Here is a 512,500-nt window from a genome sequence, read left to right on the forward strand (position 1 = left end):
GCCGAGCGGCAGTTAATGTTTAACGGGGCTGTTAAGCGCAGACTTTTTCTCTCTCTCTCTCTCTCTCTCTCTCTCTCTCTCTCTCTCTCTCTCTCTCTCTCTCTCTCTCTCTCCTCTCTCTCTCTCTCTCTCTCTCTCTCTCTCTCTCTCTCTCTCTCTCTCTCTCTCTGCCTCTCTTGACGATGGTCATCTCGTGCCGCAAGAAACAATGCTAATAAACTCGAGGAATTATTTCTTTTCTTCTCCTTTCTTGTTTCGAAAGTCACACTTATGTGCATACCAGTCATTAATTAATGTGTTCCCATTATTCTTCGGCAGAGAGTGCGCTATACGCATCTGCAGCTATTTCTTTCTCTTTCTTTGCTCACAGCTCGGCCGCTTGGGCGCGTAATTTATTAAGTCTTGAGTGTGCTGGTGCGCTACGAAACAATGCCCGCGCCGTCGCCCTCGAGGACTTCCGTGTCTGCCGAAGTCAAAGAATAATGGCGAGAGCTGAAGTGAAGGACCGCGATCTGCGACACTTTCATTTCGAAAAACTAAAAAAAGCTCAGCAGAGAGAGAAAGTGAGAGAAGCACGGCAAAGCTCGGCATCGATCCCAGCCTGCTACTCGCGTCATGCACACACTTGTCGCTTCTTTTTTCGACTCGCGCGCAAACCCGAGACTCTTTTTCCGTTGGCTCCTTGTGGCGTTGGCGCGGTGATTAGTGTGCTCATTACGGCCGCGACGCTAATGACGCTTACAACGGCCAGACAATAGCTGACAAGCCACCCTTTAAAGAGGGAGCAGGGAAGAAAGCTGCGGGCTCTGGTAGCGCTTGACCTCGTCAAATTGCGTGGGAATTTTTCATAAGTGTCAGAAAAGCCAAGCTGTCAAAGATGTTTGTTTGCGTAAATAATGTCACGGACTTTGCGGACTTTGTGTCTGGTGAGAGACAAAAGAAATAGAGATCCAAGTGTCAGGCTTTTTCATTCTCAGTGACTTTATACTTCGATAACTATTTTAATTGGGCGCACGCGGGATACAGAAGTGAGAAAGCTTTTACATCGAGCTCGTATAAATAGGTACATATAGGTCACCTAAGTGCTTTCATGTGCCCTCTTGCTTCTGAATATTACATCAAGCTGCGTACTCATTAAAACTGGGTTACAATATCGAAGGTGACTCGTCAAAAATAAACCTCGTTGTAATTAATAAGTCAGAAATTCGAACTCGTGAGCAACCGATTGGAAATGTTCTAATTATTGGGTTTCATACTGACTGAGAAACGTAATAATGATATTAGTGGGCCGTAACAGAATTGCATTTAATAGTTCCTCAATAATTGCATTATTTACATTAACCAAGTATCGTGATGCTGGGCTTTTATTATTTTTATTACATTGAACTATTTATTCATCGTATGCATGTTTGATAACGATATCAGTATAAATTACCCATGAACTCTGAAATAACGTAATAGTTTTCAATTTTGTTTTCTCGGGTTAACTTTTCACCTGCACAGCTTTATCTCAAATATACACAATTGCCCGTACACAATGAAGCGGTGAGGGGTTGTGCAGATTAAATAAGAAAGGAAGAAATGAGAAAATTAATAAATTGCTCAAAACGTCGAGTTGCCAGTATAAAAGATGCTTATAAATTTTACGAGTATAGTGATATTCTTTGCAAGCGCGTGCCTATCAATGTTCGTTTTTTTTTTTCAAAATAATTTGAGAAGTCGACAATCGAAATTCAATTTATTGCTCGCCCCACCCCAACATAAGACCCACTTTAAGAGATTGAGAGATCAATTTGGTTTTTAGCCAAACTTTCGTGACTTACGTCCTATCTCTTACTCGACGCTTGTCGCTAGATAATTCAATTTTAGTACGAGACTCGCTGATACTGCTTTGAACTGCGCAAAAATATTCTCTATATCTCCAATCTCATTTGAACCGACTGTAATGGTCATGTGAAGATTGAAAATAGAACTTTTATTTTTTGGATCAAATTGTTACTGAGTTTTCTCGTTCGAAGTAATTTTGCGTTTCGAATTCGAGTAGATAAATCAGCAATACCAAGCATTGTTGAATCATCAAAAAGAAAACAAATATTTATTCAGACTATAATCGGTAAAAATCAACAGACCGAGTGAACGCGCGTAATTTGCAATTAATTCGTGGATCGTAAAGTCGTTACGAGCGTATTTTCGCAGATTACACACAAGCATAATGTGCTCATAAAGCGAAATGATCTCGGGCTGTACGCTACTACTGCAGTGGTCATCGTTTACCATCTTATCAAAGGCCTGCTAATTACTTTTTTATCAGCCGATAAAAGACGCAAAATAGGATACTGTGTATCGGGCTAAAAAGTAAGATAAAAGCCATTGTGCGATGAAAACACTGCTGCGTCGCTTAATTTATTTATTTGCTGCTGGACCGTCGACGAGCTGTGTTAATAGACGAGAGAGAGAGAGAGAGAGAGAGAGAGAGAGAGGGAGAGAGAGAGAAAGAGAGGAAGAAAGAAAGTAAAAACGTCGGCGAAAGATTAAACAATGGACAATAATGTTCATCATTGTAAGCGGATTCAGGTCGTAGTGGGGATAAGCGGAAAATGGAAGGGAGGGAAAGAGAGTGCGACGATGCATCCTGAAAATTGCGGCATTGCGCACGGGGTAGAGAAAAAGGGAAAAGGGAGAATGGTTGAAAGAGTTGAAACTCTTTTTGCGATTAATTGCGGGAGTATTTTTTCGAATCGCTTTTGTGTGCTTGAGAGAAGCTTTTGCTTTCAAATAAAATGTTGTTACGTAAAAATCCATTTGTGAATGCAAAAATTGTATGAATGAAAAGTACATTTGCATTTGTTTCCGCGGTAAGAAAATTTAACTACCCCGGCGATCCGTAATACAAAATTTTCACCCATGAAACACTTATAATTGCTAGAAAAATTGATTCACCTATATTTTTCCAATAATAATGACACTGTCATTTATAGCTAACATTATGAGCTGAATTTTATAAGTTATAGAATAAAAAATTCCGTTCTCTTAGAACCTGGTATACATTTTCTATGAAACTTTCATGTAAACTTACTCATTACTTTACGGAAAATAGCACGACGTTCGTCCCTTCATATATATTATCTAATGTAAGCATCAATTTATCATGTACTTAATAAAACTTGATTACATACGAATATAAAAAAATATGGAAACCAAATATGATCTCGCCCTCTTCCTCTCGCTTTCTCTCGCTCTCTCTCTCTCTCTCTCTCTCTCTCTCTCTCTCTCTCTCTCTCTCTCTCTCTCGTTTTTTTCGCTCTCCCGCTCTCTCTCTCGCTCTCTCCCTCTCTCTCTCACTCTCTCTCTCTCTCTATCCATCATCTCAGATAGCCCTCAAAATTCAAAATTAATGCTGCAATCTTGACAAGTATAAAATCAATATTATTTAATGTCTGCATAGCCAGATGGTGCGACCGCTACCCGCATAACAGAATCATTCTTTGTCCTCTTTTGAGACTACTCCCCTCGATTTTATGTCGACGAATTTTCTGCCCAAAGCCGCACTTATTTGCAACAACTTTGACTATGTAGAGAATCGTGCGGGTCAATACAAATAAAACGTGATACATTACCAGCAATAAGATTAGCTTTATCAATGTAGAAGGGAAAGTCATTGTAGCTAAAGTTCAGTGCGTAAAAAGGGAAAGGGGAAGAGGACGACTACGACGATACGAATCGGCGCTGCGGTGGCGGTTAAATAAAAGGAAAATAAAGCGCTCTTGCGTACAGTAGAGCGATATAAGGTTACGACGAACCTCGAATTATACTTAAGTAAGAAGGGCCAGAGGGAGCGAAAAGGCTGAATGACAGAGAGATTGCGCGTGTCTTCTTTTTTGTTTGTTTGCACGGGCGTGAGGAGAGAGAAGAAGGCTGGTAGACTGATAGCATCGCACATGTGGGTCAGGAATTTGAAACTTTTTATGCCTCCGGCTGGTAATACACCTATGGGATTATGCGCACATAGGTATGCGTGCTGCTGATGACTCGCATTTGGATAACGACCATGATGCCGCATATTACGTACAGGCGTCTGCAGGGCTGCAATGCTGTGATTGCTTGCTTCTATTTTTTTTAGTCGGTAGTACCGACACGTGTGCTCGATTGCATACTTGCTTTTTACGCGAAGCTATCAGCGTCCCTTTAATATTGTCATACTTTCGCTCCCGCTCAAATTGACTAGACCATTGGATTCACCTATAAATCATTCAAATTGGTCGGTATGAAGAACTCTTTTATTCAATTTCATAGTTACTTTATGACCAGTCACTCTCACGCATATCAAATATTAATATTACTTTATCACTTGAATGCTGCAATAAAAACTTTAAATTCAATTTTTAAATTCAACTTTAAAATCAATAACTTCGATAATTATCAGATTGCATGTATGGCATAATAATGCAATAATGCAATTTATTCATTTAATCCAAGTTCATGAAGCGTGTAATCTTTTCTTCCAGGGTCAGTTAATCTGTCAGATCTGTTGGTTGAATGTCGACGCAAACAAGAAAAAAAAGCATTTCCACTCTGACATAATTCTGACTTAGCATCGTTAGAGATGTGAGTTTGTAGTGCGCAGATTATTAATGATATGTTAATAAGAATAACGATAGATCAAGCCGTAGGGGCATTAATTATGGAAAAGCGGTGGCAGGTGGCTGCACTGACTAATTAGTAGAAGCGTCGATATTTGATGCTTTGGCGCTCGGCATGAACCCCAATTATCAGACACAAGTGCCACGTCACCGTGGCGCTCAATTATCCGCACTAGACGCGAACGCGCACTCGCGCCTTGCCTGCTGTACTACTATCTACTGCATTAGCTTTGACGATCTCAAGACTGTCGTCATTCACAGCTCTTGATATCCTCTGCTTTTCTATGAGCTATCTCGCCGCCATCGTCGACGCGCGCCGCCACTGATTAGCTATTATGCGCGTTGAATGCCACTCTCGGGCAATATTCGGATTCTATATATATGTATCTAAAGCGACACAAATATCGTTGTGGCACGCATTAAAGAGTTATTGTTGGACTTCCGGCAATTATCCATTATCGTTACATACTTTTCGTTTTATGATAATCTTTGTCGGACAGATTACATCGATTTCTGTCGTAGAACAGCGAGTTACGATGAATCAGCAACAATTCGTTCGATTAACACGATTAGCCGAATGGTCATATTAATGTATTCGCAATCCGATTATATCACGGCTATCGAAAAATTGGTTCAATCAATTTCGCACGCAAACGGTTTCATTGATTTGTTATTCCAGACAAGAGTCTCACTCATTTCAACATAATCATAATGATCCTTGGGGCGAATTCGCTGATTAATAAATCCTATGCGTACTATAATACGATTATTATCAAAGCATTGCGTTCGTTCATAACTGTCCTCTATCAACAATAATCAGCTGAAATTTCAAATTCTATAACAAGCAGCGCGATGTAACGAGCAGGCTAGTCAGAACACGGGTATGTATATTAACGAACAATATGTACGCACGGATCTTTGATCACGTTCGGAATATTCGACGAGCCAGGGAGAGTATCGATTTGAGAGCAGGCAAATAGTGCCAATAGCACGACTGAATTATCTGATGTTTGCAGATAGAGAGAGAGAGAGAGAGAGAAAGCGTGAATGGTTATTATTTCAACGGAATTATGAAATTCTGAGACAAAACGTCGAGTGGAAACTTCATATCGATACGCGTCTACATAGGCAGATATTCTCTCCCTTCAATTATTAACGAACCTCCTCATTGCTACTTCATTTCCTTATTTTCTTCCGATCCGTTTTGTTTATTGGCACGCTACTTCGAGCGACATAATACTATGTACGGGAATTAATTATGTATTGAATCGAGACTTACCGGGCCGAATTGTTCGAAGTAATTTTTGACGTCCTCCAGCGTCGTTGGCGCTGATAATCCGCCGACGAATATTTTCTTTGTCCTTGTCACCATCTGTAAAGAGAGAAACAAACCAATATGCATTAACAAGATGAATTTCATTGACTAAAGTGTATAGATGTAAATGCCATTGGCGTTGCGAGGACGGTAACGAAAAAAACTCCGTAGACTAAAACAAAAACGGATAAAGAGAGCCCAAATAAACTAATTTACCAAGTTGGAAAGTGTATACGATATAAAAAAAGAAACAGAAGAAGAAAAAGAACTAGGGTGAGGGGAAGTCTTGGTGGGCGATTTCTCGACAAGATATACCCATTAAATCGGTTCCATTGTGACTCTACAAAGGGAGAACTTTTCCTCTCTTGTTTTTCTACGCTGCACAGAGAGCTCATTTCCATCGCTCGCAAACGACAACAATTAATAACGTGTCGTTGCCGTTGTTGTCACCGTTGCTGCTTCTGCTATGGTCACTCGCTTAACGCTTTCTTATCTCTCTTACGTGAAGAGAGTGAGAGACAGAGAAAGGGAGAGAGAGAGAGGAAGCGAGGCGTCCCGATGCCGATGAAAAATGGCATGAGCACACAGCCGCTCAAAGAAATTGATAAGAGGAAAAGATAAAATATAAATGGTCAGAGTTCTGTCGCCCAGCAACCATTGCAGCTGTCAAATAGCCAATTCTCGCGGACGGTATGGGAAGCCATTGGCATTGTTTATCTACTTGCTTCTCTTCACCCACCACCATCTAGCTTCCATTTCAGCGTAATTTATAAAAAGAACACCTTTTTTTCTACCACAAGTTTCTTTTTTTCAACCTAGTCAAGCTTTTAATTTGGTTTTAAAAATGTAGTCTAAAAGATTTAATCGACTCCCATGTCCACGTGTGCGGAAAACCCGGATAAGCACTCACAGTAAAAGCCCTTTAATTAAGAAAAATAATTATACGTTTCGCGAAAGTATAACATTTCAGCAATTGTCGAACGAAATACGCAAGTCCCAGGAAAATAAAGCGATCAGATTACAGTTTCGTAAATACGCAAGCCTTGTAATTATTAAATAATTTTCAGAATAAAAGCTTAGGAGCAAATGCACGGCTAAAATTATATTGAACACGTTCTGACCATTTAAAAAGTAATTTATAGCTATTGAACAATATAAATGAAACATCAATGGAAAATTAAGCGTCAAAGACACTCTCCATACCGATGAAGCTTATAAATTCACCATTGAATATATTTTCAATAAAAAATCCATTCGTTAGTGAAATACCGCATCGAAGCGAAGCAGCAAGGCACAAAAGAACTGTGATGGTAATAATATGGTAGAGTGATTAACATAGAATTTAATGCATAGAAAGAAAGTGAGAGATTCTCATTTCAGTTATTATCATAAAGTTCATCAATTATCACATGTGTGCTCGTTATAGGCACTGCGAGTTTTATGATAGGACCGTATTGTCGACTGATCATCCTTACACTTTTTCCTTTCTCACCTAGAGGTTTACCGCGATAAAAAAAATCCGGAAGGGGAACTTTTTCGTGCCTCGGAGTGAATCCGCTTGATTTTACGAGTGACGTATATCTTTTTTTCCTTTCGCTTTTTTTCCAGTACGTAGAGTAGCGCTCAATATTTACGGAAAAGAATTTTTACGTGCATGCGGTGAAAGGCTTTGTTTGCTTTTACGGGAATTCGAATGGTCCGCTTTTCGAGAAAATTGGTTTTTTATATGTTCACTATTCTTCAGCTAACGAATATTTTTGCGACTCGATTTTTTTCGATAAAAGTTTTTTTCATCACATACCTAAATAGATCTTTAATTCGAATAATTTGGTCGCCTTATTACCATTGTAAGTAAAATTTACATTGAACTCAACGCGTTTATATCAAGAAAAGAATAATTATCGATAGTAAACGTTGAAGAAGATATCCACTCGGCGTTGCGCAAGAATAAGCCCAGCTTGCCGAGGGAAAGAAGAAAAATCGAGGCCGCGACTCGTAACGCCCCGCTCGTTCAAGGGACTTTTTCACCTTGGCATTCTCTCTCTCTCTCTCTCTCTTTCTCTCGCTGATCTCCTTTTCGTCTCGTTTCTTTTTTCCCTTTTTTCTGATTCCCCGCTGTCGTTCACAGAAGGGACGAGAGAAAACTATTCGCAATGACGGAAGGAGAGCATCCCTCTTCCACGTCGAAAACTTCTCTGTCTTCTCGCTTGTCGGATACGGACTTTGTTCGTTCGCACGCGAATTCTTCCACCAAGAAAAATCAGGATGACTTGCAAGGAAGAAACTCCCTATTCCTTCTTTCTCTCTCACGCGCGCTCTCTCGAAACAAGGAGTCTAACGTGAATTTTGTTTCGAGAAAAACAAGAAAAAAAAAGAGAAAAGCATCGATTAAGGCAATCCTAAGGAATGGTAGAGAGAGGGAGGCTAAGTTTTAAGTGCGTGATGCTACTGCTGGCCAACTTTTGATGAGGCTCTAGGAGCAAAGTTTTTGATTTAGAAAGTACACGAAATTAATTGCTTCAAAGTTGAAAGCGAAAAGTCGAGGAGAGTACGAGACAGAAAAAGAGAGGATAATCAGTGGCTGCGTAATTAATTCCAAGAAAAATCGTCAGAGTTTAGGGGAAAAAATTGTAGAATAAAGAAGAGGCCGCTAGCCTGAATATTGTGGCGAAATAAAAGAAAGAGAAAAAGAAACTGAGGAAATGAAAAAAGAGCTGCAGGCAATTCCGGTGATGGGGCGAAGAGCTTAGACCTCTCAATCCTCTTCGCAGCAGTCGTATCACAGAGCGCGACCAAATGCCACACTCTGCCACGTGAAATCGTAATCAAGACGTTCGCTGTGACTCTCGTTCTCTAATCAGCAAGAGTGTACCTACTCACAATAAAATGCGATCATCGTAAAAATTAGATGAATACATCTCCATTTGGAAACTGATTTATTATTAATTTGTTTGCGTTATACTACGCACCCATTAAAAGGCAATATAAAAAGCGACGTACATTCGTTCGACAAAAACTTTGACTATCGTTCACGCACCGAATGGCTAAAGTTAATCGATACATAGGCTTTTGTATACACAGGCAGCGTCGAAATAATCAAACCAAATTGCCCTAGTCGTCTCGGCTGGGATAGGCGTAATTGGTAAACCGTTTAATCCGTCTGTATTTATTGTACTATGAGCAAAAGTCCGAAAAAGTTCTCTTCTGTCTGCATAAACACTCGCGCGAAGCCCTGCGGGGGTTAGAGAAAGAGAACGGGAATAATTGGATAGCTTATTCCATGATAAGGATCTACCCAAGCTCCAAGAGAAAAGTTGCAGTTTTCGAGGGTATTACCTGTTTATCGTGCTTATTTCATCAGATAAACATCATTTAATTATAACGTCAAGTTTCGTCATTAGGCTTCCATCGAGAGCCAAATTAATTTGGTAAATAAATCTGACTATAGTTATTTACGATGAAAAAATAGAGTATCTTAATTTTAGATAAAATTTATGATAAAAAAAATTTTGCTATCCCTATAGTAATAATAATAATAATAATAATAATAATAATAATAATAGTGTCTGGAGAATGCACTTGCAAGTGAGTTCCAAAATGTTTTTTACTCTTCAGAGCGTTTTACGATTCATTTTGACTTTGTTATTGGCCGTTAAAGCGACACGTTCCCACCGTTAAATTCCCGAGCAATTACGTATCTTACCGGCCTCTCGCAACTCTTCAGCACTCGGTTCGTTCTCCCCTCCCACGCACGTTCTATATGAACTCACATTCAAATTTCGTGTTTGCGTTCACACGTTTAAAATGCGTAAATAAAACAAGAATAAGGTCAACACTTCCACATAAAAGTGTTCTTTTTCTTTCGCGCTTTTCTTTAATCATTGCGAATCTACATTAATTCAAATGAAAGGTAGGTCGAAGGCAATGCACAACGACAATAAAGAGAGAAAATATACACAGAAGAAAAAGTTTTTTACATACACGGATTGCTTCAGATTCGTTTATACTGTTTTTGAAAGGGGAGGGAATAATTATCAAAATACATTTGACATTGTAACGATCATTTTAAGCGCTCACAGATCTAGTTTGTAGTTTCTTAGGGTCGGGTTGCGTTAAAAAAATATAATTCTATTTGGTGACCTACGAACAACAGTCTTATGAATTCGTCATTTTTATTTTCATAAATGCCTCTATTTAAATATTACGTGGAAAAGAAAAAACAAATGTTCAAATGAAGAGGAAAAAGAATAAGAATAAAAGCATGCAATCTCGCAGAAAAGCGATTCAATTAGTCAGTCAGGAAACTGCTCTCTTGCGGGAAAAAAAGGTGCGTCAAAGGGAATCCGCTCCGAACTCTCTTGTCGAGCCCTCACTCACTCTCGCTTGGATTCGGCCACTTGGTATGCGAGACGTTACCCTGCGCAAGAGCTTAGACAGACTAAGTGGCGGAGCTAAGTCACGGAAGGCCTCTTTCGAAACGGCAGGATGCCAAGCGCGCGCTCGCTCGCCCCGATACAATTTAGATATAAGCCACGACAACTTCGATCTTTTCTCTACTCCGTCGGGAGAAAAAATTGACGAGCGCTATATATGCAGTTGGATAGTATACTCCGAGGTCAGTTAAACGTAAGCGATAAGCTTGTAAATTTTAAACAAAGAAATGTTCTCGTGGTTATTTGAGCTTTTTGGGTTTGTTCTACAACTTAAATTGATTGAATGAAATTGATTAGAATGAAGGATTGAAAATTCAGTAGTAATATCAAGCTTCAATGAGAACACACTGAGTAAATATTGATGAGCAGTTGGCAAAATATTTCTCATTTGTCAAATGGTGCATCAAATTTTGTCTCATCGTGAATAAAGAAGATTTAGCTAGGAACGAATCAAAGTAAATCGCATTGTAGCTCGGGCAATCATATAAGAGAACACTTCCAAAAGGGACGGCGGCAGCTTACAAAAAAAGCGCTGTCAAGCTTGGAACGTATGTAGTAGCCGTTGGTATAGAGCAAAGCTAGAGCAGCGCGACCAAGCTTGGGAAGAGAGAGAGGGAGAGAGAAAAGGAAGAAACGAGGGTGTAGCCAGAACGCTTCGGTCGTTAGCGGAGATAAGAGCGTCGGCAGCATATAAAAGGCGAGCGTTGGCCAACGGTAACGGAAACTCTCTTTCACTAAGTTTCACTTATTATCCCGTGGCATTATGTAAATACCGGAAGCCCGTTACAATTTTACAAGCAGCTAGGCCTTTATTTACGTGGACCCTCTCTTCTTTCTTCTACATTGTCGCAAACTATTTTAATTTTTAGCAAGTCAATATCGCGCCGAACAAAGAAAAAAAACTTTAGCTTCTCGCGAAACTTAATACGAAGTATATCCTTTTATCGGCACGACGTCGTCGTTACTTCCCGAATAGCCGCGCGCTCTTAAATTAAAATTTCTTCACGTGAGCATCTTCTTTGTATAAATAGAGCTTCATCCCTCGCGTGGTGATGGTAGAAGGCAAGAAGAAGAAGATAATGGAGAGAAGAGCTCAAATCAAATCGACGTTGCAAGCGGGATTGAGTAACGCCGTGAAAGTTTTATAATTTGACGCGGCCAAGTCAGGCGCACTCTCGTGTTTGCGCGCGAGCGGCTCCTCTTAAAAATTTATATTGCCCAAAGGGCCAAACTTTTTGAGTTGTTGCCAAATTGATGCCACCGTTTTTTTCCTTCTCCGGGTGAGCTCAAGCTGATATATTCACGTGACTTCTCTACACTTCATTATTGCATAAGATGAATTTTCCGCTTCTCCATTGCGCAGATTGAAGATTGAGTTGCTTATAATAATAGAGCGGTAAGCCACGTCACTGGCCAATCTGTTATTAATCTGTTATTCTAAACAACATGGCAACTTTGTTTGAGAAACATAAATGTTTCGAATGAGTTAACGCCACACAGTCGTTTCATCAAAGTTGGTTCCCGATAAATAATCTATGCGAGAAAAATAGAGCTTTTATTGTACGAGGATGCCTTGACAGGTCGTACAGATTTAAAATTGGCCGAGAGCAAACTCGGTGCTAAATTCCTCCAGAGGAACCCTCACCACTGGCGACGAATCAATAAGACCGCCGGGCAAAACGCCCGTATAAAAAGCTCTCGGGAAATTACATTTAGAAGTACGAAACTAATTTCCCTTTTATCCGCGCGCGTGAGTCGACAGAAACTGAAGAGGGAGAGTAGCAGTGTAATTCCCTGACATCCGTCAATCAATTTGTTAATTCGATCAACTTAATTAGGTCACTAACTAAACTAACCTGCAGTATATCGTTAAACTGATGCGTATTAAACTTCTATTTCTAAATAACCAAAACGCTTATCATTTGAAATAGGGCTGAGAATCTTATAGGCTCTACGGGTGTCGTCAGCTTTGTTCCTTTTCTACGCGACGTTTCTCCAGCGAGAAATAATCTCTCTCGACTTTCACCCCTTTTTTCTCTTCTTCGTCCTTAGATAGCCGAAAACCGCGCATAAGAACTCTGCGCACGAGCGCACTTTCCACCCTCCGTTCGCTCTCTAAAGAAACTCTTTGAACAGTAGGCAGTCGGCTTTCCCTCTTGCGAATCCCCTTTTGCTCTTTATATACCTCTTTCTCTTTTTCAATCGGGGTGGTTCTTCTTTCCCTTTTGGTTCTCGTAAGAATTGGTAAGATATTTTTCATAGCTCCGTTATTGAACATGCTCTTTTCATCAGCATTGATTACAAGGCGTTCAGAAAGTTTTTTTTAAAGTAATATTGAGGTAGTTCAATACTTTATTTATAGAAAAAATTCACAGTACTTTAGAAAATCAATAATAATCACTGTAACATGATAAAAAGATTAGTATCATAGAATTGTTCTTTTGAAAGAAGAAAGTGCTTATCGAACAAAGAATGCTCTCAGTCAGAAATGAACAGTAAACAAAAACCAAAAACCTCAATTCCCTTAACGTCTGACACATCGTGCACACATGAAAAACGCACCTCTCGATTTTTGAAATGGCCATTTTTTTCTTTTTTTTCTCTCCCTTGTTCACACTCCACGTCATTCCTTTCTATTTGCTCGCATTTACTCTCCCTCTCTCTCTCTCTCTCTCTCTCTTTCCTCTTTCTCGTCATTTCTCTCGCAGCTTTGGTCGATCTCTCACCAGCGATATGTCTTTTCCTTTCAGTCTGTCGATTTGCCCTTTTCCTTCCTTCGGGTAATCTCTACGTTCGCAAGGGGTGCGACGAAACATTTTCATTATTCCAAGATAAATTTACATCCCTTTCTCCTTCGATGCAAAAGCGCGCGCGTGTGTGTGTATGTGAGAGAGAGAGAAATCGAATATTCGATGAGGGCTATATGAATGTATACGCGGGAGCCGATCGCTGCCGGTACAACAATGATGGATGGATGAGTCAAGTGATGATAAAAGCGAAAATTTATTACTGGCCGCGATATGGTGTGGACCGATGGAGAATTTATTTGCGAAATGCGTTTATGAATATTTCATTTTTGTAACACAGCTTTTCAAAAACCAATCTTTTCAAATTTTACGTGGAATATACGTATGCGCGACGACGAAATGACTGTTTAATATTATTACTTTGTCTTCTTGTCAAGAAGCTAAATTATATATCTACAGCCATCAACGTGCTGAAAATTAAATAAAATAGCTTATATGCGTGAGTATTTTTATCGAAAATTCTTTTCAACCGCATTTAAATCCCTTGTAACCCCTTTCATCTCTGCTTCGATTTGTTCTCTCTCTTTTTCCCACGCGGCATAGCGCCTCGTGCGTGCCGAAAGTAGCAGCGTAGATGCGGTAGTGGCTCGGCAGTGGGGGCTGATCTTTCTGGGATACTCCCGGCGAACCGTCATTTATTACAAGCTAGCTAAACTCGCTTCGGAGGAGGACTATTTTTCATTCGTTGGTGTCGAAACGATACTTTTCAATGGGCTGAATGTAACTAAAATAATATCCGGAATAAAGAAAATGCTTTTAAGAAGACTCGTTTTACTAACGAAGTTTTTTTTCATCAAATGTATATTTTTGAAAAGAAAAACAAATTAAAAATTTACCTACATAACAAAAGCTAAGTTTATTTTGGAATTTATTTCCACAACTTGAACAGTGATACAATAGTGAAGCTTGGAGTACAAATTATTATTCTTGGATCATTATTATTCATAGTATATATCAATGATTTACTTAGGCTTTTCCGAGATAATCAGATGACCTCCTATCCTGATGATATAATGATCATAAGCATTGAGAATACTTAGCAGTAATTGTCTTGGACAGAACTGTTTATCGTTGAATATTCAAAAAACTTTATGTACGATATTTGGCATACATCATGATATATTATATATATATATATATATATATATATATATATATATATATATATATATATATATATATATATATATATATACATATATAATATAGAGTATATTATATATGTTATATGGCAAATGAGTAATTCTTGGACATAAAAGATTAAGGACAATTTACGATGCACTGTTGCTTGGGCAGGAGCTTGTAGTAACACTTTGAGCAATATTCAGAAAGTACAAAATAAGTTAATAAACGTGCTGTATGAAAAAGTAAATAACTTAACGATTCCTTTTACAATAAAAGAGCACTTCTTATTAGGGACGATAAAAGAGAATTGCAATAACCTAGTAATAAAATATACCAGATCGGAAAGCAAATCTAGACATAAAATAATCATACCTGCTGTTAATAAAACATTAGTCCAGCAGAGGTGTCACTACATCGCTAGTAAAATTTTCAAGAAATTTAACATGAGAATGAGAAATATAAACATTAAACAATTAAGCAGTATAAAATTAAAAAACAAGGTTTCACAATAATATGGATATCCTCATGAACGAATTTAAGATTATACGAAATAAAGATATTTAATTTATTTAGCTTCATATTGCTATCTCCATTTTTAGTTATTGATATAAATAGAAATTCGTAACTTATATTTTCGTTTATTTTGTTATGATAGTCTTACATACAGGTAACTTGTTTATCTCTGCTAAAAACTTTGTAAATACACTGTATTTAAAGACAATAAATAATAGTCATAATAATAACAACAACAACAACAACAATAATAATAATAATAATAATAATAATAATAATAATAATAATAATAATAATAATAATAATAATAATAATAATAATTTTATAGAATCAATAAGGAAAGTGTTATACAAGTTTACAAGACCTGTTACACAAAGTTTAGATCGCAGCACACGTAACCGCAACGAGCAACAAACATCACACGCTACTGTAGGGCTTTGATTATCACGATTGATTTGGTTCTAAAACACGCAAAGTACAAAGGAAAAGTTTACCAGAACGAAAAAGTGTAGAACATATTTTACAGCCGATAAAAATCGCAATTCTTTTTGCGCATTCTGTCTGTAAGGCCAACTTGTCTAGCCAAGGTCGCATTCGTAAGTGGAAGTAACCTAGTGTTTTATGGTCTTTTTCCCTCAACGACCTTCGTTGCGGAAACTGCGTGTACATCATTTCGCCAGGCGCGCGAATTTTTAACAGTCGTTGTACCATAAACAATGGATATTCAACGACGACTTCAAAGCGCTATAAGAAACCGGTCGCTTCTTGCTCGCGCCCTTTTCTTTTTTAGACACGCGCAACCCTCCACTATACTACTCTTTTCTTTTTCTCTCTCGCTCAGTATAACTTCGTGCATCTGCTTGCTGCTTGTACAAAGCCTTACGCGCTACTCGAAAGTACGAGTGACGAGAGGAATACTTTAAAGAGAAAAAGGAATTGTGGCCAAAGGGAAAAATGCATCCTGTTTCAAAATCGACACTTTTTGTCATTTCTCACAGTTTCTCGTATTGTTTCTCACCATTAAATGTTTAATCGTGATTTTTAACGAAACATTTCCGACTCTTTTGACGCTCGCAATATCACGTGAATGTGATTTTATTTTTGTAAATCCGTGAGTACCGATGAAAAAGATATCAATTATAGGAACGTTAATAGAACTATTGCTACTTTTTTATCAATTTGCCAAAACATTAAAAATTGTGAATCGAGTAAACCGACGTAAAAATATTTGATCTTCTATTACCCTCTACAAAGCCAATCAAACTTACTCATTGCCGTATATATATACACGCAAGCGCGTATATGTGTTTATTTATGTGTGTATCCGCAAGAATCGGTCGTTACAATGCCGAAGAAGATTTTGGCAGAAGCCGTCGTTGCATTGCTTTACTGGCAAGGACATTTGGCACATTCGGGGACAAATAATTTTCTCTCTTTCTCTTTTGGCACCTATGAACCTCATTTGAATTCAATATTCAATCAACAGACACATAAAGAGAGGGGGTATACAAATTACGAGCAGCAATTCCATTCACTCGTATTTTGTTACGTCATTTCCGCGAGTATTCATCGTCGGCTTTGCACTTTGAAATAAAATGTACACGGTATTTATATGATGTATGTAAGTTGATTAGCAAAATGTATTAATTATCTATATTGAAATGTCAGCAAGAGAAAGACGAAGTTGAGTGTAATTAATCAAATGAATTTTTGAAAATGGAGCAGTATAATTATTTGTTTCATGCTATGTATCAATTGAACGAATGTAATTATTATATTTATTGCACGATACCAACAGCTTGTATCTAATATATAGCATATAAAATTGACGTACCATCCTTATGAATTATTCACATAAAAAAATGGAAATCTAATTAATGTGTCAGTTTAAAATATAATTTCAAATAAAGTACAAAAAGCAAATATCTGGATAAAAGTATATAAGTACGCACTAAAACCATACGATTATCCGACCCTTTAGAAAAACCACGAACGCACATCTTAATATCATCGGAACATCGTAACTTTCATTCAATTTCCCAAAAGTTTTCAAACCACCCCACATCCACATACCACACTCGTAGACCCTCTCTCTCGTACGTGTGCCCCCTCCAAATCCACTCCATTACGTCGTCAGAGAGTGGCCAAGTCCGCACTAGCACTATCTTGACTTAAACTGTTTGAGTTGCGACTTTGCTGGATTACTCGGGGAATCGCAGTGTTCCTTGGCCGTGGCCGAAACGCCTTGCGCCGAGCTCAGCTTTCCGATTATTTCAAAGTTACACCGCGCATTTCGAAATCGGAAACTCGTTACCGGCCCTTGTGGGTCTTGTCACTTTAAGACTGCTGCTCTTTGACTCGGCGAGCTAATAGTAGATAAGGTGACTCGGCGATTTCGTTAATTAGAGATACTGCGACTGATTGCGAGTTCATCCAAGTACTCTGGGAGTACCCAATTTGTCTGCTACGAGAAGCTTATATTCATTTTCGCAACAATGTCGTTGCTCGTGCTAAAATACTTTCTTCACTATGTGATTGAAGCAACCGCGCATGGAACAAAAACGGATATGAATTTTTTTGAATCAAAAGCTTATAAGCTTATGTACGTGCACGATTGACTTGTGCCTTGTAATTGTTCACTATCCCTTTTTGACTTTACAGGGTAAAAGACTACCCATCGATCGTGCGATGTCAAACAAGCGCGATCTTTGCAGGCTCAAAAGTGAGGCTGCTTGTACACGTGGCGTTACGCGCATCATCGTCATCATCATTATCATTATTATCTTCGTCGTCGTCGTCATCTATTTTAGCGCTTTTTCTTTGATCTACATTATCGCCCTTTTGCTCGCGCGCTGCCTGTTTTTTGTTTCTGGAAAAAAGCAAGCTTACCGCCCATCACCGCTCCTTTTTTATCTCTATCACTGATATATGCCTTTACTGCGTAGTGCATACAATTTTAATCTCGGCATGCGGGATTTTACAAAGAATTCTGTTATAGCTAGGTACTTCATCTGACTGGAATTGATTAAAGAAAGCTAAATAACGAACAGGCAACAGAATTAGAACGGAATAATATATTTATGTCTGCGAGATCGAAGTGTACGAAATAGAGAAATGCTCATACAGTATGGTTGGCAATTAGGTGAGCGCGTGCGAATTAAGCTACTCGAAATTCAAACTGACGCGGCGGTGCTGCTATAGCTCGAGGCGAAATTCTATTTACGAATTCGGCCTGACAAAGAGCGAGAGAGAGAGAGTTGTAACAAAGAGCAGTGAAGCAATTATACGGACGGTACGGCGGCGACTCGTAGCACACTGCACTATACAGAACAACGACATATACTCGAGTCGCACAAAGGAGAGAGACGACGGCGGGCGACGACAGGCCGATGAGAGGAGTCGTTTCGCCGATTATAAATAGCTGAGTCGGACGACGCGTGCGATTTCTCTTCCCCTCGCAACAGCACACATTGACTAGCGTGCTCAGGTGTTTGCTCAACCGCAGTACGAAGGATAAGCAGGAGCGCGCTTAACACGGGAGAAGGAAAGAATGTCAGGAAACTCATCGCGGTGGCCATTGTACGACACAGGCTATTGAGCAGCAACTAGTATTTCCCATAGTAATCCAAAGGGGTTGGCTGGGCTGCTCGCCTTACCAATAGATTCTTCGGTGCACAGAGCAGAATGCTCCAATCGTCGATGCGAGCTTTGGTTTTGCTAGGAGCAATTACTCGCTGGGAAAACAATCTTGATTTATATGTAACGTTAGACAGGGTGATTTTAAAGACACGTCACGATTCGGCTTGATCCAATTGAATAACCCAATAACTCAATTTACACTCTCGTGCTTTAACCAACTATTTGACAAGTTTAGCGTGAACACGGGCCGATCTATAGATGAACCTGACAAACCAGTGACGAATTATAACAGTATAGTGGTTTAAAGGGAGCTTTAGCGAGTCAACGTCGCAGAGCTGTAAACCACGCGTTGCGAATGACGAACTCTAAACAATAGCCGACAAAAGCAAGCCACTTGCCCATTATGCAGAGTATACTCAATGCGCATCATAGCTTTAGAAGCACGTGCTCTACGATGTTTACTGTAAGAGAGTGAGAGAGAGTGAGAGAGAGAATGAGAGAGGGAGGCTTGTGAAGGGCGAACGAGTATACACAAGGAGAGATGGAACTGCCATAAGCAGTAATTCACGCTTTATGGTCTCGGTGATTCGACAACGTGAATGTAGGGAGAGCTAGCTGCTGCTATATGAAAGTGAGCGTACCACTGCCAGGCCTATAGCATAACCAAATCTCCGTTGACTTTGAGAGTGAGAGAGATACTCGCGCGTCGGTCGCAATGTCGAGATTAAATGCAGATGAGCAAAAAGAAGCTCTATAACCGCGCTCTGCTTTTTTGCGGGCGCATTAGCACTAATTAGTGGTTGCTTGATGTCCCTTTGGCATTGCCTTTAATTTGATGCATTCTACACAATCTGCATGCCGTACTCATATTCATACTCTGCCACTAAGTAGTCGGTTTTTGCGGAGTCTTGCTTGTTTATTTTAGCCTTACACACACGACCGAATGAAAGTTATTGACGTGCGATGTTTATTGCGAGGAGCTTGCAACGGACCGTTCGTCGGCTTTAAAGGTCGATACGATCAATAACTGTTTTGTTTTTCGACAGAAAAAAAGAACAATCAAGTAGAAAATCTACTAGACTGTGCGCGCTTGACCGTTGGCAAATAAATAACGATAGGACGGGTAACGGGCAGCAGTGGCGACTTCTAAATACCAGGATTTACGATGGGTACTCGTACGCTCGCTCGCACAGTATCGACTAATCTATGAATGACGAGGAGCTTTACGCCGCTATCGCGGCTCGCCGAACCTCGACCCCCGAATTTATGCAGCATTAATAAAAAAAAATAGCACTAAAGGTCGGGAGCATTTTAGTTTTGTAAAAAAAAGAAAAGTATACGTATTCGAGATAACGAACTGTGCGCGCGTGCGCTTAATTTATTTGCATAAAATTTCAGTATCGACTGACTGGCTTGCTATATTTCATTTTAGTGATTATTAAAATTTAATTGAACGAATTTCCGCTTTATATAAAGCGTACGTAAATTGTTTTCCCTCTCGTTCCCCACGATGATTTATCAGCAACGAACGCTTTCTCAGGTGGGTCTTATGTGTATGCAGCACTTCTCATAGCTGTAATAGAATTCACATTGAACGAACGAACGAACGAAATGAAGAGCACCCGTGAAACAAAAGCGCTCTCGCGCCTCCCCCTGCCTCTCGAAAAACGGAGCCGAGGCAAATGAAAATCGCCCGCTCGCTCGACGAAGTTAACGTTCGAATGGAAGAGAGAGAGAGAGACTTTCCTCGCTTCACCTCGCGAAACTTTAATGCAGTTGCCGAGATTTCGAATAGTCATTACCTTAGAAGTGCAGAAGAGAGAAAAGGCGAAACAAAAGGCGACGCGTACGTCGAAGGAAATTTCTCTCGTATACGAAAAAAAGAAAAGAAGAGGCTTGCACAGAACACAGAATCTCTTATTGTAGGAGAGGAAAGGATAGAAAGAATCGAGGGTGCAACCTCATGTCTGTGTGTATGTATGTGTGCGTGCGCGCGCGCGCGCGTGCAAGCTACGTTAGCTGGCGGGGGTTGACCTACTTCTGTATTTTAGCCGTTTGTCACCCCAGCGTGCGAGCGCACGAGGTTGTATCTGAATTTCGCTTGGCGAAAAAGGGGAAGAAAGCGAGTATTTTTTTCTTCTACCCATTGCAAGTGCGAGAAAGAGCGAAAGAGAGAGCGCCACATTGAAAAGCGATTTTACGCAAACAGCTGGGATTTTATCGAGTTGGCGACGATTCGCCGTATACATAGCTCTCGAAAGTTTACTTGTTTTTCAGTGCTCATTTATTTTTTTAGCTCGATGCTTCGTTTTTCTTTTACAATCTTCGACTGCCAATCATGTTTACTGCGAACGTACGCTTGTCTTTTCAATTCTGTTCAATTCTTTTCAATTTTCAACTTTCTACGGCAGTTGGATGATTTCATTTCAAAGTATATTTATCTGCCAATAAAATATTTGCATGTAAAAAATAGTCTGTTTAGTTGTAATCCACAAACTTTCGAATGAAATTTTATTTTACAAAGCCAATAAAGAAACGGAAACATCAAGCTGATCTGGTAATCAATTAAATGCATCGCAACATCCTGTACACACAATTCTAATATAGCTTATCTCCGAGTAGTAGACAGCATTTATAAAAGATTCATAAGAGAGCTGCTTTCATGCGCGATGCTTGGCAAGGCACGTGTCAACGTCTATATCTTGTGCAACACTCTTCAAGCGATTCTTTTTCATTCACCCTTTCGCTTTCGTGTAGGTAGGGGTGAGAGGGGCGAATGGAAGAGATTTCACGCGCAAAGTAATTAACTTTATCCGCTTGGAAATCTACCAAGATAATGAACTAATCCCGAAACGCTTCGTGAAAGAGTGAGAAAGACGAAAGGTTGCGCGAATCCGCTTGCTTAATAAGTACATCGGCCGCACCAAAGACTACTTTACGTTCGCTCGAATTTGTTTTAAGAAATCGCATTGAGTGTGCAATTAATTAACGGTAATTTTATATATATCGTAGTAAACAAAGTCATAATGTTCTAAATGTTTATATTTCGGCTATATATTATTTTATCGTGATACCATAATAAGATCTCAAGAGAATTTAACTGATGATTAATCTTTGTCCACACAATGATGACGTCAATGACATCAAAACCAAAACAATGAGCTTTTCAATACAAAAAGTGGATTCAATGCAATTTTAGAATAGGGACGAAGAGAGACAGCGAGAGAGAGAGAGAGAGAGAGAGAGAGAGAGAGAGTTGATTGCATGTCGAACTGTAGGCAAGGCCACGGCATTCATTACGGACAAACAAGATGACTTATCATCAGGCAACGATCCGGAAAAAATGCTCGATCCCGAAAGCTGACTCGCTGAAGGAATCAAGTATCGTTGATACGATAGCCCCGAATACGATGATTCAACGTTATAAAGAGAGAGGAGAGAGAGAGAGAGAGAGAAAGAATTACGCGTAAGTTCATAGTTTAATGGCTGTTCTTCCCCCTCCCTATTCCTCTTCTTCATGAAATCGATAAGACTCCGTGGTAAAAGGCTCTCTCATTAAGTTTCGGCAGTAGAAAAGAGAGAGGAAGGGAGAGAAAGGTGTGGAGATTAAAGCTCGTTAAAGTCACTGCGTAGTCGCTAATTTCGCTCCCGTCGCGACCCATGACTCGAAAACGCACGTTCATGCTCAAATGCAAATTTGTCTTCGCAGAAATAATGTTGATGATTTTTCGAGTCGCCTCATTATGCAAACAACACCCTCTCATTTATAGTTTTCAAAGCGAAACTCGAGTTCGGAATTTATTGAATACACGCGCTTTAATTATTGAAGTGACTGCACAGCCCTCTCCCCTCTCTTCGCATCATAATTTTATTGATGGCTGTCGTGCGTGAATCGTTTGCTTTTGATTTGAATATACAGAATGTAGGACGACGCATTGAAACATTGAAGCAAAAATTTACGTTTGTTTCACTTCCAAAGAAAATGCTTTGTTGTAATTGTTCACTATGTCGAAAATATTTTCATGTGGAAGAGCTTTGTAATTGAAATTGTGGTTAGGATTCGAATTTATTAAAACAGTTGTCTTTGTTACTTTACTTTTTCTGCATTCATCATCGCGCTACTGCGCACAATTAATCCAGAAAGCATTTCACGTTTCTAAAGAGAATCAAATGCAGTTGTACGTGGCGGCGCGCGTATATTCTCGATAAGTCTCGCAAAAATGAAAAGCCGCTTCTTTGCAATGCAACTCCCATCCATCCTATCGCGGACGGCATTACCCATCTCTCACCTCGCGCGACGACAACGAAAATAGAGAATAAAACCGGAGAGATTATCGCGAGCTAAAAATACAAGGCAAACGAAATGGTTGCATAGTCGAAGGCAAAATACGTCGCTGAAATTGACAATAAAAGTGAAAGAGAAAAAGAAAGAAAACGAGAGATGTTATAACAATTTGAGCAATCTTTCGAACACTTATAGCAGCGCAGCCTGTTAGATTCGCATAAAGAGAAAAGTGACGATACTGATCAAGCGTGAAAGAAAAAAAAGAAGTTTAACGGCTCAGACATTTTACAAGTCGCTGCGCTCTTAGGATTGAGTTATTTTTCAATTTTACGATCGGAGAGAAAATCGCGCGTACAACTTTCGTCTGCGTGATTTATCTGGCGTGCACGCTCCCGGATAAAAAATTGAGATGTCCTCCGCGAGAGGATAAAATTTCACGGGCTAACATTCCTCTTTGAATGTAATTGTATTTAGCACTGTTATTTTATTGCTCGAAATGCAAATTTTAATGGGAGCGGGTCCGCCGAAAATTTTGCAGGGCAGTTAGTTCATATAACGTGGTTTATCGTGAGACAGGGTTCAATTCAATGTGGTGTCTGCGTTCGTTGGTCCGCTTCCAGTGAAGATGTCGTTTGCCGAATGTAAATGAGCACACACATACACACGTTTAGAGTTCGCCAAGAAGCACGTGGTAGCAGGACAAAACAAGTTACATCAACACAGAACATTAATACACAAGTTTAAGAAGAAGAAGCACAAAACAATAAATCTTGGACAGAATAAGAGACGCACAGGTAGAGAGACAATTGACACACAGAGGGTTGATTTTTTTTTCAACACACTACCTTTTCAGGTGTGATGAGGGGTGTGATGTACGTGGTGACCGCCGTGTTTAACACTTGTCTTTGGCAACTTGGGGGATAAAGAAGATACGTGGTAACTGGTAGTAGGCCGGTGGCCGTTAGTTACCTGTTGGCTCGTCGCGTACTCGCGCGCGCGCACACACTTGTTATATTACTATTACTTTGATTTGACGAGTATACGAGCGAAAGATCGATAAATAGTTATACCGGCGTGAATGCACTGTACATTTGCTGAAAATAATTGGAGCAGATATCGGTGAATGGAACGAAACTTATATACTGTTGATACTCGCGCACAGCAGCACACACAGGTGGAGTATCGCTTGTTTCGGCGAGGCTGCACGCTGTGGCGCCGAGAACGGAATGAGTCCCGGGCAGCAGCACGGTGGAGCCGCGCGCGCGCGCATCGTCGTTCGGCCTCCCCCCTTTAACTTCACCGCCGCCGCCGCCGCCGCCGCCGCCGCCGCTGCCGACTGTAGTGTGTTGGGGAAGGGGAGATGGAGACTGACGCAAGTTGCGCGCACGCGCTTCCCCAGGCAAAGTTCTCTCTCTCTCTCCCCCTCTCTCTCCCTCACTCTCTCTCTCTCTCTCTCTCTCTCTCTCTCTCTCTCTCTCTCTCTCTCTCTCTCTCCGTGATGCAGGGGATGCGTTCTTGAGGATGCAGCTAACGAGCCAGAGACGCGCGTCCGCTTTGATTGTGAGCTGCGCCACTAGCTTTCTTTGCGAGCTTCGTTGGGATGCCGCCACAACAAGAGCGTTCTTTTCTATCGCTCTTTTTTACACACTTTTTGCCGCCCAGTCGAGTTATTTTGCCTATGGTCATGAATATGGATTTTGCAACGGATGATTGAATAACTTTTTTTATCATTCACTTGTCCTTGCTTTTTTGCTTTTTGTTTGAGCTTTTTTTCGCTGATGCGGATAAATAGATACACAATGGTACTGTTGCGGTCCTGCGGCAGCAAATGTCAATTCAACGTTGATAAACTTGAGTGATTGTCTGTTTCACTTCAATACAATGTTTTTTGTAGATTCTCTCCAAAGAACGTTTGACTTGATTGAAATTTTTATTTCGAAACTGGCTATACGTGCGCGTTTTTCCAATTCAAATTTTTAGGTAGCTAACTATTTTCAAACACCAAGTCATGAACGCATGGAGTAAAATTATTAAGAAATAATAAATTAGGTAAGAAATTTTTAATTCGTTCGAATTAATAATAATTATATAATTTCGTTACTCGAACCTCATTATTGATAAGCACAGATATTAATAATTATCATAACAACACTTTCGAATTACTTGCAATTACATTTGAAACTTAGATTGGTGAAAAATACAAGTTGTTTATCCAAGTCATATATTAGGTTTCGTTTTTGTGAAGGGAATTGGGCTCGATCGCTGTGGTTAAAGAAATAATTGTTGACAAAATGGTTTTCTCCGACTAACAGTCCACTTTCCTACCATTAAATTTAAATTTCTGAGAAGGTTAACGAATTAGTTAACGCAACGTTGAAAAGTGTTTTATCATTTGTTTACCTACACCGGTTAAGCTCAATTTCTTTTACACACAAGAATAATAGGTAAGAAAGAAATTTCAAATTTACACTTTGTTTTTTTATTCTAATCACACAATTGATAAATAAGTCATTAGACCTTTTAATAAATTTCTGCTAAATATTGTTTGATGGGCTGCAAAATAAAAGGAAAGCTTCCTTTCTTCATTGGTGTTTTTATCAAGGAGAGTTTCGATCTTTGTTTCTTTCACAGTAAAAAAATGATAATGCGACAGAGTCGATAATATGAGCATTCCAATTCGTCAGACGTAGTAGTCGGGTTTCATAAGAAGAAAAAAAAGAAGAACGATCGCCAGACTTTTCCTTTCATTTTTTTCTCTTATTCTCCGATTAATATGATACAATGTTTTTGATGTAGACATTTAAGGACTCTAAAAGTCCACAAATCATTATAGGATATTGAAAAAGCTTTTTCAATACAAAAGACGTCTACCACGTATATTTGTAATACTAGCAACATCCGATGCGCTTTGCGCGCTTCCATCTACTTTTTCATTTCTTGCTATATCAATTAATATATTTAATGCCATCAATCCCTTTTTTCAATGATGGATTTTTCAATTTTTGTTACAAAACACATATCATAGTGGAACTTGTATTAGTAAAACAATAAAACATCCGAGTATTTTAAATTCATGAATTATCATATCGAAAACGGACATAAACAATCTCTATAGTTCTTTTCAGTCAAATAGGTCAAATTACTATTAAACATTTATCCAATACTCTTTTAATATAGATTACGAGATTACAAATTTTTTTTGAATCTTACACGTTCAAATATCAGATTATCAGAATAATTCCAAAGTATAATAACCTCTCGCTTTTACAAATGATTTACTCGCTGCTAATTTTATAAAATGAGTGTAAAATTAATAAAAATGCAGCATCCTTTTTTTATTTTCATTATCTTCAAAATTATCCGTATCAATTATGATAAAATGAATTTTTATTCTTAAAATCACAATTCGAAATCACATCGATGTGCATATTTGCTGCCATTACAGGATATCAGGTGGCGATATCTCAGCCAATTAAGTCACGAATAAAATACTTCAATATGGCATTCATCACTTTTTTATAAGGGGATATGGGCATATTTTACAATTTTTTCTAAATAGATACCATTAAATTGTTGATTTATTAAAAGAGAAAATGTTTACAGAAGTATATCAAAAGATTCTATCGAGACTAAAACTTTTCAGTCCGCTTGAATCAACGTGAAATCGCGTGCACCACATTGAAAAATAGATATCATGAAAAACTGTAAGTCAGTAAAAGATATCAAAGCAATATCACAATCGCTACAAAGAAAGTAAAAGTGTATATATGAATGGTTGATCGTAATCCAAGTAGAAAACTAGCTCCATGAAATCCAGCGTAGCATAGGTGCGCACTTTCAAGATGCAACCGCGTTGAATTTTTCAAATGATGGATTCAAGCTTCCGACTTTTTGTCATGTACTTAAGTATCTACAGGTTATTGTGGAGCAGTCAATATATCGATATACGGTGCTCATTAGCTGAGCGCGACAGTTATCTTCTCATACTCTAATTGATTTTCAGGTGTCTATCGAGTTATTTCGGTATGCCTGCATTGTGCTATAGTATAAAAGGTATATATAGGTTATAACGTCAGCGGAGAATTATTCAACAATGGATGTACATCCGCCTCGCGACGCCCCAGTAATCTACAGAGCATTTTATTTCCATTCGTATCAATCGATCAGTTTGTCTGTCATCGTTTCAAAAGATACCGCAGAAACAATGTGCTCAACGAGCCAATCTTGTAAGTTCTACCCGACTACCAATCGAAGACGTAAGTACACTCGAATTGAAAAACCAAAGAAAACATTAGTCGCGTTATTTGTAGAGCGCCGAATCATAACCGTAGATGACTATAAGTCTATAAGTATAAATAATTGCAGGTTTCAGCACAAGTGGGTGTGCTGTGCGTAGCTAGGGAGAAAGAGAGACATATAGACATAAGCGTGCACACCTGAAGCGGTGAAACGGCGGCGTCGGCTGTTCTTCGCTTGCGTGGCATCGACATCGCATCCCCCTTATCTGCGCTGGCACGGCTCGGTGGCCGCCAATCGCGCTATCTCGGACTCATATATATACATCGACCAACGGCGGCTGCAGCGGCGATGCCTGTTGGCTGACGGCCAGCCAGCCTCGTATACATATAAGCTAACCTAGAAAGATTTCATTGAGCCGCTTGCTGGCCTGTCGCCAGATACTATGGATCCTCATCGCGCATCTACCCTCTTCCTCATGGTTCTATCTGCGCTGCTCCATTGTGCGTCTGCCTTTAAGTTGCATTTAGACGGACATGGACTTTCGCTAAAGGGTTTTTACTGGATTTTTTGTCTTTTCTATTGTTTGCGCGTTTTCAGAATCGAAGAAAAAATACGAAATCGACATATGCCCTTGAACTTCAGAAAATCAATTCATTTCGTAATGCAATATTTGACGAGTGAATATTCATAAACACTTGGAATATTTTTAATTAAACATGTTTAACAACTACGTAGCTACATTTTCAAATTATAATATACGATAACTTTATTCAAAGTACAGTGCATCATTTCAATGATTTTACTTTTCTAAGATTTAAAGCAGGAATGTGAAGCGCGAAAATATATCTTTATTTCATTTCAAAAATTGTCTTGAATAACTTGCTTATTCCCATTCGCTGAGAGCAGTATTTTCATTTTTTACCACATTGAAAACTCTAAACTACATATTTCAACGACCTTTATTTCGAATTAAAATTTAAAGGAGTAATTTTTAGGTCGCAAAATTATTATAAACATAATATCACGTATACAAGTCTGGCATGTGTGTATCTACGTCGTATTTCAACTGCAAACTTTTTCCTTCGTACATTTACTTTCGCATTAGTTCGTATTCCTTTTTCTTTACGCGAGAAAAAAAGCTCTCACGCGCGTTTGTGGATGAGAGTAGCGAGCGAGGGCGAGGTAGCGCGCGAGTATTGGCCTAAAAGAACAAATCGAAAAGGGGTTCAGGAAAAAAAGCAAAAGCTCGTGCGTGGCAGCGTGAAAGAAATGAAAAGTGCTGAATTGCCGAGATTACTTATATTTGCGTATGAATGCTGCGAGGCAACTGGGTTAGTGCAAGTCTATTATCTGCAGTCAAATCCAGGTTAAATTTAACTATTCCTAAATCCTTTTTTTTTTTAGCAGGCAACTCTACAAGTTAGATATCAAAAGAATTTTTGTCAAACTATTTATGGCACACGAAATATAGTAGTATCGATTTAAAAAAGTATAAAAACTAAGCTTACTTTTATATAATCAAAAAGAACCGGTCCGGGAAGCGAAAGATCGCGCCACGCATTTAAACTAGAGGCGGCTTATTAACGCCAGATATCCCATTGGCAGCCGTGGCGGCAGGGTACAGCAGCTTGCCGCTGTTGGCGTACATCCAGCGAGAGAGAGAGAGAGAGAGAGAGAGACGCCGAATGAACTTGGCGGGAAAACCACAAGCGCGAGCGCAACACATGCCTAGGCAAATTCACGCGATTGTACACGTATATGTATATGCTCCTTGAAAGCGCGCTAGAACGTTAAGTCTTCGGCGCAATTGTGCTTGCGAGTTATATACGCGAACTTGACGTTACTGCTGCCTGCAGCCACGGGGTGGTTCATTCGTGGCAATCTTGTGTCTGAAGCCTATGAAAGGATCAACTATTTGTGAGCATTCCTGAATTTCGTTTCCCGTGCGCTGAAGTTATTACAGTGTAGCTTTATTTATGTCATTAAACGCGTTTGGATAACGGAGTGACATGCTCGGTAATCGAAACAAGAAAAGAAATTAAAAAAATATTTGCATGCTCCAATAAACGTACAAAGTTATAGAAATGAGAATATTCGTAATGTTAATTACACAGCTCAGTCGAACGATTCCTTAAATACTACGAATCGTGATGCAACGCGACATACGTTGGGAAAACTTGTTTCTATTTATTGCGCAACAAAAAAAATCGGAAACTTTTTATCAGAAACGTGCAACATAAAGCTCGACAGTATAAATTCATTGATTCTTTAATAGGAGAGAGAAAAGTAAAAACTAAGCTTCAACTCTTATCATAATTTAGTTCGAAACACCTCGGATCATCGTAAAAACGGCTCGTTCGAAGGGTGCGGCGAGGCATCGTGCTTCGACTGCGGGTTGCTCTCGTTTTTTTCTTGGCTGAGTGATAAATTTAGTAAAAGTCGAGAGCGTCTGCCATAAAATCCAATCTCGCATTGTCAGTGAGTGAGAGAGAGAGAGAGAGAACTGCAAAGAGAGACCATTGAAAATCGTCGCCCAGCGAAGTAAAGCAAAGGAAGAAGAGCGTAGCATGGTAAAAAGTGGGTTACTCTAGCAAAAAACGAGAGGAAGAGTAGGAGGAGAGGTTTCGAACTAACAGCTCTGTCGGTGTTTGTCCGAAAGAGAGAGAGAAAGAGAGAGGGAGAGGGAGTGAGAGAGTCTAACTTCTCCCATAACGGCGTGTTTTCTGTTTGCACGGGGGCCGAGCATTATTTACGCCGCCAAGCTCAGCCATAATTCTCGGCGCCATTTACGCGCTAGATTACTTTCGCCAAGCGCACTCTCGCTCTCTCGCTCTTGCTGCAAGCGTAATGGAATATGGAGAGGACCGAGCGCGAAAAGCCGATTGACACGCTTTGCCCCAGCGCTTTTTACCCTGAGATTTACTCGTTTCCCGAGCTCTCTCTTCCGACGCGAGCGCACACCGAGCTTCCGAGAGCGTTAATAAATTATGATTTTCAAAGTGCCGTCTAGATTGAGCTTCTTTTCCAATCGCTTCTCCCATTTTTCATTGCTGACTTTAACGTTAATCGATTTAGTGGATTGTATTGAGGCCAATTTCTATTTGAATTTGTGGAACAGATTGGTTATTGAAATAATTTTCTAAAAAAATCGAATCGTAAATTGAATTATCCGAATGTACGGTTAGTAAAATGAATAAACAATGAATATACGTAATATTTGGTAAGGTACAATTTCCTTAATGCATTTTGCCAGCCTCAAGTTACAAAAATCACGAGCAATTCAATACAAAAACCTACAGAGAAGTAAAAGTTTCTCATGCCATGCCAGAAGCATCTTGATGGTAGAAAAGCGCGCTCGACCTTTCGAAGAAAGCTAAAAGTGATAGTAGCCACAACTCCAGTGGGGTGGCTGGCGTGGCAGACTCTCGAGTATATTAATTTTAACGCCCGAACGATGCGCGATATGTCCCGCATGCAGTTGGCGACGAGGAGCAAGCAGCGAAGGGGGTTGGGGCAGGCTGCTTGGAAAAAAGCGAGAAGTTCACGAGATCCTTCAACGTCGGGACGGTTTTTCGTTGCGTCTGCAACCGTCAGAAGTTTGAGGGGGCGAAAGGAAGGGAAAAGTCGGATGCGAAAGAAGAAGAAGAAGCCGTTAGTGTACGCGTGCGATGTTTGTTTCGCGCTTGCGAGCAAAACAGTCGTCGTCGATGCGACGACGACCTACTTCCCCTCTCGACTGTGGCATGACGATTTTTCGCCCACACATGCACGCCACCACGCACGTAAAAAAACTGCTGCTGCGCGCGAGAGAAAGAGCTCCAGCTTGAAGTTGCGACTGCAACGAATAGCTCCAGAAAAGTTTCTTAAAATATTACAAGCCCGAGAGCTTCGACATATTCCGAAAGAGAAAGAGACGCTTGGTTTTGGACAACCCCCTCTTTCTCGATTTGTTGCTCAGCTTTAGCACACACATGCACACACACCACACACGCATAAACACGGATGATAGCTCGGAAAAGTCAAGCGCCCAGACGCCCGAAACACGACGCCAAGCAAACAATCGACAAACTCAACAACCCTGCAGCACGCAAATTGGTCATTAATAAAAGATTGACGAATGTTTCAGCTTGATGTACAATTTACTCGACTAATTCTATGTTTGAAATTTTCTCGAAAATGAGATTTGTAAATATTACTTGCAAGTCCAATGTTACTCTCGACGGTTTGTTTCAAATACTCTGCAGTTTACGGTTTGCTTCCGACTAAACTTAGAGATAAAAGATTGTTTTTAGCCCACAGAAAAGAACCTGAAACAGTAGAAACAGGTCAACTGCCGATCAAAAAGAGAAAGCTTGTACGGGGTGCCAATTACAGCTAAAGTCTAAGACATAAAGGACCCTTTACAAAGACGTATATCTATTTGGACTACGGCCATCGAGAAAACATTTTTAGCGACAAAGCGAGAAAGAGACAGAGAAAAGGGAAGAGGGATGAAAAAGAGCGAGTATGCGCGGCCGATTAACGGCTTCTCTTCCATTTCTCTATATTACTCCCATCTTGCTTGCGTGCTTAAAACCTCAAAGGAAGTTTGCGATGACTTTCGCGCTCGCTACGACGACAACTTCTTTTTCCTCTCCTTCCGCACAGTGTATCTTTCACTCTGCGCCGCGCCGCTTTTCAAGACTAGAATCCAGGGGCATTACACAATAGTTGACGAGAGCACGCATCTACCATCAATTTTATTTCGACCCCGCTTCTTGTCGATTCGAATGAGTTTTTTTATTTTCATTGTCCTTGTTTTAAGCATCTGAGGAGAAAGGAAGTGGTCGATTCCAATATTTGGCAGGCAAAGATAAGAATAAGATAAGAGAAGCGGTGACTATTGGAGAAAGCAAAGGAGGAAAGAACAACGGAATTGAGACACTGAGAGTTGGTCGAGAATCTGAAAAATGAATCAAAAGAAAGAAGTCAATTTTTATCGAAGAAACGAGCACAGTCCAGTCAATTTTGACGTCTTTCTATTTGCAGAAACGAACTATTCTAGATGTCTTTTTCAAATGTTAAACTCTAGACACTTAACTTCTGCTCGGAAGATACCAATGTTTAAATTTGGAAAAGCTCGCAAGCCTGCCATAAAATCTAAAGGAAACCTAAATAAAGACAAAAGATCTTAGCATATGAACAAACCAACACTTTACAATTCAAATATGGCTAATCTACAAGTTAAAAGGGCGTCACCTTCTTGGGCAGCGTACGAAAATCCGCCCTTTCCGCGTAAAAGGAGCGGCCGCAATCGGCGCTATACAGCCCCGTAGGAGTCTCTCCCGCTTTCACCCTTACCTACTTCTTGCACAACGCGCCTCGGGGTGATTAATGACGTTAATAAGAAATCTAGCTCGGCTCGCCCCTTTCCCCACCCCTTTTTCTATCTTTTTCTCTCTCTTTCCCTCTCTCTTCTAATTGACGCCGCGTTTCTGCCAGTCGCCTAATGGCTTTCTGCTGGCGAATAATTTCGTCACGTCTCGCGTACCCTTTAGGTTAATGCGACTGCAATCGAAACCGCTGCTTCTGTGAAAACAAATAAAAACAAGAAATGAGGAGGAATGGATTACATATACGGTGTACTTCATCAGTCAGGTAGCAGTCGACGAGGAAGGGACAGGGAGCGAAGTGTTTTCATCGAGGTTCTTGCGCGCAGCCACTACTAGTGTGCTACTGCTGTGGAACCCCCCTCAGCTCTTGTCGCGGCTGCGAAGAAACCACTTTCACGTCGTAATCTCGGCTACGTGCAAGTACTGACAAACGAACGCTCTCCTCTCTCGATTAAATCGGTTTCTACGAGCCCCCGCGGACCAGCGCAAAAACTCCTTGGACGATGGAGTTACGTTTGCTATATCTGTAGGTCTTTGCTTTTCTATGCTGTTTATCGTCTCGTTAACGAATTAATTAGTATTTCTACCGATTGATTGTTAATCAAAATTTGCTAACCACTAGATTTTCTAGTCTAGATGTCAAGCAGTCCGATCTTGAATACGTGTGGGATATACATATGTCCACGAGAACGTTCAGCGAAATATTTTCAAGATTAACGTTTACTTTCCAAGGCGAGTGAGTACATTTGATTGGAATAAAAGTTTACTTTAGAGTTGAAATTTTAGTAATTTTAGAAAAAGAAAAAACTCTTTTAGCCACGAATAACATAAAGTTCACTTGCAAGTACGAAACCATTTCGAATCAGCATTAGCCGGTACAAAAACGAACAAATTTAAAAGGGATGGAGAGAAAAAGAGCCAGAGTTTCTCTCGAAGGAGTAATCGCAGTAGTGCAAGGGCTGCACGCGTGCGCGCACGCGCGCACACACACACACACACATACACACACAGAGAGTTATATCTGTAAAAGTTGCGAGAGCAGCAGCGGAGGTCTGTCGGTAGCAACAAAACGGCATGCTATATCCGCTTGCCGAACCTGAAAACGCAACGTGAGCCGTTCGTCTTTCCAGATACTGCGGACACGAAAGACAAAGAAAGCGAAGGAGGAGATATTTGTATGGGCAAGGTCTTGTCATCATCAGCGCCACTGGTGTCGTGGCTTTGGCTTGGTAAATAATGAAACTGCCCAGTAATCTCAGAAGAGACGCGCGGCTTAAATGTCCTGACCCGAAATGGATATCTTTGCTGCGCAGAAGTTACAATTTCTGATATTACCGCACATGCACTTACGAATTTCGCCGTTGTTGCCGCTAGCGTAAACCTCACAGTATAAGTGAGGTGTGTATGTGCGGTGTGCATAAAGTGCCCTCCTACTACGAGAGACAAAACGAGAAGAGCGTTATGCTCGTCGGCAATGAATTGAGGTAAGCCCCCGCCGCTCGTTAAACGTATCGTTCGTTGTTACAGCTGGAAAATTACGCTTTGTTATCATTTTAAACAGCATATCTACATGTAGGAGGCTAAATATTGAAACATACCGAATAATTAACATCGCTCGAATATTAAATATCTTTAATACGTATAGAGTTGGTTTATTTTTAATTTGTATCAATGATCTAGAATCAGCAAATCACGTTCCGATCAAAGATGATGTTTCACCGAACAAACGTATCTTGACTTCTTTTCTAGCAAAATATTATTTTCGGTCGTTGCAACTTCATGAGATGTCAAGCGCAGTAGTGCACAATATCAATAGAGGAAACTGTCAATCTCGACCTCCGCCTCACTTCCTCTCACAAGTTACATTCAAATATAGGGTTCCATGAGATATTTAATGGACAGAACCTTATATTTTTTCTTCTCTTCAAGTCGAGTCGCGAGAAAAATGAAGAAGGACGTTATCTCCGCCTTGTAATGAGAAGGCGGCAGATAGAGTACGTCCGCCTCCTTCGAGCGCAACTCGATTTAATTTGCAATTTTCTTCTTCTTTCATCTTGGCGTGCGCTACAGAGACACCGAAACAAGCCTCGCGCGGATGATAAGAAGGTGAAATGAAAAAATATTACCGAGAGATGCCGGGACGTCGTCATTGCCGCATGGTGTTTATGTGTTATCAAGTAGACGTCCAGAGAGATGAGGTACTTACCTGCAACAGGAAAATTTGAGAAAGTTCGTTAGCGATTGAGTCGTGCGAAGCCTTGATAAGGATGGTTGTTGACATTTTAATTATACGTCTTGTATTACGTCTCGCTAATGGGAAATTCCCTTCGTCACCGACAAATAATTGGAATTTCACATTTGATATTTGGGACGCGTAGCTTTATTATAGAATTATTTGTGATTTTTTTGACATCTAATTAAAGCGAGATCAATGCCTTTTAATAAAACTGAGATTAAAACATTCTATTCAACGAAACTAAACCGTCCAAGCATTTGCACGATTCCGAGAACAAGTGATCTCCATCAATTTGTCTAGACTCAATCCCAAGCAATCTATACTTACAATCAAAGAAGAAGAAAAAGACGTAGCGAGGTGAGTCAAGTGACAAATAGAAGCTCAAACTCAAATGGTACATCTATTCGTATGAGAGAGTGAGAGAGAGAGAGACAGAGAGAGGGAACACGCCAAGGCGCTCTGTCGTCTGTCTGTGTGTAAAAGCGCGCACGCGTGTGTGCGCCAAAGTGCGCTGTAACCTATCAATCCGCTAAATGCACGTATTTATTCACGTGCCACGCGTAAGCGCGCGCGATGGTAGGAAAGAGGAGGGAGGCGAAGGGAGAAGCCGCGCGAGAAGATATATTTGGCGCCGCCAATCGGCGACGCTGCCGTCGCGCGATAGCTGTTTATCAAAACGCGCGCGCACACACGCACACTCCAAAGGATTTAACGATTTTTCTCCTTGTTGCTTTTTACGATCTTCGCGCTATGTTCTACATTCGGTTGTGCTTATGAAACAATTAGCGATCGTTAAAAAAAAAATTGCGAAAAATTACTGATCTTATTGTGAAGACTGCGATGCGGCATGCAATTGACGACAAGGTTGACCTTGTCAAACAACGAGCCGTTTATTAATTCAAACAGGGAGATATAGGGTGGTGGTTTGTAGTAGTGTTGGTCCCGTGGGTTTGCATCGATGCTAATTCGCGACACGAGCCTGAAATAGGCAGTTATACAAAATTTGACTCCCGAGCGCCGTTAGACGATTCTCTCTCTCTCCCTCCCTCTATCTCTCGTGAGGCCTTCAGATACTACTCTACATAGGATACGATTAAAGTCGATGCTTGCGCAGCTCTACATAGTCGCGGAGTAGTCCTCCCTGTGGCAAACTGCTGCTCGCCGATCAATTAATATACACTAGAGCGTGCAATTCTAGAGAGATGATGCTACTCCCAGCTGCATTAACTTGATGAGCTCGAAGAAGCCTCTTTATCTAGGACTCATTTCCTTCGTGAGCTCCCACCACCCGCCTGCCTGTCGCTTAGCTTTCCGGATCACTGGCATTCTAATAGACTCACAGAGGCTTAATTTCATTTCGTCAATATCACTTGAGGATCGCTATGTATATGTTTACATAGTGCTGTAGAACAAATATGCTTTGAAGCAGCTTTAATATAAGCGAGGAAAAAAGTATCATCATGTAAAATCAATAAAACTCATCCTTGTCAGTTGCAGGGATTGCCATTTTTTACAACCATCAAGAGTTGCATCAAAATCGAAGAGGCAGATAATCGACTCTTTTATTGGGAGCACGAGAATAATGGCTAAGTAGACAGAATAAGAAGAGGCTCGGAATCTACGCAGCGACGTATAGCCGACACAAACGAGAAAGATAGAGAAGGAGTAAGAGACAGCGTAGATAAGGGCACAAGACGCTGAAAAGGTGGGAAACACAATGCCGCTGCCGCTGCTTTGCGAGGATCCCCTCGAGAGCCTTACAATCGACCAAGGTGGAAGGCTCTGGCTCGTTGAGCTATGGCGTCGAGCTAATCTATATCTACCTATATCAGTCTCAACTTCATATAACACGAAAATAACCCCATCGAGATTTCAAATTAGTCGCACGTGGTTGTTTCGAGTTTATTCAAAAATTTCAATAACTAGTTCTTCAAACGCTCATCGTTTATTGATAGCAATTCGAGTTATACTTCCAAGAAGCTTTCGAATTAAATAATCATCGAATAAAGTAGAAGGCGTCTTTTCTTCTGTGAGAGGAACTGAATTGGGTCGGTAAAGTAAGTTTGTCAAAGAGCGAAACAAACTTTGCCATATTTCGGATTCCATAAATTATTCTCATGGATACATTATTAATACAGTCATAGAGATCTACAACTCGCAATTTACAGATGACAATGAGGCGAATGCTAACTAGAAGTTTCTGATGCCGAGACACTCGATTAAAACATCAAAAATAACCCATTTGAGCAGCATGCCTATAAAAATATATATTTATCCCATCAGCAGTCAAGAGAACTTTTAAATGAACCAAGTTCCCGTTAGTTGCTTTATTATCTCTCTTTACAAGGTGCGCCTACGAGCGCGATAGTTATTAGCAAGGCTAGCGGAGCATTCGTCTAATTGAAACTCGCGTTAGAACTCAGCCGACAATCGTATTAGCGGAAATATGCCGTGTTACTCAATAACCTGCTGCTAAATATCCTCGTCACGCTATGGCTCTTTTCTTTCAACTTTGTGCGTCATAATTATCTGTTGCGCGCTACTGATTTCTCAATCAGTTTTGTTGAAAATAACTTTCTCCGTTTTTAATGAGCTTGTCCAGAATTGAACGCTCTTGCAAGTTGCCAATACGCGGTAACAATGATGATGACGGCACGACCACTTTAAATTTCAATGGGGTAATTATCAATAATGAATACAGTTGGTAATCTTAAACGATGTAAGAGGTCAACCCTTAACGTACAATTAACAATTCGCAATATCATTCAATGTTTCACTGATCTCGTTGTCAGCCTCTTCAGGAATGGAAAACGAATCGTATACATCGTATAGTGTTGAAGTAGTGTATATGATGTAATCGATTTATTTTCCGTTCCTGAAGAGACTGACACCAAAATCATCGAAACATTGAGTAATTTTGTGAGTTGTTGATTGTATATGTTAAGGATTGATCTCCCACATCATTGAAGGTTATCAACTATATTTATTACTAAAGAATAGAAGATGAAAATACAGATTTTAAGTGATTATTATTCAACCTTCTTATTAAATTCTATCTGAATAAATCGAGAAATAATTAAGCGAGAGACTTCTGGATAAATTTCGAGTTTAAATTCTTTTTAAATTCCGATAAAGTGTAAACTTTAGCATTCCATTTGGTTTGACAATAATAATGTGTGTACAATGTAATTGCTGTGAAAATTGCACATAATTCTGATGCGCTCAGGCGAATCTTTTGATGACCACTTGTTTAGAGAAGAATAGATGAAGTCGGACTAAAACTGAAGGCTGACTCCGCTCCTATTATAGTCGACAATCGGTGAGAAAAAGTGAACTAGCGCGCATTTTATTAAACCAGATCAAGTGGTCAAAGTAAGCCTCTGAAGTTGTCGTTTGGCATTTTATTCCGAGCTTGTGCATAGGCACATAAGCAGAGGTACACGCGGGCAAGCATACGTGTAAGAGCTGAAATGAAAAAATGCCATCGCGTCAAAGCTTGGTGATTCGCTTCTTCATATCGTACATACGTGGCAACAGCCTTCCGCCGTGTACAGTCACGGAAGGGAGGTAGAAAAGAATGACATTAATTTGAGCCGGAGTGCTCGCGTTCGCTCGCACGCTGCAGAAGATATCAAAGGCAACGGCTATAACGCTAATACATTGTCCCCAGTGTGTGGTGAAGGTCGTCGCCGACCACATTCCACAAGTACCGCAAGTACGCTCTGCTGTGCACACTGGACATGTCCGTATTACATTATTATCCCGAGCAAGCCAACTGGTGCGAAGCTCTCTCGGATCAACGCCGTCATTTATTTTAGAGTTTCACAACCTCTAGTGCTGGGATGCCACCGCCATCGAGTTGCTCTATTCCTATATACCGACAGCTATTCGTAATTTAATAAGATTAATATTCGTACTGATGGAGGATCGGCTTGCCGAGTATTAATCTTGGTTTAACGTGCATTGTTCCAATTGGAACGTGCAAATTAAGGTATGCTCTGGCAAGTGAATGATTGCTATTCCGATATGTAGATGCGAAATACCTTATTTTTTTCTTTTTAACAAGTAAAATTGTTGAAAAAACTATCAATATGGAGAAAGTTTGAAAACGCCATTCAACTGTATAAACACTCTTGTATTTTCTTATAGGGAATGAAAAGTAAGGACACAGCGCTCAAGTGCAATTACATTATGCCAAGCGCGTAAATTCGACGTGTACACGCAAGCTGAAGCAAGCAACGAGCGAGAGGGAGGGAGAGAGAGAGAGAGAGAGATGGTAACGGGGAAATTCTCGTTTCGCGTCTCCTCTAATTTTGGTCTATACACAGGAGGTTTGCTTGCTTGCTCGCTCGCTCTCTCTTGCGCACTCGAGCTGCTTGGAGCGACATTCCTAATCCATAGGAGGCTTTTGTTGTCACTGTATTTCGGCACTATATACTACGCGCACTCGTCTTCGGGGAGAGCAAGGCAGCTCCCACGTTTCGAGGAGCCGAGTAATGCCAAGATTATGTAAACGTCAGTCTCTTTCTCTCTCTCTCTCTCTCTCTCTCTCTCGTCTCACTTGCCCGTCCTGTGCGATCTAGAATCTATGCTTTTCAATTGTACCAGTAACGTTTTTGTTCGTGACTCGCCTTTCTGATGAGTAGTATAAGAAAGGAAACGAGCAAAAGCAGAAGCAATTTTCCAAATCGATTAGAGTGGTATGTTTTGGGCTACTTGAGGTAGGCCAGTGGCCCATGTGGTTTACATATTTGTCTTGGGCCAGTGGCCCACGTGGTTGCGGAGAGCAAGCGAGCGAGTCTCTTCCCCCTCTCCACCGACAATCTGTGTAGTATGGTGTGAGCTCTGTTTACGTAGGTCGCCACTGGACCTTCTCGAGTATCTCGGTAGCCATTGTCGACTTCGAAAGAGAGTCAGAAGCTGAGAGCGCAGTCGCTTAACTGCTCTCTTCTTGAAATGTTGTCCTATCATAAGTAGCTCCACCAGTATACGCATAACTCATCCTAACCACATACTTAAACTTTTTCTTAGTTTCTTTTACAATTTTGCTTATAAATGATGCAATAATTAAACTCGACTCTTTTTTTATTTTGTTATTTATATTTAAATTAATTATACATTGAGTAAAATACAGTTTGTCGATAACCTTTGTGTTCAGTGGTTGAAATAGTTTTCTTTAAATATTAAAAACGATTCTTATCGCGCACATGTGTGTGTGTGTGTGTGTGTGTGTGTGTGTGTGTGTGTGTGTGTGTGTGTGTGTGTGTGTGTGTGTGCTGTATCATATCCTTCTGATTTAGCTTGTTTTTTTCTTTCTCAAATCCATTCGCTTAAGTTTTTTACTTTGGTTACAGCACAATAGTAGTATAATTATATATGTTGGCCACGTGAGGTAGACCAGCAGCGCATATGATTGAGATATTTGTCTTGGGCTACTGGCCTACGTGGTTGTGGAAAGCAAGCAAACCTCCCCCCCTGGCTTCAGGAGTGCAAGAGTTTCTCTCTCTTTCTTTCAGAAAGCTCGATTGATCTATAGCATAGCCCTATCAAGCTGTAAATTTTCTGAATGATTTTCCATAATGCAACAGCATTGGCCATCTTTAGTAAAAAGATGGAGACAAAGTTGCATGTAGAAGTTTGGGACTGATGTTGAATCGATATACTATATTGGTGTGACAAATTCATACAAGCGTTCTACACAGCATGAGTGTTTTCCAGGTAAATAGATCACGCTATTTTTTTACTATAGCTCGTAAATGTACATGTCTGTTCTAAATATATACAAGCCGACACAGACCCTTGGCGCCGAACAGACGAAGGGTCTATGAGACGCTAACTCGCGGTCACTGATTCAGATAATGTTTTTATACTGTAACTCATAAATGAACCCGTGCGGTCGACGTTATTTATATTGTCAAAAAACGTCGAAATATCCACGTTGTCGGCTCCCATACCTAAATTCCTTCCTAGCTATATTATAAAATTTTTTACTCAAAATTCATTTTTTCGAAAAGTTTCTATTACATTTCGTTATAAATTTTCAACGTTCAAGGCGGCAAAAATGTGAGATAAGCCGAATGTTGACAACCAGAATTAAAATGATTTCTAACGATTTATAGAGAAATCTTATCGTGATAACCTTTTTTGGAATTTTGCGGCGGAGTTAGTTTCCTGATATGATGAAAATCATTAAACTTTTGAAAGTGTTTAAATTTTTGTAGGTGTTTAAATTTTTGTAGATGGAGAACAAAAAGAAAAGCTAGTGTACTGTTTGAAGTAGAGGCATTTCTGACATTGAACCGAGGCTCACGTTTGTCCCAGACTATCAAGAAAATAACGAGAAACAAGATCCACCAATTGACCATTTCCAAGGGCGCAAAAATTAAGTCGCTATTTCCAAGGTAAGATTTGATCCTGCGATATGTATTCATGTGCTATGGGGCCTGCATCTCTGACCTAATATAACTTCCATCTTTGCAGGTCCCACAACACATAAATACGTTTCGCTGCGGACCTATACTTACTATACTTATTACAAACTTATAACTTCTAGCGCATAACTATTTACTTTTTAGATATTAAATATAAACTTTATTACTCGTCGACAATACAGGGACTTCCTACCCTAGAAAAAATGGAACGTACTATTTGCTAGGCCTCAAAATCTTTTCAGAATATGTCCTTTCAATATATTGATTGATTTTCCGTTAATTTATTTAAACTACTAACATACTCACACAGGAACACTCCTTTATTGTAAGTGATACAATTTGTATTCAGTATATCTTTTTTAAATTCTTATGTTACTATATTTAGTTTAGTCAAACGTGGTTAATTTTTCAAAGATGATGGCATCAAACGTATAGAGTTGAGAAAATGTAATTATACACACACATACACACACACACACACACACACACACACACACACACACACACACACACACACACACACACACACACACACACATATATATCGCTCTTTGTTTTTAGTTAGAATAATAACTTTGTAGAATGGGAGGTTCGCTTGCTCTCTATAATTACATGGGCCGCTGGCCCAAAACAAATATCTCAACCATGTGGGTCGCTGGTTTACCTAAAGTACCCCAAAACATACATAGTTTGATGGATTTCAAAAATTGTTGCCGCGTTTACTGGCTCGTTTCATTTCTTTCTTCTTCCATTCTCATATGGTTATTTCTCCTTCTGATTGACAACAAGTCAAGAAATCGTTTCTGATATTCCATGAACAGCTCAGTCTTACTTCTGTTGACTATACAACGGGAAATAACAATTTTATTCCGCTATTTTTATAAATGTGCTATACTAATCGTTCAATTAAAACTATGGCTCAAAATTGATTACCGCTTCTATTTCCGGAGTTCGATCGTTATAAATATAAAACAATCACAGTCTACCGTCAAGCCTATTTCGTATATGTAGGTTGACTAGATATTTCAAATAATTGATTGGATCGCAAGAGAGGGTACAACAAAAAAGTTAGTTGTGACCGAAGGTAATTTAGTTTCTGCTTGAGCACTTTTTCAAATTGACTGAGAAACCAGTGACACTTTAACATACGTGAAGGCTGAATAGAATTTTATTAGCGTAAAATCAGAATGAAAAAACCTCGACTGGAAGGAATAGCAGGACCATTTGTCAGTAGCAAAAAAGGAAACAAAAAAAAAGAAACGTCAGTCGAGTATAAATACATTGGAAAAGTCCGAGCTCAATTAATCGATCACTGCAGGGAAGAGAGAAAAAGCGCAGCAATTCGAAGTTCATCAAGTCCGTGTAATTAGTTGGCATCGGTTCTCTTGTCTCGCGTGCACACAGCAGCAGCAGCTGCAGTGCCAGCCGGTGGTCCAATTTAATATAACCTATGCATATTCAATAGCTCAAACGCGGCGGTAGCACAGCTGCGGCATTCTGTATCTCTCCCTCTCTATCTCTTCCTCTTGCGTGGATGAGAGAAAAGCGACGGAAGGACAAATGCCCAAGCTTCCTCGTCGACGTCGCTTTTCTTCGCCTGCTAACTCTCTCCCCTCGAAAACTTGCCAAGCGGAAGTTCGTCTTTGAGCGGCCAATGATTACACTGCAATCTGACGTCGAACTTTCGGCGCGCAAAGAACTTTATGCACGCGAGCAACTGCGCGAAGATGAGGCCGTGGATTGAGGATGTATAGAGTTGTACAGGCCCAGGCAATGAGAGAGAAAGAGAGAGAGAGAGAAACCTCGAATCGCCTGCTGCTGCCTCTTTGATCGTCGTCCGTACGAGTTTTCAGTGCTTCGTTAAGCTTTTGTAAATGCCAATTGTCAACGGTGCATTGTTTCGTTGAATTACTTCTGGCAAATCTGTAATCGTATCTAATTTTAAATTTCGTTGAATTCTATAGATACTTCATCCTGGAATTTCGCAAATTACTCAAGTTTTCAGTAGTATAAGTCGGATATAGTCAGGCATATCAATTTTTAATTTCAATTGTCATAACATTTTCATTTCGATGACTTTCTATTAATTGTACTAGAATTTTATTTATTCAAGCATTGACTTACAGCAAAGCGATTCATTTTCTAGGGGAAGACATAATATTCGTACAGGTCGACGTGGGAAATGCAGCCTGTGGCTTGGCAACTTAAGCCGACGACACTGTCTGGTTGGTGAGGGTGTTGGGGAGTCCAGGGTGAGAATGAATGGATGTCAAAAACGCGGCAATTAATTCAGTCCCGCTAAGGGCTGAACAAAGCCGCACGGAGCACTCGAGAACTTCTTGTTGTACGCTTATAGGGAGGACGACGACGACGTCGAGTGGCCTGGGCTCCACGCTGAACAATGCTTTTTCTCGCTCGGGGATCATCACGCTCAACTTTCTCTCTCTCTCTCTCTCCCTCTTTCTCTCTCTCTCTTTCTCTATCTCTCTCTTATCTCTGCCCCTGTCTATATTGTTATCCAATTTTACGGTACACCCGCTAATTCAAAAACTCTTTTTTCTCTCTCTACTCTTTTACTTTTACGTCTCGTCGTCGTGACAGTAACTTTTTCGAGGGTAGTAATAGTCGAGTGCTTTTGACATCCGTTTAAATTCTTGTGGAAGATGGATGTCGCCATGCGGATATATCTCTCAAAGGCAACTGAGGCTCCTTGGCAGCACGATTAAAGGCGCCGACCGACGAATATCTACGACTGGGTAAACAGGGAGAAGGAGGAGGCAGTGCGCAATATCAGCAGGTAGATTCACCAACGTTTGCTAGCTAAACACGGCAACTTAGATTGCCGCAGCACAGAAGCAGAAGCATAGCACGCGATGACTCGTTTCTTAGACGTTGTGTTTGAGAACGAGACGCGGGAGCGCGCGCATCGTTAGATTTGTCGTCACTCACTCGCCCCGACCTCCTGACACTAATTTCACCCCGACCAGAGAGATAGAAGATTATTAAAAGGGGCTATTTCTCAGACCTCGATGAAGGAATCGCTGCCGTCCGTGCATATATATGAATAAGAAATACGTTTAACGACCAATGTCGAACCAGAAGAACATTTACGTGCTCTTGCCGAGATTATATAAGCCTATAAACATATTTAAGAGATATCCTTCCTTTGTTTTTTCTTTGTAATTAAATTTAACAATCGAGTAAAATGTAGTTTTACATTCGTTGTTAGAAACTTATAGTTATCTGAACGGAGTATAGTATATAGATCGCGCTACGATTATTAACAAATAATATGCAACGCACATTTTTCGATAAAATAATTTTATTGCAGAGCATGCGTTGTCTTGCAGAGACGCAATTACAAAAGTCCATCAAGCGTTTCGAAATAACGTAGATTTCAATAAGCTTTTAAAAACAAAATCATGCAGTGACTAAAAGATCAATTACTGTTCGCCCATTCATATTTGACTGTCACAATCGAGTATTACCGTTAAGCTAAAATATCGACTTTTTTAATGTTAAAAATTCAGAGATTTTCGATCTCGAACGCTGAATTTCAATTGACCGAAGTTTATACTTGACTAACAATCGATAGCGTAAATCAGGCGTGAAAGATCTTTTCTGTTGGCTAATCATCGTGCTCGCGCGCCGGCGCTCGTGATGAAACTGCCTAATCTAATCAGCGAAACTGCAAAGCTCTATTGATCAATGCTCAGTAGCAAGGAGCAACGCGTTGAGAGATTCTAGCTCGTCAACCTACATATACACACACACACACACAGTCGCACATACACACAAAGGGGACTCAACGGAGCGTAATCCTTTTTGAGGTCACGCAAGTTGAGGGTGGTTTCTGTCGTGTCCTTTGCTAATCTCCGATGGTGCACAAGTGGTGCCGCGCTTCACAGGCCACCGCTCGAGTTATCTGCGGCGTTACACTCCGATCAACAACGACTAGACGCCGAATAGAGGAGAGTGACTGCCTCCACTACCAACATAGATCTCTCTGTCTCTCTCACTCTCTCTCCTTTGCTCCCTTTGGCCTCAATGGTAATATATGCTTGATTGCTGTCGTGGAATTCGACTAAATATGCCTTGATACCGCACTTGTCGCTATATACCACGTGACGATGCTTTCATTTTTACCGAAACGAAATGCTCGCAAAAGGCTAAATGAAAAATAGCAGCACGCAGAAGTATGACGTAAAGGTTAATAGAGAGAAAATGTTGAACACTGATTCGGCGTCTTTACATTTCATAAAATTTTTGTGCGTCGTTATAATGACAACTTGGCTGCACGCAGTGACCTTAAAAAGATATAGAACTTCGCGCAGAGCGAATGAAACTCGAAATGATCGTCGTCGTCGCACTGCTCAAGCTATGCACAGCGTGTCGCTCATAAAAAAATAAAGAAAAAGAAACTGCGAGCAAGAGACAATGATTTCGGTGTCCATCGTCTGTGTAAGACAAGCTCTTCCGGCTGAGCGGTAGGAACTTGGAAAATATGACGTTAAAGAATGGGTTCGGGGGTACGGCATGGTCAGAACGCGCGCGGTCACGGCCCGCATTTACGATGGCCGAAGAGTGGCTGCAAGTGCGATATAAGATGTCGAACGGTCAGCCGCAAAACTGGCCGCTACTGCCGTCACGCGGATAAAGAAAGTGTTCCCCACACCCGCCCGCGTGCAAGCTTTATTATCTGCTTTACTACGGATATACACTAAAGTCCGGCGAAATTGCGATTGACTCGAGAAAGTCAGCACATCTTCAATATTGTTCAAGCGAGATCACAAAAATACGTACAACCGATTCAAATGGCAAGGCATTGAATGAACCGATAGACATGACTATAATCAATTTATTTTATTTTATTTTTTTCACATACGCTCACGATATTTCTATCGGTGCAGATTAAAGCGCAAGTAGCCACTTTGCGTTGATGCAATATCTATAAATTCAAGTGTATTTATTGAATTACCGAGATTACTTTTAAGGATGATAAGCTGGATGTAAATATCAAAAATGGGTCAAAGGAATGCAAACCAAACGGGAATTTTCGATTGAATTCATTATAAAGAGAGAGAGAGAGAGAGAGAGAGAGAGAGAGAGAGAGAGAGAGAGAGAGAGAGAGAGGCAGAGAGGCAGAGACAGTGGAGTCGAAATTCAATATCGCAAATCGCCATTCAAATTGCCTAATAGATCAAATTTTTAATTTCCTGCAGGCATGTTCTTTCAATTATGAAGGCGATTCAAGTATGTGAAATTGGATTCTCGCGTCAGCGATCGTGTGTCCTACTGCTACTGGCCACCTAATTGCGGTGATCCGCAGACAAACGCAACCCCAAAGTCTGGAATCATGTTCCGTCAGCTCTAGAGCTATGCCGCTGCCGTCCTGTGCGAGGACTGCGACACTGAGGTATTGCGGTGTTTTCGCTTTGGCTGATGAGCCGCCAGGCTGTCTTAGCTCTACTGTTTCACTATACTATGTCAGCGGTTTACTTATACGAATTTAACAATGGCGAGTATACCTTCAAGTATTAGATAACAAAAAAAAATAATAATAAACGTGAACGGAGGACCGAAATTTCTCAAATTTTAATTTTTTTTATTTGTCGAATGACATAAATATCAAATTATTTTTAGACTCTCTACCTAACACTTTAATTAAAATATACTTAAATCTTGCAATTCCTTTAATAAATCTAGTGAATAATATTTCTACAGAAGAGAAAAATATTAATACAACAATTTTCATAACGGAAACATTCAATTTTATTTTGTAGGGTTCAATTTGGAGAACACTATTTGAAAATATAAATAGTAGAAATCTAATAAAAATGACCAATAAAATCTGAATACGTATTGACTCCAATTCAAAATATAATATTAAGGATAACTATAGCATATTTAAAAGTATTCTGTAATAATGTTCTTATATTGATTTTGGTTTAATGCTTATTTCAATTTGTTTTAAGTTGTAACCGCTTAACCTTGTCGTTTTCTTGTTTTAGAAATAAATATTATCTCTTCTAACGTGATTCCTTTATTATTTTTAACATCAAATATATTATAATATTAAACATAGGTATCAGGAATGGTTTAGAAAATACACAGATATTGAGTGAAAACTGTTTTACACATACATAACTATGAGAGATGAAGTAGATCAATAATTCACCGCGCTTTTTTATGTGATCATGAAGGCACTAGCTGAAGCTATCAAAACTGCAATCCCAAATGTTATTACTACGCCCGGTAACCAGATTAATGGTACTAACATTCAAGCCCAATTCAAGATTCTGAATCCACGTTCAAGTATCAAGAATATCGTTCCTCTGATGGCATCACAATCACGGATTATTTCAAGGAATTGGAATGATCATTGCAACTAAGTAAAGTTGCGGAAGCTGAATAAAGTAATTACGCTAGATTGTATGTGGATACTGAACTAAACAATTGGCTTAAAGTCGTTGCTCCACATACTCCAGAAAGTCATGCATTTGAATAAATTCGTTCTGTTTTAATTACGTTTCTATATATTGATAAAAATAAATACGTAGAAAGTATCGAATTTGGACAAATTGTACAACATCAAGAAAAATATGTCGCTAATATTTCGCTTCGATGAAAACAAGGAGCCACACATTGCGAATATGACACATTTTTCGATAGGATGTTGATCCAGCAGCTTATGCAAGGCCTCCTTGACCGAAATATGCGCGATGAAATAATCGCCAAAAAAATCGGCTACATTCTAGAACGCTTATGAAATTGCACACGCTTTGGAGTCACCCCGTCATATAGTGGATGAGATTATAGCAATTACACAAAAGATATTTGCTAACGAAGTACATGCGCTTTCTTTCGCTTCACCAAATCTCAAACATAAACCTCAAAATTTTTCAAAAAATCGTAGTCGCGGTCGACAAAATGAATCGTACATTTCTCAGAAGCAAGAGCTTCCTGAGCTACAAAGACTACAAGCATGTTTTGAATACGATGGGCATCGTAAACGCAGTGAATTTCGAACTTCTGAATATTTTAAATGTGAAAAACAAAATCATATAGCAAAAGTTTGTAAAGCACTATCATCTCTTTTTACCTCTCAAATACAAATTTCTATTTCATTGATTGTGTGGTAACACAATGCTTCAGGAGCTTGTTGAAGGTTACAAATTAAACATGGAATGAGATTTTAGAGCATTTTATAGCTTCATAAGTAGCGATTCACTTAAAACAATAAAATCTGTTTTTCAGTTACAGTCGACATCGAAATAATTCAGGAGTTACTCACATTACCATATTAATTGCATTAGTACCTGTTCCATAGGAGTTATACTTGATTCTATATCTTGACAACTCCAAGTTTACATTATTGAAGGCTCTTATTTGGTTTCTGGTATCTGCTTCTGATTATTATTAATGCATACAGTAAATAGGTTGATAAAAAAATTTCGAAGTCCAGTACTAGTTACGTTATGATTGGAATTCTCAACAAGTTTTGGGCAACCTATGGCATACCGAAAATAGTTATTTCACATAATTATTGTCTATTTGTTTCACATGAAATTTCTCAAGATGAATGGAATGAAATATCACAAACTTACTGTCTATTATCATTTCTACAAATGGTCAAGCAGAAAAGTGTGTAAGTACGACGAAAGATGCTTTACTTAAAATGAATACGACTCGTGGATCATTATAACAAAACTAAAATGAGTTCCTGAAACAGTATATAAAAGCTCCTCATGCAACTACAGAATAGCCATCTACTTTGTTATTTATGAAGCGAAATATCTGCTCTAGATCAGACCTTGTTCATCCTGGACCTGCCGATACGAAGATTACTGAAAAACAGCAAGTAGCTTTTGTTAATTATTTCTAGAATCCAAGCCATCTCAGACGTTTATTTTTTGTATGGAAACATAAAACAAGACAAATGGATTACTGAAATTATAATTACACAACTCGGAGACTTACATTATGAGATTGAATACCAAGGTAAGGTTGATAAACGTCACATCGATGATATTTGTGCATTTGAAATGAGATATAACCAACTCAAAATACCTAAGAAGAAAACCGGGAAAAGAGAGTGTGAAACTTTTTTAGAAGAGAAAAATTCTTCTGGCTTACCTACTTTACCATCAGAGCTACCTTATTCACAAAGCTTGCGACATCAAACTCGCTTTTACACAAGCAACACACCTACTAGATCTATGAACCATCGTCGAGAAGTTCACAATGATGAAGTTATTCTACCTCAAGTTCCTTTGAATTCTAGATTAGTACCAAGTTCTAGTGCAGAGATTTCTTCGACTACGGCTACTTCTAGATCTATGAACCTTCGACGAGAAGTTCACAATTATGAAGTTATTTCACCTCAAATTCCTTTGAATTCTAGATTAGTATCAACTTCTTGCACAGAGATTTTTTCGACTACGGCTACATCTTAAATTCAACCAACAATCTCTGCCGCGTTTATTCCTCATTCAATTTTTGCTCAGAATCAATCAGATTTTCCAATGTTGCAAAAAGAAAATTCTTCAGCTACTTCAAAATTACTTCAATCAAATTCAAGACTATCATCAGAACAGGCATTTTATATATCTAATATACCTTCAGTTCATCGGTTATTTCAAATGTGCAAGCAACGAGTCATTTATTCCCCGTCAACATAATGTATTAACTTATTAAAGGAGAGAAAATGTAGCGTGTTCAAGAGTATTTCTTTTGTTTTATTATTATAGTTTTATCATCATCTTTATTAACCTGATTTCTTTATTATTTGTAATATCGAATATATTATAATATCAAATAATTACTATTTACTGGCTGTTAGTATTTACTATAATGTAGCTAACAGCAAACTAAGCCCAGAATGGAATTGATGCTTTAAGTTAGATATACATAGTTGGAGTCAGATCCTCTAGGTTTACGTAGATACTATGAAATCGCATATTTGAATAGCATAGATAACCTGAAATCCATTGTGTGCTTGAGACGAGTCGAATAAGTTGGAATGATGTTGAGCGAGGTAAGTTAGCTGTAATGTTAGATTTACGATGAAAAATTAAAACGTACTCACGTTAAAAATGGCGCACTGGTGACAGTGAATAAAACACAGACAATAGCAAAAGTGCTATATTTTATGGGCGACAAAGCAGAACAAGGCTCCCCCGCTGAGCCCGCAATCTTCGCGAGTAAAACTTTTATTTATCTAGACGCGCCACTCCGCGTGTGTACGGTCGAAACTCGATTATTTTTCGCAACCTCGGCTCGTTTATCTATTGACGCGTCGATCTTCGTATGCAGTCTCTCAGCCATCTTCATCCGTGGAAACACGCATGTATAAGCATATATCTTTTATCACTGTTCTGTCCTCAAGGACATGTAACGCATTGCTCTTCTAAAATATATATTCTCTTATTTTTCGTCTTTTTGTTCTCGAAATGTATTTTCACGAGGGAAAATTGCTGTAAATTACGCACTTCGTTTGCAAGCAGCAGAATAAAGGCAAATAGGATTTGCAATTCCTTGGTGCGAGGGTGCGCATTGCGCTTGGAAAAAACCGAAGGGGAGAATTTGCTTAAAACCAAGCTTCGAATTCAGCACGGACGGCTCTAGCTTGGCCTTGTTCTTGTGCGAAAAATGAAAACTCGCGCGCGCGAGGATCCTTCAAGGACTCCGAGTCGCTCCCGATCCGTCTTAGCTCTCGGCACACCGGAAACGCTGGCAGTAGCAGCATTTCGCATGCGGAGCCGTGCGCACCCTCCGAGCGAGAAGAACATTTGAGCAGGACTATATTCAGCAGCTACTCGCGCACCCGTTCAGCCCTGGCTTTCGACTTTATTCTCTAGTTCCTTCGCACGTGGCAAGTGAGATAGCGAGACAAGTTTCGATTGCATTCTATTATTCCACTTCTCGCTTACTTCTACTTCAATTTTTTTTTCAGTGGCATCCTTATTCAACGCCAGATTAAACGAATATTACCGGAAGGTTAATTCCGTAAGCTAATATTCAAATTGAAGGATAAAACGTATTTTGGATATTTCTGGATGAAATTCTCCGCCAACGTAAATAGTAAATCATAAGTTATAATAACGTACTCGTTAATATTTAGTTACAATAAAGTTGCACTTGACGCAAACAAAAGTTACGACTTTACGTACAGCGAGCGACTGGCGAGGTAAAAATACACTCTTTAATAACGCTAAGTAGATAAACCGTGGAAACAATATCACAAGTACTCTTAAAGTCCGCCCTGAAGTATAAGCCAACTTTATGGAAAGTTGGTAAAGGCGCGCTGGCGCTGGCGCTTCCTAAAATTCCTTATTCCCTCCAACTGGAACCCGGACAAGTTTTTACGACAGAGAGTGGGAGGCTAAGCCAGTTGCATATATAGTCTGTCTCTGTAAGAGAGCCTGCATAAAACAGCCAGAAACTCGGCAACGACGACGGCGGCGTGCATCGGATTAAGTTATTCCTTAATCCTCGTGGGAAATTCCACGAGCCCAATTAATATCCTTGGAATCGGAATCTTATTGTCGCCGCTGCCGCTATTGCCGTCGCCACCGCGGAAATCACAAATGAATACGTAATGTGCCAGCGCGAACGAATCGTTTTCCAGCCGGCGAACTTGTTATCCTCGCTCTGTTCCTTCGTAAGTGCTTTTTACCTTGGCTGCACCAACTTGTCCCATGGGAATTTCACCACCGACCCTTCCATCCCCGCCTCGTTCGCTCTAGTCCCTTCAAAGTAAAACGAGATGCATCGGAAGACGAATGTAATTTAATGACGACGATTCAGCTACTATGCACTATGATGCAACCGCTACATCCTTTGATAACCTTGACATTTTAATAAGCTGTTTAAGATTTTCTGTGCGTGTATGTGTGATTCGCTTATTGATATATATCCCGTAGCTAATGCAATTTTCCTTCCTCTATATATAATCATGCATATATCTTTTTTCTTTGATCTGTCTGTTAGTTTTAACGTATTTAAGTTTAAAAATACAAATATAATTAAATCATTGCAAAGTTTCTTTGGAAGGATCCATTAAAGGAGATAAATTTTTGGTTTTCGATTCATTGAAGCGAAAATGGCAGAATTTCAGAAGCGAGAAAATGTCATGTGCGAAGGAAGTTTTTTCTCTTCCACTTGGCAGCAGCGTCACTTCGTTGAGGAGAAAGAACGATATATATATATATATGAAGCGCCAAACGAACAATTGATTTTTTCTTAAGCGCGTTATAAATAAACAGAGCACTTTAAAGATAGTGCTACAGTAAATAGACATTTATTGCTGACGCCAACATTGCTCGTGTTGCGAATTTACACGTTGCGCGCTCGAATCGATCGCCGTCGAAAGTGCTTGCACATCTTCACTACTTGCTCTAGAGAAGAAAAAGATATATATATATATATATATATATATATATATATATATATATATATATATATAGGCGCACATTAGACGAAATTGTTTTTTTTTTCACAAGTGTACCAAAGTAAAGTGAAAAAAGAAGTTGAGAACTAGAAATGAAAGAGCTTTACGCAAAGAAGAAGGGATATTTTTTTCGCATTCAACTTAGAAGGCGTGAGAATCGGGTCGCTTGAAGTCTGTCACTCGCGTTTCGATTTTGTTAGGGAGGAAGAAAGTGAGACAGAGGAAGGGGTAAGAGGAGAAGATCGAAAATGTCAAGATGAAAAGTACTTGTCTGGCGTGCGCTTTGAGTGCTTGCTGAAGACTTGGTATCTGCTCGTGCATAAGTAAAGGCAGCCGCCGCGCATCGCCTTAACCTCTTTCCTCTTTCTCCCTCGTAGGAACGCGCCTGTACTTCCTTGCTCGTACAATGAAACTTCCAATCACATTTTCCATTCGCCGAACGTGTGTGTATGTGTGCGTACGGTGCAGAACTTCATATCGCCAACGGTCCTTTTACATTTTTATAAAGCATCTTAATTTTCCCAACTGGATTGCGTCGAGCATACGAGCGAAATGGAACACGCTCGCTCTTTCTTTCTTCTTTTTTTCAGTACCGCATAGCGATATCGTGGCGCGCGCGAGAACAGCGGATGGGGGAGAAAGAGAAGCTTGTGCATGGTAAACGTCGGCACAGACGATGGTACGCGTATGGAAGTGGAAGTTCTTAGAAATATGAAGGAACTTTAAAAAGAGAAGAATTTCTGATCTCACGTTTCATGATCTTATATTGGTAATTTCTGCTTGTAAAATGTTATTTGAATTTCTATTTAGCTGATTTTCATATATAAATATAAATTTGTACATAAGCAAAGAATAATCTTATTATGTTCATCTAAAAATAAAATACTTTGATTAAGTGTTTCATATCACTTACAAACAAAGAAACAAATAACGTCGTAATAGAAGTATAGAAGTGGTTGAATATATACTTAATAAGTCAAAAATTGTTCAAGACTTACGCTGGGTCTACTTATTAGATTTGCAACAGGAAGAAGATAAAAAGAGAAGGAAAGAATGTGCGTAAGCAAGAAATTTCATTTCTATTTTTTGCGAAGTCTGGCGAGCGAAGCAGGAACGAAATAAAGAAAGGAAAATGACGGTAATGGAGAGCGTCGGCAGGCATAAGGACGACGAGTGGAGACAGAAGAGAGAGAGAGAGAGAGAGAGAGAGAGAGAGAGAGAGAGAGAGAGAGAGAGAAACAGAGAAAGAGAAGGGGGAAAGGAATGAAAATCTAGAGAAAAGAGGAAAAGGGGTAGTGAAAAAAAGTCCCAAGGAAAAGAGAGGAAGAATGAAAGTTGCAAATGTGTGCATGATAAATCGCATCCAGTTAGGTAAGTACGTTAGCTACATACGGCGCTCTCGGCAGCAGCCCTCTCGCTCTCTCTCTCTCTCTCTCTCTCTCTCTCTCTCTCTCTCTCTCTTTCTCGTTCTCTCTCTCTCGCTCTCTCTCTCTCGCTTTCTCTCTCTCTTGCGCGGGCGGAGAGTGCATGCATAACTGCACAACGAGGGCTCTGTGGAAAATAAAGTAGTCGCGCAGTTCTACTACTGACGACGACGAGGGAAAATTATTATTAGGACAATTTATTCGAGCCCCCAGGCGAATTATTGCTGCCATTATGCCGACGAGCGAACACGTGTTTTATATGCGACCTGCCTCTCCTCTCCTTTCTCCTAATGGCTACCCAAATTCTTTTCTCTCAGCTTGGCGACCAAGAGAGCATTCCAACAAAATTTACGCGCAAAATAATTAGCCTCCGCGCGATTAATGGAAATGCGAGCGGACACACTCCCGCTGATCTACATTGCGCTGCTTCTTCACAGACCAAGCGAATTATCTGGCTACTTTCTAGGAAATTTCATGTACACGAGAGTCTAGTTTTTGCTATGACTTTTTTGTCGTCAAGCCCCTTCTCTAGAATTTATTTCAAAAAATGTCTCTTGCAATATTATGTAAATTGTTGTCCTGCGCACATGTTTCTCAACATCAAAAGCAGGTCACCTAGTAAAAAATGAACTTGTTCCGTTGTGAATAGTTATATTTGAATGAGGATCAGTAATAAAGTTTCCTTTGGCAAATATAATTCCGCGGTAGCAGTGCACTCGAGAAGTGCCCCAGGAATGACCGCTATTGCCTAGGCAAATAAATAAAATACGCATACATAGACCTTTATGCGAACTAATCAAGATACACCTGTACACGTGCGCGCGCTACAACTGCTTTCATCCACGTATACATTCGCGAGATCTTCTATGAAAGAAAATAGCCGCAGCTAGTGGAAAAATTCGAAAGAGCTTCTGCCAACTAGCTCGAGGCAATAGCAGCAAAACTGCAGAGTGAGAGTAGGAGAAAAACGGTGACACGCATTCGAGCGAATATAACGTTATTATCCTAGTTGGCTGTAGAGTGAGGAGCTAACTAGAGAAATTGGAGTACGTCGTGAGGCTTCGCTATTCACGACGAATTCTATATCCACACATACTAGGCAAAGTTTGGAAAAATATAAAATTCTTGCCTAGCGAATTCCTCGTCGAGAGCCAAGTTTGGCGCAGTATCGGTGGTTTTTGGAAGGTTTGATAAAAAAGAAAAAAAGAAGCGGGTTAGACCGTGGCGGCACGGAAGGGAGAGAGTGTGGTTACAAAACCACAAGCTACTACAACGCTAAAGCCCTCTAACGAGCTTACTTGCAGTAATATCTCGGGCGTTTTAGTTTGGCCCTCGGGCGCTGGGGGAATAAATTCGTTTACAATTAATACACCCGTGCCCACGTCGCCGCACCGCACCACCACACAGTTCTGGGATTTCGCGGCGTTAGCTATCTCTCGCTTCCGAAGATGATGCCGTCGTGCGCTACTGCTGTGCAAAGCTCCGATTGAAAATTGATTTTCTTGCCGCGTGGAATTTCCTATAAGCGCCCGCGTCGCCGCCGCAAACTCCTCGATAAGTCCAAGACGTATGACGATAGTTTACATGCTTTATGAGGCTCTTACACACAGTTATATCTTTACCTCAACTTTATGCGAATCTACACCTTTAGAGCTGTAACTGGAAATGCTTCAACATTATCAGAAATTTATCGCCACTATTTTCAATCAGCTCTAGCGATTGTTCTTCTTGGGCTTCAGATGAAAATCAAATGCACTATGAGCGTTGGCCGTTTTCACCATCTCATTAAAATTAATATCACATTACGTTTTTCAAGACTTTAAGAGATTCTATTTCCTGAGTCTCGGTAGGAGTATTGGATTGCGCTCATTTTTTTATTAATTGTAAGATATAATACAAGATGGATTATATAACTTCACTTATGACGTTCAAGTGTTAACAAATTACCAGCTTTACGTTAATAATTATCCACTATAGCAGAAACACTATTAACGTATTGTTTTAATTTTTCTATTAAGATTAGTTAAAGTCACAAGATTTGCCTGCAACAACGCAAATCAAGTTATCGACCATGAAGCATTAAGTTGTTTCATTTCAGTTCAATGAAAATAAAACCATTTCTTAAAAATACAAAATTTGGATTTTCGAATTTTTATTTATTTTTATTTTCTTCGTGTTTCAAACTCACAAAACTATTCAATATAAAATCACTTAATATGCTTTGATTGAAATTCCCATTACAATAGCAAAAAAGTAGTCGTATACAAGTAGCTTAAGGAAGGTAGTACTTTGAAATCAAATCAGACAATGAGTCAACGCATAAATTGTTGATTTGGGCCGTAGAGTATCAGAAAAAAAGCACGCGAGCTGAAGCGTATTTTAAAGAATGTGAAACTTGAGGAATAATAGAAAGCGAGAGTTGAGATTTGCCGTGAGCGGCGTCTACTGAAGAAAGAAGGAAGAAAGAACGGAAGAAAAGTGGTCGCAAGCGAGGGAGGCGAAATGGAGGGAGACGCAATCGAGTGGGATTAAACCTTCTCAATTGCTTCCAACTTGACGCGGCGAGCGATGAAAGGATGGCTCTGACCCGTTCTCGGGGTTAATTGGACATTTTTTATTGTCAATTTGTGATTGAGATCGCGCAGCTTTTGTCGCGTGAACACTCGAGAGCGCAAGGAGAGCTGGGAGAGCGCGCCCCAATGCCGGATGACCGCCTGCAAAAGGAGATCAGCCGGAATGAGACGTGCTTTGTCGTCCAGCCGAGGAGAAAGAAATAGCGAAGGGAAGACATCGGACGTTTCCTTAGGACTCTTATCAACGCTAATGCAGCTGCGCTTCTAAATCTTTTCTTTCCTTCCGCGCTGTTCTCCTTCAGCGCTGATTTGGTGCACTACAAAACTATCCCTTTGTTATCGCCAGATTAAAAAGATTCTTTGACTCTTCACTTTTGACGGATTAAAAAGTAGTGAAAAGCAATCTTTCGGAAACAAAATTCAATTATCTCATATCTCCCATTGCTGAGAAAAGCGGGAAAAGTGAATTCCAAGCGGAACATCCGTTTGATAATTCACAATTACGAGGGAGTCCGAGGGAGTCTGAAAAGATAAAAAAATTTTAAAACCGAATCGAGACGAGACAGAGCGGGTGTACACGCTTGCGTTACTGTTCTTCGGCAAAAGCTGCGCGGCCGTAGTGGGCGCATAAGGGTGGCTTTTGCCGACGTCACGCTCGGTTTTTCTGGAGGACGGTAATCCGGCGCGCTGCCGCGTAGAATATTCCGCGTGCTTAAACGAAGGATGAAGAAGGAGCGTAGCTAAGAGCATGAACGTAGTTAAGAGTCGGGCGGCTGCAGAAAAAGAAAGAGGAGCCGAAGAAAAGAGGTCTCTTAGCCCTGAGAGAGAAAGAGAGAGAAAAGAGGAAAGTTCTCACTCTTCTGCTGCTACTTGGCAAAGAGAGAGAGAGAGAGAGAGAGAGAGAGAGAGAGAAGAGGGGAAAAGTTGCTCGACTACATACATACCGACTCTACAGCAGGGCTAAATCGCGGGGACATTTTTATATGCTTACACGGCGAGAGCTCTGAAATATTAAGCGCGCAATTACTGGGGCCCATTTAAGCGACGGGAGTAGGGGGCACATGGCGCTCGCAAGCAGATAGAGCCGAGCGATGATAAAAAGCTCATATGCCAGAGATGAAAAGCTTTTAAGAGACGCGCTGCTACTGCTACTGCAGGTATAGGCGTCAGGGCTCTCGCGAACGTACAAAAAAAAGAGAGAAGAGAGAAAGGGCGCCAAGCTCTCATTGTTTTTAGCGTTGCATACTTTGTCGCGCGAAGCATAGCGGCACTGTTGCGTGCGACTTTCTCTCTCTCTCTCTGTAGTTTCTAAATATAGTCGCACGCGCGCAAAAGACCGGCCGTATGAGCTTTTTAAAAGCTCTCGAGTCTTGCAAAAGGGACTGTGTCGAGGATGACGAAAGAAGGAAGGTATCGCGCAACAAAAATGCGAATGGAGAAAACAAAGCCTTGCAAGCTAGGCTTTCAAGCTTTACGACTATATACACACAGAGCAGTAGCGTCAGTGCGCCTATTATTGCGCGGCGTGTTTATCAAGATTTGTTTATTGCACGTCGTTTCGTCATACGTTTACGAACTTGTCGTTCGGCAGGCGTATACCTATATCAGTGTAAAGCACTGGTATTTCTCGCGTGTGCAGGTGCGGCCTGGAAAAATTTTTGGCGCACTTGCCTATCTGCACGCACTTTGCACGGTAACAAAACCGGAAAAAAAGGTGCAAGAAGTTGGCGCTCGAGGCACTGTGATGGGGACTGCCTTCCATACATTATCCATAAGCCATTACGTCGACGGCTGATGGCGCTGCTCCATCAAGCCAGACTTAGAGCCTTGCTTATCTTGGCGCACGCGCTTACTATGACTATCTCTCTCTTTCTACTCGGCAGCTGAAGCTTCCGTCTCCGGCGTATTATGCATTGCCTGCAGATACTAATTCGAGTGAAGCGTGCCCGCGTTCGGTCAGAACCGACCTGCTGCTCACGGTTTATACATTTATAGGCGAATGAAAGTTTGGTCGAAGATTATGGCGGCAAGGGGGCTAAGGATTTACGAGCAAACGACTATAAATTCCGATGCGATATCGTGGCCGCGGTGGCTCTTTCGAATATTGGACGCTCTAACTACGCCACCATCGCCACGCTGCTTCTCGATGGCCTACTGCCGCTCGCTGCTGCAACGCTGCAACATCGATTATTTTCAGATGCTGACTATTTTCCTCAGTTTTCATTTTGTTTATTTATTCTGTGCACGTCATTTATTTTCCAAATACAATGTAGTTTGGATTCAACTTATGGATGCACTTGTTTGTGGATGGATATTATGCGATTTAAACGATGAATGGCTTCTTAAAGTTTCAATTTACATTTTTTCAGGGCATATATTTTTTTAATTATAAATGCTCAGCATTCACATCAGTAATACCAATTTTCTAAGTAGAAAAAATATATGAAACCTTGGAAATACAACCTATAGCAGAGGGTCGTCACACGCAATTGAAGGACGGATATCGAGTCAGAACCACGGAAAATAAATAAAGTCTAGGTGGTTGGGGCGATCTTGGCTTGGGTATCCCCGAGGAGGAGACACCGATATCCGTTCCTCTTGGCTTGCTTGCGATACCACTCGAGTAGAGAGAGAAAGAGAGAGAACGATCCCAAGGGACGTCCACTTTTCCAGCGCGCGACTTCTCTGCCTCCAGGCGCGTGTATGTGCTTATTAGTTTTGCAGTTTTTCCGCACGGTTCCTGTTTGTTTCTTGTTTAACTTAATTTACCTGAGTTTGCCGAGATGAAACTCAAATATACGCCCGCCGAGAATATTTTGAAGTCTCTGCCTTATGTGTTTGCTTGACTTGTGCACGCTCGACAATGCACTATTGTCAAAGAATAATCCGAGTTGTTGGCAGTTGAATTTCGTTGAACAAAACAAGCTATTAGATTTTTTTGAAGTATCACATTATTAGAGACGAGTTTGGAGAAACTGATTGAAGAACACTATCAAATCAAACGCGGGCCATAGCAAAAATAATGTATGTGTAAATACAAACAAGCTCATAACTTCAATAAAGGAAAAAGCAACTCAGTCACGGCAGCAGACAATGTCTATGCAGCTTAAAGATGTTTCTTCCCGAAGAAAACAAAGAAATTGACAACAAAAAAAGCGACTAACGCAGACGCTTGAGCTCTTGTCCACACAAAACGTGTGTCCGTGAGAAAAGCGAAGGGGTCGAGTAAACACGAGACAGTGCAGGCTGAATGAGCTGGTCTCGTTATAAAATGCATGGAATCTTCGTTCTTCTTCCGGCTGCGCGCCACCGAGTATTTAGGGCTGTCCGCGCGTCCGTCGCCGTAATGTCGTCGACGTTCTTTCACGCAATGAATGCAACAGGGTTGCTTGAGGGAATGGGAGAATGCTCCGTTTGCAAGCAGGTCGCAACTTTTCTCCACCAAGTAGAATATTGCGGATGACTGTTCTGAAGTACACTGAAGTTACATTTTGAGAGTATCTTAAATGTATCCTGCTTTATTTTCTTAACGAGCCGTGTCCCTCGTTAAATTTTATTAGTATACTTGACATTACTTTAGTATGATTTGACGTTTTGCTGATTCGCACTGTGGTTAAACTGTTAATATTTACTGGTATACTTGTGCAGTTTAAATAAATTATTTTACTGAATTAATCTCGATCTTCTGTAATATATTTTCGAAATTTCATTATAGCTATTCATCTGACAGTATACTTATTGTAACTACTAATCATTCTTTGTTATAGAGATATTAATGTGATAAAAGATGTACGAGAAATAGAGAAAATCTAATAAAAGCAATTATCCTAAGATAAGATTTCGATCCTTCGCTCGCATCGCGAGCAAAGAGCAATTGCAAGTGTAGAATTGAAGTGCAAGTCAAATGAAAACGAATCATAGAGCAGAGAGTGATCTATACAATGGCAGCGGCTTCTCGAGGAAAAACCAATATCAACGCTGGCAGATACTTACCTGATGCCGTGCGGGCACCGAAAAAACAAAGCGAATCCCGCACGTGATGTAGAGAGGGAGAGTAGTGCCGAACACCCTGGGGAGTCGGCAGCTCGTTACGCTCGCGCGAACCTCTTTTTTTTATCGTTCGCGCGCTTCGCTTCTATTATCTCCGAATCCCCGAGAGGGAGTGTATATGTGTGTGCTACTCGTGTGCGCTATCTTTCTCGCATCAGACTATACATCATTATTCACCGTAGAAATGTAAACAAATCATTATAATACCAATAAAGCAATTTCGAAGATTGCTATTTGAAAACTGTACTTTTATGAACTTCTTTTACATCGCGTAAACATAAAAGTATATTGATTTATAATAATTAGAGACTTGGTATTGTAAGTGAGCTAAAACAACTTGGCAAAGAAGTCATTCTTACCTCTGACTAAAATCTCAACTCTATATAAAGTACCGTTATGGAATCAATAGTTTGCGAAACTCTACATTTTTATGTAATGTAAACTGATTTATAACTTTAGTTACTTTCTATGTCGACTTTTTTCTCTCAACTTTCTCATAACCTTTAACTTGTCATGCTGTACATTGAACAATAATCCAACTGTTCAGAGTAAACTTCCAACTTTAGCACATTGTGAAACTGTAATTAATTTAATTAAAGCCGATGCGAAGTTTTGTTTTTCTATTTTTTCTTTTCAAATAGCATATTTGTTGATGAGTAGGGAATTTCATTTTCAACATTCTGATAATAAATGCGACAATCCATTTAATGATTGAGGATCTAAAAATATTGCTGTGACATACAGAAGTAAGAAAAAAATGATTACAACGTGGCTCCTACGTACTTAACTCGAGAAATTGTACACAATATACGTACAAAATTAAGTCAAAGTACACGACACGTTCAGTTAATTTAACATAATTCATTCGTCTCGACTGAACTCTTTACCAGCAAAGAGACCTTCGGTAATATTCCTAAGGTACTTTTCGCAGTCATGCTGGAGCAAAAAAATCATAGACGGCTCTATAAATTTCTGGACAGGATGCAGAGAGGAAAGAGAGTGAAATAAAATCGCGAAGTCGTGCATGTTCCTCACTCGGCACATATATACACTATCTGGCAACGGTAGAGGTGCGAGATACTGTGTATCACGACACAAAAAATTAAGAAAGATACACACAAGACGGAGAAAAATCGTGATAGAAAAATATACTAAAACTAGATTTTCAGATTTGTAAGCGTAAATACTGGAAATCTTTAACGGCAATCTAAAAAAACCACGTGTAAAATATAAAGAAAACAATCTGTTAAATGGAATGAAAAGTAAAAAACAGTATAGACAAGTAGAAGGAAAAACAAGAAAAGTTGAAAAAGCTAAGATTAAACAGGCAGACGTGACGGAAAGAAAAGGGAGTAGATACATTACTCTTTTAGGCAAAATTTTTTCTTAGTAACGCGCGCGCAAACAAAAAGGTGCAGAAAAAGAGCAGAGCACGTGTCATGCGGCATTTCATGAAAATTGCATGCCCGTTCCAGCCGCGACTCCCTACTGCAACTCCAATGTTTCAACACCCATTTTACGATTAACAGTCATTAATTTATTGCGAGAGAAGAAAAGCTTGTATGTCGCAGATACAAGTCTCGTTTTGTTCTTTCCTTGTTCCATAGAAATCGTTTTTGCATAAAGCGTTTTTATTCCGAGCGAACAGTACTTTTTATATTTACCTTACAGATACACTTTGTAAACCTAGCAAGATTTTTTATCCGGCGTTCGGTCAATAATGAAATAACAGAATTTCAAGTCATAGAAAAAGCCGCAAATAAATTCAAATCTGCTCGAAGTTAAAACAAAAAGTTTGCATAAATCCAAAGAAAGTCGCAGTGCAAGGTGTTTGCAAACTCTGGTCAATGAAAAAAGGATTGACTTTCTCTCTCTCTAAGAGAATGAAATTCCGAGCGCACGAAGCAATTTACTAAAAGTGAAAATCGCGAACGCGCATGAAAAGAATTTGTAAAGGGGTGCAATTAAAATTAGCGCGATTCAGCCACTCGCGTGCTCGGCATTTATATTATTAAGCTCGACGAATTTCTCTCATTTCGCACGCTTCGAACAAGAATGAAAATAATTTCAGGTTTTGACGTTAAATTAAATATAATTACGAGCGCAGAGGGCTCTTCGTTATTCACTTTTCTCTTGCGTGCTCTGCGCAGCCACGTGTGAGCGAGCTCTTTTCGAGCGCTCGTCTTTTGCCCCTCCCTCCGCTGTCGCATATTTTTGAGTATGATGCAACTACGTTAGTGCCTACATAAATAAGCTACTTACTAATGAAATGTTCTTTTCAGAATTTTTTCCTTGGATTTCAAACTGTATTGTATTTTTTTAAACGAATATTTGAATTGTTTCTTACCTTTGGATGTGTCCTCCTAGGAAACGCTACTTTCGGGTCGATCTGTAACAAAAGAGATAAGCTTATTATTTATAAATTTTATTGAGTTCAATAAAGAGAATAGTATCATCCTATTAAGTCTGAACGTTGTAGAATTTATTCAGAATTTCAAAACTTGAGGAGAACATATTTTCAATGTAATATCCACGTAAGTGTAGCTCTCAGCATGTTTCTATGCATCAATATTATCCTGCACGTACAGCTATTTGACTTACGAAATAACATTATTGTTGCCAAGATAACAATGGAATATTATTTTATTGACAGCTAAATATTGTATACATCATAAAACTGCTCTTGAAATTTCGGTAATTCCAGCAAACAAATTTGATTTCGAAATGTTAGTATACTTGGAAATACGCATAGAAAAGAGCTGTAAACAGTACAGTCAAACGAAATTTCTCAATTCACAGCTGGATGCAACAACGAAACACAACCGATTCGAAAATCGTTGAAGCGTTCGGGTGAAGCGTTGACCGCAACTATCGCTAGCCACGCGCTCGTGTACTTTACAGTCGTAGTGGTCGCTTTGAGTCTAAGCGTATAATTTAGAATTAAACTGCCGCGGCCGCGCCGCGATAGCGTGCGTGCTAGAGCCAAACCCATTTACCCTGATTGGCGCACTACTCAGTTTGTTTATTAGCGCATTGCGCTACATACAACGATATCACCACAATCAACCAAGCAAGCTTTTCTCTTTCTGCCTCATCAATGCGACTATGTTACGTGTGCAAACAGTCAAATTGAGCGGGAAAAAACAGCACGGAAATACAGTATATTCCATTTTTCTCTTTCTATAGCTCATAAATCATTGGGTATCTTAAAGAACGTCAAAGTATCAATAAGCTAATGGCATCGCCCTGAGGAATAATCTCACGCCATCAAATCCCCTGATAAAAACTTAAGTAAAATAAGAACAAACAAAGACAAGCGCAGTCACTACAAGGGTGAAAGAAAGGAGCAAGACGTGAAGATGAAAGCACGTTGATAGACGTAAATTCGTTTGGCCGCTCGAGTCGCTCGTTCGTTGGGAGCTTCGACGTGTCGGTTTAAGGGATGATTTATGATAATCTTTTCTCGTTCGTTCTTGCAGCTATCTTTTCCACGGAGGCCTATACGGCGACGACGCGCGTTACTATTTACCCCTATCCTTCAAAAGACTATTATCTTCGAGAAATCGATGGGATATACGCTCGTAATACATTTGCTACTTTTTTTCGGTCGAGTGATCACGAAGAAATGAGTTTTTACAGATTTTTCTGGACGGTCATATCCCCCCCCTCTCTCACTCTCTCTCTCTCTCTCTTTCTCGCCAAATAATCACTCGACGGATGAAAAATGACGTCAGTCTTGGAGATTTAAAATTTGAGAAATATCCGAGAACTGTACGGGGGAGTAATTGTTTTCTACTTTGTAAATTTTGGATCCGTTGAAGTCTTCAGGGTGTAACAAAGTTATAATAGATTATGAGAAAATAATCATACGCTTGCAGATGTTTAAATTTCAGTGTACTCTTTGTTTTCTCTTTCTTTCTTCTTCTTTGTTTCTTGAATTGTTTAACGAGTATTTAAAAACCACTGCTCTGTTTTTTGCTGAAGGATAATACTTTTATTTCTATTTTCTTAATAACCACCGCAAAAATGAGTTCTTAAAAAAGAAGAATAAAAATTTAAAAGATACGAGATACATCTTCGCACGTTAAACCGAGTTCGATTCGTATGGATATTGATTCTGCACAATTTGATTTTACATGACTTTAAAAATTTCATTTATTGAATATAATGGTTTGTTAATTGAACAAAAAACATAAAATAATATTTGTAAGAAAAAAAGATACTATTGAATAACTAAATTTTTTCAGAAAATTCGATAAGAAAATGGCCGGTTCAAAGTATTGTACATAAAATATGTTTCCAGGAATAAATAAATATTGGAAAGAATTATATGTATAATATTCTGTTCATTATTACAAAATAATTAAATGTACAGTTGTACCGTGTAGAATTTTTCATATCAAATAATTTTTTGTTAATTTTTCTGTAGAAAGATATAATGTCAGATAATATTTGAAAAATTTTAAAATTAGTGTAGAATCTATATCTGTACGAAACGAACCTAACCGCACGTTAATGAGATTTTTAAAAGCACGTTAAAAATATCGTCAAATAAATTAACTAAAAGTTAATTGTATTTTGTTTTTTTTTTAATGAACCAAATTTCTAACTTATTGAAATGTTACAAAACAAAGTGAATGCGCGAGAACATTTTCAGTAGTACAAATGCTATTTGATCAGACAGTACTAACGATATTTATTATTTTACTGCAAACGTACACATATCGAGTTTTAGTATATGTGTAATTCAATTTTGAGTAAATAACCATTCGATAGTCTCGTGAAATACCCACGATGGTAACACTGAAAGAAGTTATGTTTCTCAACCGAATTACAAAGTTACGCGCACCTTGAAACTTCGTCGAAGCATTGCCGTCGGCGATGAAGTTGAGCCAAAGCTCACATACATACAAGTACACATATATATACTCAGAAAGCGTGAATAGATGCGTCAACGGATTTCTTGTTCGACAACGTAATTCTTGGGCGCACTCTATATCGTGACAGGTTTTAAACTGAGAAGCACGTGAACACACATATTTCATCAAACTTGCAAGTTTGAATATCAATCTACCTCTACTGGTTTATAAATATATTACAAATTTTATTTGTTTATTTTTCAATTTGTTCCAATTTGCTGACGAAGACGGCGACGACGACGACGATGACGACGACAACAACGACGACGACAATGACGACGAAGTCTATTAAGTTTCACCTCGCGCAAATATCGGAAATAAAAGACCATTAGCGTCGACTTGATAGTATAACGCTGCACAGCACGAATGACAGTCAATAAAAATAAGGTCAATGAATGACAACCAAAATGATAACAGAGGAGAAAAAAGGAAAAACAACAATGTCGCGTAGCAAAATAGCATTTCTCTAAAGGTAAACCAGTTACCTATAGATATATATCTCGAGCAATGATCGCCTCGATAGAAATTCAATCTAGATCGCGAGAAGAAAACTACTACTTGAAAGCCTCTTCCCACGAAAGGGTAATTCTTCGTCCTACGATTGAATCTCGCAGCCACGGGGATTTTCGAGGTGTCGACAACGACTAATACCGTTGGAATCTTCTCTCTCCACCCTAGTCAAATCGTGAAAATTGGCACCTTCCTCAAACGCTTTCCAACCATCCTGCTGAGAGAGAGAGAGAGAGAGAGAGAGAGAGAGAGAGAGAGAGAGAGAGAGAGAGAGAGAGAGAGAGAGAGATAAAGATACTGGATTTAGAACCGAGGTTTTTCAGAGTTCTGTTATGCACCCGCGATTTCATGGACGCACATACGCGCGCACCAGCATTTCCATGAATTACAAAGAAAGTTAAAAAGAATTTACAACTGTATATGGAAAATGATTTTTGAACAAGTTTTATTCAATGTTTTACATCCGTTTATTATTCACGGCATCAATCTCGTCTACATAGAATTCCGTTGGCGTGATAGCAAATCACTGATACAATAGCACACACGCCACACTTATACTCGCAAAAAATTCTCGTAAAAGCTGCGGTGCATCGACGACGTACGAGACGGTGCTAAATATAGCGCGACACACCAATCGGTGATCTGTTCCTCACTCTCGCTTGTCAATTCCACGGAGAGGCGCGTCTTCGTCGTCGTCGTCGCCGCCGCTGGAAATGGAAGGAAGCCTGGGCGTCAGTCAAGATTTAGCTGCGGCTGCAGCAGCAGTGCTCGCGAGATCGAAGTAAATATCTTTTTCTCTCTTTCCCGTGAGCCACAAGTGGGAGATTTCTCCCGGAACAAGTATCAAATGACCTGAAAGGTTTCGCGCGAACTTTTGACTGACGCGTATCCGCCACGCAAGCCTTCTTCCAGATTCTACACTCGTGGCTTTTCTACTACTCAGAATATACAGTTTTTCTTTCTGTTCTTAAATGCGCGTGCTACGAAAATTAAAGCAACGAGTTGTTTCCGAATCACGTACACCGTCTGTTCGACCATGCATAAATACGTCATATAGATATAGCAATAGTTTCTCTGCTGTGTACGTTTTTCAAATCTTGTCTGTGCCCCTAGCATATGGTTATCTTTGATGAAAATATTATCGATCGCATTATCTGCCTTTTTGAATACATTAATAAAATATCTGTACTATATGAATTTCATTAAAATGCTCATTAAATAATTTGAAAAGGCAGTTCATTTGAAAACAGCTAACGTCTGGCAAAAGTGTTGTTTTATAATTAACCGCTGAATAAAGCTCTACTGTTACCTCTCTCGTAATTTTTAATCAACTTTCGCAAACAAACCCCGCAAATATCTGGCGTGGCGTTGTTCGTTGAAATCCCTAACGCGCGTTCATATCGCATTCGAGGTGATTTTAGTCCGGGCTTTAATGGAAAAATGCGTCAGTTGCCGCAGCGCCAAAGCTGAAGTGCACGGGCTGTTGTTGTAATTAGATTATTTTCGTATAATTAGATTGCCAGTGCATAAATGCAACTCATAATTTCGCGCCCCATTCAATCAGAAATACGTGGAATAATCGCTCATCGATATCGTATTTGGTAGAACATTGGTAAGCCGAAACCCCGTTGTTGTTATTATGGTATTCATGCAGTACGATACCTTCATTATCCTTAAATTTTCTGCATTAGAGGGTTTTTTCCATTCATGGAATCACAAAAATGAATATTACTTACTAATTAAATTTTTGGTTTTACTGTTATCGTTTTATTATCAATTTTAACAATTCTGGCAAATCATTTATCACCGGAATAATGCATAGAATAATTCTTGCAGTTGACGCGGTCAAAGTAATTACTCGATTCATTAGAGCACATCAAAATGTATCAGAACAGATTTGTACCAAATGAGTTCAAACAGCATCAATTATTCCGCCTCGAATCGACTATCTGGGCAAATATGCACATAAACTATATTATAATACTATCGGTAGAAATTAATCTTGTTAAGTGCATTTTACATAGTTACATGTGATCTACGACTTAATCCAATTCTCAGAAATCAATCGAGGAAATGAAATAATTCAAGTTTACATATACCTATGACCTAAAAACTTGAGTATATTTTCTTAATTTTGAATAATGTATTTGCGGCTAAGAAGATCGTAACTCACTTACAAAACTGAAAAATAATGCAAAAGCTATTTCAATCTGTAATATTGGATTTCAATCTATCAAATTTGCCGACAATGTATTCGGTAGATACCTCATTATTCAAGAAATCGAATGTTTTTGTTATCTCATTTTTACATGGTAAATTATGTGATAGACAGAAAATATATATATAAATGTGTAGATTACAGAAAATATTGATATCTTTTAATGCTCTCAAATAATAAAATTGCAAAATTTAAAAAAATGTTAGCAAGTTCGAAGAAGAGACAGTTAGACGATAGACGTGTACATTACAACGAAAAGATGCCATCGTATGGTAGTTAATCCATACACGAGTGAACAGTGCAGGAAAAGAAATGTACGTCTCTCCAGATTTTAATAAAGGCGTATTAGGTATAAGAAGTTGGTTTGATTTTCTTTTAATTATGTGTATGTCCCGTTGTCTCTGGGACTCCATTTTTCTGCCGACCATTTTTCTCCGTGTAAAAGAGTTCACCGTGTCAGCAGATGGCAGCTGCTAAAACGCTTGAGCTTTATATTGGCTGGCGCCAAATGCCGGTGACGCTGTCGAAAATGCTTTTGACAAGCTGCGTTATTAAAAAGTCTCTTCCATCTCATATCTGTCATTGCTATATCTCTTTTCTGATTTCTGCTTTTCAAACTTTGCATGCTACAGCATTATTTTGAAATTTTCGTGCAGCTATGAATAATTACACAAAGAAAAGTTTTAAAGAGATAACTTTCGCAGTTGCCGATTACTATTTATTTTATGTAAAAAATAATAATAAAACAAGTGCTCATTTCGACGAATTAGAGATTTATATGATTGAGCTTTAGTATGAAATAGATGCAAAATTTAAAAACCGGAATTCTAGTGAGCTATAAAATATCATAAATTCGATTGAAAATACTATGAAGCTGAACTGCTGTGTAAAAGCATGATTAGAATTTGGATTGAGAAATGAAATTGAGACATAGTTGATGAAACGTGCTTGCATTATTCGCATTATGTCTTCAAACAAAACAACAGTCCAAATGTTAGTCTTGAGCGAAAGGACAAAGTCGTCGGGCCAATAGGAAAACACGCCGGAAATTTACGCAGTCACAGATATAGGCAAGAATGAGAGAGGGAAAGACCTGGTTAGCAACAATGCGAACAATGCGCATCGGTGCATCACAGTCGAGCGCGTACACTGGGCCTCTCGCGCTCACGCGACTAACAAGAAGCAGAGAGCGAGAGAGAAAGAGAGAGAGAGAGAGAGAGAGAGAGAGAGAAAGCGTCGACCAGTGGTGGCGCGTTAAAACAATGACAAAACAATTAGAGAACTCATAACTGCCGGGCGCAGAAGCGTGCAAGCGAACTTGCGTCAAAGTGTCACGGACAGCGAATCCAGCAGACCGAGAGTTGAAATTACCCACACCATTCTCAAGCTTCTCTTCCGTCAAAGTCCCGTCATAACATAACGACCGTGCGCCCCGCGTCGATAATGCGTTTACTTTTCGCTCGACTGCGCACGCCAACCAAGAATTTCTAAACTTTCTTTTTCCTACGCCAATGCTGCTTCTATACTCGCATACTCACGGATTAAACAATTGCCGTAAAAGTTAAGATAAGCAACTGGAATAAAGCGACACAATGGTGGCTGAAGTTATTCTATTTGCCGGACAAAAAAAGTAAATCCGAGAATGCCATTCCATTGCTCATTTTTCTTCCGCTATCGCAGGGGCTTGCGTGAAATATTGTATTATGCTTTATAGCACGCTGAAAGCATTGGCAACGCGCATTGGTGGTACATGCACGTTCGATACTTTTGCGCGAAAGCCTTGGCAAAAGGCTTTTCTTGCGCGATCGCGCTTTTCAAAGCTTATTAACACAAGCTCAGCCAATCAGATGACAATAGCTCGTAAATTCGAGTCAATCAGAGCGCCTCAATCCGAACGATGATGTTGTCCTGCATCTACGCTACGCAAAAGCTTATGAATTATGTAAAAGGCAAAGCTACGTTCTCGACGTGTGTACGAGTCTGTTTGCAAATAGCAATGATTGCCACCTTTTCATTGTAATCACTGATAATCACTACCACTATAAATTCTCGTTGATGCTTTGCAATAAACTTCCTTGTGCCCGTGCGTGCGATAAATCATTGTAAATTAAGCTGTTTCATAATTTGTATGAATTTGAAGTACCTTATATACGAGAGTTTAATTGTACGCAATGAATTGGGTACTTAAAGAGGCATTAAAATGCAATTATTTAGAGTCGAGAGAGATTCATTTGGAAAAGTTTGGGCGACTATTCCGAAATACCCACACGTGCACCTACTACGATCCACAATTATACTGAGTTCAAGCTTTTACAAACGATTGTATAGATTTCACTGGCTGTTCGCTGGAAACGCTCGCAGCAATAGTAACAGCTGTTTGAACACATAGCTTTTTCATAATGCTCATGCCAAAGCGACGTTCGCCATTCAGATATGACCTTGGCCTTTCTACCCTCAACTCGCTTGCTTCTCGCTATCGCGTAAGCTGTTACGACGTCAGTTTTCCATTCGAGCGCTTGGTGAACTTAATAAAAAAAGAAGCGACTCACGAGATACGACCACTTCGTGTTTTAACTCTAAAAAAGACTCTGACCTCGTAAATCAAAGGCCTTAAATTCTCTCTCGATCTTTCTCGTCAATAATTTTTAAAAACTTTTCTAATTTATGATCTCCAAGGGAATTTTTAGGAAGAAAAAGTTTGACGTCGAGAGTTGCCAGATACATTATTGCCTTGAGTAATTGAAAAAATTTACATTATGAGCTCGTAAGCTTTTTCGAGTGAATAGAGAAAGAAACTTGTGCTCCTATGCTGAAAACTACGAATGATGCTTTTAGTATTACTTTCTCCATTTTCTCTTTGATATCTCGAGATGGAGAAGAAAGCTTAGTCAGAAAATACAAAATTGCTCGAGCAAATATAAATGAACTGTATCAAGTAAAAAGTCAAAGTTTTTCATTGGAAACTTAGCTTCTGCAGAGTATAACAAAACTTCAGCTCAGAGAAACCTTTGTTATCAAGTCTGAAGTCATTTCCGACGCAGTCAAATACGAAGAAATGCCCTTAAAACTAAAGTACTCTTTAATGAACTGAAACGATTGTTATTTGGCAAAAGGAACCGAAAGTGCCAAGGAATTGTGACTTTTTCTACTCAATGAGGAAAGAGGTTCGCCAAGAAGTACAAGAGATCGCATAATAAGGCAAAAGCTAAGACGACGAAAAGATTACGGATATGATTCTTACACAGATGTTGGACAGGAAAACTTGCTCGCTCTTTGGCACCGCGAGAAAAAGTTTCTTGGGGGTGGAGGCCGAACCAGGATACAATAAGAGTCAGAGAGCCGAAAGGGAGCAAAGGATAAGAGGCTGAATAAAACATTTAGTTCTGTAGAACCAAGTTAAAATATCGCATTCGAAAGTCTACCTCCTCTCCTACTTTCCGTACATACCATCTTGGAAGTACAGCACGCGTCTACTTCATGGAAAGTTTCCTTAATCCTTGCTACTTACTATCCTCACGGCGGTTCGAGGATCAAAATGTAAGTTCCAAGTTTATGATAATATCTTCCAGTCTTCCTTTCTCAAATCACCTATAATGTCGAGCGAGAAAGAAAGAGGATATCGGCTCATAAAGCACTCCAGGAAAGAATATAATTCATCAAACTTTCAACAGATCTGTTGAATTGAGACGATGAGGACCAAGAAATAGAGCTGGAAGCTGCATTGAATTTACAGATTTTCAACACTGCACAGCTGTGTCCAATTAGAAAACTGTTCCATTGGCTTTGCTGGCGCCGTATAGCTCAGTTGCACCTTGATAAAACCCGTAACAAGTTTCCCCGAGAAGTTTCCGTGCATTGTAATATACACGCGCGCTAGCACGAACAAGTTGTGTGCAAAGCGTACACCACAGAGAGAAAGAGAGTTTCGTCTCGCATCAACCGAGAGTGAAATTTTATGCGTGTTTAATCTGGAAATGGATCGTCCAAGAATGCGCGCGAGGGACGAAAAGATTGAGCGAGATGAAAGAGCGTACAGCGAGTTTATCTTTCTCTCTCGTTCTCTCGTTTCCCAGTGCTCTGTGCACACAACCTGCACACTACTCGTCGGAAAATATGAGCATACAAATTGAAAATTATTAGAGTAGAAAGTAGCGATTTCCAGGGTGAGCATTAACGAGCTTTTTCTCGATTATTTTTTCGCTATATCTTGCCGAAGAAACGACAGCTAAAGGTCTATTTTATTAATTAATATATTTCATAAAAATTATCCTTCATCAAATTATAAGTTTATTATTTATTATTTTTAGCTTAAGGTAAAATAAAAAACCTACATAAGCGATAAATAAATCTCTCTGTATTCTGTAATATAAAATTGAAAAGAAAGAGTTACAAAGATTTCATTTTATGGAGATATTTTAATTCTTTTATTCCAATATGCAATAGCTGGTAGTACATTATAAAATCATTTGCATAAATGTATTTCGATATAGTTACTTCAAGGAATTCGTACTAAACTTTTAAAAGAACATTTCTTTTCAAAATGTAGTTTTCTAGAATACTTACGGGGTTGGAAACGGTTTTGAATCAGACACATTTTCAGTTTGATATCTAGGTCGCATTTTTCAGCTTATTATAGTTTAAATATTTGTCCGAGGAAAGTTATCAGAAGTAGAATGAATATGAGAAAACATTTTAATAAGCATTGATTCGACCTTTCCGCAAATTATCTTCTTTAATTGATTCCTTTCTTTAAATAAAAGTATTAAACAAAAATAATTCAATCTCAATAAAATTTATTTGAAAGTCATATTTGATTTTCAAAAAGTGAATAATAATTAAAACAATGGGAGGCAAATTTTGAAAAAATTTCATACGGAATTCATATTTACTTTGTTAATCATTCAGCTTATAATGAAAAATTTAAACAATTTATTATTTTAAGAATTCTTTCAATATCAGCAAATTTTACCAGCATATTTATACCATGAAGAAAAAAGACGACATTGCAAACTTAATTGATCATCATGCACAACGTTATTAATAACTCGGAGGAAAAGTTTTTCATTTATACTGTATTCACAATATCTTTCAGCACATATATCCATTAGTTTATATTATTTTTCTCATCATGCGAAATCCAACCAAGAGATATCTAACACATCTCCTACAACGAGAAAAGGCAACCTTAGCTGAGGTTTTCGTCGAGCGTTAACTACGCTTTGATTTCGTAACTCGCGAATTAGTCGACGTAGTGATCGATAAGTCGAGATTGAAAAAGATTGATGGTCTCTAAAAATAAGTTCATTGATATTCAATGTTTTTTCATGATAACGGGTGCTTCAACTGCGTCGAAGTTTTGCAATGGATGTTTGGATTGGTTGATTTACGATGTGCATGAACCACGACGAGTCAAAGTATGTTTATTTATGATAAACGACATGTGTTATGAATACAATATCGAATTGTTCAAATATTATTAAAAATACAACTACGTCTTATAACACATCTAAAATAATCAGAAAAATCAATGGTTTTAGTGAAAGGTCAAAAAGTAGTATAATACAACGTTTAGTCAGACGAGGTTTAACGATGAGAATTATACAATGGTAATAAATAAATATTAGACAATTCTACTTATATTACAAATCAGTAAATTATATAGTTAGATCTTTTCACTTGAATACCAAGATAAGCCTTTTTTAAGCCAAACAAAGGCAGCCGCAGTCATTGCGGAGCTGTGCGGCAGTCAGGCGTGAAATTATCTATTTACTCGGTAATTTTGCCGAAGCTCAACCGATGGTGCTAGCGATAAATCACAGAATCAGGATAGCTAATTTAGAGACTGAAATTTCGCCTCACCCTTTTCCGGGCTGGGTCTATTAAGCCCAGCTTTGATCGTGTAAACCTCGACGCTTAGCCATTTTCAGTTTCAGGAAATCTATCATACGTTGCGATCCCACTTAATCTCTTGGAAACGATAGCACTTGAGTATTTCTTTATTTTATAAATTAAAGTCAGTAAATTTTGCAATTCTCACCATTTATTCTACTAATAAAGAAAGATTACTAAGCGTATCAAAATCATATCAGATCATTCCATTCTTTTATACCTCAATAACATTCATCACAAAGCGATTTGAATCAATTCTACGAATAAAATCAGTGCGAGAATAAAAGGTCTTCTACGTTGCCCATAAACAGGTTTTACGACGAATCACACTCCACTAATCGCGGGCACGCTAAGCTTTTTTTTTTCGAAATCACGCCATCAAGCAAATTGGCCGACTCACTTCAATCGGCTCGAAACGAAAAGCAAACTACATAGAAGAGAGAGAGAGAGAGAGCGGGAGAGAGAGACAGAGAGAGAGAGAGAGAGAGAGAGAAAAAGAGAGCATGACTTTATTTTTACGAGACACGCTCGCATGTCTATGCTGGATAGTGTTGGTTTTATGCGCCATTAAGAGGATCGTGTGTCCCCTTCTCCTATCTCTTTAGAAAGCCGGAAATCGGAAGGCGAGGCGTCAGACCTTGACTATCGAAGGGGCGTACGCGTGTGTGTAGATCGAGCTTGCATGAAAAAAGCGCGTATGTTTACGGAAGAGGAAGGTTTTCTTCGCCTCCTACACACAGAGTGTTTGCCTTTTTCCCGCGGCTTTCAGACCGATTATGACACGTCAAACGCGAACATACTAACACCTGATGTAATTGCTATAATGGTCGAAAATTTTGACTCAGCTGTTTTCGCCCTTCCGCGTTCGTTGGCTAACTATATTTTTTTACTCTGTCTGCAAGAAATGAAACATTTTTCAGCTGCATGAGTTGGCTTTATCGAGTAGATAAGCGAACAATCGTTTAGAATTCCCAACACAATGTATATATCCGCTTGGTCAAAGCACTTTATAACTTACGATCTTTACGAGCTTGAAAAGATCTGAGCGGAAAGCGAAAAAATGAGTATCGCGTGCAAGCGCAAGCGAGAGAGAGAGAGAGAGCACACTGCGACACCGAAGACAAGAATTAAATTCCCGGCTTACGTTCTTTTATCGTTTGCCACCTTTTACGATCAAACATTTTCTCAGCCGTGCGCGCGAATCTAGGCGTGCGTGACGCGCCGTAAAATTCTGCCCGCACACGACACGAGAAAAAAAAAGTATGAAATCTTTTTCATGTGTGTGTTTCCTACCGTAGATTTAGAAAAATGTAACGGGAGGACAAGAGAAAACGCGGCAGACAGACTGTTTATATTTCAAATTTAAAAGCATTCGACAATGGAAAGCTGGGAGTATTGTTGACTCGCTGGTGGATGGCGCTGAGTTTTGTAAGGGATTGGCGAGTGTTTCAGTGGCCTCCTAGATTTCGCAGTGTCTCTCTTCGTCAAATAAATTATTCCGAGAGAAGTCGCTGCTTATTTTTCATCATCTGGGGACGACGACTGAGGCTATATAAGCGATAGCGTTTTTGCGGGATTTGCAGCTCGTCTCCAAGAAAAAGGGAGATGCAAAAGCAGCCGCAAGATGGAGTGCAGCTTTCATTTTCTTATCGTGCCCTCTTGATGCGTCCTCCCTGTAAGTAAGCTTTCGTTTCTCTCTCTCTCTCTCTCTCTCTCTCTCTCTCTCTCTCTCTCTCTGCTTACGAATGATGCTTTTTAAGAAATCTCATTACTTAGCGAAACTCGCTCACCGAGTTTATCTTTATTTTGCGGATTTAAGTGTGATTGAAACTTTCTTAATCAATGCTCTAATTTTCGTTTTAATCTTCAAAAGTAAATCTTATGTTGATTACAAAGTCTTAGATTGACTCAAGTTTCTTGCGGCGAAAAAAAATGTATTTCCACGTATAATTTACGAAAGAGCAACTTGTTGACGAAAAATTATTACAGTAAATTAATCAAACGATCTAGCAATGTAAAACCAGGTGGGCTTATGCCCGTATGAGCTTTCAGCAGCGTAGTTCAATAATCGCGAACGACCGTGATTGTCAAAAGCAAAAAAGCTGATCAATTTGGCATCTTTAATAGTCGCGCCCGGGATAAAGCTTCTTTGACGAAGTGGCCTCTAGTGCAGTATATGTACCCCCATTCGCTTTGCGAAGATTTTGATTGGAAGAATGTGCGAGTTGGCGCGCTCGCTTGCTCGCTCACGCTCAAAGCAACTTTCATTCACCATTGGCGATTATCGATTTTATTCAAGTGTGCAGACGCCGACGTCGACGAAGGTTCTTTGCTTCATTTTTGGCTCTGCGCGACGTTGAGAATTAGACTGGGTAATGGGCGCGCCTCCGCCAGCAGCGTGCGCATCGACGCATGAAATCGGTTTTTCGCCACGCCGCTACACCCTATCCCGTCCATAGAAACCTCTCTCGGCTACCACCTTATTCGAGAGATTGACGAACGATGGATTTGATGATAAACCACAATTGAAAATTTCAATAAATGTGCCATACAAGTTCAATTTTTGAAAGCTTTACCAAATAAAATATCATTTGCATATTAATGTTTCTAAGCTCCAAAATATCACAAATTAAAAAAATACATTTTTTCCGTAAAAGAAAACATATTTTTAAAAGTTTTAAATATCCTAATATATAAAAAAACTGTATTTGTAAATTGAAAATAAACGCTTGAATTACAAGTTTTATATCTATTAATTAATAATTATAATCAAATAATAGAACATTAGAAGCACGCTAGATTGTTTTTCGAATTTATGAATTTAACTTTGTTTCATAAATTCTCAGAATGCGGGAATTTTACAATCATTAATACATTTAAAAAAATGGAATTCGAAAAAAACTCGAAAACATTCTTGATAATCCTACGCTGTTAAATTATAATAAAAAGATAATAAATTTGAAACATCGAAATTCTTAAAATTCAAGTGCTCTCATTGCTAACGACGACCACCCTATATATTTTCAATTCGAATTCGCAAATACAATTTGAAGCACTGTCCCGAGCGACAGGGCTTCAAATTTGAAAGGCGAGAAAACACGGCGAAAAAGCGGTAAATAAAGCAGAAAAGGCTAAAATGAAAGTAAACGATTACTTTGGACGAGAGTTTTGAGGTGAGTGGTTAAAAGACTACGAGGGGTCTTACGCGCCCAGGACAACAAATAGCGAAAAAATTGATTTGATAAGAGGAATTAATTACGAAATTAAATTTGTTACGTAATGCTTCACGTGCATGGCAATGTCTGCTCGTTGTAGCCATATTAACAAGTCTAATATATATATTTTAATATATTTAGCTTTGTTGTTTTGTACATGCAAATATTTTCCAGTTAATTCTCATCCGTAACACTAATGTAAACTGAATATAAATTTTCTGGTGATTACAGTTTGAAAACATCTAGTTGAAGCCGCGTAGTAGAACTTGCAAAATTAATTTAGCCGCAATGGTATCCCTGAAAATAAACTCCGGGTAATTAAAATAATAAGATTAAACAGCCGTATAGCCCGAACTTATTTCGTAGTGACAGAGAGAGAGAGAGAGAGAGAGAGAGAGAGAGAGAGAGAGAGAGAGAGAGAGAGAGAGAAAGAGAGATGGAGAAGGGGGAGTCGTATTCAACGTTAATCCTCAGAAAAGGCGTATGACGAGACAAAAGGCCAGGGTGGTGCAAGCAAACGTGCGCTAGTAGGGCCTAGCGGTTACGCTGAATGCGCAGTCCGCAATTTGCATTAGGGGCGAAATTTATGTCGGCGGATGCCCCCGCGTGTCCGCGATATTTCGCGCTCCCATCTCTCGTACGAGCAAAGCGCTACTTAGCCTTGCACTTATGGCACCCCAGACAGCTAATGCTCATATTCATTTGTGCGAGCCAAGCTCGTGCCCAAGCGCGCTATCTGCTCCCCGGCCTCAGCAGCACGCAGCGCGACATGGCACAGCCCGCTCACACCCATACTGCACCTTTGTCTCTTTTCTTCCGTCGAGCAGAGATCCTATCTCTTTTCACATATGTTAAGCCAACTTTGTTGAACTATGTTTTCAGTGCCCCGTTCCTTACCAGTTTCTAAATATCTACATTTGTGAATTTCGTTTGTCGTCTCAGAGCGGCGTACATACTGATATAAGAATAACATTGAATTGCTTTTTGTTTTACTTACTTTCTTGCCGTCTAATTCATGAGTGCCTTGAGCCAGTACTTTGTCTACGCTCGCTGGATCTGCAAATGTGATGAAACCAAAACCCCTGAAACAAATAAGTTCAATTTATGTAACCCAAGCCTCTCGAGCCTTCAATACAGAAAAAGACATCAATCTTGAAAAGATTCAAATGACATATACACATTTTTTAAGATGCTGAGTGAGTCATTAAACCAAATAATCAAATTATTTATATAAAATAACGGAATTTTATAAGGCTCACTTTTCAACGAAATAACTGAATGGATAAAATGAATGCACGAAAAAACATTGAAACATACAAAAGCAAAATAATAACTACGTAACGAATCAGTGTAAAAATTTTATCACATTGAACAGTTACCTTTGAAACCATAAATTATGCACAGGGAAAACGCTTTCTGTATATAATTACATTATCTTAACTATATAAAGCAAACTACTCCATTTGAAATATGTGTGCCAGCTCAAGATCCTTCAAAGCTAATCTAACTTCTAGCAATTATTTGTTTACATAATTAGAAAAATCGATAACCTTTACATCACAGATAAACTTATTAATAATCTGAAAATTTAATTAAAGAAAGTAAAAATGATTCGACAGTAAATTCGTAAGCAGTCCTATCATTAATTGTCGTTATCAAATGTAGGTAAAAAGTGAGATTGATGCTAGAGAATGCAATGCGACAGTGATTTACTTTGATTTCTACAGCTATCAAACGTAGGCATCGATGTTCACCCCTTTAACTGAAACAAATATCGGTCGACTTCGGCGAGCCGCTATAAATCTGTGGGGTGGCAGCAGTGTTGCCTGTACATAGATATATTAAAAGACGCTTTTGGCCAAGGGCTTCGCCGACCCGTGCGCGTTCAACGCAAAACGCTTTGCATTTTTCATGCCGAGTACTGCCCCCACTCTCCTGTCAGTTATTGAAAATATTTACGTGTTATTTATGGGCCACGCATGTTCCAGAAACTAAATGCGTTGTGATTTAAGCGCTCCGTGCCTTTATTTTGCAAATAGGTTTACACATTGCACCACATGTCGATGCAAACTAACTTTTTATAATCATTTATTGTAAATATCATTAGAGTTAAAAAATATTGACAGAAGATAATTGAAACAGTCTTTAAACTAAGTTTTTAATTACCGCAATATATCAGTTAATTGCCATAGGCTGCGCATATTATACTACCACAAATCATCCTACTATAGATTGTATTGAATCGCTTGTTTTTCATTAAATTCAATTATTTTTTGAGAAAATGAGATCGCCATCCAATTAAAGTTCTTGGATTTATTTAAGCCTTTTTTAATTTCGATTATATTGAGGGATTACATATCTAACAAAAGTTTGTTTTTTCTAAATAAACATTCACTAACCTACAAACTTACAACGACTTATCTTCACTCTTCAATAACAAAGTCCATAAATATATTGACATACTGTAAATTCATGCATTAATTTGAAAACTACTAAAAACTACTTCTAAAATATTTTAAGATCACGTTAATGAGTATGCACAAACAAAAAAATTATTTTGATGAATTCAATCAGCTGAAATGCTGTCTATGCGGTAACATGATGTGATTATTAGCTAATGAAGTATTGTTTTTCAAGTCTTAATAAATGTTGGCATTAATAAGTAAGTAATATTGAATCGAATCTTACTAAAGTACAATTACTATCATAAACATAAGAATATACTTGTGTTCTATAAATCACAATTAAATAAAAAACTGTTTTAGAAAAAGATTGATTACGCCTCTTATAATTTTTGCGTCAGGTTTAAGTAAGAAGAAATTCGATAGTAAAGGAAGATCACTTATATTTCATATTCGCTAAAGAAAAGCACTATCAAACATGCAAGCGAATTGATAGCCAATCAATGAGTCCACAGATCACAACGCATGATATGAACGCATTACAGTAGAATGAATAATAAATTTAAAAAAAATTAAGTATTGTTAAAAAGGCAAATTTTGAAAAGATGTTATTGAAACAAATAAGTCAAGAAACTGTTATTGATTGATTATTATTCTGCGTAGAAAAATTGGATGTCTAAAAGTATAATAGAAATGCAGGTAGCGCTCTGTTCTATAATTGATATATATTGAATTACAATGTATAATGACCGGCGTAACCGAGTCAGCGTTTTTCACTACTTATAAAGAAGAAACAAATGAACTATTTGATGGAATTTTAATATAATATGTTGAATGAAAATAACACAGACAGTGACATTGTGACAACGACGAGATAGAAATAGAAAGAAAGGAAACAAATGAAAAAGAAAAAAGAGAGAAATAAAAGGAAGAATAAGAAAAGCAAGAGAGAGAGAGAGAGAGAGAGAGAGAGAGAGAGAGAGAGAAGAGAAAGAATATAGACGTCGATTGTAATGTTGTAACGGCTTATTGTTGGAACATACCTTGGCGTGTACATGCAGCCAGTACTGTCCACCACATACGATGAGGCGGGCTCACCGCTGCTGAAATTAACACACAGAGGCCATGTTCACTTTAACGCTTTATCGCTATTCAATGCACACCACCCCCTGCACCACCTGTCTGTTTTTCTCTACAATATATATATGTACTAGATATATGTATATATGTACGTACAGCGTTGTACTGCGAAAGCGCCCGCGTAAGTGTGTATACGTTTTGGCGCGCGGCCAGTCGATTTTCGTTCCACAGAGCATTATATTCCCTTCACCCCCGTCTCCCATCGTCCCACCGACAGCGCAGTACACAGCAGAGCCTCCATGTAGAGCTACTTGATTGTGCAAATTTTCCCGAGTGCTCGCCCAGCACGAACTTTTTAATAAAGCTTTTATGCGCTGCGGCAAGTGCAGCGTAAACTTTTGAATTGCCCGGCTAATTTGAGGAGCGCTTTCGAATTCAAACGAACCACTGGCACACGCTTTATTTACTCATTCGCTTTCTCTACCAAAAATGCATCTTTTTTTTGTGCCGTCTAGATGTCCAACTACTTCTGTGCAAACAGCTATTCTATTTTTGCTCTTTTCTCCTCTCTGTGTTCAAAATAGTCATGTAATATTTATCGTTTGAACGCGTAGATTTTTGGCGCGTTTTTTTTCGACACCAAAGTTTCATAATCAAGACTTTTTTACCTCTAAGTTTCTCGTTGTACTCGCTGACTCGGTATTCAAAGTTTGAAAAACAATTATCAAATCGCATAACTCGTGGCGAGTTTCAAACCGCGATAATGCTCTGTAGAACCAAGTTTTGCTCAATTATCAAATCAGCTACAACATCCACGATAGCGCACAAATACACACACACACACATGTATCATCTAACAGTGCTAACAGGTCAGGGCGGTTCTTTTGGACAACGGCCGTTGCGAACACAACGTTCCATGCATCATTTTTTGTCTCTTTTGTCCTTCGGTATTCGGACGACGAGCGAACAAAATATAGCAGAAAAATAAAAATTCACGCGTACTCTTTCGAAATTGCATCAATTTTAGTTTGACAAAGACTCGCGCGAAAATTTACATGAATTGCGTTAAAAACGAGCAACGCGATATATTCATGGGTCGCGCTCGCTCGCGTAATTCTGGCTCGCGTTGTCACAAACAGCGAGAGAGACGACAATGAAAAAAATAGGCAAATTTGCACGAATGACAAACGAACGAACACTCTACTGTATCATCTAGGTATCCAATCAACATTAAAACAACAAACAAATACGACACAAAACACCAGCATAACATTAACTACGGAATATTTGGATTTACGGATACACGTTTCTTGTTTTATGTATGATTTATGTACGCGCGGTCAGATTGCCTCGCGTTTTGACATTATCATGTGCATGTTTGATCGATAATCGGCTTTATCTTTCTCTCGCTTTCTGTCTTTCTCCCTTTTCACGGTGCATCGAAATTAATCAATGGATAATCACCTTCCACGCCCGTCAATGCTGTTTAATATTAGGTATTCAATATTTTCATGTAATATTCATGCGCGCAATATTGCTCGAACATATCTTTTCAAATTACAGACGTCAATGCTGTATAAGATAATTCACCAAATGCACCATTAAAATATGTCATCAATATCGTTTACATGCTCCATTTTACGTAGGTATCTCCTCATGCACACATTAGAATTTTCTGTTTACTTTTGTGAAAATTATAACCAACTATTATGATCAGAAAATCTAAATTAACAGTTCGGAGGCGCGCAACTCGATGTCTGTTTTAAAAACGGAAAAAAAAGAAATAAGAACGCAGCTTTAATTCTGTCGAGCAGTGCATTGCGCGTCCTTGCGTGCAAGAGGGAGGGGAAGTGCAGGTTCTCTCATCTATAGCACACGTACGTGCTCCGTCGTCGTCGTGCTCAGGCCATTGTACGTGAATAATCTATAAAAGGCCGAGAGAGAGAGAGAGAGAGAGAGAGAGAGAGAAGCCAGTCGCCCCTTGTCTACTTGAGCACGCCGCCTCTACTTTCATTCTTCCCCTTTTCCGTCTTTAGCATCATGCAGCAGTACCGTCAACATGCGTCTCGAGGTGCACACAGGATGACACATGACGCGTGTATTTGTTTGTCATAGTCTCTCGCGCACGTGCGTTCTTTTTTCTTCCTTGACGTGCAAGCAAGTTGGCACATCCGGGCCTTTTATTGTCATGTCGCGAACGCACACAGGTAACGTGGCATTACTGCTAATAAATTGATTTCATTTTTATGAAATGTGATTTATAGGATTTAATGGTTTGATAGTAAATGAAAATAAATATTGTTTTGACGACACTGCCTGTCGTTTCGGGATCGTTTATAGTAGTCCAACTTAGTTATCATTGCGAGCACATCAGCGTAAACTGATAGAAGTTATGATAAACTGCTTGTCACAACAATATCTTTAGGAACGCGCTTCTATAGGAAGCTTATGCGTAACGATGACTAAACGTTAAAATGAGCTCCGCTTGTATTATACTTCGCGTGACACTGTAGTAATGCTTAAATTTTACAAAACCTTGGAATAATTACTTTAGTTCTAACACAACTTGATCATTTGATTGGATTCGATCACTACACGTTAGTCGATGGAATTTCGTAATATTTCAGAATAAATAGCCTTATTCTCAGCGAATTTTGAAAATTTGGAAAAGTTTCTACGTAAATGTAATGTAAATGACGTGCACATGCTAAGGTATTACTAGTGAAAAATGTACTAGTAAAATTTGAATTTGTATGAAATGTGCATATATAATCAAGAAAACAACAGTTGTGTACAAAAAATATCGTGGATTCTACAAAATGTTTAAGAATAACCAACATTAGGTTCGCGAAAATCAATTATTAATGGAAATGAAGAATGAATTATTACAGAGTAGATACAACTTAATTTATAAAAAAAGTTGCCGTGGAATTGAGAAAATCCTAGAGTTTTTTCAAGCAAAAGATAAAAAAAGAAGAATAGGAAGGCTATAATGGAAAGTACCCTGAATCTCCAATAATTCCCTTAGCCAATAGCCATCCTCCAAGCGGAAAGACTCGTTAATGAATTCCATCATCAAAACCGATAGTTCTAACGAGCATAATGAATAGCAAATCCTCATTAGAGGGGAGGGCAACCGAAAGAGCTTCTGCGACAGCGTCGTGCCGCTCTTGTCTTCCCAAGGCGCGCAGCTCTCTCCCGACTAAAAAGCAAAGCGCAAAACCAACGACGAAAAAGCTAAGGCAGGAAGCCACATTGCCCTTGAGACTTGCTGTGGATGGTTTACGGCATACGCGTTGCTTTGGTCTTCTCTCTCTCTCTCTCTCTCGCTCGCGCGCGCGCCACCCGTCTACTTTCGTCATGTTACTATCTTCATCGCTCTCACCCTTTACTCTGCGAGCTTTACCACATGCCCGACGCAGGTCAAATTTTATACTTATGTTAGTTCAATGAAAATCAAAAACTTATGAACAAATAATGTTTCAATCATTTTTCAAGTTTTACGGCATAAATGGCGTGTTAAATGTCATTTAGACAAGTTACCTCAAGAATAACTTATTTGTATAACGAGATTCCGTTTTGTGGAAAAATATAAGTCGCGCATAAGAAGAAATGGAAGAGCAAGCACGCGGCGTGGTTTAGTGCTTTTATCCTACTTATATAATCTCTTATCCTTATTATTAAGCTGAACGCGAGCTCTAAAACAGCCATTGCCACTAAGACGCCTCGCGCATCGCTGCTATTTATGCAAGCAGTCTCATCGGGCTACACGCTCGCACGAAACTTATCCTAAAGCACCGGCAGTTACTTAACTCGACAGTTACTGCAATTGCAAGCTCAAAAGGCGCACATACACAATCGGCACTGTTTTTGGCTTACACTCTCTCTAATTTCTCCAGTTTCAAGAGACAATATCCGCAGACTAAGCCTTCTCTTTTCTTTTATTTCTTTTTTTCTACGAATAAGGCGTGCTACAGTCTCACTTCATTCCACTCGGTTTCCGCGTGACTGCCTCCTTCGCCAACTGTTCGAACGTTTATTTCAAGCTTCCTCCAATGGTAATCTTCCGGAAACACTCTCTACTGCGATCTGCACTCGCTGTGACGACCTCGTTAGACTCTTTAGACTTGTATCTGTATTTAGGTGCGTTTAGATGCGTATGTATGAGCGAGCTTACAAACACGCCAAAGGATCGTTCCTAACGGCAACTTACAGAGTTCTCCATCAAATTGCTCTAACTGTTCATCTACTAAACCAAAGACAATGCTTTTTCAAAATATTTGTCTGCACTAACGTTTCATTTCAAACTTCTCTAAGCATTAGGAATATCGAGGAGAGAAATGAGCTGAGCAATCTTGACGATTGTCCCTCTGTACGTGTACTTGGCCAGCCAAAAATAAAGCTAGAGGAAAATATAGCTAATGAAAAGCATACGGTAGCGCAGTGACTAGCCTTTAGAAAATTTTTTCCACGCTACCTTATGTCGGATGCGCCCGTCCAGCTCGCATACGAGAAACGCACTCGCTTCGCTCGATAATTATTCGCGACGCCAATGGGCACCATTACCGTGAAAGCGAACCCAACGATATGCCGAGTACCTCTACTCATTCCTCTCGTATAGCTTTTTTTCCGACAACGTTCGAATGGCTACGATTAGAGGAATCGCTGTTGGGAATCAAGTGCAAGAGGAAGCAACGAAAAAAATACGAAATAAAAATAGTAGTAGAATTAATCTGGAGATTTGAATAGTAAAAATATTTGTAATGCACGAGAAAGCGAGGCGAATTGAAAGGTTAAGAGATCTAAGAGCTAAAAAGGAAGAAGAACAAGTCAGAAGGGACGAAGTGGTGGACCACCAGCAGCAAAATCAGCCTTCCAGCCTAATGACTCGGTTGAATATTTATAAAGCCCGAGGCCTGTCGGTTCACGAGCGCGCTCGGCTACATTGGCTTTTACACGCGGCAAGAGAGCGAGAGCCATGCTCCATAGACTTTCATTGTAATTGCCTTGTTCGTCTTGATTCTCTCTTTCTCTCTCGACGGAATTGTATTATGCAAATCACAATCTCACCGCCGCCTTATAACTTTTCGCTATGTCGCTTTAAACGCCATTCGGAATTGCGCGCGTTTTTTCATTTTTATCCTTTTCATCCCGAAAAGCTGATTGTTCTAGTTTTTGTTCGTTCGTTCAATCGATTTTTTATTGTAAATAGAAAACTGGGCTCCGACATTATTTTGCCCACGGGTAGATTGGTAAAATGTGTAAGGCTGGATTTGATAACGTGAATTGGAGTTTTTTTTTCCTTTGCCGACCGAGCAAAAGACGACAGGTGGCGTCGAATAGTATGAATAATCATGAGACATTTAGGCCAGGCGGCCTATAACTCAATTAGCAGCGGAATAATTGCTCAGCTGTCCGAATGGGAAGGGAGAAAAAGAAAATATATACCAAGGGCAGAAGCAATCTTATTCGATTTGCTGATAAACTTCTCCGCGGTTGTCAAGGCATTCGCAAAGCAAAAGCTAACACTTCTCTTATTTTACTTTTTTTATTTCTTACCCGTTTCGTAACTTACTTCCTTCTTGTTTATATATCTCTTATCCTTTTGCGTATCTTGCCTTAAGTCTGTCATGTACGTTGGTTTCATCATTTTCATTTCTAATTTACATTCGTATTCGTGCAAAATATCAACAAATAATAGCTTGTCTTTTTTTTGTTTTCTTTTAAAATAATGTGTTGTATCATAACTAAAATCACAGGCTTAAGCACAATGGATTCTATACAATGAGAACGGACTGACGGGTCAACATTAATTTCGAGCCTTGACGTTGACACTCTAACGAATACGTCTATGTCTTGTATGTAGATAAAGTTCTCTGTAACATTAATAGCCATCACCAATTGTTTCATGAGGATAATACAATCTCAACATGCCTTATTTCCGTTAGTAACTATACGAAATATTAAAATAAAATCATTTTGCCTCTAAAATCACTCCAGCTTCTTTATAAAATAAAAACGATGACTTGGTAATCAATATCCATTCTCATACAGATATAAAAATAATCGTGCTCAAAAAATGAAAAATTTGCTCGTCAAAAAGACAAATTAAGCCACCTGTTGACGCATACCCATCAGCATTCAATTCGTACTGTACAAAAACGGATCAGCCCCCCGCTAAATACTGAAAAAAGAAAAAAATCAATCCATGAAGGAATAAAAAATAAAAATTGCACAGCTTGTCGGTTCAAAGATATAAAGAAAGAGAGAGAGAGAATTACATGAGCCGATTCTTATGTGGTAGATTAAGCAAGTGCGCGTGCGCGATCGTACAAAAGCACAGTTGAAAATCCGCAAGAACTCAGCCTAATCTAGCAGGCCTTTTTGCCTCTTTTCCTAGCTGGCAAAAGGAATTGATAATGCAGCCCTGGCTCAACAGCTCCTCGGTCACACACACATGTGTGCGCTCGCGCACACACACATACACACACACAGACGTACAAGAGGCTCAACAGATAAGCAGAGAGAGAGAGAGAGAGAGAGAGAGCAAAGCCAGCTGCGAGGAAGCCTCACGAAACCTGTGGATCGTCTGACGTCGTTGGGGAGAGAGAAAAAAGAAGGGGAGAGAGAATCACTTGACGCGCGCGGAAGGGCGCTCGCTCGCAGACTTTGCGCGAACACAGCAGTCTGTTGCCATGACAACAGCTTGGCCCGCGGGCGGCAAATCTCTTGTACCTACAATAATCCAACGTGGCGGGACGCCGCGCACCGCGCTACAAACACGCCGGCGCTGTTTTGCAATCCCAAGCCCCGCCGTCCATCCGTCAAGTCTGACGTCACGTCGCGGCACTGCAATCCCCCTCCCGCCTAGACTTTGGTTTTCTTACGTACTTAGTTACGTCGTCTTGACTTTCTCAAAAAATCCCTGCGGTTTTTCGAATTTTGCTGTATTGGAATTTTATAGACAATAATTATTTCTCCAAAGAAAATCACAAATTACTAAAGACTATGCTGGTATATATGAGGTAACAAAGGAACAAGTGGTCTTAGTGTGGAAAACGAAATTTAACGATTAATTAAGTTTGAGCAACGTCGCCGCCTTCTAGTGTGCGCGCACATACGCTAAAGGTAAAGGAATGCAATTTTCAAATTCTGAAAATGCGCGCGCGGAGGGACTCTCATGTGTATACTTTGCTGGCCCGTGTAGATTCGAATGAGGACGCATTCTCCGCGTCAGCGTGTCCGGGCTAAACTGCAAACTCGCTGCGAACTGCATTAGAGCGCGCTCACGGCATTCTTGAGTCTGACGTACGCCGGCCGTTTAAATTTCTCTCGTTTCGCGCATGTAAGGAAAATTTAGGGACTACCTTCATCTCCTATGTCTAACTAAGCTCTCTTCACTCGTTTACTCTGGTAAAAAAAGTCAATACTTCAAGTTATCTTCATTCCTTGCAAAAATTTAGCTATATCTCTATCGCGTTTCCATATTTATCACTCGTCTGTAATCTCATAACAATATCTTTTTTTAATTATTTTTGCGTATCAAAAAGTAACGGCGAATCACAACACTTGCTTCTTTTGTTATATGTAATCCTTTTGTTTCGCCGGAAATGAAATTCTACTATCTCCTCTGCACTCGGCCTTGGCAGCAATTTTTTTTAAATTCCACGTGACTATTACATTTGGAAGGAAAAAAAAGTCAGGAAACAATATAATGCTAAAGCTTCTTTCTCACTTGAAAAAAAAATAAATAAATAAATAAAAAAGAAGGAGCCATACACAGTGAGCGCAATCATAAGTCTCCTCGGCGACTTTTTCCCGACCTATCCAATCTAGCCCCCGAGAAAAAAAGAGAGTACAAGAGCGAAAGAGAGAGATAGAGAGAGTGCGCTCAAATGAAAAATAAAAGAAGAATCTTTTCAGGGTTGCAGCTTGGTGGCGTTCGATCCACCTAGGTGACACGTGACGATAACGTGACGCGACTGCGCGAGCGGGTCTGTCGACGCTCATGTATGTGTGTCTTGGTACCTAAGTGTGTGTGAGGGTATACGTGCTCTCCTTCGTGCAGTGCTTTTGTGCCATGAGTTTTTGCCCTTCTCCTACTCCCCGCTCTCCTCCATCCTAAGACCGTTTGACGAGATCGCGTGCACGAAATGCATTTATAACGACATGCTTCGTCCGCATTTTCCGTAATCCCTTCATCATGCTGCACTTCCTCCGTCTTTTTAACACGCTCTTCCTCTTCTCCTATTGCTCCTCCTACTCTGTTTTTCCGTGCACTTTACTTTCATTTTCGAATACAGCGGTAACGCTCAATTGTTTTAAAAAGATAATTTTCCAAATTTGCATTTCATCTTTATGTCGGTTAATACAAATGACGTGATTAATTATTTATATATTATGTTGTAATTAAATTATATTTTAATCAAATATATATATATATATATATATATATATATATATATATATATATATATATATATATATATATATATATATATATAATAGAAGAATTGGATGAATCGGGTGTTACCTTTACATTCGAGGTAAAAAGTTAGAGAAAAACATGCTTGAAAACAATCAAGTAGTAAGAGTCAACGGCCGATCGGCCGAAAGGAGAGTCGTCGGCAAGATTGCTGTTTTCCCGCAATAACGGGAATCAGCTCGGCAAAGACCCCTCCTCTCTGTCTCAGCCCCCGGATCGAGCCACTCTCGACTACGAGTTGTTTTTTAATTACGGCCGTGACGCGCAGCAAACTCAATTGTGCCGTTCGCCGACGAACAAGTATAGCAAGCAAAAGCGGGAGAGGAGAAGGGGAGCGGGGAGTCAGCTATGGCGGACGCGACGCTATTTGCATTTTATTGTTTAATATAGGTTTATGCTTCCGTCCCGGTAAAAGCTCAGACGTCTGCGCCTGCGTTCCCACGGATTCTTTTTACTTTTTTTTTTCATTCGAGCACTAAATCTATGCAGGGTTTATGGTTGGAACGGGCAACCAACGCTCGCTGCTGGATTATTTTTTACGCGCCGCTTGTAAAGTCGCGAAATACATGGTTTATTGACCCGATGGCTTTCATACTTTGTAAGAAAAAAGCTCAGTCGTATAGTTTAATGTTACATGCTGAAATTAGAAGTCCCAGTGAATTTCAAAACTTCTCTTTTTACATTTGTCGCGAAATACTTAAATCTACTGGTTTTTACTAAAAAAAATATATATATTGTTCTTATTTGAATTAGATGTGAAATGCATTATGCATACGTCTTGTCCGTTGTATAGATAGAGAAAAGTTTTTAAAATTATTAAAAAAGAAGTTAACGTCCGTCAACAATAACACTTATTCGAATGGAGAAGTTACAAGGAAGATTTTCAAGGAGATCCATAGATCGAGCGTGTAAGCAGTTCTGTTTACTAGGAGCATTTTACAGTTGATAGTTGTAGCGTATAGAAGAGAGGCACAATGGGGTTAAAAGCCAAGTCCAGCGAGCAAAGCACAAGGAAGTGAAAGCAAATGGATTGCGTAGAAAACTTTTCAAATATTTCACTGTTGCGTGTCAAAATGATCAGGCGAAAACTCGGAGGGGCGGTCAAACTCTCGCTCCTTATCTACAATTTGCCAAGTGAAGAGAAGACTCTTGGGCGGGCGAGCAAACATTCTCAAGCGTATTATACGAAGCGGATTGAGGCAGCAAAAACAGCGAGTCGGAAAGAAACGGCAGCAGGGTAGGTACGAGGCGAGCGAACGAGGCGCGAGGAAATTGGCGGGAAATTCAAATCAAGATTAGTCGTCGTCTGGATGGTGGCGGCGGACTTGTTAAGTCTGCTCGCTCGATTTCGCGCAGCGTGCGTCGTTGGCTCGTGGCCTCCTTGTTACTGTCAGGCCGAATAGCCTCAAGGCTGGAATGCAAATGGCTGCCTTATCGCGTTGCTTATTCGCGCCTTCACTTGCTGAGGCGATATCCCATTTGCCGAGGTGTGCGACGCGAGTACGCGATCGAATTGCAGCCAACGGGGCAGAAGCTTTTTTGCCCGGGCACCGGGAGCAGCAAAACGACGATAACCCTTTGAGTGTGAGTCTGGAAAGCGAATTTCCGGCAATATGCTACGCTAAAAGAAAACCATATGTAGATAGGAAGCCAGTGCAAGCGAACGCTGAGCTGCTGACCATTTGTCAAGTGAATTCCAAGACTGCTTTTTCTGCTCCCCCTCTCTTTCTCTTTCTCTAAGCCGTTTCGCTTTTATTTTCTTACTGTTCTTTTGTTTAGCTGACAACGAAGCGCTTACACTATTCCTGATAAATATCTTTTTCACGGCACATCGTAAATGAAATCTCACGATTTGATTTGTATTTTTCCGATTGTCACCTGAACCAATCTCAACTTGAACTTGTTGCGTACGCAGGTTTTGACACCGAGGGCAGAGCACAATGGATTTTTGAGTAAACGGAGAGTACAAAATAATCTTATTAGGGGTTAAGTTGGCATCTCGAGAAGTGAAAATAAATAAAAGTTTTTAGTGGAAATTTAGCAAAGTGTAAAAACCAGCCACGTGTCTATGAAGAGAGAGCGAGTTATTCATTGGTCTTTTCACTCGGAGTTTTCTCTCGTCGGCCATTACGTGCCGAAAGTACGTAGCAGCAGCAGCTAATTTCGCTGGCGTGAATACCGATGTGCGCTGAATAAAGAGCGCGAAAGCGCTTCGGCGAATTAATGGAGCGCCATGCTAGAATCGCCCCGAAGATTTGGAAGGTGGGTGTGTCGCCGCCACCGCCACCGCCGCTGCGTTTTACGAGCATCGGTTAAGCGTCCGTAAAGCCGAGCTGTTACGTGCTTAAGGGGTTATTAGCTTTATTGAGTGCGTTGAATACGAACGATCAACAAGTACACAATACTGCAGCAATCTTGTGTGCGATGTGGCTGTTATACGTATGCGTGTGACGTACGCGTTCACTTAAAATTTTCAGGGTTAGCAACTACTCTTTCGAGTCCTTTCATGGGGATCGCAGCGAAAATGGTTAATTCAGATAGTATAATGCTGAGCAGAATAATCAATGTAAGTATGCGATTCAGCTGCCTGTTATAAGTTTGCCAATATCGCCCTCATGTATGATATATACAGCAAATAATGTCAAGAATTTCTTGATCATTCACGTAAAATTAACAAAATAAAGAACTTCCCATTTGAGACTTACATAAACGATATCGCGATATTTTGGGCCTACTGATACCAAATCTATATCAAATGTTCCAACTGAACAATGAAAACAGTTTTTTCCGAATGTGATTCCGGTAATATGCAATATTTTCTGTAGAGGTCAGTGCGCCGAAAAACTAATGGGGCGAGACGCCGTTTTAAAAATACATCACGGCGAATAAATCTGTAGAAAAAGACGCACGCAACTAGGTTCTTGCGGTCGGTATTCAAATGCGGAAGCTTGCAACCCTCTTTTTCGTTTTGCTTGAGCAAAGATCCGAGTGGCGCGGGCGCAAAGCGAGAATCCTCTATGTGTGCTTCTGACACCCCGAATGTGTATGTGTATGTAAAGATTAATGGTCGTATATAAGGCTGAAATATCCGATCGGCGAACTGTTTGTTAAAGCTCTCTCTCTCCCAACTATACTCTTGTCGTAAAATGGTCAAGACGACCTCAAATGTCCCTCTACTGTCGGGGTTATTCTAAACACCTGAACGACCGAGTTTCCGCTAAAAGCCGCAACTTGATATTGGAGTAGTTGCGCGAGAGGTAATACTCGGGCGCGTACAGTGCAAGTGCAGCTCGTGATGGCGAGCCACGAATTGCACGAGAGTTTAGCACTTGCGCCTGCGACTGAGAGAGAGAGAGAGAGAGAGAGAGAGAGAGAGAGAGAGAGAGAGAGAGAGAGAACTTGACGACGAATGGCCCATGACGTTTGCCACTACTTCATTCGCACACGCGCTCCTGCGTTACTACGAGCATTGAGGAAAACTTGTAAAATGCTTACTTCCCTTTATTTTCGTTTGCTTCGAATTTATGGAAGATTGCTAGTTTTAGCATATCTTGATGCTCGCTTATCCAGCGACTTTGACGTTTTTTATTTGGAAGGTTTGTTTTCTACGTCATTACGGTTAAAAATAAGTTTATTATGAACAATATTTTCGAGCATATAAATCATCAAAAAATGAAATTCCTTAATTAAATTCAATAATAATTCGTTGGTCTTTCAATAAATTTCATTTGCCCAGTGAAAGACATGAAAATTACTACAATAAAAGTAAAGAGAGCAAATCACAGTGGAATTGTTGTAATATTAGAGCTGGAGCAGCAACTCGAACAAGAGCCGGCTGATTACCAGCGCAGAGGTGGAGCGTTGGGCGCACCATAGAATTTAATTTCGAAAAAGCCGTTAGAGAGAGAGAGAGAGACTCGAGCATCATGGTGCTTCCGCGCGCCCGCCTTTTTTCATCATCCTTCATTTGTCAAGTCGAGCGAGCGAGCGCGTTGATTAGGCTGCAGCAGCAATCCGCGAGTGCCCACAGTAGCGCATCTGTATATATATGTATATATGCAGAGGTAGCTGACCGTAGGAATATATATCGGCAGCCGTCGCCATTAATCACGCGCCGGAATAATTAACGGGAAGACAGCCTCCTAATTAGAAAGTTATCGTCTCCTGGGCAGCGCAGGCCATATGCGAATATTGTACGTGCGGCCCGCCGATCGCTCTCTACGTTCCTCTCGCTCGACGATCGCATTGTCAGATTTGATTGACTATTGAACGCACGTGGTGCTCTAGCACTTCTAATGGTGTGAAAATCATCCTTTTAAGCTAACGCTATGTGCTTTGTTTATTTATCACGTGGTATTCATCATCTCTTTCTCTCTTGCCTTTAATTAATCAAAGTTTTAATCAATCAAGAGAGACTTGATGATGCTCTTACTTTAGTTTTCTTATTTTAGAGTAATATATCGCGCGAATTTGGGTTCGACTTACCATTTTGCTTTCGATACACTACTTAATTAAAAAATATTTCCCATACTTGTAAAACAATATTTCTATTTTAATTGACTCATTGCATTACTTTGTAAAGTGCTATGTGCAATAAATGAATGGATAAACAGACAGCGACAGTGACTCTGTCATGCAGATTCAAGAGCAGAAAAAGTAAGAGGGCAGGAGGAAGATCCATTGAGACGGCACGTAGCATTGGCGCAGCATCCTAATAGCCGTACAATTACAAGTAGCAGAGGAGCCAGAGGAAGAGAGGACAGAGGAGTGAGAGTCACAATAGTCTTCCCCGTGATCATAGTAAGGCGGCTTAAGTGCGAGTGATGGGCCGGAGGCCAGCACCCAAGTACACGGTTCTGCTGCACATTCGCGCAATCGATCTCGACACGCAGACAGACCGACAAGCGCTATACTCCTAAGTGAATCCGGAACGGCCATTCGAGGTAATTAGCGAGTCGCCTAAATCACGGCTCTCTCCCTCCCTCTCTCTCGCGTGCGCGCAAGCCTCAATATACTGTGATTGGACAATGCCTGGCATTCAACTATCCTCGAGCTCTCCGTTCGATTTTCTTCCTTCTCTCGTTCTGGCATTCGTGCTTCTCGCTCCTCTCTCGACACTTGCCACCATTGCCGTGCTACCGTTCGAGCGTACTAATGAATGAACGCGATGCGATGCTCGACTCTCATCTCAGCCCCCTGCCATTGGTCAACTCTGCTCTGTGTGTGTGTGTGTGTGTGTGTGTGTGTGTGCGCGCGCGAAGCCTAACTGTGCCACACTTACAAATTGCTGCGCTTTCAAATGCTCCCTACCGCGATTATTTGTTACTTTGGAATTGAATGCCTCCACTTCTGGTGCTTTGTACTTTGGACAATTTAGCGGTAGGAGTAAGGGGTGCGTTTGTGGTAAGTGTCTTTTTACAACATCGTGATACATAGATTGAAAGCAGGCGTTATAAGAGAGTCACAAGAAGCGCGAAACATACGTCGGATATCTCGAAAATTTCACAAACATCGTAAAGTTGCGAGGCCAACACTGCAGATACATCAAAAGTTTTGTAATTTTATACGGCGATCCATGCACTTTTCTTTCCATTGTTAAACTTATTTTCACAGGACTTTTTCTCTTCGTTGTACAAGTGTATTTACGCTTGCCACCAGCGAAATATCTCGCGAAAGTCGCTGCGTCGAAAAGAATTGTAAACACGTAAAGCAAAGCGTTAGATTTTCCACACCCATACACGAGACTTTGTTCGCAAGTCAATAAATTCGAGAGCTCATCGTGCCGTCTATGGATGCGTGTATACCTACGTACAATCGTAGAAACAATATATAAATCCAACAGAACCATATATCAAGTTTTATGGGTGCGCAAAATCGCACCACGCACTTTAGTTATTTACGTATGGCAAGTTAGAAAGATGCAGCAAACGCAACTACAAAAGTAGAAAAAGATCTGAATGTTGGAACGTAAAGTTGAATGCTGGTAAGAAATATAAAGACTTGCTTATGGGGTGTTATATCAATGTCGCGTTGTGATTCAATCACTTGCTCGACATTTCCATCGTGGTTCACATAATAGGAATCAAAAAGTCGTCATAATGAGTTATTAAACAGCAATAAAAAAGCGCGCGGCAGCTAACTTGCTAGTTTTCCAGCTATAAGAGGCTACGAAGAATAAAGGAGATTTGTAATTACGAGATTAAAAGTAAAGTTGAACGGAATTAGCTGACGAGAACTTATTTTTACTACCCATGGAAGAATTCAAGCTTCATTCCCAAGCGCGCGCGACAACTTCTCTCTCGACTTACATAAAAGGGCCAAATCAGCCTTGCGGAATTGCCCTGAAAAGTTGACGGTCGAAAAGAAGTGGCTCGACTAATTACGTAGCGGGTTATCGCTCATTATCGCTTTCTCGTGATTCAGCCGCGGCACAAACAAAAACTTAACTTTTACTTCTCCAATTGAGATTCGTAGACTCTGGATATACTTTTTCTTCGTCGTCAATCTTTTAATCGCCAGAATTGTGTGTGTCCAACAGAAAAGATAAGTAATTAGTGCAACTGTGTTTTTACCGGAGTTTTCAACAGTTGCGCTCTAAGTTTCTGATAACCAACGGGCCAAGATTCTTCAAAGTGGGTCGAGCTACTTTGCACTTACATATTTTCTTTTCTTTCAAAAGGATGCTAACTCGAGTATTAAAGTGAAGCTCACTGAAATAAGTTGTCTTATTTTCTTTTCTCCGTTTGACAAACGAAAAAATGATTATTGAACGGTTACGCAATTGTGATTTTCTCGAGCTCTTAAAAGAAAATTTATTAATATATCGATTTATTAGCAGAGCGAAGGTGATGTGACGTTTGCAGCTCGAGGAAAGAAAATAAAAGCAAAAACGATCGCATAGTTTCAAGACAGTTGGTAGGATCATAAAGGTGAGTGGCGAGTCACTCGAGGCGAAAAGCACAGCGATGCGCGCAGTTGACGGAATAATCGAGGAAAACAATCTCTGCTATTGCTGCTGCAGAAACGTCAGCAGCATCTGGCCTGGGCTTTGTCTCTCGGCCAAGACACGCCTTCGATGGCTCTATATAAGCTCTTTCGCGACTTAATAGCCACTTGGTCCATCTGCACTCTCTCAGTTCTCGAAAACTGGGCGTCACGTTTGCCGCTGCCAGCTCACCTTTTATTACTTCATAGCCTCGATATGTGTGTTTTCTATAATCAAACGCTTTGCGTAAGAATTTAAAATGCCAAACTACGAATTGCAGATAGCACACTATCCATGCATGAGCAGCGAAAGAAAGGAAAATAGAGAAGTCTCTCTCGTAGGAGCAATGGTGCGCCTCGAGATTTGAAAACGAGCTGTTCAAAAATTCGATTACGCCGGGCGTTCTCTCTGTCTCTCTCTCTCTCTCTCCCTCGTTCTCTTGCTGTGCGGAAATGAGGGCGCGCCTTCTGATTGGTCGTCCCGAGTGGAAATCGCCTCGAAATTGGTTATTATTACCCTCGACGCCGCTTGGCGCAAGCGCTATCTCCAGTCTTCCCTCCCCCGAGCCGCTTACCAATCATCCTCGTTACGGCCTTGCCAGATACTCCGACAGAGAGAAAGCCTTTTCGATTCGGCTCGCGATTGAACTTTCCTATTCTCTTACCCACACATACTCACACGTATACTCGTTTCAAATCGACTGACATGTTATTCGAAGAAATGAATTATCGACGTCATATCGTACTTATTTGCGCTATAATAAAATTTCCAAATTTTCTAACGTGAAAGGATTACTCGTCAGTTAACACAATGTTCTCTTGCAATGGTGAATCGCAAGCTAAATTTGCTAAACTTTCATTTTTGTAAGAAAGCACTATTATACTTGAAGAAAAGTGAAATTCGAAAATCGATAGAAAAGAACGAGAAGGAAGAGATCTTCAAGTTCGATAAGAAAAGCCGATATTGAAGTCTAACTTTGAAAACGACTCACTGCGATTTACCCAACTGAGATTGAAATATTAAATTATCAGAGCAGATATTATATTTTACTTCGAAGTCAAAGTTGTCAGCTTTGTAAAGTTGCATAAAATTACTTTAACATACTTTGAAAAGTTGGAAAAGAGATTGAACGATCAAGAAGAATTTTTCAATCTACTATTATAAATAAATCATATTCACTTATGATCAATCTGATAAGTAATAACAGACGAGTATATTTTTATGATAAAGTATTGAATTTCCAATCTCTTTTTAGCATACGAGCTAAAGTCGACAATTACAATGACGACTGGCGTGTACTAGTGAGTGAGGCGTTCGACGCAGACGGGTGTGTGTATTTGCTTTGAACTTGGTAATTAGTTTGGTGTTGCCGCGACAAATAACTTGGCCGCGAGCTCTGAAAGTTCGCTTCCTTGTAGAAGCGCAAACGAGGAGCGTCGCACGCACGATGCGCACATCCGAGCTAATGGCTCCGGCCTGTTATCTTGACAAGGCGATGTCCCTGAAGATTCATGGATGTGCGTTGCGTTTCGTCGCCAGTGAAATCAGTTCGCTTATCGAACTTCTTCGTTGTTATTTATTTAATGATATTGAAACGTGGCCGGGAGGTTACAATATTTATCATGTGCAACGTCTGACTACAGCGGGATTATTCTACTTGAATTACAAATATGTTTTTGAAACTTTGGTAGTTTGAGAATGGCTATAACAATAAAGAATTTAATTATCGTTTGTGCAATTAAAACTCAGCGATGGGCATTCAAAAGATTCACAAGACGCGAAGGCAGAGAGGGAGCTGTAAGTGAATCACATTCAAATAATTTGAAATGTCCAAGCCATGCAACGAGCATGAAAATCTTAACGGTGACTTCATTACCAGGAAGTTCGTTCAATAGGCGCGTTTGCAGCACGAATGCCAATCCATTTCCTCGCGGGTGCGCGCGCGAGTAAAGGGATAATTTTAACGGCGCTGGGCTGCTATCTGCAGGCCGGGGAGCATAACACGCAATCGATATCGCCGTTGAAATGGATGTAATTATAGTTGGTGAGGCCGTAAACGCGGCCTCGTAAAACAAGCCTCCCTTTTCAAGCTGGCGATAATCGAAAAGTCTTGACGCGGTGAGAGAGGAGAGAGAGAGAGACAGATAGAGAGAGAGAGAGAGAGGGAGAGCAGAAAAGTTTTCAGAAAGAGAAGACGGCGCTCGCCAACTGAGCAACGCGCGCCTCAAAGTTCGGCCAATTCCGCTTTCTCAAGAGTCATCTATTGTGCCGATGTCCGATTCACTTCATGAAAGTCCCATTCAATTGTTATCTAGCTCCTGACGTTTAATTATTTATCGTCGTCCAAGTACGGTTGCAGTGATCAGCACTCCAGCTATCTACTTTTCAGAGATATTTTTACAGATACATATCACGTATGTTTTTATCGAAAATAAAAAAAAAGGAACAGTAACTAGCAAACGTCTTTTCAAGACCGACACGATACGTCAATATAATCGAACACAACGTGCTACATCCAATTGCTTTCGCGTGGTAGCTGATTCTCTATTATTCAAACCGCGAAACGATACACGCGAACGAGAACTGACGCGCGAGCGAGCGTCCAAATCAAATGGCCAATAAATAGTCGATGTACCTCTTCGTCTGACACATACACGTACAAACACGAGCACACATCCGAGCTTGCAGCATTTTCAAATTCATCAGATCTCGTTAATCATCGGTGCTATGCGAACTGCTCGATATTTACTGACTGCTTGGTTTTTTTCTGTGCGCTTGATATTTGCACGAGAAATGCACGAGCGAGCTCGCACGAATGAATAAAAAATGCAAACACATACTTTTTGTCTGAGTTTTGATGAGTCATCAAGGATTACCGACAAAATCCTGCTCAAGTATTATCAACGGATGAATAAACTTATTGTAGGGAAAAGCTAGTACTTGATTATAAATCAAATCAAATCAATGAAACGTATATTGATCCTGCATCAAAACAAAACTTTCAAAAACTGTTTGAGTTTATGTGGATACTAAAAGAAAGTAACAAATTTCAATTACATGCACCATCGGTATGAATTTGGCATATAAAGGATGCTTATTATTCCCGAGAGTACTTTCACGAACATTTTCCGTCTTTTAAGTAGTTTTTTCTAAACCAATTTGAAAGTAATACAAAGAGAAGAAAAAAAGAAGAGAAGGTTGAAAACTCACGCGTACGCAACGCGGTAGCACCGCAAAGTAGATCATACAAAGAGTAAGCGAGCGAGAAAGAGAAAGAAGTAGCATCTCACCGGGCGGAGAAGACGAAAGGTAGCGAGATAAATCTTGGAATTTAATATCTTTCAGGAAGCTATGTAATATCCTCTAAAAGCACTTGAGAGCTATCGTCGTCGTCGCCGTCGTCACGAGCTTGCACGTGTACTTTTGTTCTCGTTGGGCGAAAGAGGACAAACGAGCGACTAGTCATACTCATCCCCCTCCCCCGTAAATACGCACACGTGCGCCCTACCGAAAAAAGCTCGATGGATGCGCTCGCAAATCACCGAACGACGTGTAATTGCGAAAAATGATTGGTGATCGATCATCGTCAGACCAGGTGCAAAAGTGCAAACGTCATTTTTTTTCTTTTTCCAGAGAACACGTTTCGTTTTACGTAGTGCTCGCGCTGTCAAACGACGCGTGAAAGCGCGCCACGTCAAAGTGAGTCTTTGGGATAAAAAATTGATTTTGTCAGCGGTTGCTGCGTTAACGAGATGCTTTTGTTCTTTTTTTTATTGCTTTTGTTTTCGACGATGCACGCACGCGCATGAGTGTGCGCGTGCCTCCGGTCAGCCCAGATTTATGAGTCAGGGGATACATATACGCTGGTCATGCTTATGCAATCACGCAAAATTTTGCTAAACTATTTTCCAATATATAAAAGTTGGACATCAAGATTTCAATTTTGAATAATAATTGTAATCAATTGCCATGAAAACAATTTTGGACTTTACAGTTCTGAATACGTTAAATTAAAAAAGAGGCAGTCCAAATCAAACTTCATAAAGTTGATAACGCTCTACTCGTTCAAAAATGATTCAATAACTACAAAAAAACTAGAATAAGTAATTATTAATTTCGATGCCACGATAAAGCATACCTCGTCAAACCCCCGAAAAAAAAAAACAAACAATATTCGAACAGCTGCCTTTACAGACGCAACCTAGACGTGCGATAAAAGCTCTCACTCTCTTTCACTTTGGCAGTGGCGAGGCATTATTGTTGGTCGGTCGAACGTTAAAGTACGGAGGCGTACACACCCCGGCGAGATAATTAAAGCGATCGATTTTATAACACGTCAAGCGCGCACCTGCTGTATTCCTTCTATCGATCGACCTTATGTACGTGTACCACTCTAATCGTATTCCACTCGGCTTGGCCTTCGTAATCGCGCGGGGGCTGACTATTAAAAATAATGGCTGGCAGTCTGCGCGTGTTCTTTCTTTGTTTTCGTTTCGCAAGCGTTTAATTGCGCCCCGAGTGTATTCGATGAACAAAAAAAGAGAGAGAAAAGCAAAGGCTCAGTTCAAAAAATGAACAACGTTATCGAACCATCAAAAAGTGCAAAATTACATGGCTCATCTGAACGAGAGAGAGAGAGAGAGAGGCTCTTCCTCCCTCCACTGGCAAGATTTACAGGCGTTAAATCATGCCGGCACTTTTCTTCCAACAATTTCGGTGCTCCACTCGCTCGCGAGTTTACAGTTACAAATATTAATTCGGGCGTTTATCGCGCAAGCAGCCTGCACGAGCACATAACTCAGGATGATTAACGCGGCTTGGGCGTGCGTGACTGAGTGTGTGCCACACACACATGTATACACTAGTCCAATTCACGGTGTGCTACGATACTTAAATCGGTCAAGCCACCAACTTGACACGCATTGTCGCCATAGGTGGCGATTGTTTTATCTGAAGCACTGATAAACCTCGTGTTTTCGTTAATTATTAGCCTAGCTTGCTCCTGTAAATTTGCCAGGGGTTGCTTTCTTATTTGCTGATCGTCAGAACTTGTCCAGCAAATAACGTCTTGTAGAGATTGAACGATAGCTTTTTAATTCAAACAACCTTCTGATTGATCTGATATCTACAATAGGCATCGCTAGTTTGTTGAGCACTCAAATGAACTAAAATAGCATTAGCGATCGGTTAATAAACATGAAACAAGGGAGCCACAAAGAGGAACTGGAATTCGAACGATGTGCAATGGAAAAGGAGCTTTTGGATAGGCGAGGGAGTGAGAGAGCAAATGGTCGATAAAGCAAGTGATTCGGTTTGAGGAATTGCCGTTTAATGGAGCTTGTCTCGCGGTGTTTGAAAGTTAGATATATATTTTTGACTCGAAAGGGCTCGTCTGGCTGGCTGCTGCTATCTCGTGCCAAAATTTTCCCGAGGTATATCAACTTGTTGCGGTTGATGCTACATTCAGTAGCTCGCGTGCAACCTGTTTGAGCTCTCTCACGCTCACGCGGCTCTGCAATTTTGCATTGGCGCTTTAATGAAACATTTTGAGACTTGCTAGAAGGCTAATGGATCCGCTCTCGTTTGTATATCTAAGTTTTGACATTTCTCGAGTGACCAGCAGAGCCATTAACGAGTTTGAATCGACCATTCCAATGGATTTTGCATTCCGCAGCGAAGTTCGCTAGTGCACGTACGTGTATTGTCTATTATGGATAAATATATTAGTAGAGTCTAGCCGCATACACGTGCTACACGAACGAGTAGGTTTTACCGCAAAATGTCTCTCTGGTATTTGCTTATTGCATAAGCAATATCCGTATCGGAAGCGCGGCAGACAGTTTCCTATAATAACCCACTTACTCGGCTACCAGTGCTCGGCGACGATGAAGTATGCATTGTCACCGCATGAATAAAGCGCTTTTCCCTCGCGCGCTCCCTTATACTGCGCTGCGCATACGCATGATATATTGCTAGTAAACGGAATGATGTTATTAGCTTTGGCTTTTATTACCTTTTCTTCAGCCGCGCAATTCTCTTCACTCTGAATAAATTCCTATTTTCGCAATTCTAATAAAATTCTTTATTCCGTTGAAAACATAGCTACATATTCGCAAACATTATTCTGCCAATCTACAGCAATGTGCAATCATACGAATTTCGAGTCTATAAAAAACTTATTTATAGCACGAAGGGTCTGTTTACTATAGCGATCGAACACAACCATGTATTCGACAACCGCGCATAAAAGCCTACGTCACTTCAACGCTGCGCTCTCTGAAAACGTAGCATTTTTCCATAAACCGGCAAACAAGCTCATTTCTTAGAATACTTACAGAAATTTCCCAGTGCACTCGACCCATAAAATACTTTAACGCATTTTCATTCAGAATCCAGTCAATTGCAGCATGAATTTACAAAAATGCCAAAGGAAGAGTAATGGAAAAGTACACTTTAGATTACATTTGCCTCGCGGGACTCGAAACTTTACTTTTTCATTCTCTCTCTTCTCTTTTTTTCGGTATTGCGATGCATCGTAATCAGAGCGGTACTCTCGACGTATTGAGCTGCAGCTCGACCTCATCACTACCTCTCTCTCTCTCTCTCTCACTCACTCGTTTGCTCCGTTAGCTATACAATCGAGAGAGAGAGAGAGAAAGAGATAGAGCGAGCCGGTGGAAGTTCATAACGCATGGATAACTCATCAAGTAAATGCGCTCGATCGATATAGCCGCGAGGGCAATCGCAGTTGCTGTCTAATAACTTCGCAAATATCCCGTATATCTTGCAGACTCGTAACTATCCCGTATCAACTTCATATCGTAGCTTCAACATTCTTAATGCGAAAGCGAAATACCGCAGCGCATCGCGTTGCGCTCTTGACCAAGAATCAATGTAATCTTGTGAGTCTCGAATCGCCAAATCAATCTCGATTATTCAAGTGGTAAACCATAACGCGAAACTTCAACTCATCGTAACTTATCGCGCGCAGATCAGTCGAACTGACAATTGTTCGAATGCGACAGAGTGTTGGCGAACAGCTTATATACATAAGTATAATTGACGCGTGAATATACATAATGTTCTTAAGCCCAAAGGCTGGGAGGTAAAGCGATATGCACAGCCATATGACGCGATCGGTCTGGGAGGCGACCATCCTGACGATATCGCTAAATTATGCTAATTACGCGGACGCGCTGCTAGTCTTGGCCCGCGGCTCAGCGGTGCATACCAATACGCGTTGTGAGCAGTGCGATTGGAGGTCGTACAGACCTATATATATATATATGCTAATTCCGCTTTGTTCCCGCACGCTACTAATTCGCGGCAGCAAAAGGATCTCGAGTCGATTCTCCGTCTGCTGCTGCTGCCCCTTTGGCGCAATTAATTATAGGAGCTGCGTCAACGGTTCAATTGCCATAGACGGCGACGCTGCTTGAGCTACTCGAACTAATTCCATGGCGCGTCGAGTTCGAGCCTCGGCGAACGAAGCGCTCGTCTGTAGCTAAGTAGCCAATCGGACGGATAAACACCTCGACGTCTTGATATTTAATACTAGCTATTGATTCATCCGACATTAATCGATTTCCTCTTTTTTCGATTATTTCCTTCGACTTGAACGACCGAGGTGATTTATGGAAATGATTTAAGTACTTTATACATTGAAGCAATACGATTATAAAATACTTCAAGTTTCTGCAGCATAATCAAAGGAATGTAATTAAAAAATTCTTGAGCATGAAAAGAATGTAAAGAAACAACTGGTATACAATATTTAAAGCACTACGATGAGTCTTCTATGTCTGACTAAGAAAACAGCAAAGAAGCGAAAAATAAGAGGCGAGGTAGCGAGGTGGAAACAAAAAAGAAGATAAGGGAGACAAGAGAACGACGCTACGTGAAAAAGGTACTGAGAGAGACGACGGAAATGAAGAGGCATTCAGCGCGTTGGCGGCATTCGAATTTTTAATTAAGCTAATAGAAGGAGAGGATACTTAATAACTTGCCGACGGCAGCTGGCGCACCACACGGCAATAATGAAACAGTCATTATCCAAGCTAATTGAAAATGATGAAGACGAGTGCTGTCTATTCGTTGAAAAAGTGCTTTTCAGGCAAGAGTTTATCCGAGTTTTATCCGAGCCTCGAGTTTTCTTCACGTCTTCGTGGTCTTACGGAGAGGGGCGCGAAGCCTTTAATGATCAAACTGAAGATCAATTACATAATTTATTTTTATTTTTTCCAAAGCTATCTTCCAACCAAACATTTTCCAAAAGTTTTTACATTTTCTATTATTACCTCGGCATAGGCAGACAGACTTACCAAACGGTTACCATCATAATTTTTGCTAATCTTGCGAGGAATATAAATTATTCTATCAAAAAACAATTGAAGATAAGCTTTAAACTTACGCTAATGCTACCCGGAAATAACTCAATCTACACACATTACAGGTAACTAACCTGTCTTAGTGCACTGCTGGTTAATGATACAAAGGGATTCGGTCGTATAGGTAATCTGACCCTCTTAAAGGTTCAGAATGGAGTTTTACGTTGTTCTGATTAGGCCAGAGGGCTAAGCCATTAAAGCTACCTTTTCAAGAGCTTTATTTACATCGATTTAGCAAGTAAAATCTTTGCTTGGCGTGCAGTTAGAAGAAGCTACGCGCTTAGACAACTCTACTAACCCTATCTCCATTTAATTATGCTGCGAGTTAATTTTTTTTAATTAAGCAGATTCAAGTCGTCTCTTCATAATGGATCCTATTACTCTCGTATAGCTGTCCTAATTCCATTCTGCAATTCTGAATGCTTCAATTCGAGCATTTTCTCGAAACATGTAGTAAATGAAACTGTTATTTAGCTTAAATTCAAGTGTATGAAAATAAGCAGTTTCATTTGCATAAGCAACTCTCGGGAGTCATTTTAGAATTAACAATCTCGCCCCGTACTAGCAAACTATTCTAGAATACGAGAGGAAAAAGAAGCAAATCAGTGAATTCGTCGCGCTTATAAGAACATGTTTATTTAAATCCTGGACTCGATTAAAATCAAGATCACATTATTTACATTTCTTAAGAAAAAATCTAGCGCGAGATTCAAAAAGAGAAATTAGAAAAAAAGCGACGGTAGCGGCGGTATCTGACAGTGAAGTTGTTTTTACGCCACGGCCAGAGAGAGAGAGAGAGAGAGAGAGAGAGAGAGAGAGAGAGAGAGAGAGAGAGAGAGAGAGAGTGAGAGAGGGTGAGAGGGAGGGAGAGAGAGAGAAGGCTAACGGTAGAGATTGAGAGCATGACCGAGGGTTAGACAGTTCTTGCTCTGTCAATAACACACACAGCCCTCGTGATAGATTGGCTCAGCCTCTAGCTGCCATTTATCTACTTTTTATTCTTCACTTTCGCGAGAAAGACCGAGAGAAAGAGAGCGAGAGAGAGGGAGAGAGCAAGAGAGCGCGCGCAAGAGAGAGAGAGAGAGAGAGAGAGAAAGTGAGAAAGAGAACTAACAACCACAGCCAAGGTTTCTCCGAGTGTTTACTGTCCTAGCTATCCTCCTGTTTAAGGGATGACTCGTGCTCTCGCAAAAACTTTTTGCCGCTTGTGCACTTTTTCCTACTTCATCGGTTTTTTTTTACTCTATGTACACAAAAAATAAGCAGTTTGCAAACTGTATTGTTTATAGCTTTTCCTCACTACTTGTACTGTGTTCTATTTTATAAAGACACAGCAATTCGATATTATAATAACAAACCTTATAATTCGAAAAAAAGCAACACATTCAAGTAATGCATTTTTGTTGTTGAAACTATTGTTTTTAACTGAATGAAAAAAGGAAATACAGCTTGGACACTTCATCTATATCAAGGGCTTCTAGCTGCACAAGAAGTTGTTGGCTACTTGAGGCTAATCTAAGGATAATGGATCAGTGTCCACGACAGAGGCATTGTTTGCTTGTTCTCCGCCTAGAACAATGGGCTCATGAGTCAACGACCAATGTCGAAAAGGTATGCTGATCCCTGACGATGAACGAGGATCTAGTTGAAACGACGTCCAAATAATTCTTAAAAATTTCCAAACTTTACTAAAGAATTCAAGAATCCAATGCGAACACAATTAATGAGGTAGCAAAGCAATTTCTAATACTTTGCGAATAAAGAAGCGACTAAGAGAGGCTTCTCGGGTGCTTTCACGAACAATGAGATCAATCGGTGAAATACGTTGCAGCGAAGATAGAGCTTATAGAGTAATTAACCGTAATATCAGAGTGGAGATCTGGCAAGTAAAAGTCTGTAGTGAATCGTGCTTAGCTAGAGGGTGCCCAGTGTAGGTCACTTCCGGCTCGACCAATTACACCGCAGATTATCGTGCTGTATAGTTCAAACGCGCGACAACAGCCAGAGCAGCCACTCGCAGCAGCGCCATTGTGCAATGAAAACTTTGGAGATGAACCTGCGCGCACAGGCAGGATGTTGGCTCGACTAGCAGTGTGAATTAATTTGAAACTACGCTCGACCTAATTTTATTTGCTCCTCTCTATCTCCGCTCCCTTCTTCTTCTGCTATCGCACAAAATTTTCGTATTACACCAGACACGATATTACCTCCGTTTAATTTTCTGTTCTGCGAAACGTAAACCCAAGTAATTTCCCTTTTTTCCGACTAGGTTTGAGGACATATTTATAGTTACGACATGAGCTCTCTCCGCTCCTAAGAATTTTTTAATAAGATGGTTGCTGCCGCTTGGAAATTTGATATTCGTCGCGCGAGAAGTCGTGTGCTCACTGCGAATTTATAAATTTACAAAACTCCGCTTAGTATTTTTTCGCGAACAGTGTTTTACGTCGGTAGGTGCAACAAGGTAACTCGAAGAAACGAAATGAAATTGCTACTAGAAATTTCTTTCATAAATTTGTTGTTTTCTTGGTAGCTCAAGGTTCCAAGAATGGGAATTATAGCGTGAAAAGCAAAAACTTTCAGAAGGTATTCTTTTCGTAAGTCTTAGCAGGAGGTAATTCGTCAAAGGTGACTATTCACACAGAGAAAATATCTTATTACAACTGACAAATAAGCCCTTACCAGAACTAAAAACCCGAAGAAAATCTCATCATTGCACTTGAAATTGCTTTAAATTATTCACCGATCTGTTCTTTTCAACGTCTCGTAAAATATTATCTAACAGAGTGAACTAATTCCAACAAAGTTGGACAGAGCGTAAAATTAGGGCCAAATGAGGAGAGCAGTAGTACTAGAGATGCACATCCGTGTACAAGTTGATCATCCGGTATGCTCGGTAGGTGTAGAGTAGTAGCAACAGCCTTCGTGCGTGTATTCCTGGTGGATTGCGTGCGTGCAGAGACGCCTCGCGCGCTCTCTCTCTCTCTCTCTCTCTCTCTCTCTCTCTCTCTCTCTCTCTCTCTCTCTCTCGTTGTCTCGGTCAGCAACACTGGTACAAATATAGTAGCAGGTTGCGTTCCTGGCACGCAATTCGCATATGTGTGCATTAACGTGTGTACGTGTGTATGCAGCCAACCAACCTCCCTTCACCCTCTCCAGCTTCATTTGGTATTCATGAGGACTGCTCTCTGCCGAAATTGAGAGATACAACGAAAGGAGCGAGCAGCCGCGGTTTCGTTGCTCTATGTTTCCCATTAATTTGCTTTGCTAACGGCCAGCTTCTACAGCACTCTCACAGAATCAGTTGTCATTGGTATTTCGCATCTAAATTATCTAAAATGTCGAATTGAATAACAGAGCGCCGTCGAAGGAAGAAAAAAGAAATGTCGGATATTCAAATATCCTTTTGCATCGTCGTTCCTTACGCAGCGAAATCGAAAGTCAGAAGTCGGGAACGTCGTCGTCGTCGTCGTCGTCGTCGTCGTCGTCGTTCGCTACCTCGGGAGGGACAGGTTTTTACGACGGAGCTTTCGCGTTACATGCAGGCAAATAAAACGTGACGTCGCACCGCAGTGGCATATCGCGCGCTGCCGAGAGAGGGAGAAAGAAAACGTAGCCTCGTATAGCAGCAGATACGACGTCCTTATTCGGCAATCCGGACGTGACATTTACTATTCAATTTACGACGTTGCAGACCGTTAAGCAGAATCCACGGCACACTGCGCGCGCTATATAGCACCGCAGCAGAGCGCTCGAGAGACCAGATATAACTGCCAGACTACGCAAGCGAAAGCTAAGTAGCGATTGCGGCCCACACACGTACGTATACGCGCCGAGGGATTTACCCTTGCGCGCCAGCGAATATTCTATGTTTCAGCTATGTTAACAATGATACAACTGTGCTGTTTCACCTGATTGTTTATTGTTTCAGAGTTAACCACAAGGTGTATATATATATATATTTTTTTTAATATTTTTGCTTCATAACAGTCGTACAGAGAGAGTTTGCATTGTTTTTTTTATACTTATCAATATTATAATATATATGACAGAACAAATCTATCTATTCAGACTAAACTAACACGTACAATTGAGAAGAAGAAGTGAGAATGAACTACATTAATGGATGATAACGACTAAGCAGTCCAAATTTTTTATCTAATGTTTTTGTTTCGACTAGTGAAAAAAAAGATTAACGTGCAACTAATTACTTTACCAAGGATGACGCTGTTTTTGACATTGAGAGATACTTATGGCTTTTAATTTGAAAACGAAATTCCATCCGTACCTGAAACAGACAACAAATGACATTGATTTTTAATAACCATTCGTCAGTTAGTATCCCTTTCATTTACTAGTTTATATAAAAGTCTCTGAAAGAATGAAAAAACTCATTATCAAAATAATATTAATTAATTTTTTCATTCAAACGTCAACTTGAAAAAACAACAAAGCTCGGCAGGACGTTTTCGAAACAACAGCAGCAGCAGTAACAGCAGCAGCAGCGGTAATTACGCTTGGGGCCCAAGTCGATTTATCTTCGACGTCTATCCTCATTAAGCCTCTTTGCGCTCGCAAGAGAGGGTGAGAGAGTGAGAGAGAGAGAAAGGGTGCGTTGATTAACGGAAAATTACCAGGATTATTTTTGCCCTGCCATCGCATGGGTCAGCTAGCCAAGGTTGAAAATTGTCACGATTATAAATTTTTTCCAAATTAATTTCCAGCTGAAATGTCCGGCTGCTGCTGCATGTCCAGTCCATACTGCTATATGTATATAGTGTGGAGCATGCACGCCTAAGCGAGTGCGTGATTGATGGTATTCCATTATAAATCGTGCGAGCGCGCGAGCTATAATATTAATCGCCGCGCTGGAACTCGCTTACCGACTATAAACCGACCGTGAATACGTACTTTCCCGCCACTGCAACAGGGTTTTTTTCTTGACAACAATTATTGAAATCAAATCTTTTGAAGGGAAGGAAATTTTGTTGATCGTTTCTGATTTAGATTTAGCTCGTTCAAGTTATTCGGATCCCAATATAGAAAAATTGAACAGGATATACAATTTGTAATTAGTTATTCTACTCAAATTATGTATCGCAATTGCAATTCATAAGTACTAAATATTTGTATCATACGAACGTCAATGGCTTTTTACAATATAAATTCAAGCTTAATATCACATTCCGCGACAATTGTACGAAAACGTTCGAACTATTTCATTTAAATCGGAACAAATACCTCGAGCATACGCAGCAGTACGAAATACAATTCAAATGTACAAACGCACATGCCGTCAAAAGCTGCAGAAGTCATTAAATTCAAGTTTTTACAGTCCGACAATGAAAATGCACAAACCATATTTCGTTGCACGTTCACACGTACATACTTATGCTCTGTACAATAAAAAACATATTTTTTACAAAAAACAACAATAAAAATAGAAACAGCGAAAGTTTGAAATGAAAAATGCATTACTTCATAAATTTGTAATCGCGAGAACGGCAGCAGCAGTGTATTCATGGCAAAGTTTTGGCAAATACCGCTTTCGTAATTTAATAAAACATCGTCATAATCTCCCAGTTTTGTTCTGTTTCTTTCTCTCTCTCTCCCTCTCTCTCTCTCTCACTCCGTCTCTCTTTCGGCATAAAGCTGGCGCATTTTATTAAGCGACCCGATTACGATACACGCTTGTGCGCCCGAGTGGAGCGCGCCGGCTGAAAAAGCGATGATTAAAAAGCTTAACCATGAGCAAAGCGTGCAGTATATACGTATATACGCAAGCACATGTAATTTATTAGCGGCATCAGTCGCTACATAACCACCAGAGGCGCTGTTTTCCGAAAAAATTATTACCGAAGGCATTTATCACCTGCCATCGTGCCCACGGCGCCTGCTGTTGCTACTGCAACTGCATGTGCGTCCACACACACACACTTACGGCATGCTCGTACACAGGTGCGCCAATGAAGGCTGTACATTTTGAAAATACAATATTCGCAGATTTACAATCTTCGGTATCTGACCCAGGCATTCTCGTCTGCTCTCGTTTTCCTCTACTCCCACGGGGCAGAAAAGGACAAAAAGAAACGAATGGATACGAGCCCTCGATTCGATAGCTAACTCTGGCGTTTGCTCGAAAATACGGTTGCATATCGCTATATTGGTCCAGTGCATTTTACGGCTGAAAAAATTTGCCCCCGATGTTTTCGTTTATTTCCTTTGGAGGATGAATGCTGAGATTTTCCGAACGTTCCCTTCAAGGTTTACGAGCCAAGCAACTTCTTACCATATTTTTAATAATGTAATTGCCCTCGCGTATGTGTACATAAATGCAATTTTTGAATTCCGTGGATTTGCCCTAGCGTGCCGCACCGCTGCTCGGCCAATTTTATATTCAAAAAGAATGAAAGCTTTTAGCCGAAATTGCGAATTCATTTTGATAAAGCGGCTATATTTTAAGAGAAATCCTTGTCGGAAAGGATGACCAAAAAAATGTATGATCCTTTGAAAAGCGCGCGCGAGCGAGTTATCAATGGAGACGAGAATTTTTCAAAAACCCCGCGAGAATAATGGCAAAAAATTTAATAGAGCTTTTTCATTTCTCTTTTATTACCAAATAATCGATCTTTGAAGTTGATTTACAGTGAGCACAGCCGATCACAAAGTAATTCCCGTCGTTAATCGCGTAAAATTATCGTGAGTGCTGGCATGTACGAGCACGAGCGCGCGAGAGAGTGAGAGAAAGCGAGGGCATTTAAGCGTAAATGGTTTTTGTAACTGGAAGAGCGTAAAATTGCCTAACCACGCAGCTACGCGGTCACCCGCGATCCGATTGGCACTGTCGTTCATAAAAGCCTATATACGATGCTACAATAAAGGTTGAGGACGAATTTCGTCCATTCAGCATTGTGTCATGTTTTCGTTCTTTTTTTTTTCATTTTATTTATATATTTCTTTTATTTTCTCTGAGAAAATGGCCGTGACCTATTTTAGGCGGTTCGAAAACTGTCTCCCACTACTGATTGTTTCTCTCTCTCTTTCTCTCTCTTTCTTCTTCTCAATGTTAGAGACTCGTTTTTCCAGTGAGCAAAGAGCTTTTTCACGGCGAGGAAAATTAATAATGCTAGCCGCTTTTCTACTGGATTATCATAGAAATACTGTTAAAGGAGGAGCGATGTTTCTTTAGAATGGGACAGTGTGGAAAAGTGCGCCGCTATATATCAGTACTAGGGGGAAGCATTTGTACGGATTGTCTTAAATGTTGAATAGCACACATTCAAATGAAAATAGCATTAAATGATACTGGAAATGTTTGTTTGGCCGTTCTATAAATGAAAACGAGTTAGTCTGAAAAATTAATTGCAACTATTGCAGATCAATCGAAAATCATCAACTGAAATACTTAAATAGCAAAGTGGCAATTGCTCATTGATTCTGCCTCGTGAAATTCACTTATAAAACAGTTCCCATTCAAAAGATTATGCTTCTCTATTCATGGCGCAATAGAGAGATCCCAAGTGTAGCTGCATACGTGTGCATAAAAGCGCAACGATAAATATTTGAGAATCTTCGCTGCAATAACGAGATAATCTTGCGTGTTGCAGATTATCCGCATACTCGGCGTGGGCCCAATGTCCTTGCGCGTTTTTTGTAATCCGCAGACGATTATGCGAGCACGCGCGAGAGAGAGAGAGAGAGAGATCTCGAGTTATGGGAGGCGTTCGCCAACGCCACCACCACGACTATAACGAGGCATCGTTAAGGGTAATAACGGGAAGCTCTTGGGTCTGCCAGAAAGGCGATTGCCGTGGGGGTGCGTACTGTGTGTGTGTGTGTGTGTGTGTGTGTGTGTGTGTGTGTGTGCTCTAAGGTCGCACAGTGTTATATGAACGCACATAAGTCGCTCGATCAATTGCACGACTATATTGGCGAGGCAAGTGTCGCCACTTGAGAACAATTATTATACGTAGAAAATTGGATTATACATGTTTTTCTTTCGCGAAAGAAATTGGTAAAACTATATTGGTCGAACTACGTAAATATTTACGATCGCGGCGCGGAATAGCCAAGGAAACAAAAGAAGAACGAGTACAAGTGCAATCAATCGGCGAGGCGCGCGTTGCATTGCGCAAAATCTAGCAAGCAGGAATTGGCAATCAATAATCGATAATAAAACTGGCGACGATTAACTGGAACTGCAAAGCGAATAAGGCACACAGAGCGTCAATCACGGGCTCAATGCGCAATTGTTCTTAATTTCCTTGGTCCGTACACGCGCATAAACATACAAGGCCTTGGCGTTTCTATCCTTCATTATTTCCCGCAATACGACAGTTTATCGCGAACTGCCCACGGCTGCGACGTATTGTCATTAATTGGCCAATACGATACGAATCGCGCGTAATATAACGCGCGAACGACAATGCACGTTTCACGGCACACTCGACCGCGCTAACATCTTGCATTTTGGATGGAATGGCTATCCCACCAATGAAGATACTCGAGATAACGTTTAGTGGGGCTCTGTAGCATGTGAGAGAGTGTAGGTATGTGACGCTGCTCGAGAACGGCAATTTCTGTCGGGTATAAATCTACTTTGATGAGATAAGACAAAGTATACTGGCGCGTGTGCTTCACTGAAGTTCTATATATTATGTTATTCTTTGAGAATATTTCAGTAGAGTAATTTGGACGATCGCTCAAGTTTTATAATAAATTTATAATAAGAAAAGACAAAAGACGAGGGATGATAAATAGAAAATAATGACGGACAAGGGTAAATATAGAAAAATGGTATTTCTCAAACGCACAAGGCGTAGACCGCGCGCAAGCACAAGTACAGAGAGGTAGAGGTATTAATTCAGCTGATCCGGACAAGCAACCGTGAAAAAAAGAGCGAGCACACACAAGCAGAGGCTGGCTCGCGCGGTGGCTTCGTCCGCCCTGTATATAAATCGCGGACGAACGCGCGCACATAAATTAAAGCTGCGGTGCAGCGCTCGCGGGGCCATTCACACACGAACACGCGCATACGCAGAGAAAGAGAGTTAAACCTCGGCTACTCTTACTCTCTTTATTCAGTGTACATGTGTGCGTTGTGCGTGTATACGTTGAGCTGTCAGCGCCTGAATAATAGAAAGATCTCGCTCGCTTGCTCGCAGGTAGGCGTCGACCCACGACGATACGTCTTATTCCGCGCACTGACTGTACGGATCATGGTCTTTTATACTCTCCACCTGCCTTTACGCTGCGCGCTCAATTCCTGTAATGCGATCAAGCGGAGATTTTGTATTCGCATTGTTCGGTATTGCAGTAAATCTTTGGTTAGCAAGGCCAAAAATCATTCCAACTCCTAACATTTCTATGTTTGGACAAAAGAGCATCAAGTAATTCTCTTCGACTGGACGACGAAACAATGGAACGTCAGCTAGCTTCACGGAAAACCAAGACGATGCCGTATCTTAGCTAATATTCGCGTCGCCAGTAATAATTATGTTGTAATTTTTGCTCTCAACAGCTAAAAGTATATATCAGCGTTTAAATACCGACGAAAGAGCAGGCTGGGAGGAAGAACGTGTCGTCGAAGAGCGAACGACGGGTAAGAGACTGTAAATTCTCTCTCTCTCTCTCTCTCTCTCTCTCTCTCTCTCTCTCTCTCTCTCCGCAGAACGAGTTAAAATTCTAAGGGTAAGAGACAAAGAGCGAAGTCTTACATGAGCGAAAGAACGCAGGCGCGTCTGAGGGAAAAGCTGCTGCTGCTCCAGAGCTGCAAAAGAGAAAAAGGACAGTGTGTGACAAGGAGAAGCCAGCTCTATACGCTTCACATGGAAATCCTCTCATGAATATCTTCGTTGAGAGAGAAATCGCGCTTCATTCTCGTCGTCTCGCTTTTGAGCGTTGCACCTTTGCCATCGAGCCTCGTCGACGACGACGAGTACCCTATTAAAATACTTTACTGGCGAATTTACCTACTGCTTATAATTCCATCAAAGGACTTTTCAGACTAGTTCTAGTGTTTGTAACGATTACATCATAGGAAATAATATATTGCACTTCAGAAGTTGGAACGTAGTAAGCTTCAATTAATCCTCCCGTTTCCCTGATCTAACAGATTCATCTTACGCTAAGACCTTGATTGACAGCAAATCGTGACATCAAATAATAGATTAGGGCAAATTAGCAATTAGAAAGAGAAAAACAGGCCGATCATATCGTAGGCCAAGATATAGTTTTCATCGGCGTTCATACAGTAAGTAGAGTAGGCATAAAACTGCCTCGTGCGCGTATGAGAGTAGAACTGGCAGCCTAATACTTTCGTAACACTAGCCCACTTCCGGGTTTGCAATCAAACGGCGTCGTTTTTCCGAGCAAATTGCCAACGGGCGTCGAGTAGTAGGAGAGTGAACCAATCGGCCGGGACTTAGGGGCGGACAATGAGCGAGTAAGTCAGCCCGGGGCGCCTCTAATGCATATTAATAAGCCCGAGCTGCTGCTGCCTCTCCTGTCCCTCGTGTGCACACTCCCTCACCCCCTCTGCCCCTCCTCTGGACAGTAGTATAGCATCAGAGGCCGATCGATCCGAACGGTTTTCTGCGGCACACGGACAGAGACAGACTGAGCGGGGTATCAATTCGAATTGTCGAGTGGCTTGCGATGCTACTGGGACGTCGACTCCTCTGCATTTCGGTGGGCGAAGGGATCCCGGTGATTCAGAATATTAATTGTTGGAAATTGCGCGCGATTTCACGCTCTTTTTTACTCTTATCTGCCGCTATTTGGAGGGTGGAAAAACTTTTTCATTCAATTGAAATGGTCGCGAAGCCAAATTAATTTGTCGAAATGCCGTTGCAGGGCACTAAAGTAAATTTATACCTACCGGTGCAATTTATGAAAGCGAAGAAAACAAAATGAGACGTCAGTTTCATACGTGCAAGATTCAGCAAAAAAGGACATCTGTTGACACTCAGCGCCAAATCGCGTTGACTTATACTCAGCAAATCCCTCGCACTTATTAATTCACTCGCGCGCCAGATCGTCGTCGACGTCGTCGTCGGACAAATGGAAACGTAACAGCGACTGAGTTGGATAAAAAAGACAGAAAAAGAATGTGGACATTACCCGAATGAAAAACAGAGATGTCCAATTTTCAAGCTCGAGACTTCCGTCGACCATATCCCTCTCCTGCCAATCATACCACTAGCAGAACCAATTACGCGTGTATAAAGATAACGATGGGAAAAGACAGTAGATAAGTGAAAACTGTGAAGGCCTCGGCGACTATTCCCTGCGCACAAATATCCTAAATTTTCCGCTTTGTGTAATCGAACGACGATGGCAGCCTAATCTGCATGCTGCTATTATTCTCGCGTGCTAACCTTGTGTTGCACCACTTACTTTGTGGGTTTAAGAAATTGAAATTACTTTGCTAAATATTTTGCATGTAATTCGCAAACGATTTTTTTTTATCTTACTTGGTGCGATCAAGTTTTTTACTATTCCAACATTGGTAGCTTGTCAAAAATTTTATTCGTGAAAAATACTACTGATCTATGTTTAATCTGGCATATAAACTGCCTAATTTCTCGACTTAGTAATTTGATGAACAATACTTGCAACAAGATAAATTATATATGGACAATGCTTGATGTAAATAGCTGGTTATGATTAATCCGAGTTGCACATAACTGCAAATGAAGTTTGAACATAATTCAGTGAAGAAAATGAAGGCAGTCGGAAGTATGTGAGTGGGAATGAGGGCCACCTATCTTTTCATTGGGTCACGATGAAATTGACAAACCAGACCTCAGACTCGGTTTGGAAGGAGCGGCAGCAGTGAGGGAAACCTTTACAGGGCAGACGGATAAATTGATTGGAGCGAAAGAGCGAGCGAGCTTGCGAGGTAGAGTCAACTTATCCCGTGGGAGCAGCACGCGCCAGCAGTTCTAGTAGTGATAGTGGTGGTATTGCTACTGCAGTGACCACGTCAGGATGCAAAGGTATAGTCGGGTGTCGCGCAAAGGGTTAATCTGCCAGGGCTTTTCATTGCGATGTGTGTGCACAGAGCTATAGTGGAGAGAAAGCGAGCGAGCGCCCTCGGGTCGAGTGAGAGATAGGTAGATAGAAAGACCAGGCCAGAAAGAGAGAGAGAGAGAGAGAGAGAGAGAGAGAGACAGACAGACAGACAGAACTCGAGATAAATGGTGGAGCGGAATGCACCCGAAAATAGTGATTTAGATTTAGCTTCAGATTTGGATAATTTATTTAACATGGACTTATTCACGTGCGAGCACGTGAATAGAGAGTCCTGCGATGTTATTGTAAGTTAAAAAATACATATTCTTGATAATTTATTGACACATTTACTGATCTGTGTCACTCATGGTATAAATATGAACAGTGTTGTATTAGATACTGCATTTGTATTAGATAATGCATTTGTCTGATTGATCGATTTCATATAAAGATTAGAGGTATACTACGACAATCATTGTCAGCATAATTCACAATAATAAATTGTAAAAATATATTTAGGTAAAATAGACTTACGAATAATTGTGCACAGTTTTATTATAGGCACAAATTATTGTACACAGTAACATAGTGTAAGAATTAATACACACTGATTCACACCATATTACTGTGCACAATAGTATACGTAGATAGATTTGACGATAATTTTTGTAAAAAATCTGCAAATTAGTTATCGCGTAACAAAAGTTTCGACTTATATTTTTATGCAAAACGAGGAAAGTGAACAAAGCTAAAGAAGAAATTCATAACAAGTTATTTCAGTTGACGAGCGAATATGCGCCGCGTTTCTTTGACGCGTTTGTCGTCTAGTCAAATGTATCAGAGCAGCAGCAGCAGCAGCAGCAGCAGCAGAGATATTGAGAAGAGTATAAGCAGTGCAGCAACAACGGAATGCGGTTCAGCTCAACGTTGCAGCGCAGCAGCTCTACTCGTCGTAGCGTGTTTCTCTCTCTATCTACGCAAGCGAGCGTTCGAAGGAATTTATCCGATCAGTGCGGAGGACCACCATCAGTCCACCTTCCTCTTGCTAACGCATAAACGCCAATTTATTAGCAAATAGCTGTGCCGTGTTTACGGAAATTCTGACGATGCCTATCAAAATTCCTGTAACACCTGCGTTTAAAGTCTGATAATCTGCCTCGTTTTAGAATTTTCGACTTTGAATATCCGAGAAAAGCATTATTTTACACTTAATGCGCAAAAGTAATAACTTGACCAAGCCTCGCGAGCGCAATTTTCGAAAACGTTCAATGTTGATCGCGCGGAATATAAACTCAGGCCAATTATTTGACTTGATAAATTATATCGCAGATATAAGTCACAATGTATAAACTTCTCACGCACACGTAGCAGTGCACGCACTAAACAGTTATAATCCGAGGTAGTAGGAGCCAATATGCTTTTGCCAGCCGTCGCGTTTATACGCCTTGCGATCGTCAATCATCGCGTTGTCTAGCAGCCAAGTTTAACGGAAATGAAAATGAATATGTGACAAATCTTCAAGTCTATTTGTCGAATGCTTAATTGTATGATCTTGCCTGTGTTTTGAAATGACATATCCCTAAATTCACGCCAAGAAAATAAAAATGTAAATAAAGATAAAAGCGGCAGGTTCAAGTCGGTTTTCCTCGAGTTTCCAACGAGTTTCGCAGAGACGAAACTCGAATACACCATTCCGCATCTGCAGCTCACAGCGTTCACAAAGCGCGTGTGCACCATAAAGATGAATTTTTTCTCTCGGCTGAATGCAGCAGTCCAGAAAGCGTCCTAACGACGACGACGCGACTGCGGGAGGGAGGCGGTGTGAAAGGGACGTATTATCAAGTGGACTTGACGACGGCCGGGCAACGTGTCCTCCTGGGACGACGAGCGTTCCGCCTGGAATACGGCACGTAAGGGTGTCGACTTGCCCGCGCTCGCGCGCAAGCAAGCGTCTCTGGCAAGCTGCCCGGACATACAGCTCTCTTCCTTCGTGACGAGCTTGTTAAATTTATCGAAAGCGTCAAATTAGGAGAGAATCGCTTTGCTACGCCTATTTTTCCTTACGTTTACTTTTCCTCGCGTTTTAACCTACACCCATGTGTTATGTCTACACCCTATTCGTATTTTTTTCGTATTTTTTTCTTCCCTTTTCCATTTAGTCGCGAAATAGTGAATTTCTTTGTTTTTCATAGCTGTGCCATTTTCAAAACGAATTTATCTCGGTATTAAAAAATTAATTGATCAAATTAAGCTCAGAAATATTCATAGAATCAGCGCGTAAAAATAACTATGATATACTGGTATCTACGGAATGATTTGATACAATAAATGATTCAATCACGTTAAATTTTCAATTGGTACAGTTATCATAAAATCTAAATTGGTAAAGAATTTAATATAGCCATTGCAAATGCAAGTGCTCGGAGTAGAGTATATATTAATCGAATTTAAAGCTGTATTTTATCGAGCTGTACGGAATCTAATAGATAGAAAATACTTTTCACGGGGAAACAGAACTTGCTGCATTACGAGTGAAACGCTAATGAGATCAGTATCAGGCTGAGCGAGGCTAATTTGTTAATGCCTCGCAATCATCATTAATATCGGAGGGGAATACGTACGTACACCAAAGCTATTCGTAGAGCACTACGCATACTCTGTGTATTTTTAGTTTTAATAACTCTTCGCGATGGACGTAGTTTAAGCATTTAGCGTAAACATAACATAATTTCCGATTACTAATGAACTTTTACAATCGAGCATTGGCATTACTTCAGAGATTAATAGAATTCATTGAATTTGTCGAAAAACCATTGCAATAGCAATCCTCAACTGATATATACGCATGAATGGATTGATTTCTCATTACTAAGCAGAGGATCGAACATTCAATAACAAAAAAAGCCGCTAACGCTGGCATTCTCGAGAGCAGCGCGACTGCGAGTCCGAAAAAGAGCATGCAATCCGCAATTTTATTTCGTAGCTGCAACAGCTTGCACAAAATTACGATGATATACAGCAGAACGAGCATTAACGCGGCCGACGCGTAATTATTATTATAAATCACGCCTGCTGCGTCGTTGCGACCCTCCGCTTGGTAATTATTCGCTGCCTCTCTCGATCGCCAGACTGAACATCAACTTCGACAGGATTGTTTTTTTACAACAGCTAACCTGCTTCTTGCTCGCGCGTACTCTCGTTTACGTGAGGACATGATCATTTGTTGCCAAATGAATTATGCGCGCTATCGGATATTTTTACGGCTGACGGGTTTTCATGTTGGCGTTTCTTAATGCACGAATAATCAAATGTTATGCCACTTTTCAATTTATTTTACGAATGGGAATGAAATGTACAAATAAAGATATATTGTAAAAATTTGCAACGGGACACGCGCATCGGAACAAAAGTTACACTTTAATTTTGACTGTGCTGTTTTCGATTTAAAAAAAAATAGCCGTTCCATACCAACAGCCCGAAATCCTCAGGCTTAATGCGTTCCCATCGTACCCAAGAGATGGACGAATTACCACGGACGAAAAGCGCCACAAGCTGACGAGAGAGGATTTCGTGCAGGCAAGAGCGAGCGGGAAGCAAGGAAAGATCGATCGTTCGTGAATTTCATCCCTGGGGCAACTGGCTGAGGCAAGGTACAAAAAATAAGAGCGCACAGTCGTCGATTTGCCTGCGTAAAAGTGCTGAGCTGAGTTTTTTTCTGTCAAAAAGAAAATTTTGGTCGACGGTTTTTTTGTAAAACCATGATGACGTAAGCTTGGTGATCAGCGTTTTATCTCGAGTTAACGAGACCGGAGAAAGGCTTCTTCCAATTCAGCAGCAGCAGCATCACTAGCAGTACAATAATTCATTATAATTAGTTTGTTCGACTTGCTCTCTTGCTCTTGAGTTACATTAAAAATTTCAGCAAAGCCAATCACTGGATATATACCGAAGCTATCTGGATTTCTCCAGAGATAAAGTCATTAATTCCGATAAACTTCTTCTATTTGTTTGACTGGAGTTCCGAGAGGCAATAAAAAATGGCGAGCCTCTCGTCGGTGCAATTGATGAGAAAATAAAGTGTCTTAGAAAAATGCAAGTTGAGGGATAAGATGAAAAAAAATGAAATTAAATAGACGATCTGTAAAGAAAAAAGGCAAGTGAACTGGATAGAAAAGCGACAATGCGCATCAAAGCCGCTGCCGGTGCTACTGCTGGTAAAATCAATTATTGTCATTAGAGCTTGGAGTCGCGGATCCTGACGCTTGGAGTGATCTATGTAGCGCTCGAAATACCAGCTCGCGGCAATTTGTCACGAGCGCTGCTTATTAGGCAATTCCCCGGCAGCGCCAGCAGCAGCACTACCAACCACCACCAACGCGCCCCCATCTATTGATGCGTCCACGATGCTGTGAATTTCATTAGAATGCCACCGCCAAGATTGGAGCTTCGCTAACTCTCACTCTCTCTCTCTCTCTCTCTCTCTCTCTCTCTCTCTCTCTCTCTCTCTCTCTCTCTCTCTCTCTCTCTCTCTCTCTCTCTCTCTCTCTCTCTCTCTCTCTCTCTGATAGATGGAGTTTGAATATTATAGATTGCACAGCTGCATTCTTTTCGAAAGGCTAAACACGGATTGTTCATCATTTTACGGGAATTCTGAGGTATTGTTGTAATCATTGTTACTGATATTCTCTCACTTGAATATTTGTTTGGCGTTGATGCAAATAGTCCATCGCTGACGTCGAGGAATTTAATTATTGAGAAGCTTGAGAATTCCTTTGCGATACAATGATCACATTGGACCTGTATATTTGTGGTATTTATTGCTTAAATTTTTTTAAATAAATACATTTGTAACGCTACAAATTTAATGAATATATTTGTCACGTGGTGGCAGATCATCAAACTTGTTTTATATAAAAATAATTTTAAGAAAATTGAATTTCATTGCTTCTCTAACTTTTAATTGAAATTATTAAGTAAGAGCAATTATTATTGGTATATTCTTCACATTAGAATAAATAAGTGAATATTTTAAATATATCAATTACAAAGAAGCATTCGTTTTTCACAGAATTATTGAATTTGCTCATTTTCGCAATAGTAAAAATTAATAAAAATAGAGATAGCAATATGTACAAACATAAAGCGCAAGGTTATTTTGAAAACGAGCGACAAAGAGAAAAATAAAATAGTCGAGCGACAATATTCTAAAGGCAATGTAGTATATACAGATCGAGAGCAAGCTTGCATTCTCTCGCAGCGGTGGGTCCTCGTGCTCAACTAGCTGAGAGTCGTGGATACACCTCGTTATACGTAACTCTCCATCGGACTGAATGTTTGACGTTTTTTTTCCCTTTTGCTGCTGTTGTTGTGCTGTTGGCTTCCTCGAACGGCTCTCCGTACACGACAACACAAATTGTCAGCCGGTCACGCAGCACTGCTATGACGACGGGACGCGCTCCGCAGATCAAAGATTACAAGCGACCCGAACACTGTAAACGTTACGACACACGCGCGCCACGAGAACTCCGCAGGCTCCGGAACCCTGAACTTTGACTTGTGCCAAAGGTCTATGCATACATGTGCATGCTGTACATTTGATTGTACTTTGGGTGAGATATAGCGAAATGTATCATTGTTGCCTATAATGGTTGGGCAAGAAGATATGCTAATAATTCGAGCTTACAATAACCCTAATCGAAGTATATCATTTTATGCGCTATAAAAATAAATAACATATGAACGCCTGCGCGACGCAAAGTAAAAATTAATAATGCATTACTGAGCATTTGAAAAAATGAAGTTGAGATGTTCAACGGTTCATTGTCATTAGAGAAGAAAACTTATCCAAACCATTACTCCGTTCCGTATCCCGTTTTAAAATTGACCATCGGAAAATGCACTTCCATATCGTCCGTACTAAAAAAATTCAAAGCAAAGGTAAACGGGAATTCCATCGAAATCGCAAGTAATATCTCTCTCGGCGGAAAGTTCAATGTCGATCAAAGAGTTTGTTGGTCGGAGGAAAGAAATCGATGGTAGCTGCGGTTGAAGGGAAGAGGACGAGGGTGAATCACCGAAAAGCAGACGCGAGTCGATTCGCACATACGCGCTCGCCGGACGTAAGAGAAGGATTATCTGGAGCTCAGATCCGATAGTAATGCGTGTCGGCGGCGGCGGTCGGCGCTTTTAAGCTATTGGCCCCAGAGGGGCGATTCCGTTTGCACGCCTGAGATATTACACGCTCGAGATGAGCGATTGCACACACATACACACACGAAGGATACGCGCAAGTACGTCGACCTCATCACTGATGAGTCGCCTCAATAAACTTTGCCTTGATGCGTCACCTACAGTAGGTGTTACATCTATCATATCTGTCACCTACCGCAAACGTCATATTGCCAGCCGCCCACTCCAAGCTTCTTTTTTTTCATGGTCCACGTCGTAGATGGAATTTTCGTTTTGAGCAGCGACACGATGTGCGTGCAAGTAATTTCAATTTGATAGTCTACTCGGCAGAGCAGCCTTGCAAAAACAATCGTGAAAACGCTTACGCGCGCGAGCAGGTAAGCAACGCCCGTAAAAGTCGCTAGCGAGCTATATAACCGCGACATGCAGCGCTGTATAGAGACACTCAAGGTATTCCACGGCATAAAAATTTATCGACGCTATGTTTACACGACATTCGCTCCACCCGCGAGAAAATCCTCGAGATCAGTTTTACGAGCGACACGTGCGCGCGAGCGTGCGCGTCATGCGCGCCTGCGAGCCTTATTGAATAATGAAAATGCAAAAGGAGATTTTCCTCGGATGATAAGCTAGTCATCCGCAAGTATTGCCAAACAGGTCAATCTTCTGTCTCACCTTGATTAGGCAGACAGATTAGAGATAGAAGTAATTACCCGCCGCATCAAGCGCCAAGGGCATTATTGCCTATCATCGCGAGGCTTTTTTTCTTTCCTGAGCTTGAGGGGTGCGGCGCTACGGCGCGTTGAGACATTTTATCGGTAAACCTCATCAATCACTCACCGCGGGCAAATAAATAAATTTTCTTAGGTCTTTTCGTGAGCCAACTACAAATCGGATATTTCTGAACAACGATAACACGTTCGGTTTTAATTTGGCAATCGATTGCATTATCGTTAATGAATGATTTTTTTCCATTTTCAGTGATATTGCCTTAACAAAGATATTTACAGGAAGTGATTGGATAGAAATCATTAAATGTACCTTGTATAAATATTTATTTAATTAGCAGCCTCATGCATTGCTCTTTTATATGTGAACATATCAAATGCTTTTTCAAAAGTGGGTTGAGGCATAAGTTAATAGAATAATATTTCACGTTCACAGCAGTGCATAAAAGATTTGAAAATGTATAGGTCATCAACTACGTTTCTATTTATAAAAACAACAACTAATGAAATTCTATTCCATGATATACAGCATAAACGAATGTTAATTTACTAAATGATAATTTGTGCCACTTAACAGCAACAACGATATGATTGAAAGACTTATTAAGCCGGAAATTACTTCACTAAGGTACTGTGAGCTATTACAATATAACAGATTTAACAGTATTTGACTCAGCGTACAGGTGAACAATTTCGTCTATTTTCGGAAGGGGATGCACGTAGATATACGTGTATTTGTGTAACAGCGCCAAAAAGAGCACCCAGGGAATTCCCATTAATTTTAACGAGTTCGCTTAGGACAGGCTTACGTTATATCGTGTTGGAGCACTTTCTGTGTGAATAAACGGTGCAATCCAAAAGTGTTTGACACACTTGAATACACAAAATAAAGTGCAAATTGTCAAATCACACTGAAAGGAAATACTTATAAAGATGTGGCGTGTTTGGGTGTAATTGAAATAATGATAACCACAAGTACCAATCGCTATAATAAATAACTACTCGCTTGAAACTAATGTTTATTCTAACAAAGCAAATGATAGTTTGCCATTTAAACCGTTTTCTATTCACAAGTGCTTTTTATATCTTTATGGATGCACATATTATTTATCTCGCTCGAGATTCTTGGACAAATCAATGAGTGTGGCGCTCTATGGGATGGCAAATAGAAACGTAATGGCTCATGAATAATGCGTGAAGCCTTAGAAGGCTTCATGAATATTAAGGCTTTCGTGTATCTCTCTTTCTCTCTCTCTCTCTCTCTCTCTCTCTCTCTCTCTCTCTCTCTCTCTCGCGCGCGCGCGCGCGATCGTCTATGTAACGCTGTATAGTGTCGCACACTCAACAGCGAGACGACTACAATCATGTCGTGTGTTTCAGCGATTCTTTTTGAATTCTAATCGGCGTTTCGGCACTTAACCTAAGCCGCTTTCGTTCTCTCTCACTTTTTCGCTTTGTCCCTTAGCCGACGCGCCCTTTATTCGGCGTTCGCTCGCTCTGCCGCTTTGTACCACGACAACCCTTGCGCACGAGCGGCTTGAGAAAATCGCAAGCTCAGCTTTTTTTTATTTTTTTGTGCGCCACGATTTTTCTTCTTGCAGTCCTTCTACTCCTCCTTGACGCCAACACAGACTCTTCACTGAAGTTCGCTTTTTTTGATGTTGAGAAAAATCACATAACAGATACTTCTTTCTTTTCTTCTTTTTTGGCAAATTACACGGAGCGAAAAAATCCTTTAGTGGTTTCATAATAGATTTCCACTTTTTTTTATCATTATCATTCAAAAATTGATTTACCAAATAATTCTTTTGTAATCGAGCAAGTACGATTTAATAATTTTTTCCGTTGTTATTAAGTTTAAATAAAAATTTACAATTATACCGTCAAGAAAAATAATATCTTCAAAAATAAAAATCCGTAAATGATTTGGCATTTTTCGAGAAATATCCTACTGGATATGGACGAGAACAAGTATGAATTTGTGAATCTATTCAAAAAAATTTTCAAATATGATTACAGATTGTTTGCCAGCCAAAACAAAATGGGACAGTATGATAGGCTCTTAAAAATTTGACATTAGAAGCAACTATGAAGCCGAGGCGTGGTTAGCTAATGATCAAATGACAGCCGTTGCTTCGAGGGCAGAAATGTGAGAAAAGCTACATAGATTTGAGGCCTCGCCGTGGCCAAGGACCTCAGCTACCTCAACAACGGATTCATCAATTTGATACGATATACTACCATCACACGCAAGCTAAGTTCGACCTATTTCTGAGATAAAAATGACTGATGAGACCTGTCGTAAGTGCTAATGGTGTGAAAGCTTTCGTTTCCGCTGTCAGTCTTTTCTTCTCATTTTTTTCTTTTTCGAACGAAAATCTTTTTGGACGGTGAGATTAGCGAATCGCGTTAACATCTGTTTACACAATCGGCTAATGTTTATTAAGCCATGTGTGCCTTGCACTGTTGGAATGCAGAGAAAAACTTTTTTATTGGATAAATCTTTCTATAACCAGTGAGTTAAAATGCTTACTCTAATTTAAACTAACAAATACAATTGTTTTTATATTTGTTGGAAATAAATGTTAGGAGAATAATGTTTGATAGGTCTGCAGTTTGTTTGATTTGTATTTTGTCAAATTGGCTTACATAATTTATAAAAAACGGCTAATACGTGAGATAAAAACATTAGTTTTATCTTGATTTCCATTATTTCATCTAGTTTCTCTAAAGATGAAAATTAAAAAAAAACGGTAGGTCTTTTAAATATAACAATATTTTGGAATAGAACATGAAATTGTGAATGAATAATTTGGAACTCCAAAGTTTTGTCAGGAAAATTTCGAAAGCAATATCGGAGTTCTCATATCGAAGCTAAACAATAATGTATCCATCGCGTCACTCACCTCTTTAAGAGCCCAAGCTACCGGACTATCCTTTGAAGTTGTCGAATCTCAAGCAGATTCCAAGGGCCAAGTGTGAGCGAAGACAACTGCTGGCCGTTACGTAATTGTTTTGGAAGAAAGGCTCCGCCTAGTTTACACATTCATGAGGCTTTGGTCAAAGGCCGCCTCTACCTCGCGCGTGTGTATACGTGTGTGTGCTTACAGCGAAGCCGACGAAACAATCGATCATACAGCTACAGAGCTTTCCTCGGCGGCTACGTAATTAATTGCATTTCAATAACCAAGTTTGTCGTCTTTTCGTGGGATCTAGATTTGATTAATCACGTTTAGATATATGTGCACGCCGTCGAACGATCAGGTTTATTCATCGCTTGCCAAGAAGGGATCTCTCGCGGATATCCCCGAGAGCAGCGTATGAGAACGCGCTAGAGAGCTCTCGATACGAATACATATAAATGCAAATCTCCGATTCAATTACGTTTCTTAGTAGGAACCTTGATTCGGCTGGATGAATGCCGCAGTGAGTCTTTGCCTGATCTGTTGGAACAGCTTCGAAATAATATTGGACCACCAGGGCAACCCAACTGTGCGTGTGTTGCTCTTCCATCCTTACTAAAAAATATAATTAAAATCGAAAGCTTGGTAAATTTATCTTGACGATGATTGGACCATTCTATTTGCTAGTAAAATAGATAGGCGGAGCAAATACGTCGCCATTTCATTTTCATTTTCAGGCTGTGTAATCTCTTCCATATAATTCTGCAGCAGTGTAATAAGTTTACTTTTGGACTGCAAATTGAAAGATCATACTACCGATCAATAACACAACGAGAATATTGGCACAGGCGCGAATGCGAAAGGAAACATGATAAGTAGCAAACTTGCCCGATAAAAATAAGAGATTTTAACCTGTTTATCCAAGAAAGTCCACCAAGAGGTGAAACTGTATATAAGGTTCGCGTCTGAAGGACAAGTGTGCAGAGAAATGGGAGAAGGAGGAGAGAGGCTAAAGATGAAAGTGTCAGAGCTAATGGCTCACCAGTCGCGACAAGGCAAAACTTGCCGAGTGTTTCATTATAGCCCGCTTTGTCATCGGAGCACAAGCCTTCAGGGCTTGAGAAATTCAATCGGCGTTCACGACGTTGTTGTGCCCCTTTTTGCAGCTCGCTCTTCCTTGCGTGCGAGCTCGCTTGCTTCTTACTTCTGCCTCAGGCAGGCAAGGAAAAAACAGTAAAATTTTCCTGTGAATCCACTGACACCTCGTCTCAAGAAAATACATAAAATTGCCGCCATATAAACTAGCACCATTATACATGATACTCATTTTTTATCTCGTATTAATAGGCGTAATCAATAAAATTCCACTGGACAAAGTTTAAATTTCATATCTCACACATATATAGTAGCATAGAAGAATTCCTCTGTGACCACGAGCCATAAAGTAGACATTTAAATGACGAATGTCCGTGGATGCGACCCCTACAATTAATAAGAGACTGAAAAGCTAAAAGCGCAAACTAGAAGAGAGAAAAGTACACGGTAAAACGCTTGTCGGAATCGCATTTGCTCGAAAACAAAGGCATTTCCCGAGAGGGAAAGAAAGATTGCGCCCTGGTGGAATGAAAAGCCATGACAGAAAGAGAGACAGAGAGAGACAGAGAGAGAGAGAGAGAGAGAGAGAGAGAGAGAGAGAGAGAGAGCAGTGGATAAATGGACACAAAAATTCGGACAAAGGAAACCAAAGCCTGCATACCGCGAATACCTCGGTTTAATCCGTACCAGCTCTATATTCTGCCGCAAAAGACATTTTCGTAACGAACCAGACATGCATACAAGCTGTATAAGCTTGCCAACTGTTGCTGTGTTTTTTTTTCGGAAAAAAAAAAGAAATAAGTAAATATCGCTTATGTGTACTACAAATGGTGATGGAGTTTCGTAGTGCTATCAAATACCTGTGTACTATTGACGCAGGCCTTTGTTTCGATTTCCATTTTCATAGATTGTATATTTTTTTATAATTAAAGATTTATCAGTAAAGAATGGCATTCTATTGTGTTTTTCGCGAAACATTATCGAGTTAAAGAGTATTGACTGACTAAACCGGCGTTATACTACTTAAATGTATCTAAATCATTTTAAAGAATACGTCATAAAGTACGTAATTTGAAAAAATTCAAGATATTGAGTCCCAAGTGGAAAAGTTTGACACTTAATAATTTACAGTAACTAGCGGCAGATTTAAATAGTGCAAGCGTTCGATATGGGTAAAGCCAGAGAGAGGAGGTGGAGGAGGTTACGCTCGAACAGTTTCAAGAGTAGTAACGTATTTCAGCGCGTAAAATTCTCGTGAGCGCGATATAATTTCGTATATATTAGACGCTTTTCGTTGGCCGATCGAGAACTTTATAGATTTCTCAACAAGTTGAAAATAAAATTGGAAAAGTTTAGCGACACGCGAGGCCAACTCGACGGATTTTTACGGATCATTAGATACGCCACATGGTAGATCGCTCGATTATTTGCGGAATATTTTCTCGCTTGTCGAACCAAGATGAGAGAAAAAAAGACTATTAGATAAGAGAGACGAGGGCAAACTTGATTTTCGAAGCTCTACAACTGGTAAACATATTAGTATAAGAGCTATTAGTAGCCGACATCGAAGGTTTCAGACGTGCAGAGTAATCGCCGTAACTTACGCCGTAAAGCGATGTTAATTTTCTTCGTATAATACTTTTACGACTGTGAGATTTTTGTTCGCAACATCAAGAAAGAGCATTTCTATATATATCTTGCTCTCCAAGATTAAGACGTAAAAATTATGTAGCACTTTGTCTCAAAGCTTAAGTCTAACTCTTTCCTAATCCTACGATAAGCGAAAAGCACGTTATCGGAACATTTGCTTGCATATCCATTTACAGAAAGACAGTGGGTAAAGCAAAAATAAAACTCGCATAATGGGAGAACTGAAAGATAGACAGGAGGTCGATTTTCGAGAGTGCGAGGTTAGGGCCAAAGAGTAGTAGGGTTGAATATTCATTCACGTTACATATGGATCAGCTTGGAGAAAGCTAAGAACAAGCCGAGCAGAGTGTGTCTGTGCGCAAGGCTTAGAGGTCCCTTCTCTGCATGATATTGCGCGTCGTCAGCTACATCAATGACGCTTGGTCTTCTTGAAAGTTCAAAGCTTCACTTTCCTGTGGAATTTTTCACTTGATTTCGAACAGCTTACTTTGTGTATCAAATATATTCAAAGTCCAATAATTTGATTAACTAAGATTTCAACGCATGCTTCTATTTCTTACTCTAACTAATACGGATCACGTAAAATTAGCCAGCAGATACCGTTCCTCCCAAAAATAAATTGAAAAAATGCCAATATAATGAAAAACTAAGAATGAAATTGAGGTCGATCTTTTGCGACAGCCAAGTTCGATGAAAGAAAAGAGCTAGGGCCCTTTCACTTAGCAGCCATTCCGTTCATTTCCGGGCGGCAAGAGCGAGAGAGAAAGATCCATTTGCTGGGTCCATCGTCGACGACGTCCGCGGAAGCGAGCTTCTCACCACAAAGCCGCCGCACGGCTCTCTCTCTCTCTCCTCTCATTGTGCGTCATCGTAGCGTCCGTTTACATTTAAAAGGCTGTCCATTACGTCGCATCGCAATTATCGCGTTTCGATTTTAATTTGACTTGACGACCGATGAAAGAGTCTAGAGCGCCTTGAGAGGCCTCTTGGGTCTCGTAAACTATGGATTGATGGCTTCGAATTTTTTACTCTCTTCTCGCCAGCCACGCGAAAGGAGCTACGACGTTAAAAGACTCGAGAGACTAATGTTTCTTCTCGAGATTATGCTCTCTCAACCCCCCACCACTCTCTCTCTCTCTCTCTCGCTTGGTACCAAGTCCAAGTAGTATGCGATAATAGGCTTCGACATGTACGTCACATCATGAACATAGCGCAGTCGTGGCTGAGTTTCGAATGGAGTGGGATGACATTTTATATATTATAACTACTTTTTTATTATAAACTTAATAGTAAGTAAGACCGAATCTTTTAAATTATAATAACTTTATTATAATAACTTTATTCTTACTAAACAAGTAATTGATTCGTTTTGAATTGCGCATAATTCAAGCTTTCATTCATTAGAAGACAATAACAAAAGTGAATAATCAATCTAGAACTATTGCAACTGCTGAAATAACTTTTTATAATCATTACATTTTTTATTTAGCGACAATTAATTTAATAATTGAAAGTGACTTTTTACAGAATAGCGATAGTGACTGTTTGTCACAGTGACATCAACAGAGGGAGTTTCAACAGAACTTACGTTCAAACTATAGAAGAAACTAGATTTCAGTAGAACAAACTCACCTGAAACAGAAAATTAAAGTAGAAAATTAGAAAGCGCATTAGCTAATTAAAAATCTAGTTGATAAAATTGTAATCAGAAGTTAATTTAACGTAACTTTTTTTAAAAAGGCGTAAACAGGCTAAGTATCTGAGTGGGCAATTTGTAGAGAAAGGGTTAGAGTTGTAGGTGAGGAGGGGGTTAACTGAGAAAGTAGCGCTCGAACGCGAGTACGTAAACGTCTGGTAACTAATTTTAGCGGCGTTAATGTGACACAGTAAACTGGGTAAAACCATAGATAAATTTTATCGTCGTCCAAGACTTGTGAAGATTGCGAGGGAATTTATAACCACCGACGAAGTCGGCCCAAAGCGGAGACCCACTAAATCTTCGCGATTATCGCTAAGATTCTCGGACTCTCGCCCTCTACGGTACTAAGGGGTTAGCCTCTCCCCATACCCCTCGCTCACTCTCTCTCTCTCTCTCTCTCTCTCTCTTTCTCTCACGGCTATTTTCAACTGAATTTCTCGCGTATACGCAAGCGTAAGGCGGCGCTGAAGCAACCCCCCATGGAGTCGTTCTCGAGGCACAGAAAAAATCACACGCCAAGGAGGAGAGCTTTATTGCACGGCTAAATACTGACTGTTGCTATTCCTAACTACTGTGGTTTGCTCTTCCTGATAACATGTAAATGGCCTTATTTTGCCCGCTTTTTAAGCGAGCTTATTTGAATTGCTTTACGTGTACTTTATGCTAGTGCAACTATACTTTTATCTTCGCAATTTAACCTCAACTTGTTTAACTTAAGTAGGTATTTGCATCGCTTGGTTATCGCGTTTTCATTTGAATGATCGCGAACGTACAGTATTATTTTGCACTCACGAAATCAGACGTCTATGGATCCAACTCTTGTCACAAAATGACTTTTGGTAATGACGCTAATATTTGGAAGTAATTCTGGAATTTCGAATTCGAAGATTATGCAGAAACTCGAAACTAATTACAAATTAATGACGAGAGCAAGAAAATGAAGCATTTAATCAGTGTTGTACACGGCCCAAATGCATCCACAAGTCCGCTCTCGACGACGATTTGGCAGGCCAAGGCGAAGCAGTTACTACTAACACTTCCTGTTTCCACACTTTTCTGGCACCGTGGAGATCTCGTATTGCCGTGAAAATTCATCACTCGATGGCAAAAAGCATAGTTGCACGAACTCTATTTTTTCTTTCCTTCTTTCCCCTTCGGCGACTACCAGAGATGGCTGAGATTCAAATTGGCTAGGTTACAAAAATAAAACTTCGACGACGGCTTTATGATACCAAATAAGGCGAAGTGCATTTTCTTTCCGCGACACGCGAAAGCGGAAACAAAAACAGACATCTTAAGATGATGTATGAGCGCAGTACGCGCAGATTGAAAAAGTAATATGTTGACAAATGCTTGATAATCGGCAACGAGCAGCAGTATAAAGCATTCGATTTCAAACAAATCCATTAATAAGCCTTTGGCTTAAACAGCTAGTCAGACGAAGGGAGGCCCAATTAATATGTTATTTATAAATTTTAATATAGTAGCTGATTATGTTAACTCTGCGTGTATATAGCAATGCAACAGCAGCAGCAAGTGGTGGTGCGGACAAAAAATAAACGGCACTAAGCGCGTACATTATAGTTGATTCCGACGACCGACCGATGGCAGCACCTGCCTGTATTAAGCTCTGACTGATTTATACACCGGCTGAGTTTAAACGCGTTAAGTTTCATATGCTCATAGTCATATGCTCTGGATGCTGGTTTATAATTAGTTTCAAATTATTTTCCGTCTCAAAGTAAATTTTGGCAACAATTGTAGCGTATATTACGCAAGCAAAAAATTGTTTACTCCCAATTGGATTCAATTTTAATGCTATCCTTCAACCGCCAAACGACCAATCGCAAATTAACATATAATACACGTATTTATACTACGGAATCTATTGTAAGTGGAATCTAAGGTTCAAAAAGGCAGCCGGATAAGTAATATCTTGTAGCAACGGGTGAAATAAAAATCTCAAATTCCGAAAAACCATTCAAGTATAACCGCAATCGAGATCTCGCGGATGCCCTCATATCCTCGAGTAGTATAGGATGCGAATAAGAAGAAGGAAAAAAAGGAGACGAAGAGCTTTTCGAGTTGTCTGCTCCTTTGCTCTCGGATCTACTGCGGGCGGCAACGGCGGTGTTGAAGCCGGATACACGGGGGCGCGAGTTTGCCGCTCCGCGGATCAGCAACAGCAGTAGCAGCGAATCGCAATAACGCTCGGCTGGAGCGACTCTTTTGCATGCCGTCAGACGCGATAATCGTAAATCACCGGGCCGGAATAATTTTCGCGGTGCGAGCGGCAAGAAGCCAGCGATAAATAAGCGCGAATTATCGATCTCTCTCTCTCTCTCTCTCTCTCTCTCTCTCTCTCTCTCTCTCTCTCTCTCTCTCTCTCTCTCGCGTGCGAATGATAACGCGCGATTTACGGCAACGGCCAAATGCGTTCGAGTTTTAACGGCGACAACGATGACTTTGTTTAGAGAACAAGTACTTGTGTCCCATACCCCTCGAAGAAGCCAGCTTGCAAAACTTTGCCGGTATCTTTTGTACGAATAGAATACGCCAAAGCTATACTACACATGCGCGCGTGCGCAAGCTCATCTTTAATCCAAGGACGACGCTGGCGAGCTTTTGGCTCCGAATGGTCTGGCCGCATACTAGCAAACTGATTAGCGAGCTGCAGTCCGCACGACAGAGGCACGTTTGAAATTCCAATTTGTTGCTAAAGTTTCGACTCGACGACTTCCAATCGCTATGTTATTGTGAATTATCGCTCTCAGCTGCGTTTCTCCCTCCCGCCATAGAAGATCATATGTCTTTATCAAAAATACGCTTACTTGAAAAATTCATTGGTTTAAGAACTTATGACAACGCCAAAAAACATTTTTTGAAACTTTAGTCAATTGAAATCTCACTTACATTTTCAACTACAGTCAGCCCTTTATACGGATTATTGAGTTATTCTGTAATTGACGTTCAATGTATATTTCAAATATTTGGCTGGTAATGATAAATGTTTTATGAAATGAATAACTTGTGAGAATTTGTAAATTTATTTGTCTTTCATAATATGTGACGGATAAAACTTAACTGAAAGCAGAAATATTTTTTCCAGGTGATCGAACTCCGGGAAAAGGGAACAAAACTGCATTAAAAACTCGATGAATACGATCACAGAATACGCTAAATAAAGAGAATATAAACGCAAAAAGCCCAAGCTCTCATCAGATAAGCAGAGATACTAAGAGAGAGAGAGAGAGACAGAGAGAGACAGAGAGAGCTGTGGCGTATCGATCGAGTCGCCTCTTTTGATTGTTCGAGCTCTCGCCCGCATCGCCCCGGAAAACAATGGAGAGCAACATCATCCTGTGCACACAGTTGACGATTCAGCGCGAATGAACGCGAAGCGCCGAGCCTGCAAAACCGGTCGCCAGGCCACTCCAAAAAAAGAGAAAAAAGTGGAGAGAGAGAGAGAGAGAGAGAGAGAGAGAGAGAATGGCACACCGGATATGCGTTGCAACTTTGTCATTTTGTGGGATATTGGCGTGGCAAAAAAGAGAGAGAGGGAGAGAGAGACAGAACGAGAAAGCATTAGATATTAAAGTGTCTCTAGGGGATATTAGCTTTTTTGTGAAAAATAAGGCCATGATTTTTCATGTGATGAAAAATTATAAGGTATATATTGATTTTTAGTTTCATATTTGCTTAACCAATAAAATATTTTCATTCTGATATTCGAATAATTACATAACGAACATTTTGTTACGAGAAGAGTGATAAAAAAAATTAGGTGATGGGTGGTAAAATTGACATAGTTGCAAAATACAGAATCAAGTTTGTCTTAAACTAAATGTTCTACGTCGAAAAAATTATGACTCACATTAAAAATAAGATTTTCGTAATTATTACTTTTCAGCGTTTTTTATAATTCTATTTTATTTGATGATTAATTTTTTTTCTTTTCTTTCATTTGACAGGTTTTAAAACTCTGCGCCTCAAACATTTCTGTCAATGAAGGAGAGGAAGAAGGTCATTTGGCAACATTTTATATAACTTCCTGTCGATAAAAAGCAGAAGGATACCACAAGATGAGACTTGAGAATGGGCTTTTAGGTTAAAGCTGGAAAAGACAAAAAAAGAAAACGAGCAGGTCAGCTGTTTCCCTCCTCTCGAAATCACTTTGTAGGCCGATACAGTACGACCCCGGATAGAGGATGAGCCGATAAAAAAACGATCAATTGGAGGGCGCGTCATTCGAAAACAAGCGCCATTCCAGGACTTTTTCTCTCGTTCTCTCAGTGGTGGGCATCGCGTAACAGTCCGGGTCACAAAGCGGAGCGGAATTCTCCGGTTTCCTTCGCGAATTTCTTGGCGAAGTGAATTCCGCTGCGCTCGCGCTCGTAAAGGGCTCTGGCTCACTGTGAGGAATAAGTCGCTGGATCTACCAGTGAGAGAAAGAAAGAGACAGAGCGAGAGATAGGAGGAGAAAAAGCAATGAAACGGAAGAGCGCAAAGTCGGCGAAAGATGAAAGAGGCGCTGCTCCGCTGCTCAAGAGGGGCCTTGAGGAAATTGAAAGGACTGAATTTTCGGGCACTTCACAGCGCCATATGGGCTACTTCAAATCATTTTTTCTTCTCTCTTTCTTCAAGCTCCGCGAGACCTTATTCAAAATTGAACTTTCATTCGCTATGCCTGCCAGCTTTTCATAATCATGGCGAATTTGGAAAGAATACTCTATTGAAAGATCACAGACCGTTATCGTAGAAAAGGCAAAGCTTCGTATAATTCATCATCGTTGAGACTACTACAGGGGCGTTGAATAATCGAAATCAAATTAAAAAGTTTAGGAAACACAGGCGTGATACGCGGCGACGTGTCGGCGACGTGGCGGCAAAACAAGACACCGGTAAATCCGCAGCGCACCTCATAACTCAACGATAAATAAAACAAGAATACGGCGCCTATCCCTCTTTGCAGAAACGCCGGCGCCGCGTTAAAGCTTGTGCTACAAGCCCATAAATTAAATCCCAAAGCTCGCAACACACGCGCGCGCGCGCGCGCGAAACCCTCCCAGCGCACGGCGCATACACCGTCGTTGCCAAAGGAATAATTCGGCGACGAAATGGCATGCCAGGCCTGCATCGTTTATTTATAATTAGAGAAAAGACGAGTATGATGATGCTGCAAAATAGACATGTTCTCACTGTCGGTTCCATTCAATTGGCCTGGCGACGTCGTGCATGACGTTCGGCTTACCCAGCATTCCATTCACGATGCACCCAGCAGACGAGAATGCAATTGAGTATACCCACATCACATGAAAAGCGTGCCGCCATGACACATCACTTGTCTTCGATAATTTAACAGACTAGTACCTAGACGAAACAAGCTTCGCTGTGTAAGGTAGTAGGTGACGTGATTAGCCACCGAATCACTTGGCTTTGATTTGGTTTTCTTATGAAATAGAAAGATAATATTGATGAAAGTTGGAGATGTTCGAATTGACAATGAAATTTGTTGGCGTATCTGGAATCACAAGAAAGCATCGATCCATCAAAGCACGGTTTGAGCATAGAATTTCATTTTTCAACTTTTCCAGTCTTAAGAATGGTTTGTCAGATTATTCTTCAGACTACAGTAATACCGATCAATCCGTAGCCTTCCACAAACTTTATTCCATAATTTTATAAAACTCATTTTATAGCTGGCCGCGAAGCTTTTGCCCTTTTGCTACCTCAAGACTTTACTATAGCGGACGCCTCACTTTTTTGTTTTTTTTGCTCTCCCCTCTGGATCTTTTATTCGTTCGGCGCGAACCCTTTTGGGGATATGAGCTCGCGCGCTCCAGTCTCGGAAATTATTATGCTAATTTCACCAATAGCGGAGAATTTTTCTCGACGCTCTCGCTGCTGCGGCGAGACTACGTTCCTCGCGTGGAATTTCGTGTGCAGCCGTGCAAAATTGTTGACGGCTCAAATAGCCTCATGTTAAATCCATAAATTTCCGCGGATTAAAAAAGTTTTTAAACTGCAAGTTCAGCTCGCGGGATATCTTTCTGAGAGAACAAGTTTGGATATGAAGCTTTAGCGCGCTCTTAACTGCTTTTTATTCCTATCAGCATACATGAATTCAAATGTTTTAATGAGCCTATCTAAAAAACAAAAGCTGATTTACGCAGACGCCATATCGGATAATCCGCACGCGAAAGAACTTTCAACAACAAGGAAAAAACAATTATTGTCGCTATGATTTGAACAAGAAAAGTTGCTAGGTGCGTAAGTTTGCTGCGAATGCCCTCTCCATAGTGCATTACGAAACTTAGGAATATACGTTTTTCCCGTAACACACATAGCTTGCTTAAAGTACAAATAAAAGCTCGGCGCAAACACGAAGCAAAGAGAGAGAGAGAGAGAGAACTGTAGCAGAGAAAGAGGCGGCTCGAGAGAGACAATCCAAAAGAACTCGCCGTAAACATCATAAAGAATATTGTCTTAGGGAGTCGCGTATCGCGACAATATAAATCTAAAAGTTTCGAATTTTCTTGCAAATCGAATCGATGCGCGCAAGCAAAACAAGCTCCGCGCTGCGGCAAGATCTTCCGTCTGCGTGCCTTCTCCGCCTTCAAGAAGTGCAGCAAACTTGAATAAAAAAGACAGTAACGACGCCGATAGCTTCTTAAATTTCAAAAAGCTGCACGCAAAACTCTCAGCCTCTCGCTCGCTTGTGTGTCATCTATTTTGAGAGAAAGAGAGAGAGAGAGAGAGAACATTCAAATCCTATCTGATCAGCAGAAAGTTGCAGCAGCAGCGCGCGGCCAATCGGATAAGTGTATTCCCATAGAGCCGCGTCCAATCAGATAGTAGCGCCGCTCGCTTGCTTATATAGCCCGTTTGAGCCTTTGACGTTTCTCATGCCTTATCCGCGCCATCTCCTCGCGACTCTTTGCATAAAAGCGCCAGCAAACCAACATCTACTTGCGCGCACTAGCGGGGGAAATGAATCAAACGGCCCGACGTTTCAATTATTTCGCGCGTAGCAGCAGCCATTGTCGTCGTCCGCCGACCTTAGTTATGCCAGAAAGAGAGAAAAGCCAAGTCGAAGAAGAATCAATCGGGCGAAGCCTTGGTTTTAATTAACGTGCGCCCCCTGCTAAAGACGACGAGCGACGCCGACGACTTTTTCCATTCAACTTGACCGTCATTCCGCGGCACGTACAACTCATTATTATGCCGAGAGATCGCGGTGGCGGGCGCAGGAAGTGAAGTACCCAGAGACACCGAGCGAGAAAGCGCTCGCGGCCAATGGCGCCTTCTTCCTTCTTTTTTGTTCTTCTCCTTCGTCTTTTGCTGACTTTTGACTTTGCCCGCTTCCTTCGCCAGCTCCACTTTGATCATTTCCATGATATCTTGCTCTATCTTTTCGCCAAAGCGAATAATGGCTTCATTTTGATGATACTTTGCTATCGGACCGTGTGTCGTTTGATGTTGGTCGAATGCAGATTAGAGCAGCGCATCGTCAATTATTCCAGCGACCCATGACCGAAATATCAAAGTGGCAGGCAAAACGTTGCTCTGGTGCATACCAGAAATGAGTCGTCTCAGGGGAGCGAGAGATGGGTGCATAACTCCGAGCAGCGGTTCTCGCAGACCGAGCGGCAGCATTGCGCGATTCCCAAATTAACGTCGGTAATCTCAATCGGTAAGGGTAACCTGATTACGCGCTCGAATTGTGATTCTGACGTCTCACTCCACTGACTAACCGATGCCGCCGACGCCGCCGCCACTGCCGCCGCTGCTGCTGCTGCTGCTGCTGCTGCTGCTGCTGCTGCTGCTGCTGCTGCTGCTGTTACGGCCAGCGACCGGTCCAATCATTTGGTCTTCAGCTCATTCCCCTACTGCTCGTTAATGCGCAAATACTCATTATACCGAGCACCAGCCAAGAGAATCTCCTGCTGCGCCTACTGCGGATGCTGATGATCTTAGTTAGATGTGTTATTTTCTCGTTAGTCTTCTTGCGATGTCTTGTTGTTGCTTTCTGCGTAATCCTTCAGAAATAAACTATATGTGAATATAACTATGTAATCTAAGACCTTAATCCAATTTTCCATGAGTTATGGATTAATAAAGAAGGTTTTTATATCAGTAACAATAGAAATTATTTATCCTGCATAATATTGAACGTACTCCCAAATAATAAGATGCACTAAGCAAGAGACCCCCTTTACGAAAAAGGAACAGTTTTTTTCAGTTACAGTGTCGCCGAAACGTAACCGCACTTTATCGAATGCGAATCTGCCAAATGTAAATGTAACGCTACAGACATACAGAAATAGGCTCGGGATAAAAGTTCACACGATTCTCAAAACTTCAGGAATCCAATGTACGGGGTCCCCATAAATTCCGTGGCTAACCCGACACGCGCGCGCGTTGCACACTTTGCGAATTTTTCAAACGTTGTTTCGCGATATTCGCATTCACACGCGCATACAGTGCCCAAAAGAAAAACAACACACAGACACAGCAGCATTGAAAAAAAAACAAAATAAAACGCGACAGTTAGTCGGATCGCGCGCGCAAACGCTCGAATTGTTTAGCCCAAGGGGCGACGCAAAAGTTTGGGCTCCGGCGTCGCCCCCATCCCCTTTCCGTTCTAAAAAAAGCATAGCGATATTAATCGCTCGGGAGATTCATTTTTACGGCGTTTTTTCGCTTTCTTTTTTTGCAAACAACGTTCCCGAAAAATTGCTCCAACAGTTTTCACAGTTTTGCCATGCTCACGCGAGCTGTATGTGTAAAGAATAAACAGCCGTATAAATTCGAGTTAGCGCTCTTTTTTTCGTCAATCGCTCGCTCTAGCCCCGCAAAACTGTTTATCAATGTTTCGCTTTTCGATTAACGGCTATCGCTCGCGGGAACTTTAACGATTGGTCTTTTTCGATTTCAATTATTGAATTAAGCTCGGTACGTGGAATTCCAATCAATTGTCATTTGCTAAAAGCTAACATTTATTCAACACTTGATTTTTTATTTGCTGCAAACTACAAAAATATATTTTAGTAAGTGGCTAACGAACTCTGATATTTTCAGATTATATCTCTAGCATTCACGTGAGACGAATCGATAAGTGCTAAAGATAAAGGGGTCGTAAGAATAACTTTAGTCGTCAAACGCATGCATACACAGGCAATGAGCGTGTAAATTAGAAACGTAATTGTTTTATCGCCGTTTAAAGATAACCAAGCGCAAACACACCGACCTATTTCCTTCTTATTAGCAAGGGTATTGTTAACGAAGCCAAGCTCTTTTGCTCTTGCGTCCATCGATACTTGAAATCATTAAACTCGCGCGATGGCTTTAACAATGCATTCAAATTTGCTGCGGTTAGCGTGTTCTAATGGCCTTGCTTTTTTCCATTTCCGAAATAGCCTTGATTGTGATAATTGGTGCTTAGAGTGGCATGTACAATGCAATTATCCCCAGTGCGCCATCGATCTAATCGAATCATCGACAAAAAGTACTATCGTGTGGGTTTCACAAGAAAATTTGTAAGATAGAATTAACTTGTCGTTCGTGACATTTTCGCTTTGACATAATAAAAATGAAGCAAGGAACTCAAATATAATCTGAAGTAAACCCTAAACAGAAAATTGCTAGAATTTATTTCATTGCATAATATAATCTTTTAAAAATTATTTTAAAACTTAATAGAAAACACTTTTATTTTCAATGAGCGACTATCCAAAATCATTTATTATACACTCAACAGCATTTATCTAAATTATATTTTGTTCACACATATTGAAGAGCAATGTTTGATGCGAGCATAAAGTAAAGTCTGTTCTTCATAAGTTTTCCTGGGCATAACAGGAGCCGCACTAAAAACGCCTCGAACCGACAAGAGAGTTAGCGACGTAATGAATTCCTCAAGGGAAAGAGCGGTGAACAAGCAAGCTCGACCTAATCATCAGTCGTGGCAGAGCGTACACACACACGTGCTTGCGCGCGTAGTAATTACTCGAAAATTCTTCGTTGCGCACGACACAGCGTGGCGCTTCCATATCTCATTTAATTAGGAAAACTGCCCGTTGGAGCGGGGAACTAACTTAACGACGGGTCAGCAGAGCAATCTTCCGCTTTACGACGCGCCCGCATACGACAGAGAGAAAGAGAGAGAGAGAGAAATATAGAGATAGAGAAAGAGAGAGGCTTTGTCACGCCAACCACCACACATACATACAATGATACAGAGAGATTTTTAGCTTGATTTATTACGCTTTAATTAAAACTTTTTCCACGGCGACGGATTTCCACTCCAGACGACGTGAGAGTGCGCAGCCTTATCTAGGATATGATTGAAGCTTAGGATATAAAGTTAAACTAGACGAGATGGATTTGCTACACTGAGCTTGCGGGATTATTTCTTTTTCTCATTTGCTCCATCTTGATTATCACTTGTTGATGATTATTTTTTTTTCAGCTTGAAACAAATTATTATTCTAAAGATGTGATTAAATCGTTGAATGTCACGAAAACCAAGAAACTTGTTAGTTTAAGAAATTACTGCGAAACTACGCAATATTTTCCTTGTCTTGATTCATAATAAACTAATTACATTATGTTTTCAAAGGGTTGCTGGTAGCAAGTACGCTGGTGAATCGTGATAAAATGAGGTGCATTCTCTCTTGCAGTAGTTACATGTCGACTCACACGTCGCTATGCTACTGCCGGGACGCGCTTGCAACCTCGTAATTAAAATGTTAAGCCGCTCGCTCGCTCGCGCAACTAATTTTCAGCGCAAGATTTATGGGGCGAGAGAGCGAGTGAGAGAGAGAGTGAGAGAGAGAGAGAGCATCCTCGCCGACGGTACACGGCAAGCGCGCGAAATCCCCGTAAATCGAGTTGCGGTGGCTGCTGCATATGGCAGCACGCGATTTTACAAGCCCCCGGATTTATCGGCTAACGATGAAAAGATCCCTCTCGTTTAGCCCCCAAGCTTTTGCCACTTTATCCGCTCGCTCGACTGTTTTTACGCGAGACGCCAACGTTAATTAGCCTCTGATAAGCGCAAAAGCAAAACGAATTTGCTCTAGCGGTCGCTTGTTTATGGTTTCAGCCGTTTGCCAAATTTTTTTCAACTCTATTAAATCTTAAGACCTTTATTCGTTTAATTTATTTCAAACAATTTATTCAGGTTAGATTAATTTCATTGGAAGTACAGTAAATTACTCTAGTTACTTATATATTAAAAATGCAAATTTTGTTCATTAAACTTTGATATGATTTTAAAAAGATTACATTATGCAGTGAAATCTGTTTTTCGAATCTATTCTTAGGGCTTTCATTTTGTTGATTTTAAGCTCCTTATTTGATTTTATAATGGAATGCAAAAAATATTAATTCAAATCTACAAATTCCAACATTTTTCAATATTCATTCCATACGAAGAAATAAAAAAAGTCGATGTAAAAAACAAGTAAAGCGGGAATGATGTTCCTTAATACAAGATCAGTTTAATTCAAGAGGCGTGAAACAGAGCTACACTTTATCCTCAGTTTCACACGTGGCGATGTAAAATGAGAAATTAGCTACAATAAAACACAGAATTAAGTTAAGCATTATATCTATAAAACGAGGAAAACAAGTTGAGAGTGCAGACTTACACATTCAGTTAATTAAATTCGTGCCCCGTAATTTCATGATCTCTCGCTCAATTCCCATAACACAAAACCACCGCCACCACGAATTATCAGAAACAGTCAATAAAACGTTTAGTTCATAAGTACGACTCTGCTTCTGTCTGTTTGTCTCTGTCTCTGTCGATCTCTCTCTCTCTCTCTCTCTCTCTCTCTCTCTCTCTCTCTTGGGAGCCTGTTTCCTTTTTGCCAGCCAAGCTTCTCCCTCACACTCGTATCGCTGGCATTCATCAGCCACGCGACGCTATTTACACGCGCGACACGCTCATTAAGCGCAAGCGTGCTCGCGCCCAGCGATGCTCTAGCATGATTTACTTAATGACCACCAAGTAGCGAATTAAAGCTGATGTTTTATTGAATACATGTCGCACCACGACAAAAGCTTTGACATTTTTGTACAAAAACACACATCTCACGAGCAGCTATTTACAGCAAAACATGAGTTGCAGATTTTAACTGTCTACCTTGCCGATTGACATAAGTATTTTGTACGAGTTTTCAAAAGCTTGCGTGTCACATTAGTAATCTCGGATCTCGAGTGTCTCTATCAGTCGCCACATTTTTAACAAACGACCACTTCAACAAGTTTCACGCACGTAAACGCAACAACTTTCTTGAATTAAAGATGCAATTTACACTTTGTTTCTTTAGACATTTATCCCTTCATAAAACGTACAGTAAGCATGCGACCTCAACAGTAATAATTTCGAAGTGGTTTTTGCGCTAAAGGTACTATATACTAATGTATATGACAGCCTAGAAATTTTAAGGGCATGGGATTGTGATGTAGTGTGGCGAATGTGTTTTTGGCAAAGTCGAGCTGCTTTGTCATCGATGAGAGAAAGAAAGAGAGAAGGGGGAAAAACAAATAGCACCGAGGCTGTAGTCCCGAGCACGGTAATTTGATCATTTCTACTTTGTTTGGTTGAGTGTGATGCAAAGCTGGCGATGCTGCCGAGGCTGCTGCCAAATGTCGTCCCCTCCTCTCTGCTCACATGTTATTGATTTGAATACGACAGACATACTCCAAAATACGCTAAACTGTTACTGCCAAATGTAGACCTCGAGCAAGGCGCCTACATGACATATTTTCTTCTCGAGTATTAACGTCAACGATTAATCGTTCTGAAAAATGTCTGGATAATTATCTACTAAAAATCGGATTTTCTATTCTGCATATAATATTAAACCAGACAAGATATAGTCGCGTTTAATTGAAAATGCGAACTGCCAGTCCTTATCATTTGTGTAAATTTTAAGAGGCGAGAGTATACGTGCTTGTGTAATGAACATGTCAAGAGGCCGAAGGGGTGAACAGAGAACTGTAATGCCGCGATCAACGACACGTTCATCGATCAATCGCTATCCTATGGTCGATCGTGGCTCTCGAGCGTGTGAAGCGTTCATCCGGGTCGTTACTCCTTCGGTCGCACGACGTTTACGCCTATTCCCGGGAAACAGCTATAGCGGCCCAGTTCGCGCAGCGCAGCACTTGATAAGAACTTGCATCGTGGTGGTGTATCGTAAAAACCGGAACCGCGCCAGCACCCGTTAAGAAAAAAACGCTCGCGCGAATTGTCCATAAAACTCGAGCGCCTCCTGTTACAAAATGTCTCGTTCCTTTTGCTTTTTAGTCGAAAAAGCTGCATCGGATTTATGGGCTAAATTTCAAGGCGAGGCTAGTAGCGTAATTGCACTCCGGACACTAACGAAATACATAATCCATCGGTGCGTTATCAGAGGTGACGCGATAATCGACTTAACTTTACAGCCGTGGAGAGAAGCGACGCGACGCAAGCGAACGAGCTCACGCGTACAGACGCGCTTGACTATTTCCCTCGGGATAAAGCGCGGAATTTCACGCGATTATCGAACTCGTAAATAGGCGCCGGAGAATTTTCAAAATTGAAATCATATGGAAACCCAGATACGCCTGACTTTGACTGTGGTCGAGTATCTACGCTCGCATTCAGTGCTCATGGAGGGCAAAACATCGGTTGGAGCGGCCTTTGGTTTCTCTTGAAAGACGACTCGATATTGGTACGATTAGTGGATAATGGAAGGCTCGCTGTTTCCGTCGTCTAAAACGCGAACGTGCTATCCACAACTAGAGAAAAAGCACCTATAGCCAAGAGAAACAAGCCTCCGCATGTAGCAATAATTTAGCCAAAGTATATAGCTACACTGGCGGCAGCGCCAGCAGCAGCAGCAGCAGCCAGCGTCGTCGGTTCTTAATTACGCCCGTACGCTTTATCGACGCTCGCGGGTGTGTGCGCGAGAGAGCTTCCTTGAAGCGTTGGCACACCGGCTGCGCTTAATCGAAGAATAAATAAGGGCGGCTGCTATATACGCGGGGACTCACGCTGGGCTCGAGCTTTAACGGGCAAATTGCGTGCCTCACTCATAGAGCGCGCCAAGTTCATTACCTTATCTCTCACTTCAGCACTCTCCTGCGCTAGTCTTGCGATTTTCTCCCTATTTCTTCTTTTCCCTTTTGACGATTGTATTGATTATCTTGTGCGCCGGCCTGGCCTCAAGTGTTGAGCGTCGAACGCCTACGCTTACAAAGCTCTAAACACAAGGCTGATTTGTAGTGGCGTAACGATAAGGAACACACCACAGGGGGTCAGGTAGAACCGATAAGAGGATGCGCAAGACAGAGACGTATACGTGCAGCCACGCTACATCTCTCGCCTATACGTGCTGCCGACTCTGATAAATTACTTAGTCGAGAGAGAGAGAGAGAGAGAGACTCTGCCTGCCTATGTTATCAAGTCGCACGGATATACGTATGAAGATTCCCTACGTATGAAGAGAGAGAGAGAGAGAGAGAGAGAACGTGAATTTGACAGCTCGATGATGGGGAGGTTTTCGAGTGTGATGCGATGATGATTAATTTGCTTTTTTATATTCTCTCTTTCGCTTCGCCACCTCGAGCTTACAGGAGCGCCCGCCTGCTCGTGGGCAAGTAGCTAACGACATCTGATGGAGTTTTCTCCAACATACCCAAGTGGGTGAGTGATAGAGAGATAGAATTTTCGAAAATCAATTTCGTTGGTTCGTAAATTCGTTTTTCGACAAAAAGTTATTATAGATCTCGTAGCGAACAGCTGTTCTAGGGAGAGTATTATACATAAATTCTCCATCGGGGTTGTTGATGAACGATCCACTTTATTCTCATGCGCACTCGATAATTGATAATAGACTAGAAGGCACAGGCACGTAGCAAACTTTTACACGTAAATCTATAGACTAATAACTTTGCAGGCAATTATATCGTCAATTTGAGCGCGAAGCTATCGATGAAGAAGAATGACGAGTAGCCAGTTACGCGCACAGGAAAAACTTATTACTTATCGCCTAGTAAATCCAACTTATGCGAGCATCAAGCTGCCGATTCCAGTTTTCATTATCACTTCTCGTTTTCTAGCTGCTCTTCATTATTTTTTGCTCTCAAGGACTGCTTGGTGAAGACCTCTGGTAATTATTGGCCCAAGTCGAGTTCCAACTAAATTGTACCCGCGCGCTGCTCGCTAAATATAATTTACGATCGAATTAACGGATTGTAACACTCTCGGTCGGAAAATTATCGGCTCGAATGTTCTCTCCCTTTGAATTTTCTTCTTCGCTTTTGAAGTCCTCTCTCCCTTTCTCGCCCCTTCTTCTCTGCTACGTTATTCACGTAGCGTAGATAGTGCTCGCGCGACTTTTATCTTTTGACAGACGTTTTAATTGCTCCGACTGTAATGTAATTCCTAATAGAGGCACTAATTTGTCGCTAATTCAGCCTTTAAATTTGCCAAGTTTAGTAGTAATAGATTGAAAAATTGACTTATTCACTCGTTAATCAGTGCAGCTTGAATGTAACGGGGCGGCGGTCTTAACGATTTAGACTTGATAGCGCGCTGGCTATTCACAACTGCTATACGAGTACATACTGCAGAAGCGAAGAGAAAAAGGGAGGTAAACTACGATGCAAATTCTCCAAGAATCTGTTTAACTTACAGTTGGAAATACGTGCAGCACGTTAACTCGAGACTGCGGCTCTGGTAATTGAGAATAGTTAACGACAAGCTCGTCGGGTCTCTTGAGAGATAGTTTGTTCATTAGCGGAGGTTTTTTGTGCAAGAACTGGAGACGCGTTGAAGAGAAAACCAGAGCCGTGCTACGCGTACATTTTCCTCAATAAGCTGTCCCTACTAGTCAACAGACTGTCGATAACGACCTTACAGTTTGTTATTTATGCTCCTTAGCAAATCATTTCTCGCTGAATGCTCGCTATTAAATTAGCCGGCACAAGCGCTGCAAATATTATTACGTGTGCTATTATCGTAAATTAGATAAGTATTTGAAATCTGAAGAACTGATGAAATCTCTACAAGTAGAAAAGCCAAATTAATCACAATAGCTGAAGATAACGCCAATGCGAGCACCCCGCGCGCATAGTAATTCAAGTGCATTTTAACGCTCACACATTCTTGCCGACGTGACGCTCCCGGCTAATTGGTCGCTCTCGCGCACAAAGCATATTTTAGCTGCATACGCAGCCCATGTCACATAGGAGAGAGAGGGAGAGAGGGAGAGCGTCGTGTCCCATAGACGTGTGCTGCCTATAGATCAAGCAAGGCAAGTGAGCGAGGAAGAGGAGCGAGCCCAGACAGGGCCCTTGGAGAGAGAAGTGCGCTGACCATTAATTTACAAGCCGCAGAGTCACCGCGGATTCTCCACGCGTACGCGTCCCTTTGCGCGCACCACCGGAGAGATATGATCTACGCGAGAGAGAGAGAGAGAGAGAGAGAGAGAGAGAGAGTGGGAGCACCAAGGGGATCGTACGCGTGCACCGGTTGCTACGCAAAAGCCAACCCTTTCACGCGCACCCCTCTCTCGATCCTTTCAGAAGTGAAAAGAGATGGGTGTTGCCGCATCGCTCGGAGAACGAGGGTTGCTCAGAGGATAATCATTTTGATCGATGGCCTATTTTTGTTTGCCACCGTCTCTCGCTTTGTGCCGAGGTAGTAAACTGCACCCTCTTTGCGGCGCTCGCTTCTTTACAATTGCTTAAATGCCATTTCAATTTGCAGAACAGAGATTCAAGTATGCTTCTAGAATCAATGTTGCAGTGGGTATTTCCGTTCAGGTCGACAGTTTGCTTGGCTACAGGAATAAAACGTGTAAAAATTGTTTTGACTCAGTGTCCTCGATTCACAAATAGAGCTCCGACAATCAGAGCAATTTGCTCCAGTCTATTCATACTACAAGTCAAGTGAGAATCATACGTTATTTCTGATTTGGATGCGAGCTATAAATTAAGATGGCGGCAAAGCCAACATTGTTATTTGCACTCTTCAAATCAGGCGGTGTCTTAATTGCACGTTAAAGAGACGTAAAGAGAGAAAGAAAAGAAAGAGTGCCGAGTTGCGAAAATGGTCGATGGCGTATCGAACGCCTACTCACGTGCGCAGAGCGGCGACTCGTTCACGGTAATTACGGTAATAAAATAATGACAGGTATGGCGCGCGTGAACTTGAGCGTACACAGCACGGATCCCTCGCGCATGCTCGTGCGAGCGAGTGACCGAGTGCTTGCCAAGCTGTGTAATGTCTCCAGGGGGGCTATTTCACTATTTTTGCCGAGCAGCAGGTACGCGCTATCGCCGTCGCAATTACTGCCAGGAGTGTGCCTACGAAAAATCAGGTTTCCACCAAACAATGCGCCCTATTTATCCAGAAGCGACAACGAATCTGATTTGGCAACGAGTTTCCTAGAGTAACAATGAGCACGCAAAGCGTTAAAGTATTCCAAGCATTTCTAAGGGTGAAATGCTTGGGCTTAAATCGCAAGTTTCGAATTTCAATTAGCGTCGGAAACCTGAATAATGTCCGCGAATATAGAGAGCTCAAGCGTCGTTTGTAATGCTTTGCAGGCTAAATGCCGGCGACAGAAACACGCGGGTAGGGAGCGAGACAAAACTCCTAATTGTTGAAGAAGAACTGGAGACGCCGAAGACGACGACGAGTGGGGAAAAGACAATGAAAGGAAAGAGGAAGTCATGGGGGCTTTGACGCCGCGAACTTTATTTCCGCTTAATAAGTGGGAAACGAACTGCGCTATGTTGCCGCCACTGCCGCCGCATCCTAGTACTGCTTTATAACTCGAGAGACAGAACTCAGTTGTCTTATGTCTGACGCTTTGTACTTGTCCGGTATATAACTTTTGTAAGCGCGAGCAAGACGTGAAATCCCTGCCAAGCGCGTTTAAGATGCAAAGGCCAAATAGCGTTTTTATACACATCAACTTTCTTTTATACTACAATTTGTAAACCCCCCCCCCCCCCCCTCCCCCCATTCCTACCCAGAAAGCGTCAACTTCACTGTGTGCGAAACAAACATTTTACGAGGGCAACAACATTGAGATTTCATAACAGAGTATGTCGACCTTTTAAATTATCATCTTGAATGTTATGTTGTACCGGCTTCATAAAATTGATATAAAGTTTGCACAAAAACCCTACTGATCAAATAGTTTTCCATTCATCGTAAGTTATGAAAATTGTAAAAACAAAATAATAGGACAAAATTACTCTAGAAGAGAATTCCGTCATAACTAAGCATGCGCTAAGCGTGAATAGAAACTGTTAAGTTATTTACGAGATGACTCGGCAATAATGTTTTTAGAGAGTCGACTCTAGCCTTCATACGTCAATCACTTCTCGGCGCGGTTTTCCGGATCGAACATCGTTTATAGTACGACCAAGGGAAAGTGACAGAGAGGCACGAAAAAAGGAAGTCTCAAATTTCCGTGACATCCCGGGGCGGTGGTATGGGTTATTGCCAATTCTCATGTTTCAAATACAACTCGAAATAGCTTTTTCAGTGCTAGAACATTGTACACGGTTTTAAGGGTAACATTTCTCTGTTGAATTGTTTTTTGTGTCGAATACGATGCAATGTAATACTATTCTGACAGCAAATTAATATTTGGATAATATTTGGATCGTTATATTCTTCCTTTTAAATATAAAAATATATGACAAAAACCCACTCTTCTGTAGAGAGCTAGACTATTAAATCTATAAAATTGAGGACAAAGCCAGACGAGACAATTGCATCAACCAATTTATTTATATTTTTAGACATGAGTGAATATGATATCGATTTTCAACGTGAAAAAAAGAATTATAAGACTAGTTTTTATGAAATTCTGTCGTTTACAGTCATTGTATTCTCTCTCTCTCTCTCTCTCTTTCTCTCAATTTCGAATATGAAATTATCAATTATAACCAACATTGTATCGTTGAATTATATTATGTATAAGGCATAAAGCTTTGTATATTATTGATTAATTAAATGTTTTATAAGTTTATCAATACAGATTGAATCATCTTTCGGGAAAAGGGTTTAACTTAATTACATATACACCCATGCATTTTAAAGCCGACTGCATTTCTCGTCAATTATCAATCGATTTCCTCGCCGCTTTGAGTAATTTGGAATTCTATCAAGATCATTAGACAATCTTAACGCGATTGTTATTCTGAACTGCAGAGAAGCTCGAAGATTCAAAGGAGAAATGCCGATCGTAGATAAAAAAAACCTACTTACTCTACTTACACATAGGAACTACAATGTCACCTAGAAGCCCGACACATTTCATTTTCGTATTTTCGGCGGTCACTCCTACAAACTTTGATAGAATTTCTTAAAATCGGTGAAAAACTTTATTGTAGAAAAACTAACAACAAATAGCTATATTAATAAAAGTAATTTTCATAAATATTTTATCTTTCTACTTTTTCGTTATTTAGTTCGCGAACGGATAACCTGTCCCATTAATTACTTAATTTCACTCTATATTGGTTATGCAAGCATCTGGGACAAAGTGTAGTTGTAAGTTCGGCCTTGCAAATGTCTGGGATAGAGCTACATCTAGTAGAGAAAGTTAGGTTCCACAATCCGTGCCGTCAGGCTTTTCGACCCTCTAGTAACAACAAGCACACGTTGGATCCCGGTTTTATTGCACCGAAAGTGCAGACCGAAAACAGAGTAATTAAACGTGTCGTCGAAACCGACGTCACGCTATGTCGTGAACTTAATATTGAGATTTAAGAAAAATTAAGACTGATTTTATTTAGAGTGCAAAGTGCAATGTTAAATTGTTGGAAACTTTAATGAAACAGTACAAATAAATAATGTCAGAGTAGTAATTTTACAACGAATTCAGGTTATGTACGTTGACGCGTTCATTTGGAGCCGTATATAGAAGCAATTCCGTTTTAGTTCTACGGAGTAGTTCATTTACACACCGCACTATCATTTTAATTAAGCACAGTGCGCAAAGCTGATATTGCCATGCGCGATGTCGTTTTTCAATTGAAAATACCGGAGAGAGATAGGAAACTCCAAGCTGCTTTCCCTTTAATTACAATCATAAGATACGTCAATAACTTACCTTGATCGTCGCGTTGTTGGATCTTTCATGACCATGACCTCTGTGATGTCGCCGTACTTGGAAAAGTATTCCCTCAGGCTCTCTGCAACACAATCATAGTTTCTTATTTAGTTACTTCTTCTAGCTGGCACACGAATTAATTGAATAAATATTAATTTTTCATGAATTGCGATTGCGATGAAATTTACTAAACTTTTCAAAATTATTTTTAGTCATATTCTTTACTGCAGCTTGTCTTTGTGACTCAACTTTTCAACATAGATCAATATTTTCTCACTACAAAGTTACTTGTGTTGTGGAATCCATATGTTCGGCATGACAAATAACATAGAAAAAATCATTTATGCAAGAGATAGGAATGCAAATATGTAACATTTTACCGCTACAAAAGCGATGCTTATAAAATTCTGATAAAGAATAAAAATTAAACTACATACGTGAATTTTCTACCTGTCTACTTAATTCAGTAGTATTAATTTACTGGAGCATAGGCAGATAGAGACATTGTTTTAATTATAAATTCGATATAAATATATTACAGATAGTAAACATGTATTTCCTCTGCTGCGTTACTTATTTTGTAATGTATAGGTATATATTTTGTTACTATATAATCTACGTTTATTGACTCTGGTGAATAAATAAATAAATATGTATTATTGTTTTCGGAAATTTTACTACTATTACATCAAGCTTTATTAATAAATTAACTGAATTTCAATTGCTTGTAATAATTTATAAATTATTCCTGTAAGGCCAAATTTTTATTAATTTCTACTGACTTTCATCCAGTTTTTTTCACATAATATTTGTAAATAGAAAATTGAGACATATAATACTCGACAGGAAATTTCATGCTCTTTAAGAATATGGCGATATAGTTTATCTATCTAGATGAAAAATCAGTGTAAATTGAGAATCTTTCGACTTTAATAACAACATTCTTTATCAGATAGCTATGAATGCTCATAAATGATTTTTATAATGTGATTATATGTTTGTACGCTATATAGAATATTTATAAAACTAATCATATGAGATAAAAAATAAATAAATTAGAAATGTAAGGATTCTTAAATGATATACTAGGTAGACATTGTTTCATATTTGAAATAGTATTCGAATTACTCGTATGCCACAGTAGAAAACAGCAGAGATAAAAATATTTTATCACAAGGATTGAACGTTGAAGACGCTCGCAACATTCATTTATTATAATGACAATGAAAATAGAGATTAAGAAAGGGAGAGAAAGAAAGCAAGAGATCGTGCCGAGTGAGCGTTCGTAAATCAAAACATTATGAGCGCAAGCCGGACAAGACGCTTTTACGCTAAAGATTTACTTTTATTGCCGGCGACATCTTGCAAAATGAAAAATCGAAATATCGAACGCAAAGGCTTCGCACTGTGGCAAAAATAAAGGGGGCAACGGGTCGCGCTTTGCTGTTCTTTCTCCAGAGTATATGTGTGTATGTTCGCCGTAGAGAGTTAGTTCTCCAGTCATCGTAACTCACGAGAATTGACCGTAAAAGTGCGGAACGAGGACCTGGGATTTATGGACGAATCAAACTCCACGGGGTCGTTAGCGTGCTGGTCTATTAATTGTTTCCGTTTCTCTCGCTCGCTCGCGCTATCTACGGTGTCGACGCTTTTAAGTGTACGCTGTAAACTCACTTCGGCTCTACCGATCCACGACCAGATCGCCTAGCAAAACTTTTATCCGCGATCGCGTACATAGTTACACGACACTCGACTTCCTCGCTCTCATTTCTTCTCTTGCTCCTTCTCGTCCTCTGCTTTTCCTTCGCTCTCTCTCTCTCTCTCTCTCTCTCTCTCTCTCTCTCTCTCTCTCTCTCTCTCTCTAGTTTCTTTTTATTTTTTGCTCTCCCGCTAGTTAGCTTCGCCAGCTGTTTGTTATTGGCGCACTAACGACGAATGAAGTTTTACGACATTCTCGTACTCTGAACTTTTCGAGTGTTTACAATTCAAAATACACCTTCAAGAGATCTATTTAGCAGTACCATGTAGTAAGGCCAAGTTGTAAATCCGATATGAATAAAAGCACTGAAATGGTTTCAATTTGGTGCGTTTAAAAATGTTATGTCTTTTAATCAAGAGAACGAAAAAAAAAGAATATTTGAAAATTGAGAAACTCAAGCTTATTTTTGGTAGTCAGCTTGCAGAGAACCTCCGCTCGCCGAGCCTGCGAGGCTGTCTATACATATTCGGCACTCCCAATTACCAAACTTTCGTAATTGCAGGCTCGAGCTCTAGAGCTCTGTTTAAGACTGAATTAAAACTTTGATTTTTCGCCAGCAAAAGTCGAGCCTACAGAACGAGAGAGATAATTGGAATCAACTGTATATGACGTCATTGCCGAGAAAAAGCAACTCACGCGATTCGAAAGAAAAAGTCTTTATTGGAAGATTTCGAAAAAGAGGAATAAAATTGTATTAGACTGTAAAAAAGCGTGTCACTAGCGCTGGAACTTGAAACCTCAATTTCAGAGCTGTTCAATGTGGCGTTTATCGCAAGCCTGGGCAACTACTTGAATTTGTAAATAACTTTGCTGGCAGCGCGCACCGATTGCTTTTCCAAAGTGATTCCTTATCTCTCATCAGCGCGCTGTGAGCGCTGCTATTTTTGCTTTCTCTCTCTTTCTCTTTCGCTCTCAGGACGCCCTTAAATAACCCTGGAGACTACTTATTTTAATCACTGCCTCACGGCTGTTACTGCTACTAACAATGCATCTACTTACGCAAGCAGCAAGCTTTCTTTGGCAACAAAAGCTGGCTTATCGTCGACTCTTTCGGAGATTTTATAAAGCACGATAATTTAGCCTATATATACACAATCAAAAATATATGGCCTATACGCGCACAAGCACTGAACTTTGTATGTGTGTGCACGAGTGTGCGTGTCACACACGTGCACATTCTCACAAAGAGGAGAGAAGGCATTACATACTCTATTCTTTTCTTCGAGACTTTAGGGACTGCAAGGGTAAACCTGGCAGTTGGCCAACGTGGCCGAGATCCAAATATGTCTTATACCTTATCTAATTATACGCTGTTCTATCCAGCGAGCCCTACGAGCGCATAGCAAGCTTCTAAAGCCTTTATACTCCATCTCTTTTGCACTCGAGTTCGAACTCTAGCCTTTTTTTTTTTGCTTCGTGTTTACCTGTATATGTATCTACTTACTATTTTAACACCGACTATAGAATAATAAATAAACCATAATAAATAAATAAATAATTTAATAAGCCATCAAGCCAATAAACCGATAAAAATATTCGAAAAAAAGACAATCTGAATTACTTTCTTTGTTATTTTTTTATATATATATTTCAAGTATTTTTTAGTTCTCATCAGATAAAGCAGTTATTTTGGACTTAGATAATCTGTACTCTTTATAACATTTGAACAAAGAACATATCAATAAGAAATGACTAGTCTAAATGATTAATAATTGGTCTTTATAGATTAAAAAATCGCATTCAATTAATTTTTATTCAAATATTTCCACTTCTTCGAATCTTTTCATGTCTTTAAGAATTATTCTTATTGTTTGATATTGATGAAACGTAATCAAGTGGAAACAAATTAGATTCTGATCTCTTATAAACTTTGGTCATTGAACTATTCGTGTACTTTTATTTCTACAAACAATTAAATACTTTACGTTCCTATATTTATAATAACTTCATAAATTCTTTAAATAAAAACTCATCTTATAAGTAACACGAAACAAAATATTTGTTAAGCTATTTAACACGTAAAATTTGTCCACAGCTGACACTAGAAAACTACTCAAAATTTAATAGCATTTCGAATCAATGATGACCTAAATCCGTATTGATAGATAAAAGTCACCCCCACGCATAACTGATCGATCACTTTGTTTTTACCTTTAACGTGAATATCAGTGCAAATTCATTAGTAAATGTAATCTTAATTTTTTATCATTAGAAAATCACATTATAAGACGTATGAATAGGATAAATGTTACCTAGGATAAGCACTATTCATATTCCTAATTTTTAAAGACATGCTAATTCCTCATAAATACTTTTCATATTAGCTATGTAATAACTGGTTTTTCAAAGTTTGGAAAGCAACCCACAGGTCATAAATCAATCTACCACATATATTTCAATTACGCACATTTCGTTAGTTTGGTCTCTAGCCTTATCAGGCCTTCATTACAATCAAACATTACACAAATTAAAATCGATACTAATCAGATACTGATAAAGAAGATTATTACAATACTTAGATGCCTGCGTGATCTAATGGTGCTATATACTACTTGATCATAAGCAGATAAAACGTTATTAGTTATAGTTAGTATTATATATAGTTTTGTTTATAAAACAGACCAGCGAATAGAAGTTTACTATCTCGGTTGGGTCGTATGTTAAATGAAATGTATGTGTGTGCGGATTGCGACCTTGTAATTTATGTATGTGTACTCTGATAAAAATGATCAAAAAATATAAATACAAATATAATACATGATTAATCAAACACTAACAATAAAATTCTAACACACACTTTATTATAATAATAATATGGTGACCATAATATCAGAATATATGTGGTAGTTTGATTTATGACCTGGGAATTGCTTTCCAAACTTTGAAAAACCAACTATTATACGGTTAATACGAAGTATATTACTTTATAAATTTTTCATTGAATTATTAAAAAACTTTTTATTTCTTCATTATTATTTTATTCAATCGAAAAGAAAATAGAGCTCGGGAGAATGGAAAAAAGGATATGGAAGAGATGGTAGAACAGATATATTGTCATCCAGAAAGGTTCGTTACTTTGTTACAATGCGCATTGATGGAAGCAATTTGGTCGTTTCCTGAAACGCCCCATGCCAAAATTTACGAGTGTCATTTTCTCAATTGTTCTTTAGCGACTAAGACATAGTTTTATAGGCAAAAGAAGTACTTATGCGGCTCAAAGTGATTTACATAATACTATGATCGTAAATATTTTTCTAGACTCAAGAGTCGAAAAATCCTGCAGCTTTGGTAATTATTTATTGTTTCAAACAAGTAAACGAGTAAATTTCTAAATCATTAGCATTCATCTCCATGTGAAATTTGCTACATACATATATATTAAATTTTCTTCTAGTGTACTACATAGAAAGTGGCAGATTTGTGGCCACTTACTTATATATCTGCAATAGCATGTGGACGCAGTAATTATTTCATTAGAGCCAAATGCGAAATCTAAGAGTAGGATAATTGTACTGTATAATTCTGTTGCAAAGTTCTAGGGAGGTAAAGCGCGCACAAGCTTTAGCGATAAAATCATAGCGATACAGTCGCAAGCTTCGAGATGGTCGCTCCGGAGTCGAGTTTAACGAAAATGAAAGGCCGCAAGCGAAGCCTGTGCATGCGAGTATATAGGCTTGTGCGGGTGAGCAAAAATTTTCGTGCGGGGCAATTGGTGCCAGCGCTTAAAGTACGGAAGCTACTTCCGCGGCGCGTTACCGGGCGTTTATTAATGTTTGCCTCGCGTGTAAGTACGCCGCCACACCGGCGACTTTCTCTCTCTCGTCTTCGGAAGGAATTAGTTTTCCACCCTCTTTCCAGTGTACGAAAGAGCGAGAGGGACTGTACTTAGTGAGGGCTGTTTGTTCGGCTCTGCCGAGGCGCTTTGCAAGGGTGATAAAGTCAACGCTTGACAGCCGTTTCTCACGTTTGCCACTGCTTTTTTCCGTTGGCTCGTTCCACCTTACCATTGTACTAACTCTACTTAAGAATGGCTTTTTTCACCAATTTTTTTTTCGACATACTGCAGAACGAGTTGTTTTGTTGGCTTATTAATTAGCATTTATTGGCCATACTTGAACGCCAATTGATCGATATCGACAATTAATTATGGATTCATTCTATTATTGCAATATTTATAATCTGTCTAATTTCATTAAATCAAAGGCTTAAAAAGCAAGACATATTTTTTGTCTTTTGATGAAATGGTAGCATCAATGGGTAAATAGACGCAATTTGATATACGGAGCTTCGTCTCCCAGAATAAACGAGCAACAGAATAAAGCAGAAAATTGCGTAGTGAGACTCGGCATTTGAATTTATTTGGGATGCGCAAATAAAAGGCCTAATCGTTTACACATGACTCGAGAAAGAAAGAGCCAAGGCGAGTGTCTTGCACACTTTCCTCTATCTTTCTCTTGCATTCATCGAGTTTGAAACCGAAATTCTCAAACTCCAGTGAACATATTGAGCTCTCAGTGCGAGCAGTCTATGGGTTTCATTCAAATGAGATCTTTTTCCCGGGAAATGAGGAAAAGAGGAAGATAGGGTGCAGAAAAAAAGAAAGTAGCAAGAGGGAGAGAGTCAGCTTGATTCACTCGAATGTTTTTCTATTCAGCAGTAGCAGTAGTACAGCAGCCGAGTTCGCATAAAGTTCTCAGATATATATAGTCTCGTCGGTTCTATCCTATTTTGTGAAAGAGAGGGAGAGAGAGAGAGAGAGAGAGAGAAGTGAGTGTTCATTGAAACGAATGGTCCTCGTCTCTGGTCGCCATCTTTCTTAGCTTTATCTTGCAAGCCTCCGGGCAACAGTAGTAGCACCTTATCCATTTCTTAGAGCCTCTTCTTCTCGGCGTACCGCCGCCGACGAGAACTATATTTTTTTCTACCTCCTCCTGCTTCGCAGCCTCGATAGGATTACCTTGAAGCTTGGGGACCTCTAAAGCATCGTTTGCATGAACGCAAAGTTACGATTTCGCCGGGGATAGACGAGCGAGAGCTCTATCCAGCGCCGACCAACCAAGCTCTAATATTAATGACCAATATCTGAGGTGCATCCATATGCGCTTGAGCGCGCCTGTTGCGAAAGTGGAGGATAATCAACGTTTACGGTTACGACGGAGAGATACGCGGCCAATTTGGCACTCAACGATAGTTATGGCCCAATCGGATCAGCCGAACAATTCTTATCTGACTTTTTCTGAAATTCTGATCCGTGATGAAAGGGAATATAGTAAAATTCAAAGTAGTCATTTAAACTAACATTTATACTAACCTTGCTAATATGCAGCTATATTGTCTATGCATTTATCCGCTCACTTCTTTACAACCGTTATCGAACATTGTTATTCTACAACGTGTCATGATATCCAGCATCTAAATAACTAAAAACTGTATGACGCTTCAACACGTTAGAAATAACGTCATGCCGGAAATATCCTTGATCAACGTATCGACGGAAGCTTTCAACAGGAAGGCTTGATTTATTTAGCTGCAGCTCATCATAAACTCACATCGAAAAGTAGGCGGATGAAGTAAATTTAACTTTCATAAGTCCAACACGCAGTTGAGGCATCCTTCACGTAGGTCGGTCCGATAGAATAAATATAAATTGTACGTCAGAGAGAGAGAGAGAGAGAGAGAGAGAGAGAGAGAGAGAGAGAGAGAGAGAGAGAGAGAGAGAGAGAGAGAGAGAGAGAGAGAGAGAGATGGAGCAGAGTAAGCGAACGTCCATACGCGCGTCGAGCGCAAGCTCGGCTGGTCTTTCGTTGCTCTCGTTCGGAATGACGGTCTATTTCGACGTTGTCGCGCGCGCGAACACGCATTCCAAAGCGAAAAAAAACAGCTGGTTTTACGCAGCATGCGAGCCGTTAACCACCACACAGGGCATAAAGCTAGGGAATTCTTTTCTGCTTCGTTGTCACGTCGTTAAAACTAGCCCGCACTGTAGCGTTCTAGCAGCATCAACGTTGTTTGTTTTTGACACGTTCGTTAAACTTATATCCGTCGGTAATGCGTAAATGGATGGTGCTGAATGCACTTGGCTCGCGCTCGTATGAGACTTATGATTCGTTGCTGTTGATTTTTTTTTCCTTGGGTCTTTACGGGAGAACAAATGAAAATTTAGAGGCTCGTTAAACACATGCAGTGAGAGCTAAATTGCCGTTTTATTATCCTGACGATTGATTATCCCGAAAGCAAATGCACTGGACTTGAAATAAAGGACTTGTAGACACGAGCGTTTAGCCGCGAGCGCATAGTCTCGAAATAACTGGAAAATCGAAAATACACACCCTGTGCGCGAGCTCGCTCGGACGAATTCCGATACGCGTAAAAATCTAGCGGCTGCGACGTGGCGAGCAAGTTCAATGCACCCGACAAACGCAGGCATATAGTTACTGCAAAACAAATAAAACCAAGCAAATGAGGAGAAGTCGCGCAGTAGTGTATCGAGTCTATATCCACTTGGCGAATAAAACTTGCAAGGCAGTGCAAGTGCCGCTGGTAGACTGGCACTTCCGTATTTCGTGCATGCACATGCACGTACGCGTCCGTAGGGACAGTAGTGGCGGCGCCTACCTGGCCAAACGCCAGACGTGCACGTGCGCAGCAAGCACCTCGGGGGGTTGCGGCGGCCAGCAGTAGGCAATGCGCGAGCGAGAAAGAAACTACGCCTCGCGGATCGAGTGCGAGAGAGAGAGAGAGAGAGAGAGAGAGAGAGAGAGGGCAACGACAGCATGAGCCCGCATTGCAGCTGCGGGACACGACCATCCTCGCAAGATGGCAGCGCACACACGCAGGTGCCCACACCCAACTTTTACGGGCCGATGCACTCTGTGTCAATATCTTGGCTCTGGCCACCTATAGCCGTCCGCTTTTCACCTGTCTCTTTGACCAATAATCAGCCGCTCCTGAGTGCTTCCAGTGTCCTTCGAAATTTTTTGCAGGCCCTCAATTTCGTGCCAAGTACGCCATCTACCATGGTTTATACTGTCGATCACACCTTGACAACATTCAATTATAATAATATTTAGAAATCCCATTTCCTAACATATTCCAATCGGCTTTTCAACGCCAAATCTTATTACTGACACACTGACAAATTTATGAAAGCTTTCCATAAAAATACACTATATCGCTCGTAAATATCCAGCCGGCCAATAAATTTCTTTTGCGTTTTTATTTTTCTCTGTGCGCTTTTTTTCTTTCCATCATTCGATCAGCTTAGCCACTAGCTTTGCCCTCACATATACAATGATACGTGAGCGCAATGGCAGCAGCAGCAATAACGGCAGCAACACTGCTGAGGCATTCTCGATTTTGGGCTGACACTTTGCGTTGGCCCGGTGCAGAGATAGAAGCTCTCATTCAGCACTGTCCGCTGACCAGTGCAGAGGAGAGAGCGAGAAAGCGAGAGAGAGAGAGAGAGAGAGAGAGAGGAGAGAGAGAGGAGAGAGAGAGAGACGTATAAGCTGCCACGACGGGTCGCTTGTTTCGTGGTTAACCCACTTTCGGCCTATTTCGCGACTCTTATACGAGCTAATGCCATCCAGAGAGCGAGAGAGGAAGTGCAATCTCGGCGGCATGTATTTTTGATTTAGTACACGAAAATCGGACGTTGATTTAAGGCCACGGCCCCGTCTTCTCTCGACTGGCGCAAACACACAAGTGCCGTGGCTGCGCAAGAATCGATTTCTCGCGCGAGCAAACCTATCTCCTTGTTGTTTTGAATTGGGAATCTCTGGCGTTGGTGGCGCACGATGGAGAGCGTATTTTTGCCCGTGAGCGTGCAGGGGTGGGCGTCGAAATTATGAAGAATTGTTTGCTCCGACGGAGCGAGATGAAGATGTAGTGCGCTGATTTTGTCAAAAAACCCGCGATGGAGATAAATCTTTCTTTCTCCACTGCCGCCAGCCGACGAGCGTCACGTAAACGCGTGCAGATACTTTTTCCATCTCCGGAACTTTTGCCGTTTGACTTGTGATTTCACTGACGTGCAAAGTCTTTTTTTGGAAAAATATCACTTCCATCTTGATTGCTTTCGCGATTGCGGTTCGTCTCGTCAAATAGCAACATTAATTTCGCCAAACCGGCATTTTTTATATCAGTTATTTTGAACAGTTGGAAACCGATACGTCTCGGTACTTCTTAGTCGACATTAACCTTTGGTTCACGCGCAATGCAGCCGCGCGAAGAAAAGGTTAATCCAATTCGTAATGAGAAGAAAAGTCGCGGCTCTCGGTCGACGAGTCAGGGGGTAGAGAGAAAATAAGAATAGCTACGAGGAGATAGAGAGAGAGAGAGAGAGAGAGAGAGAGAGAGAGCCGCGGCAAGATCCATTCTTGTTACTCCTGGGCGACATCTTTAATTCATCGAATGCGGATTGTGGGCTGAATCCCTGATGAGCTTTATTCCACATCCTCGTTCTGGAACTATTGGATCTTCGCGATGAGCGAGAAATTCTCGAAAGCGATATATATATATAGTAGCCGTCTCCCCCAAAGATTTAAGCCACTATACCTACGCGTACTTTTCTCGAATGTGTGCACATGCTGATGCGCACAGCAGGACGAATGAGATTTTTCGCGCAAAGACTTGTCTATATTCGCGAAACTTTCAATTGGCAGTTTGCTTCTCTCCCAAAGAATATTGAATGAAATTGCGATCTAGCTCTCGATCGAGCATTTTCTGTCCATTACTTTTTAAAATGTCCTAGCACTGCCCCTGTATAGGACGTATTTTCGATTTTGAGCCATTCCTTGTGAAATCCTTCTCTTTTCTTCCTTTTCCTCTATCTTTTCCCTCTTGATACTCACTGCTCCTCTTATTCCTGGCACTGCAATCTCGGCCAATCCTTTCTCGTTTTCTCGCGGGAAATCGAGTGGAAAACTAGTCAGTTAAGATCTAGCCGTTTCCGCGTTCTTCGCGCTCATCGGACACTACCAACTCATCGACTTGATTCGTCCACTCTCTTTTACTTTTTTCCCTAAACCTCCTTACTCGTCTTTCAAACTTTTTTCAATTTTACCGTGCAAGCTCGTTGTCTCGGGACTATATCAAACGTTCCGTGCTGCTCATTCCTTAATTCTACCTTCTGATTGTCCTCGGATCTTCATTTCTATAAAAACTAATTTCAACTACGACAGTAGTCCAAAACTGCAGTCACTTGACAAACAATTTCGAACGAAAAGAATGAAGCAGTCGCGTGAACAACAATCGCTAAGACCACTTGGGTTTGTGTAATAAATAATTTACATCTCTTAGTACTTGAAAAATTGAATTTAATAATTCAATGCAAAAGGTACGCTTGGCAGCGCGTGCTGGCGTGTACGCGCAACTTGAGGGTTACTGCTTGTAGAATCGACTGATCAAAAATGCAGACGTACAGATGGATTTCATTTTCGAGCTATCTAGTTGTCATCTAAAATATTTACATCACATATTCCCTCTTGATTTGATGAATTTTACAAAGTTTGAGGGTTCATAATCGTAAAATCATTTTTACGAAAGTTGAATCGATATTATAGTTTGTTAAACCTTGATATATTCATGCCCCTTTTGCTAAATAATCTAAACGAGACATGTTTGTATAAAAGTTTGTACAGAAGCAACATAAGCGAAATATCACTCATAGTTCACAACATACCCACAGGCACTTTATAGCAGAAAAATGTCAGTAGCAATCGTTTAACACGCGTGAAGAGTTCATATCGTCCGATAATGTTGGCTTACAGCATGCCCAAAACCACAACGGGCGGACCGCCGGAATCTCATCGTCGCGTACGATCGGCTCCTGCTGCTGCTAGCACGCCTGAAACGATTTCGACTAGCAAGCTCCTGCTCTCGCTTTATAAAAAAGACTCAACTAGCCGACGCATTCTCAAGGGTATACCCCAAATACATGATGCAACAGATGCCGATCGTATCACAAATCGTTGCTTCTTCTTTTTCTTCTTTACGTCCTCTCGATTGCATTTTAAGAATGTTTTCGTGAGTGCGAACAACACGCCGTCGCGCATGAAAGTCAAAGAGTTTATTTCCGTACGTTTCAATGAATTTGTTTTGCCACTGGCGTATAACACGATTAGCTTACAATACCGATTCAAAGTCTAATTTACTATTATTCGTTCTCGTCAACTGAATTTTAGTAAACATATGTTCGAAGATAAGTCTGTGAGGCGCGTAGGTGTTGCCAATCTGCGATTGGAATGATTTTAATTTACTACACGCGGTATAGCCTCGCGCAATTATTTTTAATCAGCAAGATCATGGCCGATAAGATGTGAGTGAAAGAAAGTTGAAGTTTAACACACATCGTTGTTACAATGTAAATGCCTCTCGTGGTGTGCGTTAAATATGTGTGCCATGGTAGAGCTATGAAGCTCTTCGAGCGACCGCGATGACGTCAGAGATGCCATTTTCATTCGAGTATATGTCGATTCCCGCGAGGCGTTGCCGCACGACAAAAGGCGTGTTTCACACATACACACTCAGGTATCTTATCATCTCCAAAGCTACTTCCTCCTGTGCGAGCTGCTAGTCGAATGCATTTAGAAGAATTAACAATTCCACGTCTATCTCGTTTATTAGAAATATGAAAAAAATCGCGGTTCGTTAAAAACTGCAATAATTATTTTTATACGATGAAATCAGACTGGAGTTTATGTGGTGCACTGAATATTACATCAAGGAGGCTGGTTTTCATTGAACGCGGCCGCACTGCAGGCGAGAATAATCGAACGAAGTGCAAAAATATCCGCCAGATGATAATATTTTCACAGCCGCTCGATGAACGAAAGATGAAAAAAGAGGCGGAAAGGAATCAAAGGTGTGACGCCAGTACGAAAACAACATCTTGCAAAATCATCGGAATAAATGTGGCACGAGAGGCCTGCCTCTGCTGGCCAGAGTTAACGAAATTGAAAGGGTCACAAGCGAGAAGCTGTCAATGCCAAAAAGATATCGGCGGGCATCCAAACATAGATCATGTATAATTAGAGTAGTTGAGCTGCGTGCCAGAGAGAGAGAGAGAGAGAGAGAGAGAGAGAGAGAAGTGCGGCGCAAGGGCTTCTTCGCTAACTATAACGACAATCGAGACGAAAAGGTCGAAGACCTCGTGTACACGTTCTCTTGCCTGGTTGCTCGAGCCTCGAGGGCATTGCCGTTTGCTTTGCTCTTAGCTCGTTATCGATACGAAACGCTCTTGTTTGCGCCCGCGAGAAGAAGAAGAAGAGAAAGCCTCCCACGAACAGCGAGATCTTACCGGTTTTCTATACCTGCTCGTGTTTCCCGATTCATTGACGGACGTGTGATGAGGTGACGACAGATAAGAAGAATTATCTTCCGAACCTTCTGGAATACAATGTGGTTGCAACAAGGATTATCCGAGTATTTACAGACCAATAAAGATAACAATTTCTGGATAAAATTCATCAGAGTAATTACAGCATAAAATTTAATCTGTGCGTCAGCCAGTTTCTCCAAATCCCGCGTTTGATTTTCATAAAAACACGATATTTCTGCTAAGAAACAAGAAGCGAGCATAAGACAATTTATATAATTGGAGATGAGGATGGATCAGAGGCCACTGCGTAGACTATTTTTGCAAGAGTCTTTAGCTAACATCATTAACGAAGACCATAAATTATCAAAATGTAAGCCAGGGAAACGATACTTCGTCTTCCTCGAATCGACTCTTTGCAAGAAGCTTTCAAGTTGGCGCTCTTATGTTCTCCTTACGTATATATAGTACGAGGAGACACGCTTACTCTGCGCGAGGCCATCCGCTGATTAAGAATCGCGATTAGCCATTTATTTCGGTGCTATTGCAAGAGAGTGAAGAGAGCGGCTAAATTTGGCGCGCCCGCAGCATGGTCCATTAGCCCCAATAAGCTATCTGCCATATCCAAAGGTTACAGTTGCATCATATCATGTGCATCTGCTTATTATCATTTTATATTCTATGACCCTCTTTTATTAATTATAACATTGAAGGTCAACAGCGAATCTCACGAGGTAGCTGATTCATGCGAACGCACGGATATTAGGCGTCTTACTCTTTGCCAAAGAAAATTGGAAAATACAATCTCTCGATTGAGTAGCGGACAGTAAATGAACGAATCAGCTTCAGAAATAAGAAAAGCCTTGAAAACCCGGAGCTTTTACGGCGATGCAGATAAGCCTTTTTAAATTACAAAACTAGAGCTATCATCGCGAGCGCACTTCCTCCTTTCTTTTGTCTCTTACCCGCCTCAAAATGCCCTGCGCTATCACTTTGATTAATGCTATCGTTAGCCCAGGTACGCTATATACACAAAAAAGCATCTCTTATATTTATTGCGACAAAAGGCAGAAAACAAAAAAAACAACAATCTCAACGTAGCTTCGCAGCGAAATGCAAAGAGAACGGCTTCGGCTGCAAAAATACAGAGTATGACAAATATTATGCGACTCGCACACGTGAGCGGAGCTTTCATTGCGCCTCCGCGAGAAGCGTAAAACCGAGATAAACATTTACGAGCTGCGTTTGCTCTTGTTCTTGTGTGTCTCGCTTTTAACCCTCTGTATAGAGAACAAACGTAACAGTAAAATTTTAAATTAACTAAAATTGAGTTTTTCCCTGACAAACACAGTTTTCTCTGTTAAATGAATTTTCCCATATCTAAGCGACATTTCTTCATTTTTGGCTAATTGATACGATCATGTGCGCCTGTATATACTCATGTGAAATTGAAGCAAACGATAAGAAAAGTAACTTGTTTGAAAAGCAGTAAAGGAGAAAAACGTGTTAGCGCAATATTGAGGCAATATAGAGTTGTTGGAGAATTACAGCATTGTCGATTTTAAAATTCTTGTCCTACAGCACTGATATTCTGCTGATAAACTCATCTAGATCGAAAAAAACAGCTTTGAAAAACTGAAAAAATCAAAGTATTTATAGTTAAATAGATGCGAGAAAATCGTTAAAAGATTTGAAAATTCATTTTCCGCAATCCTATAAACGCTTTAGAAGTCTTCGGGGAGGGTTGACAGACCTGGACTGTTATGTATACCCAAGCAACGCATACACAGCCTGTTCTGGCTTTGAGAGCACTTGAGAGTCACGCGGCGAGTTACAAATGCATCTCATACATCATACCGTGCGCTCCTTCTCTCTCTCTCTCTCTCTCTCTCTCTCTCTCTCTCTCTCTTCTTCCTCAAAGAATGGCGAGAGCGGTTCCTTAGCCATGCGTCCCTCGACATAAAGATGTATGTTGGTTGCAACGCTGAAGGTCGCGGGCCTCATGAAGAATAATCATGGGCGAGTCTCATTCTTTACTGTTAGCTCCGCATGCGCTCGCTGTTGCTGCTTGCAACTGCCAACAACTTCTCTGTGACGCTATATAGTACTTATAGTCTTGTCAGCCGATACGCATTCCAAGAAACTGAAATGCCATTTTCACAACTTGATGCTCGATGGTGCATTCAACGTCAATTTCTCCTTTACTTTATTTTATTTCAAAATAAACTAATACTCTTCTTATTGCGAACTATGGGGGGAAAAATAAATGGAATTTTTTTATTGTCACTACAATTTTTTTACTTGCTGACTTGTAACCTTTACTATGAAATGCCTTGAACATTGGGGAAACTTTAAGGAAAGTGCTAAAATGAAGAATTTAATTTTGCAATTAAAAAATTCTGAGAGAAATTAACTTATATAATTTATTACAATTGTAGTAAAAATTGCTATAAAATATTAGAAAAATAGAATATACTTGTTTTATAGTAAAAATTAACGATATCTCGATGAAAAAAAATATCTCAAATCTTAAAAATGGATTTTGAAGAATAAAAATAGACCCTACAGATGGTTCTTCCCGTTTTCAAAAAAAAATTTTTTTCGCGATGTTACGGGATCTCAAATATAGAAAAAATAGCGAGTTTTGCCTCTTTAGGTTAGGATATCTAAAAAGCCTGACGAGATGGACAAACTCTAACTTCCGATACGAATTTTACCTAAAAAAAAATTACTTCGGCTTTTTCTTAAATACATTATTCTTTTTTCATTGTTTGTGATTAAATATTGGTGGCAAAAAAATATTCGCAATTTTGTAAAGCCGAGTAAAGAATGGAACCCAAGATCATCTTCAGTGAAAATGATCAGTTCCAAGAAAAATTTTACGTTCGTTTGAAAAGAAAAAATTTTACGTTCAGCCTTTCATCTCTTAAAATAAAATGTTTATCAGGACATAATAATTCAAACTGGAATAATTTGATAAATTATTTAGCACTTGAAAAATTATGAAACTACTTCATCATTTTTTAACTTTCTGAGTATTCAAACATAAAAATTTGTTCATGTAATCGAACACAGTTAAGGAACACTGCGTTAACATGAGTCTTCGTACATTATAAGAATGCACCCATCTACGTCTCACTTCATCCCACGAATCAAGGTTATTGCCGAGCCATTCATCATGTTCACTATCTATAATATAATAACATAGTAGTAGTATCTATGAACAAGTAAATGATACAAATATAAGCAGATATTCTAGTTATATGCCTGGGACATCGAATTCATCCTCAATCATTATATTGAATGGTCGTCCATTTTCTTGCTGTATGACAGTCTATCATTCCTCAATTTTTTCTCATTTTTTCTCAGTTTAGCTATAGTGATTCCATAATTTTTCAGATGCTAAAATACTTATTTTTGTTCGTTCATTGGTAGTTTGCTTATAACTTGAGAAGTAAATTGCTGTACATTCAAATTTTAAAAAGTGTGCTATTTCATTATCTAATGTTTCAAAACATCGACATGTATTACTGTAGCATAAAACCTAATGTAATTTTTATATTTAAAGCTACATTATGTTATGTTATTTAAAATAGCACATTTTGATAAAATTTGGTTACAGTTTCAGGAAATGATAATTTTTACTATAATTGTAGTAATTTTTATTTTCATGTATTGTGCAATAAATTTACACTATAATAAAATTTGTTACACTATAATAAAAATGTATTATGTATAATGTTAATATTCTATTCTTAAATATCAATATTCTATGCAATTACTATTTTAAGTATTTTTTGTTATACATTCTAGCAATTTATATCACACGTTAGTAGTAGTTCATTAATCGTATAAAAATTATTGTAATATTGTAATAATAAATATAACTTCTCAAAATATTTCATAATCAAAGGATATCCCTACATTCTAATATTTTATAGTAATTTTTTGTATACTTATAATAAATGTTAGAAGTTCATTTTTCTCAGTGAACTTATTAGTCAACAATCAATCATAGATAATTATATTTACCAAAGGTGTACTGATATCTGAATTTGAAAAAGAATTCGAAGTGGATAAGTTTATATTCCATCTCACGACCAAATTGCAAATTCAAGATTTTTGATTTTTATTCAAGAAGTTTGGGAGAAATAATAATAAAAAAACGTCAAATAAGAGCTTTGAAACGACACGATTCTCAAAGAATTATCAACAGAGAAAGCATCATTGGTTTATCACTTGGCTTGCAGTCCTCGCCTACATGTATATACAATACAAGCGAAAGATCTCTCGAGAGGTGACAAGGCAACTTCACAGCGGCAGCTCTTTCATACAAATCCCTCTGTTGCCAGAGCTTGCTCTCCGACCTACTTCTCGTGGCCGTTTGGCATGTTAACTCGGAGATTATGTTAACATAACGAAAGCAAATCAAAGTTGGCGTCGACCTCGTCGTCGTCTGCGGTGTCATAGTGCCTGCCTGCTCGACGCATAATTTGAACGAGCCTTGCAACTTTCCTACTAGCTTTTGTTCTCCCGCGAGGATGCAAAAGTCGCTTTGCCTAGAGTCAAGGCCCGATTCTCAGCAGTGTATTTAAGAGAGAGTTTAAGCGGCTCGTTTCTCCCTTGAAAGCCCTTGTTCGCAAGAGAGAGAGAAAGATAGAGAGAGAAAGAGAGAGAGAGAGAGAGAGAGAAAGAGAGAGAGAGAGAGAGCGAGAGAAAACTTGACGTGACATTGTCTTGCCGCTATTCTTGCTTTTAAACACTTTGCGCTAGAAGTACTTCCGATATTTTTCAGAGCTCCACCGAATGATCGAATTAACCCTCAGCGGCTTTGCTCCGTGAAATTTTTTAAAGCCACTTAAGCGATCTATCAGCCAAAAATCCCAGACGACCGCAAGCAAAAAAAAAGCCGCTGCTAGCCACGCCACGAACAGAGCGAAAAAACGAAGAAAAGAGGTTACTGGAGAGTCCCACAAGTTCGAAAGCTGCGGTGACCGTATAATGCGACAATCGTGTAACCGTAACATCGAGCGGCCAAAATCAACGATGGGATATATATGTGTCTAGGAATGACTGTGTATGTCTTCAAATCAGCTTATAAAGGATGGGGAAAAAGATGAAAATACTTTAAGATTTTTCACGGAAAGTAAAATTTTGTAAGCTTCAATGTTTCTTTTATAATGCTTTCCGTTCCTTCGAATAGAGTACTCTGTTTCTGCACCCGATGCTAAATATGGTCTTAAATCAGATCCAATTGATGAATTTCTAATAGAAACTTCTACTTTTTATTGTAGGTTTGAATTTGGCAGGAAATTTTACGTTCGGATATGACGTTACTTTATATTGGAATTAATATAAAGTAAATAATTAACTTTTTAGACATGAAAAATATACTTACTATTAAAAACTTACAGATATATTGAAAAGTTCATAGGAAAGCCAGGTGTTTTTTTGCAAAATTAAGTAAAACATTTTATGGATTTATTCATAGAAAAACTAGTCAATTTCAGATAATAGAACGTTTTAATTCATTACGTATTTTAACGAGAAACCCTACTTGTAAGATCTCGTACTTTAGAAAACTTACTGAGTTTTCTTGAAAAATATAAATTAATAGATTTATTCGTATATTGTTATTTATAATAAAAACATAGAATATAGAATCATGCAATTATGAAAAACATGCGTTTTTGGGGTATTTCCTTATTTTGTGTACAGTTTTAAAACTTTACATTCAGAAAACGAAAATAAAGATGCTTTTTGATATCTAACTTTTTAAGTCTTATTGATTAATATTATTATAAAATTAAGAGTATTATGAATTCATTTTTAAGCTTTTCACAGATTATTTTCTTGAAAAATGTGTAAAAATACGATAAAAATTTTTTTATGCAAACTCCTACAAAATGTATATTTTTCAATTTATAAGAAAAGTTATTTAAATTATTTGAGTTCCATATGTCTGAATAATTTTACACATCACAGAAAGAGAACGCATATCTATTTTAATGATGAGTGGTTGGGGTAATCGATTAAGGTCTTATACTGATGTAAGAAATCTTTTCAATATATTTTACTGAAATTAGGGTGTATTTATTTCAAAAAGTGTACTTTGTAAGATTGAATGTGAATAGGAGGCGTTATATATTATGCTATCACTTGTAGAAAATCCACATCAGAATAGTCATCCAGTAAGTAAACACCACGCAATTGACCATAAATCTGTGCTTAAAGTATTAAAGAGGAACAAATTTTATCCTTACAAAGATATTCTTGTCTGGGCGTTAAATGATTGTGATCTTAAACACGGATATATTATCCTGAATTGTTGTCTTCAATTTCTCGATTCTATGTTTGATGAATGTATCATAATTCTCTAACTTTAAGTAATGTAGTTTTTCCAAACTAAGCTACATTTCAATTTAAATAAAAATGTCAAAAAACACAACTGAAGGATTTGGTCTGAAATTAATCCTCAATGAATGACAAAGTCATATACAGTATACTCAAAAGCTAAGTTTTCGAGCACATATTATTGATTGAAGAGTAATATTCGAGAGTTTCTTTATATCAATTTTACCAAAAGATGAATAGGTTGAAGAAGAACGATTGAAGTACTTTCAAGATCCGTTGATTTAAGACCATTAGACTATTTTCTGTGGACGTATCAAAAAGATCGTGTATACATAATAAATCCTCAAAATCTTGATGAATTAAGAATCGAATTCTTCGAAAAACTAATATTGTTCCACCAGATCTTAATACTCTTCCACTAGAATAAGTAAGTCAGGAAGTTGTTGGAGTACATTTCCAACAACTGTTATAAATAATCAATATTTAAAAACAGTAAAAAAACATCCTAAAACATGAAAAGCAAGTAGACTCCACTTAAAAAAAGCACCCCGAATCGTGAACAGGAAGGAGACTCACGTTAATTAAGTACCGCGAATCGTGAAAGACAACAGGACTCACATTAACAAAACATCCCGAAGAGAATATAAATATCCTTCAACGCTAAGCGTCATTGTTCAATGGTAGTGGTAAAGGAAGAATATCTAATACTCTTGATCAAAAACGTTAAATGAAAATAATTCAAAAAAAGATATTATTTGTTTTCAAAATATTCATTCAATATTATTGAATATCACATGACAACATGAAATTTCATCAATTGAAAATCATCAGTATAAACTAACAGTTTCCTAAACATTTTTTAAGTTGAATCGGACTAGAACCTGTTTATAGTATTAGGCCCAAAAACTAATTGATCCATTCAAAAGAACGTAAAAAGTTGCAAAATAACTATAAAAAAATTTACGAAGCATAACTATTTCAGAATGTTGGTAGTTTTCAATATTTCGGGCCCATGTTCAGGTCTAAAAAATTAATTATTTCAATATTAAATAATATCGAATTTGCACTTAACATCCCGTAGAACCTAAATCTGTAATAAAAAGTAGGTTTCTCTTAGAAATTTCTCAATTGGATCCGAGTTTGAACCATATTTAGCATTGGGTCCAAAAATGGAGTACTTCACTCGATAAAACAAAAAAATTACAAATGAAACATTATTGAATTTTACAAAACTCTACAAAACATCTGCGAAAAATTCTGCAAATAATCTTCAAGTATTTCAATCTTTTTTCCCACCTTGTATGTACTATCAAGTGACTTTGGGCGTCTTAAGTGAAATGCTCCAGAGATTGACCCCTTCGCACGCTCATTAGCACTCTCCCGGAGCTAGTGCACATTGAAGCTATTTGTTTACTCCATTTTCGACAGTAGGAGATGGACGCTTCCTCTTTGACGCTTGCTAATCTGCAATCTTGACTTGTAAATTCGAGAGAAGTGCGAATTACGCTGTTTCTGCACGCCCCGCCCACCCCATACACCCACGAACGAACAGGAGAATCGCTCTATACTATCCATCTACTCTCTCGACTGCGACGACGTCGACTTAGTTATTTTAGACTTATGCCCATTGAATATTCATTTATGGTTTGAAATTTTAGAGAGATCTGTACTATATGTGAGAAATCCTCCGACTGATAAAATATGTATTGAATGCCTGACTTATAAACTAGCAGTTTCGAAAAAATGATTATCTAGTCACACCGGAAACCGACAATTAAATTGCTCGTTAGGAATTCTAATTTGCCAATTAATCATATACAAGATATTTTTGTTCTGTGCGTTCAGGTAAATTATGGGGAAAAATAATACCAAATGCCAAATTTTTAATTAAAAAAATTATCTCGGCGAGTAAAAACGCAAAAGTAAGCTTTTCTCCTGACGTATGGTAACCATAAAACAAAACAAGGACATTTTCATGCGACGAGATCCAAATGAAATTAAACAAAAAAAAGGAACTAGCAGCCACGTTCAACATTCACATCGCGAAACTAAAAGAGTTTTTCCGCTCGCTTGACCTGCGAGCGAGCGAGCTTGAACCGTCCATAAATCAAGAATAAGCGTTGGAAACGTAACTCCATACGTCTGGCGAAGTATAGCGACAAAGGAAAAGGCAAAGGGAGAGTAAAAAAACTCGCTCGCGACGGTAATTTTTACTCTCGAATCAGGAGCGCGCAAAAAGACGCGCAACGCCCACTACGAAAAAAAGAGGGTTACGTTTAAAAAGCGAGAGCAACGAGTATGCACTTTGTAGTAGAAAAAAAGGCTAGTCGAAAGAATGAGTTTTTCTACCCAACGTATCCAGCCTTTTTCCTCCCAGTAACTAATACCGATTTCGCAGAGATGCGTATGCATTTTTGCTATGTCGCGCACATAAAAGTTTTTTCAAACTTTTGCGGGAAAAAATACAAGCGGCATTCTCTGCATGTGTTTCCTCTCTGCCCTTCGAGTATTTTATTTCACGCGTGCTAGGGAGTGGAAATACGTGAATGGATATCTAAGCTTTTACACAGTTCAATCCGATTGTGCATCATAACGTCTCTCTCTCTCTCTCGCTTTTTTTGGTTGTGGTTTGTGAAGTGATAAATTACCCTTTTTCAGTTGAACCACTTGTAAACAAAATTTCTTTAATGAAAGTAAATTTGATGATCAAAGGCTGATGAAGAAAATTTAACGATCTCGTTATACGAAATCAGAGAAAATCACTGTAAATAAATAAGCAATACAACTCCAACGCTTGCATAGTTCCACTCCGAATGAGACTAGTAGCAACTTACTATTTGGAATTTGATCCTTCTCTCTAAATAATTTCTCGTTCTCAAAAGTAATCTCCGATCTGCTTTTCACGTTTCAAACAAAACGTTTGATTCAGTTGGCATAGCGGTTCGACAGAGTATACACCTTGTTGTGTGATAGAGCACTCGTGAGCTGAATGTAAAACGAAAAAAACTGTATCCGCGCGCGCGAGTCATTGTTTTTTTACTTTTTCGAATCAACTCTTCTTCGATGTTTGTTAGAATGTTTACACGTCGGATATAGAGCGGCATTCGCAGAGAGAAAGAGAGAGCGGGAGAGAGAGAGAAAGAGAGAGAGAGAGAGAGAGAGAGAGGAAAGTACAATAGACAAAATTCTGATTGAACGGGTTTTCCCGGATTGAAGCTATCGAGTGTATACACTCTGTGTATTCGTACATTGAAGTTTTATTGTTTCTGTGTAGTTGGTCGAACATTGAATCAAATGATGGATCGTAAACTAAATGCTACCTGGGAAGTTCCACGTACATCATTTCTACAAATTTATTTAATTTAAACAGCGCCTGATACCCTAATTGAAGTATCAAAATAAGAATTTAAAACAAGCTCTCTCACAAAATGTCGGACACACAATATCCTCGCACCTTAGATTCATTTGAACTCTCGCGATAACTTCTAATCACCCATCTGAAAATTTTCCTACCCGCAAAGCCATTTTCCCTAGTGCTCGACGAAATTCCCAGCCGCGGTAGCGGTCACTTCGAGGCTTTTATCATTTGCGCGGGCATTGTTAGTTTCTCACTCGCGCGCTTACTTGCGAATCCCCCTGCTGTCCGTATAAGTAAGTCTGTTTTCGGTCGCGCGACACACATGCCAGAGTGGCTTCTCTGTCGTCCTCACTCACTCCACAAAGAGCTAAAATTCGTAAATGGCTTCGTTTTGGCATATCTGTCATGGACACGCATACCACATCAAAACTGCTGTCATTTTGATTATTTTTTCAACCGGTGTCTAATAAAACTTTTACTTTGTTTAGGAATTAGGGAAGAGAAGTCAATAATTGAAGTGTTATTTATGTACATTTAAAAAGTGACCATAACGTTTCTTGTCGTTCAACTTACATTCGATTCTAAGAGTACGATGTATCGGGTGGATTGGTAAAAGACTTCAATCATCGCTTTATTGATAAGAACCAAGTTTATTAACGTTTACTCAGTACATCGATGATGCATCTGATATTTAGATAATTAAACACAACAAGAATCTCCAGATTTTCAAACGATAAATAAAATTTATTACGACGATGATTGTCAAAATAGCTAATTGGAAATTTGGACATTTCCGTGATTTCGACCAAAATAATCAGATATCGAATAGCGCCACAGATGTTTGGTCTCGCAATTACAATCTCACACCTCGTTGTCGGGCTTCTCACGCCCTCTCTCGGAAGGATAGTAAAGAGAGCCGCCATCATGACCACCGCAGAGCGCACGAGCGAGGGAACGTCTGAATTTGCCGCGAGGGCATGGCAGAGAAGAAAGAAAGAGAGAGAGAGAGAGAGAGGAAAGTCGATAGAAAACGTTCGGTGGCGCGAATTAAGGGCGCGCTAGCCGTAGGAAGATATTGAGCCTCGGCGCCAGATGAAAGTGTGAAATGGCTTCATTTGTTAGCTCTCGGATAACTCACTTTTATGGAGTTTTGCCGAACAGGCACGTTTCCCATTTCACCGGACGAAACGCTAATATATGTCAGACTTACAATTGTAAGTATTTTGAAGGTACTCATTAGCCAAGAATAAATATCTACATTACCAACGACGTTTTATAGCTCGCTATTTATATTAAATTCTACCTCAACAGAACTCACAAATCAGCAGCAACAAACTTGAACAAAAACCATAGCCTCGCGCGACTATTCATCATCGCAAAAGCGTAGTTTTCACGTAGCACGCAGTTTATAACGAAGAAGGGAGACAGATAATAATTCCTTGCTTTAGTGTCAATACATTCCCATGGCAGAAAATTGCTGGCGCGTATTATTAACTTTTATTCGTAGCGCTCAACTGCTCTCTCCGTGAGCACTAGCTCGCGGGCTAAAGTGAGAGCGAGCGCACACTCGACAAAATAAATAAATGACGTGCTAAGTGCGTAACATGCGAAATTGCCCAACGCGGAGCGAAAGCGTGCAACAGGACCACCACTATACTGCTACTCGCATTAGCGAGGCCAAGCTAAATATTCTCACTGATTTTTGGGAAAGCGCTCGAGCATTCGTCACCGGCTTTTCGCACTCGAGTGCCTCATATCAAATTCGAGTATCTCTTTTGCGAGTATTTTTGGCCAACCGTCAACAGCACTTTGTCGATGTCTTTTTTATTTATCGACTATTTTACATTCGAATTTTATTGTGATAAGTTTATTTAGCATATTCAAGTAAAAATATCAAATGTCGAAATACTTCGAATGTAAGTGGCAGGTCTTCTCAACAAGTCGTACATATTCTTGTTACTGTACAGTGTTAAAATATAGATTATATGATTAATGAATTAACTCAGATATTTTAACTATTTACTACGTTAATATTTTAATATCAACTTATGAAAGAGGAACGATAGTTCACTTCAATCACTATTTTTCTCCACAAATTATAAATCGATTCGTATGTGATTAATTCATTGAAGAAAAAATTCAGATAGAATACATTTCTAAAGAAATTCGTTAGTAAATTGATGCATTGACTTTGATCGGTTATGTCGCAGTAAGTCTTTTTTTACAAGAACCAAGTCCATTTTTCATCAAGGAAAACATCGATAAAGACTATGCTTCAATCTCGATACACGAGACAAAAGCAGCGGCGACCGGCTAGTCTAGCCAAACGACTTTTTTGCCTGCCTGCTTCTGCAGCAGCAGCTCATTACTTGGCCCTTCAGAACGCTACATGGCCACGCGAACAGCCCCCCCCCTCCCCAAGAAAGAAAATTGCCACCCCTTCAAAAGAAGAAAGAAAATAGTCTTTCCTCCCTAAAAGCGGGGACAGGACAAGACTAATCGAGACCATCCAATCAGGCTAAATGTGAAAATTCACTCGGTTAATCGTCCCACCGCACACCAGACAATATATTATAGACGGTCTCGACGAACAATCTATAACGGATGACAACTTGTATATGTGTGTGTGTGTTTGTGTACTAACTGTCTGTAACAGTGTCTTATAAGGCTGCATTTCCACTAAAATTTAGGAACGATCATCAATCCACGTGTCTAAGGCGGCAATCTCTTTTCTGCACGTGCTCAAATTTATAAAAGATGCCTCGACAGCTAAAGTGCGTCACTGGCAGTTGGTTTGTCGGCTTTTACAGACGCGACGCGAATACTTGAAAGGAAAAAAGTGGATGATGGGCGTTCGACGCCGATATACATAGGAAGGGAGGATTAAACGACGCGCGTTTTTCATCTTCTGCTTGCGCGAATTTGTCAGATGCAGCGAATGTTTTCTCAAGTGAATTGCCCGCGTAATTGACTCGTACTTTTTTTTCGCCGGAACGAATTATTGTGTGAGAGTCACTTATATTAATATTCGCTGACATAATGATGAAAATGTCCTTTATTAGCGACGATCAAATGTCAGAGATTTGGGATAATATTGCTCGTAAATATTCTTGAGTTTTTCTCATATATATAAGATGAATTCGTATTTTTCTTATTGTTATATACACACACACTGTTTTCAGCAGTTTCCTCATTTACCTCTTACTTTCCCCCACGGCTTGTCTCGCATCCCCGCACATTTATAATCCCCTAAAACTCGCGAGTACTCGACTCTCACTCTCTCACACACCACTCTCAATTACGCAATTTAACCAAGCATTAAAATGATACTCAATTTCCCAATCTACTTAATTCTGACAGCTCATCGTCGCGAGTTATTACCGTATTTTCTCTTCTGTATTGAAGTTTTTCTTTTATTTCTCTCCTACATTTTTTTGACGGATTTGAAAAAATAATATTTTATACGAATTTGCGTGATAAGACATGACAATATTTAGGATAGCGTGATGTGTAGACGTCTACTATTATTTTTTCTTGTATAATCGATTGTAGAAAAATGAAAAGATCAATTTATAACATGAATTATATAAGTTATAATCGACGATAACCAAAACCTAGAACTGAAATAAAATAAGCCATGGTTGAAAAGTAAGGTAAAGTGTATTGGAACTGCAGGTGACATCCATGCTCCGCAAGAAAAGTGAAAAGTCAATATATATTTGATATCGAATTCAAATATCATGAATGATCAGTACTTGAAGATTTGAAAAAAGTGAGAAATGAAAATTCTAGTGAATGAGATCATTAAACGACACGAGTGCAAAGAATAATCAGTATAGAGTTGAGTTCTCGACAGACAACGCACAGACACGCACGTGAAGGACGCGAGAAAAGGAAGGGGAGTTAGGGATAGCGTTAATTTACACGGCAGAGCGTTAATTATTGAGATCCGGTGGGATTGCAAAAGAGGTCGAGAACGCTGGTGACGCTGGCGATGCGTGCAGTAGCACCCGCATAGAAATCAAGCCGAGAGAGAAAGAGTCTCGGGTATTATTAACTGGAAGCGCGCACGGGGATTCGTTTCGTTATTCCTCGATGGCACTAGTGGAATCACTCGGCTATTTCCTAACCTCTGACCCCGATGCGCTCTCAAACACGCTATTGTTTCGTTCTCTCTCTCTCTCTCTCTCTTTCTCACTCTCGTGTAACGAGCGAACTTTTTTCACCTTTCTCTCTACTGCTGAGATCGATCTATAAGTTTTCGCGATTGAAAGCTTTCATTCTGTTGGAAAAGGGACGTACGGAGGTGAAGAGAGAAAAAGCCTTGTGCAGTGCACCTAATTAAATGTAATAGAAGAGACGCAACAAGCTCCTGATTCCGAAGCATGCACTTGTGAGCCGTGCGTAGCGCTTGAAAATTCGGTGTAAAAACCACGCTGACGCATCTCGACGCGCGTCGAAAAGTAGCGGCGAGGCTACTGCGCTGAATTATCGTCGCGCGCGCGCGCCACAACAAGGCTATCGTGCCAGCGAATCTTTAAATTTATTACCCGAAGCCGCGAATGAAGCGTAATTATGGCTCTTTACGAGATCTCAGCGATTCGATCGTGCGCGCGCGCCGCGGCATACGTAGAAAAAGGATCGCAGCTCGTGCTAGTGCCCGAGCTCGAGCGTAACGCGACGCACGATCCGATAAGCTACCGACCACTCGTAAAAAGCCGCCGTGCCCCGCGAACTTTCTCCCTCTGACTCCCTGTAAAAACCATTGATAAAACGCCTGAATGCGTGTCGTTTATGTGCAGCTTTTCAAGCTCGCTAGATTTGCCTTTTTCTCTCCTACCTAATCTTCCTATTTTATCAAAACAATCAATTTTGCTCTCTACCGTGATCTTTCAACAGTAGCTTACAGTTTACCCAAGACGTCATACCTGTAGTTGCTTTCTACATCCCTAGGCGCGCCAATGTCTGTCGCTTAACTGATATTTCATATTTCATTTAAAATGTAATCGACAACGAAAACGATTATTAAAAGTATTATTAAAATACGAGCGCATTAAATTTAACGAGGTAAGCCAAGCACTTGAAAAAGCGTTAAAAGCACTTGGCGAAAGGAAAGGAACCGCGCCGGTTACAAATACGCAATAATAAAGCGCGAAAGCTTCATAAAAGAAACGCGATCCTCTTGACGCGGGAGACGACTACTACTACTACTGTGAGTGCAGCGAAGACCATGCCACGGTAGCTAACAACGTCCTCGCCAACAACCGTGCAAAAAAAAGGAAAAGGCGAAAACCACCTTATTGCGCGATTTGGTAAATATTTACGAACAAACGCGCGTTCCCGTGCAGTACACACTCGGAGTAGCGCAAGACGATTTGTTCTTGTTCTGGCCTGCGCTGGTATTTCAAATTTTCTTCTTATTTTCTTTCTTTCTATATATAGCAAATAAATCCAATTAGGTTGGGACGAGCAATTGAACTTATTTAGAGTAGAGCTTCGCGAAAAAGATAAGATTAGGACAAACGGGAAAAAATCGGCGGCTATTGGCTGGCACGAATCCAAATCAATTGAAAAGTTCTCGGACCGGCACTGCTGCCAATCGACAATAACGCGCTACGAATTCGTAAGTCATTACTGAGATTTGACTTTCCTTTACTGGCTGGTTTTATTCTTTGTTTATTGCCTTTTACACTTTTTTCAAAATTATTCACTTCGCTGGAATTACCTTTTCTCTATAAAATTTGGATACATCGATTATTATTGCGAGATTTGCAATTGCTATGAGGTGAGATTCTGTTTCTTCCTGACTAACAGCTTATTGCGAAACAAAATTCGAGCAGCATCACTGATATTTTGAAATGTATTCGTGACATTTTGCATCCCAAAACCTGATCAGTAGAATTAGTCTGTAAACCAGTAGAATAAACATGTAATGAAATATGCAAAGTTTGGGAAAAGCGATTCAAAGGAAATAATTTATCACGTAAAAGTAATGAAAACGTGCCAGATGAAAGGTGACACATATATCCGTGGTCAGTAAAAGAACGAGATATAAAAAATAAATAATAATTTGCAGAATAGATTGGCCAAGAGCAGAAATGATTTTCGTTCAGCGAACTAGCCAACGGCCAGTGGCCAATTGGTTTTCCAACACGCGTTGGCGAAGTTGAAGTTCATCACGCGCCGAACCCTGAAGTACAACGAAAACAGGCAATGCGTCTTGGCACGAGCCTCGGCAGCACATGCGCTTAGTAGCGTGTGCGATGCGAATGGTCGGCATAATTTCACTTGAACTTCGTCGCATGCCAAGAGGCCGCAGGAAGTCAAGACTACCACTAGCGATGAGGCGAGGGCTTAACTTCGACTTCGATCGGTGGCGACCATACCTGTTGCCCTGGCCATTAGCCTTTGTACGCGTACAACCACACACGTACTCTTGAGCTTGACTTTGAGCACGAAGGTACAGGGCTCCTCTTGCTCTCCTATCCGACAACTCGACGCGCTACAAATTAGCAATTCTGATTATAGCTGTTTACCTATCGTCGCGGCTCCTCGCTACCACCAACTTCGTCTTGACCACTGCTTGGATGTCTTTGTAATTGCTGGCTACTTTGAAGTTCTTACCCAGAGATTCGCCTTGAATTATATTATCCTTTGCATGCCCACTACTTTGAATAGCAGACGATTGCTTACCGATTGCGAACCAATTCAAATTTGTCTCGATAATTTATCTGAATACTCTATCACCATATATTTTTCAGGTATCATGAACGCCAGGAAATACCTCTATTCTTATAACAGTATAATCCTCCTCTTCCTTTCTTAAAAAAGTTATGGCCTGGAAAGTGGAAGCAGCTTATTCGTGATTACTGCAGATATTCATAGATGTTTCGAAAAGTGTATTTTTATATTTGACATGAATTTAATATCAATTAATTAATTTATTCATACTAACTTCAAATCGAAAACTGTTTGATACCTCGATGAAAAATTAATTGAACTTTGATTTGTCCGAAAGTTTGGCTTCGAACGAACAGAGTGGGCAATAATAACAGATATGAATCCATAGGTTATTGCCATAAAATATAGTACAGTGATTTCGGCTTTATTCAGTTACGTAAAATATTAGACACTTTTTTGAAAATACACTAATTACAGCCATAAACATCTACCGAAGCATTATTTACATCGTGAAGGATATGATTATGTTTGTAGAACTTATAATAAATTTGTTATCGTGTTGTTGAACATTTTTGATGATTTTTCACGCAGAACTTCAGATAATGAAAACTTAAAACTTTATTGATAACTGCATTTTTCAATCATATTGAATTTTCGATTTTTCAATTTGGTCAATAAAAGTTTTGTTCTATATTCGTGCATGAAAATGAATGCGAAGGAAAGGGAAAAAAGATGAGCGCGCTAGACACGACTAGTTGAATAAATATAATAGTACCAACAAAGACGAAAAAAGCATTAATTATCGTGCGATAAGACCACACGATGCCTGCAGAAAAAAATAACAAACGTTAGCTGACTTGAGCGGCTTGCATTGTTTTTAAGGAAGGCAATTTACATGAGCCCCACGTCTTTTTTTGTCTCTTTCACTTTCGTCCTTCGTCCCTCTTGGTCGTCGTCGTTGCCACAATGACGCGCCGTGGCTGCTGAGAGAGTGAGAGAGAGAGAGAGAGAGAGTTGAAACAACAACAGAGAGTGAGAGAGAGAGGGAGAGAAGAGCAGTCGTGCGGCAAACCGGCGGCGGTGGCGGGCGGTCGAAAGCCAGCTAGCTAACCAACCGAGCTCGAGTTTACTTTACAAACTTTGCGTGCGCGAGAGTGCGCGCGGCTTTTACACAAACCAGAGAGAAACTCGATATATAAGCACACGCGCGCGCTGTCGACGGATTTTTGTTCGCATGCTGGAGCAGCGCGCAGAGGTCAAGATGACGAAAGCTCGAGAGAAGAAGGACACTTCGTCGAGAAACAAGAGAAAAAGCTACGATTGACTAAAAGAATACGATGTGCACGGCTGATGGAAAACTCGAGGGCAGTTGACGTGATTTCTCACTGGTCAGGTACTAACGAGGGCTTCGTGTCAACTCTCGATTATTTAGATTTTTGATGAGTTCTCTTGACGAGTGCAAATTCTTGGCTGTAAACAATTTGACGGACGCGCTATAATAATTCGTAAAAGTGTCGCCAACACTCGACTATGAAGAAAACAACGAGTCTCCGAGATTACGGAAAACGACGGATTTATTAAGTAATTACAAAGCCACAGAGCGTTCGCAGCAACCGCAAGATGACGTGCAACGAGCCACACGTAATGAAGCGTGATTAAAATTAAAAGTAATTAAAATAAAACGATCCTCAGAAATACGGCGGGTGAGCATGATAAAAGAAATGCTGGTCCTTTATAGCAGCGAGCAAAAAGACTCACGAGAAAAACTAATACGACACGAACTTCACACCTTTCGGGATGAGATTGATATCTGGCCAGAGCGTATGCCATTAGCCTTTTTTCTTCCACCACGCCCGCGGAGAAGTAAGAAAAAAGTAGGAAGGCGTTATCCGCAGTGAATTTTATTCCATTATCTACGATCTCGGAAGGAACTTTACGCCGAGTCCGCACGGAAGCCCTCTTAACGCGCCTATCCCTTTAGAGCGAAAAGCTTTAATACCCCAGATGAAACGGGCGATCGCTAGCCGTACTATTGCTACTTGCAGAGGGAAGAAGAGTATGTGCAAGCCTTTACACAAGTGTATTTGCCTTCTTGCACGCCATAAACGCAGACTCCACTGGCATTTCATTCTTTCTGACAACGATATTTTTCGTCGGAAGTACGTGATTCCTTGGTCAGAATGTTCTCTCGTCTGAAATGAAAGCTTTCAAAACCAACCAGCAAAAATAAAGAAAGGAAGGAAAATAATGCACGTACTCGACGTAACAGGCGACCGCGCGCGAGCGCGCTTTTTAATTGTATTCCCTCGTAATTCACGGGGAGAAGCTCTCCACGCGTACATTCAGCGCACGTCTTACGTACGCGCGGCTGTACGCAGCAAAGCAGTAGCGGCACCAGCGGCACCAGCGGCCCCAGCGTTCTCAGCGGCACTAGCCCCACCACACACAGGCGAAGGGAAGAAAGGTTTTCACCGCCTGACGGATGCAGCGTGTGTACGGACGCCTATGCGCGCTCCGCTGTCGTGTACGCAGCTGCTGCTGTCGAGAGCAACAAGGCAATAAACTTTATTGCGGGAATGTATTTAGATTGAATATGTTACGGTGCGCAGTCTTTGACCCCGCGCACCAAAACCAACGAAAACAATGCGCGCGAGCTTGCGCGGATTGGGTTCTGTGGTGAATTTTAATTGCTAAGAAAATTGAGTTTGCAGCAATAAATCCACGGGAGCATCAACTGATAGCGAAATGCTTTTTTACATCGTGTCTTTACGTTGGCTAAAACTTTTATAACGTACTTTTTGATTGGCTATATTAAACACGTTCCTCTTATTAAAGAGTTCGAGCGTATTTTTCGAAAATAATTCGTAAAGGGTGCTTCCCTTTGCTGGCAGACTTTGGGCTTTGGCGAGTGAAGTAGTATTGCCACGAAACACGCGGCTTGGCGTGCGCAAGGAAGCGTACCACTGCCGCCGCCGTTGGTCTCTCTCTCTCTCTCTCTCTCTCTCTCTCTCGCTCTCTCTCGCTCTCTCTGGCTTTATTGGAAAGCCCAAGGCACATAAGCCCGAAAAAAGCTAGATACCAAAGGAGGCTATGGTTCTATCTCGCGCTTTCGATGTGCATACGTCTTTGCAGGACGTTACTCATGCGAGATGAATTGATATGCACTGACGGAATTGAATTTTTTTCTTTTTTTTTTTTAAACGGCTTGTTTTAGGTTTTTTTTCACGTGCAGATGCTTCTTCTATTGCACAAAGCGAATTGATTATTGCTGCAGAAACGAAAATAGCTTAGAATTATCCGTCTTATTGGAAAAATAATGAAAAGGTACAGACTGTTTGATAGTGTTTCAGTCTGCGGCATAAATCATTTTTTCACGTGTTCACATAACGTAATTGATGAGAATAAAAGTAATAGATATGTGAAACTCCTAAAAGCAATGAATAAAACAGAAGGAAAACTAAAAGCAGGTACAACAAATTGAAATTCAAAGGGGCAAAAGAGCTGCTAAACCAGGATCGCGTATGTGTATTCAACGGAAAAATTCAAGTCCTGAAAATATAGCGGTACCGTTTTATCGCAACAAACTATTACACCTCGGCTTCCTGAAATATAAAAATCCCCGAGTATATATACAAACAGACTAGCTTTCGCGCGCGATGCTCGGGAGGGGGGAGGGGGGACAAGGCAGTACTGGCGTATCGGAAGTAAGAGAGAGAAATTCTCTCTCTCGCTCTTTCGGTTGGGAAAAAGTGGCATCGACGTGCGCCAGGCACGTACTGGAGATAGGCATAATAGAATAGATAGTCGAGGAGGCGTCGTATTTACGGCCGCGTAAAGCAGCGCCGTCGTCAAATTCGAGGCTGCAGCAACTACAGCGGCGGCGGCGGCGGTGGCGGCGGCAACTCTGATATTCGATTTTCGTCGTCGCCGTGGTTTTATTTGCCTTGCACGGCCTCATACATCTTTCTGGCGTTGTGTGTGTTCCTCTTGTTCGCTACTTTGGCTATAAATTTAAAGGCTCATCGAGCGATGCATTCTAAAACAATGGGGAGAGAGAGAGCAAGCGAAAGAAGATTTCTTGCCCTGCAGCTCTCTTTTCCCTCTTTTTCTTTGCTCCGGTTTGCTTGGCGCCTGAACGAATGCCAGTGCGTGTTTATCGATCGTTCATCCAGCGTACATTTCATTAGCGGAGCAAAAATTCTCTCTTGGTTAACATGTACAAAGACTCGTTAGTGTATCTGGTTGGTCGATGAAGCTTGATGATGCACATGCAATAGCAGCAGAGCTCGTGTGTCCGTGGCAGTTTAATTCTCGCGAACGGCGGCGGCAAATCTACTCACGTCACGCGAGTGCGCATCAATCCATCTTGCGGGCTGTGCGCGCGTCTGACAGCCGTTTCGAATAATGTATTCAACCTTGCGCGCCCGCGCTATCACCTCTCTGATGTGTTTAACGTTTTGCTTCTGCTCAATTACGAGCCGCTGCTACTTGGCTGCTGCTACTGACCCGAGTGAATTGTCGAAAAATTTGGCCATTCATCTACGTCATCTCTCTACGTGCACTCTCTGCTGGCGTAATTTGCCGCTATTCGCCCGGCTGAGTGAGCTCCCTTGAGAGCGAAATCTGATGGGCGTGTCGAGACTTTTATGAGACGATAATGTCATTTTCATAAAGCTCTCTCGCGGATTTCTCGCTCGTTTTTTTCCCCTCGCTCTCCCTCTCCTTCGTCCCAGATAGGCTTCAATTTTTTACTCGTCACTTGCCTCTGGAATAGTCGCCGTTAATACAATCATTTGCACATATAGGTTAACCAATTTATCATCAGTCAGTTCAATACAGCCGAATCGGATACGCGACTATTATCGAAAGAGCCGCAGCTTCTCGCCGACTCGACTGATACATCAGAAAGAACCAATTCTAAAACAATAAACATGAGAATAAAAAACGGCGGAAATCCGAGAGCGCAAGTAAAATGCTCGGATATATAGTTGCATGCATGTGTGTATGTGTGTGTGTGTGTGTGTATCCCAGCCCGAGAGTTTGCAGGTAAAGCAAAAGCTCTCTACGCTTCGGGTCTTTGCAAGGCTTTAATCGAGCCATTACGCACGATAATCGCGCACGAAACGGCTCTCTTACGTTCCAAATTACTTCTTCGATTCTCTCCATTAGCTCTGGCCTAGCGAAACGACTTTTCAGCCTCACCTGCGCCCTTAGCGATTTTTACAACCAATTATTTTTTATAATTGTTAATTACACTTTCATCGTTCAGTCGGTCATTGCGCTGAAAAATGTCAGATATTTGGCATAGTATAACAGAGAGTTATCAGAATTCAATTAGCCGGTAAATTATTCGTACACGAGCGAGACAGCGAGAGAGAGAGAGAGAGAGAGAGAGAGAGAGAGAGAGAGAGAGAGAGAGAGCGACAGAAAGGGGCCGCGAAACCATTAACGACGTCATTATAATGTCTAATTAGCTGCCGGGCGTTACACGCTGCCGATTCGCGAGAGAGAAATCCAAGTAGAGTCTCTCTCTTCACGCTTGTTTCACATGTAGCGAATTAATTATTTTCAGAGCGAGAGAGGCATGGCACCTTGTATGTGTCTCGATGTTTATAAATGACTCTGCCGTGCCACTTTTGCTCTTTCGTCCGGCACGTCAATAATGGGCAAACTTTGCATTTGGGATGCCTCGCCTAGTTTAAAAGAAGAGTTTATCGCAAGCGACGGCCATGACTATTGCGCCGAGTTTTCAACTCTCTCGCACTCTGCAACGACGAACCAATTTCGAAATTCGATTTGCTATTCAACAGCCAACACCGTGTATGTATATATATATATATATATATATATATATATATATATATATATATATCGCTCAAATTGCAAGGAATTTCGTGCTTGGCTACTTGGCCAAGGGATTTACGAAATATAGTTCGCTAGCTCTGCAACTTTTGCCGCTACCTTGCGCCCTACGTTATTCATTTTTTACTTACGGATCCACGTGCGCGACTTTGGCTACTTTCGAATGCATGCCAACTCACCTGCAACAAAAGAAAAATCAGTAATTAGAACAGTAGTAATTTATAGTTATATGGCGTTGTCTTCAGTGCATATTATGAGTTTTAGAATGATCGTCGTACATCTATTTTATATTACTTTGTAAAGTTTGACTAGCGAATAACTTATGTATATGGAATTAATATGACTACTTACTTAACATTATAATCGTAAGAAGCCTATATATAGTTATGGAAAAAAACGACGCTTCAATTATCAGTGAAATACATCTGAAGTTGAAAATTTCTCGTTTGCAAGAAACGCGCAAACGTAATTTCCTTGCTCTTATAGCATCCCGAATGACTTTTCCAAGCTCGTAAATGACGATGGCGGTGGGTTCGTGTATTTCCGCGACAAGGCAAAAGCTCGAGGAACGTTTTAATCTCGGGTACAACTTTAAAAAAGTCTCTTGCTCGCTCGTACGTTCACACAGATAGCCTCGGCTAGATCGACTTTCGAGCTTCACAGAGGGAGAAAAAGCGAGGAATAAAACTTGTATAGAATTTAATAAGTTTCTCCGGGGATCCGTGCTCGCGCGCGCCTCCCGTAAGTTCCGTCGGAAACAAGAGGCGCGCGCGCAAGCGAGCCAAGCTGAATTTAGGAGCGACTTTCTTATGCACACTTGTGCGTCAGAATTCTCAGGCGCGCGCGCGCAAGTAAAAAATGAAATAATCTACGAGCTACCGGGTAACTTTATATTACGACCTATTATTCCGTAAGCCTACCGCTTTTACCTTTCATAAGGAATTTTCAAATCCGGAGGGATATAAGCTTGCGTGTGTGTAATTTGTACTATAATTTTTGGAGGGGCAATTTAAAGCTTCCTTTGCTTTTCCATAAACTAAAACGGTCGGTGAGAATTTCTCAAGTTGTCTTGAAATCATCTTGGCATTCATTTCCAGTATTTACAATAGTCATTTTTTCTGAATAGAAACTACCGCTTACAAATATAAAATTTAAAGTGTAACGTTGTGGAAGTGCTATCGAGTAGTTAGCCAAGCTGAGTAAAACGGTAAAACAGCGTCAGAAAGAGGACAGTCATAAGGTAAGATAGTTAGCAAGAATTAAGATAGTATAAGGGGGACGGGTTTGCAAAGACTCTTGTTTTCGATAATAAATTCTACAGAGCAGTCCTTAAGCCCCAGCTAAAGTAGCTGAATGAGCCAAAGTTTTCGTTGCATCCTTGCTTTTTTTCCCTCCCTACTTCGGCTCCTTGGCTACTTCCCTCTCTCCTTTTATCTGGCTGGGGCTTTTTTGTGCCTCTATATCCTTTCGGAAGAGTCTCGTCGGAAGTAGAACCAATGTGGCGCAACCTGCCAACAATCTTGTTTCTCTTTCCCCATATCCCTCACCTACCTATTTTCTTAAGCCTATCAGATTTGCTTGTCCCAGGTGCGATGGTGCGATGATTGCTTCTCAAGTTACGTTTAGAAAGCACACAAGCAACTACTGTGGCAAGCGAATTTTTACTGCGTTAATAAAAATTATTGAAATATCTCGAGTTCCATGTCATGCGTACATGAAATTTATTCTTCCGGATGAATAAATCTCCGAAACAAAAGTGCTAAGTAATTACAAAGTGTAAAAAGAACTACTCTCGGCTGGAGGAAGGAAAAGAAAATGAAGCCACCAACTTTACAGGATTTTGCGAGGATGGAGGAAAAAAGATTTGCATGTGAATGGCCGACACTGAAAAAAATGATTTAAAAGCGCTCACAGCTGCGCTAATAATTTCTTTTTTTATACCAAGACGAAAAAATCCTTGGCGCTACGTGAATTTCAAATCCTATTGGTTTTGCATGTTGTCGTTACGAACCCAAAGGCAAAGCTAAGATGCGCGAACGTTTTCCTTTTCCTTTTTCTTATTCCATTGCAAAAAGGAGCAGAAAAAAATGCTAGAGGATCGTAGCCATAAATAGGAATTGGAGTCTCAGAGGGCGCGCGCGAGGAATCCTGTTATCGCGGCATTATTTAACGACGCTCTACCTCGGCCCTTCCTAGTAATCCTCTTGGACAGTGGCAAAAGGAGGAGCTGCCAGTGTCTGGTATTTGCTCGATTAAAGCGACAATGTAAGTAGAAAATTGCAAACAATATATATCGAAGTCTGTAAGGCTATCAGTAGTTTCTTAGATTTTCAATCCTACCAAATGATACAGGTTCGTTATATATACTTCCACATTTTTAAAGCTGTTAATGACTTCATTATTAAGCATTCATAGTATCTTAAATAACATTCCAACTTCAGTTTTCATTGTAAATGGTAACCCCAACCCACACATATTTCAAAAAAGATAAAAATGGCAGCCGAGTAAGTACTGCAACCTCACTATTATGTTCATATTTTTCAATATATTGAACATTTTGATTTTTCCGTAGCACTGCCAAACAAGCATGTGGACATGTCGTATTTGCACTACGTATGCAGTTTTGAATTTAATAGATATGCTAGTAAACTTGTAAGTAATAACAATCTATGAGACTATTAAGTAATAACAATCTAATAGCATATGAGAAGTACATAAAAGGAATCTTACAAGAGTGGATCAATAAGTACCCGCGGTTGAAGTTAGGTGGCGTTGCTAAAATTGGTAGGCATCACGATCCTGCACTGACGTCTTTCAAACGACGCTGTACAAAATTTCAAAGTGATTCATAAGTTAGTGCTAAATTGATAGATATTTGTACTACACCTGTGTAGTATTTTTTCGATACAATGAAAACAAAGCAACATCGATCCGTAGTTCACTTTTAATTTTTCCCCACTAAAGCGCGTGAAGAAATAAGTTGGATGCTGTTTATGAGGAACCTTCATCATCTATGATAACCGTGACTACGTCAATCATCATTTTGCATAACTAGTGTCATTTAGCGCACTTCGCCTACTCTTTCTTTTATTTTTTTTTATGTTACTGCACTACATTATCTGCACCTTTTATACATGCCAACTTGGAGATTCTAATGGGCTTGGATAAGTCATGTTGTTTGAAATACATTATATCTATTGATATTCATTAATGAATAGAAATAGAATTTACACCCATTTTTTTACAAAAACTAATCAAGTTTTATTCATTTCAAGATGTATCGGAAAATCATCTAAAAGATTAATTAAACCTACAATTGATAAAATGTACCAAGTTATTGTAATAATATTATACAATACTAAAACTTATATACTCCATAGTAGTACTTACGGCCCCAGACTTACATTAGTGTGAGTAATGCATTTATCACCGTGATTTTTTCTTGCCTCATTGAAAAGACCTGTGAGCATTCTTCAAATTTAACGTTTTTAATATTTTGGTAATTAGTTTCGTTGCCTATATACCTCTTAATTTACAATATTCAAAATATAAAAATGTATTTTCCCCTATTTTAATCTATTCACTTTCTCTCTCTTCCAACTAAATTTTAAGAAAACAATATTAATATCAGTATCACAGGTGGTTATAAAGTTATCAACATAACCTCTTATGTTCTCAAAACAATTTTTTAATGGTCTATTTCTATGCGGATTATTATTTTTGCAGATTATTGTGCATATCAATTATTCATAAATCGAATTAACTACTATAATCTCACACTCCTAGATATATATAATACAAATATTTCAAAGTATACGAAATTTCAAAATTTCGCACTCTTTTGTGCATCAACCAATCATAATGCTGAATGTCGGTGATACGTCATTTTTTTAAGATAGGAAAATAGGAAATATGTTATAAATGAGAAAGGTGTTGGGCCGATAGGTATCGTGATGAATCATAAGAGAATACACCTATAAACTTCGAAGTGGTGTTTGGACAATTTTAAGTGAGATCCAATGGTGAAAAAATGCAACTCAAACAGGAAGTCACCGTTTTATTAGATCATCCTCCTAAAAGAAGATTATATTGGAAAATAAAAAGATATTTGCGAAACTCTTATGTCATTGTTAAAAACACAGATGCTTATTGATTTACCCTAACGTTGTCATATTTCTAAGAATGAAATAAAACTAACCTAGAAAAAATACTTTTAACTAGTTGTCAAAACTCTTGAACCATATCGATAAAGCAGGATGAAAGGGTTAAACAAGAAGAGAGAAAGAGAGGGACGAGTACGAAAGTAGTACGCTGCGAACCTTAACGGAAACAGAACCTAATCCCGGACACGTACGTGACTTGAATCAGCTGATTTGTCCCGTAGGAAACGACCAAGCGGACAGTGCCGCTTGACTGCGGCTGAGATGAACGAGTCGCAAAACTTCTCTCTCTTCTCGATATTGTCTCAATACGCGCACCTCGCAGACCTGCAGGTTGTACGTCATAAATCCCTGCACGTCTTCTGCATTCCTAAACAGCTCTCCTACTTGGCTTGAGATGAGGGAACTCGCAGATCATTTAAAGAATTGCTTTACCAATTCACCCCAGCGTACTCGCTTTGAATGTAATTTACTAGGAAATATCGATCGCTGTCGTACAACATTATACGACTTTTTGTTTGTTACTAAAGATAAGTTTTTATTAGATAATGACGGTTCAGTATAGGTGTATTCTAGAATTCCGTCAAAACGAGAAGAATAGTGAAATCGAAGCTTCGATAGCTGCGGGTATTACCGACTAAAATACAGCACACGCCTTTGATTCATCAAATTTCCAACAGGTGATCAAAATATTAAAACGATAATTCCAGTGTATATAAAATATTATATAAACAGCAATATAAGCAGAACACAAAAAGAAATCATGAAAATTTCATTTTTTGAGTTTTTAGTGATTAAATTGCATCGTTATTGGCTGAATAAATAATGCTGTTTTCTCTAAAATGTGTAGCCAATTCTAACAATCAAATCTTTGAAAACTGCACAAAAGCGTGCTGATGTAGCCATCAAACTAGTAAACTTCAATTCCCTAACAAATTGTCCTATAACGTTGTCGCGTTCCAACTTGGAGAATGCGAGTCGACATTTTGAAAATATAAGCCGCGCTAAAAGTAGGAAATGCAGCACATATTCTCCGGTGCACAGTCGTGAAATATTAAACTCGAACATCCCCGAAAAAGGAAGGCAAGTAGAAAAGAGAAGAGAAAAAAAAGAGAAGAGAGAGAGTCGTCCCAGTGCGAAAGCGTCGCAGCGGAGAAAATTGAGGAAAGAAGGAGAGTAGCGCGTTTCCCGGAGTTGCCACTTGGCGCTCGACCAATCTTCCCGATTCGTCGTCGGCGCGAATTACGATAAGCCCGCCAGCCAAGCTTCCGGGCGGCTTCATTAATGCTCCTCTTTCTCGGTTCTCGTTTTGTTCCTCATATCCGTGTCCCCTGTCCCTTCTCGCGACAGCTATGAATATTGCGGCGATGAAATTGATAATGCAGCCAGCGATTCGCTACATTTCGCTTGAGCACGGGATTGATGGTGTTGAAATATTCCAGTGCTAAAGAGCCGTAAAGCCTGTTTATATGCCGCTCTGTCTTGTGTGAACGTGGCATCGTGATCTCGCGCGCGGGAACTGCCTCGCGTCCCACGAAAATCATCGCTTGCCGCTTGCCGAGGAATGCTCGAATAATTGTGATGAAGTGCTGTTATGAAGTGAGCGCAACCATCTCCCTACTAAAACAAATGAGACGCAGCATTGTTTATGTATACACGTTACTTGCAGTGGAATTGCTCCAATTGGAGTGCGCATTCACGACGTGCCAAGCATTTTTCCCTGGCTCTCTCCGGACTTGACGTAACAACTGGCGCGTTTGAAAAGACCGATTATTGAATTATTTCGCAGGCACGTCCGCGTGAACAGCCCGGCGATAATTGGCATTCCGATAGTTTACAAGGCTCTCAGTGATTCCTCGTTATTCGCGTAACGAGGCGCCGCCGATCGTTAATACAAAAGTGGCGAGCGCGTCGTAATATCCGAGGGCGGCAGCAGCAGCGGCGGCGGCAGCAGCAGCGTCTCTTGGAGCTTTTAATTCGATATTGAAACTCGAACGAGGGGAGGAGAAGAGAGGCGCCAAATCACCATCGATTTATTTGTTTTCGCGGGCGCGCCAGTTAATTGGATTTATTTCGCGAGGCCTTTTTTCCGCGTGAGGCGTCTAGGTGCCACCGCCGTCGTATTTCTCTCTCTCTCTCTCTCTCTCTCTCTCTCTCTCTCTCTCTCTGTCTCGTCGACTCTGTGTGTTAGCAAGGCAAGTGCAGTTGTCGAAGGTTCAATGGACGGCAAGGACGATCAGAAGGCCGCGCGCAGCACAGCGCCTCCCCGTACTCGTTAGATCTCTCCAATCGAGGCCTTTCACTGCCCAGGGAAAAGGAAACTTGACTGGCCGCCGCCTATACACGCTGCTTTGCTCTCTGCTGTATTTATAATGCGTTCTACTCTTTCGGGATGCTTCTTCTCCTCGCTCTTCTCTTTTACGCTCGCGCGTTCATTCATGCTCTTCTTGTTGGCGGATTCGCGTACTCGTCTGTGCGCTCGGTTCTCATATGCGGGAATTCCTGCAAAACCAATGTGTGTGGCGGCTGGCCCGCAACATTTGCGAGCCCGTGTCATTGGCCAAACATCTATATTATGCTTTTATCTCATAATTGAACTAACCAGTTGCAAAAACATATAGTTGTATACTTAAATTAAACTACCACTATTCACCAATTAATCTGATCGAGTATTCAATTTTTATTATTTGAAAAAAACATTCGAAATGGACCATCAAGAGAGTGCAAACATACAGAGATTTCTGGCAAATGAGATCTTTGCTATCTATAGTGGTGTTGTGCCGCCAACGCCAATCAGAATGTCTCTTGTAAAGCTATATAATGCATTGAATTTAAAAATGCATTTATCAGATTTATCGACAGCCAAATGAGTCTATTCAAGTAACTTTGACCTCCAGTACTACTCTGAATAACACAGCGATAGCAAAGAATAGGGAACTCTAACAGTTGGAATAAACAAATCGAAAGAAAGATATTTGAAAAGCATAATTTTATTGACTGTACGTTAAGATCCAAGAATAATGAAATAGATCAATAGAGCAGTCGATATATCGAGACTCGATTTCTTAGCTTATACAAATGTAAATAATCCAATTACAGGGAGCTTTTGTCGGCGAAATCGAACTGCTGGCAAAGCTCTCTTTCAAGAAGCGTAAATCCCGGCCAGTCGATTTTCTGGCACCCTATCCTCTCTTTGACAGCCAGCTTCTCGCTTGGCATCGGTGGGCGCATATCAATCAATCACAATAAAGCTGTTATCGACTTTGGCTCGACGACAACGCCGGCGGGAGCAGCAGTCTTCTAATCGCATTTGAAAACTTGGCTGTTTTCGAAACAATAAGCTGGCAAAAGTAAAAGAATGCTCAGCGAAAGAGAAAGCAATCGTTAGCGATGCTTTTCAATCGTGAAATAGAGCTTCGCGCGAAGAGGCCAAGTTCCAATTGAACGAACGAGCTAATCCTGGAACAATCGTCGCGCCGATTACAGAGGGAGAGAGACTAATGAAATAGCTGCTATTTCATATCTGGCCTCGCGCACACAGAGACTTGAATTTTCATTCGCGGCCGTGTAAAGCCTTGGAAATTTCGCACCCGCGAGTGGGAACGGGATTAGTCGCGGGATTTGATTGGAATCGAATTATACGAGACTGTCTCTCTAACGAGGATTAGGCGCTGCCGCTGCTGGGTTAAGAAAATTTTGCGACGGCGCGAGGGTGAAAGTGAGATGAAGATGGAGTTTCTGCCTATTTTCCGATTCGTTTCACATTCCCTGCGCGTATAACTTACTATATTGCGTTTAAATTTTACATAATCAAATTTCAAAGCAATATCAAACTCAATCAATCGTTTCCACTATAACGGATAATTAATAAATAATTCACGCTTGTCTAACGGCATTTATGCTATGCCAATTTCATTTCAATTTTATTCTACTTTCAATATTTCAAATTCATCTATATCGTACTTTATTCACTCGAGTAGATTATGCTATTGTACTTTTATCCGATTTGCTTTGTTCAAACATTGTACTCGTTGCTTTTCCGTAAATCTACTTGATAAATCGTAAACATAATATCAAACAGTACATTCAAAACTGATTCTTTTACGTCTCATAAATAACAATCTTTCAAACATTCAAAAGAAGACGATCCAGACCCTAATAAAAGTTTGAATTTTCAAACGTCGCATGCATAACAACATCTCACCGGTGGTCAACTCCCCTGACAACAACAAAATAAATAAAAGAAAAACCGGAAAGAAACTTGTAAACGTACATTTATAAATCTCTGTTTACGACGGAACCAAGGGACTCATCCTAAATAAAAAAAATTCTATATCCATAAAAAAATTTGAAATTGCGAAGATTACACGGCGCTGCGGATTTTAGCTGTGCGTGGCAGTTTTCCCGCGCACGCGTGCAAGAAATAATTTAACCTGGTGTATGCCGAGAGCGTGAGTTTTATTGCCTTTAACGCCATAAAAAATAGGAGGGAGAAAGAGAGAGAACGCTTTTGTGGACCGTATAGGGACATACGCGCACAATGGGTAGTGGCCAGTTCAAAAATATCACCCCCCCTCCCCCGCCCCACCCCCAATACATGCGCGCGTCGTGTTCCTTCAAAGTCGTTCGCATAGAAATCATTGTTTAATGTTATGAAAAGCTGCCTGATAAAGTGATGAATTGTGCGATCTCGCTTGTAGTGCACTATATACACATATATACGCATTGTTGACACGATGACGTTAAATAATTACACATAAAGCATCGATGTTTTATCGTTCATGAATGGCTACGTAATTTTCTCCATTCACGATCGAAGAACAAATATAGAAAAGCCATTAGACGTATTAATAGACTAGAGTTCATCTGCTTATATAGCCAAATAAAGTTTTTTTGGTAGTTTAGGAGCAAATTTATTAAGCCCGTACAAATCACGTAGGCAAAGAAGGAGACACGCTCGCACACAATTGCGCATTCTCGAAATAACGTGCACTGCATTTCTCTCAATCGCACGGCCGAAATCTCATTCTTGCGATGAAGCTCTTTTCTCTATGAATAGAGCGCCCCTCGAATGAAGCACACACTACACCTGTGGTGCGCCAATCAACTCCATTGAGCAGCTGCACTCTATATTTCTCTCAATGAACTACCATTGTGCCGCGCGTACCAACGGAATTAGAGTTCGTTAATATATCCCACCGAGAGGATTTAAAGATTAATCGTCGTGTGTTCCGCGTGTAAAGCAGCGCACTCGTGCTAGTTATTGTAACAGCTTGTTAAATCGCTCGACTTTATATTGCAGAAAATACCTTCTAATTTGGGCCTCGACTCGCCGATGAAGATACTCTTCAATCTTCGATGCTCATTACCAGTTCGTTAAGTTATGCTGCTGCTACACCTTGTATATAGGCCTATAAACGACGTTGCAGCACGAAATTATTTTTGAAACAAAGTACTTTCGCTTAACTCTCGTGCTTGGTCAATTTCGTAAGGGACAAAAAAAAAACATTGTCACCTAGTATACACTGCAATTTGGCTGCACTTATAATGCTTTTATGTCTTTTTCAAGCTAGTTTTACTTTCCGCGAAAAATGATGCTGCTGCAAAGTGGTAGTTGAATTTTCATGTCAGTAATGACAAGCTACAAGTTCTTAATTAACGTACAACCTTTTGTCTGTGTATATGTGGGGTAGGGGAGTAACTAACGTTAAAATTCCAAAGTGCGCTGCTGCCAAAGTAGCGTCAAACCCGAAACTTTCGCAGACGCGCTCCCCCCCCCCCCCCCCCCCGTAAAAGAGAGAGAGAAAGAGAGAGAGCGCGCACGCGTTAATTGAAGTCTGCAACTCAAACAAAACAGCCGTATTCTTTTCTATTTATGTAGCGTGCGATGAGAGAGAGAGAGAGAGAGAGAGAGAGAGAGCCGGAATGAAAGCTGCGTGTCGCTAATGTATAATCGTCACGCTGGTAATTACATGGGAGAGTAACGACGCGCGCACCTCTGGTCTCTGCTGTTTAAATCGTCGAAAGCTCTCGCTCGTTCCATTTACACTCGAGTGTTATTCGCTATTGCAACCTGGCATTTTCAACTGTGTGATAACGCGCGCCACTGCTGCTTTTTTCTCTTCGCTATTTTTCAAGCGCAATACAGTCTAATTTCCAGGTCAGCGCACAATTCGAAGCGTGATTTTTCAAGCACAAATGATAAAACAAAGAGCAGAGAATCGGAATTTTGATTGCTTAAACAAACAGAAAAAAGAAAGAAAAATGTATACGCACGGAATACATTTGAGTATTTATGGCAATCGTGCAATAGACTTATAGCTATCAATATACTATATATATTTACTCAATTTATGACTGCACATGCCGGAAACATTCACTAGAGACTTTCTCTCGGTGCACTCACATTCAAAAACAGAGAATGATATGAGGCTAAAAAATAAATTGGCAAGCGTATGTACAAACATGTATCGATTTCACGCGGTCACACAACAATATTTGCAAAAAGCAATTCAGTAAAGCAGAGCTGTTTTTTTAGATATTTACAAACGAAGCAATAAGCAGCCACAATAAAACTTGCTTGTAGATCAGTAAAATGAACAAAATCGCTATCATCTCGCGTGACTTAGACAACTATGAGGGTGAAAGGCATTGAATGTAAATAGAGCGAACGATGCACAATACAGTCACAAGTTTACCAGGCGAACTTGGCGGTTGACGCTAGGTTTAATTGCGAACTGCGCTGGTCAGCACCAGCACGTTGATTACATATACCCCCGAATATTGCTCTCTCACTCGATGTGTTTGACATCGCAGCAACCAAAAGTCGCTTAATGGAATTCTATTACGTCCTGAATTTAGTTATTGTTTAATATCCATTTGTGGTGACTAACGTTTCAATATGACAAACGCTTACTTGTGATGTTTATGGTTTATTCTACAAATACACTGACCAACTATTAATCGCAATTTTTTTACCGTATAATATATTTCTTCATTTACATGGTACGATGATCGGAAGCAAAATTCGCAGCATGAAAGTGTATTTACACTGTCTTTGTTGGAGATACATACAGAAAACAGAATAGGGTAACTAAAGTTGCAGCAGCAACAAGCATCATGCATGCATAATGTTGAAGCCCGGGTATCTCCGGCATATGTACCCGTGGTACAAGTATCTGCCAGAAGGTTGAAGGGCTTAAGCTTGAAGACGTACACGTACCACAGTGTATAAGTAGTGCCACCCGTCGTGGCATATTCTGCACCTCGTTATCGTTATTAACGTAAGATATTCAAGGCACAGCGACACATACACACTTGAGAAATGAACACTGCCAACTATTTGATAACTCCCCTTGGATATAACCAATCTCCTATTATAAAACTTTACTCGTTAAATATTATCTTCTTTTTTTTCTTCAACGCCTCATAATTCCCCTGGTGGTTCTATTTTTTTTATAAACTCGCGCCGCCACACGACATTATAAGACTTCCCCGTTTGAAGCCCAACTTGAGCGCGAGCAATGCACAAGATGATGGCAACGGATAAATAGATTAGGCACGTCGCTGACATGCTTTCTCGCTTGCCCAGATATCGATTGCCAATGTCTTGTTCTTTCTTTCCTTACCCTACCATCGGCAGTTTTCGCATCTCCTCTATTTCCTTCTCTCTCGCATGGCGCTCTACTTTCCGCAGTGTCGCGAGAACTGACTGCCAGGTAAGAGGGTTTTTTTACAAGAGAAAGTAGAATCACCCAGAGTGATTTTCCGTTATTTACAATTTCCTATTCCACTCCTGTTTACGAGATCAATTTGTTTTAATAAATGATTGGTTTCTCTCGATTCAATGACCTATTTATCTATTTGTGATGCTGCTACTTTGAGTTTATTTCGAGCTTCAATGCACTTTATATCGTTCGCGGAGAGAAAATTCATGGAGAAGTAGATTTATATTGTCCATTAATCCAATATAAAAGAAACGATGTAATAAGGCAGAAAGAATATCCGTGCAATATTGACAAAGTGAAACACGAATGTAACGGTATTACGATTGTACAATAAGATTAATCGAAATGAACATTTTACAGGTGATAAAAGCATGTCGACAACTAGGTTCTCAGAAACGAATATGCACGTGTACACGTGTGTATCACTTAGGCAGCATATGGTCGTTAAGCTTTATTAATAAACAAATCACAGAGGCGCAGGCATACGGCAACACTGTAATTACGAGAAAAATCGAAAGCAACGAGGGCACTAATTGAGCCGTCGTGAGGTGATTAAGAATTGAGCGCGATCGCCGCTTTGAAAGCGACACCTGTCCAGTCTCCAAAACTGGTTCTTTCACTCTTCCTCGTGTCTCTTTTTCTCTTTTCTTCTTCTCGCTGTGTATCATTCTTCGTCTCTGTTGACGACTCGGGTGGGCAAATAGTATGAGAAAGGTTATAGGTAATATTTGTCACGTTTTATCTTCAGTGCGTATCTCTTTTCGGCTGCGTCAAGGCGAATTAGACGCGTGTAATCGCTAGGTTATTATCTTGTTAACGAGTTACGTGATCGTGTTCGCGTTAAACTGCCTGTCTTAATTACACGACGCTACAATTCCCGAACGAGCACCGGATAAAGAGAAAAAGATGTACACAAAAAATGACTGCGCTGATAATTTAATGATCCAGCAAGATGTACCTTCTCTTTCTGTTCAATTGATGGATTAATTTTTGTAATAATCTTTGAAATTATCTCACGACTGCTACTAATAATCAAAGATTGCTGTAGAAAAGTATCATCTGGGACCGCTGTACTCGTTCATACTGATATTGCCCTCTTAGAAAAGTCTAATATCATTACATTAAACTAGTAGCATCTTTGCATCACAATCCTCTTAATGACTTCAGCTAGCAAATTATTATAAGAGCGGCCCTCTTTCCCTCGTCGAGCCTCAATCGATTGAGCTGCCATGAAGTGGAAAAAAGTAGGCAAGCAAAAGAAAGAGAAAAAGTACCTTTGGAAATATTGCGCGCGAATGATGAAGGCTTCGCGCGCCCGGTGTAGTCAGTCGCCTCTGAGCTCCGAGTTGATTGCGAGAGACACCTCTCTCTTTCGTGTACGCAAGCGAGACGCAGATGATGAGTCGCTCGTACGTGGCGCAAAGTTTTTATATGGATATGTTTTTTTTGTTGCCGAGCTTTTTACTTCTGTGTCGCATTCGCCGGCGTTTTATAATTAAAGAGCGCGTGGCGCACACTTTTGCAAAAAAGCTCTCTACCATTTTTATCTCTTGCCGTTGATAGTTAGTATGACTTACGTTTCTATTCTAGAGATTAGTTTTTTAACGCCGTGCGCGAGCACTGCTCGCATGTGAAAAGGAAAAATAGACAAAAGGAACATTAATTACTGGAATGACGTGAGTTTTGAACGTTTAAATTAACATGACTGTAAGTATTAACTCTTGGCTGTGTCTGTCCTGACGGAATGATTAAACGTTTTGACCGACAAACCGCTCGCTCGGCGTATTATCAACGAAGCGAGAGCATCTTAGCTGGAGTGCATTTGTCATTTACGCCACGTCGATCGTTCGAGCCGAATCTGCATTTCTCGCTTGCGCGTGGAGTATTCCGGAGTCGCATATATTGACTTGTTGCGTGCAAGATTGAGATGGGCTTATTGCACTGCTGACTCGCTTTGTGTTTGCACCAAGCACGCTTGTCGAATCTTCGTTAAGCCAAGTTTTGATTGAGATGCCAATTAAACGTTGTTGTTGATCCGGCAGATGAGATAAGTCAGCTTCAAGACAGTTGCGTTTCACGAATGTATATGTATGTTTTGTACTTGAAGAGGAATCCGATAGTTACTCACGATACCACTACTGCGTTTTCTATTTCTGTTATGCGTGTGCATGCTTTCATGGATATTTATGTAAACATGTCGATTGATATATCTCGCTAATGAAAGTCAATTTTCAATCAGACAGCCAATTGAGATATCGGATACCGAGATATACATGCATTAAGAAACAATAGATGTCAGTCTTTATTAATCTTCGTGAATGAAGCATACGCTTTTGATTTTCGAATTCATAATGTCGTGATTCCCAAAATTATTGTATTTGTATGTTTCAATAGCCAAGGTCTGTATCGATACTTCAATTATTAAAATATCTTATTCAAGCTCATGTTATTTTTGATGCAAAAATAATGCATGAAAAGGTAATATGCATATTGTGAGACAATACAGTGACTTGTAAATAAAATATGTACCAATTATTTAATGATTAATGTTTGGTATTGACAAAATAAAAGCTATTTTTAATAATGTACAATATTATAGTGATTATTAAATATAAGAAGCAAAACTTTATGAAAATTGTAGTCAGGGACGCGCGATGGTGATCATCAGCTTAACATTTACACAGTACACTGCGTGTGAAGTCACAAAAGAATTAAAAAGCTTTCGAATAATTGGAAAGTTTAACAATCATATTAGCGTCGAAAAGTTGAAGCCACTCGGAAAGATGGTCAGTCCGTATGAGTAATTCAAACAAAGAGCAAATGTAGAGCAAAAGTGTTTTTGAGGTAAATGAAAATCCGGCGGCGGAAAGAGTCCGATGTTTAATTAAAACGAAAAATTAGCGCCCACCTCGTCGTCGTCGTCTTCGTCGTCGGGGACAATCCTAACTTTTCTAATTATAAGGACGAGCCAGCCGCTCGCTTGCGCGGCGAAATAAAATAAAGCGAGAAGGAAGAGAGCGTCGCCAAAAGGAACTATTCTCAAACTTCTGTTTGTGATAATCTCCGTCGGCGTCTCAAAACCTCTTCTTAATTTCACTTCAATCAAGTTTCTCTCTCTCTCTCTCTCTCTCTCTCTCTTTCGCTCGTTCGCAAGCACTTATCCAGCGATGCGTTAATACAAACCGAGCCCATCACCGCTATTCCATCGTCCCATCTCTCTCGCCTTCTGCTCGTCGTCCGCGTCCGCGTCCACGAAGCGAGCCATGCGAAATGATGCCACAGTAATTAAAAGCAGCCTCGGCTGTACACGTTATCTTTTTTTTTTCTTCAATTGAAAAGCAAAAGCACTATTTTTGGTCTATTTTTTTCCTCTTTCGTTGAGCTTCGGAGCAATAACAACTTTGAAAAAACAATCAAGATTTTTCTTTCCCCAAGCACCCGGCACCTCAATTAAAAACAAAACAATGAAGACACGATATCGTGCGAGTATTTTTATTCTTTTGTTCTTTACCAAACGAAAAAAAACAACACTGCTGTATCGATTGCGCCTTGTACTCTCTCCCTCTCTCTCTTTCAAGTCAATAGCACTTGTAAACACGCGCCAGAGAAATCGCACGATTCACCGAAAAATATACTATAGACTGCGCGCGAGGCCGACCGATTGCTTTTCTCATCGCCATGGTATGTGGTTAACTGTTGCTTTTTTACCGTCCTACCTAGTGAAATGTCACTCAAATTAGAGACTTTTCTTTCTTTTTTCACCGGCACAGAATGGGAATGACAACGAAACATTTGCTTGCCTGGCGGCCAAACTTGACAGACTCCTTAATTTGTCTGCTTAGACAAACTATACTGCCGCTGTTATCGTCGAGCTTTTAGCTTTGATTTCCATTCAGTTCCGTTTTCTTCTCTACGTTTCACTCGTTCGCCAAGGCTATATAGTAATCATTATTTGTTACCGTTTTTTCCTCGTGTCCATTCGTGCACTGCATGTATTAAAAAAGAACGTAACCGCCAACCAACGCTTGCGTCAGAGTGCATAATATTGAAAAAAATCAGCCTCACGAACGCATCTGCAATAAAAGCTCATCTGCTCTCACGCAAGCATTAATAATAGGAATTGATCAGGCATAACTTGAAAATGACAGCGAGGGAGTGCAGGCTCTGTTCACAAAAAATAAAAAAAAAGAAATCGCAGTGTGTGCAGTGGCGCATAGATTGCACGCGCACCATTGACGTGACGCGTGAACACGAAATCCCTCCTCTTATGATTTCCACGACTGGGAGAGGCTGCCGTGATAGAGACGAGCAAACCACGTTGAAAATTGTTACTGTTATTGTTGCTTCAAGAAGTAAATTCATTTGAAACGCTACAGAGATTCACGAAGTATCTGTAAGCATTAGTCTTGGTTCCCTATAGTCACGAGAACTTGCCCACCACTCGTGGAAACACGTGAACGAACAATTTTTCATGCATCACGACTGGACCAACAGTTTCATGGTTTCATTTGGATTATCCGAACGACCAATCGATAAAAAGGAATGCCGTGCAGCGCCTTAAATTTGCTATATCTGTTGAGCCAGCTCGTTACGCGCCTATGGGCATCAACGAAATCTCAATGGATAGAGAGAGAGAGAGAATGTCAAATTAATTTTTTTTAATTTGTTTGGCTGATTGATTCATTCAATATGATTTTGTTCGATACGTTTCTCTTCGAGTCTATTCTCATAACATGTAAATGCAATAGTACTATAGCTACAAATAACCGAGTGATATCAGTATTTCTAGTTATAAATGTATTTTCAAGTAATAACGTGAAGTTAGCTTGCACCGAATGAAGAAATTTTACTTTATGAATGAACATCGTCATTTTTTCATAGGATTATATCTACATCAACGATTACAAATAAATAGTGGACTGACAAATAGTACCGACAAAAAAACTACAAAATTATGCACCAGTATATATAGAACATAACGCAAGAAGCAAACGACACACGACCCAATAATACGACCCGATCCCTAATTTATTTCAGCCTCTGTGTGTCTCTCTCTTATCTGCGAGTCGCGGTACGCTACTATTTTGCTGCATAGTCCTGGCTGGACGACAAGTGCACGTGGGCGAAGAAAGAAAGAAAAAAGTAGGCCGTTACCACCGTCGGTTACACGAGCCAAAGTCCGCTTGGCTAGCGTGCAACACACGATAAAATAGTTCAAGGATTGGCCGACCTAAAAATTGACGATCCGACGAATATCGAATGTGTATATAAGTCCGACAGGCAGCAGCTAACAGTGCACGGAAATTACGAGTCAACTATTCGGCACGACTTTACAACAATACACACGGCTATGTGTACGGGCATATGTTAGTGCACGTCGATAGCCGAACGCGCCCGATATATGAAAATTGCTTTTGTCGGATGTACCGGCATGCCTCCAGCTTTTTTTTAACGTCCGATTGCAAATATCAAGCTATGTATGGACTTGCATACGCTCAAGCTTCAAGATATAAAGACGTCGCCAACAGAAATAATCGGAATTAAACGATCGTCGATAGTAAAATAGGTTATTGTTGCATTTTATTTTCATTATTTTTACTGCGTTCACGAAAATGCCAAAAGAAAGATCGACACTGCTTTTCCGTTTGTCGAATCAGTGTGAAGTGAGATAGAAATAATGGAAAGAACGGAAAAAGGCAATTGAAAAAAGTCGATAGGATGAAAAGAGCAAACGGCATGGTAAAGTTTGACAATGGCAGGGACAACGTGGCAGGTGTCAAAGCCTCGTAGCACAACCTCGTACACACTTCCTTTTAGAGTTGTGCCTGCACACGTATGGCACACAATCGCGTCCAACACATCAGCCTTTTTCAGAGTAGGATGTACTGTCTGTATAACGCGACTGCACGAGATTCACACACACAAACGCAGCGCGAGGCCGAATTAGATAAACTCGAAAGCTCGTTACGTCAGGGCGTTTAGCGCGAGAGCGAGTGAGCGTCAAAGTTTCGTAGCGGCGACACGACGCGCCTATAACGCGAGACAGTCACGAGGCCGCAAATTGCATTTTCGGCTTGCAAGCTCGCGCCACTCCACGCGCTCTATACACGTCTCTCGCTTGCTCTCTACTATCTACCAAACACGCGTAATGTTGCTCCACTACTACAGAGCAACGAGCCGATTAGTTTTCATGGCTCTTTCCTACTCTTTTTGCGGAAAACTCAACTTTCATGCAAGTACACTAGAAATAACTAATTATTTTTTACCTGCGTAGAAGACAAATGTAGGACAAATGCGTAGCAAGAAGGAAAAAGAGCATAATTCCATATTGAGGAACAATTGATATGTTTACTATATTTCGTAAAATTTCAAAACCTATATTTTTCGAAGTGGAATATTGGATATCAAAAAAATGTAACGTTCTAGTGAGGTTTTTCTAAATCCACGACAATTTGTCAAAATAAATGATTAGAAAGTAACCCAAGAATTTTGCATAAAACAACATGTAAATTATTTTCAAATTAAATTTGCTCTTTTCTCCCGCTTGTCGACTGCAAGATACAGAAAATAAATAGTGCTTTTTGAAGTACTGCTTTCAACTTTGATCTGATAAAAATAAATTATTAAAGACTGAACATAAATGATTATCTGGTAAGGAATCATCTCCAATGAGGAAAGGTAGCTATTTCTAACACAAACTATTGAAGATATCATATTTTGGTTTCATATAATTAATTAAGGATAATGTCTCCGCACTTTCAATTCAGAGATTTAAAAAAAGTGAGACTTTAAATAACAAAACGAAACAAACAAAACATTTTTTACATAAATGTAAATGTTTTTTTGCGAACTGCCTGAATGAAGTCGAATGTGCAACCCTCTGAAAAATTATTCAGGCCGTCGTTTAATATAGCCTAGCCGTTCGATTTTACACTGAATATCGACTGGCTAAAATTTGAATTTCAAGCCGTGGAATATGTATAGACTGTCAGCACCAGCCGGTGTTTGCGGCCTCGTCGAAAAAAGGAGCACAACTCGCCGTTGCACGCATACACACCCACCTATACACAAAGACACACCCACGTGCCCACACACATACAGATCGAAAAATGGAAAGAGAAATCGAATAACCTATGGAAACTGTAATTTATTATTCTGGGGATTAATTCGCTGATTCATAGAATTTTTTTATTATAAATAATAAATAACAAAATTCAATGTCTAAGCGTGAAACAAATGCGAATGACTTTTACTCTTAGCTTTCATTGAATACACACACATACACACTTACTCGCACATACATATACGCACATAAGTTATGATTACTGTATTAATTCTACATAATTATCAATAAATATAAAAGAAATCAACGACGTTGAGGATAAACTCTTAATTGAATGTTTGCATTATTAAATATTTTTTTTATAGTCTTATCCAATAAAAATGAAAGCACAAAGTCAAAAGATATTTATTAAAAAGGAATACAAGAGTAATATAAATAAGTATACGATGAGATAAGATACGAAAGCAAAGACTCAGTCAAAGGTACATTTTTGGCTAAAAACTAAAACCATGCATCTCTAGGACAAGGGTCAAAAAAACAATAAAAAATTTCCACAGGAAAGAGAAAAGCTTTAAGTCGGAAGACTCATTCACAGTGAGACATTTTCTCAGAGTCGACCCACACATACTTTCGAAATACTCTACACTCAACACATTATTGAAACGTTTCAACGGATATGTGTGTGTGTGTGTGTGTGCGCATGCGCGCGTGTATGTAGTTTTTTTATATTTAGAGCGCAGCCTTATTTCTCGATATATACACGAGCGGAAATAGCTCATTTTATCCAAAACGAAAAATGTGCTTTAGTGCATACAAAAATAAGAGCCACTGATTATTCGCGCAGTAATAAGCATAAATTGCGATATAAATCTATATATGCGCACACAGACACAGATCTACTCTTCAAAATAAATTTACATTACCAACTATTTGGCTTAAAAATTCAGTAGCCATATATACTGTAAATCCTCATAAATCAGTCAATGTTCAATTTCACCAATATCAATTTTTACACTTAATGGAAACGTATCATACCCATCATGAAAACTCTGAAACAGCTATAATCCCTCGACAATTGCATATAACATCGAGAGAGCTTTAATACTTTGATTGAAGCACACGACATTAAATCTCAGCAGTCAAATACCGATATGAAATTACAGCCAGTGCGTCTCTACATTTCTCTCTCTCTCTCTCTCTCCCTCTCTCTCTCTCTCTCTCTCTCTCTCTCGACACTTTACTGGATATCTATCGCATCGGCTCCGATTGCGTCGGCATTTCTGTCTTACTTGTCTTACAACTAGCTCGAACGTAACACCGGCCAACTGGAATACCAAACGCTCGGCTACTGCTTCTCCTTGTCGACCCATGCATCTTAGAGTCTCACGCGACTAAATGCGGAAGCCGGTGCAGGTTGATGTGTATACAAGGTTTCTTTCCTTTTAATCAATTGCTTTTTTTAGTGGGAAAAAAGTTGGAAGTTTAAAAAATCAAATTTTTTACCTATTCTTACCTTTGCTATTGAACCATGACGAACGTGCGAACTCAAATTCTGTATTGGCAGAATTCCATTGAAACAATTCTTTAGCACCATTATAAATAAGAACGCTCGAATAAGGCACTCGATAATTGTTGACGTCGATTTGATTCTTTTGCAATACGAAACATTCTGGACTGGGAACGATTTTTAGTTAGGCGAATGAAGAATGAAGCGAAACATAACAAAGAAAAGCTCAACGTACGCAAAACAGTAACTGTGCATCCGATTGTGCGCAATTAATCATGCAAATAACGATCATCCCAGAAAATCTTGAAATTCCATTTGTTCACTTCTGCTATCAGCACGCTAATACATTCGATGCGCTCAAGCGCATTTGCACGAGCCGCGTTCATTAGCCACGTTTGATCAATCTTTTATTAACTGCCTAATTATTGTCTCTTGCGACGATATTTAGAAATATTTTATTTTTTCATAGAGATTATGTTAAATTTGAATACAGAGAGATTAAGTGTCTTAACGTCGATCAAAGCAACACAGCGTCGAATGTGTCTGTTCATTTGGACGAGGGTTCGGGTTCAGAGCCGGCTTAACTGCTCGTGATTTATTTGTGTATGTCGCGTTAAATCTTCTCTTTGTCGTCAATTAAGGGACTAGCTTTTCACGCGTCGAGCTTTCCAACGCAAAATGCTATGGCAAACTGTTTCTTTGTCAACCAAAATAATCTGATGAATTTACGTTTTAATTGATTTAATGGTTCCTTCAACTGATCGTGCAACATTCAATTATTCAGTTCATTCGTAAATTTTCCTAATAATGCAAGTATGCTCGTTTTCTATTTTATTTGAAATTGAATTCAGTCTAATCTGAGAACAACACATCACAAGATAAAGTAATTAAAATCTACGATCAGCCAGCCATCAGTCGGATGGAAAGGCCATTAATCGCATAATTGAGCAGGAGAGCGTAATATAGCGTGGGGAAAATTGTGCTTAATTCGTTTAGTGCAGAAAGGGGGTCTCATTCGAAATAATTAGCGACACTGAAAGGTAACGAGTTTAGTTTCACGTGTAGGCGAGTGTGAGAGAAGGTTGTGGGACGGCCGCTAATAATGTTTATTCAGGCGTCGGAGGCCTGCACCACGTGGTGAGAGTTTTGATCGATAAGGTTTGCATCATGCATGTCGTAGTCGTCGCGAGAGACCACCGGCGGCGGCGGCGGTGGCGGCGGCGACGACGGTGGCGGCGACTCGCGACTCACACAAAAGAGAGCAGTAGCAACAAGTTTCTAAGTGCAACGGTAATGACTGGCTTTGGCTAACTACCGGCTAAATTATAATGGCAATTTGCTACGTGAGCAGCATGAAAAAAATCCTCTCTTCTTCCTTCTTTTTCAGAAATGCCTGCATGGAGTATCAGCATAATTTAGGACATTAGTGTTTGCCTCGTCGGCGAAGTAGAGAAGAGGTTCTAGCCGTACACTGCACTTTTCTTTTTTGTTCTCACTCTCTCACTCTCTCTCCCTCTCTCTATTTCTCTCTCTCTCTCTCTCCCTCTCTCTCCCTCTCTCTCCCTCTCTCTCCCTCTCTCTTTTTCTCTCTCTTTCTGCTAATTTAACTACCGCTGCAACAAGAATAAATGAAAAATCTCTGCTTATAGCTTAAGTCCGACAAGTACAGTTTCACCAATGTATCTGAAATCTGCCTACCATTTTTAGTCATTATATACTTTATCGTCCAAGTAAAGTGACCTCTTTTTATTGTCTGTTTCTCTACTTTATCACCATCTTTTTACTATCCTATCCATTTCTTCGCCATTACTTACAATTTTTCACTATTCTATGTTTCCGCCTTGCCGTCACTAATACACTTGCGTTTGGTTGGAAACTAAAAGTTAGTCCTTCACTCATGACGCATATCGGGCTTATTAAGCCGCGTACTCTGATTGAACCCCTGTTAAATAGTCTAAGGCTTTAGAATAAATTATTATTTGGAAGCGCGCCGCGAGGCTAACACCAGACGGTGAGTCCGCGACGGCGCGTCTGGCAGAGAGAATCGCTCAAACCAACACCCAAATAGCCAGAAGGAAGTTTGAGAGGAACGCCCGTGAGGCCATCCCTATATATTCGTCAAGATTGGCCACTCTTAAAACAACGACCTTACCTTCTTCTCGCGAAACCACGCTAACCCCTAACTGCTTTTGACGACAGCCTACTCGGCGCCAGGTACGACCCTCTCCGACTTTCCAACCAATGGACGAGACTTCCGGCACTCGGTCTCGAGGATACCCCCGCTTAGCTCCGACTCCCGTCTTAAGAAACGTAGTTCAGTGATTTCGACAGCGGTACCCCAAACCTCCTGCCGCCTTCATCCTTTTGTGTGCCCCAAGCCCACCGACGGCCCATCTTACGTCATCTTGGGTATCATGTGAAGATTCTATGCCAATGAGGCTCAGTATTTCATGCTCTTCCTGAACCTTATGGGGCATCAAGCCGTCTTCGTTCCGCGCTCCCCGTAATAACTTGAGCATATCAACGAAAATGTCTCTATGTGAAATGTAGATGGTTGTATAGGTATAATTTGAAACGAAAATTTGTTAACTTAAATTTTAACGTGTTTTTTAAAATAATATCCACCACGCGTAATTCTACTTTACTGACTAAAGAACATCATCCAATCGCAATTGATACGATCATTCAGGAATCATAACAAACATAATAAAATTCCAATCAGAATATGACAACGATAATTCGCTGTATCACCGGTTAGTCATTAAGCCATTACGACATGAAATGAAATACACACACGTGAACGACGTGTAAAACGTAAAGTGACGGCAGCAGTAGCAACCTATTTGCCGACAATGAAAACAGCCCCTGTATACGCAGTGTGCTGTCACAATTTTCAGCGACCCGTGTGCTTATACATATAATGCTCTCTTGTTTTCTCTTCTATATCCAAATATTTAACTTTTTTGGGAGCATCAATGCGACAATTTGCTTAGTGCGTCTACGTACACGGTCGACGTTTACATTAACGCTGGAGCGCTGGTGTGGGCGTCATATTCGACGCGAGACAATTTATCGTCACGCGCCGCGTGGTGGCCTGCACCCAGTAAATTAAACGAAATTCAATCGCATTGATAATCGGCCCATTGCTAATTAGCTAGCTTTAACGCGATACATCTGTCTCGCTGATGAATTAATGCTCGCAGTGTAAGTGAAGCCACCAAAGCCAAAATTTTAATAAACATTGTATTGATTCGAGAGAAAGAGATTCGCGAATTCTGAAGGATTTTCATTTCGAATTCTTGTACTGAACGTGAAATATCATCGGCTATGTACTTATGTCAAAGCTATCGCTCGCTGTGCGGACTCGAAAAACATAAAAAATTCCAAGAGAGTAAATCTCGTATCGTTTATATGCTATTGACTGTAAGCATGTACGTAGAAAGACCGACTGCAAGAAAGTACCTAAGGGGAACCAGTCACGAAAGCTTCCTTCTTGTAGATCGATATCCTATATGGGAATTTAAATAACGAGGACGAGTTGAATTGCTAAAATAAATTATCCTTCAACCTTTTCGTTTTAGGTTCGAAAAGAATATATACACGCGAAATGTGTTTACATTAACGTACTATTCGATTGTTTCTGCTAATTACTTTAGTACTGTAGTCGCGTATGTTCTTAATTGATTGATCTGTCCGGCGATGCGGAAGTAAAAATAGATGTAATAGTTTTTATGGATGGGCTGTCCTCCATTACAAGGATTGAAATCTCGATAGAGATCTGTTCGCCTCAACACGAGACCAAACTGAGACGACTAAAAAGATAAGGTCACATCTACTACATCAGCTCTTTTGTCAGCACTATCGCGATCTCATTCTATAAGACATAAACGAATCAACTCAATGCATCACTCGCGCGAGCGTGAGCGCAAGTTTCAACAATAGAAAATGTAGGCGTGGGGCGGCAAAGTTCGCGCGCGCGGCAGTTGAAGTCTGCGAAGCGGCCGAATCGATTAGGCGAAGAGGCAGCGGCAGCACATATCGGAGCTCCTGACCCCTGTCGTTCGTCTCTGACAAAGTGCAGCTAGCGAGCGAGCGAACGCCGACGAACTTCCGCGGGGCGTTATTTACGAGCGAGATTGCGCGCAAGCAAACTTCGTGGCGAAATCGCAAATTGATCTTGCAGCTACGAAGAATGGAGCCGCCACCAGCCATCCTTGCCATGCCGAGCCAAGCGATTTTTGAGAATATCGCTAGTTGATCTTTTCCGAATTTCGATGAGTGAGCTCGCGCGAAGCTTATTCTTTTGGCAGACACTAGTTTCGGGATTTTTCAGCGGCGAGTATTTTTGAGCCTGCTCCAGTATTCTACCCCTGAGGCAACTTTCATTTATCCAAAAACATTCCACAGCCTAACGTGTCTCTCGACACTTTGAAGAAGGCAGTCGCGCAAAAAATACCGCTTAGTCGATGTCGCGATCCATTAACAATTACGAGCTAGCGCGCGGGACTCGTCTCTCTGCCGCTAAATGTAGAAGAAAAATTAAAGGTAAACAGGGCTGTGCGCGGGTCGCGGAGGCGTGCGGCAAACAACCTATCAAAGCCTTTTAACGACCTGCGCAACTGATTCCCTATGCATGAGGCGAAAGAAAGCGTGGAAAAATCGTGGATAAGCCGCACGCTGGTGGCGCCGCTAAACCGATGATTCGCGTGCGCGCAGAGGCTGGCATCATTTCGCTTTGAGTTTTAATGGAGTGTCGCGTCTTTGGGGCTTGATGGCCGCTGCCTCTCTGTTTACTCCTGGGATTTGCGAACGTAACAGAGCGTCGCAGCGTTATCTTGTCGAAAGCGAAAGAGAGAGGGAGACTATTTATGCGAGCTTGTCTAGCCGTGGTTACACCAGACGATTATTAATCGCTAAGTCAACTCGGCTAAGCGAAGTAACTTCGACAGCGTCCGCGAATTTCTTTCTATTCATCAGCGGACTGAGCGAATGCGAATTCCCAAGCGAAGTTATCACGGGCAATCGAAGAATGCTGTGTTTGTATGTTCGATTGTAAAAATTGTAAAATAAAAAATCCCGTGTACATATACCGGCGCAAAGAAAACATGTAACGAAAACAGGAAGGACGGAAAAGAAAGCACTGGAACCGCTTTGACGCGCGTTGTAAGTCGACGTAGGAGGCCGAACATGAAATAAATGATGGCCGCATAGGCGAGCGAGCGAAGCCGTAGGTGCGGTACCTACAGCGCAGCAGCTCACTGCACGGCGGCGCCACTCTCGGTGAATTCGCGAGGGAGCCGCTTAACGTCAGCGCCTCGCGTCGACCGTCCTGGGATTTTATACAACGCTAACAATCGACCTGTCTGGAGTGCGTTTGAAAAAAAGTAAAGACGAAGAACAATCCGAAAAATTTGTCGCGATAGGACTTGGGTGAGACTTACCTCTGCCGATTGCAATAGCATTTTAAAAGTTAGATCTATTTACCTGGAACAGAAAAAAAAATGATGTGAAATTTCTGGCGGAAGACTTGTGATTGTTAGAAAGTTTAATCTTTTGCTGGAAGCTCCGGACTGAAACTTTTCGTTTGACTATGTGGAGAGCAGTTTTGTTCAATCGACAGCATTCCTATTCAATCATTCCATGTAAAACGTAAGCCCGCTAGGAGAAGCTGACGTGTGCACATATGGGAGGAAGCGACAGATCGCTCGCGAACAATCCCGTAGTCGCGATGGCATTCACGTGCATATAGCCTGTAGGCCAATAAATACCAAGCACTTTGAGTCCGTAGCTGCGCGCGCGCTTGAATTCTTGGTTGCGGTCCAGTACCCGCGTACGTATGCGGACTCACCGAGTCGGAAATTCGAAGCGAGCGACAATGCTCAGCACAACTCGTGTCTCATTCGATTAGCCCAAGTGCCATAATAGGTCTCGCATCAAAAACTAGATAGCGGGGTAATGTATCTGCCTCGAAATGCCTCGAATGTTCCGCCACGAGAACAGCAAGCGAAACTTTGTCAATTGGCTCAGCAGCAGTGGCAGCCAAATAACTGTTTGCCATTAACCGAATGAAAGTTGATTTGTCAAGGATTCTTCCTGTGCAGAGAGCGAGGCGGGCTGCCTACTATGCACATTTGCTCAACTCCAATAATTACAGTTTTTGACTGCCGAACTTTCTGCGCTCGCTCGACGGCCCCTTTTTCCTCTCTCAGGCAAGTTTTTCACCTATTTCAAAAGTTACCGCACGGAAGCTATCCACAAGAATCGATTAGTTTTCCACGGAAGCTTCAAGTGATTGAGTAAATTTCACTTATCCGCTCTCTTGCCATAGAGACACATATATATGTACATACTTGAAACAAGAAATTCGCGCGAAGCGTTATATCTCTCTGGCAAATAGAATGGGTGTTAAGCGGATTTGCGAAAGTTCGCGCGCGCTATGCATCTTCGTTACTACTTAATAAACTTCGCTGGGTCGAATTCAGTATGAAAAAAGGACTAGGGCATAAATCTACTAAAAGGCGTGCCCAAGCGGTTTATTAAGTAGTCGAACAAGGAAAATGCCTATTTCCCACGCGCTGAGAGGTAGAGTTCGTGTTTTGTTAGCGCGCTGAGCATTCACGGCTCGACGGGGGGAAGAAGATCGCCTCGGGCGGCCTCTACGATACGCTGTAGCTCGCTCTTCTACCGGCACAGCACCTATTATTTCGGTATATTGCTCGATACGACAAGTTCTCTCGGGCGATTTCGTTTTTATGGACAGGCAAGTGTTTTACATTAATTCTCATGTCGAGGTATATGCTGCTGTCTTTCGTTAACGGGTACATTGTCATATGGGAAAATCATATTTTCATCCTGCGCCACGATATTCAACGATAGCAGTTAAAAAGACCACCACTTTGATATCGAACGCTCCGTTCGTACCACGCGCATTTCGAATGTTGAGAATGTTAAGCCCATGCATGGACTTCGACCGAAAGGAACGATCAAGTCAGCTCAAAGCTATGGCAATTGCAATAGCAAGCGATTTCTAGCTGCGGAAGACTATCTTGTCGAAAGAAAGTCATCGTGTCGGGCACTCACAAAAAGACTTCAAAAATCCCAGAGCACGGGCTACGACCATATCCGGCAAATGGAAAATTCATGGGGTGTGCGCTACTGAAGCTTCGCTCTCGGGTGCCGCTCGTTAATTCAACACGCTCGCGAACTCATCTCTCGCGCTCTCAGTGTCATTATCTTTCCTCCTCGGCGCCCACTGCCGTCGCCTCCGTTGCCGCCGTCGCCTCCGTTGCCGCCGTCGCTGCCGTTGCCGCCGCCGCCGTTGCCGCCGCCTCCGAATGCAACAGATGACTGCACGAAAGCGAATCTTCGTCGTCGCCGGCACTCTATTAAGAGATAGAAAGCACGCCTTTCGTTCTGTGGCTGTGCCCGTGTTTCATTATCGGAATTACAAGAGAAAGAGAGAGAAATTACACCAGGGCAGCGAATAGCATGTCAAAGAATACATACACATACACGTGTCATAAAACAACTCGTTGTTAGCGCGAGCGAGATAACGAACGTATACAGCAAATCTCGGCTACTAAATCAGTCTGCGAGTTATTCAACGACAAGTGTCTCTCTCCCTACTGCATATAACGAAGCGCTGATAAGATCATGTGTAATGGCTCGCTGCTGCTGCTGCTGCTGCTGCTGTGTGGCTCCCGATCGAGTGACGGATATCTGACTCTCACGGGGCTGCGGCTCAACTGCCCCTCGACTCATTGTCCTCGGTATATCTTCGGCTTTCCAAACGATTGACTCCATGGAAATCGGCTGAGCGCAAGCTACCAACTACGGTGGATGATGATGATGATGATGATGATAATGATACCGTGAATCAACTGTCTCGCACCAGTGGACATCATCAACAATCAATTGCCGCGTTGTACATGCATTGCTTGGACCAATCGTTTGATCTGCTATCTCATTTAGAGTGAAAAACTCCGCAACTTCAAAGTGTATTATTGATTGTCAATTTTCTTGACAAGTTTCTATTCAAAGTTTCAAAGACATTAAAAATAGTTTCATACGCATAAACAATTGTCACAACTGTTTTTAATTAAGATTATATCTCAATTAAAATAACCTAAAAATATATTGTAAGCCAGAAAGAATATATTCAGAGTGCACAAGCAAAGGCGCGTCTATATCGGAGTTCTGTCACATAAAGATTAACTTTGACCTATAGTGCACGACTACGAGGTTTACGACTCACTCTCATTATCGGCGACATTGATGACGCCAGTCGTTCTTCACGCCATGCAACTTGATGTACGTGTTACAATTTTATGATATTCTAGAAAAGCTGAGAAAAACAAAGAGATTGATTTTCGTTCTTGAATCTGAGTCACACTCCAAAATAGCATTCCAAAATATATAAATAACGTTAGTGTCGTAAAATTTTTAGAAACGAGTAGATAAAGTAGTAAGAAATACTCGTTAACAGTTTACTGACAGTTTATTGACACCACGTAACGTAACGTACATCTGAAAGTAGTTAGTTATATTATATATATTTCTGTATATTTCTTTGAAGACCTTGAAAAGGAAATAATATATTGCGATCAGTAGCTAAGCATCTGTCAGAAAGTTTTAGTATCGCGCAATCAAAGATGTATTAAATATCAGCCATCTAATTGAAAAAATGTAATTCCTTAGAACATTATGATTATAGAGTTTCACAATATCGGACGCAAAAAACCAAAAGCAATATCCTTTCACCGCAATTTTATCGTGAAAGACGATAAAAAGGGAAGAATATTCGACCGAGATATTAAATGCGGATGCGGGAGGACAGAGTTAAGGATATTCTACGAAAAATCGACACGCCATTAAGCACGCTTATCTGCACGCGTTAGCAAGGCAAAAACAACGGCGCGTGTTCCGGTCGCGCTATCTCTATTTAACGGGTGCGTGCAATCGTTCCAGCACTTCTCACGCCGGAAAACGAAAACTTAACCCGGACTTCCACAAATATATGAAGCTTTCGTCCTGCACCCTCGTCGGGTTTACAGATAACATTTTTAATTGCTACTAAAAAATTATATCCACAGTGATGTATTTGCGCTTTTATTCCAACCAATGTGTACATACGTTTTTTAAATATATGGATTTCAACGGATGACTATTATTTTTCTATTTTTCGTTATATTTCGAAATAGCTCCAGAAATAATTATTTGAATTATATTATTTGATCGACTAAATAGTATAATAGGCTTTTGTTTGTGTAAAGTTATCACAAATATCATTGGATGATTAGAAGGTTATGATATGATTACAAGATGAGCTTCAACAAAAATTATGAATAAGCTTGCATACATTCACTTCGCTTAGTTTTTGGCCGAATTCCATATAATATTTAACCACAAAGCATTTTCCAACAAAAATTTTACGCACAACGCAATTGCCTTCACCGCGTCTCTACGATAGTAGCGTTGAAATAAAAGACCATAGGTAAAGAGCGGGCAACGCAGGGAAAAAATCGGTTGCCACACAAACCCGTTTTTCGCGTGGCAGTTTCGAAAAAAAAAAATTTGTTCTTCTCTGTAGAAAATAAAAGAGCAGTACTGGTGTCGGGGCAAAAAATCGTTAAAGCTCGACGAAAAGAACCAAAAAAAAAACGAAAAAAAGCACGAGAAAAAAGTAAAAAAACAACAAAGAGCGCACGGCGCGATATGAGCAGAGCGTTTACAGGGAAGCGGTCTTCCGATTGGTCGCGCCCTGTTGCGATATATTCGCGCATTTTGTCCGCGGAAATTCAAAATGCATGGCACACAAACATGCCGCGCAAATTCGGCGTAAATAACGCGAGCATTTGCTCCGACTCTCTCTCTCTCCCTCTATTTTAGTTGAGTCGCTCGCTGGGTCTAGTACGTATGGCTTAGTGCGGCGGTGTCGCAGTGCGCTGCATGCAGCCAGAAAGCCTTCCCCCCCTCCTTCTGCTCTAGAGCAAGTCGGCCTCTGATATCACTGAATGCTCTGCGGTATACTTGCGATGCCGACGTTCTAGTTGAACGCCGTTATGCTATAGCTGCAGGGCTATTTTGCGATGATCTACTGCATTTAATGCGTTCCTACGTTTGCTCTCGAGTGTTTTCCTTTATTCGACGCGTTTCTTTCGAATCGATAATCTATTGGATAATTTTAACTATAAGTTGTAGCGCAGTCGAATGTTGTTGGAATTTGGTCATTAAACAGTCGGTGGAAATTCAGCATGTAGTAATTGAATAAAGAATTGTCATTAATATTTATTATTCAAAGGCTGATTAATAATTGGGTTATTGAATTGTAGACTTTCCTAAATATTTCTGAAATAGGAAAGAAGCCGTTATTTCTATCTGAAGCATTTTGCCTGAAGAAAAACTGAACACGGCCGTTTTTCTTTTTCTTTTTCTCGCGGCCTCGATTTTTCCTTTTGTGCGGCAATAGCAGCATGCAGCAGTAGCAACAGCAGTGGCGTTTTACCAGCCGACTTACAATCGCGAGGACTTTTACTCAAAGCCTCTCGCGCATTCTAGCCTCGTACTCTCTTTTCGTATACGGCTGGCTACGGCGCTCGCGCGCGCGCGAATGTTTGGCGCGTGTTGCGCGCTCGCCAGAGAAAGAGAACTGCAAGTCCGTGAATGCGCCAGAGAAAGAGAGGCACGCGTGCTCACGGTTGCACCAAGCCAAGCTTTTGGCATCGTGCTGGAAAATGGAAAGGGTTGCGCACACAAACCATTCGATATAACCTTGAGCTTTTGGCGCAGTCTTTCGGAAGTCTCCGCAAATCGAGACCAAATAAAAAGCACACTTATACATCAGATTTCTTCTGGCTCTCTTTTTTCAAACGACAACCTCTTGCCCGAAGGGAAAAACATTTTTTGCATTTTTGCTGACGGTTTTACGTGTTCTCCGCACAGTTTTTGGGGCCTAGCCAAGAGCAAAAAGAGGTTGGACTTTCTCGGAACTCGGACTCGGAAAAAAAATGTGTCGTGTGAAAGTTTTTTTCTTTAGTAAAATAGTATACACAGTGAAAATAAGATTCGATCGTATAAAAATACAAATACCGTCAGAAAAACGTAGAAATAAAATGTACATGCGCAGGTCAGCAAATAGAAAAATCAAAACACAGCGGCAGCGACAGATCGAGCAAACACACAAGGCGGTGCAGGAGAAAATAATAAGAGAGAGATGATCGAACGAGGCGCATTGGCTTTTAAGCCAAGCTGGCATTGGAGGCTTTGCCCCCGAGGGGAAAAAGGGAGAGAGGTAAGAGAGGCGAGAGGGGAAAGAAGATTTCTTGCGAGAAAGAGCCCGCGGAGAGTAGCTGCCACACGCGAGCGCTTTATTTGGACAGTGATTTGAAGCGAAAGCTCGGAAATTTGACATTCCCGCCAGTGCCAACTACAAAACCTTCAGCTGTATATATGTACGTTCACCCCCTTGAGAACGACCATGTGCTAGTATTCTCTCTCTCTCTCTCTCTCTCTCTCTCTCTCTCTCTCCCAGCACAGACGCTCAGGATCATTGTTAAACGATTGGCAGATGGAGCTCGTTTGTTTCAGTCTGTAAAACTCTAAGGTACATACGCGGCATATTTGTCTTACTTTTTTTATTGAAATTCTATAAAAAATAACTTTATCTTGAAAATTGAAATCGCTCGATGTATCTCGGCTGTTATTGTTTTTTTTCGAAAATATAAAATTCCGAATATTCTTTACAGTTTGCATGATCCTGTGGATTCTCGCTGCATCAGAAGATAAAAAAGTCAATGTTTATGCTTGCTGTATAATAAGGCTACACAAAGTTAAACCAAAAAAAGTGTTACGACTGCTATTGCGGAAATAACAAATGTATACGCAGCTAGCAATAATTAATGCGGCAGTCTATCGTGTATTAAACAAACTTTTTTTTTATAATAAGGAGTTCTTTTATTTTTCGTTACACGTCTGAAATAGATGAAATACAATTTGAGTAGAGATATATATTTTCAACTTTTAAGATTACAGAGTTTATTAAAGACTTTATTATTGTAATTCGTTTATTTTCTTAAGTTTATGAAACAAAAAATAACACCAAAATTAACCAATTTTCAATAATAATAATAATTTCATTTATAATTGATCTGATATAATGAACAATTTAAATAAAGTGTTGATTCTGTAGTTATACTGTTCATCAAAAAAGATAGATAAAACAGCAAGTTATACGGACCAAGAAGAAATACAGTCGTAATTGTGACAAACGTAAACGAACGAATATTTCACAGTTTAAAAATGAAGTTCATGTTTTACTTTATGAACGAAGTTTTTTGTTTGATTGACGACAAACTAAGTATATTTGGCTGTAATAAAACCTTCAATCCACCAATAAAATGGTGGCAAACATTATTAGATACCAATGTCAATATTTCTTTCATTATTTTTTTTATTTGTGAACAAACCAATCAAATCATCACGTCATGAAAAAACACGGTAAACCCATGTGTTTAAGTGTGAACGTTTAATATGACGTCACCCATAAGAAATACATTGTCCTCAATTTTAAACACTATTCTAAACGTTTAAATTCATCGACAATGTATTTCTTATGGGTGACGTGACAATTACACACTTAAAACGTTGAAATTTAAACACATAGGATTTTAAGGTTTTGCCGTGAAAATCACAACAAAATTAACAACCTCATAATAAAAGTACCTGTGTTAATAAATAATAATGAAAATCGACAACAATCAACAGAACTCTTAATATTGATAAATTTAGTCAGTAAGATTACGCGAGAAAGTTATTAAAAGTTTTAGCTGTGATATGAAGTTAAACGAAAATAGAAATAAATATAAAAATTAAGATGTATTTTTAATATAGTAGAGATGTAGATAATAATCACGAGAAAAATATGTCCGTGAGTACTCACCAGTATGAAAATGTTTTTGTTATGGTCATTATAGGAAATGTTTTTTTTATTTGATTGCAAATAATGTTGAAAATTTAACTAGATACATTTATTAATATCATGACTACATTTGTGAGAGTATAATTACTCTTTAGTTAGTAGAAAAAATTAATCCATCTGACGGTTAAGACTACAACTGTATCATCGATAAACGTTTGCGAAACTTAAAAATGTTCAATACCTAACAGTATGAATGAAAATAGGAAGATTTGAATCAATACGTTGATATAAATCTGAAAAAACAGACAAAAAACCAAGGCGAGATATACTTGTGAGGAAGAAGAGACAGAGCCGACAATCACGTCAAAAGTACGTGAACGAGAGTTGGAAGGATCGATGGAGAATGTCAGGACGAATTCCTGCGACACACCTGTGGAACGTCCACTACTATCTGTCTGTGTGTGTACCCTTCCTCTCGCTCTTTCGCGTAGCACAGTTGAGAGGCAGACATCACTCGGAATCAATTGGAGGGTGAAAAACAGACAGACAAACGCTGAGCAAGAGTGTGAGATAGTTCTCCCAAGTGGCATTGTTTTTGCTCACGACACTAAGGGGTTTTAGTCAACAGTCTTTGACTGCCAGGAACGCAGATGACTGAATTTCTCTACTTGACTATCCGTATACTTATCTTATGTCGATACCTGCATTCCACGTTGTTTTTCTTTCTTTTCTCTCCCTTCGCGACCGCGCCCTCCTTGATTTTTTGCCTGCTTGCCGGGTGCGCGCTTACATTCATGCCTCCTCGATGTCTCTCTCAATGAAACGCTGTACGATATTTCGACGAAGAAATTCTCGAAGAAGAGGAAGCAAGAGAAAAAAGGGATGCTCGAGGGGGTAATGGAACGTTATTTTCTCTCGCGTGGTACCGTTCAAGCGGTTTTCTTGAAAGTAAACCTTCGGGCATTTGTCAAAGGAAATGGTAATTTGCGCTTTTTATTACTTCTCGTCGAGCACTTCTTTTTTGTTTGTTACTATTTCCCAAAGTTACGTCCGTCGATGCATAGCTACAGTAAGAGCTGCAGTGACCTGCACGCGTACGTGGACAATCCGCTTGATAGGTAATGCAACTGATCGAAAGCTTTTTGGAGCAAATTTAAGTTTTTCAAAATCAGGACAACAGAAAAAAAGAAAAGGTAAGTGCTGAAAAGCAATAAATAAGGACAGAGAGCCCCGAGCGAGCGTAATTAGCTTTAAAAACAATTTACAGTGGATTTTATAGCGAGCACAGCCGAAGAAAAAGTACATAAACCGGCTATCTCAGCGAGCTTCTTCTTTTTTTCTCCTCTCCCCGAGCTTTGCCACCATCCACAAGATTGTATCGGAAAGGGCTAGGAGGGTGCGCAAGAAAAAGGGAGCCCGACCGCGGCCTTGCAAAACAATCAATTATCGGCGAAAGTTCGGAAGCTGCAAGAACTCCACGGCAATCCTTGCGAGCGAGCGAACGCAGCCAAGGGAAAGTTCTTCCGGATCCCCGGCCATTTACTCGCCGAGGGAATTGATTCGCGTGTCAGCGCTTGGCTGCTTTTGCTTCGAATGCGTCAGATTTCTGCACAAAAGTCTTTGCACCATTCGCCTTTCCGGCCGATCATTTTTCTCTCTACAAATTTTAACTGCCTCTTTTAAAACCTACATCTAACGTAACAAGGTAACATAGTGGTCAATAGCAAAGCTACATACAAGATCATTATTTTTTAGAAATTACATGACTAGCAATTAATGCCATTCGAAATGGTATTTCTTATAAAGATAAAATGCAAATGAGAGTAACGAATACATTTAGCCCTCTGACGGATCACCAGATAATTAAATGCACAGGTATTTCCAAATTGCCCGGGGCGCACGGTTCGAGCTGCCACTCGAACAGTGCCAGCTCGAGGCGCATAATCGACACCTTCTCTAAAAAAGAGCAGAACAAAAAGTAACATGAAAAGCGCAGAGAAAGAGAGAGAGAGAGAGAGAGAGAGAGAGAGAGAGAGAGAGAGAGAGAGAGAGAGAGAGAGAGAGAGAGAGAGAGAGAGAGAGAGAGAGGGAGAGCCAATTAAAGCGAAATGGCGACACAGACCGTTAGCTCGCCGCGCAGCAAAGTGTCGCATCTCGCTGGGCGTTTATGAACACAGACACTCACATACAGGCGGAGACGCAGTGGGAGGTGCAGTGGGACGATATCGCGCGTCCGCGCATTAAAGCCGTCTTGGCTGAGCTAACGACCACGACTATAAAATCAATCGCTGTCGCATTAAGCCTGGCAAGCGCGCCCCACATCTAGCTACTGCACTGGCTGTCCGTGTGCTAGGCCTCTGCAACGAGTGCCACACTGTCCGAGCGAGCTTTCGATCTCTCGAATCGCACGTACAACGCGCGCGGCGAACTTTCTCTTGCGCGGATCAAAAGAATATCGGTTAGCAAGACGTTCGCGTCGCCGGGTGTTTAAGGTTTTACGCGCGGCGTTCAAGTTGGCAACGAAACGACGCAGCAGCAGCGCACCGCAGCCTTTCATTACACGGGCGCTCGGAAACTGCGCGGATAAACATTAGCGTGGGCGTTAGCGGCTCACGGGGATATATATATATATGTGTGTGTGTATGCATGCGATACCATGACCGGGAGTCAACGGCAGCTACCGGCAACGATCTCCAAGTGCCAAACGCTCTAACTGGCGTAATTAATGCTAAACTAACCGTGGCGTTGCGAGAATCGAGCGAGAGAGATGAAGATAGCCACGTCGAAAACGTGCTAGTGGTCGAACAAACAGACGCGCGCTTGCGCCGCTAAATACCCGCACGCGGCCAAGCTCTACCATCGCCTCGGCCCAATTAGATGGCTCGTTGTGCACTTTGAGACTTTCAAATTTTGTTACTGCTGCGCATCACAAGCACCCGCCCGCCAGTAATACTCCTTTTGGCTTTGGCTTCCAGCTGCTTACGTGCAAGGAAGAGTAATAAGGCTATGTACGGGATGTACCAATGAAATAATGTAATGGCCGTAGAAGAAACACGAGTAGCTTTGTTTGTCGTTCGATGTCGTTTGCGATTTTAGTTTTTTTCCTTTTTTTCAATAACTAGATGCTAACGCGCTTGTTGTTGTTTGCCCTATTGATTATGTTATGGTTGTTTCTATCGATATCGATTTCAAAATAGAGCTTTTTGTTTGGATTATCTTGTGAAGAATATTATTGATTGATTAACAAAAGTTATGATAATAACTACAACTATACGATCAGTTCGAAAAATGAAGTTTCAGTTTTATTTAGCGTAGAAAATTTGAGTATTTGATTAATAGACAATAAAATATCCATCTCACATTAGCGATCATCACTAAATCGTCAATTACACCATATACAGCAAAAGCTTATAGATCTTTCGAGAGATCCGATCAACTATAGCCACACCATCATAATCGCTTTATCAAACATAAGTCTGATATATAGTCGGGCGGCGTCATAACTGCCAGTCGCAGGCCAATATAAGGGTACACACGGCGCAGCCCTTCCCTTTGATAGAGCGCGAAGAATGCAAGGGAAGAGGGTGGAGGAACGAAAGGCATTCGGTGTGTAACTTCTATCCGCACAATAGAATCTAGGAAATCGGAGATAAGTGGCACGGTGCGGAATCCAGACGGGCGTGCGTTTAATATGCAGCCGCCGAAAACGCAGCCGCTAGTCCCCCGCTTGCACGTTTCGACCATTGTTCCTATTCCAAAGCACAATGACTCTCTCTCTCTCTCTCCTCCACTGTGAATTCCATCGCGTTCCCGCTCAACTAAGGATACACACGTGCCGATCGATCATCGCACGGGAGTGAGACTGGAATCCAACGGCTGAGTACACAATAGCATGCGCAGCTATATCTGATTAGGCTTCTATGCTTACGAAACTCTTGATGAATTAACGCTCCTGCTCACTTCATACTTGTACTGAAGGCTACTACTTTGTCAAAATTACAGATATGTAATTAGAAAAAAGCATTTTTGTCGCTTTCTCATCCTTGCGCCACGAATTATTACAAAGTGGAGCGCGAAGATCACCAACGCTGCCGCGCTGCTGGATCATCAATTCCGCCGATTTTGAGATTCGAAAAGTTGCCCGGAACTAATCTACAGCCGCTCGTTAGTGCAGCAGTAGGACTCTTGCATCGATTACCTACAGACCAAACTTTAAAGACCGCGTGCCCTATTGTCGAGCTCTCTGGAAACTCAATCGAAAGGGGGCTAAGGGATGAGCGACGTTTGTAGTTGCAGACCAACTGAAGATACCGTAATGTTGCTGAAAGTTGCTACAGTCTTGAGTGATCATCACGAGTACTCGACCATTGTCTTAGGCCTTTCAGCGAGTGCTAGATGGGGCCATTCATCAATTGTTCTTGAATCCCAACCAAAGGTTACTTTTCTCTACTTTCTAGACAACCAGGATTAGAACGAATAATTAATAGGTTGATTACGAAAGTAAAGTCACATCGTTACTGATAGCTATTAACAGGCTACGCTATACTTAGCTTTTTCCAATGCTTATGCAAAGTCACAATTGTACTAATTATTAGTTTTGGCTTCTTTACATAGTTACGATTTTACATCCGTTGAGAAAAGCAGACTGTACTATAAAAACTCGGGTAATGGAATAAAAATACGGTAACTGTTATTCGATTCTTTAAATGCATTAATTTAGTTTCAGCGAAGGTACGGAAATGGTAGATAGAGAAAGAGAGAGAAAATTGCAATTTTAAATCTAAAGCCACACGTTATCAACGGTACATACATCGATGACAGAATGTAAATTATCTCGGAAAATCTACCGCTCTAAATTCGAAAATATTCTGATCGCAGATATTAATATCAAACTAGAACGACATACGAGGCGAGGAGGGTGGAATGTTGAAACCCCCCTCCCCGAACTTCAATGCCAAAGCCACAGACAGTCATCGATATTCCACTTCATGGCGTGTGGAAAAATCGTCGTATCACTGCGCCACACCGCATACGGATATAAATGATTAAACTTATACGTCGCTGCATGCGCGTACATACAGCATACTGCAGGCGGGCAGAAAAAAGGCGCGTTTGCAAGAAAGTCAAGTGAAATGAGAACGAGGAAGCAGCTAGCATGCTCTCACAGTGTAAATAAGCTTAATCTCGCTGAGTGAAATTCCTGCCAAATGTGATGCGAGAGCGAAAGAGAGAGAGAGAGAGAGAGAGAGAGCTCTTTTCCTTTTATATCGCCGGCATAAAGTCAAATCGTTGCAAACACAAAGCCGCTGCGAAAAAATTCAAAGGCAAAAAAATAGAGAGATAGCTAGCGGTCGTCAAATATTTTATTTCTGCGGTACGCTGCAAGTGAGCCGTGAGCACGTCCGTGCCGCTGCTGACGAAAGTCCAGGAGAATATAGGTGAATTTTGGGTGATCGTATTTTTTTTTGTTTTGTGTAACGTATAAACTCGCTTTGGCTGTTTCTCTTTTTCTTTTTTTTTTCGGCGGCGCGACGGTGGTTACGTACGTGGCGAAGACCTACGGTACAAAAAAGGGGGGATTCCTGCTCTTTAATCTTCACTCGCTCTGCGGCACTACGTGCGTGCAACGACGAGTGTATATGACGTTACATTTTTATTTTATTCTGTTGGTATGCGACCACTCCGTTCACTTTTTCCAACGCTTCGCCAAATTCACGTACATAAATAAAAAAAAAAAGAGGTAGTCCAACGTTGAAAATTCATTTCGTAATTACTGTTAATTGCTGAAATCGAGTGGCGTGAGTTTCATCAACGAAAGGGCTTTTATTTTACGTTTTGACACCTCTCCAATAATTTAGCTTAATCAGCAAGAACAATCATTTATTATAAATAATTCATTTTCACGTCAGTTATCGTTGAACTCCCGATTTTTATTAAGCAGATTAACGTCAATAATAAAATATTTGATTGGCCAGAATTCCGAGAGACAAGAGCACTGCAAGCTAAAGTCAGTAGGTCTGGAGAAAAAAAAATCTTTACAGTATTTATACGCTAGCGATATCGATTAGAATATCATATGAAATATTAAGCACTGTTTGTTTGCCGTTAGCTGTGCCATTAGGGCGACTGATATAAGAATAAAATTATTCCAAAACATAAGCAGTATACGGATTCGGACATTATAAAGCTAAAATCAAATGCTAATTTAATAAACGTCGATTATATAGGTCTCACGCTATCGTGTATTCATGCAGCCGTTGGAAAGCACAGCTAATTTTAAATAGCTACGCAATCAAAAATCTTTACTTCGATTATCAATCTTTGAATTATAAATCAAAGCGAAACGTAGAAATGGGACTTTTTTTTTGTAAATCTCATGTCACGATTGTTCAATGTTATCAAATTTTCAATGAAGCTGCGAATTCAGATCCAATTGTGAATGAAAGAAATCCGGGTAATTGTGTCGAACAAAAGTCAATCGATAAAACTGCTCCTTTATTCGAAAAAATAATTACATTTATCTAATTAAAAATAAAACAATAAAACTTGTGACAAAAACGAAGAGAGCAAGCGATGGAAATAGAAATGGACATAGATAAAATAATAGCTGCTTTTCTAAAAAGCCCAAAGTAAGCTGGAAGTAAGAATGGAGAAAAGGGATTTAATTCCCGTTACTTTCGGTTTAGGTAAAAATAAAGAAAAGACTGGAACATCTCCATTCGACCAGTAACAAAGCCACAAAAAAAATCCGATATCCCTTTCTCGCATTCTATTTAAAGTTAAAAGCTCGCCCGGAAATGAAGCCTCGAAGAGGAGCGAGAGAGGGGGGGCCGAGAGATTCACCGGGCCAGCGAGCGCCTCCTTATCGACCACTTAAACTTCTCCTCGCGCGCGCCAGTCAATTTCGCTGCGCCCGCGTGATCCGATAACAAAAGGGCTGCACTTTTGTCCGGTCGAAAGTCACTCGGATGCTCTTTTAACAAATTGAAATTAAAATTTTAATGCGATCCAAGTTTCACACTTCAGTTTGAAGGAATATGCACAAATCGCTTGGTAAATGAAACATTGATGAGATCTTGAAGCATTAACAAGTTTGTTTTTGGAGCTGTAACTGGAAAGAATATTTCTGTGAAGTCCGATACGACCGATAATGTATAAAATAAGGTAATTAGTAGAGAGCTATAGCACGAGTTCTTAGAATGAAGTGCTTCAACAAATCTACCAGAGCTTGCATGCTGAAGCAAATAAATAATAGTACTGTTTTGTCGTTCCCAGGTTTCTCGGAATAGTACACTGTACCGAGTTGAGTAATGGTGTCATCAAATGTTCTTTACTTCATACATTATAGGTAGCTTGATACAAATAACGAAATAATCCGCAAATAGTCCTTTTCGAAAAAGCACGTAGTTGCCTAACATACCGTAAATCCACCGCTCAGCACACAGTGACCGTAAGAAAGAAGCATATAAAACTGGAACCGGCGTGTACGTCTTTCAAGCGGGCGTATACAACACAATTAGGCCGCATAGCGTCGTCGGTGTAATGACATCAGGTCCAATAAATAATTTAACACGAGATCGAAGCGCATCCGCTATGCAAATGGCTATCGAGCTACGGCAACAAGCAGGAAGAGAAGAGACCGAGTTTTACAGCATGTCATTTCTTCTCTGATTTTACGTCGATGCATCTGCGAGAATGTGTGTAGAGCCCTCCCTTAAGACTATCCAGAGAGAAAGACACTTTACCGACATCCTCTCTTGGTCGATATTTCACTCTACATACCATACAAGTACATGTGACAGACTTTTTCTAGGGGGAGACTCGTTTCATTATGCAAGTCTGCTCGACTTATCCGCATGACTCTGACACTTTGTAATTATTGTATAGTGTATGTCGTTGGTCTAGCTTTACGTTGGAAAGCACGATACTTTTCGTACCTGCGCAAATGATTTATTATTTGTTGGGTATATTCGTTTTGAATTAGTGTCGATTAGATTGCACTACTTGCTCAATGTTTTATTTGCTACTTTGATCAAGTCAATAATTATAGACCAAAGAGCGCAATCGTGCGATTCGAACGTTACTCTGTATTATTGGATTTGCTTTGAAAGTTAAGAGTTCCCACTTGAACTTCAACTCCGTTCTGTAAGTAACCGCTCGTTTCATTCAATTTCTTACTCATAAATCGCGAAATGGAAAACTCCGAGCCAAGCGACCAATTGCCCGTTATTAAATCCATTAGCGCACGAATAACATTTCAATAGAAATTGAAGTCCAGTAGTATAAGACAGAAAGTGGTCAGACATAGCGAGTACTCCTTTCGCAACTAAATTTGAAATCGATCGACTCGTCTGACACTTAAAATGTTCAACAGCCAAACAAAAGAAACAAATAGCCATTCTCGTGGGTGCAGTCGAAAATCGACAACTGGGCAGCACGGTGTCGTCGTCAGTTCACGCCACGCTCGAGTGCACTCGACGACGATTCGAGGAAGAAGAGCCAGTGCAGATTGCAGGGAGGTTAAGCCGGCAGACATTGAGCGCTCGCTACTATCTCAGCGGGGCCAGGCACTCGCGAAGACGAAGCCCTCGTCGCTTCATTTGCCGGCATTGTCGACGTGCTCCACAGCCAGACACTCTCCAATTGCATCTGCGTATGAGCCGCGCGCTGATTTCGGCTGCTGCTGGTATACGCTAATACAGGCACACTCGCGCAAACATAGTCGAACATACGCGCGCTGATGAATGGCACGGCGCGCATTATCATTTTAATGTTATGCATATGGCCCGCTCAATGCTTTATTGAAAGTCGTCGAGTGGGCGCTCAATGCGACTTGGAAATTGCCGCTAACTCGACGATTCTCTGATTGCTTTTCGCTTCGATTTGATCAACGATCATTGCTCGCTATCATATACGCCGTACCATTTCTGAACGAATGCAGCAACGCTATTTCTAAGCCTGCTAGGCAACTTGCATCCTTTACTCCTTTATTATTGCGAGTACGAATCGAGCACTCGTTTATTAGTCTTAGAGAAGCGCCTGTAATTACAACAACGAGGCTCTGATCGCGTAAAACTTGCAGTGATTTGTGGCTCGGAACTGATATATTTCGCGTGAAATTTTCAAAGTTGAGATTAAAACAGTGGAAACCGATACTGAAATGCTGGGTTTTCTGCGACGAGCGAAGCTGTTTGAGGTTAGCGAGACACTATGCCAACGATGATAGAAAAAGGGAAACTATTTTAGCGCGAGGCAATGATTCGAGGAGGGAAGTAAACCAGCAAGAACGTTCGATCAGATCGAAATACGTATAGCAAGGGAACTTGTATAACGAGGCTGCCACGCGACGGAAATAAGTTCGACCTTCGATCAGGCCCAGCAGTGGCGGCGGGGAGTAGTATTGAGTTGTCTGCAGCGTCGACTCAATAAGTCACATGAGTTGGATTATAAAGAGCAGAGCAGCAGGTCTTAATCAGCGCGCCGATAATTAACCTTACACGCTGGCCGAGCGTTCGCCTTCCGGGAAAAAGGTACGGGGCGGCACGACTCAATTTGTTCGCCAGTGAATTATCGATAGAGAGAGAGAGAGAGAGAGAGAGAGAGAGAGAGAGAGAGAGAGAGAGAGAGAGAGAGAGAGAGAGAGAGAGAGAGAGAGAGAGAGAGAAGGAGCCAGCCAGTTTCTAGCTATACGCCGAACAAGGATACAATGGCACTAGAGATAGGAGGATGCTTTCCGATTTATCAGGCGGACAGTGCCGCAGGCCCCAATTGCGGATCGCGGCCGGCTAGAGTATGAAAGATCGGGCCGCACGATGCAGTGCGGCGTAATACGAATCGCCGGATTGAAAAAATTCGACTGTTGCTTGTGCGTGCAGCGTCGTTATTACTTTTATATCTCGAACACTGCACAATGGCAGAACTCGCTTATTTCTCTTTTTTCCTCTTTCTTTCCACGGCGGTTATCGCTCTCCGTAATTGGGCTCTGCGCCGGGAGTGGGGGTCAAAGTTTAATCACGCATGGATGAGCACAATGAAAATATCGCGTTGATGCGGCATTGTGCGCCTGGCGCGAGAGAAAAGGGCAAAAGCTGCAACGGAAAAAAGCCGCAACGGGTGTAGCGTGTAAACCATGCAGCTATAAAGCACAATCAACAAGATGACGTATCTTATCTTTATGTAAATCAAGCGTTTCCTCCAGCTGCACATTTAGCGTTACAGTCGTAAAGCTTAACGCACTGGTCGCGCACTTGTACCGTGACCAAGCGCTGCATTTGCCCAAGACAAAGATGATGTAATATTGTACGGAGAGAAAAAAGTCGAGGGGGGGAGACAGACTGTCAGAGATCCGCGCCGCATGCGTCTGCCGCCTGTCGCGAGTCATATTTAATTGGCATTATACGAGCTAAGGTTTCCGTAACATAACGTACCGTAGAAATGCATAATACGCACAGGTTGCCGCGTACACGTAAGATTCGCGTGTCCGTGTACTATGCATTTCTATATACACCTCTTACAAGCTCACGTCCAGATTTATTTGCGGCTACGGCTGCGCCGAGACATATTAATATATACGAGCGAATCCCAACGAGCGTGCGAGAGAAAAAGGCACCGGAGTGAGAGAAACGACGAGTGAGGGAGGGCGGACCAATTAATATAATCGATCGCTGCGGCACGCGAGAACGCCGGTAAACCCGATTAGTTTTGAGCCAAGAGAGACGCAGAGAGCGCTGCACGCGAACACCACGCGGCTTGCATGCAGGCCGATTTTAACGCCAAGATAAGGGGCTCGTTTACCTTTTCCACTGCGCCATTTTAGGACTATCAATCATTGACAAGTTTTACCGGCACTATCAGCCCTTCCTCTCTTCCTCTCGACCGTGCCCTGCTAAATTTCGCTCGCGAAAACTCTTGGATTTCCTCCGTGCCTTTTTACTGCCAGCCACGGGCTTCTCCTCGCGCCTTCTTTGTCCGCAAATTACTTTTTTCACGATTCACCGTAAGTACGCAGAGAGAGAGAGAGAGAGAGCGAGAGAGAGAGAGGTCAAATTATTACAAGACAAATTACCAAGTTACCAAGAAAAAGGAAAGGACGAGCGTCGAGTGGCCGAGCGTAAATCGCAACACGTACCCATGCAAAATCTGTCGTTAATCACGTCAGCCCTTCCGAAGAGAGAAAGCGACGGCGCAGCTACCGTTGCGTCGCGAGCAGATACGCGAGAGAGAAAAAGGCAGGAACAAGCCGACGGGACGTGTCGCTTGGCGGTGCGAAGGTCTCTCGACTCGACGCGTCGTCCTCATCCTCCTTCGCATATCGCGTGCGCACAGCGTAGAGCACAAACGCGCGTCTCAATGTAACGCTTGTGATCAGCCCCGAGAGCGTCATATTGCAGATCGCGACGAATATGCGATTTGTGAGCCGCGCCGACTTTGCTTTGCCGACTATAATTGCGTGAAAGTCAGCGCCAAGGTGGAATGAAAGAAGAATGAAAGCAGGCGTTGGTCGAGCGTGGGTATAACTCGCAATAATTTGTCGGTCTGCGCAGCAACGCAGCGGAGATAAGCACGTAGTACTTTTCTATTAGTTTCAATTGTAAGCTGCCTGGGCGCGCGGCCGCGGATAATATCTAAATTTCATAAAGCGCTTGCGCTTTGAAAGCCAATACCGCAAACAATAGCCCGAGGGGGAGACGGTCCTTTGTATATACACAAGCGCTCGCTGCGGCCGACGAATTAAACGCATTCAATTAAGGCGGCGGAATATATGGAATCATACACAGGGCTCGATTCGACATTTCGCGGTGTTCGCCATCGCACAAATCAATTAGAAGGAGAAAGAGAGAGAGGATAGCGTGCAGTGCCGTCCCCTCGACTGCGCAGCTAATCAGCGGCTGTAGATTATACATTGAATATATATTATCCTTTACGTGCCGCCTGCGAGCCATTCGCAAGTCAGCGAGGCCTTAATAGGCGAGCTGCTGGCGGCGAACAGGTGGCGCATACGATCATTTCTCAGAAAACGCGCCTTATCAATGCGAGCGCGTTTTTCCTCCTATGGGCGCTTTCCGAGCTTTTTATAAATGAGCGCAGATGTCCCCCGATAGGTATTATACTGCCAGAGCACACGAGTGGGCTTTGTAATTAAATTGCAAGCGCGCTTAGCCAAAGTGCAGTGCGCGCGCGTGCGCGCGTACACTCACGCACACACACACATACATACACTGAATAAGCATTCAATTCAAATGCCCAGACCCTTTAACCGCGTAATTATGTTGCTTTACAACCTCCTACGAGCGATAATCTATGCCTCGTAAATCCTTGCTCTCTCCTTCTTTCTCCCTTTTCCAGAGCCGTGAGTAGCAGCCAGCTACTCACGGATTTTACGATTCAATAAAAGCTCACTCTTATTCGCCGGCAGAAAAAAGCTCTCTCGATTGCGCGACGTCGTTTGACGCGGAGCAGCAGCTCGTGTTCATCAGGAATCTGTCCATATATACCAAGCGTCTCTGTCTCGCTCGATGCATAAGCTTTATTAAGCTTTTACTGCCGCGAGTTTACTGCCCCCGAGATGAGTTTCGCGCGAGATCGATAGCGAATGAGAGGAACGGCACGAAGGATAAGGCAAGTCGAGCGACAATCGTCGTCGCCTGATATCTCGCTTGTTTTCCGCGCTTTGGCTAGGATAGGCTCTTCTCCATTACTTTTTAACGAAGGCCCAGAGCATGCTCATAGCCCACATGAACGCACTGAGACTTTGCTTCCTTTCGGAAAATCACTGTTTACGCGATAGCGATCGTTGTGATTTCGCGCAATTGATCGTCGACTCGGTAAAGCTTTCAACGCCAAACGTCTGCGATCCTCGGCGTATACGACCATTCGCTACTCCGAACAGTCGAGACTCACCGCAATAAAAAAGGAACTATGCGAGAGGCGGCAAGTTGACGGACGAAGCAACAGCTTTGCTAAGCAGCGCGTAGAAGCAGCACAGGGAAAGCGACGCGTTGTGCGACTGCTACTGCTAATGCTCAACAAAACTGTGTTCTCTGCTTTTCCGCGCACAAGCTGCGTGTAGGTTCCAACGGTGCCGCGACTGGCGATTGATTTCTGCCGACAGCACGCACACACAGCTGATAAATATTGCGCGTGGTGCACGCGAGCGGCACTCTCCCTCTCGCGCCACTAATAAAAGACCATAGAAAACTGCGGCCGCGGCAATCATTCGTTGCACGCGTAACATTGTTACGGGACAAGTTTCAGCGAACCGGTTTACGAGCGATCCGGTTCGTATAGATCAAAGCTTGCTCGCAAAGCAAATGGACACGAACACATACGCATGCGCGCGCGCGCTAAGAAGAGAAAAAAGCGAGCAAGAAAATAAAGTGTCAGGCTTACACGTGTACCGCCTATTCAAGACACGCTGTCTGCAGATGGCACTGTCGCCGACGATTTGATAACCAAGCTATCGTTGCCTGCCGGGGTGAGCTTGCACCTTTTCGCTTGTCTCGATAAGATCTATCGCGCAACCGATAAGACTGCTTTACGATTGAATTGGCAGTCGCAGTGCTGAGGCTGCCTGATAAACCGAATCTACGATTTTACGTTCGCGGCATTTTGTCCGGAGACTGATTACGCTAATATTTTGAGTAACGGAGCCACGATAAATCCAATAAACTGTCGATTCGTGACTGCGAAAAAAGTAATTTTCATTTTAATTGAAATCTCGAGAAGCGTGAGCAGCAATCGATCTCGGTCGCGCTCTCTCCCGAGGCGAATCCCTCGCAGTACGCAAATGCCCTCCCCTTGCCCTTTTACCCCGCTATCCTTATCGATCGCATAATACCGACAAGTAAATGTAGGTTATTCAGCCGCGGAGGGGCTTGCTTGGGAGCAAGCATGCGTCAACGTCACGCGCACGGAATAAACGAAAATCACTTATAATTAAAGGGATCCGACGAGAATGACGCGCCTCGCGCGCGCATTCAATCTCGAAATGACAGCTCAATGCGCTTTCTGTCTGCTGCGGCTGCGGTGCATTGCGTCTCGAAATCGATACGAGCAATTTTATTGTGCGCAAGGACACTCCATGCGAAGGCCAGAGCTTGTTGAGATGCCACTACGAGCGGCGGCGGTTCACTGAAAAACAATCGGCTTTGATGATTCGTTCTCATTGGCCACAGGTTAATTTGCTGAAGAATCAGCTGTGCATGAAACGGGCGCGTACGGATCGTGACTCACATTCTCGCGGTAACAATTTATTGCACGCCCGCGAGGATACAACGTCAAAGAGTTTGACGTCCAACAGCGGGTTAAAAGAGAGGCGTTTCTAGTAAATTAACTGCGATTTATTCCGGAGATGAATATATATCGAGTGATTTACGAGCGCGGACCTGGCCAAATTGAGCTTGACAAAAACGCCCAACATTTTTCAGAGCCTGAAAAAAAGTAGCTTTCGTGAGCGCAGCGCGACCGAGCGTTTGGAAACAAGGATCAATCGTACTCGCGTTAAAAAGCAAAAGAAAAGCAAAACAATGAACTGCTGTCTTCCTCAAAGAACGTTCCGTCGTGTGTCGAACGCATAGCGAGCGCCACTTCATATTTCACCAGAGGAGACCAGCAGCAGCATCGGAGCGCAAGTCAGGCTCGCGAGCACGTACACGTGTGAAGTCGTGTAGCGTGTCGCTGATTAGAAGCGTCGTCGCGTGCATTAGACAAAGAGCGCGTGCGGCACAATGGGTGTCGCGCGCGCGCGCGCGCACGCTAAATATGCAGAAAAGAAAGCAAGCAAGAGCAGAGAAAAAGGCAAACGATGAATATAGCTGACGCCCTGTTTGACAAAGCACTTGACAGAGCCGCACTGGCAAAAGGAGAGAAAGGTGATAACCTTATCAGTGCCAGCCGAGTCCTGCTTAATTAACTCCCTTTTTTCTTCTCTCCACAGCCCTCGGCGCACCGAACTAAGCACGCGTGTGATTGATATCAAGCTCGGCTGCTCGACTGCTCGACTGCTCGACTGCTCGGCTGCTCGGCTGCTCGGCTGCTCGGCTGCTCGGCTGCTCGGCTGCTCGGCTTCTCGGCTATTAATTGATACCAACTCGTTATTCACGAGTCGAGCTACTTATGCGTGTTTTCTTTTAAATGCGGATCACCGCTGTTTCGTACTCGTTGCGATAAGATGCACGCTTTCAACAGGCTGGTTATCGTTCATCTTTCTCACGGCTCGACCGTTATGCTTTTCTAATTATGCATATTCGTTGCGGAACATTGAAAAGCAAGGGGACCTTGTTGGAAAACCGAGCTTCACTAAACTTTGCTGAATTAGGCGTCGAATGGATAATGTCAAACTGAATTACCCTTTCCTCGTCCCATCATTCCATCTACTAACGAGCACTTGACTTATATTATCTTTTCGCTTTCCTCTGGCAAAGTTTGACGATTCGTTACTACTCAGCCAAACCTAGCTTGTCAGCTATCGATGTCGCAGATCGATCGTCACTCACCTGAAACACGAGAAGAAAAGTACAATTGATAAGCCGGTACGTAATAAATTAAAAGATTAGCAATTCAAATAAAGTAAGTTTGAATAAAGTACGTGGCTTTCAGCTCTTGAGATCAGCGCTGATCCAGAGAATCGTTACATTTCAATTCTCATTACCGCTCGGTTTTCCTCTCGTCGTCCCCTGCGGAGTCAAGAGGACGCTCCCTTTCTCTTTTCCACGCGCAGACGAAGATATATCGATAGAAAATGAAATCGAACGCAGCAGTAGCGAGAAAGAGTCAAGAAAAGCCACGCGTGAGCAGCGCGCGAGGAAAGAAAAGGAGAAAAGGGGGATAGAGTTATTACTTTCCGGCGAACGTAATTCGCCTTCGGTCGTTATCGTCTCTGCTTGCCGCGACGGCAACAATGTTGGCGTTGGAAATATTTGAAAGCTGAACATCTAATATGTGGCTTTGTCTACATTCGTGGAGGACCGTTTGTCAAATACATTCTCGCTACATTCACCGTTATCCGATTTATTGTTTAATGATATTTTTATGGAACGACTGGCCGTAATAAGCTATAGAAACTTTTTTCAGCACTTGCATGAACACTCTCGGAATGAATTGGATGAATTCGCGCAATTTTATTATGTGTAAGCAGGCTCTCATGATTTCATTCGCTTAACGAATATTTCTCTGACCTGAAAATCTAGAGTTAAAATGTACAATTTCATTTTACAGAGCTACATTATTTGGATTGCTCGTAATATAATTTAAAATATTGAAATATGTGATCGAGTTAAATTTAATAACTTTTATTGCTGAAACATTCATTGAACGAAAACTGTACAAGTTGACTTTCATTTACATCAATTTAGACTTCATATCCAGACGTACACCAATAAATCACGTTGGATACGATTAATCGATATTTATACGATCGATCGACTAGCGCTTTAAAGACTGCGGGAGAAAGGGAGTTCTACACACACTCGCGAAAGAATGACAGAAAGAATAAAAGAAAAGTAGATTGAGCACGAAAAAGAGTCGAATCGACATCATATCTAGGTCTCAATCCGAAAAGTGATAGATGCCGGAAAATGAAGGAGAGAGAAAGAGAAAAAGGGACGCCGGAGGAAGGTTCAAGTAAATCACTTCCGTAAATCGACGCTGAGCGTCAGAGAGGGAGAGAGAGAGAGGAAGAGAGAGAGAGAGAAGACCGGAAACGAGTATTCCGCTCTTTTTATCTTTCATTCTGTCTACGCTGTGCGCTGCATCGGTAAAAGCGTGTGCACATGCGCGCGCGACTTTTTCTCCTTGCACGTTTAGCTTGGTGATAATAACGACGCGTCTCTCATCGTTTGCCTTTCTTTTTGTCTTGAAAGCACTATATCGCGTAACGGTGGGAGAGCGGTGGGAGCCGTGAGAGAAGCAGCAGCCGGCTGAATCTCGGGGTAATCCCGGTGCCGCGAAACGACGCGAGATGATGGAAATTGGACGTGTAACGATCGCTCTCTCCGACGAGATACGCAAGACTTCTTTTAGAGCGCCGCTAAGCTCCTCTTTCAGCTGCGGCGAGTCCCAGCCGTGGCGCGGAGCTTCAGCTCCGTTAAATTTTCGAATTTACCATTTTATTGGGTTATTAGTCGCCGCGAGTAATCGGAAACTCGAGGGAATTTGCTTGAGCTATTCATATTCTCTCCCTCTCCGTACCTAAAAGTCGCTGAATCGAGCCTCGATTGGGTTTGAAAGTTTAAAGTGTACGCCGATAAATAATCGATCTGGTATATACTCTGCAGGCAATCGAGCAATTTATTTGAGTGAGCTTTTGACACGCCTGCAAATAGAGTGTTGAGCAGTATCGTATTGGATACAGCTACTCTAGCGGGATGGAGCAGCAGCAGACGATAAGGTATAAGCGTATATGCATTACGGTGGCTTATGAGCTCGTATGTTTCATGCTTTCCCCGAGGAGTATAAGCGCGCTTAGCTACACGAGCCAGCCAACGCGTCCATACATTAGGCTCTTGGCTTTTATCGAAGCTAATCATCGAGAAATGCGCCCGTCTAAAGTGCCACTCAATTGCGCAACACGCGCGCAAAAAGATCAAAAGAGAGAAATCCTTCTAGCCTAATGCTACTGATATAATATAATACAATCTCGCTAGACTCTTGCCCAATCGAATTCCCCCATTTTCCTCTGCGATTTTTCATATCGAGACACAACGACTCGCGCGAGCTCGCTGCGCAGTACTCCGACCCGGTGCGTCAAAGAATGCGCCTTTCCCACATGTCACCCCGCCAACAGGCTCTCGCATCGGTGACTCGCGTGCGCGCCCTCCCGCTCTCTCATTATTCTCGGTGCAGGCGTGAGAGAGCCGCAAATTGCCACCTTCAGCGGGCGTGCATACGTGCACCATGCGTGCAGCATGCGTGCAGCATGCGTGCAGCATGCGTGCAGCATGCGTGTACGCGCGACCCGCACGCGTACTCCTTTTTTTTCTTTCTTCTCCTTCTTCTCCCCTTCCTCTTCTTCGTATCGTCCTCTCGGTCCTCTTCTTTGCCAGTCGCACGTGTGCCTGCGTGCGCGCAACCTTTTACGGATATAGCGCCAGCAGCGCCAATTATATCGGGAAACCGGCCCTGTCTCTTTATTTCTTTCTCTCTCCTTTTCCATGTCTTATTCCTGCAGATCAGCAGGTGACGAACGCTTTGTTTGTGTATGGCTATCCAATTGACGACCACTTTTTTCTTCTGCTCCGTTTGCTTGCTGCCTCATTCATCTGCTTTCAAAGCTATCGGAGATTTTCTGGAAGCAGGCATTGTTATGGATTTCAGAACAAAAAGTAGTATAAGCGCCAACTGATCAGACGCTCGCTTAATTCTTTGCGAAAGGCTTGCTTGCCCAAATATTTAAAATGGATTTGTAAATTCGATTCAATTCACATCAGCCTTATACTTCCTATCAGTTTCACATGTGTAAATTACATTTCTAAATGTTTCACGTGTTCAAAAATATTAACTTAAAGAGAACCGACAAAGACATAAGTGTACCATCTACTACAACAATTCAACCCGAAAATCTAGAAAAACCTCCATTAACTTACAGTTATGCCTGTGAATCTATGCTAGTGAGTCATCTTTATCATTGCAAAAATTCCAAACCAGAGCTAAACTGCAAGAGGAAATCTCCCTCTGAAAAAGCCTTTTGCCAAGATATTGTTCATTCTGAAAGTCCATAAAACCACATAGTTGAACACAGCAACAGAATCAGCTTGCTCGAAGCTTACGAGAGAGAGAGAGAGAGAGAGAGAGAGAGAGAGAGAGAGAGAGAGAGAGATCACTATTTATACTTCCATCTCAGGTCGATTTGCGCGAAATAAAATCGAGGCTCGCGTACTCGCTCGCAGCAATAAAAATAATGGCGGCGGCTCGCTCCACCTCTCTCTCTCACTCCTTCGATCGTAATCTCTCTTTCTCTCTCTCTTGCACGGCGCCAAGCGAGATTGATTCTCACCCCAGGGGAAGGCTGTCGCCGAGAGAATTGAAAATCGACGATCCCGCGAGCGATTATCGCCGCGAAAATCTTGGCGCGATCCTATCTCTGTCCAGTCGCCGCCGCCGACGTTGCCGCTCTTCTCTCTAGCTTTATTTAGCCCTTCGTATATTTTCAGCCGCGAGTTAGAGAGACCGAGAGAGCCGGATGAATCACGAATCGAATCACGCGCGAGCTTTCTCAGATGCTCCTCGGCTTCTCGCGAAAACCGGTTGAACTTGTTGTTATGTCCGGCCGCGAAGCGCGCGGGGGAGAAACAAAGAATAATCCCGCGCTCCTCCCGCCGAGGTGACAGTGTCTTTGTACACGTTCGAGCGATTCTTACCTGGCATCCGAGTCTTTTTAGAATGACGCGCGGTTGACCCACATTTTAACATCCCGCAGTATTATCAGAAATGTCTAATTAAACTTGAGAAAGTCGCTATTGCTGTGGCATAGTTACGTGCAGCAGTCGACCTTTCATATTCGAGAAATTAAGCAGCGTGAAAATTAATAATAAAATCCGAGTTGGAAATTAGCACGGCGCGGCGTGGAAGCGAGCGAAGAGAGCAGTATGCGGGGAGCAGTAACGACATGCACGTAAGAGCGATAGAAGAAAAGGCTCGATAAAAGGGAAGCTTGGGAAAAGCTCTGGCTGTGCGGCGCGCCGCCGCTACGGTTTATATTATGTAAAGCATGTGTTGGGACCCACGCAATTTATGGCCGGTGTTTCGCTACATCAAACCGGCAGCGGCGCAGGAGAGCAGCGAGCAACGTCGCACTTGACATTCCTTTTTGCTTTTGCCCAAGCGCCTCGCCTCGCCTCGCGTTTGCTGCTTCTCACCGAGCGCCTCGCACTTTCTGCTGTAGTTTTCTGCTAGTACTGCTACAACACCATCGTGCGACTCGCTTTGTGTTCAGATTTTCTTCTTTTCTTCTTTTTTTTACCGAGTATTCACCGGCAAGCAAGCGCTCGGCTGCCTGGATTTATTTTGACGCCTAGCTGCTCGAAAACATTGACGTCTCTGGAGGCTGTCCCGATTAATTTACGTAATTCAGGAGCTAGCTCTATCTACCGGATGAACGGGCCACCTGGCGCTACGCAACAAAACCAGCAGGCCTCAAAAAAATCATTGCCAGCGTTTGCGCGAGTCTGCTGCCCAAAATGATGCATAGCGGAAAAGAGGACGGAGCACAGAAATCGCGATAAGCAGGCAGCAAAAATGCAGAGCGGACCTAGCTACCTACATAGCTTTGGGGTCGCGGCGTGCGCATGACAAGGCGCCACACTCGCCTAATCCAACAGTCCAACCGTTCGGGTGGCTGTATCAGCGGGCCGCGCAACGGACTTTCTCAAGAATTCAATGCCCTCCTAGCTGATTATCAAAGAGACTACTAATTAAAGCCTGTATCGCACTCGCGTCAGTTTATCTTGCTCTTGTTAATTGGAAGTATAGCGTTTATGTTTCTCCAGAGATCACATACGAGTGTACACACGCTCCATTCTTCGAAAGCAAAAGTCGTCGCGAAGAGGAGGACAAAAAGATGGAAAAGGAGAATTGGATGTATCAGCGAGCAATTACAAAGTAAAGCCTCTTTATAAAGGATTTTAATTTAATCGAAACGTGATTATTTTCCAATCTGTGCGCGCCGTCTTTTTGTCCGCGATATAATGTCCCGCACGTGCAATGGCAAGCCCCTTACATGCGCTCTCGATCCTTATCGACGACTCGGCAGTAATGGGATTAGCGGAAAAAAGGCGGAAGCAGAGAAAGAGAGAGAGAGATGAGAGATAAGACCTTTGCGCTCTGGCTCTCTTGCGCCGTGAAAAAAGGAACATCGCCGCTACGACGACCGCGTCTTCTACGTATAAATTCATCGAAATGAGCTACTGCTTAAATGCAGGTGACTATAAATCGGTACGCGCTGAGGCGTGTTATGTATATTTTGGAGTAGTACAGATGGGATGTCGTTAACGCACTGTTTCTCGTCGCTTTCATTAATATTCTTGAAACAATAAATTTCTCTCTCTCCGGACTTAACGACGACAATGACCTATAACTCCTGCAGAGATTTTAAATGTACGCCTCAGATTTTCAGAATTTTCAACGGTCGATCCAAGAAATTATCCCAACTCCTTCTTCACGTTCGGTATTAATGGCTTTCGCTAACAGAACGACTTTGGACGCGTGAAATTATGCTTTCGGGCCGCGCGATATTCGCAAATGGACCGTTTAATTTTTGCGTAAGGGGCCGCTACTAATGTGCATCATTAATTTCGCTAACGTGTGCGCACGATCGCGAGCATAACCGAATGCGTTCTAATATATTTTACTTGCAATTCGAGCAATAGCCTACGAGAAATAGAGTAGAGGGAGCTTTTGCTAGGTCGTACGTTTTCACGATTGGTCGTTTGAAAATTCAAACGCGTTATATGGCTACTCGTTGGAGCTGCTTCAAGAGTTATACTTGGATTTGCAAATGTCATTTTAATAATTGCCACTGCAGTTAATGAATGGCTGCATAGAATTATCTAACATAAAAAGTCGCAATTGAAAAACACGGCCAAAATAATGTGGTCTAAGCGTACGTATTCCATCGTAAAACACTTTTCCCGCAGTTAAAAATTCCACGTCCGCGGCGCGTGCACTGCAAAAAGACGCATTTTTCAAAATTAAAAAAATACATCGCTGCGTTTCGCTAGAGGGTTTTGGTGAGCGTACGCGCGCGCAAGATAGTTGGAAAGAAGAAAGGAGGAGGCAACGAAATGGCGGCAGAAAGAAAAGCCGTGGAATCGCTTCTCCGACGATTTTCTCAGGCCAAGCTTCTCTCTCTCTCTCTCTCTCTCTCTCTCTCTCTCTCTCTCTCTCTCTCTCTCTCTCTCTCGCTCGACGGGCAAAACTTTTTTCGCTCGCTCGCTTGCTCGGCCATTTATATACTCACGCTCTTGCAGACAGCGAGGCGGTGAGCCGGAATAAATCGCCCGAGATACTACTACGACTACTCGTTCCCTGGCTGCCGCACTGCCAACTAAATAGAAACATCCTCTTCGCCTATCAATTATTCCAAGCAGCGATTTACGAGCTCTCTTTCATAATTTTGCCGAGTGTGCCGATTGAAAAGGAAAGAAGAGAACCAGACGACTCTTGGTGGTATTTCGCGCACATTTCGCCGTGCGAGCCCTTCATCTTGTTTGAAATCTGCAGCAGTTTTCATTTACTTGGGCGCCTTTAATATACGAGCATCTGCCGGGGCGACACGTTTCCTCTGTCTGCGCGTCACTTCCACGGCGTCAGTTCCGGCTGCTGCCACTGCTGCAACTGCTGCACCTACTGTGTTTCGTAAATTGTAAAGATCTAGGACTCCACGGAATCCGATAATAACTATGCCACGATTCTTTATGGACAGAACGGCCAGTGACAACCAATTGTTTGCGTGCTTCAAACGAAAGATGTTGCATTACGATGCGCACTACGCGTACCATTTTTCTTTATGTAAACTGAAGTGAGTTTTGTTACAAGTATATCCGAGCAGGCTGTTACTTCTATATGAGAAAGTTATGCAAATCAATGCGCGCTAACTGTTGTTTTTCGGAGTGACGTGCTCGTGTCTGCAACGAACACGGATAGAAATTTATTTGCACGTTGCACGTGAAATTTGAATTTTCTTTCTTTCGTATCTCTATAACGAGTATAATAACGGCTCTTGCGTTTAGCCCTGGAAAAGTATTCCACGTAAGGTAATTTATTTGCTTGAGAATGAGAGTGAATTTCATATACGAAAGCGTGAAGATCGTGGATACGAATTTATTGTATGGAGCCTTCTCTCTTAGAAATAACTCGAGAAAGATACATCGAAAGCTATTTCACAAAACCATTTTTCTTCGTATTTTCAAATTCTAAGAAACAACTTGATGATATTTTGTTGTTGTGAAGCTCGCAATTTCAGAAATCTACGTAAAAGAAAAAATGCATCGCAGCACATCCATCAGCAAATTACCCAGAAATCCACTACAGTTGGCTATCGTGCGGAATTTACTGGGTTAAAACTTTTTTGCGTCCATTATTTAGCGCAAACATCGTAGCAGTGAGAGAGAGAGAGAGAGAGAGAGAGAGTCTCCGATACGGTATACGTTATGGCTGTACACGACGCTTTCAATGTACTGCGGTCACACGTGTACCTCGCTGGTGCGGGCGAGCGCACTGCGTCTAACAAGCCATCGATCCGTTACAGCGCGCATTCTTTCTCGTCAATTTACCTAATTGTTTGTTTCTCTGTGACACGTACATGTAAACACCAACGTAAACTTGTACCTGCATATATCAAAGTTGTGAGCCAAGTGCAGCACCAAAGTGGATTACTTATTGAAACATTAGGCAAGACAATTTTGACATTCTCGTCCGAATGCATGTGCACCTCTGTGCGATTCTCTTTCGGTTCAACCGAAAGTTTAACGGAATGCCGGCACGTCGGCCGTCATACTTGATAAAAAAAACTTTACGACTTAACGAGTAAAAGACCGAGAGTCGTAAAACCGTCAGATTGTATTTAGCTTATGAGGAGGTCTTCCCGTCGACCCTCGAAAAAGACTGGACGAAGGTAAGTATATAAGAGAATGCGCATACGACAGGAGGCCAAATGCAGGAAAAGACGCGCGGGATCGGCGCCATAAAGATAAGACGCAAAAAAAGCCGCGTGGCGCATAAAAAAGACAGAGCGCGCATATAACTTTTTATCTGCAGCGAAAGCACGTGCGGGAGAGAGAGAGAGACAATAGACGCACGCACACGCCGGCAGATATGAGCATTACGAGGCAAAGCGAGCATGTGGACCGAGGTTTATTTGCGTTATATCTGCAAATACGCGAGCACGAGCGTCGAATGTTAATGCGCGCGAGTGTGCGCGTATGTGCGCGTATGTGCGCGTGTGTGTACAGCAGCCATCGTCGCGAGATGCACACATGTGCAGTGACAATCGTTAGCCCGCTATCGATATAGTCACGCTTTTCTAATCCCTGCTGGGGTCAAGCCCTTGTTTAGCAGTTGTCAATTGCGCCACACGCTTTCACGCGTCAACGCCGTTTAGAAAGAGCGCGAGCGATCGATGCGGCGAATCGAAGCCGGCGGCGAACGAAACGACGGATGCAGGAGCAAACGTTTGGCGTGTAACTGCGCAATGCACCACCTGTGACATACGAGCGTCTACTGTAGCTTACCGACGCTTTCACGTCTTATCGCGTTCGATTCTTCTTTGTTTCTCTCGCTGCTTTCTGCACTTACACGCTACATAGTACGACCTCCTTAATATCATAGCTTGATATCTTTGCGCTTGCGGCGGTTTGCTGCACTGATTCTTTGTTGATCCTTGCGCTTGAGCTTCAACCGAATGACGTTAGATGCGCCCAATATCAAAGTATTCTTTATATATGTTTGACAGATTTAGTGCATTCTCGGTCTACTATAGTACTATTTCAAGCCATATTTCTGCCACGAAACGCCATTTTATAATCCCTTTCTGAAAATAAGATTAGCCGAGCGAGAGAAACGCTGACACGGAAATCATTAGACAACAGTAACAGCTGACGCTTGGGCAAAATCCTTCTCGGTCTATATATGTATATGTCTCGAACAAGAAAAATTCGAGCGAAAGTTACGCGTCAAAGCAAACACCGTATCTCGTTGAGCGTGCTTGAGCGACTTGCTTAAATAAACTCGCACTTACCCGAAGGTAAAACAGCTGTAGGGCGAAAGTTCATGCGGAGAGAGAGCGAGAGAGCAAGCGCAAAGCTTGCGATGGTCAGATCGTTCGGTTCCCTCGCCACGCGGCTTTAAATTTAGCTCGAGCGTGTTTGTGCTGCGCGCGCTGACGATCCTCCAAATGAAAAGAACGAACGGCCACGAGGACAATTCAAATGTCAGACGCCCTTCTTGTTCGCTTGTATTTACCGGTTATAAGAAGAGCAAATGTTCTTTGCTTTTCCGTCGACCTTTTCGCTTCCGTACTCGTGCGGCTGTGCGCAGTGAGTTTTGCTTTGTAAATAGACGTGACTTGTTACTGCACGAATTCACCAAGTTTCTTGTAATTTCGGTCAACGAAACTTTTGGAAATCATGAGCTTTTAACCCCACGGTTAAGCTCGCTCAAAGATACAGTAATGCGAGAGTGTGAAAAAGAAAAACATTTTATGCGAGCAGACGTGACGTAACTTTTCACAGCGAAACGGCTTTCGAGTAATTTCAACGCAGTACGCAGCTGACTCGCTATCGTACATTCATTTGCTTCGTGCACGGCCAGTCTCGCTGATAACGCAACATTACAGTCGTCAATAAATCAGCGAAAAAGAAATCGCTGACCTAATCTCTCTCTTCTCGCCAAGCTCTCTGCACACAACCTCGAAAATCGATGAAATTTTTCACGGAAAAAGAAAATTATCCTCTGTAATCTATATAATACATATCGAGGTTAAATTTTACAAAACAGGTTTATGTAGGTTAATGATAATGTATCTGAATTTATTGAAGATCATTCTTAATGTAAGTCGACCGGAATCTCGTAATAATTTCGCTTTCAATAGATTTTTCGTTCAAATGATCTCGGATATTCTCATTCGCCTGCAATTAATTAACGAAATGTCAACGTATTTTTGTTGAAAGTCATTTCCAAGAGCAGCCTCAAGCAATGGATATTTCAACTAGACAGGTCGAACGAAAGGGAAAAAGATTAATGGAAAACGAAAATGGAGGCTCTAGGGATCTCGTCGGCGGCAGATTGAAAACTCGAAAATCCCTCAAAATAATTACGTAGGCAATATCAATTGCCATCATCTGGTCAACGCGTTCGCGGCTTTACCATGCACACAGCAAATCCGCAATTGCGGCTACAGCACGCGCACGCGTTGCGAATATAAAACGGCCGTGGCAACGCGTTTCGATTGCTATAATGACCTTATGGATTTGATCTTGGCCGGCTGCAGCTTTCGGCTGGATGCACGGCCATTCAATTTCCGCGGACGCGCCTGCGTCATTCGGTAAAAAGTTAATTCGCGGCCACAGTAGTATTAGAGTTAATGAAAAAAATGACAATTGGATTTTTTCCTTGCCGTTTGGCCGCAGCGAACAATAACTGTCGAATGGCTTTCCACTCGTTAAAACATCATTTATAAAGCCGCGCGCACGCACATTCAACTTTTCATAAAATGAATATCAATAACCCTTATATTGATAGATATAGATAGATATACAGGCGACATTCGTTCGAGTATTAATAATCGGAAAATTCATTAGCGATTCGGCGAGCATTAACCTACTTTCCATGAGATCAATGATTAATAAGTATCGACAGTAGAATAGCGCCGTCGCTAGATGTATGATTAATGATATCGGAAATATCGAGAAAAAATTTTTCACCGCGAGATCCTTCCCTCGCGCACACACACACAGCTTATTGGGTTTTTCTTGCTCTTTGGCCATCCTTCCTAACCAGTTGAGAGTAGCCGCGTACGCTCGATAATCATCGGAAGACAAAACTCCCAGAGCAAACCATCTAGATGACGTGACTTCGCCTGCGCTGTTTACACGGAATCGCTCATTTCGAAGCCGGGTGGCACTACTAACTACTACTTCTATGCGAGTAGACAGTTTTTTCGTGCATTTTTTTCGACCAGCGAAGAGACGAAGAAAGTTTCGCAGTTTTCGCTCGAAAGTCGACTATACCCTTTCGGTTTGTCGTCAAAAGTTGTAAGAGCCAGCAACGTATTGACCATACGTATATATACCGGCGACGATTTTCTTCACGAGTTTTAGCTACAAGTTTGTCGGGAGGAGAACAACAATGAGAAAGGATCGTGGCTCATAAAATTTGAAAGTCATCATTCACAATCACTCGAAATGTTGAGGGTTAGTTCTTTTTCTCATTTTTCTGGCTTATATTCGTAGAGAACAGTTTGTTGTCCTACGGCAGCTTATTAAACGATTGTTTGCTGAAAATGTCTCAAGGCGTGCGATAAACTGGTGCGAGTATAAGTAACAGTAGGAAGGTAGATTGCGATTGTGCAGAACAGTTGAATGGAACGATAAGGGTATCCTGTTCTTTCTTTTATCAGCGCACAAAATACACAACACTTCGTCCCTTTTTTGTCGTCCTTCAGCCAGCACTCTCGTGCAGACGCGCGCACGCGCCCGAAAACTCTTGGGCGAGCAAGGCACTTATTTTTCCTTGCAGTTGCAGCGGCTCTCGAAAGTTCGTCGTGGGTTAAAATCGTTGGAATTCGCAGATGTAGGTGGCCCAGTGCAGCGGCGTACAGGTCCATATTCTTGGGAGGGCCTGGATGGTCGCCAAGCGACACGCCCCCATAAAGCCTCGATACCAATTGCCGTCGAGAAAGAGAGGGAGACGACGTTCAATTTAATAAAGGTAATAACCTTAAAGGTATTTTCGTTTTTCGCCTGTATAAATCGCATGGCGGCGGCGGCGGCTCCAGCGATTGGGACGACATCCAAGTGCACACACACACACACACACACACACACACACACACACACACATTTGGAATTCTGGCTCTCGGCTCCCTTTTGCCTTCTTTTTTTCGCTCAAGCTTTAACGAAGCCGCCTGGCCGTTAAGTTCGATCGAACGCGATCGTGGCAAACTGCTGCTCGCGTATAGTATTTCGCTATGTACAAGAGTGTAGAGATGTGTCTCCATTCATAAATCCCGAGTAGCTACCGCATTGCGGTTTTTAGCCGTGTCGATCAACCGCCGCCGACTCTCCTACTTTTATCTCTCTCTCTCTCTGTCTCTCTCTTTGGCTTGGGCTTTCGCCCTTCCCCTCATACTTGGTCTCCCTCTTTCTCTTCAACTTTGTGTTCTACTTTTCTTTTTGAGTAAAGAGCCGCCCGCGACTGAAGTTCGGCTGTACGACGAAAACTGTTTTGCCCCGTATTTCACGCGAGCACTTAAAATAATTCATCAAGTCGCAAAAATGCCCCTCTCTCCAACTTCCTCCACTCGCCGCTGCGCTCAACTCGGTTCTTCGCCTGATTTATATCTCGCGATTCGGACTGATTGAAAACAAGCAGAACTTTATTTTCTGCTCGTCGTGCTTTGCTTTCTCCCTTCTCCGTGGTTTAGTGCCAATTGGAGTCGTCAAACTTCTGTTAATTGATTATACTTTCAGGTTGCTCACTCGCGGATCGTGCGCCAAAAGAGACGTTTGATCTGACTCACCTGCGTCATCAAAGAAAAAAGGAATGCCAAACAAACGTAATTAATGATACACGGTGGCGTGATAATATGATTACACGTATAAATTAAACTTTGCGCGCTCGAGAGCATGCGAATTCAAATTGAAGGTACGACAAATGCCAGAGTAAGCCACTCGCGTGAGAGATATTTACGTGAAACAGGCAGGGCAAGAGAACAAGCGCGCATCGCGCTCGTCCATCAGAGTGAGAAAGAGAAAGAGAGAGAAAGAGGGAGAGAGAGAAAGGGCTTAGTGTCCTGCTTGCGTACTGTCCTCATTATTGTGTTTCCGGGTAACGAGAAAACTTTAAGGGTGGGAGACGCGCGCGCGCGGCGCGATTGCACAGTGGCAGCGATCCAAAATTCGTCGACGTGACGCCTGCGCTAGCCTAGCTCGCGGGGGGAGGGGGGGCAGAGGGACAATTTGCATCGCGAGCATTTTCGCGCGAGCGACGATCCTAATGAGATGTACGGCTAGGTGTTGGACGGGGAGGAAGCTGTAAAAGATAATGAGGCAAAGTGGCGCGGCCAAAAGATGCAACTGGCCAAATTGGACAGAAAAGCCCTCGGATTTTTTGGCTTCGTTTGCTTCTTCTTGCTTGCTTGCTTGCTTGCTTGCGGTAATTGAGTCGCATTTTAACGATGATAAGCCGCGGGTACATAGCGGGTGATTGAACAGAGAGCCAGTCGGCCTTTCGGCCTGTTAGTGCGGAATTCGCGGGAGACATTTTGTTTGTTTTGGTTGACATTCGACGTTTACGTTTGCAAAGTCGACTGCCGCTGAAGGTGTTTGTAAACATGCACGGCGAACAAGACGATTTCCGAAATGATATGTCGCTGTTTCTGCGATTATTCTGACCAATAGAAATTTAGACAAAGATTTAGACGCTGAGAAAGCAAAGAAAGCCATCCAAACAAATGCGTGAAAGAGCACACACGGCGGCTTCTCTGCCGCTCTATCGTTTGCTCTGATTCACCTTGGACTCTGGCTCGAGACAGCAGCAGGCAGGAAAGGTATAGGCGGCTTGAAAGAGCTCCTTCGAGCGGAAATCGCGCTGGGGTTACGCCTGTCTTCCGCCAGCGCCGAGACTTTCTCGCGAGATCTTCGAAAAGGTGCCAGAAAAAAATAAGCACGTAGAGTGAGGTGAAAATGAGGAAAAGCTTCGGCAAATTCACCATGTTCTCTGAAGCTTGTCGAGACAAGTAGCAAAGAGAGGGAGAAAAGTTAAAGTTTGCAATGAGTAATTGAACCCTTGGGTCTCAACGATAAGACTAGCTGCGAGAAATGCTAGTGCAACGCGATGAACGGCCACTCTGTGACGCTAACGATTCATTCATTTTTATTCAAACGACGCCTTTTTTCTTGGCCAGTTCTTCTTGGCGGATACTTTTTAGATATTTTTTCATTAAGTTAACAATGGCGCTTCAACGTCAAGCAATGATGAGTCGCTTACGAGCGAATCGATTCGAGCGAAGGTACAAAAGTAAACAAAAACATTGAGCTGAAACATCAGGCGGTAAGCCCATCGCGAGCAGCTATTTAAGATTTTCAACGCTGCTGACTACCGCGCGTGCACTCTCCCCTCTTCCCAGCTCACAAACCTAAACCAATCAGAAGAAGTTTGATCGCGAAGCTTCATCCTTGCAAGTAACTCGGCAACCGTCTATAGTACACGCGAGATCAGCAGTGTGTTTCTTCGAGGCGCGACGCGTGATATCATCGGAGGGCATAAGCCGAATCCGAGCGGTGCACATCACGCGCAGCACGAGTATTTCGACTGACCGTTGAAGTTCAATAAAGGGCGTCGTCAATGATTCTGGCACCGCTGCTCTTAGCTGTTTTTCTAGGCTACGCGACACGCACGACGTTCGCGTGCGACCATCAGAAGTTGAAGTCCGTGCACGTGGCAAGTATACCGCTCGAGAGTGTTTTTCTCGAATGCCGATTAAAATGACACGAGAAAAATCCGCAGGTCTTCCGGCATGGCGAGAGCGTACTCGTGAGCCCGGATTCCTACCCGCACAACCCGGAGGCTCCGCACGAATTCGATCCGCGTGCGCAGGCTGATCTCACAATGGTACGCGCACCAAAGCCACGAGCCGTCATTAACCAACAGTCGTCCACGTAGACATCGGCATTGTCTTTTGCAGGCTGGCAAAATGCAATCTTACAAACTCGGCCAGTATCTGCACTCGCGTTACAGTGACTTCCTGGGCTGGGAGTATCGACGCGACGACGTGTATGCGCGTAGCACGTACACCGAGCGCGCGCGCGCCAGTTTACTCCTCGTGCTGGCTGGCCTTTATCTACCCGATGCCAAGCAGAGGTGGCATCCCACTCTCGACTGGCAGCCTATATCCATCGAGTCTCCGGAGGATCAAGCCGACGATCCCCTCTTGTGGCCCATCGATTGCGCGACGTGAGAATTTTGCTCTTTTCTCGACAAGTTTTGTCGGTGATGTTTGCACACCAGATTGCCTGGCTGGCTGTAGGTATCTCGAAGAGAGGCAACACGTGGAGACGTCATCGGAATTCGTGGCTGCCATAGCGAGCATGGTGGATTTCTTTCTCGCACTGTCGAACCATACGAATGTGCGTACCGCGTTGTCCGATGCAGAGATCACCGATTTGTATCACAAGCTGCGCGTCGGTCTTATGGCCAATGACACGGTACCCAATTGGGACGATATCTCGTCTCGGATTATCAGAAACGCTGCCGTCCTTCGCTATCATACGCAAAATTACAACGAGCGCCTGAGGCGACTGAACGGAGGTAAGGTATCGCCTGATGGATATAGGACCGAGCGTCCAAGTTCACGCACGGATGTTCGCTTTAGGTATGCTTTTGAGAAAAATCGTCAACGACATGACAGCTGCGATAATGGGCAAGAAGACACCCAAGATCAATTTATACGGGGGACATGAGTTCAACGTCGTTGCGCTTCTGTGGACCATGGACACGTGGAAGCCAATCGTGCCGGCGTACTCGAGCGCAGTGATTGTCGAGCTTTGGGAGCATGATTCCAAGTATTACGTTCGGGTACGTCAGTGTTTCAATTATGCGAATTGTTGGACGCTACCTGTACTCAATGGTCAATGTTTCGATAGGTCTTGTATCATGATGGGTCGACAGGTGAGACCGATATCCGCACCAAGGCGCAATGTAAGACTGAAACAAAGATGTGTCCTTTCGAAGAGTTCACGAAGACGAATTTACCAATAGATGTCAACGAATGTTACGCTGACATCGATAGTAGGAAACAGTGCTTCCAGAAGGGATAACACAAACGAACCGCGTTTATTTAATAATAATTAGCTCGACTACTTTTTTATCGACGTCCAACAATTTATTTTATTTTAATCTACGGTTCAGTGCAGTGCAATTGTACAAAGTAATGTTTTAGAGTGCCGTGCACTTGATTTGTTGTCGTCAATGTTAATACAATTGCTACTTCAAACTTGTCGTTTAGTTTTATCATTGTCACTGTGTCGATTGATTTTTCTATTAAACTGTATTTCTTTTAATATTGTGCGGAATGTCAAATCCATATGTCTCTTTATAATTAATTCAATGTTTGTACGAATAATAAAATTGAATTTGAATCGAATAAAAGTGCCATTTAGTAAATACATTCCATTAGGACATAAATCGGTGCTTTGGAGTAAACATTATTGTAATCAATAAAAATTGGTAGCGTGATAATGATAGCGCCACACATGGCGCCGGCGGTCAAGCGGCACGTAAACTCACTTATCGTGCCAGAGCGAGTAGTCGCAGTGGTCGTCCGGGATTCCACGAGCGTCCGCGCGTTGACGGCGAGAAAATCGCGCGCACTTTTCATCGGGCGGTACGGGAGTAAAAGCGCGCAGCGCGCCAAAAGAGCGACTGGAGCTGGGCCAGAGGTCCACCCACTTGCCCCCTCGAATTCGCGATTATTTGGGACGCTCCAACTTACATAGGCGCTTTTCACAGACACGCACGAATGGAGTCTCAACCTTAGTTCCCGATTCCCCGGGATATTTGCGCGATTTGCTAGACCTGCTGCTTCTGCCACTGGCATTATACTTTGCTTCTTTTTCCGCGAGCGTTCGTTCGTACTTTTTTAACAAGACACTGCGGATTTGTTGCTTTTAAGGCACAGCGCTTCCTCGTTATTTCCAAGCTCAAACGTATAATTCCACGTTTCGTCAAATGAAACAAGACAATTGATTGGCTCATTCCGCTGATTGCGTTCTTCTAACGATCGATAATCAATCGGCTTGCTTCTATGTGGTGCGACCAGTAAGACACGGGACACAAGCGCCACTATATCAGAAGTTATTATTGAATAGCGGACGTAAATGGATTTTACGCGATTATTTATAGATTATCGATAGCGTACTTCACTGTCAAGCTTCCATTTAGAGCACTCGATATTGTCGATAAAGAAAATTCCGTTGCACAACGAAGAAGACGACTACGACGACGGAGAGGGGCTTCCCGTTCTTCGGGGGCTTACAAAGCGTCAAATCCAATATCACTTGAGTGCTGAATAACTCAGCGCCAGAGACTCCGCGGCCGCTTGCGACTGCAAAAATTTTTACCGCGCACTCGATATAGAGATTCGCTGCCCTATTTGTCCTATTTCTGCTGACATCGTTTCCTAGTCATCTTTGCTAATATTCACGCTCAAATAATTTGTCAAATTTTCTCCATATCTCTGCAATCGCAGAATCCGCTCCAATTATGCAACGCTTCCAAATGTTAAATTCCCTGTCGCAAGTATTTCGCGGACGAAGAGGCGAGAGGTAAATAAGCCGCAGCAATTGCGGCGCGCGCGCGAGAGAGAGAGAGAGAGAGAGAGAGAGAGAGAGAGAGAGAGGGAGAGAGACCAAACTATCGTGCAAAAACAAAAACAAACGCCCAAAGGAACCGCAACAGCGCGCTGGGCATTCATCAAAAGAAACGTCCGAATAATAGAGCGAGGGAGGTCGCCAGTTTCGCCGGGCTTCGTGGAAGGAGAGAGAGAGAGAGAGCTAGCATCGGTGCAAATGCATTTATAGCGAGAACGAATTTTCTATGAAGCAGCGCGAGCGGCCTGAGAGGCAAGAAAGGCAAAAAGGAGAGTAGCGAGAGATATTATGACGACGACGGCAGCCGGGACGCGTCATTGCTAAACGCGATTACCGTAAGTCCCTCGGCACCGCCGCGACGACGGAAGCACTTAACGTCGCTCTCGCTCTCTCTCTCTCTTTCTCTGTATCTTCGAGCGCTCTTTTTCGTCCTCGCCCTCGTCTCACTTTCGCACGCGCACGCGCCGCAAGCAAGACCGTTTGGCGTGCGAGCGCGCGCGCGCGACCGACCACCCGAGTGCATTCGTTTCGCTTACTCTCTCGCATCAAGTGGAGCGGCAAATTGGTGAGGGACATCATGCGCCTACAGCTCATCTTTCTATATTTCTGCCGAGGACGGATACAGCTCTGCGATAATACACTCTACAGGCATTAAATGCTGTGATTATGCTTGTAACGATGAGGAGTGCGGTGAAAAAATTTCGGCATCGAGGCTCAAGCGCGCCCTTAATTATATTATCGTGTAAAGTTACAGCCAGCGGGGTAGCGAACAACGACGAAATAGATGTATGTACAAAATAAAGGTAGACTAATCGCCGTCGAAAAGCTATCTATCCGGGGCTCGTAAAACTCGAGCAATCGAGCAGCAACAACCTGCAGCAGCAGCAGCAGCAGCAGCGGCGTCGTCGTCGTCGTCGTCGTCGTCGTCGTCGTCGTCGTCGTCGTCGTCGTCGTTGTCGTCGTCGTTGTCGTCGTCGTCGTCGTCGTCGTTCACCTGCAACGAGAGCGCGAGCCGTAAAACCTGGCTGGTGGCGGCGGTGGCGGCATCACGAGCGGCGAATTTATGCCCCCATAAATTCGGGCGTGTTGCTCGCAGACAACGCGGCAGCGCCACCTAAGCGCTCATAAGTATATAAACAGAGAGAATTCGCTGAGAGACTGGGGGAAGATCGATCAGCTGAAAGCAGGCCTTATTCTCCTCCTTCCCCCTTCGTTCCTTCGATTGTGCTGGATTTCGACGCGCGCTCTGCGAAACTTTACCCTCAAAAGCTTTTTCGTACTCTCGCACAGCGCCTGTGTATAGCTTTTAAAGCTGCGCATGCCGCGTGCAAACAAGCCAAAGTCACACTGCGAATTCGAATTTACGCGTTTCTGGGAATGTTCGCTTGCTTGCTCGTTGACTGCCCGTTTGTTTGGCTTTTAATGAAAAGCTTATTCACAATTTTTCCTTGTAAAACTTTATGTACTTTGTTGCGTCAAATTATAGATTTTATCCTGCACGTTCGGTCTATTTCCAAACTCACAACAGTCGCTCGACACATAAATATATCATAAACGTGTCATGTTAATGGTGAAAGATCTGATTTTAAAAATATCTTAGTTGGAGCAAAAATTGTTCTTATATGTCAGAAATACCAAGTGACATTACAATTACATAAAGCAAGGCAACGTTATTAAAAGTACACCGCATGATCGAGCAAATGGTTTGCCATCGAAAAGCAGGGAAAAATTCTGGCAGTAGTATCGAGAGGAGAAAAGTTGCTGGCTGACGATACGCCGATTTATATGTATTTGTTGACCCATTTTTGCCCGCAGCTGGTCTGCTATGGCCATTTTCTGCGATTGAAACGTGTGCCACAGTCCGCGCTCAACGTTTTTGTTCCCGCACCCTTATATACCCGCGAGGCTTCTCTTCTTTTCTCCTTGCGCTCCCGCGCAAAAGCTTTCCACGCCGGAAGATGAAGAGAGCCGATAATGAGAATGTCCGACTCAAATATTTCCCTTCCAGCTGCTTTTTTCACCTCTTTTTTCCCTACCATTCTACGACCACGATTAAAGACTTGAGTCAAGCAATTTCTAGAATCAATATCATAAGATTTTTATTTCCAGCTGAAAACACTTCTTTTATCGAATATAGATATATCGAGGTGGTTTGGTGTTTCCGAGGAAAATAGTAATTGCAACTTTAAGTTATACAATACGCAAGAAAAGTAGATGCTTAATTTAATGATAGTTGATAAATACTTTTTGTTGGCAGTAATGCATTTACGAAAAATACGAAAACTTATTTTCGCTAACAAAAGTAGAGCATTTTTATTTGTTCTTGACTATGGAACATTGCTTTCAATTTAAGTTAATCTATCAAATATACGTGGATTATTATAATATAATATTTCTTCGAATTGATACTAGATTAGAATAACAGTATTGCATAACAACAATAACTTTTGAAATATAGGATAACGATGAGTAATCTACGAGATCCTTATATCAGTACAGTTTCCACGAACTTAACAATTCTTGCCATTTTCTCAGACGAATTGCATTATGCTCCCTCTTCCTTGTGATCAAACAAGATGTGCACTCATCTTGCTTGTATCGGCTAAGTAAATAATTTATCATCCTAAATTTTCAAAAATATGTACTGTAGTTTTGTAACTAAATTTAATCATAATTGAACAATTTTATCGGTATCATAGTTCGCACCGTGTTCATTGTCAGCTTGCTATCAATATACGACCTATATCTGTATAGTTGTTACTGTATACATCTACACTTCCCTTCACTCTCGTTGTGTCTATTAGAAAATGTTATTTTATTGTCGCATCTCCTACAATACTTTTAATGGATGCTTGTACCTATTATACGTTATTATTGAGCTTACAGAAGCATTAACAGAATTAAATTCATTATCATGATGATTTATGGCCATTTTGAAAGCATTCAATCTGCTCACTAAAAAATCATTAAAGACAAGCCATGACCAAAAATCTCGAGGAAAGTGAAAATTAGAAAAGCTGATTCAACAACATATATTCAACTCGACTGTACTTTATAATTCTAAGACGTTTGCACTGTGAGCTTACAAACTACATCATCCTAATTGTATTTTTTATCACCTGAATCAACCTATCGTATCAATCGCATTAATTTGGAATAATAGGATATTTTTTGCTTGACATTTCCTGTTTCATAATCAGTCGAATGAGCTTATCATTTTTCTTTTGCTAACATCTAAATATTTGTTCTACTTCGTTCTTTTTAAGACTAATTCCATTATATACATTGTTCCTTAATTTTAAATTCAAGCAATAAATCTAGTACTTACCCACATTTATCAAAAATATATTCATCTACAAAAAGAAATTTCAATTCAATCGATTGAATTTTCTAGCTAAAGAAATATGATGAAAATACAGTAAGACACTACTACATTCATTAATCTAAAAGTATGTACGTCATGCTAACTATTATCTTAGTTTTGGAATTAGATTAAAGTAAAATTGACTCTCTTATCGCGTCATTTCCTGTTTTCTTATTACATGATAAAGAAACTTTTTATTTTACTTATATTAAGATTTATAATGATAAATTTATATTAAAATATTTGTCTCAATGATTAAGTATTTGTCAATAAAGAATTTGCCTAACTTTTCCAATGTATGTCGAAAAAATTTTCCGAGCTCTAATTGTATATTTTAGATATAAGAAAAATTCTATAACAAGTACTATAATTGAAAACGGTTTTATAGCATTTTCATATTACTGCTTCGCTGAATTCTCATAGCACACGTTCTTGGGCTTGCTATTTTATCTTTCTATGAAGTACCTACTGAATATCTAATATTAATGGACCCATCACCGCGTACGCTTGATGCTTTTTTCTGTCCGTTGTTGAAATCCATTGAACGTTTAATTAATTTTTATATCATAATGATTGAAGTTCATTTCTTATTCTTTGTTTTATAGAATTAAATAAATAGAGAATATAAGTCAATACTTATATTCTCAATTTAATTTTATAATGAGAACTTTTGTATGTTTGAAAAAGAACAAGGTTAAATGTCGCATCAAACGAAAATTTTCTTGGAAACTTCTAGCAGAGTTACAACCCGAACAGAGAGGATAGTTCAAACACCATATAAAAACACTGGCATTGGTTTGGGCCTACGTGTCTTTGCACCATAGTCTCTCACATTCTCGTTCTTTCTTCCTCACATGCAAGACAGAAAGCTTACTGTCCTCTCGGACGCGGCTGGAAAGCGTCAACAAGCTGATAAAGGGAAAAGGCCATAAAACTGCAATCTTCTTCCTCTTTGTTACTGTTCCTATCGAGTTTTTCCCTTCTAGGATATCTCAAAATTTATCATTGAAACAGAATAAAATGAAAATGGTAGAATCCCACAATTTTATTTATAACAGATAGAAAATGATATGGCTCTTAAAAACTTCTTATTAAACTCTTATTCTAGAACTTAGCGCAATAAAAAAAGGCAAATACCTCTTAAAATTATCAAAATTTGAAATGATTTAAAATGGATTACGTTGTAAAGTTCCAAATTCTTTTTGCTCAGATTATTCTTTGGCTCTGAGACATATATTGTACAACAAAACTTTATTTTCATAAACATTAAATTTAAACCATTTTTATAATATTTTAAGCCTCAGGAGTTAAAGTCATAAAATAATTTTTACTTATCTAAACAATTTATATTAAACATGCAAAAATTGTACGTATATAAATGTATAAAGCAATAGCAAGCTCAACTTAGCAGTAAATATTCATGTCTTTGTTCATTAATTGTAACTATGTTCATTAATTCATTAATTGTGACGGCGAATGAATATTTGGATAAACCTTTGTATTCTTTCTTTTCAATATTTATATACACACACACACACACACACACACACACACACACACACACAAGCACATACAAACACATGTATGTATGTATGTATACGTGGGTGTATGTATTTATGTGTGTGTGTATTTATGCATGTATGTATGTATAATGAGAAGCTTTAGATTCATAAAGAGCTAAATATTAAGAATCGCTGACGTCCATGACTAAGGGAGGCGAAAGACTAAAGTAATCCAATATATTTATGTAAAAGAAGGCGATAGATCGGTTAAAATCCTATAATAACCCAATAAATAATTAGAATGACGCATATCCGCGCGGAGCAAGTGGAAAAATATGTGGAAGACTATCAAGTTGTTCCGAAACACGTATTTAGGATAACAAAAGAAAAATGTCGAAGCATAAACAAAAGGCGACGGTGACACGTGCGGGCCAGCTGCGATGAATCGCACTCAACCTTTGAACATCTACCTGAGGAAACGGCGAATACTTGCTTGGATCTTTGTCTCAGTAGAGACACCTTCAATTTACGCATGAGATAATCATCCTCATGTAAACAAACGTGAACGAGTCTATTATATCATCAATTTATCAATTGTGATGCGAGCGGCAATGTAAATCGGTAATAATCGCGGGCGACATGAACTGCGAGAGATCGGTAAACGTGTGCTATAGCAATAATTTTTTTTTCCCCAATTTAGATATTATATCTTATGTAAACAAAAAGGAAAAATTTTATGTATCGAACATAACATCATTTAAAAAAAATATAACTTTGTTTAATTTAATTGAAAAGAATTATATTCATTCGAATTTCAATTTTCGTTCTAAAAATCAAAATTGGTCGCAGATAATGTTTTGATAGGCAAATAGTCAAATTTTTTTCAAAATTATCAGCTTTGAAGTTTTATTATAGTCTTAAGTTGTTATGTACTACCACAACTTTTTACTGCAGAGGGTAACATTTCAAACAAAGAATAAAGTATAATATTATTTCCAACACATTTTAATCTAATGTATGAATTATTTTTAATTTAAGTTGTTGTTCTTCAATTTTTTAAAAATTCCAAAAAAATATGACAAATAATGATCTATTTCAAAATTGATTTTAACATTACCTTCGGCGTAAAATCGTCGGATTCGAATATTTTTGAGTTTTTAATAACCAATGGAATAATGAAATAAATAAAATCAATTGCACGTGCGTAGTAGGAACAATTTTAGAAACGATGCGGAATTGTCATATTTTTTTATGGAACTTCTCATATATGTACCAAATTGGAATATCTTTTATTTGCCCAACTTATTTGTAAATAATATCTTCAATAAATAATTAAGTGATATAGAATTAGAATACCTGGGTACTTATAAAAAATAATTTTAAGCAAATTTTTCAATATAAAATATAAAGATCATACTTTATATACATATTATCTAGACCGTGAAGAGTTGACTAAAAGAGTAGGCTGAAATATAGATTTATGCCCTAATCTTTCATAAATTTAAATTCTTTGTTTAACTCCAAACAAATATAATATTTTCTGAAGCATTCGTGCTTGAAAATCGTCACAACCAATCAAAATCGTCTATTTCCAACAATTCAACACATCTCTGAGTGAAAACCAGAGTACTAGTTGTGTATGTGTTTAGCACAAAAAAGGCTTTTTCTCCCCTATTGTCGCAACAAACAACTGCACATATTCATCCCAAAGAAAAGCATAAGCTGTCACGCAGCAACGTGGTGCCAGAAAAGTTTCCAACTTTTAAGACTTGAAGATTCATCGAAGACAAAGACATGCGCCAGAGGAAAGGAAAAAAAGGGACGGACAAAAAATGTAATGAGACAATAAACGACAGAGAGTATAGAAAACAAACCCTGAACATTGTCGTAATTAGATTAAGATTCCAACTTGCAAGCGTGAGCGCTCGTGCGCCTCGAAAAATAATCTCATCAACGAGCAGTACGACGCGTTTGGATTTACTTTTTCTCTCTCCCCTACCATACCGTTCCTTTCGATCTTCCTCGTCGCTGTTGTGCTTTATCCTTTGTTAACTGCTGCTACGCTTTTTTGTCGGCTTCTTCACTGCGTATTTAATAGCTTTTCGGTTAGGATTTCAAAGCTCTTTATGAATTATCCAAACTTCGTTTTCCACTAATTGGATAATTATCATGCGAATAACTGCTTTATTCCACTAACTTACATTATTTTACAAAAGTTTAACCCCAGTTTATTTATTAAACAATTTTCATTAGTGGTTTGACATTAAGGGTTGCTAATATCAAAATAATAATCGAATTAAATAACTTTCATTTTGTTAATCATTACACAGAGATTGAAAAGCATTTAGAGATATTTTACTATTTCATAGCGTCTAAATAAATCACACTGTTGTTAGATTCTTTACTAGTAGACAACAGTCGTAAATTGAAAACCGTATGATTTTAATATCATAATTTATTTACAGATTCATTTTTATCGTAATTAATGCAATTGATTGTTTAAAAAATCCACAAATCTCAAATACTCACAAAATTGAAATTATTAGAATAATTTCAAAATACATACATCCATTTGAATAAATCGAATCAGATCGCTTAAATTAATTTTATTTTGAGTTCATTGAGTAAAACCTTCCGATGCCGTGACGCAAAAAATCTCATAATATTAACGTGATATTGTGACGTACGCACTTCGAAATACAAACGAGACTGTCACTCTTATCAGTGAAACATGATTAATTCATACAGTTTTTGACCGATTGATTCAAAATAATAAAATTAGATAATTCTAGTTATCGCTTGATTCTACAATATGTTTATTCAAGTAACAACGTGAAACATATAAAAAGCTCAAGATGTCATACAGAAGACATAGTTTGCCAATTCAGATAGTAATCGTCACAGTAGTTATCAAAAAATGGCCGGTATCAGATTGATTTTGGCATCAGCATGTCTTTTGATCGCAGTCCAAGAAATCTATGGTCATGGTTTTCTATGGGAACCTGTGGGCAGGAATGCTGCTTTCAAAAAAGGTTACCAAACCCCGCCAAATTACAATTACAATGAGAATTTCTGCGGTGGAACATTTGTAAGTATTAATAAGAATAATAATATTTATCTAGATGTTCATAAAATATGTGATACAAGATTGAAAACTATAAATGTTTTTTAATAGGCTCAAATACGAAACGGTGGAAAGTGCGGCACATGTGGTGATAATTATAAAGTTACGCAACCACGTCCCCACGAGAATGGTGGAACGTACGGGACCGGTCAAATTGTTGCACAGTAAGTAATATTCGCAGATATATATTTTAATAATATTTAAAAAAAGTCGAAATGACTGAATTATTTATATTTTAACAGGTATAGACAAGGCCAACGTACGACTATCGAAGTAACTTTAACCGCCAATCATATGGGGCATTTTGAGTTTGCTGTATGTCCGCTCAGTGGACCCAATGATATTGAAACCGAAGAATGTTTCGATAAGTACCCAGTTCGGCTTGCTAACGGCGAATACAAATACAAAGTCAACCGAGGCCAAACAAATTTCAAGATTGATGTTATTCTACCCGTTGGTCTCACTTGCAAACACTGTAGCTTCAGATGGCATTACAGGGCTGCTAACAGCTGGGGTCTCTGCGACGGAAATCCTCAAAAGGGTGCTCTTGGCTGTGGACCTCAAGAGCACTTTAGAAACTGCGCTGATATTAGCATCTTATAGATTATCCACATAGTCTAAATATGTTACGTAGATGAAATGCTAAAACGTTTCTACGTTTACTAAAATGTATCTATTTATTATTAAAACTTTATAAAAATAATAATATAATGAATTAATAAAATTGAGTTTTCAAGTACGCCTACAATGAATACGGGTTGCTTTGAAATATCCGACTATAATTATCATCCAAACACTAAATGTAAAACTGTTTGTTGGATTATTTGTGATAAAATTTTTCACTTGAGAAAAATATAAAATCACAAGATTTTATATATAAGATGAGTAACGTATTTATTATATGTTCAAATCATAATAATAAATCACAAGATTTCCTAACTTCTAAATCAAGTGAAAATTTGTTGCGTGATAAAGCAAGAAAAATTATTGCTCAAATAAAAGTATCAAAAAAGTTAATACGATAATACAAGTCTGGATCACATACTCCGTGAAGAATATTCGGAAATAGAAAAATTGAAACCGGGAAACTTACTACTTAAAGTAAGTTAATTCTGTAATTAAGGAGAATAAAAAACTTCTAAGAAAAAAGCTAATGGTTAGTTAATAATAATGTTCATGGCATATACGTTACATGCGCGAGATAGCGTGGGACGCAGCGGCTGTTTCTCAGTTGATAACATTCAGCTGGCTTTAAGCGGTTTCGTGTCCGACAAGTCTGGGGAAATCCCAAAACGTATGTTGCCTCAGACGACATGCACGTAGTAGTTAAAAAAAAGGAGAGAGAGAGAGAGAGAGAGAGAGAGAGAGAGAGAGAGAGAGAGAGAGAGAGAGAGAGAGCGTAGCTGACTAGGCGGTACAAGCAGTTGAGTCCCCACGTGGACTCATCAGAAGTTGTTGCTTCTTCTACGCTGATTGGACCCAAAACAGGACCTTGGGAGTTAGGGCGTTGCATCCCTTCCTTACTTGTAAGCGAGTAAGGAATGTATTCGTAGTAGCATTATATTTCTCGTACGTGGATGTTGTTTTGTGTGTACTTCCTGTGTTATGTTCCTACTAAACGTCGATTGTGAGCATAATAATACACATAACCTGGCGAACCGACGACACTGCGTCAAAGGCTACGACATCCCCGTCTAATTGAAAATGCGCGCGATGCTCTGTGAGGTGCCTCTGATTTCGGGGTATTCCTACCCAAACGGTGGCAGATTGACCCATCTCTAACAGTTTTTTATGTCTGTTAGATATATGCTTGATTTTCTTTGGTTAATTTCGTAATAAAATTAAAAAATCCCGTCTTATTAAAGCTTGCTAATAATCACTGTAGATTCGCACACCCTACTCGACGTTAACCATGCCATGAACTTTCTTTCTTGCTTAAAACTTATATTTCGATTTATATTTATACTTTGGATTACGTGTACATCTTAAACAAATAAATTATGTGGATAATTAAATGGTAGCTGAAACATAATATTTGATTATAATTTTGAATGGTCTAGTCACATTGATTGCATTGTTAACAAAACTAAATATTTATTATTTTTATAAATTAACAAAAATTCTATATTTATTATTTTTTATAAATTCACAAAAATCACTAGTATAAAAACATCGCTTTAAATATTCTACATATATTTGTGGAATTATTAATTATGGAATAACTAATTTATACCTAACTCAAAACTTATAAAGAACTTCTTAACAATAATTAGAAAAGACATTTAGAACGAAGAATTATCTACGCAACTGGATTAACATTATAAGCTAGAACCTTCATGTTATCATTTATGTTTTTAATATTGGTTAACTATTAGTATATCCTAAAAATAAATAATACATAAAGAAAACAAAGAAATATTCGTAAAAACCCCACTCACTGTTTTAAGTTGTTTAGTTTTTATTTTATTTATCTACTCATTTTTTGTCACTCTTTTTAAATTAGAAATGAGTTTTTAAAATTTTCTTTCACAGTTCAAATTTTTTCATCTGTTTACAGGCAAAAATATTTTCTCGCCTATAAAATGTCCATTCTACCGTCTCTTCCTCCTCGTTTGCTGTCGGTCTATCTGTCTGCTTGTTTCTTTCTCTCTCTCGTTCTCTCTCTCCCTCTCCCTTATTCTCTCAATCTCTCTCTCTTACTCTTGACAGACGAGTTGTGTAATAGGTAATTGGTTAATTCATCTAAATGAAGTTAATGTTAAATATGACTTTAGTCCTTCTCTCACCATCTCGTGCAGTAACTGACGGTAAGTAAGATACAAGTTTTTTCGTTTGTAAACCAAATGAAAAATGCATCATAGGACACAAGCACAATGGCGCAAAAAAATGAAACAAATAAAAGCTTTTAGAAGAATTACACTGGAAATTTGTGGCAATGAGCATTTTATACGAAAATCGGTTTCCGCTTGCATTTATTTTGTCACGAAACATTACACAAACAAGAACATATATAAAAAGCATGTTTTTCATTTTATACAAAGTAACTCGTCTAAAATCGACGTGAAATATTGAGAAATGATAGGAAATTGATGAGGCTTTGCGAATTATCGATTAATCTGTTTCCGTTGCTTTGCAAAGTTAGAGAATGATCACACGACACACACACACGCGTGTACAAACATACTGACAACAGCATTGTATGTATATTTAATTAGCAAGTCGTGTCGGTTTTTCATCATTACGAGCTTGGCCTAGTTCAATAAGCTTTCTCTCTCACTCTCGTTACATATGCCGTTAATACGGTGACTTGTTGAAACGTATTCGCGATTCAATTAGGTTCACGGCTGTGATTAAAACTCGAAGCGATGTTGACACACACAAGTTTGGCTACTAAAGTGCGCGGCGTTCGCTTAATAATTAGCTGATTTCCGGCTCTACTCCGCTCAGCAAATCTGTTGATCTTGGCGATTTATTGCACACTGATGGAACAATGGGATGGAGTACGAGTGAGAGGAAACGTTGTGAGTCATCGTGGAGGCATGCTGGTATTAATTTTTATTTTGGGAGACCTACGAGTGTTTATACGCTGAGCGAAGCACGACGACTTGCAGGAGCTAAATTTTGATCGTAGAAATTGCTCAAACTCGTCTAGTATGTAATATAAATGAACGTCAAGTAACCCTGAAAGTAACAATATCAGAGAGAGAGAGAGAGATATGGTGTGTGACTAACGAAGGTGATCTGAGTGAAGCTCGTGCATATATTTTGTTTGTAGCGCTTCCGAAAAGCCGTTGATTCTTCATAGCGTGTGGAAAAGGCTGCAGTTAGTCGTTTGTATATATCACCGTTCCCTGCAGTCTACGGGCCGAGCATAAATCGCGCGCGCGCGCGTGCGAGAGAGAGAGAGAGAGAGAGAGACTCCAGTGCCGTTGCCGCGCGCCTGCGTTGCATGATTTGTCGACGCGGCACGGCGGTGGCGGCGACACACAATGCACCTTGTGCGCGCAGTGCTGCTGCATCTATACGTATATGCACACGCGCCTCGCGGCCGAAATAATTAATGAGACAAACGAAAGCCCTGACGCTAGGTGTAATAAGCGTCGTTAGTCGACTGTGCGAATGCCGAGGGGCTTCCCCGCTCTCTACAATTTTAGTCGCTGCAGTTTTAGTCGCCGCTTTCATTCTATGGACTTTATCAGTTAGTTTATATTACGTCGTCCAAGCTCCGAGTTATAGCAGCGTTGATACGCTTTTGAAAATCACTATTATCTATTGTTATCTCAATGTCGATGCACTTGATAATAATAAAAGTGCCGTTGCGAATCGATTAAACAAATCGATTAAATTCGTCAATTTTAACAATCGCATTCAGTCCATTCGAAAATGTGATGAAAGCCTATCATTTGATTCGTAGAATTAAAATTGCAAATCAACCGAATTACCCAGCTCTCTTCGCCTCGTTAACAATGCAAATTGAGCGTGATAAACCGATGGAAAGACCGCAGTTGCATCGTGCGCGGTCGAGCTTTTATTTGGCAAAATAAGGAAGCGCAGTGGAGTTAACCCTAAAGGAAAAAGAAAAAAAGAAGTTGGGAGGTGCCTAAATGTATTCCCCTGCGGTGGAGACGCGTCATGAGGTTTGACTGCAAGAACAGCGATGCAGCGGCAGCGGCAGGTCCCATCGCGTGCGGCACACATCCGTCTGCGGCACGGCTTCGATCCGTCATTTCTATGCTAACTGGCGAACAGCTGCAATGCAATAAGTTTATTTACGATGGAGAACGATGCCGATACGATATTGCGCGAGGCTCACTCAAGACGATCCCTATACATATATCTGTCGCGCTACTCGGAATAGGACTTTTTTCAAGCCGCTCTTCACGTTTTCATATAAATGCGGACTTTGGAGAAACGAATGAAACGAAGCTGAAAACCACTGAGTTTCGTACAGCAAAGTGTTTCTCTGAATAATCGATTATGCAAACACAGCATTAATCTGGCAAAGGCTGAGATAGAAGATGATGGCGAAATTTCGGCTAAAAACTAAACAGCCAAAGTTGTACAGATGAAGAATTAGAAATGGGGCGAGCGCGCATGAAGGGTGCAGCAATAGTAACGCGAGGTGAGCTTTACATAAAAGCGGCTTTATAAAAATACAGTGCAGTGGGCCCCATATTTGAGACTTGGAAATACGAAAGCCACTTTTCTCTCTCTCTATCTATCTCAGTAACTCGATCTATTTCTCACTTGAAGCTATATTGCATGCCGCTTATATATGGATGCGAGGAAACTGAAATTCCGCTAGAGAAAGAAAGAAAATGCCACGGCATTTATACGTTAATGTAACCAGCGCGTCGATATGAAATTGAAGTTACCGTGTCTTAACGTTTTTTCAGTGACACAACTCTGCAAAGTAAATAGTTTTCGAGGATTTAGCGAGCCATTCAAGCTGTTCACGCGAGCACCCTGCGTTTTGATATCGCACAATCTGCGAGAACCCCAACTCGTTTTTATCTGATAAATCGGTCATGCAATATCCGCGTGTGTAATAAGCTGCTGAAACTAAACTCCCATCAAAGTAAAGTCCTGCAAAAGAAAAGTGTTTTTCCTTTCTCGTTTAACTCTACTTTAAAAAGATGAAAATTCGCGATACCCCAAGAGTTGAAAGCTCAGGCAAATTGACATAGGTTTAAAGACGAGCAGAAAGAAAAGAGAATAGGTTATATAGAAATCGCTGTCGAGGCTTGCGAGATTCCGCAATCCAGAATACCTCGCCCCATACATATTTATGCTAGAGTGAGCGAAGAAGGGGGGATACTCCGTGTCGATAATTCAGCGATCACGCGAGACCTGCCTCTTCTTCTCCTTCTTCTTCGTCCTCTTCTTCTTCGCCGCCGCCGTCTTCGTCGTCGTCGTCGTCGTCGTCGTCGTCGTCGTCGTCGTCGTCGTCGTCGTCGTCGTCGTTTGCTCGACTTGCTTCGTGCACACAAGCTTCTTTTCCGTAACGTCTTTCTCCTTCTCAGCGCGCGAGAGACTCTTCGACTTTTGGCTTATTTACGGGATTCCGCGTACTTTGCGGCATCATTGTCTCTCTGCTGTGTGTACGCCATTTGGTAGACGGCGGTGCCACTGCTTTGCGGTCGAGCACCGGATATGCAAACACTCCGAAAGGCGAAACATTGCAAATAGAGGTGCTCTTCGTTCTATTAAAGGTTTCAACGCATGACATCGACGCTCTCAAGACGTGGATAATAATCGTTGACCGAAGGTCTGTTTATTCGGCAAACATGGTGTAACTAATCGGAATTGCCTGTCTCGTTTGGTCCGCTACTAGGCTGTATCTGTAGGAATCTCGGCAAAAACGTCTCTTTTCTCTTCACTGGCACGACCGCTCTTTTTTTCCAGCCGCATTATCGCAAAATCTACAGCCGCTAAACCGCGCGCGCAAACTAGCAGGAGGAGCAAGATGATGGCATTGCATCGAGCATATGCCCCTTTGATCCTTTTCAACCGTACAGACTGGCATATTCCGCCGACTGGTACAGGTAGCGAGCGCGAAGAAGCACATATCGAAAACAAAAGAGGGGGAGGTCGTTGTGTTGCACAGCGCAGGCGAGAGAGAGAGAGAGAGAGAGAGAGAGAAAGAGAGAGCGATGTAACGGAAGTAAGTGCAGCGCGCGAAAGCCGATAGCGGGATTTAAGGGCATAAAAGGCTCTTTTCCGGCCGCCACGAGCAGCGCTTAATGTACCCGAAATAATGAGACTTTTATACGATCTAGCCGTGGCAATCTCTGATTTTACCCGGCCCGGCGACTAGATAAAATTTAGATACTCACTTTGCGTCACGGTCTTTGTATGATACGCTCGCTGCGTCTTGATCTCGTTGTACGTGAAAAACAGTACTTCGGATTATTGTACAAGAGAAATTTTGACAATTGCGTAAAAATAAGAGCGTTACATTGAAATTTATGGTAAATTGATTGTTGCAAGGATGAACAAGGAGGAAGAATGGTCTACACATGGCCCGGCCATTGTTGGATAATTAATAATCAGGTCGCACGTATGCCGAACGAAGGGTCAAGTGGCAGTTGCGCGGTAGGTCCCGAGGGAGTACAGTAGACGGTGTCGTAACTGTTATGTGAGAAAGCTTGCCGACGTTCCGATTCCGCGAGGTCATGCCGGTCATGGGTCAGCTCTCGATCTCTCGTACCACCCGGAGAGTCTCAGTGTTTTCTCAGCGAGTGTATCGCTTGGCGATCGTGTACACACACACACACACACATACACACACAGACGTACCGAGAGGACTGGTTTCTCGGCAGGCTCCGGTTTCGCTGCTTTCGCGCGTCCGGCTTTGTCTTTATAAAAGCTTATAGGCTGCTGCCGTCGCGAGCATTGCTATGTGTAATTGCGGATGCGCCAGGCATGGGAAGTCGATGGTTTAAGCGGATTTATGATCGCGCGCCGAGGATTTTCGTCGAAAACAAGAGTAATAACTATATCCGTATAAATGCTCGAGATGTTATTTCAAGCATAAATCATGGTTTTGCGCGAGTGCTTGGCCTGGTAACGACCGCTACGGCACCAGCGGCAGCGCTGAGCGGCGGAGAAGGGGAGATTGCGATCTAACAATGCTACGCCGAGGATGTGCATCGATAGCCCATACCCAAGGTGAAAAAGAAATAAACTATACCCCCTCCCCTCTGGCTGGCTTTTTACGACGATCGCCTTTTAAATGACGAATGAGTTATTGCCGAAAAATCGCCGAGCTAATAAGCTCTAGATTCCCGCCAATAACTTTTTAATGAAGACCTTTCCTCTCCCTTCCTCTCCCTCTTTCGCTATAGTACGAGGGAAGTTGTGCATCACTCAAAGTCGATCATAAGATGCTCGATTCTAGCTTTTTCTACCTTTCCACTTGGCAACCTGCTACGAGTAACGCGAGCGTTAATTGATCTTTGTTCCGTGTTTGGAAAACGAAAAAGTTTGATGAGTAATCGACGCAGCGCATACCGAGAAAATCAAATCATAATCCATTAAGGCGCTTCTTAACATTCAATTCCAGGAATGTCGATTCACTCGTCGAACGGTCGAAAAAAGATGCATTAATTAGGAATTGGCAGTGAGGCAAAAGAGTAAAGCGCCAAAGTCTCGCTCGAGGAGGGAAAGATACAGCTAACGATAAAAAAAGTCAAAGAGCCTTGGCATAATAACTGTAATTGTTGCGAAAACGTGAGACGAATATCCCAGTGGAATGCGCGCGCTCGCGCCACAAAACCGCAGAAGCTTAATGCAGCTCTCTCTCTCTCTCTCTCCCTCTCCGTCTCTCGCTCGCTCGCGCTCTTGCGCTCTTGCAAGAGAGTTTATTCTTAAGTTCTTCTCTCCTCCTTTTGCGGCGTCCCACGAGATATATACTCGCTCATTAGCGCCTTTATTAACATTTGATTCGTCGTCTCGGCGCTTCGTCATTTGGAATTAATTTTCTTCGCTCGTTTTTACCTATACGTATAAATTAAACATATCCCGCGAAATTTCACATTCAAACTCAAACACACATAGAGATTAGTATCTCTCCGGTGGATGGCTATGTGAATTGACTCGCTCGGCGCTGCGCGTAGGACTATTTCCGATGCAAAATACGTACGTAAGCATAACTCGCGTACAAACTGCTTGACTAAACAATACGAGTCTACTCGTCATTTATACATTCGGCTAGCTCAACCAGCGAAAACGATGACGACGCGTGTAAGAAATGCCTCGCTAATAAACTTTCTCTTTTCGAGAGACGCGACCGAGAGCGAATGCAGATTCTTGCGACAGTTGTCATTGTTACTTTTGCCAACTGCGACTCTCTTACGGCTCACAGAGCGTGCACGACTCTTTCATCGGCGACTCGTTGCTGTGCTTTTTATATAGCGGACGGCTATATCGGATGCACGTCTCATTAACGAATGGACGAACAAGAAATTGACGCGTCAATAATTTCAGCGAGATATCGGATCACACACACGCGCACGCGCACACTATTTCCGTTGGATCGTTAATCACATAACCACGCAGATTACGCTGCTTTAGTTAAATGTTCGTGGTTCAAGGTGAAAATTGAACATGATTTTTATGGGCGGAACGTGAAAATATATACTGAAAAGAACATTCTGGAGAGAATCGAGGCTTAATGGCAGTGGTAATTAGAGGACACAAGCTGCGCACTTTCCGGCGTTCGCGCGCGCGACATCATTCATTAACGCTGATACCCTCATTAGCCGCGCAAGCGAGCGAAGGCCCATGAAATTTTCACGCGAAATCTCGTCAAGACTCCATGTAACGAAGACACGCACCTTCAAAATGAAGCTTTCATCGGTCGTTCTCTTTTTCTCTCTACATGTACGTGCGTGCGAGCGTACATATAATCGCCAAAGATAGGAAAAAATAAGTGCGCAAAGCCTAGGCTTTTACCTTTAAACTTTATGGCTGGGGTCATTTCCAGTGAGTCACGTTTATTGCTCGAAATACACTGAGCAGTGACCAATAAAGTTGGCGTCTTTTTTTTACGACCATTGATTGCCGCGCTCTCTCTCTGGTGGCGGAGTCTTTAATTCTCCGATAGGCCATTTCGACACTTTCAGAATCGCGTTTGGCATCGCAGTCTTTATGATCGCTTTTCAAAAGCGCGCTCCTATGTACGCGCGCGCGAGGGATGCGCATATGAATTATAGATACGTACAGCAGCGACGACGACGTATCATAAGATTATTGCCATTCGCGATTGTATTCAAGCTCTTATACTCACTTTGACGCATGCGTGCGCTCGGCTGTACATTCTCAATGCGTACATTTCCATTTTAATGGGCTTACCTGTAACATAAGAGAATAGAATTGTAAGGTTTCATTGTCGAGTGACGTCCAAAGCAAAAAAAGCTTATTCATAATTCAGAGCTGTTCAATCTGGACGATCGGCATCATCATCGAAAACCAAGCAACCTCAGCCACGTAGAAAAAACTACTAAGAAGAGAATCTCCAGACTGGCGCAAACAACTTCGTTTCCTGCGATTCAATCGACGCTTGTTTTTTGTTCAAGTTGGATTTCACAGGCAAACACGAGAAAAGAAAAGGAGAGAGATGGCGGGAGAGGGAATCTAGCGTGACAGGAGCCAAGTGTCGGGGGTCGCGAGAGAAGACAAAGTAGCGCCACGTCGAACGGCGCAAACACACGTCGCGAGATTCCAGTCACGGAGAGCAGCAGAGAGAACGGAACGAGCAAAGGCTGCTGCTCCCACAATGCATTTTGCCGGATGCATCTCTCCACAGCCTTTTCTGATTTATACACTGTCAGCACCCGTAGAAACCTCCATTTAATAGATTCGGAGACGCGGTTTCGATCTCTTTCTCTCTTCTATCGCATTTTATTCTTCCGCTGGAATCATCGACGAATGGATACATTTCACGCGCATACATGCTTTGACACGCAGCTTTCGTGTCAATTTCAACCGAGGTCAGGAAAATCTGTCGTTGTGCCTTCCAGTATACTTAATAGCTATCGGAGCACGAAACTTTGCAGGATCCCAGGCGAATCCGCAATCAGAGAGAAAGATGGACGCCTCGGAGCAACGAAAGAGCCACAGAAAGAAAGAATAGAAACGGAAACGGCGATTCTGGTCCGTGACGGCAGGTAGCTGGGGGAGGGGGGTGAACACGCGGAAGCGAACGGTATATAGATACTCGGCTGCTGATGCCTCTCTCTCTCTCTCTCTCTCTCTCTCTCTCTCTCTCTCCTCCCACGAGAGCGAGAGGGAAAGGAGTGCCGTTTCGTTGTTTCGTTTTTCTTTCGGTTGCCCTTCCTCGTCGCTATTTTTAGAATGTCAAAGAGTCCCAAACCGCGACACCTTCGTCAATATTCTCATGCAGCGCAGACGATGTTCAGTGGTAATTTCGACAACCAGCGCCAGAAGTTAACTTTTACCCCTACAAAGACAATTTTTTAATACGAAACGTATTTTTAGTTGAAGACCAATCGATGGCATCGAGCAACGAAACGAACGACAAAGAGAAACTGCAGAATTAGTCTGCTTCGTTTTTCTCAGTGCACAGTCACGACAAATCCACAATTAACGATGCTCCCTCGCCATTCTGTGTATAGACCTGTTGCCATATGTCCGCATCTGTGTGCATAACAGAACAACCTTACGACTTTCCGTATTGCGACTCTCTATGTGTTTATTCTAGCCATATAGACTACCCAACTTGCTCTCTACGCGTGCTTACGCCATTCGCCACCCAAGTACTTTGAGAAGGGTTTACTTAAGCAAGTTTTGGTGCTATGGTCAACGGTGGGCTACGTACTGCACTACATAAGTACTCGTGCGAGCATTTTCAAAAGTTCACTCCAGTGGTACACCGGGAAATTTAATTTCTTTTTTCTTTTCTTTGACGATCCAATTTGAGATAAAAGACCCCTTACACGCCAGATGCTGTGCAAACATTCAACCATCAAAAAATAGTATAGAGTTGATTAATATCTACTCGATGATGTTGTCCGAAACGAATCGTAACGACTGGCCCGATAATTTTTTAAGATGAGGAATATTAGGGCGGCATTTGATAAGATCCAGGTCTCGATAATGGTTTGCCTCTGTCTCGCATCAAATATAGAACGAATGATTCGAAGAGCTGAATTACCTCCGACTCTCGACTTAGATAGTTTAAGACTCGTACCGATAGCATCGAACCCGGTCAGACCAATCGAACCAACACGTAAGCTGGAAAATGTGTGTCGAGAATGTGGCGATGGTGGTAGTGGTGGAAAATGGTATATATCGTTCCCCATCTCTCTCCAACAGACAAACAAGCGTGTGGGTCTGCCTCCTTGTTGGTTGGCAGCGTATTTGCCGAAGGAGCTGAATTACGCCCGCGAACTGCACTTAGACTGTATGAGATGGAGAGAGAGAGAGAGAGAGAGAGAGGCCGATGATTACCATCGCGTTTAGCTCGAGCTGAGCGTATATCTGGCTTTGTTATCTACTTCGTCTATTGCCCTCCGATGCAGCTTGTACGTATATAGCAGGAGCGAGGATCGATCGATCCGTCCAATCCAACAACGCTAGCGAGCGAGCGGGTATTAAATTTTTACTCCAAACTAGCCTCTACCCGCACGATTAACTTAGTTGCAGCGGATGATGATGCAGCCTATAGTTGCTAAGCGAACATCCATCATCGGGATTATCCTTCTTAAACAGCTGCTCGTGGAAACATTACTATTATCGCGGTTTTCTTATCAAAGGGGGGAGATTTAGTGCTCCAAGTAGTTTTGTCGAAGGTTAAAGAAGTTACGTACAGCAACTGTCAGCCGACAAATAAAATCACGAGGAAGAGGCGGCGGGCTTGAATGTCGGCTAGGCGTAAAGCTCTGCGTCACTCGGAAATAAACTTGCCATTAAATTCCCATGAAGCTTGCGCGTACAGAAGCTCGTGCATCGTTACTCGCGCGCTAATACCTGGCAAATGCTCAAACCGAGCTCCGCAGCCAAGGCTTCGCGAAGGAGGCGGGAAAATCGCGCGGGATCTATCCGCGCAGCCAGTTCCGACCTAATAAAAATTGATTTTTAGCTTATCACGCGAGAGAGAAAGAGCGAAATAGCACAGAGCGCTGCCATATAAGAAGCGAAGGGGAATCAAAGCATGCTGCTGCTGCCGCCGCTGCTGCTGCTGCTGCTGCTGCTGCTGCTGCTGTTGCAGTTGCAAGGCGCTCGCTTGCTCGCCGCCGACGCTGGTGTGGGATAACGCTTCGAACACGAAGGTGCCATAATAGCGAGCCCACGAGGGAGATAGAAAGAGAGAGAGAGAGAGAGAGAGAGAGAGAGAGAGAGAGAGAGAGAGAGAGAGAGAGAGCGAACGCCGAGGCAATATAAAGCCAATAAAGCTGAAGCACGTAAAGCGCGTTCGCGCACACAGCCGGCCGCCGTATGGATATGTCGCGCTCGAGCGTGCATGTGCTCGCGCGTATACGTGCCGATTTCTTACTGGCGCGCGCCAGTTGTATGACGGCCATCCTAAACGCAAGCAAGCCCTTACACTTCCTGATTTCGTGCTCGACATTCGCCACGTTCTCTCCCGCTCTGTCGATAACGATAAATAATTCATGCGTCGGCTCCACGTGCCCCGGCCGCGTTTTATCATAATGCCTTCCCGATTGCGTCCTTTCTCCTATTGTTCGATCAGTCTCGCGCGCGAATCTATTGCTCGTCCTTCTGCAGCTCACCATGCTTATCCTACAATTAGGATCACAAATTGATCGAACGCCCGAATTAGCTTTTTTTATATCGTACAACAACGCGCAACACGTTTCGTCTGTCATTAGACAATACATAATCATTTTTCCGAGACTGCTCAGTTCGCAGCGATAACCAAATAATAAAACTAGGCGTGCGCATCCTTGCGACTTCTTGCCAACTATATACCGCTCGTAAGCGTAATTTCTGTGCTACTACGTCGCCTCTTGCCTTTGACGTCTTTATGGAGCGTGCGTTAGAAGGAGAGCGCGTAAAAAATTTTTAATGCCAAAAGCGTGTTTTCCGCGTGCAGCCGATGGAATGTTGCTCTAAGAATTTTCTTTCGTTTCTCTCTTGCGAGTCTCATGAATATTCTCGTAGCGGTGGTACAGTCAGCTACGACCGATACTTTAAGAGCCACTATCATGCTTGGCTCTCAAATTTACGTAGCTTCTGTATAAGCTGCAGCTACATTGCCAGATATTTGCTATTTAATCGTTCGCGAAGCTTCCATGACGCTGATGATTTAAACGCTTTGAAAATTAATTTTGCTGTTGCATGACCGAGCAAGTGCTCGATATATATAACCTTCTTATGAACAGATTTTACTCGTTCACGGTTGATGCGCTTTTTCATCATTCTTGAGAGAAAAGTAAGATTAACAGAAGAACGACAAAATTTACTGTATCAACAAAATAATAACGCTTTTCAGCCCTAACAAACGAGATGATTTTGACCACCAGTCACTGGAATATTATTTAACCGCGCATACGTAAGTATAATTTTCTTGGTCGACTTGCCCGCGTACTTGAAGTTGAGTATTTGATTAAGTTGCAGTATCGGAAAAAGATTGAAATACAGCAAGTTTGAGCGTGTCGGTCTGCAAGCTTGGAATGCCGGATACCCGGAAACCTCCTCAACGCGAATTGGAAACACCTGCGGTTGGGAAATAAGGATAGGTCTGAGCTCACTCGAGTATCCTTCTCCCTGGCTTCCTTCGAGATCTCTCTCAACAGGTTCTCGTTAGCAACTAACGATCGAGCAACCAGCTAGTTTCGACTTTCTCTTGTAGTAGACACAAGACGATAGTCGTTTTCAGGAGCTTGCGCCCACTAGCACCGCATTAAGCTCCAGATTCCAAGCTTCATCGGCGAAAAATTTCTCCCCGCTCCACATTCCCAACGGCGAGCTGTTGTTGCACTCGGCTCAACGATATGCTATCTACACCACTGAATTTCATCCAATGTGAACTTTCAGTAAGACTTAGTTTAATGAAGGATCAGAAAATACCAAATCTATCGGGAAGAAATCGAACGATTGCCACAAGGATATATCGATCAATAAAACTAACAGATGTATCATTTTAACACCGGAGCATCATAGCGATAAACAACTGACACTATGGAGAAGAACGAAGCACTGGTCTCTCGAAGAGAGACGTATAGAACAATATCCTTCCTTCACCTAGACAATGGCAATTACTTTTGCGCGCGCGAGTGCGATCATCTTGATCTCCTCGGAAGCTCACGTTCAAGGTAATCAGCGATCGCTCCCGTAGATGTTTGCCGAGAGAGAGAGAGAGAGAGAGAGAGAGAGAGAGAGAGAGAGAGAGAGAGAGAGAGAGAGACAATCTATTCTCGTCACTCAAAGAAACAGTCACGTACGGAGCTAGGAGGATGCGACAAAGTGCGAGACGTCATACCCTCAAACACACACACGCACACTTGTACGATCAGATTTCTCTCACTCTCTCTCTCTCTCAAGTATATATAAACCGTTTGCTTGCTGTGCGGTTGAACGAAGTCGAGTATGACGTTACCTCATACACGTTATCAAGTGTGAAGAACTTTACTTTTTTCTTATTCTGTGTTATATTTTCAATCGAGTCATACACGATGATTTTTATTTGTCGTTTTTCGAAAAGAAAAAAGCAAAAAACACTTTTACGAAGTGTCAGGTCAGTGGATTTTTCCATACCAATAACTCATAACACATATGTCTATGAATAGAAATCGCGTGCAGGTCACTGCGGGCTTTGATATAGTGGTCAAGCCCCATCGCTAAAAGTCTACTATCCATCTCACTCTTTCTTTCGAAACCTTTGCTTTTTCTCTTTGTATCACGTTTATGAGTTATATTTCTTTTTTTCAATGTATTTCTATGAAAATTTATTGAATTGTCCGAGATTCAATGCAAAACGTTTCACGAAATCTTGTTGAACAAGCGTATTTTGATATACATTCGACATGCAAACTGTGCTTCCGGGTTGTCCTTTGTAAATCATTTTTCAACCTTACTACACGTCTATCGATTATATCGGTAGTTGATTGGAAACAGTAATAATTTTTGAATTAAATTATTGATAATTGACGCAGCATTTCATAAAAATCTTAATTACTCTGACGAATAGTTTTTTAATCACGAAGATGGCTTGGTAACATCGAGATAAAAAAGCACAGCGGCATACACATTGTGCAGCGTGCCAGGCAACAAGACGAAGAAGAGCGAGAGAAATGAAAAAAAAGCTGAAAAACTCAGCGATGCGTAAGAGAGCAGCAGCATCAGTCAGCAGAGGGAGAGCACATGGACCCATTATGTAATTGTCGAGAATGTAGGGTAAGCGTGCATTTGTGTCAATTGACCGCTCGCACTCTTTCGGCATGTATGCGCATACTGCACTCATCAGCGGCAGCTTTACAACCTTGGCCGCAAGGCTGACTGACTGACCGACCGCCGGAAGACGTTCGTATGTACTCTTGCGCGTACATTGTGAGGCGCCAATCGCAATACATATTTTGATCAATGAAAAAGTCAAAGAAATTGTTCGATCAGCTCGCACTTCGTTAGTCGAACGGCGACGACGACGACGACGATGATGATGATGATGATGATGATAATGATGATGACGACGATCTTGGGAAAAACGAGTTTGGGAAACCGGATATGGGATAGAGGGAAAGATGCTCGAGTCGCGATAATGACAAGTAAATGCCAAGTCACGAGCCGAGCGGCGGCGCCTTATAATTTGCAAGCCGCATTGGGGGCCCCATGTGTGTGCAAGTACGCGGGGCTTTACGTGTGCATGGCGCGTCATTATCCACCAGAAGCGTGCTAGCGCGCAACGCTTTGGAGATTTCCCTGATTTTAGGAGCTAGCTGCGAATCTATGATAGTATAGTGCTCCGACGCAAAACGAATGCATCGTCTTTAAGTAGAATTGCGGCTGTACAGTGCTAGAACTTACATACACACTTAATCTTAGTCCTGCCTTGTCAAAATCTAATCCTCGATCTCACCGAGGAGTAAGCAATATTAGTATTGGTGAAAAAAAGCATCACGCATTATTGGCCAGACATTGTCATCAGCAAATCAGTTGACTTTTGAAATTAACCTCACTTAAAACACTTCCAACGTAATGTCCGTGTAATACCCAGAGGTAGACCTTTTTTCCTTACATTTGGTAAATTCGTTCAAAGGAATGAAGGTGCAAAGACAAACGTTTCAGGACAGCTGTGTAAAGTCAATGTTAGTCTGGAGCCCGGTGTAGAAGTAAAAAGAGGCAAGCTTTGAGAGAAGCTCATACACACATGTGAAAGCGGCTCAAAGGGCTACAATTCTACTTTCGATTTATAAGGTTGAAATAAATGCAAAAACAGAAGAGGCGTACATGGTCAACATAGAAGAGAAGAGAAACTAGCGGCTAATTTGCATGAAATCCTAGAAAGCACTAAAAGAATCGATCAATTTGGCTTGCAAGCATGTGTATATATATATATAGAAGAAAAGTGATTGTCGGACTTTCGGTCGAAAAAGGAAGCTTAATTACGTTAGCAGATGACTGGCTGAAAAGTCAACGCCACGCCCCGGCTACGTGGGCTCGCATTATTACATCCCTCTCGGAGCCTCAGCTGCATGCGCAATCTTGGGCTTCTTTTTCCGCGCGACTTTGCTTTTCTTTGAGCGTGGAATATAAAGCAGCCGCCGCCGTCGTCGTAGCGAGAACGAGCCCTTTCTTCTCTTTTTGTCGTCGCCGTCGCGTGGCGAATAGACCGCCCGTCGTCGTCGCAGCCGTAATCATAATAAGCAGGAATTCAATGAATTGCTCAAGTAATTTGAGTCACTTGACGAGGGAATTTCAGCGGCTATTTATAACGCTAACGTTATGCTAACTTTTTTCATTCTTCTTTTTTTATTTGTGCAATTAATTACTCTTGAATTATGAGATTGCAGATTTTTCTTTCATTTGAGAAATTATCCATTCGTAACAGAATTGTCTCAGGTTCAAGTGCAAACGTAGAAAATTACTGCAAGACGGCGAACGGAGTACTCAAAAGGCCTCCTCCACGCGAACAGACAGTGAGTGCACGAGTGCAAGTTTCTTATTGAATTCTCAAGGGTTAGTAGTACACAAAAGTACATATATACGAACGTGTATTGGCTCGTAAGACGTCGTCGGAAAATTGCAGTTCACCACTTAAAAGTCGGCAACTTCGTTAATTAATAACTGACGTGCACGCATCCGCATCGGCGAGAAGTGGAAAGAATATTTTATCGAAAAATAACGTTATCGAATGTGAGATTGCTTTATTTATAAAAGGTTTGTAGTCGCCAGAAGCGCGGGTGCTAGTGTACTGCAAGCTGTGGCCATGGCGAGCAAATACCTAAAACTTTAGCGTATCCATCGGGGCACTTCCGCCATCTGCACTTGTAACAATCGCGGTTTGGCCAGCCTCTCTCGCTCTCAAGTTCAATCGGATTTCCATGTGTATATCGCTTGCCCGGCAGAGCTGTTGCCCGTGACATGCCCACTTGGCTATTCATACGACTGGGACGAGCGACGGCGACGGCGCATCAGTCGGTAAAGCGTCCCCGATGCTTCTGTGCGTGTGCACAATGCGATCTCTGGCAGTGCGTACGCGCATTTCGAATGATTTGCCAGTGGTCTTTCGATCGTAAAACCTCATCGGTTAATTTCCAATTAGCCGCGTTGTCAGCGAGGCGAAATCAAACAATGCCACGACGAAAACAACAACACAACAACAAACGCGGGACGCGCGCACGCGTAAATGAATTAATTAGTCTTGATTAGAGTATAACCTGCGGTGGTTGGCTATAGTGCTCTCTCTCTCTCTCTCTCTCTCTCGACTGGCTGCACTTGTCACGCCGCTGGCGAATTCGCCCGAAAGGGGTTTTCATAAATTATCTTCCTTCCTCCTACATGGTACGGGTTCGCGCACGCGCGAGCCGCGATCCTTCAACAATTCGCGCACGCGCGAGCCGCGATCCTTCAACAATTCGCGCGATTAACCATTAATTAGCTGTCCGCGTAGATTGCGAGCCGAACGAAGAGGGGGCAGACAATTTTAATCGGCTCGTATCGTCGTCGTCGTCGTTCGCGTGCTCGCTCTCGAACATCGACGCCGCCATCTGCTAATGACGCGCTTTATCGTTTGGTCGTCGTCATATCTGTCGCCGACAGCTATATACGCAAGCGGTTATCCCGATTATACCCGCTCTAAAAAGATGTCCCTCATTATTATTATTATTATTAACAAATGCCGTTGTACCAGCGCGAGCATTCCGTCATATGGAACACCGCTTATGAGCTGCTGAAATTTTTACTCGCAGACTATACGCGGCAATGCCTACGGCGCTTTTAGTACGAAATTCTTTTTTTACCGTTTACAAAAAGAAATTTATAATTTATATAAGACCAACAGCAAATAACGTACGTACATCGGCCCGTAGTATAATTTTTATGATAGAATCATGATCCAAATGATTTTAAGCCATAATGTTTAAAATACAATTTTTTTTAACAGTAAACACTCCGTTGGCCAAAATGCATTTTTCAAGCTTCAGTCATCTAGTGGGCACAAGTGGAATTGAACGATTGCAACTTTTTTTTCTACAAGTTTCTAATCGCAACGCTCGGTATACGCATCTCATAAAGACAGAAATTCGCACACTATGAAGAATGTAATCGAAGCTTGCGTATAAAGACGCATGTAATAGCGATAAAATCGAATGGAAATATCTTGACGTAACGTAATGATCATCCGTGCATAAACACATACATTTTCTCGATTTCACGCGGAAAAGAACGCGCCCCTCTCGTGGCTATAATCCGATGATATCATCGATTATGATAATGATCAAGCGTGAGAACCGTTAAGCGCATGGATATTCAATTACAACGACGACGAGCCATGCCCCACGCGCCACCAGCTTCAACTCCACGATGATCTAAGCGGTAAGCCTTTTTTAGCTAGCCCCACTTGCATTGTGAATTTCAAGGCAAAACTTACAATTGTCAAATGAATCTAGAAATCGATGGAACAAATCGATGTTGAATCCTCGCGAAGTTATCAAAAGCTAAAAGAGGCTCTATCGAATAAGCATGCAGAGCCGCTGAAAACTACCTCATAAATATTCAGTCCCCGGGCTGGCACGCGCTCGTTAATGTCAAACGGCATGAGCATTCGATAAAGAGAAGCTTCTACCGCGTGAGCGTGCATAAGTAAATGAGACACCTTCGGCTCTCGCTCTCGGACCCAGCAGGCTCCGACGTATCACCACCACCACTACGTTCCGATGACTGGCTCATTCCGAGAGGCGAGAGAGATTTTTCAAGTAGTTTTCAAAGCAGTCCGCGGCAAATTGCAATTTCAGCAGATGAATGAACGCCAACAGCTTGAAGCTCGCATTGACGTTTCTTTGTTTGTCGATTACGATTTTCAGCCTGGTATTTTCAATGACAATTGTGAGTAGGCGCAAAATTACGGACTGCATCCATCCAGATGAAATTCCAATCGCCTGTTGGATACTGCAATCGTCGATTAAGCTATTCACTGCAGCCAAGTCAAAGGATTCGTGCTGCTTTCTTAGATTATATGTTTTCCAAAGGATTACGTGCATCCAAAGACGATAATGGACAATAGTAAGGTCAGTGTATCCGCAAGTATGTGTAGTGCATAGTCTACAAGGAAATTTGCAGTAATGCATTATTTGCAATCTCGTGGTCCAATCTAAACGGCTATTTGTCCGCGGGGAACAAACGCACACAAAGCAAGCGCGAATCGCATTAGACTCGCTTTTCAGTAATGTTAAATGGCTCAATCAGCCGAATACAATGACAAAAATGAGCTTGCTTGCTGCTGCCGCTATACAAAAGGACCAGGAGATAGATCCTTATCGCGATTATCTATTCGTTGCACACCTTGCATACGCGCGACTGACAAATCACTGTGTGGCTAAAGGAATCGCCGTCATCTTGCGGCAGCTGCGATTCGATATAAAGCGTGTGCAGCAAGCGACACGACGGTGTAACACGTAACGCCGAGGAATTCGTAAAGTGAATTCGGTTTTACGGTGTACCGAACGCACCGCGTGTATAAGCCACCGCCGCTGCGAATTCCTCTCCCTCTCTCGTTCGCTATCTTTACGACTCTGCCAGGTCGAATACACCGGCAGCGCGGGCAGCGCGCGAGCACCGCAATTCTCCTGCGTATTATGTAAAATGAAAAATGCTCGCGTAAACTTCAGAGCGCGCGCAAGCACACGCCAGTTTAAGCTCCCTAGTTATTTTGATGGGATTTTCCAAAAACGCTCGACATCCGCCTCCTACCCACTGCTGGATTTTCAAGGATGAAGAGACGTAAGTTATTGTGCGCCTGCGTGGATTACCTTTTGGAATTGAAATTTTTTTCTTACCCTGACCATACGCCGGACGATTCTTGCATGCAAATCTTTGGAACAAAGTGCAATATCGTTATTGCTTACGATGTGTTTATCGCGATGAATCATAGTCGGCGATAGTCAATACAATTGCTTTTTCCGCCATCAATCGCAACATTTTCAAGCTCGTTTCTTCAAATATCGATTGACTTTTAGATAGGATTCAAATAATCCTTTCGCCACCTAGTAACCAATAAGATTACGAAAAAACAGCGGATCTATTATTTCTAGATGGATAGGTTTAAGGTTAAATTGATTAAAATGATTTTTCGGATAAATGCGCTTAAAATTGCGATGACAATACGCCAGACGTACAAGAGAGATAAAAACTGATAGCACTATGTACGGCGCGAAAACGTTATTTTGCGGCTACTCTTCCCAGCAACTTAGCGTGACATGTGGTTTTTTCGCAAGTTACTTGGGATAGCAGCGCGTACGCGAGAGATCGCGTTTTGCATGCGCACATTCTGCCCTTGGTGTAAGAAAGAATGCCGATGAAGAAATATATATGCAAGTGGTATAAAGCTGGGCTTAATTAAGAATGTCGCCAAGCAGCAGCGAGCAAAATGAAATAATAGAAATGCACTTTACAGCATTTCAGCGCGCCACTTGTCACGCGCAAGTGGATATTGCCGAGACAAACGCACGCTGCTCGGCAAGAAAGAGGGAGAGTAAGAGTATGGTGTGTGACGTATGTGTGCAGCACACGGCTGAACAGTTGGTTACGGCTATCCGTTATTTTTATGAGAAACGTAATGAAATAACGAGAGTAAAGCTTGTCAGAAGCGTGAAAAATGCCTTGGGAGGCTTTTTAAGCGCGTGCTGATAAATTACGCGTTGATCGAGCATCCTCTCTGTCTCTCTGTCTCTCTCTCTCTCTCTCTCTCTCTCTCTCTCTCTCGCTCTCAAGGGTGCGAGGCGAAAAACCCGGCGACGGCAAAAGAAGGGAAAAAATCTTGCTCGCGCGCGAGACAAAGTGAGGACTTACGAGAAGGTAGCAACAGCAGTAGCCTCGGATGAAATTACTCGACGACGGCGTTTCGCATTCTCATCCTCGTCGTAAAGAAAAAAAAAGACGAAGAAGAAGCTGGCTTGGCGCAGGCGTAAAAACGTGTTACGGACAAGAGAGAGAAAGCGAGTTTTCCATCTGCACTCGTTAAAACTAAGCTTTCGCGATGGGGCTTAGCCGCGCGCTGGCTTTCTTTTATCTTTTTTTCCGCTTCGTATTTTTAATAGATTGTTTGACCTGATTCGTGTGGAAAAAGTCACGCGATTGCCAAGCCGAGAGTTACTTCTCCCTTTTTCCCCCTCTCTCCTGGCGGGAAAAGAGCATCAATTTTTACGGTCAGAGTTTACGGGGTCGGCTACGATGCAAAGGTGATGTACCTATATATACACCTCGATTTTTTCCGAGCTCTCGGCTATGTACTATCCGTTGTAACATCCCAATCCGCCGGTGTGTCACGTATCAAATTCTCCAGCTGCTCCTTATTTCAGCAGCTAATGCAGTGGATCGGCGCCCTAAACCAATTAGAAAGGAATAACAATTGACCGTCTTTTGGCAATAATATTTCAATTCATTGCTTTGCAGCAATGAGAAAAACCCGTAGGACACGAAAGCGTTGGCGGACGACGAGATAGGCAGAGATTCCGAGGCCGACGGAGGCGGATGGCAGTGCAACGCTTATCGGATATTAATTTTATACAGGATCTTACGCTCCACCCACTGCCAGGCGCACCACCGTCGCAACGGGCGAGCCTCATAAAAAGGAACGTAAACGCAAGCAACGCGCGCCCCTCTCGAGAAATTCTACGTTAAGAAGGGCGAGAGAGCGCGAGGCCGCCACCTATCATCGGCAAATACCCTACTAAATTGCGCACTCTCGCGCGCGCTCTCGCTTTGTCGTACTCGAGAATAACAGCTAACTTGCAGCCATGTTACTTCCCAGCTATTTTTCAATGGACCATGTGGCGTCCATCGTTCCTAGTTCAATCGCCCGCATAATTACATTTTTTTATACTCTATCGTTGCCATTGGAATTGCGTGGTGTGGAGAACGACTGGCGTCATCGATGTCCCTGATAATGACAATGAATTGTAAAACTCGTAGTTGTGCACTACAACTCACAGTTGGACTTAATCGGACGATCCTCCGATATAGACGTGCCTTAAACTCTTTCTCGTTTCAAATATATTTTTAACTTATATTCATGAATAAATAACACCGTAATCCTAGACCTCTCTCCCTCTCTCTCTCTCTCTCTCTCTCTCTTCTCCTATTCCTTAAACTTTTGAGCCACAGCAAGGGAAAACCATACACGGAAAATAATGCTAGAAATATATGAAAATTACTGATCAATATCTTTGAAATTTAAATTTGGATTTACGTATTTTTAGTGCACGTAAAGAAAGACACCTATCGCTAACAACTGGCAACAATCACAGGCTCGCAACAGTCAGAATGGCAAACACACAGTTGGCAAATTATTCACCAGCAATTAATGAAAGTGAATGTTTAATTACAATCTCAATGCATTCTTACAGCTATATCAGTGTCTAGCAGCACAGCGGACAATCTGCCAGGGTAGGAATAAGACTTGGTGCCCTATTCGCACGCAGTTTCTATATAGGATTAGCATAGGCATTACGCGCGACCGATTCCTCGGCTGGCATAGATACGCTCGTGGCTGCTACTACTGCTGCTGTTGCTGTTCCGTACATACGTCAGTGACGCGTCAAACACAGAAAGCCCATTAAGTGCAGGCAAACCAATGTCGAACTCGAGCTGCGCGCGTGTGTGTGTTTAAGCGAACAATGCCGATGGAGAAATAAAGCCTATACGAGGAGATGCCAAGGAGTTGGGCATGTGTGTGCGCGCGCGCGCCAGCCGATAAGGAGGTGACGCTGCCAAGCTTCTGCGGGAAGACCATGTTCGTTTCATGTGTAGATGCTGTATATTTTGCTTGCTAATAAACTTTCTCTTTCGAACTGCTTTTTTTAACGTTCATATCAATGTACTTTGCTGCCTATCTATACTCCACACATCGCTTCAGTCATTTCGATATTCAAAGAGTGAAAACTATTTATGATTTCATTCACTGTCGCTCAGCCAAAAAGCTGATAATATTTTTCCATCGACGAATTATAAACATTGCTCGAGTGCGCAGTCAGACTGCAATAGATCCAACGAATCAATCTATGCGCACTGCGGACTTGTATAGACAGACGAAATGGTATATTGCAGTCTAGATTTGCTTGGTTAGCCATCACTCGATCTGTCGCTCGAATTGGCTGCTTGAATAATATTTCAATGAATATCAAAACGAAATATCAATGGAAAGCTTCGGATATTCGCACGATAATAATGAACAAGGTCGCGTCGGAAAATAGGAAAATTGGCATTGGCGCAGTTGCTGTAGCGACGCGACACTGAATAAAAGATTTCAAGTAAGCGAAGCTAATCAACGAGATATTTGATAACAGCTTGGAAAGCAGGTAATTAATAGTACACGGCTATTAAAGCATCTAATTAAAAGAGCAAGGAATTTGGCGCGCGCACAAGTCGGCGATACAGATCTAAGGCGCGTTGATTAAATCCGACTGGCAATGGGGGGAGAAAAAGGAGACGCTCTCATAACAGCTCTCCCGACTTCTTAAACCAAAAACTTCGGAAAATCAACTAATAAGCAAGTAAAGCGCCACAAGAGCTATGGAAATGAAAGACAAAGAAGCTTGAGAGCGCTTGCTTCGAGTCCAAACTTCCTAAAGAGTTTTATATACCTTGACATATATACGCCGCAAGTTCATCAAAACAAAATATCGGCCTGCCCGCGCGCGACCTTATATAGCTGAACGCCGTAATAACTTTCATCCTGCGACTGTGCCTGTAGCTGCGCACACTCCCACCGTCTATCCATAAACGACTGTTGTATTTCAAAAGTGAATCTCCTTCCGGTCACGAGCTATTGCTCTCTCTCTCTCTCTCTCTCTCTCTCTCTCTCTCTCTCTCTTCCTCTTGTACCGATCCGCCCTATCGTTTTGTCTCTCCGATGTTTGTTTATGCACGCGGATCTTCATTCATCGACTAACTAATTGCTTTACGAAAAAGTGTTACGAGTCAAGTTAAGCAAAGAACCGTGAGTATTGAACAGTGAACATTGAACACTGAAGAGGCAATCAGCGTAAAAAATAAAAAAGAAAGTTTGGAGCGAGCAATGAAAAAACTTGGGAAATTGAAAGTGCCTGCGGAGGCTGTCTCTAGCCGCACTATAAACTTGAGTTTTTATTTGAGAGCATGGCTTGTCGCAGCAGCGTCGGCTGCATTAATTAGATCAGAGAGTCTCGCGATGTGGGTCTGGCGATGGGTCCTACAGTCGTTAATTGAATTACAAGCGAGGCGTGCGAAGACGACGACGCCTCGGTTGTTTAACCCCAGCACCGGTCCCTTCTCGAACGCTCCGTCGGCCTCTTTTTTTATTGATATGCCAGAGCTGCTAAGTCGAGTTTGATGGAAGGCTACCGTGCACGAGAGAGACCGAGCTTTTTCAGCAAATTAATCATTCGAAGGGTTGCTCGCCCGCGCGCGATCGAGCTATTAAGCGCCAACTATCGTTAATCAATTCTTTTATCTCGACAAAAGCTTCCACTTTTACCGCCATCAACCTTTCTTCCATGCTGTAATTTTACAAACAAAGCTAGCTGCAGCCTCCATTTTTTAACAGCGATCCCGACGTCGTCTCGCTTCCAGTGAAATCATCGCCACTTAGCTTTTTTCTCATTTTCAAGTAATCCGTCCAAATTCAAAGAAAAAAGAAATTCTAGTCACGAACAAAAATAGTTTTTGCAGATGACGACTGAACAAGTGGCCCGCGAATCGGCCAGTATTAATCAATTAGCGCGAGAATGCTGAAGACACGCTGCGTTCAAAACAAAAGGCCATCCCGCACAAAAGCTAATGGATGGCCGATAAAACAAGTTACTCCCGGTGGAGCGTGCGAAGAAAGAGAGGAAGAAGCCGTTCAGGAGCAGAAGCAGCTTGCATAACGTGCAAATCGCGCGAGCTGATAATTCATAAAGAGAGGCCGCGCACTCTTGATTACCAAATTTATCAGTGCGCAATCGACTGTTGTGCGCGTTCGCGTCTCTGCTGGCGAGAGAGCGAGGCGAGATTTTCTAGTCCTAAGTTCTCTGTCGCGCCGTCGACTGCAAGAGCGGGCCTTTCTGGAGAAGGAGAGAGCGCGTTTATTTTTATGTCACCTTCCGGCCGATCGTATCTAAGCAGCAGCAGAGCTTTCTACCTTTTACGGCTTTTATTTCATCTCTCCCGCTCGTCGACGTTGTCGCCAAGCTGCACAAGAGCCTTTATTGCTCTTGGATTGCACGCGCCTCCTCCCCTTGCCTTGTGTTTATTATGTTTTTCCGATGCAACTGTCCACTCTCGTCGCTATCTCTTTGCTCTCGTATTTTTCTTTTGCCATTGTGGGTTTTGGCGTAGGAGCCGACATCGGGAAACGACGAGGATTAAATAAGCGTAACCTACCGATACATATGGTTACGATTTATTTGCGTCGATTAGCAACAGCCCGCGCTTGGCATCCACGCGAAACGAGGTTAACGCGATTAGTACATTACATCTTGAAACTAATTGCACATTGTCTGCGTAGATCGACATCAAGATAATGGACATCCGCTCTGCAATTGGAAATAGTAAATCTTGCCCAGCAAATTAGTCGCGATGAGGCAGCCGAAGAAACATAATAATGTAGCGAGCAGCTTCGAATTTTTCGTTCTTGAAACGCTAGCGCGTAAACGGAGGAAAAACGAGCGAATCAGTAAATTCGCAACGGGTCGCGCTCATTTGTCGGCGTCTGAAGCGCCGTCGCCGCCGCCGTCGTCGTCGTTGTAGCCGTCGTCGCCGTTGTCGTCGGTTCCGTGACGTTGCGTTTGCGAAAGCGTGTAGCATACGCATGGCTTGTAGAGCTCCGCGATGCGCTCGTTGACTTGTCAACGCTGCGCTTCTCTTTTCCTCTTCTCTCTCTCTCTCTCTCTCTCTCTCTCTCTCTCTCTCTCTCTCTCTCTGTACTTTGCCGCGCGCTCGCGCACGCACACCGCAGACCGAGCCTTATTATAACTGACTTTTCAGCGAATCTTGTAATTTTCATTGTCGACGCCGCGCCGAGGCGGAGTCTTTGAAAAAGTCGTTTGCTGCTGCCTTTCGTCCATTATCAACATCTATTTCGATATTCCGAGTGCAGCTGTAACTGCTCGATTCCCATTTGCTCAACGTTTCGTCAACTCGTCTGTAGTTTGCCATAACAATTAGCCACAGCTGTAGGCGCGCATCTCTTTCTCGAGCTCGTGGCGCGCGCGTCAAATAAAATCACAGCGACGTCCCCTTCTCTGAGCTCCAAGTTTGGCGAGCGCGCATCTCACGCAAAGATCCAAAGTGCGCGCGCTCGAGCCAAACAATCTGCGAAGCTCTCGGCGGTGCGGCCAGGGAGCGTCTTCAAACGAGTGCCGTGGTGGCCGCGGCCATCAAAGGTAGAGACACCGTGCCTCTCATTAAATCACTCTTCATTTGATCTCCATTCGTCACCTCGGCACACCATGACGCGCAGTCGACGTGGCGCGACCTCGTTCGGAGCTTCTCGGAAGCTTTTTGCGCGGGTAGGGGGGAGGGGGGAGGCAGCCCGGCTTCCCTCTCTGCGGCAGACTCTTTCATTAATATTCCGAGGAAAAGCGATAATGTTCTTACTTTGGCGCGCTCGCGGTTGCGCTTCTTTCGCTCTCGCGGCTATTTTAATACTTTGCGCCGAGAGGAACTAGGAGAGGCCACGAACAGAAGGAATATAAATCTGCGACAGCACGCGTTGAATTTCAAATGTGAAAACGCGATTAATGTAAGAGCGCTCCTCGTACTGCTCAATCTTGACTTGGCGCAAGGTCCATTTAATTTTCTCTAACTCGCCGAAAAATTTTTCTGTGCCCAATGGATCATTGCAAATTCACCTCTACGAGTAAATTCTCGCAACGCACATACGTATCTCATATCCTATCTATCCCAAGAGAGAAATGAGTCGGTTATATGGCTGAGACCGAGCTGATTGGTCACTATTAAAAGTATTTGACCGCTCTGTTTCTCTCCTGGCACCTTATTAAAATATCCAGCAGTTTTTCAACAGTCATAATGTGATGGGGCAATTGACTGGAAAACTCGCCTCGTTTGCTCGTTAATGAACGATCAGTCCGAAAGAGCGGTAGAGAGAGAGAGCGAGAGAGAGCTTGTTAGGACCTTGTTAGCTTCTTATCAATGCACAATGCCCATCCACTCATCCGTTCATTTTTCTCTGAGCTCTCGCTCGCTCGCGTCTTGCCATCTCCTTTTTACACTAATTTCATCAACATTTTAATCTACCGTCCAAGACCATGCCATTATGCTAATCTTTCATCCCCCCTCCTGCGATGATCAATTCTTCGCTGTGCAATCTTCATTCCTTCCTCGGCCTGCAAATTCAATTAAGATCGTTATAAATTTTTCATTGCATTGAAAAGTCTTTGAGAAAGAAGGAATTTAACGGCGATCAATTGATACGACTCGAGCAATCAAGGAGTGCATTGATTATGATTTCGATCGCGGCATCTTATTCATTGAATGGCGTCGTTGTGTCAGCATCGCGTGGAATGCTTGTTGAAAAGTAGAAACGTTATACAGACGGGCAGAGGCACACAAGTATTCTTGAACGAGCTATCGGGCGAAATCAATATAAATCCACGGCTGTACGTTGCCAATGAGCACCACTGGGTCGAAACGGAACCGCGCGCGCGCGCGATGCACTTTCTTCGCATCGCGCGCGCGCGGCGGCGGGTCCAGACGCCCTTGAGTCTGATTGTACGCCCCCCTCCCCTTCTGCCGACTGGCAGCGCATCTGCAGCGGCACAGGTAGGTGAACCGAAAGAGAGGATTAAAGTCCGGAGAGAGAAAGGATTGCGCGGCGCGCCCCACGCGGATGAGACAATAAGTGAGATGCATTAGGCTGGGAATTCGGATATATAAAGCGAGCGAGGGCGTAGAGCGCTATTATGCAAATGGCGATTGCAAAACTTCAGGCTGGAACGCGTGGTAGTAAAGCAAAAATGGCCACCCCAAAGACGGCAGCGTTAATTAACGGGTTGCTGCTGCATAGCAAGCAAAGTCGAGGAATAAAAAAGGAGGCGGCGAGCAGCAGTGTTGCACGAAAACAAATGAGCAGCAGAGAGCAAGCGAGAGAAAGCAGGCGAGCGAGGAATTTGTCGAAGGCTTGCTTGCACGTTCGTCACACCTCGTGATCGCTTGGATCGCGCGCGAGCGCTCCAAGCGAATGACCGAGAGAGAGAGAGAGAGAGAGAGAGAGAGAGAGAGAGAGAGAGAGAGAGATACGAGTACACAATAGTCGCACACAGAGAGACTCGTGCTACGAGAGAGAGAGAGAGAGAGAGAGAGAGAGCAGTTTAAACCCTCCTCGTTTTCCTTAATTAGAACGAGTTTCGCCGAAGCGTCGAGTCATCCCCGATGAAGACGAGCAACTCTCGCGTTAAATAAATAGGCTCTTGGCCGCTCGCGTTCGATTATTATCTCGTCCTGAAATATACGCGCCCGAAATTTTTCGCCAAAAGAGAGAGTTTGCATTGTGATTCCGCTGGGCCCTTTCTCCGTTTTTATAGCGAGGGTCGCCAAGTTTTACGATTGCGATTTTCATTGGCGCACATAGTTCCGCTTCTGCGCGAGAGCTGCACCAAAGAGTAACTCCGCTGAAAATAGCAAGATCGTCATTATCAATCGTCAGCGCACGTTGGTGTGCGCGAGTGCGTGCGGCGATATATTTCAAAATAACTACGCGCCGGCCACTAGCAATGTGCAGAGCGGGCATGATCGCGTCTCCGTGGCGTCGTATGCGACTGCTCGGTGCTCGACTGGCGCCACTTCTGAGAGAGCGAGAGCAAGACGCGCCTAGTAGGCGCTTCGCGATCCTCGTTTGGAAAATCAAGCCGTACAATTACCGCGCGGGGATCTGCCGGGAGACCAGATAACAAATATTACGCCGCTGCCGTCACTACGGCCCACGCGAGCAATTTTCCAGGCGTGGCTCGGCAACAACGAGCAATATCCTTCAAGACCACGTTCAGTTTATAAATACATTATATTGCTGTATGGCTATATTTATAAGTGGCCGACTGTATATGCGGGAGTATTTCATGGCAATCGATAGAGGCCAATAATTCATACTTATGTCGGTGTCAAAATATACACGTTTGCGGTGCCGATTAATGAGATTACGAAGCTGTACGAGAGAAAAATATCTCATTTTCCTCATAGTCATAAACACGTGAATTTATTATATACTTTTTCATATGTAGATGCCGAGATTTTACCTTTTTTTCTTTTCTTTTTAGATACAGATCACGTACTAGTCATGTATGACGCTGCGAAAATAACAAAAGTTGTCAGGAAGATCAAAGTCGTCATTCTATTAGCAAGAAATGTGAAAAATTCAATCAGTGAAAAGTGCGGCGTGCGCAGTAAACAATTTGAAAAAGTACATAACGTCATCGCCATGAAAAGTAGTCTTGATGTATGCTAAAGGCCTGAAAAATATAAAGCGATCTCTCCTGGAATAAGCAAGAAGTAGGTGCACATATAAGGGAAGCCAAAGCAGCAAGAAAATCTCTTACGCACACGCGAGAAAAATCGACGAAAGTAGTCGAGGATACGGGCGGGTTGCGCGACTGCAGTAGTAAATGAGATGAAAAAGGGCTGGAAGAGGAAAGGAGAAGTGGGGAAGAAGAAGAAGAAGAAGAAGAAGAAGAAGAAGAAGAAGAAGAAGAAGAAGAAGAAGAAGAAGAAGTCGGAAAGTCGCGAAAACGCCGGTAACTGTTACGGATGCAAATCTGCGAGACGCGTATATAAAAGATTTGCAAGAACAAATACGCTCCGCGGTGCAGGAGCGGTGGCAGCCCGTGGGATTCAAATGAGAATAAATATTTATAAAAGAGCCACGACCTCCCTTGAGACACCTTCGCGCTGTCTGTCGCGTACACGCGCGTTAAAAGTAGTTTTCCGCGATTTCTTCTTTTTTTTCAGCCTCTCGTCGAGGATTAAACTTTTAACGACTCGTCAGCCAATGTGGGGAGAGAAAACAAGTTGTACCGTAATTTTTTAGCACCTCGTTGAACATCAGCACGAACAACAACGGAAGCAGGAGAGGCATCATGTTGTGTTTATACGCTGACATTACCAATTCATGCTTCGGCACGCGGCTTACAAACTTCTTTTTTCGACGCCAAGTGCTTTAAAAAGTTGCGAATATTGATTCCAGATAAGCTCGACCGATAACTTTCAGCGACTCTTTCAATTTTACGTGCAACATTCACGTTTACGCTGGTCGCTTTATTTTGAAAGCTCTCATGAGCGCGCCTCTCCACAAATCCAACAGCCTTTCGATAAACTTCTAATAAAAAAATTGACTTGGCTTGAATCCGACGCTGACACTGTTGAACTTTGGAAAAACACGTTCTACGCAATGCTGATTCTGAGCCGTCTGGCAAATAGTAATAACCAAGCTCGCGTTCGTTTTAGCTGGCAGAAATTTCATAATATAACATAATGTCTAGACGAACGATTAAAATAATCGAATGCACTTGCATCGAGAAATTTCTTATTTTGGTGTGAATTTATTGTCAAGACAGCAGCACCCCACACACGCAATTAAAATTTAAAACATTCGATATCCTATATCTGTAAATCAATGAGCCAAAGCCGCTACTCCAAGTATTTTAACCAGCCGCATTCAACCGTCGAAGTAAAAAAAGGACGTGCGTTCAATTTGCGTAAACAACTTCAAAAGTTAAGAATCTGAACATCACTCGAAATTTCCGTATAGGCATATAAGCACGCATGTAGTTAGCTGGTCTTGAGACAAAAAGAAAAACGGAAAGAGCGCGTGCGTGTATCACAAAGTCCAATCGCGCACCGATCCAGCGTTCTGTTAACATATATTTTAAAACGGCCACTTAAGCGCGATCGGCTCTCTTATACTTGTGTTCTTTTTTTTATTATGTTCTCGCGTGCGCTGTTGTGCCCTGGTAATGGCAAGCGGAGAAATTCTGACGCGGGCTTCGCTTGACGAATGGCCGTCAATGCGTGAGATAACGACCGCCAACAAAGATTAATAATGCACCGGAGTATAGCCGCCGAGTGCTAAGATCTAGGATAGACGTGTTCGTATGTTACAAAATTACAGGAAAATAGTATAAGGCTTTTCATTGTTACATGCTCGCCCGAGTCTTCTTAAAACAACAAATTTTTCTTTCGAGCTTGTGGCAGTCATTAAAAAGTCAAAAATGCAGAAATCCCAGAAATGAATTTTCGCCAAGTTTTCGTCACAAGCGTTTAATCATCCGTACGGTCATAGCAAATTTCAAAGACGAAAAAGCCAAAGAGAAATCGGCTAAAGGGATGATATAGGTATAATATAAGGCAGTGTCGCGGGTAGATTCATTCGTCCCCTCTTTGGCAAAAGGTTAAGCAACCGAGGCAGTAAAAGGATGCTGGGGAAAAGGTATAGCAGCAGCAGCAGCCGCAGCAGCAGCAGCAGCAGCAGCAGCAGCAGCAGCGGAGACAGCAGAGAGGAAGTGCGAGTGACGTTAATGGGGACTAAATAATTTCCTTTATTGTCCCGTGGTGGCGTGTATATATACGGATAGAACCGCGACTTGTCGCCGTCGATTCCCCTCACAAGCCGTCGTCTGCTGCAATGGCGTTGAGCCTGCGCGAGTCTAGTGCCGCGTTTTTTTCCGGCAACGAGGAAAAAAGACACTCTTCGCAAGGAGCATCGTTAAATTATCGCAACCAAGAGCTTTTACGACGCCACTCTGTTTGTATTTTTCAGACATTGGGGATGATTCGTTTTATAACCGGACTACGAATTTTCAAACGACGCTTATTGTTTTCCCATTGAGCGACGAAATAACTTTCAAAAAGTTTAATTGCAAGTAAATTGCAGCGGATTAAATTTGAAACGAGCTGTCGCGAGTGAAGTGAGCACAACTGAAATTCTCTATCTATAATTATTACTTTTCTGCGTGGAAAATTCCATAATCGCATCAAGCGAAAATATAAATGACTGCTACACTGCTACATAATGCAATATTCAAGAGTCCATCTCTGTCGAAAAAAGTCTACATTTTCATCTTTGACACATTATCGCGCTAATTTTCAAGGAAGAAGGCGGATAGGAAAAAAAAATGAAAAGATACGTGAACATAAGAGACCGAGATTGCGCAACATTTAAGTTTCTATATACGTGGTACAGTAGCGTGGCAATCGGTGGAAAAAATCTGAAGCGTTTTATCCCCGCGCGGAATCTCTCGCCGCATACGCATAATACAAACAGCCCAAACAAATGACTCATCAGCGAAGTGTGTTGTCTGTTTGAGTCTCCTCAAAGCTAAATAAACAATGTTATTTGTTAAGTCGCACACGAGCATAAAACAAAAGTGCAAACGCCAAGATGAAAAGCATTTACGAAACGAAGCTATAAATAGAGAAAACGCGCGCACGCGCGAGAGAGCGAGCGTAGAAGAGAATTAATCTTATTATAAAATGGATTGTACCGCAGCTGGGCTGCCGCTAGTGCCCCCTTCATGGGTTATTTGTCCGCTGAAAAGTTTATGGCCAAGCGCGTTTGTTTTAATAAGACCATTATTGCACCCCTGACGCGATTCATCACTCACTCTCTCTCTCTGCAGCGATTGGCCGAGCGTGTATCTAATAATTTTTATTCATTGCTCGATGCTTGTTGCATGCACAAGAAATTTATCGAATTTAACGGCAATGCGCAGCAAACTATAGCTAAGGTGAATTTATCGATATAATCGAATTGCAGGTGCGTGCGCGGAGCGGCGCAGGAGAGAGAACACGCCATGCAGCAGCTTAGAGATTGATTACGCACCAACATTATCGCAGCGGGTACATCGAATAAACATTATCCGACAGCAAGATAAGCCGCGCTCTCGGCAAATTGTTACTGCCTATGAGAATCTAGACACTGGCGAAGCCCATTAATTAGTCGACTGCGCGCAGGCTTGTTCGCCTTGCCCGTCGGACGTCAATTTCCGTCGCTTCCGAAAAGCCAAGCTCCAAAGGCGAAAGAAAAGGGGGCAGCGAATCGCGCAATCGCGCGACGCCGCGTCGCCGCGTCGCGAGTGTTCAGCCGACGGTGGCCATTGTCAAGGGGGGATTACGGATAATTGCTGTGACCTAAAAAGCCAAAGTCCAGCCGCGCGGTGCGAAAGTGAAAGAGCGAGCTTGGCAAAACCGACGCGAGGAATTTCAATTGAAGCCGAAAAGGGCTTCGCGCTTCTTTCCTTCCAAAAAAGTTGAGCATCCACATTGTCCCCTGTCGTATATGCTGGCCCGGTATATTCCAATTTCCGGACATTACACGGTCAATTGCAGGCCGTCAATTAACGTCAATGGTAATTGAGTCCTAGCAGACTCAAGTCCATTGCAGTGGCATTAGCCGAAATCGCAAGGGGGGGATGAGTTAGCGATAGGACTGCTAAGCTCGCGCTCGCGCACATTACGCAATGAGCGCGCGTGCAATTAAATCAACATGGAAGATAGCATTGAAAGCGGCAAACAGGGAAAGGCACTTTGGGAGATGTGTGCAGCGATGATCGTCTAGCTTTATATGAAAGACGCTGCGGCGGCAGGCTAATGGAACGAGTGAAAGAGAGGGGTCACGTTCCTTATTCTGCCGCGAAAATTGCAAGCAGCGGTAACCTTGTCGCGACTATACGCTCGTCTGTAATTTCGCCGCTCTCTCTCTCATTCTTCTTCTTCTTTGGGAGCGACCTTCGCGTGTGCAGCGTTGCCTCCACTCGACATTCGTAGGAATTTTCGGGTTGACGACCCCTGCCGCTCTGCAGATGGAAATGCGCTGATTGAAATGGAATGCGGCATTCGGTAAGTAGTAGCCAACGAATTTGGCGAGATGTATCTTCTGGAATATCTCACTGCGCGCAAGCTATCTCTCTCGCGCGTAATGATACAAATTCAGTCCAACATTGAAAAAGGAGCATCGTGGAAGGGAACGATCGACCCACCGCTCGAGAGATCGTCCAAAGGCATTTCTCACCTGTACGATTAGACACTGCAATCTTTTATTCGGGCCGACAATCCAATTGGAATCCTCGAAATGGTCGAAATACGACTTTGGCTGAAGTCGGCGTGTTCGTGACGCGTACGCGCGATATTTGTCGTATGATGTAAACGCGCCCCTTCGTCTCTCGATCGAGCTACTGCTTTTCTCCTTCTCTCGCACGCACGCACGCACGCGCACACGAGATTTAGATTTGCATTCTCACTGACGTCAATCTGTCTCTCATACGACCATGAGAGTTGCGTATATGCGTCATAACCATTCGTTTTTTTCCTCGAATGAAAGACGGAAAAAATCTTTTTGTATTTTGCAAAAAAGCTTTTCAATAGATGAAAACGAGGTCGCTAAGCAAATAAAAAAACTCGAGTAAGGTTTCGTACAATGCACTCTCGCAGTGCTCAGCTGCCTCGACATATTAGCGAAACAAACAAGGCACACCGCTGATGCTGCTGTCGCAGGAATAACAAGATCATTTGTCACTGGTCATTTGCATATGCGAGGATGAATCGAGCCTCTCTCGGCCGCTTGCGAGAACCGCCCAAAGACTTTTCCTCGGCAACCATTTTCTAAACACGCGTCGTGCTTGCTAATTTTTTCGCGTGTTTCTCTTTGTCTCTCGCTTAAGAAATAAATATGCAGATTTGCGCGTTGCGGCTAATTTATCGTAGCTCCGACGATGAAAAAAGACAAAAAGTTACCGGGAAAACCTACAGTTGAATGCTATCTGCGAGTTTTTGCCGGCGATCAGCAGCAACAGCACAGGCGACAGTTGTAAAAGTCGTTGTGCAAATGTTTTTTCGCGTTCTTTGTACATCGAGGATGTGTTTTTTGCATCGATAGCAAGTACTGTTTCACCCGTCCAGATTAATTACTTTTCAATGAACTGACGCGTACGCTGTGTTGAAACATCAGAGATTCTATCGCAAAGTCAAACTCCTCGCCGCGGAAAGTCGGGTAAAGAAGTAACGAAAATGCCGATCTAGCATAGTTTCAGTGATTGGCGAAAGCAAGCAGGAGACTAGCTTGTGCATAAGGGACATTTGCACCGCGCGGGTAGTGCAGCCTTCGCTTGGCCTTAATAAACTTAACAATTCCCGACGGCGCGAATACGAGTATGAATTTGCCGTGTAACACAGGCGCGATTTCCAACGCGAAAATCTGTCAGAAGCTCTCCCTCGAGGGAGAGCTTGCGGATGTGTACAGTGGCGTTGCTGTTGGGCTACACAACCTACAGTCGAGGGATCTGCTGCAAGAGCTGTATTATTGCGCAAGTGATATGACGCCGGTCTTATGCCCCTTCCCCCTGGCCGGCCGCGCGAAATCGCCAGACAGCCAGACTTGAATTGCGCGACACTCGTGGCGCGTGGCCAATTTTTCATCTCTCATTGAATCGCTGCCTTTCAGCTGTCTCACTTTTTCTTCGACGCTTTCTTCATTCGATATGATGCTTCTCTTGCACTTACCGACAGTCAGACACGAACGAACGTGAATAGAGAGCAAACAACAGAACTGCATTATGCTTAGTTATTCCGACGTACACGTACGTACTTGCTGAAATATCCCAACATGGAACTTACATTACTGCTGTAGCCCGAACGAAACGTAGTGCAGCTGATTTTAGCTGATTTTAGCCGACGAAGAAAGAAAGCACGAAAATCGTTGAAAACGAACGTTTTCACACACACACACACACACACACACACACACACACACACACACACACACACACACCTACGAAACAGCCGCTGATTGGACTCGCAGAACACCGTCGTCGCACCTAGGAGCGAACGATAAATCTTGAGCGCGCAGCCTCTCATCAATCGAAATCTTTGGCGAACGGCAACGGCGCCGATCCCTTATTAAGATATCGCCGAGTGGTGCAGCAGCCGCCGACGCGGGGGATAAGAATCTCGCTGCTTCTTCGACTCCCCTTGAGACGTTGCTCGAGCGCGGCTGACGGCTCTGATCTCCCTCGACGCGAGCGCGAACAAAACCAGAACTACTTTTAAACGCGCCGATGGCCCATTCAACAAGCAACCAAGCTCGATTTCATTCGTTTGATGTACGAAGATCGAGGAGCGACCGCGCGTTCGCGTTTCGGAAAGCTTCGCCAAAGCTGTCTCTCGGTAGGCGCGCAGCGGAGGAAGCGTCGATAGTCATCGGTAGGGCTTGGACGAGGCCATTAGCGCATCTAAAAGCTGGTAAGCCAGGACCGCGAACAAGGCATCGGCAGCAGCTCGTTCATTTTGGCAGTAATGATTCGCGTTATCGATAGGCACACATAGGTCTACGGGCGCAGAGGCTTCACAGGCCTATTCGGATATACGTACGCACGCGAGCGGCCAAAGCTCGCAAAGCAGTTTAGATAAGCCAATATTGACAATATTCGGATGCTGCTGCTGGGTATTCGGAAGGTATGCGATATGCAACTGCCGCAGAAATGCGCGCTGCCATGCACCGGCCAATTATCCACTTACGCGCCTAGCAGACGCTAGCTTGCCACTGCATGCGCGCGCGCTCTCTCTCTCTCTCGCTCTAACTATACAACGTGCAACGTGCAACGTGCCTTCGCTAAAGCGGCGTTATTATCGCGCCCAGCACCACTGTATCGTACCACCCTACACCCTACTCTGGCCGATAGACCGAATCACTCGACTGCCGTGTAATCAGGCTTGCTACTGTGCTACCGAAATTCGTGTTAACCTGCGTAATGATCTCCCTTTTCGCGCGCGCGCGTTCGTGGAAACTGACATCGCCGAGCCGCCAACGCCCAATACATACTCTTCTTCCGTTGTTCTTTCAATGAATAATGTCAGTTCGAAATAAGTCAATAACCCAATGCATCTTTCGATATTCTCGGTAGAAACATACCTTTCTTCGGTTGATACCCCGCAGATAGCAAAGTCGAGCTAGCGCCGTACGAAACAAATACAGATCTCTCGAAACCAGGCGATATTTCCTTTTCCTTCGTAACACTGACAAAAGCGGCGTCACGGAATGGAGCTGCGCCGCGCGATGCGCGCGCGTGTGCGCGAATGAGACTCGCGCGCTCGACGACGGAAGTGGACATTCAACGCGCTCGCTCGTCCGCGTTTCCGGCAGTGACGAGGTTCTCTTTACTTCGCCACTGTGCGCAAAAGTGAACTCTTTTGTGGTGCCATTACCGGGGCCGAAAGACTCAGCTTCAACAGCGCGCAGGACCTTCGAAAGGTTCATTGAATGAACTTTTTCCAGGAACGTCCAACGGCGCATTTGCTTTTATCCTCTCCTGCCCATCCCCTCCCGCTTTCTTAGAAATCCTCGTGTGTCCGCGCCTGCTCGATCGAGGAAAAACGGCCACTTGACAGTAACTCCTCTTGGGTACGTGCTTTTTTACTTGAAATTTAATCGATTAAGCGCGTTTAATGATGTTTGTACGGACATATTATTATGTCGAATTTCATGTAATTCCAGCCTACGTAACGAGTGATCAACCAAGTTTCAGTCATTCATGCTCGCGAACGAATCAATTAAAAGCTAGCATCAATTAAAATACGTAGCGTCAAAGTCATAGAAATAGATAAGCGTTGCGCAGCTGCGGCATCGATGGCATCGCGCTGACTTTCAATAAATTCTCAAACTTAATAGCAGCTCTATAAGTGACAATCGAATCTCAGTTGTAATTCTCATCGATAATGGCAAGTCGTCTGCAGTTGAAGTCGGTCAAGCGTCTGCGCTTTGTCGTCAAACGCGCTTGAAACTCGATAAAAGAAAGATTTTAATAGGCCTGCGAAGAAAGAAGAAAAGAGTGATTTCTCTGTGGAAGTCGAGTGCGGCTAAATATAGAAATCAAAGCGAGCGATGAAAAGTGGCAAAAGCCGCAGAGTATATATGAAACGCAATTCAAAGGTCATCACTCGTCAGCGAGAGAAAGAAGCCGAGGGAGAGAGAGAGAGAGAGAGAGAGCGCGCCGTTGCTGTTTGCGAGTCTGGGTCAAGGGCAACGACCTGATGCTTTGCTCCTGCCCCCCTCCTCTGAGCCCAACGGCAGCAACAGCAGCAGCAGAGCAGCAGCAGAGCAGCAGCAGAGCAGCAGCAGAGCAGCAGCAGAGCAGCAGCAGAGCAGCAGCAGAGCAGCAGCAGAGCAGCAGCAGAGCAGCGGCAGAGCAGCGGCAGAGCAGCGGCAGAGCAGCGGCAGAGCAGCGGCAGAGCAGCGGCAGAGCAGCGGCAGCCACCCTTCACAGAACGCACAAAGCCGTTAGCGAGAACGTCTCTTTTCCGAGGCTCTCTTTATGTATGTACGCGTGTACGCTACGTCACACGTCGTTTCACCCGTCTCTCTGGTAATTCGCGAACACGCGGGACGATATGGAAGGTATAGTATAGTTTAAAGGTATTTCGCAGAGCGAAGGCATTGTTGCGGCGACGAGCTTTTCGACTTTCGATGCTTATCGGGTCACATTGAATTGCCCGCCTCGATGGCCAATAAATTCCGCGCTTGTGCGTGACCTCTGCAACTCTGCCAATACAGAAATGCTCTTTCGATTTAGCGTGTCGTCTTTTTATTTTCAAGATAGCATTTATTGCGACCGTAAGTACGAGGATATCTGCCTGAAAATATCGCCAAGTTCACTTCGAGCCTGTTTGCGCTGTTATGCGCCGTTATACTCGAAACTTACTCACAAATCAATTGCTACTTGGAAGTTGGATCCAATCCTGATATAGATATAAAAGCTCAATGCATATGATGTAACATTTGGAAAATCAGCGTTGCACACCTTCATCCGAAATCCAAATAAAAGTTGTCGAGAGTACGGTCGAGGGCTTAACTCTCCGCCATGGCGTCTCGATTCGCGCCAAGTTTGTGCGAGTTTCCACGAGAGCGCAAACACTAGTGGCTGCGGTACGGGGAAAAGCTGGCGAGTGCGTGCGCAAGGTAATGAAAGCGCCGAGAGAAATTCTCATTACCCGCACGTGAGAGAAGCGATAACATTACTCCGATTACGCTGAATGAGGTAATGAGTGTCTCGGGCTAATTGTAGCGTCTCGCGCCCCAGACGAGAGGAAAGATTCCTCGCGCATCCGTAAATACATTAACTGTTATCACTCGACTGTTGGCTTATACGACGATTTCACGCTTTTTCAAGTGAATCCCCTCCGTTGCAAGCTCTGCGGGATAATTATCGCCGAGTCTGACGCGATACTTCGCCCTTCGGAGCTTCTTCGTGCGCATTTCGCTGATTATACATATATTTTCAGCAGATCATGCAATTTATTCACTGCCACGTCCTGAAAGCGTTACGACTATTTTTATTACGACGTATAAAACAATGAGTATACGTTGATGGGTCGATCGATAAATCATTCGCACTGCATTCGACTGAAAAGGAAACGCAGGAAAAATTAAAGGGCTTGAGCAACGTCGACGCTAATAGCGTTTCCTTACGAAACAAAACGTGATATAAGATTGGAAAAGCGAAATCAAGTTATTCGCAACTACTACGACTCGCAAATAGCGTAATTGACAAAATTTGGCTTGTAATGCCAAAATTTGCCAATTACGCTACTTGTAGATAGTTACGTTGCCTCGTTCGCGCTATAATAATGCACAGCGAGAACGTTGTTTGAGGAGCGCGACCTCGCCTTACGTGGAGAATATCCGCAATTTCCCATGGCTCGGCGAGCCGGCTAATCGCTCGCTCTTGCTCTTCCAGTGGCACAAGTCCAAAGCCCCACCCTATTCCCCCGATGCTTTCAACTTTGAGGAATAAAGTGCAGAGAGAAGGCCGCAAGTAAAAAGGATTACTTTGAGGCGGCTAATAAAGCAGCTACATTATCGAGAGACGAATAATCTTATTATAAACTTGCCCTCCTCCGCCCGCCTATTTCTCACCTCATCAATTAGCCTATCTGCCCCCGTGAATAATTGTCCAAATTATTAGGATCGCTCACCGTATCTACGTAGCGACGAAGCAACTTGCCCTGCGAGAAATTTTCTAAGAAGACTTTGTACTTCGCCATTGAGCCAAGTGCTAAGTAGTCGGCGGGAAGTTAGATTAATTATGAGTGCAACGATCGCAAAGCTTGCCAACCGCAAAGTCTTCAAAGGCCGATGATGACGCCTTTTTTCGGCAGTTCTCTCCGGCTATTAATTTATTTTCCGGTATCATCATCAATTATCGCTTATAGCCGCTGCCGAGTTGCGTCCTTTATCTCGCTTTCTCCATCTACCACTTTCTCCCTCGTTCGCACGCGCACGGTAAACCTGCAATAATCTCCACGGCTACTGCTGATTTTATTAATTCCGAATCGCGCCTCGTTAATGCACGCTCGAATGTCTTAATTGACAGGCTCCTTCAGCTTTTTATCCGAGTAAGCTTCTTCTAATTAGCCAAGTAACTCATGATTTAAATGTACTCGTATAATGTATACGCCAGACAGCGCCAATTTAATCGGGCGAATGGAGCGTATGTGAAAAAGAGAGCGTTTCCAGATAATCAAATGCGTGTGCTCCGAGCAGCTTTGCCACGAGATAAATAGGAAAAAGGCCCAAGGAAAGCGGGAAAAAGTGCGCGCAGATTCAGCGAGACGAGAGCAAGACAATTTTTCAAAACCCGAGCAAACGAATCATCGTGCATCAAAAAGTCAATCGGTCATTAATCAAACGGGCGTGTAACCAAAGTCATCGACGGTCTCAACCAACGAGCTACTTTCCACTGAAAGCACACGAAATTTTTAATGAAGCTAGAACGTCGTTAGGATTTTTCTTGGAAAAGTCTAAATGCGCAGACCGGCTGTTCGGATTACTGCGCCTTTAAAGTATTTTATACGTGTGATTTAATATGCGCAGATCAGAAATTTAATAGGAAGGAGCTCGATCATTTAATTGATTCATTTCACATCTCATAGAAATCATTACTTATAAGTTTATAAAAGGAAAACTTGACTGCCACATCAGCAGACATCTAGCATCGGAAAAAAAAAATCAAACATTGCGTAGCTACTATTCGAGCCGGCTCGTATACACCATATAATTAGATAAGGTATGCATTGCAGACAGTAAAACATTTTCAGGCGATAAATCATCCGATGGTATTGGTTTAAACATTGCCTCGTAACTCTTTTCTTCCGTCACACTCGAGCATACAGGGTTGACTAAACGTCGTTTTTAAGACGACCATAAAAGCGCATCGACGATGGCGGCGGCGCAATTTTATTCTCACCTGTGTTTGTGCATATACGTTATAAGGACGTGGCGTGATGCGCATCGATGTCGCGCGAGAGTTTGCGACAATTGCCGAGCCCAGTGATTTATGATAATTACACAGTACTCCCTCTCGGTGGTGCTCGCGCATTTGATGGCCGAGTGCGATTTGCAATCAGCCGCTCATAACGTACGTGCGGGCCTTCTCGTAATGATTCTTGGAAGTCGCACAGATCTCTCGCTTGCCTTACCTACCCTTAGGGCCGGAGAAACAAGGTACGAGAGAGTCACAGGGAGACAGCTAATTACGGCAAAAGTCGAGGTCGCGGAACTTTCATGATGATTGATTTGGGCCCGCGCGGACTCGACTCTTATTAGGAGAATGTCACCACCCTCCCCCACTACCTCTCTCTCACTCTTACTATGCGGGTCGCGATAAATTTTCCGCGAAAATTAATTCCTTCGACCTTTTGTGCATTGCGCGATTTACGGCGCGAGTGAATTTTTTAAAGGTTTTTTCGAACGAAAACACGGATGCTCCGTTTTTAGGTCTGGACTCTGGGATGATTTGTGGTTTAAAAGGATATCCGCGTAAATTATAACCAACAGATTTTTGCACTAACTGAAGTGAAATGAAATTCCTTTTGTTTCGTATTCGCAGCGCCAAAAAAATGGATATAAAAAATAACATATTGATTCTCCCATAAAAAATTCCCTTCGCAATATCCATTTCTCTCGTAGCTAACTCGTTACGCTCAACTCGAATCCCCGTCAGTTTCGTCAATCTCTCAGCCGCAGCAAAGATGAAATTTCTCGATGAACAGCGAATATATAGGTATATATACGACGTCTCGTGGCTTTTGGCACTGGCGGCTCGGCAGCAGACTTGGAATCAAAAGATCCCCTAGTCGGATGCTTTGCTTGTGATTATTGCACGTTGCGGTGAAGGGTAACTTGTAGCGCAACGGAAGAGTTTTAATGGAAACTCTTGTGGCTCTATAATTGTTTCTCCGAATGAAAAACCAATAAGCTGATTTAGGAGAAAGAGAAAGCCAGTTGAAAATTCACAGCTGGTTCATGCTTGAAAGCGCGAAAAAAGGCAGCTTCCGCCGATAAGTATCTTATACCGCTGGAAATAATTTGCATTCTCGGGGAATATTCATTTCGGAGAGAGCGATTAAAGAAAGAGAAGAAGCGTCGACGTTTATAGCGGTGAATAAAACAAACGGCCCAACTCGCTGTGTGTGCGATTTCGTTTGTTTTCGCGCGCAAGAAAGAAAGAAAAAAAGCGAAACCCGGCATACTTTGTATATATAGCAGTCGCTCGAGTAGAAGATTATAATTGGGATATATAGGGCTCGAATGCAGCGGAAGCTTACGCTGGGATATACGTAGGTATATTGAATGGGGGCACCCTTGCAACAGATTTTCACACGTAAATCTTAGGCAGATTTATTCGGTTAATCTTCTCTGCTGTGCGCTCGAGAGCTAGATGTTTGATTATTACCGCAAACGTACCGTTACACTGCTCTTTATTGGTTTTTTCCTGCTTTCTACGCAACGGAGTGCACCCACCCAGCGATGTCTCGTTTGCCAAGGAAACGAAAGAAAAAGCCGAAATTGGCTGAACGCGTAAACAAAATGGAGGTGCGTGCAGTGTGACAACAAAAAGCCACGAAAGAAAAGAGCCTAACGGCGAGCTATGGGAGGACGATGATCGAGAGCGATCGAGCCGCTGCACAAAGAGGACAATGAATGAGCTTGACGTGTATACTCGCGCGAGAGCGCGCCGCCATTATATCCGTAAATATACGACGTGTACATGTCAATTACGCGCTCGGTTACGCAACCTAGCCGAGAGAGACCGAGAGAGAGAGAGAGAGACGCCCACTTTGGCTAACGACACCCAACCATACTGCCAGCGAGCCTTTTTGTCGCGAGAATTGCCGAGTATCGACCGGAATTCAATTTGATCTTCATTTTTAATTGGAGCTTTTGAATGCGCGGGTGACGTGCAGTATTTGCAGTTGTGAAAAATTGCGCGCGATGGAAAACGAAGAAAGCCGCGAGTAACGTTGGTTTCCGAAAAAACCGCTCGTCGCTAAGAGCAATTATGGTTGTTCTATGTCGCGCGCTCCTCTTTAAATCATAGAAGAAAGAAAGAAAGAAAGAAAGAAGATTTGTCAAATGAAGGAAAAAGGGATGTGCCATCGACACAGAACGACAGCAAGCAGAGAGTGAACTTCCTGCGCGCAAATATAGCTACGTAACGTATCCGGCGAACGGTTGATGGCACTAGTGCCTTACCGTACAGTCCGTGTCTGTCTCTCGTCGACCGCGCGCCATTATTACGGAACGCGCTTTATTAGAGAAAATATATAATGACCCGCGCATAAATTACGCTTTGGGCGCGTGCATCTAAGTATAGCAATTACCTTGCCGTAAGAGAGAGAGAGAGGGAGAGAGAGAGAGAGAGAGAGAGAGAGAGGCTTATTTGTTTCTGACGACGGCGTGCGCACCAGACTGTTTTATTGATAGTTTGCGCAATGCGTGCTAATAGTGAATTTTCTCTTTTCTGTCATTGCTGTCATTTCGCATCTTTTCGGTGATTGATTTATTTGATGAGCTAAACGTTCCGACGGTAGAAAGGATGTGGAGCAAGCCGCAGACAGCCTTGTAGGATACCTAGGCGATCGAGGTAATTCTAGACGACTGAGCCAAATGCGACTCTGCTAAACTTCCGTTCTTTATCGCTCGATTGCTGCTGTTCGATTTCAAGGCGCCAAATTCACCTGTACTTTTTGCCAAACGCATTCGAGCGCGACATACTTGAAGAAGCGCGCGTGCAACTGCGCGTACTCCCTCCGAGAGAATAAAGCGCGCGGGTTCGAAAGGATTCGCTAATAATTAGCCGCCAATAAGAGAAGGCGAAAAGGCTTAATTGCAAACTGGCAGTGCACGCGGCGCATCCTTAATCAGCACGGATAAAACGGGCAAAGGTTAATCGAGTTTGGAAAGCGGTGGCAGAGCGGAGGAACAAGTCTCGGGAGAGGCCTTCGCACTCGCGCTCGCACACTTGTCGACATTAACATTGACATTGACGCGCTCGCGCAAGTTTATCTCGCTCCCTGACGCGGCAGAAGATAATCAAAGGAGCTGCCAGCGCGCGCCAACACAATTAACGCTGCGCACAGCCCGCCAGCTGGTTTTCTGGCATAGCCCACAGCTCTTTCTAATTTTAAACTATCGCGAATGATGTCACACGCGCAAAAACCAAAGTTACGCGCAGTCAGTCTCGGAGCGAAACGGCGTTACGGCGTTAGTACACGAGCTTCGAGTAGACTCCCACGTCGACGCCGCTGAGAGATGGCCTTTACGCGAGCGAGCGCGATGTTGCTTCTGTTGTTGGTTTTTATCTTTTCTTGTTTTTTGTTCTCGCGCGTACTGCCGCTGCTCCCGCTGTCGTCGCATGTATAATTTTACCTTCGCCTTGAAGCTCCGCGTGTGAGAGAGTGCGACAGAGACAATGGTCTCCGCGCTCAGTGCAGAAAGAGAACCGGTTCTAACGTTAGTTATGGCGCGGTTACATAAAAGGCCTATAAAACGCCCAGTGAGAGAGAGAGAGAGAGAGAGAGAGAGAGAGTCGAAAAGCCGGCGAGACCCGGAGCCCAGCGGTGCGGGGCTATGCCTTGGCTTGCTTTTGCTTGCTTTTGCTTGCTTCTGCTTGCACGCGGATACTCGGAAATATGCGCGACACTTGTCGAGTGTTTATCTTTACCAAGCGACCAAAAATTATTGTCCCTACACTGGTAAGCTTGCCGTTTGAAGTATGTACTCCGCGCCCGGCCAGTTCTCTTTTCCCGAGAGGAACTACCTCTTCCGTTTGACGGTCAGTTCAGAACGTGCTTTTCCGTGGTTTTTCGTGGTTTTTCGTGGTTTTTCGTGGTTTTTCGTGGTTTTTCGTCATTTTTCTTCTGCTTTTCTTCGAAGCAATCTTATTTCATCGAACAAGATAAACGGCTGCCCGGCAAGGCACTGAGAGGCTTTAATCACGCAACGCTTGGCTCTTTATTAGAGAGTCCTCCTTCGAATCAGAGTCCGTGGGGCGCAGCGGCAGTAGTCAGCGCGGTCGCCCATTGAAAAGGCGGTAGCGGCGCGCGCCCAGAGAGCCTTTAATTCGGCGAGTAAACACGCTGGCGAAACTCCGCGAGCTCCGTGGCGCGCGGCTCAAGTAACCAAAGTCCCTCGCTCGTCGCCGCGCAACTTTGAGCAAGGAGGCAAGTCTCGCGGCGCGCGAGTACACAAACGAGGCAGAGCCAAAGAAAGGAGGAGCGGGACAAGCAGCGGGACGAGCAGCGGGACGAGCAGCGGGACGAGCAGCGGGAAGAAGGGGCCAAGTGCTCAGAATTTTATCTCGATGCCGCTTGCGTGTCATGCGTCTGGAGATCTCGGGCTACCGATATACAAACGCGCGCGCGAGCGAACGCTTACACAATGGTGCAAGCGCACTGCTCCGTGAGCACCACCACCAATTACCTGCCTCTCCTCATCCCGCTCTCCTTGCTTGTCCTCTTTTTCTTTGTGGGAATCGCCTGATTCATGGTCGCCGCGCGATTTTTCGGCGACGCAGCTTCCAATGCTGACAGTGGCGGCCCAGCGCGGAAAGTCATCTCCTCGGGTCTATGTGGGCCCTCGCTCTCTCCCACGCCTGCACCGCAGGCCAGACCAAGACGAATTGTTACTCGCGTTATTTTGCACGAAGTCGGGCTCGTTTCGGTCGGCCCTCTTGCCAACAGCACCGCGACTGCTCCGCTATTGAGTTTGCCCGTTTCGCCATTGTTTCCGAGCTCGAATAAGCTGCCAATGAACGTTCCGTTTCGGTTCCACGGCGTCCCGGTAAATAATATCAATCGCGTCCGCAGACGCACAGCAACAGTCGGCAGCTTATGCGCATACGTGCAGTATTTGAAGCGAAGCAAGGAGCTCCGCTCGCGCGCGCGCATATCAAAATGAATACGTAAGTAACTGTCACCGGCTGTTCTCCAAGTCACACGCAAGAACGAGTGCGAACGACTGGTCGACTGGCCGAGAACGACCGAGAGCAAACAAAACAAAACAGCCGCATGGGCGCACACTTGCACCTTTCCCTCCGAGAGACGGTCGCCGCTGGCTCGCTGCTCTCGCTGCTCTCGCTGCTCTGCCGATCGACGTGACAGGAATACACGCGCGCCATAGACAAGCCAAGATGACCGCATGTACGGACTCGAGAGAAAGGTATTGGATTACCCATCGGTTCTCTTTCCTTTTCGCCAAAGCGGGCTAATTGTGTGATCCACGGACGATCGTCAACGCTATTCTAACTGCAATTTCTCAGGCAGGCCCACGACCAACTCCGTGAGCAAGTTTCTCGCGATTACGTATATCTGTCGTATGGTCGACTAATGACAAGGTGTCGAGCTTACGTGACGGCAATGGCAACGGTTGCCAAGCACACGCAGTGCTCGAGGCTCGCTGCGCGTGTGTAGATGAGCGATGAACCTTGAATTAGAAGCCTCTCACTCTTCAAACAGTCCCGATTGTCTTTCCTTGTCCTTACAAACAGACTCAATTCGAGCTTTCAAGAGCCAAGGCTGCTCGGTGAAAAAAGTGCAAGGAGTGCCCTGAACAATAAACTTCAGATACCAAGAGAGTAATTAATCATCTTTCAGGGGTAACATTATACGATGATAGCACAGTTATAATCCACTCGTAAAAATTCGCTTTCTCCCCGACGCTCGTGCGTATGAACGGTTAATTGACTAGAAACTGTTTCGCGTCGTTGAGTATCAAGCCAAGTAGAAACGACGTCGTCGTCGTCGTCGTCGTCGTCGTCGTCGTCGGCGTCGCTCCAGAATATACTTCAGAAGAGATTCAATTCTGATATTATAGACAACTCGTAAACAGACCAACGGTCCAAGAGTATTTTCGATCGTAAATTTAATTAAAAGAGCAGCAATTAAGAAAAGCTTGCGCGCATTATTACTTAATCTATATATCGGGACGCGACCAGCAGCGTTTGCCGATACTTTGCCCTTTATCTCTTTGTGCCAAGGAGTTGTGCTTTCCCGCATTAATTTTCTTTGGCTACGATCAAAGTGTGTACCTTTGTTATATGGGACAAAGAGAGGCGAGCTTTGCAAGGCTATTTCGATATTAGATATTCATTAGAGGTTGAGCGCAGTGTTTATGGAATAATTTGTAATTATCACGTGAGAAATAATTCGAGCAGATATATAAGACAAATATAAATTTAAAAAACAAACCAAGACTAATTTGTGCAATTACCGTCTGTATTTGTGCAGAACTCGAAACGACATTAACAATAACGATATTTATTACGCGAATGCAGTTGATTAACGTATTCAGTGCCTGAGAAATCTCTTGTAAGTACACAATTCATCCGTCTGAACATATCCATAATTTTTCCATGTATATAATAGAATTGTATAAGTAGCTAATACGAATGTACATTAATTTATTAAGAGACAACTAAAATTACTAAGAGTAGTAATGATTAATAACTGCAATATAATTTAATATCAAAGACTACACAAGATTCAATACACAATATTATTTTGCATAATTTATAACTAACCCAACACGATCATTCATTGAATGGCAAAGTGGCATTTAAATGCGATGATAGCTTTATTATGTCGCTTAATAATGCAAATTTTTGCAGAAGCTTATCTTGATAGCGTCATTATTCACATATACACAGCCGCGCTGCCGCAATTGAAAATGTCGTCGTATATATGATACCGCGAAACAATTTTATACACATACGTAGACCTCGTTTCGCAGTTAGTACCTCGTCAATTTTCGTTTAGCCCAATTTTCCCAGCAGTGTATCCCCGCGTCGGTTAATCCGGAACGCAGTAATTTTTCGCGCAAACTGCATATATACATATGCGGGCTCGTTTATAACTGGGTAAGTAGAACGAGAAAGAGAAGAAGGTTAAAATAAGGAGTTCGGAGTTCGAGGACGAAGGCCAGTGCACTTGTATGGTAAAAAATCACATAAATTAATTTTAGGACGATAATGAAAATGCCGATTTGCGCCGCGTAAAGCAGGTAAACAACTCAATTTGGGTGCTTGGAAAAAGAGAAAATCTCGGTTAAAAGATAGCACAGTGGTATAGTAGTTGGGTTTTTTTACGATCGCTGCAGTTAATGAATTCAGTCGGTCGTAAAAAACGACCAGGCGTTACGTCATGCCACGGCGAAATGTTAACTGCAGGCGCGTATGTGCCGGGAATTCATTTAAAGGTCCAAACAAAAGGCGCGCAGCATCTGCTCTGCAACGTGAAGGATTTCCTTTTCATCATCTCTCGCAGATAGTCGAGGGAAAAAATACACTTATGTTTGTCACGACTTTTCTCACTTCCTCTCCCTTCCCCTCAACTGTATAATAATAACTTTGCATAATAAGTAGTTTTGAGTATACGACGTGTTTGCATGAAGTATAACACTGGAAGAAAAAACTTTCGCTCGCTTTGTAGCTCGACGCGCATACGTGAAATGAATGATTTTGATTTGCATAGAGTAGTTGTCTTTTCAAACCTAGATGACAAAGACGAGCTTTGAGGAAAAAACTACGTATACGCGATAATTAAATGTGTCATTGTTCTTTGTTCCTACTCACTTGACTCTGCTAAGATGATTAGTTACGCTGAGAGAGATTGTGAAACTCACCTAGAACAGAAATGGAAAAAAGTGCATGAGTCAAAGAGATATAGCTTTACGAGCGCATGCATTATTTTTTCACAGTGCTTATTTTACGCTTCGTCCTTCTACATAAGCTGCTTTCGATTAATTCAAAAGTATCATCACGATTCAAATCCCATTCCCTTTCAGTAGCTAAATTACGCTTAGAAATCTGTCATTGGTGACGAGTGACTACTTCAACACGTCAAATATTGCCGGACTCTCTGAAATCAGCATTAGAAAAATAATGATTGAACAGAGGGAATTAAAGATCAAAGCAAACACAACCACAACGCGCTTGCCTTCCAAATAGTTATTTTCATTTTCTCTCTTCCGCCTGCGCGTGCGTCTATCAATCAAGCAATTTTCCCTCTTGAAAAGCCAACACGGAAACGAACATCCTCGTACGTAGGATCGTTAGCCTAATGGTAATCAGACTCGACGCTTTATTTACGATACCTTTCAAAAAGAAAATAACTCCCAGTCGAAAAACTTTAAATAAAAGTATGCCAACGATCGATAATTAATTAGGCCTCTTTTGCAAACAGGGGACGGGTAAGGGAGAGAGAGAGAGAGAGAGAGAGAGAGAGAGAGAGAGAGAGAGAGAACGGAAATGACAGATGACGTATGGCCGGCGTCGGCAGAGCCTAATTAGACCCAGGCGAGCACAAATCGAGCGCCGATCCTGCAATTACCCCGTCCATGGGCAAAACAATACGAGTGTATATGCTGTTATTACTCTGCGCGCCAGAGAGAACGCGAAGAGGAATCTTAGCCGATAAATTGGACGGCTGCGAAAAGCCGAAGACGTATGCTCTATTTTCGCACAGCCGTACGCATACATCGACAATTGCTTACACTCTGACCTTGATTTAATCGACTCCCTTTTTCCTGACCATCTCTGTTATATACTTCCCTTTCCGATCGGTCGAGCGTGCAAACTGAGTGTGCAGCCAAAAGAGTGACTGACTCGTTATGCTTTGAGCGTATTATGTGTAAGCTTCTGTGTTTACCCTTTGTTTTCTCGTTTTTCAAGTAGATGCTGCCGTGCGCTAATAATGAAACCTGCTATTGTTCTCTCACGATTTACTTATTTTTAAGGCAAATTCTGATAATACTTATATTAAGTCTAAAGAAAAGTTTACTTCGATTGGTGAATTTCGGCAGTTTTCAGTGCAATCGAGCCCTTGTTCGGGCGCCATTGTAATCAATTTTATTTTAAATTAACATCATCAATTACATTTTTGAGACTCGAAACGCGTTAAATCATCTTTTCAAAACTATTACTCGAGTTTTGCAATAGTATTGGAAAATGTTTGAAAGCCACATATACTATCTTATAAAAAATAGTTAAAGATCAAACACAATTTTTTACATAGTAAAAAACAAGATAATTTATTCAAAATACATAAATATGTAGCTAGAGTCCCAGTGTGGTTGTTAAGGTTGGTGGTGCCAGAAGTGTGGCAGCAAAGGATTAAATGTATATATCAAAATAGAGTTGTACTTTCGCCAATCTCTGCAGCTCGGCTGGGCACCAAAATCAGAAATAAACTCGGCTCAATTCCTTAGGAATTTCTTTAATTAAGTGACCTATGCCATACTGACTCTTCTCTCTATGAATCTTAAACTCTCAATTAAGGATTGAGTCCCTCATAAGCAAAAAATGAACCTAAGATTTTCATCCTTTATCTCCAATCGGAGATCTGATTTTCTCTTTTACACACCTTTCAAAATGGGTCAATCGTACGTGCAAATAGATCGTTTTAATAATAACTTTTTACCCCAAACACTTTCTAGCGTACATAAATAATTAACGTGGAATGAAAAGAACCGTTCAAATTTATCATTAACAAATCGACCCTTTTTAGGCCCATTAATATCAAGGAAGCATTAAACAACTATTCCTAATTACAATGCAAATAAAGTTGTTTATGATATTGCTTACAAGTAGCTAGAAAATTGATTTGAAAAATTTCTGCGCGTACTACAATCTACTTAGATGCTAGGTTTATTTTTTTCAAAAAGTGAGTACTCGTTTGATGTACAAGGCTCACGAAAATGTTTATAAACAAAAAAAAAATTTTAGTTTATTTTCTGGATGATAAACCTTCCATACTATGTGAACGACTGATTTCTAGTCAGCCAGTGTCCCAGACATTATTTGTTATTTACCGACTGAACGAGCACTACCCACCCATGTGACCGATAACACAAATTAGAAAAATAAAATATCGTTATTTCTTAAAAACTTGTATCGTAAATTAATTTTTCAAACTGCATTGATCGAACTGAAACTTTGGATGATAAATGGTAATCTTGACTTTCAAATTGACTAAGAGAAACAGTGATATTGAATATGTGAAAATTAAAAGCAAAATAAATGACAGAAATCGTCGTGTTACTAATGATCTGTCACTACCGCCGCAGCTTCGTGCGTACTTGCATGAGATTTGCAACTAGAATGTGGAACACAAACAAGATCAACGTACAATTACAGTGCATGATAGCCTAAGTCTACCTAAGTCGGCCTAAATTTGCCTAAAACTCAAATATTTTACCATTTATTTTATTTTTACCTTCACAGTGTGGTAAATTTTAATGAACTGATAAATATCGCAAACTCCAGAATTTTTCTAAAACGGTCATAGTGTGCCAGCCTCACCGTGATGTATTGCAATTTTTACAGTGTTAATCGCTGTAATTTTTCTGAGAAATTTCTCTCCGTGTACACCGAACCGTCAAATATATGCACAATTACATATTCATGAATAACACTTTATAAAATTTTACATCGAAAACGTTCTTTAGGGATCATGAAATTAAATACGATGAGAACTGATTTCTTATGCACGTCAGTCTTGAGTCATTAATTAACACGTTTTTATCGAGGCAGTATCTCATTTAACGAAAAGTAACAAGGATAAAAAGTCATTAAAAGTTGTGTAATTGCATCTTATTTTCATTTCAAAGTTGGAAAAAGCATTCGCTTCGCGAAGCGAGCTTGAGAGCTTCAATAAAATCGGAAAAGGTAATCCACAAATCCGTTCCCCGATTCCTCTCACATAAACGCAAACGACGACGATCACTTCTATCAAAACAATCTCCCCTCTGTAGATTCAACCTCGCAGCGAGTTTCAATTTCCCAGCTCTCTCTCTCTCTCTCTCTCTCTCTCTCTCTCTCTCTCTCTCTCTCGCGTGCATCAAACAAAGAAGCAAAAAAGGACAAGTAGTTAGAAAGAAACTATATCAACCATCGTCAAAGGTAGTAATTAAGGCGAGCTTATGTTTTTTATTTGAACATTTCTCAAAATTCCCAAAATTTTTGGCGCGTTCTTTATATCGCGCGAATATTCATTTACTTTTCAAGTATTTACGGAATAAGCTGACGATTTATATGTAATTTCGTCGAGAAGCATTGCGCGAAATATTTATTTCGAGCTTCGTAGAATGCTTTTAATCATCACCTCAATATTCTATTCTAAGTTGTTCGCAAAAAAAGAGTAGATTCAAAAATAATAAAATACGTACATGCATACACTTCGAATGGCAGTTAAGTGCGAATATTATAACTGAATGATCCAGTACAGTTGCAAATCATTTAACAGATAGAAAACACCCAGAGAAAAGGGGACGACGAACGAGAGTCAAGGGCGAGAGCGAAAGAATAGTAGTTGAAGCGCAAGTTCTCAGCGGTAAACATCGATGTTGATTAACGCGGAGATGCGATTCGAAGATAGAGTAGCAGCATCAGCAGCATCAGCTTCTCGTGTCGATGGGAAAGTCTAAGGATAAAAGCTCTTTCTCCCACGTCTACATGTGCATGAGTGTGGTGTGTGTGTGTGTGTGTGTGTGTGTGTGTGTGTGTGTGTGTGTGCACGAGCTTTTGATGATCGCATAGAGCTGGAAACTAGAAGCTTTCGCATCAATAGATAACAGATATCTAACTGGCCCTTTCGTAACTGCTGCAGTCCATTTAATTGATTTTTTTTCGCGAGGCGCGTCAGTGGGTTATCGCTAGGTAAAGATCCTCGTGAGAGCGCCACACGTATAGATATACAGTATCAAACGTATAAGGTCGTCGGTGATGCTTTGACTCTAAATCAAGACGCGGCAGATAAGTCGACCGAACATCATACGGCTGTTGCTTTTTTTCTTTTGGTTTTACGATGCACAGTTGTTGATAACACGTAGCGCCAAAGGAACGATTGATTCCGTGTGCAGCGGGCCGCGCGCGCCGCAGAGATGTTGTAGGAGCAAATGCAGCTGCGCGCACCGCGGAAAGAGGAATTCTATATAAGTACATACTGGCATGATGAAAGTTTTACCTGGGCTTGCTAAAACGATCAAAAAGGCTCAACGTTCAATGTTTGCATTTTTTATAATCAGACTGTGATTTTCTCTTTTACCGTAGGTTGATTCACTCATAGGATATGCCTTTCAAGTCTCATATCAATTGATGGATAAGAAAAATCAAGCAGTCACTAGCGTCCATTATTAGCTTATTCACAATTATAAATATTTCAATGGTCTTTCAAAAAAATATTCTTCTATAACACAAATTATTTATGAGCAATTCATTGCAACCCGTTGAACAAAGTGCATAAGACTTTTGGCATAAAACGTATCATTTATATAAATCACGTTTTCCATTACTCAAAAACTCGTTGAAGTGAGTGTGTAACAACGTTGAATGACAGATGAATGCGTATAACTTCCGTGTTGGTTGTCGCACTGTATATGCTATGCTGAACGCGCTCTCAAGGGAATTTGTGGGAAAAGCTGCAACAACCGCTCTCCTCTCACCTCTTTTTCGAGTTCATCAAACTCGTTCGAAGTCTTGAAGCCACACCGCGTCGATTATCCGTGTGTAAAAAGATCGTCACCGGACTCTATATACTCATGCCTTGTACGGTTATTATTGCTTTGTGCAAACGTGCTATCTGCATCGCTTTATGTGCCACCTAAACTTCATGCGAGTGCGTGTATGTACGAAGTGTGCAATTTCTCTGTTTGCGAATGCACTTTAAACCACTCGAGATATGGCTTCTCTCGTTGGCTTTTATCTCAAGCCTCGATCGCTAAGCGACAGATTTGACTGACTTTCGAAAGTGTAGCCGATAATTTATATGTACGCGTGTAAGGGGTCATTCGGTTAGGTATGTCGACACTCGGGTCACTTGGTGTTGACAATCAGTTTGCGAAAATTTCTAAGTCTAAATAAATTACATTTCACTGTCCTGCAAGCATAGATGGAACTTGACAATAATATTAGCAAAGCCAACTAAATCATTCAAGTTTTCTGAAGTATCTTATTTTTTATAAATAAATAATGGAAGACACATTCTTCGGATACCAAAATGATAACTAACAAATTATCAGCGAAATTAAAAATTACCATGTAATATAACAAGAAAGGAACAAGATCTAAACTATTTTATTGAGATAGGTCAGTATAGAGTTGATCAATGACCATTAATTATAGTAATCACGGAAATCGATAAAATAATTGTTAGAATCAATGTCTATTAGCAGCATAAGCAGGTAGTCTGTCGATCAAAGTAAAAAAAACGTTTGCGTGAGCTGCTACTGTAGATGAAAATCATAATAAAAGGGTAGTGCGAAGGTGGCAAAAACAATGCGACATGATATGCCTTCTCTGGCGATCTTGTGGTACGGTTTGGGCAGCGGTCGGGTAACGGCGTTAAATATAAACAGAGAGAGAAGGAATACAATGCACACATGGTCATAAATATGCGAGCGCACGAGTTGCAGCAGCAGAAACAGCAGCAGCAGGTATAAAGTGAGAGGGAGCAGCGCGAGGATTAGGTTCGCTCCGCACACATCCTCTCTTCACGGCCTTTTTTGCATTCTCACGCGGCGGCGGCGGCGAGATTTTTGCGGCGAGACGGATGTAGTGAGTGAGAGAGAGAGAGAGTGGGAGAGATTACACACCGACGGTCTTTCGTTCTCTCTCTCTCTCTCGCCTACAGTGCATGTGTAATGTAACGCCGTTCGCTCGCGTACTGGAAATGGATTACAGCTTATATATACGATCCGTTTCCGGCGACCTTGAGTCAAGGCTACAATAGAAGGTAAAAGGAAAAAATCGTAGTCGTACACCGACAAAGGCATTACCCCCTAACTATTACACGTATTATCCTGCGACTAATTAGCATTTTATTTGAAATCGAGAAACAAGAAAAAACTGGAATAATGTATTCTACAGCGAAAGATGAGACCAAGATTAAGAAAAGACTTTAGCAAGGATGGAGATTAAAGAGCAAGGTGAGCTTTGCTGGTGTTAAATTTTCATAACTTCCTTCTTCCTCTACTCGCTACTCTATGCATCTTGCATCTTCTCTTGTCGCTAATAAAAATGTCTTTCCTCTTCTTTTCTCTCGAGAAAGCTTTAAACGATGGTTGCTGAGCAAGAGACACGAAATTTCAGGTGTACCTTGGTAGTGTATTATGCTTTGGCTCGATTCACAACAGAATCAACGTTAAGCGGCTTATTCGAAACACAAGTAAAACTCTGATGCCTCTCTTGGTCGCACACCGTTCGCCTCCTCCACCCCGTATGCGTGCTACGGAAGAATTAATAAACTTTATAGCCATGCCATGCCAAGGTTATTAATTGATCGACGCTTCATTAATTTATATAAAAGCGAGTTCATTTTTCACTGCGTGTTTTGTAAATTACATAACGTTTCAGTTCGTGCGGATGTTATTGCCTTTATTAGCAAATATTGCTGATAAAGCGATGATAATTTTTAATTTTATGCCGAACCCCTTCATTATCGATGATCACTTAACATGATGTATATTCGAGGAAATGAATAATTGGTATACATAGTGAAGATGAATCTTACAATTATAATAAACATGTATATTATGTTAACCAAAAACTAGTTATCCATATTAATTAATTGTTTGTTAACTTAACATAAGCTTGATAAATGCTCTGCAATTGAAAAATAATTTATTAATTAAATAGCAATCTTCATGTAAACATAACTGTTGCAATATGACGGACTTCATTCGACGTGTATCTACTGAAAATAACATTTTTAGGAAAAATCAATCGCGACAGTCACATGACGTTTTACTGTTGATCGTTTATGCCACTATCAACCTACGTCAGCAAATGAAAACCCAATCAATCAATAAGAAAAACTGGCGTTCTTTGAACAAGAAAAAAAAAACTCACCTACGCGAACGACAAAGACTTGGAATTAAATGAACAAAAGTGCTCTGGATGCGCGGAACTCTTTTTTTCTCTTTTTTTCTCTTTTTTTCTCTTTTTTTCTCTTTTTTTCTCTTTTTTTCTCTTTTTTTCTCTTTTTTTCTCTGCGCAAACAACACGACGAAGAGCGCGATACAAGCCATGCGGTGAGAGAGATGGGACAGCAAGAAGAAGAAGAACACACTAATCTCTGTTGCTTGCGCTCTAGCACTATAAGAAGCCTTCGGTCGTCGTCGTCCAGCAGTGTGCGAAATCGTTGTTGTATATACTATATAGGAACCGCAAACAAATTACCGCTCACACGTATTACAACGCTGAGAGCAAGAGAGAGAGAGAGAGAGAGAGAGAGAGAATCCTTTTCCACGACATTAACTCTGCTCTCTCTGCTGCACGGTATAATTTATCGAAACTAAACGAAAAAAAACTCATTTCTCATGGTGAAAAACAAACGCTAGCGATTCTACCGTTGACAACGAAAATCTTATTCGGCATTCGTTATCCAATAAATTTTTTTGACGCTTCGTGGAAAGTAAAATGAAAGCCGGCGGATTAAATGCTACCGTTTCTCCAGAGGCATATTTAATAAAGCATGGCACACGACAAGAAGTCGCGGCGGCGACGACACGTGCACTGGATAACTGGATGCTGAGTAATCGACAATCATTCGTAGGCTTTAGTCATCGATTCCAAACTTACACTAGCTGGCTGTACAATAAAATCAAAGGATTGATGTTCGCTGTGCGTGCTAATCCTATATTTGTAATATATACGAATTATTAAAGCCGCGGTTCAACGTACTCCAAGAGACAATCAATTTAATAATTCAATCCGAACGAGAAGAGGTGGGGGGGCGATAACGATGCAATTAAAGCAAACAGTCTCCATAATCATTAAAGCGAATGGGTGAGAAAAAAAGAAAGCAAGATTAAAAAAAAGAAATGAAGATCAAGCTAATAAGTGCAGCCGACACTGAGGTACGGCCCAAGAGAGAACTGGTTCTGTTCATCGAGCGCAACGAGGGAGAGAGGCTTCGATGAAGTACGAGCTCTGCTCCTGCCGGGTGGTCCTTGCCATGAAACACGCTGGTGCCGTGCAGGTTAAAAGGTGCGAATAACTCAATCGACCTCCACTCTGTCAACTCTCCTCGCAACTTCGTTCGCGTTTCAAACATGACGGTGTTTTGCTGCTGCTACCATCTATGTCCGCTGGGATTTCAGCTGACGGATATAGGCCGTTTAGTATTTTAATTTGTACGATAAACTGACAGTTTACACGCGGATGTTCGTGTCTTGCGTGATTTTTTGAAAGATTATCCACAATTTTCCTTGCTATTCCGTTCGCTACACGAATAATTGATCGTTTTTCATCTTATATATATAGCTCCATTAAGGTGTAGTCCCATAAAAATTAGAGATAGGCGAGTGAAGCGAGTAGAGGGTACCTCTCTAATGTATCTGTGTGTGTGCGTGTCGATTGTCAGAAATAGGCTAAAGCAATTAGTACACTAAAATATCGAGAAATAAAGAGGTAAAAATTGTGTTAAAAGGGGCAGAAATTAACCTCCGTTAGAAAAACGGAAATAATGAAAGAAAACTAAGCTAATAAGGAGCAAGATGTGGCAAAATGAGGCGTGTTTAAAGAATAAAAAATTCCGTATCCCTGTATTAGAGAGAGGGAGGGAGAGAGCCACGATGGTAGCGTAACAAGCTGGCGACAAACCGCAATTCGTCAAATAATTTTGCAGACTGTATTCGGTGTATGGCACAATTAAAATGAAATTTCACGCAGCGGGCACACATCCAGTTGAAAATAAACTTGCGCTTCGCCAGCGCGATGCAATGTGCTTTCAATTAATCAATACGACAAAAACCTTTCTGCGAGCACACTTCAAATTACATTTCAATGAAAGACCCACGGCCTTTTTGACGAAATTAAAAACATTTTTAGAGCGAGACTCTGTGTCCAAAAAGGAAGAGCACGAAAAAAATGTTGGAAATTCGTACGTTGAGTAACGATCGTTAATTCAAAAGTAGACAAACGTGAATTATCACTTGTCGGCGGTGCGCGTAACTAACGAGCTAAAAAGCACGAGGTGGACAATCAAATTATAAATTCTTGGAATAAAGCGTAACTTTTTGTTTTTTAATAAAATCAGGCTAAACGGCAATAACGTGGTATTGAAGTTACAACCAATTATTTTGGCCAAAGAAACAAAGGTAAGAAAGTTATTTTTGTTATTTTTTTTCGAGTGTTTATAGTGTCGTAATTACGCGAGCAAGCGAGCTTGCCCGCATTTTCCAAGTGGCGCCTCCTCACTAAAGCGCAGCAGGCTTGCTGCGCTCACTGCTGGAATATCGGCGTGTGTAACGAGGCATCGAGGCCAGAATGGAAATGAGTACCTGCCGAGAACCGTATAACGAATACCTCGCTGTCTCTCCTTCTCTCTTTGTTCGCGGTTTTTGGTTATATCGCGCTTACTCAAGTGTCAAATGAAATCTTTCACATTTTCAAAATAATTATTAAATTTATACATCTTGACGAAACTTCCGTTTTTGAATTACGGTAAATAGAAAATAATTTGCAATGCTCAATGTACTGGAAAACAATATTGGATTATAAATGCAATAAACTTGTACTTAATGTTTTATTTCATACTCTAACAATTCGAAAGAACGAACTCACAGTTGGTAAGCCAATATTTCTCATTCCTCAGTGTGGTTAAATTATACAGTTAAAAATGACTCGGCGAAAGGGTGCTATTTCATGGTTACCGAGTCAATTCATTTATAAATGAGATTAGTTAAATAGTCGGCGAGTTAGAACTCGCGTTAACTGCGCATAAAACGAGCCCGCAAAAATTAATTTACTCCATATTAATAGACTTTGAAGGATTTATTCAATCCCAACGCTAACAGTTTGAAGGATCGCATAAGCAGCAACCCCCTCACACACACACACTACCAGCCTATACACAGTAGTAGTAGCCTACTACTACTCCCGCATGGATTTATAAGCTATCATCCATCCCTATCTCTCCTCTCCCCTTACTTCCAGTGTTATCTACTTTATACCTCATCGATTGATAAATTATATTAGGTCGTAAAGGAGCATATTTCTCGCAAGTAATTTACTGCTGCGCGGATACACCTTATGAATTTCAAAGTGAAATAAACCCTTAATCCACGTACTCTAGCTTGCTCATTTTTCGAAATTATAAACCAAGTTTTTACGAAATGTACCCGAAATACACAATGAAATAAAATTGAATGGTAGCGCGGAGAGAAAGGTTTCAAATGTCGTTTGAAGCAAAAGCAAAAGGAGGTGGGGGTGGGCGAACGGCGCCAAGAGACACAGCAGCATCAGGAGGCGCGCAGGCAGTAGCCGAAAGGCGTGTCGGTAAGCACCGACGGACATCGTTATTAAGCGCATATAAATTAGCATATGAATTGTCCGGTTACCGCGGCGCGTCGAGGCTATACGGCCCACCCAAACTCCCTCTCTGCATAATCCGACTACCATTCGTATATATCCCCGTCATCCCTCGCTGTCTCTGCTTTCCTATAACAATCCGTTCCTTTTTCATCTTCAGCAAACTAGATTAAAAACTAGATTAAAAAAGGGTGTCTCACCAGCCTCCGAACAACCAATCAGAGTCGCACGCTTTCCTTTTCGCTATTTTTTCCATACGAAAAAAGGAAGGGGGAGAGAGAGAGAGGGAGAGAGAGAGAGAGAGAGAGAGAGAGAGGGAGAGAGAGAGCGAGAAAGACGGCAAAAGACACGAACGCAGCAGACAATGGCGATCATTACCGGCTCGCTGTGGCAATGATTTTCTCCCTTGGTAGACGAGCACTCCAGGTACCAACGAATTTCATTGTCCCTTCTTATTATTATTTTGTCGACTATTTTCGGCACTCTTTCAACTTCCGAACACAACTTTCTTACATCTTTTTGTTACGCGCACATAACTACTGCTACGGTAACACTTGCAGTTTGATTATGTCTTCTTTGTTTTCTTTTCTTGTTTCTTGTCAACTACATCTTTCATATGTTTGCAGTATAAATAAAGTAAACGTAACTCCTGTAAAAATAAACGATTATACTTAAATATCTTGAATTAATTTTCTGTTGTTTTTCGATAGTTTCTTATCTCATTGTCAGTTTTAATATATTAACACAGCTCTATTAACTGTCATATAACTTTCGCTTGTGCGATACTTGATAAATATCTTATGATGAATGAAAAAACTTATAATACTTGAAAGTAAGCTGCCCGACTTCGATCCATATCCGAACGCAAACTCTCTTATTCTGAAACTCCACAAACTCAGAATAAAAACAAAGAGTTGCTCCATTCAACGACTTTGCTCTTGCCTGCGCAGTACTTGCATGCAGGTGAGGTGGTAGTATTAGCCATCAGTTAATCCGCGCGCTCTCAAGAATATTGTAGCAGCCAGCAAAAACAGAGAACGACGAAGCTGCTACTGCTGGGCTAGAGTATACATTAGCCGTACTTGCGATTGGCAAAGTACGTACTTGGAAAGTCGCAAACTTCGACTCTCATACACGGCATACGCCTGCGAACGTCAGCACTTGGTAGATGCTGCTGTGCGCTCAAATTTTGCCTCTCTCTCTCTCTCTTGCTATCGTGCTACTAACTCTCTCAAAACTTGAGAACGTCTGAGTTGCACCCTTCTCTCTCACTCTCTCCAAGTGAGAGCTCACATCTTATGAGGAATCAAACGATCCCCTCGCGTCTAATTGAGCACTCTTTTGATTTTTAATCTCGCCTTTTCAATTTACCTCCAAGATATCTTAAGTGAAAAGAAGACGTACACAAAGAGAAGACGACATTGGAATGGTAAACTACGCCTATAAATGGCAATTTAAAAGTTAGTTAAATCGCTATCTATCGTCGTTGGAAGCAGATGAGTTGCCGGATAATTATTTATCGCCTCATCAAAGTTTTATAATCCCTTTTCTGATTTTAAACTCACCACTGTCTCTCTTTTCTTACCGTTACACTTCCTTTAGCCGGATTCACGCGACGGCGGCTTCTCGCTTTCTTCAAGTTTTTAACGAGTTCCTAAATGTCATAAATGATCTCGGCGCCGCGATTCCGGATTTGGCCGAGCAACCCTCTCTTCTTTAAATCCAAGTGCTCGATTTACAGCTGCGCAGTGTTTTTTCTACCCCGCAGCATTGATTACTATGCAGCTCATTTGCTTTTCATTCCGTTCTTGCAAATAGTAATGAGATAAGTAGTAAATAAGTAAATAGGGCTGTATCAGGTCGCTTGAGCTGATACTTCATTTATCTGATTTGCTGCCTTTCTGTCACCTCCTCTTTAATTGCTAGATAACCGATCAGGGAGGCAAAAAAAACAATAAATATATATAATGTTAGACTTTAAAAGGCACTAGCGGTTCTGCAATGGGTTAATTTTTTGTTGACAATATGTTTAACGAAACTATTTTTCTTGAATATACGATTTTTCTTACAAGAGTATCATATATTTAGACTGATTTGTAAGAAACTGCAGAATCTTTTCGCACATAAAAATATATAAAAAGTCATAGATACTCGCTCGCATACTTGATTATTCCAAGTTTACAGAATATTTTCTTGGAGACAGCTAACATACTATTTTGCAATGAGAATAGTTTGTAATGTAATTAATGTAGAGTTTTTATAAACTGATCAATTGAAAACTGGTATCAAATTCTTTCTATAGACAAAAAGTCACGTAAGGGTTATAACGCACCAATCAGAGAGTGAGAGAGAGAGAGAGAGAGAGAGAGCGCTGGCTCTCAGGGAAAGCGACGCGGGAGTTATAACCCACCAATCAAAGAAAGTCACGTAGAAGTTACAGCACAAAAAAAGAATTTGTTGAAAAATGAACTGTTGGAAAAAAGTTTCTAAGTTAAAACTGACATTTTAAATAAAATACTTTTTTTTAAAAAGTAGTTTACTATTTGATGAAAATTTATAATCGCATAATTTTTTAATGGTTCAACTTTTTCAACAATTTCTATTTTTTTAAAGCATTTGATCTCAACTTTCATTTGATTTTATAAAAACTCTACATTTATGAGATTGCAATCTATTATCACTGCAAGGCTTCGCTATTTCAAGGAAAATAGCTATGGAAAATTCGAGTATTAGACCAACTGTTTACGTCTCCTTGCACGCTTTCATACACGAAAAGTTTCGAGCTAATCTATGAGCCGAATGTATAATATTCTTCTTATAAAAATATATATTGTACATAAAAATAGAAAAGTTTCATTAAATATATTATTTATCAATAATTAAATCTTATGAGGGCCACTAAGGTTTTTTAAAGTTGCATAAAATGTTTGACGTTACGTCTTACAAGTGGTCAGTGGGCACCACATTCACGCATCAGGAGCTTAGAGTGATCTCGCCAGTTTCAGAGCACTAATGTAAGTGAGCTAAAATCCACCTGATACCTATCCTCTTAGCCAATACCATCGTAATAGATAGTCACTCATCGATAGTTAAATTTGTTGGAAAATAATAAAAAGAATAGCTAAAAATAAAAATTTGCTGTGGCAAGTGCGAACGCAAACATAGCGGATTTTGAAGATAGTGATATTACGTGACTGTAGGCACAGAAGCAGGACTAATTGACGGTTATTATTTCGAGCATTAAAACAGGCTTGTACTTTGAGAGTAAAATTATTTCCTCGTAAATGCCGAGAGAGAGAGAGAGAGAGAGAGAGAGAGAGAGAGAGAGAGAGAGAGAGAGAAAGAGAGATATGAAAGGAGCTACCCTTGTGCAGTGTAGTTACCCGCTGGTGCTCGCCTAAAATACTTGAGAAATATTAAGAAAATTATATATAATAAAAGAGAAGCTTTACAAGTCGCGCGCTGAAATAGACGCAAGATAAAAAAATGAACTCTGCCTCAACTTTGTATTAAACGCTCGAAAATTTCATCAAAAAAGTTGCCAGCATATTTCGGACCCTAAACTTAACGTTTTACGATCAAATACTAGGTAAAATATTTTAAAACTTTCAAGTAAGATGTTAAACTAAGAAAGTTGTGCCCTAATAAAGTGAGTGCTTCTGCAAATGATCTGATAGTCAATTCGCAAGAACTGTTAGGGTACCTATTGTCAATTGCTAGAAAGACAGTATCAAATTTTTAAGTTGCAGTAGTTAGACACTATTCAATGTTTAGGTTCATAAACATGTGATAATAAAGTGAATTAATTATTAATTAATGCAGTCACTACGCATTTTCTGACAAGATTAAGAAACCTTATTGCCATGCTTTCAACGGTGCTCTCGCAAAATTTGACCTATAAAAAAATTCGAACATATAACTCGTATAACAAATTAAAAATTTAAAAACCCATTCACTTGTGGCGTTGCAAATAAGTATATCGAGCTTTCTCGTACATTATAGAAAGGATGAACAAAGGCGTCGCACAAAGCACGGTGGAAAAGCCTCCGCGAGGCATGAATGAAAAAAGGAAAAAGCGCGCGGCAGTCACTTTGAAATGCAAAGCTAGAGCGAGAGTAGCGTCCGTAAAAGTTGCGAGGCCGATGATTTGCGCACGTCGACGTTGCAATTAGCGCGCGATACGCGCCGCCGCGACCGCAGGCAGTAAGTATAAGAGGCGTCTCCCAAGAATATCTCAAACGTCGTAAGCTGCGGCGGCGCACGGCTTTCAAAGCAACTCTCTGCGAGAAAGATGTCCGCTCGTGTGAACTGCACTATGTGACACGACACAACGTTTAAACGTGTCGTATGCTTACGTATATATGTAAACATTCTTTTTTTCGTTTCCCATACAGCCATATACTTAAACTTGACAAACTCTCCACTGTTGTCTTATACTTGAATTCCTCGCTTTGCATAAGCGTACCGAGTCAATCTCAAGTCAACCACGCAATTAATTACGCTTCAAATTGATTCGTCGTCGTTGAACTCGCGCGTAGATTGAACAATTTGGTGCACCATCGATCCCCACTCTCCCGCGCATATGCATCGTAAAAACCAACGCGACTGGCGCTAGGTCGGTCGGTCGAACGTTTTTCATCCTACCTCGAAACATCGAAGAAGAGTGGCTGTGGTGATTATAATTAAAGCGGCGTTTATACGCCCCGGCAGTCATAAAGAGCTTTTGTACCGTCGATAATGAAATTTAAAGCCTGAGAGCGAGAAAGAAAGGCTTGGCGGTTTATAATTTTCGAGTGCGAATCGCCAGCGCGCCCCTTCCTCGCGCGGCTTTGACTATCTACTTGTTCCGTTTTGACGACAACGGGCTGCGTTAAATTAGCTGACTTTTCACGCGCGCACAGTCTGACGACCAACGTTTGAAAAAGACATGTAATGCGGAAGAAAGTTTTGGTTAAGTTGATGAAAGCGATAACAAACGCGTGTTTGCTTAAACAGCGCTAAAGTTCTCGGATGGATGCGAAAGTTGGCCTTCGAAAATTTCACTGCTGCGACTTTTCCCCGGCTTGTGTATTAAGAAATTACAAAACTTGAAATAAAGTCGTCGGAAAAGTTTTGGGCCGCGCACCTGACTCGTGATTTGAGAAACGCTCGGCTGCTATACGTACGAGTATAAATAGACAAATTTTTAATCGAGCTACAAGGTGACGCTCACCATTATTTTCCAAGACGCAATCTTAAGATCTTAAGCGTGCACGTCGATAGGAAAATCCACACACAATACTCTGTGTTCTCTGGTTCGCTGACTATATAACAGCCAGCATTTCTAGCGGCTATACAGCGGGCTAGAATGGCAGGAACGCGCGTCGTCGTATGCGTGTACGCATGCACGGGTGTCGCTGATCGACGGGACACATTATCGCGATGCGCGCTTGCACGGGTAACGAGGCAATTACCTCGGTTGATTAGTGCGGATCGAGGGCACGAAGCTCGGGCGCCTTCTCGGCAGCCCGCGGGCTTTCGCGTCTGTCGCTCAGCTGCTGGCGTGCACCGCCCGCTCTTGTCTCGCACACTTGTACGCGAGGATCTTGAGGCTATCAGTTGCACCTCGAGTCTCGAGGCCAACACTTTTAGCGAACGCGTAATTCGTTGGTTATCGCATTGACGCTTGCTCAAGTTCGCGAAGAAAGCAGAGAAATGCGACGATTAGCCGCGCAGAGGGGAGCCACCACAGAGAAAGAGAGTGCGTCGCGGGACTGCGCAGCGGACTTACAATTAGAAGCTTACGAAGCTTCGACGTTACGCCTGCGCGTACTGGCTCGCGCGTAGATTGGCATACGCGATCGCGATTGTTTGCAGACTAAAGTAAGCAAGCCGTATGAGATTGCGAGCGCGACGGCCACGCAACACGTGCACCGCGCATTTGCATGGTTACATTCGTTGGGCCGGGCGAACGTTACGTAACGAGAGCGACGCGAGCGACGCGCAGCTCATCCTTGCGCAATGCCTACTTTTCATAGGGCGCAAGACAGTTTGCGCCCGATTATCGGCGATAGGCGCAAGAGGCACTCGCCATTGTGCGTTTTAATCTGTGCCTCGCGCACAGATGGAGAGCAGTCGTGCCGAGCGGCCGAGGCAAAAGTGCATTGAGATGCGCGGCTGCGCGGAACTGTTATGAGAGATCAGATAATACGCAGCCGGCGCGCGCGCGAGCCCGAGACTTGGCTCTGTGCATTGTAGTCTCGAGCACCGAGGTGGTCTCCTATTTGTTGCTTCGCCCCCCCCCCCTCTCTTTCTCTCCGTTGTTTCAGAAAAACTTACGCGCTGGAGCTGCGTCTTGTTTCGTTGAGCTTTTCTTTCCTCCTTTTTCTCTTCAAATTCTAATCGCTCCGACTTTCGGAGACAATTGCTTTTTCAACGTTTTCAAACGACTAGAAAGTTGATGGAAATGAGAATCCGCGCGGTCTTTACCATCACTATAATCATCACACAACTTAATGTGTATTAATTATGCTGATGAGAAGGGCCAAAATTAAAGGCTGTGAAAAAAAAGAAACTACTTCGCAAGTGCGCAAGATTGTGTCGATCAAATTGTCGCAAATAGAAGCCACACGGTACGTATAACACGCACGTCACGGAATCTCCGCTGATACATTAAAATTACATGGCTGCACTACGCAGCTGCTGCTGCTGCTGCTGCTAGCGGCGTCGCGTCATCTCTTGTTGTCTCTTTTTGCCGAGCTGCATTCGCCACTGTACTCTCGCTCTCGTGCATGATGTATCCGTGAGAGTCTGCGATTCGGAAATAATCCCAGATAAAATCGCTCAGCTGAGTTCGCGCAAAAGACGCCCAGGGAATTTCCGAAGGTATGTGAGCTATATATGAAATAATGCCGTGAGAGAAACTCCTGTGGGACAATTGCGCGCGCTAGATACGAACGCAGTGTAGCGCAATGGCGAGCTTAACTTTATGCAGATAATGGTATTGACTCGGCGTCGTCCTGCACTGCGCGCCCAAATTTGATTGAAGTAAAGGTCTTCTCGTATCGCCGTCAACGTTTTAGCTATATTACTTTTCCAAATGAATGCCGTGGCTGTACAATCTCTGTTTTCCTTTTTTTTATTTTATCAAAATTTCCAAGCGAAATAAAAGCTGCGCGTTTAATTATATTACACCGTACTATACTAATGGACATTACAGCGAAGAAGAAGAAGGAGACGAAGAAAAGGCTAGGAAGAGATCGATGGAAAGGCGAGGGCTTTTAAGCGTCATAATCGAATGATGCCCTCAAGCCAGACATATAGACAGAAATCTCTCTCTCTCTCTCTCTCTCTCTCTCTCTCTCTCTCTCTCTCTCTCTCTCTCTCTTTGGGTGGTAAAATCTTCTTCTTCGCAACGTATATTGGCAAATTACTAGTGCGCGACGTCACATGTATGAAAGATGCGTGCGGATGCAAAGGTCTGGCGCCAGTGCATGTGCGCCAATTTTTACCCCTTTGACGGACTTCCCACTGGCAATTTTCATTTTTCTCTCTTCCACCCGCGAGCTCTTTTTCCTTTGCTCGCCTTCTTCGCCTTCTTCGCCTTCTTAGTCATATTTATAAAGTGGAAACTGGGCGCGCAGGCCGCTCTCTCGCTCTCTGCGCTGAGCCTGTAATTCCGACGCTTAAATTGTATGTACAAGGGATAGTTCATTACTTTGATAGAGCACTGAAATATCCGTTTGAGGGCCATCGGATTTTTGCGGAAAAGTAATGGAAATTGGAAGCGACGATGTGGGATTATCGTGGCCATTTAAAAATTTATGGTTTCGCGAGCGAACAACAATCATTGATATTCAGCTGGCGAGACAATAAATAAACTACAGCCAATTATCCGACACACCTGCGGTGCGTTTTCAACATCCGATAATCAGTTCTATAAATTATTCGACCTCGTTACAAACTCGATAATCGTTATGTCATGCCGGTGCACACATCCACAGACAGCGGTAGTGAAACGAGTTTCAATCGGCAAGAGAAAGAATGGGAGGGTCGACGTCCGCGAAGGTCGACCAGAGTCAGAGTTTCTCTATACGCAAACTTCTTTTTGCACGGCAGCCTCTCGCGCGCACAAATGAAGCAATCGAGCGTAATTCGCTCCTCTCTCGGCAACAGAGAAGCAGCTAGTGCGCGCGCTGGCTCGGCTGCGTCTTTGGCTGCGCAGGACGGAAAGAGCGCTGTAATTAGAGCATGATCGCTCGGCTGCAAGGCAAAAAAGGCCAAACGAGCGCGAGAGAAAGATTGCGCGCGGCTCACTTTTCTTTCTTTGGCGCGATCGGCCATCCTTCGCGCGCACAAAGGGCCCTTTGCACTGCTTTCTTCCGTTATCGCCGCGGCTACAACCAATGCACTTATGCTCGCCCATACCCGATCTACGCGTTAACCTTTTTCTTTCTTTTTTTCCTCATTTTCTAATTGAAACTAGCTCATTGGGGGACAGACCTGTTGGTTTCTCATTACCCATTTACATCGAAATTACCGGTTGTAATCGTGCGCGATCAATCTGCCCATTGCCGCTGCCTCGATTATACACTCATTAATTGATTGCGATTACAAGCTGAAATATCGCTTCTCGTCTTCTGTATCACCTTTTACGCATCTCGCGCTAATTGTAGCTCTGTTATTTAATTACTTGCAGTACCAGTATCGATATCGATTAAGAAACATTCGCACAACCGAAATATAATTCATATCATAGAATATACAATGGGATATCGATTATCAATTCAATTATATCGTGAAACATGTATGTGCATACGTAAACTATTCGATCGAGCAACAGTAGCGCACGACCGATTGCAATTAAGCATTCAATTAAATATATACACAGAACACGGGGCAAATGTATAAACGTACGCAATATTCCCATAACGAAAACGACCCACGACGAATAGTCTGCTGCTGTCCTGCTGTATCCAATAAATTAGAGCCTATAAATAAAACGCTCCTCGCGCACTAAGAGAGGCGTACATGCACGTGCAAGGCAGAGACCCGGTATATTTCATTGAATCTTCAGAGCGCGATATATATTCAGTTTCCGCGCGCGTATAGTCCATTCTCGGAAAGCAGGCCGTGACCGGAACAGGAACAGCAGCAGCAGCAGCAGCAGCAGCAGCAGCAGCAGCTGAAGCTGCCGCCGCCGCCGTAAAATTGGCTGTGGCTACTACGATGCTTCATCGACTATTTACACTCACTCTCTCTCTCTCTCTCTCTCCGCGGAAAATTGGCCAACGCCGTACGCCGCAAAACGCCCGAAGAATAAGGAAGTATCAATCTTCGTGCGAGAAAGAAACGCGCTTTCGTTTCCTTCCTTCCTTCCTCCTTTCCTTCCTTACTCTCACCCCCCTGCCGTTTGCATTTTTCTTGCGGCCGATGTAAATATCCGTCGATGTACGGAATTCCGAGTTACGCGACGAGTTAATTTTGGGGAAAAACGAAAGACAAGTTCCCCAGCACGAATGTGAAGTATTGACATCGAAGCTAGTCGATAAAAATCGCGTAAGACAATGATTCAGACCGCAGAGAAACGTCAGCTCGAGCAATTAGTGAATCTCATAATGAAAAGCCGATGGACACGCATAGCTGCGGTTGATCCGGTGTATCATCACGCCCCAATGAATGGCTTCAGCCACGACGTCGAAGACGACAAAAGGACCGTAACGAGTCGGGCAAAAGAACAAAGCGCTTGACCCACATACACGTTGGGTGGGCCCCTCTCTCAGTCTTTCTGAACGAGTGCTGGAAAAAGAGAGGTACGTGTGGGTGGACGCGTGACTGGAGAGTCAAACGCTCTGCTCTCGAACGCACCTCAGCCGAGAGCGAGCCAGTGATATAAACAAAGAGAGCCTCGTTATACCTGCACTATGACTCGTCCGTTATCTCGCTTACATATGCACACACCGCAAGCTATTAACGAATTGTTGCTGTTCATTGCAATTTTTTTCATGGTCTCGTTATCGTCACCATGCCTATTATATACGTATATCACGAGGATCATTAGAAATATGCCGAGAACGTAATCATCAATGGCTTTTTTAAAAACAAGGAAATTAAGGCATTGGGCACAAAGCGCTAATCCGAATGAAAGAAAAGGAGAAAATATCGTCGAGAGTTTGTAGCTTGGCAAGACTAATACCGCAGCCAAAAAAATGTTGTCTCTCTATCTTGCGAGCGATTTGCATTTTGCTTTGGTTCACTGACAAATACAGAGGATTGCTTTTTGACTCGCGATGCAAGTATCGCAGTTTCAGCACAACGAAAGCTGTCAAGACAAGTGGATTAATTCGCGATTTCCCGTGGTGTTATACGTATATAACAAGAGGATAATGGAGGGAGAAAGAGAGAGAGAATTGTCAACGAGAGGGAAAGTCATGGAAGAAGCGAACTTCAATTTTCCAACAGCAGCGAGCCAATCATCGGCTCATTTAATCGAACTGCTGATTGGGCCAGAGCTTTCCCCCTTTCGTGCGTCGTGATTCAATCTCTCTCTCTCTCTCTCTCTCTCTCTCTCTCTCTCTCTCTCTCTCTCTCTCTCTCTCTCGATTTATGCGCTATAGCATTACAGAAGACACATCTTTGCACAGTTTCAATTATGATTTCAATTACGATTCTAATTCGCCGTCTGCGCGGAAATGAGTCGGATTCATTTTTTCTTTTCGGCCGTGCGATAAATGAATGATTGGCTGTACTCTGTTTCTATGTGTCTGTTTTGCAAAACTACGCTAATAAACGTGTATACTGCCAAAAAAAAAGCAGTCTAGTTGAATTGAAACTTTTACTGATTTTCTTGTTCGCGTGGACCGCTTGGGAACAAGGTCCAAACTGACATTCACGATGTATGCAATCTAAATATTCACAACCTTGGTTCGGTTTTCTTGACTTATTCTCGATATTCGCAAATAAAGGTCGATCAAAAAGCTTGGCGTGCGTTTCCTTTGACTTTGCTGCTCGTTAATCCCAAGCCTCTCTTTCTTTCTCTCTTTCTTTCTTTCTTTCTTTCTTTCTCCGGTGGCGTCGCTTTTATTGCAGCTCGAGCCCGAGTGGTGGGAGAGAGGCTCTCTTCCTCTTGCTCCTTTCGCCGTTTCTTTTCTCTTGGTCTCTTGGGAGGACAACAAGCTTGTATCGGCCGGCGTGCGAGACAAGGGAGAGACTTGTAGCCGATTGAAAGACACAGCGACAAAATAAGAGTGCCTGTACACCTCCTCTCGAGTGGACAACCTTGCCAATGGACACGATATTGATGAATGGACCTGCTAAGGATTTTTAGAACTTTAGCTTGTAATACGATCGAGTCGATCGTCTTACGAATTCAACTATTTATTATGTTTATTCGGCAGACTCTTTCACAGTTTGCAATGTGAGTAACTGACGGCGTAAAGCCCTTGCATTCAACCTGTAAAGGGAGCTACTCGTGATGTAAACTTTCGTCCTACCCATTAGCATTGAGCTTCGAAAGCAAAGAAAAAGAAGAAGCAATAGCAGCCAGATTTTTTCCATTTGTTGCAATGAACTGAAGCATGAAATTTTTTTAATTTTCGCTGAGCGATAAAAGAGAGAAAAAAAGCGAGCAAGAGATAGAGAGAAAGAGAGTAGCTGGGGTCAGGAAAAGGCTGCAAGTGGGTATCGAACAGCCATCCTTTTCCAATAACGCTCGAGAGTTTATACACACGCACGCACACAACCCGCGGCGCGCACGATCAATCTGCGCGCGCGAAAGTGTCACGCGCCAATTGAGAGAGCTATATAGCTGTTTTTTTTCCTTTTTTCACGAGCGTCCGTTGCTGGCTGGTGCTGCTGCTCAGCCGAGAAATTACAAGGCTCTCTGCCCGCAAGAGCCAAACGTTATGACGTGCCATTTAAATTGGAACTCTGACGTGCACGCGCGTATATAGTCGAATTTCAATTAAACTGGCAGAGAAACCTTTTCGAGGGATGAAATTAATATACCTGGCACTTTCAGCTTCGCGTGTAATATGAGATTGATAGTTTAATCGATTGTCCGCGTGTAATCTGGGCCTTGCTTTGCTCGCGCCGGGAAAGCTCAGCTCGGATCTATCGAAACAAAGTGACATTTTGTTGCTGGCAATAAAGGTTTCGAGCGACCGTATACATCAGAGTTAATTGAGACTTAACGGTTTAACGTGCGTGCGGGTACTTTCGAACGCACCAGCACCACCTGTACGTAGATGTTAAGAAAAGCGCGTTTTACGCGCCCATCAAACCTTTCATTCGCTTTCTCTCCCGCGGCCGAAAATAAAATCTTTGACCGCGCACTGCGCTTTTCAGCTTTCTTTCTTGCATCGAGCTTGCATCGAGAACTAAAGGCTTGATTGAGCTTCAACGCCAAACTTGTGAAAGCTAGCTCGCCATAGCTATAAATAAACTGGGTTTTTCGGCCAGAACAGCTATTGCAATTCCGGCAGCAAAATTCGAAATACGCGCGTGGCAAATTTGCCCGCGACTGTTTTCCTTAAAACGCCACACGACCCGCGCTGCGCTTAATATGTCGAAAAAGTATGACTAATGCGCCCAACGGAATAAATCTGTTCTGCGTGCTTACTTTTGGCAAAGTTCCCGTATACGCCGGCGAATTGTCGATGGAGAAAATACCGTTTCCATGGGTTATACCCTCCCCCTCGCTCCTTTCTTTCTCGCTGAATTATTTGCTTGACCTGTCATTGTAACGCGTGCATCACGAAACGCTTGCCGAAAGTTTAAATTGCATTTTTATCTTCTTTCCCGCGCCCCACGCTTCTTCTTCTTCTTCTTCTTCTTCTTCTTTTTCTTTCCCTTCCTATCTTTACGCGCGCGCAAGCGCTTTTCTCCCTATCGGCTGTCCACCTAAACTTTACTAAAATCGCCACCGCCGCCGTCACCACTATTCAGCTTCACGGAGATTAAATTTTACATGCGAACTTTCTGGAATTACGTGATACTCGATTTACTATTATAATTAATCTTCATGTATACTTTACATATATTATGCCTTTACTAATTTTAATATAAAAGAACTAAGTGTATCGGTGAATTTTCACTAATTTCAAATTAAACTATGATGTCCACTATTGTTCCACGGAAAAAATTCACATAATTCGGCACGATTTTCTTCAAATGCGAAATAGGCTACGCGTTCTTTGTTCTTTCTACGAGGTAGAACTGTACTTGAAAAATAATTAGGTTATTATCAGAGATACTTGTGACACTTTTTCTGCTCCGTAGAAGAGCTTAAATTTATTAAAAAAATAAAAGTATGACTTACGCTATTATAAAAAAAATGATTATAAAAAAACGATAAATGACGACGCTAATCTAAATTCAAATATGAATTGTACAGGTTCGTATTCTGAAACTATTTTTGCTTTGCTTACAATGTTGATCCTTACGAAGCTGCGGAAACTGTAACATTGTATAAAAAATTCATTACTGACAAAACTGTAAAATTGACACACTCAAGCTGAATTTATTTAGCTTTGAATTTAGTTTTAAAATGTCTACAACGGTTGAATGTTTGAACAAAAAATATACCAAAATATAGTTTCCGTCATACTTTGACTTATAAAATTTTCTCAAAAATTAGAAAAACACTAAAAAACCACCTTTATAAGTTGCCAAAAAGAGCGACAATTATAACTTTTTAAAATAATTTCTCAGAAATAGTTACAATTGAACGTTATAAATATTTTAGATTTTTTATTACATAACAATATCTTTACACATACGTTACATTTTGAAATGCTACGCGTTGACAATAATTTAGTCAGCAATTGAAACTACCATTCAAAAGTGGCGTGTCTTCGGATCGTAGATTAGCGTCGCCATCTTCAGAAGATTGGGAATAAATTTTTGTACATTTTTAGGACTCCGGACGATCTCGTTTGCATTCCTTATAGTTTGGTGTAATGTTAAAATCGAAAAACCAAGTAGCCGTACTCTGAACATTTGGTGAGAGCGCGCATTTAAACGTTCGATCAAACGGTGCCACAATACGGAACTTTTTTGTTGAAATTGCTGAAATATGAAAGCTTCGAATAAAATTTAAAATCTGTCCAAGTTGAATTCGATATAACTATGTGTCCCAAGTAAAATTAATGAAGGTTTCGACAAAAGCTTGGAAAATGCCACCTCTACACCTAATCTCCAACGTTATATTATCCTCCAAGAAATTTCCGTAATTGACCAAAGTAGTATGAATCACCATAAAAAATCGTTTAAAGCCAGCGAAGTGAATAACACGAATTGCAAGTATAACATAAATAATAAAACAAAAGCGGGCAAGTTGAGTAGTATAAGCCAGGGTGCAAATGAATTCTGTGCGTCTACAAAGAGAGAGAGAGAGAGAGAGAGAGAGAGAGCCGATATCAGGACCCTTATAGAATCGGTGTATGCGCGACCAAAATCCTGTAATACCAGGCCATATCTCGAGCGGTATTATCCGGCACTGTACACACACAGTGTGGCTACATGGAGGGAAACGAGCCGAGATATATCGTCCATCCCTCTGACTTTGTAATTAAACGCGGCATTATCGTCAGTTAGGATATTTAATGACGCTATACATCTATATCGAATCAACAATTACACAGCGACCTACTCCGGTCTACTAAATTGCTTTTGTAGATATGAGTGAATGTATGTATAAGCAAAGCTGTCCTTTGAATTGATGAAAGTTGAAAGACGGATGTACGACAGAGAGAGAGAGAGAGTCGAAGTACGTGGCTAACGCTTGAACGGTTTTACGAGCCGCTGCCGCCGTCGCGCGCTCAAGCTCTCTCGAGCGTTATAATTCGGTCACGGTAAATATAGTTGAAACATCGTTGAAAGACACATGGCCCTTAAAACGCTAACGCAACTTGCGCGCCGCCGCACCAGGGCTAACACGCGCGGTCCACAAAGAGGCAGCTTTTCTGAATAATTCTCTTATTAGCACCACATAGCATTTTCAATTGTCAGTACAACGACTCTAGCGCAGCACAAAAGGCAGCGACGTCAACGTAAAAAGGCGCAATCAAGATTTCGGGTCGCGTACACGCGAGCTGCTGAAAAAAAGCTGGACGAGCGCCCAAGAACGCGCCGGTACGCTATCCTAATACTGTCATTGTTGGAATTCTAATTGAACATTACTTTCTCACGAGGATGTATAAATCTGTCGACGGAACGAACTGAAATACATCGACTCAACTGAAAAGAAAGAAAATGCTAATTTAGAGGATTGAATTTTTGTCTTCCACTCTAGCAGTTTGCGGAACGAACAAGGTGCCAACTGGTTTGTTTTCACCGCCAGATAGTTCCTACAATGGACGATCAACGCTCGGTACTGCATCGATTATGGAATCGGCAGAGAACGCGCGAAATAATTACGAATTAAAAAGCTGGGAAAGAGCTTGAAGTCGTGACGCAATGATTTTTTTGCACAGCTCATTCTTCGAGTTGCCTGAATTTCTTGCGTTCACATTGTGCTCGTAATAGTTATAACTAACGAAAAGTCAGGGATAACATTTACTTGAAAACAAGTCCCTCGCGGGAGCGCGAGCTCGTTAATAATTAATTATGCGAGCGCAAAACTTAATATACGCAAAGTTCATAAGCAAAGCTCGGACACTTGGTCGTAGTGTTCGCATGTATAGAGTGCAGGCGGGTAAAGTTAGTTCTTCGTGCACGCGGGACAAAGTTTCTCTTCATCATTGATAACCGTTATTAAGGGCTATAGACGAAGGGCTGTACGTATACATACATATGGAAGTGAATTATAGTTGTACCCGTGTCAATATGCCAACGATGAAGGCTATGGCAAGGGGAAGAACAGGGCAACTGCATAGGGATTACGAGTCCAACAGGTCAATAGCGATAAAGTTGATGCCTCGTGCTGATAAAATCACAATGCCATGCGGGAGGGGTGCATATTATATAAGAATCTCACACATTCTAACAATTTAAATAAACGACGGCCCTGTTACGTATTATAGTGCGTAACAGCCCAGTTTAGCAAGCAATTGTCGTTGTGGCGATTTATAATATCAAATCACGTGGATATGAAAGGAGGTGAAGATTTTTATATTTTTATTCGTCGATAGCTACAGAATGCGGAGAAGGCGCTCAAGATGCGTGAACGTTTCATTTGTATAATTCACACGTACGATCGTCAGAGCGATCGAAACAACAGAGCATAATGAAAATCATACGTTTAAAAGATCGTGGCTACGGTCAAACACACAGTACGGATTAATTGGATTGAGTCGGAAAGTAGATTGGCAAACTGGCGCTTCTAATTCGGGCCTCGCTTGGTGCTTCCAAAAGGGAATCATTGTGTGTAGGATTTCTACATATATACACGCGTATGTCGCGCTGTACTGTTAAATATTGCGCAAGAGCGTTTGTACACAGAGGGCTTTTGTCGTACTACCGAAGTGATCCGCTTCTCTCCCTTTCTGTATGCGCGTAAGTAAATTTTTGCGGTGCGTTGCTCGGGCAAATCGAGAGGTGTTAAACTTTTCGTTTTTCAATTATGCTCGTTTTAACGAGGTGTTCTGCTTTTTCAAAATGCTGCGCACAACTGTGCTATTAGCCGTATTTACATTAATTGCAATTATTAATGGCCGGCCACGAGGGACAGCGTTTGAATAATTTATTACACGCGTAATGTACAACATAGCGACGATTATGCTGTTAATTTCACAGTTAATTATTCGCTCGCGCGCGCAACTGCTTCCAAGTTATCGCCCGCGCGAGAAACGGTTGAGTGTGAGAAAGAAAAGCACTTTACAACGCTCGAGATACATTATCTTGCAGGCCTAGATAAGATTATCGCTCTCCTTTTTGTCTTTTTCCAACACCTATCTCGTATTTCTTTTTTTTCTGTTTTTTGATACTAATTTATACTTGCGATTATCGCAATTGCTTTATCGTCAAATGTGTACACACTTAATAACCCTCCAAATAAATATATCACTGATTACTTTAAATCTGAGTAGTGGCGAAGTAGCCAACGCGCGCGTCAATGGACTTTCTCGCCGGTTCAATAATGTCAAGTCTCTTTTAAGTATATTTCAAATTATCCACGGATCATAAATAATTAAATTGTTCAATTCAGTGTTAAAACAATTGCTCGATAATCGGATAAATTGGTGAACGTTACAGCGAAACGGCGGTGACAGATCAATCCTGAAAGTAATATTTGTCGTTCGTCTGAGAAAACAGTGAGCTTAAAAAATAAAATGAGCCAAGGAGAGCTGCTTGTAAAAGACAACGAAGATAGGTATCCGGTGCAGGGCTCCGGGTAATACTAGGGCCGAGGGTGCCCTGGCCGCGTTTCCGGGTGCAGCGCGCCGCCGCCGCCAGCACCGCCGCGACAGTGTGAATGAGGCAGAGGGAAAGAGAGAGAGAGAGAGAGAGAGAGAGAGAGAGAGAGAGAGAGAGAGAGAGAGAGGGCCCGCTGCCGGGAAAAATCAATAGCGGCTCACCGCTCAGCCGGAGGAGAACCCAACCCTCTCACTCTCTCTCTCTCTCTCTCTCTCTCCACTGCAACAAAGACAGTCTTATCTGTCTCCTCTTTTTTGCGCCCATATGGGATTGATTTCCGATGCAGACGACTTGTCAATGATCGATGATCGTTTTTCGGGTGGACGTTGACTTTTCTCTGTCGTGACTGTGCGAAAAAGAAGTTTCGCGCTCGTTGAGGGGCAATCGAGGCTCCGATTTTCATATTGCTCTGGGGGTGTCGTGTAAAGATTTCATATTTGTGAAAATAAATAGGACCAAGATGTTTGATGCAATTTTTAATTGCTCGTAAATTTATAGCTATTTAAAGCTATTTCACGAATACAGAGGTCATTATAAAAGCAAAATACAAAGATACACTTAGCTGTATAGTTGGGGGGCAGTAGATCGAGCCAACTTACTAAAAATTCTCATAAAAGAATCTCACGGAATATGAGCCAGTAGTGCGCAAGTTGCGCATTCCCGCGGGACTCGTATTTGATTATCGCGTAGTACGCGGGGATATAAGGTCAAGGCCTTGCTACGGCAACTTATGCTGTCAGTGTCACAGCATTATTCAGACTATAAGCTACGCCAGAATAAGGTTGTACGTAGAAAAATTTAAAGAATTTTTCGCCATCTTTTTCTCTTTGTTCTCCTCGACAGAGCATTATACTTATATATCACTCGTTCGTGTTCCGCATTTGTCCACCATCCCCTTCTGCCCCGAATAGTCCCGAATAGTCTAGTTGATCGATTTTTCGCGTATTTTTATTATTTTTCACGCGACGACGAAAATTGTATATTCGTGCGGATGGGGAATACAGATTAAGTGGAATAAATTGAATATTCGTCTCTTGGTTTGCAGTTTGCAGTTTGCAGTTTGCAGTTTGCAGTTTGCAGTTTGCAGCTTGGAATTTTATTGTTCACCCGTATGCGCGCCATACACCGGCACGGCGGAGTAGTTAAACAATGGAAAATGCACGGCGCAACCTCGAGAAGAGCAAAATAGCGGCGGGAGAAGAAGAAAAGAGAGCTGGAAGAAATCTCGTGGTTGTATCTTTTGCGCGGGCGAAACCTGCCGCTCAAGGCTGCGTCGACGCGAATGCGCGACTGAAGAAGTCCGCTGCGCGCAGAAGAAACACGCAACACAGCGCTTGCGCGCGAAACTAGCAGAAGCTTATACTGTCGAAGGAATAACGAAAAAAGGGAAGTAAAGCAGCCGAGGTTGCTGCCGCTGCAGCTTGTCGTACAACGTGTTGCCGACGTGCCACTACAGCGCCCGGAATTTGAATACAATGAGCTGTTTTGAATTTTTATCGGCGCTGCCCGCCACCAGCAGCGTGATATGCGATTGGCCTGCAACGCCATGCAAATTTCCGCGCCAATTAAACCTTACAGTTGAACTTGGCTTTGCGCCGCACGCGGAATATATCTGTGTGCGCACCGAATATTCCGCTCGTAGGTTGGCTTGGCAATCGTTAAGCGCTTCAAAGGCCGCATTGTTCCGTGGTGATGCTCTAAACTGCTTTAGCCTGTGCTGAATTACTCGCAATCTGCTCTACGCCCGCAACATTTTTTCAATCTACAGTTACAAAAGAAGCGCGCGTTTTTCTCAAATAGCTTATTTTGCGCGCTCTGTGTCTCTCGCGTAGTAACGCTTCAGTGTATACTCAACGACAACAGTCGCGATAATGTCGTTTGATGGAAAGAGAACGAGGAAGACGAGGGGGAAAACGTTAATTGCCTTGAAGCTGACTGTTAGCGCGAAGAGAGAGAGAGAGAGAGAGAGAGAGAGAGAGAGAGAGAGAGAGAGAGAGAGAGTAGAAACGCACTGCAAGTGCTTTTGTATTTCGCACTCCTGCCGGGCAAAAGAGCTTTGTCTCAAATTTTACTGCATCGTAAAAGCTCCACTCTGCAGGCTTCCGCAGTGTACGGAATGATACTCGGTTCGATCGACTCTCCATTGCCTATTTCTCTCTCATCGTGCCGCACCAAGGAAACTCTGCAGATTATTCTGCTCCACCCCAAGAGCTCGACGTAATTTTTCTTTCTTCCGAACGATACGCGTAATCATCGATTGTAATGCATGGCCCGTGTGAAGCTTCGTGCAAAGTGCCGAAAAACCATCGACGCCTCGTCGAACATCAATTAAACAACGCTCAATTTAGCTGCAAGCGGCGAGGGCCGACATGGACATTCGAGCGAGAGAGAAGGTGTCCGCCGTGCGAATGTACCGTCTGCCCGTATAAACTTGGCCGCCGTTGCGCGAGGCGAGTGCGCGACTCCGTGTAAACTCGAAGAAAGGCCGATGTCAACTCGGCCCGGAATTTCATTCGAGCAGTGTTGCAACAGCAGCGAGGATTTCAGAGCTGTCCGTGTGTGGAAAGGCACAAAATTAATATTACGTTCGCGCAGAGTCAGAAGCTCGTTACATTGGCCAATGTCACGCGGTGCCTGACTGCCACGCGCAGCTACCTTGTCATTCGTCTTCGTTGCACTTGGGTCGCCTCTTCTCGCGATTTAAATTCTATATCTGTGTTGACAGCTGCATCGCCGAGCTTTTTATTCCGAAGACCGGAGACTTACCGGCACAGCGAGTTCTGCAAACCTCTCCGCGAACGAGTCGTCCAATCGTAAACTGCAATTCACACCACACCAGCAATTACCATATAAGGTGAAAAAGGTAACAATAAAATAAAGCCCATAATTATCTCTTGGGCGCCAGCAGCTAGAAATGCCCGGACGCAAAGTCGCATTAATCCATTATTCTGGCGCAAAAAAGCGCGGCTGTAAAAAAAAAAAAAAAAAAATATGAAAATTTATCCGTGAAAGCGTCCACGCTATCGTTACGCGAGGCGAAGAGGAGAGAAGGCGTAATCCTCTTTTGCTCGCTCGGAGCTTCACAGTGATAATGAAAAGGCAATTTATGTCGTGTCCGTAGGATAACGGGCATAAATGCAGAGCTGGGATCTCTTCTAGCTCGCTCTCGCGTCCAATGCGAACTGCGCACACTTGATAGATATCGCGCATTGTCCCGCGCGATGTGTGTAATTCCTCATGCGCGTATCGGCGCAGCTGCAGCACCACCGGCAGCCTGTTTTCTCGGTCTCTCGGCAGTGTGTAAAGTGTGTGATTTACCACCTAGCGCGCTGATTTAGAACGGTCTTTCTCTTTTCTTAGCGCGCATTCAAACCACCTGGACGGTTACGGATGCTTTCTCCTTCTCGTCGAGGAATGTACGCGTTCGCCAATAATGCTCGTGCCCCGGTGGACAATTACCCACACATACGCACAATCGATTACAAATATTTCTATGAGGCGAGCTATTAACCTTGGCCTTCGCAACATTCACGTTTGTTCATCAGCTGAAAACTTGTATCGATATTATTTGTCAATTCGAACGAATAACTGAACGACGCCAAGTTTTAGTGAAACTTGTAGTTCACTAGTTGGTGTCTAGTTGACAACTTCACGTGGGCCTTTGCAGTACTCTTGGGAAGGCCTTCTATGTGATATTCGAAAGACAGCCGCGAGCGATCCTCCGGAATAAAACTGTCAACTCTGGCTTACTGGGCATCATCTTAATAAACACAGATCCGAACGATCGCTTTCGGGTTCAATGCGTTCACATGGAATTAATATATATAAAACAAAATATATGACCAAAGTGGAGCCCTGCAGACCTAGCAGTTGAACTCGATGGTATACGTCTCGATGGATGTTCGGCGCGCGTGTGGCTGTCTGCTGGCAGAGTTTTTCGCAAAGCTGCCTTGTAGTTTTCGCGAGGGGCTTTTAATGGATTTCGCCGTTACACTCGGACTGGCTCTGGGCGGCAACGTGTTATTTAGGTGAGCTCGCTTTTCTCTAACGCTTTATTTGCAGGCATCTTTAGAGGATGCATTATTGTTGGCAGCGATTACGCGGTGATTAAAGTAGCTAAAATACCAAGCTCTTGATACGAAAGTTGGTCTACGACTGCAGCGGCTGAAGCGAATAAACTTTGGACAAACTCATTAGGATGCCTTAAAATGCCTCGTCGCTGCAACTCTCGCGGCAAGTTTTCCACTAAAACTCTAAGCAGGCGCCCCCACGAGCGAGCACATTTGGTCCTACACATTGGGTCGTCGACGACGGGCGTCGCGCGATCCATTTTCTAGTCGCGCGCAGCCGAAGAAAGCACCGGGAGCGCGTGCGAAAATCCGCTCCCGTCGCCGAACAGATTATTTTGTCAAATTCTCGCTCCGACGAGAAGCACGTTAGAGATGTGCTCTCGCGAAGTTGCGCGAGCGCGCAGAAGCGTGACGCTAGTAGCTGACAACTCGTCTCTGAAGACGCGCGTCGGTAAGACGCCGCTGTCATGCGGCTTTTCGTTGCCGCCGTGCCAGCAGCAAAACTCAACGACGCGCGCCGCTATATTATCGCTGCAGCTAGCGCCGAGATTGAGAGCCAGATGGGAATCTCTGCTCCGTCGCGTGCCGCAAGAAACAAATCACAGCTACGCGCGAGAATAATGATTGTATGGACATTGCACGTTAGAACGGTATTTTAGGTCGTAGACGCAAGGCACACTGGCGTGGCTAGTTGACTAAACATACGCGTCAGCAGCATCCCATTAGACGCGGCGTCGGCGTGCATATAACCTAGCTAATGTACGAGCATACAGCTTTGTGCAAGCTCTGGTGGGCACTGATCTCTCTCGAGTCAAGCTCGCACGCCCCATGCTGTGTTGCATATACGTGTCTTATATCCGTTCTCTCAACAGCAGCTACTAGGGACGATCATTTCCTCGTTCCACGTCGGCTTCGTCATTCGATACCGACTGGCTCTCTCTCTCTCTCTCTCTCTCTCTCTCTCTCTCTCTCTCTCTCTCTCTCTCTCTCTCTCTCTCTCTCTCTCTCTCTCTCTCTATTGCACGTATACATACGTACATATCGACTCGCATCGTCAAAACTAATCGCTCGCTGCGGTGTTCGCTCGCAAAATCAATTCTCTCTCGCCGCGCACTTTTACGAATAATTTCTCATCGTCAGTGTCACTATCAGGCGTTGCCCGACGTTTTCGTTGTGTATGTAGGGAGAGCGACGCTCTCTTCTGGCTGTCTGCGTATTTTCGAGATCAAAGAATGACATTTTCGTTTATGTATATAAATGGATTTGAAAATTTGTGGGGATTGTCGTTAGAAAGCACAGAAAACGTTAATGGATGATGACATTTGATTTTGTATGTGCAGTGATTGCAGCATTTCTTGAGCTGGCTATTTTGAATACTTATAAGTTATATAATATGAATATTTATTCAACGAGTACGTTGCATATGTCTGCTGGTATGAAAAATCGAATCCATCAGATTAATCACTGATGCTGTGTAATCTTTAAAAACGAATGTTTGTCCGTTCGAAATAATGATGAATAACAAACTCGGCAGTAGCAAGCAATATGGCGAAGTGTCGAGCTAAAGTGACGGAACAGCATCTTTATGGAGCCGGCACCCGAAATTCCAAGCTGCCCGACACAGATAGACAGACAGACAGCAGAATTGAACAAGCGTGTAGTACACACACAACTATGTGCGTGTGTCTGTGTTTGGTATCTCTGCGGCGCGATATTACAGTTTGCGCACTGCTGGTCCCTTTACACCTTACTACTGTTTGCTGCACGATGTAACCAACCCCTCCTCTGACTGTTACATTGGCGTGGTCTATTGTATTATTAACCTCGCTGACGTTCCAATGAGTCGACTTGCATTATCTTGGTTGAAATATCGATTGTCAATATGGCACCACGATCTTACATTATGTATCTTGATACGCTTAGAAATAGATGTTTTACAGCGAATATATATGAATAAGATTCGAAAGTCAATTCAACCATGGTACGTGTAATCGGATGCTTCGATGGAAAAGCCTTTTTTTCATAAAAATTGTAATATCACATTACAAATTCCTTTCTCCCAGGCAGTCGCTCGTCACTTTTGATAATAAAGTAGGTCGCAACTGTCAGAAATGTTAAAGCGGAGATGAGATAAAAATAAAACTGCAGAGCGCCACCAGCACCACCTCTATTGAGATACAACGAAGGGAGAGAGTGAGGGAGAGAGAGAGAGAGAGAGAGAGAAACAGACAGACAGAGCGGAATACGAGGCGCGAAAGAAAATCGAACGTTGAAAATCGAAAATAACTTCTGCGTGCGTGTTGACTGTGCGTTACGTATTTATCAGGAAATTTTTAGTTTCAAGCCAAATATATTTCAAGCAGTGGAAATACAGTAGTTTGTAAAACATTATATTTACACGTTGTAATAAATAACTATTACTTTAAACGCTGTTTAATGCTGATCAATCGATGTGAGAAAAAATGTTGTTCGCCCATAAATCCTCCCTAAAGCTGTAATTTTCTTTATCTTTCAATTCGAACATGTACTTTAAGCGCTAAAACTTGCAAATAAGTGTAAAATAGCAGGTTTCAAGCTCAAACTAGGACAATAATCTAAGTTCAAAAAGAGCCTTTTTCATAAGTTGATGGGTAATAATAAGTTATTGCTTGCACATCAAGGATACTGCATTTTCTATACTCTCTCCCTTCTTTTTTTAATAGCCAATCATTTTTACAGACTTTCTTCTCCCTTTTTTTACGCTGACAGTTATCGAACCGTATCTCTTTCTCCTTTTCTTTTTTTACTAGAGCTCGTATTTGTACAACGTTTGAAATTCGTTTGAAAAAAAAGTTTTAAACGACTTCCGACTTATACATAGTTTCGAGTCAATATTCAAGATTTGTATGCTCAAATTACGAGGATGTCATCATTTTTCTTTCTTAAAATAAACATTTCTTTTTGATTCGCAAAATCAAAAGTAATGTATGTCATCATGAAATAAATCGTCGGAATAATATTTATGTAATAATGTAACAGTCAAATTGTAGATGCAAACGGATCGTCCAATTCTATTAATATTTAAATGAACCTGAGATGAGATTCCGCTATGGCACAGAGGATTTAAAATCCTTGTAATTGAGCTTAGAATTAAGAATTTAATACTACATTCATTAGGATTAATAACTACAGGAGTTTGTTTCATAAAATGCTTTTATCAATTACAAACCCTACTACCCAAGCAATTGCGATTCCACATATATAAGAAAGATCAAGTAAATACACTCTTAGGGATCCTAGAATATCATGACAATTTTTTCCAATACTAGCACTTTCAGTCAAATTTTTTGTAATCGTTTGGATCATCGTTTGGACGCCATTAAAAATGTTGCGATTAAAGGAGCCCAAAAAGTGTATTATGTTTAAATTTACTTAAACGTGTGAAACGCCAGGGTAACAAGATTTGCAATTAATAAAAGCATTTTAATCGACATAGACACACACAATATCTCTGATCGATACAATACTAACTCTTCAACTCTAAGTTCGATTGTAAAGACTCGGAACTTGTTGCGTTATAGCCAAGACTTGTGCTGCACCATCGAAACTGTGAGAGGGAGCTTTGCAGCCACGACGCAAGTCCCGAGTCTCTGCAACCGAATTTATAATTTGAGAGTTAGCATTGTATTGGTTAGGCTAAATAACTTTGCGTGTGTAGCTAATTGTTTTGAGGAACATCCGCATTTTGTTGGTCGAAGGATATGTGTAACACGCATGCGCATTTGCCATTTATGCCTGTCGAGACAGAACAAAGAAGTGCATATTCTCTCGATACGATAATTATATGAGTGACTTGAATATCGCACAATAAGGCACAAATAAAGCCGCCTTTTTTACCATCTTATTCGTTATATAGCCTCGAGCATATTGAGCTGTCGTTGCGCGCTCGTACCACTTCTATTGAATCAGTTTTACCGTATCTGATTTTACCGAGTCTCGTAAGCAAAGATAATTTATATTTCTGCAGCTGGCTCAACTATCTTATGATTTTTCTCTCGTTCCCTTTCTCATTTCCTCACACTTTTGTCAAAGCGTGAAACTCAAGATTTCACGTAAGGTTATTAAATTTTTTTATAATAGTCCTGCTATAAACACTAAGCTGCAAGACTTTTTTTATTGTTGTAAAAGCAACGTTGATTCTTGACTCAAATTATCAGTCGAAAACGAATGTCAATTAAGCTAAAATATGTAAATAATAAATCATTAGAAAAATGTGTAGCGTTTGTCGATGAAAAGAAACACGTGGAATTCTGTTTGAATCGGTGACTTTCCGCTTGGCTTGCACACCAACCATCTCCTGCTTTTGACCATGAAAATTCATCAATGCAGAACGCCAGGCAGTTGGAAGCGAATAAATTAGAAAAAGGGAAGGAAAACAGTAGCGGGAAGAGAAGGATTTGAGATGTGTTATTGGCGAAGATACGGGTGGGGCTTGCCCCGACGTCTTTGTACTTTATTAGCACGCACCATGAGTTACGATGCCGAGGCGTCGCCGATAAATTTCGCGCGCACATACGAGGCAGAGCTGCTGTATAGCTCGTATCAACGCATCACTTCGTAATGGACTACTGCTGGCGCTGCCTTCACGCTACTGCGCTGTTCGCGCCAGAAACCCAACGGGATATTGTGGTGCTCAGGGTAGAACAAAGTGATGAACAAATTTTAGATTTGCTAAATAGATATCAGACAGCTGTCTCGTTGCGTTTTGCCTGCAATTGACCATATAACAGTGCGAATCCGATTGAAAATCCAAACGGTAGTGAGTTTAGTTGTCGTTGCAACAGATGCCTAACAATAACGATTGTTACAACAATCAGCTATTAGTCAGAGATGGATGGAGATACGCGCGCGAAGTTGTAAGGTGCAAACACTGTAATTTAATATTAAAAATATTATCCGGTGTCAGTACTGAATAAAGATGAGATTCGTATAAGTGGATATCCGTTAATTAAAATTGAATCAAGCACAGAATAGACTACGCAAAGATGAAGTACTATAGTCCTTTATCCGCTCGCGCGGCCGCTCTCTTCATTTTCTTCCTCATTCGAGTCTCGATGTTTTTTTCTTCTTTTGCGTGGCTCGAATCGAGCGAAAAAAAGAGAGAGGGCCGCCAACCTCTCCATTCACGGAGTCCCTGGCTTCGTTTTCATTTTCCTCCTCTTTTCTTCTCCCTTTAACAGAACTGAACGTCGCGCGGCTGACTGCCAATTTTTATACCTCGGCAAAGCGCTCTCGGCTGCGAGATCAGAGTCGCTCCATTTTATTTACACGCGCGCGCCATGAAAGCCACGGCATTTTAATACCACGTGAAAAAGGGTAAACGCTCGGCCTGGTATATTTTTGCTGTCACTTCGAGCGCGGTCAAGTGTTATTCTTTCGCTCTAACATTCGATCCCCGCACGTACAATGCAAATCCTAAAAAATAGGAAGCCGCGCTCCAAACAAAAAAAACTTTTTGCTCCATCCGACGACAAATCAAACATCCCGTATTGGCCATCAGCGTAAATCACGCGCCATTTCTTTTTTGTCCGGCTACCTGTACCTGCACTAAACACGCACTACCCAAAAAAGCATAGGTGCAGCTCGCTTTAGATTTCCCCCGAGCGTTGGCACGGAGCGGCGTGGCGCGCCGGCAGTAGCGACACTTTGCAGCCCGAAATCAGCGTGATTCATGACGCGGGATTATTCGGCGCGTCTATTAATCCAGCGCCGTCGAGTCGAGTTCCTTGTTCAAGCGAGAGAATGAGAGAGGCGCGATTGCGGTCATTCATCATGACTACGAGGCGAGCGTCGACTCAAACTCGCTACGTTTTGTCGAACCTTTCACGTTATTAGTATCCCTAGATCTGCCCAATTGTTTTGGGCTCAGAGTTCAACAATAAACGAATAAATTCATTTTGGCTATGCATTTCTTCAGATGCTTATCGTTACACAAATCTAAAGTAACCTTCAAACTTACCGATTCCTATTTGACTCGCATCTTACAACAGATTGCATTTGAATGACACTCACCTGCAACAAAAACAAATGTTTTTCGTCAATGTTTGCTTAGATGGGCAAATCGTTAATTTTTCTGTCACTCAACTTTTTATCTCGGAAAAAATATTTTCAAGTCAATATAAATTATGTAGACCTTTAGTTTTTATGTTATTCTAGTCGATTCAATGATAATTTACGGTCAAAAAATTATCTTCCGTACCTTTAGAAAGACTTTAGAAAATAAAATTATAGACAATTCGCATCGTTTTCAAGCGTCACTATTGCTTTTTTTTAAACTTTTTGATGGTATATAACTTTTTTATGCCATCATGAATCAATTTGAAAATTTCTCTTATTAAGGCTTTTCAAGTAATAATATTCGTATTAGTGTGCCTTTCAACGTCTTACCGTGATCTACACTTCAATGATCATCACTCTGTTTTGGATAATTAATTTTTTTTACATTTATCCATAACCTTTTGATGTCTTTAATATTATAATTTCGATTTCTTGGCGTTGTAGCTTCCCGAAAAACAAAAAAACTGCGCCTTCAAAAGTTATACGCCATCAAAAATCATGAAGCTAGAAAGCAAAGTATTCGAAGATATACCCGCGTAACTTTTTTTCAAAATGGTATTTTTCCATCGGCACAGCTTCAATTTTTTATTTTACACGTCAAAACATCGCGTAATCCGTGTATGTTCATTGTAGAAGTCTACTTTTTGAATCTTATTGATATAAACGCGATATTGTATCGTATATGAATGAGAAAAAAAGAAATTAAAGCAGAAAAAATGATATTTTATAAATTATGTTGGTAAAAGTTGAAAATTTATAATATTATCGAACAAATTTATACGACGTATCAACATGTGTGACATCTTTTCGATAGAGTGGGTACTGCTGACTAGAAAATTTAAAGTTTTGTTTACATATTTACAGTCGCGCGATCTGAGAACTCTAAAATAGCGTAATTATACAATTAAAAAATTTTTCAGTGAAATTTTTTTTTTCGACGAATAGCTAATTTATCGATTTTTTATGATAACGCAGTGATGCCTTCATATAAACGAATAACGCGGGTATATTTTTCACTTTTAGTCATCTAGAATCATATCTAAATAAATTTAATTAGTGTGCTTCAAAATATAAAAATTCATTATACTTTGAACAAAAATTAAAGGTTCCGAGGATTTCCCTATATATTTTATAATACAAAAATCAATTTTCAAAATTATTTAGATAGAAGCCAATGAACATTGTACAATATTTTGGTTTAGAAAGGTAACGATGAATCCTATCGGCAATAATTATTTCTATCCTATAAAAAAATCTCATTTTGCGACTAATCTTCGATGCTTCCAAAGTTATTCAACTTTCAATCCTTTTATTCTCGTAATTACTTTTTAACAAGCAAATTATTCCAATAACAAAAGCTGAAGTTGTGCAACTTCTTTTTCATTACTCTTTGTTTCGTATAAAAAATGACTTCTTCAGTCGAATTTTGCCCTTTACAATTTCGATACCAATAATTGATTCCTGTAGTGGCACAATTCACTTATAGTTTTATTTAAGTCGATAGTATATATTAGATGATCCAAAACACACATATTTATTAGTATATAATATAAAAATATTACGAGTGAAAAAGTAGTAGAAAAAACTTTGTTTTCTCACGAGACTAAGCTAATTCTATGGCTAATCCAGTCCCATAGAAGTATTACGCTTTTTAACCCTTTTACACCAAGTGATCTTATAAGAATGTACCCCTTTTTACCAGCCAGAGATTTAAGTTGAACTGAAGGGGTTGCAAAGTTCTCTCTCTTTACGATATCTTCTTTCTGTGACAGATACGGACTAAAAACGTATAAATTATATTCTTTATATTCTTTCAATACTGCCAACTAATATTTAATTTTTAAAAAGCGGCCTTCTCAGAAGTATAAATATTAATTCAACACAGAATAAACTGTTGTTTCCTTTGATGCCGGTTCCTAGAACAGACATAAATTCACCTACTTTCGCTATATATACTACGTTTATTTTATTATATATCTTTGTTATAACGAAACTATCGCTGAAATATGGTTATTTCAAATAATTATCTTTACCATTCACAAGCAATCGAACGCAATAAATACTCATTCGAAACTAGCTGACACTCGAGTTCTTCAATACCTTTGACAGTGAAGCAGATGCAAATGACTCTCAGAAGTACCCGGATAGGTATGAAAAGAGGCATCATTATCAGCGGATTCATTCAGAAATCATCGCCCGTTTCCTCTCGAGGCCTCACACGCACACGTACATGCGGTGCTCTCTTAACCCAAATGAGTGTGACTTCAAAAGCTGCCAGCTACTTCTTTTCCTCCCCGCGGGGTCACACTTGCACTCATACATGTAAGCTTCGAAATTTCACTCGTTATTAGGTAGAATAGAAAGTTCGTCGAGCAGTGGCTGTGATAATTGCACGCCACCGCGTTTTAGTCGTGCGTAATTAGTGCGACGCGATTGTGCCACAAGGGCTTTTACATGCGAATGCAGCTTGAGTGCTTTTCCGTTGATTTTGAAAGAGTATTTTAATTCTCTATTTTTTTCTGCCGACTACTACGGGCCAGGTGTTATTATTTCAGTTAGCTTTTGTTTCAATTTTTTATTTCGTACTTGTCAAGAACTTTAAATGACTGCTTTTGAAAAAATTTAGAATTTCTTAAATTGTTTCTACAATATTCCATCGTAATAGATATTCTTTCCTGTTTTTATCGATTCTAAGCAACCCTTTTCAGAGACAATAATTCACACACTAACCTGTGATTTATTAGATGCATACTTAACCCTTAACACACAAAAATTTCAATTTTGATCACGGCGGCTGAAATGAAAGATGTACCAGTGAATAATTGCAATCTGTCGAATTTACAAGCAATGGAAAAATGATTCAGCTGGAATACTTCGGTCAACAATGAAAATCTGAAAGTGTTATGTCAATCAATGATATAAGTGGCAGCCTTAATGAAACCCTATGAAGTACGTACAACGAAAATTTATTAAGAAATTTTCTGCAATTCAGCAAAACTAATAATGAAAGATGTATAAACGCAAAGCGGGCTGTCGACTGAATCATTTGAATTGAACGTAGGATATAGTCTATTTTTTTATTCAATGTAATCTCATAATCAATCTATAATTATAGAGAATTAATGTCTCTATTGGCGTATCAAGCATCAAAATGAGGAATAAACGTATATGCACATACATACTTACATCAATTAGCCAATTCACGCTTCTCATTGGCCTCTCGAACACCTGATTCAGTCGCTTACGCTTGCCATAAACACATGGAAAAAGCTACCCCTCCCGACGCCGAAGGGAGAATCGGTCAGCAACCTGTTACATTAACGCGCTTGTGACTCGTGCGAGGGTCGCGCGAGCACACTGACGAGCGACAAATCGATCCGAAGGTTATCTCTCTACATACATACGTGTTCGACAGTCGCTTTGTTCGCACGAAGTGTAATCATATTTTTTGAAATTGAAAATTGTATCTCTGGCAAATGGCTAGTCCAGGTCGTCGCGACAGTTACACCGACAGTCAAGATGAATCCACATTAAGCACATGGAGTTAAGTATGCGCCGGAGAAAACTCGAACCTAAAATTGCCGTATTACAGATGAGGTCTCGTTGACTTGGCCCTTTGCTTTGCTCGGGGAGCATGTGTGCGTTATTTACACCCTCGTTGCGGCGGGATCGAAACCGACCTACCGTCTAACCAGTTTCTTGCCAATATGCTTGTACGTATAAGTACCTGGCCGTGGCTAACGCACGTGTATCCTTTTTACTTCGTTTCTCCCGTCGTGCCAAATACGCTCAATAACTAAACGCAACACTTGCGCGCTCTCTTTCTCGTCGTCAAGCGCAAAGACTGCATCGTGACCTTTACTTTTCTCAGTTTTTATAACTCAACTTTGCATGGCTTTGAATTTCTATTCTCGTTAAACAGAATTACATTGGAATTAACGCGAACGTGCGTATTTCACCAAGAATAAGCGATTAATATAGACAGTAACGTCATGATAAAAGAAAGCAAGCGATGAAATCAACGCATTTGGTTCGTCCGATGACGGACGAATTTGACGAGGCAATCAAGCGAGGCACTTGACTGTATGTGTCAGTGGCCTGAGTTGCGAGAGGAAGTATGGATCGCTGGCTGTTTCCACCTGGCCGACTTTTTCGACTGTGTACACAATATTCGAGCAACAGTGGCGGCGGTGGCAGCGGTGGCCGCTCAGCCAGTCGAGCTCTCGCATACAATTGCGCTCGATTATCGAAAGAGGTCAATTGGAAATCGAAACGGAATTCTCGCACGCATTCATATCGTAAAAGGCACGCGTATGACGAGAGACTACCAAGCGACTAAATCGATAACAAGATCTTTGTCGTCGTCGGCGCCACCAAACAATTGGCTGCGCGTGCAAACGCCCCTTCGCTCACTGCACTACTATAAGGGAATCGTAATCATTGACCAGAGCGCAAGACTCCAACTTGAGAGCACTAAAGCTTTCAATATTGTGTGTGGTTTTACTTGCCAGACTAATAAGATTTGTAATTATCAAATGCACTAAGTCGCTGTGCTTAACGAATACAATGTAAACGTCAAACTTTATGACAAAGACTCGGGATTTGCAGCGCCGGAATCCGGTTTTTTTAGGACTGACACGAAGGATCTCGAGCTCATAAATTCGGCTATGAATTCTCTCTCTCTCGCTCTGCAACGCGTCAAACTTAATGCGACAGCAGTATTCTCTTGTCAAAATCAAAGAATTAATTGACCTATTTCCTTTGTTATATCCGAGTAAAAGTATTTTAGTCAATCGCAAAAGAGAGAAAATGACATTTTGTCAGACTTTCATTCTGGACCGTCGTAAAGAAATTTGCAAACCTATTCGGGTATAACAACATATTTGTGCAACGATTGTTGGCGTTCATAATTTGAGAGGAGCTTTTTAATGCGAGCGGATTGAAATTGAAGCTCGAAGCGATTGCGCGAGGTTTGGTCCACGGTTACGTAATAATATCAACGAAATATAAATGCCAATAACGTTCTCGCGCACATACAGAAAGAGCGAGAGAGGGAGAGTGACACGTATTGTCATTCCGTCGCATAAGCGAGAACGAGTGGCGCTAAGATTAAATGCTTTGCACCGTACAAACGTACGCTTGTTCAGAAAATTGCCCCCTCCACCCTCATCCTTTCCCATCTCGCTCCTCTTACTCTACATATATACGTAGCTCGAATTTACGAGCACGATCGTATTACTCGTCGTGCCGTCAATAAAGTTCGCGCTCGCGCTCGTGCTCGCTTGGATTTTTTTCCTTGCGCTCGCGCTACCTTGAAATACGATTATCCGCGTAAAAAGACTTTCTAATTGGATATAAAAGTAGCAATACTCCTGCGCTCTCAAATACCGCCCTCGGGCTATCAATTTTAAAAAGCTCGACAATTCATGCAGTCGAGATGAAAGCTCCGTTCGATAATAAAGATATAAGTGATATTGGCATCCCACATGAGTTTTCGATGATTCACCGAGAATCGTATTTTCACTGACAACGATAGTAGTAGTATCGCGTGGTGCGTGCGTACATGTGACACGCATACACACGCGCGCGCGCGCGCGCGCACGCCTGACAGTTCTCTCTTGCGAACAAGCGGCTGTCGGCCATATTGATTGAGGCTTGCGTAATGTCATTTACACACATGCACGCGACGTTGCTACTGCATGGGCGATTCCCCTCTGGCTTGCTGCTGCATCTCGCCAGAGAGCGGCTACTCGACATTCTGTTCATGACTGTGGCATAGGGTGCTCAAGCTATGATCGTGGGAATTCACTGCTTTCTTTAAATTCTTTTCATTCTCGCGCTCTCGACGCCGCCAAGTCCAAATGCAGCGGACAAGGCGTGTGTCTGTGCGTAGATATCAGAGTGTGCTTGTGTATGGATAGGAGCAGCAATTGCATGGTCAAATTGTTTTTTTCTTTAGCATTCGTCTTGTTTCATGCGCGATTTAAGACACGCAAAATTTTCATGTTGGAAAACGAGTCACCCTACTTATAGAAATTATAACTCTAATAATTCGCCTTTTAATGTCACAAGTTTTCATTCGTAAATGAATAAATAGGCTATAATACGGTTATTTCATGGCAAATCTAAGTGAAACAGAAGTGAAAGACATTTTTTTATTTACCCGAGTCTATTCGAGTGTAACTCATCTAACGATCGTGAGACTTAGATAATATTGTTCCGTCATAATTCATTTTAAATCTCTAGAAATTTAGACTATCAATATACAATTATCCATTGGAAACTATCACTTCTATTCAATTATTGCTATTATCCTAAATTGAGCATTAATAAATTCGATGTTTGTTTCGTATGGCTTTAAAAATGGCAATCGAATATCACTGTATCTAGTAAGATATAATCTTCTACTAAAAGTAATTTTATTCTTTATGTGTACGATAGTCCTAATCTTTAATAGCCATATTGAGTATCGTTAATTTTTTACTTTATAATACCGGTCAATAAATTACCGAAATAGCACAATTAATAACTAAGTCGAAAATCCTCCGTAATTCTTTTTCATGTAAATGCAGTGCATTAAAGCGTACAGCATAAACATTTGAAATTTATTTGTGAAATCAACAATTACCATTAGCTTGAAAAGCCCAAACAAATAACAAGAGCGAGCGACAGATGAACGTGGAATCACGTGAAAGAGGGTACATAAGTGGACGTGCCTTGTGCACAAAGTTGTGCTTTAGCAAACGTTTACGCACAATGCAAGCGACATGTTTCAAAAAAACGTGCGGGTTTTAGTAATGAGCTCTTCCGTCGCACTATATCTCCTTACTTTGTATATACAAATCGATTATACAGGATTGAATTACGATAATGGAATCGTGATAATGAACTTTCTTAATTATATAAAATACGCACGATCGCGTACTTCGCTCGTTCATTCGCATTTACACAGAGTACTCAACATTTTTTGAACGTGCAGATATATGATAAGGTCCAGCTTGGCACTTGCATGCGAGATCTCATATAACCTGTACCACGTCAATTGGCATTCTATTGATTGGTCAAGCGTTCTTTCTTTAACAAGCAAACAGTCTATCGACGTTTGCACAATTGCAACTGAAAGATTACTTTTCGAGTAGCATTTGTTCCCACAAACAACTATCTGACAAAGCTCAATCTCGGGAGAAAAGACAAACATTTCGTTTGCGAGAAGCTTGTTGGGAATTCAGAGTGACAAATACCTTGACAAACAAACAATAGTAGTTTGTTAAACATTAGCGGCATCAAGACATAACAAGCCTCGCATCGTATTACAAATAACGTCACAATTCAATCCATTAATTTTGCCCACTCTCGGTGGCTGCGGCAGTTATACTGCACTTCTCTCTCTTTCTAGAGCTAAAAATACAACAAGTGTAGGTTCAAGCTATTCTCGAGCGAGCACGCGCAAGAGAGCGTATCGGTTAGAACGTTCGTGCCATTGCGTTCAAACAGAATGTGAATTAAATATCTCCAAGTGTGTACATACACACACGCGCGCGCACACACACACACACACTCACACACACACACACACACACACACACACACACACACACACACACACATAACATTTATGCACATAAAGTGTGTGCACGAGGTAAGAGAAAAAAGATGATCGTAGCTGTTATTCCCCCGCCAATAGCAGTAAACTAACGTTGCTTGCTGTTTGGAAATGATGTCCAATGTACAATACGCCAAGGCCAGCGAAACGATAAAGCACGCATGAGCTGTCAATGTCTAGTAGCTCTGCTACATATATTCTTTAGGATCTCTAAGTCGCTCTCATATATTTTATGCGAGATTGAGTAATGTTGATGTAAATTTAAGTTACCAATAGCTCTTTGTACTATACTCATCTAAATAAAAATGTAGGATTGAATTAACGCGAGGAAAATTCAGGGTCGTGGTCGCAGGCGAAGGTCGTATAGAGTAAAATAACGATCGATACTGGACTTCTCCGAAAGTAATTTATGCATATTGCAATGTTCGTGTATCTGACACACGCTATTGTCAAATTGCGCAGTTCAAGCTTTGTTTCCCTTACAGTTTTTTATAAAAGCCATAAACTTGTGACAATTATAAATCTGCATAGTATGAGATAGTGAGCTCACTACAACTGATATTGACAGCAGGTCGTCAATCCTCTAAACTGTAGTTTGCTTAAAATTATAATTTCTGATTTGAGTTTAATTAAATAACTAACCTGATCCTACAATGCACAATTAAGATCATCATCCTCAATATTTAAATATCAAAAATTCTAGAACAAAGTTACGGTTCTTGAAAAAAACTGCGTTCAACTGAATTACTGACTGTCAGCCTATTGCCAAAATACTTATTACAATTATATGCAAATACACATTTTGATAGTATAAACTATAGCATTTGTCAAAATATACCTGTAAAATAGATACTTATGTATCCTCAGCCAAAGTAGAAGCGAGTATGTGTGTAAGAAAGAAGGATAGCGTAGACAACGCTGCTGTACTGCTCTGTCTGCAATAACTGACGCCTCACACGGCAGGCCGAAACATGATCAAGGATGCGTCATCGCCTGGCCGCATTACATTCAATATAGCCCAGCAGCTCTAAAGTATGCTAGTCTCCTGGGCTACATTGCCCGTTATTACAGCCAAGGAGCTCCTTGCACGTACGGCACTTATTTATCGATTAAGTGTCCTCTGGACGACAAACCACAAATACGACGACCTAGGCTGAAAATGTATGAATGACAGGTACACGTTCACAGCTGATACTATAATGTGGTTTAGTCTTAGAAGATTTTTACTGTTGTGTTATTTTATTTATTTTCCAACCAGCTGTTTACAGTATATTTTTATAATGTATTTTATAATATAAAATAGTTATTAACATCTAAGTATAACAAGTTTAGTTCAATGAAGAGGCTGTCAATAAGTATAGCAAAACGTTGGGAAAATGATATTCAGTTACTGATTATTTACAACTAAGGATTGACTCTCAACTTTGTACAAGAGTTTTGATATTGAAATTTGTTTACTGTCGGTTTCACTTCTACATGTTTGGTATCAATTAGCTCAATTAGATATTCAATTTACTGTTTTTCATCCAAAAACTTTCAGTTCGACCACTGCATGTTTAAGAAAGTTATATGAATATAAATTTTTGCAAACAAAAAGATACAAAGGTAAAATAAAAATAATAGTTTAAGATGTAAAAGTGTTAAAAATATAATAACTGTTAAAATGTTAAAAAGGGATAAAGTCGAAAAATTTTAAATTTGTGCAATTAGAAATAAAAATATTTATAAAAATATAAAATGTAAATATATGTAAGATTATATCTGATATTGGTAAAAGCAACTACATTAAGTAGTTTTTTCCTCTCGATTAAAATGTAGACACGGTAGTAGTTCAAACTTTTACAACAATTTTAATGGTAACAAAAGAATTTTCTCCTATTATCGTTACTATGATACTTCTGTGCAAGCCCATTACATTTTTGTGCGAGCTTAACAACACATTAAGGTTAAGTGATATGCCTTTAATAAATGACCACTGTTCTCAACGCCGTTCACGTCGTGGGCATCACCGCAGGGATGATCGATGTAGATATTGCAGACTATCGCATTCACTTCTTCGTGTTCCAGCCGATCTTCAAGATCATTTTCTTACGATTCTCGAGAAAGACATCGCTGTCGAGATGCGAGAGAATATCAAAGCGATCGAAGAGTAATGCAAAATATCGAGCATGGCAGGTATGTTCCGTAATGCATCCCGTAGTCGCAGCCACTCTCGTTCAAATTTTTCGTCTTTCCTGAATAAAATCCGGTTTCGATCTTGTTCGCCGCTCTAAAATGTGCATTATATTAGTAGTGCGTGTAACCCGAGCGGTATGACGCACTAATCAGTATTGCATTAAAATTTACGACTTATGGTTAGGTTTTAAACATTGTTATACTTTATTTTTAAACAAGATTGATTTATCAAATTCTATCCGATTTATCGAATTCGCAAAATAAGTTTGACAAAGTGCTTGGAGATGAGCTTGTCAAGCAACTAGTCGGTCCCGAAATGCACGAGGCACTGGCTATATGATGGAATGACAGTCTCAAATTTCCACTGGCAAAATATGTGAAAGAGGTTTTGATTAAAAAATATCTTATTACATCCAATTGTGAATATTTGTACGCGCCTTCAATTTATCCTGAAAGCAAGAGTGTTTTATCAAAAAACTCATTGAAGAGAGATAACTTCAATGAACTAAGGCAGATATAACTTGATGCAGGTTAACTACAGTTGGCCTAGCTTTGGTGGAGATTTTGAATTTAGACAAGACAAAAACTGTATATATAGAAACATATTACAAGCTTACTGAAAAGCATGTTATTAACAGATTTGTTTTACGGACGTCTGTCATAAGACATATTTATATTACACCAATTTCAATTTCACTGCCAAATTTGTTGCAGATCATTGTACGATCAACACTTTCCTTCCTTGTTAACCTTTCAGTTTAAATATATCACCTTATGTATTTACAAAAAGTTTTCTTAGATTAAAAGATATCAAATGTGTTTTTTTTGTTTGGACGACATACTCCTTTTTGGAACAAATAAAAGTCATTGCAACAAAATTATTCAATTCACACGAATTCTTTAATAAGAAACTTCCAGACAAGTACAAAACTGTTACGACAGTAAAAAAAGATGGAAAATCTTTAGCCGAACCTACCCTTACTAATTCAAACAATCGCAGATCCAATCGAATATTTATTTTCCTTTAATATTTTTTAATAAATCGACGAGACGCCACGTTATCATCTCACTTTACAACGTGATAATCTATTTTACTCCTTACACACAAAAATCTTAGTAAAATTATATTATCAGCTGTTTTTCACCTTCACAATTATTCGTCATTTTCAAAAACATAAATATTACGTCAATTAATTTGATTAGAGTTATTTCAATTCAAATATATACGTATGCTGGCACGTCTATAGTATTATTTATTTTCATATTTTTATTTATCATCAATTTGTTTCTAATAAAAAATTATTTTATTATGTGTAAAATGTATTATGCGATTCATCGTTGAAATAGTTAACTATAGGATATAATTTTTGGACCATCATTTTTTTGCGAAAAACATAATCTGGTCTTATCTACAATCTAGAGATATACTCTACAAGTTAGAGAAATATGTGCAGGACTCGCTTACGTTTGTGCTCAATCAACGATGTAATCAGTCAACTTCCGGATGTAATTTTCTAGCCACAATTTTTCTGCAAGATGCTGACGTGGTACCTCGCCGATTTATCAAATAATATTTAGGGAAGCAAACATTGTCTAGATAGAAATATTTTTTAATGCTGACAGCGCAGTGCTGAGATCGTATATGTGCTTTATTAACGGAGGAAATAGTCAACTTCCGGATGTAACTTTCTGGTTAAAAATTTTCGCGAGATACTGGCGTGGTGCCTCGCCGACTTATTAATTAATATTTTATAGTGGAAACAAATATTCGGCCGTAAACAGTTTAGCTATTAACGCTGGACTCAATGGCATAATGTTTTGTTACATAGCTTTGTTCATTGTTTGCCGAATACTATTTTCGGTGTTTAATTTTTGTCAACTTCTTGATACTCCGGCTAATCAAATTGTTAAATAACGGTATACGAAAACTAACGTATTCTTACTTTAGTAACGGCTAGTGCCCCACGTTGTATCACCAAACATTGAATGTTCAAGCGTCATTGGTTTAAAGTCATACGTTTTTTAAATATTAAGTACCAATGGGTTAATTTTATTTATTACAACTTTTTATTACTACTTTTATTACCTTCAATCATTTCAGACCCAAAACGTATGTTATTAAAAAAGTTTAAAAATTGTTACGTGGAAATGATGCAAACTTCAACTTCATAAAATATCTCAGGTTTTCATTTCCAGGAAAACTCTACGCATTAAATTGTTAACCTTTCAGTTTAAATATATCACCTTATGTATTTACAAAAAGTTTTCTTAGATTAAGAGATATCAAATGTGTTTTTTTGTTTGGACGACATATTCCTTTTTGGAACAAATAAAAGTCATTGCAACAAAATTATTCAATTCACACGAATTCTCTTAAAATCTCTTAGCTTTGCGTTAAATGATAAAAAATATAAGTTGAACCCTTGTCAGATTTGTAATTATATAGGCTTCATCTTTCATTAAAGAAATTATTATGTGTATCTATCAGATAGGAAACGTGAAAAACTTTTAAAGTTCATTTCAAACTGAAGAGTAAAAAATCTAGCAAAATAAGAGAATGGTCTCAGTTTGTAGATAATTTAGTAGCAGCTAGTTTCATAATAAAATACAACCAATTTTATACATTAAAAGCTTGAAAAGGTGTAAGTTTTTAGCTCTCCAAGTATTGAAATTGCTATTACGATGTTATTGCGAATTGATAACACTACTGCCATAAGTTAGGTAAACAAAATGGGAAGTATCCAATTTCTGAAACTTTTGGCATTAGCGAAACAAATATGGCAATCCATTGTAATATTTGTTTCGCCGTAATTAAGTTACCAGATATTGTATTTTCGGTAAATGAAACAAAAAATTTCATTTCAAAAAAATTCAAAACATTAGGTGTTAACTGTGCAACACTAGTTTTACAAATTCTAAAATTTGTAGAAGAAGTAAAACTACGTTGTTTCTACTTTAAAACACTATTGAAAAAACAACTGTACTGTATTTAAAAGATTATGATCAACTTATAATATAACTACTAGAAAACCGCATACTCCAGCTTGTCGTGATACTATTAGAAATTGGATAAGAAAAATGTTAGCTAATAGCGGTATTGATACGGAACTTTTTGGTATTCAGATCACTGGATCACATCACTGCTACAACGTCTGTACCATTGATAAATGGCGGCTAATATTAAGACTATTAAGAAAACTGTTGATTGGACTCATAAATCAAACGTATTTTCGAAATTTTTAAATTTTCCGCTAAATGATAAAAGTAAGTTTTGCAAACTATATTTTTTAGTCATTTAATAAAGAAATAATTAAAGTGCAAGTGAATACATGTATTTTTGCATCTAACTAAAGATTGTTGATCTCGATGACGAGACTACTTAATATAATTGTACAAGGGTAAACAAGCATGGTGGTGTATGACAAACGGTAAGCGTTCGTTTAAAACAGCTCTCTGCTTGTCCCTCCTTATAAAGTTTAGTGATTTTTACCTAGTGACGAGTACCAACTGAATTGTTATTTATCAATTAATATCGATACGATGGTCGTTATATTTTCCTTCCTTGTAGGAGAAGCATTATTTCTATAATTCTCAAAATTTTTGTCTGTTTTGCTCTTAATGTTTTGTTGGTATAATAATTTTTTGCTTTTTTAACTATTTGGCTGCATGTACGTAGCACCTAAAATTTTTATAATTTTGAAGTGGATTGTTCATATTTAGTGTTTATAATTGATATTATAATATAAGTACATACCTGAAAATAATATTTATGAAAGGCAAAGGTTTGCGTGGTAACATGAACAATTTTCGTCAACGACATATTTTAAAGCAGATCCACCTGAAATGCACTGTTTACAGTGGAATCGAACACACACAAGTAAAAATTGTTAAAATTAAAAGAAAATGATTTTTTTTCGCCTCGGTAAATGTGTTTATACCAGTTGAAATAGTACACTAGTAATGTAATAGTTCACTACTTAATAAATTTTTCCACTATAAATTTAAGTTCAGCTTCATTTATATTGGACATTTTTTAGGATACAATTATTTCGAGGATAAATTTACAGAATCTTTCGATATAGCCTTGAAGCGAGAGGAATACTAGTAATTTCCATGACTCATTAAAACATAAGACTCGATATACTTTTCTTGATGAATACCGTTAAGGAAAGTAATATGAATGCTCGTAGAATGAGAACTCTTATCTGAATGAATTGTTCTTTAGTTGAAAACTATAGTAAGAATAATAACCAAATATATGGTTGTGGAAAATGTCATTATTCTTTTCGGTCTTTATGGAAGCACTCCATCAATGCAGTTGGCAGCGTGTTTAAAATGATTTATTTTAAGTTTGGGAGCACTCTTTGAGATATCGAAAGTGTTTCGATATCTCAAAGAGTGCTCCATTTAACGCCATTCTAGTAGCAGAAAAAGTCCCGACGCGCACGCATATATACACGGAACTAGCAATCCAGCATAGCTTGTATTCTGTAAAATCGCCTTGGTGAAATATTCGTTATCGCTGTATTCATGCTTTACTCTGGTCTGTAATTCACCACAGCCGCGCGCAGCGAAAAAGACTCACCTTATAGGTTGTTATCTCTTTGGCGGAGCTATGCAATCGTTGCGTAAATGCTTTTATCGCTCTTCCCCCTCCCCCTCTCTATGTCGCGTTATAAAGTGGATGGTTAAAGAAAGCGATAATAATATTCGCCAGAGTGCCATTTTGCCGGGCGCGCAGATAAGATACGATACAGCGGCATTTTCAAACGCTGCAACGATTAAAATGTATTAATTACACGCCAGGGAGAGAGAGGCTGTGTTCGAATTAGTAATCGTCGATAAAACCGCTTAATCCCCGAAACGATACACACACGCACACACACGACGTTGTTTAATGAAAAGTTATAACCGGCGATTTTTGATAATATGCTTAATATTTTAAATCTTACCGATCGTTCCTAAATTAAATTGATCATTTTATCACTAAAATTATTTTCATGAGAATGCATCGCCGCCTAATTTTTGCGAATAGAGCGTGGACGTTATATGGACTTTGTGGGAAATTTGGTGGAAAATAACAATCTTGACAATTAAATTATCAATGTGCATATCGAAACTGCTTTTTATTTTTTGTAATGCAAATAAGTCTGTCTGGACTTTTTATCTAAATTTCGAGGTGATATTAACCTGCAAGAACATTTGATAAAATATTATCTAGAGGGAATATGTGCAATTTGCAAATAAGAAACTTAAATCTTGCGAAAGTCGGAGTGAAGAAAAAAAGAAAGTTAAGGTGGTCACCGCATGATAAGTTGGCGACGAACCAACATCAGGATCTGCTGCAATGTCAGTGGCTCACGAACGTTGATAAGAGCTTATATACTATCGTGTAGGCAATGTTTCTTGGTAGCGTCGTTCGACCGAGTGACAGCCGTGTTCATTCACGGACAAGGCAGGGGAAAGCGGTTGGTTGTCGCCCAGGTGGTATATCGCTCTCTCTCTCTCTCTCTCTCTCTCTCTCTCTCTCTCTCTCTCTCTCTCTCTCTCTCTCTCACTCTCTCACGGTATATCGATGATCATTAGCTACTGCGAGAACCGGGCATGCGCCTACTCCTGACGACGGCCTCTTGGGACGTGCTTGCCAGACACCATGTGTGACTATGATTAAAATAAAGATGAAAAGAGAAGACATGTTTAGAAAACATTGTTATTTTGTTGTTGCGTGTAAAAAGTTAATTAACATCGAGTTTATGGGATATTTGCATGTTGCCGGGACGATGTGGTTTGTGGTTAAGAATAAACTTTCTTTCGTAAAGTTTCATGCATTTCGAAATGATCAGTTTGCGTGAGAACAGAAAATTCAAGTAAAAAAATCATCGAATAAATCTTTCAAAGTCAAGAGAGACAAGCATTTTTTCTAGATCCGTCAGCTTGACACTGAAACGAGCTTATGAACAGCAAAAAAATTGAAGAAGAAAAAGGAAAATAAACAAGCCACTGAAAATAACACATGTAACCACGCGAGTTATACAATGTCGCCGAGGCAACAGCGAAAACTGGAGAAGTCGCAAGTGAGCATTGGGTTGACTCCCTCGAGACTCGCTTTCTAAAAGCGACCGCGCACGGCGTACACACAGTCCAAACTCTCCGCACGCGCAAAACGATTGACTTATTACAACGCTACGTCCAGTGTGTTGCTTCTCTCAGGGAGGCTCCCGAGAGTCAAGTCGGCAAATATAGCGCCGCCGCTCTTGCGCGCATCTAAGAGGTTCTTCACCCCGACGTATACGACTCTGTGATTCTTTTTTTCCTCTCTCGACCGTTGCGCGCTTCGTCTTGCTCCAATTGCAGTCTGCACGTGTTGCAGTCGCGAAAAAGATAGATATTATGCTACGCTGCAGGAATAAGTTTACACCACACACCGCCAAGTCGTCGATGATGGCTTGAATTATCGTTCGCCCCACTATACGCAAGGATAATTTAAAAATAAATTATGTAACTGCCAGTTCATCTTATACGCAGGCGATCTATAGAGCCGTAGGGATTTTTTCAAATGAACTTACTTACGGTCGCTTTTTCTATTTTTGGTCGTGTCACTGCCTATTTCCAAAGTATATGAAAATAGAATTTGACATTTAAAAGAGTAATCGTTTATGCAATACACTGCTAGTTTGCTCTTGTCGTACATTTCCGTGACAAGCTATTATGGTGGTTACACCGCGTGAAATCCGTTTTCATTTTTCATTTCTATATCCAAAAGCAAGATAAATAAAAAAATAACTCATTCACTCCTGAATTTTTAACGGTTACACCGTGAAATGGATATCAGATAAATAATGAAACTATAACTTGTGGCGTGCCTGAACAAAACATTCAACGGGCAGAATTGCTTATCTGTACGAAATAATGCACATGATCGCGTGAGAAAGCCCTCAATACGTTATTCGGTCGTAAATCAATAAACAATATAATTTTATGTGACAATGACATTAGTTTGCTATCTTGAAACATATATAGAATTGCTAATAATTAGATCGAAATTTTGACAAAGTTTGATTTACTGACCATGCATTACCATTGCAATTATACCCTCTCAACCTCAAATTCAATCACAGTCTCATTGCCTTTGGGTTGCACTCGATTCTCTCTCTCTCTCTCTCTCTCTCTCTCTCTCTCTCTCTCTCTCTCTCTCTCTCTCTCTCTCTCTCTCTCTAATGGAAAACTCATTTCCCCAATCGGTAGAGTCTACAGATCGATTGCCTGTGCGTAGGAACATGTTCTCTCTTTCTCTCTCTCTCTCTCTCTCTCTCTCATGCAACGAGCGGTCCACTGAAAACGCAAAGTGGCCATTGCGTCACGATCAAAAAAATAAACGACGCATAGCTTTCGTAACCCGTACGTAACTAGTGCGCAAACCGAGGGGGTGCGTCGTTGTTTACCGAACGTGAAGGGCGGCGGTTGTGTAAACTATAGTCTATACGGAAAATCTCGCGCAGCAGCATTACATAGAATTTAGCACGCTGAGAGAGAATGAAAAAAAAGAAGATAAGCTCCGCGTGCATTCAATTCAAAGTCTATGACCTGAATGTGATAAAGCCGAGAGCTTTTTCGTGGAAAAAAAAGGAAGGCACATTTTCCAAAAAAATTTGGGCTTGCTGCTACTGGCAGTTGTGCGTGATGAAAAAAATCTTTCAAGAAATCTCATGAATTCAATAATTATTTTACCTCCTCTCATGATGCTCTTGTTTGAGTCTACCGTTCTATTCATTCGTTTCCCCCTACGACTACTTTCGTATACACCTACTTGTATTTCTGTTTATCCGCCTACCTATTTGTCTACTCGTCTCTGTATCTTGACCTCTTAATTATCTACTTTTTTCTTTTCCGTGAGCTTCAATAGCCGTGGAGCAAAGCACCGTAATTGGTTTCTCTTTCAGCTTTCCGTGAGATCTCTTGCAATGAATTTTTTCATTTGAAATTCCACGATGCCGAGACTGTTTCACTGTACACGTAACAGTAGCTCGAAAGTAAGATTTGAAAGTTATTATTCTTGCGAGGCAATCTACTTTGACACAAAATTTCAATCTGATTCGTGCAAAGAAAGAGAGAAAGTTTTTTTGAAAGTTTTTTTTATTTTTCGAGTTTTAATTACCTGAGAGTTAACATTGGCCGCAAAATAACACTGTAATCTTGTAGACAAGGCTGGATCTTTTTCGTACACACACCGGTTCTACGCGATTGTATTCAACACGAATCTTTTAATTTGTCTTTTAGGACACAATCATATTTGATTTAAATACATAAATAAAATAATATTTTTCAGAAAGTGCAAAATTTTTGGACACGTTTATTTTCTATACACAAATTAATTGGAAACTAATTGAAACGAATTTCTACATATCATAATTGTACACTTAAATTTTTTTTTACTTATTGGACACATTAATTATTGAATACGTATTATTGTCCACGAACGAACTACTATTCTACACAAATAATGTTTTAAAAGATTGTATATAAATTAATTTTACACATAATTAATTTATTTGCCTGAATTGTGGCTTAAAGTTTCTACACATGATGCTTTTTGTTATTATTATTGTTTACGATCGGATAATTATTAATAATATGTGTAGAAACAAATCGATCCCGTATATAATATTATTCATTAATATTTACGAAAGATAATACATGTAAAATGAAAATCGATAACGTGTAGAATATTATTTTTATTAATTAACAAAAAACACTTTAAACCACAATTATGACAAATAAATTAATTATGTGTAGAATTAATTTACGTACAAAACATTGTTTGTGTAGAATAGTAGTTCGTTCGTGGACAATAATTCGTATTCAATAATTAATGTGTCCAATAAGTAAAAAAAATTTAAGTGTACAATTATGATATGTAGAAATTCGTTTCAATTAGTTTCCAATTAATTTATGTATAGAAAATAAACGTGTCCAATAATTTTGCACTTTCTGAAAAATATTATTTTATTTATGTATTCAAATCAAATATGATTGTGTTCAATAAGACAGATTAAAAGATTCGTGTTGAATACAATCGCGTAGAACCGGTGTGTGTACAAAAAAGACCCAGCCGTCGACAAGATATTTGTCACGAAATGAAAATATTATCTGAAAATTATTGAATGTAATATCAAGGATTGCGACGACGAGCTGCGGCACAAATGCTGAAGGCTCATTTACACTCATCACTAAACGCAACAGCTTCTTGTACGGTAATGTTCTATATTGATTACGCATTCGAAAAACATACAATTAGAAATAATTTGTTTCCATAGCTTTGTTCTACATCACAAAATATTTTATTATTTTGACAATTTAACTCCTTTTTTATCGCGCTACCCGGGGAACGGCCAAAAAGTTCTTTTGCCATACTATACGCGTACACTGATGACTGTACACCCTTAAAGTAGGCAATACAGTACACCATGTTCCGGAAAATCGCGTAAGTGATTGCGCTAGAATGTAACACTACTGCGGATGTGCATGTTGCAATTGTGCTTTTTATTTACAAGCTACAATTATTAAATAGTATTTACAACTACAATTATTTATTTATTATTTGCATCATATGACTAATTATTTAAATGATTATAGTTTGTCGCTCGATCGATGTACTGAACGTTACCACTTTTAGCCAACGTTTAATCTGAAATGTAGGCTGTAATTTTTATTTAGCACAGATCCCACTTGAGGGAGTACGGCAGATAACAATATTAAAAATAATAATCACTTGTAATTTTTATAGCAGATATATTATAGTTCAATTTAAGCCTCTCATGGAAAAATGAAGTTGACTTAGTTTAAATAAACATTATAAAATGAAGAAATTCTCAACAAATGTAAACAAAATTGTAGATGTCATATGTCCTTACAAATTTATTATTCAGAGTCTGTATAAATAGATAATAAATAATTTGTACTGTAAATTGATTCATGAAAAAACCAAGCGTCGTGATGTAGCAACGTCGCATCTGTTACAGGGGCGAATTTTCGAATGACAAGCGCGCTATCAATGAATGTCACCGTTATTGTCGCTGCTTTTAGGATTAAAAATTACATGAAATATACAGTATGTCATGTCTGAAATTTTAACAAATAATTATTTTCAAAAAACCGTACTCACTTAACACGAACGATAAATTCACAAGACATCTGCACGCTTATTACGCTCATGATTTATCAATTAATGTATACAAATTGTTATAAACATTGACTTTTATTAAGAATGCTTTTTTTATAATAATCAAAATGGTCATGTGTAATCATAAGTCTATATGAGATTTTTAATGAAAAGAAAATATCCCTAATCAAATAATTACGCTACTTATCTGAATGTCCTTTTCATACAAATCGAAAATAGCTAAAATCAATAGTGTACATATATATATATATATATATATATATATATATATATATATATATATATATCTATGTGTGTGCATTACTAATACGGGTTAGTTAATCAAATACGTTTTTCTCACTTATTCTAAAATTTTATATTTTTGATCTTTGTTTAAATTTTTTTCGTTGTATACTTAATTTGTCTTTTTCTATAAATATGAATAAGAGAACACTGCTGCCATTTCCAAGGAAGCATTTCACCAGAGTAGCAGGCAAGGTTTTTATCATTTTCTATAATTATTTTGTCTGTAGCAAGAAAATCGGCTATTTTTAAAGATCAGCAATAACTTAACATTCAATAACGCTTGCATGAGATTTTTGTTCATTGGTATAGAAATAAATTGTACCATAATCGTATTGATTTTACAACACTTATCACTGCAGTGAGAAATTGGATAGTCAGTTTATCAATTAGTAGGCAGAAGCATACGACATTTTTATGACTTACTTGAGCAAGCGACATACAGAAAAAGAAGAACAGATACGAAAAGAATATTGATTTGCGATGGACTATTTAGCGTAATAATTGAGATAAAATTCTTCAACTACTTTTGTACGAGGTTCCAGTGATGTGTACATGAGTATGTGCCGCATAAGTTGAAGCAACCAAATGCAAATTCAAGAGCAGCAATGGCAGTGGCAGATAGATAGATAGATAGAGAGAGCAGAGTAGAGCGAACGTCGTTGATTACTGCCGCTGCGATTCTATATAAGATTCTAATCATCTGTCGTTCATACATATTAATCACTGGATGCTGCGCGCTATATAGCGACTTAACATAAATTATAACTTGTACAGTAGATCTGTGTACTTTAGCATCACGATTAACCTTATCATTGCTGATAAAGATCAATCAGTAATTTTTCTATTTACTTGTCACCAAAGTAAAGTTTGCGAAGTAGGATCGTAGTGCGAAGTAATAAATAAATGGACGTAAAATCACTGGGTAGAACACTCGACGGTCCCTTTAACTTCCGAAGCTCGAGCACGTGTGTGTGTGTGTGTGTGTGTGTGTTCGTAGTCTGCTAGCTCTCCGTCAGCGAAAAAGCCATTTCTTCAGCTTTTATCGCGAGGCACTGCACAGCTCCATGCGAGGATTACTCTCCTTTTTTTATCTTTTCGAAGCTCTACGTTACACCGAATGATTCTTCTTTTTCCGCGCTCTCCTATTTCCTAGTTGCTATTCAGCATCGTAATTTGAAAATCGTTTGCTTATCAGTCAAAGTATGTGTATGTATAAGAAAAGAGAAAAAAGAGAGTGAGACACGAAGATGGAGTATTTTTTTCTCTTTTTATGTGACGATGAAAGAGGACTATTATATATGCTCGTAAAAAACTGACGAGCGAGCAAGCAGAACAAGGGTCGTCCCTTACGTAAGCTGGAAATGGAATTTATCTTTGCATAAAAAATATTGCCTCACGAGGTGTTGAAGAACTAGATGCTTTGCATTTCCATTGTGTGTCATTTTATGCGGACATTCCGATTTAGTTATCAGATTATCCGTGCATATTATGATTTGAAGCTTCATTCGATTTATTATAGTGCTGAGATTTCAAACGCGTAAATTTTTTTCTGCTTTCATTTAATAATAAAACTTTCTGATCGAAATATTAAAAAGAGTGCGATTGAATGCCAACGGGTCTGAATAGAGCCGCTCACGCTTTGACCAAGCTTGTGGCGCAATAACCTATTAATATTCCGTTTCCAAAAAATGAAATATTTAAATAAATATAAAATCGACATTACTTGTGAGTATCGGTAAATCATTCAACATCGTTACAGCTCTCATAATCACAGCATTCCCGAGTGATGCATCCGACCTACAAAGCAATTACAACTTCTTCCTGCTGTATACCGCAAAGCCTCATATGCATCAGCCAACTGCGCGCCAAATACTTCATTGGCAAGCAAATAAAAACTCGTTTGATCCCCAATCAAAACTTTCAACACACGCGTACACCGAGGAAAAAGGGCGGAAGTGCAAAGGCGAGCTATAAATTGCATTCGAGCATTCCATTGAACTTATCCGCGCGCGTACGCTTGCGATTGCAAACGTGTTGAAGCGCATCTATAAATACTCGGCGGCCACCACCGCTGTGTTGCTTCGCGCGCGTTCGGATTTGAATTGAAACGAGCGACGAGTCGGCGAGTGCCTTCGCTTGCTGCTCTTGTCGCCGATTCTAATTTAGATAGCGTCGCTGACAATGCTTTTCTCTCTCGCTCGCTAACTCGATGGCCATCGTTATAGAACCATACGATGAGATGTTCTGTAAGCAACTCAACATTGCCTATATAACCGCTGATTTTACTCGTGTCTCTCTCCCGTGACGGAGAAAAAGTTCTCTTCTTATCGGACACACCCGCATTAGAAATGTTGAACTGTTATTGAAAAAGAAATCCTGGAAGCGGTAACTTGTGTTGTTTCAGAATTAATCATTAATAAATCATTAACATCAATTGAAAAAAGAGAGATAGATGAGTCTATTTACATAGCGCACCGTTCGGTGACAAATGTCGAGTTACGAGCGTGTTAAAATATAATGAACGTTCAAATGATAATAATTGCTCATTGAAATAATTTGTCAGTTTGTTTAAGAGTAAATTGCCTAATAATATTGAAATTGCAAGAATGCGTAAGTCAGGACAAAAAATGTCGGTCGACCGAACAAATGAAGAAATGAAATGAGAGCAAAGAAGGCGAAAAGAAAGAAAGTAAAGAACGAAGCAGGGCTAAATACACTCTGTCAGGCTTGCGCGTGCACTGCGAAGGAAGGATATATAACGAAGGAAAGTAAAACCCAAGCGCCGAGACATCGATGAGAAGAGGCCGGTGTGTAGCAACAGCAGCGCGCAGCCGACCAAGCCAGCAAAGTGGTAAAAAGACAATGAGGAACCCAGGCGGCAAGAGCCTCGAGGTGAAACGACAGCGAGAACGGGAATTAGCGGAAGAAGAAAAGAAAACGCGTAGAGAGAAGTCGAGAGGACAGCAGCAGTAGCTCATTGCTTCCACAGTAAGGAGTGAATCTTGTTTATTTTTTCTTTCGCTCGGCGTCCTATAATTGCCGTCCGCTACATTTATGCGCTATTGTAAGCCCAATTAACTATGAGAACGATTGATGGATTTTATAATGACTATACCTATAATGATGTTTGATAAAACACTTGCATGACTGAACGTAACGCGTGTGTTCTTTTACGAGCGCGTATAAAAAATCCAAAAGCCTACGATATATCTGCTATTTATCGAGGCTCTTTCATTTAAATCTTGTTCAATGTGCATCTTCCACATACAATCTTAGATTATTATTAAAATTACCATGATGTGTCTGACACGACAATTCAATAATCCTACTAGCGAATTGCAAAAGTTACAATAGCTATAAGTTAAAGCTTGAAAGCAATCGATATAGCCAAACAAAATAATTGCAGAAATTGTAAGTGCACCGTTTATACGTACATATGTATTCGACTAGCCCGGTGAGAGAATTCACGCAGTACTGCCAAATATCGGCGCTAAAAGTGTGTGTAGCAAGTGCGAGCAAGAAACAGAAGAGGATTTGGCTGCCACTTGTTGAGTAATCTACTTAGTCCGTTGGCGAAAAGGTACTGGCGAAATAAAAGGACCGAAGGGGCGCACGATGGTTCGAGGGGTCAAGTTGGGGCAGAGAGAGGAAGAGAGATAAGTCGAGGGAAAGGGATTTTCTCGAATACAGCATATACGCTGCGATTTTTGCGGAAAGAATATTTTCTTTTATTTGCGTGAATGCAGAGTGAATTAAATTGGCCGCTGGATTTTCCGTGGGTTTCTTTCTCTTTTTTTTTTTTTTATTTCAAGAGCTCATTTGCATCACAAGCTTCCAAGGAAAATGATTTACTCACTTCCGGTCGACAAAAGACGCTCGAGTGGATAATTCGATCTCTTTTTGTTTCTTTCTTGTTCGTTTCTTGGTGTGAAATTTTCTGGCAGCTACGCTTGCGGCTGAGAAAACAAAGGATGCGATCGATTGAGGAAGATGAGATGAAACCATGGCGTGAGCTGTTTAATCTACCGTCTGATGAGTTTACCACGAGTACTTGAGAATCCAACGACAAATTCAAACTAAAATGTTGTGTACAACATTTTCACCAGCCACGTACATTTTGTATAAACGCATCAATTGGAATAAATTTAATTTAATTTTCTAATGCACGATTGGTGCAAAAAGTTGTCGGTATTTTACACGAGTCCAATGCTCGTGTGCACGTATCAAACATTTAAAATAGGAATGTTCATTGAAAAATAACGCGATACGTGACAAGTTCTCAAAATGGAGGTGACTATCGATCTGGGGAAATTGTTCATGTTAAAAATACGATGACATCTTTCGTTCTGAAAACTTCAATTTCAACTCGTGTGTACCTGTTGAAATTCAAATCGCAAGTGCAAACAGCAGTTATTGGCAGAAAGTCTATCGAATAAAATTTTCAAACAGACATAACATCCAATATATTCATTTTCTGCGAAAACTTCAAATATTACTGCTTTTAAAATCCAATCTTTTCAAATTGCCATTTGCGAAGATACATTTGCTCCTATTTGTATGACGTATATCCTCATTTTTTAGCGATTGAGATCTAATAAATGGCTTAATCTTCAATTCTTGTTTTTATAATAATATCAAACGGCATACATGGATAAGTTTTGATTGATGAGTTAATTAAAGTACACTTGTTACAAATAGATTTTTTCAAAAATTTTTATCCATAAAAAGAAATACCTTTATCTAACCGACAGATCAGTAGTGCTCACGTACCCAGAATTTCATTCAACAAATAATTTATAGTATTAATCCTGAAAAGAATTAGTTTTATAATTTTTATTACATATAATTTATGCAAACAAACAATTATTCGACATTTAATTGATACTGATTGCTTTGCAATCGAGCGATTGGTTAATTAATTAATTATGGAAAGGTGAGTTCTATATTTATTATTTACCAAACCTAGAACTTCTTCGTCCCTGAGGAAGTACGTAAAAAGGAAAGTGTATCCCCACTTTTCCTAATGGTCATGAACACATGACCATCAACTAAATTTTAAAGCTACGTGCATTTAAAATATAAATTGTAATTTGCACTTTGAAAATTAATTTTTCCAAAAAAAACACGACAGCTCAAATAAGTAAAGATATAAATTATATTTTAATTATAAGATTTATTAAAATGTACTAGCAAAGGCACATCTGTATCGAAGGACCATCTATTCTAGACTAACTATTGAAAAGGAAGTGTTTCCATGATTAGATTTTACGAACCTCTTTCAGTATCGACGCTGTAAGGACGGCGGTTAACACGCATCATGCTGCTAAACTTCTCTTATTACATTTTATAGTTTTCTCGCATTTTCTTTAAGACGCAATGCAGATTGATTTTTGTTCCCGCGACTGAGTCACACACATACATTCCAACATAAAGCAACTCGAATAAAATTTTATGGTGACTGCCTCGCCGTTGCTAGTAGGGAGTTTCGCGATAAATATGAGGCCCTACCGTGGTATTATGCTATTAGAGTCTGACATCTAGGCTGCGGGACGTCTCATGGCGTAAAATAGAAATAAAAAAAAAACTCGCACCTTAACACTGGTAGTATAGGGCAAAGTACTCTTTTTTTAATACATTAATAATGATGGATGGAATGTAACGATCTTAATACCAGATATTATATCATAAGTAAGTTTTTTCCCTTTTATTTTTCAAATATTCTTCTTTCTGCTTATTTTTAACAAATCATGTGCGGTTTGAATTGCTAACTCATTTGTACATTTCTTTGATTATTATTAATATATAATATAAAAATCTTACTTTCCTCTATGCTGTCTGTGTTAACTGTCCGGTGTCGTTATCGTATCCCCTCCACAAGTTAAATCCTATAGGGTGATGGCAGAATGGTTAGGATACCTTATACAAAAACATCAACTCTGATATATGGCGATCGGACAATGAATCACTACTATTTGGAGCACATTATTTCTGGCAATTTAAAAGGAATGCAGCAACAAATTGAAGAAAATAAAAACAAACAATTTGATAAATATTGGAAAATCAACGAAAGTTTTACTCGACTTTTTTATGAATTTTTTGTATTTCGTCTGCTATTGTTATTGATTTCCTACAGTTGTTACACAATAATTATAATAACTGTAATAGCGACATTAATAGATTGCTATGTATGAAACATTTTTTTATTATTATTTTTTTATTATTACTATTTATGAAGAAATATGTTTTATAATAAAATTAATTTGTTTATTCTTTTTCTACGTCGTGAAGACTTTTCTTTCGATACAAAAGTAATAAGATAATTTAAGATTATTATGTATTTGTGTTTACTTATTAGTTTTTGTTCAAAAAATTACTCATATTCAAACTGTTGATATTTTTCAACTAAAACTGATAAATAAAAACAAATACGTATTGTTAGGCCCTCTTTTTAGGGCAACTCTCTAATCATTTGTCATTATAAAATAGTCCTCTATTGGTATAAGGTATTTGTCTGCTCATATGTACTTGTATATAGCAGTCTATTAAACGTTCATTCTTTCTCTTATATAACCTCTTTCTTTTTTATAGGGCAGCCCTATGCTCTTGTACCCTTTTTCAATGCTCACCTGACATTTATAATACAACAATTTATTCTACCTCTGACTTAACATATGAAGAATATTTAACAAAAATTAATGCAATGTTCGAATATTACTGACGGTTTAAACTTGAAGTTGTAATCATTTTTAATTTGAAAAGATATCGTTATAATCGGTTTTCTTCAGCATGACTGATTTTTTAAACATACAACTGACTTTCGTTCTATCCTTATTTAAAAAATGGATATTTTCAAAAATTTATGCAAAAATATTCACACTAACTTTCTCACAACTGCTCGATCGACGGAAACGTTTTTTGAATGAAAGATAGTTATCGCAACTTGTAATTTAACTCACAAAAATATTTATACCAAACGTATACAAGTGACACAACAAATAAATAACTTTCAAAGAAATCGAGCATCGCCATTTTATTCTATTGAAGGTTGGACGTTGCCGCAGCTTCAGCTGCTATTTCGTGCCTATGAACCGCCACTATGACTTGAATCATAAATTTTGATGTGGACGATGACCAAAAGTCATTGAAATGAAATACTATGTCAAAACAATTATTAAAATTAAATGAAATACATTTAAAATTTATTAGTAGAGAAAAATTAAACGAATCATCACGAAAGCAAGAAAATCAGATCAAATCAGAGGGAATTGAAGAAAGAAAAATTATATGATTCCATTTGAAGGAAACAAAGAAGGAAGACTGCGCGACAATAAATTTTCAGAAAAGGGAAAATAAAAAAGGATAAGCACAAAATTGAACAAAATTCTCGTTTACTGAGGGAAAAGCCTCCGCGCGTTCTTACAGCGTCTGCATGCACCACGATAAACAGTAAATAAGAAAGTGCATTAAGAAACTTTTTCTTCAGAAGTATTAGTTTCAAAGGCCGGAGAGAGAGAGAGAGAGAGAGAGAGAGTCCGCAAAACTGTTAATGTGCTTGAACATTGCACTAAAAACTTTTTATTCTTGAGCTGTATGACTTATTACAAGGCAGAAGTTGCGAAAAACACCAGACAAAAAAAGTCAGTAATTTTTTCGAGTTTGTTATTTTTCTCTTCAAAGTCAAGCTGTTTATATACTTTCGCGACATTGTTTTTAAAATTATCTAAATAAGTAAATCTAAAATTTTTAACGTTTTATCGTTACTCTGACTTTAAATGCAAATTTAAGTACATTGAATAAATCCCTTTAATTTACACTAGCAAAGTAAAATCATTTGCACATCAGCAATAAGATTAATTTGCTGGGCATAAATATAGACCAGAATTATGTGTAATAAAAGCTGAAAACACGTAGAAACTAATATGACCGGTAGTAGAGCATACAGACACATATCACATGTACGTCTGTTCTGGCAAGAAAGAGCATTACTAATTGTAAGCGTGAGAGCACAAGTCGTCAGTCCAGAGTGAAGACATCGAAAAGACCAATCGCTTAAGATGGCATAATCCTTTTCCACGGAGAGAAAAGAACAACAGTAAAATTGTCGACAAGCTAAACGCGCCCACGAGGAAATTTCCTTGGCAGAACGGTAGTTTTTAGTAACCGGTAGTTTAGCAGTAACAACAAAAGCAGGAAGTGCAGTGAGAAAGGTACATGCACAGGCAAATACGCACAGACTCAAAGTCGAGCGATCGTCGCAGAAAAAAAAAAGAAAGAAAAGAAAAGAAGGCGAATTATGCGAGTGTACAACGAAAGAGAGTCGTTGACCTGTTGGGTTTTTGTGCATGCTTATGTTAACAAATATCCACGAGGCTAACAAGCGCTCGGAGAGCGCTGCACCTACGCTACGTTGCAAATAAATTAGGCGCCCCTTTCGACCTAGTTGCGTAATTAAAGTCCCCTTCATCGCCGTCGACGTCGCCGTGCAGAGCAAAGGCGAGCGAGCACCGCCAGCCGCCCGCGCGCTCTCGCTGCGTGCTCCCACAGCGGCAGCTCAAACAGGAGGCAGACGCGATTCACCGAGCAGTCAGCTGACCGATATCAAGTGCATCTTTCTTTAACCTACTTTTTAGATTACCCGGGCTTTCTTTTTCTTCTTCTAGTAATGCCGCGCAGCTGCACCTTTCACAGCCATTTTTTTCTCTCTCTTCCTTCAACACTGTACGCATGCAATCATATTAATTTTACTTTCAACATTACTTTTTAGTTGATAGAGCTTAGCTAATTATCATAACATAGTTGCTACAGGCATATTTCAACCCATTAATGTTGGCTTTATCATTGGCTTTTCATTCACTGTTATTGAAATCCAAAACGCCATACAAACTCATAAATAAACATGTCCCCAATTACGGTGTAGACGAGCACTGTCTGTATGTGGCGCATGTCAATACCTTTATATTACATCATAACGTATCATATGTTTTCGAACGTGCGGCAAGATACTCCTTGCTGATTGAAATGCAATATCATTAAAAGAGAGGAGGCCGCTGGCTGCCGCGTGTACGCCCGGGAATATTTAAATTTCCTTCGGTAGCCAAGGTTTTAACGGTTAACCAAGACGAGGATATGGCTCGGGCCAATAATGATTTCCCAGCGATGTGCTCTTGGTGAATAATGTATAACATGTAAATGCGTTCAGATGCATAAATGCCGCTTGATCGTATAGTCGCCACACTGTGCCGCGCGGCAGCGCTGCTTCGTGCTATCCCAGCCCTGACTTTTCGCAACAATCATCTCCTCAGCGGTCAGTTTCACTCCAAACGAGAAATTCTAAAACTCTCTTGTTCGTTTTCAATCGATTCAATTCCTTTATTTTCAAGTGTCAATCTTCCACGCGCGTACCCTTTTTTCTCAAGCTCGAGTTGTCGACATATAGTCGAATGTCGAATTAATCGGAGCGATAATTCTCGCTTGCATGCGCTTGCATCCACTCATCCCTCTGTACTTCTTTTTCGTGCTTGTTGTTTTTTCTCAATCGTTGTGGTGTCCGCGCATACTTGCGATAGAGCTGCGTGCGCGCTCGTCCATTAAAACGACCGAGTGCAATTATGGTTAAAAATAGCAATAGGCTAGAAAGAGTTCGCTCTCTCTCTCTCTCTCTTTCTCTATTTGCTGCTACTGCTGCTACTGCTGCTACTGCTGCTCTTGCAGTCGCATTCGAGTGCGTCAGCTTATATGGCACACACTGACGTACACGTCAGTGAAACCACCAAGCCAATTGAAAATACGCTAAATATTCCATTGCAAATTATTATCCTTTTCGTATTGGTTACTCTTTTTCTGTCTGTGTTGCTTGCTACAAGTAAGCCATAAAAATATCCTTCGCTTCTGCCTACTAATAGATCAACTGATAATCCAATTTCTCATTGCAGTGATAAGTTTTGTAAAATCAATATGATTATGGTACGATTTATTTCTAGACTAATGGATAAAACTCTTATTCAAATGTTGTTGAACGTTAAGCTATTCCTGATCATTAAAAAGAGCCGACTTTTCTACTACAGAATGAATAAATGATAAAAACCTTGCTTACTTCTCTGGTAAAATGCTTCCTTGGAGATGGTGACAGTGTTTTCTTATTTATATTTAACAAAAAAGGAAAATTAAGTATATAACGAACAAAATTTAAGTAAAGATCAAAAATAGACAATTTTAAAACAAGTGAGAAAAACGTATATGATTATTTAACTTATATTATCGATGTGCTTTCTCAAAGCTCTCTGAAATATTCATTTAGAACAAAGTATATCTTATTTCTTGTTAATTTCATGACTGAGCTGAGTTTTACACGCATACAGCTGTTATATATACTATTGACCATTAGTGTTCAAACCGCGGTTTCAATTAGCTGTTCGAATTCCATAAAGATGACATTCAGGTAAGTAGCGTGACTAATCAGGAATATTTTATTTTGATTAAAGCATTTGCTCACGGTACACACAACCATGTTGATTACTATAATCAAAGTATTCTTCATAAGAGACTTTATTTGTAAGCATTGTTATCTATCGAACTAACTGTAATACATTACGATACAAATGCGGAAAAGTAGATTCTTGTCTCGTGTGGAGTTTATGCCCGAGCGAATTGAGGGTGGGAAGTCAGACGAGACGGAACCTCTTTCCCGAACATGTATCAACGAAGATGGATGCTTATAAGAGAGCTAGGCTGTGTATAAGGTTTTCCGACTAAAAATTAACCGAGGGATGATGTTTGGATGCGGCGGAGAGATATTTCAGGGGGAAAGTAGTCTACAGTATAGTTTTTAGAAGGAGTAGCAAGTTCAGGCAAGCAAACAAACATTTAACCCCGTTTTTGAGTTTTGTCGTCTTACTGATTAGATAAGTGATTGCTTTGTACTAAGTTTAGAAAAAATTAGATAATGAAATAGTTATTTATCTGCAGATTTCTTAATTGACTCTTTTAGAGCGCCGACAAGAACAGGCTGACTGTGGAAGGATCCTGCATAGCATGGAACCCAGTGTTCAGACGGACACTAAGGGTTAATCCTCTTAGCTGTCACTAAAAAGATCAAACTACTGGAATATCAATAACTCATTTTTTAATCGAATTTTTCCTCAATAAAACAATTAACAAATCGATCCACATAAATAACCATCTATTCTCGTTTATAGATGGAATAGAATAGAATGCAATAAGATTAGGAAAAGAATAAAGAATAATACAGAATAATACTGATAAAAAATCACGTAAAAAATGATTCAAAATAAATTAATAAAAAAAATTCTATGAAATTAAATTCGTAAATAGACTATGAATAGAAAAATTATCTCTGTGAGAAAAAATTAGAAATTGATTTTATTTACAAAGAAGCTAACTGCCAACTCATTAACAGTGTTTTTTCAACTGAATAGAAAAAATTAACATTAATTATTAGAAAAATAATATGCGTAACAATGAAGTATTTAAAAAAATCATTAGTACATTTTTTATCACGGATCTATTATTCATTTCACCTATAATATTTTAAGTTTATGTCGTATAATTTTGTTTTATTATGTTATGTCGTATTGTTTATATTATATGTGTTTATTATATTTATTATATAATATATATATTTTTTATATTATACATTATTATATGATGTTTTATTATATTATATTACATAATCAAGATATGTCATTTATACAATCATACTTTTTTTATTTCTGCGTTCATGGTGCCGGTCAAAAGAGGTTAACGTCATTTTATTCAATTTAAAAAAAATGAAATAAGATCGCGAAAATACATTAAATGATTTAAACGTTATGATATTCGCTACAACCAACCGGACAAGTATATAAAAAGAAAAATTAAATATGTTATTTAAATTGTTCTGAAAAACTATAAAACCGATATTCCTCTTTGATGATTTTATTTAAAATATTCAAAAATATTAAAATTTTTATCCGTAAATAACTATTTTGCTACATTCTTGAATTCAATTTCGTGAAAATAATAGGGTAAGAGTTTCGGTTGTGGGCATGGTTTGATTGTGACACCCCTGCGTTCCTGTTGACAGAAAGTAGATGAGGTTTGACAAATGTTATTAATGTACTATGGAAGCACGTTTTTTATACCAAATATCAAAACGAACAAACTCGTCTACTTTGTGCTGTGAGCATATTAATTTTTCTGTGCTTAAAAAAAATCACAAAAATTTATTTAATCTTTTTTAACAAGTATTATAAATCTAAGTAAATCAATGAAGGTGAGTGTAATGCATATTTATTCAGTAGGATTTATTTCTACTATGTAATGTAATATCGATTGCAATCAATATGTTGACACCAATAATTTTTTACATCACTTCTCAAGATGGCAGGCGAATTCGATTGTAAACTCCGAAATTAGTTCGGTTGTGGACACGCGTTTTCACAAATTTTTAAAATGGTGTTCTAAAATAGTTATATTCTAAAATAAATTTTCATATTTTCTATATATTTTGTGATTTTTTTTTATATTTTCCTATTTTTATTAGATTTTGCAAAAGTGCCCACAACGAACCAAAATAGATTTTGGCATAAAATGACCACAAAATTAACAAAAAAAAATTATTTTATTTGATGGAATCGATTTTGTTCCTTCGTTGGTAGTTTAGATTTCTAGCTTTTCATAGATACCTATATGTCCAAAAAAATATGCACTTGGTGAAAAGTTATGAGTCAAAAAGAAATAGGTGTCCACAATCGAACCTTTACTCCTATTTCTACAAACATTCATACAGTTCTTGATTTACTAAGAAAATTAATGAATATGTCAAACGGTATCAACATTATTTTACATATTAGAAAAATAATGAAATGCTTATCTCTGAACAATAAGTTCTATAATAAATGTAAGATATCGTACATTTTTTAAATTAACTACTGTTTCATATACACAGCTTTAGAGTACCCAACTGTAAACAGCGATGACGCGTGAATACTATTGGCTGTCCAAACCTGAATACTCGTTCTACCACCTTAGTTCTCATTGGAAAAACTTACAACTCCCCATCATGATATCGCTAACCTATCAGCACGGAGCGGACTAACTTATAACTAGCTTACATAAGTAAAATTATTTGCGTTACGAGTCATTCTTCGGCCGCAATGGCTTTAACGGTATATTTGGCACCTACGTCGCTTATTCTGAAAAGTGGCAAGATCTAGTAACTCGGAGGCCAATAGAAACAGAAGGATTTCTGAGGCTCAACTAGGAATGCCACAGTTAGATACGGAGGTCCAATTGGCAGAAATCGAAATCATTTACGAGGACTTCGATGTAACGCGTCTCGTTGCTTCCGATAAACTTTAAATTTAGGTTCAAAAGTTGTACAAATCGAGGTTTTTCAGGGCCATCATTTATTAATATTGAACAAAGTTTTGTTACACCAGTACGTTTTAGTATTTCATTGTACATTACATTTATTGAATCTTCAATATACCAACCTTGAATTATATACATAATCTACTCAGTCTTTGAAAATATTCTACATTAAGTTTAAAAATTTATCGAAAAAATTCAAATTCTGAAGATACTTCCAAACATTTATTATTTAGTTATTACCAACGTTTCGATGATGTAATTAATCATCCTTGTTAAGACTGCAAATACACGCAAACGATAAATAAATACAACAATCATTTAGAGACGGGATATTAAATAATTATTTATCAAGTAGTTAAAAAATAAAAATTTGTTAATTTACATTGTGTCCGGTTGTTGAACATTTTTTCAAATAACGAGTGAGCGAGCATATTCTGAACTTTACGTTCTCGTGTCACAGACAAACAACGAGTAACAAATTTGAATCCCGAGGGTATTTACGAGTATACTGAGATGCTAAAAGGTGAAAAGTGAGTGAAAAAGGGTCATAGTTTTCTGAACATGACACATTGTTTTTTACGTAAATTATAGCGTCTAGATGGTAAGATCTTTTGTTAGTTGTGTTTATTACATCTACAGATTCTTTATAATTTTAACGAATCGAATTACTAATTTAATTAATTTCATAACTTTTGAGATTATAATTGTTTATATAAATTCAGGAACCACTATTCTTTACGTTTGCAAGGGTGCTCTTTTTATTAGTGTTAGTTAAAAGTTTCATAATAAAATTTTTTTTGTTAAACTATGGACACTTCTCAAAATGTTCTAAGAGCAAAAATATCTTATAATAATTCAAGGAATATATCAGAATTTTTTTAGAATCATCTGAAGAAATTTTTGAATTTTCGAAGTCACAAGATTGCAAATTCAAACATTTTTTTGAAAAAATTTAAGAATATTTTCTATTTGATTTTGAGATATTTCTATTCTCAGGAAAATTTGAATGTAGTTTACGAAAAAGAAAATTCATGTTTCATACCTCATTAGAATTGTATTCTCGAAAACTATATTCTTTACTAAAATTTACCTAAGAATAAAAATGTCTTAAAATCAAATAAAAATATTTTCAAAATTTTCCAGAATTATGCGATATAATTTTTGAACTTTCAATCTTGTGACTTCGAAAATTCCAAATTTTCTTTGGGCGATTCAATCGTTCAATCGGCATCAATACATTCAGCGGGTCCAATCGTTCAATCGGCATCAATACATTCAGCGCGCGTTACTGTCTACTCGAATACAAGAACTATATCCGGTGATGTGGTTCACAGTCTCAATGATTCATTCATAGCCGCGGTTTTGTCGCCGTCGTCGACGATAACTTAAAGCAGTAATAATCTTTGGTTAATTTATCAAGTCAGCAAGGCTGGCAGATTATTTATCGCGCTCGTAAGTAGCACGTTAATGCCCCGACGATCGGATATCCAAGACACAAAATCATTCGCAGCTTTATCATCGCTCATCTACCTGAGCTCGTCTCGGAATCTAACGAGCTGCGTGCAGACATAACAAATGAGAAAAACTAGATTCAGTGTGGCACATCGAGAGACGCGCCGTGCGAGTAACACATATAGCGAAAATTTAGGTTGCGCTTAGCTAACCGATCTCATCGTGCTTGAATAGCCGCCAAGCCGGCTCTTTGGCCTTGGACATTGTCGTCTTACATACACTTACTCACACTCGCACAGCTTTTTAGATTATTAGTTCGACAAAAGCTTTATACAGGAGAGAAAGAGAGACAAACGGTTATTCCTCGCTTGCGACTTGCTGCCTGCGGCATACGTAGCATCGATCGTCGTTGCACACTCTGTGTATATACAGCGTTATGTGTTGATACCCATAGACTGACACACTTTCCGAGTTAGTCGTCATCTTTTTCACTCGGCTGTGTAGGTTGTTGCGAGACATATTTTTATGGCTATGCGGCGGCCTCTATACTCTTTGAAGTCTCTCGCTGCCACTGATGACAGTTATTGCTTTTTCCTTAGCAATTTTGATACTTGTGCACTTTGAGTACAGTGAAGAGATGGTTTTTTCCTTCTTTTCCACGAACTTTCCTAGTCGCTCACTCGCATGTTTCATTCAATTTAATTCAACTCGACGCGTGAGAATTGTGAAATTTGTCAATTGTATATTGTATATTATACTCGAATTACGAGCAATTTTAAATATTAATTAACAAATCCGTTGATGAAGTTTCGTCATTTTATTCGAAATCGTGCAGTAGTCAATCTCGACGACTGTACTTTTACGAGACATTATTATACAATAATACGTGCATTTGCTTAATTTTCCTCGACGGATTTATACAATGAAAAATTGCACGGTAGTTTCTATCTTATTAGATTTTATTGTGTAAACTCGAATACGTGGCATTCGAGGAAAAAAAAAAGAAAAATTACATTAACGAGATTCTCATTTTTTTTATTGTCGACAACGAAAAAATTGAAATCTAGTTATTGTACAAATTCATTGCAACAAACAGTCGTTCTCGGTGAACACCTCCCGATCAATTAGGAAATTAGCATCTATATGTACACTATTGTTGTTTGTTTTTCTTTGCACACTACCGCAGCATCGTCAAACGACACATGCACGAGGGCTTGAGTCCCTTGGAAAAAATAACAGATGAAGAGTATGTACGACGGTATATAAGCGTCGACTCATTAGGGTTTATTTGCCATCGTTACATAAGTCACTCTCGTACGTCGTCGCTTCATTGTTGCTCGTCTCGCATTGTCTCCGCTTAGTTCCATTTCTACGTCGTCGCCGCAATAATTGGTGCTCTCTCTCTCTCTCTCTCTCTCTCTCTCTCTCTCTCTCTCTCGCGCGCGCGCACTAGCACGGCTTATAATTCGTATGTGTGATTTTATATTAATCTTCTGTCGTTCAAGTATAACATGCACATGCGATAAATCGATATACGTATGTGCTTGAATTGCGAAAGGTGCGAACAACTGAAATGCACCGCCGCGATGAAATCCTTAGTAGATTTATACGCGTCATCGAGACACGAGCAGCAGTAATAGTAGCTTGTGTCCTCGCTATAACGCAAAAGCAGCTTCTTCTACTACTACTAGTAATAGTGTTACTACTCTATTCTCCTACTACTGTTACTTCAATTATATTTCCGTAGCGAAAAACTTGTTTTTTTTCCGCTTAGACGGTGAGAACAAATTGATCGTGGCACTTTGTGCATAACGCGCTACCGCTTTCGGTAGATCTGATTCCAAAAAACCAATACTGCGGCTACTCTTTTCTATTTTATCGTTGCGATTCGACGAACGAGAATTGCTTTCCCTTGTTTCCCCTTTCTATCGTGGTATGAAGTTGAAATGAAGTTTAGTGGTGTGTGGAAAGGAAAAAAAATCGATGCATCCAGCGCTAGCGGTATATTTAATTGAAGCGTTTAATGAATGCTAGAGTGGAGGCGCGCGCGCGGCAGATAAAAGCCAAATGAAATTGAAAGCTTGCAAAATCAATATACAAGTTGCAGGTTATCCATAGCTGGACGCTTTTTACATAAATCTTTGATTTTTTGGCACTCCTGTAATTACCCGTATGTACGACATGCGCTGATGTATACGTGCTACGTGAGAGGGAGTCTATAAGGAAATCGATCTTCGTGAATGGCTGTGTGTATGTGTGCGCGACTACTGATCGAAATACGTAGGGAGCGTTACCATTGTTAAAGATTAAACGAGGTCGCGTTTCCACTCGGCAAGCGCGCTTCCTATACCCCGCATACTGGACTATTTCTGGCCTCTCTCTCTCTCTCTCACTCTCTCTCTCTCTCACTGCACGTACATGTATATAGGTGTACGTACGTATGTGTACTCCGTAGGCCCAGATTCGTGCGCAAAGGGTGCTTCTTCGTCGTCATCGTCTTCCGATATGTCAATCGATCACGTGATATGCATCTTGCAAGAGACTCGCTGCTGGCCTCCTTACACTTATGTATACACTCTATAGCCTCCTTTCTTCTTTCGTATACAAAGGGACTTTAATTAGAAGACTTCTTTTTTTTCAGGCCGTAGCCTCGTTTAAATAAAGATAATTTTATGGCTGTTTCGCATATATATAATTTTCCGCGCATACATGTATAGAAATTCGTCATGATTGAAAATTTTGGTTATTATTGACGCTATGTGTAAAGAAATGCGAATAATTCATCGAGAAAGATTATTTCCTTCGCTGACAACAACTGTTATGCTACTCTTGTTGGAAAAGTGTGTAAAGATATAGGGAAACTTGTTAATGAAACTAAACGAAACTTGTTAGTTATATATTTATATACAATCATGAAACGTGTGGAAAGGAAGCTTTAAGTATTAAAGCAAATATAAGATGTCACTGATCTTTGAAATGGAGGTGTAGTATAAAGCAGAAGAAACTCTTTCTCCCATACTTACGTGAACAAGCAAGTGACCAGATTACGCGAGCAATTCAATCACATGTGTATTACTCTGATCTCATAAAGTTATATCGATTTTGTCAAAATTCCAAACCACCGAATGACGTTCTCGTACACACAATTAGAATTGTTTTCACCATTCACAATTTTTCCTTTTTCTCTTCTCCTTAAGTTGTCGATTTTCTTTCTTTTTCTTTTTCTGCTATCTTTTTTTTCCGTGAAAAAAGGTCTCACTTCGGTGAAGCTCGTTTTCGCACACATACACACAGCTGGCATGAATTATGCATGCTCCCATCTCGGAATGGAGAGCCGCAGCAGCAGCAGCATCAGTACACTTTCGTGCTGCACGAGCTCTAGGACTACCTTCAGCGTGATACAGGCGCTACGCGACAAAAACGAGGCAAGAAAAAATAAGAATGAGTATATATGTGTACATGTGTACGTATGTACGTGTGTACAGAGAGCAAAGCCGGAAGTCACTGCTCGACTGAGTCGCGTGTATGTCTGACGCGACGACACTTTATTTTTCTTGGTTTTTTTTTCGTTACGCTTGTTTTCTGCGTCACGATCATGTAAATTTGTTACAATTTTGCAGTGAAGTTTTCGGATTGTAACTTGTTTGGCTTTTTTACTTTTCGATGCATTTTTAACACTTACAGGAATAGTTATGTTTTCAAAATTTATATAAATTGAAAAAAGATAACATTGTTAAATAATTGATTCTACAACTCAAATTAAGTTTAAGAATAACTCTTCAATGTATGTTGATTTAAAATCTAGAAACTAATAATTAAACTGTAGAAAGGATCAGATTATTGTTAGATGATAGGTCAGTGATCCTTTGAGGTGAAGTACTTTAATACCATAAAAGATAATTAGATAGGTGGTCAGATGCTAAAGGGACAAGCGGAAGAAAATAGTATTAGTACCTTTTCCAGGTTCCATTAAATAGTTTGAAAAAATTTACTTAGATATCAATTATTTGGTGAAATAAATAGTAGTGGCGATTATATAGATATAGTTTTAGTGATTGTAAAATTGATTTAGTTATTTAGTTTGAGATGACAATTGAATTAGTTTACTAAAAGTGAGAGATTGCTCAATATTGATGACGATTTCTTTAAAACAAAGTCTGATTTTAAAGAATGAGATAAATATATTTTCCCAAATTAACGTTACAGCATTTAAATAACTTTGAGGTCACTATAATACAACATCTCTTGGAAATAATTTCATATTTCACTTATTTGCACGATAATTATATCGTGCTTCAAGTAATTGTTTGTTGTTATATTGTAATTTTAAACAACGTGCCGCAAAGTCACATTAAACAATGTAAATATCTTTATTTTAAATTTCACTTTCTTCATTAAGATGTTTATGAGATTAAAGTTAGGTCAACTATTAAACCTTAGCGATCACACATGATCCCATCAACACTTCACCAAAAAATCTATATCTCTAATCGTCTTTCTAAGTATCTAAGCAGATGAGAAACACCAGTTCTACAGTAATTGTCGCTTGATCCATTTAGCTGACTGCCTAACTGTACATTCAATTAATTAATTTTCATTTTGCCTTCCCTTTCCAGAGATCACAAGTCTATCGATCCAGAGTTATCAACCGGTAATATCTGACTAATATAAATAAATCAAATTATTTGCGCTATAAATCATTTTTTGGACACGATGACCTCAGTGGCCATCCCCACAGGATGTTCTAGAAGGGAAAGAAGATGTATTCCTCTACGTTGTTTGACCCAAAAAGTAGCAGGAAAAAGAAATTTAGAGGAAGAACGAAGATATAAGGCTTCTCGAGGCTCGTCATCTAAGGATGCTACAGGTGGATGTGAAGGTCCTTTCCAAAAATCTGGAAGTCGAAGTCATGTGCGAGGACTTCGACATGACGCATTTCGTCGTTCACAAAAAATTTTGAATTGAGATTCAAAAGTTGTAGTCAAAAATCGGTCCTTTTCAGGGCCACCAATAATTGATATAGAACAAAGTTTTATTACGCCGGTTACTATTGCTATACAGGTGTTATTTAGCAAAGTTAAAAAAAAAGTTCATATGCATTTTATAGCGAAACATCATGGTTGAATGTAGATATCGACCTGAATTGCGATCTGAATCATCTTCAGAACTACATTTTTATTATAATACACAAGAAGAAAACAGCTTTCTATACCGAAACTTATACTTTTATAAATTGTTTATTTGGAAACTACGGGATCTAATTTAATTTGATATAAATTGTAGTCATATAATTTTTTGCCCTAATCCGACTAATTCGATTAAGCTTTCATACTGCAGGTCAGTCACTGAGCGATGACCTAATTTTAGCTATCAGTCTGCTTCTAGTCTCCTTCTCACTATCCTTAATGCAATGCGTGAACTCGCAGCCACACTAGAAGCTCAAATAACCCCCGCTCGTACTACTTAGTCGATTACTGTGTCGACGCAAATAATGAGAATGTGCAAAAGGTACAATCCTTTTTTTCCAAATGTAATTATGAATAATGTGAAAATAAACGGGCAGAGAGTGCAATACCTTTCGAATGCCTATACATCTGTATAACTGCAAAATTTGATAGATACGTCTGTACCGATTAACGTAATTGCGATGGAAGTATCATTTTACGTTTATTGAGTATTTCTACGATTATTTCGTAGATATACAAGATAGCATTGAAAGCAATTGATAGAAAGTAAGTGGCTAGGAACTGAAAGATCTTCCTTTCACGATAGCTTTTGTAACGCGTAGTGTTAATAAATCACAGAGAGCAAGTTGAATAACATGGGTAACTTCTTAACACCATCATTGATATGACCATTTGTTATATTACAGTTCGACAGTTCTCGTAATGAAGCTCGCAAGATCCTGGAAAATATGTAATATACAGAGGAAAAAAGTTTACATGCAACTGACCTGGACTAGTCTGCCAAGACAATCCCCCGATGAACATTTTCCTGGAAAAGAAAGAAGACGTCGACGGTGAGCATGTAACGAGGAGAGATGAGCTTGAGAGTCGACGAATGTGGTTTGCAGGGGTCAGCGGCCTTATAAACAGTGGCCCCCGTGCAGGTGCAGCTGTGTGTCACTGCCTGCGCCGATCAACCAGCCTCTCCACCACTACTGTATACCCACACGGATAATAATCACGAAGCCCATCCCTTTTTCACTCGCGCGCGCATCCGACTTCAATTCTGCGAAGAATAACAGCGTAACAGTGGCACGTTCATTTAATACCCGTCTTAAATCTCAGCCAACTCGCTCAGTTATAGCCCAGTCGCCTTGACTATTTAACGAGTTTTTAAACGCATTATTGCCCAACTTTTATCCTATTCCAAATGACCCATTAAAAACGAAAACGAAGAACTTTTTTCCAAATGAACGACACTCGAATATAATTCGCAATAAAGTTTTATCGAGCGCCGACGAGTGAGAGAGCATCAAAAACAAACTGGGCCGGCTGAGAGAGAGAGAGAGAGAGAGAGAGAGAGTCGTCACGTGGTCGGCGCCCTCTGCACATCGATTTTCGCAAAGCGCGGCTGCTCTCTCGTGCCTACATACACACTGCAAACTAGGCGCGCCTCTTCCGCGACTACCGCCGTTGCTTTTCGTTATGGAAATCCGGCGTCTTATCGATCTATCCACTATAATAGTCGAATTTCACGTTCTGCATCGGAATTTCACGAACGTTGATTATCGTCATCGCTCTGTATGTATGTACAACCGATCGCCCACGACATTGCGTGGGTCGAACGAGAAAAAAAACAAACAAACGCAGAAGAACAGTTTTGGGAAAGATGATAGGAAGGAAATAAGACATATTGTGAGTTGTGTCACGAGACATAACCACGTGCGTTCGCGAGGCGCATCGTAATTTAGCGGTGTCGGCGAGAGAGAGGGAGAGAGAGAGAGAGAGAGAGAGGGAGAGAGTGAGCAAGGCAACGAATACATGCGAATCCCCACCTCCGACGGCTGCAGTGATGTGACGCGCGCGCAACCCGCCCGCTTATCGACCACGTGAGTTTCTCTCGCGACGGCTGCACACACACACACACACACACAAGCACATACACAATCTCTCTTTCTCGCTGCGTTCATTCTGCACATTCAAGTTGTGTCAGCTGGTTAATCGCCGCAGTAGTGAGCGAAAAAGTAGCTGTCGGTTCCTCGTTGTGCTCGTACCCTGGATCGTTGGGCACCTCAGCCGGCGAGCCACTCGCCACGATCTCTTGGCTCTGCGCCTCCATCTCTTCGCTCAGCAGCAGCAGCAGCACGTCGTCGTCGGCTAAAATCTTGCTCAGCTCGTCTCCTTTAGTCGCTCTCTTTGCTTTCCCCTCTCTATCTGTCCACCCGCGCGCGCTTTACCGGCACTCTTTTGCACTCGACGTAGTCGGTGGAGTCTTTACCTCTCCCCCGCTCAAATAAAGCCGGCACGAGTATTATTTTTATTATTATTATCGTAGATCAGCAACACCTGCGCACTAAATCTCACTGATTATTTTGATTGATCTTTTTTTCTCGCACAGACGAAAACAAAGGAGGGACTCTCCGGGGCTGTTGTCACACTTGTCAGCTGATAAGAAACCGCGCACTTTTTTTCTACCAACTACTGCACTCGAGCTCGCTTAGTTGTGGGCTGCCTGGCGCGAGATTTTTTCGATTTTCGTGTTGGTGTACGTATAACTGAGGCAATTCTTTTCGATTTGAAATTTTTTTGCAAGGGAGCTTTGTTAAAATGATTTGTTGTTTTTTCCTGCTCTATTCTCGAGTACGACACGGAGCTGCACGACGACGCGTTCGGCGAGAGCTTCGACGCGACACTGCGCTCCATGCCCGAGCTAGTGGCGACGGCCGCGGCGGCGCGCCGGTCAAGCAAACTGCGCAAGCGCCGACTCGCGGTCCCTGGTTCTCTCTCTCTCTCTCTCTCTCTCTCTCTCTCTCTTCTATATTCTATGTGCCGCCGAGTGAGAGAGGAAGGAGGACCGCCTCCACCGCCGCCACCACCGTCGGCTGCACTTTTCTCGCAGTCACGCCGATGCACTGCAGCCGGCCAAGTCTGTGCTGTGAGTGTGTGTGTGCTGGTATGTGCGGATCTGCCGCATAGGGCCGCCGCCCCCGCGTACCGACCTGCTATCTATCTTTCTGGATTTCGATCGATTCGCAACTGCTCTGTACGGGAGCCTGGTTTACTGTGATCGGTTCGGCCTATAATCATGCGACCAGTCTGTGTGCAAAACCAATATCAACCATTTGATATCGTTACCAAAACCATATAGTTTATTTTCTTCTTCATCTCATATAGTCTAGTACTGTTTTTAGGACACGTCTATTTTACCGAAAGCATTACAAGCGTCCCAAACGATATAATTATCCCCCGTGCACGTCGACCAAATCATTATCTAATCAATGCAAGTCTATTTCAAGTATATTCACCACGAGATTGATTTATTGACAAAAGTTCGTCATTAATTTATCAATTGAGTTTTCTCGTTCGTAAATCCTGTCTGAAGCCGAGTTAAATATTGGAAAAAGTATTCCTTTCGTAAATGAAGCTTATATAAATACAGGATTTCAGTATTACATGTTAAAGCTGAACTATACAATGACATCAGTTTTCAGTTGAAATTTCCAAATTAAACTTTACTTTTTAATGACTTGGCGACTCAATTGAGACAATCCAATAAGCATACCAGTTTGAAATTTGCATTTTCCAAAATCGATTTTTGGAGCCACGTGCGGAATTTCCTCTTAGTCAAATCACAGCGAAATTCACCGAACCGGTTTGCACAGCAAAGGTAAACATCGCGATTGAATAGGTGGTTGACAAATAACCATAGTTCTTTTTCTAATTTTTGTTTTGTTTTTACGAACGAACGGAATACATCAAACCCAGATAATATTTGAGAAGCTGTCGACATAAACGAGTTTAACAATAGAAAATGAAAAAGCAAATGGGATTCCCGGGGCTCGCTTAGCGTAGCGATGCATGGAAAAGTGTCTTTAATACCCACTCAACGACGTCATAAATATTAACGAACACGGGCGTGTTGATATATAACTTGTGTCTAATGGAACACTGTCGCCGTAGATGGATGCGAGGCGGCAAGAACGACGAATATAGCTCAATGAATCGGGATTCGTTTTCGCGCGCACGGCAAAATAACGAAAAAATCTAGATATAATTAATGAATGACTCATCTCTACTGCACTGCACACGCACACACGTATGTACGTGCATGCTCGCTAATCAGCGTTGCGCAATGGGCTCGCTCATGCTTCACGGGAGACTCATATATTATGCACGTATTACGGTCGCGGTGTAGCCGCGATAGTTGGCCGCGTCTCTACGCCGCGGGATTAATGACCAACAATTTATGATCTTACGATTTTTCAAAATATCCAGATTATTTCTAATTCACCTGTTTTTTTTCTTTTTTCTCTTTCTTTTCTAATCAAAATACATACATATATCTTTGGAAAGCCTGAAATTACACTCACAATCGTTGGAAAGTAGATTGTTTTTTGTTTGTTTTCTGCATCAGTTATTCAAATTATTATAAATCTTTTAATTTAGTCCTGTTAAGTTAGTCTGACAGAATACGGTAGATTGATATTTTTGGAGAAAACACTCTCAAATGCGTGCATTCCTCTGTCGATTAATAAGGAACGACGAATTAAAATTGTTCAATGCTCAATAAGAATAAATGTTCATATTGACGATTTTTAGAACATCAGAGCAAGGCAAAATAAGGAAATGATTCGGTTAGAGCTTAAAATTAACGTAATTCGAGACGTCCATTCACAGCCCGGGCGACATGTGACGCATGAGCAATGCACATACTGCATATACGATGTTCACGTAAAAGAGCGACGCTTACAAATGAGCACACCGGCCGCGAGAGATATGTGAGAGACTTTTGGCACCTGGCGGGCGACGACGACGGCGACGACGGCGACGGCGACGACGACTGATACCACAGCCTGACGGTCAAGCTGATCGCTCTTTCTCTCTCGACCGTTTAGTTTGGCCCGTGGTACATTCAGCTTGTCCCCCCGGCCAAGCCATCACTGCACGAAGAGTGAGCGAATATATATTATGACGAAAGAGCGTAGTAATGCTTTCTCAACTGTGGCAACTCGTCCGTTATGAAAATGTTTGTTTTCTCGGATAGCTGCCGACTTGTCAGCGTGTCTATCGCTGCCTCTTCAAATATTGCATATACCGTTATTTAAATCATTCGGCGGAGCTATTATTACACTATAGCACACAGCAGCGCTCGACAATTGTTCAAATCTACCACTTGAATTGTTCTAGTGTAATTCGATTTGTTGTTTATAATTAGAACAGGTTATTCGATCGGATGGCTGCTACGCTATATAGTCTAATCGACGTATGGAAACTCGATGGAAACTTCATCGTAACGCAATATCACCGGGACCGAAGTTTGGAATTGCAAAGATGAAGGGTTTGCGTCTGGATGGATCTTACTACCTGTTGTACCTGTGTTTGCTAACTGTATAAATTCAATATTAGGTTACATTAATTTAGTCATTTCTTCATGCGTTCAAATAAAATCCAACTTCTGATCACATTTTTCAGTTAATAGCGTGTGATTGACAAGCATTGAAAAGCACTTTAGTTAATCAATTCTTACCCTGTGAATCCTTAATAATATGTGTAAAATGAATTTTTTTAAATAAGGGCAGTGAAAAACGCAAATATTAATGAGTGCAATGGAGCTATAAACAATGCAGTAATCAGTACTTGTAGAAAAAAAAATTTATTCGTAAATAAATTTTTTTGTGGCTACAAAAATATATATTATTTCACCCAATGGCTATTACATGCTAAAAATTCATTATTTCTATGTTTAATTCATTGCTGCTTTATCTTGTTGTCTGAAATATATTAAGACGGCATTTAAAATCTCTATGAAACAATGTAGACGGAGTAATTATTCGTTGAGTTCAATGCATTTACCAAACTCACCTATTTTTAAAGCAGTCAATTCTTCAATCATATTTTCGGCTACCAACTTAATTTTTTCGTTTTGCAATCTCCTAGCTAAAACACTATTAATGACTGACTTCCCCTTCGTTGCGTATTCCTTCCTTACTAATTTTCGCAACCGTTTCTGATGTTTCCTTGCAGCTTTGGTTTGAAATTTATCCACAATCCTTTTGCGCTTATTCTTTTCTTTCTTCTCTCCAACCTCGTCATTTCCAACAACTTCCATCGCGTTTTGACCTTCCATGACGATACTTGAATTTTCTGAATACTACTGCGAAACGATAGTAGGTTAGTAACCCTCACAGGAGTAGAAGATCGAGTCAAAAGTCAATTGGGCTAATTAGGCAGGTCGGCGGGGAGTCTGTGGTTATAGCTCGTGCAGGTGTGAGCGAGACAATAGGCGGCGCCGAGCCTCTAAAGCCAGTAAGCCCGTCATAAATTCCCTTCCGAGACGTGGACAAGCCAATTGTCATAATCCAAAGGGACTGAATAGATTTGCCGCATATCAGCTCATTAATTTCTAGACCAGTAACACGTTACCCCGGATATAATTTACTCAAATGGTTTTCGGAAACCTTCGAGACGTTGTCTTTTTCTTCTTCTTTTCGTTAAAGTAGATTTGAAAAGCCCTCGTTAACCTCTTAACTTGCATGAACGCAAAAGGGAAAAAAATCCCAGAGAGTAATGGTGCGAGTGAAGAAGAGTACATTTAACAATCTCACGCCCTTCTTGCCATGTACTTTGCTCTGTGCAGATACGTGCTTTCGGGAAATGCGGAAAGAAGAAGAAAACGCCGCCGAAAGAGGGAGGCCAATTACCGAATGCAGTCTTCTTTACGTTACCGAGGCACAAAGCTTCTTCCGACTTCGCGCCTCAACTCTGTTTCTTTGCCTCACTTTTCTTCTTCGTTCCCGTTTCTCCTTGTTGAATAAACGTATTTTTTTCGTTCCAAAACATTTTTTATGGCATTTCTGTCGCGAAAATTTTAATCTTACAATGGCCTCTCCCCTAAGCTTGTCAGCTCCACATACTCGACTCTGATGTTGTACTGTTTTCTCACTTCAACTTTTTTTCACGCTACTTCATTCCCGCGTATACGTCTCATTACGTGCGTCGCAGTCTCTTTTCCGCGCATCCTCGTTTCTCTCATCGTGCGACTTCATTCTTTCTCTACGCGCACCTCTACGAGACCCTCTGTTGCAACGTATACACAGCGCAGAAGAGATTTCTTTCGCGCTGCCTTTATCTTCGTTCGCGTCTCTTTCACTCTTTGTACTCCGTTCGTGTGCGCGTCTCCGTCACTTTATTTTTCGGCTGCTGCATTGCCTCAGGAGGAGTCCCGACGTTCAAACACCCGCGCCGTTGTTTGCTTAGGACGACGTTGCAAGCGCGCTAATTGACTGGTTTTGACTTATTATAATAGTGCGAGCGTATCGACGAATAAAAATCCAAGTAGTACCGCTCAACCTGTATTTATAACAGCCTTTCCAATTTTCAATTTTTTCCACATTCTGTACCGTGTGCGTGTTGAAAATTAGGACACCGATGCTCTCGTGTTCTTTAAACATCCACACGTTATTCGTTCAACGTATATTTAACTCCACAATGTATTTTAATGAATGCAAGTATTATTTAAGAATACGAAATCTATTAACCCACGAATAAGTACCGAAGAAAAACACTGATTAATTCCTTTTTACATAATACATCGTATATAACATTTTTCGAATAAGCAAATTTTAAGGGCCTTGTTTTTATTACCTCACGTCGGATTCTGAAATTTTGTCTTTGCTAATTTATTTTTCGGTTTTTTCAAACTTAATTTATAATCATATCCAGCTGTTTTTCAATCCTAAATTTAAAAAGTTTTGGATTTGACCATAATAGTTGTTCGAAGGCTCATTTCCTTTAATGGAGTCAGTCTTATTTAAAAACCTATTTGAAACGAAAATGAGCCGTGACTTATTTTATCCAAGAAAATAACATTTGCGAAGAACTATTTAAAAAATTTTAGGAAAGCGCACGAAACGCTTACCACTGAAAAATTATACTCCAGCTTCCATGATCTTGACTTTTATAAGATAGAATAAATAATTAAAAGATTGGCTCTTTAAATGTCTGCAATCGGGCTGAACAGTAAATGGGGAATAAAAATAATGAATCTACTTTTGAAGCTTGTACAACATTACAATGTAAATATGTAAACATGCGTTTAGATATTGATATCTAATAAAAATGAAACAATTCATTACAACGAACGCTTGAATGAAGCATTTTAACTGATCAGAGAAACAATCAAGTTTTTTCGTGGCCGTCCATGTGTGCGCCATTACTCAATCGGCAATTTGCAAACATAGCAACAGAATGAAGATCTCGAGAACGAGCGGCAGCAACGATCGTTCATTGGCATCCAAGGAAAAAGCCTCGTTCGCTCGCGCGACAGAGCGAGAGAGAGAGAGAGAGAGAGAGAGGAAAATTGGCTTGGGTGACGAAGTTGAAACTGCGCAGAGGCAACAGCAGCATAGTTAGGTTGCGCTGCCGTCGGTAGACACAGGCCAATTAGTTAATTGAGCAGTTACCCATGGATTTTGTCGAAGCGCGCGCGCGCCTACGGACGTCTGATTGAGAGAACTAGAATACGAATGTTAGCTAGGCAGCGTAGCCGTCACAAAGAGAAACGGCCAAGCGGTCGAGTTTGGTGATTTGCGCTCGCGCGCGCGCCACCAGCGCCGATCCGTCATTAGTGCAGTGGCTAGCGGGATTAAGTTTGACGTTGAAATTAGGCGACGCCCTGGCGTTTACGCCGATGCTGCTGCTACTGCTGCTGCTGCTGCTGCCGCGCCACACTGTACACTGTCATGCCCCCGGCGCGGTGGCCGGCCGCCTGACGGATTCGCCATGGTTTCAGCTTATAATGCTGCCCGTTCAACTACACCCGAGTTAATTTCGCGTACTGTGCCAGCTATTATTTTCAAGCGTGCTACCTGCATACACATTGCACACATAGGCTCGCTAATGAAAGCTACGAGGGAAATGTAGATTTCAACCAAACGAATAATTCGTGGAGACATTTCTGAAGCTCCTCCAGCTGGCCAATAGCACTGTATTAAAATCCATACAGCCACGTATACGTCAAAGGTTAGCGCGACGATAAAAGGATGAGCTTGGCCATAGCGCCCACGACAAATATAATGGCTTCGCGTAAAAAGTAACGAAAATTTTTCGCAGATGCTATATTTTTTTTGTCCTCGGACGCGCGAGTTATTTATGTGCACGTGCAGCTCCGCGTATACGCTTTTCCTATACTCGTAATTTCATCGCCTCGCGTTTACGCGCGCGCCTCGCTTTGGTAATTTATTCAGCACGATATAGCACGATAAATTTCATATTACGTGCGTCCGCTTCTTTTTACAATGAATCGAATGGCCGCGATTACGCGTTGCTGAAAGATTTTTTGGAATTGCCGTAGTGAGCTACTTTCCGCAGTTTCGTACACTAGCGGGATACGAAATGCGACTGACTTAAATCCATCAGCTGGCTTCGTATACACACACACACACACATTTGAAAAGTTGAAGAAGGATCAGTCGAATGAGCCAATCGCAAATAATCTTCGTTCACTCACGTAAATGACACTCGTCGCTCGAAAGTCTCAGTATTACTCCGAAAGCGCGATTGTTGGCTACGTGTCTATACATAAACCTTTCTTGCGATTCTATCGACTCGTTTATTCTGTGTTTTCACGTCATTACATAGGACTGTTCCGAGTTGTTGCGGTCACATGCTCGAAAAGGTAAATGTTTTATTTATTACTCTGATTTGTTCCTCCTGAAATTGTTGCTTCTAAAGTGCGCCTAACAAACGAAACTTGTATTCATTAACGCACGGGAGTGCGAGTGAACTTATCTCTCTTTCTCACACGCGCACACTCTCTCTTTCGAAAGGTAAACACACGTAGAAATTTAGCTTTCGCTCTCAGCACCAAATATAATTACCAAGTCGGCGCACATATAAACAATCGCTGTCAGCATGATTTTAATGTCCGAGCGTGTAAAATGTTTGCTTGGCCCTCGAAAGAGAAAACGAGAAAGAAGAATGCGAAAGGCGCGATCCTGACGCGAGTTGGCGCAGTGCGCGCAAGATATCTTTGAGAGGAGCCCGCGAGCGACAGCCGAGGCAAATCCCTTAGTACTTGGGTACTTAGTGTGCAGTTCTCTCTCTCTCTCTCTCTCGCTCTCTCCGTGTACGCACCAACTTTGCCCGCAGTGGAAAAGGAGAGACTCGAGAGATGCACCGTGGACGCGCGGGCACGACGGCGGATGCTCTTTATGCTTTTATTAATTAATGCCGCTCGCTCGGCCGACCTGCCGGACCAGCGACTACGACGAAGCTCTTGAGCGATAAACCGCAGCCGAGGCACAAGCTTTTCTAATGAGCTCGTTCGCATCTTTTATCGGAATTAAATTTTCATCAGTTTGCATGTCATAAAGTCCGCGCAGCTGTTTCCATCGCTTGCAGGGATTAATTAATCAACGCTCGCGCGTCAACGACACACGACATTCCCCGGCAAGTCCATTGTAAATACAACGACGCAAAGTTAAGCAGTCGAGCTGCCAGAGAATAACTACATCCAGAGAATGAGCGAGTAGTGAAGCTGCACCAGTGGCACCATCTAGCCACTGCGGCTTGCACTTGCCGCTCGGCTATGCACGATGCAGCAGTGGCACACGACCGCAACTGCACGCGCAAAAACCTGCTCTTATACAGCTTCAAATTAAACGCTATATTTCGCTTGCGTAAATTTTCGCAATTATCTTCCACTTTTGCAACTCGCTCTCTCGCTCGCTTGGGTGCGAGCATTAATTACTAAACCTCGTCGACGACGCGTTTGGCTTATTTCGCTGTGCTGCGCGCTCAAAAATCCCAGCAAGCTACTTGCCCTGGGTTTATTAATATTCCTTTTTCACCGAGGCATGTGTTTACCTTTTTGTCAGCTTCAAATATCAAAATGTTCATTTGCACGCAGAGCCTTTCAACTGATATTAAAGTTTGCAAATGAATTGGTGGCTTACGGAAAATCCCAAGAAATCTTTCCAGTGATAGTGCGCATCGTGCGAATCGTGCGAATCGTGCGAATCGGCTCCCGTCCAAAAGTAACATATAACGGCGCGAATAAAAGAAGTGTCGGTGCAATCGATTAGACACCCAACCAAGCAAAAATACATAGCTAGTGATCTGAGCGGCGTCTCATGCGCAAGGAAATCGCCGCGCATATTCTCTCACGTTCACAGTGTGTATCGCTCGGCAATAAGTATTGCCGACGTGGCGGCAACATGAATAATTCAATAATTCTTATCGTTGCGGGAAAGCAGGATTTGGCGGGTGGCATACAGGCAGCAAAACGTGCGTTTTATTGCATCCCTCCCTCGACTCCGCCGCATCTCACGCGGAGAGGGAGAAGAGAGAAATAGCTGACGAAGTTCTCACTTGACAGCGGATAAGTGGCTGCTGTCGAGTGTATCCGCGAAACTCTGCGATCATCCATCCACGCTCCACGAGCTTCAACTCCCTCGTTGCACACGCACACAGACAGTCGCGCCTATAAATTTCAACCCTATGGCTAAACCGCGTCGCCGTCGTCGTCCTCGTCGTTGCGTTTGTATCACACACTAGTTTAAAAGCACGGCGTATGTAAAACGCTCGCGCGCTCGACCAATTGAGAGACTTGTCAGCGAAAAGCTGCTGCTGCTGCTGCTGCTGCTGCTGCTGCTGCTGCTGCCTTGCGATTCTGCCTCCGGCCGAGTTGTGTGATCGCGTATTAACGTCGCTGAGAATTGACGACCATCCACCAATTTTTTACGTTACGTTACGGTATTTGTCACCATGCGATGCTGCGCTGTGTGTTGCATTCGACAATCTCCACGCGAATTATCTACCGCTTTTCGATAAACTCCGACCCTTTCACTCTTATTCCTGAGCTAAATTATAGGGAGCATCGGTTGTGTGTGCGCAAATAAACAGACGAATTGTCAATATGGATTGATACTAGAAAGCTGTATTAGTCAAAATAACCCAATGCACGCATTGACCTCAGAACGATCATTAGTAGCCTGGCGGTGGACGCTCTTGTATTATTGACAATCATTACGATTGTAACACGCACATAATCGATGGATTGTTAGTCTCAAACTTTCAAATTCTTCACGATTTTTCGGCAACTTGTAAACGTCTCTAAAACCAGTTTACACAGAGCATTGCCTGATGCGAACTGAAAAATACATCTATTAATCTTAAAGCTTTTCAATCGTCTTAGTAAAACTCCATCAATTACCTATAAATAAACTGATTTAAATGCTGTCGAGCAGAAAGTAACTCGATTCGAACAGCTATTGCTATTAGAAAATTGTCTTCATTAGAATATTAATTGACGGTTTAACGTACCAGCTGAAATTTTATTTCGAGCCTTGAAACTACGTTGTCAAATTAAATAATGAACAAAAAAAGATGCGCGACAGAGTAGATTTACGCGTGCGCAAGGGCGAGGTGGTGTGGCGTTGCTCGTAATATTTTGCAGATAAGGCAGCTTTCTCGCACCCTCCTGGCGCTACGCGCTGTGAGAGCGAGAGAGTCATCTTATCAGGTCGTTTCCGGTCCAGCGAGCCGGAAATGCGTAATAGAGAAAGAAAAGAAGTCATGCCGCACGCGGCTAATTTTGCGATCACGCTTACGCTCTTTTTCTTTCTCTGCCACGTGTACGTGTGTTTTGTTTTATTTTTTCGCACTTTCGAAAAAGCTCGCCGCGGCACTTTTAAGAGGCCGAATGGGTTTTGCCTTATCGCCTTACCACCAATGTCAAAATCACTGTCGTAGTATTTTGATCTTCGAAACTAAGCCGTCAAATATTCAAGTATATAAATAAGCTGTCTCGGCTATTGTTCTCTTATTGTTCTTTTCTTGGTTGCCAAATTTTTTTCACGATAATTGCGCCAAATAATGTCGATGGCTGCTACTGCCAGCGTATAGCGGCATCGTTTGGTTTAAAATCAACAGAAGTATAAACAAGAGAGCAATTCCGTTGAGGCATTAATTATTGCATGGGCAACTTATTTGACGGCTTTTATCGCACTTTGAAATTAATGAGACCGAAAAGCCGAGCCCCGCGCCAAAAATGGATTCGCAGCAATGAATCTATCATAGCCTATGAGGCGATCTTCTTGAACCGGATTTCTTTTTGTTTTCGCTCACCGAACAACATTGGTGTGTCAATGCATTCTTTATATCTACGTGAATTGACTGTTTATCAAGTAAGTATTATGAACGCTTTTTTTCAGGTTGATTGAAAATAGGGAGCTAATCATAGTTAGTTCAGCGTTTACATAATTGGTCGCCCTGATAAGGGCCCATTGGTATAAGATGGATATTTAATAAATTTACCACCGAAACTGCACGACCTTGATGTTGATTTTTTAATTCTAGAAGTATTTGAAGCTTCTAGTTTTCGGTTTCGTAATACCTCGTGGATATACGAACGAAGAATTTGGTTTAAAACATTTCTGTAAATCCACGAGACGTTTGCTAGCTCTGGCTTGATGCTTCCTTTTCGGACCGTTGGCAAACTTCTTGCTACAATGACCACAGTAGCTTCATTGATTTGACTAACTAAAGTCAAGTCTATTATTATTATTATAGAATACCGGAAAGTTTTCGTAATGTTTTAATTGGCTAAACCGCAGGTGTGATAAATTTAGTTCCTAACTAAAAAACAGTTGTATCCTGAAAAAAAAATTAATTTGTTGATTGAATGAGGAAACTTTCCGTGAAATATAATATTTCTTTTTAATCATAACCTCAAATACCTTGATTCTGATTTTTTGTCTGACTGGTTAAACAAAAGATATTTGCGAGATTGCATGTTTTGCGTTTGTTAGGAGATTTCCTTTATTCTTGAACTTTTTGCTGTAGTTCGGTAATTCTGGTTCGCAGGTCAAGGCTGCGTACAGCAGCCCCAATCTATGAACCACATCATCTGGTGGTATGGTGATGAAACTAATTACGGTTTATATGATGCATATGTTAGATTACATTTAGATTTCTACTCTCGTTCGTAAAAATTTTAATTAATGTCCAAATTGAAATATTTACACGGGAGACGAACCCACTTTAATGTTGCTTCGGTACCAACATTTTTGCAAATTAAAGTTAAGTATAACTAAATATTTAACTATGTTTATTAATCAATAATGAATTTAAAATACATTCATCCAACAAATAGTCCGCATTTATTTGCTTGAAGAGGAAGTTAATATTTTGTGTTTCTCTAAAAGTTTTCTTTTATTTTGTTCTATATGCGTTGACACCTGGCAGCTTTATCATTTTATAGTTATTATTCACTCACAAGCCTTGTCTACGCTGCATTATATTCATAGAGTTTGTACGTTACTTATTTAATCATATCCTCAATATTTTATAATTTATTATTAGAATTAGTTACTCTTACAATTATTTCACATTTATTTTTAAGTTTTCACGTTACTACGTTTTATTTATCAGATAAATCTTCATTAGAATGCGAAATATATCAAATGTCGACACCGTCCGATTAACGTACAATTTTAGATACAGATTTTCTTAATTTACAAAGTTTTCGAATGTCTTATTTTCCTTTCCGAGTTCTTTTCATTATTGCTCGCAGACTCACAGTCACGCTTAACACATGGCAGTTTATGGCTTTTTGAACGTCAACATGAACCTACAGTTTTTCTAGCATACGCCTCGAATACAGTCGACACTTGATAGCAGTATATCCGTTTGTGTTCTAAAGACAAAGTAATTGATCGAAAGAATCATCGTAGAAAGAAATCTTCCAAGCATTTCATTATTACATTTAATCCTCGATGAAGCATAATTACAATAACAATATTTGTATTCGAAAATTGTCTTTTGCGGATTAATTTAGAGGAAGACGTACATAATTCGTAAAGTTATACGTATAAAACTTATTCTATATAAAATTATGTACTCTACTAAAAATAATATTGCATATTATTATTATGTATAATTTTACATAATAGTTTATAAGTAATCTTAAGAGAATGCCCTACCTCGTGTAATCGACTTTCTTCGGTCCTGATTTTCTCTTAAAATATGCAACGAAGAGCATTTATAGTTAGCCACGTAAGTTATATAATTAGTAAATGCAGGGAAGACGGTAGCCGCGTAAAAAGTTATATTTTCAACAAAAGTCAGATCAATAATTAACAATTTAAAGACTTTTTTCAGATATTGGAATAATAATTATTCACTTACAGAAATTTTATTACAAACGACAAATTACAGTTAGAACAATGATAAAAAAAGAGCAAAAACAGTATGTTACGCTACTTGAGAGGAATGTAGGTTATTTTTGTGGCGGATATAGTAAAGTTTGTTCCTCCGTGCTTCTATCTGGCGTATATGATTTTTCACTCTCCGTATAATGTCGGTGTATTAGGTTCATTCTTCATTTATATGAATTTATTATTTATCTTGCAGATATGAACGCTTTTCTTTCAGGTTGAGAATAACAAACGAACCATAGTAGTTTCTCGTTAGATTGTTTGATGACACTGAAAAGGGCCAATTATAATAATTTAAAAGTGCGCCAAAACCAAAATCCGACCTTGACGATTATTTATTTGGTCCAGCAACATCTACATCTTCGATCTTTTTATTCCGTAACCTGTGGCGGATGTTAAAAATAAGGCTTTTTTCTAAAATCATCCTTCGGAGATCCCTTTGGCGTTTGATGGTTGGCTTGGTTTTTTATATTTTTGCTGATAAGATCGTCAGAGCTGGCCATTGTGACAACCTCGCTTAACTGATGTCGAAACTCGAGATAGCTGTCCTTTATACACCTGCGGAAATCATAAGTATATCTTACTCCTTTCACGTATTTATGCAAAAAGAGCACGCTCATCTTCACATATCCTGGTTGGAGCGAATTTGCCATTAAGTAGAGTGAAGCGTGTTGGAATGGATGGACCTTACCGAAGAAGCTCCATCTTTGTACACCTAAAACCATCGCTACCAGAAGAGCCAGCCTATTTTTTTGAGACTCCGTGTGCGAGAACTTGATTTACGCAGACTTAAAAAAACACGCTTGGTTCCAATCTCGTTTCGCACAGAGAGTGTCAAAACAGACTATTTTGTAGCAGTTTTTAATCACGAAAAACATGTAAAATTGAATTACGTATGACATATAGTGTCTACCTCAACTCATTTTTAAAAGCAGACAGTCAAGTATTGAAATCATATTATTATTATTATATAAATAATTGATTACATTGAGTATCACTTTAACTGTGCAAATCAAAATTGTTTTGTCAATGAGTACAGATTATTTTCAACTCTCAAAACAAATTTACACCGTAGATGATCAAAAGTGCAAGTACACTGATTGTTATTTTATGTATTTTAGTCGCATAGTTTATCATTGGAGTGTTTATTAAAAGTGCTTACTTTCTTTAAAAACCAGGCATGGCTACTATTTATTTTTAACGGACAATATTATTGATCTGACTTTCGGTATAGAAAAAAAAATACATTTCTTTTATGAGTCGTCCCTACTCTTGCTGCATTTGCTAACAATAAAGTACGCCGTTAACTATAAGTGCTCTTTATTAGGTGTTTTATTTAGGAGAAAATAGGGTTCGGTAAAAAAGTCAATATAACAGAGCTAAGATGCTCCCTTAAAATATTACATATAATTTCGAGTTCTGAAGAATTCGACAAAATATCATATAAAGCGTGTATGCTGTTGCTATAGCAACAAAGGGTAGAGCCAAACAGTTGTTTTGGGTATAAAATGTTGCAAATTGGATAATACCCCAAATGGTACGTAGTATTTCGAGATTTTATGTATAATATCTTGAAAAAATTATAGATTATTCTAATGTTATGTAGAAATGTTGTCTCATCCTGTACACTTAGCGTGGATTGGATGTCGTGAAATCTTTAAAAAAATTGACATGGCGTTGAATTTCAGCCAGGTACAGAAATGGTACAAAAATTTGACATCGGGGGTTTTTCTCGACTTGCATTCTTTATGCCCATCTGCAATGTCGATTTTGTCGGCAAAGAAGAAATTTTCTAGACAAGTAACCAATAATTAATAATAGTCATAAGTATTCGGAATCTTCTGAAATATGTTCCAAATTTAAATCTCTTTTTTGAGAATGTAAAATTTTCAATATTTTATACTTTTATTATAATGTGACACGTTAATTTATTTCTGAGATTTGTATCTCAAGTGTCGTAAAAGTTTTTGCTAAAAAAAATCATGTGTGCGAATAATTTCGACATTTCTTCCCCGATGTCAAATTTTTGCACCTAGTCAGAATTCGACGCCACACCAATTTTTTAAAAGATTCCACGATAATCAACCCACGTCGAGTGAACATTGTATAAAATACAATAATTTTCATATATAACCCTGCGCATAATGCCAGTCAAAATTTTTTTGCATGACTTTCTTCTTTACTGGCTCTGAGAGGATAAAAAGAGGAACAGCTGCAAAAGTTCCATTGCATAGTAGTTTACTACTAATATACTACTGTTTGCTTTAAGATCGTATTGCGTTATTGTAAGACTTTGCCTGACAACATTCAAAGTATCACCGAGCCCGCTATCTGTCGTTAGGCTCAACCCGCGCACTCGCTCAGAGAGATGAAGGAGACTTTCAAATGTAAGCTTGATACGCTTTGTATATCGTTCTATAACTCTCGACTCCACAAAAAAAATTGTCTCTTGCATACAAGCTACAGTGACTTAAACCCTACGTACTAAAAACTATTATTTAACAGTTGGACTAGAAAGATTTTCTGTGAAGATATTACAGGAGTGTGTAAATAAAACGACTTCTTATACACACTCATGAGATAAATGTCAATTGTTTTGTTTGAAAGAACGATTTTTTGCTATAAAACTACATCGATTGCTGCTTCAAACATTTGTTAAATTCCGTTATTTAGTTTACTAAATTCTATGAAAAAAAAATCGCAATTCATTTCGCGCTTTAAGGAAACACAGCTTCAATTCAAGTGACAACAATTTAATTGTATTATGATTACAGACATACTCCAAAGAATTTAAGATTCGGAAAGGATATCGCTTATCCCTAAATTTGCCATTTGCTGAAGTCTGCCATAGATAACCTCTGCACAAATATTCATCGAAGTCACCAAATTTTCTTTGTGTTTTGTATATATTTGGTATTTTTAATGGTATAACTAAACATTTGTATTATACATGAGTTGATTCGATACATATTAACGTTAATAGAAACAATTTTTTTAGGGTGGAAAAATTTTGTCATAATGTTATAAAAAACAGAAACCGAATCAAGAAGTTTTCTATCAACAACTTTCAATAAAAATGGTAGACTGTCGATTCAAACTTAAATTGAGAAAGTCACCATCGTCTTACAGTGCTCTGCATTCAAAAGCTACAATCGACTCATTAGACGATGATTGTTTAATTCATATTTTCGAGTTCCTTTCCATTGCAGACAGAGTGAAAATTGAGAGAGGTTAATATCGCATTTGAATAATATTTACGAAATTGAACGAACTTATAATTATGTAAATTTCACATTTAAGTATGCAAACGTTGGCAAACAATCAGTATGGAATCGTGGCGTCAGTGTCGGATACTGAGCCCAGACAAGGTTTCATGGGGACTCAAAAAGGGAAATGGAAATTTAGTCATGGATGCGAAAGCCATTTACAATGTGCTAACAAGATGCGGATTTTATCTGAAATATCTTGAATTCTTCGGCTACCTTGACGAATTGGTAACGTTAGGAAATAAGATTGGATCGATGTGCCCAAATCTTGAAACTATTTATTTGTGTGGAGTCTCAAGTCTTAGTATACAAAACTTATCTGAATATTGTACTAATATCAAAGAATTAGGATTGAGGGATATTTTTGAAACATTCGACAATGAACTATCGTTTCTATTTGAAAAAAATAAGAACCTGACGAAGATGACATTTTATTCTATATGTGGTATATCGAACGGAAAATTTTTCCTTAATTTACCTTTTGAATCATTGAAAACACTCAGTATATTTAACTGTGATTTTTCTTCATTTTACGTTAATCAAGTAAGTTAATATGTGCTATAATGTTGTTATGTTGATGTAGTTTTTTCAACCAATTTATATATTTGTAGGGGATTAGAAAATTAAAAAATTTATCCGAACTATCATTTGATTACTGTGAAAATTTTGATGATGACTCGATGGAAGCTATTTGCAATTTGACAAATTTGAAAGAGATTCACATGGGTATTTTTCCAGGAAAAATAAGATCATGCAAATATATGACGAGGTTGAATAATCTAATAAGCATAGAACTATCATCAAGTGATCTCGTCAACAACGAACTTATCCTTGCTCTGTGTAAGAATTGTCGTCTGTTGTCAGATGTCAATATCAGTGGTAAATATTCAATAATTTAATTCTTTCTTTATATAAAGTAATAGTTAATTTTATAAATACAGCGTATTTCGCTATCTTTTCTTTTGCAGAGAGCAGAGTAACCGATGAGGGTGTTCATTGTTTAACATCACTGCCATACCTTCAGCGCCTAAATATTAATCACCTGAAGATTCACGATGAAGCTGTGCATCCTATGCCAAATTTGAAACAATTTGAATGTTTTATGTGTCAAGAATTGTCGGATAAATGTTTCAGTATGCTTTTAGATACTTCAAAAAATCTCGAGTTACTTAACGTTGGTTGCTGTAATGTTACCAATTCAACTGTGAAAAAAGCTGTTGATGTGACTAAGTTGAGAATGAATAACGTTATTCTGTATATGTATATTTGGGGAACCAAAATTAAATTTGACGAAATAACTGAAACGTCGCCACTGCTAAGACTCCTTCGCTTGAAAAGGGACATTAAGGCCAAAAATTACTTATAACTTATAAGTTCATTCTTGTAATATATTCTATAAATTTTATATTTCATTTGTGAAAAAATTGTAACTATCATTTTAACCTCGTACTTCATTCATAAATTTTAATCACTTTGTGTAATTATATAATAAAAATGATTGATAATTGATATAATTACTATTAAAAATACTATTACTAATTCTATTGTTCCATTTAAAAATTATTGCGCGTTAGCCTTAACTTATTAAAATTAAAATTATGTTTTTTGTTTACTTTTCAGATTTACAATGAGTAGAAAATCAGCAGAGTATGCTTTTATTTATAATCCAGTAGATTATTATCTGCGTGTCTCTTCAGTTGATGTATTAAACAATGACTGTTTGCTGCATATTTTTCAATTATTGCCAATCGTAGACAGAGTTAGATCAGAAAGAGGTATCACACATTAAAACTTTCATATTTATGTTTATAAAAGTAAATATATTAATTATTTATTACTGGCAATTGATAGTTTGCAAACGTTGGCAACTTCTGATGCAAGAGTCGTGGCGTGATTTCAAAGACTTGAATTTTGAAAATGAGTGCTGGGGATTCAGTAATAAAAATGCCGTTCTTAAAGTAAACAGTCGCATTCTAAAAAAAGTGTTAAAACGGTGTGGTCAGTATATCAAAAACATCGAATTTCCCGAGCTCAATAATAGATTGGGTCCTCATATTATGAAGTTAATAGCTAAATTTTGTGCAAATGTTGAAAATATCTTTGCCACTGAATTGGAAGTTTCATCATGGAGTATCAGAGCATTGTCTGAAAATTGTCACAAAATCATTGTATTTTACATTGGTAACTGCTCAGATGAATGTGATGATGAACTCGGAAATCTTTTCAAGGAAAATAAAGGATTAAAAGAAATCTATATTCACAGTAATTTAACTGTTACTGGAAAATGTTTGTCCCAGCTGAATACAGAATCAATTGAAACAATTTGCTTTGATAATTGTCCTTACATATCTCTCAAATATTTTAGTGTAGGTGATTTCTTTCACACACTCACTTTTTTTTAATTAACAGTGATTCTTTTAATTCTTTTTGCAGGTGGTTAAGGAGTGTAAAAATTTGAAAGAAATTGTTGTTGAGCATTTTCACGATTCAAACGACAGAGCCATTGAAAACATCTGCGAATGCTCAGAAAGCTTGAAACACTTAACTCTAGCCTTATGCCCATTCTACACAAAACCTTTAAATAATTTAACAAAGCTTATCAATCTTGAAATCCTTGATCTTCTATCAAACGGATCTGTTGACGACGAGTTGCTCGTTGCGATTGGAGCTCATTGCAAACAATTACGCAAAGTCGACATCAGCTGTGAGTCATTCATTATTAAAACCATGAGTTATTTGATATGATTCTAAAACTTAACAATAACTTAACAATATTTTTTTAGATTGTGGCGCAGTTACCGATGTTGGTGTTTCGAGTATTATGTCATTGCCAAATCTTGTGTGCTTATCCTTTGAAGAGTGTAACAATGTCACCGATCAAGTTTTCCATTGTATGCCGAATCTCAAGCACTTGGATTGTAGTAACTGTTCCAACTTGAAGGATGCTGGGCTCATACGACTAATAGAGACGTGTGAAAAACTGGAACATTTGTATCTCAATTGCTGTAAGAGTTTGACAAATGAGTTTTTAATTGGAGCTATCAAAGCCACTAAGAATCGAAAGAATAAGGTAATTTTGAAGTGTTACTTGAGCTACACGGCTGTAGTACTGAGTGGAGTTGATGATACGTCGAAACTTTTACAAGTAGTTCCTAAAATCGTTATTACTCCATATAATCTGTGACTTGTTATTCTGTTACTAGCTTAAACATTTTGTATTTTATACAATCGGAGAAAAATTCTTTTAAATTATGATTATCAAAAAATGTTTGATGTGTCGTGGTAATTTTGTTGTTGTTGAAATCATCGTCAATTTTTAAATGAATTTAAGAATTAAATATATTTATGCGCTGCCAGTTATGATCGCGAATTTTGCAAAGTTGAATGTTAATAATTAGCAATATTTCATTATGCGACTTTAAATAAATAACAGCGTTCAAGTCTGAAAGTTACTATTTTGAAAAACAAATCAGCCCAACAATCACTTCTCAAAAAGAAACAATCACAATGAAACTCTATTCCCAACGTTTTCTTCCTTCGCTATCTCTTCGCCTAATCGGCACTTGATGTTTTGCTCTCGCATACACGCGTATTTCATGGGCCGCAGGCTATAAAAAAAGAGCCTCGTCTGAAAGGAAGTGTCTAGCCAGCAGCAATAGCAGAGGGATCGCAAAGAAGACGCCCTTCTCCGTTAGCGTTCGACAATGTTCTCCGTCATAGAATTTACTCGGCATTGTCTCGCAACGTACAGCAGATCACGCGCGGCCGCCTATGCCAAAAAGCTGACTAACACTGCGGGCTCGTGCAACGAATTCAGGTGTGCGCAGAGCACCAATCAAGTGTATTGCAGACTTTGGCCTAGGTTTCAACGCTTTTCTGATACTCTCGATGCGACTTACTCTCATTTCGCGAACGGGTGTGTCTCTTTATTGTGGGCATACGTTTTTCGTACATCTATAGTTGTCAGTTTATGTATTTTTTTAGTTCTTCATCGTCTTTATAAAATCTAGGTTAATTATGAATTTTAAGCGAGTATTTAATAAACTAATAATTTGCGTCTCTATAAAACGAAGTCCACTCACGTAACACTAAAAACAAGAAGCAAAACAATTGCAAAGCCAATGAATACACGAAAGATAGCTAAAGTCTCAAAAATTAGGAGTCTTGTAAAAGAATAAGAAGAGAAAGGGGTATGCAGGCGGCCAAGGAAGTAAAGCTTTGAAGCTGGAAACTTTAGAGCGGCGTGGATTCGGTACTTGATAAGAGTCTCAAGTAGGCGCAAGACAGACAGAGAGAGAGAGGGAGAGAGAGAGGGGAAAAAGATGCGGCTATATGTTAGAGAGCGCGTGTGTGAGTATCGAGTCTAGCCGCTCGGTTGCTTACTCCCATGCGCAATAAAAGAGGAAAAAGAAAAGGTAAGAGAGTGAGAGAGAGCGAGAAAGACAAAGAGGCCGAGTGTGCTGCATAAGCTTATTAAAGCTCGCGTACTGCAGTAGACTGTGTCTTGTGATGGAGGGGGTGGCGCGTCGAAATCGGCCGTGCCAGAGTAAGGCAGCAGCAGCAGTAGCAGCAGCACAGCAGCAGCGGCAGCAGCAGCGGCAGCAGCAGCGGCAACAGCAGCAGCAGCAGCAGCGGCGGCAGCAGCAGCGGCGGCAGCAGCAGCGGCGGCAGCAGCGGCAGCAGCAGCAGCGGCGGCAGCAGCGGCAGCAGCAGCGCAGCAGCAGCGCAGCAGCAGCAGCAGCAGCAGCAGCAGCAGAGCTCTCCGCTCTCGAGAGACAATGAGGCCGCGCGAGTGCCTCTTCACTATTGCCAACTCAGGCCCTTTAGCCCTCGGCGGCAGCGAGGGCGGCAGCGCTTTTTTCAACGCTTCCCCACCTCTCCCCCATCTCTCCCTTTCCTGCTACTGCGGCCAACTAACAGCACACCTTCACTGATTTTCTACGACGCGACCCCCTTCTCGCCATGAGTAGCAAGACACGGCTTTGTGTAATTTCTATCTTGCGCCTCGCGAGCCAGCTATGTTACCGTGTGCGGCCTGGTTTTTCGTTACAGCAAGGCTTCACCTCGCTTACTCTCTATGCTTTGATAACTAAGCTTCGTTTTCTTCATCATTTTATTTTTTATTATGATGCTCGAGATCAACGTCACGCTAATTACAATTTGTTTTATTTACTTGTTCAAAACTACATCACAGACACTATTGCAACTATCAAGTCCTCAAATGTCATAAATACCTTATTTGGAGGGTTGGTACATATAAATGTATATAAATAAATTTGAAAAAAATATAAAACAAGGTTGCAATTAAGTTTTTTTTCAATGTTTGGGTAAGTTCGAAAAAATAAAATTTTTTTCGAATCCACAATTTTTGACAGGCAGCGGTCTATATAAATTTGACAGATTTTTTAGCCGTTCAACTACTCAAATAAAGTTTTGTGATTTCATAACTTAGCGGCATCGAGTCTATTAAAATGATTAAGTAAGAAACCGCACGAACCTTAATATCGCCCTTTTTTATCGCATACTCTATCTAATTACATTATTTTTTTGTTATATTTAACACTGACTCCAAACAATATCTCATTAAATGCGTCTAAATTGTATATAACAGTTGCCCTTTTCAAAACTATTTAAAAATGATGAGCTATGCAGGTGCAGTGTTTAATTTAGCACTGTAGGAGAAAAAGAAAAGATAGCGCATTCCAGCAAATATTTTCACATGACAGTGCGACGCGTAAAGAGGAAATTGTTGGCGTTCCGGAAACCCAGTTACTCCGGCTCGAAAATAGACTTATCGGATCGGCCCCAACAATAGATATCTACATTGGAAATAATATGTGCTCCTCTGACTCGCTCGCGCCCGAGCCAAGTTGACTGTGTCAAGCAATTTTGTCTTCGGGTTGGGTTCATAAAACAGCGTACGTGAGAACCTTTCGTTCTTGTTCTAATTGTTGATCTCCAGAAAGTTCTCTGGGCGATAGGAACATTGTTACGTTAACTCATTGTAAAAGATCGGTCGGATGAAAAAAAATTGGGATGGTGCACGTGACTACCGGGACGTGCCGAAACGCGTATTTAGGATAGTAAAAGGAAAGCATCGAAGAGTAAGCGAGGGGCGATAACTCTAATGACGTGCTCTCTACCTTTGCGCGTCTACCTGAGGAGACGACCAATCCGTGCTCAGGTCTTTGGCTCAGCAGAGAAACTTTAAATTTTCGCACGAGATGATCATTCTCGTGTGAACAAACAGATCGACATGTTAATAGCGAGCGAAGGTGTGCGAACCAAGCGATTGTACCAAAAAGAGCACTGTTGACGCGAACCTCTGACGACTCATGAATGTGCGAATACAGCAATGCGTTCGTGGCATTTCTCTGACAATGAGATTGCACTTGTCTCACTACGGAGAAGCTTGTTTCTGCTTTTCGGACACTTTTCGGTTGGGTTGTCTCGGGGCCGGGCCGTTCGGCGATAGGGCAATACGAATGAGGTCAGCGAAAAACATTAAATTCGGGGAAGCGGCCTAACGGGCAACGCCGCCATTCCGCCATTCTGACGAGCGGCGGAATGGACAGCCGATGAAAAGCGCAAAGGACAACACGTATAGTATAAATATTTAATATTCATTACTTACATATAAGCGTATAATACATTTGTCTGCTTTGTTATATTGCAGAACTAAAGGATTACAGTAATATATAGTTCGAGCATTGTTTTGCTGATTAAACAGCCACAACCATAAAGGAAGTTCTACACATTGTTACCCGTATGATCTATCTGCTATAAAGATATTAGACAAGATAGGCAAATATAATAAGAGGTGTTAGCGATATTAACAACTTACACTTTTTAACTATATTTGTTTAAAATCTACCTTCAGCGAAAATAAATAATGTCTTAAACAAACAATTTTTTTAGTATAATATTGCATCAATAAATCGTTCTTTCAAACGAAAACGATTGGCGTTCATATTGCGGGAATATATGTGGCACACTACGAAGGCAACCAGATTACCTTGTCGGTTGTTCCGAGGATGTCGACCTTTGGTCCATCGTTGCTAAGTGTTGTACACTCGATCAGATTCCGCCTTGTCGAGCATCATATTTACGATGACCTTCAAATGGCTAGCGGCTTCGTGAATAGTGTTATTAATTGTTTATTTTTCATATTTCTACCAATCGACCCTTTTCTAGGCTACCGCATGAGTCGATAAGAATAAAATTTATTCTTTTTTGCAATCTCGCTGAAAATTGTTACGGTAGGCCTTTTCTCCGCTCAGTATAAAACATATTGATTAGATTCTTATATGGTCTACAGATTTTCAGCAAAAAACGTTCTTTCAAACCAACAAATTGAGATTTTTCTTGTGATGGTGTATATATATAGCCATCCCGCTTGCACGCTGGTACAATTTATCGCAATTTGTAGCCTCGCGAGTTGTCCACTATAAATATTAAAATTTTTTCATAAAATAGTTCAATTCCAACCACAAAACTGTCGACCATTAGGAATATTTCTGTGGGTAGACCTATGACCGCGGAATCAAGCCCCACCACAAAACTGTCAACCTATCAGAGAAAAGAGCAGCTTAGTGCCTGTTATTTGATTAAGCAGAACTTTCCTTAATCCGTTTCTCCTAGTCGGAATTAACTGCATTCGGCAGAAGGAGAGCCTAGCAAGATCGCTCGCAGGAGTGCATTGGCAGCTAATGTAGAAGCTCCCGCCTATCATTACAAATCTTCGAAACTAGTCTTCGTTGTACGAGCTTGCCTACGATGACACACACACACACACACACACACACCAAGACGGCAGCCAGGCTGGCTAGTCGGTTGCTTCGGCTACTTCAAGGATGCCGACCTTTGCGCCATCGATGCTAAGCGTTGCACACCCGAACAAATTCTATCTTGCCGTGCATCATGCCTGAGAGGACCGTCAAATGGTTAGACGCTTTCGTGGATAGTGCTATTGAAGACGTTGCCGTGTTTCCTAAATTTATGCAGCTGTTATATTAGTTAGAAAACGAGATTAGAAAAATAAACATTTTTACAAATAAACTCATTGTCGCTTATTTCATTTTCTTTAGAGAACAAAATAAATAATAGAGGAAAGCGTGTTATTTCAAAAAATTATATCTCAAGCCGCTTTAAATTAATTTATATTACTTCTATCACAGTTCCTGTTGTCGATAACGATACGCTACTATAAGAGCCTATATTAAACATCGCATTTTCATCATCGAAAATTCCGGTTCCTATATGTGTCGAACATATGCCAAAAAAAATCGTGCGAGTTCTAAATAATCTTAACTTTAATATTTTACGTTTTTATCAATTTTATTATTATTTGTTAAAACAGGGCAACGTCATTAATTGTTTAATTTCAATATTTCTACTGATCAGCCCTTTTCTGGGCCACTGCATGACTCATTACAAATACAATTTATTATTATTTTCTAAAAGGTTTTATGGCGAATCTTGTCTTCGTCCATTATAAGATGTATATATTAGATCATATGGTCTATAGATTTTCAGGAAAAAATCGGTCTTTCAAACCAACAAATCGGCGTTCATCTTGCAAGGGTGAAGGATGTAGCCGTCTTGCTTGTACGCTGCCGCAATTTCCCGCACACAAAAGCTTTGTAAGCTTGCCAGGCGGAATCCAATTTAATAATAGTTTTCCCTCCGTATAAGCACAATCGAAGTCACTGAAGCTTCACGTGCAAGGGAGAACTCTTTTTTAGAGTCGAGAGTTGTGGAACGATATGGGAAGGGCTTCGAGCTGAAATTTCAAAGTCCCCTCCCCCATCTCTCTTGGCGTCAATACGTACGTACTGCGTCTTCGCTACATTGTTATTTGCATACACGATGACATTTCGCGCACACAAAATCGCTCTAGTACGTTTGTGAAATTTCTTTTGTTAGTCAAATTGTGGGTAAATAGAGTTGAGTAAATGCCGTAATAGAGAAAAAGAAGGCTTTGGATAACTGGACAATATTGGGAAAAATAATCTAATGATTTTAATACTCACTGAAAATAATGGAAAGAAAGATGGTCAACAAGAAAAGTAGTAGTGGAGAGACGCAACGCAGCAGCAGCAGCAGCAGCGACAAGGCTGCCTCGCGCGCGTACACTCGAGGCGAAGGGAATTCCCGCACTAGCGCTCGCGCAAGAGATAATTGTTTCTTATCAGTTGACGGCGCACTCGACTGGCTTTCCCATCTCTTCAAGGACGACCCTCGCTGCGCTCTTCTCTCTTTCGCTTTTTTCTCTGCTGGCGCGTCCCCGTTTAATAAAATTTGCGCGCGGCTGAAACATCTAGAGCGATTTCGCTGCGTCTCTTTTCTCTTCTCGCGTCTCTCTCGCTGTATTCTGTTGGCGCGGCTGCCGTTCTTGGCGTGGTTAAGATTATGCAGCGTCGAGAGTGACATTTAATGGAAGAAGGCGACAGGTGTCTCACGCTAATTTCAATCCCATCACGCCGACCTTCGTTTTCTCTCTTTCTGTCTCTCTTTCTCTCCCTCTCTTCTCCGCGAGAGCACGCGTTTAATCGAAAAATAATGCCTCAATTACCGAGACTTGCCCGCGGGGCTCCACCCATATCTCGCGTGCTCAGCGTTGCCGCGCCGAATGAACTTTTAATCGCTACGCGGTTTATTAGCCAGCGTCTACTGCTGTATTCCTCGCTTCGCTGCGTTCATGCCTTATATATAGAAAAGAGAGAGAGAGAGAGAGAGAGAGAGAGAGACACACACATACACACTTCTAGACATGTGTGTACTTACGTGGAAATCGAAGTATTGAATTTTCGAACCCTCATTATGGTTTCCAATGTTCAACAATTCCTTATGTACACATATAAAGTCTGCTTATTAGCGTAATAAAATGATGAGATTTAACGTGAAGGATCATTTCAATAATAGTAATTTGTACAGTTTGTGAAATAAAAATAATAGAATACTAATAAATACAATGATTCATAATTTACAGACCAAAAATATTTATGCAATCCGATATGTACTGGCCGCCTTGAACGCTAAACATAGGGTGTAGTATACCTGTATATTTATGGATGCGCGCACACGATATAAATATAGATATATTATTCATGTAGTCAGCGCACAAGCAACAGTATCAACGCCTAACGGTAACGGCAAAAAGACCTACATTACTATGTGTTGCATAACAAGGATTATAATTTGTTGAACATTTTTTTATTGTAACGAGCATAAGAAAGCGTGTTTTGTATTTAAAAATATTTTTTAAATTATCGATTCTCAATAATATCATCGAATTGCTATTACTTGTTCCAAATATCGATTTCATCTAATCGACGTATTTGGTTAAGCGATTTTTAAAAAGGGAGTTTCTTATTAATCTTCTTACCATATTTATTATTCACCTTGTGTCCCATAATAAACAGTACACAGTGAGGTGACTTCGATGCGATAACCAACTATATCACTTGAAAAATTTTTGTCCAGTTAATTGGCGAAAAGTTAGCTAGCACCAATCAAAACTTTCAAATCTCTATTGTTTCAAGTAAAACGTAAACTAGATTTTCTGCATAAATTCAGGTACCTCGTATTGATAATAATTTTTTGCTTCATCTTTTTACATATCAAGTTATTTTACATTCAATTATCGTATTTATTTATATTCTATTTGATATAAATTATCAAGAATGTTGATGAACATCTTTGCAAAGTCATTACAACACGACATTGTCAATTCAATTGATTAATTAATTAGCTCTAAAAGTATTCGTTAAATTTTCATTTACAATATAACTGCTTATTTTAATATGACGAGTTTACTTATTAGAAATAACTTTCTTCGATACTATAACTAATCGATTGCTGAGAATTTTTAATTATTGTTATAAAAACCTGTTAGTATTGAATACCATAGATGTAAGTATTGTGATAATATAAATATTTTTTATCTTTTATATTTCAAACATTCAAATTCCAAATACTAATCTATGTTAATGCTCAAGACTATATATTTGAAAGATTTAACTGTAGAATCAGTTGTAATATAAAAAAAATGTAACGATGAAGAATCGTTGAAACGTTAAAAAATATGGTGCCACTGAAAAGGGCCGCTTGTTTTGAGGTTTAACCACGAAAAGGATCGTCTTAGTAATCAATTTAATTGCTTACTTTATTTCCTTTGGTATCTTGATCTTAGAAGTGGGAGCTTAACCACTTTTCTTAGCCTTTGGTAAATAGTTACGTACATATATAAATACACTCAAATGATTGGGTAACGGAATGCACCCGAGTAGGTGCGAAGTTGTGGCAGCACCCGACACTTTATACAGTAAGCTAGCGATTTCTAGCTCCGTTAAAAGACATCAATTATTTTTTTATCGTCGGTACGTTCGAAATATATATTTCTACAAGTCAAATTGAAAATATAAAACATCATTTATCACCTAAAGAAATTTCAGTTCGATCGATACAGTTTTAAAGTTATTTGAGACGAAAAAATTTCGATATGTCACTTTTATTTTTTTTCAAGATCATACAAATTTTTCTCATGCATGTATTTTATAATATACATTGTAGATTGTATTATATATACGTTGTGAGTAGCATATAATACATTATAGTCAGTGCTATCAATCATATAAATTGCATTCGCTGGCGGATAAAGGAACTCAGTAGAAAATCAACAAAAATCGACCCGGAAAAATTATAGAAAAATTACGCATGATTGAAAAGAAAAGAAAAACTTGTTAATAATTTCGCACAACTTAGTTTTTGTTAATAAAAAAATACCAAAATTTAAACACTCCGAACACACATTTCATGAAAAAAGCTATCAATTTATATTATAAAAAATTAACATAATGAACAAAACTAGTAGCGACAAGTATCAATGGTTGACTAAAGTATGAATTATAAGGAAAAATAATTAAATAGAAATATTCATGACTATAAATTTTCGTGTTCCTAGTACAGTAAGCGAAGCTTTCCCCTTTCCACCACACACTTTTTGAGAAAAGTGCGAATAGACTGCCACTAGCACCTAGAGGCTTTTTCATTTGACATTTTTTTACAATAACCAAGCGACAATTTCGAACTTATGAATTAATACTTAACACAGAAAAATCGGTATACAAAATTCTTCAAAGTGCAATGACGCGTACAGCAGTGCATTCATAAAAACAATTGAATAAGCAAAGAATGCAGAAGGGCAAGTATACGAAAGGATTCCCGAAAAAATTGGCTTCCCAGCAGCGTTGTATATATAAAATGCAACATTTCTCATCCGTCTGGGCGAGCTGCCCAAAAAATCTCTTCTCTTCCATCCGCGCGCATACAAAGTTCCTACCGCGGCTCGGCAAAATCGAATTGAACGAATCGAGCGCCGCTCGATGCTGCCTCAAAGAAGTCGAGACTCGGGCAACCAGAAAATCTGTCGCTAACGCCAAGTGTTCAATTGGACTTTTCTGCAGGCCCGTATAAGATATTCTGCATTGTTTCATTTCCCTTGTGCGCGAGCGCGCGCGGCCCACTCGATGGCCCGCATCCAACAATTTTTTTTTTCGTCTCTTTTCCGCAGCAGTCGCTTCCTCCCAACCCCACTTGTACGACGATTACGTGTTATAAAGAAAAAGGCGGGTAGGTACAACTCGATAGCTCGCTTACAAAATGGATTCGAACATACTTATTGATAAATAATGCGTCTAAGAGATAAGTTTCATGTTCAAATGTCGCCATAAAAATTAAGACATTTTCAAGTACAATAAATTCAGTTTTGAGCTAATTTCATTTCAGAAATGTTATTCTTTTTAAAATGTAATTACTCCGAAACTTAATTAATTATATGTACTTTCGTAGAGTTATTGCTAAAATAGGTAGAATTCATTGAAAAATCGAAGCGAAAGAGAGAGAGAGAGAGAGAGAGAAACATGGTTCTTTCAGAAACTAATGAATGCGATCGCACTCTGCCAAGCCTCTTTAAAAATGTCCGAAGGGGCTGCGGTAGAGCAGCAGTGCTCGTCCTTTTTCAACGTTTTTCACTTCAGTTCCTAGCTCTTATTATTCCGAGCAACGACGAAGTCTTCGAAACACAAGGGCTGCTGATTGGTCACCACCAAACTCATGATTGCGCCGACTTTGTCGTCTCTCTCCCTCTTTCTACACTTTTCTTTTTTTTTCATGAACAACCGACAGTTCTTTTAAGAACTTTTCCACGTTAACCAGACAGATTCTTTAAGGTTTCCTGCTAAGATATCTAACATTTTATTTTATAGTGAATAAAAAAATATTTTGATGTAAAATTATTTTAGTATACACAAGGAAAATTATTTTTTTTTTTTTAATATTTACTGGAATAAATAAAAAGAGGATAATTCAGTTCAGCTTACTACATAACTGTCAAATCAATGATTGCAATAAACAATAGTGTTGAGAAATACGTCAGCGAGCACGGGTTAATTTTATATTTTGAGTGTTAATTTAACTAAAAGAAAACCAGACCGATCATAAATTTTTTTTTGCTCGCTGGCCGTTTGGAGCGCGTTGGCGACCGATATCATCCAGATGAGCACTGCAGGATATTTTTTCGAATTTTCACGATAGAGTGCCTGCCGCTGCAGCTTCTTACAACCTTTATTTTAGTTTAGTTGTCTTACTTGTCAACAGAGTAACAGCTTACTCTCAAGTTATTCCGCGAACAATTCATTATTTATACTTTTTAACCAAGTGTATCTTTCTGTGTGTCGGTAATTACACTGCTTTTATTTTGTAAGTCGTGTTGAATTTATTTTGTAATGGATAAATTCGTATGGATTGATTATTCAATTGAAAACATAATAATTTTGGTAAATCTCTGATGCGTGAGTATCTGTTTTGAAGACGTCGTAAAATACTTATCCTGGACTCTTGGCGTCAACAAAATTATTTATAATAAGGTCGGGGCGCACGAATGCGTAGCTGTAAGATCCTGCTGGGCAATGGAATTATGCCCATGCACTATGCAGGTGAAAGGAGCAATAAATAACGAGACACTCTTTTATTAGAAAAATATACAAACATTAGTTCGAGTTTATTCGATTCGGTTCGCAAATACATAAAATGGTTTCGGGTCCGAAATGACGCTTAGGTTGCCGCTGAAAAAATTTCTATTACGATTCTTAGAAATGATTCCACTTAACATAGTGTAATAATTTCTAGGGAGCCTGATGAAAATTTGTTTAACAGCAATGTTGGTCTGCGCTTGACTCATAACAGGGGGAGCCCGCGCTGATACACGGCTACATGAACGGAGACGGGACTCTACAAACCCAGGTCAATTGCAAATACCGATTCGCAGCACTATAACGTGCGCGAACCCGTCGTAGAGAGAGAAAGAGAGTGCCAGTGTTCTTCACCCTTTCAGAAGGAAACGATCGGCAATTGCGATCATTTGCGTGGTGGCGCAACTGCTCGTCACCAGCGACGGAGGCTTGTTGGTACGCTCGCTGTCGCAGGTGCGAGCAACAACTCCCTCGCAGCACAGCACCAGGAAAATACGCGCGAGCGAAAATCCAAATCGCGCGGAGCGGAACAAGGGCTTTAGCCGTCGCGAGCGCGAGCGCGAGCGTCGCGATACGTTAATCCAACGAATGATGAGTGCAAAGCTTGGGTAATCCAGTGTCACAGCGAAAGCGGTGCATACACTTGTCTTGCCGATAAGTCGCTGCTTTATTAGATATATAGCGTGCATGCCGTACCGCACTACGCGAACCCCATACGATTACTTTTTAATCGAGGCAACACGGCGTGTAGCTTCGTTTGTTCGTTTTTTCCAAAAAAGCTATTGCGTATTGTTTTCAAATAACTCGTCTGACGCTTGACGCGTGATGGTTTGCTTATCTGATCATTTAGTCGAGATAGAATATCACGAGATAGACAGACTACAACATTGTAAAAATTATGAATACGTTATCGAATGAACGTTATGATGTTCGGAGCATGAGCGCCCATATTTTTTCTTATTAGTGCGTGGGCGTTGGAGTGGAGAAGGTTAGAAATATATATTTATATTTATGTATTGAAAATGCATGATACAGTCTAATCTACAAATTAAGAAACATTATCTATGATACTAACTTATTTTTTGATAATATTAATTTTATTATATTAATATCATGTTATAGCAATTTTTTAAAACAGTAAATTAGTTATGATCTTTCATAACAATACGAAGAGCAGTAGTTTTGTTAAATTTATAACTTTCTTAGTCAATTTACGTACAAATTTAATTGTTCAAGACTGTACCAGCTTACCATTTTATATATCTTAAACAAGTCTGTTCAAGATTTACTATTTTTATTTTTCTTTATTTATTATTTACATGATATTTTTAAGAGTACAATTTGCAATGATTACAAATAAGAATGTATCTTCGGGTGAACATGAAATTGTTTCTTTGATTATATATTGACTGTGTGGCGATTAGTACAAGGCGAGAGCACTACTCGAAACGAGCGGTGTGAAAATATATAAACATATACATATACAAACAAATGAAAATGCCGCACCCTGTACGACATTGGCCATTTTCTGCACCAAAAACCGTGCAAAATAACCCCTTTTCCACGCACGAATGATAAAAAATATCTTGCAATGCCCATCTAGACGATTACGGTCATGAATGCGCTCCATACGGTTGACGAGCAGAAAAAAAACTTCAAAAGTGATTGGCCTAAATTTTCCCGCAAAAGAGAAGCACTGCAAAATGAACTTTTCTCTTGAGCTTTTCCAACACAGATGGAGTTATTCGTGCTAAATTAAATGCCAAAATAGACGCTATTATTTAAATAATAAACGTGAAAAACTTTAACGATAAAAATGAAAATGAAAACCGCAATCTGAAAATTATATTTTGACTCTTAAATTATATTACATTATGTTTTTAAAATCTAGACTTAAAAATAATTTATTTTCATCTTTATACTTGCTTAATTTTAGTGACTGAAAGGAACAATAATGAATATAGACAATAAATTTCTTTTTAACATGAACTATTTACTGATTAATAATTCAATCAATTTAACAATTCGAAATAAAATTGTAACTAAAATAACACGGTGACTTGTATTTTACAATAGAACATTTTTGTTATAAATGAAAGGGTTTTTGTTGAATAGAAATCATTTATTCGATTAAAAGTACCTTAAAATTTTTAATTATACACCTTATTTTGGCTTATTTGTACGCAAACTATATTGGATCACAAATTGTTATTAATTTTATCTATCGAACAGATTAATTTAAATTTATGTTTTAGTACTATTGGCTGTAAAATAATATATTTAATGCTAAATTAAAATACAGATTTAAATAAATTTAAGTAAAGATCCAAATTCAGAATGTTATAAACCAACAAGAAATGCATATTTTAGTCACCGATTAACCTGAACTTTAGGTTTCTCATGTCATCAAATCAATTCAGTTCTCTCTTATTGAAACAAGTGATCAGAGTGATGAAAAAATGATTCCGAAACAAAGTTTTTACGAAAAATATTTTAACGATTCCGTTCTTTTGCGTAAAATATTTTTTTATTAATTACAGATTAACTGCATTTTCAAAAACTTATTTTCGTAAAGTTACACGCTTGAAAAGTAAGGCGAATATCACTTTCAACCGATAGTAGTTTTTGCAGCCTGGTCGCACGCCAGTTTTACTTTTTTTTAAATCTGCGTTCTATTCGTGATACAACACACAAATTTTACATTCGGAAAAGTACATACTTATAACAAATATCTAGTAGCGGCTTGTACAAATGAATTGCAGGCGCATCAGATGCATACACATTGTGCACTGTTTCGATCAAGGAGTGCAAGATTCAAAGATCTCAAGAAAGAAAACCATAGCTCAAGTCGTTGATACTACTGTGGGTCGTATTTCAATAACAATACTGTCAATCCAATAAATCAGCACCAACAATAAACCCGATCGAGCAAAAGAGCCGAGTCACGCGAAATCTACGCCCTGAAAAGTCGACACACAGTGTCAAGCCTCACAGTGTCCCCCGACAGAAAATGTAAATGAGTCTCCACTGTACAATTCTATATCTCATCGCCGGCAAGCGTAAACATTCGGCAAGTTTTTAGACGAAAGTTTGTTGTCCTTCCGTTTGCTATAGCTGGATTCGCTGCACGGGAAAAAAACAGCGAAATAGAGATTGAGGACAGATGAAAAAGCAAGGTGCCGTTTTTTTTCTCGTTTTTCCAACTATCGTCGCAACGGATAAAGGAAAAACGCAATGGCTCTCGGTTAAAGGGATCGCAGTTAAAGAATCATTCCAAATATTTGCTACGACTGCAACGATTGTGTACCATTGAATAGGTATATACATCTACTACCTATTATAATTTGAATTCCATCCCACCGCGTGTCGTGTCGTGTACAATCGATATATAGATTTCTAGGCGTTATTTAGATGAAATAAATAAATTATAGAAGGTAATAATATCGATTATATATATAAAGGTTACTATTGAAAGGTATGATAAGAGTACTAGTATTGAAGGGCACGACAAGGGTATTGTTATTACATAATCCTAATGAGGAAGATCCTATTATTATTCAAATCGTTATTACATGAGCCTTACAATGGTGCTACTATTAAAGAACTAGATAAAGGAAACAAAGGTATCGTAATTCAGTGAGCCGGATAAAAATGTTATTAGTAAAGGGTACGATAAGAATGTCGTTACTATATGATCTTGATGAGAAGGCTACTATCAAAGGGCATGATTATGGCATATATTACATCAGCCTGATAAGGAGATTACTATTAAAGGCTGTGATAAGAATGTCGTTACTTGAAGGCTACTATTGCATACCCGTTAATATTAGCACAATTAACATATAATGTAACAACAATGACAAAGATATTATTATAAAACTTTATTATATTTATTCTAAAATTTTTTCCTATGTTATGGTTTTTACATTAATAGTTTTGTGCGATTTTAAATATTTTGCAATGCATAGTTCATTTCAAGTTTTTTCTCTTAGCCCGGTAGATGTGCTGATTAACCGTGGACTCATGGTTTAGTCGTTGTCGGTTATTGTAGCAACGACATTGCCATAAGACACTCTTGATGTTCTTACTTTTGGTTATTTATTACTATATGAATCTTCATAACGTCCTTAGATTACGTTATTTTATATTTTCGGTGAAAATTAATTTTCTACTGAGTTTGATTTTTCAACTAGATATGTTTTTACGTCCTTTATTTATGAATGTTATGTAATAGAGTTTAGTATTTAGAGTAGTTTGATATTGGAATTTGGTGTTTGGAATAGTTTGGTGTTGAAGTTTGGTTTTTGGAGTATTTGGTGTTAAGAAATTTTAAACCAGTGAAAGAATTATTTTCTTACTGAATTAATGTATTAAACAAGTGAAACTGTGTGTGTTAATTATACCAGTGACATTGTTTTTGTGTGTTAATTAAGATATATGAAAAATTACAAGTCGATATTTACAATCGTTCATTTCAACGGTTTATGAAAAGTCCTTTATATACTTAATTTGAAATACTGAAACATGTAGATACCGTGAAGTGATGTAAACAGAAAGTAAAAGGCACCCTAAGAAAAAATTATAAAATAGAAAAATAGTAATGCATTAATAAATCAAGTAATATTAGTATACTTTATAATGTTTTTAATAGTTTAAATTGTATAATTATTAAAATGTATTGAAAAAAGAGTAACTTTTTCAGTTGGACGAGATTTTAATACTGAAGTTTATATTTAAAAAAAGGTATACAATTTTGTTCAATGTAAATTTATATATATTTATTCCATATCTTTCATTTATTTTTTCAATCATATTATATTACTCGCCATAATTGGAAGTGATGTGAAAATTTTAAGTGAACGTGAGTGCGTGCGTGTATTATATATTTATTAAAGTGAAGCAAAATGAAGTGGATATATATACACACAAAAGTACAAACAAACATGGTAAAATAACCAACACACATGTACATATAGAAAAATTCATACACACAAAAATATATATACGTGATATTATATATACTTAGGTCAAATATTTCTCGGGTATACAAAGAGTTTGCTGAACGGCGTTGTTCGATTTATATTGTTAATTGGCAGTGCTATGAAATCAATTTTTTCAGTTTATTTAAACACTTTAAATAATGATAAAGCTATGATTCTCGATTGTAGAAAAAAAGGGATGAATGAGACTTTATTTATTAGTAATTTATAATAATTAGAAATAGCTTGTTACTTAGAAATGAACAAATTATATGACATTGATCCGTAAAGTCGTCGTTATAAATTGAAAGAAAAAATTTGATTGAATTAAAAATACCGATGTTTGCATTATCCACTTGAATTACAAAATTTTTCTTTAATTGTATTTATTAAAAAGAAAGAAAAATATTCGTACCAGTACAACAGCATCGTATACATCATATTTAACGTTCGGATAGTAATTCACAAGAGCAATTTTGTTGAAAATGGAGATTCATCTAGCCAAGAAACCAGTAAAACGCCTGCAAAGTTATCAGGTAATCCTTGGTAGAGCCTAAAATTAAGCAGTTATAGCAATTCTCAAAGTGGTATAGGGTCGTCTGCAAAACAAGCGGGCAATATATAGTTTGCGAAAGGTCAGCGAAGCAAATAGGCAATATCGGGCACAACAACTAAGTCTGAACGAATAGCCGTATCCGTATAATAAAGGGCTGAGAAAAGTCTGCAGCTTGACGCGAAGTTGGGCAGGGATAGGGTATGTGCTTGAAAGTTTCTTTGGCCTATCGCTCTTAGACTTCGGTGACGCCGAGCTCTTGTACACTTACATCGGCCCCTTTTTTTTCGCAGACTCCGCCGAGAGACAGTGTGAGCGCCCGCCTAAGGAGAGAACACAGGGACCTATTTGCAATCTGGAACGCCTCGACTTTTTTAAAAGTTCCACGGAGCAGAAGGAGCCCTAACGTTTATACAGGCTAATAAGTTCCTCCGCGAGCTGCAATTACAGAAGCGCTTGCAAGCTTGCCCGTTAACGCCTAATCATATTTATGGCTGTCTAACTCCATTTTAACTTTTCGACAAATCCCGACCATTAACGCATTTTCCTATTCAGCTCTTATTTCTATTATCATTATTAATTATTTCTTCTTATCGGTTGAGCTACATCACATATTCATCTTTCATTTTCGTTTTTATGATAATGTCAACTTTACGCTACGTTTATTCACAACATTCTTGATATGTCATTGATTTTAAATCATTTCTCATTTAATCATTTTCAATGATTAAATTAACATTTTGACTCGTTAAAAGTGCACGCAGCGCTTTTCTTCCTCATTCTCTCTTTCAATCCTAATGTTTTATGCGCGCGCAAGATCTAAGAAGGGAGCGCGGGCGGCCGAGAAAACAAGCCAAAAGTGAACTTTTGCGGATACTGCACAATTTTTCAGCCCCCCCCCCCCCCCCCACTTGTTTCGCTAGCAATGAGGCGTCTTATCTCCGTTGGCCGCCTTACTTTCCGGCTGCCGCCATGCTAACTATGACGCACTCAGCGAGAGAGCACTCTTTTGTGACTTTGTCGCAACTTTGCTTGTTTTTCTTCAGCTCCCCCCCCCCCCCCCTCTATTTACGCTGCGCCTAATGATCTTCCTGCGAGCTAAGTACATTGCGCGCGTATACGCATTTTTGTAAAATGTTTAATACAATTAAAAGAGCATGCAACGTCGACATTACAGCACAGATTATTATAAGCAATCAGTATTTTTGGAAATTGCTACGATATGTTGTTTTGTAAAAAACTCGTAAATCCGCTTGACAAATTGAAATGATTTGTCCCAGACAGCGCGTCCAGCTTTTCACCTTACACTGACAAAATCATGAATCGGAAAGATTGATAACAATTATGACCTCGTATGCTTCACTTCGGTGTTGAGAATCTTGTTGAAAAAGTGCAGTACATCATTGTATCGGATCTTAATGACATAAAATCCAACCAAAAATAGAAAATATAAATAGTAGCCAGGAATGAAAATGCAGGCGTTTGGAGTGGTTTCATTTTTTGATGAAAAAAGGGGCGGGGCAAATATAGCGGCTGAGGTGGGGCCTCCAACAATATATTGAATGTAAGCTGCCACCATTTTATCGATAGGCCGCATCTTGATGTTAAGCTGCAAAATTCACACCATCCAATTATGGATCAATGTACTTGTTAAAAAAATTGTAGCGTACTTATTTAGCTCTCAAATTCGTCAGCATTCCTAAGTTCCAAACGTGGCGAGTTTGTTTACTTGTTTGGCAATCCAAATCACTCTGTGCACCTTTCGATGAAAACATTTTTTAAGTATAAGGAAGAGTGGGGGAATCTTAACGAATATGAGAATTAGAAAACACTTTTAAAAAATTTTGAAAGACCACTTGGAAGCAACATGGTGTGAGTTCAGCCGCTGACGCCGAACGAGAATGGGACGCAGTCAGTAGGGACGTATACGACATAATAATGTTAGATAGTTACGTATTACTTCAGTATATATATGTATATCGTGTCGCAAAAATGATGGGCGCTCGGCATGCGACAGATGAATGCATTCGATGGCAAAAGCCAAAAAAGGACAAGTAACGCAAAAGAAACAAGACCCTCTATCTCGATATTGCAGAAAAAGGGTATACTAGCCAAAAGCTGGCGGCAAAGAAGTTGGGCGAGATATGAAGATTGCTGACTAGCGCGGTATCCCGCAGCGCACGCTCATCTTCTGAGCCAATCAAATAAAAATCTCGAAGAGCGCTAGACAAAAAAGAGAAGAAATTTCTCAGCTCTCGTGCGCCAGTATAAGAAGCGTCGAATCAGTATTCGTCGGCGCGATTTCAGTATAGACACGCCAAAAAGGCAAGCAATTCTGTTTGCCCGCCAGCAATCACTCCTATACTTCACACACCGACCAAGGCCATTTTCGAATTTTATCTATTTTTTATTCTTTTCAAACTAAACTTAGTTTCAACTATTAGGTCCTTCTGCTAGTATCTGCTACAAATTTTGTTACTACTTAATTAATCGATACCTTTCAAAAATAGATTTATGAAATTGAATTCGATAAATGTATTCGCTCTTAATATAAGGATTTACTATTATTAATCATTGGAGAGGATCATATTCCTTCAAAAAAATATGATGAATAATATCTAGTGATCAAAAGTATATTGCAGCGTTCAGGAATGACTAATCTACTATAGATTACCTTTTTAAAACTATATATGGCGGTGCAGCCATCTATCTGATGAGGGAGTAACTTAGGTATAAAAAGAGGTTGTACTCTAGGCTAATTACTGGAAATAGTATAAACCATTGTCGGTATATAACCATTCTAAAAATTAATAAACTTATTAACCTTCCTCTGACCCGATTTTTAACTATTCATAACACTAGTTTATATTGTTATAATCACTAATGAAAATTCAATGTTTTCAAGTTCTTTTATCAAACGCAAGAATGAATTCATAAATAAGAAAAATTGGTATATAATTGATAAAAAATATATTTAATCTATATACATCACAGTTTCTTACGAATAAAATCTACTTAATCTAATCCAATCCTTCTTTCTTTTCTTTTATAGCTTCCTGTAAATTAAATTAGTTTAGTAAATAAAACTTTTGGAACAAGATTTTCTAATCTAATTATTTGTTACCTTGAACCTTTCCTCAAAAAGCGACAATTCAGCAATGAGATCTGTTATAGCATGCATAAATGCTTCATGTGGTGTATAATCTGACGTAGTTTGAATCCTAATAACAAATTTATGCTCCAGTGGATGAGGAATTTTGTAGCCAGCAAACAATACTTGAGGATCTTTCAAGAGTTGGCTATAGACAGATATTTATTATTATTATTCCTTATTTCAAAGCATTGATAGAATTCAGAAATTTTAATATCAAATAAGAAATTTGCAAAAATTACTTTCTAATCATGTTTCCAAGTGTATGATCTTCTTTGTTGATAGTGAATATAGCAGCATTAGGCACTTTGGTATCCTGTTCTTTTACAATTCTGTAATTTAAATCATTTCAATTAGTATTATTGAACTAAGTAAATTTCAATTGCAGTATATATTTGAATCATGTATTTGAATCTAGCATAAAACAATTTGTACCAATGCAACATTAAATCAATTGACATGTTATATCTAACAAAAATACTGTAAAGTATCATTAAAATAGATTGTTTTAAATATTAAGAATTAAACAATAGAAAAATTAGTAAACTCCAGTAAAACTTTTAGGTTACCTTTAAACATACTCTAAAATAAAATTAAAAAATGAATTTACTCACTTCTTTTCTCCTTCGTAAAGCAAAAATGATTCAAAGGTCGGCGGCGCGTTCATCTTCCTGGATCAAGAACAATAACACAACAACAATGCCTTTTTTCGACTGTCGTTAGAAGCTATAAAAAATGTCAAGTCGTCACTTGTCAGCCGAACTGAAGCAAGAAACGCAAGTGAAATCGAGTTAGCGACGCGACATTGACTGCGCAATGACGTCACAAGCTCATGAAGTCAGCGCCTCTATGAGGATCATTAGCAAAGCTTCCTCGAAGCATGCGCGGTAAGTGCACGACGATTGATTAAATGTTGATGCGCCACAACGTTCTTGAACTTGTTTCTCATTATTTTAATTTTTTCTTTGCAATGTCGCAAATGAAATAAAAGCCGCGTTCAATTCTTTCTAGAATGCCATTCTTCATTTTTTGAGAATAGTGCAGATGCATTTCCAATAATTGGTAATTGACAATTTGTAGATAACCTTGTGAAAAAAAAATAGAAAATTTTGCATTAATACCGAAATCGTTATTAAGTTACTCGGAAAACTACATATTAAAAAGAAATTTTCGAAAGAAATTTATAGCTTTCTGGTAAAAAAGTATTAACCTTGCGGGTGTGCGGATTAAACAAAAGGAAAGATAACGCTTACACACACCTATCCCATGCGACAATCTTGTGGGATATTAGCTTTGGCATTCGAGGCGCGTGCACGTATAGTGTACGCATACGTATAACTTCAATATATCTATCGAAGGCCTTACAAGTTTAATCCTCGTGCGCGATACGCAGCAGTAGCGCAGACTGCTAAATATATATACCTAATGTTTATCTATCGCTCGCTGAAACCATTTTAATCCACCACATGTAAGCGCTATCACGTATCGGAATCCACTCCTCGCTTTTATACCAGAATCTAAGGTGATACATGTTCGACAGGTTGTACGTGAAACTTCATAACGCAAAAATTTTTAAATAAAAAATTGCAAACTAAGAAACTCCACCAATTTTGCTTTTTCCGAGCACGCCTGATCATTGCAAAGTGGGCATAAAAAATAGATCACTTGAGTACAATAAATTCAAGTGACTGATTACATCATGAGCTATTCATTCTTTTGTTCGCCATTACGAATTCCAACGAGAGATTATTTGCAATTTAAAAAGTTGTAACTGCTGTGACACGTGCGTTTTCATCTCTTTCCATGGATAACATCTCTACTAGGAAAGCAAAAAATGAAAACTAAGCTTAGCTGCACCACATCTGAAGTGTTAATAGCTCATTGTCGATGTGGCATTAAGCTAGCATTATAGCGGCATGTACAGAGGAGACAAATGCAGTAAATCGTTAAAGGATCGTAAAAACCGACAATTCAGAGTCGCGAGTTTCACCTTGAAAAAGTAACGAGTCTGCACCAAAATGAAATGACTGTCGGTGAACACATTGCGGTAACTTGACGTCAGCAGCTTGCAAATTCACTGCTGCTGCTGTGCAGGCTGTAGCTGTGCTATATGCTGCTGCGCCCTGCCGTTAGCCGCGCTGTATGTAGCCGTATCGCTGTGACTGCTTCGGGCAGGACGAAGAAAAGAGAAAGAGGAAGGGGAAGAGTCCTCTCCTTCTCGTGCGCGTTCTTTCTCTCTCTCTTTCTCACTCTCGTCAGTCTCTCGTCGTCGGCCGCGAGGAAGGTGTGGGTGCGTCCTCACTGATTGTCGTACAAAGTATCTGGTGCGTGTGTCCCGTGATCGTATCCATCCTCCTGAGAAACAGAAAAACATGGCAAGTGAGGTTGACGCGACGGCGAATGCCCAGATAACCAATGCCGAGATCGTCCGTGGCCAAATCTTCGAGGTCGGCCCGCGATACACCAATCTCGCCTACATGGGTGAGGGCGCCTATGGCATGGTCGTGTAAGTATTGTGTGTACTCTATACGTGCTGCTTTGTGTAGACGAGTGCGTGCTTTAGGCTCTGTGTGTGTTTGTGTGTGTGCGTATGTGTGTATGGCGCGTGCGCTGCACGCATATGTGGTGTGAGAGAGAGTAACAGAATACTTTTTAGACGTTCACTTCTGCCCTTTCGACGGAATATCCTATTGATGAACGGTTTTATTGCTGTCCAGTGAAAGGGGAACGCAGATTTATAGATCTCTCTGCTAGTTATGCCGCGGACTTGGCCCTTACTTCCTTCTTATAGACATTTAAATCGCGTTTACGTTTACCTTTTCTCTTCCGAACCTCGTACAGTTTGTGCATTTACCTTGGAACTCGCACAAATTGTTACACCCTTTTTCATTTGCTTTCCTTGAACTCTCAGGTTATAATAGCAGATTTTTCATGCTTCGCTATTTTTGCAAGTTTTGTTGATTTTGACTCTTAAATGCTCCAAAATTAATTACTTGTGCACATGCCCATTATGAATTCCTAGAACTACATTTCAGTTCTTTAATGTTCATTAGTTTAAAGACAGTGAATAATTATTTGCAGATCTGCATATGACAATGTAACACATACAAAAGTAGCTATTAAGAAAATTTCAGCATTCGAGCATCAAACTTACAGCCAAAGGACATTAAGAGAAATAAAAATCCTCACAAGGTTTAAGCATGAAAATGTATGTATATTTTCTTCGATCAATCAAATCCAAATTGCTTTAGTTCTCTAAACTAATCATAAACTTTTGATTATTACAGATTATAGATATAAGAGATATTTTAAGAGCCCCCAGCATAGAGCAAATGAAAGATGTATATATTGTTCAATGTTTAATGGAAACTGATCTTTACAAATTACTCAAAACTCAGGTAATACATTTAATCATATATAATTGACATATTTCAATGACAGAATGTTCATTAAAGTTATCAATATTTTCAGGCTATTAGTAATGACCATATATGTTATTTTCTCTATCAAATTCTTCGAGGACTGAAGTATATCCACTCTGCAAATGTTTTACACAGAGACCTGAAACCTAGTAATTTGCTTTTGAATACCACATGTGACCTTAAAATTTGTGATTTTGGTCTGGCCAGAGTTGCTGATCCTGACCATAATCATGCTGGTTTTCTCACAGAGTATGTTGCAACAAGGTGGTACAGAGCACCAGAAATTATGTTGAACTCTAAGGTATATTGATCAGTCACATTTTTTTGATTTCCAATGGATGGTATGTACTATTTTTAATCTCATTTCTTTACATCATTTCAGGGATATACAAAATCAATAGACATTTGGTCTGTTGGCTGCATTTTAGCTGAAATGTTGTCTAGAAGAGCCATATTTCCTGGTAAACATTATTTAGATCAACTCAATCATATTCTTGGTATCCTTGGATCACCTTCACCCGAGGATCTTGACTGCATAATCAATGAAAAGGTTTCTTATTTCCTTTTTTTAATTAACTATGTCAACCAGTAATAAATAAAAAATTAATACAGAGTTTTTAAATATAGGCACGCAGTTACTTGCAGTCCTTACCTTACAAACCAAAGGTTCCATGGACATGTTTATTTCCAAATGCCGATCCTAAAGCGCTCGATTTACTAGATAAAATGCTTACTTTTAATCCTAACAAGCGCATTGTGGTTGAAGATGCTTTAGCACACCCATACTTGGAACAGTATTATGACCCAGCTGATGAGGTAATTCAATTTTCTATACAAACTATCTCATACTTTTAATTTACAAATGCGTCATACTCTTGTGACTTTTTAGCCAGTTGCAGAAGAGCCATTCAAATTTGACATGGAGCTAGATAATCTCCCAAAAGAAACATTAAAACAGTACATATTTGAGGAAACACTACTTTTCCAGAAAAATCGACAAGAGAATGCCATATAATAGGAAATAATCTTAAAGCAGTATCATCAAAAATTAAAAAAAAATTTTTTTTTATCCGTCATCGACGTTATTAAAATTTTTGGACGACTGAAAGAGGTACAAAATTTTCTTGTGAAAGAGATGGTGGTACACCTGTTGAGTAAGATTACTATGGCATAGAAAAGTACAGTTTTTTTGGAATAGTCCAAAAAGTGTAACCAATCTTTCCCCATGTAGAAACTTGTTATTGTAATCTAACAGTAATTTTTGCTTATGATAGCTATCAATTTATGTATAATATTGTTTGATCTATATTACTTTTATTTTTACAAAATGTGTATTCATGTATATATATTAAGTGAGATTTACTTTCACTATAATGTCGTTATTGGCAAAAAAATCTTTTTCAAGTCAAATGCCATGGCGATTATATAAAAAAAAAACAGAAAATTACTTGCATGAGACGTAAGTTAAACAGGAGGTTGTGCTACGAATTTTTGATTCTAACATGAATAACATTTTGCAGTTTCTGGATGTACATAAAACTATTATGATCTCAACAAAACTAAGTTGACTTAAGAATCATACACTTTTAATGCTGTCTTTCAAAAATGAATGCAACATTCGAACTCATTGTTGCTCTACATCATGAGAATCATTTTAAAAAAGTGATGAAAATCATGCCAAAGTACGAAATAGGATGTCAATTTCTACTTAATAGTTTATTGTTTAAAAAACCTGAAGTAAATATGTTTATTTTTCATCGAATACTGCTAAGTATAAAATACATCGTTCTATAAATAGAAAGTGTAAAACAATTCTAAATCTATATTTTTGTCACATAAAAGAGCATAAAAAAGATATTCAAAGTATTCTTTAGCATTGTCTTTAGTATTCTTTAGCATGCATTTAGCAATATCTTATAGTAATACGTTAGTTTCATTGCACAATTGAAAAACGTATAATATTACAATCAATTGAGTAAACTCAAAGTCAATTAGTTGATATTTTCCGCTTAATTCGATGAAAAATTGATTTTTCAAATTCTACAACGTAAATTATTTATTTTTTGATTACAAAGAGTATCAGCGTGAATAAGAGCGTAAACAGTAATTCAAAATATTAACAGAATATCAAAATATCTAAGCCAATGGTTTATTACTACACTGATACTGCCATCGTTGTGCATATAATGCACGTGTCAGTTATCGTTAACTTTGTGTTAGAAATAATTAAGATTTGTTCAACACTTTAGACATCAGCATTGAAAGTTACATGTATATATGTGTACGCAGGATGAAGCATGAATAATTTAATTTACATTCAATTGATGTATTGATACATAATTTCTGTAAAAATTGCGAAATCATTAATGCGATAATTTGTATAAAGTATTGTTTAACGATGTTAGAAAACAGTTTTATAAAATTATATCATGTGTCAGTTGTCTAAATATTAGGCTTACAATTAAATTTTAAAAAATAAATCGAAGAAGATTGGTTCAATGAAAATGTTTAGTTGGCTTAATCACGACTGAAAAACATTTTAACAAGTAATGGCCGAACATTGGGAAAATTTTCAGTGGCCTTGCATTCATCTGCAAATTCGTTATAGTCATCGTTAATGGCAGTGATGTTTGCATTTTAACTTTCATATTAATGTTAACATTTTTCATCTAAAATTTGAAAATTTTTTAAATAATATTGAAAAACATCTTTTTCGTCTATTTATATTCAGGTCTTGTAAAGTTACTTAAAAATTATAAATGGTGCAAATATAATTATATTAACAAATCATAAATTGATGCTTCAAGTGAGCACGTCGATGATCATTTGCTGAATTACATTATTGTCGTAACTATCAATGGTGGCCATATTGCATAATTATAAAATGTCTTTGAGCATTTTAATAAATAATTAAATTTCCTACAATAAAATTGTTAACTAATGATATTTTGATTTTTTTAAATTGCTTATTCTATTCACGGCAATAATCAACATTTTAACAACGAACTTGATGTATTTTTGATGAGTGAGTAATAAGTTGAGTCATTCATAACATATTTTTAACTGCGATGGAATATGCCACCTTGATAAAATAAAAAATTTTCAATTTCAAGATAGCATTAAATTTGTGATCGCTGTCTCGTTGAATCATTGTCTTTGTCACTACTTTTTGACTTTTTACGTGAAATTAAAATTTTTATCTGAATGTATATCTTTGAAAATTGTATGGGTCATTTTACAATGAATCAATCATTTAGGCAATGAGACGTCCTAAAATTCAAGTGCTTCAATTTACCTCTAAGAACTTCCATCACGTACAAAAGTATTGAAAATTGTAATTAATTGTATGAATTGGCCCTCTTCAACATTGTGGATTGTAAAATTGACCACTGGTCAAAGTAAGAAAAAATTAAATAAAAAAGTCGAGCATTTCGATTCATAACTTAAAAATTAAAACAGCGTTTTGATGTAATAAAAAATAATAAATGATCGTGTAAGGTTTTTGACATAAAAATTTAAAGTGAAAACAAAATCAAATATATTTCTTACTGCAATCGTTCCTACGTACTAGCCAAACTTCAAGAGTCGATTGCATTATAATTCATTAAGTGATTTATATGGTTACTGAAATCAGGATTCGCTATATACATTATTATAGTAACATAATCAGGCCTAATATACTTAATGTTACCTGTGTATATCTGTTGTTGCTGAATCTTAAATCATAAATATCTAATATTTCTAATATTTAGTCTGTCAATTTTCAGTATTGTGTACAATTCGTAAAAAGAATATGTGCATCTTGTTGCATTGGATATGTTTAATAAAAGTTGATCGATTTATTCAATCTTCAAAATTAAATGGAAAACATATTTTTTGACAGACAAGACTGATTTAAATTTTATTGCGCTACACTTGTTCAGAAATAAAATTTTGAGCACGATTATTAAAAACAAGCGTGTGGTCGACAACAGAAAATCGCTAGACATCTGATCAATGTAATTAGAAGAATATGCGTTTGCATGACAATTAAATTTTCAAAAAAAAAAACTTGTTTGTAAAGTGCTTTGTTGCCATAAATCTATGGATGTATTTACGAGTAGCTTTTTCATTGTATTGAAGTTACGTCATTTATTTATTCAAAGGAACTAGTGAAATTCGACGTTAATTAGCCATAACGCAAAAAATCACACAATATTTACAAAATAAATTAATAAATTTCGGAATGATTCGACTTAAAAAATTATTAATGTATCAGGCAAGTACACGAGTTTTATTAAGACTAAACCAACGTGCTGCCTTATGAATAAAATTATGCGTAGTTATTTCGCGAAAAGTGGTAATACTCAAGTTCAGATTATGACGGGTCAAAGGTGTTGATCAATTTAATTTTTTGTGCAACTTCGTGCATGTTAAGTAGCTTCAGGAAATGACAACATTATATGGGCTCATGTCCACTTTTTTGAAATATCTGTCGATTAGAAATTGGGTTTCTTCTATATATATATATCGTCTAATGCATACATTGTTGATTCTCTTGCAAAATAATGAAGTTTTAAATGTACGTAACATAAAATGTTGTATGACGATTATGCCAATTAACATCTCTATTGATGTTCATGATTATAAATACCAATATTTATTAGGTTTCCCTTTTATAAAATAGTTTTTTCTTTTATAAAAAATATAAATTGTTGATAATTGTAATAGTACCTAGTAATCCAAGTAAAAATTAAAATATCTATCTTTTTATGTTAAAGAACTTTCAATATTTTTATCATTCAATAGAGTTTATTGAATTTAAAATAATGTTTAAAACGTAAATTGTGGATAGAGAAGTTCTTGAATAAATCACATCTGAGTAAATTTTACGACTTTTTAATGATAAAAATTCACGCGTAAAATTAATATGATTAAATCCAGCTGCCAGTATAGAAAAAATTTATATACATATTCCAATATGTATATAATGATAACTTTGGCCATAAATTCGGTCATTGAAAGCCTCTTCCTCAAGGTTAAAGTAAATGAAATATTCATAGTAATTGAAAATGTTGTAATAAAGTTCTTTATTTTCTTGTTAAACTTACTCTACTGTTGAAAATACAGATAGAGAAAAAATAAGAACGTAAATCTATAATCATTCAAATTTACAAGACGTAATACCTATTTATTTTTACATAAATATATTTGTATATATGTACATACACTATGCTTTTACTACATTTCAAGTAGTATGTATCCAAAACCATAATTACAACAGATATTATTGTTTGCTGAGTATCATGGAAATAAAAATGGTATCAAACTGACGCTTCGAAAAATTATTGAAAAAAACTCAAAAAATGAAAGAAAATTAAAAAAATAAAAGGTCGTTTCACTTTGCATAATTTGAATTTCAAATCATTGTAGGCTTAATTAAATAAAATGGTTATGCAAGTTTCTCTAAAAAAAATTTTTATGTGTCATTGACTTATATGCGTGTGATTAAAACATATTGATCAATTTTTAATTGTTATTGTATCTGGCGCTCAACGCGAAGTAATAAAAATATTTAAAAAAAACTGAAATTTATAATTATTATATCTGGGAAGATATTTTTAATGGAAAATTATTTAAGATTGTACTAAACTAAAAACGACAGTATAAATCCGTTATTAATTTGACCAATCAGATAGTGAATCTGATAACATTGCATTTCTTATAAATTTAAAAAATTTATTCATTTATTTACAATCACACCTTATTATTTAATCAGAATCACTATCTTGCCTAGCAGAATATTTATCATTTTTTAATTCTATTCTAAGAGGTGACCTTCCTCTTGTGTGGTGATTCCTAATGCGTGATCGTAAATCGGTCTTCTTTAATGTATGCCTTAGATCTCTTTTTGGATATTTGCTATAAAAAATACAACAAATTATTTTAACGTTTATTTATAATACAATTAAAAAGAAATAACAAAATTTCACAAGAAGACAACTTGGAAAGGAACATAATAACATATTATAAATTTATTTTTCAGTATATTATACCGACCTTTCTGGTGAGTTTTCTCTGTTATTTTTAGAATCGTTTAGCCGCGACCATACAGTTGTCACTGTAGATGCAAGTTTAGGTTTGCGTTGGACAACTTTGATAACACTTCCTTTTGGTCCTCGAACTTCTTTTTCAGAAAGACTACTATCACTACTTTCTTCTTCAAACTGTACTTTGGACCTTATATCCTCCACTTCCTCTTCCTCCTCTTCCTCCTCCTCCTCTTGTTGCTCTTGTTCTTCGTCGTCATCGTCATCCTCATATTCTACTTTACCATCACTTTCGGATTCTTCAAGAATTTCTCCTTCTTCTTCTTCGTCGTCATCGTCTTGTGATCCAACGATTTGAACATCATCGTCCTCTTCTTCTTCATCCTAATCACCAATAAAAGCATTTATTATCAAATATTGCTGAATGCAAATGATAATACAAATGAACACTATATAAATTTTTATACTTCTGTTACATCGATATTACTAAAGTCACTCTTGATGATTGCTTTGGGGTTCGTCACTACAACTTGAATAGCTTCAGTGTCTACAGGTGGCAATCGTCTTCTTGCTGTGAGCCTACCTCGTAAATCACTTGTCACAATTTTTTCGGTCTAAAATAATGAAAATTTATATTACAATAACATAACACGTTGTACAGAACCTGTAATTAGATATGTCATACCAATTTTCTAATTTTTCCCTTTCGCTTTTGAATGTTTTGCTCTTCATCATCTGCATGCATGCGCATTCTTGGCATTTTACTTCTTTTTGACCACTCATCACTGGAACTTCTCGATTCACTGTCATCAGACAATTCAATAACTTCTTCAACATCACTATCATCGTCGTCGTCATCATCATCATCGTCTTCACCACGTCTGTAGCCTAATCTTTCTTTTACATTAGAATTTGAGCGCGGAATTTCTTTTGGTACATATTCTCTTTCAACAAAATCAGTTCTACCCCAGTTTTTCGAAAGAGTACCCCAAGGGTTTTTAGCAGCTATACCATTCAAACTTGATTCCCTATTCGAAGTTGGAGAAGTTTCTTTTATTTGTCTATAAGCACGTTTTCTGGATGTTGTTAATATACCTTTCACACCTAAAGCATCCAATAAAAAAGTAAACATATTGTTATTGGTAAAACAAATATAAAATTATATACTTTAAAATTACCTCCATAATTTGGATTTCCATGTTTTTTGTAATATTCACTCATTCTTTCAGCATGATAACCTTTTTTATCAGTCCTCATAGCAAACCTTAAAAATATGTTTCTTGACTCATGGTAGTTATTACCTTTCCTCCAAATACCAGGTGGTAACGGACATCTGATATCTTTTATGTGTATTGTATTTTCCTCTTTTGGATCTATACCGTTAACTATGATCAGATCATCATCTGAATCATCTTCAGTTTCATTATCCGAGTTTAATTTTTTTCTTGGATCTTTTTTAATCCCAGTTATCTTTTTAGACAAACCTAACATTGCTCTGACTGCCGATGGATTATCCAACCAAACTACATTACCTTGAAGATAAATAATTTATCAGGTAGTTATAATAATATAGAAAATGAAGTACAATTTATAGATTAGATGAAGTAATTGAGCTACATGTACTCACATGATACATCATTAATCCATTCTAAAGAAGCAGGGGCATATTTTTTGAAATAATCAAAAACTTCTTCCGTGCTCATATTTTCTGTCCCTCTCATGTGAATAACATTAAGTCTGTAATCTCTTATATTGTCATCATTCATACCAAAGCTGAAAAATAACTCAATTACTGCATTAAAAAAATATTTGATATTTTTTATCTGTAGTTTAATGATAATAATTAATTTTACCTTTCATATAAATTTTCTGCTTCTTCTAATGCAAAACTTTCCTTGGTTTTTGTAAGATTAAATCTTTTAGCTCGCTCTTCTAATTTCTCTTTCGATTCTTTGCTAAATATATCTACACCAGTGATGAAAGAACCACCTTTGTTTTCATATTTACTAGGTGGTGGATCTTTACTCTATTAAAGTAAAATGTGTTAATGTAAGCTACTTATTGATACAGGTAAAAATCTTTCAATACTTACAGCAATAACACTGGCAATAGCTTTTCTAGAGACACGGTTAGATTCTTCTTCTTCGTACTCTCCTTCTTCTAACAAATCATCAAATCTGTCATAGTCTGCACCAGCATCAACATCCATAGGTTCTTCTGACTCCATTGCTGCTAAAATATTTTATAATTCACATAAACGTATTTTCAACAAGTATATAGCGTTAAAACGTAGTAAGTATCAATCAACTGTTTACTCTAAACAGATACAAAAATATATGCGGAGCACGAAAGAATAGTTTTGTCAATGGAAAAATTGATGTAATAATGAATACGAGTAGGAAAATATGATAGAAATACACAAATTATTGAAAAAAACAAATGCTAACCTTTAATAATTTTTTTGTTTACTATTATTTTTACCGAAGAGAGCAAGAGGCTTGGTTCATCAAGCGACCCGCACTTCCGATACGCACGCTGCGAAGGTGAAATGATCAACGCTATATATGATGTATAAGCATAAGCCTATCCTATCATTCCTATCTAAGCTAGGCTAGGTTGGCGTTGGCATTATACTGGTTGGTATAGCGGCCCTACGGCTGCGGTGTTCGAGCTGCCATACCAAGGATTGGTATTATAGAAAGCGTTCTTACGTACATTTTTGTAATTTTCAATTTATTTGCTTACACTGAGCATGAACACTATTTTCATTTTAAAAAAAAATAATGTACATTTTTTGATACATTACCGTTTTACGAATGTACTTCATCTTACAAACAACAGTGAGATATCTATATCTAAATCAGTTGTTTATAAGTTGCTAACAACAGTTTTTTTTCAAGAAACAGAACTTATGCAGTGTGGGTTAAATATTTTATATTGTATGAATACTTCAAGAATTATATTATCTTAAAAAATACTAGGTTTTCGTAATGATTCAAATTCGAACACATACAATATGAATGATTCATTAAAATTAAATTACCAGAAAGGTTAACAAAATTCAACAATATTTTCATTCAATCATATAAAAATATAATTTTCATAAATCTCATGATCGAACTCTCAACAATGCAACGTAAAGTTATCCGTGGTTAAAAACATTTTTTTCGAGATCTATTCCGATGTAATTAAATGTCTGACCTTCAATGTATCTAATCTATTAGAATAAAATTAAGCGCATAAACAGTACTCGCTATTAATTGTAACATTACTGCTTTATGTAAACATCCGCAAAAAAAATGTCTATGTAATTATTTATGATAATACCAAACAGATCAACAAATTTAATAATTAATCACATTCTTTTTTGAAGAAAATAGAGCATAATTTCCTTTTTATAATTGAAAACTATTTGTAAGCGAATGTCTGCAACACTTCCACCTATATTACATTTCAATTGTTTAAGTTTGTTTTTTTATAATTTTCAATATAACTATTATTAGAATTGTATAATTATGTTTGAATAAATCAATTATTCCAAGTAATTATAAAAGATGTAATACATAATGTTGATATTCGAATTTTTTTTCTTCTATTTTTCTTCTCTAAAAGAAGATGGGCCTATAAATGAAGTCAGTTTATTCGTGATTTGATTGACTGATAAATAGTCATGTGGTACATGACGGTACTTGTGTATATAGGTTGTAAAATTTAGGGCGCGTGAAGCGCGCTGTAGATAACTAGCTTATTTAAAGTGCGTGATGTCATCTGCAATATCCAGCTTCATAATATCCTGTCATCGTTTTATAAGACTGGATTTGAGAAACAATAAAAGTTTTGGCAAATGGACTATTGAAAGAAGCGTGAGAGCAAAATGAAGTTCAGTATTGTTGACGAATAACATTTTATAATGCTATTATTTTTTACACTAATCTCATATGATTGCTGAACAAAGTGAAAGTTTGTGCTCGCAAATAAGTGCAAGTCCCAATTGTGCGTCGTATTGCTTGATCTGCAAGAACTGCTTTCGCGCAGCCTACTTACAGCTGAGTGTTTGTAGCTGCGGCGAAATAAAGAAAAAATAATTTGGCTAAGCTAGCAAAGGCTTCAGTTATGTCCTCCCCCGAGAGCTCACATTGCTAATATTCTTCATGTGAGGCTTTCCTACAAATCACAACTGAACAGCTATGGATTTATATAATACAATATCGACAAGAGTGAATGTATAGATGGAACGTCATCGATCCAAATAGATCTTGTAAGGCAAAACCTCTGCTCATCGTCATTCAAGTGCTGCCGATAGAAAGCTCAAATTATTAAGCCTTTACGTTTGAAAAAAGTTTATTTTGACATTCCCATCCGTTGAAAACTTGAAATTGTACAATTTAGTTTATCGCAACAGTAAAATGGATAGAAAATTTTGAAGGAATACGATGATGAGGCTTAAATTAGTAAGATCTCAAAAGCTATTTAGGTATATAGAGAGATCCGCAGTTGATATTTTTACACCCTCCATTTTCACTTATTACTCTAAAGCCAATATTGTAAGTATTTTCAATTGCAAATTGAAAAATGCCTCATCAAATTTTTCGTTTGCACACGCTCGCATACACTTATTCGATCATTTAACACAATATTTAACATGTTAAAAAAATTATTTTCGCAGTGTTAGCGGATATTTTGAAAATCAATTAAATAAACGAAAATTGTCATTCATTATTTATTTTGTGCATAATGCAAAGATTAAAATTTTCTTTGATTAACTTCAATGTATTTATTAGGTAAAACAAACTTGCGGCACAATAAGCCAATACATAAAAATGGAATAAGTTAAGGAGTATGTTGAGAGATGCAACAATTCTACCGTGATGAAGAATTTCTTTAATAATGGTGTATATTTTAAATTCTCCCGCATGTTTTATAATTATTTTCACTGCGTTATTGTGAGTTGACAAGTTTTATACTTGAATTGATATTGAAAAGATATTTTTGATGAGTTCGCGACAACAGTCTCCTTCAAATTGGAAACTGCTTTCTTTGAAAATAAATCATTGTCGAATAACTAAGAGCTGTTCATTATTCTCGCTTTGTACTGGAAACATCGGGAAATTGTCGCCTAAGTGGTTTCAGCTGAGTTGGCTCGATCACCCTTCTATCTAATGGGATTTCCATCCAAAGCTGCGCTCCGCGGTAGCCGTCGAGCTGTTTTCTTAACAGCGCTGTCTCGCAGGAGCTCCGCCAGTCGAGGTGCAGACAATGACGAGAACTGATTCACGGCCTGCTGTCGTGCAGCAGCACTCCACCTCGCACTGATCGGTCTTCACCGCAACCGCCATCTGTACTCGTATTGCGGTGTCGAGTTCGTGGTAAGCTGTGGATTTCAATAGCTCTGTCGGAACATGGTGTGCAGCGTTGCACAGCTCGTTTCTTCCCCGGAACTAATCAAATCGGGTGCCCCACTGACTGACGGAACGTTTGATTGCTAGACTTGAAGATCGCGTCGACATTCTCAAGAGCGATTTGGGACAAGAAATTTTCACGTGGCAGTTGAGGTACTCGGCCCTAGGAAACGACAACGGTAAAATTTCAAGGAAAATTACGCACAGTGAGCTCTTATGCTGATCAACTCATTAGGAGCGATCCGATAATCAGCATCCAAAAAATTCACGTCATTTTCAAAGAGTTCAAGGGCTGTTTCAGGCTAACAATCTTAACAGAATATACAATTTATAGAATTTCAACTTTTTTGATGAGCCGAGCCATCGTTTCTCTCGACCTCATTCTGTCAAAGTCGAGTTTGTTGTTATTGTTTTATCTATCTATATACTGCTGTAGCTCGAAGTTTTAAAGGAACTGTTTCTTCGTATAGAACTTTTTGTCATTTCAATCATCTATCTCCAATATTTAATGCACGTGTTTATTTGCAATAAACATCTCCATGTAGTTCAAAATCCGAAATGTGACAGGGAGAGCAAAATTATTTTTTACTCAAATTTCCTTCGATATAATTAAATTAAAGGAAACCTGTAAATGCCGAGGAAATGTGTTTTCCAAATAAAATCGATAACACGAAGTATTGTAAAATCTAACTTGGCGTTTATAAATGGTTCGATCGATCTATTATCCAAACAGTCTTGTTTGCACGTGTTTGCTTTTACGTTAGACGTCGCATAGCAACATAATATAGACTGATACAATTTCTTATAATTACTCTACAATATGAAAAACTGAGCAGACTAGCGAAATGTTACCATAAAAATAGAAAAAAATTAAATTGAATTTAAAAAAACTAACAATTCCCTTTGCTGGTCGATAATAACATTTGACACCCACTTCAACGCTTTTCGCCTTGCTATTCCTTCTTTTTTAATAGTTTTTCCCATATTGCCTTGACCCTATTAAAAAAAAAATTGACGAAAAATATCGTATTAATCGTTACTAAAAGAATAAAATCAATCATTTATTGTAGCTTCGATAACATGTGATCGAACGAAATCCTACATTATTTCTTTTTTAGTAACAATCAAAAGTACCGAGTTTTTTTTTGAAGTATTTACAGCTTTTTTCAAAGTAGTCCGATTGAAAAATCGATTTAAAAGATGTATTAGCCTAAGGCTCGTGTCGAAGAAGCACTGATTGACCAGCGAAAAGAATGTGGCATGTTTTTAAGTGGATAGTTAAAAGATGGATTGAAACTCGTAAAACAGAAATGTCAACAGACGCTGTCGCAGTCTTCGCAGTCTCGTTCGTTCTACCAATGAAACTTGACGCACAGTCTAATAATTTTCTAAGTCTGACGAATAAAAGGGTCTGTTTAGGAGAGGAGACGGGCATGGACAGCGGTGAACGTCTTTTCAGGAGGAAAACTACCTCGCGGTCAACGCAGTCAAAGATAAGGACGAAAGCACGATCGAGCGGGAAGAGCGTGGCGCGCTTGCAGCGCACAAAAGGCGAATTTTGGCGGTCAGATCCGTGCGCGTACAGCACGAGGCAGAGCTTGCGACGGGAAGGGGGAAGGGCAGGCGGCAAGTTGTTAGCTGGTGGAAAGGCGCGTGCGCGTTTATCGATCTGTAGGCAGCAAGCCAACAACGCGAGAGTACGAAAGCGACAACATAGGTAGCGAGATGCGCCCTTTGGCCGTCAGTGCGAGCGAGACGCCAAGAAAATAGCAACAGACGGTCGCGCGCAGCGGAGTACCGGCGATATGGCCACGTCCCGCTGAACGCGCTGGGAAACATGCACCGTCGGAGAGGGCGGAAGGGGCCGTCGGCGGACTGGCGGCAAAGGTGAGATTGCGGAGGCGCTGGCACGCGCCCTCGGCTGCTCCTCGGCATCCCCTCGGCATCCCCCTCGGCATCCCCCTCGGTGGCGGCGGTGGCACGGTGTGGCGCTCTCGCAGCGCGGCGGCGCCGGCGGGCAACGCCGCCGCGGCTCAAACTCGCGCACGGAGCACAGTCGAGCAGCGAGCCTCGCTGGGGCCGGCCGGTCGCCTCTCCGCAGCCTCTCAGCCAAGCTCGCGTGCCAGCTCGTTGCTTCCTGCCTACTATGGCATTGGGACAGTTGTCCCGTCCGTCGAGCAGAGACTTTTGAAGAGGAAGCAGGCGACCGCCGGCAAACCATGATCTCTAAATCGACGGAGGGCAACAACGGCTACCTGCGCTCGCCGATTATTAGCGAACAGGGCGAGCTGGCTACGAGCGACAGTGCCGATGTCATGCCAGCTTCGCTACAGGTACCGTTTGAATTTCACACTCTCAAATTTTATCGATCGCTCTCCGTCGTTCATATTCCAATCAATTTTCAAAAATGAAAATCCGCAAGCAACAATAAAATCTCCGAATAATTTTCCAATGGTCTCGCGAAAAATTGGTTTAATATACAATGAGGGACAATGCTTCGACGTGATAAAACTTGAAAGCGCGGCAGTCGTAAAGAAATCACAAAGGACTTTCCATAAAAACCAAGTTTTACGGAGATTCAAACTGTTGAAGAATCGCCAAGACTTGCAATTCGAACGCTTCAGCAGCCATTTACTCACTCGGGACAAAAGCTCGCTGCCATACGTCACATTTGCATTTTAAGAAGAACAAAAATTACCGTTGTTTTTCTTTTTCTTTTTCTTTTTACGCGGCTTTTTACGCGTTTATCTCGCATAAGAAAAATAATGGCGATCATCTTGGCAATTTACTTTTACTATATAGACTCGAATGAAAAGAAGAAGAGAAAGATATGTTTGAAAAATGTGTTGTCAGGTGAATTACGGTAGGAGTGGCTCGACGACGACGGACATCGTGAGATCGAACGGCAGACGGCCGATGGGTAGCTTCGCGAGAGCAGCCTCTATAACTTCACAACGTCGCAGGGGACCTACAAGCAAGCAGCAACTTATCAGCATCCTCGTTATTGCACTCTTGGCTCTGTGTATCTTTGGTTTTCTCTTCAGTATAAATACGTCGAGAGAGTGCGCTCAAGAGTCGCGTGAGTGCATTTTTAGTTCCTTTCTTTCCTCTCATCTCCGATATTCTTATTTCACTTGAGCGATAGCTTGAAAAACGAACCCACTTCGATGGTTCGATGGTTCGATTGTTCAGTTTTATCGCCTGCTTCTTTCAATCTAGCTGAAAGGCTGATTGACTTTCTTCTCTTCGATGCTATAATAGCTATGAGCGCGCGTAACTTAATCCGCCCGATCCGCTGGATCAACGATGGCTCGTAATTACTTTTCAATGATCGTAACGCTGTCGCTCATCGACGATCGATCTGACGAAAAAACAATTGAACGTTCTTCGAGCGACTTCCTTCGAATTTCATAGTTTTAGAATACAGAATGTACAAGCGTGTGCCGATATTCATTTCATTGAAGTCGATTCACAGCTCAAAATAAAGTGTTCGGAAGAGCACGTACCTCAATTCTATCGATAGGTTTTTCCAATTCTATCGGAGAATCCCTTCTTGTTCAAAGCGCGCTACAGCGGACAAGGCATATTTTCAGTTCTGAAACGTTGTACGATCTATTAATAATTTTCCTTGGTTCGTTTCATTGTATTTTTTTAATACAACGACAAGTTTTACGTCCGCTGCTTATCTTCATTTACCAGTTTTTTCGCTCAACATTTTCCAAGCACGCGGTGAGTTCCACACTCCATCAAGAGTGTCTTGTCTTCCTTTTCGCGTTCAACTGCAAAAATTACTTGGCTTTCAAGATCCAAGCTTATTTTTGAAATAAAAGCTCTTTTGTAAGTATCGTTTTGATCGTTCGCCATCCGTCGCAGTTATGCGTAACGCGCAAGCAAGTATAAAATCAATCAATTCTGCAATACCGGAGCACCGACGGGTTCACTGCGAAAATTAGATTTTTCCTCGTGTGCAAAGCATCAAAACATTTAGCGCGCTACTCGGTGGAAATTCAAAGCTGCGCGCTGAATTTCATCCCCTATAGCACACGAAAATAACCCCGAGCGTGATGTACGCGTGTTTAAAATAGCCATTTGCCAGCGGGAAAGATTGCAAATTGTCCGGTGTGCACCGAATTGAAACTTTAATCTGGCAATCTCCCGAGAGGGGGGAGGCAACGAGTCATTCTCGCGACGGTCTTATTCAAGGGAACGAAAAATATAATCTCGTCTGCAAGCCCGCGACGCGTAATTTCTTTTAAAAATTGACGGAACGAACGTGCCGCGCGTACACCGCGAGAGCAGTCGCCACATTATAGCGAAGTTATGGCCCCGCGCACACTGCTACCAATGATATTGGGAGGCTGCACTAACCAAGTTTGCGGGGTCACGTCCTGTGCACGTGTGCATACCAAAATCGGCATTGTCACAGACGCGAACTGCGCGTAGCCTGGATGCTACTCCATCAAGCCTTTCTGGGTGGAAAAATCGAAATTTCCTTTGATGCCGTCTCAGACAATGGAGCACGTTGTTCCCGCCTTGCTCAAATTTCGCCAGTGTATCTGCCACTAAGTTTAGTCAGGAATTGAATTGTTGAATAGTCCGTAGAGCCACGCTACGTTAGCGTGTTAATTTATTCAATTGCTCGTACTTTCACAGTTCTACAGTTATAATAACATTAGAATTCCATTCTAAATTCACTCAAATTTCCTGTTCATCAATTTGCAATGCATCCAGTTTCGAGATACCTCGTATACGATATACGAAGCTCGGCTCGTTTTCAATAAATACTTTATTCTGTGTGGATGTTTCGCGTCGTTGTTTTAATTTGACGTTTTTTAAATGTCAATATTAGGTGTGCTCTTGTGCGTCTTTGGCCAATTCAACCGCTCTTGGTAGCTCTCTACGGCTGCCTTAAGGCAATTATGTAAATCACAATTTGTCTAACTTCATGCATAATGCTTTGACGCAAATATTGCTACATACGTTTCTAATTTTCTAACCAAGTTTTATGTCCAACTGAATTATTTCGAATAAATTAGCATGAGTACATTTGGAGCGCAGTTGCAAAGATTCAATTAATTCTATGGATTCAAACGGTACTAGCATACCAATTCTGAATCGCCAGGCGTATTCAGAAGATCGGAAAATTGGTTCGAAGGCAGCTTGCGAACTATGTAAAAATTAAAGTAACCTGGTTAATTACCACAGTAGTTGAATTGAATAAGCAATTTGTAATCCGCGCACTCGCGCGTGAATAAAGTAAGCGCGCGGTAAAAGAAGAGTTTCTTTGCGAGCAAAATTTTCGTTAATTACGATACGAATCTTTAATGTTTATGTTTCAAACGTGAAAACCGTTTAATTTTTTTACTTTCAAGCACTTACCAGTAGCTTCGAATAATATGGCCTGGCATTGTACTCACGAACAAATCAACTGGTTGTCCGCACTAGCAATTAATAAAATTGCAAGTTGTATAGCTAAAAACATGTTCGGGCGAGTGAATCGCGTAACGCCACAGGAATACAGGAAACAGCGTTGACCTTTCGGCATCAAAGAAAGAGAACTCGATGAAAAAGTGACGATAGTGTTTTCATTCGGAAGCGTTGGCAAAACTGGAAAATGCACGGGAGAAAGATCGTTGCTTGTGATGGGGTCGCGAAAATTCAATAACGGTGACGACTTCGTAGTCTAGTTGGTTTTTTCCGGCACACATCACACTTCCCTCGGCAGCGACAAACACGAGAGCACTCTGTCCTTCAAATGAACCGACTACCATCCGACAGCTCTCACTCGATTTCACCTTCCGATCGGCTATTTCGTTGAACGCGCAGTTTGACGATGTAACACGCATGCACCGCGAGAGATTATCTTCCTTCTCAACGGATTGTGCTGCTTGCGAGGTTCGGATCGCACTTGTTATCGGTCGATTGTCGAACGCGTTGCTCAAGTTATAACCACATTGACAAAGTTTAAACTAGCATCCGAGCACTTAGCCGTGCGCGGTATGATTGTTGGAAATGCAATTTGTTAAAAGTTAGCCACTCGATGAACAGTCTAAAGTGGACTCAGACCGACGAAATGCACGAAGTGCACTAATTAATTAACTTTTAAGCAGCTTTTACCGCAGACCCCGCCTCAAAGACTTTAAACATGTCGAACGATTCGATGGAAAAGTGATGTTATCGTAAAAACACAAAATTTCAATTATTCGAAATCGATTTCAAATGCGCTGTATTCACATTTCAATGTAATAACCGAATGACCTTGTTCATCTGTATAATTGATTATTTTGATCCTCTTTTAACGATTCAATTAGTAACTGGATGTATAATCGCAATATGAATTTGATTTGGAATCTCAAGCAAATTTTTCATTTGATACTATAATTTACTGTGTTACAGATCTGAACGTTTGTTTGACGGAAGAGTGCGTACGAACAGGTAAAAAATCCAAGTGCCATTATTTTTTATAAAGTTATTAGAGTCGCTTGAAATAAAAAAAATCGCGCGTTCGAGCCAATACGAAATAGCGCATGCGATTAACTGGAACAACTCGTTAAATGTGCACAACACAGCGGCGAGCTTACTGTCGGCGATGGACAGAACAGCGGCGCCGTGCACGGATTTTTTCCAATACGCTTGTGGCACGTGGAACAAGCTGCACGTAATACCAGAGGATCGCAGCTCAGTGTCAACGTTCGAGGTGTTGTCTGATCAGCTGCAAGTCATCCTCAAAAGACTTTTAGAGGAGCAACCTGATCATCGTGACAACAATGCCACCCTCAAGGCCAAATTGTTCTACAAGTCCTGCATGGACATCCGTGGGTACAATGGAAAGCATTAAACGAAAGTCACGAAAACGAAGCGCGATTGCATAACAGTCTCTGTTTTATTGTATTTTGTAACAAAATTGATCTGATCGTTTACTTCGTCTCGTCTTATTATCGGTGTCTTTTCAACGGCCATTTTCAGGAGGAGACTTTCTTCTACTTAACACGTGTTCACCAATGATTTCATCGGTCGCGTTAGCTCTTGTACCTTTCTTATCGCCGTATTTACGCCATAAGGTGGACGCATTAAAATGGAACTGCCTGTAATCGTCTTAGCATCGGACAACAAAAGCTTACATATGCATGAATTCTAATTGTAGATCCAACTTAACTCGCAAGACCAGTCGACTTTGAAAATGGCTTTTGATAAAAGGAATGCGTTTCTTTGATTTGATCATTTCGCGAAGAGAGAGATGCGGATCGCAGTTGCCATGCCAAATATAACCCAATTCTTTTGTAATGTAATATCATTTCGTTGGCTTTAGCATGGCACGAAATAATCTAACGGAAATAATATTGTATGATTCAATATACGAGCTTGAAAGAGATACTCGGAGTCGCATTAAATTTTCATTTACTAGGGTAGCCTTACTCTAGTTTTAAAAGTAATGCAGTTTTTTTACGTTAAATTAATTATCCTTTCATATAAGACAATTACCGCGAAAAAGTCGAGTCTTTTGCATAGACGTTTATTGCTGATTTAAAATAAAATAAGATAATGTAGGAAAAGTTACGTGAAATACCTATCAATTAAATATTCGCAATTTCCAATTGAAGCGAATTTCGATTGAAAAAGCTCGCCACATTGAAAAATCTGTCCTCGTTGGTGCAGCTAAAATCCGTGAGATTGGAGATGAGCCTTTGAGGCAGATATTACGTTCGTTCGGCGGTTGGCCAATGGTCGAGGGCGACAAGTGGCAAGAGCCCGTCTATCCATTGGAAGATCTACTTGGCCGGCTGCGTGGTGAATTCAACGAGGGCGTACTACTCGAACAATGGGTTGGACCCGACGACAAGAACTCCTCGTCGAACATTCTCCAGGTGCGCCGGCAAAGTAAGACCTTAGCCAAAGACTAGGGCTCATTTAATGCGCATTTCGTCGCATTTGACGTTGCTGTCGAACCTCTTCTTTTCATCAACGCCCAAGTTTTTGTTGCATATCTAACTTTATCACCGACACTTTCGATAACTTTTTATTTCCAAAAATTTCGCATCACTTTTCAATGGATTACAAGTTATTTTTTGCACGATTAATTAATTTCACTTCACACCTCCAAACTTTTACGAGTATCTTTTCCGGGTATTAAACGCAATTTCATGTTTCGGATGATTTAATTTGAGTTTCACATCGCAATAATGCTGCATTTCGCGATGTTAAAACAGCGTTATCAACAACGAAATGTTCTGTTTGTACCTTCTGTACTTGTACGTCTGTGAAATGAATACTAATTCCGCGGATGCTCAAATTGAAATGGCTCTTGTACTATGGATCCATATTGCCGAAAATACACTGTTTTCATTAAAATTTTCGCGAACGGTAATAATTAGGCTCATTGGCGGAGATACGACTATTTCTTTCAAATTAACCGAACAACGGAAATGCGTTGATTTACATTTTCTCATTGCATACCTATTTTTTTATTTTCATCAGTGTACAATACAGACATTACTGCATGAAAGTTGTCGTGGCAAAATGTAAATTTTAACTGTTATTAGAGAACGAAAAGTCTGAAAATGAAAAAAGATTGTCCGATAAGTGGTATAATTAAACATTGTAGCTCGACCAGATGCAGTTGGCCTTACCAAGTCGTGATTACTACCTGAAGAAAAGTAGCGAGATACAACTAGCAGCTTATCGCCATTACATGTTGGACATTGCTGTGCTTTTGGGTGCTGATCCGGAAAACGCACCGCTGGAATGTGATCGAGTTATCGATCTAGAGAAGGAACTCGCCAATGTACGGAGTATTAAAATATAACATATTTACACATCGAGTTCACAAGAGAAGCATGAATTTTCCGCGCTCGAGAAAATATACATACATATATATTAATATTTCATAATAAATAAAGTTTGCAGGCGCGCTCGAAGTTCAATTCATCCGCAGGCGATGGAGAAATCAGATTTGAAAAGCTAAAAATTTGACATTTTAATTGCAGACATTTTCCACAAACAGCGCGCCCCGTCGATTGATTGAGAATCAAAGTCAATTAAAACGAAAATGCATTGAAATTGCGTGGCTCTCTCTCTCTCTCTCTCTCTCTCTCTCTCTCTCTCTCTCTCGAGTTCGAGCGTGTATAATTACTATTCGACGTCATTTTCGCTTATGCTTGGCGACAATTTCTTTTTTTGAACAGGCTTCCTTGCCCGAAGCAGATCGACACGATACCTCATCGATTTACCGAAAATTGACGCTTCGAGAATTGGAACGCGAAGTACCGCAACTGCGATGGCGAGCTTATCTCGAGAAGTTCCTTGTTTCGCCGATCACGGATGTTGAACCCGTTGTCTCTTATGCCATGCCGTATTTCATCCGTATGGGTCATATAATTCAGAGGACGCCCAAAAGGTACGTTAATTTTGCAATGGTAGTTTCGCTGATTTGAATGGATAATAACATTTATAAGGCAAAAGGAGTCGGATTGGGGCGATTCGAGTTTTTTTAAGCGGCCGATTGCTGGCTCAAACGATTGCCCATACCCAATGAATCGTCGTTGCTTTAATCGGATGCGTGTACATCCTCGTTATCGAACATTTGCCGTAATGTGCGGCGGGCATTAATCGATACGCGCGTGAATCCGACGGAGCTAACGAGCGAAAAAAGTTATTGCCAACGTGATATTGGATAACTCGAATCACGTCGTGAGCTCGTAGTTGCGCAGTTGAAATCATTCGTTCCAACTAATTAACTCGAACGTTCTTTTGGTATATAATCGGCTTTGAGCTTTGATCTCGCGTAAATTAATCAAACAGTTTATTCGGAATACGCTGGTGTAACCAATCAAACGAACCCCGATGGCAATTGTACAAGTTTGAAACGAGGCGAAAAAGCAGCGAATGCACCTGCAAACGAAACGCCACGTGCACCATTGTATTTTTGCATGCAACAACGCACACAGGACATTGCACAACTATATCCTGTGGAGATTGGTGATGTCGGTAATGCCGCACATGATCGACGAGTACGAGTCGAAGCGCATCGAATTCAAGAAGATTCTGCTTGGCATATTGAGAGAGCGAGTGCGCTGGTCGCGATGCGTCGAGTGGACCAACAAGAAGCTGGGTATGGCCGTCGGCGCCCTCTTTATCCGCGAGAACTTCAATCAGGAGAGCAAGGTGAGCCGGTTTTTGCTGCTTTCGTTCGCGCTCGAGCTTTCCGAGGAGTCCGCGCTTGCTTGCTTGCTTGCTTGCTTGCTTGCTTGCTTGCTTGCTTGCTTTTGGCCGACGTTGGCCTGTAAATGGAGGCGCCCTCGCCTCTTACAGCTTATTAGCGCCAACGAGCGCCGACAAAGTTTTGTCCGACATTTTGCCTGTTTTCTACCACGACAGCTCGATTTATTTCTATATTTAAGGGTTCTACGATCGCAATTAAAACGTACAATACAGTCTCGTGACACTCGTTACGAACGAACTGTCTTGGCCGATGGACGTTTCTGGTTGGGCAGCGAGCGTTCGCAGGCTACACGTGAGAGCGTGTAAGTACATCCATGCTAACAAAGTCGAAGCAATTTTCGTAGCACTCGGCTGGCTGTGCGCAAGAGTCTATGGCCGTAACAACGCGTCGCACGACTGCCATGCTATATATAAATGCGTGTAGAGTGGAGAAGCCTTGGAAAGATCGAGCGCGACAAAAAATAAATAATAAAATACGAAGGAGGCTCGGCGGCCCGTACACGGTGACGCGGGTGACGCGACCACGAGGCCGATAAGTCTTACGCGGACTGCTACTTGGACCAACAGGACACTGCGGTGGAGATGATACGGACGCTGCGCGAAGCTTTCAACGAGCTGCTCGCCGAGAATCAATGGATGGACGACGAAACCAGGACCGTTGCCAAGATCAAAGCTGACTCCATGAACGAGAGAATAGGCTATCCGGAATTCCTTCAGGATCCGGTCGAACTGTCCAAAGAATACGTAACGGTATTCCACGCATCTTTTTACGATCTGACAATCACAACTATCGACTTGGCTGGTCTTTCAAGCAACGCCTGTTTTCCTTTTTTCCGTGCAGTTGAATGTCACGGAAGATCAATTTCTCAAAAACATCTTCGCCGTGCTGAAATACGACGCGTACCATAACTTGCAAAAGTGGCGGCAGCCCGTGGACAAAGACAAATGGTCGACGGAGCCTGCAGTTGTCAACGCTTTCTACAATCCTAATAAAAATGACATAGGTATATGCGCGTATACGTGACGCAAGTTTTTTCGATAGATTCCTTTTCGCGCGGCTCCTATTTTTCACGCTTTTTCGCATAATTTTTGAGCAGAACAATCCAGTGTGCGATCAAACACTCGTGTGTTTTGCAGCGCGCACCTCACGCGCGTTCTTATTAATGCTTTCAAGTGCACACGGACGTTTGGTCGAATAGCGTTGGGAAGCGATGGAATTAGTGGAGTTAAAAATCCGTCAACGATCCGTCAACGAGAACTACGTGTAATAATACGATAGGGTTAGAGCTCGAAATATCGAATTTTGCACAGTGTTTCCAGCGGGAATTCTACAGCCACTGTTCTACTCCAAGCACTTTCCGAAATCGCTCAACTACGGTGGTATCGGCGTGGTGATCGGCCACGAGATAACGCACGGCTTCGACGACAAAGGGCGCCAATTCGACAAAGACGGCAACCTGCTGCAGTGGTGGAACAACGCCACTATACGAGCTTTTCGCGAACGCGCTCAATGTATCGTCGACCAGTACTCGAGGTACAAGGTGCAAGAAGTCGATCAGTACGTCGACGGACGTATGACTCAAGGCGAGAATATCGCCGACAATGGTGGCCTGAAGCAAGCTTTTCAGGTAAGCTTTTCAGGTAAGCTCTTTAGCACGCCATCCAAGTTTCTCTGATCGATGCTAATTCAGTTCTATAATTCATGAGTTTATTGAATTTCCACTGCTCGTCGGTTGACCGATAACCGTAAAGCGATGGACAAGGTGAAACTTGAATTGCGTTTTGCTGGCCCGCTGCTGTTATTCAATTAACATTTCACTCTACGAAACATCAGCTGCTCTCCTCTTGACTGTTTCCTTATTGAAAAAACTTGATAAATACTCTAATGAAAATTGCTACGTGCAGGCTTACAGGAAGTGGGTGAGAGTGCACGGCGAGGAGCCAGTGCTCCCAGGCGTCAACTTGACGCACGACCAGTTGTTTTTCCTGAATTACGCGCAAATCTGGTGCGGCACGATGAGACCCGAGGATGCGCTCACCAAGATACGCAGCAGCGTGCACTCGCCGGGCTTTGTCAGGGTCCTTGGACCGCTATCCAACAGCGACGACTTCGCCAAGGCCTACAATTGCCCTAAAGGCTCGCCTATGAATCCCACGCGCAAGTGCAACGTCTGGTTAGTGAAGAAACTTTGAAACAGAGAGAAAAACGCAATCGAACCTTTCTTCGACGTAATAATCATCGTTTTGCAGGTAATGCAGGCTTTGCGACGTGCCAAAGAAAACGAAAGAAGCTACAAGTTTCTGAATCATCATCGTCAACAACAAGAAAATCAAATGAATTGATTTGAGCAGATTCTCGCTGAAGAGAGAATTGAAATGAATGAGCCGCGCGGGAACGCAACTACATACGACTCAAAGAGTTCGCTAAAAAACTTAGATGTTCGCTGTATTCTGTCGTTTTGTCGTTGAAACAACAAAACAATGAACCGAGTTATTATATCCCAAGTTAGTATATGGCGAGTGAATTGGTAAATCCGTATTTGTTTTGTTCGATTGTTGGGAGAAAAGGAATTGGAGGAAAGTAAATAAATAAAATTAGAGCGATGTTATGCATTTGTTGAGAGATTTACTCTAGTATTGGAACATATCATCCATACAATTAGCATGGTCCATGCCGATCTTGCTTGTTTTTATGTAAAAAAAGGTGGAAATAAAAGTACTATACAACAGACAGAAGGCTCGCTTCCCACTCTCTATATACCGCACAAAAAAATGACGAATCGCGCCTCCTTCCTTACTTCCTTCCCTTTACAATGCCTCTCCCGTCTACAATCGCAAGCTTTAGTGCGCGGCTCTCTTCTATTTCGTACATATTAGCTGTTAGCTTGCTGTTAGCGCACTCGTTCACAACTGTTTGTCTCTCTTTGACCTGCTCGCTTACACACTTTCACTCGGTCGCTTCTTACGCTTTGTACATATTGCACGTTTCAACGGGAGACAACTAATCGCTCGGTAATATACAATAATACAATCATGTTCATAATTGCTATTAATAGTAATAATAGTCAATAATAATAATTAATAATTAATCATTAATAAGCGATAACAATTATTTAATTTATAGTAACTAATCGTCGTTAGAGTCGACTAAGAGAAGGAAGAAGAAACCGAAGGGGATAATCGAACACGAAACTGATATTTTCAGCACACGCTCACACACTCTCTCGCTCTTTGTTCCTCTCGCAGCGCAGTGTTCAATATCTAATGCACTCATTTCAGAATCGTTGGCGCACGATTTCCACAATCCTTTATCGTTTCTTCTCGATCCCTTTTCTTTTTTCTTGCTTTCAAAGACGTTTTTCGTCATTCATCGTTTGTATTCATTATTTACAGACACTTGCAAAAAAGAGGGACAGGAGGGTCGTCGTCATTTTTAAATTGTCTCTCGTGTGTGCGAAGGAAATGAGAAAAAAGGTTTCATTAATTAGTTATATTAGGCTGTTTCCTGCGACACGAGAGAGCCAACGCAAATCATCCTCGTTTGTTTATTATTTGTTACCAAGAAAAACGAAACGTTAGCTATTTTTTATTGTACACTATGCGTGTCTATATGTGTTTTTCTCAATTAGCCACAAGCCCTCCTTGCTCTCTCTCTTTTACGTACACATCCTCTAATTTGCTATTTACATGGTTATTTGTTTATTTTTTGTTTGTCATCTCGCCTACTACACCACGCGACACACGCTCTTTCTGTCATGTATACAATCCATCGATTCCGTTGTCTATAGTTTGTCTTTTTTATTCCTCCGTTAATTAGCTTCATATTTATAATTATATTAATCATTATTATTATTATTATTATTATTATTATTATTATTATTATTATTATTATTATTATTATTATTATTATATTATTATTATTATGTACATACAACCTGGGGCACTGGCAAAATCGACAACGTCCACAAAGATTTCATTCAAGGTAGCGTTTTGTTTGTTTGTTTGTTTGTTTGTTTCTTTGTTTTCTTTAATATCTTTCAATAGTCAACGTTTTCTTCTCTCCCGTTCTTTTCTCATTTTTCCAAAATAAATATCTATCAACTTTAAAAATTTACAATTTGCAGGTTAATTCGTTATTATTTTCCCTCTGCCATTTTTTATCAAAATAATAATACTTCTCAAGACTTCTAGAGCATCTCAACAACTGAAAAGTTTTTGGACCTCATCGAGTTTGTTGTCGCGAGTGCTTGTATAATATATAGACTGGCAAATCTTACAACGTATATATCTTTCTCGTCTTTCTCTGTGTGAGCAGATTAAGAAGCACCAGGACTTAGTATTTTCTTGGAAACGCTCGCGTGCAAGTTCAGGAACACTTTGTATTTTCCGTAACGGAAGTATAGAGTGAAGGAGCGTCCAAGTCCTGGGTGCAACTTAGCTGTTACATAGGTAAATCGTATATGGGCGTGTGTGTTTACATGTACAACTGTGGGGGATAAAATAGTACGCGTCGCATCGGTCGATCGTCAGTCTATTTTAGCGCTTTTCCCCGTTCGGTTTTTCTGCCAACAGTTTTGAACGCTTCCCTAATTGCCTCGCTTCGTTACTTCCTGCAAAAAGCTTACGCAAAAAAGCAAACCATTACTATACTTTTGTTTTGTCCGCGGTTGGTATCGGTATGCATAATTAGCGAAGGAAACAATTAGAGAAACGACCGCGGTATAGAGCGCGCAATGCACAAAACAATGGCGTATCATTTGTAACATTGCTCATTCACAATGTCGCCGGTGTACATTCAAATAGCTCATTAGCCATTTTTCGCGAGCCTCGCTTAACAATATATAGCTTTCTCATTTTCTCTCGCTTAATGTAAGAAATCAACGCCTATCGTCTTTCTCTCACACTCGCATATGTGCAACGATCGTCTAATTCACAAACGCTGCCTTACTTGAATAATGTTTTTAAGAGCTATATTCACTTTGAGTAATAGTTAGAATATACATAATAATTATTGAATGCCGTCTTCTCCTATATTCGCGAGCGCAGTGTTTCTAATGTACAAATAATAAAGTAAATTTTGTTTTCCATATATTGGTGCATACAATTATAGAGTCTACCTTATTGTTGGGTACATTCTTTTCTTAAACGGACGCAAATATACTTTCAGCAACATCTCATTCTCTCTACATCTATCTCGGACCAAGTGAACTTTCCATCTCTCTCATTCTAAGTTTATTTAAAACGTATAGGCATGTGCGTCTAAGCATTTACTCGTGTAAATAATAAGATTCACACATATGCGCGCGAGAAGCGTATGGGTCTAATTTCTTTTATTTTTCACGCTTTTTCTTAAATGGAGTAATACGTGTCCACGATTTTTACGCGCATATCAAATAGACAATGGAACGATTGTCTCAAAAAGTGATATGGATCAACTTAAGATTACGAATCTTTCGTCTTCCCTTTTGACGATAGATCTTTCGTTAAAATAATGAACATGCGTGATGTTTAGGTGTTGTAAAATTGCTAAAAAAGAAAAGAAATTGACATTTTCTCGATTGGCAGTAGATGATGATCAGCGTAAAGCTTTTAAAAAATTAAAAAGAAAACGAAAAAATACTCGTTATTGCTAAGGAATCTTGACAGTCTGCGTTTTCGTTTTATTCTTAAATCAATGTTATCGAGCAAACAAAAAAACCATCGATGCGTAAAAGATAGACTGGCTCACGCTAGCGACAATGCATAACAACTACTAGAATAAATCGAGGAAAATACATCTATTATGCAGTAAATTGCGTCGAACAAACTATACGCACGTACATTACTATGTGTTGTGTGTGTATATGCCGAGTGATTTCAGCGTATAAAAAATTTTATTTTCGTCCGAATAAGAAGATAAATACCCAATGGACATACATTATTAGTCCGCGAATCCGCTAATTTCTTTTAAATTTTGCGTATGCATTGTACATACAACAATGAAAATTCAGTCTAATTCATTCCAAAGCACCAATCTTATACAAATCTCTCTTTCTCTCTCTCTGCAAAGAAATAAAATTTGTTTACACTTGCCTATACTTTTTAACAGACTCGCTTAGCATAACTATTGTACTCTTGCTTCACAAAAGTTCATACGCGTTGAACGAACTAATAGAAAAAAATTATATAGAAAAAAAACAACTAAAAAAACGCAAAATGAAAATTGAAAAAGAATACAGTCAGTTGCGCTCTCTCGCTTGAATTTTGAATACATAACTTTTCTTTATATCTTTGTATAATATTATACCTTAATAAGGGTGATTAATATAGACACTACGGTTCTTTATTTTTGTTATCTAACAAAACGACGCGTATTTTGCTTATCGCAATTAATTATAATTTAATTAATCGTTAATCATATTTGTTTCTTTATCGTAATAATGAAGTATTAATAATAACAATAATATTAATAATAATTATATTATATGCGTATATATACAAGAGAGGGAGTAATGCAAAGTTTTCGTAAGTGTACATAAGTGTCACGTGTTTGAGTTGTTTACGCGTTGTCGTGAGAAAAAGCTGTCCCTTTAGACGCCTCCAAACGCACCTCGACGATATCTTTGTCCCGACGAATTGTTATTAATCCGCAAACATGACGGCAGGTCATTGTTGCGGCTGTATTTAGCTGACAAGTGTATTTTTAGTTCCCAGCGAATGTGTCAATGTGTCGGTGTGTTTATCGTGAAGATTTCATCGACAGTTGCATTTAATGTTTAAAAGTAAAATAACATTGAATTCAACGATACATAAAATTGATCTCTACGGTATGTCAGTTGGCAGTAGGTTCCACAACAATTCGCATGATTCGAATTGTCCATTGTCTTTTAGAGAATACAGGCATATTAAGTGAGTGTGTGTGTGTATTAGATAAGAAAGAAATGTTCGCAAACAACGCCCCGGTGGCAGTGTTTTTCTCAAAAATACAGAATTGCGTTTCTTTTGTTCGTTAGCATTTGTATAATTGATTTCGACATCTCATCTGCTCGCGTTCTTTCGGTCTTGTGTTTTTTTTTGTTTTGTACGCGATAATTTACTGTACTTTCGTTCTTATCGCGCGATGTTTGAACGCCGCTAATAACATGTACGTTTTAGAAAGTGAAAACCTGCCGTTGAATTTTTCTTCTTTTTATCTCCGAATTGTTTTATTCGGTTATCACACATTTTTTGGTAGGGCTGTACGGAGTTATCGACGTGTATTGCCTACGTTGTTTTATTATTGCACTGGAATAAACGCGAGATCGAAACAATGATTATCTGCTGCGGTATGTTTTTGTTTCGTCGAAAGATTGTGTGTGAATGATTATTTGTCGATCGAACCGAGGCGTCGCCGTGAGCAATGATACTAAAGGGTCAGAACGAACGCGACTACAGACGTTAATGAACTTACTAGAGCATAATTCGCTAGCTTAATTAAACTTTACTCGGTTACACTTTTATTGATTTAAATATATTGTACAAACGAACGATTCGGTACGTCGCGCACTGGTAACGTAAGCTCAGCAATCAACGGCCAAAGAAAAAATAATAAACTATACAGTCAAACGAATTTAATACTTTTGCTAGAAATCGTACAATAGAGAGTCGATATTATGAAACAATTAGGCGAACAGCGTGAGCGTTAAACCGTTGTACTTATCCCTCTCTCTTACAAAGTCTTCTACGTCAATGTGTACAAATGTGAGTATGCAATTGGTTTTTCTCATTTTCATATACCGGCGTGAGAGAATGCTTCGCGATCTTATCAGGAGCGCAAAAGCTACGAGAGGTAATGTTACGTTATATCGCGAGAGACTTTAGCTAATTCCTCTTTTCTTTATCCTAAACACATTCGCTATCTCATCCGGCGATGAACTTTTGCACTTTTTTTGCCGACCAACCTTGAGCGATAACATGATATTATAATATAAGGGGAGTTCCGCGCGTGGAATGGCAGGTACGCACGTGACACGCGACAAAGTCTATATACAATGAAAATCTTTAATTTTTCCTTTGCAATGAAGTTGTTACTGTTATGTCAGTGTTTTTATTGTAAAGGTTTGAGCGTGCGCGCGCGCGCGCGCGTGTGTGTGTGTGGATATCTCGTTACGTATGCACTTTTTTTTACAAAGACGACTATGAGCTGTTTTGTGTGTTACGATTCGCGATTCGCGATTCACGCTTAATTGTGATGCGCATGAACGATTTTCTGGTGGACGTTACATGCACGAGCTTTTTTATTCTTAAAATAAGATATATAGTAACTAAAACCAATTTTACGTTAAGAATCCTTGTTTTCCTTTTAAAAGTTGCCTTTACGTGTGAATAAAACTTTTGTTGCAAATCAATTATACTGATTATGTGGCGTTAAAAATTTGTCTGATAAAAAATCTTTTTGTGAAGAAGTAAAAAGCATTTTTGAAACCTGCACAATAAACGCAATATAATATTTTTCTGCAATTCGATATAAAAAATCAGCTTAAATGATGCATCGGGTAAATAGATTGTTAGCGGAGAATAATTCGAATGTTAGTAGAAAAGCAAGTGTCAATAAAATAAATGTCTTACAGGGCTTAATTAAAGAATAATAGAAAATATATTGTCGATAATGTACAATTAATAACGGGCAATTCGTTTTAAAAAAAGGAGTAATTCAATTTACAATAATAATAAAAATGATAATATTAATATTATAATAGTAATAATAATAATAATAATAATAATAATAATAATAATAATAATAATAATAATAATAATAATAATAATAATAATAATAATAATAATAATAAGTCAACTAAGACGTGCAGCGCAAACTAATTCGTGCGAGCTCGTAACGTCCTCCCATATTTTCGCTAAACACGAACGCAATGTTAAAATCAAGCATATAGGTTTGTTTGTGACGATGTAGCTTCTGTTTTATATCATTCTGTACACGATGATTGACCGAATATTGAAATGCTTAATCGAACCGTTCGCAAGCGAGTGCCACTCCGAAAACAATGATTCCGAGTCTAACGTGGATTTGTTTTCCCCTCCGTATTACGTGTACTTTGCAAGATACACGCTGCAAACTGAAGTAAAGCTTCATTCTCGTTTTCTCTCTCAATTTGAACAATGACGTTAATATTTTTTACTTCATTTCTTTGCGGTATAACTTTTTTTTAATATTTCGCATGCTCACTCCGTGGCGTGGCAGTGTCTGCCTTGTGGCGTTACGTAGTTAGTTTACTTTTTTTTGTTCTGCTATGTAGTTTCTGTCTACGCGAGACCGGCATGTAGCTGCTTTTATTCTCTCTTTCTTTTCTACCGTTCGAAGGTCGCAAATTTGATGGCTAATTGTTTATATCTCGATCAATACAATTTCTTTGTTTAGATATCGCTTCTATTTTTCGAGCAGTTTTTCATCAGTTGGCAATTGGTAAAATACGTTTTTACTTTCTCGTGTCTCTATTATTATGTTTACATTTCACTATTTTTTTAATGTATATGTGCGTATACACACACACACACACACACACACATATATATATAAATCATTTCAAGTATTTTTCTTTATCGAACATGATCGCTCGAGAGAATCCCGACCGCCAAATGGCGACGGTAGCAAAAATCTTATGTAAAATGACATGTCGCACTTATGTTATACCGTAACGTAACATGTATCTACATAACTGTTTTTAATGTCAATATTTTTATTTCCAACTGCCGCGCTTCTTACATGCCTTTGTAAGTGTTTTTCTGTGAATTTTTTTACAATCATTTCGTGTCTTTAATTTCTAATGTGTACGTGTCTGAGTGGGCTCTGTTCTTACGAACTGACATTCGCGAACTTAATTTTAAAAATTTCATTTTTTGATTTTTACTACATATAATGATAATATATGCATCGAAATTTTTTTCTCAACACCAATGTCAAGTGGAATTGCGTATTCTCGGAAAATTCCTCGTCACAACGATCTAATAACTTATATATTTTGTCTTGTAGTCAAGACACACGCTCATGCAGTCTTATTATAATAATATAAGATTTTTCTTTCATTCAAAATATTGCGCCTCTAGTCCCCCAAAATAATTTTTACCAAAGAAACTTTAAAAATTTATTTTACTTCTGCATCTCTTTCAATTATATCCTACTCGTGCCAAGAAGACGACTAAAAACCGAAAAAATTGACTTTGAAAGTTATGACCACTTGCGTCTTTTTACTTTTCGTTCCTTTATATTTGCACGTGAAACCCAAAGAAGTCCGCAAGCGCGTTTCAATATACGGCCGTAGAAGTACGCCACTTAAAACTGTAAGAAATCGTACTCACTATAGAATATAATTGTTAAAGATCCACTTGAATAGCATAGAATTACGGAATTACAACATCGAAAATTCTTATATAGTTTGTTGTGTGCGCGCATTCGAATTACTTGGATATATGCCGCCAAAATTCTTCATCATTTTTGTTTTGTTTTCATTGTACCGTGCACTAAATTAAACGCGTCTTTTACGGTGTTGGTTGTTTTAATTGTGTGTAAGTGTGTCAGCATGTTAAACAACAGTGTATCTATCGTTCAAAAATAAAATTTTTCTCGTCCTAACTCCAAGTTCGATTATAACGGTTTTATCGTTGTCGCCCACGATGTTAAAATTATTTTTTTGTTGACTCATTTTCTAAAATTCGCTAGCATATTGCGTCGATCCAAGTGGGTCAAGTGCGTGCCGACTTTCATGCCTATTTATCAATTAATACGAACTTCATGCATATGCACATACATACACGCACTCTGCTTTTCTCTCTCCACAGATTGCATTGAAAATTGCGTGCATCTCCTTTCAAAAATCTCATATAGTCATTCTCTCTCGTCTGCTCGAATAGCTTGCACATTAGTGTCATCTAACTTCGTTCTCCTCTGTGATCCTACTTAATTATTATGAAGCTTCGTATCGGATTTTTACAATATTTAAACGCTTTCTCCCGGTTGATTTCTCGTTAAAAAATTTAAGCGGACGGTTGAATTTTCTCATCATATTTCTTCTTACATTTGTTATTATTTTTGTATGTTTGTTAATTATTTCGTTATTTTTATCTTGCCGTCGGTGAACCGATGTCCGCTGCTGAAGGCACAGGGCTTTGCACTTGAACTCGGGTCACCTAAATTCTAAGCTGACTGACTACGAGACCTACTATTAAATCTCTTTTCTCCCTCATCTCTCAGCAGATGCAAACAACGTTCGTTTTGTTATCCTCGCGAAGACTTTTTGTAATTCGGCGGGCTATGCTCAGGTTTTTTATTTCTCTATACATACGCGATGGCCATACTCTTGCTCTCTATCTACTCGCGCTTCGTACATGCTAGCAATATATTATTATGCTATGTGTGTGTAATTAATTTTACTTTTTCATTAGTTCTTGTGATATAGACTCTATCGTATTGAATTATGCGTTACTCCATTATAATCGTATAATCGCGCTTGCTTCACTTTCGCACTCTTGCTCGTTTGTTTGTTGTATATTTCGTGACTCAAAGCCACTGGAGGCAGCTGCTCAACAGCGCCACCAGCTCGCAGTCTCAGAAGAAAAGAAAAAAAAAGACATCATGCGCGTGCCGCTGACACGCTTTTTTACAATATTCGCACTCATTCTCGGTCGTTCATATGCACTCCACACACTCACACACTCACACGCACGCATACGCACACGTACACACAGCATCTCACTCGCGTAACTGCACTACGTATCCCTTACACCTATACATTACACTTATGCATCGATATCAGGGCTATCCCTTAGGATAAACTTCTTTTATATGTATAATATATATTCATATATACATACATATATATATACATACATACATACGCACATATATATATACATACATACGCACATATATATATAGATTTGTTTTCATATATATATAATTTGTTTTTTTCTTGTTTCATTTGATAATATATAAGTGTAGGTAGCTCCTTATAGTCTCTGTTCTGTTTCTACGTTATCACAGCCTGGGTGCCTTCGCCACTGCCTTTGTAAACGTCTCATCTCAATCCCTATACCTCGCTAACGATACGGCGACGACGACGACGACGACGACGACGACGACGACGACGACGACGACGACGACGACAACAACAACAACAACAACAACAACAACAACAACAACAACAACAACAACTGCTTCTCCCCGCGGGTGACGATGGCGACGCGCAACAATTACCTTTCGTTCTCTCTCCTCGAAGTTCTCTCGCTCGACTGTTGGTGTGTATCATTGTGGATGTTTGCGTTGTAACGGATACGACGACGACTAAGACAAAAACGACAGAGACATAGAGATGACGTACGACGACTACGGCGACGACGAGGAGAGAAAAGAAAAAGTAAATAATGAAGAGTAGTAAGAATAAAAAGAAGAGGTCGAAGAGTTCGCAGAGTAGTAACGGCGGCGTTAGATAATAGACAGCAGTATTAAGCGTGGCGGCGACGGTGGCGATGTCGTAGAGTCGTACGATCGTCGAGGCAGTGGCATAGTGGTGCACTAGTGCAAACGTCGAGCGCGATCGAACAACATTGTTGCTGCTGCTGCTGTTGCTGCTGCTGCTTCTTGCTCGCTGCTGCTGATGATGACGACAATGCCGTCGATGGACGCTCGCCGACTAGGACGCCACGTCCCAGATTTCCGCGAGGAATGGCGGCAGCTTCTTGTTCTTGAGCTTGAGGTTCGAACAGGTCTCGCTGTTCTGGTTACCGAGGGTGCGCAGCTCGGTGAGCACCGACAGCAGCTTGGCGAACATCGCCGAGGCCTTGGGCTTTCGCCTGCTTTCCACGTAGGCCTTCAGCGCGTCCAGGTAGATCTCCTGGATCTTTTCGACCTTCCAGCCTTCCGACACGTTCGGCCTCTCTGCAACGCACACGTCGTTTGTTTATTAATGACGCTGGCCGTTTCGTAACGGCAAGCATTAGCATCGCTCAAACCGATGCAAATTCACCGAGCGAATAATGAAGCCAATTAAAATGCAAATGATACTGTACCTGAAAATATGACGATGGCGGTGAGCAGTGCGTACTCGGCATTGTTGACCTTCATGGAGTACATGAGTCGGCCAAATTGCAGCAGGTCGTCAATGATGTTGCCGATGCCGGCGAGGGTGTAGCTGTCGCGCGAGTAAGGCTGATTATTGGCGAATATTATACTGTCCGTTTGGTAGTCGTATTTGCGCGCCATCCTCAGGATCATCACCTCGCTCGAGCAGGCTTTCAGTAAGACAATTTTGTCCTCGTGGCGGAGCTTATCGAAACCCGGCAGTCGCTTGGCGAACTCGACGATCAGCTGGACCGTCAGTATCGTGATTTCGGTGATGTGCCTGAACCTCACGTCGCTGGGGTCCTCGTTTTCCGACGTCGCGTTCTGTGAAAATCGTGGGTTTACTCCGACGCTCCGCACCTTCGTCAATGTGCCGTTCTAACTGTAACACGAACTTACCGTGATCCTTTTGACGTCCTCCTCGTTTGGCTGCTCGTACTCGTCCTGGAAGTAGACGAGCCTGTTGATGAGCTCCTCCTGCTCGGGACTGACGTAGTTGATGCCGTTGACCGAGCCGATCGTGGCGACGACGCCGCTGCCACTCGACATCGAGTAGCCGTCCGCCTCCGCTGGCTCCATTTTCACGCCCATCGGCTCGGCACCCAGGCCACCAGGGGAACCGTTCATTGTCGTACTGTTCGGCTTGTCCTTCTCCTAGAAATCAATGGGAAGCCAGTCGGTCGATTAGTTCTTTCGATCAGCCTAATGATTTATGGAAATATGCGCGTTGGATTCAGTTCGTTTTGGACTCGAGGCCGAGCGTTTGTTCAAGTCTCTGTGGCAGCTAAATTAGATGCTAATTGATGCAAATTTTCTGCCTCTCACTCGATCCAGCTATTGCATAAAAAATCCAACTTTTCCATGCAAGTCTTTTAAAAAAAAGCGAATGAATTGTCCTGTCGACCGGTATCGGTAATTGGTTACGGCGATTTTCCGGAGCGAGAAAAAAAGGTATTCGATAAGCTAATCGGAGGTCAGCGAGGAGCAAGAGTGCATCGGTCCACTGTCGGCCAATCCGTAAAACGTTCAAATTGTTTCCACGAGCGTTCAACTGTACGCACAGCCCCGGCCGTGTGGTCTACGTAGCTCACCGCGAAGAACAAGGGCCGCTTCTCGCTCCTGCAGAACCTGTTTACCCTCGCGGCACGGCGTCGTCGGTAACTCAGAAATTTGCTTTGCACGCGGTGCATGCTATTCTAGGCCACGACTCTATTGGCTATGTTTTACGCAGGCGCTCGGCCATTTTGCATTTTCATCCGAATGCGCGCTGCTTGGATGTGCCGGCGGCACCGACAGCATCCGCGCGCTACGCTACGTGACCAGCGCCGCCCCTTACCTTCTGTGCCTTCTTCTCCTTGCGCTTGACGGCGCACTGGAACTCGGGCACCACGCACTCGGGTCGCATGCCTACGTGCAGGCACTTTTTCAACCGGCACTCCTGGCACTTGCGCCGCATGTACATGTCGATCTCGCAGTTGTTGCCGTACTTGCACTGGTAGACGGCGTTCTTGGTGATGCTGCGCCTGAAGAAGCCCTTGCAACCCTCGCAGGTCAGCGCGTTGTAGTGATAGCCCGATGCGCGATCGCCGCATACCAGACACAGCTCCTCCTGTTGACGCGGCGTCGGGCCCTTCTTCTTCTTCGCATCGCAACTGTCGGCGCTGTAGCCGTTCAGCGAGCTCGGTGGCGACAGGTCGTCCCTTCCTGCAAGCATCGCGCAAACCAGCATCAGTAACGAGTCGCTCGGCTTGGACCACCACGTGAATACGCGCGCCCGCGACCCGACTCCGATTCGCTTGTTTCGCTGCTCCCCCCGCCCCGAACACGCTCGCGCTCCTTTTCGAAAGAGCAGAGTCTGTCCCCCGTCTGGTCCCGCGGGGTAACGCGTTCACCGGCGGTCTGTCTCTTGTCGAGCCAGCCAGGCGCACTTTCACCAAAGGCCGCCAAGATTGACCAGCATTTTGATCCGACGATCGGGAGACGCGAGTATGTGTCAAGGTCAGTTTTTCCATGCCCACGAGCACAGTTCTTGCTCTCGTCATCGGAAACACGTTTATCCGAGGGTCGCACCTTATAGGAAACTAAATATCGCTCGCTGTATTTGCCTCGGCGCTCACTCGAGACACGTATTTGCACTTGCGGGCGATTGTTCGGGTCCGCATTCGACGACTGACCAGATAACGAGCGTCCAAGAGAAACTGCCAATAACGTTCGCTCTTTTTGCTTCGTACTCGAGAGTCCGATGACTGTACGCGGCGGCGAGTCAATATAGCGTGAACGTCCTGACATGTAAATGAGAAAGAAATCGAAAAGAGAATAGCCGCGATAATAAAAGAAGCACACGGGTCGGTAAGCGGGCGACCTGCTTGACCCGCGTCGGCAGCCTTGAGTAAGGCGCGACTCGCGAGAGACTGTTGAACTCTGGAAATCAACAATGGCGCGGCCTGCGAAAAATGCAATGGGAAAAAAGAAAAAGATGGTGGAAAGCGGAAGCCGCGAGTGTTTTTCGAGGACAAGTCAGGTGGAGGATATTGCGCGCTGTGTGCACGGAAAGCCGAGGCGAGCGTGCGTTGCGGTCAGTGTCTCAGTAGCTTGGTGGGAGAGAGAAGGTAGGTAGCTAGGTATGTAGGATATAATCCTGATTTTCTTGGGCGAGAGAAGCGAGGTATGCCTAGGCCGCCACCAGATATAGAGAATACTAGGGTGGGGGCGGCCCGGGGGAGGGGGCAGCAGGTTCTCCGCGCCAGCGAGCCCGCGAGAGAGAGCACTGAGCGTCCTTGACTCTGGAGAACGTGAGCTGACTGTCTATATATAGTGGGGCCCTCTCTCTCTCTCTCTCTCTCTGCTGGCAGAACTTGGACTCCTCGCTCACTTTTTCCTCGCTGCACACCGGCCATACCCTCTGTCCGAGGTGCAGTGCACGGAGGAATGTGCTTTCGATCGAAGCTTTTCGTTGCTTTCTAGCCGCGCGCCTGCCTGCCTGCCTGCCTGCCGTTCGCCCACGTACCTCCTAACGCATTGTTTCTCTCGGTCGTTTGTGCCGACATTGCTGGCACTTGGTCACGGCAATTGAGCGAGATGACGTTGGCTCGCAAAGCGCGACGGCCCGACGGTCGACGGTCTGCGAAACTCCGCCGAGGCGAGTTTCTGTCCAGAGAGAACTGAACGCTTGCGCAAGTATTTATAGACGTAGAGCGCGCATCGGTGCGGCATTGAAGTCTCTGTGCATGTGTGCTTAGGCGAAGCTCATTATCCCGGCCGCGCACGCGCGCGCGTCCGCCGGCTCTCCTCTTCTGCTACGGTTTTACCTAACTTCCGGGCAAGCTCGTCCAGTACAACGCGCCTCGAGTGGCCGAGTCGCGACAGCTACTTGTACTCGTGCAAGCTCACGAGGACGATACAGGGCTTGCACCGCCGTCAAGCCGAAGACTAGCAAACTTTCCTACTGCATGCACATCCTGCTTATCCGGCTACGGTACGCTACGTGTAAATGTGCGACGATTTCTCGTGACTTTCATTGGAGACCAATTCACCGTTATTCCGTTGCCAGGGTACTGTCCGTGAAAGCGAGATTTCTTGGATTTTCTTATGACGTCGATTATTAAACGTCTTTCTCTCGCTCGTCAATTCACGATTGGCGTTGGGTGGAATGCCAGGAATAGAAAACAATGGCTCACGAGAAGAAGAGCGATGCTGCTGCCGCTGCAGCAGGCCATATACGGCGACTTCTCTTGCTCGCTCTCTCTCTCTCTCTCTCTCTCTCTCTCTCTCGGTGTATAGCAGCGCGGCCCTGGCCTTGCCCGCACTCAGCCAAGCGAGTCGAGTCGAGGGGAAACGGATGCGCGCGCGCGCGCGCGAGAGAGAGAGAGAGAGAGAGAGTCGCGCTTGACGCTCCAGTTCGCTGCGCATAGACCGACAGCCAGTTCCATCATTCTTGCTTCTTTAAATACATCTATTTGGATTTCTTTGAAAGGCGCCAACTCTGCTTTTATTACAGGTGTCGTCGCGAGAGCAGATCATCGCGCATTACTCATCGCGACGATTGTTCACGGTCTCGCTTCTTTTTTCGGAACTGCAGCGCAGGCAAACCCGTGAGTTGTGAGTTGTGGCGCAAGAGAAGGAGAAATGGAAATTCCTAAAAACGCGTCGACTTTGGTATTCGTTTGATGTGTGCGACAACACGCGCCGAAAATGAACTGTCGACAAGAGAAAAAAAAGAGGGCCAATTGGAGTCAATGACAACTGGAGGCGCGCATCGATGAGCGTAAATGGCTTTTTAAAGAGCGAAAGCAGAGCACGGGCCGAATTGGGTCGTCGACTTCCTCCTCCTCCTCCTCCTCCTCCTCGAGCTTGATATGCAATAATGGGCCTCGTAACTGATTTGTTCTCTAAATTAGAATTCTGAGCGAGACGGCCAATTGACACAAGTGGTTCTCTTATGATTATTATAGGTCGCCGCTCTTTTCCTTGGCGTGGATTGCGCTGCATTTATATACACTGAACTCAACCTGCTGGCATGAAAATGGGCTTGACCGCGTAGCCCGTACAAACAAATCATTTTGCTTTTTGGAGCTTTCTAAACTACGTGTCATTTCTTTCTGAACGACAGTTTCCTTGCAATTTTTTGCTTTCGACTAACACACCTGTTTGCCCTGCTTGGCCAACCGTTCGGAATACTCAATTGTCAAACATTCTGCTAGTAGTCGAAATAAGTCGTCGACATTTGCGCGTGAAATATTAAAAAGTCATCGCTCACCGAAGCACGACAGCATCATGCCATCCTGTTCTTCCGCGTTGACCCCGATAATGATAATATACGCGTCTGCTTTAGCACGGAGAGCGAGCGCGGGGCCAAGTGCTCGATATATAATAAACTTGTTCTCTTGGTTTTCGGCGAGCGACACGGTCAGAGGAGCACGCGCGAGAACGAGCCGCTTATTCGCTTTTTTCCCCCGAGCATCCGCTCAACTCGAATCAGATAAATCTTTAGATATCTGCGTGGCGAAATTCCAGTTGAGGACTATAATACGCGGGCGCAGCCACGTGTACGAACGGAGATGCCTTGACCCAAATTTACAGATCCGAGCGAGGGCAGAGCTGAAAAGCGGTACGCGCAGCCATCAGCTGACGGAGAGCAGCGGATCGTTGAACCAAGCGCGCACATTGCACCTGGCCGCCTGGCCGCTGCATCGAAACTGTCAGCGCCCCCCCCCGCCCTCCCCCTCCCCCCGCACTGCCGCCCAGTGAGAGTGACCCACTAACCCCGCAGTAGCAGCGCCCGTAGCGGCCGCTCAACTGGCCAAGGTGAGAGTCCGGTACCGAAAATTTTCTTTGCTCGGAACTCCCGACTCGCGCCGACTCCTCGCAGTTTTTTGAAAGTTTTTGGCGCCGCGCCGTCGACAAAAGTAGGTGAAAGAGTGCGTCCGCCCGCCCGCCCGTCCGCGTGGGATCGGAATGTTTTCGTATTTCGCTATTGTTGCGCTGATCGACCGAAGCGAGGCCCTCCGCTGTTTCATTCGCCGGACTGACAGTTCGTATCGCCGCCCGATTCGTCGCCTGGCTTAACCTACTTTTCGCGAGTGCTCGTGTCGCCTTATTTGCAGGAAAAGAAAAAACTGACGAAACGATGAACTCCGCACCTCTGAGTCACAACGATAAGCCTTCTTCTTTTGCGCGGAGCAGAAAGAAGAACGCGTTCTTTAGCGAATGCAAATGCCGTCCGTTCTCTAATCAGCGCTGCGAGCAGTCCATTAGCATTTTTTATTATCGTGCGCCGCTTGTCCTTGCCTATCGATGTGAAAGACCGCGAAAAATCCGGCGAGCGAACAAGAAAACGAGCTGTAGGCGCGCGCGAGAGAGCGGCGGAGAACCAGTTTCTTCAGTTTTCTTAGTGGCGAGGAGCGAGCGAGAGAGAGAGAGAGAGAGAGAGAGAGAGAGCGAGAGAGAGCAGCGGCGATAAGGAGGAGTTGCGCGCGTCGCTCAAGTGTATTAAAGAGGAGGAGGAGGTGGGGGCACGAGTGTGGTGTATATCCAACGCAGCGTGACGCGAACGAGACCTTGAACGAGCGCGAAACGAGCGAGGGCAGACTCTAAAGTCGCGCGCACACCGCCGACGCGCCGCGCGGTTCAATCAACTCCTCCGCCTCCTCCTCCGCCGCTGCATTTTTGCTCTCGCTCCTTTCCTTTTCTGTCTGCCAGACAAACTTTCGCGCGCGAAAATTATTCAATTCCTCGACTACGATTATACAAAGACTTGCGCTTGTATACGCGCGTTTAGAGGAGGGGCGCACGTTTAAAAGCTCGCTCGGCTGCAGCAGCAGCAGCACCAGCAGCAGCAGCAGCAGCAGCCAGCCGCCGCGCAAGAGACCGAAATAGAACGGGGTGACTGGGTCGTCGACGCGCGTTCTCTCTCCTCTCTCGTTGTATATATCGAACGCTTTTATACGTTACGTCGGTTCGCTCTGCGGCGGCGGCGACGAACGGAGAAGAAAACGCGGAGGTGGCGGTTTCTTTTTTTGTTTTTCAAGCTCCAGTCTCGCTGTTTGCCAATCCCGTGAGACGAATGCGCGCCAATCTAAAATGCAGATCTCGGCAGAGGTGAGAAGTGCCGTTAATAATAATGTTGATTATGCTAATAGCCCCGGCAAGCGTTTAACTGTCAATCAGACGACTTATGGCGCGTTACTTGCATCATTAGAAGACAAGGCCACAACTCCGAGTTCTCTCTTTTCTATTCTCCCGTTGCAGCGATAGATAATATAATCCGTGTCAATGCCATGCGCGCGTATCCTTTGCGCGAATCAGGACGCTTCGTGCTAACGCAGCCTTCGGAATGTTATTTCGCGAACCCTCGATAATGCGTTGCTATCGGCGATTGCGCGGGGATGACTGCCGACGCGTGAGTTTTTCAAAAAACAACACGAGCATTCTTGCGATTGACCAACATTTTTGCTTTTTACCGTTACGTCGCCGGCTTCCTTTCCTCCTCGGTAGCCTATACTGCATTTTTCATTTCGTTTGAGCGTATTATAAAAAAAAACCGAGTAAAAAAACTGCACGCACGTACACACGTCAAGTACCCGAGAGCGAGAGAGGCTCCTCCTTTATTATTCACGCCACGCAAGCGAGCGACTTCCTCCTTCGCAGACGTCGCGCAGGATTTTTCAGTCGCACCGTTTACTTTTCAAATACAACGATAACGTTACTTTTTTCCAGCTCCTGTTGCTCTATTTTTTTCGTCCCAAGATTATGGCCGTAGGAATGTCGTTGTTGTATGAGAAACACGAATAACTTATTTGCGACCGAAATGTGTTTAATGACCTTTCATATACTATAACGCGGCTATGTTGCTTGCTCGACAACTTTTCACCTTGAGAATAGGAAGAAAAAAATTTTCAAGCCTTACAAAAAAAATTAATGTATAGAAGTTCTCAGCGTCACATTTACGTAATTTGAGCTACACAATATACATCGCGGCCAAAATTTGTTCAAATATGTTCGCAACGTTGCACAAAAATATCGCGGACATACATTTCGACATTCGAAGCAATTCCGGTATATCTCGCATTACGCTGGTGGTGCGCTACATCTTTCCAAAAAAAAAATGGTCGGCCAAGTCCCTTTTTTCGAACGTGCACGTGCGATTGATGGAAATAATCGCTGGATATCGTAGAAGGTAAACATTGGAGGTGAGAAAAATAATAGAGGTCATCGATCATAAGTCCCGCTTGTCTGTGTGCGTGCGCGCGCGTTAAAAAAAGTGAAGCTTATCGAGCCAGATTAACACACGAAGCTCTTTCTCTCGATTGTTATCGCCGTGATGCAGACGAGCGCACTTTCGCACGATAACCCGAAATAAATGAAGCTCCTCTCCCGCTCTCTCGCTCTCTCGCTCTTCCGACGTCTATTTAAAAAAACTCGACAGCGAGAGAACAATTCATTTTTTCCCTCTCCAAGATTGGCTTTTGTTCTCTGTTTTCATTTCTCGATCTCCTCTTTTTCACTGCGACAACGTGACTCATACTAATAGTTTTTAATGTGACCTTGATCTTGAACGTTGAACTGAATTAAAATACAATGTAATCGAGTCTTTTTTTTGGCAGCGCAAATGGCTGCGCGAGCGCGTACACTTCTTGGCAAAGCGATTAATAATTAGGCACGCTCGAATCGCAGCGCGCAGATGGTGGGAAACGAGAAGAAAAGAAAAGAAAGACAAGTCGATGCTCACGGGAAGATAGCGCTTGCAGCGATAAACAGTCGAAAACTCGGGAAGTTGGAGCGCCCGAGCAAAAAGTCGAGGAGGAGGAGGAGCACGAAGAGACTCACGCGAGCTGCACGAGCAATGCACTCGCGACGGTGGCGTCGGCGGCCCACATGTGCCGCGGCGAAGGTTGACCTTTAAAAATGGCCGCCCCCCTCCCCGCGGCGGGCATAACGCACAGCTGATACTTATTTTTTCCCCGCGAGAGAGCTCGGAGAGAAAAAAGAACGAGCGTCTGGTATTTCGGAGGGTTACAGTCACTGACGCAAGCGTAAAAAGGAAGAGAGAAGAGGAGCAAGCTTTGAGTGTCAAGGCCGCGCGGATGCGTCTGTACCTTCGACGATGCTATTGCAACTGGGCGGCGAATTGATATGCGTGCGATTGTGCAGATCGAGATCCCACAATTGATGGTGGGCACTGGCGACACTAGTAGCCTCGGTCACCACGTGAATTTCGGATGTCCTCGGCATCGTCGACGAAGTCGGCGCTAATGGCGGCGACAACACACCACTACTCGACACTTCGCTACTGGATTCAGCGGAGGCCAAGGCGCTGGGTCTCGGTGCAGCCCAGCGCCTCTTAACCCCGGCAACTGGCACGCGAGGTTGTTGCATTATCGCCACCGGCTGGAGCATCAAGCCCCGGCCGAGCTTCGCACCACTACTTAACACCTCCAGCTTCTTTATTCTTTTTCCGTGCACAACAATCACAACGACCACTCTTCTCTTTCTCTCTACGTTCGTCGAACTTGTTTTCCTTCGCTGCTACTCCGATTTCCGTCTTGGTCGCTCAATCGAAAAACTGAGCTTTTTTCGCGTATCAACACTGTTTGATGCGCGACGCACGGCCGCGATAGTGTCGTCTCGAAAAGTAAAACATTACACACACACACATTACGCGGCAGGCACACTCGAAGCAAAAAACGAGTTTTCTTCTAATAAAAAGAAAGAACAAAGTGTAAACTGTGCTTGGCGCTGCGGCGGTTCCTCGCTGACTGACTGTGCTGTGCGCGAGTTGCTCGCGGACGGCCAACCGAAGCGCGCGCGCGTGAGAGAGCGAGAGAGAGAGAGTGAGTGAGTGAGAGAGAGGGACGAGAGCACGAGAGTAGGGAGAGAGAGAGGAGCTGAGCAGCAGCAGCAGCAGCAGCAGCGCAGGCCAGCAGGTTACCACCGCCGCCGCCGCCGCCGCCGCCACAGAGATGCGCCGAGAAAAGAGGAGTGAGAGTCCACCGACTATGCACCTAGTTTTGCTTTTTAAACTCGCTTTTAGCTTCCTTTCAGGCATTTCAACTTTGAACGGAGAGATCGCGTTATACATACATTCGCTGGCACGATACGTGCGGAATTGGATTTTGACTTTCACCTGGTCGAACGAACGATTGATAAAGCGACTTGCAATTGTTGGCTGTCCAACGTTTTTATGGGAGAGAAACGAGGCGAGAAAGCAACAATATTAAAAAGAAAAGAAAACTTGAACTTATTGACTGGCTTCGCGAGAGAGTTGGTCTGTAAGCGAGAATCGCTAGGCGATAGAGAGAAAGGGAAATAAAATGCAGTGCACGTTGGTGTGTGCGCGCGAGCGCGCGCGAGCATAGTCTGAGTGAGACTCTGCTGGGCGCACGAGGAGAGAGTCAAGAATGCCAGAACTGAGCAAGTTTGAGATGCCAAGAGAGCCGAGCCAGCCAGAGTATACACAGCGATCCTGTTTCTCCTTGCTCGCTCGCCACTGACTCGTTCCCCCTCTGCGTAGAGCCGAGCGCCGAGCGCCGAGCGAGCGACGCGCTTCCAAATGGGACATTCCCAGTCAGCTGAGCCAGCCTGCATGTGCCCCTCTCGACGACTCGACCCTTTTGTCTCTCTTGCAAACCTATTGTCGAGCACTCGATCGTCATTCGTTTCTCGCTTGTCCTCTATTTATCGTTCGTGAAAACAACACATGACCAAAACTTTCGCTACAACTGAATTAGTCCGCTCACGCTTTTCATTGCTCGCTCTCGCTTTCCTGCGCGCCGATTTAATTTTTAGCAAGCCCGACGTCTTTTCTAATCGCGTGAAATCCTTTTTACTGGCTTTCGGAGTGCAGATGAAAACTCTCAGCGACAGTGCACCGGAATGGCAACCAGCCAGCCTGCAGCCTCTCAGCCTCTCTCCCCCCTTTCGCTAGAATCGCTGACAAGGAAGAAAGATGCATCTGCCGCCGTGGAAAATGCGCTTTCCTAACAATAGGAAAACCCAAGCAGCGAGCCCACGTACAGTGACGTCAAGGGGCAAGCAGGCTCTAAGCTAGGCACCTGTTACTCGTCTGCGAACACAGTGGGAGAAAGAGCTGGGTCGAGCTGCTGCGGCGGCCTCTCCCGCTTGGGTCACGGCCAGGAAAATCAGGCCAACACGCGCTCTCTCTCTCTCTCTCTCTCTCTCTCTCTCTCTCTCTCTCTCTCTCTCTCTCTCTCTCTCTCTCTCTCTCTCTCTCTCTCTCTCTCTCTCTCCGCCGCATACGATCATTTCACTATCTACTACTGCTCGACGGAGAGACTTTTTTGTTTCAGTATCCAGCCAGCGTTTTTGTTTGGGAACTTGAGGCATACGTTTTTTTTCAGTTTCTCAAATGTACAGTTACGTTTTTTCATCTGGATTGAACGGTTTTGCCATTGAATGCATCGAAATCCAATTTTCAGTTTACTCGCAAACGACGATGCATTCGAAGCTGAAGCACATTCAATTATCTTTTTCCAATAATATGTATGTTGGAATCGCTGATAAAAAACAAGTGATTTGCGAGAAAAGCGAGCCGCCGTAATATAGAAACGTGACAATTGGTGGTATTTTTGAGAGCCCCTTTTACCGTCAAACAATAATCTGTATCGCGCCCCTTTCGGAATCGTCAAAAATAAAAGTTCTATTTGGAGGATCAATTATATCGGCTGAAAATGCTTTTCTTTCTTTTTACGTGTACGCTCATCGAATGTTGTTCCTCGCGGGAAACGACCTCGTTTCGGCTGCGTGTCGATGATGCAAGGTACTGCGATATTATTAATCGGCAGAGGCAAGGAACACACAAATAGATGCTGTCGAACTAGCTGGGGTGAATGATTTTCCCGGCGACGGTATTTTTAGTTGAGCTCGCGTTTCCCGTGAGTTCTCTGTCGCAAGGCAATTATATTAGAACTCGAGTTGGCATTGTGTGTCAGCCTGGCTTCTTTTTGCCCGGGTAATTAATTTTGGTTAGGTAACGGTAACGGTTATTCTTTTTTTCTTTCTTTTTTTCGGCCAAAGAAGACAACCATCAGCTACAAGCGCTACTTATGTAGAACCGACCTTGTCAGACGACAGAGGATCAGTCCATTGAACGCCGAGAGGTTTAAAAACCAAAAACACGACTGAATATCCTAGAAAAAGCGATTTTGGCGAAAGACGAAACTCAGCGAGCGTAACGAATTCGTTACACGTGAGAAACGCTCTGCTAGAGGAGACGAGGAGTAGCGTCAATCAAGAGCCACGATAACTCCATCTGGCAAGGAAAAGAGGAGAAGGTGGCGCTAATTACCAGGGCAATAAAATCTAAGTCGCTGTGGCGGTGTATAGATCGCGGCTTGGCGTTTTTAGCGTGAGGCAGCGCAAAGGATAATGAGCGACGTCGGCGCCGGCGAAGGGAGACCGGACATGATTACAGAGCCTCGGCTGACTGCGAGAAGCTTGGCTGAGCATCATAGGCCTTCGCGCTACGCATCAAGGCCCCCACGTATTATAGACCGCCGCAAGTAAAAAAGCTCTACTGCTGATGCTGTTTTTGACCCTTTTACACTATTTTGCGCTGAAATTCCTGGAGAGACAGGAAATGGGATCCGCAGCCGCAAGGTTCTTTCTTTCTTTCTTTGTTCCTCGATGATTTTCTTTTTGGTTCGCAGAGATTTGCTTTCGAGGGAACCTACGTTTTCGCCAGGACAACGCTGAGCAAATGAATAATCAGGAGTCTGGTGCGACTGCGCATCGTACTCACGTTCGATGAGAATGGACGCGGCTGCGCTTGAGCGCTGCTTGGGCTCGCGCGCAAAGGCGACAACTTACCTGAAACAGAGAGAACGAAAAGCAACATTTAAAAAGAGATCATTGCTGACAAATGGAAAGAGCAGATGAACCGTCGCTCGAATCGCGGCGCGAGTCTCTCCTTCGTTCTTTCTTTTCGCTCCAAATTTTTTCTTTTCGAATTTCGCGTTCGCCTCCTCCGCTGGAGTCTATCTGCACGAAGGATCAGCCGCGGCCTTATCTCTTTTACAATTTCTCGCATGCATTAGCCGAAGGAAAGCTTCCTTCTTCCCCTTCACGCTTCTTTTCCTGCATTGCAATCGCGAGCCGCGCCGTGCGCGCGGGAAAATAAATGATTCGACGAGAGAGAGAGGGGGGGGGACACACGAGCAGTGTGTTATTTAGCGTCGAACGTTTTCCAGATTGCTCTTTCCCATAGCCGGCACCTGTTGCTGTGTGTGTGTGTGTGTGTGTGTGTGTGTGTGTGTGTGTGTGTGTGTGTGTGTGTGTGTGTGTGGACCACGACGACGTCGAACGAGCGACGAAGCGCGCAGCAACATTAGCCCTTCCGACCACATCCAGCCACGCATATGCTTCCGCTTCTGTTGGAGCCGAGTCCGAGAAGGTCAGTGTGCGGCGTAACAATGAGTCTTGCCGAAAAAAAACAACGAGCTTCCGTTCTTTCTCTCGGTCTTACGGCCGATCTAGCTATTATAGTCCATGCGATTTTCGCACGAGGCAAAAAGTCGCCAATGTTCGGATGCTAATTTCTCGTTAGGCTTTGTCCCTTTGTGCACTTCAAGCGGAATTGATATGCATTTGCATGTGCATGCAGTTCTCGGAAGGTCTGCGGGCTCTCTCACAGGGCTCGAAATCGGGCAAAGAGGTGCCAGTTTCGAAAGTAGGTTTGTCAGTGGTGCGTGTAAGAAGAGGCATTTTTTCGCTGCTGGAGTGAACCCATAATGTCATTAGATCCTGATCGGGCTCTCTTACACTGACTGAGCTCTACACCAGCCCAAGTGTTTCAACGATACTTTCAAACGGACGATATTTTTTCCGATGTTTTCCAAGTTGCCGTGCAGCAGTCACATCTGCCCATTCCTTTGGCTCGTTCTTAGTAGCCGAGAAGAAGCGCTTAGGAAAGCTGACGCGAGGAAAACAGAACAAAGAGCGTGTTTTTCGCCAGAGAGCATTGTGGCCGTTCGAGGGCTGCCTCGCGAGAAAGCGAGCGAGGGGGAGTAACCTAATCTGTAGTAAAGAATGCCGCGAAAGAAGCAGGTACGGACTTTTCCGGGAAGCTTAAAAACGAGAGGGCAGCGAAAAGGTTCATTTACCTGCCGACGCCCGCAGTGCCGCAGTGTGTCGATGAGGTAATCCCTCTCTCGCTTCGCGAGGGTTGGGTTGGTTGACCTAACGGTCGTCGCTAGCCAGATCTGCAGCTGCACCGCTGGCTGGCTGCTTTTCGGGAAATTGCCCGTCTTTGCCTCACGCGCGTTTTTCGGCGAGCGGACAAAACGCGCCCAGAGATTTATTGCAACAGGATGCGCTTGTCAGATAAAAACATCCTCGGTTTTTCTTACGTGGCTGTTCTGCGTCTTTCTCATTTTTTCCGTCGGCGCGGCGGCGTGGCGAGTGTGGAAGGCGTACAAACACAAGGTCCAACAAGAGACCGTTGTTTTGCCGCCCCCGATAAACAAATGAAGGGGCGGCCGAGGACGGCCGAGTGCCAATTAGCGGCAAAGCGACGGCCGGTTGCGCGCCCATCGATGTGTTACTTATTAGAGGGCGTCGGTGGCGCTTGCGGGCCAAGACCTGTTGCTTTTCAATTCGGAAGCACCTGCCCGCGCGCAGATTTCTGCCCCCCAGCTATTAGCGCGCGACGCTTCTCCCTAATTGTTCGTTTGTCGACGGCGAGCCATACGCACACGCTGGCTTTGTCCCACGATGGTTTTCTCCGAGCGATCTCCCACGAGTGACGACGACGAGCTCGTTCGAGCCAGTGAACGCGGCCTCCGCGGTTCCTCTCGTTAGCGACTGCCGATGACCTTTCGCAGTCCATTCACGAGCTGCCCTCTCGGCAAACTCGGCCAAGTTAATAGGCGCGCGCGGACGCTTGTTTTCTTCCAGATCGAAAAAACAGCAGCTCGCGGCCGGCGTGTATTTTTAGGCCTCCGTGTCAGCCGAGGGAAAGCTCGACCAAATGCATTCCAAGCGGACGAGCAAGCGACAATAAAGCCTGATTAAAATATGCCGATGCTGGGCGCCTGAACACCGGCCAAAAGCATCAGCCTTGAGAAGCGGCAAGGCGTCGCATCTCCCACGCGCTGGAGACAAGGCGTAGCTCGACAACACAAAGCGCGGAGGAAAAAACTGACGTTAGCGTTTAGTATGCCACGTCATCGCAGCGTTCTCGCGGCATCGGCAAGCGCGGGTGTGCCGCGCGCGCTTTTTCGCGGCCTTCAAGCTGCCGAGCCGCCCGAGACCCTGAGCCTGCACATAGGCAACAGCTGCCGAGCAGGTAGACCTCTCGGCGGCGAAAGCGTTCGTGGCTATCGTTTATTGGCGGCACAGCCGCGCCTTGTCAATTTTCACTGCAGAACCAAACGGTTTCGCGCGCTCGCAGAGAGAGCGAGAGAGAAACGGCTTGTAACTCGTTACTTATGCAACGTAATCAAATTCAAGGCTCTCCCTCCCGCCGAGAGTTTGCCTGCGCGTAGTAAAATAGCCGTGGAGAAGCCGTGAAGAACAACGAGTCCCTTTCAATGTGTCGCCGTGTCTTTTGACTCTCGTCTACTTCTCCACACTGTTGCTGCCCTCTAACAGTTCTCGCGTTACCTTTTGTCGACGGCCACGCGAAAAGAGAGAAAAACATTTGTTATCTCTGTTTGTCGGGCGACGTTACGAGATTTGCGACAATCGTGCCCGTAAAAAAAGAGAACACGCAGAGCGACCTTAAGCCGCGCGACAATAAAAGCACTTGCCATTCGTCACGGTTTAATAATAATCTCGCGCCAGACGACGGATCTGCACATCATTGCCGATATTCATCGATTCGCTAATGCGCCAGGCGGACAGCCGATCCGCTGACCTCTTTCAAGTTGCCTTTTTTCAAATCGACCTGTCTCTTATTAACGTCCGACACGCTCAGCGACGACGACCAATCCCGCCTCCTACTCACTCTCATCATTTGAATAAACTGCGCGTGCTCGTGCGCCAAACGAATTGGATCGTGTTTATGTAACTAATATTACTGTCGAGTGTCGATCCATTGTCCGGGCGATCCAGTCGCACGAGAAACAAAACTCGATCGGCCGATCGGCTCGCGCTGGCCGAATCAGGATCGCTGCTTGTTTTTTCTCTCCGCACAGACCACTGCAGCGTTGCGTAAAGAGATCGAAAAAAGAGCAACCGTTACGCACAAATTCTCGTCGCGTTGCGCAATCGAAAAGCCAAACAATTTCATATTGCAATTGGCGAATTGACTGTGCAACGAAGCGACAGCAAGGTGCTAGCGGCCAGCAGGTCCGCGGATGCACGTGCGGCTGTGTCGCTTCCGATAAAAAATCAACAAAGTGGCAAGCGGCGGCCGACGTAGAGTTGTCCCGAGCCGCGCCGCGCGTGACACTGACCCGTGAGCCACGACTACAGGCGGGCGGCGGCGGGTCAGGGTTAGAAAGCGCGGGCCGCCGCCCAGCCACGCGGCCGGCCGCGGAAAAAGTGTCCCTCGAGCGCCAAGGACCCGACCTCGGGATGCGAGCTTCAAAGCCTTACCCCCGCACGCAGGAATTTTGCATTGCTCTCGGATTGCGCAACAACGTTTCAGCTGGCTGACAGCTCCGAGCGACCCGGCTGATCGTTCTACATTTGGCCGCGCTACCTCAGCGAGATGCGATTACCGGCTGTTTTTTGCAGCTGGCATCGTTATTGCCGCTCGGAAGCTCACTCGCTACGCAACGCCCAATCGAGTTTCATCGACCAATTAGAGGCGCGATTCCTCTTGGCGCTCACCGAATCAACTGTCTTCTCATTATTCATGGCTGGTTTTTGTCCGATCGTCGAGGGGCAGCGATACGTCTCTCGATCGAGCAGTCGGTCAACGGAGAGCGAGGGCCAAGCGAGGGAAAGCCAGCGGGAAAACGAGTCCCGCTGGGGGCTGCGCGCGTCCTTGGAAGCCTCGCGGCTCGAGGTCGTCGCGGTGGTCGCGGTGGTCGCGTGCAATTGGCTTCCCGACGGAACAGGGCAGAGGTCGTGCACTCGGCCGGGCCGACTGGGCAGGAAGAAGAGCGCAGTTGAATGGAAGCTCCGCGCTCACCGGGGAGTCAGGGTCAGCAGCAAAGCCGATAATAACGCTCTAGCCCGGGACACTGGCTCTCCGGAGTGAGAGTGAAACTAGGTCAGTCACGCGCGCCCTCCCCCGCCCCCGCACGCGGCCGGTGCCAGTGGTCCAGCGCTCCCGCCGCTCGCGAGCGCTCGTCGATTCGGCGAGTCGTCGCGCCGCGTCCCCCGGCGAAAGCTCAGGGCCGCCGCGTACAGCGAAGGCTGCAGCTCGCGCGCCGGAGAGCACGTGCGTGCGATTATCGATCGGTGCACGGCGGAGCGCGACGCCAGCTCTCCCTCCCCGCTGGCGCGGCCCTCTTTCTTTCTCCGCGCGTCTTTCGGCCGCCGCTCGAGCGCCGCCCCTCCCGCTACCCCTCCCGCCGCCCCTCCCGCCGCCCCTCCCGCCGCCGCGCGGGCGGCAGCGCTGCCATTCCGCAGAGGCATCGCTGTAATCGCCGAGTGCGCCGGAAACGCACAGCCACTGCGCGCGCGCGCGAGATCTCGTCGGCTCGTGCGCTCTTCGGACCCGTCGGCGAACGGCCGCTCGCGAGTGCACGTGCTGCGAGCAGTCGTGTGCACGGCACTCTCCCATGCAATTGCGCAACGCTAGTTTTGCTGCCCGCATGCAGGTGAGCGGGAAGGTTGAGGTCTGTTCGCCGCCGAGCGCGAGTTAAGTGTCGAGGTCGCTCCCTCGCGCTTTCCCACACTCCGAGCGCGAGTGTGCGTGCACTCGCTATCTCGCTTACCAGGCAACTTCCTTTTCTTACTCCTGCGGATTCGCGCCACGATTGTGCGCGTTAGCATCGCGGCGCTGATCCCCCACCCCGTCCCCTCTCTCGCTCCGTCGCTCTGCCTGCGGGTAGGTGCGTCTGTTTGAAAATTTGCATGCCACGGCACGAGAGCCTGCGCGCCTGCGGAGATGGCGTTGCAGTGTCGGGGGATCGAGGTTGGCTTGTGCGTGCACGCGGGGATGGGTGGCGCACCTCTTCGTCTCATTTTTGGCTTTTCGCGCCACGGCGCACCGCGATTTCGCCGCGTGAGCGACGGCCAGGCTGCGAGGCCGTCGGGCACGCGAACCGGTTGCGGATCGCTGCGAATTTTCCAGAACCTCGTCTCGCACGCGCGCGGCGCATTTCTGGGAATGTTCAAAATTTACGGGCTCTAGCGCAGCTCGTAAAAGAACAAGTTTGGCGTGAGCGAGAAGCGCGAGCAACGTGACATTTGCGCCTGGCGATGGCTTACTCCCGCGCGCGTCCACAAAAGCGACACGTCTCGTAACTGCACGCGATACGAGCGCAGGTACACAGAGAGAAAAGCGAGCTTCGTGACTTCCGGCACAATATGAGAGAGATATTGCTGCTTCGCGCGGCGGCTGCCTCTTTTTCTGCGCCTCGCAACGATTATGCGGGAATGCTCGTGCGCGCGCGAGAAAGGGGGCGGGGGGTGTGTGGGGGGGGGGGGGGGAGGGGGGCGAGCGAGGAGTATCCAACGAGTGCGTGAAAATCGACGGCGCTGCGTGGGCCAAGCGGGACAACGATCCTTGCCAAGGATAGCCACCGGCGCTGCGACGCCTGCGACGCCTGCGACGCCTGTGACGCCTGCGACGCCTGCGACGCCTGCGACGCGATCGAAAGCTGAAACCGGATTTGGTGCGCGCAGAAGAACAGGCCAGCGCCACCTGTTGGAGAGGCAATGGCTCGAGGTTCGAGCGCTTGCCTGCGCCGAGCGACGGGAGATGGCGGCGCCTATAAAAATCCCTCTCGCTCGTCAAGGTGAAGCTTATCCGCGCGGCACGGAAACAGCCTCTTTGCCTTGATCGTGACGACTCGTGATTCGAGGAAGGTGCTATACGAGGCTGTCGCCCACCGCGTCGCCGTTCCGCCCTCGGCTTCTTCGCTTTTCGGAAGTGCACGCAATGTGCCCGCGCCGTCGGCGCAAGTGGGTCAAGCCGAGCTGATAAGCCGACTACTCCGCGTACGTACGTACGTACGTTCGCTCGATTACGAGGCGGCGACCTACATCAACTCTGTGCAGCTGTCGAGCGCACACCTACGCGCTACCCGCCGCAAATGCCGCGATCCGCAATGCTCTCCTCCCTTCCTTTCCTTTTCCCGTGCAGAGGCACTTGCGTGACTTTGGAAATTGGCTGCGGCTCCCTCCCTCCTCGGTAACCCTGACTCGCTTCTGCCATTTGATTTTTCCGTCGCACCAGCGCCGGCGTTGCCAACTTTCCTCGGTGCTTCCCTCGGAATCGCACACCCCCGGCAGCCGCGAGACGGGTACGGTCGCGGAAAACGAGCCAATGGAAGCGGATGCCGCTGCGCGAGTGAGTCGCATCCGTACGCCAGGCGATCCGTCGGAGCAGGGATGTGTCCGACGCCGCGTGTTCGCGTGTTCGTAGACCTACATTTCCACAACGCACGTGTAATTCGTTCGAGCAAGAAGAATAAGCCTGCCGGCGCGCAAATGTCCATTATTGCCAACTCATTCCTTTCACTTTTATTTGTAGATCGTTGCTGTCGCGGGGCTACGTGCTCGCCAGCGTTTATAATTCCTTTCGATCTGACTACTCCGCGAGAGACTACGCGCGCGCGCGCGCACAGATCAAGCTGCGCGATTACACTGTCCAAAGGCGAGCACTGGAAAAACTTGGGCGATAGACTGCCGAGGTTCCCTCGCTTTATTGCTCGACGATTCTTTCTTCCTTTCTTTTAGCCGCGTATTGTCTGGCTTTCGCTACGCTTCGCTCTCTCGATAAAGCCAAGCGCATTTTCTCGTCTATGCCGGCGGAGAAGATTGGATCGCCCAAATAAACTCGCAATCTTTCGAGTTTCGCTAGATCGAATAGTTTGACGATGTGCGTCCTTGCGAGCTCTGTGCGCATGCAGCAGCACATTCAAGACACGCATTGTCAAGTGGGTCGCAGCCAATCAATTGCGACACTTTCGCGCGCTAGTCCACGTACAGCTGTTCTGCGAAAAAAAAAGAAAGAGAGAGAGAAACAGGTCCTCGTACGCGCGTGGCTCTGGTGTACGCACAGGCATACATTTGGTACCCGCATTGTACACACACAGGTGCGCGCGGCGATTGCACACGCGCGGCGTGTACATGGATTTGCGAAACTTGCCGAGCGCTCTTTCGCGAGAAATGAAGTTTGCGCGCCTGTCAGAATGGCAGAACGGCAGAACGGCAGAACGGCAGAACGGCAGAACGGCAGAACGGCAGAACGGCAGAACGGCAGAACGGCGGAGGGTTACATCCACGCGGCGTATCTGCGGCGAGAGGCGGAGGAGAGCGAGGCACGGATGACGAAACGACACGCAGCAAGCGAGCCACATTTATCGAGCCGTGCGCGCGGAACGAGCCAAGAGCGGCGAGCGCACGAGAGCGCGAGAGCACGTCAGCAATTGGCACGCATGTATCCCTCGGAGAAAGATCGACGACTCTCTCCGGCCGGCTTCTCGCGATGTAAAACGCGCGCGCGGCCCGAGCGCTCTATGGCGCTCCTTAAGCGGAAAGTAGGCAAGGAGGCGAAAGAGAGCGTCGACGGTTTCCGCGTGCAATACCTGCATAAGCGCCGTGCGTGTAACCTTGCCGTCGACGTGTGCCGCGCCGCGCGCGTCGCCGTCCTGCGATCGACTTTCATTGTTCCTCTCTCCGCTTGCGTCGGAAAGTGCTCGCCGGCACTCTCGGTTTTCGCCGTCGCGCCTCGCAGCGAGATCTGCATGCCGCGCGCTGCGACGATGCGCGAGCTGCTCTTGGGAAATCTCGCGGCCGATGCCGAGGGGAGAGAGTGTGCATCGGCGCTGACGTCACGCGCCAGCGGCTCGTTCTGCTCTCTTTCCCAGCGACAACTGGGCCGCGAGACGAATCTCGAAAGCTGCCGCGACGCCGATCGGACGCCCGCTTCGCCTCGAACGCGCGCCGATGCAAGCTGCTGCTTCGGGCGAGCGGCCGGTCGGCAGGAGATCGGACGATAGCGCCGAGCCAATTCGCGGCGAGCGCGCGCCGGCCTGCGCCACTCGACAGCCAGAGGCAGAGCTCCGTTATAACGTCCTCGCGCTGCGAAAGTGAGAAGGGACGAGGCGCGCGCGCTCCTGGCCTCCCTCCCGGAAAATCCAAGTTTTCATCGATTCGCGCGTTATTTCCGCTGTCGAATATCGGCTTCTCGGCTGATTTTCTACCTCGATCCGTCGTCTTTCGCATGACATCGCAGGGGCTATCGGCAAAGACTTGCCCGGCGATCTCCATACGGAACTACAAAAATACTCTTCCCGAGCGACCTCGTTCATTAGAAAAGAGAAGAACGCGTCGTCCGGTAAGCGATTACCCGTGGCATCGTTGATTAGCCGACCAATCCGACAAGACGGGCCGCCTTTTCGAACGCTCGTTTCTCCGGGCAAGTGCGCACGTCAACCAATTTCGCTTTCACTATGATGGTGCCTACTTTGGGCTCTCAAAATGAGGCTCATTCGACGACTGGGACGATAGTATGACCGGCACTCAGCCGTTCGGGTCGCAAGCTGTGTGTAGCTGCCGTCACTAACCGTGCACCTTGGGATCGCAACTACATCGTTGTTATAGATACGAGAATTCGTTGACGCGGTTGCTCAGATCAGACGAAAGCCTGGTTTCTACAGGTCTAATCAGTCTCGACTGAGCGTATACGAGAAATGCGGAGTGACTTGGCTCGATTGCAACGACCACTGGATTCCGGCGCGAGGCACAACGAGGAAACTTTGCGTAAAAGGACTCGTTACGGTCAACGAGATTAATTGGCTTTCCGATAGCGCGGGTGCAAGAGAGAAGATTCGAGCTAGAAACTTTCTCGAGGAAATTTGGAGATCGAATATTGCGATCAGCCGCGTGCAGATAATCGAAGGAAAGAACGAGGAAGAAACTCACCAATTTTGCCGTTGGGACTGTAGGGATCGTAGCTGCCGGAGCTCATGGGGCTCGCGTAGCCATTATTACTGGATGGCTGTGTACCGATGACGCTCTGCTGCTGCTGCTGCTGCTGCTGCTGCTGCGGCTGCGGCTGTCCGATAGGCGTGGAATGCGCCATGGGCGGCTGCTGCTGCTGCTGCTGCTGTTGTTGCTGCTGCTGCTGCTGCTGCTGCTGCTGCTGTTGCTGCTGCTGCTGTTGCTGCGCCGGCAGGTACAGGTGCTGCTGCGGCAGAGGACCCTGCGGCGACTCGGGCGCTAGCCAGTCCTCCGTCCTGGGCCTCTTGGCCTGGCTGCTGGGCGCGATGCCGGCGAAGAGACCGCTGCCGTTGCCGGGCGGCCTCGCCGGCGCCGCGGCGGCGGTCGACGAGGTGCTCGACGAGGACGACGAGCCCGCCGGCGACGTCTGCTCGTTGTTGCTGCCCACCTCCGTCTTCACTTGTGTCTGCTGGTCCATGATCTGTTGCTGGTGCTGGTAGATCGCCGAGTGGTGGTTGTGATGGTGGTGGGGCTGATGCAAGTCGCTGCTGCTGCCGATTAGCCTGGACGCGGTCGCGGGGGCCAGCACGAGAGCTCCCGCCCCCACGACGCCCGACGCCTCATCGTAGCGCACCGCGACGCTGCCGCTCACTAGGCTGGCCACCGTGCCGCCCTGGGTGGGACCTCGCAACCCCTTCACTCGGCACCAGCCCGCGGATCCGAGCGCTGCGCAAGCTCCCGCGAGCCGCCTCTGCCCGTCGCTGGCTCCGCTGCCACTCTTCGCACTCGCGCACTCTCACTGACGCCTCCGCAGCTGCGCGTTCACGGGCGTCGGCTGACGAGCACGATCTGAAACAGACAAGCGAATCGGTGCTTCGTTAGTTGCTCTCGGCAAAGGCGCGGGCGGCCACTCGGCCGTTAGTACCGAGGCCGCGCGCGGCCACGTGCTTTTCCTTCCCCGCGAGCGACTTCATGCCGCGCGAGCAAAGGAAGGCTGGCCGGGGAACGAAAGACGCCGGTCGAGCGAGCGCGTCGACTCTGCGCTACTGTGCACGCGTGCAAATACAAAACGCCAAACGGAAAACGGCTCGACGATACGTTTGCCGGCGCGCAGTCGTGGACACACTACTTCTTGCCCCGGAGTACCTGCCTGGCTAACGGTACAGAAGCCGAAAAAGAGAACCGAGAGCCCCACTTCTCTTTTTTAATGCGGGGCCTACCGAATGTCAAATCGAGAGTCGTTGTTTACTCGGTTTCTCTTTGGGCACTGACTACACGCGCCGTTCTCCTTTCACGGTTCACGCTGCCCGATTCTCAGACTATACGTACGGACCAAACTCCACGTGGCTAACGGCACGTCAAGCCGAGGCCATAGTGCTCCGCTAGAATCTCTTGCGTTACGTCAATTTCTATTTGATTGAGTCACGTTGTTTTGAAGATTAGACGAGCGTACTTTTCGGCATTGTTTATCGAGGCAGGGAGAGAGAGCAAAGAAACCAACTTGAAACTTTCGTCTGTATCGTAGATTGGACACTTTTCGATGCTCGTAAATCGCTCTTGGACGCGGCTGCTGAGCAGACAAAAACATTTGCGGCAGTTGGAATTTATCGATAGAAACACGCTCGTGGAGCAAAGAAAGGACGCCGCCACAAGTCATGTGAGAATTGCGAGCAAGCCAGAAAGGCGCTAATTGACTATATTCAGAGCCTAATTGTGGTTTTTCGTGAGCGGCCGTTTCGCAATCGTCTCCTACACGGTCATATGCAAATGCCGTGGTATTATTGTTTTGGGTGATGCGACTACTTATTCGAGTATTCGTACGCGTGGGTTTCGTCATCGCGCGCGCGTGGAAACAAGCGATAGTTTCTTTTTCGCGAAAAGGCATGCAGACAGTGCCCGCTATCCGCAAGGAATGATTAAACGAGCAAGCTGGTACTTTTCAGCCAGCTGACGGAATATTTGTCGAGGGTTCGTTCGACGATTCGAGGAGAAGGAGAGGACCACCCGAGCATTTCCGTGTGGTCGTCGAGCGGTGTGCCATGATCGAAACGATTGAAATTTAGGAGCGACATGACAATCCCATTGTTTTCTCCCTGACGAACAGCAGGTGTTCCATTAAAGGGCATTACTTTTCATGACTAACACTCTACTCCATCAACTATGATTACATTTTGTAGTACGTACACTTTCGGCTTGTTTCTGTTCTTTCGAAAAAAAACTCTATTATATCGAGCACATAACTCTTCGCCTATCCAAAGAGAAAGAATTGTCGTTGTCGCGCACGAAAAAAAGAGTAGGAAGGCAGGTTCGTGACTCCGCAACAAACTCTCTGCGTGGCTCAATTGCGGCACCAGCTAGTAGTTGCGACAATCGATTTCACCCGCGCCGTTAAAGTAGTATAGCACTGCCTGGCGAAATAAACGAGCGAGACGAGCGCGACAGGTGTGTGCGTGTATGTACGAGCGTCGGTGAGCGGGTCGATGATTCACACGGCGCGTCCACGTGTGCGCGGCTAAACTTTGGGCGCGCGCAAAGTGGTTGCGCCGACGGCTTGACTCTGTGTGCGTTTATCGGTCATTGTCGTGCTGCCTCGTCGTGCGGCTGTGTGCTCGCGCGACGCGAGTATATGCCGATTGGCTTTGGTTTCGATCGGCGCTCCGACTCGCGCAGTACAACGATCATCCGCGCGCACGGCACTTACCGCGCGGCATCGATGATCGACGGATTCATCTCGAGCATTTTTCGCTGACGTTGACGTCCACGAAGTAGTCAAGGCCTCTCGTTTGTTAATCTAATCGGCCCTTCGTCGGAACTGCACGCCGTGGCGCGCCAAGCAGGCAATCGCGGGGCCTAATTCGAAGAGGACGACTCGCGCACGGATACTTACAGCGGCAACAACAATATCTATCAATCATGAGAGCCCCCAAGTTAAAGCGTTTCGCTCTTACGACTTGCGATAAACTTGCCTCGCTGCGCCCGCTTTCTTTGCGCAGCAGTGTTTCTCCGACAGCGAGCTACAGAGAAAAACGACGGGGTATACGCCGTGCAGTTGTGCAGTTGTGCAGTTGTGCTCGTGCGCGCGGCACACGCGTGCAGGAGAACGAGAGAAAGAGAGGGAGAGAAACTGCAGCACAGCGGAAGAAAGAGCAACGGCAACGTAACCCTGACCCAACCCACACTCGCTCGCACACATGACTTCAAACTCTAACTCTCTTTGCGCTCTTCGCGTCGTCTTCTTGTTGCATTGATCGCACGCCGCGCGCAAGTCTCTCTCGGTGCGTTAATTATGCGCGCTACTCGCTTCCGCCTGATTCCTCCGCGAGGGACTTACGAGCAGCTCCCTCCTTCTCCGTCGGACGTCTATGTTGTCGGAGCTTTTTATAGGCTGCTGCGCTCCTGCGTTTGTCCATCGATTAATCATTAATTCACTTTTTATTTCGGCTTGCGTCAATTCATTTCGTTCGTTTGCAATCACAAGAAAAGCACGAAAATTAACTTTCCCGGCATGCGCGCCAAAGTCCAACCGGCGCTTGCTCCTAATTCTTATCTCTGATTGGCTGTCAGTCGGTTTCACTGAGCAGTGCACGGATAGCTGCATCACAATTACAATCCTTTCACTGTTGCATCTCGGAACCCCGAACGGAAATTGGCTTGTCGCGACACTGGTATCCGGAGTCATCGTGAGGTCTGTATATCAGCCCCCCTCCCCCGGCCGGCTCCGCGAAATAACAAGAGAACAATCGTACCGAAATACATCTCGCGCGGATCTAAAATTAAACGGCTAATCGAGAACGAGGGATGTTTATCTTCGATCTAGTCTCTCGCAGGAAAGAAGATGCGTATGGGAGGTCTGTAGATGTCGATGTGGCCGTAAATAAACAATGGCTCGGTCGTACTCGAGCGAGCTAATCAATCCGCCGACGGGATATTCAACTCTGCGCCTGCATATACCGCGCGGCCGAAAATAAGCCGGCGAGGATCGACTGGTGCACGCCGCCAATCAAGTGCGAAGAACGCCGCTGGCAAGCCGCGCGAAAGCTCCGAAGCTCCGAGCTTCGCAGCGAGAGCACGGCGCGGCAATCGACGAGGGGCGCGATCGGAGGCTTATCGCGCGCGTTGGACGGCATCGATGGCATCGCGGGCTGCACGCGGGCTACGGAAGAGCGCAGGTTGGTAGCAGTGTGCTCGGCGCGGTGCACGGAGGATCGATCCGATGGCCTAGTTAAAGCTCGCGCCCGTGGCTGGCGCCGCGCCGGCGAAAGCTCCGCGTGCGCGCGCGTCGCGTTGGCAGCACTGCTCTCTCGCGAACGTCCTGCCGCCGCACGACTGGCTGCTCGTGGCATAGCCGCGCCGCAGCGGCGCGCCGGGATAGCGAACCCTGGAGCGAGGCCAGGCATTGACCTAGATGCACTCTACGCATTCTCTCGCTGACCTGTGCGCCTGCGATTCTGACCTTCTCCCTCTCGCTCTCGCACGCGCCAGTCGCGCCAGTCGCGCCAAGCCGCTCGCTCTTCCCGTCGGGCGCGCTTGCACTTTGCGCCCATCTGCGCATCGCTATATTTATTGATCGTCGCACTGCGCGAAAAGCACGTCCCTTCGGAGCGCGCCTCGGCGCGTGTCGCCTCGCGCGCTGCCCGAATAATTGATGCGCGATAGATGCGCGCCGCGGCCGAATAGACGCGCGGCGGACGCGCACCGCGCGATGGCGCGACGAGCCCGCGTCGCTTCTCTCCTGCTCTCCGCCGCCGAAACCGGGACAACGCGAGTTTCATTGAGCGGCGCCGTAACTCTTTCCGTTACGCGCGTCCACTTTGCCTGCACCGCGCGTTCCCATCGCCGCGCTCGCGAAACAGGCTGTCTCTTCGCCTCTTCGCCTCTTCGGACTGGTTGGCACCAAACCAGTTTCCTCTTCTGGCTCGTACCTCCCGCGACTGCACCGCGCTCTCGGCTGCCCGCGGCACGGGGAGCAAAAAAGCTCTCTCTGTCCCGCCCTTTTCGCTTTCGCGCGCGCCGTATTGATCGACCCTGGATCCAGTTTCGCGGCGCTCTCGTGGCCGAGACTTTGCCGCCGCGCGACAGACGTTATTCTCGCGGCAGCTGGCCACTGACCGGCTCGTCGTTTCGCAGTCCGCCCAAGCCTCTCTCTCGCTCGGTCTTGTACGGCTACGTCTGATTCCCCTTTCGCGAAGATTACGACAGTCGCGAGGCTTCCCAATCTTGCTCGATCCGCTGCTCGAAGAATCTGAGAATCTCGCGACAAGGCGCGTGCACGAGAGCACGAAAAGAGGCAAACACGGCGCGGCGACGACGTCGACCTTGCCTGCAGTGAAAATCGATAGCGCGCGGGTGAGAGAGTCAAGAAGGCCCGAGGGCGAGAGGGCGGGAGAGAGCGAGCGGCAGCGGCAGCTAGACGCGCCCGTGTTTACGCGTCCGACTGGCGGCGCGCGCTGCAATGGTGGGGGTGGTCGCTGCCAGTCGCGCGCGATCGATTCGCTGCCAGCGTTTCGCTGCAGCGCACATGCGCGCCTGCCCCCGCGGGGCCAAAGTGGAGCGAAGCCACAGCCAGCCGAGCGGCGCCCGAGGAAGCGCGCGCCCCGTCCATTGAGCCTGCTGCTCGCGCCGATGCCCGCGCCACGGCGACCGGCAGCCGGCGAACGAACGGACGCGCGACCTAGTTCGCACCGCGAGGCAGGGCCCGCAGCTCGGCAGGGCGCCCGGGCGCCCGGGCCGAGGGTGACGGGCCAGCGACCTTGCGCGCGGACGCGCAGGCGACCGATCGGCGGCGAGTCGGCGTTATCGCTTTATCGCGCCCCGTTCGCGCGGCGGACCGGTGCTCTGCTCTATCTCGGCGGCGAACTGCCGATCGATCCGCCGCGCGCACTATCTCCGCACGGGAGCCGCGATCAAGCGGAGAACTCGTCGCGGACCGATCTGCGTACTCGGGGGCTGAGCGACTCGCCGTGCACGCGCGCTCACCGGAGCGAAGGCCGATCGTCGCCGACCGAGCGGACGCGCGGCGTCGAGTTGGCCGCCCTTGCGTCGCAACCCTGCAGCGGCGGCGGTGGCGGCGGCGGCACGCGCGCGCGCGCACGCGTTCGCGGCAGCAGCAGCCTCGAGCCGGGGCTAAAAATAGCGGCGCCTGCGCGAGCGGAGACGTTCAAGAGCGACGACTCGAGAGCCCCTGCAAAGGTGCATCGCTCGCGCGCTGCACTGCGTAGCCTACTTGGCGAATCAGTGTAATCCGATCATCCAACGCGTCTCTCCTACTCCTGCTTTCTTCTTTTTTTAGCTTCGCGCGGGCTCTGTCGTTAGGCGGCCCCCTCCGCCGCTTCTTCTGGTCAGTCGCCCGCGCGGTCCGCCAGCCAACCTCTGTGCAACCAGTGCAATCGGCACTCCTCGCACTTTCGCGTAAGCATTTTTCATCGCGAGCGGGAGATGCTCTAGACAAATGCAAATCGAGGACTGGCGCGCGCGGGAATCGCTGGAAGGCGTCCGAAGCGCAGCACGTCGGCCGAGGACCCGAGGACCCGAGGACCCGTGGAGGTAGAGGTGATACGGCGATAGAGAAATAAGCTGTATATAAATGAGCGAGCAGCGCGTCAACCTCGTTACAGTCCGGCCGAGCGCTGTGTCGTCAGGATACGGAGAGCGAGAGAGAGAAAATCGAGCGATCAAGTATGCATGACATGCGGGCCGTCTGCCCGGGCCGTGTCCGCACGCCACTCTCCTCTCCGGCAAGACAGATTATGCTCGAGCGAGCGCGAGCGCAAGCGAAAGCGCCGCATCATCGCGAGCGTCCGGCTGCCGGTGGCCGCGCCTGTGGAACCCATAGGTATGTGCGCACGTGCTTCCTTCGGCGAAAACCAAGCGAAAACACATTTGTACGCGCATACGAAACGATAAGCGAGTCGTCAGACTGCGCTCCGATAAGAAAACCAGGCGCAAGGTCAAGTGTGCGCGTGTGCGTGGCTGCCGATTGATTTGGGCGAGGTCGAAAACTTTTATGACGCTGCTGCAGGAGTGTTCCGTTCGATGGCCATGATGCGCTCAGATTATCGCTGTTTTTTGCTCGAACTTGAAAAACGCCTATCGTTATCGATCCTTCCAGAACAATCAATTGCATTTTGCCTGAGCACGCGGCGATCGGCCAATGCTATCGTTTTTCCGACTGTTTTCTCAAGATACGCGCGAGAATGGAAAATTTTTTTATTATCCCGGATTGTTTATTCGCTCGGTTTATCTACTTCGGAGCTTAGCGAAGTCATGTTCGTGTAATGTAGATAAGGTAAAGGTTACACCGACCACGCTGCGTCTGCTTGTTGTTTTAGTACGAGCGCAAGCCGAGTCCTCGTTAATGCCAATGAACGAAAGAACGAGCCACGGAAGCATCGATAGGTGCCCGAAGAGCAAGCCTCGCGAATGGCTGTAGCGAGACTCGCGTCGTCGAGCAAACTTATTTTCTCGAGCCCTTCTTGCCACGACGAAACATCTAGTCTTTTATTGCCGCGCGAGCGTACGTAGAATGCAGTTTCATGCTTATGCTCCTTCTTGTTTTCCTCGATTCCCTGATTCTCGATTACGAATGTACTCGCGCGCAACGATTCCACTGCGTTTCCATGACTTTTCCACCGCCAAAGTTTTCTTGCGCTGCGCTTTTCTTCCCGTTGCCAATGAGAAGTCTCGATCGACTGAATATTCATGGTAGCGATCGAAACACGCGTGCAAACGCTGGTTTTACTCGACCTCATTGGCGGCTTCCACCAAACCCATTAATTCAAGTCGGAACTGCTCTTCTTGCAGTCATTTCACTTGGGCTCGATCGACTCGACGAGCATTACGAGTCAAAGAAAATTTGCTTATACTTAGCCGCAAAGAAGTTTCAATCGTAAATTTTCCCATAGGTATCGATTGAAGATCACGTGGGCAAACAATCGCGCACGCGACTTTGCCCGTACATCATAGCTGCCTGAGGCTTTACGACAATGGAGAGCTCATTAATAGATTGATTGATGATATTGCGGCACACAAGTGTACTGCACGATGACTCTTATCAAGTGGACGACCTATTTATAATTGCGAACAAGTGTGCGTACGTTAATCTTCTTGGGGAGCGTCTAAGAACGATGATTTTTTGAAAAGCTTTCAGAATGCTTCGTTGAATAATCGAGCAGATAACAATAGTGATTATAACGGTGCGACGCGACTTCGGTGTCCACGACAAGCAAACGGAAACGTGATCAATGAAACCACGCTGAGCCGACAGTGTTTATGTAAACACAGGTCGCCGGCACCGTAAATTCATTGATAAACCTTGAGGTTACTCATAAAACGAGCGCTAACCTCTTCTTTTTTTATCCAACGCGCGAGTACGCGGCCTAAAAGTACACGGAGATGATTTTGTAGTAGCGCTATCACGAGCAAAGTCGTCCAAGACAAAAAAAGGAAAGAAAGTAAGCTGGAAATATAGACTGGCTTGAATAATAGAGACCGCGGTCTATTTATGCTACGAAATCAATACACCGACCTCCTCCTCCTCCTCCTCCTACTCTCTCCAACCGTTACCAGTAGCTGCCGCGTGTATAACATAACTAATGCACTGCTGCTTCGCCAGGTTACATCCATAGAGAAATAAAGTGCAAATTTATCTCGTATGCGTACAAAGTTTCTCCCGTCGCGTTGGTATTATGCTTATTTTTTATTATGGCCGTCGTTGGAAAGTTGCTTTTTCGTCGCAGCAATTTTTCAATGAAACTCAGCCGTCCCGTTCGACGCACATCTGATAGCTTATCTCGTTATCAGCCAAAAGAACTGATCAGGCGAAGAAGAGCGTGACTTCTCGGAATAGCACTCGGAATTTCATTAGTCAACTTTGAGAGGGAAAACTGCCACTGCCCTGTCGCTTTGATTCCGACATCTCTGCTCTCCAGTGAAAACGCCTTTCTAAGAATCGCGTGAAAAGCCAACGACAAATCACTTGCCGAAAAAAACAAGCGAATTTCAGCGGGACGATAATTGACGGGAGTGCGTGGAAATAAAAAAGCGACGATTGAACAAATTCCAGCCAATGAGAAAGGAAGAAAGAGTGGAACGCGCAAGAGGAGAGAAAAACGCGCCTTTACAACTTTGTTTACACTGCTCTGTGCGCAACGTCGGGCACAAAAACACAACCCCACGACTTGTCTCAACAGTGGCCAAGTACTTTATTAAAGCGGTAGACACGCGGAGTAGAGAGGCGAAAGTCAAGAAAAAGTCAAAGGGAGAGAGAATGCACGTACACACTGAGTGTGGGGCAGGTCGTCGTCGATATAAATCAGCTCCTACGGCTGTCGGTGCGCGCGTGTGTGCTCCAGGCGTAATTACGCGCCAGCGGAAATAGACTTGGCGAAAAAAAAGAAAAGGCCTCGTAAATCGCTCCCTTTCCTGCCTCGCGCAGAACGTTTTAACATTTTCGCATTTTCGTCAAAAGTTGTCCGACGGAGAGTTTGAGCTCGGGCCCAAAAGACAACGTCGGTGGTACTTTGCTCAACTTTGTTACATATACGAGCCGCGTAGAGACGTTAGTCTGGAAAGGGGGAGCTGGTTTTCCGCCTGTGCAAGGTGAGCCTTCTCTTCACTCGATTGACGCGAAACGCGAAGAGCGAATCTCACCGAAGGAAGAGTGCTTCAGATAACGAAAGAACGAAGTTTATTCAGCAAGAAGAAATGTCAGCAAAGTCGTCCAAGAAACGCGATCCGCGCGGTTGATTCACTGCGCACTCCGAGTATAAACTTGTAAAAGTGACCAGTGAACCCTTTCCTGGCTCCGTGCTGCGAGTCTTGCCGCGCCGTATCGCGCGGCAACGTGGAAAAATTTCAAACAAAAATAAGCAAGCATAAAACTTGCTGTGAGCGGAGAGAAGAACGAGGAAAAAATGAGAGGGAAAAGCCGCTGTTTGAACTCAGCTAGACTGGTTTCGGTCGAAAAGTGCAGCGTCGGCGCGTCCATTCCCACGGCTTTGCAAAATGCATCATGCCCGTACAACAAACGCTGTCAATTATCGTGGATGAGCATGGGCAGAGAGCGGCAGCGGCAAGACGGTTCTCGGGAGAAAACAGCGTCGCCGGCAGCCTGGCGGCCAGAGCGCGGTAGCAGCGGCGACGCCAGAGATAGGCATTTGCAATTGCCGGTGCAGGCGGAGTGCAGGCAAAGTGCAGGTAGAGTGCAGGCCGCGCGAGGAGAAGGCTGACGAGGTACCGGCTCGGCGCGGAAAGTTGAGCGACGGCGATGGGTATCGCTCCAGACGCGATGAGCGCGCGCTAGCCTCTCTCGACCGAACGCGCCCGAGCTTTGCCACGGCACAGCTTACATTGGCCATTTTAAAAGAGTCTCACCTTGCAGCTTCTCCAAGCTTGCGTACGGCGTAACGCGCGCGCACATCTAGTTACGTACAGCTTCGCTTAAGCTTCCTTCCCTCTCTCTCTCTCTCTCTCTCTCTCTCGTCGTTCGATATATCATAAATATATAGATTCCTTTGTTGTTGTTGCAGGTACACACACACACACACACATATATATATATATATATATATCTGATTGCTGAGACGAGGATGCGATATATACTTTGTTATAGAGATATACTTGTTGTCAATTACATGGCTCTTCCGCTGCTGCTATATATGGATGCACCTTGGGGGAGGATGGGTTTTGTAAAGCTTATAGGCACTATTGCGCTGCGAATAATTGTAGGTCAGTTTTGAAGGTACTTGTAGGTTTGTCGCTCGAGGTATCGAGGTATTTATTCGGCTTTCCGAAGCTTCAGCTGCCGCTGTGTCTCTGTTGTGGTGCAAGTGCCGCGCTTCCAAAGCCACTTCTTAAATCTATATTTCTAGAGGCTCTTTGTCCGACCTTTCTCTTTGCGTCTTGGCGCGTCGTCTGTCGTGGCCCTTTTTTGGTTTATTTCACGAGGCTCCCTGCACGACTCTCTGCTGGTCAGAATAGCTGTTTATCACCTGATCTCGTCTCGCCGCTTAGCCACATCGCACTGAGGTAGAGCGTTTGACTTTATACAGTACTTTACATACACCATCTGCAACAGACGTGAAAAAACAGCTTTCAATCACACGGCTTTTCAATCGAGTCTCAAGATAGTTCTACGCTACGACGCTTCCGAGTAAGTGCACGACCAAATTCTCGCGTCAAAGACAACTCGTTGCCTAGTTCTTGTTGTTACTGCTGTTCTTCTCGTCTCTTCCTCCTCTCTCGATAAGAAGAGGAAATTCATAGATATTTTCATCTCGTTGAGGAAGAGATCACAACCAAGTGTATACTCGACAACGATTTGCCTGGAAATAAGGGAAAGTTGACAACCAGACGACTGAATGCAGCTCGGAGAGAACTGCCAGCAACAAACTATCTAAACAATCATTTTCTCCGAGACAAAGGCAATTAGAAACCGCACGGATTTTTCCTCAAAAACCACGGAAATTCATTATTGAAACTAGTGCTCTCGTCGCGCAGCATTCATTCGGATAGCAATAAATCCATAGACAGGAATCTGGGTCTTTCTGATAAACAGACTGCCCCCTCCCCCCGTCACTCTCTCTCCCTCGCGCGCGCGAACGATAAATCCGATCGAATGATCCAGTTTTCTTTTGCCGACTTTAGCTGTTGCACAGGTTCGCGGACACGATTTTGCTCTGTGTATCTTAAGGTTTCTCAGCTCTCACCATTTGTACAAATCCACGGTCATGATTAAAGTTTCGTACAGCATATCGTATTGGCAATTCGTTCAACATTCTGACTTGGTTGGAACTTACAACGATGCCAATTTTTTCTCCGAAACTAAAGATTATTGACAGAACAATTTATCGCGCGTTCAAATTGCTCTTACGTACCAAACAAGCTGCATACTTCGCTTAATTTCTATTCAATCAAATACATTTTTCTCCAAATGAGAAATGTTGTTCTTCGATTTAGAATTTTCGTTTGAAAAATCATTGCAAGCTCACGTCTATCCGTAAATAGCACCTTTTCAAAAACAATTAAAAGAATTATTCTCAACCAACAATGACATATGATTGAACGTCGGTCACGCTGATAGCAGTGTATCAAAATAACAAAAAAATAAAAGAAATTCTCAGCAGAAAAAGAAGAGAGAAAGAAAGAAGATAGATAGAGCGAGGGAACGTGGCATTCAAAATTCCATAGGCCCTGAGCGAAGAGAGAGTCTCGGCTTTAAAACGTAGCGGGACATGTATTTTTAATTTCCACCTTGCGAACTAGCGTACACATGCTCATACACTGTTGGACTCTGTGTGTGTGTGTGTGTCTCTCTCTCTCTCTCTCTCTCTCTCTCTCTCTTTCTCGGTCTGGCAGTTCCCCTGCTTCTTTCCTTCAGGTACACACACACACGCGCACGCACGCGCGCGCGCGCACACTAACACACGGGCACGCGTACGACTGACTTCCCACGGCTAATGCGTGTCACGAAGGGCATACACGCAGACGTACACGCACACGTAGACGCACACCAGTGAAACCCTTTACAGCCGTGCGCAGTCTCGCGTGCACGACGAGCGAGCAACGAAGAGCGAAGGGAGAGCAGCGCCAACAGCCCAGACCTACGCCAACGTGTGTGCAGCATAAGTATATTACGAGAGTGGCGCGTGCGCGAGAAAAGAAAGTCAGCTTGACGACATCCCAAGGCAATTCCAAGCACTATCGCCGTACACCACGATTACCAAACCCAAGCGTGCTTCTTCCCTCCTTTTATCTGTCGCGATATCGGCGCAGAGCAAATAAGCTAGAACCGTCCAAAACTATTTGACGTTTAATCGAGGAGAGGCGCGTTTTCAAGCTCTCGTAACCTTGCTCGCGCTGTGTTTATCGCGCTCCAACGCCCGCATTATGTCAATGCCCGACGACCACGGCGACGGCGCCAAGCCACGGACTATGGTGCGCGCACGCGTGTGTGTACGAACTTTTACCACACCTCCTTCCACCTACTTATTGCATTCTCGCCTTTATTAAAACACATTTTGCAGATACTTGAGCGACGCACGCCATTCAGGTGCGGCCAGCCAACGAATGGAGTTTCATTAAAGAAAGTGCATGATTTTCAAGAGCTTCGTACGTAATCGTCGAGCAATGAAAAAGCGTATTGTACGCATGAAGCTCGTATTCCTTCTTGGTTTTATAAGCTCTCTTGAGCCCGCAAATCGCATTAGCAATTATCCGTCCTATTTATCATTTGCAAGCGAGCGCACACACGCCGACTTTTACACTCTGACGAACGAAATAATAAATAATGCATACGCAAAACTGCGCAACTCGGCGCACGCACGCGCGCGCGCGCGAGAGAGAGAGAGAGAGAGAGAGAGAGAGAGAGAGAGAGGGAATAAAAGAAGAATAAATGCCTGGCTGGTTAGTAAAAGGCTGCAATTAAATACATATGCGGCGTCCGAACTCAATGCAAGGCATATAGGAGAACTGGTTCACATAGCCCGCAAGCTATATAGTCTTATCGTCGTCGCACGTACACAGGTGTGCTTCTTTTTCCATACGTGTACAACCCTTGCGGCTGATTTTTTCTCTTGCTCGTGCATATGTCCTCTCTGCCGTACGTAATTGCGGCTTCCAACAAATTTTTATGCGTAAAAAGAAGTTGAAAAGCCGTTGTCGAACGAGATGCAAAGTACTGTTATACTTCCGGACAGATGCTGAAAACGTGTCTCGGACGCAAACTGCGCAGGAGGATGCGGAGCGCCTATTGTTTTTGGAAGCGAACCCTCGATTTCTTTCTTTTTCGACGGGTCTCCGACCAAGAAGAATGACTTTAATTTCGTTTCGCTACTATTTCGTCGGCATCATCGTGGGAAACTTGCAGTTATTGTTCCGCCATTGCAGACTAATGTTCCGATGTTCGACCATGGATGTGTGTGTGTGTGTCATAAGAAACGATTGAATTCTCTACAGATATAGAAGAAATATATAGTATGCAATGGAGGTAAACTGTCTGTTTAGCTTGATGACGAGTAAACGAATTCAATAAGGAATGAACGTGTACGCAGTTAAAAATAGTAACAGCATGGAATCGAACGACGCATTTGATTGGCAGCTGTGCTGTTTTCGGCGGAATAATATTTCGGCGGATTCGCTCGAATAAAAAAAAAAAGACTTGAAATAAGCGGCAGAAAGAGATCTAATAACCTATATCGAGTTTTTCCACGAGAGATAAGAGCCTCCTCCTTCTCGTCGATGCTGCTTAGATACACGTACGCTAACCTTGTTCAAGTTTTTCTCTGTCGCTGCTGCTCTGCGTTGAATAAAAATAAACAGCAATTGCTATCGTTCCACGCTGCAGATAACGCGCTTAATATGCGATTCTCGTATATTGCCTCACGTTCATGAGAGAGAGAGAGAGAGAGAGAGAGAGAGGACATTTGAATTGCAAGCGCGACTCTCCTCTTTTTTCGCAACACCAATGCATATATATTTCGTGTGATATTCTCGCTCTATAAAGTACAAAGTGCTTTTTCGCGCGCGCGAGGTTGAACACTTCCAACTTTTTTGCCGACTTGCAACGGATTGTTTTTCTCTCGTTAGTCGTTCATATCCAAGATCTTGTAATTAGCACTTTATCGGTTTATGTATAGTTGCCGTTTATATATAAACAGATTTGTTGAATGTTTACGTGGCTCTGTGACTACTTGTATATAAGGTGCAGCTTTTAATCGACTCAATGTTTTTTTCCTTGTTGCGGGCTTTTTAGTCAGTGTATAACGTTAATGGAGTCGATTAAAGTCAACGCGTTGCATTTTATTAACCCATTTTGATATCACGACGTATTCCAATTTTACGTAATCACAGTCTCTCTTTTACAATCTCGTGTCTAGATCTCGTTTATACATGAATGTTTACCTACCGATATATCATTGATTTTTTTCACGAAGGTTGGTCGTTCAACTTTTCCTCCTAGTTATTCGAATGAGTTTCAAGTTCGGTCTATGAAATATCCGCTTTCGCGCGAGTATGACGAGCACGTAAATCTGAAAACGAATCAGCTTTCCATCGCACGCCGGCAGGCCGACAAGTTTTGTAGAAAATCGACGATGACGATGGTGATGCTGCGTTCTGACAGTGCAGACGTCAGCTGATTCGGAGCAAAGCGAAGAAGGAGGAGTCGGATCGTAATTCAATACCGTAATGACTGAACTTGAGCCAGTTGCACCGAGCGACCTTGTTCAGCAATACATCAGCCTGTACCTTGATTCGCACACGATGTGGAGTGAAGTGACGATGATCGATTCTTCTCGGATGTCCACACGAGCCACCGCCTTGCGTAGTCCTCCCCTCTTTCGAAAACATCCAGCCAGAAGCTACGACGACCAACACTGACCTACAGCAATAAAAGCGAGTGGAATGACGGTGCGACGGCACAGCTACTTCCGTTGAATGACCCCAGCCCTCCTCCCCGGATGAATATTTACGCGATTACTGACCCAAAGCCGCACCAACTCGCAGCCTGTGTGTACGTTTGTTCGCGCATGCCAATGCGCCATGTTTTTTTGTTATTCAACCGATTCTGCCGAGGCCTTACGCAACGATCCTCGCAGCCAGGTTTTTGCGTGAAAAGGAAAATTTTCTTAAAACTAATCATGGCAGGCGCTCATTGCAAGCTGCCCATTGACCGATCGTCAACGAATATTCCCTTTCGATCGTTCGTCATTGAGCACACACGGCAATCGAAAGACCAACAAAAAGCCAGCAGCAGACCGCCAGCTGGGGCATCCACAAATCAACAATTTCGTTCATTGTTGCGCGCTAGACTTTGAAAAAGCAGCCTAGCAATTAAGCATCTGCTGGAAGCTCGTACGCAGCTTGCCGATGCTCGTATCGATGCCAAAACGCATAGTGCTCCTTGAATAATGCATCGGATTCGTTGTGTGCGATTCGAAAAATATAGGTACAGACAAAGCTGCGATCGTAAAAATCTTTGCGCTTGGCCTTTGAGAAAGACGAGCCTCGTAGCTTCTCACTGCAAGATTTTTTCTCGAAATCGCAAACGGATCCCTCGAGAGTACTATCCGTAGCGAAGGCTACACTTTTTCACTCTTTATGCCCACGCATCGGCTCTGGCATCGGGCATCGCGCGCTCGGATACGCACGGTGTCAGTGGGTAGGCAATCTCTTGACGGCGTGCGGCGTGCACGTGACGGAGAACGGCGTACGCCGCGCTCATTTATCTCGACGAGTCTAAAGTCTAGCGACTCTATGCTCGTGGCACACCTACTCCGAATCGACTGCTGTCGCTGCGCGCGGCCATGCACACGTGCAGGCCCGACTAACGAGCCTCTGTCGGATTCATCCTTTTCTTCGGGCGAATCAATCCGCCGGTGCGGAACCGGGCTGTGGCCGTACGCTTTTGCGCGCCACTGCATGCGTGTTCCGCAACTTATCAGCGATCTGTTGCTCGTGCGTACACGAGTATTCGCTCAATTGAAGTCCATTCAAGTTACACGGCATTTAAGCTAATGAAAGCGTATCGTGGCTTTTTAATGGACTCGTCGTTAGTTGCAGAGAGAGAGGGAGAGGGCTCCACTGACACAGTTGTCAAAAATAAAAAAACTGAGCGCTCTGTCGGAAATATTGGCAGATCACGAGCACAAGCGTCAATAAATAAGCTGCACTCGAAAATAGCGATGGTCGAGCCGCGTTTAAAAATGATTCTTTTGTAAATAAGAATAAAGTCTTGGAATACCAGCGGCAGAGCAGATTTAGAATCGGTCGTGAAATGCAACGAGCGGCCAACACATAGCAGAGCAGAGATTCTGCGAGAGCCGTGCGCGCGATTTTAAATCGGGCCAACAGTTATTTTCCACGCTTCCTCGTCGTTTTTTGCGATAAGTCCATGCAACAAAAATAGATATCGTCAAATCGAGAGCGCCGCGCGCGTCGCTTCGCAGCCGTCCCATCCTTCTGTGCGTCGCCCTTTGACTTGTCCGTGCGGAAATGCCCAACTCGACGTCCGCGGAGGCGCCGACGAGCGAAAAATGCGCGTGCAGCTCGAAGCAGAGGCGCGAGCCTTCGCACAGTGCGGCGCAACGAAGGCGGAGACACGGCAACGTAGCTTTTCCACTTGGTCGAAAAAAGCCTTGGCTCCGCGGCGTGCAGCCGCCGCGCGCGGCCGATGTTTTCGAGCCGGCTGGTACACCGCTTCGGTAGCGGAGGTATATAGGCTTTCCCCGTTGGCGGCCGGCGCCGTTGGTGAAAACGTCGACCCCGCTCCTTGACTGGCTTCCCCACTGCAGCCGCCCGCCGCCGCACGCTGCCGCCCGCTGCCGCCGCCGCCGCCGCCGCCGAGTCAGCGTTCTTCTGCATTCACGTGTGTGCGCCGCCGCCGCCGCGGCTAAAAATGATACGCTCTCTCTCGCGCTCGCTGACGTCACGCCACTGTTCTGCCGCCACTCACGAGCAGCGGCAGAATGCTTCGTACGTGACCAAGTTTCATTATATCATGACCACGCTCCTTAATTGTTGTCAACACTCCTTTCTTGCCACTCGGCTCTACGTATCCGCAACTCCGATTTTCGGAGTAAACAAGATTCTTTTCGCGCTTCTTCTCCGCGCTGCTGCCTGCTGCTATCGACGAGCCCAACCAGAGGGAAAGAGACGACGAGGCTCGTTATTGGGCAGGAAATCCAGATGAGCGCGAGGGCGCACACGTCGTTGAATGCCCGTTGAATAAACAGCCCATAAAGTGGGCAATGAAAACAATCAGATATGTATATTCTGCATCGGGTCGACGCATTCTGCGCCGCGCCAACGACGCCGCTTCTTCATCTCTCCTCGGTGCTGAATCCTTTCAATTTAGAAATGCACACGCGCGTCGATCAATTTTCTCGCCAAATGAAAACGGCCGCAGCTCGATTACGCGTTCGCTTCGCGCGATGATTGATTGCGACGATGACTTTCTACGAGATCGGCTTTCTTCGGGCCAATTAGCGCGAAGCGGCTCGACGTAGTCAAACTCAATTTTCCGAGCAAGCGGGCTTGAAATGCTTGTTTATTTGCTTACTTGAACACACAGGCACGCACACACAATGGACAAGTAGGCGAAAAGGGCAGCAAGGACAGATTGAAGGCTCATTAAGGAGACACATGTGCACATGTGCATAATGCGACGAGGAGGGAAAGCATCTCGTTAAATTCATTAATTACCCTTCGATGCATTATCTGCGAGTTGCCGGCGCCTCAGTGACAAGGACTATTGAATGGGTTCGGATAAATACCAGTCGCACTTTCTCTCACGACGGCAACGTGAGCTTTTTATCGCGACCTTGTGCATGTATGCACCGCGTGATTAGGACGAGGTCGACCGCGGACCAAGCTCTCGACGACCACGACGACCACGGCGACAAGGTCGACGCGAATGAAAACTTCTTGTCACCGCTATAAATTTCGCGCGAAACGTGGCTTTTAATTATATTATAAGCGAGCTGATTATTCACCGGCACTGATGTTTTGATTGATGAAATTTACGAGGGAGCTGCTTTTCTGCGCGACGTAAATCAACGCCACTCTTTCGTTTGGAAAATACGCTTCTCACTGTGCTCATTTTATTTTCGGAACGAAAACTTGTTTCTCAGATGTAAATTCTGCCATTTCATTTTATCCAGCGCACTGCTACGCGCGACACTCTTCGCCCCAACATATTTTAATTCCAGCCTTGTGCTCGAAACGAAAGAAAGCAAATTTCTGGCAAACTCGATGTATATTTTTGACCCGCCAATTGCGTTTTCCGTCAGTACGATTGACAGAATCGTATGAGCAGCAGGATCAAAGTAAAGCCATCTCGTAATTATAAAAAGAAGAAGAGAAACGGTAGCGCAAATGCCCGCCGAAAAAAGAAATGTCAAAGCCTTAAAAGGTCGTCTCGGCGCTCATGCAATATAGAGGCGTGTATACAAGCGCCGCACGTTCACCTCGCTTTTGCTCGCTGCTCGCTGCTCGTGCTCGCTTGCCCCTCCCAAGGACATCGTAGAATTTCCGAGGAGTAGGTATATAGCTCGCACCGCGCGATTCGTGCCAGAAATACTGGTCACTTATCGTTGCGTAAGCTACGATGACGATATAGAACGGCTAAATAGCTATTGACCTTTATTCTAAACTCACGTTTTCATTCCTGAGAAATCATCCTTGTTTTATCGAACGCGCGCGTTTTGCGCGCGTTTTGCGCGCGTTTTGCGCGCGTGCGCTTACGCCACTGACAATGCGGTGCTTTGTGCCTTGCTTTCATTGACGATCAGCCGATAATTGGAGAATCGGTAATTAAGTTTTATTCGGGTAGTTCCAGCAATCAAACGCCAGGGTTAGAAAAGGTTTTCTTTGATAAATTGGACTTTATTGGAGACATCGACTGTATGTGAAATAAAATCAGCCTCCTAAGCTGTCCGGAAAATAGAGTTGACGGCGTATATTCATTGGCGAAAAATCAGAAATACGTATGCGAAGGTGAGTCTGAACGTTGTGATTGTGCGATTGTGCGATTGTGCGATTGTGCGATTGTGCGAACGGAGGAAAAACTAGCAGCGGCTTGTCAACTTGTATGCGCGTTGGCTTTATCGTGGCTTATCACTGTTTTCGCAGTCTGCCAGGCACGTCCGTTCTCACTTGGCGAGCCTGTCTGTGACATTAAACGCCGAAATGGTGTTAGGATCGTTGTGCGAAAATGAAAAGGAGGCGCAGCAAGCTCGGGAATCGTTGAATAGCGCTATTGAAAAAAAGGGCGATTGCTGCGCGACTCGGTTGTACATTTTTTTTGTTCCGCGCAAAAAACGAGTGCAAGTGTATCGTATGATGTCTCTTATCTGACGTATATATTTTCGACGGCTTGACGTGTCGGTCTGTGTACAGCGGCACCGAATTAATTCTCTGCCTCGGCGATAGGCTGCACCGATAAGCTTTTAATTGCGTCTGTAACAATATTTTGTTTGGCAGATAGTAGCTGCTCGACAATGCTAATTGTTATTGCGTCGCCCGTTTCCTTCTCTAACGCCTATACGCTCGTGTGCCCTCGAATATTGCACTTATCGCGCCAGCCGATAAGCGGTTCGCGGCAAGGTCAACGCATTGATGCTTATCGGGCGACCTGTCGAAATCGAACGGAGAGGTAGAGAAGGAGAGAGAGAGAGAGAGAGAGAGGAGAGAGAGATGAGAGAGAGAGAGAGAGAGAGGAGAGAGAGAGAGAGAGAGGAGAGAGGAGAGAGAAGAGAGGAGAGAGAGAGAGAGAGAGAGGAGAGAGCGTGCGCGAGGCCAAAAGCCCGCGGCGCTGCGAGCTCAGAGCCGAGACAGCGACAAAAGAAGGAAATCGGCTTGCCGCCTGGAGAAACCTCGTGAATTTCTATTAGCTGGAGGAAATTACGCTGAGAAATGCCGAAATCTCGCGCCAGGTGAAAGTGATACGTCCTAATTAGCACGCCAATTCGCGAGCACGTGAGCACGCGAGTGCTGCCAATTTGTAGCGAACAATCAAGTTCGCGTCTGCGCTCGTTTGCTGCTCTCTCCTGCTGTCACTATAGAATCGGGTTCACGGACGAGGGCCGGCCAAAAATTGACTTGCCTGGCCCGCCTTCCACAAACGCCAGTCGTCGGAACGTGCAATGCAGAGTCAACATATTCTCAACGTGCCTTCGCCGTTTGTTTACGCGACGCAGACCTACCGGCTTGTTCTTATATTTGTCGGACGTCGGTGGATAGATTAGCTGTGATTTGTAGCCACGGCGAGTAGTTAAATCTTGCCTGTGGAGGATTCGCCAATCGGGCTTTCCCTTTTCCGTGTAGCAACAGTAGCGAGAGCCGATTGTTTGAAACTCGAGGGTCAAAGGAGCATCGGTCATCGCTACATGCCGCGGCGGTCGACCCCTGAGCCTGCATTCACGATCACAGATACAAAGTAGCGTGCAAAATTTGCGGGTTTATGCTAATAATCGCCGCAGCATTCCAGCGTGTTGTTGGCGTTTTCACACTTTCTTGTTCGGAGAAATCGCTACTTGCGGAATGTTTTCAGCTGCTGTCGCTGCACATTTCTTCAGATTTTTAATTGCAAAGTTTCGCCGGTTTGATCACTTGCAACCATCATACTTAGATTAATCCATTTCTTTTGTCATAGAAAAAATAATCTGATATGTGGAACTCATCTGCGTAGCTCTTTTGGTTTCTCTATTTTTTTTCACAGGCTCATTAAATTTAACAATCTTAATTTTCCCAATACACTCCATCTTACCAGGAATATAATGGAGGGTTAACGACGAGCACACTAACTTTTTATAAGTGGCTATTTTGTTTACAAGCCTTTGACCTTTGAGAATCGATTCTGTTGCTAGATCGTTATAGAGACGCAGTTATAACTGAATGAAAAATAGAAACATGTTTATTCTGTATCATTCGTGTTCCTAATTAATATTGAGTATATCAATCGTTTTGCGTAATTGCGAAAATGTTAATAAATGCAGTCCATTAATTAAAGTGCCGCCGAACGAACATTTGATAAAATCCAAGTTTTTGCCTGACCCCCGTCGCGCGTCAGACGGGTAAGTAAGAAAAAGAGAATTCAATAATGCAACAATACAAGCGCGCTTTTTCTCATCAACATTTCGCGCATCGCCATTATCAGCTGTCGTGCACTGCGGCTGTATAGATTAGCATATGTACACGTAGCTCATTGAATTTCTTAATATTCCTGCAACAATAGAGCATGCAGTTCAAAGACCGATTGCGCCATCCACGACGTGCGAATTAACATTTTAATCTCTCGAATACCCACACACGTCAATATTTGCCATTTCCCCTCCGTAAAAATGCATTGCTCCATTCACGCATACTATATTAATCAGCTGCAACCGGCAAAAAAATTAGGTTATTATATATAGATAGAGTCGACGTCGACGAGTCATCGAATGTCTATTTTTGTTCTCATTGTAAAAAACTACTACACTCGCGTTGGCGAGAGAGAGAGAGAGAGAGAGAGAGATGCAACGACATTGGAGGCCGTACAAGTGCGCATCGATAATTCAAGTCGTGCGCTTATCAGTTAGTGTGTAGACTTTACGGGAATCCTCCGTAATGTATTTCTCTCTCTCTCTCTCTCTCTCTCTCTCTCTCTCTCTCTCTCTCTCTCTCTCTCTCTCTCTCTCTTCGTTATCTCAGAACATTATCTGGCAGCTCGAAGAAAAAAATCGTACAATATGGAGTTCAATTTTTTACAACCCAAGAATACGAAATTGATTGTTATAGATATA

At 41.4% G+C, this 512,500-nt stretch overlaps 8 protein-coding genes across 11 annotated transcripts in view; 4 read left to right on the plus strand and 4 right to left on the minus strand.

Moving 5' to 3' along the window:
• Positions 1 to 5,919: 5,919 nt before the first annotated feature.
• Positions 5,920 to 395,614, minus strand: LOC131666857 (RNA-binding protein Musashi homolog Rbp6-like; the record flags this gene model as incomplete). The annotated part of the gene is made up of 8 exons (XM_058939856.1): positions 395,209 to 395,614; positions 391,401 to 395,117; positions 390,135 to 390,175; positions 151,039 to 151,120; positions 80,731 to 80,790; positions 78,283 to 78,367; positions 62,882 to 62,923; positions 5,920 to 6,012 (listed from the first exon to the last, which is right to left on the minus strand). Coding segments are annotated over exons 2-8 (468 nt in total), but the record flags the coding sequence as incomplete, so codon positions are not given.
• On the plus strand, positions 249,585 to 251,602 carry LOC131666830 (venom acid phosphatase Acph-1-like). Its single transcript, XM_058939799.1, has 6 exons — positions 249,585 to 249,895; positions 249,962 to 250,066; positions 250,140 to 250,408; positions 250,482 to 250,762; positions 250,827 to 251,029; positions 251,098 to 251,602. Exons 1-6 carry the CDS (start codon positions 249,800 to 249,802, stop codon positions 251,269 to 251,271), a joined length of 1,128 nt encoding a protein of 375 aa, XP_058795782.1. The 5' UTR covers positions 249,585 to 249,799; the 3' UTR covers positions 251,272 to 251,602.
• A 3,251-nt stretch (positions 395,615 to 398,865) lies between the features above and the next one.
• LOC131666802 (F-box/LRR-repeat protein 20-like) lies at positions 398,866 to 411,271 on the plus strand. 2 transcript variants are annotated; one of them, XM_058939733.1, is made up of 6 exons: positions 398,866 to 399,022; positions 407,339 to 407,489; positions 407,563 to 407,794; positions 407,865 to 408,373; positions 408,442 to 408,709; positions 408,799 to 409,328. In XM_058939733.1, the coding sequence occupies exons 3-6, from the start codon at positions 407,641 to 407,643 to the stop codon at positions 409,194 to 409,196; spliced, it is 1,329 nt and encodes a 442-aa protein (XP_058795716.1). In that variant the 5' UTR covers positions 398,866 to 399,022; positions 407,339 to 407,489; positions 407,563 to 407,640; the 3' UTR covers positions 409,197 to 409,328. The 2 variants fall into 2 exon arrangements, with proteins under 2 accessions (XP_058795716.1, XP_058795715.1); XM_058939732.1 differs by lacking the exons at positions 407,339 to 407,489; positions 407,563 to 407,794; positions 407,865 to 408,373; positions 408,442 to 408,709; positions 408,799 to 409,328 and adding exons at positions 409,451 to 409,605; positions 409,682 to 410,196; positions 410,264 to 410,534; positions 410,614 to 411,271.
• Positions 411,272 to 430,351: 19,080 nt separating this feature from the next.
• On the minus strand, positions 430,352 to 431,570 carry LOC131666781 (DNA-directed RNA polymerase II subunit RPB11). The gene is made up of 4 exons (XM_058939684.1): positions 431,161 to 431,570; positions 430,789 to 430,878; positions 430,520 to 430,694; positions 430,352 to 430,451 (listed from the first exon to the last, which is right to left on the minus strand). Exons 1-4 carry the CDS (start codon positions 431,211 to 431,213, stop codon positions 430,416 to 430,418), a joined length of 354 nt encoding a protein of 117 aa, XP_058795667.1. The 5' UTR covers positions 431,214 to 431,570; the 3' UTR covers positions 430,352 to 430,415.
• Positions 431,571 to 432,623: 1,053 nt separating this feature from the next.
• LOC131666780 (mitogen-activated protein kinase 1) lies at positions 432,624 to 438,711 on the plus strand. Its single transcript, XM_058939683.1, has 7 exons — positions 432,624 to 433,052; positions 433,628 to 433,754; positions 433,834 to 433,944; positions 434,018 to 434,269; positions 434,351 to 434,518; positions 434,596 to 434,784; positions 434,858 to 438,711. The coding sequence occupies exons 1-7, from the start codon at positions 432,919 to 432,921 to the stop codon at positions 434,981 to 434,983; spliced, it is 1,107 nt and encodes a 368-aa protein (XP_058795666.1). The 5' UTR covers positions 432,624 to 432,918; the 3' UTR covers positions 434,984 to 438,711.
• A 204-nt stretch (positions 438,712 to 438,915) lies between these two features.
• LOC131666779 (nuclear cap-binding protein subunit 3-like) lies at positions 438,916 to 442,580 on the minus strand. Of its 2 annotated transcripts, none has more exons than XM_058939682.1 (9): positions 442,445 to 442,580; positions 442,090 to 442,226; positions 441,851 to 442,023; positions 441,625 to 441,770; positions 441,176 to 441,529; positions 440,683 to 441,101; positions 440,465 to 440,611; positions 440,008 to 440,381; positions 438,916 to 439,869 (listed from the first exon to the last, which is right to left on the minus strand). In XM_058939682.1, exons 2-9 carry the CDS (start codon positions 442,222 to 442,224, stop codon positions 439,719 to 439,721), a joined length of 1,899 nt encoding a protein of 632 aa, XP_058795665.1. In that variant the 5' UTR covers positions 442,225 to 442,226; positions 442,445 to 442,580; the 3' UTR covers positions 438,916 to 439,718. The 2 variants fall into 2 exon arrangements, with proteins under 2 accessions (XP_058795665.1, XP_058795664.1); XM_058939681.1 differs by having other exon boundaries at positions 442,090 to 442,229; positions 442,445 to 442,531.
• Positions 442,581 to 446,856: 4,276 nt separating this feature from the next.
• On the plus strand, positions 446,857 to 458,004 carry LOC131666794 (neprilysin-1-like). 2 transcript variants are annotated; one of them, XM_058939720.1, is made up of 13 exons: positions 446,857 to 447,729; positions 448,250 to 448,475; positions 451,793 to 451,831; positions 451,966 to 452,211; positions 453,053 to 453,261; positions 453,999 to 454,178; positions 454,579 to 454,790; positions 455,341 to 455,557; positions 456,182 to 456,364; positions 456,456 to 456,618; positions 456,926 to 457,242; positions 457,520 to 457,788; positions 457,865 to 458,004. In XM_058939720.1, exons 1-13 carry the CDS (start codon positions 447,616 to 447,618, stop codon positions 457,866 to 457,868), a joined length of 2,379 nt encoding a protein of 792 aa, XP_058795703.1. In that variant the 5' UTR covers positions 446,857 to 447,615; the 3' UTR covers positions 457,869 to 458,004. The 2 variants fall into 2 exon arrangements, with proteins under 2 accessions (XP_058795703.1, XP_058795705.1); XM_058939722.1 differs by lacking the exon at positions 448,250 to 448,475 and having other exon boundaries at positions 447,598 to 447,729.
• A 10,255-nt stretch (positions 458,005 to 468,259) lies between these two features.
• Positions 468,260 to 512,500, minus strand: part of LOC131666795 (ecdysone receptor-like) — a 47,022-nt gene continuing 2,781 nt past the window's right edge. Inside the window, exons 2-7 of the mRNA XM_058939723.1 lie at positions 500,595 to 501,288; positions 490,206 to 491,072; positions 470,038 to 470,405; positions 469,101 to 469,355; positions 468,650 to 469,025; positions 468,260 to 468,518 (exon numbers count right to left, since the gene is read on the minus strand). Of these exons, the coding sequence (XP_058795706.1) occupies positions 468,274 to 468,518; positions 468,650 to 469,025; positions 469,101 to 469,355; positions 470,038 to 470,405; positions 490,206 to 490,701 (1,740 nt within the window). The 5' untranslated portion in view covers positions 490,702 to 491,072; positions 500,595 to 501,288 and the 3' untranslated portion in view covers positions 468,260 to 468,273. The remainder of the gene's footprint in view (positions 468,519 to 468,649; positions 469,026 to 469,100; positions 469,356 to 470,037; positions 470,406 to 490,205; positions 491,073 to 500,594; positions 501,289 to 512,500) is intronic.

The sequence above is a fragment of the Phymastichus coffea genome, unplaced genomic scaffold (assembly GCF_024137745.1).
Source record: "Phymastichus coffea isolate CEN01 unplaced genomic scaffold, Cenicafe_Pcof_1.1 PCOF00061, whole genome shotgun sequence".
Lineage (NCBI taxonomy): Eukaryota > Metazoa > Arthropoda > Insecta > Hymenoptera > Eulophidae > Phymastichus > Phymastichus coffea.

Coding starts and splice junctions, on each gene's coding strand:
- LOC131666830 (XM_058939799.1), top strand. CDS start 249,800: ATGATTCTGGCACCGCTGCTCTTAGCTGTTTTTCTAGGCTACGCGACA. Junction 250,409..250,481: donor TGGCCCATCGATTGCGCGAC/GTGAGAATTTTG, acceptor GGCTGGCTGTAG/GTATCTCGAAGAGAGGCAAC. Junction 251,030..251,097: donor ATTCCAAGTATTACGTTCGG/GTACGTCAGTGT, acceptor ATGTTTCGATAG/GTCTTGTATCATGATGGGTC.
- LOC131666802 (XM_058939732.1), top strand. CDS start 409,458: ATGAGTAGAAAATCAGCAGAGTATGCTTTTATTTATAATCCAGTAGAT. Junction 409,606..409,681: donor CAGAGTTAGATCAGAAAGAG/GTATCACACATT, acceptor GGCAATTGATAG/TTTGCAAACGTTGGCAACTT. Junction 410,197..410,263: donor TATCTCTCAAATATTTTAGT/GTAGGTGATTTC, acceptor TTCTTTTTGCAG/GTGGTTAAGGAGTGTAAAAA.
- LOC131666781 (XM_058939684.1), bottom strand. CDS start 431,213: ATGAACGCGCCGCCGACCTTTGAATCATTTTTGCTTTACGAAGGAGAA. Junction 430,879..431,160: donor CTTTACGAAGGAGAAAAGAA/GTGAGTAAATTC, acceptor TTTAAATTACAG/AATTGTAAAAGAACAGGATA. Junction 430,452..430,519: donor TTTTTGAGGAAAGGTTCAAG/GTAACAAATAAT, acceptor TTTAATTTACAG/GAAGCTATAAAAGAAAAGAA.
- LOC131666780 (XM_058939683.1), top strand. CDS start 432,919: ATGGCAAGTGAGGTTGACGCGACGGCGAATGCCCAGATAACCAATGCC. Junction 433,053..433,627: donor GGCGCCTATGGCATGGTCGT/GTAAGTATTGTG, acceptor AATTATTTGCAG/ATCTGCATATGACAATGTAA. Junction 433,945..434,017: donor ACAAATTACTCAAAACTCAG/GTAATACATTTA, acceptor CAATATTTTCAG/GCTATTAGTAATGACCATAT.
- LOC131666779 (XM_058939682.1), bottom strand. CDS start 442,224: ATGGAGTCAGAAGAACCTATGGATGTTGATGCTGGTGCAGACTATGAC. Junction 441,530..441,624: donor ATGGATTAATGATGTATCAT/GTGAGTACATGT, acceptor TTTATCTTCAAG/GTAATGTAGTTTGGTTGGAT. Junction 440,382..440,464: donor GTAATATCGATGTAACAGAA/GTATAAAAATTT, acceptor ATTGGTGATTAG/GATGAAGAAGAAGAGGACGA.
- LOC131666794 (XM_058939720.1), top strand. CDS start 447,616: ATGATCTCTAAATCGACGGAGGGCAACAACGGCTACCTGCGCTCGCCG. Junction 451,832..451,965: donor GGAAGAGTGCGTACGAACAG/GTAAAAAATCCA, acceptor TGCACAACACAG/CGGCGAGCTTACTGTCGGCG. Junction 454,179..454,578: donor TAGAGAAGGAACTCGCCAAT/GTACGGAGTATT, acceptor TTTTTTGAACAG/GCTTCCTTGCCCGAAGCAGA.